The following is a 547,113-nucleotide window of genomic DNA, read 5'->3' as shown; positions in this document are numbered from 1 at the left end:
GGGCTCAATGCCTGCTCCGTCGTTTCCCAGATAGCCGTACAGGAAGAATCGCAGTGCCGCTTGACGTGCGAAGACCAAATGAGAGCGGGTCGACCGTTTGGTCCGCTGCATCTCCTCAACCTGGGTCCCCTCGTCGGAGTGCCCCTGATTAGTCAACTGCGTCGGCCTCACGTCCTGCAAGCTGACGTCTCTGCCAGATTTGTCAGTGGACATGCAACAGCGCGCGGTCGCCATCGCCGACAACCAGGACCGCATCGACTCATGGCTTCGCCGGACACGGGGGCAATGTGACGTGACTGAGGCTATTCAAGCTGGGCCGAGTCTCGTCTCGGGTCACCAGCCACCACCCAGGCTTTCCCACGACGCGCGCTGCCAATCTCGTATTCCACCCAAGAGCCCTGGTAGCCCCCGAGAACCAAGCACCTGCTTGTAGGCAGCAGAATTAAAAATCAAGAAATCTGCTGTCGGGTCTCCAGCGTGCTGAGTGCAATTGCCGACTAATGCGCCTCTAGCCACCCGCATTCCAAATTCACCGTCAAACGTCCCCAACGGCCACATCTCGGAGGCCCGGGTCCAATCTCGTCGACCACTGGGACTGGCCAGTTCGTAAAAAAATGGGCAGCGAGCATGGCACCATTGCGGACCGCGGACCACCCATCAATTGGGGAAACTTACCATGTAGAAGGGGGGGGGGGAAAGCCCCGCGATCATGTCACCGCCAGCAACCCCTGCTTAGGAGCCATGCGATGCATGCGATTTGAGTTCCCGACTTGCCGTAGTGGTACTATGTTTAGAAAAAGAGCATCATTTGCAGTGTGGGGGGCTCTGCTTGCGATTTCGACTCTGCAGCAAGCTATGCCGTTCCAGTTCTGCTCATGTCGAGAACATCTTCAACTCCATTTCGGTTTGGCGGGCTTCTCGGCTGTCGCCGTGTTTGTCACGCGCCCGGTTTCCGAGCCGCGAAGCTTTAGATTTTCCCATGTGCAACTCGTGGCCGACCCGATTGTGTGCTAGTCTAGCTCTGTCCCAAAACTCGTTGCTCGAAGCAGGCCCGCCATCGGTTCGGTCTTCCTGTTAAGGGTCACCCTCCTTTCAGTCCAGACAGCCTGCGGGTATCAAAGCCCCCGACACATGGGGCAATACTTCAGACGATCTTTTTTTTTTGGATGTCAAATACCTGAGTTCCAAGCACTCGGCCCAAAACCAGAGAATACCTCTGTAGCAAGACAACCACCGCACCGAGGTCTCACCACCCGTTTTCAGCTGGCTGACACAGAAAGGCCTTGCCGCATAGATAAGATTAGTGAACAAAATCCTTAGGAGATGAATTCAGGCCCGGAAAGGTCGTCCGGGCCACATAAGATTTTGGACCGAAGTCGATGGAGTGACATATGTGGCTGGCGGTCGCTGAGATGTCCCAGTAACATTCATCCCGTCAAATAGGACGCAGATTTTCAGATACCTTGGGGTTTTCGCTCTCGAGGTGCTTTTCCGAACACCTCGAGTCTTGGACTTCGCATGGCCTGAACAGATGGACCTGAACTCCTAATATTTGTAGTTCCCGTAACATCAGTTGAAATCTTACTGGACAGAAGCCAACCTACCACATTTACAAGGCGTTTGGAGGATAAGAGGTTGAGAAACAGAGATGCGAAACGTACTAGGTCACCACCTCGATGTTTCCGTGATGCTGCCCCGGGTTGCTGCACCAGACGGTCTCCATCTTTGCCGAAAACGGCGACCCACATCCCGGAAAGCAACGGCGCCGGAACCTTGTGGGTTGATCCAGGCCCCAGCTTAAAACAGGTCCATTCTCGGACAGAGTCGATTCACCACGCCCCGGCATAGGTCACGTCGCCCGGACTATCACGGACGAGCACCACAGTATAACGGCCGCTTGTTCTGCAGCCTGTCTAAGCCCGTTTCTCATGTCGCGTAGTGACGTTCTTGAGGCCGAGAATCCGGGTCGCAATTTGAGACCATCTCCGGCAAGGAGGGTCCAGTGAGGCAGTGCCGCCCACCTTAATATTGGTTGATAACACAGGCGTGCCTTGTATCTCATTTAACTAACTGAGTCCAGATGCACATTGAACCCAAAGCGGTAGCTACCAGGATGCGCACAATACACATCAAGAGAGCCCTCCAAAGTTACGAAGATCGCGGTGGAAACGATCGTCGCCCGTCGACATGTCGAGGTTAATCTAGGGTCCATGCTGCCCGCTCGCCAAGCCAAAAAGGTCAGTCGAGGCGGGGAACGTTAGTATCGGCTCGTGAATCTCTGCCTCCAGTGACATGAGAGGAAACAGACTCGGCGATCATCGACTTGGGCAAACGTATCCCTAACCTACCATTGCGGACATGGTAGCAATATCCCTTGCCATTGAGAACACAATCTTCCCATCGGGTTAGAGTCGCCGTCTGTGCGGAGTGATAGATAGACAAGGGAGCGCTGACTACCTGTTTCTTTTGGGGAAATGTGTCCGGCAGTGTATTATGGTTGAGGACTTCCCCCTTCATTACGCTCTTCCGGCATGCATGTAGAGAAACCAGCAAGACCAGTCGAAACGAAACCAGCAACGCCTGGAGCTGTAGTATGCGGTGCGATAGAGTCGCATACTCTACCTGGGCAGCGCTTTTCGTGTGGCCCATATCGAATCGTCATATACGTACCGCTGAAACCTTACGGAGTTCTGGCCACTCTTGCTCTCGGCTCTCGGCTCTCAAGTTTGAGTATCTCTTCATGAGAGAGAAGGCAGGGGACATGGCCGCCGCACTGATGAGCCCGGTGAAAGACAATTTCGACTACGCCCCTTGCTCGTGGAAGAGGGCAAATGATCTCCGCAGCGCTTGATTCGATTTCATCCAATCCAGCCACCAAGATGTGTGCGTTCCTGGCACTAGGCCATTTTCGAAGAAACCCCTTCCTACTTAGGCGACCAATAAGGAGGTGACAATCGTAGCCGCTTAGGGGGGGGGGGTGAGCCTTTCGGCTCGAATCCCTACTGCAGCGTCGCCACATACCACCGGCTTCAGCTGTGATCTTTGAGAGATAATAGGTCTGTTGTGGCAGCCAACCGCAAAGTTTCTGGCGCTTACACTCAAAGTCGCATTGGCGTTGCTTTGTGAATGCAGACCGGACAGAGAGCCTTTGCCGCCAAGGTTCAAGATCCAGGAAGCGATGCCGGGTGATGGCTTAACGATCTCACGGGCGACTACAGTGCTGGCGCCTCGCCGGCATGCTTCATTTCAAGGCGCATGTGGGGATGTGGAAGCCCTATGCTAAAAGGTTTCTGCTCGAGTCCCGTTCGACCAAAAGCTTGCTGAGCTGCTGGGCTAGATTGGCAATGGGCACGCTGATGCTACGACCCAATTGCTTGGTAGGTATCTGTAGTCTGGGGGTGGATGATTTCGTGTTGTTCCTGAGCCGAGCGCAAGGTGTGGCACGTGTTCGAACGATTAGATTGGGCGTGCCTGTGCAGCAAGAACTGCGAATTACCAAGTTGGGTTGATTTAAGGCGATCCGAGCTGCCAACGTTCTTTCGACGGGAACCCAAACTACAGGGCTGCATCCCAACTGGTGGTACTGGTCATGAAGTAGGTGGTGGCAGAGACATGATTTTGGGTTTGTGTTTTCCCCTGCGGTGGTCAGATGGGGTTAAACCTTAGAGGGAGGGTAACTCCGCGAGTGATCCTGATCGCCAGATGGTGCTGTCGTTAGCATCGTTTTGTATTGAGGGCTCAATCGAGGCCGGGAGGCGAGGCGGGAGTGAGGCTGTCAGTTGAGAAGGCGATGTCGGGGAGGTAACCGAATGGGAGCACGTCTGATGGTTACGATGTTTCGACGATGCGGCCCAAACATTGGCAGAAAAACAAAGCCAAGACGGAATAGGATGGTGCCTGGTTGCTAAGGTTGGGTTTGGGCAGCTTCTTCCAGTAAGGTGGCCGGGTTCTAAGTTCGGGGGCTCCCGCCAGTGTTTGAGATGGAAACCTACGTTGTTTGTCGGCATCGCGGTCGCTATTTGGCTTTGTTGTCGCGGTGTCGGGTAAGAGAGCGAAACGTAAAACGAGTCGACCAAGAGGGGGCCATGACAGCGGACGGGCGCCGTTTTGGCATCGAGGTGTGCTGTGGGATGTGAGCGGGTTCATACGGCTACGGAGCCACGGGAGCCAACTGTCTGGCGGCGAGAGGAGAGGCATTGAGGGAAAACTGGTGGGTAGTGGAGAGGCATGATGATGGTAAAATGAGGAGGGTTGATTTGTGATATGACGACGCGGGCACTAATCATCACAATGCAGGTGGGATGGAAACATTCTAACGGTAAAGCATGGCAGGCAGGGCCAGAGTCTGTTTGTGCACAGTCATCTGCATGCTGTCGGTAGGGACAGGCACTCAGATGTCTGTGGTGCTGTGGTAAGGCAGTGTAGTAGTGTACGCTAGAATAAAATCGTGCAGAAGCAAGGAAGGAGGCTATCGTGGCGGGGGGGGGGGGGGGGGGGGGGGGGGGGGGGGGGGGGGGGGGGGGGGGGGGGACCTAGTGAGCAAGGTGTGCGTGCAGCGTGTCGTGGGCCTTTGCCGCCCGTCGTCGAATGACAGCCCGAGTGACATGACACGAACATGGAGGCGGACGACGGGGACGGGGATGAAAGACCAGGGCGTGGAGAGGAAGAGGAGACGACAGTGGAGGAGTCCAGAAGCACGGATTGTGACAGCATGTGTGCGTGCGAGCGCGAGCACGAGCACCCGGCGTTATGTTGGTGTTGTGTGGGCGGGTGGGCACAAAAGAGTACATCGTGGCAGAGCCTCGGGAATCTGGCTCGGAGAGGGTGTGGAAACGACAGGAACTGGAAGGTGAAGAAGGGAAGCAGCGGGACTGGTACGTACTCCCTCACCTGATTGGGCGGGACTGTCACAGGAGGCTAAGATTACGCCTGTTCGAATCCGTCAAAAAACGGCTGTCTCACCCCTGCCGCCCGCCAGGGGCGCTACATGGCTAGGGCGAGGTACAGAGTACCACCGGCCAACGATGCTCCTTGTTCTCTGTCGAGCAATGTTTCCTCTGCGTTTGGATGCAGCGATCAAGACCTCCTATTCGACTGACGGTCCTTCTCGGGCTAAAGGCTGTAACTTTTGACCGCGGCGGCAAATGGAAACCAATTTGCTGATTCTGAGTACCTCATGCATGCCTTTGTGTTGCCGTGGAGAATTACACCGCGGCAGTGACCACTCCCAAATGAACGCCAATCGAGCGCACCAACGTTCATCCAGTCACATTACATGCACCCGACGTCCTAGGTACCTTGGCCCATCGACACCGCGCTTCCCTGCCGCAGTACGAATGAGGAAAACCCAGTAAAGCTTTTGCTACCTAGGTAGTAGGTTGTTCCTCTCGCGCGACGCCTCCTGTCGGCCTCCACCTACCTACCTACCTATCACGCACCTGCCGTGATGACGGGAAACCATACACTTCAGCCCGCCCGAAGCATTCCCCCTTTCCCCACAAGCTCCCTCCAGATCGATCCTCAGCCCGTCGCCGCCGACGACGACGGCGACGATGGGAGTGTCGGCCCCGGCACACGTCGTCGTGCTTGCGTGCGTGCGTGTCTGTCATGGATGCCAGGCACAGCTCCAACGTAAGTGGCCCAGGGGGTTGCTTAGGGGAACCACCCCCAAGCGCCCAAACGGGAAATGGCGCCAAAGTAGCAGCGCTACGGTACATCCACTCCATCTCCAGGATCCCTGCGCGCGAACATGGCCCCTTTCTAGCCAGTCGCTGTCCGCAATCCCACCCCTACGACCACTTTGATCTATTGCATTCCAAAATCCCCCAAACACTGGCCCATTTCCTCTTTTTGCCCTTCCATTTCCTGATGGACGACGACTTGAGAGTCTCGAATCTCTTGCTGGTTCTGCTACCGCCTGGTGAGACATCCCCGACTCAGATCCGTATGATTAGAGACAGCCACCGCCGCTCAGATCCCGTTTTTAATCATGGCTGCCCGCGACCCTCGTCCACCTCATCTCAACCTTCACCTCGAACGCCCACCCAGTGCTACGGAGGACCCTCCATATCCTGAGACTCTCAACGCTTCATCTGATGTACTCCGGGGCCGCCCATCCAACCGCGATTCCCACCGCCCTGCAGCCTCCCCTTCGCCCTCGCCAGGACGTACCAGATCGCAGACCTTGCCTGTGGTAACGCCCACCTTCAACACCGCCAAGGCCATCAAGCGGAAGCCTCTCTCCTCGACTGCGTCTCAGTTGGCCGCCCGCTACGGCTCCGGTTCGACCACTCCCTCTGTCTTGTCGCCTTCCGAGTTTTCTGCGCCCGACACGCGTTTCTCCAGATCCTATTCTGTCGACAGCCCGACCGTCTACGAGTACCCAGAGAACGTCCGCCCTCTGTTCGCGCCTCCGGCCGCGCACCAGAAACTTGACATCCAGTGAGTCCGAACACCTCGGCCCTTTCGTCCGTCGTCGCCGGACGTCTACCAGGCGAGAGCCTGGCAGCGAGCAACTCTATCAACGGTAATGCTAACCTGGCCTTGTCCTCTCGCAAGCAGACCCCCACTCACGGATGCGGTGCACGACGCGGCCTCCTCTGTCTCACGAAACAAACCAAGCACCAACCTTGCGTTTCCTCAAACAAAACCTTCGGACGGCCCGTCAGAACTTGCCTGCTTGACCACCGACGTCAACCCAACCTTCTCCCCTAGGCTACCCAAGCTGACACCTGAGCCCATCATCGAGGAGGACACGGGCCACGACTCCGACTCAACTTACAGTCACAACACTAATGAGAACTCTATCATGTCCATACCCACATCCAAACCTACGCCTCCTCATCTGAATCTCCAAACCGATCGAGACAGCTCCTCGCAAACCATCACTACAGTATTAGAAGTCCGCCAGTCCGGCACGCCCACTACATCAACACCAACGCTCTCCCTCGATAAGCCTTTGCCCAAGTCACCGGGCTCTTCCAAGCTAGCCAACTTCTTCGGCTGGGGATCTTCGCCGTCGCCTTCGACGACAGAATTCTCCTCTCTTTCTTCGCCCCTAGGATCACCACGACGTATCACGCTGACAGATGACACTCCTCTCACAACCGGAGTACCGTCACTGCAGCCGGAACCGCGAAAAGGGAATGCCACACCCACAAACGCGCTTGGATACTGCGAATCAAACCTGTACACCCCACCGCCTTCCTCCCTAGCCCCATCACTGCAAATCGAAGAGATGGAGGACGAACTCAAGGCCATCAGCACCGAGCTGGCCTCGTCCATTCGCCGTGAAATGGACCTGGAAGACCTTGTCGACAGACTCCAGTCCGAGATCAACAACCCCCAGGCGCCCGGAAGGAGAACCAGTGACTACTTTTCCGACTCGGGCTACAGCTCTGCCAAGTTCAGCGAGTATGACCAGAACAGAGAAGAGATCGAGAAGATTCAACGACGTGCGGAGCAAGAAAAGGCGTCCATGCGTCTGGAGTTGACCAACAAGCTCCAAGAGGAACGATCACGGAGAAGCGAGCTTGATCAGCAAATCAAGGAGCTGGCCGAGAAGGCTTCACAATTCGATGTGGCGCAAATCAATAGCGATGACGCCAACAACCGCCTCAAGGAGCTGGAGCACACTTGTGAAGACCTACGACGCAGGCTAGGCGAGGAAGTCCAGGTCAAGTCCAATTTCGAAGACCTACTCTCCGTCCTCAAGGTCGAGCTCCAAAGCACTACCAACGAGCGTGACAACCTGCGCGATGAGATTGTGCCCCAATTGAAGGCGAAGCTTGATGGGCTCGAGGCCGAGGCTTCCGAGTATGTCAACCTTACCTACGAGTCATCCAAGATGCAACAAGAGTTGGAGGTCCTCAGACAAGAGAACCAGGCACTCAAGGCTTCGGGACAACATCCTCGGCCAGAGGCCCGTCCTCGAAGCTCTACTACTCGCGTCACTCGATCCAACTCTGTCACTGCTGCGCCTTTCGTCCTGCAGAAGGCCCCGTCAGGCCTCGGATTGACTAGGTCCAACACTGTCAAGTCTGGTCTGACGGAGTCTCGCGAGCAATTATCGGAGCGCCTGAAGGACGTCGAGGCACAGAGGGATGCCCTGCACAATGCGTTGAAGAACCTACTCGAGAGGCAAGAGTTTCAAAACCGGGAGAACGAGAAGAAGATTAAGTCTCTGGAGGTTGAGCGTGATCGGTTGATGGCCACGTCTCCGCGCAAGGCCGGCTTCGAGAAAGAGATCTCCAGCTTACGTGTGGAGATCAACGTACTACGTCGCCGTGCCGAAGAGGCGGCCGAACAGAAGTGGCAGGTGGAGAAGGGTCTTGCTGGTCTGAAGATGGACCTCGACCGTGCCGAAGGAGAGGTGGCCGCCCTCCGTGATCTGTTGAAGGAGAAGGATATCCTTATCCCACCGTCGATGGCACGGTCAAGTGCGTACGAGCCAGCCTCGGTTGTGCCCGTCACTTCAGAGTCTCTCGAGGCAGCCTTCAAGGACCTCCAGCTTGCCTACAAGGACTCTCTCCTCAAGATCAAGGAGTTGGAGAGCCATGGTCATGCGCTTGCTGGAGACGAGGCCACTCAGCTGGCCATGCAGCGACTTGAGCAATCTCTCACGTCTGCTGTTTACGATCGCGACGCGGCGAGGGAGGAGGCTTCGGCTTACAAGGATCAACTGGAAAGCCTTGCCGGTAGCGAGGTCACGCACCTCGAAAGCGAGCGTGCTCTCGCCGACGAGCTTCGCATTTCTGCCCAGCGCGTCGAGGACCTCGCCTCGCAGGTCCATAACCAGCTTTCCGTGAACTCGGAACTTCGCCAGCGTCTTGCAGACGCCATTTCTCGTGGCGACGCAGACCGCAAAGCAAATGCAGATCGCATCACTCGCCTGCAGAGTCGCCTCAAGAATCTGGAAGAGCAGCTTCAATCCGCTCAGATCGCTTCTGAGGAGCGTGTCGCACGGCACGAGGAGCAGCTAAGGGAGCTGAAGGACGCTCAGAGCGCTCAACTCCGCCGGATGAGCCCCTCCCCCGTTGGCAGCGGCTTCCGCTCTCCGCGCAAGTCGAGTCTGAGCCCCATGCCCTCGCCTATGTTCCCTCGATCGCCGCGCTCTATGCCGAAGCAGTCCGTCGAGGACGAAACCCAGATCGACAGGTTGCGCGTCAAAGTCGTTGAGCTGGAGACGGCACTTACGAACGCCGACTCGGAGATGCAAGACGTCATTGCCCGCATGAGTACGGCGCAAATCGAGGTCTTGACCTTGCAGGAAGAGCGCGAGGCCGCGAGACGCGAAACCAGACGTATCCAGCAAGAACTGGAAAAGGAGAGAATGAAGTCTTTCGAGGACCGCTTCAAGTCGCTCAGCAGCACTGCCCAGTGATTTAAAGAGAAACGGTCTCAGCTCGAATAGGGGCGTTTGTGTTAAGGCATAATGCAGCCTCATATACCTGTCATCAGCATGCGGCGCGCCTTGTTTCAGGATGAGCACCAAGGCCAGGTCACTCCCTTGACAACCAAGATCTACGCTTCGCTTGCCATTACACAATCGGAATATATGATTCAAGGCCACCTTTCTGGTGGCTGTGTTGGGTTCATTGTAACGCCAACAAACTATGCATTGGGAAAGCGAAGGGCGCGTGCAACTGCTTTTTTTTTTCTCTTCTTGTTTTCTGTATTTGGGTATCGGATTATTACCGCCATCTCTGGGACGAGGCAGCATGCCTAAATTCCCCACAGATCGGCTTTTTGGCGCTACGACCAGCGCCCTTGACGGCCGGAAAACCACCCACAGCACATGAATTTTTGTCTCTGCCAGTGTGCAGACTCCCTATACCTCTTTATATATACTTAGTGGGCGGGCAAGCACTGAAGGTGTTTGTATAATGTGTTATTTAGTTTTTATTGTTTTTTTCTCTCCTCCTTTGTTTCTGAGACCTCCTGCTTCAGGATGTTGTAAGGGGACAAGAGCTGTACAAATAAGAAACTTGCGTGGTGAAGGGGTGGTATGCAAGAGAAGGATGCAGCGGAGGAAAACAAGACAGACGGACGCGGCCAAAGTTGGAAAGCGTCGAGGTGGGTAGGCGTCGAATGGGCGTGGGCGGACAAACCAAAAACGTGTATGCTAGAAAAGAATTGACGACTTGAACCACCCTAAAACTGCGAAACCCCCCATCTTGACACACTGGCTCGACGTCCAACTAGCCGCCATCGTGGATTCCTATAGGCGCCATCGAGAGAGACGATCACTGGCCGTGAGCTGCTGGCTTCTTGAGAGTCTGAGAAGGAAGACTCTACAGTCCCAATCCAAACGTGACCGGACATGGTGCCGGCCAGTCTGGCCCAATGATCTGAACGGGGGCATGGCGCAACTCTAACGACGGGCCGCGAGAATCACTTTGCGGACTGGGGGGGTGGGATTGCTGCTAGGATAGAGAGTGTCCACAGACGTTTTGCGCGATACCAAACATCCATCGGGGGTTTTTTCCCCCCATGACAAAACAAAACACAATGGGTTTTTGTCAACTGCCGCAACTAACAGGGACGGGCAGCGAGGAACACGCCTCTGCTGCCCTGCACCGACGTTGCTGTAACACGCTGCACAATACTACCAAGGAGGGGGGAATGGATATATGGATATCAAATGTCTCATTTCGTGTTCATTTCGTAACTATGTGGGCAAGTTTCCTCCTTGCAACAGCAAATCCGCTTTAGCTTTTGAAACAACGCCGTAATTTTTTTGCAACATGACTCCTGGTGAGACAACCCACCCGTCACTCATCATCACCCATCATCGAGTGTGGCACTGTCAGTGCCTGTAATGCAGCCGTGACTTTGCCTACAACCCACCGTACTGCTTCACGATCCCTGCAACCTTGTTCGCGAGCTCATCGGCCTCGGAACGGGTGGCTGCCTCAGCGTACACGCGGCATGCGTTCTCTGTGCCACTGGCGCGGGCAAAAGAGCGAGCGCTGGTGTACTTCTTAACGCACTGGTCGATCTCGTCCTGGGCGCCCGCGGGGTGGCTGAGACGGCGCTCGGCGTCGGTGGTCTGGAAAGCGTCCTTGTTGCCAACCTCAACACGGACGAGTCGGTTGGGGAGGTCCGAGTAGGTCGAGGCCCAGTCCTTGAGAGTCCAGCCCTTGTGGGCGAGAATCACCTCGACCATCAACATGTCTGACAGGGCATCGCCGACCGTCTGATTGACGAGGTTGCCAACTGCGGCAAGGGTTTCGAGGGCGTCCTTCTGGGCGGGGGACTGAGGCTTCGTCTCACGGAAAGCACGCATGGCGTCCTGGCTGAACAGGACAGTGCCGTGGCCGTTGGCCTCGAAGTAAGGGCCGATGTCGAACTTGAGGGCGGCGTGGTGCAAGTGCTTGACGCCGGTAGGCGTGCACACGACGGGCAATCCGAGATGCTTCTCGATGTAGTTGGTGCTGGCACCGTTGGCATAGGCGGTCTGGACAACACCGATGCGGAGGTCATTCTCGAGGCCGGCGGAACGGACGAGGTCCCCGATAAAGGAAGCCGCCAAGGTGGATATCCGGTCACCGTCCAGCATGAAGAAGCCGGTATCGGGGTCGGTGTAGTAGTAAATCAGACGGTCGGCATCGCCGTCGAAGGAGCAGTAGCGGGCGCCGGGGATGGGCTTGGGAGAGGCGGGGGCGCGCTGCTTGGTCTTGACGAAGTCTGCTCCGCACTACCCACTGTCAGCCCAAGCAATCAGGATGATTGGAATGCGATAAGACTTACGTCGAGGTTGAGGACCTCGGGGCGGAGGACATCGTCGTTGACGACCTTGACGTCGAAGCCTGTCACGTCCTTGGGGACGTACTTCAGAAACTCGGTCAACTTGGGGCCACCCACACCGTTGGAGCAGTCGACGGTCAGCTGGCCATCGACTTTACGGCCCTTGAGAGCCTTGACGAATGCATCGGCGAACTTCTCGTAGTAGCCAGTTTCGCTGACCTTGCCGTATGACTGGGGGGTGCCCTCGGTGTTGACGCATCGGGTGAGGTAGTGCAGCTGGGGAGTGGTGAGAATCTTGTAGTCAACGTACTCGACACCGGTAGCGTCGAAGGAGTCGGCAAGAGCAGCAACGAGCTTGTGGCCCGAAGGACGGGTGTCTCGACCGTAGATGACGCGGGCAGGGGCCGAGAGGTCGATGCGGAGCTGAGAGGCCAATGCCTTGTAGTTATCGACGAGCTCCTGGTCCGAGGAGCTGTTGACGAGCTTCGTGGCGTACGACTCCCACTCCTGCTCGAGCATGTCACCCATGGGGTCAACAATCTTGACACCATTGTCGACAGCAGGGTTGTGGCTGGCCGTGATCATGACACCAATGGTCTGACCATTGAGCTTGCGGCTGCGCAGACCGGAGAGCAGACCGACACGGAAAGTGACACCGTCAAGGAGATCGGCCTTCATCCGGAACCCCGCAGTGCCATACTTGAAGGTGTGGTTCGGCACAATGGGGTGCTTCTGCGAAGCGGCGATGATCTTGTCGTCCGACATGGTGCGCAGTGTTGGAAAAGACTGGTTTGGGATGCAGCTATTCGTAGACGGCGGAAGGAAAGGTTTACGAGCTGGAAGAGCGATTGACGGAAGCAAGAGAAGGAGAGAGAAGTCGATCTAGGGATGTTTACGAGAAAACAGTGGAGAGGAAATGGCGGGCGGCAGTTCGCTTGCTAGATGGGCGTGGAGGCCGCCATTCCTGTGTCCTCTTTTTGAGACCTTGTTCCTCCACTTACCTCACCTCTCAGCTCCCCAGCACTGTTACCTGGAGCGAGGATAGCAGCAACAGTAGCAGCAGCAATCTACCTCAGCACGGCAGGCCCCGCCAGCTGACACTGGCCGTGATGCAATCATGCAAGTCAGATGGATGCAGCACACCGCAAGTGGAAAGAGTAGGGGTGCCAGTCCCGGAAACCCCTCCACACCAACAACAGATACAGCCAGTGCACTTGCTGAGGGGCATCCATGAGCTAGCTAATTAGCGCTCTCGGGACGCTGGATGGCTCGCACGTTTCCCTCCTGTACGAGTCACGTGGTTTCGTGATTGGACTCGGGGCCAAGGCCCAGGGCGCTAGGCGTGTCCTGCGCGTCTCGTTGCCTCCTCCGTCTCCTAGCCTTTTCTGCGATACTTGTTCCTGGCCCCATTGCTGCTCCGAGAGCCAACACGGTGGTTACTGGGATTTCCGACGTCGCTTACAGCCCGGCATCCGCCTTGCATTCCTCGTTCGCGAAAATGCTATTTTCGGCACGCCACTCTCGGTCATGACTTCGAAGTGACCGCCAAGAAATCCAACATCACGTCAGCACAATGGCCGGCGACCATGAGCAATACGCCAACCCCCTGCTCCTTGACTGGGTCAAGGAGTGGCTTGACACGGCGAGGGAGCGGAACATGAAGAGCGCCTCAACCTACCGAAACGCCTACGAATCTCTCAAAGCATGCCCCATCACCTTCAAGCACCCGCGTCAGCTCACTCAGCTGAAGGGCTTTGGAGACAAGCTCTCCTCTCGGCTTACGGATAAGCTGAAGGAGCACTGCGAAGCCAACGGCTTGCCTATGCCTAAGAACCCACGCTTGTCCAAGGAAGACCGCGAATCCCTTGGTGGAAATGCTGACGATGACGAACCCCCACCCCCGAAGAAGGCGCGTAAAGCGAGGCCCTATGTTCCGACATATCGATCTGGTCCTTACGCTCTCCTGCTGTCCCTCTCGACCTTGGACGAAGATGCGCAACTGGGAATGACCAAGGCCAACCTCATTGAGCTAGCCCAGGAACACTGCGACTCATCATTCAGTGCGCCCAGTGACCCTACCAAGTTCTATACGGCCTGGAACTCGATGAAGACCCTCATAGAGAAGGATCTCGTCTGCGAGAAAGGCCGCCCACAGAGGCGTTATTCGCTCACGGATGAGGGATGGGAGGTTGCCAGGCGCATCAAAAAGACGACAGAGCCAAGTGACAGGACTGATGAAGTCGTGGCAGGTCCCAGCACAGGTCTCAGCGCCCGTGCTGAGTCTGGGACGAGACCGGATCCGGTCACAACAGCACTGGGTAGGGGCGCCTCATTGTCGGTCGAGCCAGCTGAACAAGTAAAGTCCAAGTCAGTATATGAAGATATCGTCGCAAATGGCCCAGTGGTCTCGGATGGTGCCTCGTTGCCGACATTTACTCCGATCCGACTCGCGCCAGGATCATTCACGGTCCATCTCGCATTGGATATTCGAGAAGTCCGAGCAGTGAAAGACCGCGATTACATGCAAGACGAACTCACCAAAAAGGGTGTCAAGCCCCTTATGCGGGCGCTGGAAATCGGCGACGCGCAGTGGATTGCCAAATGCCACGACCCTACCGCCCTGTCCCGTCACGGTGCAGAAGGAGACGAGGTCGTCTTGGACTGGATTGTGGAGCGCAAACGACTTGACGATCTGGTCAGCAGTATCAAGGATGGTCGCTTCCACGAGCAAAAGTTCCGACTCCGGAAATCCGGGGTCAAGCATGTGGTGTACATCGTCGAGGAGATTGCCATGGACTCGGGATACTACTCCAAGATCGAGGAGATGATCCAGTCGGCCACCGCTTCCACTCAGGTAGTTAATGGCTACTTTCTAAAGAAGACGCAGAAAATGGACGACACGATTCGGTACCTCGCGCGCATGACGTTTATGCTCAAGAAGATGTACGAGAGCAAAACTCTCCTAGTGATCCCGACTCCGGCGTTGACGGCGCAGAACTACCTGCCGCTGCTGGAGCACCTGCGAGAAAAGGAACCCTCGACGGGCTACTACATCACCTACCCGGCGTTTGCATCGTTGGCGTCCAAGTCGGACATGATGACTTTACGAGATATTTATCTGAAGATGCTGATGACAACGAGGGGCATTACGGGAGAGAAGGCATTGGAAATCCAGAAGCGGTGGAAGACGCCGCACGATTTCATCAAGGCTTTTCAGGAGTGCGGCTCGGGCGAGCAGGGCCTCAAGAGGAAACGGGAGATGGTTATCAATGGGTTGCCCAACCTCGTGGGCCGCAAGAAAATTGCCAAGGCTGTCAGTCAGCGACTGGCCGAGGTCTGGGGCGATGCTTGAACATGAAATATCTGGGGGCATATTGTATCAACAAAGCATGTTAGGATATGGCATCCGTATAGCAAACCTTAGACGCACACCAAAATGGGGGAAAAAAGACAAAAGTTTTAACGAATGGCCCTAAGACTTTCCGCCCAGCCCCTCAGCGACGATGCGCTCCACCATCCTCTCCAAAGGGGCGCTGCCCGCGCCGCCGAGGTAGCTCGCCAGGCTCTTCTCGGCGTACTTGGCCATCATGTCGACCTCGACATTGACCGTTTCGCCGGGCTTCTTGCCCGCGACGACGACCTTCTCCTGAGTGTAGCTAATGAGCATAACCTCCCACCAGCCCTCGTCGTCATTGACTTGGGTCACGGTAAGGCTGGTGCCATCGAGGGCGACGTAGCCCTTGTAGACGATGTAGCGCAGCACGGCCTTCTCGCGCGGCGCGAAGCGGAAGGTCAGCGCGTTGCCGTCGGGCGTGACGGCGAGGATGGCGGCGGTGGTGTCGACGTGGCCCTGGACAAAGTGCCCGCCCATGCGGGTGTCGGCGCGAACGGCGCGCTCGAGGTTGACGCGGGAGTCCTTCTCCAGGGAGCCGAGGTTCGTGATGCGGAGGGTCTCCGGGGCGACGCCGACCTTGAAGGACGGCGGGGAGGTCTCGAACTGGGTGACGGTGAGGCAGACGCCGTTTATGGCGATGGAGTCGCCGAGGTGGCAATCCGAGAGGAGTGTGGAGGACTCGTGGAGGGTGATTGTGAGGGAAGTGCCGCCTGTCTCGTCGTTGGGGTTGAGTTCGGAGACGACTGGGCATGTGTTAGTTGAGTGTCGATTGAGGGGTGAGTCAAGGGGGCGAGAGGGTGAATGAGGGGTTGCAGACCTCCGATGTCTTCGACAATGCCTGTGAACATGGCTGCGTTTTTTGTCTTAATTGGTCTACGGTCTGGGGTTAGAAGTCCAACTGCCTTGGAGCTATGGAGGTCGAGGCCGCGAGGATGGGTTGGCTGGGCGAGTGAGTGAGATGAGAGGTCGTTGAAAGCTTTCGGAAGCTATGGGCATCTACCTAATCATTGACCCCTCCAAAAACCACCCATCCCCCTCCCCCCACTTTCTGCAACGGGCAGTGCCCACTAAGAACCATTGTTCACGCCATGCATCACTCTTTTCCCGCGGAATTCACTATTCACCGACCACACTTGCTTCATCCGATCGTCGCCGTGCCTTTTTGCTCTGGGGATCAATCCCTTCATTTGGTTCTGACAGCGCGCTTCGCGCCGGCGCATCATTGACAGCGTCTCTCATCCTTCTGGTGCGTTCGAATCGGCTTAGTACGGTTTAGTAAGCACGTTGGGCCGCTGTCGGTCGTGGTTCAGGGTTCAGCGGGGACCACTTTGCACCCACGCGGCTCTTTGAGGTGTGGGAATGAGGTGGATGTAAGCATCATTACCTTCAACGATGTAATTGAATGGGAAACATTTGACGAGGTTTGTTTGGTCCATGCGGCTGATCTCAAGTCTTGATCAGAAACCCGGAGATTCGGAATGTCCGAGGGATTCTGATTTGTCATTCATTGCCTTGTTAATGAGCTTATTTTCTGTGGTCCAAAATGTTTGTGCAAGGGCATGTTGACGCCCAAGTTCGCCATTCATGCCAGCAAGCGTTGGCAAACTCACAACATATGGACGATCCTTTTTAGTTCGATACTTGCCATATTTTATTTCAATGCTTCTCCCAGCATCATGTGCTCTTGGTGAAATTTTGGAAGGACTTTGATTCGCTCTAGCGATGCCCCCTTGATATAGGTAAGTCATGAAATTTGGCCATCATCAGCTGCTTGATTCACAACAATTCCCGTCCAGAAAGTATTCCGATTATCTGAAGGGTCCAATTTGGGCGTTCTCACTTTCTTGAGGTACCCGTTAATGTTGACTGGAAATATATTTGAGGGCGGTAGTGGCTGGTTCCTGCCTCCATCGTGAGAGTGGATCATAAGGAATATCCACAAAAACAAAAAGATCAGAAAAAACATACAACACCAGGTATTCGCTGGTCGTCACCGACCCAACTACTAATCCGGCCCTCACTGGCTTATCTATGGGAGAGCGGACGGGATCCCGAGTTTTCCAGTGGGTATGGTCGTATGTGGTTGAGAAACGAGCAGAATGTGATTATAATCCTCTTGCGCTGAGGGTCGACCGCACCGTCCCGACTTATCCAGCCCTATCTAGATGTGAACTAATATGAATTTTACAGGCTTTGTTGATATAGGTCCCCTAAAAATCCATTGGGAACAATAGAGCAGTTTCATACTATATGACCATAGTGTATCAAACTGTCAAGAGGGATCACTCACCTAGACAGCCTTGCCGCTCCAGGACCTATCTAAGGCGTAGACAGGTTTGGTATTGTATTATGTGACCCGACTGCCCTTGTTGCTAGAGAACCAATTCAACCGCAAAGTGTACAGCTTCTACCCGTCTCTATCGGCTTTTCATTCCATCAGCGGTCAATTCGTTCTGTATCTAGGCACTGCTTCACAAGGACGGAGGACAGAGGGGAAACGAGGGTCGGTAGCCGAGCTTCATCTTGTCGGACAAAGAGAGACCCTGTCATTTTCTGTCATCTAGCAAGCACGTATGTCGTCACTTGTTGGATCTTCAACTCTTCGAGCCTGCGCCTTGCTTCCAAACTTCCAAGTCCTCCCCTACTACGCGGGTACTAGGCGCAAGGTTCTAACCTCCAGTCGTTTCATACGAAGATCAACCCGTTGGTGATTCCCGGCTCTCAGAGTGAACTCTCAGCTACCCCAATAGGAGTTGCCAAGTTTGTAGCCAGAACGCATGTGTGTCGGACTCGTCTGGCCCCGAGTCACTGCTGGCTTTCCTGCAAAGTCGTGAGCCCACCGGAGGTACCATAAACTGACAGAAGACAGAGGTTTAGACATGGAGTTTTGTTTGCTCGGGATCATTCGTAGGCAAACACGACGCCAGAAGGTTCTAGGCGTATGACAATAATATTATATTGCATGAGCCAGCCCTTGTTTCTAGGTACACCACCTAACCCTGACGGCACTGTCAAGATTATCAGTAGCCATTATGTAGGATTCATAGTTGGGCTTCCGAGACTCCAAAACACCTTTCTTGGCCAGGCATGTGTTGTTAAAGACCATTTGGTGTTCTGCCTGTTGCCATGAGATTGAACGGATTATAGAACTAGCGGCAATTTACCACTGCTCCGATCCTATGGCCGACTTGACGGCAACTACTGTCCATACAGCTTCCTTCGAGTATCAGACTGTACGGTTAGCACCCGAGACTTAGACGTAATAGGGTGGAAAGTGTTCTAGACATGTAAGGCTCGCCAGACGAATTCACTATTCCACACGTGTACCCAACCTCAAGGACCGCAAAGGGTTCAATCAACAATAAGGGCCACCGTTACTCGACGCCTTTGTTACACACACCACGCTTGCGACGGACCGATGCGCCCCATGTAAACTTACCAAAGAGTTCGTGGTCCACTATTGATGCATTCGGGTTTCCTTCACCCGCCGCATTCCCATAGCCCCGTACCTAACTGCGGCAACAGCATCAAGGGGACCGACCAACACCCCAACCCTAAATAGAATGCCATCTTTGCAGCCGTACGGAGGAGGCAGAAGTGATAGCCTCGAGATCTCTTGTTTGCGAAGTAAGCATACGCATCGTCGACCCGGCTGCGTTACACAGCCGTGGATGTAGCCTCCTCCCACACCCGGCCGTTCCCGAGGACTCGCGGCGAACTTTTAGGACCATCAGCTTCAGACGAGGACGGTGTTCCAACATGGTCGGCTGCTCAGCGGATACCTTTGCGCCGTCGACCCCTTAGTGGCAGAAATCCATGCTCCCGGTGTGCGTGTGTATCAACCTCCGACACCCACCCAGCGGCTATCGAGCTTCCTTGCGGGTTTGGTTCACAAAGTACTATCGATTCACGCGAGATCATGGTCTTGCGGTAGACGCGCCCGAACGTGTTCGGCGTCAAGTTCGCTCAGCCGTCACATCCACGTCCATAGCGTCGGAAGTGGCAAGTTTTCGACAAGCAGCGGCATCCATCACGAAGTGGTAGAGTAACAGTGCAGAGACGATCATCATAATAAGGTATAAATATTCGCGCGATAGCACATTGTGCTTTCTTGGTATACATGTTCTATCCAAAACACAGTGCAAACGCAGGAAGCCGCCTCATCCGTGTAGGTAAAAAACTCCAAACCCAATTTTTTGTACTCCTCGATTACAATGCAACGCTTCTTGCTGCAAGTCCGTCCCATTAACCACTCTTCTCGTTCAGGTGCCTCTGCTCCCCGATGACGGGGCTGGCCTGGATCTCGTCGACGGGCTCCTTCTCCCTCGTCGACGACGACGAGGACTCCTCGGCGCCGTCCATGACGCCATTGGAGTTCTTGCCCTTGTGCTGATCCTTGAAGTAGCCGTGCATCGCCTCGGAGAACATGTCGGGGTCCTCCCAGACCTCGGGCTCCTTCTCGCCCTGCGCCGCCTGTCTCTCCTCCCACTCCTTGCGCATGTCCTCGATCTGCGCCTTGTGGTCCTTCTCGGCGTCGTAGTACTTGCCGACGCCGCGGAGGTTCTCCCAAAAGCTGAGATGGGTGGGGTGCACGGCGACACCGTGGTACTCGGCCTCCTTGCCGTTGCGGATGTAGGTCCAGCGGCGCTCCTGCTCCTTGAGGTCCAAGCCCGTGGTGTCGGGAAGGAAGAGGAAGGTGAGGAGCATGCCGGCGAGACCGAACCACGGGACGACGTAGAACTTGGTGCGGGTGTCGATGTAGTTGTACAAGACGGAGGCGAGGAGGGCTCCGGCCTTACCAATACAGGCAGAGAATCCGTGGGCCGTGGCGCGGATGGGCGTGGGGAAGACCTCGCCGGCGACGAGGAAGGTGACCGAGTTGGGGCCGAACTGGTTGAAGAAGGAGCTGAGGAAGTACATGGCCTGGAAAGCGTGGACGCCGGCGGGGCTGACGTAGTAGTCGTAGTTGAAGGCGGGGATGACGAACATGACGAAGCACATGAGGAAGCCGACCTGTTGCATCATCTTGCGGCCGTAGAGCTTGTTGTCGATGAAGAAGGAGGCGAGGTAGTAACCGCAGAGGGAGACGGCGACGTTAATCAAACTCCAGCTCCACTGAGTCAGGAGGGAGTTGGGGTTGCTGGAGATGATGGAGATGAACTGGCCCTGGAAGAGCTTGTTGCCGTAGAAGAAGACGTCGTTGCAGAACCAGGTGCCGGCGGTGGCCAGGAGACGACCGCCAAAGTGCTGGAAGCAGTACTTGAGGGCGTTGACGTCGTAGCCGGTGACGCCCTGCTTCTTCTTGGCGAGCGCGAGCTGCTGGTTCGCGCGCGGCATCTTCCAGGTACGGTAGTAGACGAGCCACAGGGTGCCGATGGCGGGCAAGGCGAAGGAGAGGCGGAAGGTGTACTGGGCGGCGGATTCGGTGTACGGGCCGTTGCCGTAGCCACGGTTGAAGATGACGAGCAAGACGATGAGGACGACCTGGTTGATGAACTGGCCCCAACCCTGCATCAGGAAAGCCATGGTGACCTTGCGGCCGCGGTGCAGGCGGTCTTCGCGGGTAGACATGCGGCCGGAGGCCACAGCGTTCTCCATGGAGGAAGTGGCAGTGATGGGGTATTCGCCGCCGACACCGAAACCGTAGAAGAAGAGGGACCAGGCGTAGAAGATGACCCAGCCCTGGAGAGAGGCGGCCCAGCTGCCGGTCAGGAGCAGCAGACCGACGAACATGATGGCAGCGTCCTGGATGAGACCGAAGCGACGACCGATCCAGTCACCGATAACCTGCAATGGGGGTCAGAAACGTGGCTTTGTAAACGTGTGGATCAGGCAACTTACACCAATGGCGGCTTGACCAATCATGATACCGACAATCTCGAGGTAGGTGACAGAGGCAACCCAGTTCTGGGTGCAGACCTCGTGCGACTTTCCCCAGCACTCGGGCCAGACGGCAGCGAACAGCGGCTGCAGGTTACCGATGGAGAACAAGACATATCCCTCGAGGCCAAGACCGGCACCGGGGAGAACGGCGTTGCGGAAGTACCAAGACACGGGGGAGAGGGGGTCCTTCTTCATCATGGCGCCGGTGGCCCTGAGCTCCTTGAGGGCTTCCTCGCGGTCGACCTTGGTAACGAAGCTGACACGCTTCAACCAAGGCAGATCGGCCCAGTAGGTGCCGTCGGGGGTGTACGAGTCGTCGGGGCGGGTGACATGGCCGAAAATCTGGCGTTCATGCTCGGTGGTGTGTTCCGTGGGGAAGTCGTCGCCCGTCTCGGGGCCGTGAGGCACGGGAACGACGCCAATGGGCGCAGAATGGCGGTGATGGGCCGCCATTGTGTGATGAGTGTCAAGTGAGGTGTCCGAGACACTTCCTTGGGTCGTGGGTAGAAGTCGAAGGAGTTCGGCCTGGGGTGGCTCGCGCGCCGATGACGAGGGGCGGGCGACGGGGGTAATTTAGTTGTATGGGCCGTTGGGTGTGTTGCCGGGAGACCAAAGCAGAACCTCAGGACAATGGGACGGTAACCCAAAGACAAGGTTCAGTAGATGAGGCGGTTCCTTGCTTTCACCTAAAGAAAGCAGGCGAGGGAGTATTATGTTGGCCACGACGGAAGAGAGAAAGAGAGGAGAGAAGTTCAGGCCAAGAGGGACGGGAGCAGATATAAGCAAAGTTGATCCTGGGATGGATGGCGGAGGGTCTATCTTGGCAAGCTGGGGAGCATGTCTTTGCCTCAGTGACAAGACGTCTCGAGAAGTGGAATCGGCCGAACACCGAGGAGCCCTTGGAGCCGCTTGACTCTGGACCAGTCTCAGTCGAGAACTCGATCCCGTGGCAGCTCGAGCTGCTTCAAAGGCGGGCCAACGGTTCTGCGATGTACCAAGTGGTCCCCTGGTTAGTGTATCCGTAGACAGGGTAGTCTCGAATCTTTTTCCAAGTTGAGTGACCGACGGCAAAAAGTAAGCTAAGGAGGGTAGGAGATTGGGAAGGGAAAGAGAGAGAGAGAGAGAAAAAAAGAGGGGACCAGTGGTTCGTAGCAGAGAGCAGGCGCAAAGCGATGACCAAAACCGAAAGACGAGATGTAAAACTTGCTGTAAGCGCATCCGCGGAGCGGGACCGACCAGAAGACGGCAACGGACTGGGGACCGATGCGTGAAGCTGCGGAAGGGGTGTGGCCACCCAGCCCACTTAGACCCCCACTGGGGGGATGGGCTGGGATCCATGACCATCGACCGGAGCATGGGATGGCAAGGAAAGTATGGAGAGCAAGGTGCCCAGCGTTGGGGCACACGAACATGAGTGGTGTATGTTCCATGTATGCAACAGCCCGTATGGCGTTGGAAGCTTCCATATCCAATTTCAAAGGGTCCTGTGTGGAGGAATAGAAGACGAAGCAAGCAATAGTCCGAGACGGAAGCGGATAACCACGACGCAGAACGCTCTGGGCGACCCCGCGGATCTTTTCAGAGTCCACTCGACCAAGCGGACGAGGCAATCCGAGGTTGCCCAAGGCCTGGCAAAGAGAGGGTCGGGCCCGGAAACGACATGCCGCTGCTGTTGAAGCAGCGGGCGGACGGGCAAGCAAGCTATAGCACTGCGTGCTCTGATAGCAGCATCAGATTGGTGAAAGGGGAAAAAAGACGTCAATAAACAAGAGAAGGGAAAAAAAAAAGAGTTAAAAATAATAATAATTACCAGAAGAACCGTCACCAGGAACCAGGTGCGGTCAACCCGAAAGGCGGGCGGGGCGCTCTAGCTCTACGTCACCAGGGTGAGCTAGCTTGGTGCAAACCGTACAGCAAGAAGCAGCAAAATCCGGGCCAGTGAGTAAGGCCCAGGCACACACTGACTTTGGCCCGCCCGACCACCCTGCATTGTGTTCTCGACAGTCGAGATCGCGCTGTGCTGTGCTGTGCTGTGCTGCGGTGCGGTGCGTTGGGAGCGGTCCCGCGACGGGACAGAGCCGGACATGTGTCGGTCTTGGCTGACATAGCTCGTGGCATTCCCACCCACCAACCTCTCACAGCCCAGCTGTCAGTCACCGGCCGACGGCTTGCTCGGCCTCGATCGACGACGAGTGAAGCACGAGGGTGAAGATACCTCCAGATTGAACCGTCACACTACGAACATGCGCATCTGCATTGAGAAACCCCTTTTTTTCCTACCCTTTTTCTTTCTTTCTTTCTTTCTTTTTCTTCCCTTCGCTATGCCCGCTCCAAGTCCAGGACACAGTTCAGGCTTACGGTCCTTCCTGGCCATATGCCATTGCCATTGCCATGTTATGCCGTAACAGAGTCAGGTAACTCCCTTCCTCTTTGGAGACCTTTTTTAGGAAACCCCACCCATCGTCTGCCCCCTCGTTACCTGGATCATCCAAGTTGCCGCCATGGCCATTTCCTTTCCCCAATTTCCCCCAAACACGTCTTTCCATGCCCTTTCCCCCCTCCTCCCCAGCCGAGGTCAACTGTCAACCATGAAAGGAAACCAAAGAGGCCAGGCGCTCCATGCCCTGCTGACTCGCCCCGCCAACTGCAGAGGCATCGAGCCCTTGCTAGGCGACCGTCTGCAGGAAGAACGGCCAGATGCTCTCTTTTACCCCCTCCCCAGAAAAAAAAAGGACATGAAGAAAAACCCACACATCGAACAAGGGCAAGACGAAGAAGAAGGCGACGACGGACGGGATCGTCGAACCAATGTCGTCTTGCCATTACCCGATCCACCCCGTTCCCCACAAGATGGCACCCGCTGCTAACCCTCCCTTGCACGCGGCGTTCCCCCCCCCCTCGTCTCTTTCCGAGCGAAGCTCCTTGGCGCGAGCTTAAAGAACCTGCGTCTCAGCAAAAACCCCAAAAAGCCGCCGAAACGAAACCTGCCAGATGGGCCAATCAGACGCCGCCAATGGAAAACGTGCCAGATCGATTGACTGCCGGCAAACCCGCTCTTCCGGCATGGTTGTCTTTTGCGGGAGGCGCATCGCCGTCGTTGCATGGGAGGCTTGCGCCGCTCGTTAGGCCGACGTCGCGACGTTGAAAATTTCAACCGCCAGAGAACAAATCGTACGGTAAATTGTCAGATATGCGGCACAACCCATGGCCTGCTCCCGCATGCCGAGCCGTCGCCAAGACTCTGGGCAATTTTCCGCCCTCCCTATGCTAGCCGCCTTCAAGAAACTGCTCGCGTGCCCGTTTTCCTCTTCCTCTGGCCGCTCTCACGACCCCCTCCCTCTCGCGACACTCGCCAAGCTGCCAAGCCCAAGCGATTTTCCCAAGCCACGCCCGCCACGCACATTGGCAAAGCTTCTTTGAACCCGTCCTCTTGCCTTGTCTCCCCTTCTCTCCGTGCTATGGTGGTAGTTCCCTCCCCCATAGCCAAAGGAGCCCTCGCAGCGTCAGCTCGCGGAATGACTCGGGCCGATAATATGACCAGAGAAAGAAACGAACAAGCATCCCCAAACGCGCAGTGCGAGCCATAACGGCTCTATACCATCAGGAATAATATAGGGACAAAGACCCTTTGCCCGTATTTAACATGGGATTGGGCCAGTGGGTGTTTGAACTGAAAGTTTTCGCTCTCTGCTCTCTATTCCCAACAACACCGCCGCCGTCTATATGCAACCCCCCCTCCCCTGCCCCTCCGTCGTCCCAAGGTCGAGGGATGACAAGACCACACCTCTTTCGTTCACCGAGCGATGCCCTCCCCCTAAAAAAGACACCGTCTAGAGATCAAGCGTTATGCGTCAAGCATCTCCGCCAAGCAAACTCAATAGGGGAAAGCAAGACCGAGAACGACTGCATGCAAACCACCCAACTCTGGGAATCCTAGTGGTGGTGGCATCGTCCAACTCCTTTCCACTTTGACTTTCCCCTTAAACGTCTCGCTCGCCTTGTCGCTGAACCCATGCCCGTGTGCGCGCCCACGACAACCTACCTGCTGTTTCCCAGCGACCCGGAAACCCAGCCCGGAGGACCTTAACCTTCTTTGCACATCACCACGTTCGCCCGCTGTTTATCCCCGGTCCAGGCATCATCCTTTTGCCTGGCACCCGAGAGGCGTGCGGCCATGTCGCGATGGCTCGGGCGCGTCCGCCACGACTGAACCGTGGCAGCGTCGCCTTGCCCTATCGTATCGTATCGTATCGTATCGCCCCTGCTGTAGAGAAGTCTAACCACCGCTGGGACCGTCCAGCCAAAGCCAGCCTTGCGCAAAAGGTGCATGGCACAGACATCGTACAGCAGAAGCCTTGCAGAAGATGACGAGTTGCCCACCCGCTTCCCCTCCTGTCCGTCGTCGTCCGCGGCCCATCGCCTCGCCTCCCAGTCTTCAGACGAAAAATCGACATGGCCCAAGCTGTCAACCCGCACTCAAATGCCACTTCCTTCCATCCCGTCAACAACCCCTCGCCACAGCGTCCATACCCTTCTTGCCTTCCACCCCCCGTGTGTGTGTTTGTCCGTCTAGTTGCCAGTTGCGGTCGGGCATCCGTCACCGCCAAGCCCAAGCAGTCAACGCAAGCTGGCAAGTCAAGCAGCTCACGTACCTCCCCCCCTCCACAGGTCCGAGGGCCATCTGGCTGGTGACCTGGCTCAGCCACACTGTTTAAACCTCGTCGTTGCCGTCATCGCTCGCCCGTTTGGCTCATCCGTAGCCTCGTGCTGCGCGCGGTCTCGACGTCTCGTAAACGGGACAGGCTGGGATCGAGACATCTCAAACATTGCCAAGAGACGCCTCCGTCACTGTACATCATCGCACCAGCAAGTCTTACCTTTCGTGACTAAACAAGCAGACAATACGTCAACATCGGACCTACTCGACCACAATGGCAACAACACCAACAACGGCAACGCAAAGGCATCGGGACCGCGGCTCAAGCCGCCCAAGTGCAATATGAGAATGATTGTATTCAGTCTTGTTTTCTAGGGCTTTTGTTCTTGAAACAGGCCGTGACTCCTCGGACTTTTGGCGGCCGCCTTTGTCAGACCGAGATACAAATGACCTAGACGCAAAAACTCGACCCAGAAGAAGCCCCTGCTTTTGCTCGGCGCAATGGTGCTGATTCCAGATGCTTGACAACCAAGCTGTATCCGCCCAGTGTGCATCTTCTGTACCAGAGGCTGAGTTGCTGCAACTCGGCCCCGCCGCGCCAGGAACCCTGATCCTGCCTATCCCCTTTTCATGACCCAGATGCAGTTTGTAGGAGAGGACCTAAATTGTGTAGACACGAACAAAATGAAAAAAAAAGGAAAAAGAGAAGAAAGGTTCCAGAGTGGTGGTGGTGGTGATGGAGTACGCGGTGATCGCCAAAGAGAAAAAAAGAATATTCTGCGCAGAAGAATGAAAGTCAGCATGCAAGGCAACGCAACATCCTCGCATCTGCCCTGCGTCGCAAATGTAACAACAACTGAAGTAGAAGCCCTCCCATCATTTGATTCCACACCTTTCCCCAGAGGGCCTCCGGTCCGAACCGTATCAGTCGAACCTGTAAACGCCAAAGCCTTTCGAAACTGTGACAAACTCAAGGAAATGATGCAGTCTGCGTGTCGCTGTTGTCCCCAATAAACGCCTCGCTGTCGGGAAAACGACTGAATAAGAAAGAAAAGGAAAAAAAGAAATCAAAGATCATATTGTTAGAAACGCCCCAGTCATCGTGGGCTTCGGTGGCGGTTAAGTCTGTATAATCCCCTTCGTCGCAGTGTGTGATTTCGTTCTACTGGTTCCCCAACAGCCCAGACCTCTCCAAGGGCCGCGGTGTCGGTTCCTCATCTACAACGTCTTCTCGGTTCGTTGGCTGCGGTCTCGGCGTCTCGTCGACATCAGAGAAAAGAGTCTTGTCTTCTGAGCTGACACCGCTATCCGGGGGCGTTCGCGCGGCTGCATTCTGTAGCGTCTCGTACGAAGGCATGTCCATTTCCTTAGAGGGTGTCACAACTTGAGTGATGGGTTCCGGAGTGCTTTCTGATCCTATCGTGACACTGTCGTGGCTATCGGCCCTCATCATCTCGATTCCCAGCTTCGAACTAGGCAATAGCGGCTTGCCTCTGAACAGCTTGTCTCGGCTGAGACCGAGCTCTTCGTCCTCGTCGTCGGCCGAGTCTGTGCCCTCGGCGAGGCGTTTCTCGATGTGCTCTTTTCTCGCTTTCAGCTTCTCCACAGAGTGCTGCGGCGCTGACCTTCGGGGGTGCTCCAGCTGTCCCGGCGCGGACTGCTGCGTGACAAGGTGGGGCAGTGACTTGGGCGAGTTGATCGGGTGCACGATTTCATCCTGGCTGATGCCCAGCCCGCTTTCGTCCCAGTCGCCAGTAGCCTTCCGGCTGATGACCACTGGCACGTCGTCAGTTGACACCGACTCAGAGTCTCCGAAAAGGCTCGAGCTGATGGAGTCCTCTCTGCTCGAAGTTATCAAACTGCTGCCCGGTCGTCCAGCGTACATGGACGAACTCGAAGTTGGGCTGTCGTCTGCTCGCGAACTAGTCTGACGAAGACCGGATGGACCGGGCTGAGACTGTCCCAGGGACATCGAGTAATTGACGCCGGGCGACTCTGGCTTCCACTGACAGAGGTTCTTGAGGACCTCGGTCAACTTAGAACTCGAGATCGGCTTCTCAATCAGGGAGTCAAAGTAGTGCGGTGCTTGGAGCTCCTTAAGATAGGCTGTGATGGCGACAATGGGCGTATGAGAGTTCGTGTTCTTAGTCTCCCGAATCATCCGAGCCACATCGGCGCCGTTGATCTGAGGTAACCTATACTCCAAGAAGATGATGTCGAACTTGATCTCGCTCATAGCATATCTCACGGCCTCGGATCCGTTGGCCACTGAAATCGTCCGACAACGCAGCTTCTCGAGCAGTTTCTCCATGACCATACGAGAAACCGGATGGTCCTCACAGATCAGAACGTCCAATGGCCGGAACATCGGACCGCCATCAAACGCGATTTGAGAGAGGCGGCGGGAGCTCTGGCGGCGGCGCTGCACTCGAAGAAGCGCATTGTGCTTGTCGCCCTCGTTATCAGATGATGAAGGGGACATGTCGAATACCTGGCTGCGACGATTGCGGTGGTGTGAGAGCACATCTGAGGCGATGGGACTGCCTTCTTGGGATTGCGAACCCACAGTCAAGGATCTTGATCGACTGCTCGATGCCTGTCTGGGTGTCGATACCATTTTTTGAGGCGATAGTGCCAACGGTGGCGGGGGTCCCGAGCCACGGCCCTTAACTGGAGAAGCAGCTGCACTCGTTGCTGCCTTCTGCAAGCTAGGTGGAACTCGCGGTATATCGAGAGTCGTAGGCTGGTGGGACACGCTGGATTGTTGCGAGAGACTCGAGGAGTTGCTGGATGCCTTTCGTCTTCCTTCGCTGCCTTGGCCAGCAACAAACGAGACAAGCAAGGGCGATGATGGCTGAGATGCCCTGCTAGGGGACGAGTTGGCGTGGCTCAAACCAGAAGGTGACTGTGGTCGGTTCTTCGCACTCGAAATCGTGCGCTGGACCGGGTTGGATAACACAGGGCTACCCTCAAGTACAGGGCCAGGTGAAGTGACACTGCCGCCGGGGCTGATGACGGTCGGTTTGCTTTGTGACGCCAATGCCTCTGCCCGAAGTTTTTGGATAACGTCCTTGTTGGCCTTCTCCAGCACTGGAAGGTTCTTGAAGGCAAAGCTGCCGAAATCATCCGCAACGACGGGCTCGCTAAGCCGCCTGCTCTTCAAGTCTCTGACATGTGGAGGGATGTGAAGAGGCATCAAGTTGCGCTTGATCGAGTTAACCTGGGACCGGACACGGGACAGCGCATCGTGCGGTCGATCGTGGTAGTCGGAGCCTGTACCAGAGACAGGCGGCGACAACTGATCCTCCATCTCTTCGGCAAAAGACTGCAGGACGGCTCCGCGAGCATCGAAGTATTCCGTGTCTTCAGGATGCTCAAGTTGCGGCACGAACTGCGCTTCGTCCTGGAGTAAAGTCTCCCAGTTGATTCCCTCGAACCAGGGGTGACTGCGGATCTCGTCGCCGCCACAGGGGAACTTGTCCTCTCGGTTGGCTCCCAGTCGTGACTGGGGTTCCATGCAGAGCAGCTTGTTGATGAGATCCTTTGCCTCGTCGGAAATGGGCTCGCACTCGTTCTCTTCGGGCCACTGGATCTTGCGTGCCAGGATGTTCTCAAAGACTTCTTCGGCTTCGCCAGCATGGAAAGGTGGGAACCCGTAGAGGAACTCAAACATAATACAACCAACGGACCACCAATCGCTGGTCTCGTCCTGCTTTTCGCCCTTGATTGTCTCGGGGGCCAAGTAGTCGGGTGTTCCAACGAAACGGCGATTGGTGTCTTCCGGATCGAACAGAGCCATCGGAGGCGGCATCATTGACGACTGGGGAGGTGTGCTCTTGCCCAGGAAGTCAACGCTAGAGTGAGTGCTGGCGTGATGGAGAGCTGCCATGTCTGGCGAGGCCTGGCCATTGCTGTCGCTTGCGTCTTCCGGGGCCGGCTGCGAGCTTTGGGCTGGCGGAGTGTGCTCTTGGTCGTTCAATGAAAAGCTGTTGAGCATGCGCGCGAGAGTTTCACTGCCACCGCTATCGCTACGGTGACTAGAGACACGTCGGGCGTCTGGACCTCCCAAAGCGAAGTACGAGGGCTGTCCACCACTAGAGCCAGTGTCGGGGGTCATCTGTGGCGTCATGCTGGGCGAGTGGGCATGGCCGTGAAGATCCAGCGAGGTGGAGCGGGATGATGCCAACGAGGATGAGCGGGCGAATGGGCCCTGCTTGAGGAGATCGGGCGTGGGATCCGAGTTTTGGCTGTTGAGCGCTCGCTTTTGTCGTCCGACCAAACCCATGCGTGACAAGCCGAAATCGGTAAGCTTCAAGTGGCCCTTCTGATCGATAAGCAAGTTATCCGGCTTCAGGTCGCGATGGATGATGCCCCGGCTATGAAGATGTTCCACGCCAAGAACTACTTCACCCAGATATTTCTTTACCCAGTCTTCCGGAAGACCGCCGAGTACTTTGATGAGAGATGCACAGTCGCCTCCATTAAGATATTCCATGACAAGATAAAGGTAATCCTTGCTGGAGAAGGTCCAGTAGAGCTTGGCGACGAACTCGCTCTGGCCTTGCCACATCATGATGGCACGTTCAGCCTTGACATTGCCGACTTGATTCTTGGCAACCATGTCCGCCTTCTTCAGCACCTTGATGGCGAAATACTCCCCTGTCGATTTCTTTTTCGACAGGTAAACACTGCCAAAAGCTCCCTTGCTGATCGGCTTGATGATCTCAAAATCCTTGATGGAAGGAGGCGCTGGTCGTGCTTGTGGCGGGGGCTGGTGGGCTGTCATTCTCGGGGACGGAGGCCCCTTCATCACAAACTCGGACATCGCGGTTGAGGACTGTCGGCGGTGGTGACTCGCCGGCAGATGAGCTGGAGAGCTGAAGTCGCTTCCGGGTAGCAGCGGCGATGCTTCCGGGGACGTGATGCCATCTTGAGGGAATGGAAAGTTGCGCGGCTTGAGGATGCGGAGTGGAGATGACGGCTGATTAAGGCGCGAAGGCGATTCCTGCCTTCGGGGCGAAGAGGCACCGGGCAGGATAATGCTCCTGCGATGATGTTGTCTGGAGCTGGCTGCTCGGCGGAGATCTCCGAACTCGGATATAGGGGAATCGGTACGAGGTGGCTGCCGCGAGGTCACGGAAGAGGAGCGGATACTTCCATCGCTGTCTCCATTGTCACTCTCAAAGAGCAACGATTCTCGCCTGGACTCACGGGCAGGCGCAGTTGGGTTGATGCTTCCCAAGTTGGATCTCGGCGTCGGGCACTCTCTAGGGCTGCTCGACCGCGCCGATTCGACAATAGAGGTCGGCCGGGCTCTGTCTGTGGTGTCGTTGAGGTTGACATTTTGTAGCGCAACCGCAAGGGCCGAAGGGTTTTCAAAAGAACCCTGAAAGAAGAGTTCCTCTTGCGCGGGCGTGGCCCCCTCGTCTTCCTCCTCCTCGGTGGAGTCGCTAAGGCGTCCCGCTGCAATCCGAGCTGCTTTGCGCATGGCTTCATCGATGCAGTCCTGAACAATGACGGCGAATTCGATCCTGATGCGCTCGGCATACTCGATGATCTTGCGGTGTCTAAAGACTGCTTCCACCTTCGCCTTGGCGGCTGTTTCGGTGTCGGCGCATAGCAGAGCAAGGCCCTGCTCCTGTTCCAACGTGTTAGTGCTTGGTGACTGCCATTGCATAACCTGTGAGATGCGCGACTCGGACTGGGGAGATTGTGTCCTGATCTCGCCAGGGTTCTGAGAAGAAGCCTCCTTCACAGCCGGAGTGCTGATCTCAATCGCCGTATCGCAGAGATCGAGGAGCAACTCCACAATCCTCGCCTGGGGCCGTCTGATAGCAAAAGAACGAGCTCGTGAATGTCCAAAACCACCTGACCTTTCCCGAGACTGTGATACCGAACTTCCGGGAGATGATTGGGCCGATAGGGGAGGGCCAATCGGCAGACCCTTGTACTCGGCAGCTGGGCCGGAGAGCTGATCGCCTGCCAGAGGCCGGCTTTTTCTTGCTTCGAGAGCGTCGAGGACCTTGACAATGCAGTGTCGGTGATCGGTTAGGCTGTCTTGTGCCATCTGCACGTCCATTTCCGCCCTGTGCTCTTGTAGACACAAGTCGGTGTGTTTCTCGAACCACCAAGGTGAGATTTGACGCTCGCAAATTCGGCACAAGACTGGCAGTGGCGGAGGGTGGTTTTCGGGATCATCAACACCGGACTCGGCCAGCTGTGTAAGGTAACTCGCAAGGACTTCGGCGCCAGACCCAAGCGAATCAACTATGACAGCGGGAAGGTCGATCTTGATCTCTCTAGGCGCGATATAGGGCCGGATCATCCACATAGTCTGGTGCATCCAGCAGTTAGCAAGCGGACAGAGTGATCAAGAGCGATATTTGCACTTACGTGACTCTCTCCTCCCGAGACGCCGTCATAGACCATGATGCCTTGGGCTTCCAGGTCGATAGCGTCGGGAACGGGCTCCTCGGTCTCATTGAGCTCCTGATCCTGGAGATTGTCGATGGGCAACAATCTGGACAAGGGGCCCATTGCTACTGCGAAGCGAACCCTCTGGCTCCGGGAGTCGTCTGACTTCATCGATTCTACTGTATCCGCGAACACCGTCTTGTTGTCGCTGACAATCAAATCGGCCATGGCGGTCCCTTTGACAGAATCGGGCTGAGTGCCAATCACATCGGCCCATGACGGGCTGACCCAACGGATGGTGCCGTCGAGGTTGAGGTCAAGAATGACATTCAAGGTCTGCTCGGCAGCCTCGCGCAATTCCTCTCTTTCTTCTCGGATATCCTCGCTCAGGGATCGCTCCATGACGCCGGCCTGTGACCGGAGGGCGGTCACGGCCGGGGGCGCCAGCATGTTGGGTTGCGGTGGTTCCATTGTGGGAGAGAGGCGGGTGAAATCCCCGATTGTGACGATACCATTGGCCGACGTGGTTCGTCTCGGCGAGCGAGGACTGACTGAATGGCGTTTATTCGAGTTCGCACGCAAAGATGTTGTGGCTTCTGCAAGTCGCGAATTGGTTCAACTCGGGCGAAACCGAGCGAGAGCCAGGTTGTCTGGCAAAGGGCCAAGACTACAGGCAAGCCAGACCACCAGACATGACGGGTACCGAAATGGACAGTCTCGAAGCGCGAAGGGCAAGTGAGAGAGCCCCTGATAACCAACCACAAGGCGCGCTGCCCACTTTGCTGCAGAGGTATAGGAGAAGACTTCGAAGGTGTTCGGCAGCGAACGGACGAGCAGCGGTTGAATCGGAAAAAAAGCTCAGGGCTCGGAGAGGCGGCACACTCGACGTGACAGGAAAGGACGTGATCGAGTACGGGTAGTGGTGCCGACTGGCCGACCTGACTGCTTCAGTGCCTAGTAGTCGAAGAGGGGACGTGGAAGGAATGAGTCGACGATAGGGGAGGGCGAAGACGGACGCGAGGATCAGCGTGGTCGTCTGGGACAGGAGTTCGCAGTTCGGTGGTCGATGGCCGTCCTGGACCTTGTGTATTGTCGTCGTCAAACAAAACACGGTGATCACAGAGAGGAAGAAAAAAAAAAGCCAAGGGAACAGCACAGGCAAAGTTCACGCCGCAGGGTGGCCCTTTGTGATGATGGTGTCAGTCGCGCATTACCGTCCTTGCTCTCTGCCTCTGCGTTAGCACTTAGCACCTCAGCTATTAAGACACAGTACGGTACTCTGTACTCGGTGTACAGAGGAATAGTCGTCGACAGCAGCCCAGAGCATCCACGGTTTAGCAGTGGTCGCGTCCTAATTATGGGGCCTTCAGCACATTTGAGTGGTCGGGGTGGGCGGATTAAGCGGGGAATGGTTCCGTCTGACCAATCATGCAGGGATATTCCGGGGGGCGACCCAGTAGATGTACATGCATGACACGCCAAATCTGCGTGCAGCGCAGGGTACCTATACTCAAAGCAGCCTAGGGTCTTTTTGGAGTTAGCTTGCTCGCTAAAACACGAGCGAGGAGTCTGGGAGTCGGATGTGACTTTTTTGGTTTTTTGGGGGGGAAGGGGAAGATGGAGCAGCAGCCCGCGGGCAACAGCAGCATTCGCAGTCGCAGTTGCAGTCGCGGCCAAGAGGGGATGAGCCAAAAAGGAGAGGGCGGAGACGACTCCTGAGCACCCAGTCGCATCCAGGGCAGCACCAGGTTCCTGAGCACCTCAAAACTTGGACGAGATGGGACGGACACTGGCTACCTCGCCCTCTCCCCCCCTGTGAGGGGCCACTCGGGAGCACTTGATCACGCTTTGCTGAGGGGGCCGCCGTTTGCTTGGGGGACCTGGGGGCTGCTGGGCAGTTGGGGGCCACTCGGAGGTTTTGTCCGCTGGAAACAAATCAGACCGCCCAAAGTCCAGCCAAAGTTGTCAAGCCACCACAGCTTCGCTTGGTCCCCTTTCTGGCATCGAGACTCCTTTTTTTCGCATGTTATTTCCTGTCCATCCCGCCGTGCGGCGCGCCTCCCAGGATGGTGTTTTTCAAAATAGACATCCGCATCGCCGCTTACAAACCGACTCTCACAGGAGCCCAACTCTTCGTATTTACCTAAGTTTTCAGGCAAACATGGATGTTGGGTGCAAGAGCCATTGGAGAGGTCAAAGAGAGAGAGAAAGCGAGGTTGGAGGGCACGGAGGGCAAGAGGCAAGCCAGGAAACAACAACCACAACAACCTGGAAAAAGGAAAGAGGTCCTCGCTCCCCAAGGAACCGGAAAGAGATCAACAACGGCCACGCAAGAAGCACAATCATGCATTGAGACCATCTCCCTCCATCAACCTACAGGTACCACCCTCATCGTCTTATCCAGGGTCCTATCTTTTCTGCCTGTTCTCTCTCTTTCTCTCCCTCTCTTTCTTCCTCTCCACCTTTCTCTCTCCACTCTCACACTCGCACCACCCACCCCCCTTCCGTCTCAGACCAATAACGGACACAACGGGCACTCCAACGCATTCGTCTCTTCGGTGCTTCGTCTTTTGCCTTTACATCTGACGCATGATACACACGCCGCACACCATCCTCAATCCAATGCCGTAGTGTTTGTCGCCCGCCACACAAGGGAGAGCAGCAGAAACAACACCCCCAAAGTTTCACGCCGCGGCCACATGGGAAACTTTGCTCCTTGGCCTCCCTGGCGCTAGTCCAACATGCCTGTTACCTGTAAAATGCCATCCATGCTCGCCACGGGCTCAGAGATTCACAGACCAACCGAGTCCTCTTCTTCAGGGTCCAAATGCCAAATGCCATCCTGCAAACACGGCTATCCCACCTTTGGTATCACACCTCTCAACGCAGCTTGCGGAGGCTGTAGCAGAGGCCACATTCCCGTCCCCATAGTAGTAAGGCGACAGACGCTTCACCAAAATGCAAGTTTCTCCCCCACAGGAAGACTAGCCCACCAGACGACAAAGAAGGACATTGACAGCTCCTAGGCTATCGACGGTTGATCACTTTCCTGGCATCAACCAACCTGGCCCACGTTTGCATTTTCTAGTCGCCGCCAGGTGGCCTACCTGAGGATGAGCCGGGGCAGCATGTTGAGGCGCTGCATGCCAGCCCCAGGGACTAGCTAACATGCGTACTAGGAAATACTTGCATTGGGCCTTCCCGTCCCAGCCCATGCCATCGTCGTAAGACACCATCAGCTGGTCTCCTCATTCTTCTGCAGACAGGGGACCTCTTGTCGACACCCACCATTCTCGCCGCAACACAGCCTATGTGACCTTGCTTTTGTCCTATCGTGCCACAGAACGGCCTTTTCGTACACACTGCTCAAAATATACCGTCACATCCGCGGCACAACGGCACCTTTCCTTCTGGACTCGTCCAAGAAGCCAGAAAAGTCCCCGCAGTGGGCTATGCGTTCAGTCAATGTTCGCAGCCCGCGGTCTGCTGCTCGTTGGATCACCGCCACCCATGTCCAACTTGTCAACCCCCCTCCTTTGTCTCGGGGAGCTGCGGATTACTGTGAGGGACAGACAGATCGTCGATGGGTCATCCCAGATGAATCCCTTCGAGAATGCAAACGATTTGGCTCAAGCGGCCCTTTAGCACTGCGTTGATCTGCATTGGGCCTCCTTAGTCTGGGTGTGTCTCAGTTTTTACACACAAGTGGCAGAGATATTGGAGGCACATCCTACATGCTACCGATGGTATAATCGACTGGCGGACTGGTCCCGACAGAGCCGGGTTGAGCGGGGGGTTCCACAGGTATCTTCGGAACGTCGATTATCAACCAAGACACGCGCCCCAGACCCGAGTCTGATCAGCCCTTGGAACAGCATGGGCTTTGTATCTGCAACTCACTTGACGTCTCTCCGACTCGAAAACAAGGAGGGCGACCAGACGCACAGCCGGTGCTTTCACTGCAATGCTACGCTCGCCCAGCTAACGTCAAACGGCGTTGCAGAGCCTCGTGAGAATTGCATCGTGCTGTTAAACGAAACTTGACATTGGCTATGCCGTTCTTTCAACTTTTCGTCGACCTTGAAAGGTGAACGGGACCCGCAAGGCCAATTGAAGAGTGCGTTGTCCGGCTGCCAGTCAGCTTGTCCACACATACATACACCACGTACCACACACACAAGATCTTGGATGCATTACCTCATGGCTAATATCACCACAGGGCAGCAATTTAGCTAACCTCCCACGCAACTTTTTATGTAACGTGCTCCGGCCTGCAGCTGCATCATCGCCTGCATCTGTTCACCGGTACTCTCTGCCTACCTTGCCCAAGGCTTTGCATTGAGACCAAGGGCATCTTCTCACGTAAACGCAAGTCATCAACCCTAGCGCAGGCGGGCAAAGATGTAGATGGTTCGTAGTACCGCGAGAAAACGTAGCTGGCTGTCAGCGACTCACTTGTGCCGCCATTCGATGCCTAGGATGTCATGGAACGGCATGTGAGTTGTCAGCGGAGCAAAGGGGGGTAAGAAAAACGTGCTCCACACGCCGTTCCGGACAGTGGCCCACACGAGAGACACTGAATCGAGACAGGCTGGAGCTGGAGCTAGCCAAAGCACGCTTGAAGGCGTCGAGAACCGTTTCGACTGTTCCTATTACGTCCTCGCAACGATACCACAGCAGCCGCTGGCACCACCATCTCACGATGTCTAGGTGAGGTGATAAACCCATCTGTCATGACAGCCCACCGCCACGCCGCGCCATACGGGCCCTCATTCACATACGGTTGCTCTCGTGCATCCCACTCAGATGCCGTACAATTGTAACGGATGAGATCGACTCCAAGTTCCCCCAAACGCCCGCGCCAAGAATACCGCCCGCATGATGTCGCCAACCCCATCATCCCTGACCAAAGTATCCAATCGGCGGCGGAGTGGTGGAGGGATCTCACGCACAAATAAGTGATACCTACTTACAAGTGTATTCCCAAGCACTGAATCACTTCGGTTTCTCAACGAGGAGTGGGCAGTGTGAGCACTGAACACGGTGCTGTAGCTCTACACCCTCATTCCCCTGCCGACTTTCTCTCTTTCTTTCCCTTTTTCCCTGCATTGTCGACCCTGTCTTACCGTTTGACCGACTGGCTTTCGTCTCTTGTTCCAACTGCTCTTCAGTCCTACCCAGCCCGTCTGAGCCGTTTCGTCATCCCGATCACCCCTGCCCCTCAAACATGCCTCGTTCTCCCAAAACGCTGGCTTCCCGAACGCCCCCTTGCCTTTTGAAGCAGTCGTTAATCAATCTATGACAACATTGGTCGGCAGCAGCCCTCACCAACACCGCAGACGAGGTGACGGTGCCTTGAAGCTGTTTATACACTGTGCACACACGAGCTGCTCCATTCGAGGAACGTGGTTTGGCCAATCGAGCCTCCAGTCTTGTTGTTTTACTGATCACTCTTTTGGCTCTCCGGTCGGCAAAATGCACAAATCTCGGTGACGATTGATCGGAACGTATTACCGAAGATGATCGATGCCAACCCGACTGCGTCGGACGCTTATGGCAAACTGTTCGTCCCAAGCACAGACGCCCTCTTGCACAATACTCTCGAAACTCAGCGGGTGTCGAGTCTCGCGAGAGCTCGCGAGTGGACTGCCGGTAATGCATGCTCGTTGAGACATTCCACGACCTGTCATCCTAACCAAGCATGCCAGAAGCTCTGACTCTAAAAGATGTCTGTCGGACTTGGCCCCCTCTTTGCCGCAACCCCAGACAACCTTAACGACTCATGCGACTGCATATCTGTCTCTGAAGTCGGAGCAGTCGTCATGTCGGCGGTTGGGAAGTCTCTACCCCAGATCCATCCTTGGCCTCGTCCTGTGCCACAGACCAAGTCTGCCTTTCTTGCCGCCTCCAGGGATGTTATGTCCATGGATCTCCAAGTCAGCTGGCCGAACACACGGCCTTGATTTCCCAAATCTCTAGGATTGTCTGCTGCTCGATGTCGATTCGTCCCCCCCTCACACCTCCAGCTGGGCGATTTGATCTATTCCGGACAGCGGATGACATAGGAGCTAGGACGAACTAATGTCTTTTCCCGCGGGGTTATGATCTTCACAAACATGATATGGTTAGTAACTTTCTTCCGGATCTACAGAGGCGGTCAGAAGTTTGATCGGCGACCAAAGAATGTTTACTGGAATAGACCTTAGCGGCTGACCCGCGACTTGGGGGAGGGGGGAGGGGGGCGGCACAGAGTTCATCGTTCCAAGCCTGTCGTTGCGGTAATTGACTTTGCGAATAATAGCTGCGCACCCAAGAGAGTTAAAGGCTATGCAAAGAAGAGTTTGGGCCCTGATGTCGGTTCCGGTTTTGTAGTCGAATCGTCAATATGCAATCACTTCAGGCTGCGGGGCACAAAGAACGTTAGCAAAGTCATTCGAGGTTACAGAGTTCTGCTATAAGAGTTCTTTGCCGACGGCTCGTCCCCAAACCTTGGGGGCGGCAGGAGTTCCCACCGAGTCTTCCGTCACATACTCTCAAACTTTCCGCGGGAGCAGACGCGCCAGCCCAATTCCAAGATATGCTAAGGTTCCGCGTGTGTCTCAAAGCCGAGGGTTGCGTGATACCTTAGCATCCTTGGGTCTAGGAGGTCTCAACAAGACTGCCGCGAGCGAGATGGGGTCGTTATCAGGAATGGGCACTTAGGAGTGGCTGAGAACTTCTTGTCCCAATACACGTCTGGAGAAGGCTGCCCCGTCATGTCAGTCTTAACATGTGCCACTGAGAGGTAAGTCGATGACGCCAGATGGGGTCGCTCAGTACTTCCTAGTGGCTTGCTGCTACTTGTAGCTGTAATACGCGTTATGCGCACCTCAGTGTACTGGCGGATACCATGACTTTGACGAGAACTGTAGTCTAATGTAGGATGGCTGCTCAGCTCTGTCTTCGGTGGACCCCGAGAGGAATTGAGGGGTGATGCGCCATTGATTTACATTTTGGAGTAGTCCGGCAGGTTGTAGATGAGTGAGTGTGTAAGCAAACTTTGAATGGCCAGTCGCCTATCACAGTGCCAGTCGCCCCTGAAAGCAAAATAAGGTACAAGAGAAAAGAAAAACGAGCAGAAGACAGAGTTGAGGATTGTAACCATGTGCATGCTGGTGTCTGATACTCTCCTACCTTGATTTCAGGACGTGATGCACAATCGCGGGACACTGGATAAGGTAGTGGTTGATCGCGGTTGATCGCGGTTCAGAGGAAGACTAATGAGCATCGACCATGGTACCCCAGAAAAGTCGAAAAATCGAGAAACCTCAGCAAGCGAGCCAAGCGAGCTCAGCCGTTTGCTACTTATTACATAAGCGCGTCTGTCCCCTTTTCCGGAGCGACAACGAAAAAGAACAATAAGAATACTCCAAGATTCGCCGAGCCCACACCTCTCACGGCACCAACCATGTCGCCCGGCACCGAAACACCATTGGCGGCGGCGGCGGCGGCCGGGGTCACGGTCGTCGATACTACCCAATCAGCAACGGCCCCAAACACAACGGTCTTGCAGCCGCCTCCACCGTCTGCCTTGTCTATCCCGGAAGGCGTGACGGTGGTCTTTGCAGAGCGCAAGCGTACCGGCCGTATCGCTGGCGCGAAATACAAGGCCGACGGCACGCCTTACAAGCGCCCCGGCCCGCCGCCGAAGCCGCTGCACGAGAGGGCTGCGTACAAGCAGCGCGCGCCGGTGAAGCGGATGGAGCGGTCGTACACGGACCAACGGAGAAGAGAGGTGATTATGTTCTTGGAAAACCACAAGATTGCATGCGACGAGAACGACGTGCGGGCGCGAAGGACATGGAACGGCGGGCGCGAGGACCAGCAGCCGCCTGCGGAGAAGGGGTACCGGTGGCCCACCCTCAGGGAGGCGTCGGAGTGGTTCAAGGTGCCCGAGAGGACGATTCACAGCTGGTGGAAGAGGAGGGACAAGATCTTTGGGAGGGTGCCGAGGAAGCTGACCAAGGTGGAGCAGAGGCGGCTGGCGGAGGAGGAGGAGAGGAGGAGGAGGGAGGACGGGGAGAGGCGGGCGTTGCTGGAGGCTATTGGGTGGCCGGCGGAGAGGCTCCCTTCCGGTCCTCCTGGTGCCCCTGGCGCCTCTGGTGGTGGTGGTGATGACGGGCAAGGAGAAGCGATGGGGAGCGCCGAAGGTCTTCCACGGCCAGGGGCTGACAGAGAAGGGACCCCCGAGGGTGCGCCGATGCAGAGGGAAAGGCAAAAAGAGCCTTTGAGCGTGGTGGGGATCTCGTCCTCGGGAGAGACGCCTGCCGCCGCAGAGTTGGCGGTTACCTCTGAGGGATTGATAGCCGGCAACACACCTCCCACGAGTAACCCCGCTGCCACTCCCAGGGCAGATTCAGGGGAGAAGTCTTTTGTATTGGCATCGGTGCCAGCGTCTCCTGGCCGGAACTCCCGTGTAGAGATAGCGGCCCCGACTGGCCAAGCTTGACAGGATGAAGCGGCCGTGTCGGTCGTGGCGGGAGATGCCGGGAAGCCCGCGGCCCGAGACTGTCTCCCATAATGACACAGAACGAGAGGATAGGAGAGAAGGGACACCCGCGGCCCGAGATGGGGAGAACGACGTTGGACGGTAGGCCAGGGAACGGGTTTCCCGGTGTTTGAACGCATGCGGTCGGTCAGCAGGAAGTTCATGATACAGAAAGGGGACATTGAGGATTCATGTAGAACAGTTGTAACAACAGTACATAACACCATGGAGCGTATGTGGCTCTCACCGAAGGGAGGGCAATGCTTCGACTATCCAACAGTGTCAGGTTCAGCATCGTCCACTGGCTATGTATGAACATCGTACAGAAGACGTGCATCGATAAGGTACGTCGATCTGCCGTCAGGTCCTCAATAGTCCTTTGGTCCTTGCAAGTGTGTTATGCAGTACCTGCTACTGTAAACACGCCCGTCAGAAAAAAAACTGCGTAGCATGGGCTGGCGCTCTAGCAGCATGTGAAGATTGCGACCCCTGCCCTTCTGCGATACGCCAGATAGTGCGGTTGTGATGTCGGAAATCAGCCTTGCGAGAGGCCATCACGCCCCTCCCCCTCCCGAAGTAGATAAACCACCCGCCCATATCAACAACAGATGGCTGAAATAAGCAACAATGGCACGCCTGCGTGCCTCGTCGCCGACCTCCCGGGGCGGCAGAAGCAGCAGCGCCCTGCGGTCGCTACGTGGCGGCGCATACGGCTGAGACGTGGGCATTTAGGAACCGGTTCCGTGGGGGCCATGGCGAGCAAAATGAGGCAGAGCAAGCGGTTCCACGCGTGGCTGCGGTGAACCATAGTTTCCTCCAGATTACGTGCAGATGACGGGCTCCCATCCAAGACAGATCCGGTCCAATGGCGTCTAAGCGAGGGTGGAGGCTCAAGACAGATGATGGGAGACGTCCCTCATCTCGGTAAATTACCGTTTCTTCTTTCTGCGTCTCATACCGAGCTTCGTCTGCCGATCCGTCGTCTGATAGCCGGCCGGCGAGACACTCGCCATTGGCATGCTTGATCTGCCGCCGATGCGATGCCATCGTCGGCCAATGCGATGGTTCACATCAAGGCAGGTAGATGCAGGATAGGAAGGTCGGTTCAGTGCTTAAGATGCAAAGTTGGCCATGAGCGAGTGCATTACACTGCGGCATTGTATTGTCTTGAGAAGAGTGGCCCAGGGTATACATGTTCCTTCATTAATTTCACCTTTTCGACAACAACGCCACCCGCCCTGTTGACAGTCATCACTGATCCACCAGAACCTCGCCCAAATTCACTCGCCGTTGAAGACCACAGACTAGGTTGTCTGGGACGAGAAGAAGTATCTCGGCCTCGCCCGGGTTCGCGCCGTATCTGGATCGGCTAACCTCATGCTATAGACGCCCATTCCGCCTTCTTGAGGTCCAGCCATTCTCCCTTCTCAACCCACAGGTTCTCGAGCCACTTTGCCAGCTTTTCATCATCCTGCGGCAGAGTCTCGAGGGGGAACCTGCGAACGTGGACGTGGAACTTGTACCCCAATCGAGAGCTTAGCCCAGGCACGCTCAGAGTGTCCCACATACTCGGCGCCGCCAGGAACTCGCTCCCCTCTGGTACGCAATCGTAACGTCGTACACGGCCTTGACATGCGGGGCCTTCCTCAGATGCTGCACCGTGGTGATGAACCCCTTCGTCCGGGGATACAGCAAGTGCTTGGGCTGCGGCCGGCCCGACTCCTTACACCACACGAGCGACTGCTCGTACTTCTTCTTGGTGAAGCGAGTGGCCTCGCTGAAGCTGATAAGCCCTGGCTTGTAGGTGAGTCCATGTCTGCGCCCGCTACGTAAGAGTCTGCCCGCGAGCGCACTTACAGGTCGGCCACTGCCTGTTCATGATGCCGGCAAACACCCTGTCGAGCTCGTGCCTGTCCTTTGCCCAGTTGCGGCTCACCATGGGCATCCCCATCGCCCACAAACCCCAGCCAAGGAATGGGACTATCCGTAATTGGATCTTGGCGAAGTAGCGACAGCGACCCAGCATCCCGGCCTTGATGGCCAGAGCCTGGATCATGTAGAAGTCGGCCCATCCGACATGGTTGGCGACCACGACCGCCGACTCACCGCGGGGGATCGCGTCGCCGGAAAAGGTGAGGTTCGCGCCGTTTAACCGCTCAAAAATGATCTGGATCCAGTACCACACCGTCTCGGCGATCCTCGAGGACGAGTTGTACACGAAGTCCGGAGCGAACCACTTCAGAGGCAGCTGGAGGGAGATGGCCGTATCGGCCAGCAGCAGCCAGAGCACCCAGGGCGCCAAGATGGCGACTCCCCGGAGGTGGGTGAGCACGTTGCCGTGGCCAGCCATGGCCGGTGTGTAGTCAGTACGGGAAACTCGAGTTTGGTCCGAAAGCGAGGCGACACGACTGAGTGGTCGTGCGAGGTGATCGCGCTCCCAAATTCTTGTTGCAGCTTGGCGACGATCCAAAAGAAAGCAAGAAAAAGCTGGACCGTCTGGTGAGCGAGCCGGAGCGCGGCAGAGCGATCTACAACCCGAGTTGGCCCTAGCCGGAGGAGTGTTTCGAAAGGGAGCCGCGTGCGCGAGCGAGACTCTGGCCAGCGGATCAAAGGGCAAGAAATGTTTGAAGCAGCGGGAGACAATCCGGGGTTCACTTGTCTCAGAGAGTTTACGTCCTACCGCTCGATCAATGATCAGATTACCGTCGTATTCCCCGTCGCCGAAGAAGAGAGGGTCAAAAGCCTTTGCAGATTGTGGACTAAAGATCTTTGCTCAAAGAATCGTAATCACTGCGACGGACACGAGAACGGGAGAGGAGGAGACCGCGGCGCTACAAGCGGCTGGTCTCGACTCGAACAAAGACGCCAGGCCCGCCCGATTTCCCATACGGGAAATAGTATGACGGCATGCATTTTTTTTTCCCGGACGATCCATCGTCGTCTTCCCAGGGGCCGACGAACGGCACGCGCTCAACTTAATAAGTGAGAACCGGTGCCCCTCATTGGGTTCAAGGACAAGGCAGGGATTCCTCGTTCAGCCTCTTCACGTGGGCCGTGTCTGGTCTGGAAGACCGGGCGCGATGCAGAGGGCTTGCAGCGAAGGATGCGGCAGGTTCTCGACGTGCGTCGAGCTGGTGGTTCACGGACTGGTGCACATGTGTCAAAAGCCTAGGCAGCGCGACCATAGCAACCAAGGACGGATATATAACAAGTGACTACTTGGAAATAGGACGCGATCTGCAGGTCCGGTTAAGGGACTCTTGGCTTTCCCAGGTCGTCCGATGTCGACACGGCCATTGGACCGAGGCTTGTGTGGATGGAAAACTGGGAGATGGGATTCGTGAAGGTTCGCTTCGCAAGATGGCCTGCACTGCAGCAGCTCGTGAACGCGCGGACGCAGCTTGGACCATTGGAAAAAGGGCTGGGCCGGCACAGACATGGGGTCGTCGTCTTGATACGGACGTATGGGATATTGGATTGTCGGCGAAAGAGCCTTGTGCATTCGAATCTGACAGTTCCAAGACGCGCAGTGTTGATAGGCAAACAAACAAGCAAACATGCCCGCAGGCCAACCCTGCCACTCAGGTTCCAGGCCGACCACCTCGGAGCTGGTCCCGGGACAGAGAGTCGGGCGGTGTTTGTGTGTTGATGCTGCGCCTGGAGCAGCAGGGTCGGGAGCTGGGAGCTGGGAGCATGAGACGCCGAATCAAGCAACTTAAGCCACGCGAATGCATTCCAGCAAGGGCCGGCAGGGGGCCTTGTGCTGCACCGAGAGGGCCTTGTCTCCAGTTTGCCCAGCTTGCTTGTTGTACGTGCTAGAGCCAAACTCAGCTAGGTAGAACAGGCCACCTCTTAATTACTCCCACCTGACTGGCCCGGTCTCGAACTAAAAAATTAAAAAAAAATTGATGCGAGACCTGCGAATGAGAACGAACCCCCTCCTCATCCATCTTAGCCTCCGTCTGAAGCTGGCGCAGCACCTTTCTCTCTCTCTCTTTCTCTTCGTTACGATGCTTTTGCGGGCAGAAGCTTCCTGTTGGCTGCTCGACAGGTGGACTTATCACCCTCCTGGATTGCCAACCAGGGCCGATCATGCCATCCCGTTGGAGCTGTGCATCCGGTCTCGTTCGAACAAGCTCGGGATGCTCAAAGCTTCTGGCCTTTGCTTGAATTCGACGCGTATGCCCTTCTCGGACCCGAAAGCCTAAGGAACTACCTACATCGCATCGGCCGCGGGCGGCTTTGGATAAGAGGCCAAGACTTTGCTGCGACATTCCCCGCTGTGCTGGACCTATTGACTGCTCTCTCTCTTCCTATCCCTCAGTGTGTACGACCTGACTTGTGCTTGACCACATGCGGATACACCGCATTGGACCTCACATAACAACCGCCAGCGGACGCAGAGTAGCAGGGAAAGGGAGGGTCCAGACCGACCTGGTCCGCCGCCCGTCGTCACCCACGGAACGCGCCTTTCCAGCCTCCCCGCCGCTGTCAGTGCCGGGTCCAACGTAGAATCCCAGTATTTGTCACCCTCGGGGGCGGCCCTCTCGGCTTCCATCGCCGCCAGCAGTCGCGCGTAGGCTAGTCGAAATAGCATAGCCCTACCCGGTGACGAACGCTCGAGGGCTTTTCGCCAATCTGGGTTTCTGGACCGCGTCCTTCTCACGTAAGGCAGACGGGCTTTGTAGAGAACTGGGGTCGAACGCCGATGACTCCGAAAAAGCAACAAAGTCGGAGTCTTGGTCGAGTCCTTTAGACCAACCCAACTCATCCCAACCCAACAACAACAAACCAGGGGCGCTGGACCCAGGCTTGACGTCGAGTAACCACTTCCGTTCCTGTCAAACGAAAGAAAACAAACACTTTTGGTGAGCGAGTCATCGAAGCACTCAACGTCGATCCGTGAACACCCACCACTCAGCCCTTTTCCTGCCGTGCTGTACTGGACCCCAAGGCCGGCTCTAATCCCGAGGAACGGACAGGCTGCCGCTGAAACCCCGCATATCCTCCCTCCCGTCAATCTTCCTGCGGCTCATCCAGACTCGAGACTCGAGTGACGGACTGGGTTACCCGCCCGTTCACGTTTTTTGCACTCGGCATCCGCCATCTTGTCTTAGAAAAAGGGCGGTGGCGTCCCTTCTCGTCATCTCGATCCGCGACAGTCATTAGCCAACACCACCACCACCGCCGCAGAACCGCACCACCACCCACTGGTGAAGTCAAGGGTAGTCAACGCCCCCGTCTCTTGTCTCTTGTCGCCTGCCTGCCTGCCTGGTGGTTTCTCCGCTCCGCCGTCATCCGTTCTCTGCTTATCGCCTCGAGGGTTTCCTGCTACCCTCCTCCAACCTTTTTTCCCCAAACCCCAAAGTTGGACGGACGGGCAGCATTTAGGGCAACCCGAGCCAAGGCCAGAAGACAGACACTGCAACCGTCCAACCCCGGACGCACGACATACTCCTTCGTCTGGACCGTGTCAAACAAATCTAAAACAGGGCGGACCAGACTGCCTTACCTACCCCGACCCTTCTCTACGGCAACCCGCGCGCCCTGCTCGTTGCCCCTCCCCTCTCGTCGCAACCGCATAGCCTCCTCAGACAGCTCGGACGCCAGGATTGGGTTTCAAATTCGGGAGCACCTTCTTCTCAAATAACCATAATCGCGGTTCGGCTATCCACCTGCATGATACAAGCCTTGCACGGCTCGACCCCTTTCCACTGCCGCATCCCTTTAGCTTTGACGGACGATAGTCGCCGTCATTCAGCATCACATTACCATACGAAGCTGGTGACCGCACATCGCGCAGCAGATCGTCCACGGTAAGCCCGCTAGCCCATCTGGTCCCTCTTTGGTTGTCGCTATGCCCTCGGGTCGAGACGTAATTCAAAAGTGCCCATCCCCGCCCCCCACCATCGCCTGGCACCACGCGCCTTTCACATGACGACGTTACGTTCGCAGCATTTCTCTCTCTCTGGAGCTTTCTCTCTTGTTTTGTGTGATGCCATTTCGACGACACAATGACTGACCTAGGCAACGTAGCAACTTACCTCACCCCGCCGAATCAGTCGTCGTCCCCGACACGCAAGCAATCGGTGAGCTCGCTACACGATAGGGCAGCGATGGCTTCCTCGTTGTCGCCCGACCAGTATGGAAAGCAGCCGTCGCAGGGACAGTATGGCGGCGGCGGCTCCGGCTCTGACCAGGAGAGGGGGCCTTTGAGCTCTCTGAATCTCGGCTTCCTCAAGTCCTTGACGGAAAAGAGGACCACGCGAGGTAAGGCGACAGCCACAGCTACACCGGCAGCTTGTAATCTAACACCAGCCATCCGTAGACGGCCAACCGCCCAAGAGAAGAGGACCAAAGCCCGACAGCAAGCCTGCTCTGACCCGGCGGCAGGAATTGAACCGCCAGGCGCAACGGTAAGCTGCAACGACCCGTGCTAGGGGCTTCAGCGACGCGGCGTCGCATGCTGACGACGGAATCCTGCAGCACGCACCGTGAAAGAAAAGAGCTGTACATCAAGGCTCTCGAAGACGAGGTGCTACGACTGAAGGAGATCTTCAGCAACATATCCCAAGACAAGGACAAGATAGCCGAGGAGAACCGGCAGCTCAAGCAGCTCCTTGTCCAGAACGGCATCCCGCTGTCCCACTACGGCGACGACATGGTCAGCAATCTTAGCGTGGGCTATACGTCCAGCGCCAGCCAGTCGGGCAACAGCTACGGCCAAAACGCCTACACGCCGCCCTTGACATCCACGACAGCGCCGTCGGTGTCGCCTTCGTCTCACGGTCCGTCTCACTCCCACTCACACGGTCCGCCCCTCCCCTTCCCCAGATGGGGAGCCAGCAGCTGCAGAACAGACAACAAGGACAGAGTTCTGGCAGAGGTGTGGACTTTGAGCAGGCGGGCATTGACTTCGTCTTAACGTACGATAACCACCACCCTCGAAGGCATACCTATCACCTCCCCCGCAGTGAAGAAGAAGAAGAAAAAAGAACTTGTCATAACCACCCAAGCCCTGGACACCATCGGGAGCTCGGGTGGGCGTGAGAGCGAAAGAAAAAAAAATCTGATGAACCGAAAAACGGAAAAAGAAGAACTTGCTGACGAGTGCGATTTTTATCGAGGGTATGCAACAGTCTCGAGAAACCCTGCATGAATCACATGCCATGGCTACTGGAGAGATCAAGCGAGATGGGCGGCGAGCCCTGCGGCCACGCGCTGATGGCCTCCTGCCCGCCGGCGCCCTTCCCGGAGCTGACGCCGGACATCCCGTTCGGGTACAGCAACGTCAACGGGGACCTGGACTCCCAGCAGAGGACGTGGGAAGTCAGCAAGGGCAGCCTCTCGGCCCTGCTCGACCTCAGCAAGAAGCTGAACCTCGACGGCGAGGTCACGCCCGTTATGGCCTGGGGCATGGTCCTGGGCCACCCCAGAGCCCACGAGCTGCGGGCCGAGGACTTCCAAAAGCTCACCGACGAGCTCAAGGACAAGGTCCGATGCTACGGGTATGTGTTGATCGTGCACCTGGGCGTGGGGGTTACACGTGCTAACTGGGCTTCAGCTTTGGCGCCGTCATGGAGGAGTTCGAGGTCAGGGATGCCTTGGAGAACGTCTTCTGCTCCGGGCCTGAGATGATGTCTTACACCTACTAAGGGTGCAACGTCTGATTATGAGGGGGATACGGCTTGTGTATATAGTGAGGTTCAGGGAACGTTTCTGCTTGTGCTTAGGCGGGGGACCATTGGGAGTATATTCAGGGAATACTTTTGATACCACGGCCGCAATGAGACTATAAAAACAAGGATCCAAAAGGCGAGAACGGTGACGAGAGTGAGGTGATCTCAATGCACCGATGGCACTTCCTCCAATCTCATGCGCCCGCCGCATTAGTGCGGCATGCAGTTCGCCGCCCAGAGCACATGGCTTTTTGTGTTTGGCAACCATGACCACCCACGACAACCACAGCCACAGCTGGCGGTGGCCCCGCGACGCGTGGAAACGAGTGGCTGTCAGACGCCGCCAGGTGCCGAAACACAACTCTCGAAATTTTGCCCGCTCTGCCCCACAAAGTTCACCCCACCAAATCCGAACGACGAAAATCAACGGCGAGAGAGGAGGCGCACTACACCAAATCCTTGACGACTTTTCCAATCTTTGCCTGAAGCCCGAAAGCGCTGCTGCACCCCCTCCCCTCCCGTCTTCTCCCCCAAACCCGAGAGACGCTCAGCAGACCCGATTTCGATTCGAAAGTCTTGAAATCTCTCCTTCCCCGCATCCGATCCGAAGGGAAAACACACATTCTCCAATATGGCTCAGGAAATCGACTGGGTCAAGCTCGTCGAGACTTGCCCGTCCGGCGATGGCTGGGGCCCGCCCGTCACCAGCGACACCACCCTGAATGGTGTCCCCTATGCGCCCTTCTCCAAGGGCGACAAGCTCGGTCGCATGGCCGACTGGACTTCCGAGGGCAAGGATAGGGAAGGCCGCGGCGGAAGACAGCAGTACAACCGCAACTACCGTGGTAAGTCTCGACACGAACCCTCCTCCCCGTCGACTCTGGGGATGAGAGAAAGAACATGGTCGCTAACCTCTACCGTCAACGAAATGAAGACCAACAAGTCTACGGTGCCGGCCACGCCATCTCCTTTAACGCTCCTCCCGCCGAGGACGAGTCCACCTTCTCCGTCGTCAGCAACACCCGCGACAGCGCCAAGACAAGATTCGGCCGTGGCGCCGTCTTCACCCGCGGCCGTGGCCAGCGTGGCGGTGCCAACACGACCGCCCGCGGTGGCCGGACCACGCTCGCCCGCGGCGGCCAACAGGGAGGTCGCGGTGGCTACGGAGGCGGCGGCTTCGACCGGGGCGGAAGAGGTGGCGGCCGTGGCGGCCGCCGCTTCGGCTGGAAGGACTACGACAAGCCCGCCCGCAACCGCGACGCCAGCGTCAACATCAAGGCGGACTGGAAGCTCCTCGAGGAGATTGAGTACAACCGCCTCGCCAAGCTCAACCTGGACGCCGACGAGGGCGAGGACGTCGACGCCTACGGCTTCGTCTACCACTACGACCGCTCGTACGACAAGCCTGCCGTCAAGGGCTTCGAGCGCAAGCTCAACCCTATCGACCGCGCTGCGTACAATGTCACGACTTCTTCCGATCCTGTGATCCAGGAGCTCGCCGACAAGAACGAGGCCTCCATCTTCGCCACCGACAGCATCCTCTCCATGCTCATGTGCTCCCCGCGGTCCGTCTACCCCTGGGACATTGTCATCTCGGTGCAGGGCAACAAGGTCTTCTTCGACAAGCGCGACAACGCCGCGCTCGACATGGTCACGGTCAACGAGAACGCCGCCGACTCCCCCATGGACGCCTCGGACGGCTCCAAGGACAGCCTCAACATGCCCGGCGCCCTCGCCGAGGAGGCCACCTACATCAACCACAACTTCGCCAACCAGGTCGTCGTCGAGAACGAGAACCAGAAGCTCGAGATGGCCCACGCCAACCCCTTCTACAACGCGTCCGAGGACACGGACCCGCCCGCCTCCAAGGCCTACAAGTACCGCAAGTTCGACCTGTCCACCAACAGCGAGGAGGACAACACCTACCTCATTGTGCGTACCGAGGTCGACGCCGTCCAGAAGAACGCCATCAGCGGCGACGACCAGCTCGTCACCCTGCACGCCCTCAACGAGTTCGACAGCAAGGCCCAGGGCAGCGGTGGCGCCCTCGACTGGCGGACGAAGCTCGTCAGCCAGCGCGGTGCCGTCGTCGCGACGGAGATGAAGAACAACTCGTGCAAGCTCGCCAGGTGGACGGTGCAGAGCATCCTCGCCCGCGCCGACGTCATGAAGCTCGGGTACGTTTTCCCCCTTTCTTTTCTGCCCAAGTCCTCCCTGAGTTGACCATTGCTAACGTGCACTCCAGTTTCGTGTCCCGCGCCAACCCCAAGTCCAACGACAAGCACGTCATCCTCGGCGTCGTCGGCTGGAAGCCCCGCGACTTTGCCAACCAGATGAACCTGTCGCTCTCCAACGGCTGGGGTATCGTCCGCACCATTGCCGACATGTGTCTCAGACGCGAGCAGGACACCAAGTACATCCTCGTCAAGGACCCCAACAAGTCCATCCTCCGCCTGTACGAGCTGCCCGCCGGCAGCCTCGACGACGACGAGGAGCACGACGAGGCGCCTCAGGAGGGCGAGGCCGACGAGGAGTAAGAAGGGAAGTACCTTGAACGGAAAGAGAAATCTCTTCAGTCCTATGACCATCTGAAGACCCGCATAAGAGTGAGTGTGAGAGAGAGGGAGAAAGGGTAGAGAGAATGAGAGAGACAGAGACGAGAGAGTGAAGTGAGGAAGGGGAAAAAGGTTTAATCCCAGTCCAAGATGCCTGGGTAAAGGCATGGCTTGAACAGTCGGCCGCCGGGGAGTTGGCCATGATGTAAAAAGTCTTTCTTCGACGGGGGTAGGCACGTATAGACGTCTATGGAGTAACGCATTACGGACATTTCTTCACCCAACGCTGGACCGTGACGCTTGTGTATGTTTCTGCTGGGGGTTACTCGGTGCGAGTTTTTTTCCCCTTTTGGCACAGTCTGGTTCTTTCCGTAGACTGTCGCGAGCCGATTTCGCCTCGTCCGTTGCCTAGTGTTGTCATATACAGGGACTCGGAGTTCCATAATAACCGCACATTTCCTTTCCTTTCGGGCCCATGTAGTTCGGGGATTACAGCAGACTTGGTGAAGCTGAAATGGCATCGGGAAGGACGACGATGAGGTTTGCTTCTTGTACCAATAATCAACGACGGCTCTTGCGTGTCCTGGTACTAGTTTGTACGGAGCTGTTCACTAGTCGGTCTCGATGCTCAACTCTCGGTATTGAATGTTCAAACAACACAACAGGTATTTGCTCATGTGCAGCACGATGCCCGTTGGCAAAGCACACCCACTCTTGAAGCATCTCCACACCAGATCACCACAGTCTTGTATCAATCGTCACATCCATCAAGCATTGCAGCCAGAGCGAGAGTCTGTTTGGAATCTTTCTCATTTCCCCCCGTCCCTAAAAAAAAAAGGAATTTTTTGGAATCTCTCTAAAATGCCCACAACGCCGAAGTCCATGATAGGATGCCATTCATGCCAATCATTAAACCACCCAAAAGGTTTTATCCATGACTTTTTTCCACCCTCTTTTTCTTCTCCTTTTCTTTATTTACTTTTGTCGGTTACCCGACCTGCAGCTCCCATGCTTTAGAATCTCTCCTTCATGCGCGCCGCGACCGTCCGCAGGTTGCCGTAGACCTTGGAAGGCGGCTTTCCGAGAATCAGGCTGACAATGGACTCGCGGGCCATGTGGATGTTCTTGTAGGCGCCGAGAATGTGGATCTTGCTGTCGGCCAGGACGATACGGGTCTTGCTGGCGTTTTCGATGGCGACTGTATCGATGTGTTAGTGGTTGCGACTCAGCTTGCGAGGGAAGGGGGGAGAGGAGGTCCGTACACTTTGTCTTGCCGTCCTTGCCTGCAATGCGGCCGATGGCACGGCCTTGCGCCTCGTTACCCATGACCTGCTTGACATCACGGATCTCGAACGTCTCGACTGCGGGTTGTGTCAGTACTCGTACATTGTGCAAACATGGCAAGCCAGGGCAGTCTTACTGTAGAGGTCGTCGAGACGCAACAGCGCAATAGCATCGTCGACGTCGAAGCCCAGGGTGAAGGCCTTGACAAAGTCCTCGCCCTTCTGCAGGGCACCGTCCTCGGTGGTGTGCTTCGACGTGCGGAGCTCGACCTGTTTCCGGCGCGGGTTCATGCGGACCTGGAGCTTGAGGTGCTCGACGAGCGGCGGGTAGACTGGGTGTCAAGCGTTAGCGCAACTGGATCTTCGAGTACAGTTCGAAGCCCGGTGCAGGGGAGAGCGTACTCTTGGGCCAAGCGGACTTGAGGGGTGTGAATCTGTGAGGAGGCACGGGGACCTTGCGAGTCTCTATTCTGGTGACGGGGTCCTGGGCACAACGGTTTAGTTCCTGACATAGAGACCATGATAGGCGAGGCAGGGGTGGCGCACGATGTCTCTGGCGGGCGCAAAGCGCGGGCGGTTCTCCTCGTCGACGACCATCTCGCCCTCCTCTCCGTTCTGCGGCACGCTGGGCAGGATCGCATCCATCTCCTCAGGCAGGGTCGGCGCATCGAGGAGGAGTTCCTCATCTTGCTGAGGCTCCTGGAGGGCGGCCTCGAATGGCGGGGCAGCGGTCTCCGCCTGCTTGATGGCGGTCGGGGCAGGCATGGTGGGTGGTTTTTCGGGTACGTGGTGATCGAGGGACTTTTGACGGGTGGGCAGGAAAATCAATCGTGAGTTGTATATCGGCCTTCGGTTGAGGGTGTTTCTGGGTTGGGTGTTGTGTGTCGAGCCGAGTCGGTCTGGCGGGGGTGTGTGGCAGGCGGTCGTGAAGAAAAAAGCGGCGGGCGCCCAATTGCCAGTGCCAGTATCGATTTATCGCCGAATTCCAAAATTTTGTGTTTCGCTATCGATAAGGGGATAAGGCCGGGGGGATTGTGCTGAGAAAGGAGTCAAGCCTCTGCGCTCTGTTTACCCTTGCACCGCCCAGGCCCCAGGGACTTCAGCTCAGGTGAGCCACACTCACCAAGGTAGAGGTGAGGTGGTCAGCATGAGGCCCAGACTTGCCGCACGGACCATGCTGTCTATGAAATTTTTCTGATGTGAGGTGACGCCCCATACGTACATGGTAAGGTACCTTTGGTAACGGGTCCTGCCGGGTTCAGCGAGGTAGAGCTGCGGTAGCGCGTCATGGATGACTTTTCACAGGTGCCCTTCCCTGGCCCAGCTTTGCATCTCAGTCATTTCTGCATGAGCGCATGAAATGTGCTAGCATTTGCCGTGTATCTCCCTCGATACCAACTTGCTTCACCCCTCTATGCATTTTCTTTTTGGTCCCTTTGCGGTAAATAAACAGCGTCGCTCTTTGTCCCTCGTCATTTCGTCGCCGCTGTCTCTTTGTTCAACCAAGAGACAGGATGAGCTGGAGACATGTCTAACGCTTCAACGACTCTACTCGGGCGTCGTTTTTGGTCCTGCGCCCGCGGATCGGCGCAGACATTGGGTCTGCGAGGGACAACCATCACGACCGCGACGGCCAAGAACACCTGCCTGAAAGCCAGTCAACCTGCTCTCAGCCCCTCCTATACCAGAGCGAACACCTTCAGAAGGTCGATACACTCGGGACCACAACACTCGTTCCCCCGGCCGAACATTCATAATGCGCGACGAAGCTATACGGGCAGTGGCCTGCTGCTGGTCGGGTTCACTACCAACCTTGCACCTACACAGGCAACAGCAGCGTGCGCCGTTGCCGCAGAGTCTGCCACGAGCAGTGGCCTGACAAAGTCCAACGTATATCAACTCGCTCGGCAGGCATGGCGACGAGGGATACACAGCGATTCCCGAGGTGTTGGCCCTGCCGAAAGGAGGCATCATAGCTCCAAGAGCGGGAAACAAGAAGAGAAGGGCACGACGGCCCAGCCGAAGCAAGATGCACCGAAGCCAGGAGAGCGGGGCAAGTCAGACGTACCGGACCCCGACGCCGAATCGATCACATCCACCGTATCGAAATATTTGCACATACCGAAGATGCCACACCGGCCTACCCGGGACGAACTCCTGGCCGCTGCAAACGGGTTCCTGGGCCGCATGAAAGTTCGGTTCAAATGGGTGTCCATCAGGAGCATGCGCCCATGGAATATTGACGAATGGGGCGCGTTCGTATCGTGGTTTCTGTTTGGTCACCTTGTCTGGGTTCTTGTCGGAACCACGACGTTCTTCTCCCTGATCATCTTCAGCATCAACACCGTTTTCGCGCAGGGTAAGTTTCTCTCTTTCGATGGACTGGTGCGGCCACTGACCCAAGCCATACAGAAACTCTTGCCAAATGGGTTGGCGACTCTCTGACCGAGTCCGCCGGTGTCACAGTCATTTTTGAGTCAGCCATCGTTCCCAAGTGGGGAGATGGTGTCATCAGCTTCAAGAACGTCTTTGTGTCGCGACGACCAGGGCAGGTCACGTCTTCGGTCAGCAAAGGATCATCTGAGAGCGCCGCAGCGATGGCGGCCACTGGAAAGCAAACCGATCAGGACGGTCAAGTCATGGAAGAGGACGACGGCAACTACACCCAATACGACCTCACCATCGCTACTGTGAACGTGACCCTGTCATTCCTGAAATGGTGGAACGGCAAGGGTTTCTTGAAGGACGTCGAAGTCAAGGGCGTTCGTGGTGTGGTCGACCGCACATCCGTGCAGTGGTCAGACGAAGCGGTTGACCCCCTTTCCTACCGCCACACCCACGAGCCCGGTGACTTCGAGATCGACTCCTTCAAGCTCGAAGATCTCCTCGTCACCGTTCATCAGCCCAAAGGCTTCCGACCGTTCTCAGTCAGCATTTACTCTTGCGAACTGCCGCAGCTCAGGAAACAGTGGCTGTTTTATGACTTTCTCTCGGCGACGCACATGTCCGGTTCGTTCGACGGTTCTCTGTTTACGATTCACCCGCGCCAAGTCCACGGTACCGTTGCTGGTGAGAATGGAGACATCGTAGAGGACGTTGGCGAACCGTCAGCATGGAAGAAGTTCAGCCGTCTGCGCATCGACGGTCTCAAGATAGACCACCTCAACCGAGGTGTCGAGGGGCCGTTTGGCTGGATTTACGAGGGCAACGTCGACATTGTTGCCGACGTCATGTTCCCCGCAGAAATCGACGACGGCATCACCAAAGTCATGTCAGACTTCTATGACCAGCTCGAGGACGTCGTCATCTCCAACCGTATGCGACTGCTGCAGAAGGATCTACTCGCGACCACTGCATCGGACCTCTTGGGTCCTACGCCTACAGAGGGCCATCTTTCCCAGGCTGCACCCGAAGCTGCGGAAGACCAAGCCCAGCAGTCTCCCGACATGTCCGATTCATCAGAAGAGGATCGAAGATACTTAATCATGGATCTCCGGATTCACCTAAACGATGTCAAGGCCGCCGTGCCCCTTTTCACAAAGGACATCTCATACATCAACCAGGCTCTTGTGCGCCCCATTGTGGCCTACATCAACGCCAAGAAGACCTACATCCCCATCACCTGCCGCATCGTCAAGCGTGCCACCGACTTCGACGGCAGCTGGTCCATCTTCGACTGCGGTCTCATGGACGACATGTCGGCCGAGACATACGAGGCATTTGCGCGCGACATTGAGGACCAGCAGAGTCGCGTTCGCCGGCTCAAGAAGGTCGGCTTCTGGACTTTGAGTCTCGCCGTCCACGCCCTCTTCATGGGCATGGCGGGCAACGTCATCTAAAGTCCTGCACAACATCTCTCCTCTCTTGCTTTCTTTTTTGCTTCATGCCCTCTACGCGAGCACGGCTGTCTTTAATGAGCGCATGATTTCGAAGACGGGGCGCGGTGCGGCGTTCCATCTTACATAGAAAGGGGGGGAAACCACAACATCAACAACTATGTACATATAACAGGCAAGGGCAGAGTGCATATCGTGCACAGGGACGAGTTGTGATGCGGTCTTCGAGCTCCCAACTCAATCCTGCCCTGCTGATTTTCTTATTCGGAGGCGAGGCGTTACTGCTTGATACAGGGGGATACATACACGTGGTAGGGGAAGAGGGCAGACAGCAAAAAATAATTGATACCCCTATTTTCAACAAGTTTCGGCCGAACGTGTTTTCCGACCATGCTCCAACCTTGAATGTTGTTGTTACTCTAAACGCGTTTGTTGCTCCAACGCGGGCTACGTATGACTCATTCCCACACGGGGAAACACAAACGTCTGCTCGCTGAGCATGACGCATGAACGCGCCGCGTCCGTCGTCCAGGGTCGAGGCGGGAAACAATGCTTATCGCAACAACATCCCCACCCCTTCCCCCCTCTCCACGCGACCCCCTGGAGCTAAGCTGCGTGTGTGTGCATGAAGCCGCATATGAGGCTCGGAAGCTTGGTGTGCCTAGCGTTTGCTCCAGACAGAAACAGTGATCCGCCGGGGAGATGACGGAAGCGTTGACTACTGGCATGCCAAGCATGGTTCGGCCGGGGAGCATGTGGCTTAGGCGGGATCTTTTCATGGACCTTTGTCACTCGTCTTCGTCGACGAAGGAGGGAGCTGCGTTCTTACTCGACGGCGCTCGTTGATGGGGTGAGTCGCCGTTGGACCTGCTTTCAAGACGCACGTGAGGGCGCGAGGCTACGAGTATGCCAGTAGACCATGGCAGTTGTTCGCAGAACTGCGACTGTGGTCGAGATAGAAACACTGAGGAGGGCCAGTCTATGGCACAGAGATATGGAAAGGACGCTTTTGCAGATGTGTCCCATGGATTGTTTCGGCTCTATCGTGTTTTGCTCTCCCTAGTCCAATTACTCATCATTTGTGAATGACCTTTTGCCCCTGATATCATGCAAGAAATGGGTGCACAGAGAGCCCATGGACCCCTCTAGACACTAAATGATGTCCCTCTTAACCAGCGTCTGCCTTTTAATCGCCGCCAGTTCTTCACCCTCTAACAATCTGACCCGGTCCACACGTCTCAGCAGCTCCCAACAGCCCGCGAGCCCTCCTTTCCAAGCAACCCCTACCGCGCATGGCGCAGCGGGGGTTAGTTTCCGCGACAGCGGCGCCGGAACTTGATCTAAGCCGCTGCCACACGCTTCGGTACGAAGCCGCGCCAGATCTGTTGGCACGGATTGGGGTCGCGGGGGTGTAAGGGGCTGGAGTCTGGGCGTGGGGGAATATTGCAACCCTGCCTTTTGCTTCACATAAAGTCGTCGCTGGAGAGGGGTTAGCTTTGTTTACCAGCAACGAACCGCCAATCAACTTACTCTCCGAAGCCGTCATCCTCGTACGTCTCGGTGTCGGCCACGGGGGCACGGCTGACGACGGCAGAGACCTTGGTCTTGGCCGCCTTGCTCTTCTTGTTACCGCCCTGGGCGGCCTTCTCCTCCTTCATCTTCTCGTTGCCAAGGGCGGTGAGAGTGCTGGCAATCTTCTTGATCTGGTCGCTGGGCAGGTCCTTGGCCAGGGCCTTGGTGAACTCCTGGAGGAAGAGGCCATAGTGAGCCTTGCGGGAGTTGTTGGCGAGGATGGGGGTCAGCGTGGTGCGGAGGTGCTCGAACTGGGTCTTGGTGATGGGGTTGAAGAGGGGCATGTCGGCGATGTTGGCCGTCTTGGTCGGGTCGTTGGGGTCGATCTGGACGGCGGTACCGGCGACGTTGGCCTTGCGGCCGGCGGGAACGCCGATATCACCGAAGAGGTCCTCGGCGTGCTTCAGGTCCGACTCCTTCTCGGTGCGGCGGAGGCGCTCTCTCTTCTCGGCCTCGGTCTCCTCCTCGCCAGAGTCCTCGGCCTCGAGGCGGGCGCGCTCCTCCTTCAGCTCGGCGATGCGCTGAGCTTTGGACTTCTTGTTCTTCTTAGCCTCCTCGAGGGCCTTGGCCTTTGCCTCCTCGGCCTTCTTGGCCTTCTCGCGCTCGACCTCGGAGTCTTCGGCGGCATCCCAGGAGTCCAGGACCTTTTGGGGAACAATATGTTAGTGGACACGGGACACGATAGAAAGGCACGGCATCGTCGACATACGTCATCCTCATCCTCCTCGTCCTCAAACTTGCGGCGGATGGGGATGGCGCCGCCAACGGGAGAGGCAGGGCCGGAGCTCTCGTCGCCGCTCTCCTCTTCGTCTACAGGGGAGCATCGTGATTAGTCTTGTTCCAGAGAGGTAGCAAGCGATATCGTATGTGGTGGGCCGAGAGGCAGCAGTTACGCTGTCCAGACTGGACAGATCATCGCGACATTTTGCCTCTCGCGATAATTTGTGTGCGTGTGTGTGTGTGCGGGACAACCCAGGTATTGATGAACTCACCCCACTTCTTGGGAGGCATGATGTCAGATTGTGGTTGCGCGGGGCAGAAAGAGAATAAAAGAAACTGGCGTAGGCGAAGGCGACTGCGCAAAGATCTCAATAGTCTTCTCAGAAGTTGGTTTATGGAAAGAACTTTTTTTCGGTCAAAGTTTAGGGAGAAAGGAAACCCGTCAGCCTGGCTGAAGTCGGTAGGAAACAAATTGTGGAAGGGAAGGGGCCCTGTGGTTGGGCAGGAAGGAAGTGAAAGGGAAACCCAAGGAAGGGAAAACCCAGCCAGGCCGAACGCGGCAGCGGCCAGCAGCGGGGGATCAGACGCTGGAGCTCCGAATGTCTCTGTCCAGCCCACTTACATCCACCCGCGAAGGCACGGCTATGGCGCTTGCACTCATGTGATGAGGCACCTCCTGCAGGCCACTTATTCCAGACATTTCCACGAGGCCTCTGTACCGTTCCGAAGGGATACTGCAATTAAATGTCTGCTCAACTGCCTCGTGCTATCCCATGCGCTCTGATCAACCATGAAGCGCTAAATCTCTCGTTGTAATGGCCTCTCGCCGTCGTCTACCCCACTGGACGTCAACCAAGGGATGACTGTTTGCGAGAGACCGATCGATATGCCAGATTTGGGAACTGGTTGTATTTCCCACACGGTAGTAAGTACTATATAGTAGCAGATTCTGTAAGCGCCCAATGACATCACCGAAAGGTACCAACTCTAGCGGCCTGTCAACCCCGCCGCCTGAGTTGCAAGTCTCGAAATGCCAGATTTCGTTGAGCGGGCGGCATTTTGGCCTCAAAGAGCTGAGCGGGCCACCGAGATCCAGAGCAGCAGGGAGCGCAGTGACTTCGCCAACAAGGGATATCCAAAGCCACCTAACTATGGTTAAACGAATAGGCCAGCCCATGCGCCCAAAGGTGCGTAAGTACCCATGATATAACGGAGCTGCTTCAACGCTATGTCAAGGCAGGTATGTACGTCCCCAACATGTAGGGGAGCAGAAACAACGACGATAAAGGAAACTGATAAAAAACTGGCGAAGGAGCACCAGCTTTCCCTAAGCTCCAAAAGTCCCAACCGCACCATATGAGCAAGTGGAAAGATGCAGTAACGGAAATTTGTGCAGGCTCTAGTAAGGGAGTTGACGGGAATCAACCCCGCCATTATCGGATTCACATGGGTGGCATCGCCGATACCTCACTTCCGGAGGTGTTCCCACGGAACATAGTTTCTGGCCTCGCTTGCCCCATTGGCCTCAAATGCCATTTCCGACCAACCAAAGCTCAAGTCTTCTTAGGCAACCGGCGAAGACCTCACCAAGAGTCAATTTTGCTTCACTTTGCGCCGGTCGAGCCTTCCATATCCCGCACTTTCCCAAGCAGTGACTCACCTACACGACCCCGCGCCTTGTTGCCTGCCAGAAAAAAAAAATTCACCAGCAGGCCCCTCCAACGAAAGCACCTACCTCCGGTACGTACCTACCTTGACTGATTGGGGCCCCACACAACATACCTATATAATGCCGTCCACTCACCAATCCTTTGCTTGTTTTCTCTCCTTTTCTTCTTCATCCGAGTGCAAGGGCATTACGCGTATCAGTGAGGATTCGTCCGAGATCGTGTTTTTGCTAGTTGAAAACTATAACTATGACCACTCCTGGTTGGCTTCGGCTGGCCAGGGAATTTTTGAACACCCAAGATCTCTGATGAAGATTTCCCTTTTTTTGCTTTCATTGCTTGCGGTCCCTGGTTGGATCGTGGTGAAGAAGGTCAAACTCCCTCTTGGCGAGGCTGGAGAAGTGTTGCTGATCTCTCGACGGGCCTGGCCGCGGTTGTTGTTTCGGCTCGACATATCCTATACCAATATTGACTTGGTGGACGATGCTCATCTTGATGTCCGGTTTTGAATGATGGCAAGCTAAGGTGAAAATTTTGCAGCCGGGCCCTAGACGCCACCACTCAAGCCAAGCCTGGTGAGGCATCTCTCGATCTGTGCCCGACCAAATTTTCAAGGCCAACCTCAGGTATCTCGAAATACAGCCATCCCGTAGCCTAGCGAGGGAATCAAAGGATCATGACCCGGCGCGTCGGGGGTCGTTCCGCGCCTGCAGAGCCGCCTTCTCCCGATGGGGCCTCCACTCACTGCCTCAAAACAACCTCAACCTCGCGGGAACGTGACCTGGCATCCATGCCGCCACCCCTCCCCGGCGGAACGTGTCTGGGCCAGTCTTGGGAGCCCGTAGGGACGCGACGACGGCACATTGACAAAACACGCAGGCGTTTGAGCAAAGAGTGTACTACGGCTCCGCAACACGCTAATGAGTCAATGGATCCCAACTCTTATCAAACATCATCACGCATTCAATATGAAGAACGAGCGGGTGGGGGATATCTGTCCCGGATAACTGTTTTCGAGCTCGATGAGAGGGAGACGCCTAATCGGGGAGCGGCCACCAGACGATCCTGCCTGTTCCCCTTGGATCTCCAGGGTAGGCTGGCGGGAGGGCGGAGCCGGGGCGGCGGAATGCGTGCCCGATCGGTCCCCGGAGCATCGTCATGTTTCTCGCCAACACGGGATTTGAAAGTTTGAGGTTTGGGGGCCGGGCTCCTCAGGCTCCAGCGCTTGTTGGGTGGAGCTTGGTGCGTATCGACAATCGCCGTATGAAAATTCTCGAACAAGCAGGGTTCTGACGGGTTTCTGGTGCATAACCCAACGGCGTCGAGCCGTCGAGAAGCGTTTTCTTCTTCTTGTGGGAAGTGTTCGCGTGATGGACCAAGGGGCGTTCACATTGATAGGGACGCCGAGTTCTGTCCTCAGATGCTCTTCTCAGGCACTCTTGTCCAAGACACAGGACAAGCCATACAACCCGTCGTATCAGACCCTCGAAAACGAATGCGAAAACATGCTTAGCAATGCCACGGCCTATTCCCGTCCATCTCCAGCCTCAGAAAAACAATCGGCGACTCGAATCGAATAAGGGATCTCGAAAACAAAAGGTAAAGAGTACCCCGGCCAATCGCAGCCGCACGAAAAAGGCGCGGAACTCCCTCTCGCAGCATTGACAGACGCCCACGACCCTTGTGGTGGCAGCTGGCCCCTTCCATCCCGAGAGGACCCGACATCAGCGCCGCGCAGCTGGTCCAGCTGACCAGACCCGCTGCCGCCCTATGGAGCGCGGGCTTTGGCATCTGGCATCTTGCGCCCCCTCCACCAAGACGGCGTCTCCAACATTGGCATGGCGAACGTCAGAACTCCTCGTCTATCCACAGAGGATAAGCCTAATGAGTTTTTTTCTCTCCCGGCGGCGTACTCTCGGCGAGTTTCCCGGACGCTTGGGACTCCCTTTACCCGCTCCCTGAGGCTCACACAGAGGTTCCTGCTCACGGTTACCCGGTCCATCTTCGTGGTGTCTCCTCTCATTCCTGCCCTTCCCTGTACCGGCGCTGCGTGTAATCCGTCCTCGCCGAAACCGTCATCTCTCTCTCACAGGACGGCGCCATGTTCCCCTGACCATGCCCTGGTGTGTTGTATAATGTACTCCCATCTGACATGCTTCCTACCTACGGCATCCCCACCGCCATCCGTACTATACATTGGATCATGATGGTATATAAGACCCTGGGCCGTGAGCCTTCCTCAGGCCGTACAGCAGTCGTTCCACTCGTCACCAAAAGCATCAACACCATCTATCAAACATTGACACATACCACTCATACTTCTTAGTCGTCTGACTGAAGATCGTCAACACGCTTCACCCATGCTTTCATCACGAGCATCCACTAAACTCTGTGCACCGAAGCAAGCCGCCCAACTAGCCCGGGCAGCGGTGCTCCACAACATCGGCGCATCCTCCTTCGTGGGCTACTACCACCCGGCCGCCGGCCTCCGCATCTCGGCGGTCGCCTCCCTCCAGCCCAGCAGCAACGGCAGCCGGTCCTTCTCGACAACATCGGCCACACGGCTCAAGGACTTCTTCCCGCCAAGGAGACGGAGCAAATCCGCAGGACAGCCCCGGCATGGCCGCACCCGGGCTATACCGAGCAGCAGATGCACGATATCGTGCCTGACCACCGCGAGCCGCGCACCGTCGGCGAGTGGACGGCCTGGAAGTTTGTCCGTCTAGCGCGGTGGTGCATGGATCGGGCGACGGGGCTGGGCAAGGATCAGCAGGTCGACAAGAAGAACCCGACAACGTCGCTAGTTGCTGACCAGCCCCTGACCGAAGCGCAGTGGCTGGTGCGGTTCATCTTCCTCGAGAGCATTGCTGGAGGTAAGTCTCAAGATCGGCCCCCCGTCCACCGCCGTCAGACGCTAATTGCTGTCAGTCCCGGGCATGGTAGCCGGCATGCTGCGGCACCTCGGTAGCCTGCGCCGCATGAAGCGCGACAACGGCTGGATCGAGACGCTGCTCGAGGAGAGCTTCAACGAGCGCATGCACCTTCTGACCTTCATGAAGATGTCGGAGCCGGGCTGGTTCATGAAGATCATGATCCTCGGCGCCCAGGGCGTCTTCTTCAACGGCATGTTCCTGTCGTACCTGATCGCTCCCAAGATCACCCACCGCTTCGTCGGGTACCTCGAGGAGGAGGCCGTGCACACTTACACGCGCTGCCTCTATGAGATCGACCAGGGCCTCCTGCCCAAGTGGTCTGATCCCAACTTTGTCATTCCTGACATTGCGGTTCAGTATTGGAAGATCCCGGAGGGACACAGGACGATGAAGGACCTGATTTTGTACATCAGAGCCGACGGTTAGTAGCTTCCGAGAATCCCCAAGCAATAGCATGCTGACACCACACCGCAGAGGCCGTTCACCGAGGCGTCAATCACACCTTGGGCAACCTCAACCAAAAGGAAGACCCCAACCCCTTTGTCAGCGAGTACAAAGACGGCGAGAAGCCGAACGCTGCGCTGAGAGCCCAGGGGTTCGAGCGCGAGGAGGTCATCTAGAAGACGCTGGTCGAGGAGACCGCTGCAGAAGATTTTGACGAAGACCAAGTTTTCCTTGCGTTCTGCCGAGAGTTGTAGACAAATTGAAAAAAGGAGACCGAAGATACCACTAGGAAGGGACCGACTGGCGTAGAGGCGTTGTTTGTTGGGAGACGAGCAGCCCCCACTCATTGTACAATACTGGGAAAGACATCGGTCATTGAAATTCGATGGAATTGTTGAACTTCCAAAATTAGCTCTGTTGACGGGCACGGCGAGATTGCAAGTCTTTCAGGGTGGGCACCCCGGCCTTCCAGCTTCGGATATCACGTTTGGCCACGCTGTGGCGCGTCCGGAATTTTCAACATTCTCCTGGAAGAGCCGGCCAAAAAACAGTAATCACATACCAAGTCTCAACAGCGGGCAAGGTTTAGCGATAGGTGAGATGATCCGAACAGCGCAGAATGAAGGGTGCCCGCTTCCCCTGGCAAACGCCGGGGTGACGACATGAAAAACAGATGGTTCACTCGTCTTGGTGGTTCACCTCTTCTCCAGGATGATCGACGAGCACAGCCACCTAGGGCACGATCTTGCACGTCGATGCTGCTTCGCCCGTGGGCCGAACGGGGGCAGCCTCAGATGAAGGCCGATGCAAATCGGCGGACGGCTGCCTGGTGTCGGTCTAGAATGGCGTGATGTCGGGGTCGATGGCAGCTGGGCCGCCGTCGAAAAGCACAAATGGAACGCCGGAACGTTGTCGATCGCATTTCCGGCGAAGGAACACGCCTGCGACACGTCGCCCAGCTTGACGTCTTGGACACACGCCAGTCCCAAGTGTACGGTCCGGTTCGTATTTCCGAAGGTTCTCTAAAAATGGATTTGAGTAGGCGGGGGAAACTGGCTTGAGGCCCGCCCCGACATGGGTCCCGGCCTCGACGGTGTGGAGATCAAAGGGTCCTGGAAGGTTAGACTTCGAGCATCGCGGGCTTCAATCGCCGTGAAATGGGCCTTCTGTCGAATAAGCTTCTTCCTGCCGCGCGGTGGATTTGCAAACAACGATGTGCTTGATGTCATATTGGAGCAGGCCTGGCTTTGGGAGCCACGAAGCCGGAGTGGCTGTGTCGCGCCATTCCGCGTCCTACAGCGGCGCTAGATGTGTAGCGGGGTGGTTATTGGCCCGTTTGTCAGGGAGAGTCGTGGGCCGCAGCACTTTGGGGAGCTTTCGGGCAGAGACACTTCATTGTTCACATCAGCGGCAGGGCTGCCGGCGGTGACGGTCATATTGCGACGGGGGACCCTGTTTGGAAACAAATTGCGCGTCTTTGCAGAAGACTCGTCCAACTTTGGGGCGGCGGATGGTCTGGGTTCTGATGAGGGGTTCGCAGAGTTGATTGAGCAATCGGGATTTATCCCGTTTGTTGCCCTGACTGATGATGTCTGACGCAGGCCAGCATTGGGAGGGTCAATCTTATCTCGAATCTGTTGCTACTGGTGATATATCTCGTGTCTTGCACCGAAGAGCTGGAGGGTGAGACTGGTTATGCCGTGCTCTCACTCAGTCCAATGAGGCGACACCGACGGCGGGTTCCGGGGCTTGATAAACTACAAGCTGGATACAACAAAACTATGCTTGGGTGCGGGGATGACAGCTCCGTCAACGTCGGGTCACGTTGTAGCAGCCAGAGGTTTTCGTTTGGAGTCTGGACTCTTGACTTGGGGCCCTGCGATCTGTGCCTCTGGGAGGAATGCATGTGCCGAGCTTGCACAGGGTTGCAGAGAAGTCGGCAGGGCTGGTTGGTTGGTTGGTTTGGGGCCATTCGATGCTTCGCTCACCGACGAATAGGTGGGTTGGCCAAGGGACTAAGGTAGTCGTGATGAGCGTCAGCATCCTGCGAGGGCACATTGCCTTTTCGAGAGAAGGCGGTCCTGTGCAACAAATTTCCTTGGCCAGAGTCTCTCGCTGCCTTTGGTCCCAAGGCCCCATGGTCAGGGCTCCAGCGAGAGCCGTTGGCCGGTCTGAGTGGTGCAGGCGTTTGATGAGATGCTCGTTTGGCCGTCCACTCTCATCTCATGTATGACGCCCATCCTCGTCGATGCTCCATCTGGGCTCTCCCATCCGATGACAATGCATGGGGGGGGGACAACAGAGTTGGGCATGCGCGGTTTGCTCTTGAAGAACGACGCCGGTGCTGATTAGAGATGGACCGCTGGCGTATGCATTTGGTAGAGTTCCATCATGTATCAGGTAGGTAGCCTAATGAGCTGGATATTGAAAGTGGAAAGTGGGTGGACGGGGCCTGTCAATCATTATCTGACAGGCCGGCATCTGACTAGACTGGGGGCGAGAATAACGACGACGACGACAGCGACGGCGCGCATGGGTAACGCGGTGACTGGCCGCCGGAATCTTGCTGCCGCCGGGGTGTCAGTGAGTACATGGCACAACACGAGAGATGAAGAAGACCAGACCGAGCAGAGGCAGAGACAAAGCTTACAGCCAAAAGCCAAACCTCACAGTGCAGAGAGCCAACGTACCATCTGTATTGGCATTGAGGTGTGTGTAAGTGATTCACGCGTGTCACGGCGTAGAAGGGAGACGGAATGCCAAGGCCAAGGCCAAGCGAGGGACAGTGTAATTTCAAATTACCGGGTCGTCGCGTCGAGCAGCAGGCGCACTGGATGGCACGGACCAGAACGAGAAACCCACCTCGAGGCAGATTCGAGCAGCAAGAACGCCCAACCTCACAATTGCAGTTCCAAACCTGGAACTGGCATCCACGGGCGCGTTGGAACATGGCCCCTGGGAAGGCACTCCCGGCCAATCCTGATGCCGAAAACTCCTCCTGCCTGCCTGAGCAGAAACAGTCCACTAAGATGCTCTGGAACAGCTGGAACAGGGAAGCGGATGACGGCCCCGTCAACTCATTTTCGACGACGGGACCGCGCAGCGCCGTCTAGGGAATCATCTTTTTTCTTTCTTTCTTTCCCTCTGTGTCTTGGTCGAAGTGTCTCTTGGCGTCCAAAGTTCCCATCGGTCTTACGTATGAACAACTGCACGTACCAGATGGACAAGTATACATCGAACCAGTTGCAGGTGTTGCAAGATGCCAGACACCTACATGAATAAGATGGGATGGGATGGGTCTTGGTGAGATGCTGGGATTTGGACGGCCCTTCCGGTCAGAATACCTGGAAAGCAAACATCCGCCCCGTGACTCTCTTACTCTGCGCACCACAATTCTCATGCTCCTCAGCATCGTGTATTACCTTATCTCAGATGTTCCTGTTCCTGTTCGAAACAAACCCCCTTTTTACCCCTCCATGAGGAACGGTAGAGTAGGTAGCCGTTTCCCGTTCGTTTCTTTGACCCTGGACGTTATGCGCCAGCGCAGCAAGGTTTTTTGTCGAGTCTGGTTCGAGGGTTCCTCTCAGCTTTTGCCGCCTAGGTAGACACTCATTTTATTAGCCCACATGCTCGCGTCCTCGGTGCCAACATCGTCGAGCTGGAGCTAGGTGCAAGTCTCTCCCCGGCCCCCGGCGCACTTCTTCACTATTGCCACACTCTTGCACTGTCCCGAGTCATCAAGCTTTCTCCAGCGAACGTCCACTACGACCAGGGCTCTTCCTTGCGTACAGTGTTTGCGAACTACTGGCACGGCTGGATTGTTGGCGCCCTCCGGCCACTCGAGAGATTATCTGCGCATCGAAACCGCCATCTGCTTTTCGCATTTGAGGATTGGCATCACGCCTCGTCGCAGACATCTCGCCTCACCGGCTTTCCAGCACTTGACAGCCGTCGCCCGTTACACTTTGTCCGAAGGCTGGCCAGCGATACTAGCGCCGGGCTACATTCCATCTTCCGCTTGAAACCTCCTGAGCCCTGGGACCCGAGCGACGTCCGTCATCATTGCTCAATCCACGTCAAAAACAAGGCCCAGGTGGCAAGCTGACTGAGAGAGTGAGAGTGAGAGCCCCGAGCAGTTACGAGTTATCCGTACGACAAACGAATCGTGTGCAGCTGGCTGCTGTGTACAGATCCCTGCGCGCAAAGTGAATATATTTTTGGATTCCACTTGTCGACTCGCATCTTCGCAGCATCACATCCCGTCGCATCTTGCTCCACGTATCCGCACACGCGGCCGGTACACTTTAAACCTTGGAACCAACAAAACGGGACCAGCTGTGTTCTGATCCGGAAAGTAACGAACAGAGAGATAGACAGAGAGCCAGAGAGCTAGGTGGCTGCACTGCAGTCGGCGCTTGACGGTACACACACACTCTCTCTCACCCACAAGCGCATGGGACAGGGACGGCTCCAACCACAGCGCAGAACAGAGCAAAGCAGACGGGACCCAGCCCAGCAAAGCGCATTCCAATTGGAGTCGGAGCGCGCCGTTGCAGAGGTACCTCGACCTGACCCGACCGTGGGAATCCAAGTACGGAGTACCTCCTTTGGACACGCATATGAGGCACATACTCAGGTACCCGGCTACCTGACAGTATCAACCCAAAGACGCCGGTCGACAGCTCCATCCTCAAACGTGCACAGCCTTGTGGGAACCACCCAGATTGGGCAGCCCAAGTGGATCATCCTTGACCAACCACAGCGACCGTCGTCCACCTTTCTTCCACTCCCTCTTCCTCCTTCCTTCCCTCCCATTCCCCTCCACCCTCACCCCCCCCCCTACCCCCAACTACGACCCGACCACAGAGTCACAGACCCCAATTCCACATCCTGGTGTCGGGTCTGTCTGTCCGGTCCACGCCCCTCCAGTGTTCTCTCTACCCGCCGACCAAGTCCTCGCTTCCCCATCTCAACTCCTCCTTCCGCACACTGTAGCATATTACCACTCGTCTCGCTCTGCCGCATTCTCTCCTTCTCCCCAAACGCCCCAAAAAGCTGCCTGCCAACAATCACCTCCCAAGTAGTTCTATCTCGGTTCCGGCGCCATTGCCCGTCGTCGCTCTTACTCAGTCAGTCGCTTTCATCTGAACCCGATTACACTTGCGTGGACCTATTCGCGACAGCGAATAACAGCTCGTCGCACACGACGACCCCCCGCCGCCGCCGACTCCAGTTGGGTGCGGTCAGCTCGCGCGTCAGCACAGCCCCAGGGCGGTGCGGTGCCTGAAAGGCTGACTTGTGAACTGCCTCGCCCCGATTCTAAAGACAGCAACGCAACACAACACTACACCACACACATACACCCACGCACACGACAACCCTCCTTCCCGAGTACCGGCACCCATTTACATCATGGATCAACAGGGCCTACGCGGTCGTTCCCCGTCTGCGGGGCATCAACAGCCTCATATAAGACACCCGTCGCATTCTCCGTCTCCGAACCCGTTCCAGCCCAACACCGAAGCAGCTTCAATTGGTCTCGGTCTCGGCTTGGATCAGTCTGCTACTCAAGCCTTCAACGGGGCCGCCTCCGCCGACTTCTCTAGCTTCAATAACAATAACAACTTCCTCAACGGCCAGCAGCCCGGACAGCAATCTTACAACCAACCCGGTGCCGCCTTCACGAACCAGGGCCAGGCCAACTTCCTTGATCCCAACTTCCCCTCGGGCGACTTCGCCTTGTTCCCCAGCGCAGGCCAGGGTGATAACCAGTTCAATACCGGCGTCTTCGAACAGAGCCTCGGCTCTGACATGAACAATATGGCCATGCCTCAGAGTCACCACTCACCCACTCCTCCGCACCTCCTCAACCCGGATCCCCACCAGACGCCCTCCGCGCGCCAGTCTCCCGCCTTCAACCAGCACCAGTTCTCCTCGCCGCCGTCGGGTCACTCCAGGCATGCCTCACTTGGCCCCGAAGCCGCTCTCCTGCCGAATCAGCTGAACGAATGGAGCCAGCCCCAGTTCCAGGGCCATAGGAGATCTCCTTCCGAGTACTCGGACGTTTCGTCGGCTGCCCCTTCCCCGAACCTCGTGAGTGCCGACAGCTTCGATGGCATCGACCAGCGTCATTCGCCGATGCAGCGGCCTTCGGACGCCGGCCTTTACCAGCAGATTGGCTTCGACAACTTTACCATCTCGGACCCCGCTCTCAGCAGTCCCAACCTGCAAGCTCGAAGCCCGTCGCATAGTCCAGCCATCTCCCCGCGCATTCTTCCCCAGTCGATGCCCGAGCTGAACCAGCCGCAGAACTTTGGCCTAGGGAACCAAAATGCAGGCTTTGTCGGCGGTAATGGCTACACCGGGCAGGAGGCGTTCCCGACGCTGCAGCAACCGGAGATGCCCCAGGTGGCACCAGCCATCAACATCGAGTTTGCGCCTACTGCGAGGCAGAACAACTTTGAGCCTCCCAAGAACCAGATGGATCAGGATTCTTTGACTCCTCCAGAGCGAGGTGAGCAACACGCAGTTCTTGGTATGAGTGATGGAACTGACAAAATATGACAGGCCGTCCCCGATCCCGACCGCGCGCAGTTACGGACCCTTTCAACACTTCCGCTGGAGGCATGGCGCGCCAAAGCTCGATGGGCAGCTTGTCGCCTCATTTAGGGTCTGACCTGTCTGGTCGCGACTCGTCCCGATCCCTCTCTCCGCTCGACCGAGGAGCCACAAGCCCCAACCGCAGGCGGCAGTCAACGTCGGCCGTGCCGAATAACGTGATTGCGCTTAGGCTGGCGGACCCCGAGTATCAGAACTCTCAGGACAACGGCAATGCGAAACGTGTACAGAAGCACCCGGCTACCTTCCAGTGCACTCTGTGTCCGAAACGCTTTACCAGAGCTTACAACCTGCGATCCCATTTGCGAACCCACACAGACGAGCGTCCCTTTGTCTGCACAGTTTGCGGAAAAGCGTTTGCTCGCCAACACGACCGGAAGAGACACGAGGGTCTGCACTCTGGCGAGAAGAAGTTTGTCTGCAAGGGAGATCTCAAAGCGGGCGGCCAATGGGGTTGCGGTCGGAGGTTCGCGCGTGCCGATGCGCTTGGTCGACACTTCCGGTCGGAGGCGGGGCGAATCTGCATCAAACCCCTGCTGGACGAAGAAATGCTCGACAGACAACGTGCCTGGCAGGAGCAGCGGATGCAACAGCAAAACATGCAAAACATGGCGGCCCAGGGCGCCATGGGCATGGAACCAGGCTACCCCATGGACGCCAGCGGACAGTACATGCTGCCAGCTGCCCTGCTTGCTCAATACCCGGCGCTGGCTCAGATGAATTGGTCAGCGCAGGACGCTAGCAGTGGTCTCGAAGATGATATATCGGGTCGGTCGTCTTTCGATGCTAGTGACTACGAAGGCGACGAAGGCGGTTATGTTAGCGGACCCGGTACAGGGTTCGGCGAGGGGGGCATGGGCCAAAACTTTGGCGAAGTTGGTTATGCCAGTGATTATGGTGGTCGGTAACGATGGGCGCGATCTTTAACTGACCTTTTTCTCGAAAACTTTTTTTTGTCCTTTTTTGCTCTTCTTTGTGCGGCCAATCGCCTACGAAACGTACTTTACTATTCATTTAGTTCTGGGGGTGCGGCGCTTCATGAACGAGCGTCTGTTGTAAGGGAACACTGCGGCCAACGCCCACAGAGGGCGCTGAGCGGATGGTCTGGTTACAGGGTTTAGAACGCGTTGTTATAGATACCATCATGACGATATTTACTTTTCACAATCCATTATTGTTCAGCATCATGTGCTATGAAGGTTTCTCGTGAAAGAACACATGAGATGATGCTGCTGCTGCTACTACTGCTACTGCTATTTGTAACATGCCTCTCTCCAGGTGCGTTGACCCTGGGGGATTAACATCGCCGATAAGATTGTGGTTACATCATTTGGCAGGGGCCGCGGCGGTCAATCATGTGCCCCTCACTTGTTCGCAAAACCGGAAGGACGTATTACTGATATCCGTCGCCAGCCCGTTAGATTAGCCCCTCACTTGTTAGTAAAACCGGAAGGACGTGTTACTGAAATTCGTCGCCAACCTATTCGATTAATCATCTCCGGAGCTGATTACTACTGCAAGAAACTCGGCGCCGGATTCGCGCTCAAAGCCAGTCCCAACTCTAAACGAGTGAGAGGGGCAAACCACGTCCGTAAGCAGGAGCTCCGGACCCCCGGCGCCGAAAGAGGGGTGTCGTCCCAAGCCCCGGATTTCCAGAGGCTCCGTGTGACAAACAACCACCCACCCCCTCCTCAGTCCCTCGGGGTTGGAATTGGCAACATGCCCTTTCCACACGTTGCTCGACCGCCTTTCTTTAGGGACGGGCGGGGGGGGGGGGGGGGGGGGGGGGGACACAACAAGGGCGGCACGGAAAACCTTGCCAGGAACGGTGCCTGGGTCCGCCACATAGCTCTACCGTGCGGGGCGGCTAGGACTCTGTGGAAAAAGGTCTATGATGTGGGAAGATTCACGGGAGGCGTACTGTTGGCATGCAACTGGTGTGGATAACCATACCGCCGGCCCCAGACCACACCACACACACCCACACCCAAGCATTTGTAAGCTAGGGGCCGAGTGGTGACGATGGGAGGAGGGAGGGGTTATTGGTCTCTGGCCCGGAGGAGGGGAGCTTTCTGTAATGCCGACGCGGGTGGTACATAAAGGCAGAGCAAGTCCTCGGCTTTGAAGCTATTGCGACACTTGCAATTCAGTTTGGACCCGTAGCTTCTTGATACCCCTCCGCCCAGCACACGCACGAAACACTAACTACTTACATTAGCTATCCGCCAACCCCCCAAAAAGCAAAAACAGACACAGCAATGGCGCAGAACCAGGCAGTCAAGACGGTCGCGGCGGGCGTCGCAAAGGTCGTCGACGCGCCGGTGCCGGCCCTCCCGGCCGACGACTACATCCTGGTCAAGACGACGGCCGTGGCCATCAACCCGACGGACTGGAAGCACGTCGACCTCGCCGACAAGGCCGGGTGCGTCGGCATCTGGGTCGGCTGCGACTACGCGGGCGTCGTCGAGGAGGTCGGCAAGGGCGTGACCAAGGACTTCAAGAAGGGGGACCGCATCTGCGGGCCCGTCAACGGATCGTGAGTCGCGCCGCCTGTCTGTGTGGTGTCGGAGGGAGGAGACGGAAAAGAAAAGGACAAAGGTCGCTGACAAGCACGGATAGGAACGCTCTGAGAGAGATTGACGGCGCTTTTGCAAAGTACATTGCCGTCAAGGGCGACTTGCAGATCAAGACGCCGGACAACATCTCCGACGAGGAGGCCGCGACGCTCGGCATCGCCGTCACGACGGTCGTACGTAACCCCCCCCCCCCCCCCCCTCCCAGCCCCTCGTCCACTCCCCCGGAACAAGACTGACACGGAACCGCACGCGCAGGGCCAAGGCCTCTACCAGACCCTCGGCCTCCCCCTCCCGACCTCGCCGACCACCGACCCCTCGGCCACGATCCTCATCTACGGCGGCAGCACCGCCATGGGCATCTCGGGCATCCAGTACGCCAAGCTGTCCGGGTACAAGGTGCTCGCGACCTCGTCGCCGCACAACTTTGACTACCTCAAGTCCCTGGGCGCCAGCGAGGTGTTCGACTACAAGTCGCCGACGGTCGCCGAGGACATCCGCCGGCACACCGGCGACGCGCTCACGCTGGCGTGGGACTGCCAGTCCACCGCCGAGTCCGCCGTCCTCGTCGCCAAGGCGCTGTCGAGCTCCAAGGGCGGCGTCATCGGCACGCTGCTGCCGGTCGACCAGAAGGTCGTGCAGGAGGCCAACCCCAAGGTCGAGGTCAAGATGAGCCTGTACTACACCGTCTTTGGCGAGGAGTTTGGGTACTTTGGTGAGTCCTCCCCGTCCCCGTCCCTGCCCCCTTCTCAATTCCGTTGGTGGTTCCGCCGTGTCGTGATGCGTCAACCCTCCCCCCCCCCCTCGGCAGTGATTTCCTCGCCAGGCCGCTAACACCCCCGCAGGCAAGAGAGACGCCGTCCCCGAAAACTACGAGTTCGGCAAGATGTTCTGGGAGTTGAGCCGCGGCCTGCTGGCCGACGGCAAGCTCAAGCCCATCCGCGTCGTCAAGAACCAGGGCGGCAGCGGCCTCGACGGCGTCGTCGTCGGCCTCAAGGAGTTGAAGGAGGGCAAGGTCAGCGCCGGGAAGCTCGTCTACACCATCTGAGGAAGGGGCAGAAGGGCGCACTGCGGCAGTGTTCCGCGGGGCAAGGAGAGGGAGAGAGGGAGAAACAAGGCAATGATGACGTGGGAGAAAAAACATGAGTTATATTTGAGCACCTTTGCCAAGACTCGGAAAGCATAATGGTACCGCTGGAACGAGCAACAACCGTGGTATCTAGAGTCATTCTGGAAAGAAAAAAAAGAAGAAAGATGAAAACGCCTGCTACCAGTTTTGTGTGTGTCCGCCTCGCCCGGACCCGCCTACATCTTGTCCCGGCCGACCCTCTGCGCAACCTCGTCGAGCATCTTGCTCATCATGTCGCGATGCGCGCTCTCCATCTGCCCCTTGACGAGGGGCATCAGCATCCGGCTTGTTTCGACCCGCGTAGTCTCAACAAGGTCATAGTCCCCCTCGACGTAGCCGCCGAGCTTCCCGGCGCTGTGCTCTCCGGGCCACCGCTCCTCGGGCCGCGGCACGACGAGCCACTCGGACCAGACGCGGACGCCGGCAGGCGCCTTGGCCCGGGACCGCAGCCCGTTGGGGATGTTCTGCAACACCGCGGGGAAGCTGATCTCCGTCTTGACGCCGGGGGCGACGGTGACCTTTTCGTAAATCTTGTACGAGGCGATCTTGAAGCCCGTCTCGAGGAACCAGTCGTCGTCGACGACGCTCTTGAGCGGGACGGGCACTCTTTCGTAGCGCGTCACCAGCGGCTGATGGCGGATGACGGGGGACTGGGATTGCAGCATTTCGATGACGGCTTCCGCTGGGAGCATACTGGGCAACGGGATACGGATCGTGAGGTTGTGGTGGGCGGGCATCGTGACGGGCTTCCGTGCCGGCGGACTTCGGCGGAGGAGGGAGAGAGGGGTTTGCGACGTCGCTTGCTAGGTTGGCAGAGGTTTGTCCGTCGACTCCGAGAACGACGAGAGCGGCGCGATGTGAGGAATCCGAATCGTCAGCAAAACACGTTGCCAACGGCGATGGTGCTGGATAACTAGTAGAGTGTAATGCGTCCCAAAGGTCAAGATCAAGTCAGCTTGGTTCCCTGCCGGTTCAGGATCAGCGAGGATCCGCGTGTCCTGTGTCTGGAAGGCGTGTGGGAAAGCAGAGAACCTTGTCATACGTGAACTGCGTCCTCCCATAGAACGGAAATCTTAGTAGACAGAGTAACGCTGGAGGGGTCGGTCATCTTTTGTTTCGTCTGATGGTCTGTTCTCCGGAGAGGGGCCATCCCCCAACCAAAGAGACAGGATGCACCTGATGCTGAGTCGGTGTCGCATGGGCCTTGCCCGAGCAAACGTCAAGCAAACAGCAAACGAACCGACGTCACTCGAAGGATTTTTGGCGTCGGAGGTTAGCATACACGAATGACAGCTTTACCGAATCTAGCAACAGGTGTAAGAAAGAATGGCTTGATCTGCCAGGTTATTGGTCGGGACTTTGCCTGGGATATTGGATATCGTTGCTTATCAGTCTGACAAGCGCGGATTCTTGTTGTTTGCTGCAACTTGACACTCGATGTTGAGAACAATGGGAGAAGGTGAAACGGGCGATGATACTATTATTAACCCCTGGTGGAGGAGCCAGTGCCTCGGAGCCAGTCTCCTGGGTAAGCTCCAGCTGAGGCGCAACCCCGGGATATGAGAGAATCCGATCTTGCACCCTGGGCTGGGGGACAGCCGGACTGCGCCCTGGGCGAGAACCGCTGTCGGTGTGGTGGCGGTGGCTGATGCTGACCACCTCACCGGGGAAGCGAGCACGGGTAGATATCTGCTATCATCGCTCAACGGGACGTGCAGTGCATCGCACTTGACTTCGGGATGCAGGGTCGTCTTTCTCAGCGGGCAGTATACGCTCCGGCCGGAAGCGGAACGGTCCATAGAAATCCGAACATGGGCCTTTGGGCTCATCCCGAGTCGAACCCTGGCTTTGGGTCCTTCAGCCTCTCGGCCTCTTTCTCCTAGAGGACGGGTGTTGTTGATGTTGTTTGGCGTGTATTGAAGCAACGTCACGCGACTTGAGACATGGCCGCAGCAGAAGGATGTGGTCTCACCGAGCTCCTGTTGATCGTTGATGCAGGGCCTCGGCTTGGCTGAAGACGTCCGTAATCTGGGGACCGCCTAGCAACAAGTATTGGATCAACGACTTGCCATCCACATCACAGGGCCATCGCACGATGGCTCTGGCCACCCATTGCTCAATGGACAACAAGCTAACAGCCAGAGCGACCTACATTTGCATTGCTTTTGTCGGAGAATACCATCGGCGGCACGGTGGATGACTCGATGCCCGGCATTCGACTGACAAACACTCTGGCGGTTTGGACCCAGGAAGCGGTTCGAATTGAGTCGACAAAATTCCGGTGCCGATGGAGTCGGCTCTGCGACTGATCAAACCTGCCAATCAGTCATCCTCCATCGTACTGCGTTGTCCTCCCCATCGACCCATAATTTCAACCTGATCAAACATCGTGGACCGGGTGGCCAATTGTTGCCGCTTCAGGTCTGACCGCTAGAAAGCACCACGAGATGCTGAGAGTCCGTCAGAGGAACCTCCACCGACCGACATCTCTGCAACAGTAGGCTGATGCTGGAAAAAAGTTTTTTTTTTGGGGCTGGCAATCCGTTGAATGAGGTCGTAAATGGACGCGTGAGCGCTACTCTCAGTCGTATGCATCGTTTTACCGCATGCTCATCGCTCCTCTGGTCTTCCAAAATGGCATAAACCCATTGTTTTCTTTCGTCTCTGCCTGCGTCATGCCGGGCATCCAAACTGACATGTTCCATGTTAGTGACCGCATAGTCTCACCCGCCTTAATTCTCTCCACTGACAACGAAGAGAGGCAATAAAAACATGCGGCATCCAAAGTTCAAGGCCCAGACACGATGATCCGGCGTGGCTGGTTGGTGCGAATTCGCCCCGATGTGGTTTGAGATGTTGAAGCGGTGAAGGAGACGCCATACCCATTTGGGTGATGCTCGTGGAATAAGTGGGTTGGGATGCGCCATGCGCTGCTGGAGGTGGGACATGCAGACGAGACGATCCAGTAGAGGCGTGCAGTCGCATCTCTCAGGCAGGGCCAGACTTGGGATGTGCATGAAGGGCATGTTAGTTCCCGATGCGCCGCCGCCTGGCAGGTGTCGCCAGAAGCCTGCGAACACACTCGTTGAGATGCGGGCTGCTGGCGCTGGCCCGAGATGACTGGACGGACATCGGCCATCGTACAGATGCCAGATAGGGCTCCGGGGTGGTGGGAAGACGGGCTGGCAGTCCTCGTGGTGCGCACAGGTTGCGAATACCACGCCCAGCAGACGTCGTACCTTGCTAGCAGGCGCATGGCTGCCCAGTCGGCAATGTATCGATACCTCATGTCCTGGTCTGGTGCGTCGGTAGGTGCACTGGTGCATCGATGCTAAGAGGCTGGCCGAGCCATCAACCGCATGGCAACGTCTCCATGACTGACGGTGGGTTTTCCATCGCCCTCCCTGTGATCTATCCCGCTCCCGGCACGACGATCCAGACACATGGAGGATTCAGTTGAGACGGAGAGATTGTACCATAGTGGCAGTGGGCGTGGATGATGAGCATGGTGTTGCCGCTTCCCCCCTTCCCTGCCGGCGTTTTGCATCTGCATTTCACGCGTTGCCCTTCAGACTCGGATGCATGGCCGAGCCTGCCTGTCATCAATAAGGTAACGATGTGCCTGTACACCACCTCGCAGGACTTTGATCTGGAGGCGACGTGAGAGGGAGCTCCCTTCCCAATTTTTCCTGCTTGGCGTGGTTGGTGTTGTGTGGAGCACATGGGTGAGCAAAGAGTGGCTGGACGGGCATGTGTACCTTTGTCAGTGAGCGCTTTAGCGAACGAGACGGATGTCGACCAGCAGACCGCAAGACAGGATAGAGCAGACAAGATGAGATCAACTCCGAGGAGGACATGGGCGTCCGGGCATTGCCGGATAAGGGCTCTGGCAGGGGATGTGATGGATGTGATACACACAGCACAAACACTATTCTTTGGCAGGATGTGGTCGTCGACGAGCCAATTTTTTTTTCCTTCTCTCTCTCTCCTTCCCCCTTTGCGCTACGGGACGAGGTTGAGCTTGGATGTGGATGACAGCAGCGCGTCATCATGGACAACATGGAAGACCGCGGTACCGAGATGGAAACGTGTGTGTAACGACAGCGAAGACGCAAGGAACTACGTTGTTTAGTAGTGACTTTACGGTGCAGGGAAGAGGAATGAAAAGAGGTGCGTAGGGTCTTGCTACTAGTCTAGGAACCGGAGCCCAGCGACAACTGGTCCGTTTTCTTTCTTTTCTTGGTTACTTCGGTAGGGTGCGGATACATGTGCCTTCCCGGAACGCTAACCAAAGTAATGAAGGCAATCCCGTACGCAGCCTGGAGGTACAGCAGTGTGAAAGAGGCGACACCCAGTGTGGTAGGCATGGAAGGGGAAGGCGGTATTTTGGTTTACAGGTGCTAGCGGCAAGGGCGGTTTGCTTCAAGGTCGTTCTGTCGGGCTTGGTTTCTCTCACCTGGATCTCTCTGGGAAGCTCATGGCATGTTTGAAGCCGTTCCACCCAAGTTATTATCTGTCAAGATAACGAATGCACTTAGCAGACAAGTTTATTACAGCAACTTGTCTTGAAAAAATCTAGCGAGCAATCGAGCACTTAACACCTCCTGACCTCTTCTAGGCCCTCCCGTTCCCTTCCCGCATCGGGTGGTGCGTGTATGCCTGTGTGTGTGTGTGTGTCATTGCGTGTGCTGCCCGAATGCCCACTTAGAGCGGACGGGATCCTGGAGAAATGGCATCACCTGGGCGGCAGGCTGAAGAGGAGGGGAGGGTCACGGTGGTGTGAATCGAGTCGAAAGACGGCACTTGCAGGGGTTGGCTTGGCCCATATCACACTGGCTCGGCCAATGAAACGCCGAAACCGCCCCCTCATCACTGGCCGAGCTGCCAGGGGTCAACACCCTCTGACGGGACGAGAAGCGGTGCTGCGCTTTTGCCGACCCTGGCACCTCCTCCTCTCCAGTCTCCTTCCATAGTCTATCATGGCCCGCCATGCTGCTCCAGATCTCTTGCTGTTGACGCGGAGAGGTACTATAGGTAGTACATTACACGCATGCAGCGGAGTCGGCGACTGAGGAGCAACGACTGGGAGTCCTCAGGCCTTTGGACTGGACGTGATAGGATGAAAAGGCTGGGTGGATGGATTGCATAGACATGGACCTATCCGTACCTCATCCAGCATCAACATCCATAACTATTCCTCCGACCTGCCCTACCTCACCCTTTGACCTGTTGTGCTCTGTCTGTAACATACCTCGACATACTCACTCCATTGTTGGCTCTTTTTTGTGTACATCTGTTTTGTATACAAGACGCGGCCTCGGCCCATGTTTCTCTAACTTGTTCCTATCAATTACCCTTTTGTCGCCGTGTTACACAACGAGGCGGCGCTCTTGAAGAAGCAAGACGAGACGAGACGAGATTTCTGAACGGGAAGCCGAAGAAGGAACACCGACCGACCGTCGACGGGAGGGAGTGTGCTGCCTCGATAGGCACAACTCTCTCTTTCTCTCGACCTCGGCCAATTACCTTCCAACCTGCCGGGCAAAGCTCAACGACGAAACGAAAGACGACTCTGTTGACACGCCAGCCACTGCTCGAATCACGTCCTCGACCGATCCCAAGCACCGACGAGCCATTCGCTCAGCTCGCGGTCTAACGAGCCAAGCATAACCCGACGTCGAAGGGGACGAATTGCCTTGCCAGCTGCAGGTGGACGTTGCCTGCCTGACTCCTGCAAGATATTTGGCGGTCTGCAACACCACCATCCATCAACTCGCCTCGCCGCGGCGATCCAGCGACGACGCGCCGGGCCATTGGCTCCCTGTGCAGAAAGTGGCTTGTAAGAATCTTTTTTTCCGGGTCGCCTCCAGCGTTCCTATTGCTCCGTTCTTTGCCTGTCTGGTTCAACCTCACCTCAGCCAGGGAGATTTAAGTCGGATATCAAAAAGGGGGCCAGAGACGGCTTGCATCTCTGGGATGGGTACAAAAGGTCGGACGGCTGGTTGACTTTTTCGTGAACAGCTCTAGGATCGGTTCCCCGGCCATCAGACGCCTGCGTGCCCGCTGTACTTTGTGAGCCGGACAGCACCAGACGGGCGGCGACACCCAAAGCTGCATCCCTGTCCATCGCTTGAACCTGGCCCGTTATCGTCCAATTCCCCGGCAATTCTCGACAGGGAACCAGGAACATAATTAATCGAGGGAAGCCCGGATGCACCAACACAGAGAGAGAGGCAAGTCTACATAGTACGCTATTTCGCTCTGCCCTGCCATTCCATATCTTATCCGTCATTCATTGACTTCTTCCCTGCTGCCATCCGTTTACCTTACCTTACCCTGAAGGTCCCCTCGCCTCCCCTCCCCCAGGTCCCTTGCGCGCTGCGTACCTAGCGTAAAGTGGTTTTCCGTCCCTTTCATGGCCACCCGAATCGGCCATCCCACCTTTACGCCCCAGCCTGCGCAATTACATCTTTCACTCCACGCGCAGTCACCTTTTTACTGACTTGCACCACCTCTGTCTCAGTTCGCCTACGTAGTACTGATACAGAGCCACAAGAGGCACCTTATATCGCCCGGTCTCCCCTCGCACAATCACACCGTCTCTCGTTTCATCGACACCTTCCTTTGACCTGACGACCTCGCGTGCGCGCGAATCCGCTTCCCCTCTCGATACCCTTCTTACGACGACGAACAACGAACCCGACGGCGACGACGACGACGAAAACTTTCCCACAATCAGCATTCAGCCTTCAGTCGTTCCTCTCTTCGAACCGACATAGCTTCCATGATTCTCACGCCCAGCTGCCGTAACACGAGCTCTACTTCCCAAAATGGCTGCGGCCGCGGTTTCGACGTTCTCCCCTTTAGGGTGGGCAGAAGGCGCATATGGATGGAGGACGACGACCCAACCATCGACGACTGGGTGGGATGAGTCCGACGTGCGTATTCGTTTGCGCATGATCGCGCGCGCCTGGGAATCTGCTTCACACCATCTCCAGGTACGACCCGAGACTTTTTCGTCTGCCGTCATCCTTTTCTCCAATTCCTACTTTCTCTGGAATTTTGTGCGCGCCAGTGCCGTTCCAGCCTTGACGCCTCAGCGCGCTCGTCCCAGGCCTAACGGCTGCCGTTCGACGCAGAGGATGGCCGGGAAAGTCTCCTTGGGGGACTGGGGGAAGTGAGGGGCATGACGCCGCCTCGCCCCCCATTCCACTAACACCACCGCCTTCAGATGAACTACCGAGCTAGGCTGATCCGCTGACATCCCTAGGTTTCATCCCATCACCAACCCCTCAAAACCACATGTGGTATCTCGAGCCCACTGAAAGCACCGGAATGCGGTCCGCGATGGTTGCGACGCTTCAACCCGCCCTCTGAACCGTCCGATTCTCTCGAACAAGTTATGGATCCGACAGATACCGGCGGTTTTGCGAGTCGGCCACCCTCTGACTTTTCATTCTTCACGCGGCCCCAGACTTCAAGCACGGGCAAGCGAGAACGGCGTGGCGGCGACGCCATTTTTCAGGATCCCACGCACAATTTCCTCATCGACTTTGGCTCTGAGGAAGGCTTCATGCAGGCGGCGAAGAAGAAGAAGAAGGCGCCAGCCAAGGCCCCGGCCGCTAACAACAACAACGGTAACGACGACGATGGCGCCAAGAAAGAAGATGAAGGTGCCGGCGACGGAGGCGACAAGAGCGGCGATGCGGGCAACGATGGTGGTGCTGCGGGCGACGGCGATGGAGGCGACAAGGAGACCCCACCACCGGCTGACGATCCACCTCTGGATGACGACTGGGGTTTCGCAACCGCGAAAAGTAAGAAGAAGGGTAAGAAGGACGACGAACCACCAACTATCCCGGCACCCAACCTGGATTCCTTCGACGAGATCAAATTAGATGATACAGGCGGAGGCGGCAACGGCACGCTTGACATCAATTTTGGCTCAACGGACACCAAGAAGTCAGGTTTTGGCGCCTGGGGTACAAACTGGACATCAGGCACGGGTTTAGGGAGCACGTGGGATTGGTCCGGGGCTAACAAGAATGCAGCCGCGAACACGCCAGCAGAGGCGAAGGAAGAGGTCGATTCAAATCCCTGGGGCATCAGCAGTGCAAAGTCGAAGAAGAAGAGCACAACACTCGGGTTCAGCTTCGGCGAAGAAACGGCAGCCGACCCGGAGCCGGCACCAGAACCGCCAAAGGAAGAGGAGAAGAAAGATGATCCCTGGGGCTTCGCTACCGCAACGTCGAAGAAAGATAAGAAGAAGAAGAAGGCCAGCATTTGGGGCGAGCCTGCGGAAGAGGAGAAAGAAGAACCGCCCAAGGTAGAAACCCCTGCTGACGACCCATGGGGTTCATGGGGTACCACAACTAAGAAAAAGGGCAAGAAGGACCCTGAACCCGAACCGCCCAAAGAAGAGACCAAACAGGACGACATCTGGGATACCTGGGGCTTGGGTAAGAAGAAGAAGAAAGAGGAACCGGCGGCGATCCCAGAACCTGAACCGGTCCCCGAGCCCGCGCCCGACCCACCAGCTACCGAAGCGGATCCTTGGAGTTGGGGAACATCGGCGAGTAAGAAGGACAAGAAGAAGAAGAAGGGCCTTCTCGACCTCGAACCACCCAAAGAGCCAGATCCACCTCCAGCGCCTGAGCCGGAACCAGAGCCGGAACCAGAGCCCGAGCCCGAGCCCGAACCGGAGCCGCCGAAAGTTGAAGTAGATCCTTTTGCCGGTATGACCAAATCGCAGAAGAAGAAGAAGATGAGGGAGATGGCTGCCGCCGAGGCCGCTGCCGCCGAAGCTGCCGCTGCCGAAGCCGCTGCTGCCGCCGAAGCCGAGGCCGCTGCTGCCGCCGCCGCTGAAGCAGAAGAGGCCGCTCGCATCGAGGAAGAGGAGCGGCTCGCGAAAGAAGCCGAAGAGCAAGCAGCGAAGGAGGCAGCCGAGGCAGAGGAGGCAGCAAAAGCGGCAGAAGCGGCCAAGGCAGCGGCCGCAGTAGATGACTTCGGATGGGGTGTAACGACCAAGAGCAAAAAGAAGAAGAAGGGCAAATCTGAACCCGAGCCCGAACCGGTCCCTCCACCACCGCCACCTGCTCCTGAGCCTGAACCGGAGCCGGAAAAGAAAGACGACCCCTGGGGCTTCACCACCACAACCTCGAAGAAGGACAAGAAGAAGAAGAAGGGGCTTCTTGCCGATCCTGAACCTCCCAAGGAGCCTGAGCCCGAACCGGAGCCAGTGGCGGAACCAGAGCCCGAACCAGAGCCGGAACCTGAGAAACCAGCGGAAGATGACTTTTGGACCAGCCTGGGGTCTTCCAAGAAGGACAAGAAGAAGAAGAAGGGCAAGAGTGCTGAACCTGAGCCTGAGCCCGAGCCGGTCCCTGAACCTGCTCCAGATCCTCCTGCTGCCGAGCCAGAGCCGGAACCGTCCGCAGAGGATGACTGGGCGAGCTTTGGCCTCTCTACCAAGAAAGACAAGAAAAAAAAGAGCAAGTCGGCAGATCCTGACCCTGAGCCTGAACCCGTACCGGATCCACCAGCTGCGGAAGCGGAGCCGGAGCCAGAGAAAAAGGACGATGACGACTTCTGGGGCGCTGTTTCTTCGAAGAAGGATAAGAAGAAGAAGAAAGAGGCCGAAGCTGAAAAGCCCAAGGAAGACTCATGGGGCATCTGGGGTCTATCTTCCAAGAAGGACAAGGACAAGGATAAGGACAAGGATAAGGACAAAGAGAAGGAGAAGAAGAAGAAGAGCAAAGAGACCCCGCCTGCAGAAGACCCGAAGGCAGAACCGACCGAGGACGACGACTTGACGTCGAGCAAGTCAGAAAAGAAGAAAAAGAAGAAGGACGCCATGGCCTTGGTTGAGTTCGGCGGGGAAGAAGACGAGGCCACCCCTGCCGAGGAAGCTCCTCCCGCTGTGCCCGACATTTCCGACCCCCTTGATGGAGATGACTTTTTCAGCTCCTGGAACATCGGCAAGAAGGACAAGAAGAAGAAGGGAGCCGACGCCGAAGTTGCCTCAGTAAAGCCTGATGCGATTGAGGAGCCAGCGGACGACATTTGGGGGACATCGTCGTCCAAGAAAAAGAAGGACAAATCCAAGAACCAACCCGTGGAAGTCATGGACGAAGAGCCCAATATGGATTCCGTACAACCGGATTCCGTCGAGGAGACCAGAGACAAAGGCGAAGATGACGATTGGGCCGCCTGGGGATCCTCGAAAAAGAAGTCTAAGAATCGTAAGGACATACTCGCCGACCCTCCACCGCCAGCTCCCACCCCTCCCACATTGGACATGACTGAGCCTGAAGCAGAACCAGAACCTGAGAAAGACAAATCCAGCTTTTGGGGCGACTTGACCTCTTCCAAGTCCAAGTCCAAAGACAAGGACAAGGACAAAGACAAGGAAAAGGAGAAGTCTAAAAAAGAACCCAAGTTAAGCGAGAAGGAGCTCAAGAAGCTCGAAAAGGAGAAGAAGAAGGCCGAGAAAGAAGAAGCTGCGCGCAAAGCCAAAGAAGAGGAAGACGCTGCAGCCGCTGCAGCCGAAGAAGCAGCTAAGGAAGAGGAGGAGCGTCTTGCTCGAGAAGCGGAAGAGGCTGCTGTTGCCGAGGCCGCTGAGGCTGCCGAGAAGGCTCGATTCGAAGAGGAACAGGCCGCCAAGATCGCCGACGAAGAAGAACAGTTCGCTGCTCTGGAGGCCAAGAAGCTCAAGAAGGGCAAATTGACCAAGAAAGACCAGGCCGTCTACGATCAACTGAAGGAGTCCGTCGATCAACGCGCCGCAGATCAAGCTGCTGCAGAAGCCGCCGCTGCCGCCGCCGCCGAAGCAGAAGAGGCCGCCCGTATCGAGGAAGAGGAGCGATTTGCGAAAGAAGCTGAAGAGCAAGCGGCCAAGGAGGCCGAGGAACAGGCAGCGCGTGAACGAGAGGAGGCCGAGGCTGCGGAGAAGAAGTCGAAGAAGAGTTCCAAGACGGAGAAGGAGTCCAAGTCCAAGTCCAAGTCCAAGGAAAAAGAGAAGGAAAAAGAGAAGGAGAAGGAGAAGAAGGACAAGAAGGAGAAGAAGGACAAAAAGAGCAAGGATAAGGACAAGGACAAGGACGAAGACCCCGAGCCAGTTCCGGAGATTGGCAACGATGATGACCTGCCCGACATCGAGCTTACTGAAGAGCAAGTGGAAGAGCTCCTGGCCGACCCGGAACCTGCAGAACCCGATCCTCCTCCGCCACCCCCGGCACCGGAACCCAAGCCGTCCAACGATGCGTTCAGCTTCTGGGGCGTTGGCACTAAGAAGTCTAAGAAAGGTATGTGGCCTCGGGCACGGCCCCAGTCTCCCTGCACACCACTACACCAAGTCTCACCGAGACCTTGAAATGAGACGCCTTGTCACCTCGTCACTTTGAATGTCAACAAATATGACAAAGCTGACTCATCTTCACTCTAGCTCAAGAAGGTGCGAATTTCGGCTGGAATGACACGACTACCTCATCCGCCATAAACAGCGATGCCCCGACCTGGATGCAAACGTCTATGGCTCGTAAGGGCAAAGGAACGAAGATTACTGACAGATTAAAAGCATTTGAACCGACGCCGCCGCCAGAAGACGAACCAGCCCCTGTTGTTGAGGAACTTGCGCCCGAGGAACCGCCACCAGAGGACCCAACCCCAGAGGAGGAACCTGTTCCCGAGGATCCCGTTCCGCCGCCTCCGCCTCCGCCGGTCGCGTTGTCAAAGGAAGAGAGGAAACGGCTCAAGAAGGAGAAGAAGCGTGCTGAAGCTGGGCTTGCGCCGCCGCCGCCACCGCCGCCTCCTGTCGAGGAACCACCGTTAGTCGATGTCGAGGAACCAGCTGACGAGAACAAGTCTTCGGAACCCCCAGGAGCTTTCCCAGCTGATGAGGACGAGAACGAGATCATCGAAGTGATTGAAATGCCAGTGGAGAAGAAGAAGAAAAAGAGCAAAAAGAACAGGGAAAAGGACCTTCTTGCTGAGGACGTCCCTCCTCCGCCTGCTCCTCCACCACCCCCGGCCGTACCTGAAGTCCCCGCGCCTGAAGAGCCCACCGCTGAAGAGGAGCTGTTGCCGCCTCCCCGGAGACAAAATCAAGCAAAAAAGACCGGGCCAAGATCAGCCGCGAAGGTTCATCGTGGGGCATGTGGTCGGCCTCGGCACCTCGCGAAAAGGACAGAGAACGTGAGCGTGAGCGTGGCCGCGACCGCGACCGCGAGAGGGATCGAAAGTCCAAGCATAAGTCTGAGAGACGTGAGAGGAAACACACGACTGGCGACAAAGAAGAAGGCAAAAGCTCGTCCAAGGGCTCCAGCTCTGGTAAAGGCGACCGCGCCGAGAAAGACATGGAGACGCCGGCGCCTGCACGGCCAAAGCTCACGTCCATGTTCAGCACCCCTCCTATTTCCCGGACGACCTCAACCCGGGACCGGCGTCACGGATCCAGTGGCCGGCCGTCACGCCGTCACTCTGTTGACCCTACCGGCTTGGTATCACCACCCTCAGAGAATGCGCCCCCGATGTCTTCTAAAGCTGCCAAAGTCCTTGGCGTCGACAAACCAAGCAGACGACGCAAGCATGCTCCTGCCGACGACGATGACATTGTAATGGTCGGGGCGAATGGTGATGGAGAAGATGCCAGCCCCCCCAAGTCCTCTCGCCGACGATCCAGATATCCCAAAGATGACGACATTGTGATGGTGGATGCCGACGGCCCTTCGGAGCCACCACCCATGAAACGGTCCAACTCGAGTGCCAAGAAGGGCCTCGGTGGGTTATTCAGTGGCCTCCGAACTCCCAAGACGGAGCGTCCGGACCCATTGCGAAGGCGTCACACATACGCGACCGATGACGACAGTAGGCGCGAACGCCGCAAAGGCTCCTCTGGTGATGCCGAAGACGCTGACCCGTCAGCAATGACCGACATGGACCAGGAGGCTCGCCGTGCTGCCCGTCGTGCACGACGTGCTGCAAGGGATGCCGAGGCCGAGATTATCGACCCGGAAGCCGATGAGGCACGTCGCGCCGCCAAGGAAGAGGCCAGGCGTGAGCGTCGCCGCCGAAGGGAAGAAGAAGACGCCGAGGCGCGGAAGCAAGAGGAAAAGGAGGCGAGACGCGCAGAACGACGCGCAGCCCGCCAACGTGACGAAGAAGACAGGAGAGCGGCCGACGACCGAGAGGCTGAGCGGGCCGAGCGGCGACGACGCCGCAAGGAACGTGAGGCTGCTGCTGCCGCCGCCGAGGCAGACGCGGAGGCTAGACGAGCAGCACGTGAAGAACGCCGGCGCGCCCGCGATGTTGGCGGAACTGAAGACGAAGAAGCTCGAAGGGCCAGGCGAGAAGCTCGACGCGCCGCTCGTGCGACCGGGGAAGCGACAGATGGAGAAGAAGTCCGCCACCGTGGCAGTCGAAGGCGGTCCACCCGGGAGTCGGGTGACGAAGCGCTGCAATCATCGCACCACCGCTACCGACGCGATGAGGAGGCGAGGCCGGTTTGGCCCCACTCCGGAACCTCATCATGGGTCAAGGAGCACTCCGATGCGGGTCCGCCCCCGGAGGACGGCGGACAAACCGACGCCGTACCGCAGACCGAGGACGAAGCGCGTCGCGAGCGGCGCGAGCGTCGGCGCAGAGCCAAGTACGAAGACGGCACCGCCGATGAGGCCGAGGATCGCCGCCGCAGGGCCCGCCGTGAGGAGCGCGAGCGCAGATACGGGGCGGTAGCGGAGGCGTCGGCGGCGGCGGGTCGGAAGGCAGCGACGAGCGGCGGCGACAGGCCATGTTCTCCGACGCAACGGCGACGCCGCGGAGTAGCTGGTGGAGGAAGCTGACCGGCTGATGTTGTCTCGCCATGACGTGTATGAATGGAATGGTCAGCAAGCGTTGTGAGATTTCTGGACGGGGGCCCTTGTTTTGATTTTGTTGAAGATGCCATGAGAAAAAAACCTAGCTTATCACGATATATCGGACATATACCCACCATACAAGCCAAGTTATATTTGCATTTTTATTGAGACGAATACAGACACATCAGGACACGCATCCACCCTCTTCCACTCATCTTGGACCTCTTACACGTGAGATACGGGGATGCCAAGGGACCTTGGAGTGCTGGACCTTTTTGCCAGATGTGGGCCAAGTAGGGGCATTGCGCATACGTGCCGTCAACCCAATCCGGTAACTCGGTCATCCCTAGACGAAGTGGACGTTTACGACTAGATACATGGAAGAGCCTCACCACTACACCAGATGATGCTGCGCAGGTTCCACAAAGTGATTAGACTGCGCGCGAACCCATCTCCAGGCCGAAGCAACTCTTTGATACCGGAACCCCCTCGGCGAGTCCCAGCCGTGCCGCTCGAGATGCGAGCGCAGCCGGGCTCCGCGGCAGAGCAGCTCGACGGAGCGAATACGGAAGGACAAGAGACAAAAAGACCAAAAAACGCCGAGACGAGAGTGCCCGCCCTCGTTCCCCTCCCTATACTTTCCGCCTCGCCGTCGCCCGCAAGAACGTCCACCGCCATGGCCGCGGTGGTTCTTTCTTCTGGGCTTCCAGCAACCCCCCTCCAATCACGACGCCGAGGAGGCCGAGTTTATTCAGAAAGAGGGGAGGCCTCGACGCGTAGCCTGGGCGCCCGTTCGCGACGCCAGTGGCCGCAATAGCAGCGATGTGCTGCTGCTCACTCGGATGCGGCGGGTGGTGGTGGAGGAGGTGGTGGCCTGATTTCTAGAGTCTGTTCCTTTTGGAGAGATGCGCGAGTCGACGCAACTGTGTTCGCTTCGATATCTCTGGCCACTACATCAAGTCAAGATATCAGACGGTTCGCAATTGGGTGAAACAAAACTAAGTATTAACTATTGATGGGACTATGGCATGGGTCTACTGCAACGCCCAATGGCGGGGTATATGTCCCTTCTGTCGGGACAGAACAATGCGCAGAGTACTGCCCCCTTATACCGCCTCGTCTTGATGAGTGAAGGGCAGTGATTCCAAACAAGCCCTCGAGATGGAGTAATTAGGTAAAGAACGAAACGATGCTTCATCGCAACCCGGTCAGCTTGAGCAAATCGTGCTGGTGGAAATAAGCGCGGACTCGCTTGCCGTAGATGTCTGAATGACGCGTTAGTCCAACCGTGCCCGTTGACAGTCGGGCCTGAAACTTACACATGGGGATGCTCAAAGCGCAGACCACCACCTGGATGCTTGAGATGGCGATCATGGTGTTCTTGATGCCACCCGCAATGATCCAGTCGTACGCGCTGTACGTCAGACCGAAACTGAAGATATTCTTGAAGATGATCATGATGGTGAAGCCCTCAATGGCGAGTTCGCGGTAAGCGTCGACGATGTACAGGGAGCTGGCGACAGCACCGATGACCATGCCAGCGACCTCGAGACCGAAAAAGACAAGCGGGACGCTGTAGTGGTATTGCCTAGTGGTGAGGCCAGCGGAAGTGATGGCGAAGCCGTACAGGCCCATGCAGCCAATGATGAACATGGGGAGCACCATGACGATGCGGAACTCGGGCTCGTAGATGCCGCCGTTGCGGCGAGTCATGAACTTGGCACTCCAGTCGGCGAAGACGCCGGCAACGATGAACCCGACGAGGGCTCCTACGAAAGCACCTACATAGGCGTACCCGGCATTGACTTCGTTCCAGTAGTAAGGCGGCCCCAAGAAGATGGCGGCAACAATGACACCAATGAAGACGGTCCAACCAATCATTGTGCCCTGGATCAAACACCCCCACAGGAAGGCGGGTTGGACGAACAATGGAAAGGGACGCAGAAGAAGCTTCCAGTAGCTCTCGTCCGTCTTGCGGCCGTCAAAGAGGGCGAGCGACTGAACAAAGGTCTTCTTCGGGGTATGCGCTCCTCGGGTGGCCTCCCGGTCGGGTGCGTTCGTCGATGAGCCGGCGGTCAATTTCTCGCGGTCGTCGCTGGGGCTGCTGCCGGGGGCTTCGGTGAAGGACCCAGGCTTGTTGACGAGTTCGATGGTTTCGGCGACCATGTCGGTGTTGAGCGCGGCGTCCCGGCGGTAGGACGTCTCGGGGCAGAAAAAGAAGACGGCGGGAAGCATGACGGCGCAGAAAATGGCCTCGAAGTAAAACGTCCACCACCAGCCGATGCTATGTGTGATCTTACCGACGACGATCGGCGTGAAGAAGGCGCCACCGAACACGGCCAAGTTTGTAAATGCCATGCGCGAGCCGCGCTGGTGGACGAAGTACAGGTCACCAACGGCAGCGTTCACGAGGGTCTCGAACGGGGTGCAACCGATGCCCTGGACGATTCGGGCGCCCAAGAGCGAGTTGTAGCTGGTGCCGACGGCGCCGGCCCAGGCAGAGGAGGCAATGAGGATGCATGTTCCGACGATGAAGAGATGGCGTTTGCCCCAGACACGCGCAGAGGGCACGAAAAAGATGGCGGCGCCGCCAACCCCAAGGAGGAAGTATCCGGTCAGAAGAGCGATGTGTGTGAAGCTGGTTCGGAAGAGCAGAGCGATCGTCACGGTGTTGGCGGCGAGAATAGGGCCAAGGGCAGTCGCAAAGATGGCTGTGATGGATAGGACGAAGGTGATGAGGTCTCGCTTCCACAAAGGCCAGTTGAGGGGGTCGTTTGGGTCGTCGGAGGGTTGGGGGATCTGGTAGAGACGCGGTCAGCGATGATGCGCACGTCGCGACACCGTGCTGTAGGTGGCTCACAAGTATGATGGGCACTTCGCCGCTCGAGTCGACTTTCAAACCATGGTGGGCATTGTTCGCAGCCTGTGGACGGTTGGGATCATCGAAGTAGCGCGTCGTCCCTGCAGTATTGGCGGTCGGCGTCAGCGATGGGATGACAGCAGGCCAGAGCGGGTATCAGGAGAGCGAAGGCGCATGCGCTTGGGACGACTTACCCGGCACATGGTCCAAGGTCTTGGACTCGAGAACACCGAGACCCATGGCTGCGAATGTTTGGGCTTGGGCAGATGCTAATGTTAGCAGTGCAAGAGTTGAGGTGTCACGACATGATAAGGCCGAAAAGAGGTAGACAGCCGGCACACGCTAAGCGACCTGGCGTTGTCTTTGAGGAGAAGGACCTGGAGGGGGAGCGACTACGAAATGAACGGGTGGAAAAGGCTAACCCCCTCCCTTCCTCTCTCACCCATCCCAGCCGTGGTGCGACCTCGAGTCGGCCGGAGTGGAGAACGGCTCCGTGCAGGAAGTACCATTGGAACTCTAGACCAGTGAGACGGCACTTGGCCAGTGTTGTTCTTCGGCAGCTGCGGGCCTGGGGGTCGCTGGGGTTGTCGACATGGGGGCCCCGTCAGAATCATTTATTTAAGTGGCTCATTAAACCTTAAAAAACAAGCCAAGTGGATTGCCCAAGAAAAAAAAATCCCCCGTTTTGGTTGGGTCCTCCTGCTTTTGGAAGCATGGAACAAAAATCCCCGGGACCCCGGCAAACTCGAGGAGCCGGGTGGGCGCTATCTCCCCCAGAACCGCTGCGGCGACGAACTGTTGCCGGTACGCCAACTACACTCGGTTCGAGAAGAAAGAAGAAGCAGCGACGAAGAACGGCCTGGGCTTTGTGCTTGCTTCAAGGGTGCACATCCACCAATATTGGCCGGAGTTTTCCGTTTCTCTTTCGAAGAAACTCAATATCTGCGCCAATCCATCCCGGTTTCTGGAGCCAATATGGAATGATGGTGTAAAACTCTGGCAATCTCAAAACGAACCTTGATATCTGTACTGGCATGTGAAGCGTCTCTCAATTTCTCTGTCTTTCGTGATGAGCCTTGGGAGCTATGCGGTCATGCCTCGCCGCTTTTCCTCCACATTTTCCATCACACAGCTGTCGGACTCGAGTCCGTGTCATCGCGGGTTTTCCGAAGTTAGCAAGGTAACCGGGTGGCCCTATGTCCGATGCAGACGTGTCTCTCAGCCCGACAACACCACTTAAAGTTTTGGCTGCAATCGTAGTTGGCGTTCGTGCGTAAGCCTTCCGTCCTTCGGGCACCGCCATTCTGACTCCGTTATGCAGGAGTCCAGCCAGCTAATACCTTTGCACTTGTGACATGTTCCGGCTTGTCTACCTTTAGCCCTAGTGTGTGTAAAAACTACTGAAGCCGCTCCGGTGCCCATGACCTAATCGTGCCTACTCTTTTTATACTGGCAATTCGGTTATTTGTTTACGGGTCAGTTCTACATCACTAAAGACTGTCGATGTGGAATGATCAGACCAAATTGCTGTTACGTCCAACCTCATACTTCCTAGAAGATGATCCACCACCACTCTGCAATCTTTTTTGTATCATCAGCAGATCGTCTTGGTTGCGTTTCGACTTCTAGCCAGTCAAAGTACAAAAGATCTCAACATCAAAACATCAAACTGTACAGATAGTTCAGAGCATGTATTCTCCGGTCAGGTAACGGCATGTTGAATTTTTGTATCGTAAGTCAGTCTTGTGCAAATCGAAAAGTGGCTTTCAGTACCTGGAAGCGAACCGCGAAACGCAAGCATACCAACCCGCACTGCACAAATTGACTTGAGGAGAGCAGATTCATCGTTTGCTCCAAAAAGGACTTACAAATACTGACAGACGCAGCTCTAGAGACCGTACAGCCCACAGCTGGGCAAAATAGACTCCGTTGAAATTTGACAAGCTGCAATGTCCACGACAACTCGATAAAGCTCAAATCATGATATCTCCAACACCACAATTGCACGCAGGTCAAAAGACATCGAAGAGACGGCGACACGCCCCACAAAGCCATCGAAACATGCAGAAAACCCCGAAACCCAGCATCTTCCAGAATTGTACATCGAGAATAAACAATTTTCGAGACCATGTGGTCCGGGGAAATTGGCATTGTGTGAGAGCGAAACAATTGTACGTCGTTTTGTTACCCGATTTGGCAACTTGCAAATGCGCGGAGAGAAAAGAACAGGGGGGACACAAAATGGCGCCGGCCTGCATCGAGGCAGCTTTCCTACTACTTCTGGCTCCCCTCAACACTTGTCACCAATAAGCAATTGGAAAAAGAGTAACAAGAAATCCAAGAGCGTGGTTGGAGTTGTCAACGCCTTACCCTTCTATCATCATCTGAATGCAGAAGGGAAGTAGGTCAGTGTCTGAACGTTTTCGAACGTCGATTAATTAGGATAGAACTGATTCGACCCCAGCACTGCACATCACCGATCGTTTCCGTTCTACGTCTTTTTTTCTTTGAAATTATATCTCTCCTCCCTCGACTTCCCTTATCGTTGTCTTCGTGTAAAAGTTATTATTCTTCGAGCCCAATAGTTTGGGAGCATGACACTTTGGTGAGCTAGTGTTTGTGCTACAATTGGGACCAAGGGCTCTTTGCGATACGAGGAAACGCTGACCATATACCCGTACTAGCCCTCGGATCACAACAAAGTACCGCACCTAGCAGGGCGTTGATCAAGGTTGCGAAGCCGCCTAATCGAAAGACCCCTTTGGTCCCCGAAACCCGGACGGAAACCCTGGGTAACGCCAACTCGTCCTACAAAACACTTGCTACCGTTACAATCCATTTTGGCGTACAGAGAGGCCGACTGGTCGAAAAATAGTCCACGATTGGCTATGAAAGTCCTTGTAAAACTGGGTTCGATGGCAAAACAGTTTCATTACAAAGGCTCATGGGATGGCGAAACACCCATGTCAAATGTCTATACCCGCATTATAGGCGATAGGCTGTGCGTTGCGGAAGGAACTCCTACCGATCGGGCTGTTTGAGTTTGCGGCTTTGGCAACCGTCACAAGGCGCGTACGGGAGCTGGCGATTCAGACGCGTGCCGGGCAACTATGTCAACTGCGGTGGCAACTCTTTACGAATTCGGTATCCCGACATCGCGGCATCTTTTGCGGCTGTCCCGCGGGCATCTACACCGTCATGGTAGTTGGAAAAGGCAGTGCCGTGCAGAAAGCATTGTTCTTTGTCGAAGTCAAATGCCCAACGAAACACAGCCGGATGTCCCAGAAAGCCACAGAGGCTGCAAAGAATGCAATTCGACCGAAAAGAGCTATCAAAAATGACTTGGTTTTAGGCAATGCGCGTTACGGCGCAGACGCGCCCAAACAGCACTGCAAACGTTGTGCTCAGGCGTGCCAGGCTCTCTGCGCGGCTGGGCAGCAATCGTGCGCTTGGAACAAAGCGCCATTAGGTACGCAAAGCACCATCTCACAACATTTTACCCTCTACAGCCCATATGACATGTACTTTATCCAAGCGATGTTTCGCATGCGAACATCCCATTCCCCCAACCTGGGGTGAGGGATCAAAAGAATGAGTGGTCTCCAAGCCCGAGGTGTCCGCCGCTGAAAAAGAAATCCATCGTCTCTAAGGACAGAGAACTGTCGAACTCGGGGACCAGAGTTTCTCCCGTGAAAGAGGAAGATGGGTGATCGTACTGTTGCCCCGGCGTGCCCCGCTGCTGCTGTTGTGTCGTCTGCGTCCAAGTCGGAGCCGCCGCCGCCGCCGGCCCCGGTGGTTGGCTTCCACCCACCCCCAGTTCAGACAATCCCACCCCAAGCATTCCATGGTGACCCCCGGCGGCACACAGGCGGCCCTCGATGCGTGAGGAAACCTTCTTTAGGGCCCTCTCTAGTCCGAATTGTATCGCCGACGGCGCGCTGTTCCCCGTGACGCCGTTGTGTTTCTGAGCGTCGCGGAGCAGCGTCAGCACCACGTCATCTGCGTCGGACGGCAAGCCCCCGGTCGCCGACGGCTTCTGTTCGTATTTTGAGATGATGAGCATCGCGTACGCCACGCACAGACGATGGAACTCGGGCAGCTCCTCAGCGCGGGAGGCCGGCATGTCAACGAATGCCCGAACGACGTCCGTCGCGAAGGCGCTGACGCGGGATTGCGTCATGTCGGGAGGCTCATGGGCGCCCGGCTGGTTGTGGGCTTCGCTGTTCGCCGCGGCGTCGACAGGGTGAAGCCTCGGCGAGCTAGACAATGAGTCTTGGTCTGATGCGGCTTGGTCGCGTTCGAGCGAACGCCGGGCGAGGATCAGCCACGCGATTGAGTAGCTTATTCTCAGCGTCGAGGCGGCAGGGAGTTCTGTTCAACCAACGCATTAGCCTTTTTTCAAGTCATCCCTTTGCATGCGTCCGCACATTGGTGCATGTGTGTCGCGTTGTGATGGATTGCAATTATCCGAAGGGGAGGGATTGTATGGGCTGGGCCTACCAAACAAGTAGTTCCACCTTGTTTTCCATGCGGAGAGGTCCTCGCATGTGCCGTCGCTGCCCAAATACAGCCTCTGCGAGAATTTGTCCTGCAGTATCAGATATAGCATTATTTCAGCATATACCATGGCGTCTCGCATCGTCACCTCCTCAAAGTTGAGCAATAGTTTGCACTGTCGGAGGTATGCAACCGGGACAGTCGCCGGTCGACTAGTGGTCGCCGCCCAACTGAGGTGATCGACGTCAGCACCGTTCCTTCAGCACTTATCCACAACCGTGTGCAAGATGTTCACCCATTCGGATCCTTTCTCTGCATTTCCGTTTGCTTCCTCCCTAGCAGGCTCGTGGCTGGCGCAAGTTCAGAGGTTAGGACTTACTGCAAATTTACCAAGCAAGTATTAGCCCAAAGCCTCATAACCCTCTGGTCCGCCTCCGTCGATGTCCCGGATGTTGTCCTCGATAGGATTTCCGAGAAATTGATGCTCAGCATCGCCTGCTGTGCGCAATGCCCGCTTACTAGCCAGCTATCGATATATTCAGGGCCCTAGTAGCGTTGTATCAGCCCGATCTGCAATCATGATACCAATGTCCGGTTCTCCGGCGTCGAGATTCAACACTGGATCTGATCTGTGGTGAGCGCTTTCACGTACCGACGGCGCCGATGCCCACAAGCTCATGATCAAAATACCCATCAACTCCTCCAAGGGAAGCGGGCTCGCAATCATCAGCTGGCCCATCTGAAGTCTCACATGTTCAAAAACGCGCCGGTGCAGCACCGAAGAGCTGTGCTCAGTGAACCGCAAGGCGTGTAGGCAGCAGACATCGTGCAGAAAGGGTGACGCGTGCCGGAGGTCCCTATTCCTGGGGGCAAGGTCGACCTCGCTATTGATGAGGAGAGTATGTCGTCGTCGGCGTACGAATCTACAGAGTGCTTAGCGTTCGGAATAAACCATCTCCCGCAGCTATGCAGACATGCCGAGAGGTGTGATTCGCCCCCACGTCTGTACCCTCCTTTCTTTTTCTTGTGTAGAAGCGATTTTGGGGACCAAGCAAAGTTAGCTGGGGACAAAACTCACTCAACAACCAGATCACGGGCTGTCTTGTCATCCAAAAGGCCCAGCGATACAACATCGGCCTGAACATCAAATGTCCTTCGGTGCCGTCCGCTCAGCTGACTTCCAACTTTCCGTACAACTTCCGCCGGGGACGAGTAGACATGTCGATCCGCCGGCTCAACGTCTTCGTTGCTTGGCACTTTGGCAGTGTCGGCGTCTTCGTTGCCGTTCTTGTCCGCAGACGGATGTTGCTGTTGCGGTTGCTGTTGTCGTTCCTGTTGGCCAGTCGCCAGAGTCCTCCTCTTATCTAACCGGTTTCCAGAGACAAGCGTCTGTATCGTCGTCTTGAGGTCAACGATTGATGCCTCTATGCTTCGAAATCTAAGAAAGACCGATATTGAGCAGCTGTGCTGTGAGTTGCGTATCGGAGAAAACGGAGACAAAACTTACCTTCCCTCGATATCGGGCTTGTTCGCCGCCTCCCGGGAAGAAACGGAGTGTGTATCACCGCTATCGTTCCACGTGCAAGTGATCCTGATCTGATCAGAATTTTGTCACTTCTGCTTGCTCAGGCATTCAACCCAGCTTGCTAGGATTGTTTGTCCGCAAGAGCAGCTGACGCAAATCGTGTACATTGGCTCGCCGACGTACCTCAACGAGCGACACCGCGCACAAGCATCCGACTCCTCATCAAGCTCACACCGACACTTCTGCCTGCGGCACGTATCACATGAGAGGATGCGCCTCTTTCTCTTGCGGCCCGAATCCTCTCTCCCCGCCTCATCCCGCCGGCTTTCGTCGCTCAGCCGGCGGCGGCGCACACCCGGCGAGTCCACCTCATTGCGCATCGTCCTCCCTTTCGATGTTCTCCGCGATCGCCAGCTCAGAGGCCGGATGATAGGGCAGCTGTGAGACAATGGTTCAACAATATACTTGGCTGTCTCGTGGAGGATAAAGGGGTTGGTTCGTGATGGTTTTCGGACAAAACAGGAGATAGGCGGAGATTTCTGTAAGCTTATCCATTGGTCGGGGAGACCCCCTACCTCGGGTAAGAGCGCGGGTGGGGAAGGAGATAACCGGAAATCGGCGGACCGTTGAAGAGGACGTACCGGGGCTTAAGCTTTCGAGTGCCTGTAGGGGACTATGGACAACCAGTGGCGAGAAAACGTGGTTCCAATAGACTCAAGCTTCTAGAAAATGATATAAATATCCACAGCGGACCGAGCTCACCGATATAGACGGGCTAGTTTCGTATCTGGAAAACGACGTATCACATCCGCAGCACCTTTCATCCAGCACCATTCCCATCCTCTTGAGAACGACGAGTCAAACACTGCTTGCGCTCCAAGATGACTACCGTGACAGCAACTGAGAGTGTGCCAGTTGACAAGAGGCAAATCTTCTTGAACAGTTACGACGGCCCGACCTACAGACTGGTATCCACAAACCCACCACGCGATTGCACGCCGGATGAGATCCCCATCATCGACCTGGAAGGGATGAACGGGGACCTCGATGCCCGTAAATCTGTCGCCAGCGATATCTTGCAGGCGGCGAAGACGAGCGGGTTCTTCTACATCAAGAATCATGGCATCCCTGAGCATGTGACGGAAGCCGCTCATCAGAAGGGTATAGAGTAAGTGCACCAATGACCGAGATCGGTCCTGTCTACCGGGACTGGGGCCGGCGTCCGGCGTCCGGCGAAACGGGGATCGTCAAGCTCACTTGATTGACAGATTCTTCAAACTGCCAGAGGAGCAAAAGCGAAAGCTGGAATCATCCACCTCGGCCTACGGGTACTGTGGCTTCCGGGAACGACAGGCCAATCCGGCCGAGACCAAGGACAGGAAAGAAGCCTTCATGTGCCACTATGAGCCCGAGTTCGACCCTCTCCACGAGGGCGTCCTCGACCAAGTGCCGGCGCACGTCAGGCAACATCTTCCCAAGGAAGACTTCAGTTGGGTCGACGAAGGGAGCTCCGCCGTCCTCCCAGGGTTCAAGTCCTCAGTTCTGGCCCACTGGCGTGCCTGTCTGGCCCTTTCGCGCCGTTTGATCCGTGTCATCGCCTTGGCGCTCGATCTCCCCGAGGACCACTTTGATCCCCTGACAACGTACCCCGGCGGCGATTTTGCGATAAACTTTTATCCAGGCCATGGCGAACAGCCCGTCCAAGATCCGGATGAGGTCGGGGTCGGCGCACATACTGATTTGCAGATCTTGACGCTTTTGTGGCAGGACGGGCACAGGGGCCTGCAAGTGCTCAACAGAGCGGGGGAATGGATGTGGGCGCCGCCAATCCGCGGCACGTTTGTCGTCAATATTGGGGACTTCTTCATGCGGATGACCAACGACAGGCTCAGCTCGACGGTCCACCGTGTCATCCAGCATGGCAGGGAAGATAGGATCTCGATGCCCTTCTTCTTTGGTATGAGCCGTCTCCTCAGCCTCTCAGCGACGAGGTCACGGGCCTCCTCGTGTTTGCTTTTGCTGACCAGCCTGTCTTATCGCGTACAGGATTCAATTTTGACCAAAAACTGGGCGTTCTGCCGACCTGCATCGACGAGAATAATCCGGCCAAGTACGAGCCTGTAACGTGCGGTGAGGTTAGTCCATGCATTTCGTCGAAACAACCAGCGAGCCGACAGTGATTTTCTGACGTGGTATCGACAGCTTATTGCGAAGCGCTTGGCCCTGGCGGAAACCAACGTTCAGCGAAACGGCGTGTAGATGTACCTCGCGGGGAATGACTTGCGCAAGAGCATGAACTCGAGGAATTCGAACCGGTGACGCCGTCGTATCCGATCGTCGTCATGAGTTACAAGCTACAGCAAAGGAACGTTTGCTTGGTCAGATGCATCTGCAAAGGAGGCAAAATACTCATCATGAAGTTCGGATCCATGTTCCTTGGGTCGACCCGCTCATCATCCGTGCAAGCTGTAAGTATTTACGGGAGAAGCCAGCTAAATCTCGAGGTTGTGGTTAGGTAGTACTAGCCGTCGGATGGCAATAGCCAAAAAACACCCCGATACTGACGCTCGGCCCTCCCTCCTTAAGAAGGAAGGATCTCCAATTTCAGGAGTTGCGATCGGTATTTCACAATTATACAGTGTGGATTGCAACTCTACTTGTGCAGACATGCCCCGCAAGTACAACACAATTTGGTGTGATGCTCCCCTCATGACAGGTTGCTGGCGCCACAAAAGGGGAGACTGGACCGGATACTGAAGCCGAGCCGCCCCTCGACCTGTCCCCGGTCCTGGCCCAGACCCCGGAAAAGATAGCCAGGTGTCAAAAAGGTCCATTGTCGACTGTGTGCTCCGCATCCGCAGGCTTACGTCTGCACGTGCTATGTCGGCATGTTGGAATTGGCGCAAGCGCCTGCACTGCTGCGGACATCGTAAAGCTGAACGTAGTAGGCAAGGTACGGACTGGGGCTGCGATGAGCCAAGAATACCGCGATGCAGATTGGATCGCCACAACAGGTGGTTGGAAGACCGAAATCGCTGCAGCCCAGCAGCTGTTGTCCAATGAGATTTTGGGTTCTCCATCAGGCAGTCCGGGCAATTGGTGCGTGTAACCTTATCTATGCGACATAGAGAGAGAGGGCCTGTTTACCGCGTGATGTTGAATGAAACCTGGTCTTCTGGTGATTCTGGAAGTTCCCACGACGCCAAGGACATTCCATGTCTTTCATGTTACACCTTGAGCGTTAGCTGAGAGTTTTTATCGTACGATGATAGGAGAACGAGACGTGAAGTCACAAAAGGCCGAGAGCGTCAAGTTTCACCGGCTTGTTCGAAGCGCTCATTAGAACGGCCGGGAGCGTGGAGGACCGGCAGTCGTCTTGTTGAATGAAAACAACGCCTGCAGATTCCTCGGCGTGCCATTTCGTTGACTGAGTCTAGTTCAAGGAACGCCCGATGACGCATGGCCAGTGGCGATCAGTGGAAAGGTTCATCTGGCCCTCGATCCAGGATGGATAGATGATCAAGAAACTGCTTGTTTTGCTTCTCCACCTCTTACCGCTGCCAGACAGATAAAAAGTGCGTATCCTTTGGCGTAGATACGTACCGTCTGTACTCCTCAAAGTACATAGTACCTACGCCCAGTGTGTTGGTCGCCTATGCCGCAGTATAGAGAACGGTTTTGACATGGTTGATGGCCATCTCAGTTGGAAAGAGGGCGTTCATTGGGTATCCGAGTAAGTCGTCTTGGGCAAGCTTTCTGCGATGAAGAAAGCTTCTTGACTTTGGGTTGAAACAGTCTGTGAGACTAGAGAAGTTGACATTCTTATGCTCCGTTGCGAAGATTCTCGTTTTTTCTGGAAAAGCACGGTACTTTAATGAAACCAAACGCAAGGAGCTGACAGCGGGTGTTGCCGTTGAGTCAGACTTTTCCCCACCGACTGTCCACTTCCTGGATCGATGGCGAACCCGAACCGAGAGAAACCAGGAGGAGCCAGCGAGTGGTGTCGAGTGACGACGGTGGTTGGCGTTGACGCATGCAACATGTCGGCCTGATAAGGGCCATAATGAGTGGTATGTAAGAAGGGAAGCAACGACAACCGACGCGGCTGGGCGGTTCAGGGTGACCGAGCCCGTCGGTCTCGAACTACCTAGGTACCTTGGGCTAGGCTGGGGATGCACCGCCTGTCCGGAAACTTAACAAGCACCAGTCAAAAGCCCTGGCGTTGCAGGGCGGAAAAAAGGAAAAAAGCTAGTTACCCGATCGAGCCATATCACTGAAGTGTCCATTCTCCAAGGGGGCGATTTCATCCAACAGCAGGCTCCGCGAGAACCGTCCCCCTCAGGCACAACTAGACCACCAAAAAAGAAAGCCCGGCCATGTCGTCTATCATTTCGTAATCGCGTGTCATCTGCCCCCAATACCTACACACCGGTAAGGACCAAAGCTGGGCGAGTGTTCTCCACTTGTACTGGTGATAGTGGCGTATCTACAAAGGAATGCAAACGCTAGGGCCCACTGAACGACCGACTCCAAACTCCCAGCGGGGACTCATCGGCTCCAATATCCGAAGCTGTAGGCATCCCAATGGAGGATAAGCCTCTGGATCGTCGGCTATTACATGCAAGGTTGGCAGAAGTTCTGCTCGACAGGCTCGTCGAAGTCACTGTTGAGGTCTCGTACGTTGATGCGGCTGATGCCAAAGCTTCGGGCGGATGCATCAGATGGACTTGTCCGTTCGAGCCAATCCACGGAACAACGCGGCTGATGGTGCTTACGAACAGCAGACGGGCTATCTGTCAGAAGTTTAGCTTGCTGCAAGGCGAGCGGGCCTAACCAGAGAGAGTGTTGGAAGCGCGCGTCCACGTTCGGTGAGAGGCCGACAAGGGGGGGGAGCACAGCTGGGATCTGGAACCAAATCTGAACTTAGATCCACACTTGTTTGAGGCATGGAGATCTGGCTTACGACAAGCGCCAGTCGCCAATGGCGCATCGGTCTGTCTCAACTGAACCCGCCGAAACAACAAACGGTACAGAGTAGCGGCTGACCCGGCCTTACAATCATCTCTACCGGTACCCCTTAGAAAAGTGAAGGTGGGCAAGGTCTAAGGTGAGGCAAGTTGACTTGCGGACTACTTATTGATTCCTATGGGCTGTGGTCGGATGCGATGCAAACAAAGCCTAAATACTGATTAGGTCAGGGCTTAGTAAGGCCTACGATGACTCGATGGAATGTGTGTGGGGGGGGGGGGGCGACTGTCAAGCCTGGGCACCTTAGGAGATTCGCCATAAGCAGCAGTCAATGAACGAGCCATGTGCAGCAACATGTCGCAGTGGGCGCTTAAACGCACGGCGAGATCTCGACTTTGGTCTTGACCTTGCGAGCTAGGCTGGTTTCCCGACATAAGGGGAAGGTGCGCGACGGTGAAGCATACCTAGAGTTGAGATGTGGGCGCTGGACGCCAACGGCCCGTGTACGACCGAGTTGTGAGACGCCTGGCAGGCCGGCTGATCATGTCGAGCCGCCTACTGGTAGATCACAGTCTGAGACAAGTATCAGTATGAATGATGTGAGAGGCGTCTCGTTCATTAACCACGCCAAGATAGTATCCACCCATTATTGACGCCGGGGCATGCTGACAGGGTTCCGCCATGCCAAGACGAAGTGTTTGTACTCTGTAGAGAGAGACATAGGAGAAGGAACGAGGCTCTTGATGGCTTGGGAAGAGCAAGTCAAGTCTCTATGAGGTACGTACATGCCGTCCCGTCCTTTCCTCTAGAGCAAAAACAAAAAAAAAAGGAACAAGAAACCTTTGGATTCGATGGGGATGTGCGCACGGGCCCTTCGGCGACATGTGCTCCCCAGCGCGTTAGGCGGGGAAAGTGTCACGAGCATAAGGTACTATGTAGGTATGGGAGAAATGGAGGGCGTACAGAGTGGGTACTATGTGTAGCTACCATGGTATTTGATCAGTTATTCTAGCGCTTCTGTCGCACGAATGTTCCTCGGACAGAAGCGTGGTAAGTCCCGATGTTGGCTGATGCTTGGCTTTGCCAGAATGTTAGGGAATTGAATTGAAGGCATGGTATCCGCACATTTCTGAGAAACTCACCTCTGCGCCTTGAGGGTTCCTTCTTATGTACATACGGTGCGCACTAGCCAAGGGACCCATTGTTTCTCCAGCCTCCCCGCTTATGGCCAGGCGGCGGCGGCGGCGGCGGCCACGCCTGTTTGCGACGCAACGGTCTACTTAATAGGGGCTCTACTCGTGCGTGCCGCTGGGGAAGGATGGTGATGAAGGCAGGCATTGGAGCAACTGAGATGCTACTGAACGTTTTCTTTTTATCCTTGAATCATATCCGAGCCGTGTGTATGTGTGCTTGTACATTTCATAGACATCAGCTCGTCCCTTTCTATACAGCACTTGAGTAAGGAACTTATATCTGCGATTGTGGAGAGGGAAGGGTGCAGGAGAGAGGGCACGCTCGGATGGAGACAAGGCCAAGAAACGGAAGCTGCCGGAAATGTTTACGAACAGTCTTGGGTCTCGGACATTTGCTCCTTGTTTGGGTTCCCACGCCATCAACACCCAACGTCACGACGAGGACGTTGTCCGAAGGCAGGGCTGTGAGACTAACGCTAAACCGCATCAAAGCAACTTGCGAAGACGACGTGCGGTGTATGTATGCAATAACTGAAGACGCGCCCAGCCCAAGAGGGATAAGGGAGATCGGGATCGGCTCTAATTCAGATGTGATGGTCGTTTTCGATGGAGCCCCTCGTTCTAAACTAAGTATTACACCAGTCAAATTGCCCCAAGACCCCCATGCTGTGATCCCCGCCTAACGACATCTCCATAGTACGAGTGGGGGACAGCGACCATCAAGTGCTGCCGGGCCGGTTAAAAATCTCGACCGGCCCGAAAATTCACTCCATAATCCAACCATCCAATCAGCCATGGGAGGGATGCTAGGTACTGGTTTATGTATGTGTTGGCACAGCCGTCAAGTGGGTCCCCGGTCTCAATGCTAGCGTACCGCAACCTGCCAAACCAACCTCCTACTTTCATCTTCCCGCCTGCTATTGCACAGGCAGTGTTCCCACAAGATATCCAGACAAGGGTAGACATGCTGAGGTGAGTACATTACAGAGGAACGCAGGCAAGGTGGAGTTTGCTGAAGACGAGACGAAATGGGATCCAGCCGCAGAAGCTCTTGCTTTTCGAGACAAGGGACTTTGAGGTACATTAGGTTCTTGCCTGGAAATCCAGGGCACTCCACATCCCGGCCTTGTGCCAGGTTAGCTTAAGATTTGCGACCAGCGAATGAAGCTAGGTGCAGATACGCATCGTGTCTCCTGCATCGAAACTAAGGCTTTCTTGACCCCAACTGACGCCTTACCCCCCCCGATGCTTCTCATAATACCTCCCTAGTGCCGACCTTGCACACCACGTTATAGAGCAGTTAGGATCTTTTCATGCTTGGGGGCTGGCGAGACATTACAGTCACTTTAGGCGCAGGGACGATCATCCTCAAACGGACACCTAATTCGGCACCCTTCGTGTAGAAAGAAATGAATAAGCAGGCTGACGTAGACAGCTCTAGGTATAGTCGTTCCAAAGAAGCAACAACAAAAAACGCCCCAATCCCCTAGGGATGACACAACGTCACAGGTGACGTATGGGACAAAAACGTTGAAGCCAACGTCTCCCTCCAAAAAAACCCTTGAGGCAGCCCACGCTGCCGCAGTTGTTTATTAGGGTCCATGAGGAAAACACCCAGTATCTGCTCGAATGGTTAGACGCCTCTAGTTCATTTCCTTCGCCAGATCGGGCACTCCCTGTCCTGTTTCCACCTTCGGTAGGGTTCCAGGTACCCCCGACGCCAACAACGTTCATAACCAACAAGAGAGCCTCTTCGTATACCTTATGCCAAAATTAGCAGCCCTCAATAGGAAATTGGCAAAGAGGTAGGCAGGTAGTGTATGTCGGGCCCCGGCGAGGGGCTGATGAGAAGGGTGAAGCCCGATGGAGGGAAAGGGAAGAAAAAAACCACAAGCAGGGGTTTACCCTCTAGTCCCTACATCCACCGCCACGACGTCAGCCCAATCTCACTCACCATCTCGTTCAATTTCACATTGTTGATCCGTGTTCTTTTCCTTGTCTTTTCGAGTTCATTTCACTTACGCAAATCTCTGCTACAGGTGGCATAACCTTGCCATACATCCCGACAGGGAGCACCCATATCAAAACATTGGCGAACTATGGTCGTATTTGTTTCGCCCAATGTGTCCCGCCGCTATTATGCTCTAGTGAGCTCGAACAAAACAGCTTGGCGTCGAGACAAACCCGTCTAGCTAGGGCTGCATTCTTAATTGCAGATGACGGATGTCTCTCGCTCTACATTACCCCCGAAATGAACGCATGGTCGACCAGCCAGCTGAAAAGACTCGACACGCGTCGGGCGTCCGCCTGCTGTGGAGGGGTCATCCCGTTTCTGTTGCAGGGCCCGGGACTGGCTCCGCGACCAAATGGCTGTTGCTCAACAACGATAGGTTAAAGGCGGGTTATGTACAGAGTACCAAGATAGTGACAGACGACAACCGCGACATGTAACCTGGGACCCAAGAGACGGACGAGAACATTCACTACCTATAGAGCCAGACGTTGACGCACGGAAGTCTGATCGGAACGCCCCCCGTCGGTCAGGCGGGGCACGCAGACAGGGTTGCTTTTTCATGGACTTCTTCTCGTCTCTTACCAATCCCGAGACCAAAAAGATGCTGTCGGCCAAAGCAACACCCCCCCTCCCCACACACAAAAATATTGCACGCGCACAACACACCCACCCCCTTGCACATTATACGTACAATCGCACATCTGAGCACTGGCTTGCCCGCGAACACAGCGGGGTGTCGGCTAGATCGAAGGCGTGGAGTAGCTCTGGAACATGTTCCAATGTATTCGTTCATTCACCACATCACCTTGCCAGACCTATCGGCCAGCTCACACTTGTCTAGAGAGCCATATCGTATTTGGCTTGGTGTCAACAGGTAGGCGAGATGGAGGGCGGAGGGCTGAGGGCGGACATTGGAAGGGCGAGGGATATGGGACACTAAACTAGGGCAAGGTGGTGTGTACTTTTCAGGGATCCGAGACGCGACGCATCGCATCGCATCACATCACAGCCCAGCGAGCTGCACCAACGGCTGGACGAGGTTGCCGATGCTGCTACCACTGCGACGATGGAGATGGCGGTCTCGGCAGCTCTCCGCTCTTGACCACCCTTCAGTCCAGCAAAGCAAGGCATATTAGGTAGGCACGTGAATCAAGGTATCCACCGATATACTCTTTGATGACTACCTTACGCTGCGCAAGATCTCATCAGGGCTCGGCAGGTTGCCCATCTCGCATGTATAGGTAACTACAACCACATTCCGACAGCAAGGATTCACCGAAACAAACGCGTTAAACTGTTGCTAGTCTTGAACCTAGTAGATGATGGTGCTCCCACTTTCTTCATCCCGTCCTACCTGCCGCCCGACTCTGCCTTGACTGGGCAAGTTATCGTGGTTCGGACGAATGCTCGGGATCCTCCTGGTTTCGCATTGCTAAAGCTCTTGCTGCCGTTGCCGGGTTGCCCATGTTGGTTACCGTTACCATTGCCGTCGTTATTTCGTTCGGTTCTTCATTCTTTTTCTTCCGTCCCGCTGCGGATGTGTCTCCTGCTTTTATAAGCATCGCCGGGGAGTCGGACTCCTACTCCGGCCCCTCCTATGAATCAATTTTGCACATCCTCGACGTACCTTTCCTGTTTCTTCTCAATTCGGGGGGGAAAAAAACACTCCGCTCGGTTGTTTACCGGTGATGCCTAAAAACAGGCAACAAAAACTGTCGACCACACTTTCCTGTGTGTCCTCCAAGCCTGCCCACAACATCGACGGAACAGACCGACCACTTTCTGACATAAACGCGGCATATCGCATGTCACGGTATGCGCTCCGGCTAGGAAGGACCCGTCCCGCACCGCGTACTGTACTTGCCACTCCTCTCTTGCTCGACAGAACGGTGTCCGGTTCCGTATCTCCTCCCACTTCCAAGTCCCATGTGGCGCGGAGGCCGCTCCGTCTACTACATCTTGTCACTGCGAGAAAACAAGACCGCAAGCTGGGCCACATCACCCCGAGGACGTGCACATGCTTCTCGACCGCTCCCCGACTTCCAACGCACAACGCTGAGCTGCCTTCTCGCAGCGACACGCGGATAACCCCCGGTCCAGTACCACCTATCAATCGCAGCCGCTGTCCTGGTCCCTCTTCGCCTCTAGGGTTTATGCGGTTCCGACGACCTAGATTGCTTCCCCGAGCTGGGTCTCTTGTCCCGGCCTGGACCACACACACCCTCCTTGCAGCCCTGCCTAGCCTAGCATGCAACCTCTTCGTTTCAACATCAACTACAAAGACTTGCTGAATGATCCAAACCCCCCCGGACCCGACCACCCTTTCGATTTCTTCACTACTAGGTGAACCATGAACACCGAACCTTCGTCTGTGGCTTCGAGCTGGGCGGGCTCAGCTGCAGGAAAGTCGGTCCATCGAAAGGAGCGCGGTCATATTGCACAACGCGTAAGTCTGGTTTTGTTTCTGCTCTTCGTCTAACGTCTTCGTGCTATGCAGATAATTCTGCTTTCTTTCAAGCGTAGTCTTGGTTCCGCAGCCAAGTTAAGGGACGAGCGCGATGACAAGTTAACTGCTCAGTCACGTGGCTTAGCTCCTCGACAGAGCCTTGATCACCCCTCCCCCATCTGTCAAGAGGCGCCTGGTTCGCCTTGAATATAAATCTGATACGACGTCTCGATAGGCTTGCGAGGTCTGCCGCCGCAGGAAGCAAAAATGCGACGAAGAGAAGCCAACTTGTGGGTACTGCTTGAAGACCCAGCTGGAGTGCGATTATGGAAGCCCGAAGCCGACCAAGTAAGCTCGCTCCTGTGCTTGTATATTCGAATCATTTGGCCCGTTAATTCTCTTTCAACTCGCACTGCCTGTATCGGAGTGGCGCACGATGGAGCCTGAGGGTTCTTCGTTAGCATCACGTTGATTAGCTGACTTGATGCAGGAAAGACAAGACATTGGTTGAGTTACTCGACCTTGTAACCAATATCAACCAGCACACCAGTCATATCCCAGAAATCTACGCCCAGCTTCTAAGCTTGGGAGATAGCACCCCGGCCCCTCTGCCTACCGAAGGCACCGCCAGCAGCGATAGGGCTTCTTCGACAGCCACCGTGCAGCCCTCGAGTCAGCCTAGCCTGGCGCCACATCACCAACCGAAGCGCCGTTCTGCTTCCGCCGCGAACAACTTAGTGGTGTGGCCTGCAGTCCGGCAGACACTTGAAAACGTCCGGCCCAAGATACCCGGCATTCGGGCTGTTTTCCAGGGACCAAGCTTCTCATCGGTGCTATCAGAGCAGCAAGGAGACCTCCGGCGTCTTTCTCGAGGGGGCCTTGAATCCATGGGCTCGCAAGATCGCATTACGTTAGGCATTGCTCCCGACGACCCAAGACTAACTCACATGATGGGTATAAGCCCACACGTCCTTGCGGATCGCGCTAGAATATATTTCAACACATTCAACCGGATTCATCCTGTTCTAGACCGTCAGCATTTCATGGAAGTAGTGTTCCCTGGGGTACTCCACAATCATTTCGGCGACGATGCGGCATCCGCTTTGCTATGTCTGGTGATGGCACTCGCTGAAGTGGCTATCGCCGACATAGCAGGCAGAGGGTTTTCTGCTTTTCAGGACCACCAAGATGGCGGGCCAGGTGGTACAGAGGAAATCGAATATCGGCCGCCAGGCATCGAGTTTTTTAACGAAGCAAGGCGGCGCCTGGGCTTTTCCATGAGCGAGTGCAGTTTGGAAAATATACAGACATACATTTTGGCGGGGTAAGTTGTTCTCAATGGTGGATTCACCGGAATCGGTTCAGAATCTCGGTTCGATTGAATACGTCGCTGACTTGGACCACCCCTATCTTTCTCGTAACAGGCTGTACTACGAGTGTTGTTCTCGACACATGGTGAGTATGGGGAGAAAAGGGGTCTTTGGGATGATCGACTAATCCAAGTTGGGTAGGAATTCTGGAGAATGACCATATCAGCGTCCTTGGCTTGCCACGCTCTGATTGCCAGGTATGAGTTTACATCAAGGCCTGCTGGCAGCCGGGCCCCATTTGACCAGCTATCTTATGGGCTAATGAGCTAACGGGAAGCTGCAGCAACTCTGCCGAGCTTCGCACAGCCCACGGAGATCAGGTATGCCGGGCGTTTTGGTATTGCTCCATCATGGAAACGTACGTACATAGCAATTTTGTTCACCCGGACCAAACGGCCCCCATCCTACGTCCTCGTCATACCCCCATCGGTGGTCCCCTTCCCAATCTCGCCCCCATTCCAGCCGTTCGGCGTGTTAATGGAGTGCACATCTCGTGCATGAGAAATCACTTCAAAACACGCCCTTTGTCACTGGTTCTGGAAAGTCATCATCTAATAATCGCTTATTTGCTACAGGGATCTCCAGCTAGAGTTGGAGCTGCCTTTGACCGGCCTTGACAAGCTGGAGCCGACTATACAGATGCCCCAGTTTCCCGACTATGTTACCACGACCGACGAACTTCTTCGTGTGCAGATGTACAACGACAGACTGTCTCATTACGGCGAGATATTTGTCTATCAGGTTTCTCTCCGAAACCTCGCTGTTAAGATCCGCAACGGGCTGAACCAAGGTGAGTTTTTCCCCGGCCAGATTGAGACTTTTGCAGAACATCTGTTTCTCCTCACCACAATCTTGCCGGCGTATAACTGTTCATCTGGCGTCCCTGCCTGCCCATTGGTTCTGGCCCTGCTGTCTGCGACTTGATTTTGCTGTCAACATACATTCTACACGAACAATAAGCAGCGCCTCGATATGTTCCTTCATATTGGTGGCTTCGTCGTTTCTCTAAACCCCCCCACTGACGACCCGTGTCTCCTGTAGTTTCCGAAGCGCCCCCATTGACCCCGGTCAGACGACGCCTGACCCAGATCACCTTCTACGAACCATCGTCGAGAAGCTGGCGAGGCAGCTTGAACAGTGGCACAGTTCTTTGCCAGGTTACCTGAGCTGGGACAGAGATCTTGCCTCCACTGTGTATTCGGCCCCTGAGCTTCACCCTACCAGTCAGTCGTTTTACGTCCAGAATATGTATGCTGCGGAAGCCATGGATGGGCTGCATCCAGGCCCCATAACCAACTTCATCGGGTCCGACATCGCAAATCCCAGTGCGAACATCAGTTATCCCAACTCGGACGATGTACTGCTTGCCATTATGCGCTCACGGTACTACCATCTTGAATATCTACTCTACCGGCCCTTCGCCTACAAGGTTCTCCACGAACACCCGGACAACTTAAGCGAAGCAGACCTCTCAGCAACCACAAGGTTCCTCCACGCCTGTGTTCTCTGGCCTATAATGGTCCCACCGACCTCTCAGCACAAGCGCATGATCCCGTGTCTGTACTTTTGGTCGCAACACATATTAGGCGCACTCATCATGTTACACCTGTCCCTCGTAAACCCCACCCTCTCCAACATCCGACAAAGCCATTGCCGCCAAGGATACGAACAGGAAGCTGATCTGACGGTTGAATGGGGTATTGCATGGATTCGAGATCTAAAAGACGTTGACAGAACTGCACAATGGTGCTGGACCATTCTCAAAGGCCTTTATCGACTCGACGACTGAGCAACAAGCAACACCAGAAGCGCGCAACCTACCAGATCCGTTCGGAAAAGGAACTAGCACCATGGACCTATGAATTTTGGAGACTTCATGCGGGGGTAGAGGTAGAGGAAGGAGGCATTAAGGGCGTTCTCGGTCATCTAGGGCAGTCACATATTTCGCATCATGTTTGAATGCATCAATGGAACGGAAAACGATGCATGCAACGGAAGCCGCCAGCGATGAGAACGGCAAGAACGTGGTGTTTTCAAATATTTGAGCGTGTTAGTTTCGGCATTAGCGTATGTGGTCTCGTTCAAGGAGATTGGTCAAATCCAAAGCTATGCTCCAAGGACGTTGACCAACCCTTGCGAGTTCTCTCCGTGTGAAGGGCTGTCTGTGATTGGCCGGCAGTATGGGCTAATGGTATACTTTGTATATGCCGTGATCTAACTGTTCTTAGTCACCACAGAAGAGGCGGAGGGCGATGGGTTGGTCTTGTCGCTGGATGATAAATCGTCTCGGTACTGCCCTTGAGGCCGAGATTCCTAGCAGTTCAAGTTCACCGCCAGCATCGTCTTACAAAGTTTGATAAATGCAGGTGACATCTGCACCGTGTAAGTCTAACTGAAAAGCCGGACTCCTGGGTTGGGGCTCATCTTTTGGAGTCAAGTGACTTGACCAAGACCGCACGGCGTTTGTGCCTCCCACTCCCTGAGCCGTTTTAACATGGCAGTTTCCCATTCATGGAACAGATCAACCCAAAGCCTATTTTCGAGTCTTTAGAAAGGAAGGTGGCATTGACGCGGTAGCAGATCGGACCAGACAACGAATATACATCCCTTCCCTAGCTACACCGGCTCCTCGTTCAGTCAGTCAACCGGCCACCTCTTCGCCAACACAACACCAACGTCGACAATATTTCTGGGAAAGGTTTACAGTATCGCTACAGTCAGCATCAAGCCCAACGAGCTATGAGTCCTTGAAAAGATTAACCACGTCCAGATTTGCCAGCCTACAGACACGGACCAATTTAATCCACATCGATATATGCAACATTTCCAACCGCTGAAACGATGGCTATCCGCAACGCCTACCTTTCGTATAAGCAAGACACGAATTGCCTGCTTTACTGGGTGATTAACGCCTCCAACTTCATTATCAAGACATACAGAAAGACGCATCGCTGCTAGAAGTCGCCCGTCAGGTTCAACACGTCCGGGACGGTTACAATTGATGAGTTCGCGGCAATGACTCGGCTCATTGGAGAGGAGATGCGCTGCATCCCATCGGTGGTCCTTGAGTTGCTCCGTTCGGTAATCCTGGCAAGGACGGCTCACTGGGATGAGTTTCAACAATATACCGAAGGAGACCCTGGAGTCGGGAGGTCCCATACAGCTGACAGAACGTTCATGATCGTACTATACAAGGCATTCGAGACCTTTGAGGTCCTATCTGCAAAGTCCCAGGATACAAGCCAAGAGGCGCAGTACGGTTTCCAAGCAGCCGATGCCATTGAGGAAATCGTCCTCGCCAACAACTTCTTAGTCCGGGATGGCGAAGCGCTGGACGACGAAGGGTCCGATGAAGAATTTAACGAAGGATTCTCCGTGACTCAAAAGCGCGCTCGAAAAAGATACAGCACGAAAAGCAAGGGGAAGAGAAAGAAGAAGGTGAGGACCGCGACGCAAGCTTTTCCCGGAGACGCAACAATAGGGAAAGTGCCTCTGAAGGATTACCACTTTCTCAGAACCGATGACGAACTGACAACGGAGTATGCCATGGCCACCTGTTCGTATTTTCGGGAGTGTGCCAGTCTCCGAGCCTACCTCCAGGATATTTGGCGTGAGGTTGCATACGACGGCCTCAACAGTGTTGTTGCTGGCGCCATGGTTCAACTGGCCATTGGAATGGTAAAACAAACCGAGTCGAAAGTCTTCGCCGACTTCCCGAGCCTAGTCTCTTACAAAACGCTCGAGAGGACCATCACGCCGGGGAACGTCTAGAAGGCTGAAGACGAGTTCCATATAGCCATGCACTTACTGTCGTCGGATAATCAGTATCAAGGCAGCGACAGAGCTCATATTGACCTAAGGGAGTACATCATGTTCGACGCCTATCGGAATCTTGTCGATTTTGCGGTTGATTACCAACAGAAGAGAACAGGGGTGCCAACTGACTCAATGGTTGCCCAGATCGCGAATTGGGACCCCGGTTTTGACCTGCAGCAAGCTACGAAAGAAGACATGCTGAAATGGCGTCGAGCATACACGATCAAATGGCTGTATGACCTGGTCAACATCTATTCAAGCCCCGTCGTCAAGCGTGGTCATGGAGAGCAACAAGACCTCGAAAACATCGACTGGTCCCCCAAGAACGAGGAGCTCCTCCAAAATGCGATTCTTGGCTTGCAAGAGTTTGGGGGCATCGTTACCTCGCTCGCAATGCAAAGGCCTGGCACGCGTATTTCGGAACGAATCCTACCTCACGAGGTCTTTTTCCTGCAATGCATCGTCGATGCCTTCACCGTATCGCGCGGCTGGTCCATCAAAATGTTGAAAGGACATGTTCTCATGGCCCCACCACAGAGTTTTGACCCGACGAGAGAGATCGAGCTGTTCTTGGATCGCCAAAATGAGAGAGGCAACTCCGGGTGTTTGCCGTCTCTTCGTATTCTGGTGAAGCTTCTCGAGGCCGACGAAGAAGTGCACGAAGCACCAGGCTACCATCAAATTTGGCTCCATTCTATAAAAGTATTCCATGACGGTTGGAGCTGCCTTGGCAGATCAACCCACTTGCATGCCAATTACGTGTTTCCGAAGTCCTGTTTCTCCGAGACTAATATCGATGGTCTTTGGGAGCTGTCTCCTTTCCTGTGTGCCGTAGGACTTACGGACAGTGTCGAATTGGCATTTCGATATTCTATGGCTTTGTGGGACTCTCTGGCCATTATCACAACGATGATCCATCTATACAACATGCTTGTGGAAAAGAGGTATCTCACAATGCCGAACCAGCTTTACCACAGTCTACAAAATACATTCAGTGACAGCATTTTCCCCAACGGCGAAATACCAACGTACAACTTTGGCCCGGTCCTCTCAAGACAACTGCATGATATGTGGGCCCCGGGGAAGCAAGCGCAGAAACAGGCACGGCGCGACGTCGCCAAGACCCAGCGGGGTTTCTATGCCGCGCTGGACCTAGACCTGAATTTGGGCTTCAGGAAGAAGTCGAACCTGATACTTTACCGGGACGCAAAGTGGAACATTGAAAGCATCCCGGACCATGAAATCGAGCCACGATCTTCGCTGGGGATGCTACGTATATCTCAGACGAAGCAAGTCTTCAACTCCCAAACTGGAAAGAAAACCCTTAGAGAAACGGACCTGGTCCGCCGCGCCAAAGTAGAGCTTAAAGTAGATGATGACGCACTCTTGAACATGGCGAATGCACAGAGAAGCGCCGAGCCAGCCAGTCACTCAGGCCCCCAACTAAACGGAGAACAGCTCCTGAGGCTGGTCAAGAAGGACATATACAACGACGTCTGTGGAGATTCGCCCTCATCGGGCATCAACTACTTTTGGATTACCATTCAGATCATGTTTCTCTACATGGAGTTCGAGAGGCGACTGGGCGGTTTACGGAATCCGTTATACACGGAGATGTTCAGAGCTGGCCAGCCGGACAAGAGAGTGCGTTTTATAGTTCGGGTCTTGAATCTTCGAGATGAAGAGTGTCTCCAGGCCATGGCTGGGGCATTCCAAAACTCGAGGGCTTCTTTGAAGGACTTCACCTACTGGGAGGACATGGGCAGGGCAGCGGATATGCCAAACAGAGGCTCCGAGGATGAGTCGACTGGCGGCCAATGCTCGCTCATGTGAAGGCGGCCGATGTGATTGCGAGTGTGTGTACTTTGCTTAGCGTTGACTTGGGCGTGGCCAAGACATGGGGGAGATCTCGAGCGATGGACTTTGCTTAAGTTCAGCGGAGTATACATAGCAGTACGGAACTGTGATACATAGCGGACAGTTTGGGTATAACGGGATGATATCTACTACTTTGGCGAGGGTAAAAGTGGCGTGATGCTCCGGGAGGGCGGGGAACGCTTCTCGCGAGGTTTCTAGCAAGGGCATGTTGAGCGTCACTAGCATAGACTCTGTCTAGTAGTCTGGAAGAGAACATTTCTACTCTGTGAATACTGCAGTGGCTTAGTTAGAATACATCTACTAGTGTTGGAAGTCGCCGACAAGGGGGAGGAAGGTTCTGCGGAACGGCTCGATCTCTCGGCGCCGGGGTGGCGTGGAGACTCGACATGGGCACGCCTTGGATGTGCCCCCCGCCCCCCCCCCCCCGGCGGGCGTGAACCTCCAGGGGCGCGTCGATCAGAGAGTTGAGAAAGGAGCTACAGCGGGACGGTCTGAGGATGCGGAGCTGGCGAAGCTGCGCGTCGCCGATGGGGACCACGGAGGCGGGCGGGCGTGGCTTGGCTGCTTGGGTCTGGTATGGTTCTTCATTTATGCATACAGGCAAATAGGAGCGGTCGCACGGGTGGTGTTGGCTCTCAAGGCATGGCACCTACGTCTCGACGAGGTCGTGATATTGGCACGTGAGGCTCTAACCCAGGGAACGCCGAGGAGGAGACGACAAGGGGAGCACTTGTACGGGGACTCGGAGCCGACGTCGAAGCCAGAGCCCAGCCGGTAGATCAGAGCCTGTTGAAGGGAGATAGTAGAACCAACTGCGTAGATCGCGTGACACCTCACCCCTACGTACCGGCGCGGAATCGACGACAGAGACTCCACGAACCTGTAGCGCTGTCGTCCTCGGCGTTCGTCCTGCTCCATTACCCTCTCGTGTTCCCGAGGCGGGCCTTCAGCCTCCTTTTCTGCCCTTCTTCCACCCACCTCCGTGTCTTCAACACCCCTGGCCGGGGGTTCGGTGGACCGGAGACGTCACAACGGGCCGGAGTCAGTGCACGGCGTAGCGGTCTGGGTTGGGCCAACGATGTGTCCGATACCCAGGCGCCCGCGCACGGAGAAGGTTAAAGAAAAAGGACGGCGTTTTTTTTCTTTTCTTTTCTTTTTCTTCTTCTTTTTCCAGGGTCCCCTTTACCACCGGCTTTTGTTGCCTCGGTAGGCGTCGGCCGCTTAATCTATTGATACGAGTGGAAACCTTGCTCGTTGTGTTGGATATGTTGAGGGAGGGCGATTGAGCGGCGAGCATCTCGCATACCTACGCACTGGCTAGCTTGGCCTTAACAATAGAGAGGCAATAGAGGATTGAACCGATCGAGGCGCTAGCGAATTGGCGCCGTGGGTTAGCGTACCAGCTCGACGGCCATACGCACACAAAGCGTGCATGTCTCGCGAGGGGGGAAGGGGGCGACGAGGCGCTAGCCCGGCGCTAGGTCCGTCGATGACACGAACCGCGGCCCGGGTGCGCCGCTATTGAAAGTGTATGGCTTCCGATTCGGGGGTGGTCATGGAGGAGCGGGCGGGCGGGCGGGAGGGCAGCACCGCGGCAGGGGGATGAGTGCGGTCCGGCTGTTGTCTTCACGTCGCTTTCATCAGCCGATTGGGGGGTTCTAGGTCATTGGCCATAAGTGTGCGAGTTGTTCCTGATCAAAGGTAACCGAGACCTGCCTCTGGAGTATTACGTTAAAGGGGGTGGGGAAATGGGGGTGGCTAGCTCCCGGCCGTGTCACCGGCAGTGGCTTGTCGGTGCGAGTCGACCGGATCAAAGTCCCTTCTCGCCCGCGGTTTGGGCAGGCCGGCAGTTTGTTGCGGCATCGTTGTCAACGGAGCAGCGAGAGTACCGTATTCTTACCTACTATGGGCGGCTGCCGGCGTTTTTTTCTTAGGTTTGTGACGGACTGGGTCTTGCTGGTTGCAACCTCCCAGCTGTGATCCGACGCGGAGCAACCAGGCCGGGAAGAAGCTCTGCCCAGCATCCAAGTACGGGAATAAGGGCCGACTCGCCCGCAGAGAGAAGCCGGCATGATGCGTCGAGCGCCGTCCAAGTATGACCATGTTGCCGTCCCCCACCTTTGGGCCGCAGGCCGAGGAACCAGATGTCTGGGCTCCAATACGCTTCTCCCGTGCAGATTCTCTCGCTGCCATCTTCCTATGCGCAGCTGCCCGTCAAGCTTTCTCGGTCACTCCTTGGCCCGGCTGGGCAGCGCAGCCCCCACCCGTATGCCGAACCACGGCCGTTCCCGTTTTCGTTCCTGCAAAGCGCTGAGAGAGGCGGCAGAGGGCGCGGGACCGGGATGGAAAATTGATTGTGTGGCGTAGTACGGCCGTGAACCCGCCGTGCCGCCCTACTAACCATATAGTCTGCAAATGCCAAGAGCCAAGAGTCGCAAACTGCCCGGGTGGCACAAGCTTTTGTCTCGCCCTGTTTTTGGGTCTTGGGGCCCGTCGTACAAGAATAAGAACGCTGGCGGCCAAGAAGAAAAGAGGCCGAGTGCACCTGGATCGAGTCTTCATATTTCCGTTTCTCCCTCGCCAGCCAAGGGGGTGAAGAGTAGAGACACGCCGCAGCCGACCAAGAAAGTGGTTAAAACGAGTGGCACGGACTGGGCGCAGCCCCGAGATCAGACGGGCGCCCGTATCCTGCGCAGGGTTGTCTCTGACAGAACGCAAAATCCACTAGCCTCATGCCTTCTGTCGTCAGGGTGGCTGGGCCAAAAGGGGAGCGAGACACAGAGAGGGAGAGAGAGAGAGAGCAGGCGGTCCGGGGCCGAGCGAGCAAATCTGCATGATGTAAGTAGCGTACCAGTGCTCGTCAATGCCTGTCTAAGCCCTCACTGCGTTGTGAAATGGAAAATAAATGAAGTAGAAGAAGAAAAAGAAACGAGAGAAAAAAACCCCGATCTTGGGAGAATGAAAGCGCCCCGTGCTTTGCGTCTCCATGTGATGCGTACGACGCTCGCTCGCTCACTCATGCGCGCATTCCCGAGTCCTCAGATATGGAGGAGGTGAGGTCCCGATACGGGGCTGACGTAGGGGACGACCGTCCGGAATGTGGGCCAAGTGAGGGTGGCTGTGGGTCGACCGAGCGGCCCAGGGTGCCGGCGGGCATTTTGTTATTGTGCCCGCCTCATCTTTGCGGAGGAGATGGTCCTGTGTTTTCTCCTTTTTTCTTTCTTTCTTTTTCGTCCGGAGATGGGGACGGAAGGAAGCAGAATACCGTCGGAAAAGGAACAGAAGGTTTGCTCGCCTGCTGTGACGCAGTCGATGGACGGGAGTCTTGGCCCCGCGGACCAATGACCAGAGTAAGCGAGCACCACGCGTCGAAAGATATTGGGAAACTTTGGACGATGTTTCAGTCCCGCCCTCGCGGTCAGACACGGCGGTAACCCAAACAACGGACGGCCAGGTGGGCAGGGACGAGTGCAAACATCGACGGAGCTCCCGGCAGACGCGGGCCCGGGGACGGCCATGTCTGCCCCATCCCGGACCGTCCCACCCTCGCTGGGCGGGTGGAGCAAGAAGGGGGGACAGGGGGAAGAGGGCACCGTAACCCGTCCACAACAAGTCTCCGGGTCTTCCGGGGTGGGGTTTTGCTTTTTTTCGGGTTGGCCTGGGCGACCCTGACTTAGCATGCATACTATGCATGCTAAGGTGCTAACATTGATTTCCCAGGGCAAATGAGTTCTCCAATAAACTCCAGCACCCAAAAGTTTAAACGGTAATTGAACCCAAAGAGGTGGGATGGCAGCCAATGAGACGCATCGACTGCGCCGACAGTGTAGCGCAATGATTGGTGTGATTTTCCAATCAGGAGAGTAGCCGTCCTTTTTGGCCCAAGGGGGCCTGTCGACAGGAAGGGCCAAAACAAAATAAGGACGGCGGCACCCATGGACTGGAAGAAAAGTCAAGGGAAGGAATGGTTCGAATCAGGCTAAAGCATACCACCACGGGTTGCGGACACCATCTGCGTTGCGTAGCGTTTAAAAATAAGGCTTCAGCTTTTTCCCCTCCCGGGTTCTCGTGCTCACCTGTCTGGTCTTTTACTTGCCTTTCCTCCTCTCTCCCCCCGCAGCAGTGAAAACAGCTTTGTCCTCGTCCTCTCGTGAACGCATCATTCCACCTCAACGCTCAAACCTGTCCACGACCCGTCCACTCGACTCCGACCGGAGCCCACCGAGCGTCGCGCAACACAATCCGCAAAAGCACGCGTCCACAGAAACACGGTCGCCATGAAGTTCTCCGCCGTGGCCATTGCTCTCGCCGGCCTTGCCGTTGCGCAGACCGATCTCCCGGCATGCGCTGTACGTTGTCCCCTCGTCTCAGCCTCCCCTTTTTCCTGGGCCACCCGACGCCACAGGTCGCGATGACTGACTTGTTCGTGTGCTGACCCCGATGCGCCGTGAATAGCAAGACTGCACCAACCAATACACATCCGGCAATGCGATCGCCGGCTGCAGCAATCTCGACATCAAGTGCATCTGCTCCAACTCGGGCTTCCTCGACGGCATCGCTTGCTGTCTCACCAAGGCCTGCCCTCCGGCCGATCAGGAGACCGCCGTCAAGTTCGCCAAAAACATCTGCACCGGTGCCGGCGTCGCTGTGCCCGACCAGGTCGTCTGCAAGAGCGCCAACGCGTCGGCGTCGGCATCCGGCTCGCAGACCACTCCTAGTGCCACGCAGACCGGCACGGCTGCATCCGCCACCAACACATCGAACGCCGCGGCAACGATGGGACCGGTTGCCCTGTTGGGAGGTCTTGTTGCTGCTTTGTTTGCCTTGTAGGGTTCAATGGGGAAGTAACGATTGTGGTTTTAGGAGCAGTGGCCGGAAGATTCTTCTTGTACGATGGCGGACCAAGGCGGTTGAATGGGAGGCTCCCTGCTGCCGTTGCCGTCGCGTTTGTGATAAACGTAAAGAGTGTTAATTAGGTATTGGTGTTTTGGCGTAGCAAATCAAAGGTTAGACCTGTTCCTCGAAGGTGCTAATGACAATGAGATGGCGAGGCCTATCGTACCGTATGTTCGCCGTGAGCAAGGTGAACTGTGGTGGTTGACGCTTCGACATGGGATGCTTCGTTCGGTCTATCAGACGCCCTTGCGATCAGACCGACATTCGGGTTCTGCGTGGCTGACGAAAATGCTGGACCGACATACTCCCGATCGATTCGGCAGAACCATGGTAAATGTGTTCAGATCGAAGCGTCGGGACCCTTGGACCCTGACCTTACATCATTCGTCTGCTGGAAAGACCATCACAGACATGATGCGTCTGAGTCTCAGACCGCCAGTTCATTGAGCTCAACTTGAGTCGTGCCGGAAGGGTGCATGTATTGCCGTGAGGCTATTTTGGGTTTTCGAATAACTTTCTCTGGCACTCGAGTGCTTGGGGAACCTGGACCTTTCCCAAACACCCTCGAGCCTCTTCCTTCGAAGCTGGGAGGGGTGCCGGAAGGGCCAAATGAGTGTGGTGTTGAAGACTTATTGACCCACCTGTCGCGTTGTCGAATGTTGAATGAACATGGCAGGATTCCCGCCTCCAATCTGAGGACCAGCAGTTTGACCAGACATGATTCTCACGGCGACCACACGAGGCAGCGCGAGTCCGCACGTCTCGTAGTTGCTCGGCAAAATCCACGTTGCCTCGCCGATCAAAATGGTTGATGAGTAGCGTGACTGCCGATGGTGACCCGAGCCCCAGTACGTGGTAAACTCTAAATTCTGTCGGTCTGTCGCAGATGAGCGGATATGCTCCGTTTTGAGGTTGTCGCCGCGTGTTGGAGATACCACTACACTAGAAGCGCGGAAACGCACGGCAGCAGGGAGTGGATAGCCGCGTCATTAACCATAAGGCTCTAGTGAGCCCAGAAGGTTCTATGCCCGGAAAGAGATACGACCGGGTTCGCCGTCTGGGTCGTTCACAAAGATGAGATGCTGCAAAATGCAACGGTAGCAGCCGTCTCAATGCACGTAGATCGATATCTATTGGTCAATGCCACGCGTCGTATGTATGGCGATTTGGAAGGGTGATTTCTGTTGAGCCGAGGTCCTGCTGCCTTTGTCTACAACCCAGGGTGACGATGATGCCACAAAAAAACACAAAAAAAAGGAGTTGGGGAGCATAACTCTGTATGCACATTATACAGCGGGTTCATTTCCGATGCAGCATCGCAGGCCGTATGCGGATGACGCAGTATAAAACGCTGGAAACACCAAGGACGAGCCCGATCCTCTACGACTCAGGCACACCGCAATGAGGTAGCAGGATCCAACACGTCGCCAGGAGTCGGCAAGAAGCCGACAAAGAGTCTCGGTCTCCCAAAGCCGTAGTGGAGGCCACTAGCAGTCACTGCCACAATGTTTTTGAACATCCCCCCCCGGCCGACGAGGATATTATTGCTCTGCGCCGGGCCTTGGCATTGACAGGCTCGCGGCCATGGGATTTTGAAATGTCCAATGCATATTGTCGGCCGCCGAGAGACGGAATAGTCATAGGCGAGCAGGCATAGCAATCAACGCCATTTGACTCGGTCCGTCGTATGGAGCTGTTTCCCCCACATAGCCGCCTGCAGAGGCAAGGAAGACGCCCCCTTGCAGGCAAGTTGACAAGAGCCGCTCTCGTCTTTCCACGCAACCTCCTCTCATCTGTCATATGACATATGCCATATGCCATCTGCCGTCCCCCGTCTGCGCTCTGCAGGCCCAGTCCACTCAAACAGCTGAAGCAAGCCCATATGGGCGTAAAACGTCAAATTCGTTAGCTCTCCCGACTTGGTATGGCGGGATGCGGTGACGGGGTGTGTGAGTCGGTAAGCACAAATGCGTGCAGATCGGGATGAAGGGTGGCATGTCCTAGTTCAATTTTGAATGGAGCTATTGTTGTAACCGTTTAACCGCCGTTGTGCCGGTGGCATGTCATTTTCCCAACAGTGCGTCGACAACCCACTTTCTCCCATCCTCTAAAAGCGTGATATCGACGCAAAGTTTCGTATTCCGGGTGTTCAGGACGTTCCCAGAGGGTTAAGCGGCATGGAGACGGCTCTCCTTCCCCTCCGCTTTTCTCCACAAGGCGAGCAAGGCCCTAGAGCCTACATACCTAGCGCTACTCGTAGGAGACTCCACTGGCTGCTGTCAGGCCCGTCCACGACCGCCCTGGCGCGAGTGTGTGCCTGACAATGTCCCTTCTGATCCAAGGTTGCGAGCAGGGGATGCAGGCGTCCGCCGGGTACCTGTCAGAATGGTCTTGGGACTGCCATGATTCGCCCAGAGTCAGATTGATGCGATCATTCAGCTCTGCCAGCCGCCGTGCAGGGAGCAGGCATGGACAAGGGGCAGGGAGATCAGATGAGGAATTTGGGGTTGCTGGGGTGTGGGGAGGAAGCCGGACGGCGCTTTGATCATTTGAAGTCTGGTGTGAAACCCGGCGGTGGGTTTGTCTGCGAACGCTTTGACACTGCAACTCCTGGGTGTCCAGACGGTCCTGCAAGGGAGAGCAACAGCTCGGCTCGGCGAACCACGTAAGTAGAATGTTGGGATTGGTTTCCAGCAATTGTCGATGAAAGTTGGCTTCTCCTGGGAGTAATAATGACCCAGGCCCCCTTCGAACGACACATTTGCGTTGAGTCTGAAGCCTCAAGATGCCTCCTCCCATTGTGGCAACCCGGCGGAAATAAAGTTCGGCTTGTACTCACTGAAGAAACCAAGGGATGGGTCGACTGTGGTATCCACGGCCTGTCGGTGGATCGAGCAAGATCAGCCATGCCGGGCCTGCGGGAACCCTCGCCGATTGTCTCTGTAGAACAGGATTAGTTTCTCCAAGCATTTGAAGCTTGGCCGATGGGAGGAGGGAGCTGGTTAGTTGAGAGAATCGTAACCTCGCCGTGCCTCCTTGTTGCTAGTTCCAAGGTCTTAGCGAGCGAGGCTACCCTGCTAAGTACCACCTCGGTCAAGGTAACTTGCGACAGTAGTCACAAATCTGTTGAGAAGCGACCTTGATAGTCGCCGAATTTAGCAGAAGATGCCTTGTATACAAACGCTGCCACGCATCAAACGCATCAAACACGGTGCCGATCGACTTCCATGTCTGCTGGAATAGGCGGGCGTTCACTGTTTCTGAGGCATGCCGTGCAATGGATCGGAGGTTTTCTGCTTCCACAGTCCAGGGGTCAGGGTCGACAACTCTGTGTCCTCGGAGCTTGTAGACGGGGACAAGTAGCCCAGCGGCGAACTAGTCGAAGCCCTTTCATCTCGCAAGGCAAGGTGATCGTTTTTGGAACATGAATCGGATGACCAACAACGCTTTGCTGCAACGCGTCCGTCGTCTGCCCCGAAGATTGTTGCCTCGGCAAATATCATCGACCAAGAGCCGCTGGGAAACGGTTCGTTGTTCAGCAGAAACAATGGACGGCGTCTCATAGATCTCTTTTGCGGTGCACCGCCTGGTGTGGGCCAAGGTCGATGATGAGCTTTGGCTGGCAGTGTCGCTCTGTACATATCTGCAGGTTGCGAGAAATGAGTGCCAGTGGAGATGACAAGCTGCAGGGTCATCGAAGCTGCCAAAACGGCATACGCCCCTGCCTTGCGCGATGGTTCTGCACACCTGGATCTGGAAAGAGACACAAATAAGATTTTGGCAGGCCGGCCAGAAGCTCGGCAATCCTACCACGGCTGGTGTCCGTCTCTCCAATACGACATGACCTGTTGCAACTGTCCCCACACACCAGAGACCGTCCGTCCCATCAATTTGGTGTCGTCCGTGTGCGGTCAGACAGCCACTAGACTGGCGTTGCATTTGCGAGAATGCCACCACAGCAAGCAATGCCCTGGGTCGGTTGCTGAAATCATGGCGCGTCCCGCCGCTTTGTGCTCTTCTGTGCCGGTTTGTGCCCCTCCCGGCTTGTCTATTGAGTTCTGGTTTTTTTTTTTTTTTTTGGCTGGTCATCTCCGATCCAGCCATGAGGAGATCGGTTGCGCGCGGAACAGATACCTCGGCCGGCCACCTGGTTGGTAACGCACCGTTCGGAACCAGAGATTTTGAGACCGTGGAGTGGTCGGTACCGCCTGGGTATTAATAGAGATGATGCATTGCTCATTCAACCATGACGAGCCGGTACAACGGCCGGAGTCGCAACGGTCAATTGGTCCTCGCCAATGTTCGAGGCCATGTTCTTCTTTCTGTTGTGCCGTATCAAGCGGACCAGAAACTATCCCGTCCTGCTGTAGAGTTGCGCTAGAGTGGTACGGATGGGTTTTGGCTAATCTGCACGCCAGCCTCCAAGCGACTGGAGTGACGTTTCGAAAGAACCCTGAGCGGCAGGCTTTCGTGGGGGTGTTGCAAGTCACTAATCTGATCAATTTGTAAGCACAGGCCTGTTGTCCAAGACATTTGATATGCGCCTCAACCTGAGCGGCTGCCGAGCAAGGCAAGTTCAGGCGATTGGGCGTTATACTGGTTCCTTCCCTCCGCACGGTTGGTACTGGCACTCTTGTCATGTCATTGAAGCTATGTTAGTGGCCCGGCTCCGTTCTCCGGCATCTGTCGACACCAAGCTCCACTCGCCACACTCGCCACAGGACCTTTAATCTGCATCTGCATCTCAGGGCCAGACGTTGGTTGACCTGCCAGGAGTCTTCATCGAGGTACAAAGTCTATGCCGCCGTGTCCCGAGCCGCATGGCGTGCATATAGAATGGGCGGGCCGCGAAAGGCAGACCGGAGTGAGCAGCCGAGTACCGTGGCATCACAGTCACCTTCGATTGGAAATGGATGTGGGTTAAGCGAGAGTCGAGACGGTGGTCTTAGCGGAGTTTTGATATAGAGTGCTTTAGGCAAAACGCGTCAAATGAGTTGGTGGTAGGCCAATGTCGAGCAGAGGTACTAAAAACCTTAACATCGTTATATAGGTCAACCTTTGTTGACTAGACTCAATGGCACGACCAATAAACTAATATGCTATTGTACCTGGGCTGGTGCCGAGGAACAGGTATAATTGTAAGCATATCTGTCGCAGATGGATGGTCCCTGCGGATCGGCACGTTGTAGCCACCGCGGAGGACGACAATGGTTGCCAAACCTGGGCTTTGTTGCTCTGCTTGTCAGCACAGGATGCCCGTTTGGGACGTGACAAAGATTAATATCCAAAATCATGACGCTGTTTCTGTCGACGTCCGACCGTGTTTTCCGTGTGCTGGTGTTCTGGTGCTTTGCGTTGGCCGGAGGTGCGGCACATGAGGCTGAGGGAGGCGTTACATCCAGTAACACCCGGGCCTGGCTCCGGCGTGGTGCAAGCCGAAAAGTGCGTACTACTTGCCGGTAGGGACTTTTAATGCGAGCAGTATATCAGCTGCCACACTGAGGTTGTTGCGATCCTGCCAGTCTACGGTAAGTCTCGCATCAATACCACGCCATGACATGGCGAATCAACGGGTCGTGGAGGTACTTTGGTTAGGTGATGACGCGGTGGAAAGCCGCCAATGCCATGACTGCAGCAACGCAGAGACTTAGGTTTACCCATAGATATGATTGTCATCGCTGGATGGGTTCAAAGAAAAGGGTTTCGTCCGAAGCGTTTCTAATGGAAGCGACAGACGAGCTCTACTCCGCCACACATGTGCTCTTAGCGGCGAAAGATTGGACCATGTCCTCTTGTACAAGGTGGATTGGGTCAATGGTTTTTTTTTTTTTTTTTTTTTTTTTTTTTTTTTTTTTTGGCAAAGTCGACGGTTCCGGTTACACGAAGCGATTTTAAACAGCTGGAGCTATGTATGTGGGGACGCACATTGAAATCCTACGAATACCCATGGAGCTGCGAGACAGACAAGGACGGTAGAGCGATGTGGTTGTAAGCCAAGGCCAGGTCCTTGGACAAAGGCACTTAGTGCTTCGAGGCCCCGTAGTTGGTGCTTTACCATGCACACAATAGATGCAATATAATTGTCTGTGCACGGAAACGGCTTTGGCCGCGTAAAGTCCTGCACTGGCCTGGGTTGTGCCGCTCCGAAAATACAGTGTGAAGAGGGAAGGCGTGTCAATTGGAGGGACGTGGGACATGTCGAGTGGACGGCTGGTATAGAAAAATGTGTCCACAACGGCAACAACAAGGTGCAAGTTGTTGACGATTTCAAGGCCGGGCATCAGCGGAGCGTATAGGGGCCGTGACAAATGGGACTGGAGCGAAAACGAGGTGTTTGGGTGGGTGGATGGGTGGAGTGGTTGTGCTTGGGCCCCGAAACGACAGAAGACAGAGGTGGAATGTGAGTCGGTTCCTGGCTGGGAGGAGGTGATGTGACAAGCGGTCCCACGAGGAAATCCAGGAGCGGCCGGCGACGGCGACGGCGATTGGGACCGGGCGGTGTCGGGTCTGAGGTATCCGCACCATATATGTGTTCTTGGAATGAACCGAGGAGGTGCACTACTATGGCACGAGCGGCGGCTATCTAGACAATGGTCGGCAATGGGACTACCTGCCAAGTTGGCATCCTGATCCGTTAGTGCGTGGTAACATGAAGTTGACAGAGGTGGCTTGTTCCAGACGGACAGGTGATGCTCATTCGTGCGCATCCAGGTTGAACCCGGGCTAGGAACTGTTCCAGCTTGGGGTGCGAGGGCGAGTGGGAATGGCGTGCGTGTGTAGGATGCGTGAGGGCAGCGTTTGAGGCACGGCACGTTTAACCCTTTTTGCCTCGAATTTTTCATCCTTGCCATGGATTGAGGTCCAGTCGATCATCATCATCATCATCATCATCAGGTCAGGTCAGCACATGGATTCTCGGGAAGAAAGTAGGCTGGGGAGGGGGGAGGCGGCCAAGCGGAGGGGAAGGAATGAAGGAGAGGGAAAGGAGCAGCAAGGTAAGGTACATGGCACTCGGATGCCGATAAGGTGGGGTGATTGGGGCTCAAGGAAGCATACGTAGTAGGTGCGTACCTAGGTGTCTTAATGTGGGTGGTAAGGCACGGAGTAATCCCAAGGGAAGGTGGTCGGCGCTTGCGAACCTGCTCCTCTACTGCGTAGCTTGGCCGTGGTCTTGGACTGAAGCTGTCTTACCTCATCCGTGCGACGCCCAAGGGGGCACGGGAGAGGCTCAAGACCAAACGCGTGCTCCAGCAAAGTGCTCAGCAAAGTAAAGTGCTTAACAGCGGGCTCGATGTTGATTCATGCGATAAATCAATCGAAACAACAGGAGGACGGCAGGAAAGGAAGAGGCATAGGCGAGGCGGGGTGGGGCGAGCTGTTTCCGTTTCTTTCTTTTCTACCTCCTGTTCTCTCGTCATTGATCCTTCCGTGGCTCGCGTGCCACACCTGGAGCGCAAACCAGTGTTTGGAGTGCCTCGGTGAGTGCGGCCACCCGTCCAAGCTGATGTCCAGTGGGCAGTGGGCAGTGGGCAGTGGGCAGAGCACCGCCGACAAGTCAAAGGCCCAATTGGACCGGACTGGCAAGGAAATCGACCTCCACACACACGCGCGCACACACACACACACACACAAGAGATGGGAGAAGGAGGATGGAAAGCAAACAAACGCATACTGCCCCTGGATGCATCTCACACCGAGAGCTTGTCAGCAGCACAAGTCCAAACGTTCCGGAACGGCCCTGATTTGGCGCCATAGTTCATCACCGTCTCAACCTCTTGCATCCCAAGATAACTACCCGTAGTTGAGCCCTGAATGAAGAAGGTGTGCGGACATGGGCTGAAGGGGGAAGTGGCGCCAGACGGGGATGGACATTGGACATTGGATATTGTACATGGACACGGCGAGGGAGTCGAGAAGAAAGCGGATAAAGATGAAGAAGATCAAGGCAGTTTCCTGCATGATCGGGTCGCGTCAGCTCAGCTCAGCTCAGGCAGGTCCGGTCCTTGGGACAGAAAAGGAAGGGTACATACCTAGGTGAAGGGTAAGACCCCTTCCTCCTTCCCTCTGGTCTGGCAAGCTTGGCTCCTTCCTCGCATCCTCATACACATACCACTTACTCTCGCTCTTTCTCTCACACACACACATAACTCCCTTGCTCGATGACCTGCACCGGCACCTGCTCCTGCTCCTGCTCCTATACCTGCATTGCACTGCACTGCACCGCACCGCACCGCACCGCACCGCACTGCACCACACTGCGCGCATCCTCCCCACTCCACCACCCTTCCTTCTCAAGGGGGGAAACCGAGAAAAAAAATTTAACCAACGATGCCTCGTTCTGCAGCCATTTCGACGCTACTACTGCAGAGCACGTCCTTGCCACTGCCACTTCTCAGTCCTTTTTCCATCTTCATCTTCATGTTCCATGCCCATGCCAATGGCCCCATCCATGTCAGCGCCCGCGTCTGCCCAAGTACAGGCCCTAGTACAGGCCATAGTACCTCTGTACAGAGTACGTACGTCCGGCCGTCCGTCTGGCCGTCCGTCCATGTCGGTTCATGGATCTTCTGCATCGCATCTGCCCGCCCGCATCCCAATTCTAACCAAGGTACGGAGGTCGTATCCGTACCTTGCTCCAATCCTTCATCCCTCCATCGCATCATTCTGATTCTGACACTGGCGCCGTCCCGCCTGGCTTCACCGTCTAACCTCCTAACCTCCCTCACTTTTTTCCCCATCCCGAGGTCTCGGCTCTTACTCCGCTCCGATTTGCTCGTCGCGTCCGTCTCCCGCCTGTCCCGTCTTCCCAAGGTGTCACTCCACGTTGGTCGGCGCAGCGACGCTTCGCTCCAAAGAAAAACAAGCCCCAAGCATCCTGCATACCCTACCCTGCGTCTGGAGTTGAGCTCCAGATACTCGAAGCCCACTGATATCCTTCAGTACACTCCTACCCACTGCCGCCGCGCCGGGCGGCGCTGCGAATGCCAATGACGGTCTCCGTCGTCATGTTGGGTAAGGTTTGCCCACGGCCTCTGCAACTCGCCAATGGCTGCCAATAATTGACACACATATGTCCTCCTGACTGTCTTGGACTTACCACCAAGGTGCTCACATTGTCTTACCCGCTCCGCGGTGTGGTGCCTCTACGGGGTACTCTACTGCGTACGTTGCGTTGCCTAGGGCCATCTCAAGATTTGACGTGTCGGACGGGAAACGCACCCCTCATTCATCCTTCGGCCTTCAGGGTACGATACCTAGGCAGGTACGGTGCGGCACGGTACCTCAACAGGCTGGATATGGGATCCTGGCCTTTTCCGTTATTACACACGGTCTGGTCCGCCGCATCTGATCTGATATGCACCCTCGAGGTGCTTCGAAAGCGTCCAGCCTCTCTGGGTATGCCCACCCACCTCACCTCCTCCCATCAACGTCCCCCACGGCGGCAGCCACCATCTCCGCCTGGGCGCCTATTCGTCAATCCTGAGACGCCCCGTACCATGTCATCACCTCTCTTCACAACGCCAAAGCACACCCAACCCAAGCAATCCAATATCAAGCTCCAACCGCCAACTCATCATCCACCGTGTCCATCAATCTCCCGCGTCGCGTTGCTCACACATTTCGTCCGCTACGACGTTGTCGCTACAATACCAGTTTCCGCACGCCAGCGGGACCAATGCCTGGGACTGCTTTTTCCGCAAAACATGCCGCGTTCTTGCGGGCTGCCGCTGCTGCAGGCCCTCGCCGTCACCATCCGTACTAAAAGCAGAAGCAACTCTATCGTCGTGAGCAGCCTTGTGGTGTGCCGAGGGGGAGGTGGGGACGGAGGCTTGCGTCTCCCTACTCTAGGTACTAGGTCTCGCTGAGCCAGGCTCGACGCCCTTCTTGTCTCGGTGTGCTCCAACGAAGACATCCCGCCCTGACACTCCCGGGAAGAGAGACCAGCTTGGTCACGTCGGTGCGCTGGCAGGGATCCCAACCAGGGTGCTACCTGGAGACTCAAGCGACGGCTCCTCCGTCTCATGGAGCCCGGTGCTGCCAATGGCCGCTGTGCTGTTCCACATTGCAGTTCCCAGGCGCTCCGTGTGTGCGCCACAAAGAGAAGAGGCATCACATCACCAGCGCCCAATGTCTGTTCTCGCAGTTCGCAAAGCCCAACCATGTCACAACAGAAGCCGGCAGCGGTCACCGTTTTCTTGCCTTCTAGCCTTTCTACGAGAGACTTTCAGACCGGAGGCGATCCGCGGACGGACGGCGTCAGCAAGCGTCTTTTCCCCTCCCTCCTCCGTCATTGTCCGCCGAACCGTCTGTCTACAACAGTAGGTTCTCGAGCACTTTTTTGCTCGTCATGCGCAAACTGAGGGGAGTGGGACCGACGCCTGTGGCCGATGTCAATCGGGGTTTCCTTCTTCTTCTTTTTTTTTTTTCTTCCACCTCTCTCGCCGAGACCACAACGCCCTCCTGGCAGTGTGCTTTCCACATAATTACCAAACTGACTCGATCGATCAAGCCGGCGCTGAATAGACGGACCAGGCCAGCTCGCTTTCCTCTTCGGCTTCACACCTTGGTCGCTCGACCCCCTTTGGCCTTTGAGCCCGTCCCTGAAGCGTGCCATCAGCGCTCCCCACCCGCAGCACAGGGCGTGGCGATAGTAGATTTACCTTGCAGATGCCACGAGGTGTGCACTTATGACCAGGGGTCCAGATACCTCCCTCCCATGTATCCCTTTTCGTCCCCATGCCCCCGTCCACTGTCAAAGCCCTCCATCGCCTGATGGGGGAATTTCCCACTTGTACCCACTGTCACAGACCTGGACCTTGCGAGGCGGAGAGCAGCTCAACCCTGGACCTCGTCGTCCGTCCGTCCTAACGACCGTTTTTTTGTTTTTTTCTTCGATGCAAGCGCTTCCGTCATGGCTCAGACATGGACAGGGTAGCTCAAATCCGTTCACAGTTTGCTCAAAACCAATGCTTTGCGCCTTGCTTCTCCTTTCCCCCAAGGTACATACCCTACCGTACGCCCTGGCCCTGCTTCTCGTCTCACTCATATATATCCCGTCCGGCCTCGACCGACAATGCGCATGCTTTTTTTTGCAACAGCAGTATCTAGTGCCTATATACAAAGAGCCGTCCTGTCCTCTGACCTCAGATACTTCCTCAACTTCGCTATACACTCTCCGCAGCTTGCCACGCCTGTCATCTCTTCTCCCTTCCTCCGTCTGTACAACTTCGGACCTTTGAGACTGAGTTTCTGCAAGCCTAGCCCAGCTCTCACCACCATCGACACGATCAGTACCAAAGGCATATACTCTCACCTCCCAGAGCAAGTCAGACTCAAACAACATCACACAATTTAACACCTTTATCTTATCCACCTACTTCACTCACATCTTTTCCCGCCTATACATCTATCGGCACCTCCTCTGCCTCTGGACACGTACGGCGTTACCTCAACCACTCTTGTCAGGCCTTTCCTTCTCACATTCAGGCCGAGACATCGACGTATTAGTAGCGCAAACGCTTTTCACACCTTGTTGTCCAAGATGTGTGAATACACCAAGAACTACTACATCTACACGTCATGTATCGACCCCGGTGCTCACTTCTTCCGGACGTCAATGGACGGCAACCGGAGCCGGGCGTGCTGCAACGGACCCCATGAGCGATATATCGTTGTTCCTGGCCACTGCCCCCTTTGCAGCGGTTAACCCGACCCCTGACTCGACGGGATAGCATCAACGGGTTCTCACGCTTTGTGTCTTTTGAGATCTCGGGCAAGACGACCGGGTGTTTACAAGATCCGATGCAGCTGTCAACCCCACTTTGCCAAAATAGGGCAATACCTCGGGAGGGATGGTCAGCAATCTCAAGCATCCAACCAGACTCCCAACGAGGTTTCGGGCTTTTACACGACAACGGGGCAAATGTGTCAAGTTCGGAGGGTGAGGCTGTCTACTCGATGGACTATGGTTGTATTCGAGAGGGGTTTTTGAGAAACGAGGAGACGGATGCGACTGGACGGCCAGTTGGAAACCATGGATCTCGGACGGGGATGCAACGATGACAGCCTTCACGAACCGGGATCCCGTCACTGGAGCACCGCATCTCACAGCAGCCGGGTTTCGTTCGGGAACGCGTCAGGGTGATGAATCAAAGAAGGGAAGGGGGGTAGCATCGTCACTTTCTGCCGTCTGCGGCTGATCGGGGGGACGGTTTCTCCCCTCCCCCGCTCAAAGAAAAAAAACGACTGCATCTGGATCTCGACACTGGAAGAGAATGAATCGGAGAGGAAGGGCGAGAGAGAGAAAAAAAAGCAAAAAAGCACAGCAAGCGAGCACAGCGTTGTTGCATCTTTTCCTTTTTTCCTTTTCTGTCTCTTGGTCAACTGGTCATTTCTATTTTTTTATTTTTTTTCCCCTCTTTTTCTCTCGTTTTCACATGTTCCCCATCTCGTCATTTCATTGGGAGGGAAATTTTCACGCCGGCATAGCAAAGCAGGTTGCGTGTGTCTGTGGTTAGCCTATCGAATCGGGGGCCGGTACAGTTTTTGTCCATGGCGTTTACAAGAGGCATTGGGAACGGCGCAAAAACAAAAAGGGGAAGGGATCCATCGAGGAAAACAAAGTTGACCGCGGGCGGCCGCTGCTGCCACCGCGCTGTTGATTTGCCCTCTTATCATTATCTTTCATCGAGCAATCAAGAACGAGAGGTTCGCCGCACATGAGGCGGCAGCCGTCTATTGTATTGAAGACCTTGGCCCTGCAGGCGAACGAATCCTCGCAAGTGTGCAATGTTTCCTCGCGTAACCCCCTCCTCGTTCAATTTGACGGTTCTCCAGCGGGAGAGCCAAGATGAAATCTTCACCGCGTCTTTGCCTTGTTCTTTTTTCTTTCTCCTCTTTCCCTAGAATGGGAGAGCCAGCTGAGGCGTGTTGGACCTCTGCAGGGTTTGTATGTATGTGTGTGTGTGTGACAGTCGACCAAGCCAACGGCCGCAGGCGCATAACACCTTTTTCCTTTTGCCTGTATGGAACAGTTGGCCCCCTATTACATCCCGCCCCGGCTTATAACTGGGGCGGCAACCAACAAACCAACCGTCCTGGCTCGGGTGACGCCAAATCTAGAGACCTCCCGTTAGAGGGGCTTCCTCCGGCCGCCCTGCGCGAAGAAAAAAAACGAAGAAAAAAAAAAGCCGACTTGGGTTGCGCGCTCGGCTAGTCCGCAACGACCACGGGCGGCTGAAGGATCAGAGACGTCACGTCACGCCACGCTTGGTTGGGGGGGGGGGGCTTTGGGAAAGGGTCGGTGTTGATATCGCGAAGGGGAAGGGCCACGGCAATATTCGGATCTGCCCAAACAGGCCGGCGCGGAACGGGTGCGGTGGGCACCAAGCGCGCAACAGAGTGGACGATCGCCCCTTCGCACCCGCCCACCGCCGAAGAAGAGGGGGGGTGATGGTGGTGATGGTGGTGGTATAGCGGAGCCGCCATATACCCTCCTCCAACTTTTTTTTTTATCTCTCTCTCTCTCCCCTCGAGACTTTGTTTGCCTGGCCTGGCTAGACGTTGTTGCTTGCCCGCTTCCCCCAGTTTTCGAGCTGTTTCAAGTCCTCCCTCCCTCCTCTCGCTTCCAGCTATAGGCCAAGAATACCCTCCACCTCCCTTTCCTGTCCATCATCCGGATATGCCAGGCGGGCAGGGGAACGGTTGTTCTTGCTGGTGGCGGGGTTCGCGAAGCCACGAACCATTGCTGACCCCGGCTTGATTTTTCGACGAGGCGGCGGATCTGATTTGAGGAGCCATCGCATTCGAGCGGGCACACATGCATATATATCTCGTTTTGTCGTGCTTATAGCTCATGTGAGATGACGAGCACGTCGTTAAAGGGTAAACGACTTGTAGTCGCCAGCCGGTTAAGGAACAACCCCAGGCGACCCCCACAGGCTGCTGGCATTCGTGTGTGTCCACCCCGGACATGCAGCCGGATTCTCCAACAAGGGGGGGAAAAACGGGGGACTTTATCAGGCGGTAAGCTTCGTGCTGCCACTAGGTGTGCCGTCACATGTATCTTCTGTCAACCAAAAAAAACATCCGCGAGTTATTTCCGCCTTGCGTCTAGGAACGCCATGTAATGTGGCTAAGCCTTGCAGGTCATGCACGGCATGCCATAGCTGCAAACCCCCCCCCAAATGGCCTGCGTCGTGCCTCAAAGGGCACGCCATGACCTGCATGCATGCGGCGCAACGCATGCCCAATCTGGCGATGCTGACGCTCGTGGTCTACTGTACACGTTCGGGGTTGGGAGAGGGCGGTTTGGAGCGGCCCACGCGTTCTTGATGTTGGACGTGATGTGCGCCCATGATCGCCGCTTGTCCACTGATGTGTTGATGTGTCGAATCGTTCCGAGCCCCAACAGCCAACGGGAGGCGGTCGTGGCGGATCCACCAGCCAGCCTCGCGAGCGCACGGATGGCTCTAGGTGTGTTCTGTGCTGCAACGGGCGCTGGCCTTGAGGCTGTCGTGGCCGTATATGGCAAAGAAAGGCTTTGCGACAGGAACCATGGTTGGAGGCCCTGGCTCGCAGCCTTTGGACGTGCTGGCGGGTGCCGAGACGTCTCGCGCACGCAAAATCTCTGGCCTCTCCTCGTTTCCGAGTCTCGAAGCTTTCGCGTGGTAGCTCGCACAAAAAAAAAAGGGCCCAAAAACAGAGAGGAAACCGACTGGTCCCACATGAAGATACTGACGATCCGGTCACACTGAGTCGTGCAGGGTGCCCCCTCTCACACTCTCTCAGCGTCTACGATTCGGTAATCCGACCTGGCAAGTGGACATTGTGAAATGAAACTTCTGGTGAAGGCGTGCAGTCGATGCTCAGCAGCAGCGGGTCGGTTTGGCGTTGATAGACAAGGCGTGGGGGGCGCCATGTCTTGAGAACAGCATCTAGCCAACAACGGTGACCGAGAGCTTGACTGACTGCCCCATGCCCAATCAACGATCAGAGTTTCGCTCCCTCCTCTCATTTCATTTCCCTCGGACTTTGCTCCGTTCAGAAACACGTATGCGCCTTCCTTGGCCGATGTCGCGTCCAGTTCAGGAAGCAGCTTGACCGGGGTTGGGCCATTCTCACTCGGGTCCCGACCGATCCGTGTCGTCGGGGCCGAACGGGCGGCCGCCACTAACGAGCGATGTCCCAAAGAAGAGCGCCGTATCCGGCTCCGCACGCAAGGTTGCATTGCCGATACGGTATGGTGATATACGTTGCCCAACGCGGCCGCCCTGCACAACTAGTTGCCCATGGGCTTCCCTAGACATTCTGGCGATCGTCCCAGCCCCCCGGGCCCATCATGGACCACCACACCCCCCCCGACGACGATTTGTTAAGGTTTCCGTCCGCCCCGAACAGAGCAACTGAGGTCCAAGTGCCGACAGTAAGTTGGCTTTGCAGCCTCCAACCCCGGAAATATTTTGTCTCGTATGTTGCTGCCGCGTCGACCGAGTCAAGCGGGCCAGGAGTCCAGTAGGTTTGCACCTCGTCCTTGCTGCCGAAGCCGTGTTTGCTTGCAACTTTACCGCTTTGCCTTTGGTAGAGACCCTTGTCGTTCGCTTTGGCCTTTTTCGGCGGGGAAGAGTGACCTGACAATGACAGCCTCCCCCTCCTACCGTATCTGGTACATGTCGATTGGCCCCCGAGGTTGGAGCTGGCCGGGGTGGGCTGTTGGCCTGGTCCTGGGTGGTCTCCGCCCCGTCATCCCCTCTTCCTGGCACAATCGGTACACGCACCACGGCAGGTCCTCTACACTACACAGGGCAGCTGGTCGTACGAGGCCGACGAGTCAGTCAGGTGATGTCAGATTGGTGCGGTTTGTGCCTCCTTGTTCCAGATAATACGCTGGATCTTGGTGACGGCCGGCCGATGGGACTGCGCCGACGCGCTCCCCACGTGTTCTCGGCGGCGCGGGCCTGCGGACCCGAGAAGCCGACCTCGTCGTGTTCGCGGAGCACGGAGCGGGTCCATACACTGCAACATACCTAGACCCCAAGCAGCGGCCGCTGGCAGCTGTCAAGGACATGCCAGGCAACCAACGCCCCGGCTTGACGACAAACCCTCGGCTGGACGCCGGACTCCACCGAGCACCTAAATCAGACAAGAAGCGACTACTACATCGAGAGAAACGGTGGCATGTTCCACGGGCTCGACTTTCTTCTTTGCCAGCGAATCCCTACCGAAACCCAGGGACGTGGGTGCCACTTACATGACCCAGTATACATAGTGCATGTCAAAAGTCCGGTCCGAAAGCATCCGCTTCGTCATATTGTCATCCGAAACATGACAGGTCTCTTTTCATTCTCGACAGCCGATCGATTGGAGCGGAGTGTCACTAGTGGATGTCAGAAATTACTACCGGTACATCGGTTCGACGCAACTACCGGTGCCACTAGACCCCAGAGAACCGATGGACTGTTCCTGGCCTCAATGTCGAAGGGCCTGGCCGGACACGTCCTCGCCGTACGGGGTTGGAACCGGAAGAATCGACTTTGGCCCCAAACATGCGAGACACGACATTCAGGAGAGATGGGGGACCGGGACGAGGCTCCACGTCGCTTAAACTTGATCCACGCCGCAGTGAGAAAATTGGCCCACGAGGTCAACGGATGTTTCAGCTCGACCACCAGTTCCCTGGATCTCGAATGCCTGTTCGTGGGGTCCGTCATGTCAAGGCGATGTCTTGCTGGCGTTGTGTTTCTTCAAAGTGCGAGGCCGCTCCCATTGGCCCTGGCAAACGAACTTCCACTTCTGGCAAGGTCACCACCGGTGGGCCCAAAAGCTTCTGCTTCACACCCATTCCAGCCACCCCGGTGGCAGGTCTGGGAGGTCCGCAAGATGAGCTCTTATCGTAGCCTCATGCCTTAGAAACTCAGTCTGGCTGAAACCTGCCTGTCTTAGTCTGCTTTTGCCCGGGAGAGGTAAGCCCGGCAGACCTCGCAGGTCAATCCGGCTGCGTAGCCAAGTGCTCTTCAACGATAAAAGGCCGGAGGCTCAGATGTAGGCTCGTTGCTACCTGGCGTAGTTGAGCAACTTGAAGCCGGCCCTGGTCTTTTCCGAGATGGCCGACGATCGTGGCTCCCTTTGACACAGGAACCTGTTTCGTTGCGAGGCAGTAGCACAACGTCAAAGACCGATCAAAGCAGGTCTACAAGCGATTGTGAGCGCAACCAGCGGTTCGGTGGTACCAAAGGATGGAAGTGAGGCCATTCCCACTTTGGTAAAGTCATGCTCCTCCATCCGTCAATCCGTCTATCCATCCCGCCTGCCCTCTTTGCTCCCTTGCTCACACCTGCTGTTTCGTCCAGTATCTCTATCCCGTGACATCGCGGCGGGGTAAATAAAGAAGAAGGAAGCAGAGACTCCTAACGCCAACGCCAGAGGCAGCAGTAACGGTAGCGGCAACAATAGAGGTACACTTGGAAACAGCTTCCACACATTTCGGAAGATAAATTGGGTTCTCACACCCCCTGCAATCAACAGTACTCGGGTCTCTCCGTTTTCCACCCCACCTTCCCGCTGCTTCCTCTCGAACGCACAGAGCTTTTGACAAACGGTCCTTGTTGCCGTCCCAACTCTCATCCGTTAGAGTAAATGACAAGAAGGCGCAGCCATCCCGGCCTCCATCGCGTGCCAACGTCACTTCTTGCAAAGGACATTCACAACAAGGCATCTTTACCCCAAGTAAGCTTCTGCCTTCCGTCCCGCGTTACGTGATGCAATGGCTTTGGTCTCCTTTTCCCTTCTGATAACATGTCCATCTTCTGTCTCTGCAATCTCCCATGCTATCGACCCATGGCATACCCTGTTTTTTTTCCGGCTCGGCCTCTCCGATTGTAACAACCATCCGTTTTCAAGACGCCATTGTAACGACATTTCCATGGTAGCTTCCTCGATGAACCCATACTCGCCTTCGAATACAACCAGCTTGTGAATCCGCCAACAGTGTCCCTAACAGGGCGCTTAACCAGTCCCTAGCGTACTCGTCATGTTACCCTCGATCCTCGTCTGTTCATCTTTTGTTTCTCACCATGTATCGCCCAAACGAACAAGATGAGGTGCTCGCGGCGCCTGCCATTCCGTCCGAAGTCCGCTTACAAAGCATCATCGCCCTCGTAGTAGCGACCATGTCCCTGGTTGGTGCAGGATGGATCATGGCCAGTTACGTGGTAAGCCTTGCGGCTGCTTCCCATACTGATCCATATTGACGATCCCTCAGATATTCCCCGACCTGCGCTCATTCCGCCACCGTCTGATCACCGGGCTTGCCATCAGTGATGCACTCATGGCGCTAAACTTCCTGTGCTCAACGGCAATGAACGTGGGCGGCAACCTCATAGGCACGCCGGGAAACGTCGGCTTCTGCAGCTTCAACGGTTTCGTGACGCAGGTCTTTGTTATCCAGACGGACTACTGGGTTCTGACCATCGCCGTCTGCACGTACTTCATCTTGGCTGGTCACAAAGTCCAGTCCACCTGGGTGCAGAGCCACGAACTCGTCGTCTTGGCACTGCCCTGGTTTTTCTCTGTCCTCTGGGCCGTTGTTGGTCTCGGTGTTGTCGGTTACGGGGACATAGGTGCTTGTGAGCGATTTTTGATGACATCCAGCCCCGCCCCTGTTTGAGTCCTGACGGGCTTGATAGGGTGTTGGTTCACCTCGGATACGGTTCGTCTGCTTGTGAACTTCATTCCTCGATGTAAGCACACCTCTTAGAGGGCTTTTACTCCGACGAAAAGCTGACTTTCGTCTTAGGGGTCATCATAGCCACTATGTTTGCACTGTATGCGTACCTGTCATACGTTCTTTACAAAGCACATACACGACTGAGCTCGGTTCAGGACGCTTCTCCTCGCTACACTGAGTCCGGACATACGACTCGGGAGGGAAGCCGGATGACCAGCATCCACGAAGGAACTGAAGGCCGCTCAGAAGTTTCCATCCGAAGGCTCAAGAGGGTCAACCTCACATAATGGTGCTACCGATGAGACTAAACTGACATTTCCATAGGTTGCACGGCTCATGCTTCTGTACCCTCTCGCCTATGCAATCATCTGGTCTCTGCCAACCGCAATACGAATATACCAAGCGACACAGGACAAGCCGGCAGCCTTTGTACTACAGACTATCGACAAGGTAAGTATCGTCATCCAGGGTTTCATGGACGCTATAATCTACGGCGTGAATGAAACGACCCTCGCAAACTGGCGCGCGCGTTTGTCCCGTCAGGGGTACCCGGTCGTTCAGGGGATGAACTCCCGCGGCGGGGAAGACTTGGCAGTGGACGTGAACAGAGAGCGGTCTCAACCACCCAACAGAAGAGGGTCCGCAACGACGCGCTCAAGGTCGACAGTACCAGCCGAGCTGGGAATGGATGACGCTTCAAGTTCCACCGAGTTGAGAGACTTGAGGGCGTAGGCTGCCCCGATGGGAGGGGCAGGTACTTTGTCGAGGACTTTGGAACTTCATGTACGGGCAGGGAGTTAAACACGGCTATTCAAAGTTTACCAGGCGACTCATGGTGAGGTGGCGCGAGAAGTTATGGAACAGCATAAACGTGGCCAAGATCAGAAATAACACAGTGCTTACTATTCGGTATGCGCTTGGCTTGATACATACAAAAGTTCACACGCAACAGAATTTCTTCTTAATTATTTTGTTTTGTTTCTCTTGTTAAGTCAAGCAACTATCTTCTATAACAAGGCAAGATTCACAATCATGAGGCGTTGAGGGTCAAGCAGGTACAGGTGACATCAACGTCTCATTACTAGCTCGTGCCTGTAAGCGTTGCCATACCACGCGTTTCCTCATTACTCATTATCACTAGTCTTACTCCCTTTCTGTCAACACAAGACCCTAGGGTCGTTCTCGAAGACAGTATCGTCTACTGCTTGCGACCGGCAACCTCCTCGACAGCAGAAGCGGCGGGAATATCCTTGGCGACCTTGGACTTCTTGACCATGCGCAGGCCGCCGACAAGCATGACAAGGGCCTGGATGCCCAGGATGACGACCAGCGTCACGAGCGCGCCAATGACACCGGCCACGGGCGTCGAGATGCCGCTGCCGGAGCCAGAGCCGGAGCCGGACCCGTTCGAGTCGGCGGAGCCGTCCAGACCCAGTGCGGTGGCGCAGGTGCCGGTGGAGTTTCCGCAGGCCGTGCACCACGACTTGGTGTCCTCGATGGCGAACTGGCGCATCTCGTCGACGAAGGTAGCCCAGGGCAGAACGGTCTCGGCGCGGCCGAAGAGCGGGTAGGCCGTCAGCTGGCTGGCGCCGGCGGAGCCGTTGGCGAAGCGGAAGCGCACCGAGACGTCGTCGGCGGCGGGGCTGGCGGACGTGGCGTTGGTGACGAGCTCAAAGACCATGGACGAGGCGTAGTCGACGACGGTCGTGAAGTCCTCCGACACCTTTTGCAGCTGCGCGAGGCCGAAGAAGGAGGAGAAGGCGGCGTAGGCGCCGAACTGGATGTTGGCCTTGACGGAGCTTGACTTGGCGGCGGTGTTGAGCGTCGTGTTGAGGCCCTGCAGGATCTGGCCGGCGAGGACCATGCCGGAGATGGCGCGGATGGTGTCGGACTCGTTGTAGGCGAGGTTCCACTCGTGGATGTTGGCGTAGTCGGTCAGCGTGCGGATCGTGGCGTTGGTGAGCAGGTCCGCCGAGGGAATGCTCTCGTTGTGGATGGTGGCGACGTTGATCAGGTCAAAGATGGTGTAGGCGTTCTCGAACGACGCGGCCTTGTCGCTGAAGGTGCCGTTGATGACGGGCAGCAGGCCCTGGTAGAAGTCGCGGGACTCGGCGTCGAGAGCGGCGTACTCGGGCGTGGAGAAGTAGTTGTTGGAGCTAACGACGGCCTTGCCGCACCCGCTGCTGCCCTGCAGCCACCCGCTGCTCTCGGCGTCGGTGCTGGTGGCCGCCGTGGCCAGGGCGTTGACGGGGACGTACTGGTAGCCGCCCAGGGGCGCCTCGACGCTGGACCCGTTGGCGAGGGCGTCGGCGGTGCCGACGGGCGGGTAGAAGCCCTGGAGGAAGGCATAGGCCGAGGACTGCAGGACGACGTCGCTGGGGGAGGTGACGGCGAGCTGCTCGGGGCGGACGTCGTCGGCGCTGATGGAGCGGATCTGGGCCGTGGCGTTGTCGCGGACGTAGCGCTCGCCGTAGTGCAGGCCCGAGGTGTAGACCTCGTAGGCGCCGAGGTCGGTGAAGCGGACGGGCGGGGTCTTCTTGGCGGTGCGGTCGCCGTGGCGGTGGAAGACGTAGATGCCGAGGACGGTCTCGGCGGCCGCCGGCATGATGGGCAGGCCGAGGGCCAAAAGAAGCTTCAGTTCCATCGTGGGGTGGTTAAACGTCCGGTGTTATGGACTGTCTTGACTTGTTAACACGGTGTGTTCCTTCCCTTTGCCCGTTGACTTGGATGAATGCCGCCTGGTAACTGAGTGTCCACCGCTTGATCGACTTTCTCAAAAGTCTTGGCCGTCTCGGGTAGAAGAAAGCGCAGCGGCCGGTTTATATGCGATGAAAAAAATGAAATAGCTCACTCGGTGTAACTGCCGTCCGAGTGGATATCGCACCGTCAACAGGTCGTCATAGACACGTTAAGTGTCTGGCGGATCGTGACAATGAGCTAGGGAGACCAAAGACCCCGGTCAGTTTCTTGATGTCGACTTGATGTTGATAGAAATCAAGAAACAGCGACTCGTCGAGAGTAGGATGCGCCCTCGTAGTTGGGATGTCTGCGAAGAAAATAACCAGCAGCCGCCTTCGGGCCCTCGAGAGCCCGGATACCAACTGCCTTTTATCCCATCGCCGCCATTCGGGGCTCTCCCAGCTCTCGACTGGGCCGGAGCCCGACAAATTCTCAGCCCACACTGCCCGGAGTCACATTTCCATCCCCCTCTCCGCAGACAGCTTGACCCGCTTCCAGCCTCCGGGACCAGTCGAAGGATCGCGATAAAGGAGGGGTAAGGAACAGCACTAACCACTGCAAGTAGTCATTGGATCGTGGCCGGCCATGTCCTATCAAGCTATCAGCGCTGTTACTCAGCGCAAAGGCCGCTGCCGCGGAGAATTGTTGCGGGCTTTGGCGGGGGGACGACCACAAGCAGGCATTCGTGCGGCCAATTAGTCAAGCTCTGCAAGCCGTCCCCACTTGAGCAGCAAGCTATCATCTGCAGGCCGAAGGGTGCGGGTGCCGGCTTGGCCAGAAAAGCTTGAGTGCGCCGCACGCGGGCTGGGGGTTTCGACGACGCTAATTCGTTGACAAGGTGATGGCTGAGGGTGAGGTTGAGAGAACAAGGTCCCGATGTGCAACATCTCCGCTCCCATCCGCGGCAGTGGCTCCGGCGCCGGCTATCGGCGGCGGCTGTACAAAGTCTTTGTTACAGTGACTGTTTCGCGAGATCCACAGCACCCAATCATACCTGATGACGGAACGTTGACAGTCTCCAGCACTTTGTTAGCAGTGTCCGAAAATACGTGGGGTGGACAACCGACCAACTGCGTAAATTCCTATAGGATATGGAGACATCGCATATGCACACCCTCCCGGAGCAGCCACCTGTTTTAGATTTCGCGCCTACCAGATGGCAGCTCTTTCTGTATCTGCCACAAGGGCACAGGATCAATCACGCCTCGGTGCAGGTCCAGCAACTCGATGGCGTGGGCGTGGGAATCGACGTGAGCCGAGATGCGTGGCTCTAGCTCGACTTGAAGAGCAAAAGGGGTACACCCGAACGCCACCTTTTCCCAATCCTCAACTATACCCCGTCTAGCTTGGCGTCCCATGTGCCACGCGAGGCGATGGAGGTGCAGTGACGGTCTGCACGATACGCAAACCGGCAAGCCTCTCCCCGGCGCCCATTCCACAACACGAGTGTCTGCAGGCTCGGCATACAGAGCGCCGCAGCCGCAGCATGGCGCAAGGGCTTTGAGACCTCTGGGGGCTGGGTTGTGTGGGTAAGCGCCCTTGAAGTGAGAACGAGCGATTGCATGTGCTCCCAGGTCCACGACGGTTAGCGGGCCATCCCAAACGAAGAAGACACGCCGGCGCTGCCGTCAGTCGTTGTTGTCTTATCTGGGTCATATACGATTTCTTGTACGAATTTTCCCCGTCGCTGCCACGGCTCATAGACCAGTGATTCCAGCCGAGGAAGCCGGTCGAAGAGATATGCTAATGATCTGGGTCCCAACTGACTGAGAATGGAGAACAGCTTCCAGATAGCTCTTCTGAAGTTGATATTGTTGCTGCACATCCAGGAGTAGCCTCCATTGCAGTGACAACACTGGCATGTGTACGGCCGTAGCTCCATGTTCAGCCAAATGTGCCTGACTGGCCCTCTCCTCCGAGGGCTGATCATACTTTCAACCTCGCTTAGACACGATGTCCGTAGATGCAATCGGCGAAAGTTCCTCTTCTCCAAGACGGCCTGCCACTCCTGGCAGACTGAGGCGTAGGCGCTCCAGCCACGTTCTGTGCAAGCCAGGCACGCCAAGATCATGAGACGGATCTCCGCCGGAAGAGACTCCCAGAGTGGCATGTTCTTCTCGCTGCTTCCCTTTGGTATTGGGTTAGCGGGTGTCAGCCAATCTGGCGGTCATGGTGAAATGGCTCGAGATCAAGGGCTGCAGTAGCTGAGATGACCCGGAAGGATATCGTTACTGATGACCTGGAGCACCTGGAAAGGGCTTTAGAGGGGAGCGAGAATACTCAAGTCACGTATTCGAGGCATTCTTGTTCAATGGAACAAGGCAATGGGCTTTGTTTGCACCATGGCTTAAATATAAAAAAATAGCCATCCATGTGGGGATGCGTCATGTGGCCGCAACCTTTGTAGTCATTGAGCACTAGCAGATGTTGGCCTGCGTTGAAAGATATTCGTACGGGTCTGGTCAGAGCAACCAGAGCCGTCTTGTTCTAATGAATGGCCCGCACCCAGCGCTCGCCGTCTACATACAACACGCATGGATTAGAACAAGAGGTGCTGTAGGTCTTATCGAAAAAGAACTTCGGCAGATGTCAAGAGAGGTGGGCGGAAACAGTGGCTGGTATGCTCAAAATGGACTGACATTCTCCGCACTCTGAGTATCTAACAAGCAGGGCAGGTCAGCAATCACCGCCCGTGCGATTTCAACTTACAATCTTCAAGCCCTGTTCGTTATTCTATACCCACGGACCTGTGGGACGTGTTTCTCTCGGAACCACCGCGGCAGGTTCCCTAGCCTAAAGCTTGGCATCCTTCTTGCGTCCACTCTTGACGTGCTTCGAGAACTCTCCCTTCAGGAGAAAATCCGGATATTTCATGTTCTCGTCGGTTCCCACTGCCAGCGCACCTCCCCGTCTCCAGGAACCACCGTCAACAGGGATCGCCTGACCGTTGACAAAGTTGCCGGCGTCGCTGAACAGATAGACAGTGGAGTCGGCAATGTCTCGAACAATGCCCCACCGACCCTGCGGTACCTGGGCGTCGGCCTTGGACTGGTCCTGCTGGCTGCTGGCCAACCGCTGCATGCCCTCCGTGTCCTTGATCGGACCCGGGGCAATGACATTGCTCGTGACCCCAAAGGGGCCGTACTCCAACGTCACCGAGGCCATGAGGGCGTCGACAGCGGCCTTGGCGGCCGACACATGGGCCTGCAGCGGCATACCCGTCCAGTGGAAAGTCGCCGAGACGAAAATGATGCGACCGCCTGTGCGGCCGTCCTTGCTGGGTGTAGGGTTCTTCTTTGCCGACTCAACCAGGTAAGGGATGGTGGCCTTAATGGTGTTAAAGGTACCCAGGACGTCAATATCGATAACGGCCTTGAAGGCGTTGGGGCTCATGCCGGACAAGGGTGCGACGAAGTTGCCAGCAGCACCCGCACTGTCGGACGTTAGTTCCGATAAGGCCCCATTCAACATCGGGAACCTACATGACAAAGTCGATGCTTCCGAGTTCCTTGGCACACCTGTCTGCGGCGTCCTGCAGGCTCTGGGGCTAGTAGCGACAGGTCAGTCTCGACGTGTTTGCAGCGTGTGAGATTGATTGACTGATACGTACATTTCTCACATCACAACCACCGATGCCGATAACCTTGGCACCCGGCCTGGCAGTAGCCAGGTCCTTGGCCATGGCCTCTGTCTTTTCGACGTTGCGGCCGATGATGCAGGCATTTGCTCCGAGGCGGACGAGAGCGCGGGTTTGGGCACTACAAATACTTCCGGCGCCGCCGGTGACAAAGGCGACCCTGTCATCTGTGCCAATCTGGTCAGTCCCGAAGTAGCTGCGGACTCGGGCCAACTCACTGAAGATTCCATCCTTCCATACCGGACTCAGGTATTCGGACTCGGGGACGGGCATATTTGCAGAATGTAAATGTGGAGGATGGACAAAGACAATGAGTGGCAGGTATCACAATGAAGGGGTATGATGACGTGTGGGACGTGTCGTTCAGAGGTAAAGGCAATGGACAAACGTGAGAAGCGCGACAACGGGGGGGAATTTGATGGATCAGCTGGCTGCACAAATACCGGAGGTTGTAGGCACTCTAATGTAACGCAGCAAGAACAAACTAAACAAAGTCCGGTCGGTGCGATGTATGGTTTTGACATGCCAAAGTCACGGCAGTGCGCAGCTCCAGATGGCAGCGGCAGTGACGCGACGGACCTCGGCAAGGGCAGGTTGTAGTGCGGAGCCTTCCGCAGTGACCGAAACACCGAAACCTTGATTTGTGATTAGTGATTCCACTGCTGAGTCATCATCTTTCTCGGGTTGGAAGCCCACGATCACGGGCGAGAAGACGGTCTCGGCCGAGCAAGAGTTGATTGGCGGGGAAGGGGGGAAACCACAGGAGAGAGAGATTGTTTCCTCAGTCCACACCAGCCTCCAGACGCACCTTACCCTCCCGCCCGTTCGGGGACTAGTTTAGCGCAGTTTTCTGCGCAATCACACCCCGGAGGAGACGACCGTCTCCCCCGTAACCACCTTCCCCAATCGCTTCTAGCGCTCGCTCCTGAATGAACCTGCCTCGCTGTTACAACGCCAATCCCTCTATAATCCTGAGCAAGTTGACCGACCAGCTGCAGTCCAAACACTAGCGAGTGGCTGTGGAGATGGGCCCGGCGTGCTCCAAGTCAGAAGCTGACGAGCTCCGATTCAGTGACATGTCATCGCAATGTTCGCCCTGAAAGAACGGATGGTCCATTTCTTCGGATCGTCCAAAACTGGGGTCTTGTCGACGGTACCGATGGCAGCACGATCAATGAAACTGAAGCTCGAACTGCAGGCTCAAAATCTGACCATCGGCTCAGTGCTACCAAGGTAGTCTTCAGGCCCTTGTCTAGCGACAACGGCGTCACCTTCCAATCGTACGAACCACCTGAAGAATTGGTCTCTCGTCCCATTTTCAGTCCTTCGAACTAATGCAACGGCCTCGGTCCCCGGCACGATCAGGGCTGGCGATTGGCCTATGAGAGGGGCAGTCCCCATCTGATCTGCCACGAGGCCGGTCATTATCGTACATCGGACCTATTGTTCCTGTTGTAGAAACGACGCACGTTGGGAACCAAACATTACCCTTGGCCTCGCTACATCTACATGCATGGTTGTCTCTTGTCGAGCAGAGGGGTAAAGAGTACCCTTCTACAAAGAAAAATGGTTCACGGCCGTCAACTTCCCATGCTCTGCCGGTTTTCTTTGTGGGGATTCAGACTGTGTGCTGAGACAAATGGACACGACAACTTGCAAAGCGCCTAGCATGAGCATCGCCCATAACGCTACTCGCACCGAAAACGACCCGGTCATCGTGGCCGACGATGTGGTGAGCATTTATCAAGCCCGAGACGACCTAGCATCTCTGATACGTTCCTCAGAACCCTAATGACAGCTCGTTCGACGGGCCATCAGTAAGTACCATACCATCGTGGCTCTGACTTGAAGCCACGAAGCCTGGCTCACGTTGGTTCCTAAGAGTATCGCATCCTCAACTACGAGTGTGTCAGGTTCTATCCTCAACCACCGCATTGAGAACAGCAGAACGTATCACAGATACAAAGATGGCAGTAGCCTTCCGAAGAACCATCAACTACAACGAATCGAATCTCACGAGAATAGAATACATTTATCCCAATGACGAGAAGGAAAACGATATATTAGGTATGTTGAAACAGTCCTATTCGCCCATGGCTCATCTCACATTTATTCCAGACTTGCAACACAACCTGTTCCTTCTCACGACTCACTACAAGCTTGGTCTTGCTCCTATAGCGCAGGAGGATTCCAAAGTGAAGCGTGTCCTTGATGTCGGTACCGGTACTAGCCTCTGGTGTATCGAGTTTAGCGAAGAACATCCTGATACAGAGGTAGAGAGACCATTAGGGCAAAGGAGAAGGAGATGCTAAACTTGACATAGGTAATCGGTGTGGATTTATCTCCAGTCCAGACGACATTATACGACCCCTGTCGGATTTTCCAAGGCAGGAGTGCTAACTTCGTCTCAGCGTCCTGCCCAATGTCAGGTTCGAGGTTGACGATATTGAAGAACCTTGGACGTACCATCTGCCTTTTGGTTACATCCACACTCTTGCTATGACTTCCAGCATCTCCGATTGGAAGAAATTCTCCCTGAAGTGCTTTGAGTAAGTGCTATTAGACTGTGCTAGTGCAAACCTGTCGGCTTACTGGACAGCTCTCTGGAACCCGGTGGCTACATTGAGCTTCGAGATGGCCACACCAGACCTGATTGCGACGACGGGACCCTGAAGTCAGACTGCGCGCTGCTGAAATGGGTTGACTACCTACCTAGAGAAGGCCTGCGATATCTCCGGCCGTCCGTTTGTTAACTGTGACACGTTCCTGCCGTCTGTTCAAAGGAAGTCGGATTCGTTGACATTTCCGTCAACAAGCTCGAATGGCCGATAAACTCATGGCCTAAGGACCCTCACTTTCGAGAGCTTGGCCTTTGGCAATACGAGAACTGGCTAGAGAATATTGAGGCTGTGACGATGGCCCCTTTTACCAGAGCTCTTAACCGGATCAAGGATGAGGTCAACCTCTTCCTTTTCGACGTAAGAAAGGACCTGAAGGATAGGGGAATACATGCGTACCTTCCCACATGAGTCGCCAGCTTCCCAACTTACACCCCGCAATCTATCATCCCGTTTTATCACCGACAGTAGTCATGTGTCTACTTGCCGCTCAACAATTTGCTAATAAGCTGATTAGCTACATTATCTATGCGCGAAAGCCATTAAATGGGAAGAAGTAGGTCTTCAGGGACGAGATATGCATAGTCACGTACGGTTACGGGTTTGAAGACAGCTTTCATATAGATTTGGAACGGGAAGTTACTAACACACGTGATATGGATCCTGTCGCCACCGTGGCCATAGTACTCCCACTTGCAATGCATAATTTTTGGGGGCTCGCGTTGAAATAAAGCCAGGGATGACCCAAAGAAGCCATGTTGTGTTGATCTGAAATTTTCGTGTAGAGGCAATCCTACGCTATACTCACATTTACAATTCGTCGATCTAATGCAACGGCCCAACCTCATGGTTCGGGTTACATTGACCGTTGGTTCTTATGCAGAATGGTTTTCAGTCACGGTCCACCACACTGCAGACTCCTGCTTCTTCTGTCCTAGAGCGGTTGATAGTCGTCTCTGATACGTCTGGAACACTCGCTTGTTGGAAGCAAACCGCATCCATGAGCAAACAACGCCCCCTGCCTCCAACCTGCATAATTGTCTCCAGCCAAGAAGAGGGGTCGAGTTGCACCCGCTGTTCCACACAGAGAGATAAATGGTGCACAGTCGTCGACTTTCGATTCTGCTTTGTCTCCCTCCTTCAAACATATGATACCCCAATTAGTTTCCCGCACTTGTATCTTTGACTCGTTCAACCATGGCCGACAACCAAACTGGCACGGTGCCAAGCAACGGCACAGCGCCTGTCAATGACCCTGCACCCAACAATGGTCCCGTGATCGTGGCCGACGACGATGTAAGGAACCATAGAGAGAGCCGGTAGTCGTGTCAGCACTGACTTTTCATGTAGTTCACAGATGATACCGCGTCAGACATAGCGACTGTAAGCAGAAACTCATCATCGGCCTGCTACTGTGTGTAATGGCTTCCTCTAACACTGGCAGAGCGTGGCATCTTCGAGCACGAGCTTGGCCAGCTCAATTCTCCAACACCGGATCGAGAACGGAAGGACTTACCACAAGTACAAGGACGGCAGTGAGTCTCCCCCCTCTTGTTTGTTCATTCTATGGGTAAAACTGTGCTAAAGAAAAATAAGAATACAACCTACCCAATGATGAAAAGGAGAATGATAGACTAGGTATGCTGTGATGCTTGTTCGGTTGAGGCTGTGCTCATATCCGACTTAGATTTACAGCACAACATCTATCTTCTTACCCTTGACTACAAGCTGGGTCTTGCTCCCCCGAATGACAAGGACTCTGGTGTCAAGCGCGTTCTAGACATTGGAACTGGCACTGGACTGTGGGCCATTGACTTCGGCGAGGAGCATCCCGAAGCTGAGGTAAATCCGCCACCCTCCTTGAAAGAACTCTGTACTCATGTGCCATAGGTGATTGGCGTTGATCTCACCCCCGTGGGGACACAATTGTACGACCTGGTTGACATCCATTCTTGCTCTTACTGACATTTCCTAGTGTCCCACCCAACGTTAGGTTTGAGGTTGATGACATTGAAGAGCCATGGCTGTATAGTCGGCCCTTCGATTATATTCATATCCGTGGCATGACGGCGAGTATCGCTAATTGGAAGAAATTCCTCACCCAAACCTACAAGTGAGTGCTTTATAGACCTCGCGGGTACTGCACATGCTGATGTTGTTAGCGGCCTTGCACCTGGCGGCTACGCCGAGGTGTTTGAAGGTCACATACGACCTGAGTGCGATGATGGGACTCTGACGCCTGAACATGCCCTCTCGAAGTGGGTTGATAAGATCGAGGAATGCGGCAAAATCTTCGGCCGTCTGTGGACTGATGTACCGAGTCTCGCACCCATGATGAAGGAAATCGGTTTCGTCGATGTGACTATTGCCAAGTACAAGTGGCCTATTAGCCCGTGGGCAAAGGATCAGCACTATAGAGAGCTTGGATCTTGGTGCCAGGAGAACTTTATGGAAGGTCTCGAGGGGTTCACCATGGCCCCTTTCACCAGAGGTCTCGGATGGACTAGGGAAGAAGTCGACGTCTTTCTCATTGATGTTCGGAAGGACCTGAAGGACAGAAGCATACACGCCTACAGCCCTATGTAAGTCTCGATCTCTTCACTGATCTCTTTTCTGCCCTTGTCTCCCGTCCATTGTTTTTACCAGATTGCCTTTGGTAACTCTGTATCTAACCAATCACAGGTGGACGATCTATGCTAGAAGGCCTCTGGAGGAGGAAGCCGCCGAGTAGCCAGAATCGATCCTTCAATTCAAGCCTAGGAAGGCTACATGCATGGATACAGGACATGGATGTAGATACACAGGTGACCTCGTTCTCAGATGACCCAGCGATTTGGGTGTCATAGTATATTCGACGAAAGATGTCGTTACTTGCCGAGCCATATGCAGAATATAGGAGGACCAACAGAATGCAGGATGATTTGATAAGAGACCTGTTACTACGTGAGGATCTCCCAGTACACAGTTTCGCCTAGGTAGCCGCCATGACTCTACGCATCCTAGAACAAAGCCTGGCAGGTTCACGGAGGACTGAGATCACGATAGTAGAGATTCTGATGCATATGCACGTCAGGGCTTCCAATACTTCAAATACTTACTTAAACAGCATACTATTGCCTCACAGATGGCTTGAAATTTTACGCAACTGAATCATGCAGAGAAGTGTTCTTCAACAGAGGGTGCCAGGAGGCACGGCAACTGTGCACCTTATGTAGACGGCTTGTGCACGAACTTGTGCAGCAGCATTTCAACCTCGGTGCAGCTTCGAGAGCGAATGCAGGTGCACGGATAATTTTAAGCTCAGCCTGCCCCATAGGGAGGCTCCATTGGAGGTATCCACCTGGTCCCGGCCAACCAAATCGCCGCGAAACAAGCAAAAACAGCCCCTCTCTTTCTGCTATTCCCGCGCAAGCGGAAGGCGGCAAGGCGGGAACGTCGTCGAGCAGCGTCAATCAATCAATCCGGCCAAATTCCCCAACTCCCCCAATAACCACAACCTACCCTGCCTTTCTACCTCATTCTCTGACGTCTCACTGGTCCGACGCAAGCCACAAGCCAGGTTAGGTCCAACAAAGAGCACCTCCGCACCTCCTCTCCGTCAGCGACAGGCGCCCCGACTCAGCACCGATCTCAGGTCGTCACATCCTATACGACCCGACCCGACCCCAGGAACCTCGACACTGCATCCCCCATCATCGAGCTTCCGACAACACCTGCCACACCCAAAGTCGCTGAATCATTCCAGCAACGATGGCTTCCAAAGGAGTCTCCCTCCTGAAGTTCGTGGGAACTGTTTCCCTCGGTCTTCTGACTGTACGTTGTCACCGCCCCCCCAGAGCTTCGCCCCATCCGCCCGAACCGTTGAGCTTTGGCTCGTCGGCTCATCAGTGACGCCACTATTCCCATCACCCCTCTCCAACCCCCCGCACTGAGAACTCCGGGGTCCCGACGGTTCCTCATCGGCGAAGCGCTTCATCCTCTCGACCACCAGACCTCTACTAACATTGCGCACTAGGGCCTCTCCTACTCCCTCACGACCGTCACCGTCCCCTCGATCCTCTCCCTCCCCTCCGCATCCGATGCCCTCCGCGCCTTCAAGAACCTTTACCCCGGCGCGACCGCTCGCCTGCGCATCCTGACTGGCGTCTCCGCCACCTCTTTCCTCCTCGCCTTCTTCCTCTCCCCGCGCGCCTTCCGCCACCCGTACCTCGTCTACTCCTCCGTCCTCTGCCTGACCTCTGGCCTCGCTGAGCAAATCACACCCTATATCCTCAAGAGCTCAGGCTCGTCCAAGGAGTCCATTGCCGCCCGCCGGCAGGCCAGCCGCGAGCGCGAGGAGGCCCGCAAGGCCGCCCGTCTCGCCCGTCAGGAGGCTCGTATGGAGGCTAGCTACGAGGTCCTCGGCGATGCACACAGCGACGGCGCCGGCAGCGCGAGCGGCGACGACGCGGCAGCTGCGGCAGCAGCTGAGGAGGAGGAGGAGGCTCTGAACGGCGAGGAGGTCCGCAGCGAGGTCGAGGGCTTCCGGAAGACGCAGCTTGTGCAGTCTGCCGTTGCCTCGTTCGGCTTCCTGTTGTCCGTCATTGGCATCTGGGGCGATGGTGCCATCCAGGTTTTCCAGAGAGAAACTGTCATTGTTGGCGTATAAGAATGCGCGGATGAAGCAGGGGGATGTACCAAGTCATGAGATTGTTTGCGTATAGGAAGGAGTCTTGAGATTGCGTGGGCCGGAAACACGATGCCACACTACTGCTGATGCCACTGGAAACCGTCATACTCGTTACATATTCTTCTCTACTACCCTGGCCCAACAAGGGTCGGAGAACATGGTAAAATAGACCATCAAAGCCTAACTATACACCGGACCTGCACAATCGTCTGCCTAATACAATGGTGCTTTTCTATCATTACTGCTACATTGTAGCGTCATCCATGACCTCTCCGGACTAGTGTGTCCGGTGGTCAGCATTGGCTCCCATTCTGAGCCTTTAGGTTTGCTTGCAGGCCGCATCTTCGCGGCAAAGCAAGCGTCGAGGTCCACCGCCGTGAGCCCCTTTTATCTACTCAGGACTTGAGTCTCTCGCTTCCAGCCATGTCATCCTGCGCATCCTTAACAAGGAATCTATCGTGGTGTCAGCTTTCGTCCCTCTGAATCAACTCCACGCCCCGTAATCAACTCACCTGTACATCAGTATAGTGGGCGGGATCGTGCCCAGATGCCACAGGCTGTGCGCATCCAGAGCGCCCCACAACGGCGGGAAGTCGAAGAGCTCCAGACTCATGACCGTGATGACGCTGGCAACGACAATACTCGGCCAGATGGCCCACCCCCTTCGCGACTGCCTGTACTTGTTGAAACTGAACCACAGCCACATGACGTTCTGGATCATACCAATAATGACATTGGCCGTCATGTTGTACGTGTAGTCCCAGCGCACGCCCTTGAGGTATGCGACGTGCCCGGCATACAGCAATACGCACAGCAGGGTCCACGCGCGCAGGACCGACCTCCGGCGCGGCGTCGGGAGGTCGAGGCGCATGATGCGCACGACGGTGTAGTACAGCCCGTACAGCACGCTCGCGCCCGCGGCGAAGTAGTCGAGCTGCTCGGTGGCGACAAAGTCGCGGGTGTGGAAGATGGCGCTGAAGGTCCACGAGGCAATGCCCACGCCGGCGAGCCACTCGTACCATGGCCGCAGCGGGTACGAGGCCGGAATGACGGCGCGGAGCTTGCGCCAGCCGTCGTGGTGGGCCCAGAGGTTGCCGAGGCTAAAGAGGGTGCTGAAGGGCTCCTGGACGCCGAGGAAGCGGTAGAACGGCCATTTTCCGTGGAACTGGACGACAGGCTCGCCGGCGGCGACGCGCTGCTTCGTGATTATGTGTTGGCAGGTGTAGTCGCATTCGGAGGCGCAGGACCAGAGGAGTAGACGGCGGTGGAGGGCTACGGTTGCGGAGTGCTGTTAGCTTCTGGTGTGCGGGTGGTTCGCGCCTAGGGAAGGGAGGGTTGCGAGGAAGAGGACGTACGGATCGGCGTGGCTTCTTTGCCTGGAGCGCAATTCTCATCGTGACAGACCTGCAGGATAGCGCAAGACGCCATGTCAGTTACTGCATGTCAAAAGGGCCTCTCACACGGAGGAGGTAGCGCGTGCGCGTGTGATGGTACCAACCTGGACGCATTCTCGGAACTCTGGCAGTCGGTCACCGTAAGATGCCTCGACGGTTACCGCGAAAACGAGGAGAGCAACGAAGAGGACCAGGAACAGAGGAGACTGTGATCGTCTCCCCGCTCGTGAGCCTTTCATGACGCCGGCATCTATCGCTTATTGTGGTCGGAGGAGGAAGGATTGAGACAACGGCGGGGCGTACGTGCTGGTAATCTACAACGGGACGATGGCCAAGGCGGGAGGTTGAGGTAAGTAAAGTGACGAGTGAAAAAGGTACTTTTGGGACGCGGGAGATGGGACACAAGGGTTCGGAGGTCTCGGGTGGTCACTGCTCTCTGTCACTGTTACACTGATCGAATGGAGGTCCGGGTTCATGGTGACGACTGGCGGGGAATTTGCGAGTTTGATTGGTCATTTCCACTAGAGTAATCCATTTTGGCGGGGTTCAGCCAATTGCCCGATCTCTGGACAGGGGCTCCCGAGCTAGATTAACATTTAAGTATAACTGACCTCCGTCACTCAACGTCGATTGTTCTGACCAGGTCTGGATACAGATGCTTAGAGGGCCGCACATTCTTCTCACTCTAGTATGTTCATCCGTTGCTCTCATGGCGGTCTCTGAATCACCGAGGTTCTATATGTACGCCACGTCACAGAGAAGGACCATCACATTCAGCGGAACGATTCGGAGGCGGTGGTGAAAGGGATTCTGCTTCTCTCATCAAACCGATCCATATGATCTGATGTGTACTATCCTACAGCTTTTGCTCAATCCTCGTACCATAAGGCTCCATCAGCTTCGTCAGTGCTCAAACAGTTCCCGCCGCATCATCTACCACGTTGGCCATCCCTCTAGTCTATCTCCTTGTTGGGTTCCACATCCGCGTCGTCACTCCTATTGATGATTGGCTTTTCTGCCTAGCAGTGGTAATCGGCAATACTCTTTCCGCCTCGAGCTACGAGAGTTGTCGATCTCCCAGGCTAACGGTCATAGCTATGCTTTTCCTTTTGGAGACGTGGCTTGCGAACCTGATCCCAGAGCAATCGCTTCTCAACCAAGACTCCGGGGTCATCCATGGTCTTCGGGTCTTTGGGCAAAGTAGAAACAAGTTGTCGGCCATAATTAAAGTTGAGCCATGGGTGGCCAGCCCTCGGTCCCCGGACCATCTTCATGACGAATTCCCGGGTCCACACCGAAGGTCCCCAGCAGTATTCCTCCAAGCCTTGTTCCAACGCCAGCTTGACGAGTTCAATCCAGGGCTGCGTCGACTGTATCGCTGGCTTGTTCCTCCGTCGTAGAATTAGGTACATGATCTTGCGCTCGAGGCTCATCTTCTTCGCATCAGGGCAGTCGTCCCAGGTGTGACTCTTCGCGTTGTGGATGGGACAGCCCATGGTGAAGCCGCCGTCGTCCGGGAAGATACAGTCACCTAGCCAGTGGCCAAAGTGACCGCACTGATTGCAGACATTGTCCGCGTGGAAGCGGTCCCCCTCTAGCGATTGCATTGTTGTGACCTCGTTCAGGGCAGCTTCTTCCTTTCTCATCTTGACCTTGCCCTCGAAAGGCGGTCGGGTTCACCGGTAATCGACTTGATGTAGATGCAGATGCGAACCGTTTGGCTTTCCGCTTATCTGCGGGAGAGGCACTGCTCCAACTTGATCGGCTTGTAGGCTCATTCCAACAAAGCCTTGGGGTTTGACATCATCCGATGCTTGTATGCAATACTCCAGCTGGCCAAATCGGTCGTTATTGGTGTCAAAACTGTTGCTGTATTGAATCTGCGAGGGGTATGAAGAAGATTTAGTATGGTCTCCTTCTTTTGACGCTGGTGGCAAACGGATATTATTCAACCCAGCGTGGCCGGGCTGAGCAGGCCCGTTATAGCCATGAAATACATCCTCATAGTCGGGCTGATTCTCGATTTTGCATCTGGTTGTTTCATTGTTGTATATGGGCTGACTGTGGATGGCGGGGCTGTGATGACCAGTTCTGTAATCGCCAGGCTGATGTGGTCCGGGTCTGCCCATCACGATGGGTGGCTGAGACTGTCGGACAAACTGGTTGCCGGTCAAAGCATCATTAGTAGGGAACTGCATGAAGCTTCCGTAGCCTGTGTTGGTGTCTCTGGTATCGGAAATCTTTCGTCGCTTGCCGTTGCCAACGCCCTGATGGCTATTTGCATAGATGGATTGTTCCTCTTCCAACCCCTGGGGGGCTTGGCCAAGATCAGTTCGTGCAGCCGATCCTGGATCTCGCATTTCCTGCTGCTGTTGGGAGTTGGCTCGATTTTTGTTGCCAGCGAAATGAGGGTTGGGCTCGAATCTGGCGTGTCTCTGGGTCTCCTCGCACTGGGGCTGGCTTGAAGGCAAGCAGCTATGGACATCTTGCACCCATCGGTCGTCTTCATATTGAGGTTGTTGACTGACACCATTGCCACCGCCTCTTTTGTTTTTTTAGGTCTCGGCATCTTACGAAGCTTTCTAGTTGTTGCCTTTGGGGAAAGAGGGAAAGAGAAAGGTATAGCAAGGCTCGGTTAAAGAGGGAGGGGAGAAAGGAAAACACAAGGCAGGAAGCAGTACTGGTGGGCCGGGAATTTTTGGGCAGAAACAAACGAGGGCCAATTGCGTCACATGACCTGCCTGAATAAGTTGAGGTGAAATATATGTGAATAAGGTAAGGCCGCCGTGAAGACATGGCCATCGGGAGGCTGATTGTCTGGCACATTCCATGTTGGCGATACAGCTGGCGCTCAAGCACAGAACTATACATTCAAAGTAAGACTAAACATCCTTGTTTCCTAATCAATACAAGTCACATTGGTTTGTTTGGATAGCAACAGGTGTTTACATCTGTTGTTTTTCCGAGTCCGTTTGTTCCTCCCAGGCAGGATCGACGTGCGCGTTATAAAACTCGCAGTTTGTGATTTCAAACACATACACTACATGACACTCGAAATTTATGCTCTAATTCTATTCAAGAATGATACCAAGTTGAAGATAGCACTGATGCTATTTTACTCTTTGATAAGATGGTAAATATTGGGACTTAGCTGGCCCTGGGTTTGAGTGCGTAGTAGCCGGCCGTCCATGCGTTAAGAACCCTGTTTCTCGACAGCAACGACGGTTATGACTCCAGAAAGTCTTTTTCAAGCACCTTGAAACTCATTGCGCACCGCATTGCATAATTCTGTGCCTATAGGGCTGCAATAGTGAAGCGTAACGGCATGTAAGGAACGATCTCAGGGTTGATTGTGAGGGGACACATAAACCATCATTCGCTTACCCGTCTTCATCCTCCGTACTTGGAACTCTCTCCTTATCACTGCATTGCAAACCACCATCAGAGACCTTGATTAACATGAGAAGTCAAACGTGAGGTAGATGCGCCTCTCCAAATAATGACATGGACCAGCTATGTTCTCTGGTCATATGAGCTACTGCAACGCTTGCATGGCTGGTAGTGGTCTACACGGAATGTGAGAGTGTAACGCCATCAAAAGCAGCTAGTGCCTATCTAACCGTTGCTGCTTGTAGGTCAAGGAAAAAGAAGTCTACAACAGGTATCTAATCTACTCTATTGCAAATATCAAGGCACACCCGGCAGACACATATCGCTTTCCGTCTCTAACACTGTCTGCTTTGTCCCGTTTCAATGGTTCCAAAAACGTAATCATCAGTGTTTTTCTCGCAGATTTAGACAAGAGGCGGCTTTGAAAGTGGCGGCACTGACGCTGCTCAACGTGTCTAAGAAGGCATGCAAGGAGGATCGTCGCCCACCGCAGCAAAAGGACATCGCAACGTCAACAAAAAAACATACAACACCAGGTATTCGCTGGTCGTCACCGACCCAACTACTAATCCGGCCCTCACTGGCTTATCTATGGGAGAGCGGACGGGATCCCGAGTTCTCCAGTGGGTATGGTCGTATGTGATAACAAAGTGACGCCAAGTCGTCTATAAAGGAATGTCCAATGACAATTTGATTCCCAGTTAGGGACTTGAACCTAGATATTCCCAGATAATTTAATTGAAATGGAAACAACCCTGATACTTGGGGCCGAGAAGGCGATATCTTGCCCAAACTCTCTGTTTAGGAACACGACGGTGTATAATCGAACATGTACGGATATAATGAGCCATCACGAAACGCTCGTGTAGTTGTGTAGTTCAAAGCAAGACTCAATAGGAATAATCAAGTCTTGGAAGACTACGCTGCACAGTGAAAGACTCAGAAAAGATAGCATCTAATTCTTTAATTAACAAGTCTCGTTTACTTCATTCTCAATAAGCTACTCATAACTGGGCGCTCCTTACACAAGGTGTTCAAGCATCCATGGATATGTGCATCAACTGGCAAATGCAACCACTCAGATTCTTGAGACTGGGCGCAATTCAAATCGTTTCAGGGCCGTGATAGCTGGAGATATAGCCCGGTGAATTCGGTTTTGATTTCATATTATGTTGCACTTTCCCAAGAGTCTGTGTGAAGCAGGAGGCAGGAGGGCCCCTCTCCTTCTCTTTACCTTACCACGAAGTATCTACGTTTTCATTCCTTTTCTCATTTTACTATCCATTTGATTTTCAGTCTTTTCTCATTTCCCTTCAATTTATCACCCCATTCAACCCACCCTCGTTAAATCCCGGCGAGCCAACATACCTCTCCCATCCTTAATCGAAACCAAAAGTTAGTCGTTACCAGTCGACGCTATTCACCAGGCCATCACTAACATTTATATAGTCGATCAAGATGTCTGGAACGCGTCCTCCACAGGCGTAAAAAGAGAGCGGTCATCTTCGGCTTCTCTTTCCCAGCTGTCCAACAAACACGCCAGAGTGTCGTTCACCATCGACAAGCCCGTCTTCGGACGGCTCGAGGTCTTCGCAGACACCAACGCTGAGGGGATCGTCCGAATCGACAAAAAGCGTCGGGACAGGAGCAAGCCCGTCATCCACTATCTCTCGGATGATACCTTTGCCCTCTGTGGTTCCCGTGAGCAAGCCCACGCCATGCTCAGCAAGATTCTTAGTTACAGCGACAAGGCTATGTTCACCTGCGTCGCGAGACTCGTTACCGACGCGGAGAAGGCGGTTGAATCCACCCCTAGGCCAGCCTTGACTCAGCACGAGATTCACGACAGTCTGCATAACGACACCAGCAAGACCAAGTCTCTTCCCACCTCCAAGCTCGACGGAACAGTACTTTCTCGCCGTAGCCTCGACGCGGCTTTGAAAAAGTGGTCAGACTGGGGCAATCCCTGGTATGAAGCTGAGTCTGCTTGTAGATGAGATGGCATCCCTCGAGCCTCAAGGTCGTTCAGTCGAACTGCTCGTGATGCAGAACTTCGTCGCCAAGAACCCACAGATGTTGGTTGCCGACTTCAACTCGAGGTGTTCAAAGGAGCAACTGAGCTATTACGGTCGGATCGCAAATCACGGAAAGACGCAGGTTGGCAAAGACACGACCCGCTACAATCTTCTCACCCGACTCTGGGGGCCATCGCCCAGCATATCTTCGACTTATTCCACCATTAGTTTTTGTGATTTTTCTGACGATTCAGACCATTCGGCAAACGACCCTGCTCATCCCGCTTTCCCGCGGAAAAGAACGAAGCCTAGCGATATGGCAGGTGGGCCCGACAAGTCACATACAAGTTTCCTCCAAGACCTCAAGGAGAAGAAGCGCGAGAGGTATTTGATCTAGGTCGCTCAGGATACCAAGGCGAGGCTCTGCCATCCTACGTGCTCCGAATGACACACTGGACGCGAAGAATACACACCACGACATAGGAGATGAACGATGCTTGGGGAAACCAGCAGGGTTGAATAGCCAGATAGGAAACAAAACTCATTAGATGAACATCATCTCATCGTCCACCTTCCTGTTTGGTTTCATGCTTCACTACATCTCATGAACAGGCAACACCTTGAACCATGAAACACGCACACATACATCACAGGTCGACACGGATCCCGAAGCCAAAGGGCAGTTCGTAAAGGTGTATATGCATATGCGAACGAGGACAACGGGCTACATCGTCGCTCCTCCTTCCCCTTTTTTAAAATGTTTTCCCTTGGACCGCCCCGGAACGCCAGAGCAAACAAATCAAGAACAACGGCCCAGCCAGGCGCATGATGATGGTGATGATGAAAGCCACGGCATCTCTCTCCTCCTCCTCCTCCTTTCTGGTGCTTCTCTATGATATCATGGACTACTCTCCCTCCGCTGTCCGCTCATTACCCGTCCCCGTGACCTTCTCGCCGCTCTTTACTGCTCCATCGCCTCCTCGTCACCGGCAGCGGCGGCGCCGTCGTCGCCCCACAGGCCGTCGAGCTTGAACTCCTGGGCCCACTCGGTGACAATGGTCTTCTGGTCGGCGGCGCCGACGTCGTCGCCGACGGGCGCGGCGGAGGCCGGCTTGCCGTCGCCCTGCACGGCGAGGACGGGGGCCTCGACCCAGCCCTGGATGCGGCCGTCGCGCCAGTCGGTGACGACGGTCATGGCGGCGGCGTTGATGTTGGGGATGCCGCCGCGGCCGAGGCGGCCGCGTTTGCGCGCGACCTGGACGAGGAAGTCGGTCGTGACGTCGCCGTCGGCGCGGCTCGGCAGCAGCGGCGGCAGGTCGTACGTGTCCGTCAGCTTCTGCAGCAGCTCGGGGGTGGCCGACAGCCGGCGCAGGAGCAGCGTGACGGCGGGGATGGGGTCCTCAATGTTCTTGGGCGGCACGGCGTTGAGCAGCACGAGGTGGGCGTGGGCCTCGGTGGCGGTCTTGAGCGAGACGAGCCCCGAGGTCGTGCCGTTGGTGGCCGAGGGGAAGACGATGCCGGGGGAGTCGAGCAGGGTGAGCTTGCTGTCGATCTTGACGGCGCGGATGCTCGTCGTGACGCCGGCCTCGGCGCCCGCGGGGCACGCCTTGGAGGCGCCGCGGCCGCCGCTGAGGCGGCCGAGGAGGGCGTTGATGACGGAGGACTTTCCGACGTTGGGGTAGCCGATGACACCGACCGAGACGGCGCGCTTGAGCTGCCGGCTCGCGGCGTACGACTTGAGCGCGCGGAACAGGTCGGCCGACGTCTTCTGCACCGTCAGCTCCTTGTGGTTGAAGGTGTGCGCGTTGGGCGCCGCGTTGGACGCGCGCAGGGGCAGCGTCGGGAAGTAGCGGCGCAGGTGCACGAGCCAGTCCTTGAGGACCTTGGGCGGCACGAGGTCGATCTTGTTGACGACGAGGATGAGGCGCTTGCCGCCGTTGGCGGCGGCCATGACGCTGCGCTCAACGTCGCGGGAGCGGGTGGATTCCGGGTCGCGGGCGTCGAGCACGTAGAGGATGACGTCGGCCTGCTCGACAACGTTCTTGAAGACCTTGTCGAACGCCTTGCGCGAGGTGGCGTTGCCGACGGCGATCTCGGGCGCGGCGTCCGAGTCGTCCGAGTCCTCGTCATCGTCGTCGTCCATCTCGTCGTCGTCGCGGAGGTCCTTCTCGTAGCTCTCGGCGGCGGCCCTCGCGCTCGCCAGGAGGGCGGCCATGGGGTTCGACTCGTCGACGTCGTCCTCTACCATCATGTCGTCGTCGTCCCCGACGTCGGCCATCTCGTCCTGGCCCGTCGACGCAGCCTCGGTGGCGCCGCCCGTCTTGGCGGCCTTTGCCATCTCGCGGCGCTTCTGCGCCTCCTCCTGCTTCCGCAGCTTCTTCTCCTCAATCTCCTCGAGGATCTTCTCCTTGTAGGGGAACAGGTTCGGGATGCCGGGGTCCTTCTTGAGCTTGGACCGCCATTCCGGGTTCTGTTTGGCGAGCTTTCTCTGTTTCCTCTGCTTGGCCGCCGACGCCTTTTCGATCTTATGCCGGAGGCGGACGGGGTCCTCTTGGACTTTGGCTCTGCGGGTGCCGTCAGTTTAATGCCCAGACTGCTTTCCTGCAGAGGCGGGACCTACTCTTGGGTTTGTTGATTGAGCCAGCCATCTTGAAAGTTGACCCGGGTGGTTCGAGGGTGTAACTTTTTTTTTTGTCCTGGAGGGTTGCTTCCTGCTAACCTCGACCGCCGCAAAATTTCCTCCGCCTCGGTCTTTGCAGTGCAACTTTCAAAAATTTAGTGGGAGGGCGGGTTCTGCCGCCCCACACCGCTCGCTATCATTATCGGACCCCACCATTAACGCTCACCGCCTGGGGCTAAGCCCGTTGGGGAAGCCCCGCCATCGAAAGGGTCCCCCCTCCTCCATTGTGACGAGGTTCGAAGGCGAAAGCGTGCTGGAACCAGTGGACTGGAGACGCTTACTGCGCAAAGACGGACCTGAAAAAGAGAGCCTCTGACGGTGTTGGGTCCGCTGGGTAGGTCTAAAACAGCGGATATGGCCATGGCGGACTACCAAGGTCGTCGTTGCCGACTCGGGGATCCCTCACGAGTCATCGGCCATCTCACAACCTCAAAATCGACTCACACTCTCAACCATTTCAAATAAGATTCATTTTAGGACGCTTGAAGTTGGTTTTCATTTGAGACGCATTCCAAAGACATATAAACTAGCAAGTTGCATAAACCAACCCAGTAACACTGCCAGGTATGTTTTCACCTCAAGTAAAAAGGGAGACAACTGCTGAACGTCCACCGTTAGGCTTCAACCATGTCGTATACGGCCCCCCACAACGCATCACCTTTGATGGCTTCCTCTTCGACATGGACGGTACCATCATCGACTCAACAGAGGCTGTCGAGAAGCACTGGCACACGTACGTCTTACCGACTCTCACCACCAGCGTCTCACGGCCGATGTTGTCCCTTGCATCTGGACACCTCTCTCCCGCTCGTCTCCTGAACCACACCCCACTAACACCGCCCTCCCTTGCAGAGTCGGCAACGAAATAGGTGTTGCGCCCGAGGTGATCCTCGAAACATCACACGGCCGCCGGAGCATCGACATCTTGAAGATTCTGGCCCCTGAAAAGGCGAACTGGGAGTGTGAGTTGCGCTCAGATCTCTTCTCCGTTCGTCCCCTTGCTTCCCTCCTTCACTCACCGGCCGGCCGCCACCGTTTCCCGTCGTTTGGCACTGTTTCTCACTCGATCATACCCCACAACACAAGCAAGGGGCCAAAGGGGTGAGAGTTGGCTAACGTGTTTATGCGCAGATGTTCGTGAGATGGAGGGCCGCCTCCCGAAACTCTACGGAAAGGACGCGGTCGAGATTCCGGGAGCAAGGGCGCTGCTAGACGCTCTGATCAAGGACAAGGCGCCCTGGGCCATCGTCACCTCGGGTACCGAGCCCCTCGTCGGCGGGTGGCTCAACGTACTCAAGCTGCCCCAGCCTGAACACCTTGTCACCGCCGAGTCCGTAGAAAACGGCAAGCCAGACCCAACCTGCTACCTCATCGGCCGCGAGAAACTCGGCTTGCAGGACGCGTCGAAGCAGATCCTCGTACTCGAGGACAGCCCGGCTGGCATCAGAGCCGGCAAGGCGGCCGGATGCAAGGTCCTGGGCCTTGTCACAAGCCACACCGTTGAGCAGGTCGTGAACGCCGAGCCGGACTGGATCGTCAGAGACCTCGACTCTGTCAGGGTCGTCGAGAGCAGGGATGGTGTCGTCACTCTAGAGTTTTCCAACGCCCTTGCCCCGAATCCCTCGGCGTGAGGAATGGAGGCTCTGCTAAGTAAATCGATAGATGGGAATAGACTTTGTGTGCCTAGACTCTAGTATCACAGAGCCGTGGTTCGCTATGCCCTTGTGGCAAGAAAAAAGGGAGAAAAGCTGACCGGCTCCATGAAAGACGTCTCGAAGAGACACAAACTACATGCTGCCCCATCTTGTCGAGAGATTTTCCGTATTCGAGGGGGGAATAGCCTCGACGGGTGTACAACCACGACGGAAGATCCCAATCATAAGCGAACTCGTCAAGGTGCGGTGCCAGCTTCAACCCGGTGGACAGCAGGGCAGCGGCAAAACACCACTGATCTCTGCGAGAGGTGAGTCGCGTAGGCCCAAGACCCTGTCTTCGAGCTCGAGACAAAATACGCCAGATGTCGTGTCTGGACATGTGTGACCTCAGTATCCAAGAATATCCCTCCGTCGGCCGAGTCAGGTGAGCCTTATCACACACTCGTGCGTGTGGTCTCGCCGACGATTCAGAGTGTGAAATGCCACGGTTTTACACCGCATCGGTTGTTCAATCAGTTCGAGGCGAAGCAGAGCACGAGCGCGTCGAACTTCCGCCGGTGGTCTCGTTTCTTCTCATCATATCATGAACCATGGGGCAGATGCATGCCTTAACCTCGAGTTTGGCTCAGGAAAAGCAACGTCTAAAGGTCTCAGTCCGGCGAACGCACCGCTTTTGGACGTTCAAAAGCAAGTTGGCAAGACGGGGCAGTCGTTTCACGACAGAGTCGTACACGAAAGTCTGACAACTTGCCAAACGCTTCCGATTATCTCTTGTCTAGGCTGTGCAGGAGCTGAGTGGTCCCGAGACCGTGGTTGTGGCGTAACTTTGCCTAACGACGAGGCCACTGTTAGCGACGCGGACGAGAGTGAACGGTTAGTAACCGTCCTTGTAAGCCGGAGCTGCAAGGCCCCGAAAACACAAGCATGCCCTGTCAGCTCCGGGCTTCATGCTGACGGGCCGGCTGCCTGCAGGTCGTAATCATACAGGCACATCTCGCGAGATGACGCAAGTCGAATCAGAAATCAGCGTCTTGCAGCAACTTCGGAGATCTTCATGCCTTAGCCCTCGGAGCGTCATTCAAGCCGGCGACATGTGTAGCGCAGTGAGTAGCGCAGTGCCGGCTTGGCCTCCCCGATGTTGATATTTGGCGAGGGTTAGGCCGTGGCGGAAGTCTTTTCGATCGGCCTCCATCTTCAACGCTTGTTCTGGCTGGCGGGCAAACGAGGCTGTAGGCATTGGTGGCTGCAAGCACACTCGGACCTGGGAAACCCGCAAATGATGCCGAGACAGCGACACGATGAGCATCTAACCAGTGTGACAAGTGTTGGTGTTAATGCAAGGCCCAAGATGAGTTGTTTGCTACTGCGCCTCGAGTGCCAGCAGACGCCCGAAGACGCCATTCCCACATGTGCCACAGCATGCGCCAACTTCCGTCTGGACAATTGCAGGAGCTTGAAGGACTAGACCAACTCGGGCTCAGCCTGCGAGAGTGTCATTCTTCTCTAACAGCCATGCGGGGGGTTGATGTGGCCAGCCTTGAAGCCTAGCAGGGTCTCAAGTCTCGGGCACAGTTGCTGCATGCTGCAGGCATCGAGGACTGATTGCTTCAAGCCATGTAACGAAAGCAATACCGTCATATCACACTGACACCAGTTGTCAACTCGACTGCCGTGAGGAGGAGATGCAATCATCAAATGGTGGTTCGCCCATCAAGGAGTCTGGGCGACGAGTCGTTGGAAATGACATGGCTCGACGCTGCCTTCAAGTTCCATTAGTGCAAGCTATGACTGGCCGGGTTTCCGGAGCTAGGCGGCCGGGTCGAACGGGAACCGCACGCCTGTCAAAACGAACACTCCGTATGTCCTTGGCAAACGACAGCCTCTGCTTCGCACAAACCGGCGCACCTGCCTTTATTTAGAAGACGGATACGAATACTTCAAAGAGTTCAACACTGGGACGTGTCGCCTGGCTTTATCCGCATTTTGCACCGGGGCGGTACTTGGTAACGGGCAGACGTGTTCTGACTCGAGTCGACCCTGCCGTGAGGCTGTGCCGTGGTTTAGCGAACAAGAATGAAATTGTGCTGTCGCAGAGATGGGGGTCAGTTGAGTGTCGGGGCGTGGAAACGGACGCGCGCAACAACCCGGTTCGCATGCAAATGTTGTTGCACGCGTGCTTCCACGGGTCCCTCACCACTTTGCCTACGGCCGTGACGAGGACCCCTGATCAAGTTAAATGAGAGTAGCAGGGGGCTTGTGGCTCATGCGTGTGGGAGGGGAAGAGAGCAAGAAGACAAAAAACATTAACAGCTCCTCTTCCCCCCCCTTGCCGGCAAAGGGGAAAAAACGAGCTTTCTCTCTCCACAATGCAGGGGGCAGGGCCGGCATCTCATCCACATCATCAGTCGTCACGGTCGGCATCGCACGTGGCCGCCAGGACCCGATTTTGATCCCAAATCTCCCGTTTGCCGCCATTCCCATCCACCCTTGATCAGGATGATGCCCATGTTGCTGTAGTCCATGTACTGAAGGACCGAGCCACGCTGTGCCTCGTATATCGTCATTGTACCTTGATGAGCCGAGTGACCACAGCAATTGAGTGTCCGGCTGTGTGGTTCTGTGAACGCAAAAGAAAAAAAAAATAGACATGGTTCTGTTTCGTGCTGTCGGGATCAAGCTGCCTACGGATACCGAGCCCCTTTTCTGCGCATATCGTCAAAATCTTCATCTCTCATGTGCAGATTGGGCCAGATGCACGGTCATGACTCCTCGACTTCTAAGCAAGCCTTGTGGCCGCCATGCCGCGCGCCATGGTAGTCGCCTTGGAAAACGTGTTGCGCGGCACGCCCATGGGGTCCGTTGGCGTCGCGCCGTTTCCTTCATTCGAAAACGCTGCCAGCAATTGATCGTGGTAGAGTACGCATACGGCAGATGTTCCTAGCCGACCATTGTGCTTCACGGACGACTGCGCGAGGGCCATGGAAGCGGTTACTCCTAAAACGTCGTACTCCCTTACCACAGAACGCGATCCGATTCCTTGGATGAGAGAAAGGCACTAAAATAGAAGCGGTTACTCTCCGGATCCTCCCAGGTAGCCCACATGGAACAAGGACTTGCAGAACATCATCTCCGGAGGCGGGCTCTTCGAATCGTCAGGGTGGAACGGCGGGTAGATGTCTGATGAGCAGATGACATCGACATCGACATCTATGATCTTAGGGCGCAGCACGATCTGGGTTGGGGCTGGAGAGCAAACAGGGAACCACAACGTAGTCGGCAATGAGCATCTGCACAAGCTGCTGTACAATGACCGAGTCGGTTGTGCTACGTACGCCGGCTCGTACAACATGCGATGCACCCGAAGCTGACCAATCATGTCAACTGATGGCACCAATCTCATCGCTTCTTCACTTTCGCGGTTTGCCCCCTCTTTTGGTCGAGAAAAGGGTCCAGGCATTTGTGACTCGTCCTTCGACATGCTGCTCATATCGACTCGCGAAGAGACTGAATCGCCATATCATCCTAGGGGAGTATCAAATGAAGCAAACCCTGGGCACAATGCAAAGTAAACCCATTGTATTAAGGCTCATGTTGATAATCGTAGATTGCCTGATCGATGCTCTTGATAATGCCAAGTCTTTGGAAAAATTGAGACAAGCCGTCACTTAGTTTTGTTAGCATTCCTAGCGAGGGAAAATATTTTTTCGGCAGCGCTCAATCCAGTCCGGCGCCGTTGGCCCGCTGGTGCGGGTGTATCTGCTTTGATGTCGGGTGTCGAAAAAGAAGGAGTCGGTTTTGAAGTGCGAAAGTTTCGTAGGTCTGGACTCAAATGCTAAGGATGACTTCCGCCACGAGCAACGAAGAACGTACTTAAGCGTTGATGTCTGCCCTGGTCTCATCAATACCAATCGCATCTTGCGATAAGCATCCCCAGCAGCAACGCCGGGTTAGCTAGACATACACGGCCAACGAAGTGTTGTATCGCAAGGTCCACCATAAGGGGACCGACCTAGGCGGCTTCAGCGATGAGGTTACAACGCCCACGGATGAGTGACAGTCCGGGAACGCCACCCACACCATAGGTAGGTACATCGGCCAAGTCCAGGATGCCTTGTTCGGTTTTGCAGCTCGCCTCGCAGGCGGACGTCGATGTGTAATCTAGGCCCCGAAAGACCAACAGCACGGAGGAACCCCGCCATCACTCACCGCTGAGCATGGCATGTAGCACCAAGCCATTGACCGTGTTCTCTCTGTGATGCAGAGCTCTTCCCAGTGCTGCAGTTTGGCTGTACTGACTGTATGGCCGACACTCCGGATCGGTTTGATTCGTTCATGTACAGTCGTGCTGCATGACTTAATGGTGCAGGAGCCAGCTGGACCATTCTCGCGCATCATGCATGTCCACGAACGGCTTTCCAATCTCGTCAGGGTGTGCGATATTCTCCTTGTACTGCAGTCTAGAACATGGAGCCAGAAGTCTGTTTGACCAAAAGAACGAACACTGTGACGAACAAGGCGGCGGGCTACTGAAGTTCCAGAGAGTAATTTCTCTCAAGATTGTCGGTCTGAATCGACTAAGACATGAGCGACGAACATACCATTCGAAACCTCGTCCGATCACTATATGAACGGCCACAGAAGAGACTGTGCCTGGGGGCTTTTGGTCTCAACGGTCATTTGGCTTCCAGCTTTCAGGCTGAACTGAACGAGAGGGCGGACTGAAGCCCGATCATACCCTACCAAACGTGTAATGACGATGTATTTCTGTGCTTAATTGGCGACTAGCAAATTGTGTTCTCGACTTACGAACATGGCGATGCGATATGATGCGGCTGAGGATTGCAGACAAACCGAATATGCCTTCCCCAGCTTGTTTTGTTTCGAGGTAAGGGTCTGGTCCTATAACGCACATCTTAAGAAGATCCCACGAACGAGGCTTGGTACGGGCCTGGGTCTGCACGCCTCGTTTGCGCTTAGCAATGTCACCCTATGAAAAGCGGCCAACCGCAACTCTTTGCTGTAGCAATCGCCTGGGACATCTGGTAGCAGCCGCTGTGTTGAACAGATGCTTGGGAAACGCGATGTGACTTCATTTCGCACCGTCTGGTACGTTGGTGACCTCGCAGCGCCTTCTTCCCCAGCAGCTGGGTTCAGGCCCATGTTCAGTGTTCATATATCTGCACGTCAAGTCTTGTAGCGTCAAGGTTCACCAATAGCGATGCCATGGATTCAAGTCCATGTTGTCGTTTAACGTTGGGCACTTACTTTTGTCGACGAAGGCAAGACCGACCCGAGAGTGCGAGAAGCTTCCCGAGTGAAGGCAACACGTCGACCTACATTGACACGAGGACATTGTTGGCATTCTTGCGATTGCGAGCGTGACGAGGCGGACGGCAGGCTTCCGTGAGCTGCAGGACAAATCCCAAGCCACTCAAGTATCGTTAATGCGTTGTGTGTGGGAGACCACTGACGCTTACATTTACAGCTAGACCCATGGCTGACGGGATACTTGGTTCCTCTGCAATGCAGGCTGCGAGTTGGAACGCAGCACGGCAAGGTTGCACAAACCAGCAGAAGCAGAAGCTCCAGAAATAGCAGCACACTTGTCCTTCCTTTTTGTGCAACCCTGCGGTGGTGACGGCTCGGGTCAAGGCCCGCTCACCACCCTCGAGTAAGCTGGAGAAAGGGTCGCAGTTCAGAACGGGATGTGTCCCCAACACCTGATCAGGAAGCCAGCCGAACCGCCAACTGTCAAGGGACCTTGACTTTGCGATCAAAAATGAAACCCGGCTAGCTTCAGAGACCAAAGAAGGAGAGATGTCGGGAGAAAACTACCCGTAGCGCCACGACGCTAGCCCTTGATACGGAATGAAAGCCGTTGCTTGTCCTCCAGGCTCGCTGGCCTTCCGATCTCATACCTAGCCTTGTCGGGATTTCTGTTGGCTTGGGATCGCCGACGAGGGAACTCCCTTGGCGACAGCTTCAGTTGTGCATAGGAGGCGTTTCTGTGTTCCCAAAGGCCTGGGTTCTCTGGGGACAGGTCCGGTAGCAATCTCGTTCCGTGCGCAACAGCGGCATATTGCTGCACGTAAGACTGGGAACCATATCGTCCTTGAAGCTGCTTGCTGCACTTGAAGCCCCCGCAAACATTTTCGAACAAGTCCACGGGATGCGTCCTTTTGCAAACCGGCAACGAAAACCGACACAGTGACGAGCTGCGAAGGATGAGCTGAACATTTGCGAATCATGGGTCCAAATAGGGGTTCCCAGAGCCATCTCTCCGTGCATGGGCAGATGTAGTAGTCTTGGTTTATGGGACGCGGGAAAAAGCCTTAATTGTGTGTGTGTGTGTGTGTGTGTGTGTGTGTGTGTGTGCTGTGGTGCGTTCTGCGCAGCGGGGAGGAGGAGACTGTGCCGCTGCACCGTCTAGGGGTGCGGGTACACCGGGCTCCAACCACACTCGACATGTGTTATCAACTTGCACAAAGGCTGCCTGGCAATGTTTGAGATAATGGTGATGGAACTGCGACGGACCGTAGGGACAGCCAGGTGCATATTCTCGAGTCAATGTTACCTGGACGGACCGATGCGGCAAGGTTGCCAGCTGTTCGGACGACGGAGCGCGTCCTGGCCCTGTCCTCAGGGGTCAGATGGGCCCACTCACACGACTCTTCCCGCCTTTTGGCCTAGTGTAGATACTTACGACGGCAAGTGGCCGACAGTGCGAGATCTGACGGTGAAGACGGTTCAATGCAAGTCTTGACGGGCTGCTGCTGTCCGCGGTTGTGACGGACTCGAAAGATTACTACACTATTGGTCCTATTGGTCCAGACCTCCTTTGTTGTGCAGCAGCGGCAACGGTAGCGGTGGCAGTTGGTGGCCGGTCACAAGTCACCAGCGTTGAGCATGAAGCGTCTCTCAAGAGAGTGTCTCAGCCCAAATGGGCAAGGGCTTGCGCTTCGCCATTGTCAAGGTTTAGCGAGTTTGCAACCCAACGCAGCACCGAGTGAGACCGGTGGAAAACTGGTGGGGGCCCATTCGGGCTAGCCTGCGGGAACAGCGGCTTGTGCCTGGAGTAAGGGAGATGGCGTCTGCCCTGGGCGTCCTGGGCCACCGGCTCAGACTGAATGAGGTGCTCTGAACGTGAGGCCAAGGACTAGCCCGGCAACAGGCCCAGCTGAAGTGTGGTGATGAAGTTGCCGTTTCGGTACTGATAGGCCATGACCCGGCAAGTTGAATGATCTTCATAGGCAGGCCGCCGCCTGAGCCAAAAACGCCCACCATGTCTCTTTTCGAGGCGGACGATGCTAGAGCAGCAGTGCCTGCCCAGGAGGACTTGCAGCACAACGTCCCGTTCTGGGAGTCGCTGAGAAGAACGGGGAAAGCATGGGACGGCAAGGCACCCCACCATCTCATCAGTGGACGGTTGATCACGACGGACAACCGCTGTGAAAGCGGCGTCAAGCCCTTGGCGGCCCAAGGAGAAGAAAGAAAAGACAAAATCGACGCGTTTTTGGCGTTGCTGAGCTGCGTTAGCGCGGCGGAGGCCCAGGGGCAGTCTGCAGGAGACAGCAAGGCGACAGGGGCCGCTTGCGCCCACGAATGGCAGCGACCTATTCCGTCAGTTCGACCGGGGATGCATAGTGCGGAAAGGGTCGGAGCAGAGGCGGGCCAGAGAGACTTGTCCCAATCCATCGCTGTCTCTGCTCTCTTTTCGTCCAGACCGGGCTTTGGAGCAGCAGAAGGCAGACCAATGCAACAGCCGGCCTGCGCGGTGGCGGGCCTCAGCAGCCGCAACTGGTCGCAATGGTTGCTCCATTCGTCGCGTGGTAGCATGGGCAATCATGTACGGCAAAGCCGCGGGGACAGGCGAAAGAGGCGTGGCCATCTACTGCCATTTGGTAACTGCGAGGTGATTCGATTGGGAATACCCAGAGGCGCCCCGGGTTAGGTATGCATACATGACACCCGTGTAGTTCAGGATTGGCTAGGGCAGGCAGGACGGCCGAACAGGTTGAGACGAACGAGGGGTCGTGGCTCGCCCGGTTGGCGCTGGCCTGCCGTGTGGTTTTGGCGTGTTCCGGCGTGATGGTTTTGCTTCGGTGCTGTCGTAATGCAGGCGGGGAGGAAAGGGCCTCGAGGGAACGGCTGAGCAGAACGGGGTCGCAAGCGCAGCGCAGCGCAGCTTGTATGTGTCGCTGTGGCATGGGTCTAAGCCGTACTGTGTCTAGCGATCAGTGGGAGGCCGTCTGTGCCATCTGCCATTCATTATCAACCCATGGCTTGGGCGGCTTGGGCGGCGGCTCGTCACCGCCTGAGACCTGCAAAGGAAACCCAAGGGCCGATGGGGGGGGGTTGGTTTCATGGAGGTTTGCAGCATTCCGAGACAAAGAGCGACGGGGTCGACCACTCGAGGGCAGGACCAAGCGTAGGTCGCGCAGGTCGTGGGGAAGCCAAGGATGAAGCTGGATACCGTCCAGCCGCGTATGCAAAGAAGAAGAAAGTTGCCGATCCGGACGAGCACGGCGGCAGCAAGGATGCCGTGGTGAGGCTGTTTGGGGGTCTTGGGCGAGCAGTCGAAGCAGACAGTGGGTGCATGTACGGATACGGATTTTCAACGGACGCAACGTGCGGGAGTACTCCGTACAGCTTTTTGTCCGAGTGCTAAGACGGAGTGGTTCATTTCGCAGAGACGACGATGGCGGTGACGTGACGGGCCCAAGCACATTATACCGGATGGCCACGCCCGGGGAGAGAAAGAGCTAGAAGAAGCCAACATGAAAAAGTACGGAGTACGGAACGGCCAAGGACGGGAGCCGAACGATGTCATTCTCAAGATACAATCTGGGAAGATTGAAATTGCGTGTGCTTGATAAGAATGAGAGAAGAAGAAAGGACAAGAGGTTGGTTGTTCTCTGGGTAGGTGCGAGCTGTAGCCGTTCCCGTTCGTATCGTCCCATCTTATGATTGACTCGCCCAATAGCGGGACCGAAGCGTGCTGTGTGGAACGGAGATGCGGGCAGAACAACGCAGAGAAAGAGCTTTGACAAGGCAGGCAGCCTATTGCACTTTCTTCAGTGGGCCGCAGCTGGTTTGCGGCAAGCGCACGACGGCGACTGCGGCGACGACGACGACGACGACGACGACGACGACAACGTCGAAGGCGACGGAGGACATGGACTTCGAACCTTGTGGCCCATCAACGAACGCATCCGCCTGCCGAAAATTACGATGGACTCTGAGTACCCCTTAGGCAGGGTTACCCTTCATCGCCAATACACTACTCCGGAGCCGCTTGGCTTTCGTTTTCCGAATGGGGTTGAGCGAGCGAGCGAGCATCCATCCGTCTCCCTCTCCGCCCGGATCCAAGACGACGTCAAGCCCGTGGGTTCGCATTGCAATAGTGCGCCAAGGGAGTAGTGCCGAAGAATGAGGCAGCAGTTGATGGTGTCGTCCACAATCCCGATCTTTTGGGTTCTCGGTGGGCGCTTTTCTTCCCTGGGTGTACGGTAGGTACCTGCCTGAGGGTATTCTTCCGCCTTCCAAAAAAGGTCACGACCGGGTCAGGATCAGTGATGCCGTCGCAGAGAGCACAGGACCATGTAGGCTTGGTGTCAAGAGGCGTTGTGCCGTGCCGGAGCACAAGCCGGTACTGTCCGCAGCATTGTCCTGGCACCGGCGAGTCCGTGCAAGACAGACAGGCACTGTCCAAGACGTGGTCCGTGTGGCTGTGGATGGCATGGCAAGCCGCTCATTGCACACTGTCTAGTGTGTCCTTACCTATCTACTACTATGTATGTACCTAGCCCGCCGGTGGGGGCCTAGAGACAAGCAAGGAAAGTGAGAGAGGGAGAAAGAGCGCGAGGGCGAGGTACGAGCGCAGTGAAGACCCTCGTCTGCCCGCCTTGGGAGTCCACGGCGTGGGTTCAAGGTTGGGTAGGAAGCTGGGAGCTCACACTGCCAGTGGAGCGTCTCCCCCACATGACCTTCCTGACATTGAATTAGTGTACGATTATGTACCCTGTACATAGTACTTACCCGTGTGCTTGCTGCATACCCACTCAAGGGATGTCGCCTCCAGGTACAGACAGGTACTTTTCCAATCGCCTTCTCATCCCGACCAACACGTGTACCTACACAGGAGTAAGGAAGGAGGAGCAGAACCACTACCACCTTGGCTTTCTCTCGGTGCCTGAGGTATGTACATGTCAGTCATCCCAGGACGGATGGGCCTTTGCCGTCTTATCGTATCTGCCTACCTCACCTCATTGCTTCCATCTCGACCTGCCGACATTCACGATGCTGAGCGCCTTGCCCCCCCCCCGACTGCTGCGGTGGGGTGAGGGGGAGGAGAACTCGCCCGAGAGTGAGTCGGGGCGAGGAGACTTTGCTCCCACGTCCTGGGGCCTCGCGCCAATTCTCATCTTATAGAGTTGTCTAGTGAGCGCTAAACAAGAGCCGGCCTTGTCAATTCGCCCCGGCAGCTAGCCAAGCCGTCCGGCGTCCGTCCCTTTTACTTGACATTAGCTCTTCAAACATTGTAAATGTAACCCTCTCGGCGGCCTGCCCACCGTCGTTTGCCGCTGATGTTTCCGCAGACTAAACAAACCTCTGTTCGGCCGCCTCGAGGCTGTGGTCACTAACGTCTGTCTGTCTGTCTGTCTGTCGTCGTCGTCGTCTGCCTCCGCAAGTGCTACGCGGCAAATTTACACGCCATCCCGGCATATCCCACGGGCTCCTCGTGTGCATCAAAGCGAACCACCCTTATCCGATCTTTTCTTTTCTGCAGCCGCCTCTGGTCCGATCCCGTCGTATTCCCTCGCCCGTCACAACCAACGCCCTCGTACTGTGTGCTGTGCTGTGCTGTGCTGCACCGCGCACACACCAAAGCAACACAGACTTTTCAGCTGGTCTTCACCTCCCCGGTTCAATCGCTGCCGTCGTCGGGATTGTCGTCACTCTTCGGTTTGACCTGCCTGCCCAGCCCTGTCTGGCCCCGTTCTGTTCTGTCTTGCCCTCCGCCATCCGAACCTCGACTGCGTTTCCTCGTTGCCCCTCCGAGTTGACTCGACTCAAGCCGAGTTGCGTCAAGTCGACTCGCGCCCTGTTCCCCTTCGTCGGCCATGCTCGCTGACTGCCTTCCTTGCCTCATTTCAAGGGTCGACGAGGCGTCGGCCGACCATGGTGCATTTCCTTCGCCCTGCCCAACCGCTCATCTGTTTGCTCACTGTCCTGCTCATCTCATCTCCTTTTCCCCAATGGTCTGTTCTACTGCCCTTTGGTTTGGCAGACGGCGCATTGACTTGTCATTCTGCAATGTCTCGCTCTCGTCCCTTTGACTGTTCGTCACCGCCCTGTCATTGTGTCTGTCAGTTGATCTGCCACGGACGGTACTTTGCCTTGCTTGCCCCTGGGGTTCTCCCGTCACACATCACCGCGAGGCCTCGTCCATCCACCGTGACGCTTGCCGGCCTATCTTCAGCCCAGGGCAGGGGCCATTGGGCCCAAAGTTTTTAGTGTGGCACCAGCCGACATGGGGGCGCCGTCGTCCAAACCCAGGGACGCAAAGACGCTCGCTCCATGGACCAGGGGTCGGGACGGACGCCGGGGGCCGGGGCCAGGATTGAGAATTAGGGGGGTGTGGGATAGGATGGGATGGGTTGCGCATGGGACGAGTGGATGCCGTGTGGATGCAAAGGGTTCACTTTCAATTCAGGTTCGCTCAGGTGGGTGCAACCATCCTCCCACCTCACTCCTCCTCCTGCCTCCTCTCCTTCCTTGCCTTCGCTGCCTCGCGCCCATCGACAAAGTTGGAGTCGGACCAGTCCAGCACCTTCATTGCACAAATCGCCCAAGGCTCTTTCTCGACATCTCTGCTGTTGTTTCCCCTCCCCATCTGCTGACATGGGGCTTTCTCACCCTCGCTCTCGCAGCCTGCTTTGGCCCCGTCCGCCGTAGGTCGCCTTTCCCGCGCACTCCATCCTAATCTTCCGGGTCTGCCTGCATGGATAGATGGCTCTGCACAGTTCAGTCTGCACAGTCTGCGTCTTCTGCGCAGCTCTCCGCTACCCAGGCCCTGTCATGCCCTGCCATGCCTCTCCACTGCTTTGCTTTGCTTACCTTACCTTACCTTAGCTTTGCTGGCTTGCCCTGTCTGTCCTGCCCCCGGTCCTCAGAGACCTTCTGCTGGGGCTTCCCCTTTCTCTTCCCTCTCAGGGCCCCAGAATCAAGAGAGGTGACCCCCTTGCTCCCTTGGTGTCCCGATACCTCCACCCATATATGATCTCCTCGCTGCTAGGGGGTACCCGGTGGACAACGAGAGAGAGAGGTGCCCCCCTTCTTGCTCGCCCAGGCCCTGCCGCCACCCCAGCGCCTACCTACCGCGCGACTTACACCCACGTCGGCCTGCACACACACACACACACACACACACACACACACACACACGCGCGCTCAGTGCTCTGTGATGATGGGTCGACAAGACAAATGAATACATCTTCCGCCTCTCACCCCCCTCCCCCTCCCGTCACTACTTCTTCTCACTCCTCTTGTCATTGTTTTTTTGTGTCCTTTCCCTCTCGTCAAGCCTCGTCTGTGCTCCTCCAGGCCCTTGCCTAGACAGATCGAATATCTCGCCCTCAAACCTTTGGGAGGACTTTGGCAGACCTTGCTGTCTCACCTCGTCGCGGCCCTGCCTCACCCTTCCTCATCCCGCTTCTCGTACCCCGTTTGATCTTAAAGCGGACAAGCTCCCCTCGATCTGCTACTCCAAATCCCGCGCCTCTCACACCCACGTTCTCTCTTCGCACCTCTCTCAATATCAGGCCTCCAGCCTCCTAACCTCAGTCGCTCTTTCACCTCACGCTCCTGTCCATGACTTGACTCTTGCGTCCATCGTTGTTGCCACTGGAGAGATTATACGCATGCCTACGCTCGCCGCAACGCTGCTCACACACGCGCTCTGCTTACATTCGTTCACGTCGCCATCCGGCAGCCACACATCGAGCCCCCGTTGATCGGTTAATAAACGAAGCTCAAGCAGCTTTGCCACATCAACCATGGCGTACTACCAAGACTACCAGACGACATACGATTATGCTGCCTTTAGCACCCCGTTCCCCACAACCTTGTACCAGAATGAGTACAGCCTGGACTTTTACCGGCAGCAAGCCGCTATGATGAACCGAGGCATGTTCCCAGGTGTTGGCGGAAAGGCTACCGAATCAAAGCCGAGGCTCGCCAAGGACGAAGTCGACAAGCTCGAGAGGGAATTCCAGAGGAACAACAAGCCCAACAGCAGCCTGAAGAAGCAGCTTGCCGAGGAAATGCGAGTCGACATTGCAAGAATCAACGTACTTATCCCCCTGTACCCGTTTCGCGACATACACTGACTGGCTTTAGAACTGGTTCCAAAACCGGCGAGCAAAGGCGAAGCAGGAGAAGAGGGCACAGGAGAATGAGGCTCGCCGCAAGTCGGAGCAGGCTGCCGATGAACCTAGCAACGCCGAGATCATCAAGGAGTCTTTCCAAGACCACGACGACGACCTTCGCCCATCCACGGCCCCCTTCCCGCCCGTCAAGACACAGCCTGATGCGGCTTCTACCCGCGAAAGCTCGCCGTCAGAAGTGACCGAAACCCTGGAGTCATCGGTAGAGCCACCACACCGGGCCGTTGCGGACGAGACGGAGTCGGAATACGCCTCGCCCGAATCATCCAACTCCTTCCCGCACCAAGAACTCAACATCAGCTACACCTTGGCCTCCGATCCATTCTTCTCGGACCAGTCGTCGTGCGACTTCACCTCTTCGATGCCTTTGGAGGCTACCAACCAGGCCCCTGGCCACCTGACTCTTTCGATTCCCAGTCAGTATATGGCGCACCTTCCCGAGTCAGCGAGCGCTTCGTCCTTCTCTCCATACCATCACCTGTCCAGCGCAAGTGATTTCGGAGATTCACTCGCCCCTATGCCGCATGGTCTTTCTAGCAACTTGACTGAACCGATCCCCATCAACGTCAAGCAGGAGCAAATGCATGGCGAAGCCCTCGACAAGTTTGATCAATTCTCCCCTGCGTCTATGTCTCATTCGCCACCAGAAATCTCCACTCCAGACTTTCGTTTCAAGTCACCATCGACTATCGACATCGCTAGCAGGAGAAACTCTAAACGACCCGCACAGCTTGTCAGCTGCATGAGAAGCCAGTCATACAACTACTCCGGCCCAAAGACCGGGGTTGAGCTGCCTAGGAGGATGGAGGCACCGAGCCCGATGCGCCGCGTTGCATCGGCGACGGGCAACTTTCCCAGAGGAATTCAAAAGATGGCCAGCTCGGGCCCAAGATCGCCGCTGTACTTTGACCGCAACCAGGAGAACCTTCTTCTCCAGATGGCTTCAAGGTCCCCGGCATCACGAAGCCCGGCAGCGCCACCCACCCCCAGCACGCCGATTGTCCCCAGCCAACAGACTCTGCGTGAGACGACAGTCTCGTCCATGTCCTCTGCCGAGGACGAAAAGAGCTACGGGCTCCAGAACAGTCTGACTGTACCCCAGTATAGCATGGACCCGACTATGAGGACGCCGCCGGATACCCCTGGCATGCTGACGATCATGCCGAACTCCATGTTCCCTACTTTTGACTTCAATGTGCCCGATGACCCTCTCCCTACGCCCAGCTTCGGCGGCTTTGAGCAGGATTTCCCTACCATGTCAACCAACATCCCGAGCTATGTCGCACACGGTTGCGCAAGCCAGCCGGTGACACCCTCGTACCCTCCTGGTAATATGGGCCCGGCGTTCTACTCATCCTACAGCGGTGGTAACCCCGAGTACAACTGGTCGGATTCTTCTGCCGTCTCAGCCAAGGCCTCGCCCGATCAGTCACGTTCAAGACAGTTTCAGTTCACCAACATGACTGCGCAAGACTTCCACGGGGAATGATACGTCGCTCATCTCTGTGGCTCTTGTAAACCTAAACTCTGCATCGGCGTGGATGAGAGTACCTAAAGGGCACGAGTCCTGAGGAGGCAGCCATGCTCCGGGGCTTTTGTCTACCACGCTATTGCCCAACGGGCGCTGTATAACAACAAACATGGGAAGGTTTCTGGCGCGCATTTTACTTTGTACACACAGCGACTGCGAAAATTATTGGCGATTGGCGCGTAACCGGGCTTTTCGGAACCTTTTTCTTTCATTGCTCTCTTCGGCAACGATTTCCTTTTTTTTCTTTTTCTTCCCCATGATACCTACTGCATACACATCAAAGAAGACATTCTCTTAACCTAATGTAATGATATACACACGGCTTATGTTCTGCTGGCGGCGGCGCTGTTTGTGGCTGGAGAAGAAAGCAAGAGGGGGCGGGGGGCGCAAGGACCTGGATACCCTTCGGAAGAAACAGGACAGTCAAGAGGGGGATTCACAGGTTTCAACCAGGGCTGGTCGTCGGGTCATCGGCGGTAAGGGGATGGGGGATTGCGAATACAGGTTGACACACATGGATGTCACGGATCCCCGAGATGCGGGATGGTTGGGATGGCGTTAATCTTCCAGCGATTTTGGGGTACGCCAAGATAGGAGGTCAAAAATAAAAAGAGAGAGTTACCCATGACTACGTCTTCCGCCCCTCGAACCTTGAACGGCGACACGAGACGGGACGGATTCGCAATTCCTTTGTGTGGCCCGCCGCTCCCCGAAAAACTTCACTGGCGTTTGTTTACCTAGCTAAAAGGTACCGTCCGGTCCGACGTAACGGAAGATGGCGGAAGACTTGCCAGCCCTTGAGCATGTGCTGACCGGACAAAAGCCGTTGTGTTCCGCGGCAGTCGAGTTCTGGTCTGTTTCTCTTGCTTCTTCTGGAATGTCTAGTATTCTACGCGTAATGAAGTCTAAGCCCAATCGCCATGGCGTCAATCGTCTTTGACGTCGTCGGCATGCTTATTTCCGAGACGTTGTTTCGTCCGGGTACGATCAGAGCAACCATTTTCCGCAAGCCCTGGTCCGCTGCCTCGTGCCAAATGTGTGCGTCGCCGCAGCCGTGGGGAGAGAGACGAGAAGAGGTGCGCGGTAGTGGAGGAAGGTGTGACGTTGCAGCAGAGTTGGGACTGAGGAATGCCAGCTCCACACCCGCTGGGGTTTGATTCGTCCGATGCCGCTGTCGGATTGTGGTTGCGAGGACCTCGGGGGCTTTTTTGGAATGGTTCGTGTGGGGAAAAGAGAGTGGCCAGCAGCACGTACATACATGCGCACCAGGCAATTGGGTCGGCTCTTTGTTTTCTGTACCGCCCTGCCAGATTTCTGCAACGACATTCCTTGAGCGAGACACGGCATTTCGTTTCCATTCCACAAACCGGCACCCCCTCCCGTTGTCAATCCTACCGACCGCATGGCAGAGGAATGCGGACGGGACCTTACTGGCTTTTTGTTTTGTTTTGTTTGACCTCGGCAGGCCGTTGCGGTCTTTGTCCGGCACGCGCTGGCACGGAATCCCCCGCCTCTTCGATAACCACGTTTGTCGAGGCCCTTGCCTTACCCGCCCCGAGTACCACACTGCCAAAGAGCCACGAGACTTCAGCAAAATTACCCGGCTGGCACGTTATCATCTGGAACGCTCGAAACGGTCTTTTCTCCTGGCCCTGGCCCTATTCCGCATTCGGACTGAACCGTCTGCTCCCCTCCTTCTCCGTCCTTCAGGACCTGTTCGGCACCTGGTTTCCGGACAGAACAAAGAAGCCGACTGCTGTTGTTTAAGGTAAATCCAATGCGGAGAAAGGGCGCGCGTCTTCTTTTCCAAGTCGCCCAATTGCCCAATCCTCGCTCTCTGTCCCTCCCTCCCCAGCCGTTTTGCCAGGTTTCCCCGCTCCCCGCAGCAACCTCCACTCCATCATTGCCTTTACCGTGGATGAAAGCCGGCATCCACTGCTACCCATGCGGTGCTATTATGGCCCCCTCCGAAAGGAGTCGTCATAGCCACTGGACGGGATCATACTAGGCCGATTCTAGTACGATTGACACCTCCCATCTCTCTCCTGCCCAGTCCTTCTCCCGGAGTTATCCCGTCTTTACACCAAGTGGCCGGTCGTCGATCCACGTACACAGCGCGGGGAGACAAGCATAACCTACGACGACCGGGGCGACTTACTCGGGGTACATCGTAGACGCGGAGAGCGAGCAGCTTTTTCATCGTCCTCATTCGACATCTCGCAAGTCGTACCCCTCGTGACGTAGAAAGAAGCCCCCTTCGACCAGACGTCGGCCCGATACATCCTGGTTGCTATAATGTCCTCGCCCTAGCTGGGCGTCTTGGCGGCCTTTTTGCTAACCGAGTTGTAAAGGCGTCCCTGAAGCGGTTTTGCCTGCTCGTCATGAAGAGGTCGCGGTATAAGAAGGGCGACGGTGGCCGTGATGGCAAGTCCCAACATGTGCCTGCCGCCCCACACCAGCCAAAACCCGATCGATACGTGCGTCTCAAACAGTATCTCTCTGCGGTTCTGACCATGGTTTTCATTGCTTACGCGTTGGCGACATGCCTCTACCTCTCCGTCCCGGCGTGGTCTGCGGCGCTACGCGGTCGGACCACCGGTCCCGTCGTGGACGTTAAGAACGGCTCCTACGCCGGTATCCACAACGCAAACTATAACCAAGATTTCTTCCTCGGGATGCCGTACGCCAAGGTGCGCAAACTCTAACCGCCATAAAGTTTGAGCCACCGACCACATGCTAACCATGTAAGACTCCTGAGCGCTTCCACGTCCCTGAGAGCCTGAACACGGCATGGAACGACACCCGCCCTGCCACGCAATACCCCAAGCACTGTATCGGCTATGGCGGGGACATGGTCGGCTATGAGTCCTCGGAGGACTGCCTGTACCTTAACGTCGTCCGCCCGGCTGGCGTGAGCCCGGACGCAAAGCTGCCCGTGGCCGTCTGGATCCACGGAGGCGGTCTGGTACGTCATCTGCCTTTCATCCCCTTTCGATATGTCAACTAACATGCTCAAAGTACATGGGAGGTTCGGCCGACAGGCGGTATAACCTTTCCTTCATCGTCGACAACAGCGTCAAGCAGGGTACCCCGGTCATCGGGGTCAGCCTCAACTACCGCCTCTCCGTCTTTGGGTTCCCCGGCGGCAAGCAGGCCCTCGATGCCGGCGTCACGAACCTCGGCTTCAGGGACCAGCGCCTGGCGCTGCACTGGGTCAACGAGAACATTGCGAGATTCGGCGGCGCGCCAGACAAGGTCACCATCTTTGGTGAAAGCTCCGGCGCCGAGAGCGTTTCTGCGCATGTGCTGGCGTACAACGGTGGGTTACGGATCGTCCGCGTGGGAAGCTCCTTGACTAACACCTTCGAGGGCGCAATGACGGCCTCTTCCGAGCGGCAGCCGCTCAGTCCGGATTCGGAGGTGTCATCCCCCGCGGGACCGGCGGCTTCAACTCCACCTCGTACCAGACGAACTACGACCAGTTGGTCGGCAACATCACCGCGTGCGCTTCCACCGTCGGCACCCCAGAGTCTATCGAGTGCCTGCGCACCGCACCCCTAGAGGAGTTCAACGCGGTGCTCAACGTGACGAGCCCGCCCTTCACCTTCATCCCCATCAAGGATGGCGACTTCTTCGTGGACTTTGCCACCAACCAGCTCGCCCGTGGGGACTTTGTCAAGGTTCCCGTCCTCATCGGGTCTAACACGGATGAGGGAACCGCCTTTGGGCAGGGCAGAGGACCCAACGGCGGGCCGGTCAACGCGGACGAGGACATGGCATACGCCGTGGGCAGCGTCATCCCGCCGCACGCCGAGGAGAGGACGGGGCAGACCAACGAGGAGCTTGTGGATGAGGCGCTGGCGTTGTACCCTGATGACCAGGCCGTCGGCATCCCGAGCCTCGAGACGTGGCCGCACGTCATCCAGCCCGGCGAGCCCATTGCCGTGGCGCGGGGTCTGCAGCAGCGCCGCAGCGGGGCCTTCTTTGGAGACATGTATGTCCAGGCCTCTTGTCCCCTCTGTTGTGAGTTGAGTTTTGACTGACTTTTTTTGGCAGGTTTTTCGGGTTCGTGCGACGGAGAGCCAACACCGTCTGGTCAGAGAATGGCGTGCCCTCCTTTGCCTACCGCTTCGACGTCACGCCGAACGGCTCCCCGGAGTACATCGGCTCAACCCACTTTTCAGATGTAAGCCTTCCTTCCCCCTCGTATCGTCGCGTCCTTCCAAACGAGACTCCTCCCAGGACTGACACGCACACCACCCCGTCTAGGTTGCCTTCGTCTTTGACAACGTCGACGGCCTGGGCTACGCCACGAACCCCTTTGGCGGCAACGACACGGCGTACACGGCCAAGGCCGTCGCGCTCGCAAAGACCATGTCGACCGCGTGGGTCAACTTCTTCGTGGGCCTCGACCCCAACGGCGCGCCGGGCCTGGGCGCGTGGCCCGTTTACGACACCGCCAGCGAGGCCGGGGTGGGCAGCGACATCGTCTTTGGCATCGACGGCACCGCCGTGGAGAGGGATGACTGGCGCAAGGAAGGCATGGACTGGATGATTGAGCACGCGCTGGACATCTTTGGAAACTAAGACGTTGGTGCGCGCGGTAGCGATGGCAATGGCGATGGCGTCGCTGACGATGTTTGTTGTTTGTGGTATATAATCAAGTCTCATGGCTGAAATCAGCACATACGACCATACCCACTGGAAAACTCGGGATCCCGTCCGCTCTCCCATAGATAAGCCAGTGAGGGCCGGATTAGTAGTTGGGTCGGTGACGACCAGCGAATACCTGGTGTTGTATGTTTTTTTTGATGGTGTTGCGATGTCCTTTTGCTGTGGTGGGTCCACTACAGCGGAAATCTCACGATATTGTCCCCACTCCGTCGACGTTTAGTCCCGCCATCCTTGCTAATCAGTTCAGATTCAGAACAAGCTCGGTGTTGTCGCTGAAGCACTGGCTGAACCAACTGGTAGTAGCCTCTCGGCACGAATGGACCGTGTGCTTTACATGAGATTAAACATCAGCCGGGCTTGCGTGATCAGACCCGCCGCCGTTGAATCCAAGGGCCCGGGACTCTGACCAACCCTGTTCCGGTATAGCGCCGGATGGAGTAAGTCGCGTTTACCTCCAATCCCCTCCGGATGTCCAGGAAAAGAAGACGAATCATGAACACATTGGAGGTATGCCGCATGGAGACGACGGGGCTAACTGTGTACGGAGGCTCGGGACATGATGGAGGAAACACCAGTGTCCGAGTATTACACTAGCATCATGCCCCTTCTAACGTTTTGCTCGCATGTTCACCGGTCCATCTTTGATCGGTTCAGACCTCAGAGACTCGGCTAGTTATTCGTCTTCAAGCGATCCGAAACAAGATGACGAAAGACAAGGCTTTACTCCCTTGCCTCGTTTGGGTCTTTATCTTGTGTCTAGCCGGCCTCACCCAGGCTCAGGATACTCCGCAATGCAGCGCGTCGGTACCATGCGAAGTTGGATGCTGCAGCAAGTCTGGCTTCTGCGGCCTCGGTCCTGATTGTAACGACGAACCCCCTCCCCCAAGCTGACGGGTGGAACCCCTTTCTTCTCCCAGAACCAAAGCTTACCAGTGTAACAGATTGTAGCAAGTCAGCTTGCGTCAACAACTGTGACCGTAAGGCCGACTGCGATCCGGGCGGCTACGGCGAAGACTATGTGGTGCAAACCACATGCCCCCTTAATGTCACTGGGCCCCTTTTCCTGTGCGAGTGTTCTCTCCCCCTCGCTGACAGCTACGTAGGTCTGCTGCTCCAAATATGGCTTTTGCGGGACAACAGAAAAGTTCTGCGGCACCAAGGATGTCAACCGACCGAGCTGCACCGTCGGAGAGAGCACCCGTTTCAAGCGTGTCGTTGGCTATTACGAAACCTGGGCGACGGGGCGAGCATGCAACCGGTTCTCCCCGGAACAGATCCCCGCCGGCGTCTACTCGCACATCAACCTCGCCTTTGCCAGCATCAACCCGTCAACCTTTGAGCTGGTGCCAGCCGCCAAGGCTGACACGGATTTGTACAAGCGCGTGGCGAACCTCAAGGCCGAGGACCCCCGTCTCAAAGTCCTCGTCGCCGTGGGGGGCTCGGACTTCAACGACACGGGGCCGACGGCGTCTACGTTTTCCGACATTGCGAGAAGCGAAGCGGCACAGGACAAGTTCGTCGACTCGGTTCTCAAGTTCATGTCTACCTACGACCTGGACGGGATCGACCTGGACTGGGAGTACCCTGCGGCCAAGGACCGCGGTGGACGGGACGATGATTTCGCCAATTTCCCCAAGTTGATGAAGACGCTGAAGCAAGCACTCAAGGAGTACGAGGTTAGCATCACGCTCCCGGCCATCTACCGTAAGTCCCTGGTCGCCCCTGATGCCAAGGAGCTTTCCTAGTTCTCGTTGCGTCTGCGAGCATGTGTATGTGTTCTGATACCTTTTTTTTTGTACACCCCAGGAAATCTTCAGCACTTTGATCTCAAGAGCATTGCGCCGCACGTGGACTTTTTCAACGTCATGACATACGACTTGCATGGCGCCTGGGAAACGCCTACCGAGTCGGGCGGGCCGTACCTTGACTCGCACACGAACCTCACGGAAATCAAAAGCGGACTGGACCTTCTCTGGCGCAACGGCGTCGATCCCGACAAGGTGGTGCTGGGCCTTGCGTTCTATGGCCGCGGCTTTGTGGCCTCCAGCTCCTCCTGTCTCGGCCCGGGATGCACGTTTGAGTCCGGCACCGATGCCCTGGTGTGCAGTGCCGAGGTCGGCTCTGCTCTCAACTCGGAGATTGACGACCTCGTCGCCGAGCAGGGCGTGCGGCCCACGCTCGACAAAGACGCCGCAGTTCAGATCCTGACGTGGGGGACAAGAACTGGCTCACCTACGACGACGAGGAGACGCTCCAGCTGAAGGCGGATTTCGCGCGCAGCCAGTGCCTCGGTGGCGTCATGGTGTGGGCCATCTCGCACGACACCGAGGACGCAAAGTACTCCACGGCTCTCTCGCGCGTCGCCCCAAGGCTTTCCAGCTCGTAGCCGGTTACTTCCAGCAAGGGTGGGTATATACAAAGGACGACACGGGCCATTTGCAGTGCAGGTAGATAAACTGTAGCAAGAACTGTACATTGGACTAGATATGTAGAATTACAATACTACCCGTCGTAACAGACTTAACCGGGCATATATCCGCTTTTGGACCCGGTGGCCGGGCTGCAACTCCGGTGGCCACATGCCCGCCAGCCACCGTTTGCCTTTGTCGTCTACGAAACCACCCCGGAGGCCCTCCGCCCCAGCCGCGCCGCCGCCCTGGCGCGTGCCATCTTTGAGCGCACGTACGAGGAGTGCGGCCTCTACGGCAGGGCGCCGAGCTGCGGAGCCGCCTTGCCATTGAGTACAGGACGGTGGCCAAATCATGGTACCTACCTGAAAGGATCATTGACGAGTGGTGCACGCGCAGGGTTTACGTGGTTAACCAGCTAGAGGATGTGGACGACGGCGCGGAGCTGGAGTGACGCGTTTGGCTGGACCACGAGGGTCCCGTGGGAAAACTGGTCCCTCATGACGGAGGAGGAGCGAACTGATCGCAGCGTCTACGGCAGCCTGTTGCAGGTGCTCTTCCACCCGCGCGAGGACAGGTCGGACGCCATACTAGACGAACCTCCCGTTGAGTGAGGAGCCATGGCGTCAGGTCGTCTGGAGGAAAACGGCACTTGAGTTGATTGGGCAGTTGCTGCAAACCTATGCGCAGGGGGTCGAGTAGTTCTATGAGCATTCCGTTGCCGATGGCGTGTTGGATCTGGAGATGGACAAGGCCCAAACCGAAGCAAAGGGTGTAGGGGCGACCGGATTTTGAAATATCTTCTCGCTGAGTACTTAGGTATGGTACTCTATGGTTTTTTTCTTCTTTTTGCCAGCCCGCCTTAACCAGTTACCTTCAAGCCTCCCTCCGCCCTAGAAGCTTTCCACCAGTAATACCGTCCATCATACTTCGTTGTGCTTTTCTTAAGCTCGATGGTGTAATGTACTTCCATGTTTGAGTTGTTCAAGTCTTTTGGGTTGCCGGTCGAACAGCAGTCGAACAGGATAATGTCATCCTCATAGACCCTCCCTAAAATTTCATCCCAAAGCTGAAGGGTTTTCTCCTTGTGAGTGAGGAGGAAAGCATGGACCTGAAATACAAAGTCCCCAATTGTAGCAGGTCCACCGTCTTCCCGTTTCACTACCAGCTTGTGGTCCTCGTATTCGTCATTGTCAAGGGTATGACACTCCTTTTCCTCTTGGAAGCCGATTCTAGATAGGAGCTTGGTCAGGCCGTAATTGGAGACGGGTTCTTTTGCGAACGGATGTCCAAGAAAGGGCGTTTTGGCGAATCCTCCTCATCTTCTTCTGGATCATCAAAGACCTGGACCTCTGAGATGTCTTCGTGAACCGGCCAGTACAAGCGGTGAAGGGCATCCATCCGGAGGATAGGTGGGACTTCCTTCGGGTCATCCGAGTATGCTGCGCGCGCATCTGTTAGGGGGCCAAGCCGACACATTGTAGGATGCGGTTGATACCTAAGGTGGTTGAGGAGCACCAATCTAAACTACTGTTTTTTTAGGAAGTTTCATAGATGGAAATATACATGTTATAGTCAAATATCTAAACGGTGGTGCTTCCCACTAACAGGTACCTGAGACCGATACTCAAAAATAGGTAACTGTCTAACGTATATAGTCAAGTCCCACGACCATATCTACTACATACGACCATACCCACTGGAGAACTCGGGATCCCGTCCGCTCTCCCATAGATAAGCCAGTGAGGGCCGGATTAGTAGTTGGGTCGGTGACGACCAGCGAATACCTGGTGTTGTATGTTTTTTGTTGACGTCGTGATGTCCTTTTGCTGCGGTGGGCGACGATGCTTCTGAGGGCAGTCTTATCTATGGGAGACTGTGTCTGCTGATAAATCCTTATAGGAAATAGAACAGACCTATGATTTCTTACATAGTGCTATAGCATTAGCGTACTAAACTGATCTCTAAAAGCTCTGCATATATGCAGAAAATAAGAGACAATTCACTCGTGCAGCTTGAATTTGTGCGCCAGTATTGCGACGCTTGAAAGCCCTACACGATACTGAGCCGCTAGCTGCCTTTGTAGGTATATTAGAGCACCTTATCTGATGTGTATTAGCACTTGTGCTTTTTCCATAACGCCTGTTGTAAGAATACACCGGACGTCTCTTGAAGACTATTTGACACGCAGCGGCCCCTATGCTGCTGGATCAACGAAAGATGAAGGGACAGGTATATTCAATCGACAAGTTTGGAAAGGGGAATTAGCAGGTGTTTGTCTGAGTATTAGTTGAGTAGTGGATGAACTTTCAAACCGCTCGTCATACAAGCCCCAGATATAGTCCAGGCAAGAAACCGAATGTCCTCTCCAGCTACCCTGGTGAATGCCTCAGCCTTCCTGGTGCTTTGCACCGAGTGCAAGAGCGACTTTTCGAAATCGAGCCACAGGTTTTTAGTAGCGTGACTACATCTTCAAGATCAAAGCAGTAGCAGTCAATAACAGTGTCTGGCCGTCATTATCCGTGGTCCTGCCACTGGAAGTCGATGAGAACGCTGGCGACCACGGGGCTTGCCCACACTGATGTCTACCTACCAATGTACCCAGGTTGCCAAACTACCCAGAGTAGGCACACCACTGCCACCTGCAGGGCCTCCATCACACGATGCAGCCAGCAGCTACCTACTTATCCATTCCGCGCCGAGAGAACAGAACATGCCGCATCCACGATATTGTGCCTCCCTGCCAATAATAGCTGGCGCCATGCCATTGCCCTTTGATGCTACCCAGTGGCGGCTCATGCGCCGAGCATTAGTTGGATAGCAAAGTAAGAAGGAACCGAGTAACGGTGTTCGGAATCACCAAGCAGGTAGCAGCTAGGTATGCACCAAGGGAAAAGGTGCTAGCAGTTGTGTTGAAATTCACGGCACGAGGGAGAGGACCACCTCATCCACTAGGACACAAGTGGGTGCCTCTCGTTATATCCATTATGCGAAGGAAAACGCAAGGATCCCGAGGGAAAGATCACTCGTTAAACACTGCGAAGGAAAACGTACACAACCCTCGATGCGGTTTAAGCTAGTGTTGTCTGAAGGTCTCGAGGTCTGACGGTTGACGACTCCCTTCGACACCTAGCTAACGGCAATGACCAAGTCGAGTACGTCGACGATGAGTTCGCACTTCTACGCAGTGTCGACGATCAACTCCTTGCTTCGGCAAGGAGGCCAAGACGAACTCAACCATAGACTGGTACCAAGGCCCGATTCCTACCTGGTCCACGGCCTGGAGCAGACGCCGCCAGTCGCTCAGGGCATTCCAATCCACGAGCACACACGTCCAGTCCTTCAACCATCTCGGCCCAACCGTCACGAGCCGTCAAACATCCAGCACATATGTCAACAAGTCGAGACAACTGACAACACCTTTGCGGTTTGGCCGTCTGCCCGCCACCAATCCACCACCTATCTTCGCCATCGATTGGCAGCCAAAATCCACTTCCACCTTTAACTCAGAGTATCCATTCTTACAACCTTGAACATTCATTGCCGTCACAACCGTCATCGGTCATCAGCCGACAGCCAATTTATGTCTCATGACTTCCTTCATCGCATCAGACCTTCGCCACCCATCTCCACCATTGGCAGCCAAAGGCTTTCGAGCATCAACGCCCATCGCCATCAAGCAGAACCAGCTAACGATCATCTACCGCCATCTTCAACTCCTCTCGGAGTGCCTATTCTCCAGAATTTGAACATTCATTACTGTTGAGGTTCCCACTGGGTCACGTAACCTCTATTCACCTCCTTCAGCCCAGGCTCAGGCCAGGCCACTTTCTCCTTCTTGACGACCAGTTTCTTCGGTCGGTCAATACACGCCTCTTGACCTCATCATTTACCGTCACAACCGTCACAGTCACTTTCTCGCGACTTTCTTCGTCGCATGGGACATCGACCAATCATATCCGCTGTCAATTGGCCAAAAGCTTTCGAGGACCAACTGTCATCAAGCAGAACGTGCGACTGATCATCTACTGCCTGTAACTCCTCTTGGAGCGCCCTTTCCTCCAACCTTGAACATTCATTGCTGTCACAACCGTCATCAGTCATCAGTCGACAGCCTGCCTCTTGCGCACGACTTTCTTCATCGCAGTGGATCTTGTCCCTCAATTGCATTGGATCCCTCTTTTGCTTTTCAGCAACCAGACCTCAACCTGCCAGCCGTCCAAAATCGGGGCAAAGTTTGCAGCCGTTGCTTTTCCAGTTTGGGTCCATTTCTAACCGGAAGAAAACCTTAAGCGGTAGCTTTCTCCGAAAGTTCAGGCTTCATACTACATAGAGCCCGTCAATTTTCCCCATTCTCTCTCCACGCTGCAAACAGTTTCGATCATCCAACAGTCAAGCCAGTTACACGTCCATCCCAATCACGTCAACCAAGCGAAATCTACCACCAATCCATTCCATAGACGACCGAAAGCAATTGAACAGACTCAAGGACTACAGAGAGCTCATCAAGATGGACTCTTTCAACAAGCTACCGGCAGAGCTCCGTATAGAGATTCTTATATCGACCTGGTGCCCACGTACGATTTTACAGCTCATCCAGGCCTCACCTGTCATGCTTAGGCAATTTACTATATCAAAAGGATACATCACAAAGAAGCTACTTGCCCCCGAATTTGATAATAGCATGGTGCAAGACGCCATAGCAATTATTCTTTTCCCTTTACGGTCTACTAGCGACTTCAAAACCTTAGCCCGCCATCATTGTCACTCTTGGGCAACACAACAATTCACCAATCCGTTCTACCAACCTCTAGAAAGCCAGAACCAGAAGCAGGACTTAATCAACAAAATCAGCAAGCTCCATAAAGGACTGATGTTCTTTATTGAGGACTATCTTACTAAGGCCACTGCTGTATTCCCCCGCGGGAGTATCTATGTCTCTCATCTCAAATAGAACCCCAGTTGAGATTCAAAGGTCGGGCAGTCAGTTCTAGATTCAATGCAGCCAATCTTACAGGTCTAGAAAGAAAGCGACTATTGCGAGCCTTTCTACGGTACCAACTCAATTCTCTGATGGATGACGATATCCAACAACTTTACAAAGAGGCACTGTATCAATACAGTGGTCAAGAATTCCAACAATGGGACCTACAGGCAATTCTGTGTGTTGGCGAATATCTGGAAACTCTTTACGGGGCTATGTTTGCCCAGTGCAGCGATTCCTGGCTACCAGAAGTTATCCTAGGTTCTACTTCCTCTCACCCCCCCGGTTTGCTTTACCCAGATAGCCTTTACGTCGACCCTGACGCCTATGCCTACGATATGGGCGGCAAATATGGTCTTGCATCAGCGTTATCGGATTATGGCTTCGACCTCGTCACAATCCTTCTTCGATCCGCTAGAGCCGGACAGCCTGGTCGGGACCGCCTCAAGAAGTGGTTTAAAGGTTTTCGTCCATGGAATGACTTCAGACGGGGGGGCTCACACTATCCCAAACGAGATTATGATTCCCTTGGTGCAGTAAAAGAGGGTTCTCGAAATGGCCCAGGTATGTACCAGATGCTTCACTCCCGTATTATTCCAAACTATTACACGCTCACTACAACGTACAAACAAAGGGCATGGGTATTCTTTGATGACGCCAGATTCTACCCCTTGCCTTCACCTAATGCAAAACCACATTTTCCGACTGAGGATGAGGCTTTGGATGAGCGCTTCCAAAATACAAAAAAGGACGAGGATTGGTGGGACCATCCAGGGCAGGCCAGAGCTCGGCATCGATCACAAAAGTGGCACAACGAACAGCGCAGAATATCTCCAGAAAAGACAAAGGTCGAAGACTATCAAGACTCAGAGCTGGAAAAAGAGTGCCAAGTTTCACTGTCTGACATAATAGATGGAACGCATTTGTCTACCTTACGTCCGTTCTGGCAATGAGATAAGAATTCAGCCTAGGGACTGGTAAACATTGAGTGCGGAGGATGGTCAGCATGGGTTTGGCACCAGGCAGGACTCTCGTGGTAGGATGAATTCGGAAAGGATGTTATTACTATAGAATGACTTTAGGTGAACCGACATGGAGTTACCCTAGCTCCTATTTGCTGTTCCATATCCACGACTTCGCAACCAACAGCGATAGCGCAGAAATTTAAGCTGTTTTCCTATGTTTTTTCCTACCTAAAAGGTGACTTTGTAACTGGAGAATATAGAAACCTATTAGCCTCATTGGGTTCAAAGCAATGGAAGAGGAAGGTGTGGGGGCGAGGAAGTTAGGTTGCAAGCCACTGGAATTCCGCCCAGACACTTTTGGTTTTATAGGGGGTGTCCCGTCATAAATGGACAGCGATTGCTTGTGAGGATGGTGTTATTGTTGTACGGAGATATCTATCTAAAAGGGTCGACGGCGAGAATCCTCCGCGAACAGCGAGGATCCTTGATACACTCGAGAAGGAATCACGAGGCCTCCTCGGCCTTGTAAGAGACGAGGAGTCGGCTCTAGATCTCCTCCTTGTGGTGGCGGATGCAGGTATCTGCGCGTTGGGCATCTTAGACTCTCCCCTAATCAAAGTCTACTGAAATTAAGGGGTTACATTAGATAATCGCCTACATTCGAGACCTATTAGATATATTTGCTGCGTCCTCCGGCTTTGACTTGTGTAGGACATCAACCTCAGGACACTTCATCAAGTATACCGCAGCATCAACTGCCATGTTGTAGACTGCTAAATGCAAAGCAGTCCCCCATATTTGTTCTTTATTTTAACATAACTTGGATATCGAGGGTGTAATAACAGGATATGATTCACCATATTTGCATGACCTTAGCGTGCAGTGGTATGTAATTTTTCCAAATATCTAGCACTGCTCACCCTTTGGTAGCCTTGTTCAATGTGAACTTACTTGAAAGCTAAACGTACGACACATCCTGACTACCATGGCTATGCGGACTTCATTATATATATTTGCATCGTTGTTTCCGTCTTGTCATTGATGTCAACTAATGCTCAATGAGGTTTGAGCAAAGCTTAATGATGCAGCTGAGCTTCTCCTCGTACTTGTTCTCTCCCTCGAGAATCTGACTCGCTGGCTGGAACCTCTTCCACACCTCAATAAACTGCCCATTCTCCATTTTGCCGAGCCTGTTGAACGCCGTCTTCAGAACAGTGTGTTGAGCAATCCTGTCGACATCACCCGGGTGCACAGATGCAAGCTCCGGGCCGGCAACGTGGTCCTCGCCTTGCTGCATCCTCGCCATGACGATTCCCAACGCGCTCGCCTTGAAACAGTACGTAATCATGGCAGCCAGGCCGGCAGCGAGAGCCGTGGCGATACTGGACCCTGTCGACTCCTTGCTCGAAGATGTCTTGTCGGCAAGGTACGCCGGCAGACTGCTTCCACCACTCGTGTTCACGTTGACTCCAGGGAAGATAAAGTCGTTGTCCTTCCCGGCATGGCCATAAGCACTGCCATCGTCGTGTGCCGCGCCAATGAGGAAGAATCTTGAACGTCTGAAAGCCGAGGGATAAAGGGGACTTGCAGAGATCTGGTCTGGCGACGAGCAGAACATCAGAACGTTCTGACTGCATGCCCTCTCTAGGACTAAATCCAGAAGCCGCTTCTCTTCACTTCCCTCCGGCGGCACCGGCAGCGTCCATGACATGGAGATGATGGTGGCATTCTTTTCCAGCGCGGCTTCAATGGCCTGCTACTTGTTTAGCTCGTGCATCGTGAAGTGGTCTGGTCGGCTGCCAGTGACTTACCAGGGCTGCAGAGACGGCATCAATTGTAGACAGGCCCTTGTCTGGACTTGTGTGTGTCTTGAGTCGGATGGAGTATATGTTGGCCATCGGGCAAACTTTCAGAATCATTCTCGACATCTCAGTCCCATGGCCCTTTGCTGAGATGTAGTACTGCCCGACACTTCCGTCTTGGTAGTCGAATGTCTTGCCCTCAATGACACGACCGGTAAAGGCCGCGTCACAGCAGTCGACACCGTCATCTATGAGCGCAACAACAACATCCTTCCCCAGCTTTTGGAGGGTATCCGAGACTCTAACCTCACCTTTCGATAGGCGATTGGCGTGTTTCGAGTCGTTGCCAATCTGTTCACGGGATAGGTCAACTGTCCGCTTCCAAAACAAATCCATGCATCCGCCAAACCGCTCCGTGCAGTTGAGCCAGTCATGCTCGGTGACGGGATTAGATCTGGCTGGTTTTGGCACACCACTGGAGGACATTAGCATATCCGTGCCCTTTTTACCATCTCTGGGGAAGACGGCAATCTTGCGCCCAGCGGGTGGCTTAGTGTCAGCTGTACCGGCCATCTGCTCCGTCGAGCCCTCTAAAACCTGAGACGTGTCTGAGTCTAGTTTCTCTGAGTGGCTCTTATCATTCCGGGAGTCGTTGGCATTTTTATTCAGGCGAGTACCAAAGTCTTTAATGTTCATCTGGACCCAGTCTCTGCTGTCGTAGAGCTAAAAAAGCCCAGTCAGTATCGTCTTCAAAGGACAACACTTGAAGGAAGGTCAGAAGGTGGTAAGAAATACGGAGACTTACGTCAGACTGGGCCGGAACGTCGAGATGAACAACTTCGAGCTTTGGAAGCTTTGGTAACCCGTCAACCTCGCTCCACGATCGCAAGACTGCGTTGTTTCCACTCCATTTGAGAGTCACTTCGCGAAGGTCAACCCTGACAGTTTCGGACGTTTCATCATCGGCAGTTGTGTTCCTGACGTGACAAATGATTCGAGGATCCAGGTCTGTCTTTTGCCAGTCGAGATGTTCGACAACGATCTTCTCCAGCGAATTCTGAATCGCCTCGTCGCTGTGAGGAATCTTGCCGCTGTCGTCAACCTCGACTTTGAGGATCCGGCGCACGCCCTTGTTGTAAAGCCATTCAAAGAAGAACTCCATGTCCTGCCGCCCCAGGGCTCGCGGTTTCGGCGCCCTTCTGCCGGTGCGTTTCACGGCAACAATTGGGAACCTGACGTACATTAGTACTTCGTCGAAACGAATGCCGCTGTTTCGGTCTTTTCCAAAACGCTCCTCGAAGACGTGGTCTTGGATCTCTGACGGAAGCCCCTCGTAGTCGAAACAGATCTGGATGTCTATTGACGCTTCTTTAATCAAAGCTTTCTGAGAGTGAGAGCATGTTATTCTTACCTTCTTGAATGTTCTTTCCATACAGAAAAGAGGTAGCCATCTTGATGCTCCTGGTCCTCATGTAGTGCAGCTTTAGCATTCTGAGGATTTTTGCAGAGTTCTTCGCCAAGACTTCCGGGTTTGTCTTCTTGGATCCCTTCTTGGACGAAGCCGACGCCTTCTTCTCCTTCGCATCCGTAACGTCGAACCTCTGAGTGGCAACTCTCTTCAGCGGGGTGTTGGGCGCATGGTCTGCTCCATTCGTGCTGACGTGGATCCTGGGAAGGTCGCCAGTTGACTCATCGAGGCGTTCTTTCTGGTCCTTGGACTGTCTCGGACGATCGCCGTCTCGCTCGGAAGCTCTTTCTCGCTGCTTTCTCTCCTCTCTAGACCTCCTCTCCTGATGCTCTCGTTCTTCCTTCTCTCTGAGCTCAAGCCGTCGCCTGTCATTCTCGTCCAACTTTGATACGAGAGACGCAGAAGCCTGTTTGTGTTGTTCTCGATCCGACAAAGCTCTCCTGCCTGCACGATCACGCTCTCCGCCGGTCTGACTCTTCAAATCCTTTGGGGGACTAATCCTGGCTTCGGCGGTTCCTTGTCTCTGATGGCCAGGTTGATGCTGGCGGCTGCCTTCACATCCGTTCGGTCCTTCTCTGCATTCCGCGCTTTCGTGTATTGCTCCTCCTCTAGAGCCTTGAGGAAGGCCTTTGCTGTCCTCTCATGCTCGCCATAGACGGAGTACTCGACCTCGTCCTGTTTTCCCTCCTCCTTTCTCAGGTACTTTTTGTCCAGAAAGGTTTCAATCGGTCGAAACGTTCCAGAAGAGTTGTTATTCCTGACGATCTCGGCGTCCTTGTCAAGAAGAAGCTTGATGACTTGGACGCGCTCATCAGTGCACTGCTTATACTGAACTGCATAATGAATGGGAGTCCGGTGGGAGCCATCGGGGAGCCCCAAGACGGTCTCGCTCGCCTTCGAGACCAAGTTCCGAAGTACTCCGGCATTGAGATTCTTCTCAAATGCCAACGTCAAACATGTCCTGAGGGATTCTCCTTTTCCGCAAGTCTTGTTGAGAGCATCTTCTATGCACTTCGGGTCGTCGCAGCTGTTCAGGATGTAGTCGACCAGTTTCCAGGTGTATCTCTTTAGTTTGATGGCGCGGTAGAGGGCAGTCTGGCCTTCCTGGTCTGTGATTCTCAACAAGTAAGAATACTTCTTGACCAGTCTCTCAAACAAGGGCTTGATGGACGACGCCGTGAGCGAGTTTTCGTTGTCCTTGTCGTCCACGAGCTGGACGATCTTGTGGAAGAATGTGACTCCGTTCAAACCGACATGGTTCACTACAGCGTGATGATCGATCAAAAACTGGTCAACGATGTCTTCATTTGCTTGGCTGTTGAACTTCGTCTTCATGTCGGCAATGGCTTGTTTTGTTCTCCTGGTGATGTCGTCTTCCTCATCATCCGAATACTCCTCCTCGTCATCGGACTCTGGCCTCAGTCCTCTGGTCTCATCGTCCGACATGATGAAATCTTGAGATGAAAACTACTAATATGGATGTCGGTAAAGGGAAGCAGCACGGTGAATTGCTTCTGGACCAACATGTGTGATCCAGACGAAGGTCGTGGTACGGCGCTGGAGGGGGTTCGAACCGTGCAACGGGTTCCCGGAACAGATCGCATGAAGTCGAGAATGTCCAATGATTTGAGACTGATGGGTGACGGGAATCATTGTTTGAACATCACAGCATGTCCCCAGCCTGATTCTCTCTCCTGTCGCGGCCCCCACTCACCCCTCGCGGTGTATGTATCTTACCTGCTTTGGAAGTACATCAATGTTCCGCGGACGACCAGCCCATTGCAGCAGTAAGAGCAACAGCCCGTCTTACCTGCTTACCCAAATCCCTGCAACCCTTCAGAGCTGCAATGCAACAGCCAGGGATGCGTTCAGCGTTAAGAGACCGTGGGATCCCCGTAAGCAAGGCTGGAGCATTCATGTCCATATTCAGTCTTCAGACACGCGTCATGCACCTAAGGTGACATTGACTATGCATCAAATAGTTTCATCACGCGAGTTCAACCGAAATTGATGCATCGGTCAGCCCGCTGCACCCGATGGCTTGGCGACTCTTCACCAGGTTTGAATCACAGTAACTGGTCCGGTCTTTATTACCGTCCAGTTGAATAACTCACGCATCCCCGCGAATGCCATCACTAATTGGTGACATCCGCCCTTCAGGGAGTCCCAATTTCTACTACCAAGATGTCCACCCCTAACAACGAAAACCAACATCTCGAGGGTATTGAGCAAGAAAATGACGTCCAGGTGTTCGACGTCAGCATGTTCGAGGGGGGCAGCGAGGGGAGCGGATTTCACACCAAGAACAATCCCAAGGACCCATACCAACGTTCTGAAGTGATTCAGCGGACCGGCCGCGGTGTTGACATCAGGTGTTCACTCATCGACGCCGTACACGGGGCCATGTCTGCCAATAGCGATTTCTGGGCGACGCTGTTGGTCTTTCAGTTCCGGTTCGATCCCCAGAAGAGAGCGCGCCGAGTTTCAAGGGCCACAGTCGAGCTCCGTTTTGATGTTTCCGACGCTGGGAACGATCCGCCCGAGGTTGAAGCCATCTCCTTTGACGGGAACTACAGCTTCCTGCCAAGCAAGCAATCCGAGACAATCACCAAGGGAGGTGAAGGAAGTATCGGTGCCAGTTATGGTGCAGAACTCAGCGCCTCGGCCAAGTGGGAAAAGACCGTCGCCAGAGAGACGACGGACGCGACGACCATCAGCGGCGGCAAACTTGTCGTCAAGAATGTGCCACCAAACCGCATCGCCAAATGGACTCTACTGGAGAACAAGACGCTCGAGTCCGGGGTTCCGGCGTCTATACGGGTTGCCGTGAGGATCAAGAGGAGGGATGAGGCGGTCTTCACCTGCGTTCCGAGATTGGAGTGCAAAGCCGACAAGTGGACGTCTCTGGAAACTTTCTTTGGGGAGTTCCTGAGGACGACCCAGTCTACCTGAACCCGAGCTTGAAGTCTACGAACAAGCTAATGGCGTACGATACTGAGGAGTTAGGAAGTGTTGACATGCAAAAGCTCAGTGATGTCACTTTTACGACGATGATACTGGACGCGCAGAAGTAGAGCAGATTCGGTCTGATAGCATAATCTCACTTCTTTCGCTCCACATACGGTCTGAACAACTGTGTGCGAAAAACTGACACCGCCGTGACGTTCGGCTTGCTTTGGTTTCATGTCGACTCATTGGACGGTTGTTCCCCTTAGCTGATTAGGCGAAAAGTCTCGGGCTCACATCACACACGTACCTGTCGCTTCTGGAAGCTCGTGCATCGGCTGAGAGACCGACTTGGGTGCCCAGATCTTGGTATTGGTGCGAACAATCAGGCTGGGGGTGGCACACTAATTTAACATGCATACAGCAAGACGCTTGTCAGGGATTTACCCTCGCACTCCTCTTTCGTCCAGGACAGACATGCCCGGAGTACGGCTTATTACCGGACTGGCGGGTCACCATAGTCATACGTGAGCCTACATTTGTCTGACAGGTTCGCAATCTAGCCGCCAAAGATGGTCAGCAGATGAACTCCTCATGATGTACCTGACTTCCAATGGAAGTATTCCCGGCGTACCAATAGTACCCATCAGAGACTTGCGTAGTGGGTGCCATTTGTGCCGCACGCTGTGCCGATATCGACGTCCTTTTGTGCCAGTTCCTTTGTTCCTGGCTCTCGAGGCTCTTCAGAGCTCACGATCACGCCCGCGCGACATCTACGCAGGTGTCTCTGAGCATCTAGCTCCGAGCGTATAGTTCAGCAACCGCCAGGCTTCTGAGCATCAAAAGCAACATGTCTGGGCTCCAGCAGCCTGAGTTTCACCCTCTGAGCGTCTCAGATCAGCAGGACTTGGGGCCTCTCGACGGCGCAGACGGACCGAAAGACGCCGTAGAGCATTCCAAGAATGAGGAAGACGACACCAAATCGACCGTCTCATCAGAATTGTCAGACACAGACACGTTGGAGCTTCTCTCGCTGGCTTCGCGCCCAGAAACACCCGCCACCGAGACAAGAAAGCTACCGAGGGAGCTTGGTTTGAGCACGCCTGGGTGGTTCTCTGACTTTACAGATTATGAGTACGTCACAGTCAAATACCTTCATAGAACCTCATGGCACTGACATGATGAAGTGTCATCACGATCCATGGACTTCGCGACAATCACAACACCGTGTGGGAGTCGAGCAGCGGACAGGCATGGCTTCAGGACTCGCTCTTCAAAGACCTCTCCATCCGGCAGCTCGATTACATGTATGCCATTGATGACTCCGCACGGATCTTTCAACCGGATGGGATTCAAGTTGAAGCTCGGAACCTGCTGCATCTGTATGCTGAGAAAAGGCGCAACCTTCCGGAAGTCAGTAACTGCCTACAGCACATGTTGCTTCACGGCCTTTATGTAGTCTTCACTAGCTTACCTTTCCCACAGACAGAGATCAACAGGCCGATTATTTGGGTGTGTCATGACATTGGCGGCAACATCTTCAAGCAGGTTGGCTTTTCGTTTCCACTCTGCTGAGTCCATGACTGACAACCAGAAGGCTCTGATCGAAGCTTGTCGAGCCACTGTCCGTCAAGACTTTGACGATATCGAAACATGGGAATACACAAGGGAAGCCCGAGACCGGATTGTTAAATTTTCCACCGTGATGGTAAAACAATTATCCTTCCCTTTCTTACATTTATGATGCTTCCTGTTTTTGATCGCCAACACGTTTGCGTTGCAGATATCCCTTGGCTGCCCTCACAAGACAGAGTCCATGGATCGTCTTGAAGACGAAATCCATAACTTGATGACCCTGCCCGGTCCGGAACTCACAACCGGGCTGGTAAGAAAAGTCAAGAATATTGCCCGCCAAGTGAACGATATCAACACTAAGTTCCTGATTGCCAACTTCTTCTCGCGGTTGTTGCGCATCAACGTCTTTCCCCTCCAGTCCATTCTCCCCTCAGCGGACAAGCAAAAGCCTACGGATGCAGGAGTTTCGGAGTCAGTCAAGAACGATTCGGAAGTCGCAGATGCCGGCATCAGCGTGAAGGACGGCATTGAGGAAGAAGGTGGCCAGAATCCATTTCCTTCTGAGAATGTTGACGGCGATGGAAATGCAGATACTCGACAAGCCAAGCCTACTACATCTTCAGCCCTGGATACGCAAACTGAGAGAGTTATTGACACGGAACCTGAGCAAGACAACACAACTGATTCCGCGGTTGTAGTGGCCAAGAACAAAAGGGAAGCATTCAACAGTGGAGAGGGTTCCCAGAAGGCTCTGGTCGACCATGCCTTTGCACGTGCATCGCCATTCAGCCGATACACAAGCTGCCTGTTTGACATGTTTGAGCGTTACAATCGGCAACGTGAGGATAATATCGATCATGCTTCACTCGTCAAGGGCAGCGAAGGCCTCGTCGACGGTGATTTCAACTGGGTGTCCTTTTTTGGTACGAGGATTTGCGAAGGCTACTATGGTGAGTTGGATCTAAACTGACTCTTGAGCATCACTGAAAGTCATCTAGTCATAAAGGTCAACCACGACCTCAACGATTCTCAACTCGCCCTACTGTCCATGATGCCACCTGTGAAGCCAGTCAATCTGCACATCGATCCCGAGTTGACCCAGACACTGCCGTTTCTGGACTGGATTTTCACACACGAACGGTTCAAACGGTTTAATGAGAGCATCGGACCTTACACCTTGTGCATCCAAGGGACCGATGAAGATGCGTCACGGATGGCAATGATTTCCCAACATGTGTATACCAGGTACGAGGAGGAACAGATTCACAAAATGGTATGGGGAGAACCACAAGAAAGCGCTGCTTTTTACTTCCAATTCGACAAGTTTGACAGAAGATACAACGGCATCAAGCCTATGCTTGTCACCTTCCTCTCGAAGCTGACCTGGCACATGTGGTCGAAACCCGGGGAAGAGCGAGCGACTCGTCGCGTGTTTGAGAGCCTGGAATGGTACCGCAACTTGTCGCTTCCGGGGCTTTTCAACCTCTTTACAGAAATGAGGCGGTGCGCGGACGTGGGAAATATTGCCATCATCTTGAGCTGTTTCGACAGCTGTGTGGAAGAAGAGCGGAATTGGTTCCTCGCAAGAGTGCTGGAACACCAAAGCCGCACCGATGTCAATTATCGGCTCGTCATCACCACAAGCATGCAGGACCTATTCCTGAAGGATTCCCTTCCCGAAACGCAGGTGATCTCTCTGGACGAGTGCCCTGCCCCACTGGTCGGGTACGCCATTGACGAGAAGGAGTTCGATGCTAACGGACTTTGGCCATACCTAGAGGACGTGCTGAGGAAACGTCCGGTGTTGAGTGCTCTTGCCGGAAGTCTGAAGAATGCCATCGAGCAATGCCAAGCATCTCCTTACCTTGGCTACAGGATTCTGGAATGGCTTCGTCATTTTGGACGAGGGCTGCCCGTTGCCGAAATTGCCGCAACTGTCGAGCGTCTGCTACCCGCCACACCCGGGAACATTCTGTCAATGTTAATCCACGCTTTGCCTCAGGATAAACGAGTACTGGCACTTACGATCTATCGATGGGTGAAATATGCTCTAGAGCCATTGACCGTCGAGGCACTTGGCCATGCTCTGATTGTATCAACAGGGTCAAACACGTCATTGCTGGACATCGACTACGAACAGCTGCTTCGGGACATCACTGTGATGTTTGGTGGTATTATTGTCGTGAAAGATGGCTTCGTCACGTTTTCAAACGACTCGTTTTACGACACAAGCGTCCCCAACGGCGATGAAGACGAGAAGCCAGCATTGGTCCATGGCGTCCTGGCCGAAGCATGCTTGAAATACCTGATGCACCAGGAAGTGTTGCAGTTGTACGCCAAACTGTCAGTCGAGAACTATGGAGGAGACGTTTTAAGGAAGCCTCTTTCATCACCTCAAGACTCCATGTTGGAATATGCCGTTCGGTTCTGGGCGGAGCATTATCGTCTTTGCGAGTCCCATCGGCCTATCCAGCTGGCCCTCGATTTCTTTCACGGTACGGAGACGAGAAACAGATGGGCCGAGGCGCATTATCTTCTTTCGAACCCTTTTACACGCATTCACAGAGGTTATGTGTCCTCTCTGCCGTTGATGGCTGCATTAGGGCTCGAAGACCTCGTGTCTCGGCAAGTCGAAAAAGACCGAAACTTTGATTGGTTCCATCGAGACGCTTGGCTAGCCATCACAGAAGCCGCTAGAAACGGTCACGGAAGTGTGGTTCGTAATTTGCTGGAATATGTTCAGGTTGAAGAGCCGGGTCTGCAAGACGCAGTCACCTGGGCTACATCCTCTGGCGATGAGGGGATGTTGACTCGGTTACTGGATAGCGTTGGTATTCTTGACAGCTTTTCGTGGCCCAAAGACATTCTATCTCGAGCAGCGGCGTGTGGCTCGGAGTCTCTAGTTTCTGCCATCATCACAGCTGGTGTCGATCTAAACGAGCGGAATAACGACACCGGAGAGACGGCCATTCACACGGCCATTGCCTGGGGCAGTCAAGGAGTGGTCAAGCTCCTGTTGGATGCCAAGGTTGACTTAAGTGTTCGAGACAATTTTGGGAGAACTCCCCTTCTCTTATCTGCGGATGTTGGTCATCCAGAGATCGTCCAGATGCTCGTCGACGCAGGAGCCGATGTCAAAGACAAGAACACAAGCGGTTTCTCTGCTGTTAGCACCGCCATCTATGCGGGTGAGCACGCAGCACTAGCACGACTTCTCGGGGCCGGGGCAGATCCCGGCCCTGGGGAGCCTGCCGAAAATCTTTCCGAGTCACTATCACCTTTGTCTTACGCCGCTGAGCAGTGCAGGCTGCAATGCATTCGACTTCTTCTTGAGAAAGGGGCAGACGCTTGTATTGAATCCGAGCGAGGAAGCCCTTTGTATCTCCTGTGCAACTGGCCTCATGTCGCCGAAACCTGCCGTCTTCTCATCGAGAGAGGCGCAAACCCCAACCAAGTCTACAGTGATAAGGACATGCTCCTATTTCGGGCCTTGAAAACGGAAGATAAGGAACTGGTCGGTCTCCTTATTGACAAAGGTGCCAACGTGGACCTGTTGGACGCAAACGAAAACGCAAGCCGTGAGACACCCTTTGGGTATGCTATTTGGGCTTGTTCACTTGAGATGATGGAGTTCCTTCTACAAAAAGGAGCTTCTGTAAACAATGTCCCTGAAGGAGCCGTGTCTTCGCTCTTCACTGCAACCTTTTGGAATACCGACATCAAAAAGGCCGAGCTGCTCCTACAACACAAAGCCGACGTTCACTGGACAAGAAGTGACGGCTGGACCGCCCTTCATGCCTGTTATGACATGCCGGCATTTGTGTCTCTCCTTCTGAAGCACGGAGCGGATGTGAATAAGATGGCCCAGTGCGGGACTCCGTTGATGATGGCGGCAAGGTGGAATTATCTCGATACTCTTAAGACCCTCCTCCATCATCACCCGCTACCGAAACTCGACTTGAAGTTTGATTACGATCCAGAGGACTTCGAATACGGCATGACAGCACTGATGATTGCGGTCCGGAGCGGCAACCATGAGGGTGCGAGCCTTCTTCTTGAAGCGGGAGCTGGGCTGGACGATAAACTCAAGGACGCCGGATTCATCATGCAGACAGCCAATCCTGATGACTCTCAGGCAGCTCAGAAAATGATGCGAGATTTCCTGGATCGTGGGGCCAAGGTTGACCATGAGGATGAGGACAAGAACACTGCGCTCCATGGACTAACTTCATCGACCCCGGTCAAGATCTTGGAGATTCTAGCTGACCTAGGCGCTCCGGTGGACTCTCCAAACCAAGACGGGCTCACGCCGCTGGGAGTTGCTGTGAAGAATGGCAACATGCCCGCTGCAACATATCTCATCTCCAAGGGAGCCCGGGCGGATGTCCAGAACCCCAGCTTGGGCAACTTGCTTCATTTAGTCTGCCAACAGGACTACCCGAAAAATGAGACCGCCTTTGAGCTGTTCAAACTTCTCGTTGGTGCCGGAGCCAACTTGAACAGTGCCGGCCGAGAGCCAGCTCGCGAATCGTTGCTGCACGCCGTCGTGTGCGCGCCTTTCGAAAGACGCTCACGAACCAAGATAGTCCACTATCTGGTCAGCCACGTTAGTCCAGCCGTCGACGTCAACGCCCCTGGTGGAGACTTGGCATATCCAATCATTGCTGCTGCCCGCAAGGGCTACGACGATATACTTCAATATTTCGTCCGCCACGGCGCCAATATCAGTGTCTCTGACGATCTTGGCCGTCGTCCTATTCACTACCTAACCGGTCTCGGGCGTTGGAACTCCAACACGAGGCCGGTGCGAGTCCTTCTCAAGGCCAATGTTGACATTCAAGTAGCGGACAAATTTGGACGAACTGCTCTCCATTGGGCAGCTGGGTCCAAGGACCTGGAACTTCTTGAGTTGATTCTTAGAAAGCTTCCCAAAGGATACAATATCAACGTTCGAGACGGGGATGGATGGACACCGCTCATGTGGGCGTGTAGAACTTCTCAAGGTGCCCCATTCCCGGTCATTGACAAGCTGGTCACTACCTTGGGCGCCGACATCTTCCCCCGAAGCACTGATGGCGAGTGGTCGGCGATGAAGCTTGCGTGTCTCAGCAACCAGGAAGAAGACATCAAGGAGTTGCTGCAGCCTGTCGGGCATGAGAGCCAGCACGACGGCAAAGATGACTTTAAAGAAGTCTGGGACGTTGCTTTTCACAATATACCACCGGCACCGCCTCATTCCGGTCGTCCATACTGCGATAGCTGCTTTGCAGTAAGTTATCCCCTTTGACTCCTTGATTGAAATTCTTGTTCTCGTTCATTTCAACTGACAATCACTTTTTTCTTCTTTTCCCTGTAGGGAATGGTAGGAACACGTTACAAGTGCACCATTTGCGACGACTATGACCTGTGTTTCAAGTGCTTTCCAAGTCGTGATACAATGCACGATGCAAACCATGAGCTGAAGGAGTACTACGAAGATTGGTTTGTGGGCGAGGAAGACAGTGATTCTCCAGAAGAAGATGATGGCGCGGCTGGTGCATCGGACTCGAGAGAGGAAGACAAACCGAGTACGGACACGGACGATGAGGTTGAATACGATTCGGAGGTCGATGACTGAACCAGATAGACGCTTGTGGCAAGTGTCCGCTGCCTTGAGAGATTCAAATAACCAGTTAGGCGCACGAGTTAGTCTTCTATGAAACCTTTCATGTTGTGTTTTGCTAACGTCGTGTACCTCCAGTCCTCATTCTACCGAGCCTGACTTGATTCGCCTCATCAACTTCCAGGTTACATGTATCTACGACCCAACCCCCGACTTCGATTCGACTTCAAAGTCTCACGTAGGTCAACGTATATTCACATGCCATCAAGAAGGTATCCTCGCTGAGCAAAAAGCCATCCTTTTCGGGGGGTTCCTTTTGAGGGTCTCCAGGCCCTTGTGAAAGACGAGATCATTGCGTGCTTCTGCCTCTGTGTAAGTTAGGCTGTATCCTGCGTCATCAACTGGTCGTCTCTCGAAGTGCGTTTCTTGTTAGAAATTGATGCACGGGTCGGGCCGGATGCATGTCGATACGCGCCTGTCAGCTGCCAGGAACGGGGCACCACCTCTCCATGATACCGACGGGCTGGGAACCAACGCCAGAAGACGAAGCAAGACAAGATGCAAGGAATTATGAAATGATCTTACCGAGGCGGATGAATGGTCCGTATATGATAGTACGGCTGATTGGTCGGGTGGCGAGGGTGGCGAGTCCGGGCTTTGATCGCAGGGGATTCACTATAGAAGCAACCGCAGACTGCGGTTCTTCTCTTGTGTTCTTGTTCTACCATACTTGATCTCAGAAGGTTGTGTGAAGCCGAGACCTCTACGCGGGTCTCACCACACCACCTTGTCTCGGCCGTTGTGGCTCAGATACGGCCTTGGGGTGAGGCAGTACGCAAATGAAAAAAGATTTATGAAAAATATACAACCCCAGGTATTTGCTGGTCGTCACCGATCCAACTACTAATCTGGCCCTCAGTGGTCTCTTCCGGAAGGAGCGAAGGCAGCCTTTTCGTAATGGCTTCAATAACTTGAGGTGGTGGGCATTGCTCCTTGAAATGTAAGGAGCGGAGCATAGTAATTGCCGATAAAGAACAGTCTCATACGGCGAAGTCGACCGTTTTGTTCACGTTTCTCGCATTTTGGCACTAAGGGATGTCCCTGTAACAGGGCCAAATTCGGGGTTGCCTTAAGGACACCCTTGATGCTCAGGCGCGATGAGTGTGGGAGTATTGATTGTTGGGTATATTTGCCCTACTGAACGAAGAGGAAGAGGAGAATACGACCAATTTTGGTGGCTCGGTCGAATGCGTGTTGTATATTTTTTAGCACTTTCAACATTCGTAATCGATGCATTATCATGACATCAAAAATTGCATCATCGTATCCCCTCTCTGGAGACAAGTAGCTATATCGAGTCCTATTGTAATAAGCAATACAATATTCTTCCTCCTTTTCACCCCATACTGAAGCCCGACTTTAGGCAATGATGAGATCAATCTGGCTAGTGTCTATCGCATTTAAACATTGCAGGCATGGCTTTGGAGGGAGAATAGCAAGCTTCTTCCCAAGCTGTACACCCGCTGACGCCGCTGCTAATCTAGCTTGCCAGTTCCCGTTGGCCCTGAATATGCCTGTTGTCTCAGGCAGATCCAAGAATTCTGCCCATGAATCAATCGATACGAATCTCTTCTCTGCATTCAGCTGTTCCGTACTCTTGCTCTTGTGAGTGCATTTGGGCGCCATAACCAACCCATCATTACGGAACATCGCATTGATGTCTAAGTCGCCGATGTGGTTGGCCCCGTCGTTTGCCGAAACAACAGACTCGAGCAATATGGCAAGAGTGTCTCTCAAGCCGCGAACCCCGACATCAATGGGAAGCTCGAAGTCGGTAAAGGATAGATGCAAAGACATGCTCTGGAATTTGTCTTCAAAGTTTCCATCGAACGGTAGATGATTCACCAGGCGCCAGGAGCTAATGTCGTAACCATCTAGTCTCGGGTTGGATGGCGGGACGAGGAAAGCCATTTCGGATCGTCCAAGATTCCCGAACACCCGACAGACATCTTGCTCGGTTCCACAATCATAGGGATCAGATATCATGTCTGATCGCACATGGATCGAGTCGCCATAGGATAAAGCCATAACTCCATGAAGAAGTCTGGGGTCAATATTGAACCCCCCTGTTTCCATCATTGCTAGGCAGGCAAACGACACTGAAAGACGGTTGTCTACGTTGGTGACTATTCTCCCCCTGCTAAACTTTCACTGTCATTGCCAGAAGGAGAATAAGCCTGAAATAATACGACTGTAGATCACATGATGAGCTTGGGAATAGAAATTCCAAAAGAGAACTTACAGTGATCATGTTCTGACCGAGCATCGGATCCCGCCAAACTTTTAGGCGAGCTTATTGCATCTTTGTCTTCCCCTGGCTTTTTAGCTTGCAAATCTTGGTGTGTCGAGCTTTCAGTCGGTTCAAAACTGATTTCACGAGCATTCTCTCTTGTCCAGCGTGGGGCTTCTTGGACAAATTTCCCGGCCTGTTGAGCCCAAAGGGCTTCGTATAACGGCTTACCAGCCACTTCAACATTGATAGTAGCCCCTTCCAGGGTGTTGTAGAGTTCGGTTGCGAAGACCAACGCCTCTAATGAGCATTGTTGTTGAGCATTTCCATCCCATGTAGGATTTTTAACCAACCACGAACTGAGGTAAGATTGGAGCTTCTCAATATTGAGTGAAGGCGATGAAAGAAACAATCCAATCTCATCGATCGTAGCGTCTGACCCATTTGCACCCCTATTTTTTTGGTTGACCTTCGCACCTGCAGTTGCAAATATGGCTGTGCCTTCAACATCACCCAGCAGTAGCCAATAAACAGGCTCGTCCTTGTAGTTGATCCCTAGTTCAAAGCTCCAGTTGTCGGGGTTTGTCATATCTTGTGACCTTAAGACAACGTACTTCTCACCAGCATCTTCAATCGGTTGTAAGAGCCGCGGAAGATAACATCCAGCACAGCGCCTATCTATGGAACAGGCATGACCACGCTCAGCCTTCTCCTTCAGTAGTTTCAGCACGGCAGTTGAAGAGTTGCAGTGAAGCATTCCCTCCTTATTCATGTGACAGGACATGGTGCAAATTGAGCCAGCCTTTGCGCAAGGACATTCTGGTCCTCCTTGGAACTTACAGCTGCACACGTTCCCGTCGCAGCTCACTTCTCCAAGAGCGACGTTCCAGAATGGGCATGGAATATTGAATCCGTTGGCTTTATGGCAAAGAAATGTACAGCCGTAACCCAAGCCTGAACATGAACAGACGCCGATTGCCTCCTTGTCCACACAGGGGCAATCGTTGCCGCAATGTCTTTCGGTATATTTTGGTTCGGGACGACAATCCATCGGCTATGGTTTGGTTGTAAATCTCTGCGCTGTCGTTTAACCCTTGGTACGGTATCACTGCTGGAACAGGTTGACCGCAACGCGTCTGACGGTAGAACTGTAGCAAACATGTATGAGAGACCATATTGACTCGAATATCGAGCTGTACCCGGTTGGACGTATTCCTGATAGCGGATGAGAAGTTTATCGGAATTTCCACCTAAGGATGATGCAATCTCCCGAAAAATTGAAATTTTTGTTTCAGCCTCAGATATGAAGTCCTGGAGAATGGAGAACTTGCATAAACCGAAGAAGTTAGGCGGGTTGAGTTGAACTTCGTTCAAAACGTTACGGCACCATCGTAATCCCAACCTAAGCAGTTGTTGAGACTGAAGACGATCTACTTCAGTTCCATTGGTCAGCTTCTGCGCGGCGTCCGCCAGAAACTTCAACCATTTAATGGAAACTTTTGGCTCATTAACGAGTTGAGATAACTGGATAATGAGTCTGCACCCTTTCTCGACACTTGGACAAAAAGCCTCCCATTGAGAAATGATTGCACCAAGTACAATAAGCCAGAATTCTTGTATAGTAACCCGAGAGGTTTTTGATGCGATATGGCGTTCTGCCATCACCGGGGCGGAGTAGTAGCGCATTCGAGCCAATGGAAGTGACCAGAACACACCTTCCTTGTTGTGGGATGCACCCTGGGATGAAATGGTGATTAAAGACTCGTTCATGAGCTCGTCGTGTTGTTTGATATGTTTAACTTCCTCAAGAAGAACTTCCATGTCAGGGTACAGGTGCCATGATGACATTGCCAGGAGGATGGCGCCATTTTGTACCCGTTGAGGTATTCCCTGTATCAATCGGTCCATAGCAATCATTCCCGAAACCCAGGCTTCGACCACACTCTCATACGAATCTTTCTTAGAATTAACTGGCAGTCGAACGTTGCTAATAATCAGCATGAGTTGTGTTTGCTGAAGTCTGCGGTCGGCATCTGCAGTCTGAAGCCAAGAACGAGCACTTGCGTCCCAGAACGCAAGTTGTTGACGGGAGAACCCCTGCTTTGAAGCCATAAGTGAAGGGATTTCAATGGCATTCGTGCCTTCGTACTTGTTAAGAATCTCTTGTTTTCGTCGGTCGACAAGCTCGGCCCACAAGGATATAGCTTCATGGCTTTTCCAGATCCTTGCCAACATACAAGCCAACAGATGAATGGCGATGGCACCGCGGCCTGAAGTAGCAGCTGCCCAGATGCTGGTGCCGTCTGGGCCGGCCTGAGACGCGAAAAGTCCCGACTCGAAGGCATTGGGCGATTTGATTTTGGAACGACTCGATACGGCAGATGCCCGCTTGCCGTACGCCTGGTAGAGATTTGGAACAGGCGGGACTAAGGCCTCGAATAGCGCACCAAGCTTTCTGGCCGTGACGTGAGACTGGCCACCCTAAGCCTCGTCTCGTTTGTGGGCTGAAAGAGATTCGCCAACCCCGAGGAACTCCTTGGGCGCCTCAACCTTCATAAGAGAGAAGTCCAGGTTGAAGTTGGCGGCGGTGACCGTAAGCTCCTGCGGTACCGAGACCAGTGCAGCATGGAGCTTCGAGATCTGGTCCATCTTTGGAAAAAGTAACTGAGACGCTAGGAGAGCAGAGCCGGGCTACTTCGTATCTTCATAAACGAAGCGGGAAAAGAGTAGCAAGGAGTGACGACCTGGAACATGAACTGACTGATTCTGCAATTGTGCGCTCAGGCTTTCCATGCTTGCAAATACAATGTTCTGTATCATAATTTGAAAGGATGTAAAGCATGAAAACCCGAGTCTTTGAATAGAGGTCGGGCAGCAACACAGCCAGGCATCTATGCAGGCCAAATGCAGTCAGCCGCTACTATGTTAGAGCGGATGTCATTCACACGGTGTCGATCCAATAGGACAACAAACCTCCTCATTGGGCGTAGCGCGGTACTCACTGACTGATAGATTTATCAAAGAGTGCAAATTCTATGCTCTCAATCTAATTTATTCTCGCTTGATTACCTCTTTTTCTCAAACGGGTGAAGGGAAGAAGAACGGGTGGGCGAGCGGCGTGCACCGGTTAAGAGGTCAGTCAATCCGGCTCAGCATCCTCTACCCCCATAACGTATACGCAGTTGGTTGTCTAGCCCGTGAGTCCGATGGCGTAGGCTATTGGAAGCGAACTAGAAGCTACGTTGTACTTTGAGAAAAGAAACCCCTCACCAAAACAGGGGAGGCGTAGATCAGCGAAAGTGGGATGCATGCCGTTTAAACACAGGATAGGGGAAAGGAAGCGGTCGACGTCGTTCTGTAAGTAAACAACAGGCAAACGGCTAGCGGCATCACCGTTTCCGCAGTGCCTTAGTCAGCATGGGAACCCGCTCTTCTAGAGGAGCCTCTTCTCAAAGCATCGTCGCCCACCGCAGCAAAAGGACATTGCAACGTCAACAAAAAAACATACAACACCAGGTATTCGCTGGTCGTCACCGACCCAACTACTAATCCGGCCCTCACTGGCTTATCTATGGGAGAGCGGACGGGATCCCGAGTTCTCCAGTGGGTATGGTCGTATGTGCTAGAACTGGACTCAAGACTTGACTATATTCCACAAACAGTAAACGTTGCCAGAGCCGCCATTGCCACCACTCACCTTTACAATACTATTTGCGGTAGTTGTGAATGCGCATATTCTACGAACGACTTAACTGGAAACCAGCTTGTCGAGCTGCGGCTAAACTGTTTGTGACTGAGGGCCTAGGCTGAATGTACTCCACGATGGCCTTGGGAAGCATGGCGCACTCGTGATTCGAACCCTGATAGATGACGAACCTCTCTGTAGGCAGTGTATGACGAGAGGAATCTTTACCGTAGCAGTAGCCACATGCTCAAAGCACGGATTCGCCGAATGCGCGAGCGGTCGCCAAGTCCACTTCCAGATCCTTGACCCGACCCCGACCCCGAAACGCCCGGCCCCGGCCGCCCACGCCGGCACCGATGCGGGGTTACTTCCCCCTCCCGGGGCCGGGGTTCGCTGACGTGATTCCAGACGACACATTGCACATTGCTTTCGATAAGGCACCTCCCCGCCTCCCTACCTTGTTTAGTTAAGGCCATTCGCGACATACACGCCGAAGGAGTCACCCCGTCCAGCTCGGGACTCTTGTTATAGGCGGACCTTTTGCAAGCTGGTCTTGCATGGGTGATTGGCGACGTGGTCGTTTTGTGAATCCCCGCGCGATCAAAGAACACGGTGCCGGGACAGCGAAGCCTAGTCCTCAGTGACGGAAAGATATATACCTCCATCGCATGCCGCCCATGCTCAAGCCCGACTTGACCGCAACTCACCCGCATGGCCATCTCTTCTGACACAGACATCGTGAAGTAGAAAAGGAAAAAGAAAGATAGCCAGACAACAGTAGTAAAGGCCTGGAACCAGCCAAACATGTCCTCCTTCCCACCCCCCTCCTCCCAAAGGCCCTCCCCCACGGCGCCAAGATCGGCCTCGTCTCCCCCTCGGCCCGCATAAACACCACGATGCCCGCCACCGTGGCCCGTGCCGAGGCCCTCCTGCGCTCTCTGGGCTACACCGTGACGACAATCTTTTCCAACCCGGGGGAGTCCTCGGACCCGACCGCCTCGGATGACGACGCCGGCCCCATCGACGCCTCGATCCGCAACCGCCTCGCCGAGCTCCGCGCCGCCTTCGCCGACCCCACCATCGACATGGTCCTCTGCACCTGCGGCGGCTCCACGCTGACCGAGCTCATCCCCTACCTCGTCGAGGACGCGCCCCTCCACGCCCTGGTCCGCGCGAACCCCAAAATCCTCATCGGCTACTCCGACATCACCGTCCTGCACTGGTGCCTCCGCGCCCTCACGGGCCTGCGCACCTTTTACGGGCCCTGCGCGTCCACCGAGCTCGGCGGCGACGTGGCCTCCACCCCGTCCTCCGTCTCCTCCTTCTCCCCGTCCACCTCGGCACCGGAGGACCCGGCTGAGAACGACGCCTACCTCCATGAGTTCCACCTCGCGACTCTGCTCCAGACGGTCTCGCGCCCCGGCCAGCCCCTGGGCCCGATCCCCCGCTCCCGATTCTACGCGCCCCTGATCCCCTCCGACTTCTTGCCGCCCGCGTCGCGCCCGCCAGCGGACACGCGGCCCCTCCTCCCCTCCCCGGCGTGGACCTGGCTCCGCCCCGGCCGTGCCGAGGGCCGCCTCTTCGGCGGGTGCCTCACCGTCGTCTCCCGCATCCAGGGCATCCCGCGCATCACCCCCGACTGGCGCGGCAGGATCCTCTTCCTCGAGTCCGCGATGGCCGAGGGCGATCTGACCAAGGGGAACCCGTTGGCGAGGGTGCAGCAGGCCGTCGCGGACCTCGCGGCGCGCGGCGTGTTTGACGAGCTCGCGGGGCTCGTCATCGGGCGGCCGTACGGGTACAACACGGACAAGCAGAGGGCCGAGTACGCGGCCGTGTTCCGGGGCCTGCTTTGCTACGGCCGGTTGGCGGATCGCAAGTTTCCCATCCTGATGAACGTCGATGTCGGCCATACCTCGCCCATGGTGACGTTGCCAATGGACGCGCTGGCGGTGCTGGACTCGGACAAGGATGAGTTCGCCATCACGGAGGCGGCCGTGATCTAGCCGCAGCAGCAGCGACGGACGGTAGCTTTTGCTGGTATGGGAATCAGGACCGCAAAGCAAGCACCCCTCTGATAGATGGAACGAGTCATGGTATATAGGCGGCTGGCTAGCCTGTGGGTATTATTTGTATTACATGCTTATGACATATCTCACCTAGTCATACCCGTTTCCACCTCCCCATCATTTCCCGACTTTGCTAATGTTTCCCATTCATGTTCGTGTTTTGTCATGTGAAAAAGTAAAGTCCCCTTTGCCCAGCGGCGACGGACTACCTCTGAACCCCGCCAACCAGAAAAGGCAGGAAAAAAACTCTCGAGGAAATGACTCCGAACGCTTCGCTGATGCAATTTCTGGGGGTTTTCCCCGTTATGTGTGTACGATAGAAAAGTGACCGTATGCTGTCGTAGAAGAATATAGATGTGTAAGTATCGAGGCACCTGCTGTGCTTCATGCCGAGTCGTCCGTTCTTGTCGACTGGACTACTGGCAGATCGACGCTATGTGATAGTGTTGATGCGGCTCCTGGAGCTGCGCATCAATAGAGTTGTAGTGGTCAACGCCATGCGGCGATTTCTGCGCCTAGTAGAAACCTTCGTTGGTGTTGCTCCTGGAGCTGGGTGTTGACTGAGCCGAGCTACTAGCGTCGCTGGGCGTGGGCGGCTCCACGACCTGGCTGCGAATCGTCATGATCCACTCGTGCTGCAGGAGCTCAACGGCGGACGCCCGTTGCTTGGGGTCCCTCGTGAAGCACCTCTTCAAGAAGTCGATACCCTGAGGGCTGAGCTGGTCGGTCGACGGCATCTGAGGAGGGTTGCCCTGCGCGATGTTGTACATGATGGCCCATTCGTTGTCCAGGTTGGCCCAAGGACGGCGACCGGTTGCCATTTCGAGAATGACGCAACCCAGCGACCAAATGTCGACTGAGCCGGCCCTGCCGGGGTTCTCGCCCTTGATCACTTCGGGAGACATGTACATTGGCGTTCCCGTCATCGACTTGTTTGGCTTGGTGGAGGCGAGATCCTGGACGAGGGTCTTGCCTTGTCTGGCGATGACCTTGGCGGCACCAAAGTCGACATACTTGATGATACCGTTGTGGTCGAGGAGAATGTCTGCGAAAGGTTAGTATATATATCATCAACCTCAAGAAGAAGTACTCACTCTCAGGTTTAATATCGCGGTGGGCAATGCCGCTCTCGTGGAGGTAGGCAAGACCCTCAAGCAGCTGCAACGCGTAAACCATGATAACTTGCTCGTCCTCGATACGGCCGTGCTCCAACAGGTTCGCCAGAGACCCACCCTGACAGAACTCCATGAAGATGTAGACTCTGTCGCGGTGGACCTCGATTCCGTAGTAGGAGACGACGTTGGGATGGTCGAGAACCTCCAAGACACCCATTTCGTCCTTGATCTGCTCGGCAATGGTGGGGATCAGCTTTGGATCCTGCAGGCGGATTTCCTTGACGGCCATCAGGTGACCAGAGTCCAGGTTCATGGCGGCGTAAACGTTGCCAAAAGTACCGCCACCGACAAAGTGGCCCTGTTGCCAGCGCATCGTGATGTTGGTGGCCGAGGATGAGAGATAGGCCAAGGATCGGTCGACCTCGTTGTTGCCTTCGAGCACGCGACCCAGCGCTTGTCTCTCAGCCTCCTTGGCCCTCCTGATCTCGTCAACCTTCTCGAGCTCCTCCAAACGTTGCTCCGTGATATATTTGGAGGCTTCGTGGTCGTCCAGCATTCGATTTTTATCGAGGCGCTTGAACTGCCCGACCAAAGCCTCGATGCGCTCCTTCTCTGCCTGCGCCGCCAGGTTGGATCTTGCCCCCATGATGTCAAAGTGCGAGATGAGGAGAGCCATGCAGCCGGCTACCTTGGCCCGAAGTCTGGCATACTCTTCCTCGCCCAGAGCCAGGATGTGTCGTCCTCTGGTCATTCCCATGGCAAACTCCAGAGCCAGGACCGCCCAGCGGAACGTCTTTCGATCCGATGCGATACAGTCGTCGCAGATGAAGCTAACCCAGTCCAAGGCAAGCTTGGTGAGCTTGAGGTTGTTCATTTGTTTCCGGTTGCTGTCCATGACAAGCAGCGAGCGCTGGCCGAATTCTGTCGCGAAGACGAAGCAGGTCTGGATAAGCTCCTGGACCTCTCTGCCTTCGGTTTGTTTGCGGATGATCTCGACACTGTCCATGAAGTTGTTGGACAGCTTGTATGCGACGCGCCTGATCTCCATGAGGCGCGTGTTAACCTTGTGCAAGTTCGATCTCTGCTCCACCACCAGGTCCACATGCATGTCGACGGCATCGATAAAGGCCCTTCTTGCGTCGACGAGCCGCGCTTGGGCGCCCACAGCGACGAGTCTCATGTGGCCCTTCTTCAAGTCGACATTCCGTTCCCGAACCGAGAGCTGGACCACATCACCGAACCAGTGAGGGTTGCTTTCAGGCCGCAGGATCAAGAGATACGGGTCGCTGGGGTCCTCTGCGAACTGTTCGGGCGAGCTGAGACCCAGGATGGAGTGGATCGCGTCGTGTCTGTCCATCAGAGAAGGCGATGCCATGATGTAGATGCCTTCTTGCTCGTAAAGGTCTGTGAAGACTTGGAAGTGGCCCGACACGATGAGTCTGTCGTAGAACTCCTGCAGCTTCTCCGGCGTGAATGCAATGCTGAAGTCGGACGCGTTCTCGTAGTTTTCGCTCAACATCTTGGAGAAACGTTGCAGCATCCGTTGTCGCACTCGGACCGAGTCCAAACACTGCTTGTATCTCTTGCTCATCTCGGCGGTGCTCTCTCTCGGCTTCACCTGGAGCTCTTTCTCAAAGGTAACACTGAGACGGTTGATGGCCTTGAATGTCAGCGAACTGAACTGCTCAGCAACCTCGACGTCTCCACCCAGAAGGTGACTGCCAATCTCGTTGGCAAAGTCCCATTCCGCAAACAAAAGTTCGGCCTCCTTGAAGGTGTTTTTGTTACCGCTCAACTTCCAGTTGAGCATCTTGAAGTAGTATTTGAGAGCGTCCAGCACGACCTGGTCAAAGGACTCGTCGATGCAGGGCGGGAGCTCCCAGCCGGGTTCCGGTTGTGTGACGGCAAGGCATTCCAGCTTGATGCGGATAGCCAGCTTCAGGAGCAACTGAAACTGGGAGATCATTTGGTCTTGCATCATGGGGTTCTGCTGTGCAGACTCCTTGACCTTCTTAGCGTAAGCGAGCCTTACTTTGATAATCTCCTCAATCAGTCGGGACGGAAAACTGATGAGCGTCAGAAGCTCCTCAATGTATGGTGGGAGATGTCGTTTCTGGAAAGCGGCGAAGTTGCGAATGAGCGTCTCTTTGGATTTGTTGATGACGGTCGAGATGCCGGGCAACATGCCCTTGTGAGCATCCTTGTTCTTCTCGTCGTCAAACTCCTCGTCGTAGAGTGATCTCAGGCCATCCTCCTTCATCAGTCGGTCGAGGAATGACGATTCATCGCTGATGCCGTTGCCAACGGGTGAACGTTGTCGTGTCCGCGTGAAGTCCAGCTCGTCGTTGCCAACCCACTTCTTGAGAATGGCGAGCTCCGTGTTGATGAGCTCATTGGTGTTGTACCACGCAATGATGGATTCGGATGCTTCTTGGAAGAGCGGAGAGCTGGCCGATTGGTGCTCGGCGGCCAATGAGGTCCACGAGGGGTATAGGCCCTCGGCCTTGTCGAGCTTCATCACCACATCCTTCACCTGCTCGTATGGCGGCTTCCCAGCCTCGCTCTCGCCCTTGACGGAGAAGTTGATGATTTCGTCCAGAGTGCGGTCCAACGTTGCGCGTGCCTCTTCCACCATTCTTCTTTGCACCGGGAGATGTCTCCCGCATACTTTTGAGCGAATACCCAGCCATAATTCCGCTTTTTGCCCACTCTTGCCAACTGCTTGCTCGTTGGATCCGATCAAGCGCTTCTTTTCTTGCTTGACGACGTCTCCGGTCAGGACGGCCTCCAACATGCCATGCCACTCCAGTCGTTCCCGGTTGGTGGGGTCTTTCAGATCTTCGTCGCTCGGTTGCAGGTCGTCGTTGCCGTAGAACATGATGGTCTCCTGGTCGTACCTGTCGTCGAAGGGGCCCTCGGACGAGGGCGTCTCCCCTTCGGAGTCGGAATCGGCGCCCTGGCTCATCCCGTTTATGCCGTTCACGTATCCGCCGTCGAACGGATAGCCATCGTTGTGATCCTGGCGCAGCCTCTGGACGTAGGCCCTTTCCTGCTGGCGGAACCTCTCGCTCGGGCGAGGGCGGCCCCTGGATGATGCTCGAACCGATTCGATGAAGGAGGGAGCGGGCTGCGGCCTACGGTGGGCGGCCGGAGCGTACGTGTTGGAGGGCGTCCTCGCGGGGGCGCTGGGCCGTTGGACTTTGGTTGTGGTAGTGCCATTGGCGTACGCGACGTCGCCGTCGCTGACGTTGCTTCGCAGACTACGGGTGGTGCCGCCATTGGCCGCGGCAGCCTGGACGAGATTCGTCATGGAGCCGGCGATGTGGCCCTCGGAGTACCTGGCAAGGGAACCGACTTCATCCTGGCGTTCGAGTGCGTGCGGGTCGTCGGGATGGGAATCGGCAGACGAGGCAGAGTTGTCCGAGTCGACGGCGATGGGCAGGGGACGATGAGGCATGATCTTTTCTGGGCGCAATTCGTCGTCTCCGTTGGAGAATCTCACAGCACGAGGGGACGGCTCGGTGGACATTTTGCGAGGGCCTGGTTGTATATCGGCTCGGCCTCGGGTTGGGGGCGGGTCCCTTGTCCTGTCGTGTGGTGGTGGTGGTGTTGGTAGGAGTGGTAGTGGTGAGGCGAAGGGTTCCCGATACGGGCGTGGTTAGCCGTTCGCGCCTCAGTCGCCGCTCAGTGCTGCAGCTCCCTGTGGATCCTCCGTCCGAAAAAGAGGGACAGGACACAGCAGCATGCAAAGGTGAACGGAGTGGGGGGGAGAGGCGACAGAAGACGGAGGCGCAATGCAAGTCAACTGTTTGGGTGCGAATGGAACGGAAATTAGGATGACATGAGGTAACCGTATCCGCGTCGGTTGGCGACTTGGGCACTTGGGATGGAGGGGGGCTAGACCGATTCGAATGGCAGATTGAGGTGGTTGACCGTAGCCCTCGGTGTGGGCGGGGAGGAGCGAGACGGGAAAGGGAAAAAAATGCTAGAGAAAAAGATCACGAAGCAGTCGGAGCACCCGCGGTCGAAATGAGCTCGACGTGAAATTTGATATGGAGAGGACGGAGCGAGCCAAAGGGACCAGCGAACGAGGAGGGAGCGCAACAGCGTCCGGCCGGTGCTGGCGGGCAGCGATTGGCTGAGCCAGAGGCTAGAGATTCTACCTGGAGAGAGCCCCAGTAGCTGCCAGCACAAGGATTCGGCGGGCAATCAGCGGGGACAAAACAACCCTCCCGAGAACGGTAGGTATAGCAGCGCTAGCAGCGCGGCCTTGTCGAGTCGGAGTGACGGAGAGACGATGCCAGGTACTACAGCGAAGGAGCACGATGCTGTGATTCTTTTTTTTATTTTTTACAGAGTCAACAACGATGCTGCAGCTTTGCTGTTGCTGGAGTGCCGATTGCAACCTGTGGGAATACCCTCTGTTGCTGTTGGGGCCGGCGTCCGTTATCAAATGTTGCCGCGGCCGTGCTCACGCTGCATGCAAACCCGCAAATGTAGTTGGAGCACCGGAGAGCGACACCAGACACACGAATTAAACAAGGTGAGAGAGCAGGGGGGGATACATCTCAGCGGGAGCTTTTGCGGGGGCCCCTTTGCCGAGGGTGCCACGGTGCTTTAGCCTCTTCCTTGGGGGCTTGGGGCGAGCAGTTGTTGAATAACAATTCTGCACTACGGTGGCACGTAGGAGAAAGGGAAACTCGCCGCAAAAAGGTAGAGAGGGACGACGCAAAGAGGCGGCTTGGACGGTTCAGAGGTGTGGCTGCGTGGCACCCCCCCTTTCCGCCCCCCTTGTCAAACCATGCGATTTTCCGCCCATGTGTGGCCGCGGCCATCGAGCCATGCGCGGCGCGATCGAGAACCAACGTCTGACAGATCCGGCACGCTCTCAGCTCAGGACTGCGAGGCAGGCCTGGAGTTTGTGGCGAGTGCCCACGCAACACCCCCCCCCCCCCACCACGGTGCTCCCTGTACACTTCGACGTGGCGCGCCGCCGTGGTGGTAGCCCTTTGCTTTTTCTCGCTGGTGAAGCTCTCGGCCTGGCCGTGCCTTGGACGGTCTGCGATGGCATGCCGGTATTGCGAGCCGACGTGTGTTCCCTGCCAGTTGTTGTCGATGACACGGTCCGGATAAGCAGTCAGCAGCATGCAGGTCTGTCACGTCTGTGTCTTACGTCCGGCGTCTGGTGAGCTGTGTGGTGGTGAGGTGAGAGCTTTGGCGAAAAAGTTGTGGAGAGCTTTGCCCAGCTGCCTACTACTATGCCGTGCTTGCCAGCTCCATACGCCATGCCAATCTGATGCTCTGCGGTCTATCGAGCAATGTGGATGCCGATCTTGTGCCACTGGGCATGGGCTTGTTGAGACGGAGGGAAGAACCCGCTTGTCTCTGATCGAGATTTGTGATGCACGACTAGAAACGCGTACTGTTGAGCTGTTAAGCTTTTTGTGTGTCGCACATGTTGCATCCGCTGTCAGTGGCTGTAAGCTAGCTCCTTCGTCTTCCTCTCCCACTGTCCACAACCATGGCTGTCGGTGCTGCGAACCGTTCCATGGGGAATCTGGTGCGATCCATCCGCCTTGCTGTTCTCATCAGTCCAGCAAGTAGGTACCAGACAGCCAACACGTGCTTCATTTCTTCCCTTTCTCCTATTAGTCGGCAAAAACGTCTTGAAACAATACCTGGCATGACCACTTACACCAAAGTGATTGTATCCGCATCGATGCCTTGCAGCTCATTACCGATTCGTCCTCGAGACTACATGACGAATTGTCATTTCACTGCACATTCGGCTTATCAAGCAGTTTGACAGCTGTGAGCCCTGCCCGATTAACCATACCCTATGGTATCTTAGTTACGTATGCAATTTTTTTTTCTCAACTCGGTAAACGACACGAGGGTATCTATTGACGAGAAACCGTCATCAAGTGATGAAGACGGAGCTGTCAAACTCATGCAGCACTTTGGGTGGGTGGTCGCTTTTGTAACGGGCACTTACACCCATCAACTCACTGAGCGGGAAGAAATGAGATTCGACTTTGAGCGCACGTACATCATCCAAATGACGACTTGCCAGGCATCATTGCACCTTTGAATCGCCAAAGACCTCGATGTCCAAGAAGAGCTTGGTTGGAAGCCATTCCACGGTGAATACCCAAGCTTTGCCGGAGACTTGTGCTGACCGCATACCATTGGTGGAAATCCCCTGAGCCCAGATTGCTGACTGAGGCTCAAGTTGACGCCCTCATGTCCTTTGTCAATGTCCCAATGTCCTAATTAGCGTAGAGGTATGCGAGCAGCTTGAACAATCTCGATACCCGTGACTTCTGCGATTTCTTGTCCCCATGTTCCAGATGACATCTGATCTAGACGACGATGGTCCCCATGTAACAAGGCGCAATCACCACACGTGGTTGCAAGCCTATGTTTGCAACGGGTTCACCGTTCGAAGCAACTGCTATCTTCTTGCTAGAGTCAAGAAGAACGCCGTCATTCTTCATCTGCCCATGACTCGAGCAGCTCCCTCGGGTCGAAACAGCTCATCTTATTGGAGCTCATTGCATTCAAGGGAAGGACTACATGCGTTCACTCGAGGAACCCGGTAGGCTTCCACAATCAAGATAAGCGCGCCCGCGCGGTTACGAGACCGCCGTCGTTGGGAAGACACCCGACACCTCAGCCCTGTCCCTCTCGAAAGCTTCAGTCCGCGGATGCCATACCGAGCATTCGGGTCCTGGACCGAGGGCACGACCTCCAATTCGCCAATCAGAGAGCTGGGAGCTCGGCCTGCATCGGGCCCGCACCCTTCTTATCGCATGCCGATCCCTTATCGGTCAAGGGAAAGCTCCCCGTCCCTCAGACCTCCCCCCCGCGTCGGCACTCTCGTCTCCCTCGTTCTTGAGGGAAACTTTCTTTGCCTTTTCCCCCCTTCCAAACCACAAGAACGCACCTCAATTCACTTCGCAAAGATGACACGATCACGATTGGTAGCAGCCGCGAGGACGGCCAGGCCGCTCTTTGTCTCGCCCGCCCGCCAGGGCCGGTCCCTCGCCGGATTGACGACGTCCTCCACCACGGCTCCGGCCCCGAGAACGACGACCGCCCCGCTACGTCAACCATCACAATACCGTCTCTACTCCTCCTCCTCCTCCTCCTCCTCCGAGTCCCGCAAAAACTGGAAAGAGAAGCTCGCCGCCTTCTCCAAGCAGGACAAGACGCCGCTGTACGACTTCCACATTGCCCATGGCGGCAAGATGGTCATCTTCGGCGGCCACCACATGCCGGTGCAGTACGCCGGCCTCTCCCTCACCGAGTCCCACCACTTCACTCGCACCCACGCCTCCCTCTTCGACGTCAGCCACATGGTGCAGCACCGCTTCACCGGCCCGCGCGCCGCTGCCTTCCTGGAGACCGTCACCCCGTCGAGCGTCGCCGACATGGAGGTCAACACCAGCAAGCTCAGCACGTTCCTGTGGCCGGGCACGGGCGGCATCGTCGACGACACCATGATCACGCGCCTTGGCGAGGAGGAGTTCGCCGTCGTTTCCAATGCGGGCACCCGGGACAAGATCTTCAAGTACCTCACCGAGCAGACGGCGGAGCTGCAGAACCCCGAGGGCAAGGAGTTCTGGTGGGAGGTGCTCGAGGGCTACGGGCTGATCGCCCTGCAGGGCCCCCAGAGCGCCGAGATCCTCCAGGAGGTCGTCGACCCGGCCGACGGCGTGGACCTGACGAGCCTGTACTTTGGCAACACCGCCTTCGCCCGGCTGAGGTACCAGGTCGACGGCCAGTGGAAGTCGACGTCGGACAAGGCCATGATCAGCCGCGGAGGCTACACCGGCGAGGACGGCTTCGAGATCTCGTTCAAGTCGACCAACGGCGAGGCGGACCCGCTGGCCCGGACGCTGCTGAAGGTCGCCGGGCCCGAGAGGCTCCAGCTTGCGGGCCTCGGCGCAAGAGACAGCCTGCGCCTCGAGGCCGGCATGTGCCTGTACGGTCACGACATTGACGACACGACGACGCCGGTGGAGGGCAGCCTGTCGTGGATCATCCCCAAGGAGCGGAGGTCCAAGGGCGGCTTCCACGGCGCCGAGGTCATCAACAAGCAGATTGTGCCCAAGAGCAAGGGCGGCACCGGCATCACGAGACGCCGCGTGGGCTTCGTGGTGAGTGGCGCGCCCGCTCGCGAGGGCGCCGAGATCTTCACCAAGGACGGCGAAAAGGTCGGCGTCATCACCAGTGGCTCGCCCAGCCCGACGTTGGGTAAGAACATTGCCATGGGGTATGTCAAGGAGGGCCTGCACAAGTCGGGCACCGAGTTGGACGTGGTGGTGCGAGGAAGGAAGAGGGCGGCGACGGTGGCCAAGATGCCGTTCGTGCCCAGCAAGTACTTCAAAGGACCGATTCCCGCGCCTGCGTGATGGTCCGCCGGCTGTATCAATAGAAGTTTAAAGATATCCCAGCAGTTCCAGCGCCAACCCGCCCCGCCCCGTCTCATCCTCCGCGTGTAGCAGGCAACGCTATCCGATTTTAAGGTACCCCTGTCGGCGTCTTGTCATTCAAGCATAAATCCGCATCTGATAAGATCAAACGTCGAGCGTAGTTTCAAGCCGACATTGTGTGGTTTGAGACATGTAGCCACTTCTTCATGGGAGGCCATCACGGAAGCGAAAAGCGATGACGACCCTCAAACGAGCGGCTGGATAATCTGGCAACGATAACCTGGAGTGCGGCAAACATGGTAGAGGTTGACTAGCAGCGTGTATTGACAGGATCGTGTTGCGTTTGAATGTGAAGAAAAAGGGAAAAAGGGAAAGAAAGAACGAGCGCAGAAATCTTTTGGTGTTTGGCGGATGGAGCCTCAGCGCTAGAGCGGATCCGGATTAGTTTCGGGTTGCTTGGCGAAAGTGGGGGGGGGCCTTCTGGAACTGTGCTTTGGAGAGGCACTTGAGCCGGGTTTCGTTGTGCTTCGACAACTCTTTGTCCGGTTACACTTGCCCGACCGTTGCAGGCCAGTGCCCTAAAACCCGACCGTGATGCGAGTTTAGTGACCGTGGGCGGGATACTTTTCAATGACAGAAACGTATCTTGCCAAGCAAGCCGGGACATGCGGTGGTTCCTAGATCGGCTCGAGTTAGACGTCGATCTGACTGGCTGTTACATCGACAGGACAGGACCCCTAGAAAGGATCGGATGTGCTACTCAGCCAACTGACCAGATGAGGGGAGCACACCGCATAACAAAGACTCTGCGACATTGGGAAAAGAGAATTGATTGTGAAGTAACTTGATAGGTCTCCCGTCGCATTGTCATCCTGCCGGCTTTCTTCCGTGTAGCATTCCAGAAGGGTTCGGCCGGCAGACGCCAAAGTCAAATTGATGGGCATGACGTCAGAAATGTTGGTTGGGAAACCGACAACAGCCGATGCATGGTGGGAGAAAAAGTGCTGAGAGATGTTGCGACTTTCTCGGGCTGTAAGCATGAAGAACTGCCTTGGCGCTTCCAGGTGGAACAGTAAGAGGGAACGGGAGCAATCCATGGCTATGTGATATTTCGGAGCATCACGCGGGCCTTACGATGGGAGCGGGCAGATCAAGCGACGGTCTGGAGCAAGTGCCGGATTGACTCGCGCCAACCAGCCCACCCCAGATGCGGCGATGCGGACTTTCTGTGCAAACCAACGGTCACACTACCTACCTGACGACCTCTTGGGGCCCGGCCTGCATGGTGACAGGAGGGGATGAGATGGGCCACGGGGCCGGCCAGAGGCCCCGACACCATCAGGATGCCCGACTGGCTCGTGTGCGGACGCTACATCGCTCGGAGGAAGACTGCCAGGCTCGGTGGTTGGTTTGTTGTCTCAGCCATGGGGTGGAGAGGCAGCTGGTGTCGTGGGACGGATACACGTGCTGTGGTGCAGCAGCTCGATTGGCTCGCGCTTGGTGCCTTCAGCCTTGTGGACTGTCCTTCGTGTCAGTGGATTGGGCTGTGTTGGAGATGCGAAGATGGGGGGAGGTGCGAGTTGTGCCCAGTCAGAGTTTCACTTCCGCCTGTTTATGGACCTTGATGGTCTATTCCGCGTTGTTTCCAGCGACTTGCACGAGGAAGACAAGAGGGGGAGGCGGGGCATCACGTTTCCCCTTCTGCATCTCGACAGGAGGCAAAAGAAGGGCATGCTGGCACGACATTGTACACATCGTGCTGGCCGGAAGGCACGGCCATGTTAAAAAGAGCAGGCGACGGCGCTCACGCTGCTCATCGGTTCAGAAAAGTCACCTGTGATGCTCCCTTCTCATTGTTTGCTGACCTTTCCTCTTCCCTCCCTCACCCAAGTCAAGCCGCATCACTCAGCAGCAACATCCGAACGATTGGACGCCACTAGAACCCATCACTTCCCATTTCGGCCGCCAACTTAAAGCCATCCATCGAAGCGGCTGGCGGGCGGCGGGAGGATCACCCTTCAGGTTCAACTGAGTTTGTTAGGGTCTCCCACCACTATTCCCTTCACAGAAATAGGCAGCCGGGTTGTCCCCGAGAGCTGTGACTGTGACGTGGACCCTGGCTGTGTGTATGCTTCTCTTTTCACACACACACTCTCTCTCTCTTTCGCGACCACGGCACTCCAAGGTGGTCCCAGCATTTCCAGCTCTCTGGACCCCTGTCTGCCGCCTCGCCCAGCCCGGAAAGCCCTGGAAGAAAAAACGTGAAGTCACGGCCACGCTCAGAAACCAAGTCAGTCCCTGCCGGGGTCATTAATCCATACCGCGCCGCGCTCACGCTTCCATCTATTTTTCTACGGGGACAGGAAAGCTCGGGGAAGGGAAAATCATGACTTAATAGCCTTGAACCGGCCCCCCGTCATTGATTCTACACTACCACCTATTTTCCAAGCTCCCCGTCGCGCGACGGTTCACTCTGTTCATCCAACCTCATCACCACCACCCCAAAACGGCTGTCTGTCGTGCCCTGCATCAGAGCCACAGCATCATTGGACCAAGCCGACATAGCTACTGCGTCCTCAGCTCCCAGCAATGCGGTCTTTACCCGCAATAGTGGGCTTGCTGCCTCTGCATCTCGCCCTACTCCAGCAGTTCTTGTCTGGCGCCATTGCAACACCTGTCGCCAGCGGGCAGCAGATAGTAATTGGCCCTGAGGCTGTAGAGGCAGATACGGTCGCTCGAGGAGGGTCTCGCCGTTTACACGGAAAGTTTCTACACATTACAGGTATGTTTGAATGCTATCGGACGACACCCACAGCGACGGGGTCTGCATGACTGCAGCTGCGACGCTCAGGGACACTATGCGACTGCCACCTGTAGATTTGCAGAGAGATGGACAACAAACCAAGATGGCTAACAAACGCCCATCGTAGACTTTCACCCTGACCAATTTTACAAAACCCACTCCTCTACAGAAGAGGGCATCGCCTGCCACCGAGGCGATGGACCCGCCGGCTACTACGGCGCAGAAACGTCTGACTGCGATACGCCGTCCGCCCTCGTAAACGCCACTTTCGACTGGATCGCCGCGAATATCGCAGATGACATCGATTTCGTCATCTGGACCGGCGACTCTGCGCGTCACGACAGTGATGAGGACATCCCTCGTAGTCCTGCGCAGGTGCTCGGTACTAATCGGTGGATCGCCGATAAGTTCGCAGAGGCCTTCGGCGACCCAAAGGATTCCGTGCGCATGGCGGTTCCCGTGATCCCTACATTCGGAAACAACGACATCCTTCCGCACAACATCCTGCTGCCGGGGCCCAATAAGTGGCTGGGATACTATGCTGAGATCTGGAAGCGCTTCATCCCGGAGGAGCAACGCCACTCGTTCGAGTATGGTGGCTGGTTCTTCGTCGAGGTGATCCCTAAGAAGCTGGCAGTCTTCAGTCTCAACACGCTGTACTTTTTTGACCGAAACGCGGGTATCGATGACTGCCAGCAGCCCTCCGAGCCGGGTTTCAAGCAAATGGAATGGCTCCGCGTGCAACTGGAGTTCCTCCGTGAGCGCGGCATGAAGGCTATCCTCATGGGGCATGTGCCTCCTGCTCGGACGGACAGCAAGAAGAACTGGGACGAGACCTGCTGGCAAAAGTACAATCTTTGGATGCAACAGTACCGCGACGTTGTGGTAGGTTCGCTCTACGGACACATGAACATCGACCACTTCATTGTGCACGACACCAAGGAGATCAACATCAACGTCCTGGGCGGATACGCAGTCGACGATGATGTCGGACGTGAGGCATTCGAGGACGAGCTCGAGATTCAATCGGCACAGGATTACCTGACAGAGTTGCGACAAGGCTGGGCGAAGCTCCCGCCCGTTATCAAGGCGCTGGAGGAGGAAGATGCACTCGAGTCAGACGCACAGGGCAAGAAGGGCAACAAAGACAAGAAGAAGAAGAAGAAGAAGCCTGGAAAGGACCTAGGCGGCAAGTACGCGGAGCGATACCATTTGTCTTTTGTTGGCCCCAGTATCGTGCCCAACTACTTTCCTACGCTCCGGATCATGGAGTACAATATCTCCGGTCTGGAGGATGCGGTGGTGTGGTCAGACTCGTTCACAAACGCGGTACCGTCCCTGCCACTGCCGACCAACGACGACGACCCCGTCCACGAGGAGCTGAAGCGTGACATCGACGCCGCCCGGAAGAAGAAGAAGGGCAAGAAAGGGAAAAAGGGAAAGAAGCCAACAACGCCCAAGGATCCCAACCTCATCATCCCGCAGCCACCACCCGCGGGCACCGGCCCTGGCCCGGCCTATGCGCCTCAGCCCCTGACCTTCCTTGGATATACCCAGTACTTTGCAAACCTGACGTACCTCAACAACGACATGACGCGCGAGGCCAAGGACGTGTCCGGGGCCAAGTGGCGCGACGGCATTCACAAGGACAAGGATCCCAAGTCCCAGAAGCCGAAGCCGCACCCCTTCGCGTTCGAGGTTGAGTACAGCACCTTCACCGACAAAATCTACAAGCTGTCGGATCTGACGGTGCGGAGCTACGTCAAGCTGGCAAAGCGCATCGCCAGGGAGAATGCCAAGGGCAAGGCGTTTGTCGAAGACTTTGAAGAAGACGACGAAGAGGAAGATCCAGAAGACCAGAAAGACGCGATAGACCCAGAGGAGGAGAATGACGACGTAGACGAAGAAGACGACGTGGATGACATAGAAGCAGAGAAGATGAAGGGCGGCAAGAAAGGCAAGAAGGGCAAGAAGGGGAAGAAGAAGAAGAAGCACAACAAGGTTTGGCTGCATTTCCTCAAGCACGCGTTTGTCAGGACGGTGCCCCAGAAGAAGCTTAAGAAGTTTTAGGGCGTACATGGCCTAGAGGGCTTTGGGAGGGGATTGTTGCATTGTCAGACTCTGGCATTTGGGGGTTTTTCCCCCTGCATTTGTTGTCTTGTGTCGTTGCATTACTAAATGAAGAACCATCGGCGTTTGTGGGAAAGGGGCATGGGATCACAGGGTAGCGAAACTGATTGTCATTTTCTTATTTTCTTGGACATCCGGGTCGCTAGCAGACTTGGGCTTGGTGTAGCATTTGCAAATCACAAACTGCTTGTTTTTCGAGCCGTTTTCTCCTTTGGGGGGGTTCTTTTTGTGGCGGGCCAGGGCCAGGCATACATAGTCTGGCGAGCATCATGGAACAACATATCGATAGAGCGAAAATCATTTCTTTTGGCATTCACAACTTTTTGGTCTACCATGTACCCCAATCTGAACCATCTGCCGCGACTGTGTACGTCGAGAGCCGAACACCGGCCCACGATCCGAATCCCCCCCAGGCGTCTGTCGCAAGGCGATTCAGTCGCTGTCGCTCTCCTCCGCAGGGGAATCCGAGAAGCCGTTCCACTCCTCCTCGGACGCGGACTCGTCGCCGCCCTTGCTCTTGGACCCGCTCGCCTCGCCTCCCTCGTCGTCCTCGTCCTCAATGTCGAGCGCGCCCGAGATGTCCCAGCGGTCTCCCTTGGCCGCGCGGCCGACGTACTTGACGAACCGCAGCGTGCCGCTGTCGCGCAGCACGAGCGTCAGCTTGTTCCACGCGGCGGCCTGGAAGAAGAGGATGTTGTCGTCGTCGCCGCTCGACTTGTAGATGGCGGCGTCCTCGTCCTCGTCGGCGTCGTCGCCCGCCATGTACACCTCGTGTCCGCCGACCTCGAGCTCTTCCTCGGGTTCGGGCTCGGGCTCGGGCTCAGGCTTGGCCTTGGCCTTGGCTTTGCCCTTGCCCTTGTTGCGCTTCTTGCCCTTTCCGTTCGGCTTCTCTTCTTCCTCCTCGTCCTCCTCTTGCTCTTCGGGCTTCTCCTCGTCCTCGTCCTCGTCGCCCCAGCCCTTGGACGGCGTGATGCCGAGGTTGAACTCCAGACGCGGCTTGCCATCGTGGCCCGTCGCGAGGGTGTAGTCCTGGCCGCGCCGGAAGCGGCGCGCGAGGAACTCGTGGCCCTCGACGACGGTGCCCGTGGCGACCTGCAGCCACTCGCGGAACGGGCGCGACGGGAGGAGGTGGTCCAGCAGCTCCGTCAGCGGGTTCTCCTCCTGCGAGCTGCGCAGCTCGTCGGCGCCCGCGGGGTGCTGGTACAGGAAGCGGTGCTTGTGCGGCGGGCGCGCGACGCGCCACGCCGACTTCTTCTCGATGGCCGTGCTGTCCCTTGGGAGGGACGCCCGCTCCTGCGACTCGATGTACTCCCTCAGCCGGGCCGAGAACTTCTTGGACAGGATGTTGGAGAGCGTGATGCTCGAGTTCTCCTCAAAGTGCTCCGAGATCTGCTCGAGCGTGTCCGGGGTGAGGTACGTCGGCGCCATGTACTTCAACAGGAACTCGAGCCCGGCCTCGTCGAACCCTTCGAGGCTCGCCTTGGGCTTCTCGACCCGGACGGGCCTCGCGCGCGGGGTGTCGTGCTGGTCCGGGTTGCCCTGGAGCTGCATGAGCCCCGAGTTCTTAACCTGCTTCTCCTCGGCGCCCTTGACGTAGCCGTCCTCGCCGACCTGCGGGATGTGGAACCACCCGGAGATGGCCATGCGGATGCGCCCGCCCTCGCGCTCGAGCTGCTCCTTGGTCTCGGCGTGGTACACCTCCTCGACGTCGTGGAAGGACTCGCCCGGCTGCACGGCGAAGAAGGACAGCTGGTTCCACGCGGGCGGGATGACCTTGGTGTGGTCCGGCGCCGGCGTCTTGGCGATCTCGCCGTCCTTGCCCTCGCGCTCGTCGACGGGGAACAGCCGCAGGGCGCCGCCCCACTCGGGCTTCCACGGCGTGTCCGGGTCCGTGAGGTAGAGGATGTAGCTGACCTTGCGGCTTCCGATGACGTCGTCGTGGCAGAGGAGGTAGCAGCCCGGTGTGTAGACGTTGATGGCCATGTCGGTCTTGCGGCCGCTCAGGGGCCCGCAGCCGGTGATGTGGGAGACATAGTTGCGGAAAGTCTCGGAGTATATCGCGTCGCGTAGCGAGAGGAGCGAGGGCAGCTTGGCGAGGGCGTCGTCGTCGAGGCCGTCGAGGTTCGCGAGGTCGCCCGACTGGTGGATCTTGTAAATGTCCGTCTCCTTGGGGGTGAAGGAGACGTTCTCGCGGATCTCGTCGCGGACGGAGCGCAGGAGGCTGTCGTCGACGAGGCCGTTGATGACCGAGTGCTTGTACGGGCTCGAGGTGGCGTACTCTCGCGTGTACGAGTCGAGGACCTTCTTGTCGAAGAGGCCCTTGCGGAACCTCGACTTCGCGACGTCGGCCGAGAGGGCTGTTGACGTCGGTGTTAGTGGACGGGTAGCAAGCAGCATGGGGAGAGGAGCATGGAGAGGGCTGCTAACTCGTCTTGGACTTCTTCTTGGACGCCCTCTTGTCGTCAATTCGTGAATCGGCCTTGCGCTTCATCGTGGGCGGTTCAAGTGCAGTCTCTTGAGAGGAACCAGGCTTTCTGCGAAAAGGAAAAATTGTTTGGCCACCCCTAAGTTCATATCTGGGACGAGCAGCAGCTGTCTCTCTCGCTGATCGGGACGAACGTGGGCTGAGGTCCCACATAAATTTTTTCCCATGGCAGCTGTTTTCGCGGCAAATCGTCCCATGGGGGGCGTTGACCCCTGCAGTGCGCTCATTTAGCCTCCACGCTCGGCATGGGACGTCTACGTAGTCTCTCTCTTTTCTTAACGCCGCTGTCCAGCCCCCGACCGCCGGGTGTTCAACACCTCCAGTTTTTGGTCGTTCCTGTCAGAATGTGACCCATCCATTCCCAATTGGCAGCATGAAGCCAGTGGGATCCAAATTCGAACACCCTTTTCGGCTCTGAGACGTCTTCAGGGACTTGCATGACATATCAAGCGCCGGGTGCTTCACTACGCCGACGTAACCATTGCGAACCGCCAGCCTGACTGGCGAACAACCAATGTCGTTGTGTAGACGTCTGCGTCATGCAATATTTGCTTCAGGCGCTTGAGGTGGTATGTGCATCTGTTGAAGCAGTTGTGCCACTAAAACAGCATCTAGCTGGTTCTGTGCCAACTGCAGTCAGTGATTCGTTGGTCCGAGGGTTAAATTTGTATGGAATCACCAGCCGCTCTGCAGTCATTCAGTGCAGCGTGGCCGCGCCTAGCCCCGGTCCTAACAACGGTCCTCCCAGCGCCGCAGCGGACGCGGACCTTCGGACGAGCCGTCGCCAACCGCCGACCCCGCGCCCCACAGTCTCGTGCCCCTCCATCCCCGCCGCAAGAGCACTGCTGTCCCTCGCAGAACGTCATGCATCCATGAACGAATGGTGTCGGGATTTGCGGGTTTCCAGCACACTAGAACGCTGTTCTCCATCAGGCAGCTCGTTCAAATGAACCCAAATCCATCGCGTAATCTTGCATCTCGGCTTGCCCCGCTTCCAGAGTGAGGGTGTTATCGTGAACACCTCATCTCATTTTGTCTCTTCTCTACATCTCACATTATTCTTATCGGGATAGCTTCATTTAATCAAACCACTCACGATACCTTGCATCACCTTCCCGACGCCCCTATACCCTAGGTCTTACCAAACTGCAAAATCGACACGATGTCTGCTCAACTTGACATCGCGGCCGTGAGGGCCAAGTTCCCAGCTCTAGCTCAGGACCAAGTCTTTTTCGACAACGCAGGTGGAAGTCAGACCCTAGGCACGGTCATCGATTCGTACGTGTCTTCAGAATTGTAGTTGGGCACCAAAACCCTACTTACATTCTCCAGCATCCGGGACTATCTGTCACAGACCAACGTCCAGCTAGGCGCCTCATACAAAGTCGGCCAGCTGGCCACGGCCTCGTACGGCGAGGGCTACCAGGCCGGCGCAAAGTACATCAATGCGTCCCCTGATGAGATCGGTAGGGACTGCTTCAACGTCACACCTGGCCTAGGCACCCCACTGACATTAGCCCAGTCTTTGGTGCCTCGACGACCCAGCTTTTCCGCAACCTTTCCCATGCCCTCTCTTTTGACAAGGGCGACGAAATCATCGTCTCCGCAGTCGACCACGAAGCCAACATCGCCTCGTGGATCGATCTCGCCTCGCGCCAGGACCTCACCCTGAAATGGTGGAAGCCCGCCGACGCACCTAACCCGAAGCTCACCGTCGAGAACCTCAAGCCCCTGCTCTCGGAAAAGACCCGCCTCGTGACCCTCACCCACGCTAGCAACATCCTCGGCACGATCCACGACGTTGCTGCCGTCGCCGCCGCCGTCCACAAGGAGACGCCCAAGGGCCTTGTGTGCGTTGACGGCGTAGCCTACGCCCCGCATCGGCCCCTGGATGTCCAGGCCCTCGGCGTCGACTTCTACGCCTTCTCGTGGTACAAGGTCTACGGCCCGCACACGGCGATGCTGTACGCCAGCCGCGCCGCGCAGGACGGCCACATGCGCTCGCTTGGCCACTTCTTCAACCCGTCCGACTCGCTCGAGGGCAAGCTCGGGCTCGCTGGGGGCAGCTATGAGCTCGTCTCGGCCGTACCGCGGGTGCTGGAGTATCTCGGCACGCCCGATTCCGAGGGCTGGAAGGGCAAGATTGAGCAGGAGAGGCTTCTTCAGTCGACGCTGCTCGAGTACCTTAACGGCCGCGGCGACGTGACGGTGTACGGCGAGACGGACACCGGGACGGAGCGCCGCGTGCCGACCATCAGCTTCAGGGTGGAGGGGTGGGGGGCCAAGGAACTCGTCACGGCCGTGGAAAAGGAAACCGACTTTGGCTTCCGGTGGGGGCACTTCTACTCCTACCGCCTCGTCAAGGAAATTCTGGGCCTCGATCCCGCGGATGGGATTGTGAGGGTCAGCATGGTGCATTACAACAGCCGTAAGTTGAACAGGCCCCCTTCCGGACCTGCGAGTGACACTGACCATTTCCAGTCGATGAAATCAAGAGCTTTGTTGCAGCCTTGGACAAGGCGTTGCAACAAAAGAAGTAAGGTCGTGTAGATTTGTAACATTAGGATTAGAAAGACCAACAACTCCGGCTTGCTACTGGAAGGTTGCTGTCCGTCTGATATCTATATACGCTAAACATGAAATCATGGCTCCCATTGCTTTTCCCTTTATAGAAAAAAAACCGAAAAAATTAAACCGGCAACAACACAAGGAAAAATCATAAAACGTGGCCCTAAACAAGGTGTCGAAGGGATTCCCTTAGAGCTTGCCGTTCTTCTTCTCGACAGCTTCTCGCAGGATCGAGATGACTGCTGCGGGGTCCTGTGCACCAAAAACTGCGCTGCCAGCGACGATCACATTGGCGCCGGCGTCAGCGGCCTGGTGGACGGTGGATCCCGTCAGCCCCCCATCGACCTCGATGTTGAGCTCGGGGTACTTCTCGCGCAGGGCCTGGACCTTGGGTAGCTCCGAGGCCATGAACTTCTGTCCGCCGAAACCGGGCTCGACCGTCATGATGAGTACCATCTGTGGAGAGACCCCTGTCAGTCTAATGCGCGTCCGCGGAGACACCAGTTTTTTCTGTTGCCGTAATAGGGCCTCGCAAAATCAGGGTGTGTGGGATGGGGAAACACTCACGTCTGGCCTCTCGAGGGGATCTTCGCTCTCGAGAAGCTCCCACACCACGTCGACAGACGTCGCGGGCTTAAGCGCAACACCGGCCAGCATGCCTTGTTCGTGAATGAAACGGATCAGCGCGCGGGGGTTCGTCTTTTCGTCGGATTGGACCTCTGGGTTGTCGGAGTCGGAGGAGAAGGCAGCCTCGTAGTGGAAGCAGTACAGGTCTGCGCCGGCGTCCTTCATGCCTTTGACCCATTTCTTGGGCTGAATTGACCGCATGCGTCAGCCAGACTGTGTCTTTGTGCAGGGCAGCGCAATTGGGCATATGGCCGCCAAATTGTACATGCTAGAAGGGGGCGAGCATTCTTACCTCGGAAACCATCATGTGGCAGTCGAACGTGCCCTTGCCCCATGTCTCGATGGGCTTCTCAACATGACCCCTGATCTTGGCGACCACGCCGGGTCCCCACGAAATGTTGGGAACAAAGTGGCCATCCCTAAGAAATCAGGTCGGTTAGCTTCGCGTCTTTGGAAAAGTGCGAGCATCAGCTCCATGACCCGCTCCTCGCAGGAGAGAACTGGTCGCAAGATGTTCGTGTGCAGCGTTGTTGTGACAGGGTGTTCATACATAATGTCGACGTGAAGCCAATCAGCCCCTTGTTCAATGGTTTTGGAGCATGCATGGCCAAAGTGGCCAAAGTCGGCCGCGAGAATCGAGGGTGCTATGATCGCCTTGGGTGCCATTTTGTCGACCGCGAAAAAAGGCGAGAAAGTGGTTTGTGGTAAGGAGTAAAGAGTAAGGGAGGGGAAAAGAGAAGTGTGCGTGGGTGCGGGTTGTGTTGCGGGTGTGTCTGGGTTTTGTTCGTGGGCAGAGGCAACGGCCGCACCGCCCTTCGGAGTTTGCAAAAGGATTGGAGGGTACACGATCGGACATGCGCCCCCGGAAGCTGTGGTAAGCTATGGACCCTGAACCACGAGAGCTTTCTGTGGTGGAGTTTCTGTTGGGATCTTCCCACACTGGAGATTCTAGAATCACTAAGCACTGAGGGGTCGACGTTTGGGTGTGGGGTGGCGCGACCCCGCTGGGCACGTACCGCCCGTATGATAAGCTCCGGAGTACATGAATGCGCCGCGTGCATCCCTTATTTTAGGTACCTCCCTACAACGGTATAGCTCCACCTTTTCCATTGGGCTGGCAGAAATCAAGATATGGGGCCGACCCCTGACGTTAGCAGAATGTCATGATGGGCCACGGGCGATTATCCGCCGCCACGGATTTGCTCGTCAGATGGTCACATCTAGGCCGTAAGGCTCCGCCGCACATTACCTTGTCGGCCACATCGGAACACCCAGAGAAGCAGTCCACGATGTCTATCGTGGTGTTGAGCCTTGGCCCGGCGTCATAATGCCCTGCTAGAGTCACTGGGCCCAACTGTCATCCCGTCGCTTGTTCGGAGGAGTTTTTGTGGAATAGCTTAGATACACAACGATTTTTCGGCCGAGAGCCTCGGCCAACTAAACAACATGCAAGGGGGGAAAAGACTCCCGGTCCACTCTAAACTGCCTGAGTAATGCTGTTCCCCGTTTATACTTACATAGCAGCGCCTTGCAAGGCACCAATAGTCCTACTAGTCGCACGGAAACCGATTCAGTTGTCGAAGCTGTACTTCAACCAGCCGCCCAGTGCCTTCAGACTCTCCCATCGGACGTTCTCGTCGGATTCTCCCATTAGCTCCATGATTCTTGTCTTGAGCCCGAGCTTCTCCAGCTGGTATCTCTTCTCAGGCACCTCTTTGACCAACGCTCCAACGTCGTTGCAAGCGATAGCCAGGACCGCCTTGTCGTTCTCCCACGGCTTCTTCATAATTTCGGCCAATTTGCGCGTGATTGTTCCATTCTCGTACTCCAGGATCTTGCGCGCATTCTCGGCCCAGAACACCTGGCTTCTGTGAGGCGGTGACCAACGAAGGTGGCCAGACTCAACCTCGGCAACGTATTCGTCAAAAGTGGTCTTTGTCTTGGTGTACTCCTCAAGGAGCTCCTTCAGTTGCTGTGTGTCCTCGAGCAGGTCAGGGTCGGTGAGGTGGCGGCCGCTCAGATTCTCGAGGAGTGCGGGCAGCCTTGCAAGCACCGCTGTAGGGAGGAGTGACTTCTGGTTGTTGCTGAGTAAGTTAAAGAGCGTCGAAACAACCAATCGGGTCGTCTTCTCCTTCGGGGAAAGACGCAGGAGCTGGGTGTACAACAGCACAATGTCGTATTCGCTGCAAGACGGTTAGCTTTTGAAATATCCGCGACTGAACTTGGACGTACTCATTCAAATCGTCGCCAATTTCTTCGGCTTCAAAGCTCATTTGCCAAATGACCAGCAGAACATGGTACAACAACTGAAGGCCAACACCGCCGCCGAGCGAACCTTCAAAGCCAGGTGCTCTTGTGGGCGCAGTGCCACTCCATATGCTTGCCGAGGAGCTGCCGTTGCTTCCGATACCAGCCGCTGTTCTGAGGATCTCAATCAGAGGCGCAATCGTCTCACTCCTTTGGTTCCAGAACTGCTGTCTAGACGCATGTCCGTAGAGAATGGAGGAGTACTCCTGGACGGCAATGTCCTGAAGACCAGCATCGGAGCTCTTCGCAAGGCCGGACAAGTATGAAAGAAGTACAGGGATCGCGTTTTTGGTTGCCTGCGATTCGTCTCCTGCGAGCGACATGAGCTTGGTCAAAGCTGTCGAGGTGAGCAGAGGGATCGGGTCCTCGGTGTTGTTCGAGTGGGCGAGCAAAGGTAGGAAGTGTTTGTAGGGGTCGCTGTTCTTGAAGATGGCCTTGGAGAGTGACGGTACACCTATAGGTTGGAGATGGCGGCGTTAGTTGGTGGTTCTAAAACAATGGCTGACTTTGGCATTGATAGGTATCAACCGCCGAAACGTGAAGTGAAAGAAGTAGGGCGTATCACAACAATTGGCTACAGCGTAATAGGTTGGACTAGGAGAAAGGTACAGAACATACTGGGCAAAAGGTCGGCCAAAAGGACAAGAATGTACTGCACGATTTTGGCCTGCTTCCCCGCAGACTCGAGCACGGAGGGCTTTCCCGGTTCACCAACAAAGAGGGAGCGGTATCCATCGAGGTCTCCTTCTACAATTTCTTTCCTTGCCTCAGGCTTCTTCGCCTTGTCGACAGCGCGGATGCGGGCCAGATGGTCCTCGGTGATAGTGCCTGCTCTAACAGCGCCATCCCAGGGGATTGGCCGCTGGCGGATGTTGTCCTGCAGCGAGCCCAGGTAGGTGGGAGGATCGAGCGACATGGCGGGCGAGTCGGGGGAGGTAGCGACTCGGACGACTTCGAATAGAGATGGACCTGCGTCGCCGAGAGTCAAGCTGTTGAGGAAATGGATAGAGTGGATGGATTCGGCGTGCTGAGGGTCGCAGGTGGTTCGCGGCTGGAAGCTGTCTGACGAACGTAATGCTCTAAAGCCGCAGCCGCAGCCGCGCCCGCCCAGTTTTTGGGGCAGTTCCCTGCTTCAAGTCACTGCGTCAGGTTGACCGCACCTGATTGGCTTGGGATCCAATTCTACATCAGCCACAGGTAGAAGCTCTGCGTGCTCCACCACAGCTTCCCCACCACCAATGAGGACGACCCGGCCCCAACAAGGCGATTGTGCTGTTGCGGCGGTGCACTCAGACCATTTATCCTCCACTCGAACCTATTCATGAAGCTTGGCCCGCCGTCTCGCGCACACACACACCCCATTTCTCTCACACTCCAACCATCACAGCGACTCATTCTGCCCCGGCATCCAACCACCCGATTTTCTTCAGGGGCAGCTGTCAGTGGTGCTTAATTTTCCAGATCGAGCTGAAGCTGACGGCTGCTCCTTCGCTCTGCACGAACTACCCATGTTCCAAACTGGCTTGCTGGTCCACGCCATATGCAAGGCACTCGCGGATAGAGTCCCTTGAATCTTACAGAGGGCGTCGTTAGCCAGGGCTTCACCGTTATTTCGTGATGGGCCGCGGGTTCCTATCCCATCGGCGTGGCTCCCGTCGGTCGGTCACGTTAAAGTCGCGGAACCCACAGACTGACACCTGCAAATATCCCATCACGATCTGAGAAGTTTAGGCAATTGAAGCGCAAAAGCTGTCCTTGCGCTAGGAGCTTGCCCTATATGGGTCAAAGATCTTATTTGCTCTGTCCCTGTTGTGTTAGAGTTAAGACTACTCTTATGATGACAGGGTGGAAATGAGCATGATCTCATTGAGGAAGCGGCCAAGTGAGGGGCCAATGACTGCAATGCACAGAAATAGTAAAGGAAGCACACGGCGCCTGGTCACAAGGTAGGAAACCGGCCTAGGAAGGAAGGAGCTCGCTAGGTGCTTTGTTCGGCGCAACAAGCAAGAGGGTAATCAAGCAAGGCGGGTGTGTGTAACAGCAGACAGGGTCAACAAGCACTCTCCCATCTCTCTAGAGAGAGCGACGGAGTCCAATCCAAGGTCGAGCAGCCGGGCGGGACAGGCTTCCTCTGCCTATCGATTGTCGTCCAGTGGACGGACCGACCCCTGCAGGTAAACAAGTGGAAACGAGGCGCTCTGGGCCGGGCCAGTCATAGAAGCGACAGTGACCCGTTTCTGCCAGCTCACACAGGCATCTCCCCGCACTAGGCCACTTATAACCCTCTCTGTCTTCCGGGTGTCTCTGGTCTACGGGGAACCACCTCTCGGCGCCCGATCTTCAGGAACAAGACCAAAAACCGCAGCAACCGTGACGGAATCGCGCAATCAAGACAAATCTTCAGAAGCCTCTTGTCAGAGATTGGCCAGCAGACTAATCGGTGAAGCTAGACCCCTGCGAAACATTGCATTAATCAAGGGTAGTATTGTGGGCTTGTCTGTGTGGGTGCGGCTGTGCGTGTGTGGTGACAGCGGCACCAAAATCAAGAGGTTGGACCCGGACGAAGAGAGGAGGTTGGGAATCGACCCGCGAGAGGGAAGAAAAAAAAAAGATTCCCTCTCTGCCCAAACCAAGTAATACGACACTCCCACTCCGTCCGCGCCCTCTCTCTTAAACCACACTTACCTGCAGGTTTTCATTCTTTCTTCCGATTTCCTGGTTCTTCTCTCCCGCATCTACATCCAAGACCGTACAGCATTCCAACGATTCGGTCCCCGCCGATACGTCTACACACTAACAGGCTAGGTCGGCCAGCTCACTCACACTCATACGACTACCAATACCACCATCTCACCCTACTCTTTCCCGCCGACCATTAATGCCTCATTGTTCTCGTTACCACACACCATAGCATTCCTCTGTCTCTCACTCTCTCACTTGGGGCCGCTCTCGAAGCTACGAGACAAGTCATTCCACGACATCCCCATTGAGCTGACCAGACCGGCAAGCGTGGGCGAAAGCTCACTTACAATCGCCACGCCGTATTTTCGGCCTTCTTACATTCCTGGCTCGCGACAAACTCCCACAGCCTTCCGCTAAAATGACCCGCCGCAAGCACTCGGTTGCGGCCCCTCTGGTCGCCGGTCTCCTCCTGCTGGCGTCCACCCCCGCTCCGGTCTCCGCACACCCGTACCCTCTCCAAAATGTCGCCAACAACCTCTTCTATGAACTTGGCGACAAGTTCATGAAGCGCGACTGCGTTCAGCGTTGCGGTGCTGACTCTCAATACTGCTGTGGCTCTGGCGAACAGTGCTACACAGTCAACAATATCGCTGGCTGCAGCACCATCAACGGAGGCGGAGGCCATGGCATCTTCACCACCACGTGGACTGAGACGAACACCTTCACCAGCACGGTCACAACCGATTGGCCCGCAACAACAACGGCCGGAGGAGTAGGGGCTGGAGGCACCTGTGTCCCGCAGAATGAAGGAGAAACGGCCTGCGGCAGCATCTGCTGCGCCTCCTATCAGTACTGTGCCTACGCGGGGCAATGCGCTCAGCGAGACGGATGGGGCGGAGGCATTACTACCATTACCTCTGGAGGCGTCACAATCACAACACAATATTCCGCCCCATACCGGATCACCAGCACCAGAGCCACCGGCACCTTTGCATCAGCAACCGCGACCGGAACTGGAACTGTTGTGCCCGTCACCGATGAGGGTACCGGCGGAGGCTTGAGCGGCGGTGCCATCGCAGGTATTGTCATCGGCACGCTCGCTGGCCTTGGTCTACTCATGCTTCTGTGCTTCTGCTGCATCGCCCGCGGTCTCTGGGGCCTCATCTTTGGTGGCAAGAAGAAGAAGGAGCACAGCCACGAACGAGTCGAGGTCGTTGAAGAGAGATACTCACGTCACGGCAGCCGTATGCCCTCGGCCCACTCCCACCGTCCCTCGCACGGCGGCTGGTTTGCAGGAGGCGGCCGTCCTGCCCCGCGGCGCGCCGCAAAGAAGAGAAGAAGGAGGGCGCCAAGTGGTTGGGTCTGGGAGCCGCCGCGGCGACGATGCTGGCGCTCCTGAACCTTAAGAAGGACAAGCCGGCGCGCAAGCCGCGGTCGAGCTACACGGACTCGTACTACTCGTACACGGGAACAAGTCCCAGTGAGTCTTCATGGGATTCTCGGACTCGATCGGATCTGACGTCCTACCTAGGCAGCTCTAGCTCGGGTGGAAGAACTCACCGAACCGGCCAAACGCGCGGCACCCGCACGACGCACCACTCACGGAGGTAGCGAAGCATCTTTTTCGAGTTCTTGACCTCGATGAATTGCACATGTATTCGGCCGCCTTCTTTATAAGGCCCCGCCGATGCCCCGAACATGCTTCGAAACGTACATAACTTGGTATTATTGTCTCTTTTCTTTCTTTCTTTTGGCGTTACGGAGGTGGATCAATATGATTATGTCTCATGGGGTCCTGATGACTCGGAAGATGGGAATCAACATGGCACGAGACGACGAGGATTCGGCGACGAAGGGAGGATGAAAGATTGAACGAGGGAAACAAAAACTTTGGGTGGACAATGGCAAGAGGGGGCTGCCTGGTCGGAGACGACACGTCTCAGGGGGGAACCGGGCAGGGCGGAATATCTCTTTGGACATTGAGCGTTCCTTGCCTTTTCTTTGGCCTTGGCGTGGCTCTTTCTCAATTCCTCGCAACCATTGCACTCCACAACCCCAGCCACCCGCATAGCATGTACGATGTTCAGAATGATTTTGATGGCATAGACGAAATTTTTGATAGGCAGGCTTTTAGAAGCAGCTTCTTCATAGCCGCCTATAATGCATGGAATGTAACGATTTTTACCTGATGAAGTTAATTCTCTTCACAATTGTTGTCCAGGTGATGTTGACTCAAGCTTCGCCGTGTATGGTTCGCTGTGGGCAGACGCAAGGTTTTTCGGGAGGCCCGACGTTTCTGCTGCCCAAGTGTGTCGGGAGAACCAAAAGTTGAGATGAACATGCGGCGCTTGCGCGAAGCCGGTGCGGCGCAATCCGTTTGATGTTCGGCTTGTATGCATGGAAGGAATCAGGTTTCCTTGTGCTGCTGTCGGTGTTCGCAGCCGTGTGCACTCCCCGATTGATGGAAATGCGTCATGAGTATCAGCTTCGAGACGTATTTTGCGCTGCATGTCGAGGCCTTGGAACCAAGTACGCTCTGTTTGGGTATCTTCAAGCGGCCTTCTTTGTAGACATATCAAGGCCGTTCCGTATCACATTAACATTCAGCCGATGACGACGAGCGTCGGACAGAGATTCACAGTCCCCAAACAAGCAACGCTGTGGTAAGGCATTCATTGGGTCGATAGAGCAAATTTCCCAGCAGCAGTCCGCCAGCTTTAACCCTGCCTGTACAGACCCCTTCTGATCACACAATCACGCTGTTGAGTGAGGGAAGGGTCTTTGAACGGTTGCGTGGGTATCATTTCACCATGAAAAGTTTTCATGCAGGTAGTAGTTATCGTATAGTGTTAGGGGGTGACCGCTCGGGGAAAGGGAGCTGGCAACGTCTTTCTTGACTTGTTGATGTGATTCATACGGCAACCCTTGGGTTACACGATGCAAAAAAAAAAGGAACCCCGGCCACGCCTGTGTTAAGACCCAGAACCCAGTTGCTCTTTTTGCATAGTCCTCAGAAAAAACATGACCATTTGACTTTTTTTGGATTTCCCTGCTCCCCTCCTTGCCCAGCTTCATACATCAAGAATCCTCAATTTCTTGGGGTTCGGGATGCATTTAAACGTCCTCAACAATGTTGCCCTTCTCGGAGACGTACATGCCGTCCAAGAACTTACGGATATCCTTGTTGCGGACCTTGCAGATCTGCTGGATGTCGGCGGCGGACTGGGAGACGGCCTCAAGGGAGTTGCCGGAGAGGACGAGCTCATCCTTCTGGGTGGTAGAGACGGCAACGTCGACGCCCTCGCGCATGACGACGCGGCGGACAAGCTTCTCGCCGATGAAGTTGCTGGGGGAATGTTAGCTGCTTGTCATGGTTGGCGTCGTCAGAACCAAGGCAAAACATACCGGATCTCGACCTCCCACAGACCGGTCTCGGAGCTCTTGTCCAGGTTGACGTTGATGGGGAAATGGGCGTAGACGTAGCGCATCTTGTACTTGAAGCCCTTGGTGACACCGATGATCAGGTTGTTGATGAGGGTGCGGACGGTGCGGAGGGTGGCAACGTTCTTTCTTGAGCCGTGGTGGATCTCAATGTTGATGGTGCCCTTGACCGGCTGGGAGAAGTTGACAGCCAAGTGGGACAGGTCCTTCACGAGCTTGCCTGTTGACGATGTCAGCCATATGGGCTTTGAGAGTCTCTCACCACAGGGCGTTCTGCCCTTGGTGGCTAGGTGCAGCCAGTCACGGCCCCATGAGGGAGCGCGACCGGCTGGATAGGAGGAATGCTAACTTACCACGGGGGCCCTCGACAGTGACGACGCGGGACTTGATGTGAACCTTGACTGTTGGAGAATCCAAGTCAGCATGCATTCAATTGCCTGCCACTACTGCTCCTTTCGAGCTCATCCACAGTCTAAAACTTTTCAACCCAAAAACCCAAGTCGCGTTGTCCGCCTCGAGCGCTCGCTGATCCCCCCGCCTGCCTTAGTTCGCAACCTCAGACCGTGGTCGTCGGCGCAAACAAGGCAGAGGAGGCCGAGGCCCGAAGAGCGAATGGCGACAAGAGGTGATATAGTATCCCAAAGTTCAGAGTTCGGCGGAGCTCGCAGGGGGCCGCATCGTGATTGACGAGTGGGCGTGGGGGGTTTTTCGGTGTATTGTGTGCTTGATCGTTGCGCATCTTCCGAAGACGACGCCGACGACGACGGCTTTCTTTCACGTACCATCCTGAGGGACCGTCAGGCTCTCCTGGGAGTGAATGTACTTCATCTTGACGTCGGGGGGGAGGAGGGTTGTCGACTGGGCGATCTACTGGGCGACGGGTCTGTTTCGTTGGGCGATGGACAACTTTTTCTCAAAACCGAAAGACGAACTTTTCGAATCTCGCTCAGAGTTGCGATTGAGAGCCCAGCGGTGCGCCGAGTGATGGGGGTTTGCAAGCCCTTCGTGGTCCGTGCGTTGACTCTCGAAAGTGGCAGGCGGTGGGATAGGTTGCCAGAAGTCCATCTTTGGGCGGGACCGACTAGCCCAAGCCACACCTACCCTGCCACCAGCCACATGCTTGCCGGTTAACGGGTGCCTGGCTCACGTGTAGGCCGCCTCAACCAATGAGAGGTGTCATCCCCGACAGCTCCAATTGCCCGCCCACCTTGGTTGATAGCTGGCCCGGCGCAATCTAGCAAGCAGCGCAAGCCGAGTGCACGTACAGCGAGTGAGATACGTCAGCCACGAAGCTCTGCCAGACTACAACGTCCGATACCAATCGCTCTAATACACGCTCCCGTCACGAGCCTCGAACCCGCGATTGAACAGGCTCGCAACTGGAACGACGCCTATCCTTTCTCTCCGAACCGATACGAACACCTGTCGCGCGCGAGATCCGGGCTTCCCCGCATAGGCCAAGATGTCGTACTTCTTCTCCACCCCCGTCGACATCGACATCGTGCTGGAGGACGCCGATGAGCGGTCCATGGTGGACGTCAAGCTCGACAAGAACCGCCGCGAAAAGGCGCCGCTGTACATGGACGGCGAGAGCGTCAAGGGCGCCGTCACCATCAGACCCAAGGACGGCAAGCGGCTAGAGCACACGGGCATCAAGGTCCAGTTCATCGGCACGATAGGTAAGTCGTCGAACCACCACCGCCACCGCCACGACTACTAGGCGCGCAACTGAGCCGGACCCTCCTCGACGCTGACCACAATTTTCAGAAATGTTCTTCGACCGCGGAAACCACTACGAATTCCTCTCTCTCGTCCAGGAGCTCGCCGCCCCCGGCGAGTTGCAGCACCCGCAGACGTTCGACTTCAATTTCAAAAACGTCGAGAAGCAGTATGAGTCGTACAATGGCATCAACGTCAAGCTGCGCTATTTTGTTCGCGTCACCGTATCCCGCCGCATGGCCGACGTCATCCGCGAGAAGGACATCTGGGTCTACTCGTACCGCATACCCCCTGAGATGAACTCGTCCATCAAGATGGACGTCGGTATCGAGGATTGCCTGCACATCGAGTTCGAATACTCCAAATCAAAGTACCACCTCAAGGACGTCATCGTCGGCCGCATATACTTTCTGCTGGTCCGCCTCAAGATTAAGCACATGGAGCTGTCCATCATCCGGAGAGAGACGACGGGCGCCGCGCCGAATCAGTACAACGAGAGCGAGACGCTGGTGCGGTTCGAGGTATGTTCTCCAGCTGGACCCCCCCACCCCCGGGATGCGCTTGATGCTGACCATTCGTGCAGATCATGGACGGCTCGCCTTCGAGAGGAGAGACCATCCCCATCCGACTCTTCCTCGGCGGCTTCGACCTGACCCCGACGTTCCGGGATGTGAACAAGAAGTTTTCTACCCGGTACTACCTCAGTCTGGTGCTCATCGACGAAGGTCAGGAACCCCCGGACGCTACTCATTTCAATGTTCTCAGACCATGCTAACAAACGACATGGTAGACGCACGGCGGTATTTCAAGCAGTCGGAAATCATCCTCTACCGCCAAGCCCCGGACGCGGCCGCCGGTCCCAACATGATCATGGCCGCTGCCCCAGAGAACCCCAAGCTCATGGGCCCCTCTCCCGTTCAGGCATAGAGACCTCTGAAAGTGGACGACGTGGTTTACAAGTAATGCGTTGCTGATGATGATGCAGGGGGGTTGTGGGAGCTGTCATGATAGGTAGTCTTCGTCTAGTCGGTCACGCGCAGTTTTAGCATAAAGGTCACGGCGTTTTGGGGTAAAGACAGAGCTGGGTCTGCTGCACTGATACGAAAAAATATGAAATTTATTCTTCCCTTCCACCGCGAAAAAAAAAATCAAATTCCTAGCAAACAAAAGCCAAAGCCCAATCCATGCAATTCGTGAGGTATCTGGTGTCCAGGATCATTCTTTGTGACCGGGATCGTTCTTGGTTACTTGTACAGCTCTTTCCTTTTTATTCTTATTTGTGACCTTGTCTTGCTCATTCATGCTTCTACAAAATGTCCATAGCGTCATCCGCCTCGAAGCCGAACTGGTTGTTCTGGATGGCGGCGATCCTGTCCAGCTCGTCCTGATACTGCTTTCGCAAGTCGGGCAGTGTGACAACCTTGCGCTTGCCTTGAAAGTTCGTCGTCTCCCTCGAATTGGGAGGCGGCAGCTCTTCCGAAAAGATCCACGCCTGCTTGGGATCGACGCAGCTCAGGGCGTTGATAAGCAGCAGGTACTGCTTTGTCACGGCCGTGTCGAGAATGTCTTCGCCGATGAGCTTGTCGCCCTCGCCGGCGTGCTGCAGTTTCTGGATGCGGTCGAGCAGCACGGTGGCGGCGCCGCGGTAATCGTTGTGTTTTATCCTCCACGAATAGAGGATCTGGTGGTATGGGATGCCGCTGAGGACATCCATTGTTGTCTTGCACCTCTGGGATAGGATCTCGTCAATCGAGTCTTGCAGGCCGGGGAACGGCAGCGACATGAGCTCGCTGTTGTGGTAGGATTCACACATCTTGTCCACCAGCTTGCGGAGGGACGAGAGCTGCATCGCCTTGTCCTTCATGGCCAGGAGGCTTGCGTGGGCAACGTCGAAGCGTGAGAGCACGGTGGCTGCGTTGAACTGGCGGCTGAGCATCTCACTCCTGACCAGCGCAGCTTCGGGGCTGGCGTGCGAATATTGGATGGCAAGGCCAGCAAACTCGATGACAAAAGAGTAGGCCTTGGCTTTCTCGAATAGAGCAACGATGTGGCAGTGATACCGAGCCGGTCCCTTGTTGAGCAGGTTCCATTCGGTATCATCTAGGAGACCGCTGCTGTGTCGGTCGACATCAACATCCTTCACACCTGCATTTCACGTCAGCAAGGATCGAAGCTGCAGGAAAGGATTAACATACTCATGCCAATTGCCGCTTTGCGGAAATGGAAGGCGGCTTGGGCAAAGTCCTTCAGAGCAAGGAAGACGCGGCCCTGGATGTAGATGGCGAAAGGCGTCTGGGTGCAGTAAGGCGTGAGCTCCAGAGCAAGGTCGGCCCGCTCTCTCCTAATCAGAGAACACTGGATAAGAGTGGGCGACACCTCGATGTCGCTGTTGGAGGCACAGAGATCCGTGACAATATCCGTAATGCTCGTCGCGAGAGGCTCATTTCGATTGTCGCCGAAACCGAGAAGGTGACCCACATTGCCTTCCAGTGCAGTAACCGTCTGAGTCTCGTCGCTCGATCGCTTGGAGGCACTTGGCGAACCAGAGAATGAACCGCTGCGCTCGTTCTTGTTGCCGATAGGAACAGTGATCTCGGTCTTGGAGAGCCATCGGAGCAGTTCTAACCGGCGGAGTGATTCAAGGAATTGTCTGAATACCGCGCCAACGTCGAGCCGCTTGGAAAGCATGTCTTCTTCATGCTCCCAGTCGAACTCCATGTGCACCAACAACAAAATCTGACTGAAGATGACAGTCCATTGCAGGTCAATCGTCTCCTGGACAGCCTTGACGATCAGCTTTCTTCCAAAGTCTGTCAGAGGTTGGCGGGCTTTGCGGCCGCCAGAGTCGTCTGTAGCCGCAATTAAGCCAGATAGGCTCTCGTATAGATCCATTGTGACGCCAATGTAGTTCTGTCCCAGACTCTCGATGACCTGGGCGCAGTCTTCTTCGCTCACGGTGCGCCACAGGGCGGTGGTATCGAACAGATATTGGATTCTCTCGTAATCCGTCCTTGGCGTCTCCTCAAAGATCTCGGGTCGCAGTGCAGCCGTGCAAACCTGTTGGATGCTGTCGGAGATTGCATCGAGGAAGCCAACTCCTGTAGCCACAAGGCTCGCCACCTTTTGTGTCCCCTCGTCCGGCCGCGATAGGTTGTAGTACAACCGCTCTAGTGCGCTACATTCTCTGATGGCGGAGATGGCATCGGCACAAACAACCCACGTCATATCGGAGTCTGCGTCAAGGATCAGCGCAACCGCTTCACCACGCTGCTTGTCCAACTCGATAAGAAGGCGATAGAATCTCCGCCATTGGGTCTCGCTGCTGGCTCGGAACTGCTCGTAATCCATTCCACCAGCCGAGTTTCGATCCAAAGACGCTGTTGAGGCGAGTATGGAACAGATGGACTCTGCCAGGCCTTTCTGGCTCTTTGAGGTGCTGCCCTCCTTCTGAGAGTAAAGCCCCTTTTCGTAGATAGACAGAGCTGTTTCAAGGGTCGCCTTGGTGAAGCGCCCAGGCGCGAGGATGAGTTCCAACCACTTTTCGGTTGGGTCCGTCGGGTCAGATGGCCCGGAAGTTGGTGCTGTTGGGTAGGTTGTATCAATGTGAACCGACGCCCATTCGCTTTCCCAGGACTCGGTGATACTGTCCCTGTTGAGATCGAGCTCCTGAACCCTGTACGTCATGTTGTTCTTCCACAGCGTCCACAACTGAATCCCACCATCGGCCAAATTTGAGAGTACAAAGTCTGCCAAGGTCCACACATCTGATAGAGAAGGTGACGACGGAACAAGCGTTGTGTCAGGGAAGGCATCTTCCACGTAGACGGTGTCACTATCGCGGGCCTTGATGTTCCAGAACTTGAACTCTCCCGCTCCGATGGGCGAGTATGTTGCACACATTCGGCTGCCTGTGCCGTCGCCAACCAGCTGCAGAAGATTTGCTTGCGTCGGCTCGATCTGCCACTTGCCGACCTCCTGGGGGTTGCGGTCGGCGTTGAGAATGTCTCCAGTGAACAGAATCTGGCCGGTCCGCAGGTTCCAGATCCGCATGCGGTGGTCGAGACAGACTGTGAAGAGGAAGGTCGCATCATCCAGGCCGAGATCCGTCACCTGTATCGACGTCGCAGCGCTTGCATCCATGTGGATGTTGCGGTATCGGATGGTGTGGTTCTGTTTGAAGGGAAGGTAGCTGCGAATGCCCTGAGCCCAGCCTTGCGAGTTGTAGATCGTCTCTTTCCAAGGGTTGCTTGTTGCTTTGGTGTGTTAGTTACGAGCACGACTACATCGGGAAACAATGACCTACAATCCTGGGTCTTATTCCGGTCCAATCGCACGAGGCCACCATCGTGTAGAGAAATAACAACCTGGTCGGTGCTCGCAGCGACCATGCGGTGCGGGTGCTTGAAACCGAAAACCTTTGGCTGGTAGACCTTGCAAGCATCACCCGGGCCGGCCTCGATTGCGGAGCGCTTCCTGAAGAAGTCGGGTCGCAGGGTGAAGGAGTATAGAAAGTTGGACTCGTCGAGAACGAACATGGATAGCGCATCGTGTTCCCGGGGATCAGCGAACGCTACGCACGACGGCTGGATCGGCACGGTGAATCGAAAGTTAAGGACGAGAGGCGCATCAACGACCTTCTCTTGGCGGCAGGTATCAACAACGCGGAGGCTCAGGACCAGGCCATCCTCCAGTAACCTCCACAGAAAACTGCGCGGTGCATCGTGCCATTTGCGGTGGTAGACGGACGAAGCAGGCGCCAAGTTCTTCAGCCGGAAGGCAACCTCATCTTCGCTGACGTTCTTGTCGCCGTTCGTGAGCTTGCGGGTCGCGCCCCTGCCGTTCGACGTCAGCGAGGGGACGCGGATGTTGACGATGGACGAGGCGGAGGCCGGTTCGAGATTGAGACGAGTCTCTCGGTAGAGGTATTGGGTGTCTGCGGAATCCATGTTGGTTGCACCCCCTAGCCTGTAAAGACCTCTAACGCCGTCGAAGAAAGGGAAGAGGCCGCAGAAATCGCGGGTCGGGCTCGGCGCATTAAGCAATCGTGCGACAGCAAAAGTTCGTCGCGATTCGAGTTGATGGAATTTCCAGTTTGAAGGCTCCAACGCGCTGGTGGGGCTAATCCCAATACAGCAACCAGCTTGGTACAGTGTCGTCGGACAGTGCTGCTGTCTGTGCACGGTACATGTGTTGACGCAGGAACAACAGTGGCCGGAAACCATTCAGTCACCAAAATTCTGGGCATTGTGTTGACGGGTAAAATTGATTGATTTGTTTCGTTTGAAGCTCATAATCTTTTCTAGCAAATGCTCAGGACCTGATTTGCTCCAGTTGAAGCAGAAATACCACGACTCCCCCGTAAAAGAATCTGCCGTCCAACGCCAGCACCAATGCATGCCATCTTTCCCAACCAGGGCGTATCAAAGCTCACTCATATGCGCATAACACCATTACCGCCGCTCGCATTCAGTCACGTATCAGTACACGTCGCCTAATCCTTCTCCAAGTCCTTGGGACTGGGGTCGCCAATGCCGTCCTCGTTGATCGCGAACAGACAGTCACTCTCGGGCAAGCAGGGACTGTCATAAATCTTGGCGACACGGGTCTCGCCACGACCCTTTCTCAAGCTGATTCTCGTCGTACTGGCGTGGGCAATAATGTTGCCGCCGATTGGCTTCTTCGGGTCGGGGTTGAACATGGCACTAGGTCCGCCATCAACCTGCGCAACGACCTGATTCGTAATGACGACAGCAATGCCAAACTCGTCAGCGAGACGTTGAAGCGTGCGCATAAACTTGGCAAGATGGGTCTGTCGCGAAGACAGTTCACCTCTGCCCAAGAAGTCGGTTCTGTAGAGTGCGGTGGCACTATCGACAATGAGGAGGGAGAACCGCGTCTCGCACATCATGGCACCAGCCTGCTGTAGGAGCTGGAGTTGATGGTCCGAGTTGTACGCACGCGCGTAAGCCACATTATCCAGAACTTCCTCTCCAGAAAGACCGAATCGGTTGGCGACGGCGAGCAACCGGACAGGCCGGAATGTGCCCTCGGTGTCAATGTACAAGCACTTACCCTCGCCACCGCCCATGTCGAAGGGCAACTGGCACGTCACCGCAAGCGTGTGGCAGATCTGACTCTTTCCCGTACGGAACTCTCCGAAGAGCTCAGTCACCGACCCGGTCTCGATACCACCGGCGAGAAGGGTGTCGAGCTGCTTCGAGCCCGTTGTGATGGAGATGAGCTCACTGCGTCGTTGATGCATCTCTGTGGCAGTCGTGAACCCCATTGGCACGAGTTTCGAGGCTACATGATGGGTCAGGCAATTTCTTTCGTGTAAGGATTCCCAGGCTTACCTTCGGCGAGGATCTTGGTGGCCTTCTGTTCGGAAATGCCCTTGATCTGTTCGAGCATTCGGCGCGGGGTGTACGCGACCGACTCTACCGTGTTGAAGCCTCCATCGACCACCATTTGGATATCACGCTTCGTAAGACCTGCAACTCCCTATCCACGACACCAAATCAGCGTCGTTCGCGTTGAGAGCGGATTCGCGGGGACATACCTCAAGTGCAGAGAGTGGCGTTGGCGCGCCAGGCCCGGTCATGCCGCCCTCGTCGCCATTGTGACTCTCCTCGTAGCCGTCCGGTTCAGCCATGGTGCCTTGAGAGGTGGATATTGTTTCACTGGCTGATTTTAGGCGTAGAGAAGACTGCGAGCCGTCAAAAGTCGGGTTGTGCGAGCTACGGGGGAAATGTTGATGGAGGAGGCGAGCGGGCTCTTAAGACGCGTCAGGCAGGACCGTGGGTGGCGATGGGCGGAGGAGAAAACACGCCAAGTCACGTGCTGCAATTAAGAAGCCTGCTCGCCCCGCCGTGTGCCTGGAGTTAGCGTCCCGCTAGGACCCTCGGCTTCTGTATGCGACGATAGGTTCCCGATCTTCTGCCTGCCACGCTTATGCGTGTGATGTGCCAGGCCGAACTCTCCATGCTGGCTTGTGCAAATTCACAGCTTTCGTGGTGGACAATCCATTTCTTTCCAGAGGTTTTGGGGCTTTCCTACGTTGTTTTGGTGTACTTGGCTTCATTTTTTCCACTGCCTCCTCCCAGCTCACCGGGCCGGGGCAGGTTTGTAAGCTCAGGCCAATGCTCAGTTTCCGACTGACAAAGCACTTTAAGCTCAAGATCGGCTCATTACGTTGTCTATATCTTGAGCTTCCTTCCGGTAAGGAAGGACCAACCTGTTCATCATGGCAGCATCGTCTGTTATTAGTGTATCACGTTTTACACGAGAGAGAACCAATTGTAGTTTGTAAAATATTTGATTAATTGCGAGCTACAAAGCCAGAAGAGAACTGGGATCCCCTCAAAGCTATCATTAACAACTCGGCATCGCGATGCGAAAGTAAAACCCGAAAACACCTAGCCATGCAAGAATCCGATTTGTCAAATGCTGTTTCCTCCTCGAAGCGCAAATCCCTAACGTCGTCAAATCCCTCGTCGAATGTTGCTACAGTTGATCATGTTGCGGCGGTCATGATATTATCGTTATGTGTGGTGTGAGTCGCATCATCCACTTTAGTTGACCTGGATGCGGCGGGTCTCGTGCTTGGGCGCCTTGGGGACGCGGATCGAGAGGATGCCGTCCTTGAAGTTGGCCGAGACGGAGTCCTGCGAGATTTGGCCGGGGAAGTTGAAGACGCGGCTGAACTCGCCGACGCTGCGCTCCGAGACCCAGTACTTGGCGTTGTCAACGGGCTCCTTCTTGCCGGAGGCGGACTTGTCCGTCTCGGAGACGGTCTTGGAGTTGTTGGTGTCGTTTTCCTTCTCGTCCTCGACGGTGGGCTGGTGAGAGGCAGAGCGCTTCTCGTTGCCATCGGTGATGGCGCCGCTCATCTCGGCACCGTTGCCCTGGATGAGTCCAGCAGGCGGGGTGCCGGCGGTGTACGTCCTCTCGACGCGGCCGCGGATGTGGAGAGTGTGAGGGTCGGTGAACTCGATCGACACATCGTTCTTGTTCATGCCAGGGAGCTCGCCGTGCAGCTCATAGGCGTCCTCGACCTCGCGGACGTCAAACTTTGGCTGGAAGGTCGGGACGTGGTTGCGGTGGGTGCCGCGGGCGCCGCCGTTGCCGTTGGCGCCGCCGGTGCGGGAGTAGTTGTCAAAGTCCTCGAGGAGGCGGAAGAGAGGAGTGAAGGAGGCGTCGGAGGGGGTGTTGTAGAAGTTACGGGGGAAGAACGCCATTTTGATAATGTTGTTGTTTGGAATGTGGAAGTGTGTAAGTGGTTGTATCGTGACTTGTTTGCGAGCGAAGAAGTTCGCGAAGAATGTTGCGATGGAGTGTTGAGTTTTGTAGAGTTGTTTGCTTGTTATTTGTTCTTGTTTGATCTGATCTGGTGAGAAGAAATCCAACCCGATGAACGGGGTTCAAGACGGTCGATTTATACACTTGAGGCCGGCACTGCCGTGCCTTCCCCAGAGTTCGGGAACCATCGCCGATGGATCCAAGAGTATGGTGCGAGGTGCTTCGAGAAACAACTCGGACGTTACGGAAGGAACGCGGACGCACCGGGGATTGCTTCTAGAGAGATCCGTGTAAGCAGATGCCTGGTGGTGATGTCCTCACGATGCTTCCAGGAGATTCGGTACTTGGAAATCACTGGATGCTTCCAGCACCTTCTACGGTTACGCCACCAGTAACAGCGGTCACTCACCAACACAAACCACACATGGTTGCAAGAAACTTTTCGATGCTCAACTTTGACTCCATTACATCAGATCACTGACAGAATTCACAAATCGCATCATGCCGACATCACCATGGCATCTCATGACATGACCTTCGAACGCTGTCGAAGAGCTTCACGTTGCCGAAGCCTTTCGGACGGGTACGTTCCCCTTCCATTCTCTTTCGCTTAATTTTTAGAGTTTCGGCCTCTGACCGGGATAGAGATGGGTCCCGCAACCGCTGCAAAGACGCAATTCTCGCGCCCAGCCAATCAACCTCCGTCCCTTGACGTCAAACAGATGGTCAATGTCGGGGAGCCCCCGCACCCGCCCCCCTAGCTTGGCTGGCTTTCGAGAGTTCTGGCCATCCAGTGTCCAGGCCCCCCCTCGAAACCAAATGGCCAGGTCCAGATGCTTCCATTTCAGCATTCGCGGCCCCCTTCCCTCGGTTGGCCTCCTCATAGGGTACGGAGTGTTCCGTTTCGGTCTTGACCTTATCTCCCAAGAGCTTGTCAGGACCTTTTGTCAATGTGTTCACGATATCTTTGCCTCATGCACGAAGCCGTTTCAAGAAAAGAAGGGGGCTGAAGAAGCGCCTAGCCTACGATGGCCCGAGTCAAGCATAACCCAGATCTACTTACATGGCGTACCACCGTCGGCCTCAAGGTTTCGCTTTGAGGAGGTGGGGAGCGGAAACAGGCTCGCTTCGATGCCTCCGGCGCGAGAGCAGCCATGCCGACGAAGTGGGAGAATCGAATCCCCATGAAGTCGTCGAGGAGTCTCTGGCACCCCAGCCCCTCGGAAACGGAATAGGATGGAGCCCTTGGCCAGAAAACACGCTCAGCAAACCCTTGTATGCAGTGTAACGGTACGACCCTACTCTCGTCTTCGCCCGTAGGAGTGCGCTGCTTTTCCAGTCAATATTAGTTTGCAGACGGTCACCCGTTGCGCCCCTCGCTGTAGTATTCTCATACTCGAAGATGGCATTTTGTATGCGTTGACAACATCAGGCAGGCAAATCGGCAATCGAACGGCACCGTGGCCGCGGGTAAAGCGTGCGCCGTATTGCCCTGTCAATTAAGGTTCAAAGCTGCAGTCCAGCTGTGATCCCGACACTCGTCCGGGTTCATCCCGTCCAGGGTCAAGCCACAGTTGTGGATGTCGCCACCGCGGAAGTGCCACAGTTGATCGACGACATGTCTTGGAATCACGTTGCGAAAGGTAACTTATCCAACTTTTTTCTTTTCTTTGGAAAGCGTATTCGCTCAAATCACCAGATCATGACTCAGGTCGCCAGGAAAGTCCGGAGCCGGCAGGAAACCTGCCCAACCGATTGATCTTGTCACACATTTCATTGGTAGTTATCGGTTCGCTCAGGCAACTACAGTTTCTCCTCAACTCCAAGCCATATATAGTATACACGGAACTCTCTCGCAGAATTAGGTAGTCAGATTAGGTACAATGAGAACCAGTGTCCAGGAAGCCATACATAGCAGCAATCGCCATGGCCTGCATGCGCCCATTGTTGTAGTAACATTGCCAACTCTTCATCAACCGTTATAGAGTCCGGATCCAAATAAACCTGATAACTAGAAGAAATGCTTCAGGATCATCATGTCGTCCGCCTAAAGTTCTTGGCGCTATTCGGCTTATTGCTGGTATTGTGGTCTCATGGGTGGATAGCCTGCAACCATAGCCATACCAGGTCGCATAGCCGCCGGCACAGATCCGGGACCGGGACTCTGCACTCTGTTAAAGAGTCCAATCAACCTCCGGCCGACCGATGGCTCCAGCTCCGTACCATCTCTTGCGATTTTGACTTCCCGGTTTGAGTTCCACGGGTTGCGCAACCCTCTGGTCCGATAGAACGGCAGGCGTGCGGTCGACAACCATTCGAGCTTGAATGGCTTGCCCCAAGCCTTCGTAGTGCCGTCGACTTCCTGATTCCCGCTCTTCCTGCTGCTCGCATCGCTCTGGTCCACGTCTTGTTCCTCCTCTTCATCCCCGCTGTCTCCGTCCTCTCGTTCTGCTTCCCAAAAAATAGTTCCCCTGGCCGAATCATCAATAATCCTGCCCTTGGGTGCAAACTCGGTGGGTTCGGTTGGTATCGCTTTGGGCAAATCAACATCGTTCGCGGACTGTGCCTTGGGAGCAAACTCGATCGCAGCCGCAGGATCTTCGTTTATCTGGGAGGTCATTCTCGCGTATCCAAAGTATTCGCCCGATTTGTTCGCAGAAAAGACAAGGTATACGCTGTCAACAGCCTAACCTGGTTAGCTGATGCTGAAATTAGAATGTATGGCACACTTACGTTGAAAGCAGCATTGAGGGTTTCCTCGTTGTGTGACTGGGTTGCCCAGATGCCTGTTCTGACACTAAGCTCCAAATCCTCAACAGTCAAGCTCTTCAAGATGAAGAACTTGTCCTTCTGAGGTGTCGTCTCGACGCCGGCGGCGACTGGTTTGACTTCGTTCGTTTCAGACACTGCGTCTTCTGTCGGGTTCTCCGTAGTTGCCGGCTGCGTCGTGGCGTCGTGAGGGGTTTGCGACCCGGAAGATGCTGCTGGGCCGGTGGGTGCCGTAACACCTGTTGCACCTTCAACAGTGCTCTTGCGCAGGCGACTGACTAGCCGTACGGACTGGAACTTGGAGTCGTGCAGTTTTTGCTGAGCCGTCACGCAGGTATGTTCGTCTTTGAAGTTTGCGAATGCGCAATTGCTCTTCGATATCAAGAATAGGGATTCGAGGCCGCTCGCTTCTTTGCACACGTGGTGAACCAAATGCATCAAGTCTGTCTGGGGTGGGAGGTTTCCGATCCAAATCGCATGGCCTAAATCTGTCAGCAATTTGCGTCCAAAGAAGATACGATTTGCTTACCGCTTTGGCGCGGCTTTCGCGGCGGGCCTCGAACAATACCAGACCGGCCATCACCCATGTCTATATTTTTAAGTCAGCAAAAACTTCTCGCCTTGAGGTTTTCAAATACAACTAACCGCTAGACTTGTGGCTTGGAGGAACATGTGCGCCATTGTGATCAATCCCGTTCGGAATCTGGGGTATGACTCTCGGGTCGCTATGTATCGCACTTCCTCCCATGTACTGCGCGGAGACCATTGAGTTTTGGAGAGCTTGGTTCTGAGAATAGTGGCTGGGCGGAGGATAGTAGTATCCTTGGGCAACATGGCTGCTCTGCGGATGGTTCATAATCATCTGGTTCGGGTAATACCCCATGTTCGGTCGAGCTTGTTGCTGGGTCGGGGAGAGCTGATTGGCATAATAGTGCTGCATCTGGGGGTGATGTGGCATGTAGTAGTGTGGGTTTCCCATGGGCATCGCCGCTTGGCCCGGATACTGAGGAGCCATCTGTGGCATCTGAGGCATCATCGATGGCGAGGATGTTGCGGGGCTGAATCGTTGCTGTTGATGCTGCTGTTGGCCTCCAGGCGCATAGGGATTGTGCCTCATTGCAGCCTGTGGCAGCGCATTCGCCATGCCGTTCATGTTGAAGGCGCCGGAGCGTCCAGTTGCGGGTTGCTGTGCCATGTCGAGTTGGGAAGAGAAGGCATGCTGTGGGGGCCCGTACTGCTGGTGCTGCGGGAGGGGGATGCCTTGAGCCTCCATCGTTGGTTTCTCGTCAAGGTAAAGCGGTGATACACCTACAGTGTTCAAGCCTTGGTGAGGATCCACGATAGGATACTCAGAGGCGTTGGAAGGGGGCTGAACATCTCCCATTGGTAAGGTGATTGCGCGACCTTGAGTCGGAGTTTATGCCGCCCACAAACTGTCGAGACCGAGTTAGCAAAATCTCCCAAACCAGTGACCAAGACCAACGGCGCCAGAAACGGGTCCGTCTGGTAGTTTATACCTTCGGTAAAGCACTAGTCCAAGCCTCCGGAGTTCTTAGATGACAACCTCTGGCGGAGCAAGCCTGAACAGCAAGGGAATGACGGATGAAATATGACGGGTGTGTGATTCTGAGCGCCACAGAGAGATTGAGCTATTTGCGGTAGAGGAGCGACTGCCCACGTTGTGGCCAATGTGGCTAGTTTGCACAGCCTTTGAAGGAAAGGGGAGGGGTTCCTCTGGTAAGTCACACCACCGAGCGTCCCAGGGTATATGTGGCAGTTAACCCTGCTCTGGTGAAGAGCGTGTAATGTGTGGCTCAATGAAATTCCTAGAAGGCGATCAGCTCGTCTGGGCGTCCAATACAAATGCAGAGAAGAGCCCGAAGCAGGGGGCACGGCATAGCCTTTGGTACCGGGGTATAGGGGGAGCTGCCGAACAGAGCGGGACGAAGAGACGAGACGCGAGGGGCCAGATTAGGGAACTCCAGGCATGCATATCGTGTGGAGAGGTGCGGCTTCAGTGAGGTGCAGTTGCCACTAAACGAGGGCTGTCTCTTACCTGAACTTCGGGGCTCCGAGGCAGGGGTTGCTGCTCTAGGCTGCCGAAGAGGAGTGGAAGATCCAGACTTTGCGAAACCCGGCTCCGACGCAGTGAGAACGAATGTAAGAGGATAGGCTCTGAAGAAAGATGACTGATGTTGCGCGCTGGTCTGAAGTACGCTCAAAGCGGATGGCCACCTTGGGGGGTAAAGGAACGAAAGCAATGCCAAAGCAGACCGAGTGATGAAGCTCTGCCGATTGAGTGACAAAGTTAGCGTAAGCGAGGGTTCAGCGAGAGGGTCTTGATATGATCGCGTTAGATCTGCTGCCGCTGCTGCGTGTTTGAATGACGGAGGCGACACAAATGGCTTGCTTGATCTTCAAACATCCAATGATATTTATGGACGAGGAAGGGCAAGTGCCATCATGATACGCGGACGGCGAAGAGAGGCAGGACAAACCCGTAGCGCAAGGAAAATGTCGAGTTACCGGCAGGCCGGTGGCCAAAACCCCAAGGGTAGGGATTCTTACAAAGACTAGTGTGGGTGTCCTGGGAAACCCAGGGTATTGCTGAGCAATATCGGGGCCCTGGGCAAGCGGCGACGACGAGCTGCCGAGGGTCGAGTAACGATGGAGTAATTGTGGGATGCTGGACGGGAAGATAGCACGAAATAGTGCCAGTCTCGAAGCTGAGGGGAGCTGTCAGATGAGGAGCGGAGACAGGTTCGGAGGGACTGGCAGTTGTACGGGTTGAACGCAACTCCGGGATGTAGGCGCTAACCACTTTGCCGCTCTACTCTGTGTCCGTTGCTGCAGTGGGATACGCCAACCAACGTCCTGGGAAGAGACCAATATGGCGGGCAGTACAGAACACTGTCATACACCGAGCTGTTGGAAGAGAAAAGACGAGACGAGACTGCGTGACCGGCAAGGCGAGATGGGAATGGCCGGGCCAGGCGATGGGTTAAGTGGCGTTCAGAGAGGGGTGAGCTTAGCTGAGTCGAGGTGTAAGTGTGGGAAATGAACACAGAGACAAAAACCGTGCAGCTGGAAGGCTTCATGGCCAGTTTGGCAAAGGAATTGACGTGGGCAGCCCAGTTCAGCCCAGATGAAATGGGGTCCAGGAAGGCTGGGAGGGGGTGATGGTAGAAGAGGCGGATTTGGGGAGCAGCGGGTAAGGGGACATCCTAGACATGGGAACGAACTGATGTGCATGGCCAGGTGCCCGTTCTGGAACACACAGCAGCAAATTGGATAAAGAAAGATGGGATTTTTTTTCTTCGGTTCTTGGCTGCCGCGCTGAGATGTGCAAGGGACACAGATGTGGTCGGGTGGCCCTCCCACTTGGCCGGGCCACAGAGCAAACTAGGCAAGGCAGCTTGGGTCTAGGGAACAGGGATGGACGGACAGAATTGATATATACGTAGATGGATACAAACAGCTCGGCAGTAGAGAAGATTTAGGAAATACAAGATAGAAAAGAGAGAAGACGCCTGTAGGCGAAGAAGCTCCCCTTTCTACTCGCCCTGGATCGAGTCGACTTGGCGGCGGCGGCGGCGGACAGAATGACTGACCAAAAAAGCCAGAGTACACACGCGCCCACACGGATACGGAAGAGGGCCGGCAGCGATGCCAGTAAACTGAACTGACAACCAGCAGGCCGCAGAGCGAGTGGAGGAAGTCGATGGAGAGTGACCAGTTTCGAACATTTGCCACTTGACCCGCCAGGTCATTTTCAATGTCAGGATGCAGACATTTCGTGTGTGAGAGTACTTCCCCTAGGTACTCTACTCTGCAGAGCACTGGCCACCGTTCGGGGAGGCGAGCATGAAGACAAGAGAGGGAAAATGAGATGGTCCAGCGAGAGCCAGAGTGTGAGAGACATGGACCGCGCTTGCTTGCCCACTCGTTCGATCTGGCTCCGTCTTGTTAGTCCCGTGTCTGGCCCGGCCCCGGCGCCCAGCCACATCGGTCTTGGGGCCATCCCCATTTATTACGACTCGCCTTCGGTACGTACTGCCCCAGAGTACTTCCCAAGGTACTTGACCTGTACAACAAATGGTACCTCCTCTTGTACTCTGCCACTGAAACTTTGCTCTTATTTCCACTGCTGTCATTATTTGTTGTTGTGGTTGTTGCTGCTGCAATTGATTGACGATGGCTCCCCGTCACTTGATGGGTCGCCAGCCCCAAGTACCAAACGGCTTGCCCGGCAGGCGAATACTGGAGAACTGTGCTATCAAAAGATAACCCCCCTTGTGAACGTAGGAAGGAATCTGCACACACCAGATTGCGAGACCCTTCAACGGATCATCGTCTGTTTCTCGTGAATTGCTTTTCTCAGCTGGGCTCTCGGGTACTGCTGCACAGCTGCGACACGGCGATGTTAGCCAGAAGCAAGCACTAAGCTGCGGGCAGTGGCACAAACACCTCCCCTCCCCTGGCTCAAGTGCCCTTCGGGCTCTGTTAATCCGCACCCCGTGCAAGCTTGATAACACCGCATATTAGCATGGTTCCGCTTTTGGACGACGGATATTCTGTGTCAGGTTGAGAATTCGGGCGGATATGCGCTTCCAAAGCCAATGAATAGAATGAAGCAAATCTCATCCAGCGGCTGCTGGCGGAGGTAGCCTGTGGAGTGTACGGAGGCCCAAATCTACAGTAAGCAAGCACGCACGGCAGGCTTGTGCCATTTTAACCTGGCTACACCAAGTTGAGGCATGTGGAAAGCCCCTTGTCTCTCTTTTTCATCCTTCGCCGCAACCTCCTTGTCACGACAATTTGAAATAAGGACTGGGATGCCCACTGGCACACCCACCGCATCCTGACCGTCGACTGTTCGCTGCGCTCTCTACTCCCTTGGGAGTCATGACGTCTTGGAACATGCCAGTTCAATACCGCGGGGATGAAAAGTCGCCAAACAAGTCCGGGGTGGCGCTCACAAAAGACTTCTGTTCACCGGCTCAAGCGCACCACGAAGCTGGCCAGGCCAAGATTGTCCAGCGGTGCGGAGACCTCTGCCCCTACCAACCAAGATTGCCGACGGGTGTTAGTGGATCAACAGAACGGTTCGAACGTAACTCTGGGATGGGCAGACCAAGAGTGCCCTCTGGAGGAGATAGCGAATCGGGGTTTCAGTCTCTTACGCAGTCCTTTTTTGCTGTACATTGACGTGCTTCGTCCAAGGAGTCCGGCATTCTCCTTCACTAACCGGGTAATCCAAGGGACGCAGTCGCGTTCAAAGTGAGATGGAGGCTCAAATTGCAGCGCAACCTGGGCCGGCCGTCAGCCGCAAGTTTGTAAGGGAGCTCTCCGTATTGTGCGGGGAGACCGGTGGTCTAGGCCTATCTCCCCTAACCCAGAGCCCGTACGGCACATATGGGAAGTCTCTGGGCAACAGAGGCCGGTCGGAAAGTCCTCAGCCCATTGGGTGGTCTGATGATCTAACAGCCCCCAAAACGTGTTTCTTCTCACACTGGGCCGACAGTGGTGAATGTACGAAGACCTGTTGGCCGGCAGCAAAAGGTCGCGTATGCAACGTGGCAACCAACGCGAAGGCGGCGTGGATCTCGTGAGCGCCGTAGGAGTAGCCAGCCAGAAAAGAATGGGTTATGGAACGATTATGAGGGAAAACAAGACCGAACCCTCATTAGGACCAGGTCCCACAATGAGGTACTTGTGAGGTCGACGAAATCTGCAAGAGGCTGATGTAGGCGCGGTCTGCATACGTAAAGTTGGAGTCATTCAAGGCGTTGGAGATGCAAAGGAGGCTCGAACGGAGGAGCGTATGGGACTCGGATGGAGATATCGGAGGGCGGGCGTCGGGGGGTATGCGACATGAGTTGACTCGAGGACGGGAAAACGCAGGGAGAAATGGGTTGCCGACACTGGAGCGGTGATTTCTCCGCCGACCAGTGGACGCGACTCAATTGCGACCGACTGCGGCAGGCATGGGATGGGGCGGGCGGTCCACTAGACGTCTTGCCCACTGTCACTCGTCAGCATCCACCGTCCCTGTCGTTGGAGTCGAGGTGCGTCGGCGGCGGCGCTGGGCGATTTGGACGGAGACGCGGACCAGGAAAGTGGATGGGCAACGAGATGGACGTGGGCCGGAACGGACACCATATGCACATGTGTTATCCACAGTGGGAAATCGGTCTGGTTGGGACCCCATACCGCCCCACGCTTCGAGGACTTCCCACTGTCCTGTCATGTCATGTCCAGCTGGGCCAGGAGACAATCCTTAATCCAGGGCGCTAAAAACTCTGTGAAGGCAGGAAACCATTGAGAGATTGTCCCCAAAGGTATCCGCAGGTGCTGGGAGGGATGCCTGCAATGCTGGAAAACCCGCCATCTTGTCTGCTCCCGCTTGCCAACTTGCTAGCCAACTTCCTCTCCGCCAAGCGAGGTTGACATGCCAAGCCAAGACTGAGGAAGCTCCCCATTCGCAATATCTGTACCTTCCACACACACATGCACACACGCACACACAACAGGAAACTGGAAGGGGGGAGGGAGGAAGGAGGGGTGGCCGGCAATATCCTGCTGGCCTACCAAGTTGGGGGACAGGGCCCTTCCTTCGCCTTGTTTTGCCTTGCCTTGCTTTTGCCCTGTCCCACGTTGCCTCACCTTCCTCAAGTCAAGTTGCATCGCTGCTGCCTTCGAAGGAGGGCAGTTAGTGTACACATACGAACCCGAGGTATACTCGGCCATGTACCGGCGCCGTACCTGTCCGTGTCCTGGGCCCCCTCCCTGTCGCCCCGTCCCCATCACCCTCACACCCCCCCCGAAAATCCTCTGTACACATAACAACCCAGCCTGGCCGTACCAAATTTTGACGACATGTCCAACATGGGATTCTCCAAACTTTTCGATTTTTTCCCAATATCCACTTGCATTGTGGTCCCCCCTGTTGACCCCCCCGTCTTGATTCACCAGGCTCGATCCCTTCTTCGCCAGTCCATTTGCAAGTCTTGGCCTTGCAATGGCGTGTCTTCTCCCGCAACCATCCCGAATGCCCGTGGCAAAAGGGTCCTCTCTGTCCCCCAAGAAGCTTCTTCCTCGCAGTCGATTGTCCAATCAGTTGGTCGCATTGCGATTGTTCACTCGAATGCGCTTCCAACCACCGACCGAACCCTGTGCCTGAACAGAGGGTCCTTACTCAATTCAGTGCATTCTTCTGGACCCAACCAGATGCGTCGCCTCCCGCGCAGCAGCCCATACATGCGACGGCCGGAACGTTCCCTCCGGGTCAAGAACGCTGCCCGCATATCCTGCACCACTAAGAGCTACCCGGAGACCTAACAGGTGGTTCAAAAGCATTGCCCGGATGCGCAAGAACACCGGCACGGCAATGAACAAGCGACAGGAAAATGTATCCATACCCGGGGTAGCTAGGCTAAGGATCCCGAACCACCGTTCGACACAGTCATACGCGCGGCCGGGGATTGCGGCTTGCCGGTCGACGGTTTCGCCACACACAACCAGGGCTCTAGCTTGACCGGTGCCGATCTTTAACCCTATCGGCACCGAGATCATCGTCGCATTGTGGCACGCATCCTCCAACAATCGTCACAAATCCCACATCATGATCTAGGGTGAGATCATGGCTAGAACCCTTCGAAGTAATACCGTCCAGGGTCTTTGAGGAACGTAACACAAACCCGCGTGATTCCGCCCAAGTTGCCATGATGAACAAGTCCAAGTTCTCTGGTAGGCACATATGGCTAAGCAACTGCGCATACAAGCCAGCAATGCTATCAGCCCACGCTACAGGGGTGTCAGAGACTACTCGGCCATCATGCAGAGCGTGCCGTATCCTCCTTTGAACTATTTCCAGGCACCTTGTCGTCCCCAGCCGCGGTACGAACTTCATCCTGACGACATCGGCGCGCTATTCTTATTTGTTTCAGCCGCTTCGGCACCATGATCCCATTCTGATTTGTGGCTTTTTGAGCATTGTCCTTGGAACCAATGCAGTCATGTATGAGCCAGTGCGACTTAGAGAGGACGACAGTCGACCAAGACATCAGGAGCTATCGCATTTTGCATCCCCTCAACTACTTGCGTTATCTCGTCACCTCATCTGATCCAGATACAAGACTATAAAGCAGTAGTAGAATGTGCAAACGCATCGCGTTCACGAATCTCCCCTCGATCCAGCGGCCATTCAACCCCTCGGGGAACTTCACCCCTATTTTGTCCTTGGCCAATACTCGACGCCACACTCAAATGTTGTGGGCCATCAACCGTGGCTTACAACTGGTGACATCGATTCGACGTCTGATTCGAAGCTCAAACCAAGTCGCCAGCAAGTCTGGCTGTCTTGTCGTCGAAACATTGCTTAGTCGCAACCTGGACCACATTCTGTCTAGTGCAGTGAAGCCTGCAATTGCGAACGCTAGGGCTCAATGCCGGTCCAGCAAAGCCTCAGCTACAGATACCGTCTGAGCATAGGCAGAGGTCATAGACATTGGCAGCTCCGTGCCTCAGCACCCGACATTTGTCGGCCGTGCACTCCGGCTAGTGGCGACACATCAAGACATCGCCTTGAGGAATTCTACGTAATATCAGTCGCTGTGTTATCCATGTCTCGAAGCCTAGCAAGCACCTAGCGTTTGCCGGCCGGCTAGCCTCTCACCGTATCATTAGATTTTCACAACCATCCAATCATCGCCGACAGGCACGGAATCAATGCGCCGGGACGACACCCACACATGCACCCAACGATACAAGTAGGTATGGTTGTCATAGCGGCATCAAACCCTTGATGTAACAAGCCACATGAGAAGGGCCCTCAGCCACATCTAACTCGAATACGCAAGAACGATCAGCAACTCTCATGCAATCTGACAATGGTTGTCGATCGGCTACTCGGTATTCCTGTAAACTCTTACCGGCTTAACGCTGGTGCATACGTAAGCCCTAGGCTGTGTCAATGTCATTGAAGGCAAATCCCCATCTGCTAGAAACCAGCTCAAAAATCCCAGCATGGTTGTCATTTTAGCATCATTCTCGCAAGCGGCGTGCGCCAATGAGTGAATGTGCCCTGGCTTAATGAAAGCTCAGTCGGGCCATGCTGGAGCGAAACACTCCTGTGCCTATCAGCGACACAACCAGGGTTGCTAGGGTTCAGCTCTTCAGGCCTACACCGTCGCGCCTACAGCTTTCCGGCGGTTCTCTGTCGCTGCGTCCGGAGTACGCCACCGGTGGCAAACAGATCGCCTGTTTCATTCGTGGCCGAGATATTCGGCGGTGTTGTGGCTTTGTGGGGTTCGGAGAGTTGGAGAGTAAGCTTCGACGATGATCCTATCTCGAAACTCACTGGCCCACCGCGGCGTCGCATCTCATGAGGGACAAGCTTGTGCTAGCTTCCAAATTAGTTGCTCCGACGTTAGCTGTCACTTGCCTCCTTGCCTTTCTGTCCCTTGGGTGCGTGTAAACAATTGAGATGGATAAGCTTTGGTCATGCGACTGTGGCAATGGCAGCCCTCACTGTTGCGGTGCTAGGAGCTAACCACCGCCGTACGGATATACGCGCAGTTTCGTCGTTCGTGCTGCCAATGACACTGGAGATCAGCCGTCCTCACGGCCGGAAACCCCGTCATTAGTCTGCAACCCCAGCAGCCTCATTTCCGATGTGTTCTCGGCCTGGTTCCTCGGTCCCCTTATACGTCGCGGCTGTAGGGTGAGGATGCGTGCACACAGCAGGCACGTCACCTCCCGAGGCAATGCCACGTTTGGTTGGTCCTGTTGCTGCCGATCTCATGGACTCTTGCAAATCCCGAGCCCGAACAAGCGTTCAAGTATGGGACGAAAAGTTCAACGGCGGGAACCGAGACAGCGGACGGCAACGTCTATTCGTCCCCGAGGCGTTGTGCCTCGCTAATACGGGCCAGCCCGTGATCTTACAAGGACGATGGGCCAATATCGAAAAGGGTCCTGAGTGCCAGCATTTCCGGCTTCGCCTGCGGCTCTAGCGTGATTCTGCACCTGTGACGATGGAACGGAAGTCGCTCCGCCCGCTGCGAAGCGTCTCAACGAATCGGTTGCCAGCACTGGACGGGGAGATGCGAAAACGGCGCAGGAGCGTCGCGATAGCAGACTCTAGCTTCGCTACCAGACTTCTGGACTGTGGTTATTGATCACATCAAACATCGACGGGCCTCACGAAGCCACCTGGCGTCAAGGGGCATCGAGGAACAACCAGTCCATACTTTTCATATTCCGTGCTCATGCTTGTCTCTACCTGGGCTGCCTGTTTGGCGTATATCGCGGAGCTCTGGACTCATAACGTGAAGCACCAATGGATGCTTGACAGAATGCCACCTGGCGATTCGTCGAGTGAGCCGATGCGTCGTGCAAAGCGAGTTGCTCTGCACGCATATTGGATTGCTTAAGCTTATCTGGATGAGTACTAACCCCTTACCAGAGCTTCTTGATAACACCGCCTTCTTTGAACGTCATAGGGGGTTTCCTCTTTCAGTCACAGATAGAGATCATCAACGATACAGACAAGCAAACCGAACACAAGGTTGGGGCGATGGCCAATGGATCAGATGAACAGGTGCCTCGTTGAAATTGCTACATCCCTGGTAATGTACAACGCCCCTCCCCATCATGAGACCGCCCGACCGCATTTAGTCCTTCTTCAAGGGGAGGAGGACCTCTTCAATGCCGTTCTTGGTGATAATCATCATTTGAAGGTGGTCGCCGACCTCGATGTGTCTCTCGACCGCTCCGTCAAACGCATCCTTGACAAGGATCTCGGCCTCCTTACGCTCCAAAGGAACGCGGGGGCGCTCCTGCAGCTCGTGTCCGACGCCGCTGCCCGGCACATACTGGTTCTTGAAGTTGACCTGGTTGTCGAGGAACGGCGTGATGAGGCTGGCGGCGGCACCGCCGGCTCGGGACTGCTCCCTCTCGTAACTGCCGACGGGGTCGTAAGAGAAGACGGCACCGACACCCTCCTCGTCGAGGCCGCCAAGGATAGCATAGACGTAGTAGGGGAAGAAACGCTTCTGGTAAAGGATAGTGGAGAGGCGCTTCGCGCAGGCGGTGACGCTCATGGGCTTGCCATGGCGGTAACGGTAGATCTTGCAGATGGTATCGAGACGGTCCTTGAGGGCCTCGCCGTCGGCGGCGAAGCCGACCACGGAGAGCAGGATCGTCGCGTCTTCTTGTGTTGACGTGGTGCCGCCGATCTTAAAGACCTTGGGGGTGTATCTGGAGTTGATGCTGTAGCCTGAGGTGCTACGGGTATCGCCGGCCATGATGGCGAAGTCGGCGCCGGCGATGGCCAGGGTCGAGCCGCCATTGTCGGTGTAGCTGTGGTAAAAGACGGATTAGCTGGAGAACACTGCGGAAGGACCGCCCGAGGCGAGGGGAGTTCCATACGGGTTAAAGCGGTGCTGTCTGAACTCGCCGTTGGCCGTCTTGGGGGCCTCGGAGAAGGAGTAGTTGGGCCCGTTCATCAGGGGATTTTGGCTGAACATAGCCATGGTTGCGGCTTATTTGAAGAGAAAAAAGGAGATTGTTCGTAACTGGTCGTGAGGAGCAATGCCGGTCGTCTATGAGGTTCTCGTGATGCGATGGATTTCGTTGGTGGTGGGGTTAAGAGACGTCGTTGCTGTGATGGAGATTCGAGGCTGCCGACTGGTGAGGTTGAGAGGTCCCGATTGCGTCGGAGCACGCGTCAAGCTGGCAGCCTTGCTGAGCTAGGTGGGATGGGCAGGGGTAGCTAGCTGGATGATGACTAAGACGATTTGAGGTCGAGGAATGGGAAGGTACGTGCAGGGATGTTGTTGCTTTCGGATGGGAAATTTGGAGGGGGCTTGGAGAACGTACGGGGGATGAAGGGGACCGTATCGTCACTGTGCAGCTGCCAGCGAATGTAGACACGAAGTTCAATCTAGCTTTCCCAACCCGCGAAAATGCTTCAGTAAATCGCGAAAGTTTACCAAACACGTCGGATCATCGACTACAAGTCTCTCGTTACCGGGGCTTAGGACCCCTTCTTGTACTTTCTCAACATGACCCGCGACATTCGGCAGCGGGCGCTGGAGAAGATCGCGTCTCTCTCCGCTGCCAGCCCGCGAACGTCATTCGATCGTTCCGATCTTGATCGGCTGTGCAAGGCTACCCAGACCGCTGGGAAGGGCGTCAATGGCTACTCGAACAAGCAACCGTCTTCATCTCTCGGGAGATGTCCCATGGTACTGTTCCTCTACCTCGTTGCCTATTATTGGCGTTTAAGTGCAGTCTTTGGTATCGAGAATCCTCGCTAACGAGCCCCTGAATATCGCAGACAATCCGTGAATTCGAGGTCCTGCTGTCGCTATGCAAAGCCGCGCCCGCCATCCAGACTAGCCAGAGCGCCCAGAAGCTTGCGCACCAGCTGATTCCCTACATCCTCGAGGCGCACATTCAAATCTTCGTCCCCTCACCCTTCTTCAGAAAGGTCGAGCCGTCGCCAACTGAGGCTTTGGCATTCCATGTTACGGCCGCGCTGCTTTCCCTTGGCTCACACTACGATGACCTGCACGAGATCGTTTCGGACAACATTTGGGCCTTCGTCAACGCTTGCACCCATGCGGCGGACCATACGGTCCCTCCTCATGCTGACGACGAGGACCCGAACCTCGAGGACGCCATCAGGACGGCTACGATTGCCGTCTCTTTGCTTGGCTTTCTTGACGCGGCCTCGGCGCAGGTGGACTTTTGGAGAGCTGGAGGCCGATTGGCCTTGTTGCAAAGATTCAGGGATATCCTGTCGGAATCGTTCTTGATCGCCGTGGAGACGGCCTTTTCTACCATCAGGAACTCGCAGTCCTCGGATCGTCATGCCCGAGAGTGGAAGAGATACCTGCGCCACTACTCGGCTGCTGGACGACCTCTGGGAGCTATCCTACTGCAGAGAAGCTACATGTGGCTTCTTGTTGCCGGCACATCACTGTTGGTGACCGACGCGTCGCTCTTGCGCAGGACTCACATCCTCGACCTGCTCATGTCCGGGGATGGGGATTTCAGACCAGGCTCTCCACGCAGCCCCGATGCTGATTATCGGTCCCTTGACTTGTACACCACTGTGGCCGTAGACCAGATGAACTACCTGGAGGCTGGCGAGGATTACCTCAGGCTTGGGTCTACGTGGCAGCAGAGATTGGCCTTCGCTGTCAAGTCGGCAGCCCTCATCAGCTATCTCAACTGTTCGCTCATGAACGAGGAGGTGGCAGACATTGACGTGCTCATTACCTGGTTGGAGGAGACGCTTGCGGATCCCCTTCAGATGGCAGACGAGAACCTGGCGGCAACCGTACTGAGATCGATTGCGTTGGCTTGCAAAATCTCTAGAGGATACGCTGCGACCGCCAGCCGCCTTTTGCCCCGGTTCATCGTACAAAGCGCACCGAACGCTCGCATTGTTGCGATTGCATCCAAAAGCCTTGCATACGTGCTGCAGATGCTCTCTCACGATGCCGTGATCACTACTCTGTACACCCTTGGCAACGTCCTGAGCCCGGGTTCTGATAGATCCATGACGAACGGAACCAACGGCGATCTCGGCGTGGATGGTGCTCACAATCTCTACGCCAACCGCCACTCTACTGGCAGCAGCATCTCCTTGGCTATCACGGGCGAGGAAGAGACGGCCATGGTCTACGGCAATGTGGTTCAAGCTATCTGCGGCATTGCAACAGCCTGTAACGACGAGAAGATCACTGCTTTGGCGCAGTCCATGTTGTTGCAAAAGATCGACAAAGTCAACAGCAGTGTTGACGCTCAGATCATCAGCGGCGCCGCTGCCCTTGCTTTGAAGGGTGGACAACTTGAGTTCCGATCGCTGCTGAAGGTGTTTTCCAGAATCTGCCACCTTGGAGTTGTTAGCCACAAGGACTTTCTTTTGGCCGCTGTAAGAACCTGCCACCCAGGTTCAGAGTAGGAGATGCTAACACTCAACAGGTAATGAAGGCACGCACACACATCTCGGCAAACCTCCACCGCGGGTCGCCCCTTTACGACATCTACTGGGAGCATTTGCTTGAGAGCATCATCTCCATGGGCGATGTCCATCAGTCAAACCACACCAAGGAAGCAGACGTCCAGCTGGCCGCGAGGGAGATCGCTGAGTTGCTGCACCCATTGGCTGTCTTCATGTCCACCAACGACTTGGCATTCAACTCGGTGACTGATGATGAGTCGCACTCCATGATCCGAGACGCCTGGTTCAACATTGTTGTTCATGGTTTCACAACACAGACCGACATGGGCAAGAGATACCTTGACGAACTTCGGATTATGGCTGTACACTCTCCTCCTTTGGTCGCCGAACAGCGGGGAGAGCAGATTGAGAGTGACATCGAGCTGAATACCGTCTTGCGTCGAGGCTTGACCTCCGACCGAGAGTCGATGCAGAAGAAGCATCTGGCCGAGTTGATTCCCAACAAGGCCACAGAGATCAAGGGGCTGAGCTACCGCAAGATCATCTTTTTGCACGCCGCCTACCTAGTCGAGAGCTTGCGCGCCGATGCTGGCGATTGCACTAAGGCACTCTCCTACTTTTTGGAGCCTAGCATGCGCAGGGGAGAAGTCAGCAGCACTATGGAGGGCATTTCCGCCGCGGTGGTTGACAAGTACCTGCGCAAGACCTTGGGCGGTACGGACGCTACTTTTTCAGCACAATATGCCGCTAGTCAGCTCGCCTCCATCTTCTGCGGCTGCTGTCACCGAATTGAGCGTGTCCAGCAAGCTGCGTTCACCTGCGCCGACCGTATCATCAGCCAGGTTCCTTCTGCCCTGTGTCACCGGTCGTCGCTCTTTGCTCTGTTGGAGCTCTTGTCTCTGATGTGGTCGAGTTGCCTGGAGGCAGAGACCGATGCCTATGCTCCACGATCGAAGTTCACTTCCGAACTTGGAAATGTGTCTGTCGAGCTATCAGATGACTACAACTTCCGTCGTCATACCTTGGAGGTTCTCAACCGTAGGGCCAAGCAATGGGTCTCCAGCGTGATCAGTCTGGCTCCCTTGGACATCAAGGGTCTTCTCCAGACGTACCTGTCGGAGTTTGACGACGAAGGAGCGTACGGGCACATCTCTCTGGGTCGCTCTTTTGCCATGGAGCTCGGCTCTCTCATGCCCTCCACCGACCAGAGACTACAGTCCCTAGACCGAGTTGGAGATTGCAGCATCAACACCGGCTCCGACTTCATTGCTCAGTACACGACCCGCCAAGAATACCGATACGGCGAGACCCTGCCCGAACGTGGCAACGAATTGACAAACTTCATGCAATTGAACCGTAGAGCGTCTTTCCTGCAGTCATCAGTCTCGACTTCCAGCGACAGTGCCAACGCGGCCACAGCCCTGGCACACGTTGAGGCCCGCATCAAGAGCAAGAAGACGACCGCTCTCAGTGAGGTTCGCGAAATCCTGCGCCGAGCAGCGGCCCTGCTGTGTCGCAGTGACCGCGATGAGTCTGCTGTTGCACACTACCTCGTCAGCATTCCATTCACCATGTTTACGAAGCAATCCATCAAGCTAGGCGTCTCCTTGTGGCTGGGTGTGATGAACGAGAGCCCGCGTCTTGAGCCAAGGCTTCTCACCGAGATTGCCCAGCAATGGGAGGTGACCATTCAGAAGGGCCTGGGGCTTTTCAGTCATGCCATGTCGTGAGTTTTGCTTTAAACTTTGTCCCGAGCCAGCTAACAAACATGCAGACACCCCGACCCCTTCTTCCTCAAGGAGGAGTTCGCGCCTAGTGACTTGGAGGCTTTGGCCAAGCGCAAGCAACAGGTGCACAATCTGCTGTCACCACACACGAGACTGCTGCAGTTTTTCGCAAGTCACTTCAATGCCACCCGTTTGGGCAGTCCCGATGTCCAGCGAATCTTCCTGCGCATGCTCGATGTCACCCTGGATGCTGTGCGGTCATCGACGTCACACCCGATGGCACGAGAACTGCGGTTTCAGATCGTGTTGTTCGGGCTGAAGGTGCTGCACGTCTGTACGACCATTGGCGCCATCGCGCAATGGCGATTCAAGGAAAAAATCCTGTCGGCCGCGCTCAGCTGGTTCCGATTCGCACCAAGATGGTCCTTTGGCAGCAACATCCTGCAGCTAAAGACAGAAATTCGTCTGCTGACTGACATTGTGGCTGCTCTGAGGAACGTTGCGTTCATTGGGGCCAATGCTCCGGATACCATCAAGTCCCTGCAGGCCAAGGAGCAACTACTTGTCCTTCTCTTGGAGAGTGAGCAGATACGTCTGTCGGTGTGGGTTCACCCGCTCGGCGAGCCAGTCAAGCCCCATGGACAGTCTAACAAGGCTGCTATCGAGGTGAGTACTCATATATCCCTTTTTGGACATGTCACTAACATTCGTAGACTGCTCTTGCACCTCTCATCAGGGTTGCCTGGGCCGAAGACCCGTCTATTGCCATTGAACTCGTCACACGATTCCCGTATCCTCGAGTTCAGCGCGATGTGAGATGGTTGTTGATCAACTTCCCGCAAAAGGCCATTTCGGAGCCGGAAGGCCTGCCCATCCTTCTGGGCGGCTCTTTGCCCAACGACGTCAGCTTCCAGCTGAAGGTAAGTCCAACCCCTAACTCGTTGCCGCCTGTCAGATACTGACCGCAGTAGTACCTGTTGTTCTGGTCGCCTGTGAACCCCATTACAGCTGTCACGTACTTCCTCCCCGCCTATCGCAACCATCCATTCCTGATGCAGTACGCCATGAGAGCATTGGAGAGCCACTCCAGCGATGTGACCTTCTTCTACGTTCCGCAAATCGTGCAGACACTGCGATACGACGCATTGGGTTACGTGGAGCGGTACATCTTGGAGACGGCCCAGTTCTCGCAGCTGTTCGCCCATCAAATCATTTGGAACATGAAGGCCAATGCCTACAAGGATGATGACGCAACCATTGTGAGTTTGCCGAAACCCATGACTAGGCGCGGCGCTAATATGTGACAGCCTGATGCCATCAAACCCACGCTTGACAAGGTCATGGAGAAGATGATTGCAAGCTTCAGTGATGTGGACAGGACATTCTACGAGCGCGAGTTTGCCTTCTTTGACGAGGTCACGGACATCTCGGGTAAGTTGAAGCCATACGTCGGCCGGTCCAAGCCGGAGAAGGCGCAGAAGATCGAGGAAGAACTCCGCAAGATCAAGGTTGAGATTGGTGTCTACCTGCCAAGCAACCCCGATGGTGTTGTCATCGGTATCGATCGCAAGTCTGGCAAACCTCTGCAAAGTCACGCCAAGGCGCCCTACTTGGCCACGTTCCGCATCAAGAAGAACAAGGGCAGCCTCGAGGATGTCAATGACATGCTTGAGGATGCACACAAGAAGAATTCTTCGCCGCCCATGCCGGAGAATACCATTGAGGTGTGGCAGTCGGCCATTTTCAAGGTCGGCGACGACTGCCGACAGGATGTGCTTGCTCTGCAGATGATTGCGGCTTTCCGCGGCATCTTCCACAACGTTGGCCTGGACGTCTACGTCTTTCCGTACCGCGTCACGGCAACGGCCCCCGGGTGCGGTGTCATTGACGTGTTGCCCAACTCGGTGTCCAGAGATATGCTAGGCCGTGAGGCCGTCAACGGCCTCTACGACTACTTCATTTCCAAGTACGGCAACGAGGACTCGCTCCGCTTCCAGCAGGCGCGCAGCAACTTTGTCAAGAGCATGGCGGCCTATTCCATCATCTCTTTCCTGCTGCAGTTCAAAGACCGACACAACGGCAACATCATGATCGACGACGCGGGCCACATCCTGCACATCGACTTCGGGTTCTGCTTTGACATCGCCCCCGGCGGCATCAAGTTCGAGCGTGCGCCGTTCAAGCTGACGACGGAGATGCTGGCGGTCATGGGCGGCAACCCGCACCACCAGGCCTTTAAGTGGTTCGAGGAGCTCTGCGTCAAGGCGTTCCTCGCGTCGCGGCAGCACTGCGAGAAGCTCAGCCAGATCGTACTCCTCATGATGGACTCGGGCCTGCCGTGCTTCAAGCCCGAGAGCGTGCAGCACTTCAAGGAGCGCTTCGTGCTGGAGCGCAGCGAGCGCGAGGCGGCCGACTTTGTCAAGGACCTCATCCGCAGGAGCGCCAACAGCTACTCAACGGGCGTGTACGACCAGTTCCAGCTCCTGACCAACGGCATTCCCTACTGATCTGGGCTCCAAGGATGAGGAGGTGGTGGTGCGGTGGTGTGGTGGTGGTCATTGTTTATCTAGTTAAGCTTGCTTTGTATCGGGACCCCTCGGGCCTTGTTTTTTGTTCATTTCTTCCGCTGCTGCTGTTTCTTACTCGGACGAGGCTTCCCACGCAGGACCCTCGTCCTTTTCGGACCGGTTCGCCAGCGTACAATCCGCGCCGCCGCCGCCACAAACAAAGACCGTGCAACAGGCAACTGTCTATCTCTCTCTCTCTTTCTCCCCCTTTCTATTTCGCGCGCGCCTTCTCTCCCTTCCCTCGGTAGAACGTCGACGGAACAGAAATAGTAATGTAATGAACCAATCAGTGGGGAGAGTATTGCATTGATTCTTTATTGCCCTTGTCCTCGCTCGCGCCCGTCTTCCTTTGCTCGTCTATCTCCCTCCCCCCCACCCTCCTTCACTCGCTCGAGATTGTGAAGGGAGGGGGGGGGCGCATGTGGTTCTCCTTCTCCAACAAGAACAACAACGAAAGGTGACCCTGTCGATTCCCCCTCTCCCTCCGGCCCGCGTTGCGACGGGGGCTGCCGCAGATGAGACGATGCATGCCGCCTCTCCTCAGACCAATCAAGACCCTTGGAAACTAAACAAAACAATGAGAAAAAAAATTGGTCAAACTCCAGCCGCTGGAGGAATGCAAGATATCCACTCCGAAAAAGATGCACATTTTTTCGTTGTTGTGAACCGCCCACGCCGTTTCCGCTTGTTTTATGCTTTGTTTTAATTTACCCTGTCCTCTCTCCCGCCTTCCCGTTCCGTCCCGTCGCCCCCTCTTCCCCGCTTCGATATGATCTACAAATGCTGCCGTTACAAAACCACCGGGGGGCTGGGATTTACAAGACTCGCGGCCGGTTTCGCTGTGGTTCGAGTATCCAACAGTTGTCTCTGTGTGGCCAAGACCACTGCTACTGATTACAAATGACTGGATTATTGGGCAATGTGCGTGTCAACGTTATACGTCGCATAGTCGACGTGCACAAAGGCGCGGTCGACGATGGGCACAGACTCGAGGAAGTAGGTCAGAACCTCACTGAGATCGTGGCTGTCCTTGAGCGGCATGTTGGCGTTGAGGACAATGTCAACCTCGACGAACAGCTTGTCGCCCGCGTGGTAAGCCCGCAGGTTTTGGATCTGCCTGATGGACGTGGCGAAGCGCATGGTGAGGTAGAGCACTGTTGTAGCATGACCTGTCAGTTACAGAGTCTCTTGGCCCGATGTTCGAGCATGAATCGATGCATCCACAAGCCCCGATCAACCAAAAGCAAGGGCACGACATGGGTGTGGTATAACAGGGTCCAATTATAGATATGAAATTGTGGGGGAGGCGAAACGGCAGGGGAAGCAAATCGAGCAACCAAAAAAAAATCACACGAAAAGGGAAAAGGGTCACACTTACGGAGGTTTCTCTCGTCCGACGTCGCCGAGAACCCCGTCAGGTTTCGAACGTGGTGCATCGAGGTCTGGCTCCAATTGACAATGACAACAAGGGACAACAGCAGACCGCCGAGGGCATCGAGCCACCAGATTCTGGCGAAATAGCCGACGATGGGGAACAGGATGGAGCCGGTGTTAAAGATGACATCGGTCATGGCATCGTCGGCCCTGCGCGGAGAATTTTTGCGTTAGCCAGTGCGCCTGGTTAGTACGATTGATTGTCGATCAGGAGGCAGCAACATCGACGCATTGCAACGACAAAGCGATGAGGTTGCAGCGAAAGAGGAGAAGGGGCAAAATAACGTACAAGGCCCGAACGCTCGAGTTCTTGATGAGACGGCACCAGAGCCAGCACAAACCCTTGATGACCACGGTGCCCACCATGATGGCAATGGCAGGAATGCCTCTGTTATCCCCGCCAAGTCAGTATCAGAACAGCGGGTAGCAACGGCATCGGGTGCAACATACAGTTGGACGATTTCATGGTCGGGGGACATGAGACGATTGATGGCCTCCAGCCCAACCTGGCAGAAGGATGTGACCATTACAATGGAGAAGACCAGCACGCCAAGAGGCTCGAGACTGTGACGAGTCAGCATACGGCGCCTCCTCATAATGCAGCGCAGAGTGAGTTGACGCAAGGGGTAATTGATGCTCACCGTCGTCTACCCACGGGGTAGGAGTGCTGGTCATTCTGGCTGGCGGCGATGAGCCGGGTTGTCGTCCACACAATGGCGGTGCTGAGGAAGTCGAGGACGGCATCGACCAAACTGGCGAGCACGGAGACGGAGGGAACGGAGATGACGACGAGGATTTTTCCGAGGAGCAGGGCGGCATTGGCGATGAAGTTGACCCAGATGGCGAGCGTGACAACGGGGTCGCTGCTGTCGAGGTCGCCGTCCTCGAGCCAGGGGATCTCGGGCTTGGGCTGATCGGCTAAACCTTCCTCCTCGTCTGTGCCGTTGAGAAGTGGGGTGGATTCGGTGGAGCGGAAAATGTCCTTGGGTTTGCGTTTCGCCTTTTGCTGTATGCTGTTTGCCGAACTGCTCTGCTCCGTGCTGCTGTTTTGGACTGAAGCAGGGCCACTGGTGCCGTAGGCGAGGCCGCCGCGCGAGGGTGGTGAAGATGGTGTGGGCGACTCCTCGGTGATGGTCTGGGGCACGTCGACGGGACGGTAGGCCGAGGCATCGAGAGCCTGGTGGTACTCGTTGAGCAGGTCGTGGGGCACGGACGAATCCAAGAGCTGGTCGATGTAGAGGTACATGCGAATCAGGTCGTTGTTTCTCTCATAGTATTCGCGTCTTGGAAGGATTGGCAAACCCGCGTCAGCATTTCTGGTTCCGTCCGCTCCGAGAAGTCGGATTGGTTGGCGGAGGGCGAGTTGGGGGTGTCGCGCGGCGCATCACATCTCTCATCTCGCACTTCATGTCGCAGGGCTCAGGAATCCCAACGGCGCAAAACTCACATATGCTTTGGCATGCCCGCCAGCTCGGCCTCGGTCTTCCAGTAGCGCTCCCACTGGTAGCGCGGGTTGCTGTTTCCGATAAGGCGCATGCTCCTCATCTGAGGGCCGAAGATGAGTTCACTGAGGCGGCGTTCCTCGGCGGCGGATCGGTGGTGGTGGTCGTCGTCCGAGTGGTGCAGGAAGCCCAGCAACGAGGTATTCTCGTGGTCTTCATCGTCGTGACCCAGCTGGTGGTAGGCAGGGCTCTTGAGGGACTCGCGCAATGTGGCATTGGAGCGGTTCCTGATGAGCGAAACCAAGGCGCCGTTGCCTCTCGTGGCCAAGGGGTACGGGTCGGCGTCGGGATTGAGCACCGAGGGACGCTTGAATGAGCCTACCCGAGGACTGCTCGAACGGTGAGGTTCCTGCGGCGAGCTCATCTTGGGCCGGAGGAATGGAAGGGATGACGGAGGTTAAGTTTGGTTTGGGGGGGGGAGACGTCCGGCCGAGGGAGGGACTGCACGTTTGGGCAGAGAGGAAGAGAAAGAAAGGAGGGGAAGGGGGGAAAGAAGAAATGTTAGCCTGCACGATGCGAGGGAGAAGCCAAGATATTAGATGAGATTGATAATGTCGTGGCCGGCGCGCGCAGACAGCTTATTACAGCGTGCAGAGAAGCACCCTGGCCTTGTTCTTGAGAATATGGAAAATCAGACTCCAGTGACAATGGACCCGGAGGGTCTGAGGTGATCAGAGCCGAGAGGGTCCCCCCTCGCCTAGAGCTTCCCTAGGTCCAGTGGGGGCTATGATTCGACGGTTGGGGAGACGCTTGGGGGGACGCGGTCGCACGGGCGTTGGCAGACCCGACCAATGTTGTATCGGAGGAGTGGCTACTCGCGTTTGAAGCTGCCGGCGCGCCATGGATGCAGCTGTCTCCTGCCCATCTCATCTGTTGCCATCATATCATCAAGAGGGTGCTACCTAGTAACTCGTTCAGTCTCCTGGCCGAGAAGGATGGAAAATAAGGCGGGCGCCTGGGCACGGCAGTTTCGACTTTCCTCTCCACACCCCAAGGGAAAGAAGAAAAAAAGGTTTTGCCTAGTTCCTACCGCCGTCCCCCGCCAGCTTCGTCTGGAAACGGGAACGGGAGCCACCTCGCGCCAAGTTGCCTACTGAGTCGGTGTCGGCCCCTCAGCAACGTCTACCCGTTGAGCGAATGTGCCCCATCCCGCCGCTCTGAGTGGGCGAGCCGGGCTAAGGAGATAGATGTGCAGTACGTGCCGAGAGCCTGAGCCTTGAGGACTTGGTTCAGCTGGCAATTGCAGAGTCCGTGGGGTTAGGTGTTAGGTACCTAGCACCTTTGAAGTGCCGGCCTGGTTCATGACTTCATCGCATAACCACGCCATAATTTTTTATTCATTTTTTCGCCCACCCGCACATACACAAACACACAAACACACACAGGCGCGTGCACGCGCGCACTGCGTCAATACCTTCCTGGCCCATTTCCAATGTGCCCGGCTACAACTGACCGTGTCTGAAGAAGGAGGGGAAGGGAAAACGGTCCCTGGGTTGGTCATGGCCTCCGACACAACTTGCCCTAGCCTGCCGCCAATTCGCACCCCATCCAATGTCGCGCAGCGCAACTGACTAAGTCGGGCTGCAGCGGTGGTGCGCAAAAAGCGCACCAACACGGAAAAGAGGGAAGCTCTACTCGAGCCAAGATTGGATCAAACAGCAACTGTTTGCTTTGCCTTACCTTTACTTTAACCTCTTGAGACTCGTCCGAGGCGCAGCGCCCTCGGCTCGGATTTCAAAGGCGACAATCACGCATTTGCAGAGTCTCAAGTGACAGGAGCCCGTCCGTCTCAACTCCGGCATTGAGGGGAAGGAATTGGCATAACATAATGAGGTGATTTCTCTTGTGCCGCTGTGGGCTTGGCATTCTCGCATACCCGACGCCTACCCGATTTTTGGGTCTCGATGGTAACCTGGGAAGCGACCGTGTTTGTCGGCCAGTACGACGTCGAGGGTTGGTTTGAGTCTTGTTGTCTGAGTGCCAAAGACTCAACAGCCCCTTGTTCAACTCCGAGTTGTCAATTACTTCTGGTCTGCACCTGCTATTGGCCGAGGCTCCTGCCTGTCTAGAATCTAGTGCTTTTTGGGGGGTGTGGCCCCGGCGCGGACCTGCAGAACACAGCAGAGCCGCAGCTCGTTTGCAGCAGGTTTTGGCGATTTGTAGCCCGCCTTTGTCTGAACCTGCCACTCCTCAGCACCGGTCCGACTTCCCGACTTCCCGATTTCTCTTCTTTTTCTCCCCCTCTCCTCTCCTCTCCTCCAGTACGATGGGTAGCCTGTCAACTGCACTATAACGAGTGGTCGCAATGCCGGCTGCTGCCCGCTACCTAAGTAGACGCGAGACAGGAGTTGACAGAATTTAGGCCGATCAAGTCCAGGCTCTTCTTCCTATATCAAATGGTGGTATGACCTCTATATTTTGGTCATACTGGCTCCCTCAAGCCGGAGGGCCACTCTCCTCAGCTCAGAGGGCTGCATTCTAACCCAGGCACGCTACCTGAACCTCATTTCATTCGCCTGGCCTCCGGAAATTGAATGTCGCCAGATCGTCATGGATGACATGCCGGGGGGGAGGAGTTGTGTACCCCTTTGACTGGCGCACCTGATGCCAATAATCCCGAGTTTCTGGTAAGAGCCCACATCAAGATATAGCACTTGGAACCGCTCGGGTGTGGCCGGATTCCTCCGGGAAACCATGTCCTTTCCAACGGAGCGCACACCTCGATGGAAAAGAAGGCTGCGTTGAGTAGGCAAAACTTGATGCTGCCTACGGACCAATGCGAGCATATCAAGAGGAGCATTAGCAACTCCAACCAGACATCGGGTGCCATGTCCTCGCAAAGCTGATGACAGGCGAGTCTCTTGCCCCTAGGCTACTCGACTCGGCGCTTTTGCTGCCATCAATGCTGCTTCTTCTTGGCTAGGATCTCCTGAACGACCTTGGCCGTGGCTTTCACAATGATCTGGTGCTCAACGCTGTGCATGCGTTCTTCCAGGTCTGCCAAGCTGTCGCTTTCGCGGACCTCAACCTCCTCGACCAGAATCTGGTAAAATCGTCAGCCAGGACACAGGGGTAACACATCTCGGACGAACGAACAGGCTCTCCTCTGTCTACGGCCTCGATGACGTAGTGAATCATAGCCCCGGTGCAGTTGTTCTTCAATTTGCCGGCCTTGAAGTCGTCGTATGCCCTGCCGATGGCGTTGGCACCGTCATAAGCGCCTAACGGCAGTCGTCAGCAAATGGGTCCTGGAATACTATCACCGACAACACCAGCCCCCCCCCCCCCCCGCCAAGCATCAGGGCGGACGCAGAGCAACGTACCGGGTAGCGCGGGATGCAGGTTGATGACGGGAACACCAGCTGCGTCAAGAGGCCGCAGGAAGCTCGACGTGAAGATGGCCATCCATCCGGCCAGAACGATGAGATCCGGCTTGTCCTGGAGAACAATTTCGGCCAACGCCGCGTCGTAGCGGGCGCGGCCCTCCTTCAGCTTAGTTTCGTCCTTCTCGCCCTTTTGCGTGAAGCCCCCCGAGACTTGGTTGAAGTATGTGGTGGGGATGCCCGCCTTCTCCGCCCTCTGGACCGCGAAGGCGTTCTTCCTGTTGACGATGACCCTCTTGATCTTGCTGTTGGGGATCGTGCCGGCTGCAATGGCGTCAATGACGGCCTGAAGGTTAGTACCCGATCCGGAGCAGAGGACCACAAGGCGGCAGTGCTCGCTAGCGTCCGTGGATGCCATGGTGTTGTGAGGTGTAAACGTGAGAGGCTTGGGTGAGCTGTATCTGGTGACCTCAGGTCAGGTGAAACAGATGGCAACTTTTCCGAGTGCGTTTCACGGAGCTTCGCAGTTTCTAGCCTCTTGGTTCAGGAGATCTCTCGGATCAACAGGGTTTGTCTTTTTTGTCTCTTTGTGCGCCGTCGCCGTCGTAACACAGGAATTTTCACTTGAAGTTGTGCTTCACTGGGGAGGGATAAAAAAAAATTCAAAATTGCAACCACCGATCCGGAGGGGTTGTGAAAGGTTGGAGGGGTGGAAGCGGGGTGGGAGGCTCTGCAATTGGCCGATTCGTTGGTGTGGGCAGCCCAATCAGGCGGGGAGCCAACCAGCGGCAACTACTCTGTTAGCATGCAAGCTTTTGGTGCTCTTGGTGCTCTTGGTGCCGAGCACAGCAGTACACGTTCGACAGCGAGGCGACAACGGGCCTGGGCGAGAAAGCAGCAGCGTCGACTCCGACAACCGCGGAAACACGACAGAGAGCCATGATACGTAATGAGTCAAAGAGACAGGATTCTGTTGGTTGGATGTTTTACGTCGTCGCGTGACGACGTTGACTGCTCCTTGGGCTGCAGACGATGCCGGAACATGCGTTGTAGATGGGGAAAGGGTTGGGGAACAAAGCTGGGTAAGGTAAGCTTGTCGAAGGAACGGACAGACACACGGATAGTAAGCAAACAGCTTTTGCCTGAGAAGACAGGTGTCAGCCAGAGATGTTGGGATGCCATTAAGAGTCATCGCCCAAGAGGCTGGAGACTTCCCAGCCACATGGCAAGGCCTGTTCATGATAGAATCATGACAGGAACCAGGTCGATGAGAAGGAAGAAGGAAGAAACCAAGAGACAGCAACCGTTGAAGGCCGTATCAGGCCCATGACACTAACGACGGATGGGGCCGAACATGCCCATGCCCAGCCCAAAACAGCCAGAGTCTAGCCCGGTGTACCAACAGCTCCAGGTCGTTCCGGAAGGAATCAATGTTCCCACTGGTCTGATACTCGGGGCAACCGGGCAGCGTAATTACACAAGACCCAAGAGCTCGTATGGGTTCGTTGGGGGAAATCGACGACGAGCATAGCCCCGAAAGACTCCCCCCGTTTCATGAAACTCGCCGCTCCACGCAACCAGAATCGCGAGGAACAGACCTTAGACAATTCCCGAAATGTGCATCCGTGTCGGCATTCACTTCAGCAGGTCAGCACCCCCTGCTGGAGCCCGAAGAAAACAGGCTGAACCATTTTGCTCACAAGCTTTATTCTACCCGGTTGCATTGTGAACTTGCGTGTCGCGCTTGTATCCAGCCCCCGGTTCCATTCTCTTGTCGCGAGGGGGCCAGTACCAAACGGGCGATGGTTCAGGCACAGGCTCAGGCACAGCACGCGTTGCCCATTGCATCGTCAGGGGCAGCTTGCCGCCCATTCACGGCCTCGACAACGACGTGGACCAACCATCCGCGCACAAACGGCCATCGTCAGAAGTGTGCTCCCCGACCTCTGCCGCCTCAGACGCCCAAGTCCTGTCGAACAAGAGAGAGGAGAAAGCGGTACACTAATGGCTCGAGTGCTGAATCCTCTCTCCACCCCATTCCTACGACGGAGAGCTACAAGACGCCGTTTGACCGTCAATTCATGACCTCGCAAGGGGAGCAAACTGTCCTGAACGGTCAACTGGGATGTGGACGCTAGGACTGGGGGCGGCGAGCCAACCGATGCGAACCAAGCCGGACCAAACCAACAACGGATGTCCAAGGCGATATGAATCTCCCCTTTGAGCTCCGAGCCGCCATTCATTCGGTTGCACCGCCAGCGGACAGCGAGAACAGTATGGAGCTTTACGTCCGTCAGCTATTAACAAGGGTCGGATACCACAGTGTCACTGTCATCCATTCGTCCCCCACTCCTCTTCGAATTGCCTTGATCGTGGTACCGCAGTCTTGACAAAGTTGGGTCGGGTATGTCTTTGATGGATTCGGTTTGCGTCGTGAACTCGCATTGGATGGCCTTGTCTCAAATTGAATTTGGGCCGTGCCCGAGTTCAGACTGTTTGTTCCATTGATCGATTGGATTTGGCCAAGTCTCTGGGTCTCGGTCAAGTTTACCCCAAGTCCGGTGTGTTGCCTGCGTCTGCAGAAAACCTAGTGCACGTAGGACTGAGGCGGCGCGTGGACGGACGCAATGGTTGTCTTTTGCCCCTGGAGCGCACAGGCGGATGGATACCTCACGTCGCGGTAGGATTCAGCATGTTATATCCTTGGAGCCCGTATCCATCTTGCTGCAAGGTAGTAGCAGATGGCAAGTCGTAAGGTGCCCATGACAAGTCACGCCAATAACAGCAAGTCAAGGCCATGTCACGTTTTCTTCTTTTTCTTCTTCTTCTCTTTGTTGACTTTTACAGGCCTGCCGCTGTTTGCTTACATCATTTGTGGGCAGTCTCCGATGCACCGAGACAGCCGATAGGCAGAGACAGGATTCGGTCCGGTAGTGTCGTGGTCATAGTCCGGGCTTGACTTCCTGTCAGATTGCAAGGCGGCGCGAATCATTTTGATCTTGCAGGTTTTCCTCATGTGCGGCCGATGATCAGATCGGGGCGGGCTTGGGCGATACGAGGCATGTGTTGCGGAAAATAGAAATGGGAGGAAAGTGATTGACAGTACTCTGCATCTTCCCTGGAATCAAGTGGAGAGGCGTGAGTTGGTCCGTTCCAGGTTGAAGACCCCCATCAGCAGCCACTTCCAGGTTCGCCGGACTCGATTACCGCGTCAGACCCTGCGACGGGAGACTGCCCGTCGGGACGTCCCTTTTCCTCGCCTTGAACATTCGTTTTCTGTCCGCATGTTTCGCCCTGCTCTTGATGGGTTGCAGCAAGTACGTTGTGTCGCTCACTTGTTGAGCTGCTCAGGTCTGGCATGTGTAAATGACGAGAACAACCCGAGTACGTACAGTACTTCGATTTCAGGCCTGAGGTTGCCCCCTATAACGCAGCCAGTAAAGGTTCACCACTTGTGGGCATGTGAAGCTGCCACCCGACTCAATGGCATGCATGTCCACACCCATCACTTGTCAGCCAGTCCAGCTCCCGCGCAAAGTCGGCGGGTGGAGGGAGGGAGCCACTGTTCAAGCTTCCAGGATAGTCTTCAATGTTTGGGGAGACCTTCTGGGGCTACGAGGAGAGTAGTGCCGCGCTAGAGAGGCCCCTGGGGATTTTCTCCCGTCTTCTCATTCGCTTTTTTATTACTCGAGCAGCTCGCGAAGGCCAGCGCACCCAAGATCCATCCCTTGGGCAGTGTATTGGGGTCGTCTCATGCAGACTCCTATTCACTCGAAGGGTGGAATATGCTGGACAATCTGGAGGAAAAGAAGACGATAGAAATTGCAAAGATGAAAAGTACGTACCTGGCTAGCTTCTGGGAAACCACACCCCCCAAGGCGTCCCCTGTCGTCTTTTTGCGTGATTGCGGGAAAGTGCCAGCTGAGCATGTGGAATTCAAGGTACCTATGGTCCCTCTGTATGGCAATTGTCCTATGAGCGTCGCGGATCAGGACGGAAGGTGCCTTGCAGTATCCATGCTTCCTTCCATCATCCATCCATCCACCCGCCGTTCCGACTCCCAGCCTCCACTCCGAGCCTCCAGCCTTTTTTTCCCTCTGCGGATACGGAGACTCTGACTGGCTTCATTCGGTTGCTTCATTCACGCCCCCCTTCCAACTTTCGAATCGCAAGCATCACCTTCGCTTTTTCTCCAACACAGCGAATCGGCATTCGACTCTTCGCCCACACAGTCTCGAAGCGTCTTCTCAATCGTCTTTGGAAGATGCGAGGTCGTGGCTGCCGATGGAACGGCGTCCCACCTCCACTCGTGCGTCAACGGCCATCCGCGAACCGCCCTCGTACCTCGTGGCCCCCTCCCCGTTCTTGCGCAACGCCGCCTCGCTGCCATGCCAGACGCCACCTTCGAGATCACCATGAATGCGGTCGAGGACATGGGAAGGGAAAAGCACGCCCGCATCCCTCAGTGCTCTTGATCTCCTCCCAGCGCCCGGATTCGGCCCACGTACTCTTCGGTCTGGGCATCTTGGTTTGAGATTCACGCGACATAACCAACACCACCAAAAAAAAAACAAAGACAGACGCTACCAGGAAATGGAACAGGCATGTCGCTCGGCCCTGCTAGACCGCCTGCCATTAGATCAACACATTGTCCTGGCGACAGGCCGGCCGGGTTATTTGGGCTTGCTATCGAACCGGCGCCCCAGACTTCAAGCCTCTGTAGGAACGACCGAGCTCATGTCTAATCATGTCTAACCATTTCATCGTGCCGTCATGGCTAGAGAAGCAAGTGCTCTCTACATCATGCTTCTACTCCGTGCAATCATCCTTCACATATCGGCCCTGGACAATATCACGGCGGCTATGGATACAGAGACATCGCCGGCACAGATGTATATTTGCGCTTCTGGCAAGCTGACTCCGAGATGGGCCTGACAGACTGAGCGTGATCGGGGCTCGGATGCCATGGCGAACACAGTAAAGCCGGGGCATTTGTTTGGGTGTCATACGCAGATTGGGCCTTCTGTGGTAGAGAACGCAGCATCTATTTCCTGGAGTGGTGCGGGCCCTTCGAAAACTACCACTTCTCACCTTCTCACGGCGTCGACAAGCAACCAACCATCCATTTCCCTGAGTCTACAGCCACTCCTTGAAGCCTCATCTCACCAGTGCAGAAGAAAGAATGAGACACGGCACGAGCCCAACGGACGTTGTCGTTGCTGGAGACCGTTGTCTTTACCGGCCTGGGCAAGGACGTCTTGTCCTGCACTCATTTCCAAATTCGATGGCGGCGGCTCCGAGGTTAATCTAAAACTTCATGACTGCACGTCCTTGCTACCGATGCTGCCGGCGGATGGAGGTCCAGGCTTTTGCAGTGGATCAACCAGCACCCTCGTCCTACGCTGCTCTCAGAATACAGAGCATCTCGCTGAACCTGCGTATGCTCGTCTGTTCGTTGAAGCTGCGTTCGTTCAAAAGTCTAAACCGCCTGATCGTCTGCGGAAGCACGTTCGGTCCGCGTTTTACGGTACCACTGACATGACATGCCAAAGCTTGCTGGTGTTTTCCCTGAAAGCTTCAGGCGGCGCTTTCCACCCGATGTTGAGGCGTTGTGGCCCCGGGCAACGAAAGACCTGCAGGCTGCAGGACGGGAGGTTGGGCTGGGAGCCCTGGTGCTGCAACTGGATGGCGGGTGCAGCTGAGGAGGGGTACTGCATCGGTAACAGGGACCTTTACGGCGGGCGACGCAGTGCAACGTGCAAGTAGTCCATACCACGACGCTACTCTGCACTGCATGAAGAACGAAACAAGCCGCTACGAGGATTGCTAGAGGGAGTGGTAGGGTAAGGGGGCAATGAACGATTGTGTCGGCGCCACTCAACGATGCTAGACCCGATGGGTGAGGCGATCAAAGGCCCAAATCGCACAAAATATCACCCAACACACTAAATTTCCATGCTCGGAAGAGACAATGGCGAAATTCCTCGGGGCCTGGGACCATGAGGCGCCGCAGGGAAAGGAAGACGGTACACAGCGTAAACGCAAAACGCTGCTCGAACTGGACGGAAAGCAGAATCCCTACCATCATCATCATCGTCGTCGGCGGCGGCGAGGCGTTGAACCTCATCTCACATTTTCGCGCGTGTTCGGTCATTTGGGTTCACACGACACAGGCCCGGGCCAGAGTTCAGCAGAGCAGCGTGCCGACGAACTATTGCCGTATCCAGTACGGGCGGCGGTGCAGGCGGTCTCCGGGCCATCCCATCCCAAAGCTGCCCATCCAAATTCAATGCCACGCCGTCAAGCATCCCTCCCCCTCGTCCCTTCTCCGCACACACCCCCTTCCCCTGGATCCCTGACCCCGAACCCCCTGGGCCCAGAGAATTCTGATTTCTTCCAGGGCGGGTCAAGAAAAGCGCGGAGCGAAGAGGCACAGGAGAGAAGGTAGGACAAGCATGTTGTCAGCGGGCCATTTGGGCCAGCCAGGCTGTGTGGACTGGACTGGACTGGACTGGACTGGGAACTGGACGGAACGGTGGTGGACTGGGTCGACGTTCGCGTGAAGCTCTGCATCAAGCCCACCTTTCCCAGCAACTATTGCTTGGTCTCTCCACTCTCCTAATAAAAATAGGCCCTGCTACTGGGTGTGCTGGGGCCAGGGAAGTGCCTCGAGCAAAGGAGACAGACCACCAAGAGGAGAATGGACCGAAGAGAGACGCAGAGGAGGAGCAGGAGAACAGCAAGTACGGGATTACAACCGCCTTTGAGATTTTTCCTCTCCTGTTCACGTTCTTTTTTGGCATACCCCATCCCCCTGCTCGGCCTTTACCCTGACCTGCCTTAGTCGTGCCTTGCCTTGCCTTTGCCTAATTGCTTTACCTAGACACACCAGTACTTACTGATCAGATCGCCTCCTCCTTTCCACATTCCCACCCGTTCGCTCCAACCTCCTGTCGACTACTTCACCGACCCTCGTTGTTGCTGTCATCATTTGTTGCATATCCTTTCGTGTCGTGTCTATCCCGTCCCACGACTCGATCCTATTTTGTTCATTCATTTGCCCTTCATATTCTAATACCCCAATTTCCATCCTACCTGACCGGTTGACAGCCCCCCTAGCCCTGCCCGCTTGCTTGTCCATGATCATCGGCTTCTCTGGCCTTTTACAGCCCGGCTCCAGCTTTCTGCATCTTGTTTGCATTTGGATAGAAGTTTGAATGAGATCATATGCCTTATGGGTTCACGCTCTCGCATACGCTCTGTAGACTAATAGCCGTCGCCTCGTCTTCTGACGGTCGTCGTCGTCGTCGTCTCATTCTGTCTCGTCCTGTTCGACAGATCCTCCTCCGGTAAGTCATCAAGCCCATTTCTCTCGTCATCCCTCATTCCTCAGCACACCGGCCCAAACCTATACATAGCTGCATTCCCCCCCTTTCGTTTCGCGACAACGCGGCGCGCGCGGGAGAAAGCATCGCACTGGTAGGCCAACCCATCGTTAAGGCTGCTGGCGAGCTCCCTTACCGGAATACCCTCATTCCCCCCGTCTCTCGTGTCTCCACGGGTGGCCACATAGCTCCGATTTGCATACCCGTACCCCATACACGGTCACGATACCTCGCGCAGGCACATGCGCGCACCACAATCCAAAGTCACAACAGCTGATGTTGGGGATTCTTCCACTACGCAGAATCGCTTACCGCAATTTTGTATTACGCTCCGCAACGCCCACTGACACGAGCCGCAAGCAGAGCCCGCTCGAGTCTCAGCTTCCTGTCGTCATCCCACATCGGCTGACCCGCCTCGTATCGCATTTTTTTGCGGCCCCGACCCGAGGCGAAGGACGAACCCAAGGCTTAATCTTCACGAACCCTGCTCTACGAACTACTGCGTGTAAACACGCGCATCGAAACTATTCCGTCGGGGAACATCGATTTGCTGTTACTCCACATGCCTAGATTCTCCGTCTCTTTCGGCAGGCGGCGATCGACCGTCGACTCGGATGAGTTCCATGAAGAGCCGGTAGCAACAAAGGAAAGGCCAACGTCATTCCGTGTCTTAGAGAGGACCGAAGTTGGAGGACAAAAGTCGTTCGACGGTGGACACAGGCTAGTCAAGGCGACCACGACAGCAATTCCGCCAAAGAACAATTATTCGGATTTGTCTCTCGAGGATAACAACATGTTTGCAGACGTCAAGAACAACCGGTATGTGCATCCACCCATTTTCCTTGAATCACTTCCCCTTTCCCATTTCAAACCACATTCTTGGCCATGGATGAGGAGGCAGAAGGAAGTGGGATGCGGAAAGAAAAAGAGAGACCCGGAGTGCAAGAGAAGGAAAGAAAGAGAGTAAGAAAAAAAGGGTTGGTTAGCATTCCACAGCGGCATGTCTCGGACTCAGCGGTGTATTGTTGGTCTGCTTGGTCCTCTTCCTCTCAGTGTCTACACTATCCCCCCCCCCTTGTCTGCCCTTCATTTCAGGGCCACGGCAAGGATTGTGTCTAACGTCGACTGACTCAGCTTAAGGGGAAGTGGGTCATCCAATACCACGAAAACAACCTCGACAGATACTTCTTCGCGCCACAGCAACGTCTCGACCACACCGTCTTCGGCTGACCTCGGCCACCAAGGGGCTCAGGAAGAATGGAAATCCTCGATTAGAAAATCTCACACCGACGTGCCACCTCCCAAGCACAGCTCTGGTGGATTCCTCAGCAAAGCCGGCAGGACCTTTTCCTTTGGCGGTCAGAAGAAACAACAAGCTGCAGCATCCTCTGTTGACGATCATCCCCTTCCTCCACTGCCCCCGCCGCCCAAGGCGCCATCGGACGACGACTACAGCCGGAGACCGCGAGGCCTGACAGATTCCACCGACAGGACCGCCACGCCCCCAAAGCTCAGCGAGGAGGATTTCGCCCTTGACTTTGGCAGTAATTTTGGTACCATGTTCAAGGGTTCCGGGTTCGACAAAAGAGCCAGCCAAATGACGCTCCCCAGTAACGACAAGTCCAACTTGGGACCTCGTTCCCTTACGACCAATAGGGTAAACCAACCCCAGCCCTCGCCCATCAAGATTGATCACTCCGCCAAAGTGGAGGCTTCGCCCTATTCATGGAGCAGCCAACACTCCAACGACAACCTGTTGCACAACTCCGGTTCCAACTCCCCTACCGACACTGAACGCACATCCGTACCACCACCCGTTCCCCGACACGGCTCGCCGCTGGCCTTCCGCAATAATGTGCCATCAGACATCATCGAAGATGAAGATGCGAACCTCCTCAAGGACTCGTTGGCAGCCAGCCGTTTCCTCGGCGGTTCTGGTCAACCCAGCAACCCATCCCCACCCGGAAGGTTTCGCAGAAATGAAGACACATTCTCGACAGCGTGGGAGGCAACGGATGGGAAGGAAGAGGAGAACATGTTCGATAACAGTAGGGCACAGCCATCGAAGCCGCCCACGAATAACAATCGTTACACGTCCAGCAGCAACCAAAGTACACCTCGCAACAAAGTCATGACTCCCGCTGAGTTCGAAAAGTACCGCCGAGACAAGGAACGCGATGACAAGACCAGCGAAACAGCCAAGGCTTCTAACGACAGCCGCGATGATGACGAAGATCAATACGATGATGACGAGGATGATATTGAGAAGGCGAAGATGGCTGCTAAGCAGAGGAGGAAACAGGAGGCGCACATGGCCGTCTATCGACAGCAGATGATGAAGGTTACGGGCGAGTCGCCAATGTCCGGGCCTTCCGGCCAGGCTTCCCGGCCGAGTCTCTCTGTGTCACTCAGCACGCCCAATCTGCCGAACATGGCCATACCTCCGGCCTTGATGACGGGGAGGTCTGATGGTTCCGAAGGAGAGGAGGACGAAGAAGTTCCGCTTGCCATTCTGGCTGCACACGGCTTCCCGAACAAGAACAAGCCCCCTGCCCGGGTCACGAATATGGCATCCAATCCCGACTTGCGGTCATCGGTTCATTTGCAGTCTGCTCAGCCCGCCAGACCTGGATCCAGCATGGGTGAAGGAACAGGACCCAGGGGAAGTAGCGGCGGACACCTGCCCGCCTTTGCCAGAAAGCTGCCGCAAGATCCATTCTTGGGTGCCGGTCTCATCAACGCCCCTCCCGAGAGTCTTTGATGTTCGGCGGAGGCTCGCCTGCACCTGGCGCTCAGGCGCCCCCTGTCCCCATGGGTGGCCTGGTCGGTGTAATCGCCAGCGAGGAACGGTCTCGAGCCATGCGCAGAGGCAGCCCTAACATCGAGGCACAGAACGTCAACCCCTTCACGGGGGCCCCGGTCGACCCCATCGCCGGTATCCCGCCTCAGATGATGTACAACAACATGAACGGAATGCACGCCATGGGTGGCGGTATGGGTGGTATGGGAGGCATGCCGCAAATGCCCCAGATGCCGCAGATGCCCCAGATGATGCTTACACCAGGAGACCAGGCACAAATCCAAATGACCCAGCAGATGCAGCAGTTCATGCAAATGCAGATGCAGTTCATGCAAATGATGGCGACGCCGGGCCAGAACATGAACGGAATGAACGGCATGCAACGACCCATGAGCCATGTCGGTACCCCCTCAGTTCACGACAGCCAAAGACAGTCGTACTTTGGCGACTCAATGCTGGAGCCTCCCCGACTCGACCCCCGAACGAGAACCATGAGCATGGTGCAACCCAGCTCCTCGTCTTGGATTCAGCCTGGAGGAGGATTTGCTCCATCTATTCACGGAGGCATGGGTGGTGGCGGCGGGTATGCACCCAGCATCCACGCCCAAGGTGCAGGGTATGCCCCCTCGATCGCACCCTCGGAACGCAGCAACGTGGGCTTACCAGGCCGTTACAGACCCGTAACGCAAGCGCCCCAACTGGATTCCGGCCGACGCATGTCGGTCATGTCGGGAGCCATGGGATGGGACCAGCCGCCCAAGGTCATGCAGCAACAGGAGACAAAGACGCCTAACAAATCGAGCGGCAATTCGGACGACGACGATGAAGAGGGATGGGCCGCGATGAAGGCCAAGAAGGAGAAGAAGAGGGGCCTTTGGAGGACTAAGAAGAGCATTGGCAGTGAGATTGGGGCACTGATCTCGTAGAGCGAAGGGAGGAGACGGAGACACAAGCATGATACTTGAAGAGGGGGGGGTTAGGACGAACAGGGGGGAATCGGAACATGCAAAAAACAAAAAAGACTGGACATATTGGAAAGATAAACACAAACACTCCACGTCTATAGAGGCGTGTTTGATGTTTCTCTTCACATTGGGGTTGGTGTTGGCCTTTTTCAAAAAACCACCCTTCCTGCCCTGTGTATATTCTAGGAGACCTTGGTTACTGGGCATCGTTACGGTGGTGAAAGAGCAAGATGGAATGGCTTGGTTGTTGATTGCAAAGTCCTGATAGACAGCTCTTGGTGCAATAATCTACTAATGTTGGAGAGAGAAAACACGAACATGAGCGCATGATATTCTGTAAGGTTTCTGTCCCTTTTGTTTCTTGCTGGCTGTGTGCATCCCTTCCATGTCGTCGTTGGAGCTTAAGCCAAGTCGCTGGACAGTCCCTCGATCACCAAATTCTATGGGTCAATGTCTATTCATATAAAAAACCCATACATAGCATGGAGGCTTTTTTTTTTTTTACATCTTTTGCTCTTGAATTTTTGGTTTTATTTTGGTTCGCCCTTTTTTCTTTTTCAAACGTCTAAATGTGGTCTTCCCCTCACATCCGCACATTCGCGGGCTACGCCCAACTTACTCGATCTTACCCGCGGCCCAGGCCTTGCGCTTGACGCCGAGCTCGACGGCAGCGAGGCCCCAGTCCTCGCCGTGGTTGTGTCCTCCCGTGGTGAGGCCGGCGCGGGCCTGGGCCTGCTCGTCGTTGAGGACGGTCAGGACACCGAAGACGACGGGGACACCCGTGTCAAGGCCGACGCGCATTAGGCCGTGGGAGACGGCGTCGGCGATGTACTCAAAGTGCATGGTCTCACCCTTGATGAGGACGCCGACGGCAATGATTGCGTCGAACGGGTGCTGAGACTCGACGGGGAGGGAGGTCAGGTCCGTAGTCGAGGAGCCGAGGAGGTCGCCGGCCGAGGTGCCGCTCCCGGATTGTGCGGATTGGACTTGGGAGGCTTGGTAGAGTCTGCGAGGGGGGGAGGCGGGTTGGGTCAGCTCTGGCTCGCTTTGTTTGTTGGGGGCCATGGCTTCCTCGCAGGGCGAGCGCAAGGAGACCAAGCGGCGAGCTTGGTTATGGCTGCGCGTACTCACCTCTGGACAGCGATGGGGAGCTCCCAGGATCCCGGGACGGACTGCAAGACGATGTTGGACTCCTTGACGCCGCAGGCGAGGAGCTTCTCCTTGGCGCCCTTGACGAGGGGCTCGATGATGGTGGCGTTCCAGCGGGCATGGACAATGCCGATGCGCAGGGCGCTGCCGTCGTGCTCTTGCGGGGTCGGTCCCTTGATGCCGGACATTTTGGAAGTCTGAGGTTGTGAGGTCGCGGTGGGGAGGGGGTATCAAAGTAACGCAATTGGAGGTTCGCCAGTGGTGTTTGTCGCAAAGGGTGGTGCGCAGCGTCGTCAGTGATGTGTTGTTGTCTTGTGGAAGGGATGGGCAAAGCTCGAAATTGGGAACTGGAAGTTATGGATACGTCCGTTTGGCTTATGAATCGCTTAGCACAACCTACGTTCTTTCGGTAAGGCGGGCGGCGGTGGTGGGCTGGCTCAGGAACGAGGGCCTCTGCGATGCGGGGCATGTGGTTTGAGGTCTTGCGTGCCTGGGAGCGGGATAGCAACAGCTGCGGGGCTTTGGCGTTCCCTTGGATCTTGCCGCGAACCCTGCAGGGCAAAAGGCTCTCTGAACTGGGAAGGAAGCTTTGAGGGTGTGGTGGCCGTGGTGCTTTGGGCTCCACCAGCTTGTGGCGTCTTGTGACGGCTGGCAACGGCTGGTGCTTTTTTCTAAGAACGTTGAGGCAGAGGAAGGTGATGACTTACATGACTCCTTCCTAAGGTCCAATGTCTGTTACCTTCTTCCAACTTCGAGAGAGGCGGGCTTTTCCCCTCCTCCATGGCTCCCTCACTTCCACTTTGTGGTCGTCGCCGCTGAGAGCTTCTTGTACTATACTGTTGTCTCAATCTCCACCATCTCGGTTCCCTCCTTGGGGTCTCGCTGTATTGTTGATCTACCTGTCGTTGTCTGCTTCTTCTCGAAACCTATACTATACTCTATACATCATGTCCATCTCTAAGCTACCTCAAAGTACATGCCTCCTGCTCAGATCAACGACTGTCGTCGCTTCCCCTCTGTCGGTTGTAAAGGAGCTCGTAGACAATGCTATCGACGCCGACGCCACAAACATTGAGATCAGCATCTCGGCCAACACAGTAGACAAGATCCAGGTCCGAGACAACGGCCATGGTATCAGCCCCGAAGACTACGACGCCGTTGGGCGGAGGTCACATACCAGCAAGCTTCGGACCTTTGAAGAACTTCAGTGCAAGGGTGGCAAGACACTTGGTTTCCGCGGCGATGCATTGGCAAGCATGAACACTTGCTCGAGGCTTTCCATTACGACGAGAACAAGCCAGGAAAACGTTGCAACTTTGTTGGTTCTCAAAAAGGATGTGGGAGGAATTGCAGACAAGACCCTGGTTTCGGGTCCTGTAGGGACGACAGTCGACGTCTCCGATTTGTTTGCTGGCGTGCCAGTCCGAAGGCAGCTTACAATCAAGGAAAGCAAAAAGTCGTACGGACAGATCAAGGAGCTACTTCACACATACGCCCTCGTTCGACCACACATCAGACTCTCGCTCAAGATTCTCAAAAACAAAAAAATCTCCTGGTCTTATGCTCCCAGCAGGGGGGCCAGTGTCAGAGATGCAGTTCTTCAAGTCTTTGGTTCTGATCTAGTTTCGCAATGCGTTTAGAAAACGTTCAGTGGAACCACAGATGCAATTCCGGGGGCTTTTCCAACGAAACCAGCCACGCCAGCATCCGTACTACGACTCGAAGCCTTCCTTCTGAAGGCTGATGCAGACTTTTCGAGGATTTCTAGAAAGGGCTACTTCATCTCTGTTGACTTGAGACCCATGTCTACTGTCAGAGGAACTATTAAAAAGCTTGTCGACATATACAAAACATACATACGCCATGTTGTGGGAGTCGGAGGAGCCTCAAAGACCATCACCAAACCTTTCATACGACTGAATATTGAATGTATCCTTGGGAGCTACGACCCGAATGTGACAACAGCAAAAGACGAGGTCCTTTTTGCCAACGAGTCCAAGGTACTCTCCCTTTTCGAGGAGATGTGCAAGGAGATGTACTTGCCATCGGAACATGAGGATGTGACAGGGGTTGTTAGAGAAGGTGCCCAAGTGGACAAGTCGCAGAGCAGAGAAAGGAGTCCATGGCTTCTGTCCGACGATGAAGAACATTTCAACGAACTCACCCGAGTAGCAACAATGGATGGCGCAGCAGGAGGGAGAAGTACTGGCCTTCTGTCAGCTGGCGATAAAACGGAAGCCCACTTCAACGAACTTCTCCAGGAGCTCACGCCAGACCAAGCAGCCAGTGTGGATAATGACCTTGCCGGCCTGCTGCCACCTAGCAGCGGAAATTATCCTACAACCACTGACAAAGGGGACCTGGGTGATTCTGTTCACAAACACGATGCAACAAATCAACAATGCCAACCCGCCCTCGTCGACAATGACGCTGAGGCACCTTATGGTAGCCCTTCAACCACTACTTACAATCCCAAGCAGTCAGTGTTCTCACACGTCGACGGAGAGGCGACGGGGATCAGTCATTTTAAGGGACGGGACCAGTCTTCTCCCGAGAACACAAAGTTGCAACACATTATTGAACCAACCCAGTCAATACTTCGGACCGGTTGGGAAGTTGATATGACAAGAGATGAAACTGGAAGCCCCGAGGGTAACAACCAGCCAATCCTTCTTGATCCACCCCGGACAGACTTCATTGAGTATCTGCAGTCGCAGCGTCTCCATCAAACACAACGCGAAGAGCCAAACCCGTGGTCTATTGCCAAGAAAGCGGCGGAGAAACGTGGCGCTCGTGACGGCAGTAATTTTGATTATCCGAGTGACGCTGAACGAGGAGACGACTCCTCATGCCGCAGAGTCCCTCGCCAGCATCCACCGCTCCCCAAGTCTGAGGAGTTGACACGGAAAGGCTTTGACATGGCCCACTTGAGTACGGAAGACCAAAGCCACCAACAGCTCCAACATTACCGACGCCACCGAGCACCTGTAGCACGAATGCAGGATGCATACGAGGCAGGTGATTTTGAACCATCGATACTGCAACATTCCGCCGCCTCACGAAGTGGCATTCACAATCTGAGACACCAAGACCAGCGAAGAATTACCAGAGATGAACAGCCATTCCAGCCAGCCGGTGAGACACATAACGTTGTCGACCTAGACGTCCAATATGTCGGAGGCCCTGGTGTTCGCCAGCGCGCATACGCCAAAACGCCACATCCGTTTGCCAACTTTGACCAGGAGAGTGCATTTGGCACGCCGCCCCCTTCCTCAAGCCCATTGCGGAAACCGTTCTGGGTACCTGCTCGTGTTGAACCAAGAAAACTACGTCAACAAAAATCCAGAGCTCGTGGCGCTCCCCAAAAACCTGCACGAGCTGTGGATCCCAGGGCGGATGGTTTGAGACAAGGCAACATTACCTTCAGCGCGAGAAAGGGCCAGGAGCCGCTCAGACTCCATGACACCGAAGGCGCCTGTTACGCGGCGATGGAAACGAACTACGATGGTCTTCAGAATAGTTATGTTATCTCCGAGACATCAAGACGTTCCCACCGCCATGGTAGTGACGGCCCGTCCCAAAAAGAAATGGAAGAGGCTCTGGAGAGGCTTCAGGGGCTTCGCCCAAGGACCGAGAACACTGAACGCATGGCAGCCCGGAGACTGGGCGAGGAACGTGGCAGATCTCCGACTCGGAGATCGACTACTACCGCGCCTGACACCTCACCGCGAAGCTACTTGAGACGAAGACTGGCATCCAGGTCCCAATCAAGGAATAAAACACACAAGAGGATGAGGTCGGAGATGCTACCTTTCGAGAGGCTTTCCTCGGAAACCTACACGCATGTGCAGTCACTTGCATTCGAGTCACGCAAGGTACGAAAGCAGGTCATCGATGCATCCGACTACGATCTTTACGTCCTCAGAGGTCAACAGGAGGCCGCGTTCCCATTGGAGTTGACCGAGATGGGAGACATCAGCAACAGGCTTCAAGAGGTTCTCGGGGCATGGGCATATAAGGAGCATGGTGTCGAGTTGGAGCTTGAGATTGATATTGGTGCATTGTCCGAAGGAAGGAATACGGGGTGCATGGTAGAATGAATGCAGTTAGGGACGGGTATACTGGCGCGGATCGACTCGTTACTATTTGACAAGAAACTAATGCAATTAGGGGGGCGGGAGGTAAATGGAGCCAGGCGTATTGTAGATATCCTAGTGTACATGGCTGAACTCGAATCGCTGTTTGCTCGGTTGATCAGCAACCTCTGCTCTTCGCAATGCAGTCGACCGGATGTTCGACACCAGTATCGGTTTGTAAGACAACCAATCGAATGGTCGTCCAGCATACCATGTCCACGATAACTTCCTCAGAAGGCAGCCCGAAAGAAGCTAATGGGATCACATCCAGTTGGGATTTGCATGCCTGGCCTTCGACACCCAAGAGCCTGTGAAGCCTTCCGTCCTTCACCTAGACGCATCTTGCCGCTGACTCTTTTACGCGTCTGGTGTCCGAATCACATATCTTGAACGGGTCATCATCCGGCACCTTTTACCAGTCGAACCGTCGATGTGCGAGCCGGGCAAGATGCTGGCCTTCCTTCCGACTTCACGTAGACACTGATAGATGAAACAATTACAACGTGGACCCAACCGCGGCACTTGCGGGGCCGGGGCTCGATAGGTCCCCCGTCAAGACTGTCAAGCCGACTCATCTGGTTCGACGTACGTCACCGACCGGGGCAAGATGATGGCGGGGGAGAGAGAGGTGTGATTGACGAAATTTCTATCCTTTTTCTAGTCGCTCGACGTGGACAACGATGAAACGCGAGGCCAGAAAACTCCCATGCCAATAGATAAGTGTACGCACACTGTGTAATGACTGGGTCTACGTGTACGATTACTTACAGCTTTCTAGCCTTTGTGGACCCACTGCTGCTGCTGCCCTCCGGCTCCAGCTCAGCTATGCATAGCATGTGCTACCGACAAGACAAGGAGTGCGGGTGGTTGTAATGCCAACACGGCCATCAGGCCACATTCGCGGACACCGTGTTGCCTTGTCGTGTTGTGTTGACATCCCAGAATAGATGGGAAATCCTATCAAGCGTTGTCGTTCACGCTTTCTGACCCGCCAGCAGTCTCGTGGTGCAGTTACGCTCCTCGACAGGAGCCGCCGAAGTGTAGAAAAGGGGGGCCTGACTGGGGATGGCAGCATCTCCATGACGCAGCAGCGCGAACCAGCACGGCAACGGGTGGGTCAGGGGAGGCACGTCGTATTCATGCTGCGCCGGCCTAGCTGCTCTCAAGGGCCGCAGTAGTCGATCACTTTTGCATACGACCAGCACCCTAGTAGCAGCCTCTGCGGCGCGTTTGACGCAGGACAAGTGGTTGTCATTGACCCGGGAGACGATTGTGGCTTGCCGTAACGGTGCGCGTGTGAGGGCGGCCAGTGACGGCGCTCCACAGCTCCGGTCCTCTGGCGTTTTACGTGTCTCACTCCTCTCGTAAGGGTAGGGCTGGACTGGTCTGGAGGCCTTGTAGCATTGGGATGGCAGACAACTGCCAACGGAAGAGGGTTAGCTAGGCGATGTCGGCTCTGCATAGGTTTAGACATATTCGTTGTTAGCACAGAACGTCGGCTGGTTCCTGAGCCTTCGTAGAAGTCTCCATCTTGGCGATCAACATGTGAGCATGCGGTGAGAAACGCAGTTCGGACGGCGCGCAAACGTCGATTGGAGTCTCCCGCTGCGCCAGTCCGGTCTAGGCTGAATAGCCCATTGAGGGTGCCTCGGACTTCCACCGCCTGTGACCGGTTGTGGACCGAAAAGCCTTGGATCAGAAGGTTGTCATTTCCATTCGTATCCATAGTGTTTCATGATCTGGGGCTTCTGAGGGAGCATGAGCCAAGAAGAAGGGCGATGGATGCTGATGGGGATGGATCGCTAAGTGAAGGCATCATGATCCCCACCAAGGCCGATTCTAAAGCCGGGCGGAAGCATATGGAAGTAGCTCTGCCGTTCGGAATGGCGGTGGACGACGGGGGGGTGGAGACGGTCGAGCGCCGGCAGGGCGGTTCTGAGGGTGAAGGTGACGTTCCATATCCGGGTGTCAGCCGTCAACAGTGCATGCTTGCACAGTTCCTAATGAGCCTCTCGGCTGTTTCCATTTTAGAACCGTCGGACTTGTGACTGGTGCTGAAAATAGCTGGACCGGTCAGGACCTACGAAAGATGTGGTGATTGGCTCGTGCTGTAGTTCGTATTAGGAACGTGAAGTAATCTGATCCTTATACTTTGTCGTGGGGGGGGATGGCGGAGGTGGGGGCAGTCTGATTGGGTGATTATTCAAAAGACGAGCTGTGAGCAACTCTTGTCGCAGTTGATAAATGGCAGCGTCTGCTAGGGACGCCGTTTCACTGGCGAAGCTTGACGAATCTTTTCTTTTGTTACTTACGCAAGCGTCATAAGGTTGGCAGGGTAGCGGGTTGTCAAGTTTTAGTAAGTTGGTCCTAAATATGGTGCTTGGGAATGGACGGCGTATCGAAGCCGAGAGTCGTACTGATGATACGTGAGAAGCGTCAATGGACGCTCAGCAAGGCGGGCGGATTAGGTATGCTGTGATGGAGGGAGCAAAAGTACCATGGTCATGGTCTGGGTTTGCGTTGTACGAATGAAGTGTCGAGTTATGCAAATAGGGGTATAACACACCAATTGTTATACATGGAGAACCCGTCAATCATAATTGAAAGCTGGTCCCTGCCCGCAGGTTTTCTTGCTGGCTGTTCGGGTTTCTGTGGTTCGGGCAGCGGAAAGGTCGACAGGACCTCCTAGTCATTGGTGATGCAGGTTTTTCCCTGGGTCCGGGGCGTCGCACACGGTGCCGCGGGCTGGACGATCCCTCTGTGATGCGCGCGAGCTAGTAATCCTGCCTTTGTTAGTAAGGAAAAGCATCAAGCAGCAGAGCGGCTGGATTGCACCCACAAACACAAGCATCGATCTAAAAAATAAGAGCAGCGATTACCGTAGGTGACGGGTTGCAGAAAAAAATAATAAGAGAGCCGAATCGATATCCCCCGTCTCCGGCACATCCCAATTCCAAGGCACCAAGCAGCTACTATGTAGATAGGCGTTATACTGACCAGTGGCCTGGGTTTCGTCTGAAGTCATAGTTAGTAATGCCACATCCATTGTTTATTTGATCATCCCTGTCGGTTGGCCAATGCGCGCTTGTCTTCATCTCCGTCTTTTATTGTCCATGAGATGCGAACAATACTACATTAGGCACCTAGGCATGTCGGCAGCCGGACAGTGAGACGATTAGGGAAAGGGTTGTCGGCCAGGCTTGCCGCATGCTACCCTATATTGCTATTCCAACGTAAGGATCATACCGACGTAGGCTGGCAGACGGGCTCAGGCAGGCCATTGTGGTGGCACTCGCATGCTGTTTATAGGTATGTATGGCGAGGTAGAGTGACGACAGCGATTCAGTGTTTGGGAGTAATCAGCGATAACGAGGGTGTGGTGTTGTTCAGCGTTCGATGTCTCAACAAGCACGCGACCGGATTAGCTATCGTCCAACGTTTGTGGCCTTTGGAGCGTTCGTTCAGAGGTGGTGCCTTGCTAAGCCGTTTCGAGGCCGGCGTGTGCTTTCCAGCGTGAGACGGCGCCAGCAAAAGGCACGACGGATGGCACTATGGACGATTATCTCAAGCAGAGACATAGGTCTCATACCAGCTGATGGTGTGGAATGGATCGGGCGAGACAATGGTAGCAGTAGGTACTTAGTAGGTTGGCTCATGCGGAATACCATCGGCACGTCATAAGGTGGCAGTACTGGGGTTTCAGGCCGGGCGCTAGACAAGCACAGCCATGGAAGGAGCCCTTTCCCCCCTTTCAATCCCTTTGCGACGACGACGACGACGACGACGACGGTGACGACCTATCACGTTCGCATCGGATTCGAGGTCGATCTGCACTGACAGATTGCGTGTCCCGTGTGCGCGCGTGTGTTCGTAGAGCGACCTTGCTTGAAACCTTTTTTTGTTGGTATCCGTAGCATGTTCGTGGGTTGTGCCGGATTGAAAAGAAGGGTCCCGCGTCCAAGCTGCGAGGTGCGGACAAATCGTGGCCGTGCTACACGAGAGTTGGCGGTCGTGGGCGACAAGACGGATCGAGAAAATACAGTAGTTGGGTGGACTCACGGCGGCTTCCCATCTGGGCAGAATGACTATCTCGTACCTAACTCGCAGTCGCTCCCAGTCTGGCTGACATATCTGAAGGCGAAATGGGCCAAATACCTAGGCCAGACGGGCAACGACGGGGCTCAGCTGCGCCTTACTGGGTGGAGACAGGCAAATCCGACTGGGGATGTCCAACGGGCAGTCAACCGGCAACTCTGAATACGCCCGGGGACCCCTTGGACCTGTGGCTTTTTGAGGAGGGAGGACACCGGATGGGTTGATGGAGAGGAACTGGAGTGGAAGAAGGAAACAGAACCCGGAGAGCAGGCACCCAGCAAGCTGGCTTTCAGCGGTAGGACCGTGGAGGAGGTACATGCACCAATGTATATCTACCTTGTGCAGGGCAGGGATGGGTACTTTGAGGCACCTCCTCTGCCCGTATCGCCCACTGCTGCCGGGCTTCTCCTAGCAACCAGCCAACGCACTGATGAATTTTCGATGGCCGACAGCGCCGAGAACCGAAGGGATTCATGCTGAGTACACCACTCGGTATCCGTAGTATGTGTGAGCTCTCCGTGGGACGGGACGGGATGGCATGTCATGGCGGAGGCCAAGAGGTAATAGAATAGGACCCCAAGGCAGAGCGTAGAACCTGCGATTGCTATTTCGGAACCTGAAGTGAAGGATGCTTAGCCACCAGGGGGGCTTGCGGATGCATCTGGCGCGAGGTGCTGTTCTGTTTTCCATGTCGCACTTCGACTTTTCGCACGTATGTGCAGTACAGAGCTTCCAGGCTCACAGAAACAAGCCCCCCGAGAGGTGCGCCCCGCTACTGTATGTACGTGCGCTGAGCTGGGCGACCGATCCGCACCTGAACGGACATGGGTGAGCGAGCATGGACAGGTGATCTGCAAGGTACATCCTCCAAAGTCCCCTCGAGCAAAAATGGTCCAGAACCCAAAGGTACCCGTACTTTTGCTCCAAGTCTACCCTTTCCGCAGCACTTTTCCCTGACCGTCTTGCGTTCTCTCGCGCGACAATATCCCGTCTTTCCTGCCGGCCTGCTGCACCTGCGCCGCCGATACCACCACCACCATCAGAACCACACGCATACGTCGCTCGCTCAGTCAGACACACACACACACACACACACACACACACACACACACCCACATACACACGCAAAACATTCCTCCCTCTCCCCTCATCAATTTTCATCCATCTTTCACAGCACACGCCATCCCGCTGCCCATCGATCCCGCCGAAGGCCACCGGCCAGACAATACAGCTACAGGAAGCAAATCAAAACAGTAGAGCATCACCGTCGAGTTTCCGATACGATACCCGCTGAGACGAATCAAAGTAAAGTGCCCGGCAACGGCACCAGAGACGAGCCGACTGCTGCAGCTCCCCCAAGATGCCGGGATTCTAGCACACGACTCTCGTGTTTCTCTTCTCTGCCTCTGTGCGTCGCTCGCCCACCACCCCACCGCGCTGCGAGCCTTCCATCTGCAGCGCTTGTCGACTACGCTACAAAACGATACGCCAGTCCGAAACATGCGAATGCCTCCTTACGCTCCTCCAAGAGATCTGCCCCATCCCGAAAGTGTTCCAAGACATGCAGCTACCGCTCGCCCTGAATATGGAAAACCTGCTCTTTCACTGCCATTCCAATCCATGAAGTCTTCATCCTCGCTGGAGAGGCCCGCCACTCGCTCGCTTCATCAAGGACCCCGATATTCTTCACCACAATCGCTCACTATGGATTGTGGCCGTACTTCTCGAATACGGCCACAGCCATCTAGTAGCCGCCCGTTACCTTGCCGCTCGTTCGCCGCTCTTCTGCTCGTTCTTCTCGCTTGCCTGCTGATACGCCCCGTGTCCGCCGTCCTGATCCCTTTCGACAACTGCCTCCCCGATAGCTACAGGAACTACGAACCGCTGCCCCTGCAATGGAGCCCCGTTTACGTTGACGCTCGCTTCGACACCGAAAACCCGGACCACTCTCTTCAAATCATCGTATGGGGCAATGTGTCGGGTTCGTATTACGACGTGAAGCTTCCTCCTGCGGGCGATCCGCTCTGGAACGATTCTAGCTATCAAGATGGCAAAATCCTCGACTACACCAAAGCAGGCAACAAAGTCACCACTCTCGCGAGCAAGGTCAACTTCTTGACGTATGAGCCTTTCAGCAATGTCTCCAGCTTCTGCAACTATAGCCTCGTCGATGGCTCCTGCCCTCTTGGTCCGGTCTTCAACTCGACGCCCATGTAAGACTCCCTTATGCCGTGCAATCTAAGCCCGACTAACCTCACTGCAGTACGAACCCGTATGGCAACTTGCCTTCAGTAAACATTACAACCAATATGGGCTCGTCGTATGCCTTCGCCTCGCTTGCTGCGACTCTCCAAATCATCTATGGAGACGACTCGGCTAGGCATATCGGCTGCGCTTCTGCCACCGTAACTCCGGATTTGGGCGGTACCCGCGATCTTTTGCGTTACTTACCGCTCGTTGTGCTGCTCTTTGTTGGATTCGCAACCATGTTCGCCTCTGTATTCAGCCCGTGGGGGTCCACAGACATCTTCCACTGGACAACCAACTATGGACGAGACGCCGATCTGTTGCGCTTGGTGACGCCCGGGTTCGGGGACTGTCTTCAATATATCCAGTTTGTGGCTCTCACCGGTGGGCTGACTCTCAACTACCCAGGGTTCTACCAGCCTGTTGTCAGTCAGGCGAGTTGGTCCGCATTGATGTTCAACGAGAGCTTCGTGAGCAAGTCCCCGGGCTGGCAGTCGATTCAAGATGGTATCTACGTGACCAACGGCTCTTACGGACTGCACCGCTACGCACAGATGGTGGGCATGACCGATGTTGAGGATATCTGGGCTGGAACCATGGTTTGGGTTTGCGTCATCGTTGCTGCCCTGTTCGTCCTCATTCAGATTGGTTTCTTCTGCCGCTGGGTCCTGCGGTTCATTAGTGACACCCCTGAAGAGGACCTTCGGGCCAAGAATATTCCCTTCTCAGTGGGGAACGTTGTGCGGATAGTTTTCAACTACCTGCTGCTGCCTATCGTAGCACTGTCTACCTTTCAGCTGGTTGTTGCCAGTCAGTCTCGCGACTTTGCTGTGGCATTGGCCGTCATCACTCTTCTCATCTTGGTGTGCTTTGCCGCATGGCTCCTGTACTTGATCTTCAGGACTAGGCCAAGAGCCGTTCTGTTCGATGATCTGCCGACCGTATTGCTCTATGGGCCACTTTACAACACATACTCGGACGAGGCGGCAGCCTTCGCGCTCATTCCGGTTACCCTTACGTTCATCCGCGGCATTGCAATTGGCGCCGTACAGCCTGTCGGGATTGTACAAATCGTTCTGCTCGCCATTTGCGAGGTCATCCATGTGTTGACTCTTCACGCATTCAGACCTTTCCAGTCTCCGACATCCATGAACGCCTACCACACTCTTTTCTCGGTTTTGCGCTTCACCACCGTCATGCTCATGGTCGCGTTCGTGCCACAAATGGGTGTCACCGAAGGACCCAAGGGGTGGATTGGCTATACGATTTTGCTCATTCACGCCTGTGTTTTAGTTCTCGGGTTCTTTCTGAACGCCCTGATTACGATCATCGAGGTGACGGCACGAATTCTTGGCGCCGGAGGTGACGACACCCGCGGCCTCACGCGCGGTGGCCTGTCAAAGATCTTTGGCATGCGCCAGTTGCAGCGTCGGACTTCCCGGAGAGGCCATGGCCCATCCCGGATCAGTCATCTGTCAACAATGGGTATGCTCGATGCCGATGAAACGTCAAAGGCTGGATATGTGATGCGTGGTGGCAGGTTAAGGAGCGAGTCGGCAGGTAGCGGGTTCCTCCTCCGAAGCCAACAGCGCAGCTCTTCCGCCCTTGACAGCATCGACCCATATACCGGACAGGCTCGTAACTTAGATAGCGGCAGTAACTTTACCCCGACAACGCCCGGCGAAGTTAGCACTTTCTCTTTCCTGCCGTCCCCCGCCGCCGCCACTCGGCCTCCTGCGGCTGTTACTGTCGAATCTGCAGACCCATATTACCGACCGCCGAGACGCCGTGGCGACACACTCAACGGCTCATCTACGTCTCTGCCACATCGGGCTTCCGTCGCTGACTCCCGCCGATACAGTCAAGGTGGCGCACACCTCGGAGACGCTGCGGCAGACCTGGAGGCCCAGTTATCGAGGGGACCGACACCAGCTCCGCAGGCCATCAATCTCGCCCCGAGAGCAGATTACTCGACCAGAGAGGTTGACTTTTACTACGGTGTTCGAGGCCCCGCCCTTAATTCGGAGGGTGTTGGCCGTAAACTGAGGACAGGCCCCGCTGACCCGACAAAACCAATGGCTACAGCTGCAGGGTGGTTCCGTACCATGTTCGGTGGCAAGAGCAAGGAGAAGGGTAAGGGATTCGAAGTAGTGCGAAGCTCAAGGATGCCGCCAGCTATGCGCGCCGCAGCCGATGCGGAGTATGATGCAGAGGCTCCACCAGAAGGCATCCCGGTGGCCATGGGTGTCTTGAGAAACGGTCCCATCGAATCCGACGACGACGAACCGAAAAACAAGACAGCACGGAACCACGCCGACAATGGGGAGAACACTGAAAATCTGCTCAACGACGACGGTGTTTCGGTCGTATCAACTGAATCGGAGATCGAAGCGATCGGCATGCCGAAAGTGTCTGACGCGCCGCCGACCCTGCCGGGAATAGCGAGCTCGGGTAGCTTCACGTTGCCAAATAGAGTTCCATCAATAGCAAGTCGATCTGCTTCACAGAAACACAGACGCCAGTCGACGGAATCCGACATCCCAGAAATTCCCCGGAAGAGCTCGAAGAGGGACTCTGGTGTGCCCCGTGGACACTCCCCAACCCCTTCGTTCAACCTGATCCCGCCAACCTCTCCCGCGGGCCCCTTGAGGGGCGGACAAGCTGGAGACATAGCCGCACAGGGTAATCTTTCATCATCGCCAAACTCTGGGCGACTACCCTTTGAACGGTCAGAATCGCATCAGAAACGGCTGTCTTCCAACGGGTCATCTCTGGAAGAGTTCAACATTCGCAGGACGTCGAGCACTGAAAGACCAACCAGCTATGGCGTTGTCACTCAGCACAGCATTAGCAGAGTTGATCCTGGGTCTGACCAGCAGGTTGATCTTTTGGGGAGCTCTGCCGAGCTCGTCGATGAGTGGGGAACTCCCAGCAGAGGTTCTTCGGCAAGAGGTCGAGCTTATTGAGGGAATGAATTCTCCTCACAATTCTCCTCAACAACCAATGCACAGTCCCTTCTTTTACTTACTCATCACCGTGAGAGAAGGTATTTTCTTTTTTGATGTACACGATGTATAGATCCGCCGCAGTGGACTACTCGAATTGCTTGGTGCCGAGAAACGCATATTGGGCTGGAATTGGAGTTTTGGTTATTATGTTTATGCTTTGGTCCTTATTAGCGATGGCGTCTTAAAAATGGGACCAGGCTGGTATCTAATGCGCGGCCTATTATTGTCCTTAAGGGGTTTACTGTTTTTATGGACAGCGCTGGCCGACAGGGCCAAGAATTGTAACTAGTCACGACACTGCCTTTACAGGGTTGTATAGTCTCCATCCAATACTTTAATGAGCGAAGCTCCAATACGGCATGCGCTATTCGTAGCCGTTGGAAAATATTAAGCACCACAGCCTCATCTTCGGGAGCACCGGACTGTACCAATGCGAATATGCGTCATAGATTCTACCGTTATGCAAAGCTGAGGTACCCAAGTTGACGCCTCTTCAATTAGCCTCCAGAAGAGCGTACCGTTCAGAGCAAGTCGGATGTGTCAGGTACAAATTGACCATGCTGGTACGATATCTCGTTCATGCCTGGGAGAGTGCTTATGCCCGCCGCACTCGCCCAAGTACTGTGAGGATGCCAAAGACTTATACTAACAGGTAGTAAAAGGGTCGAGGTGGAGTTGCGGGATCGGTGAGCTGAGCTGTCGTTGTCGGTGTGCAACCCCGCCATCGATATCACCGAACTTATCGATAAGATTGCCGTGGTGCGATAAGAATTTTTCTTGAAGGCCCAGTTGGAACCCACCACGGGCGAGCGCTGGCACGACTCACCTCTCATTCTCATCGCTCACTTCAAACAACTCTCATTCAAATCTATAAAGCTTTTGCGACCTTCCCTCCAAAGATCAGACAGCGCATACAGCATTCAGCACGAGCCGCCCAAAAGAGGAAGAAAGAAAGATCGCACAATGGCGCCAACACGCCCCAACAAGAAGGTGAAAAAGAGAACGGAGAAGAAGCCTGCCAACCCCGCCCTGTCCCTTGCCGAGGCCGCCACAAAACTGCAAGAGGGTGATCTGGAGAATGCCGTCTCAGCTGCGAAGAAGGCCCTCGACGGCACGGGCGTGGGCGGCGACTATGAGCTGGCGGCGGTGAACCTCCTGGGCCTCATCGCCATTGAGATGGGCGAGGTGGACGAGGCGCGGGCCTACTTCCTGCGGGCCGTCGAGCTCGACGCTGATGGCGCCCTCGACGAGCGCATAGGCGGCGGACCGGAAAAGTTCCTCTGGCTCGCGCAGCTCAGCGAGGAGGGCGGACAGGACAGCGTCAACTGGTTCGACAAGGGCGCGCAGTCGCTCAGGGGCCAGATCCAGGCGCTCGAGGACCTGCCGAAGCGAAGCGCCGAGCAGGAGGCGCAGCTAGAGGAGCGCAAAAGGAAGCTTGGCGGTACGCTGTGCGCCGTGGCCGAGGTGTACATGACGGACTTGTCGTGGGAGGCGGACGCGGAGCAGCGGTGCGAGGCGCTCATTACCGAGGCGGGGTTGGTCGCGCCCGAGTCGGCGGAGACGTGGCAGACGGTGGCGAACGTGAGGATATCGCAGGAGAAGGTGGACGAGGCGAGGGCGGCGCTGGCGAGGAGCCTGGAGTTGTGGGTGGACCTGCCGCCGCTGGATCCCAACGTGCCGGACTTCCCGACGAGGATCAGCCTGGTGCGGCTGCTGCTCGAGGTGGAGATGGAGAAGGAGGCGATTGAGGTGCTCGAGAGGCTCGTGGGCGACGACGACCAGAGCGTGGAGGCGTGGTACCTCGGTGGCTGGGCCTTGTTCATCATCGGTGAGAAGGTCAAGGCCAAGGGCGAGGGCCAGTTGGGCGAGGACGACGAGGACTGGAAGGCCACGTGGGACACGTCGAGGCGGTGGTTGATGCGGTGCCAAAAGCTCTACCAGGAGCAGGAGTACGAGGACGAGCGGCTGGGCGAGCACGCCAAGGAGCTGTTCGCTTCCATCAACAAGGAGCTCGGCGACCTGCCGGCGGAGGACGAGGATGACGGATGGGAAGATGCCGGCAGCGACGAGGACGAGGCGATGGAGGAGTAAACTAGCAATGGTTTTGGAGGCGAACGAAGACAAGATCATGACTATTGGGAGGCTCGGCTGATAGAATCAAAATCATGGAGTTTTGGGAGTCGGAAACCGGGGTGGGGACAACAAAAAAAGACGCCAAAAAGTCGTGAATCTTTTTCCTTTTCCTTTTCTTTTCTTCTTCTTCTTTCCCTTGCAGTCATCAAGGGTTCATTCATCGAGGCATATAGATGGAGGTATATACCAGAACCACATTCGTTCCTTTTCTAGGTCCCGAATTAAAAACGCCAGTGAAATGCACTCTTTTCTTCCCTTCATTTCATCAAAACACTAAAAGCCGCCGCCTTACGCAGCCTCGACCTTGAGCTTGTCAACCCCCTCCACCAAGCCCGCGCCATCTTCCTCGTCCTCGTCAATAACCTTACCAACCAGGCCGCGCTCCCACAACTGCTTCCCCGTCAGCTTGACGGGCTCCTTGATCTTAGCCTTCTTCAGCTCGGCGAGGCGCTCCTCCTCTTCCCGCTGCTTCTGCTCCTCCATCTCCTTGATGAAGTCGGCGCGCCACTTGAGGAACGTCTCGGGCGTGACGGGGGTGCCGTGAAACTTCTTGTTCTCCTCGCGCTCGAGCGCCGCGGCGCGCTCCTCGTGCTCCTTCTCCCGCGCCTGCTTGCGCTCCTCAATGAGCGCCTCGGCGGCCTCCTTGAGTGCCGACACCAGCGAGAAGACCATGGCCATGCCGAGGTTCTCTTGGATCGTCTCCTCGAGTCCCTGGAGAAGGTGCTCTCGGTCCTCTGAGACGTTGAACCACTCGTACGGCGCGGCATTGGGTACGGACTGCAGGTCGAGCGTGGGCGGCTCATCGGGGTAGGCTTCCGGGTAGCGGACCTGTAGGAACATCGTGGGCGGATCGTCCTCCTCTCCCGGGACGTCCAGGGCGATTTGTATTCTGAACTCGGTTTCCGAGATATCTGTGGTGGTGCCCGTGGTCAGTGACGTTGTTGCTTGAGGTGGCATGGCATGGCATGACATGGTGGGGTAACGGATCGCAACTCACCTGTGATCTCCTCTGGGAAGATGGACTCGAGCACCTCGCGCTCCTCGACTTGTTCTTCACGCCCCATTTCTCAATGTGTGCAGCTCTTACAAGCTTTCTTGATTGCTCAATAGAAAAAAGTGATGGTGATTTTTGGGGTAGAGGGTCGTCCTTGGAGATGTAGCTGGCGATTGAAAGATGCCGTCGATAGCAGAGGTACGTACATGCCCCATGGTGGGGTTGTGAATTCGATCCAGCCTAGCGCCTTGCTGACCGCCCGGCAATTCAAATAAAAATTTCAGAATTTCCCAAGGGACTTTGCGACCGCTGTAAGTTCCCACCCGCCCAGTCGCCCTCTCTTTGTACCCTCCCGAGAGAAAGTTCACGTATTGCGATTCCGCGGCTGTCCACAACCACATCTTTCCCACCCAAACAGCCACGCACTCTCTTCTCTTCATAATGGCATCTTCCAACGGCGTCAAGAGAAAGAGCGCTCCCGCCGGAAAGGGTGCTTCTGACGGAAAGTTCTCAAAGAAGGCCAAGATCGACTCGAAGAAAAAGGCGGAGCCTGTCGAGACCCCGAGAGCGACAATGAGGACGATCTTGACGACAACTCCTCAGACTCGGATGATGGAGGTGTCCAGCTGAATCCCCGTGACAGGGCACAGCAGGCCCAGGCCAAGAGCAAGAAGGAGGGCGCCAATGGTGCCGACAAGAACAAGGCTTTCGAGAGAGGTAAGAAATCAAGGGGGAATGATGCGCTTGCTGCAAGACTGCAATTGCAATTGCTGACTGACGTTTTTGCAACAGGCCAAAACTCTAAAGAGTCCCATGCCATCCAGAAGAAGCTGGCCCTCGAGCGCAAGGCCGCGAAGCCCTTGGCCGACGAGCTGGCACGAACCAAGAAGATTTGGGAGAGACTGCGGAGGAAGTCCCACGTGCCGTCTGAGGAGCGGAAGCAGCTGGTCGATGAGCTCTTTACCATCATCACCGGCCGGATCAAGGATTTCGTCATGAAGCACGACGCCACGCGCGCTGTCCAGACCGCTCTCAAATATGCCACCGCCGCGCAACGGAAACAGATTACCCGTGAGCTGCAGGGAACCTATACCCAGCTGGCTGAGAGCCGTTACGCCAAGTTCCTTATTGCCAAGATGGTCGTGCAGGCCGACGGCGAGATCAAGGACCTCATCATCCCCGAGTTTTACGGCAAGGTGCGCAAGTTGATCAACCACCCCGAGGCGTCATGGATTCTCGACGACATCTACCGGCAAATCGCGACGAAGGAGCAGAAGGCCATCCTTCTGAGAGAGTGGTACGGGCCTGAGTTTGCTCTCCTCGAGCGCAGCAAGGACGAGAAGCCGACTTCGGACCTGGCCGAGATCCTTGAGCAGAACCCCAGCAAGAAGCAGCCCATCCTGAAAAGTCTGCACGACATGATCAACTCGTTGGTCCAGAAGAAGATGACCGGTTTCACTATGCTGCACGACGCCATGCTGCAATACTTCCTGAACATTAAGCCCGGCACAGAAGATTTCAACTTGTTCATCGAGATGATCAAGGACGACGAGGAGGGCGACCTGCTAAAGAACATGGCATTCACCCGCTCCGGATCTCGGTTAGTGGCGTTGCTGTTGGCCAACGGCACCTCCAAGGACCGTAGAAACCTGCTCAAGGCTTACAAGGATAACTTCGTCCTGATGTCGGGCGACGCCTTTGCGCACATTGTTATTCTCACTGCCTTTGATGTGATCGACGATACAAAGATGACGTCGAAGGCCATCTTCCCTGAGCTGATTGGCGACGACAAGGAGAAGACGACAGAAAACATTGTCGTCTCCACAACAAATCCCTACGCGAGGGCCACCCTTCTGTACCTATTGGAGGGCCAGAGTAGAGCCCTTTTCCCCGCGAACATGAGCGAGGACCTGGCCATCCTCAAAGAGGTCCACGAGATCCGCCAGACAACCAGTAAGAAGGACGCCGAGGTGCGGAGAAAGGAGTTGGTTGCTGTCATTTCGCCGGCGCTTGTGGAGGCTGTAGTGTCTGCCGCGCCGGCTTTGGTAGCAGACCCCTTTGGCTGCCAGCTGGTTGCGGACGTTCTCCTCTCTGCGGAGGGTGACAAGACGGCCGCCCTCGAGGCCGTGGCAGCGGTTGCTGAGGGTGACCCGAGCGCGGAGCCTATGGAGGTCGAGGGCATCACCACTCCTGTCCACGTTTCGCGGACACCATTCGGAGGTCGGTTGATCAAGACGCTCATCGCCGGCGGCAAGTTCAACAAGGAGACCGGCAAAGTCGAGCCCGTCGAGCCGCCATTGAAATTCGCTGATATCCTGTACCCCGTCATCAAGGACTACGTCCTGGACTGGGCGACAGGACCGAGCTCCTTTGTTGTGCTCAACATGCTGGAGGCTGAGGATTTCAGCCACGCGTCCGAGTTGAAGAAGACGCTCAAGAAGCACAAAAAGGCCCTCGAGAAGGCGGCGACGGAGGAGACGGCCGAGCAGAAGGAGGCCAAGGAGGCCAAGGCCCAGAAGGAGAGCGAAAAGAGCGACAAGGGCGCGAAGAAGGGCAAGAAGAGCGGTGCCAAGTCGGATAAGCCCGTGGGCAACCTTGGCAGCAAGCTCCTGCTGGAGAAGTTGTAGGGCGGTTTCTGTACAAAATGAACCCGGATTGGCGAGCAAAAAGTTCTTCCTAATGTTTTCAAATACCCACACACGCGTGGCAGTAGGTATGTATGTCGACAATGGCGTGCAATAGGCTTAGTCTTGGGGGGAGGCATCAAATAAATGGAGTTTGGTGGTTTAAACGTATCTTAGTGAGACACAGGATCCCAAGCGAGGTGCCATCTTCGTGAACCTTGCCAATTTCGCAACCGTCCTTGAGATCTAACACACACACACACACGCAGAGAGAGAGAGAGAGAGAGAGAGAGAGAGATCTAGCTGGGCAGTGATCGAATCTTCCCGTCGGGTAGAGGGCCACTGTCTCGGTCCGTGATGTGGTGGCAAATGCAACGGGCCCGCTGCATTTGGTCTTGTCCCACCGTGTCCGTTTCCGGACGTTGTGGCTCTAACACTTGCGTCGTCGAGTCGTGAGGGGTGAGCACACGACTTCTACTACTCGTCTATAGAGAGCATTCATCCGGGAGCAAACTCCATGCGGTAGACCTACTCCGGACACGGTCAGGCGGACAGGCATCAAAGAGAGAGAGAGGGTCGGCTACCACTTCTGTAGTGTAAGTTGGCGTTCAATGCAACCTCTAGTTTGGACGGAAGGTCGGCTCTGGATCGGTCTAGGAGCGCACATTGGTGACTGTGGTACTGCCTTGGCGTGATCATCTGCCCGAGTTTGAACGCTCTGAGTAGCTGCTTTGCCCACAGGAGGAGAGAGAAAGAAACACCTAATCGATTGAATCCTAGGGTTTAAGGTCCACCCAGGTGAGAAGAGTGTCAGTGAGAGAGATGAAGAGGAGGGTACGTTGCAGGCAAGCACAAGTTGAGGTAGGTAACACCCTTCGCCCCCTTCCTTCCTTCCTTCCTTCCTTCCCTCTCTCCTTCCATACATCTGTCCAAGGTGACTGGCTGTCAACTACCTTGGGGCCTCCTTCTTTTTCCCTTCACTTTTTTTCCTCTCGGATACAACAATTTAGCTCGTTGGTGAGGCGCCTTAGCAGACGCTGCGGTCTTCCTGCGTCACCTAACAGAAGTGCATTCTCTTCCACTTCGACTTCGTACTCTCATCGCCGCTCATTGGTTTACCTCATTTCGACCTCACTCAAAGCCATCGCGGCTTCTATGGTGTTGTACAGATCGTTGAGCCGTTGACCACGTCAATTCTCTTACGTTGCCTGCTGCCACGCACCTAGAACAATTCTTCGCCAATAAGCCACTGTCTACCGCCGATATGCGTATCTCGATTATCGCGAGAGGCAAAGACACTTGCGACGCCGGCCTCTCCTACTTCGAATGCAAAGAGGGCTATCGTGGTTGTTGCCATTTCAACCCATGCCCTGGCACCAACTGCCCGCGCGAGTTGTCAGTGACGCAGCCAGGCAAGATTGTTGCATCTGTCGCCGCGCCTGTGCTCGTCTCTGCCATCGACCCCTTGCTGTCGAAGAGACGCACGATCACCATGACCTCGACCATCACGACATACAAATCTAAATCGATGCAAGCCACGACCACTACCGTCTTCCTGCCTGACGCAACCGGCCCTGGGGGTGCTTGGTACACCGACCCAAAGGGTCGACTTGTCTCGACCGTATCCTCTTTGGATCCATCCCTGTACCCTACGGTCGATTCATCCCCTAGCGTCCCGTTCACTCTCGTCGAGCCGCAGGTCCTTATTACATCAACATCGACCGCTGCTCCCGAGCCCGGCTCCGGGAACAGTGGCCTTTCTACTGCAGCACAGGCTGGAATCGCCGCCTCTGTCTTGATCGTGCTTGTGGCAATTATCGCCGCCTGGTTCCTCTGCACCAAGCAGAGAAGGAAGCTCAGAGGTTCTCGAGAGTCCATCAGGTCCATCAGCAGAGACGGCAACAGCAGAAAAGGAAGCACAAACGGCTCAAAGGAGGATCAGAGCAACCCGCCCATTATCACCCATCCATTTCAACCTAATGGCCCTTCTTCTTTTGGAGGTAAGCGGTTGTCAGCATCTTGTGCCTGAAGTTCATGAAACTAACCACTCACAGGACACTATGAAGAGCCACAGACTCGCTTCAGCCGAGTCAGTAATATAGGCTCAGAGAAGATGATGAACCACCCGATCAGCCCTGATACTCGTAACTTGGCGATTTGGCAGCCGCCGTCAGCTGTGATTGCGAGAGTCAACATAGTCAGTCCTGGTTTTACACCTCGTACAGTCAACGCTACTCCCGACTTTATTTGCCGTACTGCCAACACGACTCCCGACTTCACTTCCCGCACTGCTAACGCGACTCCCGACTTCATCTCTCGCCTCGGCACGGCTACCCCCGAGGTTCATGGCCCACCTCAGCAGGCGGCAATCGCGGAGTTGGCTTCCCCTGGTCGACCCAAGGTCGTCGAGATTTGCAGTACTCGCAATAGCGTGCAAATGTACAAGGCGTACCACCCAATGGGCAACTCGCTTTATCCCGTCGCTGAGACCTCGCCGAGCTATCTCACTGGCAAGCTGAACCCTATTGAGGATGAGGGTTTTCAGGACCGATATGTGAATTGCTGGACTAAGTGGGATCCTATTGCTTGAGGGGTGCCATTCGATGCTTCTCAAGGGACACCAGCCGATGCCGCTGGAAAAATGGTTAATGCTTCTTGAACTCGATGGTTGGTCAAGGGGAGGTGGTTTGGGATTTCAGCAGGCGTTGGACGATACCCAGGATTGCTTTTTACATACACGATTTGCCTGATGCTGCTGGTTTCTGTCAGAGTAGATTCAAATCGGATGGAACACTTGAAAACAAGAACAACGTTGGAGACAGAGGCCATAGGATTACCCATAGCTAGACCTACTAATCTTTATCTCTACTCCACTCATCAAAAGAAGCGAATTCGATGCCATGTGAGCAGTGCCTACAGAAGTCAATGCAGACGAAAGTAATCTAGCTTGGGGGAAAGTATGTGCATAGCCTTACTTTGCCGAATTCATGGGTATTTTGGTATTCAACAGATACTTAAAAATAAAATAAAGACAATCTGATCCCCTCCCTCCTGTGTACGCCAAACATGCAGTATATACTTCTTGAGCAGAAGCGTTTCCGTGACCATTTCCATTTTTATTCTTCTTTTTGTCTTGCCTGAAATAAGCAACAATTCCTCACTTCTCTCGTCCGTTGATCGTATGTGCTGGCAACATGAGAGCAGGTCATTCTCCCAATATCACCACACGTCTTTGCTGGAAATGTGGTTCTCTCAGCTACTGCCGATTCGCGGTATTGAGGATGGAGAGGTGTAAGCCCTTTATCGGCTTTGGAGCTTGCTGATCTCATCGAGGAGTATTTGCAAATCGTCGTCGCTGATCTTATCTTGTAGAGAAGGAATGAGTGTCTTTGCTTCCTCCGCGGTTTCGCAGCAAAGCGACCCTGTGTTGGATCAGCAAACATTGCCCTTAAACGAAGATGATGAGATATTGCCCGAGGCAAGGCGACGTCCTGCCTACCTATTTGTGCACGCTCGAACTTGGCAAGCTGCTTGTGTGCGCTGAGCAAGCGCTCGACGGCCTCGACATTCTCCTTCTGGCGGAACCGGGAGAAGGCATCGAGGTAGTTAAGGGTCTGTGTCAACATTCTGCAGAGAAGCAAAAATTTAGCTGCCTGGGTTCTTGAGATAGACTTGTTTCAACTTTGGCAACAAGCATCGCGTGACGGTAGGTGCATCGCGGCTTACTCGGTTTCGTTGATGTTCTTGCGGTCCATCTTGCGCTTCGTCACGAGCGCGTTGATGACAAGAGACGCCTCCGACAGGGTGAGGGTGTCTACATGCTGGAACTCGCCGAGATTTAGGACGGTCGAGGCTTCTTCGCTGCCCGGGGGAGGGGGCTTTGGTCGCGAAGTGGGAGCGTGATGCGACATGGTGGTCGATGTTTTGCGATTTGGTCGGGGGTATGGCCAATTGGGGCAACAAGAATCGACGACGTCGGATAGATTTACACGCTGGTCAGGCCGGAGATGGTGCGCAGGTAGAGGTTTGAATGGGAAAGAAGGAACTCGTGGAGCGACCGTTGTCGGCGGAAGCTACAGCGGAGTGAGAAGGAGGGTGGGTTGTGGATGAGGCTGAGAATAATTTCCCAATGGACAAGAGGCAGGTTGTTTGTCTGAGAAAGCCCACCCCTGCCAGCTTTGGTGCCGGCCTTGTCGTCCTGTACAGCAGGTCCCTTCCGTCAGGGACGGAAGAGAGAAGGTGTCCCGCTGAGAGTGTCCCTCGGGGCTAGCGCAGGCACCAGTAGGGGGCGTCGACCCAGGGACATTGGTGTGTGTTTAGCAACCCAGGTTTGCTGGGTGCACCAACTGGAACAGCGAGGTACAGCTTAACACGTCTCCTGCCCGAACCTGATGCCAAGTGGAATATTGAAATCAAGTGTATGAACGCGATCTTCAAACGTTAATGAGAACACCCAGAAATCATTTCCTTATCCCTGATTGAAAAGTCAACAGCCGTGAGTGGGTTGACTTTCGAAGCCATGTACGTCCTTCTCCCCCGAAGAGAAGTAAAGAGGTCACTCACTAATCTTGACAACAGGACCGTCTTCGCGCTCATCGTCATCAATAAGGCCGGTGGCTTAATTTACAACCGCACCTTCCACGAGGGCGGCCTCAACCAACTAAGTACAAATGACTATCTCGTGCTAGCAGGCACTTTTCATGGGTAAGTGGAAACCTCAGGCCCCTTCATCCGACCCGTTCAAGTCGAGGGTTGAGCAGACACTCACACACGCATCACCAGTGTCCACGCCATCACCGCCCGCCTCAACCCCCTGATGAGTCGGCAAGATGCTGCGGCGGCAGCGACAGCCGCCAGCGTGACGGCGGCGGGTGGTATCCCGACGCGGCCGGAGCCGCCAACGGGGCTGGAGGTCATGGAGACGGAGAACTTCCGGCTGCAATGCTTCAACACCATGACGGGCACCAAGTTCCTGCTGTTCACCGACACGACGCAAACCAATATCGACGTCACACTGCGGAAGATATACGATCTCTACAGCGACTATGTCATGAAAAACCCCTTCTACCAGCTAGAGATGCCCATCCGGTGCGAAATGTTTGAGCGCAAGCTGCTGTCGTACATCAGGGAGATCAACAATCGATAGGTTCCGACAAGAGTCGCTGCGGATGACGAACGCAGGGGTGGGGATTCAGCAACGGAGTCTGATTTCGTTTGGGTTGGGGAACAATCACTATTATGAGACGGCGTTTGCAGGAGTACCGGGCCTTTCTATTGAGCAGCATGTGCCTTTAGGACCGAGCCAATATTTCTATTTTACATACTCGAAGTAGGGGTCAAGCAAAAAGACGGTTAAGGCGGACAGGAACACTCTACGAGGTGTCCATCGTGTCGTCGTCTCTCTTGTCGTTCTTCTTGCTCGACTCCCCATCCTTGTTGAGGAGGGGCGCATTCTCGCCTTCCTCCTTGATGTCCTCAAGTGATCCCTTCTGTCCGGCCTCGGCCTCCTCACGTGCCTTCTTCTCCTGCCGTGCCTTCTCGTCCTCCATACTCATGCGCAGCGCGAGGGCGAGCTCCGGGTCCATGGCGGGGTCAAAGTCGAACTCGCCAAAGTTGCCGCCGCTGCTCTCGCCGCCACCGCCACCACCACCACTTCCACCAGCAGAGTCACCGAGCAGGATGGGGCTCGAGATGAGCTGGTCGCTGAGAAGCTTGCTGCTTGGGGGAATGACGACCAAGTTAGAGCCCTCGCCACCCTTGACGCTCTCGTTGAACGCCTGTAGCTTCTTCTGCGTATCATCATCGTCCAGATCGCCAAACAGTACGAAGTCGACCGAAACGTTGCCCTTCTTCATCTTCTTGGCCAGCTGCACCAGTTTCTTCTCTTCCTCCTCGATGGGCGAGCAGACGAAGACGATTATCCGTTGCCGTTGGGACTTGTTCTGACGGTGCTTCAGGGCAAGCTGAAGGGGTCAAGCAAGTTAGTAGAGGGGACGGAAAGAGGGCAAAAGGGGATTTTGAACTTACGCCGGCGACTTGAATGCCCGTAGCCAGGTGTGATGTTCCCTTAATCTTTGTTTTCGTGCGGTGCAGGCCGTCCAGGATCTTGCCCTGATCTGTCGTGAGAGTGACCAATACCTCGGGACCCTTGCCTCCCATGCTCATCAAGCCAACCGAGGACTCGGGGTTACCGTTGGTAATGGTCTGGAAAATGACGTTAACAGCATCGGCTTGGGCGTCGTATCTCGTGGGTTGGTAGTCGCCATTGCGACTGCTTTCGCTGTTGTCGACAACGACCATCACCGCTTCGAGGACCATCTTGACGGTTGAGGCGAGGAAACGGTGATTAATTGGGAAAAGGAACGCTTCGTGGGTTTGATTTAGTTGTCGCTGTAGTCGACGTCGTCGAGGTTGTTCAGGATGTGTAGAGACAGACGTGGTTTACGAGATGTTGAACGGGCGAGCTTTGGATGGCGGAGGGAAGCTAGGTGGAGGGCCGGAGAGCTCCTGCGTAAGGCAGTTCAGCCTGGTGACGCTGGTTGCGTACATGTAGTGATACCTTAAAGCCGTGGCTGCCTGGCTGCCTCCGCTTGTACCGAGACTTCGGAGAGCGCTCTCTGACAAATTCCCAGACAGGCAAGTACTCCTGTGTGGATCCCACAGCGACTCTAAGTATCGAGCTGTTTGTAAGTGCCAGATGGTACAGTCTCATTCGTTCTGCTAACTAGAACAAGTTTTCTCAAGTCATACTATGTACATATAACGCAAAACATAAGACCAGCTTAAAAATTGATGCAGTCTACGATATTGTAGAAAATGTTATATGCAGGTCAATCAACGCAGTATGGTCGATAGAAACTCACAGGTTTAGCCGATCCAGCGCCGCGTGCCCCTGTAGCGAGTTTGGAGCGGGACCCCCTTGCTGGTGCCGGGAACGCTTCAGACAGGCTTATGTAATGCTCTTGCCCGCTATCAGGTTTGTTTACTTTCTAGCGTACTAGCCACTCACAACAGAGCCTCCGCCCCATCACCCTAAGCTTTCAACATCCTTCACGCTTTCGTCGCGATCAGGCACGTTGCTCCAGCGCCAACCACCATCGCCCATAACCAGTGCAAACCTCAACAGACACTATGCCTCCCGCACGAACGAAGAAGAGAGCTTCAGACGAAGTCGAAGAGCAGCCCACGATGTCGCAAAAACATAGAGTCCCTACAAAGGCTGGCACGCCTCCCCTTCTAAGCAGCAGTCCCAGCAAACGGCAAAGGCTCGGTATCAGCTTAGAGCAGAAGCAGGCGATTATTGATAACCTACAGTTGGAGAGTGAGTGTGTGACTCGTGACAACATCTAGACGCGTCGTCTAATAATCTGATAGTCACCGATCGCGCCAGGCGGCTTCGCGCACAATATAACCAGCAGGCACAAACACTTCGATCACGTATTCAGATGCGCGTCAACCGCGTTCCCAGATCCATGCTCAAGATGACTATGTCCGACTTGGTTGCTAGAGCCATCGATCAGCAAAAGCGCCTTGAGGCAGCTTCGCGGCCACCACCTGTCCCTGAAAAGGACTTTCCTCCCCGGACGAGCCCACACAAGCTCGCACCGCCAGCGCGCTCTGCTAAGCGACTGAGGTATGTTCTTGATTAAACATAATGTGAACGTACACTGATGGTGTATGGTAGCGATGCTATGGCAGGTGGAGACAAAGAAAACGAGCAGGTCCTCAATCCCAAGAAGAAGCACCGTACTGCCCCAGCGCCTCTGAGCTCCTCTCAGATACTGTCGCCAACCTCATCAAACACTAGATCGCTGGTACGCGAGCGACCGCCTTCCTCGCCATCGAAGTCTTCCCAGATCGCTCGGCCTACATCATCCCCCGCGAAGCAGCACACAAGTGCCCGATCGGCGCTCTCGAGCATGGTTGAGAAGGCTAAAAAGACTGGCCGCACAGCACCTTCGCGTCCTTTGAACGCCTCGACAACCAGTTCCAACGCATCTGCACCTGCACCTGCTACAGGCACTGTGCCACCCACAAGGACGCGACGAGCCAACACGACAACGGCAACCAAAGCACCATCGCGGCCTGGAACGCGAACGGGCAAACGAGTGAGCGACTCCAGCGAAGACAGCACAGGAACAGTTGTAAAGAAGACGATAGCGTCGACTTCCGCGAAAAGAACTGTCATGGGAACAATCAGGAAGGGTGTTGGCGCGGCAACAACCAGGAAGCCGGCAGCGCCCAAGTCGGCACCAGCATCTGCCGCGGGAACCACCAGAGTACTGCGGAAAAGAGGGTAGCTTCTTCCGGATGAATCAAAGAAGACACCATTAGGTATTCGGCATTACTAGTATAAGGGACAGGTGCACGGCGCACCTGAGCGTAATCACTTGTGATTGATTTACACGGCGTTTTGGGAATAATGACAGAGATGATGACGGCTAGGCATACTCATAATCAACTGATGGATTACGGCCTCCTAATGGCTTAAGCCGGCGCGCTGGCCTTCTTTTTCTTGTCCTCCACCAGTTCAATATTGTCCTCGGGTATCTCCTTGTACTTCTCCAACAAAAACTCCTCAATCTCGTCACTAACGTCGCCTTGTACCACGATCTCCTCGCCGCCGCTTGGGGTCTTGGTGACAGATGAGCCAGTCGCGAACTTCTTACCGAACTCCTTGGCGACCTTTTTGTTTTCCAGACCGAATGACTCCAGGCCGGAGACGGACGTGACGTACTTTCTCTTGTTGCGCTCGATTCTCTTGATGGTGACGACACTCTTGGCCAACTTGTCGGCTTGTTTGGCCTCGGCAGCCTCAGCCTTGGCGGCCTTCTTCTGTGCGTCTTTGGCGGCTCGCTTCTGGGCGTCAACGGAGAGAGATGCAGTCGCTGCCTCTAGAGCCTCTGCAAACAGGTGATGAGTATCTCGGTAATACCAGGCAAATTGACGTGGGGTCCATACCTGGCGACCATATTCTGGCATACAGGTCGGGGTGATGCTTCTCAAGCCAGTCCTGGCACTTCTTGACAGTGCCGCCATACTCGCAGTACTAAACCAAGGACGTGAGTATGCGTTTTGGCGTTTGGGGGGGTGTTGTCGAACGATCGAAACATACCTCTGGGGGAAGGGTGCAGACTATACGTGGGGTGTTAGGTCAGAATTCGCGCCTCGAGTATTCTTGGGTTACTGCTGCGCATCGTTGGAAACTCACCGCCGCAGTAGGTTACATGGCGGCCTTGAGGCTCGCCAGAGGTTTCTGACTTGTCATTGTCGGCCATTACGATTTGAGAGGGCCGGTTTCGACAGTGGAGGAGTCGCTTGCAAAAAGATGTCAAGCGGAGGAATCAAGGACGTAGGAGACGCGTGCCTCTCTGTGTTCTCTCTTCCAAGGACGGCCGACTGCGGGGTCGATTGAATCGATGGCGGGGCATGCATGAACTGCCACAGCAGACCACCTCAAGTTTGAGCGCTTAGGTAACGAATTGTGGCTAGAGCCTCCCAGAGCTCCAGCCACAAATATTCGACTGTCCACCGACCCGCCGCCGCGCTTCCCGATCCGCTTCCCTCCGGCCTCCGTCTCCACAAACATCACCAACACATAACTCGGTCTGCAAGTGATTCGACCTGCATACAGGCTCGGCGCGCTCATCCCATGCACTGTATCCATACAGGAGTGCTTACAACATGAAGGCGCCGTATTTTACACTTGCCGCAGCACCTGAATCGAAACCAGGCGTCACGACCATCGGACCACTGATATCTTCATGTCGAGCGTGCCTGGCCTCAGTTGAATCACGGATTAAGCAGTCAAGACCGAAATTCCACCAAAGTCTTGCATGATGAGTCTCAATGAAATCCATGCGACGTTCAATAGTTTCTGCTCCGCGAGGCCAACTCAGAGACCTGTTCAACTCGGCGACGGAGCTTGGTCGAGTGGTCAGCCGTCCAATCGAGGACTCTGCTAAGCGCCCGCCGAGCGTCTGCCGTCGTCATTGGCCGGTGGCTCGACAGGTCTGCATTCCCAATCAGGATTGCTCGCACCTTCTCACCTCCCGTCTTCGCGCGCGCCAGCCACTCGCCGCTCACCCAGACCATGCTCGTCTTCTGTATCCCAAAATTAGATGCGCTTCTGCGGGCGCCCATTGGGTAGAAGTCTAGCCCATGGACAGATGGCATAACCTTTTGGGATGGACGTGGGCTCGTCGTCTCTCCATCACTGCCTCTCACGCGCCGGCAGCACATCCCCATTCGGGCCAATGCACGCTCTGCAGCAGGCGCGCTGCATGATGGGTGCTACCGAGCGAATGCATTAGGTTTGCGATGCTATGCTGTCTTCACCGTCTTGGGTGGGCGCAGTTCACTGTCCCGTGGTGCGTAGTGCGGATAGCGTAGTTCGCAACCCACTCGGGCCACCACCACCAGGTTAGCCGCCTTCCGCCAAATGGAAGAGCAAGGTCTCGCGAGACTATATCACTCGCTCCCGGCCAACCGCCGGGCCTCCTCTACTCTCGTCTTCCCTTCTCTCATCTCTTTCGCCGCGTCCTTGCTATTGCAAACCCCTTTTTGAAGACTTCGTTGATCGAAGCAGCCTGTCGTTTACACGATTTTCTTCCTTTGCCCTTCATATTCACACAAAGACGCAGGCCGTCCTTCGACAGACTGTTTTCTACACACAACGTCGTATTTTGCCTATATTTATACCGTTACAGCACATTCGACCGCAAGTCTATATCAGGATATCTGACTTGCATAGGGGAAAATGGCTGAAGTTGTTCACTTGCCCTCGTCAACATACAGACCTCCCTCCCCTTCGCAGGCTCGGAGGCCAGGGAGGTCACTTAATACTATAATGGAGGAGGAGAGCGAGGATGTTCAGCATGCCATCGATAACAGGCAGCTCCGGAGCCAAACGTCGAACCTCAAGATTGAAGCCTGGTTGTCACCGCTGAGCGACCACTTTCCCACACCAAGAGGCTTCCACTTCCTCTCTGCCCCAATCTTGCCATCCTCACCATCAACCGTGTCAGCCGACGAGAGTAGCTCGCCTTCTACATCATCGAACCCGTGGAACAACAACAGAACAAGCGTAATGACCGACGTCACCGAGTTCGACGACCTGTATGATGTCACGGATGAGGATGAGCCCACTGAGCTGCGTCGAGTACTGTCGCGCAAAGCATCGGTGAGGAGACGCAACTCTAGCCGTAACGAGGCGGCAAAGCAGACTGCGACTGGCGCTCGTAGAGCTTTGCCACCTTTGGTCATCCCTGGTGGTCGAAACACATCGACAGAGGACTGGTCTGCTGCCAGCCTCAAGAAGGCTATCGCATCGCCAGTACCCCCTACACCTCCAACCCGTGTTGAGATGTCTCCTCAGGTCTTTTCCTTCATGCAAGCGAAGCAGGCCCAGGAGGTGCCCACCATTTCGGCCCCGCCTTCTCTTGATGGGAGCTTGAGTTCAGAACAGTTGGCGCAAATGTCTGCGCCACCAACCCCTATCATCGGCAGCGACAACGGCAAGGAGGCAGACTGGTCAGGCGTGCGACTTCAACCTGGCGCTTTGGCGACTCTGCATGCCTTGTCCGGCGATAACGACAGCCTGCACGAGCATGACCATGACCACTCCGATCAGGTTATAGAGATTCCTCAAGAACCCGTCCCTGAGATGCGTCAACAACCTCTGCGTCTCTTCACAAACATCTTCCCCCAGCCGGCGCGCGTTGTCGAGCTCACCCCCAGCTCCCATCGTCGGTCTCTTGCCGATCTCACCAAGCTCGATATCCCTTCTCCTGGCGGTTTCTTTTCCGGCCTCTCGCCCAGGACAAGAACGACGTGGCACATGCCGACAACGTCCCCCGAGGATATGGTGCCCCCTACGTCAACCACCGCAGAGCAGTTCTACCGCTGCCCCTGGAACATGGATGCCTCGGTGCCTCCAGTGCCAGCTGCACCCGCAAAGGTCATCATCAACGATATCGCCGAGCAATATTACCGCAGCTCAGTGCCGACTACTTCCACCATCATTGAGCAGGTTGTTGAGGTTAGTGACAAGGAGATGGATGAGGATGACATGCCCACTGCTAGACCGATCGTCCCCACAAATGCCTCGAGCTCCTCTGTGACGCTGGCCGAGCCAACCTCCCCCGAGGTTGAAGATGCTCCAACGGAAATCGTCACAGTCTACGACCCCGAGTATGCGCGCAAGCAACAGGAGGTCGCCCTCTCCAATCTTGACCGCACCGAGCTTTGGCTCATGGCCCAGCGCGCCTACCTGAAGCCCGTCGAAGCCGACCAGACCGAGGGACAAGACCACAACCTCGGCACTATCCCGGAGGCCGCTGACGAGGATGTTGAGAGCTTCCCAGAGCAGGAGGTCACGTCGGCGCCGAGGAAGAAGATGGTCCGCTTCTCCGACATCATCACCAAGACCGACATCCCCCGCCGCCTGCCCTCCAAGCTCTCCAGGCAGGAATCCGCCTACTACCGCGCCTTCCAGGACTACGTCATCCGCTCCAGCAAGCAAGATGTCTTCGTGCACCAGCTGCCCCGCTTCGAGGCCCTCCAGGCCCAACGCGTCTGCCTGCGCGAGTTCCATCGCAACCAGCTTCTCGGCAAGTACCAGCTCAGCGTCGTGCCACAGTCCGCCAAGAAGCGCCTCAGCGCCAACGTTGCCCGCGGCGATGACATCCTTGTCGACGACCCGGAGAAGCTGCGCCGCGAGAAGGAGCATGAGGCCATGTCCCAGATGGCCATGCCGACCTGGCACGTCGCCGCCATCAAGATGCTCAACGGCGGCAAGCTCATCTCGGCGCCCGTCGGCAAGCGTCTCGGTCGCCTGTCCCGCATGGCCCCCGGCCGTGACGGTGTCGCCCGTGACAGGGCGCGCATCCTCGACCTCGGCGGCCAGTCGGCATGCGACTGGGCCTGGCACTGCGCGCTGCAGTACCCCAACACCAAGATCTACACCGTCACCACAAAGGCCATCCGCCAGCTGTCCAACTCCAATGTTCGCGGCCCGCCCAACCACCGGCAGGTCGCCGTCGAGCGCCTTACCCGCCTGCCCTTCAAGGACGACCAGTTCGACCTCATCTCAGCGCGCGAGCTGCACAGCGTCCTCAAGTTTGTCGGCGAGAACGGCGAGGATGAGTGGGAGACGTGTCTGAAAGAGTGTCTGCGCGTGCTGAAGCCGGGCGGCTACCTCGAGTTCTCCGTCCTAGACTCGGACATCATGAACGCGGGCCCCCTCGGCCTCGCCAAGAGCGTTGAGTTCGGCTTCGACCTCAAGACCCTTGGTTATGACCCCAACCCGACAAAGATGTTCCTCGGCCGCCTCTCACGCGCGGGCTTCGACGAAGTCCGTCGCGCATGGATGTGCCTGCCCATGGGCGCCCGTCCGCCCTCCCAACAACAAGAGAAGCCTCTGCCCTCGCTGCCCGCCGTCCGGGCCAACCCGACGGGTGAGGAGGTCAGAACGGTGACGATGGAGGCCATGGTCACCGGCAGCACGGACGGTGTGGCAAACGTCACGAGCATCGTCGGCGGCTGGAGCTGGGAGCGCTGGCTGCTGCGGTGCGAGATGGAGAAGGTCAGCGGTGAGCTGCGGCTCGCGGACACAGTGACAGCCGGTCCCGCCATGAGGGAAGCCGGCAAAAGCGTCGAGGGCGTCGCCGCCATCGTCGAGGAGGGGCGCGGCTGCGGCGCCGGGTGGAGGATGTTGAGCGGGTACGCAAGGAAGCCCAAGACCGGCACGGGGCTCATCTCTGTCGGTTTCGAGGTGTGAAAAGCTTTCCAGGACATATATTCTACACACACACTCATCCCCTTTGTCGTCTTTTCATCACCTCCTCTCTCTTCTCCTTGTTGTTTCGGTATTTCTTTTGTACTAGCACTCGATGATGGATGCGAGACGGGATGAGTAAAGTATCTATGGGTCACGGGCACGCATGTAAATATGGATTGGGTCTTGGATTGTGTAATGGAATTGCATGAGAGTCCGTGGCTGCGGTTTACAGGCGCTGGAGGCTTGTCCATTGAAGGAGTTACCGGAAGCTGCTTGGACGGCGATGCCCTAGTCCGTAGATATGCTGAAGTTGAATCACAAGATATCCAATTAGTGTCAAATGGTTTCCTGTTCCTCACTGCAATCAGCAAGATTAATCAGCTTCCAGGATCGAGGCATAATTACCACAAGTTGAAAAGCACCGTATTTCAACGGCCCTAGTCTACAGTAGCCCACTAAGACGCACCTGAGGATTAAGATTCGATAATTCGTAGTAATCAAAAAAAGATCAGGCCACCGTGGGCCATTGGTATCGTTTCATTAACATGTTATGCTATGTCGAAAGGTATTTCAAAATTGTAAACAATGGGGTATTCGGAGAAAGATAACCATCCTACACATGGCACATGATACAAATCCACCGCCGCATCTACCTGGCTCCAAGCATATCACTATGGATTCATATCCATCTTTTCGCCCACAGGCGACCCGGTCTTTACGTTGATGTTCTCGCCCTCGCCCAACCGGTCCCTCTCGTCCAACCCCGATGTCGAGGGCAACGCAGAAGAGTCTTTGGGCGTTTTCGTCGACATCGGCACGATGACGTTGAGGACGCAGTCGTCGAGATGCTCGTAGAACTCTTGAGCCGTAACAAAGTAGCCTTGGCAAATGGAGCATTTCGCGCCGTCGCCGCGGACGTTACCGGACCCGCTGATGATGAGTTTTCGGCTGTTGGGTGGTGTCTGTTCAACATTGTGGACTGACGTAAGGTGGCGCTTGAAGACATCGGCGCGATTGAACGCCTTTTCGTATGCCGTTCCTACTCCGGGGCAAAAGGGACACACCATTGTCCCCTTATAATGTGTCAAGGCGTGTCTGTTCTTGTCGTACTTCCGCGCGAACCCCTTGGTGTGGTACTCGCAAGTTTCTATGGGGCACTTCTCTGGCCGTTCTTCTTGATGAGTGAGCATGTGCGCCGCGAGATCCTTGAACACCCGGCCGCAGTCTGGGTGAGGGCAGCGAGTCCGGTTATCTAGTGTCTTGCTTGACGGGCTGCTCATCTGAGATGAAACAATTGTTTCCGCGGGAGCGATCATCAAGGGAATGTTTGACGGCGCTGCTGCCAGCATCGTTGGCCCGAAAGTGGGTGAACGTGCTGGCGGCGGTGGCGGAGGTGGTGGTTGAGTGAAATACTCTGGCGGCGGTTTGTAGTCGACCTCCTCCCCTCCACTAGAATCGTCCTGATCCTGAATGTCCACAGATTGCCGCACTTCTTTCATCCAGTCCTTCAGGATGGTCATAGGCGGCCAGTCCCCACTAGCCTTTCCGCCTCTATGCGGATTGAAGTGTGCTCTCCGGAGATGCGCGGCTGCATTGTAATATGCGCCATATCGTTTCTGCGTGACGCATGCTTTGCATTTGGATAATGGGATGACTGGTTGTGGCAAAGTCGGACTGTAGCTGTCTGGCTCGGTGCACACCCAACGCCTGACTAACGAGGCATGCTTGGCGTCGGTATGCCTTCGTAGTTCGTGCTCGCCCCTGAAACCTTCTGGGTATTCGTTACATTTGATGCAATAGACCCGACGCAACGGCGGCCGCTGGTATGTTGGTCGCCCTCTACCGCCTGAAAGCGGAGACTCCAAGGACCGCATGGGTCCCCGGGGGAATGTTGGACTCTCCCCGACCGTGTGCCTACGACTTAGGGGATCCAATCCCTGAGGAGAAGTGAGGTAGTCGGGGCCTCCAGTCGCACCAAAAGGGTCTCGGTCCGAAAGCGGGGCCGGGTGCGGGATCCAAGGATCGCCCAAAGCCCGGGGATCATACATGGGATGCCTCGCTTCTTCGCCAGGTCTGACGAGGGGTGGCAAGATGAACATCCCGGACCGCGGAGGAATCCTCTGTCTTAGAAAGCCGTTGAATGTGGCTGTGCCTTCCGTATCGCTATCTCCAAGGTGCATCAGGAAGTCCTTGGAGGACGTGAAACCCTGCTGGGCCCAAATATCCTTTCGCACAACCACATACAGCGAATCCATTGTGGCCCTGTCCCGATCGTCCAAGTCGAATGCTTGATCGTCGAGCAGCATTGGTCCGGAACTGGCGAAAATCGTAACCAAGACCTTGTAGAGGCTGTGCATTGTGTGTACGCCGTCTGTCCCTCTCCAAGTTGATGGCGTCTGGGATGACTGGCGTCTCGGCAGGTACGAAGCCATATCCACCAGTATCGTGCGGACAACACTGAAAATGCACAACGCGATAAACACGGCAAGCCAGCTTTTCGGGTCTTGTGGGACTTTTCTGACAGTTCCACTCTCGAAAGCCTGGAGAAATTGCGCCATACAGTTGTAGAGCAGGCGATGATGTGCATCTTGGTCGACCTCGTCAGTATATAGAGGTCGGTGCGGAGGTCCGGTATCCAGACAAATCGAAGGTTCTGGTTGTCCAAGGTCCCAAAATAGGACTTCTCGCAAGAGCACTTTCGCTCGATACAATACTGGGAATACGGCCTCTTCTATATCTCTCGTTGCTGCGATCAGTCCACTTGTCTTCAGAAGATGAAGGAAGTTATACGCAGTCCCCCCACCGTTCCAACTCGCTGTGAGTATGCTTAGAATCGGCGGCGGTCGCTCAAACGCTTCCCTAGAGTAATTTGAGAGTGTAGGGTTCGCCAGAAAAAGACTCGCGAGCTCTTCTGTCCACCAAAAGCCGTCATCAAAGTCGAGGTTCGACTTGACGGCATGCAGTATGTCCGGAGGTATACGATAATGGCTTTCCAGATGTTCGTTCATACTTCTCCGCTGAGTGAGTGGTGATGTGATCGGGGTGTGGGTTTGTCTCGGAGACACCGGCGCTGCACCTGTCAGATCAAGCCAGCATTCTTCTCGCGTCACTAACTAACCTGGAAGCATGATGTCGGAAAAAGCATCGAGAGGGCCGCGATGACAACCAATTACTTTCCAAAAGTCACTGCTGGGGCTGGGGGGGTGGTCTACACAATAGTAACAAGGATCATTGGAGTCGCACTGTCAACATTGGTTAGCCGCTTGACAATGAGTGCTGGTTGAGGATTGTGATCTTACCGGCTGCTTTGTTACCTTGCAGCGCAAACAAGGCCCGGAGTCTTGAAGTAACCTAAGCTCGCCAATGGACTGCAGTCGAGACTGACCAACCCTGCTGCGCTTGAGAGGGGGAAGTAAAGGGTCGACCTCGGAATCGACAGAACCTCGCCCAGGGCCGGAATGTTCGCTGACCATGGAATATGACTGTAAAGTGTCACGACGGTCCCTGGGCTGGTTTGTTGTCAACGGAGCCAGTTGGGTACCGGGCGACGGTTTCGGGAGTTGAAGCGCCAGCGGCTGCTTTCCAGCATCGGAACCCCACGGTCGGGATGTCGTGTGGTCGGGAAAAGGGAGAGGCGGAGTGTTGCCAACGGACATGCCTGAGTCGCGATGGGTATGGATAGTATGCTCTCGGGCATGATTGTCCCGATCATCCTTGTTGTAGAAGCCGTAAATGTAGTGTATACAACGCTCGTCCCAGCATTTGAAGGACGATGCGGATCGAGACGACGGCGACAGACTTTCCCTTGTTTTCCATCCACGGACAACCGGGTCGTAATTGGCAAGATTGCGATCCAACCAGGCCGAGTATCCTGTTGGCGCTTCGTCGTATAGCGATCGCTTAAGGGCATCTAGCACGCTGGGATCTGACAGATCATGGCCTGGATGAAAATTAGGCATTTGTCAGGAGGCGTCGTATTTCTGACATGCTCGGTATGGCAAAGCGACAACTCACCTTGCTCCAGGAAAGTAGCTTCGATGCACTCGCACCGGTATTGCAACGATCTAGCCTCCTCAAGCTCAGATAATACAGGGACAGTAGAAGAAAGACCTAGAGGAACAAGCCGACTGGTCAGAACTGGACCGTGTAAGCAGAAGGAGGGAGCTTACGATGGGTTTCGCAGTAGGCCTGCAAAACTCGCAATTTGTGACGGAGCATGTCAAGCTCCAGCTTGACGTTAGGGCCATACTTTGCGGGCAGCAAGGCGGCGAGCTTGGCTTGGATATCGGCCTGCTGATCGAGAAGTTGGCGGATGGCGCTATCGAGGCCCGGATCGGGGAGGTTGTAAGGATCGGCCGCCATTCCTCCCGGACCTCGAGGGCGTCCTCCTCCAGCCGGCGACGACACTTTGAGCGTTATCCGAGTCTGGAATAGGACAGGGCGTATAAGAGGCAGAACAAGTCGACATGAGTTTTGTTCCTCGTTCTTGAAAGGTTCGCCCGTCTACGCGTCGCTTCGACTTTTATGCATCAGAGAGAAGCTTGTGACGGCGAGGTCATGTTGTTTCTCAGAGGGTGTCTGGGTGCACACGTACTGAGCATGCCATCGACTGTTAAAGAGGGCAGTGGTGATGGTGGCGGTGGTGGTAGTGGTGCGTGTGTTGTGTAAGGTCAGAATGAGCTGTACACCGGGCGGCTGGGTTCATCGCTTTTCTAATGTCAGATGCGTATCCGTAGTCTTGTTTCCCCTCGCCTGTTTTTCTTTCTACTTTTGCAGATCCTCTTCTCTCTTTGGCGGATTACAGAGATTCGCCCTTCAGTTCATTTCCAGCCTTTGGCCTCTTCTGCACCAGGGGGTCGTCGGGGTCGAATGATGTGGTGTAAGGTACGGCAGGCAAGACTGGCACAACTTGCTTGTTGGGCGGGACCTGATCCGTCGAGTTCTGTTCCCGTTCCAGTTCCAGTTCCAATTTACACTAGTGACGGAGGTCTCGTCCCAGTGAGAGATCCTGTTTCCGATGCAAGCTTGGTTTTCTGTGCCGGGCTGTATCCTGTTTCTGTTCTGAGCTGGCTTTAGAAGGAGTGAGGATACGGCCACAGACGAGGCTAAAAGAAGGGCAAGATTTAGAGATTTCTCAGGAGGCAAAATGCGATGCAGCGCGAAGGCAATGTCGGTGGCAGTCGGGGGTATCGGCAGTCTTGGACAGGATAGCGAGTGAAAGCACCATACCCGATCGCACCGTTGGCCTCCTCCCTCATTGGGGTGATAGCTCTTTTTATTACCTTAATAACGGGCCAGGGTTGATTTGGGGAAGTGGGGCGCGTGGCTAACGGCGTTGATTAGATATGGAGAGCACACTCAATAGAGGGCCGGAGGAGACTGAGAGCCTGCGAGCCTGCACCGGCGACGGGACCAGGGTGGAGTGTGGTGAGTGATGGGGGAGAAAGGCAAGTAGGACACAGCTTGAGTGTGAGAAAGGGACCCCAACGGGGTTTGGGGACTTGGTGGTGGTAAGGTAAGGGGAGGGGTGTGCTGATCTGGAGGATGGGGACCTGACGAGGGACTGGATGGGCCTGACAGATGAAAGACCTGAGAGCGAGGTTGGAGTGTAGGTAATTGTACAACGCTGAGAGAGGTGTGAGGTGAGAGTTGGGGACGGGGGTAGGATGGGACGGAGGACCTCACAGAGCGGCGACAGGTCCGGCCGGGATCTGGGAAGGTTTCTTTTTGCTTGCGCAAGCATTGGATGGTTTGGGTACGCAGTATCCGCAGGCGAGGCAAGGCAAGGCAAGGCAGGGCAGGGCAGAGCAGGTACGGATATGGATGACCAAGAAAGAAGAAAGGAAGCAGGCAAGGTACGCTCGCTCTTGCCTCCAGTCCTCTCTCTCTCTCTCTCTCTCCCGTCCTCTCCTCTGCTCCGCTTTCGTCTCTTTTCCTTCCTCGAAACCCATGGACGTCGGTCTGCCAGGCGAGGTAGGTACTCTGTATCGCTTCTTGCCCAGGTATCCTCGTTGGATTGGATATCCAGTCGGGCCAACACTAAAGTGACGATACCCGCGTAACCAGTTAGTTGTGCTCCCATCTCTCCATCTGCCATTCAATCTGAAAACATGGTTACGTTCCGGGCCTGGCTCCGTTAAGAAGTTGAATTTTGCAATATTCCCCGCCAAACCCGCCTCTAGCATCACCTTGCCTCGCCTCGCCTCGCTTCTCGTCACTTTCATACAGATTGCCGCTTATACGGCGTTGAGCCACACACCCACCAAGATACGTACCCTCACTACCTTATCTTGGCCACGTACTTTTCAGATACTCTCGCCCATCTTACCAACATTAGAAATGGCTCCAGACATCGCTTTCTCTCACAGTCTCGACTTCCCCTCTTTACCGATACTACTACGAGATTGTTTATTCCGCCAAGGGGTGGCCCTGACTTTGGATGGGGCTTAAGGACACATCGGTATCCTGGGCTTCGTGGGAGGGGTGCCTGGTTTTGCCCTCATCTTCCATTCCCTTGCCTGCCGGTGCTGTCCTCCTTGTTGGTTTCTTGCTCTGTTCCACACTGACGGGCAACCAGGAATAGCATTAAGCAGCTGTGGACGGATTTTCTCGTCCCCCCACCCCAGGGTTTTTCATCGACGCATGCCTCTTGCTGCTGGCAACCTGCGGACGGCCACTAAGACGTACCCTCCAAAACATGACCGGTGGGTGCCCTGTGGGAGAGCTCGGCCGCCATCCGACCGATAGGTATATTCAAGGGTCCTGGGATCCTCTCGCCGCAGCTGCGCATCCGATCCACGCCCGAACAGACGCGTTGTTTGCCTCGCCTCGCCTCGCCTTGCCTCGCCTGCGTTGTCCACCATCTCTCAGCCAGCTTGGCTGTCGCCTTTCTTCACTCATTTGCCTCTCTTCTACTGTACATCATACACGTTCTTCAGCCTACAAAACTCGACCTGGAGCTTATTCAATCTACTCTTTAATCGTCCTGTTCGAATCTAGCAGGCACGACGATGCAGGCCAAGGTGACAGACGTTGCCCTCACACGCCTCGCAATTCTTATCAGCTCCCCTTCGGCTCTACCTCGCCCGTCTTGATATCGTGACGCCCGTCTTGCTACCGTCCTACCCTCCAACTCGCATATGTCACGGGCTACAGGCACTGTGCCCTCCTTGGGCCCCTGTTGAGTAGTTTTCCACACCCTCCAGCCTATCCTAGTTTCTCCCCTACCTGGTTACATTGGCCACTTGCTGCTTGGCCGCTTAGCTCCTAAGCTTCTTAGTAGCCCGCAAAGAAGGACTCTTTTTGTACGCTGCCGTGCCCGCGGCGAGATCTCGAGCTGCCTCCATGATGGCTGTTACATCACGAAATCTCGGCCTACTGCAGACTGAGGCGCAGAGCGAGCAACAAGGGGGGACTTGTGGCCGTTGGATTGTGAAGGGGGTGGTCAGCGGCCGCACACTTTAAGCATCGACCACAACTGGCCTGGCGTCCAGCCCCTTCAGCATGCACCTCTCAGCTACTACCTCGTCACTTCCAGGTAGAGCTTCCTTGCAGGGCCTTGTCTTTTGCCGCTTTATTTCCCGTCTCCGTGGTGGAGGCGCTGAGAAGGAGGCGCCGAGGAGGAGGATGAACGAGTAAACGTCGTGGAGAAACAAACCAGAGGACCCAGGAGCTCCATTCAACATCGATGGGCCCACGAGTCTGAGCGTGGGCATCAACGTGGGGCCGCTTGCGCCTTCTCCGACCCTCCGACCGCTGGCCGCCCCCCCAAGTTAACCAAAAGTCGATCAAGGGAAAGGGCAAGCATGAGACGAGACCAGACCAAACGGACACTTGCTTAGCCTTCTTGTCTGTCCGTTGTCACCGTCCTGTTTGTGTTACTTTCGGCTTCGTCTCGAGAGAGTCCGTCTGCTCCTCGCTCGACTGTTGACGTCTGCCAGCTGCATTAGCAGCAGTACAAGGGACCGCGCGCGCTGCCCTCCTTCGCCCTTCTTCAATCAGGGGCTTCAGCTGGCCAATTTTCAACCGACGAGTCTCGACTCCTGCCGTCTAGGTAATGACTATGTAGCTCATATTGCGCATCCACGGACGGCTGGGCTTGGCTGTTCTCTCCGTCACGCTGTTCGCTAGTTGGTTCGAACTGGCAGCATCGAGTCCCCTTCCATGTTTGGGGGCGGTTCTCGAAGCATCACGCAAGTGCAGGGGAATCCTTCCGTGGGCAAGAGATTGCGACATTTCCGCCTTGCCTGCCTGCCTACGCAACCGTACAACCTACGCAACAGCTCTCCGCAGTAGTCGCAGGGAAGGTCGCTGACTGGTCTTCTCCTCGACTCTCATTTCGCTTTTGTTGCCTTTTCCTTTGGGAAATACCCGGCGCGGACGCGCCCAGAGGGCGATTGGAGCAGTACCCACGGCCGATATACCCACACCCACACGGACCAAGTCTCCACGTGGGCCATAGAGTCCGTGGTACGCTGCTGGGGGCCAGTCCCGGCAGAAACAAGCATGTGCCGAGTCACCGTTACAACCTGCAGATAGTTGCTGCAGGCAAAAACGAGGAGGAGCCATAGCTACGGCTTGCAGCTCCCTAGTTGAAAGCAAGCTGTCGTTAGAGCGGCGTGAGACGTGCGATGCCTGCAACGACCGTCGCGCGGCGAATGGGGTTGGTCGAGCCAGGCATGCATGGCATGCAGTTGCGCAAGATCGAGGCATCACCAATGGTAGGGCGATGCCCTTGGAGCCCTTTTCATGGCTCTCCCCTCCCTCTTTCACCATGTTCCCCTCGAAGGGGGAAGTAAAAAATAACTGGTTAATCGAGATACAGAAATATGAAGTAGGATCAACGGTATCTGAATATGATCTCCTTCACACGCGACACAAGTCTTGACTACAAGTTCGTGGTCCCTTGCAGTTCAACCCCCCCGTTCGCGTTCGTGCGTCACAAGTTAATCTATGCCATTAATCTACCCAAGAGGACAAAAATTTCGTCCAAAAGGCTGCTTTAAGCGATCTAATGCCATGTTGACCGCAGCTGCGTCCAGAGAAAAGGAGGGTTCTCGTAGGGCCCACAAAGCTTTAGCAAGACCCAATCGATGGCGAAAGGAACGAAAGTTTGACAATATTCAAGAGCTCGCGGCATGAACTGCACTCACCATGGGTATTCCATGATGGCCTTGCACGCATGCTCGTTACTCGATCGCCATGCTACATGAGCCACGCCCTGCCAAACCGTCAAAACGTTTCTCGTTGTAAGGGCATTGCTGAGTTCGATGTGGAGGCTAATTGGTGACAGCAGGGGGGTTAGGGAAAGAAACCTTTCAAGCCGTTCCTTTCCGTGTCAGACGTTGTTATTATTACGGTACATACTGTCGCTCATAACCGTTCGCATCCCCTGCGGTTGTCAGGCTGTCAACAGTTCAGCAGCTTCCTCCCCCAGTCCAGGGTCGGTACACGCACACCTCGATCCTACATTTGCCCCAATTATCACTCTCGGACCTTTGGCTGGCTTCGGTTCGGTGCAGTGGGGGGGGAGTTCATCCTCGCAGCAAGCCAATTCGAACTGGTCCCGGTACCCAGTATCCTGATCATAGGATCTGGTACCGAACAAGATAGCATTTTACATCACAGCTAAGTCACTCAATTCGATAAGGCTCGTTGGCAGATTAATCTCACAAGCCGGATGCCAAGTCAAAGGCCAAGCAAGTCCTGTCCGACATGGTACACGCACGTTTTCGTAATCTCTCGTGAGGGCAACCAGTTGATTTCGTATAGCGCATCGGCCAGCCGTCACCCGTTGTTTCGATCGGCCAGTCCCAAGCCCGTCAGGAGAAGCACGGTTGGCCTAGCGGCTCATGCCTACGAAACGAAACCTTTGCAAAGGGCTGAAGGATGGGATGGAACTGCCGGAATCGCTGCTCCATTCCCGGGCTTCCTGGTCGATAGTGTTCTCGTCAATCTCGACCACCTGCTTTCACTCCAGCAATACACGAGCAGCCGACTGCCTCTCTCGGTCCAGGACTCGACAGATCTCGATCCAATGAACGGCTCAATGGCGTCTGTATCGGCGCCGCTTCTGCTGCTGCGTTGCTCAACAAGTCATCCGACTGCTAATGTTACGACGTTTGAGACTCAGCCCTAAGCGAAACACCCTTGTGACGCTGCTTGGAATAGGACGGACAGGGTGCGGGTACTCACTGGATGTCAGGGTCGGCGTCGTAATTGATTGAGAGTGTGGGAGGTGCGTGAAGTTGTCACCCTCACACTCTTCCCCCGGTGCCGTCCAACCTTAGCAGGCTCAGCTCCTCCTCAATCGACGGCCCACTTAGCCTCTGTGCCGGCAGCGCACAGGTGATCAAAGGGCAGAGGAAGGACAAGCCCAGACCAGACCAGACCCTCCCCATTGCCGTCGGAAGGGTGGTCAGTGCAGAGGCTGAAAATGGACGACACGAGAGGGAGAAACAGAGGGGGGGGAGGAGGAGGACACTATGAATGGAGGCATTTGGTAAGTCGGTCGCACACGGTGGAGTGGGCAGAATCACCTCGAAATTTAGCACGTGCTGGCAGGTTGCAGATATCACACATACAAGCGTGCGCAATTACGACGCTGGAAATGGTTTTGAGTGGTCCCCTATCTTTTATCTTTCTCAATTTCTTTCCCTTTTCTTTTCCCATGTCTCGCAGCTGCATCTACCCACCTGCTTGACTCGCTGTAGGCAAACATTTGCGACATGCGCACAGCTGTCCATGGGATCACAGCGCCGCCCCCAAAACCGTCCGGATGGTAAGAAGAGGGAGAAATAAAAGTAGAAGGGTGGGGGGAGGACAGGGACCACGACCGTATGCCGGCTCATGGGCCTTGCCTCACCTCACCTCACCTTGTCGGTCTGAAGAGGGATGGATTCTTGATCAGAAGGGGCGGAGCTACTGCCGAACAAATCGGAGGCTGGTCTTGATTTGGTTCGGATTTGGAGTCTTGGAGTCTATTCCCTCCCTCCTCCCCCTCTTTTCTTCTTCTTCTCTGTTTCTTCCTCGGTGCGGTGCAACAAGTGTAAGTCCCTGCAAGTTCTTATGAGGTCACCTCGAGTAAAGTATGATTAAGTGAGCACAAAGTATCGCGTCGGTCGGGGTTTGTCATCCATCGTCCCCTCTTTTTTCTGTTGATGACAAGTTCTCGATTTCTCTTATATCGTGGTAAATAAAGTAGTAGTGTGATGAAAACCCCATCTAAGGAACCGCCCCCGAAACGCCCCGGAGCTCTTTCCCGGCCTTCGTCGAGCTCATGTTGAATGACGCCGGCCCGTGTCGATAACATGCTTCGCTCCCGTCGATCCATTTCTGTTTCGCAGTTGAAGTTTATGTACAGAAATCCTTGCCAAACTCCCGCGACATGTTATTTTTCTTTCTCGGTTCTTATGTTTTCGCTTGGTCGCCGGCATCAAAACCTCCGTCAGAGGCGGAATCCTGGTCAGTCTAGCCGTATTACCTCGTCGTCACTTTACTCCACTTGTTCCCATCGTCTCTCGCGTAGGGGCATCTCTTTGCCGGCCGCGGCCCGGCTGCCTTCTTTCTCCTCCTTCCACGCCCAGTACTCGGCGAGGCGCGTCTCCGCATACGAGGCGTAATCAAAGTCAATCTCCGAGATGACGGCCTGGATCAGGGCCCAGATGCCCCAGTAGAACCCCGGCACACCACGGAAGAGGTCAACCTCGTCGTTGAGTTTCCTGACCTCAGCCTCGACGTCGACACCCGGGCTACCTTGGGAGTATTTGAAGTATGAACGGACGTACTCCTCGATGAACTCTCGGCGTTGGGACTTGGTAGGCATCATGTTATAGTCGCAGTCGAAACCACCCCACTCAGCAAAGTGGTTGGCGATGTCGAATGCAGCCGGGGAGGGCGTGGCATACTCGTAGTCGATAAAGGTCACGGTGGCTTCCTTTTTGCTACCCTTCGCAGGCAGGCTGCTTGGCAGCACAATGACATTCCCGCTCAAAAGGTCGCAGTGGGCAAACACGAGCTGTCGGAAAAGGGCAGTCAGCATTCAAGGTTAGCTTTGTTGGGTTCAGGCGAGTGTAACTTACACCATCAACACCAAGGCCGGGGCGCTGACTAAACTCCTTGATAATGTATTCCAACTCCTTCTGGAGCTTGTCTTGTCTCTCCCTTTGCACTTGGGTGTTTGTAGGCAGCGCCAGAATCCATTTCTGCATCACAGTCCATAGGTTCGGTACCGGCTTCCCGGGTGCGGCGTTCTCGATAATCACCTCCGGGTCTTCGTGGCCGTTGGCGCCATTTTCCTTGACTTGGCCGTTTGTTGACGTCGGATGTGTGATGCAGGGCACAGTCGCGTGCCACTGGGCCAATCGACTGGCAACAGCCCTGTAGATGGCGGGCTTCCGCAGATCCTCGGGAGCTGTCACGCTGCCCTTGATGAAGCGGTAGAGCATGCCATTCCGGAAGCGAGCCAGGAGCTCGGGGGCCAGCCCATACTTCATGAGAAGCTCATGGTTCTGGGCCTCGCGCTCGCGGTCGATGAGGACGGCAGTTCCATTGCCGTACGCTCGCAGCAGGATAGCCTCCCTGTCTATATCCTCCTTGGACCAGCCCTTCCGCTTATTGATCGCCTTGAGGAGGGTGTTGGTGATGCCGTCGGTGAAGCGAACGAATTCGATGTTGGAGTCGTCGGAGGCCCAGTCTGGTCGAACAGTCAGGATTAGACGAGTCGCAGATTGCTGGGAATCTTCGCTGTCGTAGAAAAGGGGAAGTGTTCGGACATGTGGCAGCGCCAACCCGTTAGGGTGGCCGTTGCTTGCACCTTGGGTCATGGTTTGACCTAAGGGGACTTGAATGGGGAAGGGGGGATGTGATGTATGTTGTGTCGAGAGGGCAGGGACAATACCGAGAGGTCAATTGTTGGATGGAAATTGCCCCGGTGGAGTTTGAGGACGGCAGCGACGGGGTTCTTGAATCGGAGAGGTCGTGCGACTCTGGGTTGTTTTGGAAAGGGGTTGAAGGCGGTCTGCGAAAGGTAGGGGGTAGTAAAGGGAGAGCCAGAGCAGAAGGTATTCGAGGGAGTGATGGGTGGTGATGGTAAGAATGAGCAATGCAAGAGACGCCGGGACGGTTGGTGGTCTAGAGTCTAGAGTAGGGGGAAGAGAGAATGAGGGAGCAAAAACGGTAGTAGGATGTGGGTGGGAGTTGGAGGATTGATATTCGAGAAGGGTCAAGGAAGTAATCGGCGGGGGGGGGCTTTTTTTTGTTTTGGCGCTGGTGACAATGGAGTCGAGCACGAGACCTTTTTCCTTGCTCGTGCGGATCCGAAAGCCGTGGGCAAAAAGTCGTCGCTAAGGTATGGTGGTAGTGAAAGTGAGATTGTCGTTGGGGAAATTACGGGTGGTGCGTCGTGGCTATTCTTCTTTTGTCGTCGGTCAAGGAATCGAGGCACGCAAGTGAAAGTAGGACGAGACAGGGTCAGAGAGACAGAGAAAGAAGGAGGTGCAGGCAGACACAGACAGAGAGAGAGAGAGAGAGCATGTGAAGGTGCAGAGCAAGCCACCGCCATCCTACGGTGTACATTGACTCTGCCTTACTGCTGCTGGGTACTGTATGAGGGCCACATGTAAGTGGATTGACCGCCGCAATAAGGGTCGTCGTCGAGCGGGGGCGAAATGGGGAGCGAGGAGGGGGGCTCTGTGGCACTCTCCCAACGCCTTTGCACTGCGACTACTGTAGGTGGTTTGCAGGGCAGATGAAGAAGCTCGATCATTCAGCAATTGCTGCAGTTATGGCTCGGATACTTGTTGGCCTTCCCTCCACCTGGGCGGGACGCGTGGCGCGAGCGTCACGGCATGGACCCCGAGGAGAGCGGCCAAATGAACGCACTGAACGAAGCAGTCCTCGACTGGAAGACGGATCAAGGTCCGGTACACTGGCGTTCCTCGTTCTGCCCTTGATCTTGTGCCTGCCCCCCTCGCCATCTGCCTCAATTCGATTGCTCGATGGCCCTCTACCGTCATTGTTGCCTCCTATGCATCCAATCCACCACCACCACCATCACCATACGGTACGGGATCCCCCCTCCCCCTCCCCCTCCACACCTCGTCACTTGTTCAAAGTCCCTTGAACACCCACATTTCAGGGCCTTGCAGCTGCCCGCTCATGCAGTGTGACAGCCACAACGGCCTGACCTGGATAAAGCCAAGGTCTGGACGAATAGGACACAATCTTCCATCCGCGTCTCGTCCGGTCATTGGTCTATTGGTCTATTGGTCTCTTTCGGCCCATCCAGCAGAACATGCCTGGTTCGAAGCTTCCTTGCCAGAGTTTCGTCATTGTTGGAGCTGGTGTCCTCGCCTTCTTCCCCATCGTCTGCCGAGACGTCTCCTCTTGCCTTCCCCAGATATGATCAACACGGAAGACAGGAACAGGTTGCCGGTGCTTTCAATGCGAACTACCTTGCGCCGTGGCCGAAGTAGCCCAGCGATGTGTCGGATGGTTTAGCCTTTATTACTGTGTCTATTAGCACGCGTCCAGCGCTCCCTGCCCCCGCGCCATACGCTATGGTAGATGCATCGTTGAGGCCCTCGGGTCGTCCTTTCCACTCATCGCATCTCCACGCCGCGTCCCTCCGTCCTTCTCGACAAAAATTGGAGGCTGGCAGGTTCTCACCGACTTGTCATGTCTCTCATCTGATGCGGCCTAATCAGACCCAGCCTAGCCTCTGGGTGAAGTCCAACGCCAATGTCTTACCTTTCAACCAGCACCCCCAAGTGGCCTTCTCCAAGCCCGATTCCAAGCCGCAAAGGCATGTGACGGCGGCATGTCTGGGCCCGCAACAGACAGACCACTTTGGCCGGTGCCGCTGGCTTTGGCGGCGGGGGAGGGCACAGAGTCCCGGTAGTGTACCGGAATACCTACCTAGAGCCTTCTGCCCGTACCTAGCGTTTACTTGGACTGTGCTGTCCACCGCCGAAACCTTGAGAGCCTCAACCCCACTACAAACGGTGCCGGGCCAGCTGTGCTCGGACCACTTTGCGCTTCTACCGCCTTGGGGGTCCCACGCTACAGTAGCTCCATAGATGGACGCCCATTGGCTACGTTCCATCACGCTTCGACTGCCATTCTCTCGATCCCAGTGCTAGGTATTCTGCCAGTTGAACCAACCAGCCTTCGAGTTCATCCACCTCACGTCTCCTCAGACATCAGACTAACTCGATCCCATCAACGGAACTAAGGACCCATAGCCGCCTGTTCCACGCCCGCCCTCGAGTTCGACTTCGGAGAATGTAGGGCGTCGGCCTGTCTAGCGCCAATTACTCACTCTGCAGTTCTGTCTGGGCCTTCAGTGTAGCGAGGCCCCGACCATGACCGCTGGAGCACGGCATCATTGACAGACCGGGTCTATTCACCGCCCATCCATGTACATGAGCTCCTTCGTCTGTAATCTCTTATCACTCCCGAGATGGCGCCGCCCGTGCTCCCGAACCCGTCCAACTTCCTGGCTGTGGCACTGGTGATTAACAGGTCTCGTGACGGCCCCAACTTCGTCTTCCACTACCCGCCACATGTCTTGCCGCCCAACGCCCAGTCCAAGAATCACGAGCAAGCTGATGGGTCAGCCGAATATGACGACATACTGCTGGAGCGTTTGAATCAGCCCGGCTCGCTTGATGCCGACAACAATGGCGACGACCTCCAGCAATGGACCGCTGGAGACGACCACCTAATCACTGATGAAGGCACACAGATTGTGCCCTGGGAGCATGTGGCCGGCTTTCCCACCAAGGACCTCGCCAGCATCTTGACGCCGGGGAGAGCCTACCACAAAAAGCTCTTTCAACTCTCTCTGGATCCCCTATACTGCGTCTCTTATCCCATACACGTCCCTGAGAGCGGGACGTGGAAGAAAAAGAAAAAGAAGAAGGGCAAGGCAGAAAGGGCCAAATCAGTACGGACAGAGGAATCCGCGGTGCTGGTCGATTTCGACCCCAACGAGGACAATGAAGATACGCCCAATGGCGCTGATGTGTCGCAGGCGGAGTCAAAGGAGGAGGAAAAGCTTCCGCAAGACGAGACCGACGACAAGCGCGCTTCCATGACGATGTTCAACCTAGTCTTCATTTTGAACCCGAAGAAGCACGAAGCAAAGGAGCTAATTGCTACCCTGTACCTCAACATCATCAAGAAGGTCAACAAGGCCTACAAGTACTGTCAACAACACAGCGAGTTTGTATGGAAGGAGTCGAAGCGCATATCGGCCTTGAAAGACAAGGGCCGAGAAGACAGTAAGTCGGGTTTCTCATCAGCTTCTTCGCTGTGCTGACTTGGCTGTAGAACGCAAAATGAGCTCCCTATGGAACGAGATTCTGGCGACGTCTTCACTCGCAGCCTCTGTCCAGGACATTTACGAGGCCGTCTCCCAGAACAAGATTGCGGCTCTCCAACTTGACACGGCCGCTGGGCCAATCACCCCATCTGTCCAGATCCCGGTGCCGTTCTACATCACGGATCTGCACAATTATGGGCAGACGGAGCAGAGAGGTCTCTGGCTGACGACAGCCAACTCTTTCATTGGCGAAGACACCATCGATGAGCCCGGGTTTATGGATCGCAACTTTGCGTTGCTGCTTATGGGCGACGAGAAGAAGATCATTGCCGAATTACAGGCAGATCCGGATCCTAGCACCGTCGCCATGGTTGAGTTTGCCCGTTTATCGAAGCCAACGCAGTCGTAAGCGCCCCCCTCCCATAGTCTCCACCTCACTAGGACGTTCACTGACCAGTCCAGATTCTACCAAGTTGGCCAGAGTAACGTCCTGACGTTAAGCCAGGTACGCAAGTACGCCCAGCACTTCATCTTCTGGCGCCGTGCCATCGCCATCCCCCCTCTTCACGCCCGCGACATATACATCATGTCGCCAAACTGCGACACACGCAACCTTCCTAAGGCAAGCCTTGAATGGCAAAGGACATTTCCCCTGGCACCGCCGCTTACAAACTTCCTGGCCGAGTTGTCATACGCCCCGCGACCGTATAAACACTTTTGCCCGAGTAAGGCCCATCGCCCAACGTATCTCGACATGCTCGCCTGGCTCATGCGCGGCGCCTGGGTGACGCAGCTATGCACGTTCGCCTACGTTGTTGTCTGGCCCGAAATCATCTACGAAGTCGAGCACAAGATCGAAAGCGACGAGCTGCGCAAGGCCGAAGACACAACCTCCCTTAGCACTAGTAACAACACACTGAGCAGCTTGGGTCTCGACACTCTTGACAAGCATTCCGAGGCCGATGGTGACAACGGCGGCGGCTTGGGCGGCAGCGGCAGCAGTAGCAACAACAACAGCGGCATAGGGGCGCATGTGCCGACGCAAATCGAACAGGCGGCAGAGAAGGCGCGCTTGGAGCGCATTGCCGAGAAGACGCAGCGCGAAGCCGCGGAAAAGGCAACGGCGCACGCGCGCAAGATGCTGCCGGCCGCGACGGATCACCCGTCGACCAACGACGCGCCGCACCTGGCGCGCATGTCACCCTACATCATTGTGGACGCCAAGAAGGCGACGGGCAAGGAGTCATTGTATCTCGCGGCCATCGCCAACCGGCTCGGCAAGGACCCAAAGGTCGCCAAGGCGTGGCAGGCCTTTTGGAAGTACTTTAATGGACAGACGGCGCTCGAGAGGATCGCGTTGCAGGAGGACATGAAACGTAAGGAGGCATGGAATCTGCTGACGGCGATGAGCGAGCACCTTCTCTGCGTAAGACACTGGTAGAGATGGGAGGATGAGATGCCATCTCACACTGCCACTCACGTCAAAGGGGGGGCAGTCCTGCTCCGCGGGTGGCACCGAGACCTGAAAAGACGTAATTGGTTCAAGGCCTCTCGCTCTGCTCCGTGGTCGTGATGGCCACTGTTGTAACATTGTCTGTATCATGTCACTCGGAAAAAAGGGTCGAGGAACTCAAAGCCTCGTATTAATCACCGAGATATTGGACAACTGTCATGATATGGAGTGAGCTATGGGAGGGACGGGAGCGCACACCGTAGACAAGAAAGGGGGGTAAGAGGGTATCATTGCGCATGCGCAGGAACAGGGAGAAGGGGGCAGCAACAGATGGCACTGCCATGTACGCTGAGACGGAAAGCATTCACGCCAGGGATGATGGTTGGAACGAGCTGGGGAGGGCAGGTACAGGAACCTTGTGGATATATGAACAGAATATGATTTAGGCGCACGAAGGCGCTCGCGTATAAGAGCATTAAGAGAAAAAGGGGAGATGTGGAGAGTGATTCCGTAAAAGCGAATAGCCAGACCGTAAGAGAGAACAGCTGTTCTGTGATAATAACCTGCGAAGCCGCCCCGATAGATGTGGTGAAAGTAGGGAAAAAGAAAACCAGTGCAAATGCCTATCCGGTCCCACCAGAGGTATCACGTCTGCCGATAGATGAATGCTCAACAGAAAGAAAGGGTAGAGGAAGAAGAAGAAAAAAAAGAACCCAGAAGAAACCAGAATGTGCCGAAATCAGAAACCCATAAAACCAAATCCACATGCACACCCTTCACCATTCCCTTTCCTCCAAGATGTGCTGCGCTGCCCAGCTGACAAGCCTCCAGCCACCAGACAGATACCCCACAACGCCGTTCCCAGCCAAAATCCTTAAAACCCCCAACGGCCAGATGGATGCAAGAAAGGAAGCAGGCCTACGCGAATGCAAAGAAAAGAGCAGTGGAATGGAACAAGGAGAAGTGCAACTGTTTCTCTGCACCATGAGCCAGGGCCGGGGTGGCGCTGGCGTCACTGCCGGAACAGAGGGAAACCGTCATGGAGGACACAGCCCTATTGTGTCAGATCCATGCCGAACTCATCCTCTTCCTTGAAGTTCAGCGACGCCGGGCCGCTGTCATCATCATCCGGGTCGTTCCAAAACTCGTTGCCGGCTCCGAGGTCGTTGGTCAGGCCCGCATTGTTGCCGCCAGGGCTAACGGACACACCCTCGGCCGAGTTGCCTGAGCCGTTTACGGGTTCGCCGCGGAAGTCGGTGTGATGGGGCACCCTGAGGCCAGACCCGCTCGTGCGCGAGTAACCCATAGCGTCGTTCTTGGAGATAGCCTCCATCAACTCCGTTTGCATGCGTTTCTCATCCTCCGTCAGCTCAAACGGGAAGTGGCCGCCGAGCTCCGCAATGACGTTCATCAGCTCTTCCTGTTGCTGGAGCTTCAGGTGCAGCATCCACATCAGATCTCTTGTCCAGCTGACGGCGCCGTTGAGGATGTCTCCCTTATTGGGGCCCTTGTCCTTGTCCTCGAGAGGGAGACCGGTTGTGATGTTGCCTGTTGCGCCAGCTGCGCGGCGAGCGCCTGGACCGGCGAGACCTGAGGTGGCCTGGGAGGGGTTTGAGATGCCAGACAGCGTCGGTGACAGAGGTGTGCCGTTCTGGATCATCTTGCGAATCTTCTCATCCTCCAAGCGATGCGCAGGCACCAATCGGCTAAGGTCCTGGATTCTCTCGTTGATGTTGTCTCGTCGGCGTCGTTCAACGAGGTTGTGGGACTCTCTGCGCCGCTTGCGCTTCATCTCCTGAGACGAGACTGCACCACCAGGCTGAACACCCAGCTTTGCAGGCATCGAAGTGCCACCCTTCATCATGACCTCGTTAAGCTGAGCCAGTCCGGGCTGGATGGGTGACGAGAAGCCGGAGCCATACGATGCCGCCATACTGCCCGCAGGGGTCTGCATCCACTGACCTCCAGACGGCGACTTCTCGTGGATACCCTGGGTCCGAATGGATTGAGGGCCGAAGCCGGAAGATTCCTGAGTCGCCATGGGCACAGAGTGCATTGCTGACTTGGGGGTCATGGGGCTACGGGTGTTGGTGGAAGAGCTCTTTCGCTGCATGGCTTGAGCCATCCTGGCTCTGTTTTTGGCGTTGAGATAGTTGGCGTCAGCCCCATCGCCAGTGAGATCTGAACCAGCCAAAGGTGAGCCGGAATAGGAGATGGGAGACTGAAGGGAGGTGCCAAGAGCCTGGCGGTGGTGCATCTGGTTGAACTGCGAGTTGTTGAAACTATGGACAAAGGGGCTCTGAATCGGGTCGCCGTCCGGAGTGTTTGAGTAGCCGTTGATGTGGTTTTGGTCCAGGCCATGGTGGGAACCATAGATCGTCTGGTTGAAGCCCATGCCCATGTCTGACATCCCGCCACCGCCGAAGTCCTGGCCATGGCCATGCATGCCAGGCTGAGCCTCGGTCGGGCTTCCGAGACCATCGAGAAGCTCATCGTCGCCGAAGAGGGCGGAACCACTCGAAAAGCCGTTTGAGTTGTTCGCAGAGTTGGAATTGTAGTTGTTTGAGTAAGACGATCCATAATTTCCGCCCATGGCCAGGTCGTTGGGGTCGATGCTTCCGCCGCCGCCGCCGTGGCCACCGTTAAACTGGCCGAAGCCGTGTTGTGCCATTATGTGTGCTACTCGTACGGAGTTGGACTAGGTGTATTGTAGAGGTAGATTGTGGTTCCGCGATTATTGAGAGCCTCGCAGACCTGGTACTACTCACACCGCTTCTTTCGTGTGAGAATCAGGTCAAAAACGGAGTTGCGACGCTCGAGAACGAGTTGTAAGATGGCGAACTTCAGTTTATGACTCTGGAAAGTCACGAGTCAGCGATGCGACTTATCGTAGAAGTGATGTGCAGGTCAGAGTTGCGCCGCACTCTGCAGAATGCGCGCGGCAGTGCTTTCTGTCGCACACACACACAAGCTGGCGGTTGGACATGCGCAGGTTCTCCACAATGGCACAGACAGCTCCAAACGCCACCGAGGCAAGCAAGTGAAGTGCAGAAGGGGAAGCGCGACCAAGGCAGGACTGACTCACCGAGCGAGAGAGAAAGCGGGAGAGAGAGGGAGTGAGAGAAAAGAGTCGGGAAAAGGTATTGTTGGCCGACAGCACACAGAACCGTTGTTACACGGCCATTCAACGCAGTGCGATCGTGCGGGGGGGAGATGGCGCCCTAAGTAAGGCGGCGTCGGGAATCGGAGCGAGGCGAGAGTCGAGAGACAGCAGGACTGTGTCGGTCTGTCGCACAAGGTGTGCAGGTATGTAGAAGTGATGGCTGCCTGTTTCGCTGCTTAAACAGAGCAAATGAGAAGTGAGTCTTGGTAGTTGTCGGGTCTTGGAAAGAGGTGGAAGAAAGAGGGTTGACTCGTTTTTGCTGCGACGAGATGGAAATGCGGTGTCGGGGAGCCGGGGGGTTGTAGTATGAGTAAGAGGAAGTGGAAGTGAAGTGGTGGTGCAGGAGTAGGAGCCTCGGGGCTGGGCTGGGCTGGCTGGCGAATAATTAGTTTGGTACTTGTGTTTTACGGACAGACGTGTGTGGTGTCAAGTATTCGTTGTGTGCACGATGCCCAAGTACTAAAGTAGCCTATGCGGGACACCGACGCCGAGGGCGACGAGGGGGAGGAGGGGGAAGAAAGAGGCGAGGGGTACCAAGGTACCTCGTACCGTACTTTGGGGGGAGGGAAGACGGGGGGACTGGGGGTGGGAAAATGGGGCACAGAGTTGCCTGTGGAGGTGGAAAAAAGAGAGAGAAGGAGAGAGAGAGGCAAAGCTCGGATCGACGAGTTTGGTATGGGTTTTGGTAGAAAGTACCTTTGGGGTAAAGATAGGTGGATAGTGACAAACGCTGCTCACTCGGTTTGGAGTGGAAACTGGGGGTCGTCTCTGCTGTGCTGCAAGGGAGGGAAAAGGGTCAGGACTAACACGACTTGTGGTCTCTGGAATGTGAAGTAGGAGAGCAAGCAAGCCCGTGGATGATGCAGGTTCCAGGCTCAAAGACAAGGGTCATGAAGGGGTTCGGAGGAGGGAGGGGGGGGGGTTTGCTAGGATGCGACAAGACAGCTTGGGGTTCAGGACTTGAAGGTGTCGTCGGGTGTGCTAAGGGCATGACAAGTCCACAGACTTGGGGGGGTGAGGGCATGGGCCAGAATGAGAACACAGAGGAGAGGAGGACAGGCCAGTCGAAGCGACACGGAACAAAAGAAGCTGACTTACGGAATAGTGTAGTATGGGTGGTGGGTAAAAATGTGGGTAGGTGCACGGCGGCTGTTGTTCCTTTCGAGTGGTGACGAGAACGCTTTGGGTCGGCTTGCGCCTGACGTTTGACGTTGCACAAGAAGAAAGAAACCGATGGTGGTGGTGGAGGACGAGGGAGAGAGCAACTCTTCTTCGTGTCTTGTCGGTGGAAGAAGGGAGGGTCCAGTAGGGGACCAGGGCGGTGTGATTCCCTTGTGTGGGTGTGTATGTGGATGGGTGGGTGGTCTTGGTACTGCTGCCGTACGTTAGTTGTGGCGCTGATGCTCTCTGTGAAGAAGCTAGGAAGAGGCGGGATAATCAACTGAGGGAAAGGGTGGTAAGAAACGGGCGAGGAAATGAGTAGTAATAGTAGGCAGTAGGTTGGGGGGAATGGCTGAGATGGACTAGGTGGAGGAGTGGTGGTTGCCGGTTCGGACGGGTCGGGGACTCACAATCGTGTCTGCTGCGCAGGTCGGCGGTGGCTGTCGGTCGTTGGGGCCCCGGGGTACCTCGACTTTCTTAGACTTGCCAACGGCGAGAAATGTACTCTGGACTTGGGACGAGACGATGTAGCGTTGTGTGATGCGCGGACACCAAAACGGAACGTGCAATCAAGTCGAGGCTGGCGACTGTCTTTTGCACCAGTCAGATATCAGATCCGTCGCGCAAGTGGCAGAAACAAGGGAAAAGAAGGGAAGGAAAGTGATGTGAGAAGGAACAGAGCCAGACCGCCATGTATAAAAACCGGTGGCGGAAGCGGCGGTTGCGTGAGGCTGAGTCGTGGGAAGCAGGGAGCGAGGGATGGCGGGCAGGAGTCCACTAACCTTAATGACGATGTGCCTCTAGGTAGCTCAAGAGTCCGGGGTGGTGCAACGGCAACGCGGATTGAATGAAGAGCAGAGGAAAGTGAATACCGCGAGCAGAGTGCTCGAGACGTCCCGGACGAGCGGTGCGGTTGACGTGCAGTGGGCTCTGGGGTCGGGTTGGGTTGGTTGTTGGGGGCTATTTAGAGAAGCGCCTGAGACGAAATAATTCCTCCGCGGGGGATACGGCCTGGGTGCAACTCTGGAGGGTTGGGGAGAGACGAGACTGGAGATGAATGGGGCCAAGATCGGGGTCGGAAGCCGGCTCGGAGTTGCAGAGGGCGATGATCCCTGTCGATCGCTGTTTGTGCGTCTTTCCAAGGTCGTCGTCTCCAGGGTGGTTTGTTTATGCACACACGCGCGAGACAGAGCAGCGTGCGAGGAATATCTCAACTTGCGTAAGCTGAGGTGGACGGGTAAGACTAGATAGGGGGGGCAGGCGTAAGAAAGGTGGTGAAAGCCCCTTCTACAGCAGATGAAGCAGTAAGGCAGTAAGGTATATGGTGGTTAGTGAGGTGGCTGTCGGTGTAAGTTGCGCCGTTATTGTCCAGCGGCTTGCGAGTCGAGCGAGGCAAGCGCCAAATTGAGTTTCGACCTGCCGATGACTGGAGCAAAACTCCCGGTGGTGTCCAGTCGGTATGGAGATATAAAGTGAGTCGCGGACGAGGGTTTGCCTGTTCTCCTTGCCTCGCACACGTCGGTGTAACGCGACAGAGGGCAGCGCGGACGGACGGCGTGTGTCGCTGGAAAGGTCGGAAGTCAGCTCCAGAAAACGGATGGATGTCGCTATTGCTGTTGCAGTGCAGTGTAGTGCAGGGGCTTCGGAGCTGGCGGGCGCAAGTCTCTTGGGCAGCTTACGCAAGAGTACGGAGCTCTGGCCTGGAATTATTCCAACTTCTTCCTACGGATCCGAGCGATGTTTTCGGGCTATGTGCCTTCCCTTCTGTTTGATCTCGCAATCCTATTCCAGCGTTTGGGTTGATGTTGGCGATGGTGTAATTCGGGTGCGCGTTTCTCTTCCGCGTCGGTTTGGTGGTCTGTGCGTTGGCGTATCCAGGTACTTCTGGGTCTCTGATGCATTGGATCAGGAAGTCGCCGTCGGGTTGATATTTCTGTCCTTCCATGTCAACTCTGCGTCCCATTCTCTTTCGTCTTCGTCTTCCTCTCCCAGCTCCAAAGGGATCGTCTTCACCTACCTCCTCTTGAACTCTCGGCCCAAAATCAACATAGATCCGGGTTGTCGTTTCCGGAATTTGGTTCTGTCGTTGTATCCTTTCTTCTCTCTTCCCTTCCCTCCGTCGCAAAGGGAAACGCGCTAGCATTTATATCAAGGCGGCAATCTACTAATAGACACTATATCATCTGGTCGAGGCTTGTCGCTTCACCTGCGTCTCCTGACTCGTCCCATATTCTGGGGGTGGCACCCCCGGTTGCTCCTCACCGGAGCGTTCTGGCAGTCTTTGGTCAGCCATTCCGACAGAGTCGGGATCTGATGGAGGGCACCGGCCGGGCCCCGTGATGCCTCCAGTCAGCCAACTAAGACACCAACCCACCTCTTGGACCCGCGCCGGCCGCAACGACTCACCACGCTCATCGGGACCTGCTTAACGATCGGCCACAACAAGGTGGTCATGCACTTCAGAATGTCTGGCTCGCCTTCAAAAAATCACATCACGAACGAAATTGAACTGGGCTGCTCCATGGCTCCTAGGCTGGCTGGCCAGGAACCCGAGGCCAGAAACGCCCCAGAATGCCCTTGGCTCGAGAGATGGGATTCTGTCTCATCCGCATCGCCTTGTTCAAAAACCAGTTTTCTCCGCTGCGAGAACACCTTACCCATGGCATGCAGGGCGGGTTCGGCTCTTGGTTGGACGGGAGGAGCGCGCCATCGCTTCTGAGGCCTGCGCACTCGCGGCCAGCACTCCCATTCTTACCAGGAAAGGCGCTGTCGTCGCCCAAGCTGTCGGTTTGTTGGCATAAAATATGGAAGGGAGAGCCTGCATCCGAATCCTGAGACTTCAACCTCGTCGAGGCAACCTGCCTGCTTGGGGCGCTGAGGGAGCAGAGAGTCTTGGACGATCCTGATCAGGCACGACATCCTTCACCGCCTTGACTTGTTGCATCTCGCCTTCTCCCTCTCCGGCGTTCCTCCAGCTACGACGACAATGGGCCTGTCCGCCGTATTGTTGCAGTTGTTGGTTTCTTGGGCATGTACGCTTTGGGATGGTGCACACCCACTCACAAACCTCTGCCAGGCAAGCACCTCAGACACTCGAGAGGCCGCCGCGCCGTGATATGATGTAAGGCATCATCGAGGCTTTCCGCCGTACCGTACCGTGTGTGACCTGGGCTGTACAAACGACAACCCCTCAGGCTGAGCCTATCTCATCGGATGATATCGTGAGGCGACGGGCGCTGGTGGCTCTCGCGCTTCACTCCGCCGTCTCTTTTCCGACCATCAACACCCATCACGTTTTGACAATCTACGGGCAATCGCCCTTGGTGAAGATGTGATCGTCGGCATGGTAAATGAAATGCCGGGCGAGGATCCTACCCCAACTGGCCTCGCCTTCTCGACATAGCTTTGACTTTCCCCCTCATGCACGGCTACCAGCAGCAGGTCTCAGAGCTGCAGCCGCACTGTATCAACTGGATTGCGGGCGGCAACCCCATCACAATCAACGTCTCTGCGGTATTCTGAAGGTTGCAAAGTGCCTCTGGGAGGGCGGGTTAGGGGTGGAGAGGGCGAGAGGCTTCCAATCATGTGTTGTCGATTCGGTGATAAGGATGGCCTGCAGACCCATCCCAACCCAGAGAGAGAAGTGGAACCAAGCCGCCGTCAACTTTGGTTGGACGGCAGCCAAAATGTAGTGCGGGCTGTGACTTGACAATGTTGGTTGGTTGATCAACTCTTGCAAGACCCACCACGGCTTGAGTACGTACCCACCCCTTGGCTTGAGGCCGGGGGGAGGGAAGCCAAGGCTGATTGGCCAGGTTCAACCGCACCTGGTGCACCTGCGCTGCTTCGCTCTGAGACATCCTCAAGCTTACCCTGCCTTGCCTTTTCAACCTCCGTTCCATTCCATCAACTCCATCCTCCACCGGCCAGCCAGCCCTTTCGTCTTTGTGTAGCAGCTGCCTTAGCGACCCCCCTCCTTTCCTCAGTTCGGAAGCAGCCTTTCGCCTCTATCTTCGCCTTCGCCGTCGCCCTCCGCCTCTCGACGACAGACTTACGTTGCAGTTACGCGGTGCGGTACGCGCGGACACTAGGCCACCACCAGAACGACCACCGGCCTACGTCGCATTGCAAACCGAACAGGTGGTCACTGAATAGCCCACCCTCTTTGTGTATTTCACCATATGTGCCTTCCGACCCTCCCTTCCATCATGTTCATGGACACGGCCCTGTATCAACCAAGCTGACCGTCTTAGCTGTGGAGAAGGATCTCGACACCCGTTTTCCTAACGCTCATCTGCCCGCGCTACACCAGTCCCTCCCCCCCGTGCCCTCCCAACCACCAACGACGGAGATTGCCCCGGCCCCGTCCTTGGTCCAATCACGCCGCCTCCGCAAACCGACTGAGAGCCAACTCTCTCCCGATACCGTCTGGGTCTGTCACTTGACCATATACTCGTCGACGCGAAGGAAACGTTCCTGCGCTTGCACCCACCATTGCTATCTTCCAAGACTTCTTGAAGGGACGTTAGCTGCGCACAACTACGTCATTGTTACATCTCGCGACTTTCAGCGCTCATCGGCACCATGGCGTCCACTTCGTTTAGAGATTCGATGAACTCCTTGGGCTGGTCGCGGCGGGACCAAGATGTGCCTGTCAACACGGCGCAGCAGAGCGGTCTCATGTCGTCCATCAAGTCGCTCAACCCGTTCCAGAACAATAGCTACATCCAGCTCCCGACAACCGAGGGCGCTGGCGCGCCTCTGCCTGCTCCCAACCGGAGGGAAGAGGAGGAAGGCTTTGCAACGCGTGAGTCACCTCGCCCTCGTCCAACTCCCAACCCGTCAGCTCGAGGAGCTCGAGGAGCTTCCACCCCGGCCCCTAGAGCTCCCGGGTCCCCTGCAGCTGGTATAATCTCTAGCTGGTTCACCATGTCTCGGTTTGCCATGTGAGCAGGCGGACTTGTGAGGTGGTGGTGTCGTGTCCGCTTCTTCTCCGTAACAGCCACACTGACGTAGTATCTACCCTTCTAGTGAGTCGATGGGACCGTCTGCTCATCTTCGGTGCCTGCAACCTAGGCGCCCTTGCCTGCTTTGTCCTTTGCTTCGCCTTCCTTCCGGTCATGTCTGTGCGGCCGCGCAAGTTTGTTATTCTGTGAGTTTCTACTTTGTCTTTGTCTCTGCCCCGTCGCCTGGGATTTCCGCCGTCTCTTCTTCCCTCCTCCAACGGGTGCCTCTCGGCCAGGCTAGTTGCCGGCACGGCAGATCGACGAAAACAAGGTTGGATCGGGCAACGAGGTGCCATACCATGGAGCTCTGCCCCTCTGCACCTACCCGCCTTCCATGCCAGATGATCTCGCATGGCCCGCTAGTCATGAACACCTCATCCGGTGACAGGACGGCGTGATTAGGCTCTCCCCCCTCGCCAGGAGGAGTCAGATCTCGTTGCGACGGTCGTTTCTAAAGATGCCCTTTAGTAGCTAACATTGTTGCTCTTTCCCCTCAGGTGGACACTCGGCTCTCTCCTGTTCCTGGCGTCCTTCGCGGCCATTATGGGCCCGATGGCTTATGCCAGGCACCTCGTCTCCGGCACACGCCTGCCCTTCACTGCTGCCTATTTTGGATCGCTCGCGCTGTCCATGTACTTTTCGCTCGGTGTAAGTTTGACTACGACTGCGCGCACGCCGGCAGGACCCTCGCTGACGTTTCACGCCACAGCTCCGCAGCACCATCCTCACCTTGATCTCGGCTCTCATCCAGCTCGCCTGCCTGGCATGGTACCTGGTCAGCTACTTTCCCATGGGCTCGAGTGGCTTGCGGTTGGCCACCACCTTTGGAGCCAGAAGAGCGGCTGCCTGGATGACTGGTTGAGGTTGAGAACCAAGTTGTACATTGCGTGTATCACCAAGGAAACAGGAGTAAAGCGAACTTTTGATATGTCGAGTTGTGCAAGAGACGATTAGGGCGAAACATGTACCAACAGCTTGATAATTTACGTCTCGCAATCGCATACAGCACCGGCGGGGAACAGAGGAGGGAGAGTTGTGAAAATGAAGAATCTCAACCTTTTACTTTCCAGTCGGCGCATATTCTGTCCGCCATCATCCAGTTTTGACCGTTCCGTGCCTTCTGTTCTGGAGAGACGTATCCCGAGCGCATCATGCGATCCAAAAGAGGCGTCATGAGATGAACTTCCCAGCAGAGTCCTCGGCGAGTGCACTGCAGGTTTGGACGGGCGGGCAACGTTCCTAGATGTCAGAGCTGAGGCGTCGGGCAGGCACCCCTCGCGGCGACGGTAGATGCGTGTCTCGCGCGTGCGGTCTGCTGCTCTCCACGCAACAGCGCAAGACCTGGCTTTTCCATAGGTGCGTCTTGGAGCCGCGCAGCGGAAAGACGGAGAGAGCGCCGGCAAGAGCCGCATGGCTGGTCAACGGGGGGTGAGGTTGGGCATTGCGGCGGTCTGTTTCGGCCTGTTGCCCGTTTCCCGTCCTCTCATCCATATGACCTCTGGACTCGGACAGGTGGCTTGGTTACGGAACCGGCTCCGTAGTGCGATTTCATACTTTCAGGTGGCCGGGCCCCTTTAGCGTAGCAGTTTTAGCTGCTAGGCAGATGCGGAGATACAAAAACACGCTCATCGAGCCACACGCAAAATGAAAATAAAAATTAGGCCTGATAATTAGGCCATGGCGGTACTGTGATGTACTGTCATACGGAGAGGCGTTGGCCTTCAGACGTTAAGCCACCAGACGTTGGGACAAAATCCGCCAAAGAGTAGCCCCCAGCTCAGAACTTTGGCATGTGAGTGCTGTCTTCTCCAACCTACTTCTTCAACTGAGCCGATGAAAGTGTGTTAGAGCCTGGCTTGCCCGTGTGCTGCCGAAAACGGCGACACCAATAACATTGATGCGGCACTTGAGCAAAGCTTTCTCTCTCTCTCCCCCTCGGAGTCATGCGCTGTCTAGGCTTTTCTTTTCCTACGAGTCTCTCGCTGAGTCGGGCAAGGTCAGGGTAAACCCCCGCAATGATCGACAGATAGTCTCTTGTGTGCAGCATGAGAAAAGCAATTTCAGACATCTTGCCTCGGAGACCCTTGACGCCCATCCTCTCCCAATCGACCTCACCAACATTCAATTTCCAAATTTATCCATACTATTCTCGCAGATAGGGGTCACAGAAGGACCCCGCGGGGAGGGAAGTTGGGCGCCGTCTCCACAAAACGGACGGTCGAGTCCGGCGCGGCTAGGAAGGCTCGGAAGGCGAGTCAGCCCACTTTGTTCAAGAAAAATTCCCAGGGCCCCCCGGTGGAGAACCAATCGCTGACAGTAGAGATCCTGGGAGCGTAGCCAAAGGGGGAAGTGAAGGAATGGCGTCGTTGGCCGAGGCTTGTGTGCCCAAACCCTCTTCAGACGATGCCTTCGAGGGTTGTTTGATTGCAACAGCAACAACCCGTCCTCCGTGGCCCTGCCGCTTGCCTTGGTAAACGTTGCTTTTCCCTGAGTCTCCAGCAGAGGGTCCAAGTGTTGTCTTTCAGTGCGTTGCTTTATTCTTGCAAGTTCCTGGATTGCTGAAAGACGCCGGTGCGTGTTCTGGGCGTTTGCCCGATGGGTGGTGGAGCCGTCCGGCTTCCCGCAACGACAGGCCATGCGACCGCCGCTCGTTGTTCCAATCACGGCGCCCCAACTTGCGCCATCCGCGCGGTGGCTGGAACTCGAGAAAGGGAGAGGAGAGAGAGCTGGCCAGCACGGCGGTTCCTCGCCAGTTTGACTGTCCGCGCAAGGCTTGCTGGTCCTGCCCGCTTTGAACTGGCGGACAATGCATTGCCAGCACAGCTGTGTTGTCCATATGAGTGGAACACGTATCCGTGTCTCTGTATCAAAAGGGGCGGTCGGCCGGGTTGTTGTCAGTACCATGTACTGCGGTAGGTGTACGTAGTGTACAGTATCACAGAGCCGGCCAGGGATCGGGGATTGCCCACTACCTGGCACACCAGGCATGGACAATCGTTGTCTTGGAAAAGTCCCATGTCTTCGTCGCCCTGGGCCCTGGGGCGCACAAGGTGTCGAGGATGACTAAGACGGGGTTACGAGGCGGAATTGGCCGCGCTTTCCTCGCCGGCAGATTAGATAGGGACCATGCCGAGTCCATGCATGAGGCTGTCCGAAGGCCGATCCTCGAATGCAGAAAGTTCAAGGAGGGAAGAGCCCAGCGGGCGGCCCAAAGCGAGTGGCCAGGCTGCCAGGGAAACGCCTCGTGGCGGTGTGTGTATGTGCGTGTGCGCGTGTGTGTACGGCACTGACTGATGTGAAAACACAATGACTTGTGGCACAGCGCTGTTTCGGTGATGAGTACATCATTCAAAGGTGGTTTGGTGACCTGTAGACTCGGGCTGTCACCCATTGCCCTTTATGGTCCACGAATGCAGGCAGGCGGCAGACAACATCGTCGAGGAGAATGTACCGTTATGTAATCTGGCAGCGAATGGGGGCCGAAGGAGGAGAGTGTGCCAGTCCACGGCTGTGTAGCCGCGGTTACCCTCGCCGTAGGTCAAATCGGCGTGGGTCCGGGCAAGGTTGCGTTGGGGATGCGCGTCTGGAAGGCAATGGTGCAGTGCTGCGGAGGGTCGGAAGATGGCTGCGATGCGGGCTGCACAGGTGGAATCTAGCCCTCAGCCCTGCTATTGCAAATGGGAAAGGAATTTGTGCGTGCAACTCGCGTCTGCATGTGTAGGCGGCCATGTCCTGCGTTCGGTATGGATGTATGTGCCAAGGCAGTCTTGAACTCGGGGAGAAGCAATCCACGGGTTTTGGATTGAAATGTGCATCCTGTCCGCGGTACGTACCGGGCACGCAACACCGCTGCCCGTCATTCGGAAGGGGTTACTGAGCAAACATCAGACGAGACCTCTTGAAAGAAGACGACGTGTTGTCAGTAGACTCTTATTCCTCTAGACATGCACAGCACAGTGCCCGAGGCAGGCAGAAGGACGGAGGTGTCATCCTCGATTGGTTGCGTACCAACTGGGAGGAAAGAACGGAGAAGGGAAGGAGGACAAGGCCCGTTTGGTCGAAACCCGTCCATCTGCCCGCTCGAGCGGGTAGTGCGTTGCGTTGCGTTGCGCTGCGCCGCGTTGCGGAGCGTCTGTAAGTCGGCAACACTTGCATCGCATCGCAAACTCCATGCCATGACACACGACGCGAGCGAATAAGGCTCCGGCAGAAAACCATCACACAAAAAAAGGGCACATGAAAAAGAGACCAAAATTGCCTTGGCCGAGTAAATAACCGACTTATATTCGCGCAACCCCACCAAAGCCGACAAGGAACCGGAGGCATGTAGGCATATGCAGAAGGTCGCAGCGGGTATGCCAGTTGAGGGCACGAGGAGCAGCAGCAGGAGGAGGAGCCGCCGGAAAACCTTGGAGGGTCCCCAGGGTTGGACTGGTGCAAAAGCGAAGGTGGTGAGTGTGTGAGGGACCGATATCGTGGTGGAGGTAATTAAGCACTTTACCCAGAGAGGGGAAGAAGAGGAGGGGTAGTTTTTTTTTGTTTTTTTATTACGGGCCTCGAAGTTTTTATGTAACTCGAGACTCGAATCTGACGATTAGTGTGACAATGGCGACGGGCTGCTGCCCGTCGTCGCGCCCTGCCGCTCAGTCCCAGCACATGGCAGCTTGTCGATGTGCTGCTGCTGCTGAGGCTGATGAGGCTGCCTTTGCGTGCGTGTTGTCGGCGCTTGTGTTTGCCCTTGCGCTGTGCTTTGCTTTGCTTTGCTTTGGTGGTGGTGATTGCTGGTGCCCTGCCAGAGAGACGGACTTTTTCTGCCGTTGCTGGTCACTTTGCTTTGTGTCCCCGCTACCCTGGTCGTCCCTGGAGGCCATCAGTATCCGTGTTTCCTGACTGGCCAAGATACCTTGTCGACCCTGGCTCATGGCCTCAGGTAGGAAATAATCCGGTCACCGCCCGCTCCGTCAAGGACGGACGGGACGGGATACTGGAAACTGCAAGCTGGAACGGGTAGGAAACCCTCCCCAGGGCAGGGCTATTCGTTCATCTCTCACTCTTACCCCCTCCGTCCGATACCCTGTCTTTGCCGGCTCATCACCGCCCCTTGCCCCTATGGCGCCCCGAGACACCCGTGTGAACGCACTTGCTTTCCGTTAATTGCCCTTCCGTTACCACCTGGAGGTGCCCTGCCTCTGTCGCTGGCCACTGATTCATGCTTTTTTTGGCCAGCGCTGTGAGCATTCCAATGCATCTCATTTCAGGCGTATGCTTCACCGTAACCCGCCCGATCATGGCCCTGCCCTCCTGCCTAACGTTGAGCCATGTGCCCTGGAAACAATTCACCAAAAGGCGGATGAAGCACCTCCCCCCCCATTCTTCCTGTGCTGGACGTCCCTTCCTCAACCTGCCTGCCTGTCTGTCCGCCTCAAACATCGCAGTCACCGTCACAGCCAGAGAGTTCCCCCCCTCCCCTCCCCTCCCCGCTAAAAAAGTCAGGTCAACAAGCTTGCCTCCACCTTTACCTCAAGTGCCAACCTGGTAGCGGCTTTCCGAAAGGAAAAAAAATTCATTCACAAAAAAAAACTCGGGCCTCAGATTTTATTCCTGCAACCTTTCTCTCCTCTCCCACAACCACACAATCTCCTCTCTCTCTCCCTCCTCTCCACAAACCTACCCTTACCCGGCATCTTTGTGGTCATTCTTCAGTTCTCTCGTCCTGCTCCGGCCGAATTCCTGTTCGTCACACACATAGCGGACGGTTCGTACACGACCAGCGAGACCCCTCAGGCCAACAACAAGGTCGTCCAATCGAAGCTTTGCGTTTACCGTCGTTCACATTTTCCTTCAGATCGCCGCAACCCGAGCATCTCCGGAACGCCTCGCTTCTTTTCTTCCCAACCCAAACCTTCCCGTTGACTTTGCCTCAACCCAACCCCGCCACATCGTCACAAGGAACACGGCTTCCACGTCCCCTCGGACAATCTCGTCGTGCTCGCTCTTGCTGAATTTCAGTCCTCGCGTGCCTCCGTCGGAACCTCGTCCCCGCATTCGCCCAACGGAAGCCACCACGTCGGCTTCACTGGACTAGCACCTCCCGCTCGTCCGTCACTTTTGGGCCTTTCCAAATCAACTCGCGACCTCTGACGACGCCAATCGACCCTTGATCTCCTCGACGGCCTTCCGAGCCGCCCGACCGAACTTTTTCCTCACACGCCGCGGAGAGGTTGGTTCGCCCTCCCCGGTCTGTCTCCGCTCGGGGAGTTGCTGGTAGACCTCGGTTTACCCTCCAGCAGGATATACAACAGCCCGCTCGTGGCTACCTACTTTGGGGCCTGGCAGGATTAGATCCGTTGATCATCTTTCCTGGTCCAATATACCCCCACTAGTCTTTCGAGGCATGCCTATTTCTGCATCAGACCTAGCATCAGACACGATGGCTACTGCATTTTCTTACGCTCAAGCCGCCAAGGGTCAGGCGGCCACCACATCCGCAACCCAGCCCACTGAGAACGGCAAGGACGCCGCCAACTCAGTAAACGGCGAACAACCCACTGCTGAGACCAACGCCGTCAAGAGCAGCGAATCCGTCGACGACGAGACTTCGAGAAATACACCTCTCAAGGCTCAACTCGCCGCCAAGCTGGACGCTGCTTCTGCCCCGGCCGAGGCCAACACCAACAACACATCCGCTGCCGCCTCCGTCACCGACTCTCGACGCGATGACGAGGATGCCGCCACCGAGGGCTCCGCCCGCCGAAGCGAGAAGAGCGTACGGTCGGCAAGCGCGTCCACTCGCGTGACCGATGATGCCGAGCCGAAGAAGGGCTCTAGGAAGCCGAGAAAGGGCAAGGCAGGAAAGGAGTCGAGCGAGGATGCCAAGAAGGATAAGGCGGCAGAGCAGGAGAAGGAGCAGCCCAAGATCGAGCTGGTTGAGGCACCGCTTCCTTCGGTCAACATCTGGACCCAACGGAAGGAGACACAGGCTGCCAAGACATCCGTCACCCTGCCCACGAACGGTGCTCCCAACGCATCCAACTCCGCTGACACCTGGCCCAACAGCCAGGAGTCCAAGAAGAAGAGCAAGGCCGCCGATGCCACTGAAGCGACCAACGGTGCTGCCGGCCCCAACAAGTCCCAGCGCAAGGTTGGTGATGGCGAGGCGGCTGTACGCAGGAACGGTGCCCGCGGCTCTAGAGTGATCGACAGAGAGGGTCGACCTACCGAGGTGCCCCCTCCCGTCGGTGATGTTCAGTCATGGCCCACGCCAGAGACGGCGGTCAAGGAAACGGTCAAAGAGGAGAAGCGCAAGCCCTCTGACAAGATCGAGCGGACAGAGACCGAGGCCCAGGACGACGCTGCTTCCAAGGGACGTTCCAAGGACAAGTGGGAGCGCATGGACTTTGTGCCTACCGTCCAGTTCTCTACACCCATCCCTTCGGTGAGAGGATCTCGAGGAGGACGCGGTGGCGCCCGTGGTGGACGCGACGTCACCTCCCGCGGCGGTCACGGCGCCGCCGCCGCCGCCGCCGATAAGCCTGCCGGTGCTGCCGCCCCTTCCGGCAAGGCTGGAAGCGAAGCTCGTGAGCGTGCCCGAGATGGCAATGCTCCGGCCAGAGCCAACTCCCAGCCTCCTGCCGCAAACAAGCGTGCTTCCATGGAGGCGTCCAACAAGGAGCAGCGCAAGCAGTCAGCACCTAGCTCGGGTGAGCGTAGCAAGGAATTGCAGTCCACTGCCACCAACGTAAGTTGCATCCCGCTCTTGTCGTCGTGGGATTAATCAACAACTGTACTAACCACAAAGCAGGAACAGGCCGGACCTGTTAGAGAGAGGGGCGAAGGCCGCGGCGACAGGGGCCGTGGCGGATATCGTGGCCGCGGAGGTCACCCTGGAAACGTGCCCATGCACTCTCAGCAGTCTTCCTACATGGGCAACGGCAACTCTTTTGGCTCTCAAGGTCCCCGCCAGTTCACTAGCCCCCTCTGCACCAGAACGGTAGCTTTGCCTCCTCGTACGGTGGCTCCCAGTCTCGGGGTGGTCGCGGCGGCCGTGGTCAGTCCAACGGTTCCGGTGCTTTCCGTGGGGCCGGCGGTCCTCCAAACTCTGGCCGCATGCGCCAAGTTCAGACAAACATGAACCAAGTTTCTTGGGACTACGGCATGCCCATGACCCCCGGTTCTTACCCGGCTTTCTACGAGCAGACCAGGCACCTCATGATTCCTCAGTTTGAGTACTACTTCTCTGTCGAGAACCTTTTGAAGGACGAGTTCTTGCGTAAGCACATGGACAGCCAGGGTTTTGTGCCCTTGGAGCTTGTACTTGGCTTCTCCAGAGTCCGCAGCGTCGCTGACCCCCAGACTCTGCGCGCCATCTGCGCCGAGTGCCCTCAACTGGATTATGTCATCGGAGACGATGGCGTCGAGAGATTGCGCTCCCGCACACACTGGCAAAAGTTCGTTTACTCCAAGATGGAGTTGCGATTCGAGTCTGCGCGCAACGCAGGGCCTCAGTACTTCTACCCGCGCTCGCTTCACGCCATGGCCCCTTACGACCACGGAATGTTGGGCGACTACCCTGTTGTTTCGCCGTCCGCCTACCCCAACGGCACTGAGAACGGCTACGTTGCCTACCCTAACGAGGTCCCTGCTGGACAGACCAATGGCGCGGTGAACGGTGCCGGACCTGAGACTCAGCTCTCAGCTCAAGTCCCCGAATTCCAGCCGGGCACGTCTGAGCAGGCTGCTGAAGCCTCCACGGCTGCCACCAACTCGGAGTCGGAGTCCAAGACCCAACATCTCGTCAATGGCTCCTCTGAGGCTCACGCGGAGATTGCGCCCCTGACCAACGGCAACCACGCTCGGCCTGCCGAAGTCCTTCAGTCCTAGTTGGATGAAGGTATTGTCGTGGGCTGTGGCGGTGAGGCAGCATCAGGTGGCTGCGGTAGCATCAGCAGCAGCAGCGGCATGTCGAGTCCGTCCCAACGCACACATTTGATGATGCGTGTCCGAGGCGAGGACTCGGCTACGGAATCTCGCATTGACGACATCCCGTATCCTGAATTTCGTACACGCGCGCTCTCCAAATGGCGGGACGCTTTAGCCGGGGAGGTCCCCGGCAACATGATATCCCTTTATCGGTTCTGGTCTCATTTCTTGGCCCGGCATTTTGATTTGGAGATGTTTGAGGAGTTTCGGGCATGTGCAGTGGCGGACGCCACGGGGGAGACGGTCAACACAACTGGTCTCGAGAACTTGATTGCGTACTACGAGGCTGTCCTCCAAAGCGACGAGGGAAAGCCTCTGGATAACATTGAGTTACTCTACGGAGAAGCGAAAGAGCTGGCTGCCAAGGCCAAGATATCCTAAGAGCCGAGGTCGACAAGAATGTTTTACGAATTACGCAGCTCGTATGGGAGTTTCTTCGACATCTGCCAGGCTCTAGAGGTTGCGGCCTGACGCAACCTGATCTTGGGCAATGTTTCACTCTCTCCCAGTGCCGTTGAATTTGCAACGTTTCTTGGGATCAGTCGAAGTGAACCCGCTATTACTGTCGTCATAAATGATTGGAAAAGTTCTTTGCTTGTTTCTCGCCAAGGAGGGGAAATCGCAAAGAGATTGCTGCCAGGTGGCCAGCGATACGCCCATGGGAGGGGCCGGATCAGGAATAATCGAGAGAGTGCGGACTAATCAGAGGCGAACAAGATGGGAGGAGAGGGTTGGGTCTCGGGTTAAGTGTGAAGCAAAGCTGCCCTTCCGCAGGGGAACAGCTTAGGACACGGGTTGATGAAAGTCTCTTCTCTGGCGTATTCGGCATAGGATCGATATGACAACCATCGGCCTACTTTTTTTCCTTTTTTTGGCGGTTTCTTCCCCCTCACCTTCCATGGATGGATTTATCTTCATCCTCCCGCCTCTTGCTGCTAGACGAAGAAAAAAGTTTTCTTCCCTTTTTCTATTTGCACATAGTTTCTGCATGCTCTTTTCCAGGGAATCACGGGGGGACAAAAGGGGGTGGGCATGAAATGCATTCGAGCGGTCACAAGAGGAAATTTCGGTGGCGGTGGCTCAAGGTTCTAGACTTTTCTCTTTTTCTTCTGGCTCATCGGTACAAAGACGAGGGAAGAATGAAAACAGAGCATCACCACGCAGAACGAGTTACGCTGGTGTCGAATATGTAAGAATAGGACCTAAACACAACACAAAAAAAAAACCCACGAATAAACACGGAGCGGTTGGCGTTCATGCTGGGCAAATACACTTGGGTTTTGTGCTCCTATGCTTTCGTGATGGCTCCCGCGATGGCTCCCGCGATGGCTCCCGCGATGGCTCCCACGACGGCTCCTGTGATAGCCCTACTCGATTGCGTAGAGGGAGGTGAGGCTCATTGTGAGAGGTGTATGTAACTTAGCGATGTGCTCTGCAAGTGCCGAGCTGGACGTCAGAGCAGAACGCAGCAGCGCCAAGCGGTTGCCCGTCCCACCGCGAGCCTCTGAACAACCCAACCACCAACCCCCCAGACTGTAAGGCGCGGTCCACGTTAGAACCCGACGCCAAGCTCGTGGCCGAGGCGCAAATCTAGTTGCTTGTCCCGGGTCCTGGTTTCTCTGTCCGCGCCGCATTGCCAGTGTCTGCGTACAACCGAGCCTCGGCCGACGGCTGTGTAGAGGGGAGCGCGCCCGGCTTCGTCTCCGGCGTTGACGGTATCAGACAGGGAACATGGTGCCCCCGGACGTGTTGTAGCGGAGACGGAGGCCCACGCCACAAGGCACTGTCCCTGCCGGCGCTGGCTCTCGCTGTAAGTCCACGAACTAGTCATGATGAAATTGATGGCTGAGCGGCGTTCCTGACTTGGCGGAGAGCAAATCGAAGCCGACCTGCCGACCTGCCGACCTGCCGACCTGCAAAGTTGACGAGAGTCGGAGGCGGGGAAAGGAGGGGGGGGAGGGAGCAAAGTTTGCACACACAAGGTACCTGCAAGGTATCACCAGATCACATCGGAGCAGTAGGTGCGTCCCTGTTCAGAGATATAATCGCCTCGCATTAATCATTATTACATTGCCGTCTATGGCAGAAAGGTTGCTTCGCCTCTACCGTAGCAGGGCACGTAGACACCGCTAGGAGGGTGATGGAGAGTGTCGATCCAAACAGTCATTATCTACAAGAGGTCATGCCGTTGCCTCATAATCCCAAATTTTGATGTTGGGGGAGGGGGCTTGTGTTCCCAGTCGCTCTAGTTGTTGAGTCCCTTAGAGGGCCATGACGAGACCGAGGATGGCGGCAACACCAGCGAAGGCGTTGACCTTGGCAGTCGGAGCAGCGTTGGGGGCGTCGGTGGAGGCGGGGGCGGTGCCGGAGGCGTCAGTGCCGGTAGGCTCGGCGGACTCAGTTGCGGAGGCGTCGCCAGTCGCGGTCTCCGTCTCGGTAGCAGCGGTTTCAGTGGCAGTTGCAGTGCTATCGAGAAGTGTTAACGACATGACGGCCTGGATGAAACCTCGAGCAGAGAAGGGCGCTGAGAGGTTACTTACGCAGTGGTGTCAGCCTCCTCGCTGGTGTTCAGGACAGTTGAGGTGAAGACGCTGCCAGCGGAGTCGGTGCCGGTAACGACACTGGGAGATAGTGTGGGGACCAGGTCGGTGGTGATGGTAGTCGGGACGGGTGTAATGGTAGCCGAGAGACTGGTGGTGATGGTATTGCCCTCGCTGTCGGTGGTAGTGACGGCAATGACGGTGGGCACGGGAGTGCCAGCGGCGACAGTCGGGCGGAGGCTCTCAATGGCAGACTCCAGGGCGGCATACTGGCTGACGTAGGCGGTGGGAATGGCGGCGAGGAACCAAGTCGGGGTGCTGGTGGCCTTGAGCACGGAGTAGACGTAGGACTTGACGTCCCCGGTGACACCGGCCGCGCTAGCAGCGGAGCCGAAGGCCGAAGTCAGGGAGCTCCACTGGCCCTCCGGGATGTAGGCCGAGATGAGAGCGTCGGCAGCTTCGGTGAAGGCGGGCGCGTCCGAGCTATGCCTCTGTTAGTCTATGTCCTAGTAGCTTTGAGGCTCCCGCCTCTTGAGTTCGAATAGCTTACGCTTGGCGGGCCTGGACAGGGTTGGCGGCGGCGAGCTTGGCGGCGAGGGCCAGGGAGAAGATGGCGGACTTCATGTTGATTGATGGTTGTTTTGGAAGGTCTCCTCGAAATTGAAGGTTGGGGTATCACAGGTATGTCAAGATGGGATTTCTCGAGGGGTATCACTGGCTGGCTGGAGCAAACGGGACGGATAGAGAGACAGCAGTGCGAGAGGAGAGAGCTACTGGAGACAGCTTCGAACGGCCGACCGTTGGTTTATATACTAGGCAAAGCTCAGTGATGCGGTCAAGAACTAAATGACGCCGTACACAGTCGAACAGGCCGGGTACGACCAGACCAGCACGAATCGGGAAGCATGGCGACAGCGGCGGTGGAAGCGAAAGCTGGGAAATGCGCGTTGCTGCGTTTGCGAGGGGCGAGACAGAAGGAAAGTGGGCAAAAGCCATGGTGTCAACCCCGGCCTGTAATCCTTGGAAAGCGGAGGTTGGGTAGAGATGCTCTATTCTAGGCCGATGCTCGATGCCCTTGCAGCTGCAGAAACAGCAAAAGGAGAGAGCTCGGCACGGTAACGCAAGCATGGCGCGGCCAGGGTGGAAAGCAGAAGCTGCAATTTGCGGACGAGGCAAGGAAACACAATACCAAGAAAGCAGGGCAGAGCAGCAGGTGAGGCCGGACCTGAATTCCTGGCGTGACGTTGACGGTTGGCCCGTTTGCTTGCGCGTGTCACGCAGGCCATCGAATCAGGTCCGGAGGTCTTGATGGCCTGCCTCGCACAGCGTGAAGGATCGCACCAAACGGGAGCACGATGGCATCACGGTGTTGGCTCATTCGAGCGGGCGGGGTATTTGATTGGCGCCGGGTTGCGTGTTTGCCGGCCTCGATCGTGAAATATGTTGACGGGAGGCTGGGAAAAACAGAACAAGGATCAAACTACCAGGCCAAGAACATACGTCAGCCTCTTGTTTCCTTTTGGTAGAATGAGCGCCTTGGCTGTCCTTCAACCACTGCAATGTAGTTCTGACCCTGTCAGTGCCTGGAAAACCCTTCTTTTGACATTCAGGACTCAAGGTTCTTTCTGGGGAGGGGATGAATTATAAAGCACACAACGAACTTGCAGTGACGCTGAGAGCTGCGGTGCTGCGTGGAGGGGTTTCCCACTGTGGTCTTGAAAGCTGGCAGACGATGTCCCTGGCATTTTGTTGTTCGTAAGAAGGTGGGAAAACAGCAGGGAACACGCCAGAGTGGAGGGATGTGGTTGGCGGGTAGTGTGGGATCCACTCTATCGGTCTTGTTATTGGCTGCCACCGTCATCGACGGACGAATCACACAATAGTATTGTTTGATCTGGCGAGCCAGGAACAAGGAAGCCCCACCCTTGGTTGGGTCCCCGTTTCGCCGTTTGCTGGCAACGGTGAGCCAGCTTTCTTTCCTTCTTTCTTTCGTTCTGGAAGGATGAACCATTCAATAGGTGCTTACCAACGACGCCTCCTTCAGCTTGCTCAAGGCACGTGACCCTGTTCATGTGGGTGAAGGTAGGTTATGATAGTCGAGTCCTTCGCCCCTCCTCCCTTCCTCAACACGTCTGGAGTGAGTGACAGGTGAACAACCTGAGCCACGCTACTGCGTTGGGTGAGGGAAGTTCAGAACAACATTGGGCAGATCACGATGGCGGCGGATCAACAGCTGAAAGATGGGAAATTGTCACTGCATCATTGAGACTGCGAAAATCTACCACAAGAAGGCGACGGGCGTTGCGCAGCCACGACATCCCACCGTTCACGTGTGGCATTGAGGGTCTGCAAAGGGCCCGCTGCGCCACGCAGTCTAGCCTCAATTCTGCGTACAGGTGTAGGCGACGGACGCTACGTCACCGGCTCTTCCCCCTTCACACTGCAGGCTTCCCCTCTTCGAATCCCGTCGTCGCGGGGCATCCCACTTTCCACTTCAGCTCATTCGTCTATGCCCGCTCGTCACTATGACACTGTTCCCCATGACACCGTCCCTCACTCAGGTCTTCTGTCTGCCAACTCAGCCCATCTATCTGCCTATCTTAGCGCGGTTCTTCGCAAGACTTGCAATCTACCTGATGGACGCGTATATTGATCTACTATTTTCTCGATGCCACGAGGTTGTTGGAGCTATGCCGTGCTTTGGGTCACCAAAATAAGAACGTCCTCCCAACTTATTTCTGGCCGCCGATATACATAGTTCCATATACGGATAACCTGTCAAGCGGAAACTGGCCCCAGGAAAAGAGGACCTAGATGAGCCTATCAGTCACTGTCATTGCTAGGTAGTCAAACAGGGTGCATTCAGCGAGAGTACCACCGTACGTATAGCGGGAACACTCGCGGACTCACCGAGCACCTTGCAGCAGAGCCCCTCATACCAGCACAAGTGGCCCTTTGTCGGCGCTCGGTTACAGGCAAGGCTCAACCCATCTCGATGTTTCATTGGTCGAAATGCCTGCTCTTATGAGGTCATTTTCCCGGCTGCCTCGCTGTCCCTCCCTCCTTTTTGCACAGGTTGCAGGTCACAGGGGAAGAGGGAACCCGATGCTGCATGCACTGCTGTACCTGTTGCTGCCATGTAGTTATTGCTGCTGCACTGCCAGAGACATCCGAGGCCGCGTAGGCGCTTTTTCCTCTTGGTTGTTACCGTCTTTGCTCTCGACTCGAGGCGTTTCAAAGCATGCAGCTCTTGGTCCTGAAAGGTGGTAGCAGCCGATAATCCTCAACGGCCAACGCCCTGTATCGCTTCCGTCACTCTCATTGTAGTTTTGGTGCGGCGTCGGGCTGTCGCAGGGAATACCCGTCCTCGGAGGCCACTTGTAAGCACACTAACACAGTATTCGGGGCGTACTAGGAAGCCTGACCACCGTCTTTCTCGTTCTTGGTGCCCAGCCCATCTGGCAGAGACCAAGTGGAAAATTGGACGACCACAGGCAAGGGCACACGCTATTTTCAGCTTGAGGGAGGGGGCGCTGGGGATCAAACGGCATGGCTAAGTGACTTTCTCAATGGTTTTGTGTTGTGTAGATGGTCATTCATCTTTCGGATGGGAGAAGGGTCCAGCCAATGTTCGCAAGTACCTATCGCAGCAAGTTTGGCGATGAAGATACATGTGTTTCCTGGGCTGAGTGTAGCGCAAAGACCGTCCGTTGTGTACACACGCATCCCTGATTCCCGCACCCTCCGCCTCTCCTGCTGCAGCCGCACCTCTGCAAGCAATGCTGGCTGAGTCGTCAATACGTTGCATCCATGTCTTTGGCCACCCAACCCTGTCCTGCTCTGCCCAGTTGTTCCAGTCAACCAGTGCAGGCCTGAAGGGGACCTGTCTCTGGCTGGCTGCTCTGCCTGAACTGTCCACCTCAAGCCTGACATCCACGACTGATCTGCCTTTCCTCCCGTCTCCTACTTGTTGGACCCTGGCCTCCCCACCCACCTCTCCCAGCCCTGGCCCCCGGTCCGCGGTCATCATTTCTTCCCCTCCTCCCTCTCTTCCTGGGCTATTCTTCATCCTTCTACCCTTTAAACAACTCACAGACATTGCGACGAAGCCAGTCATAGGCTTCTCATTACACCACCGCGATCTCATAACTTTCACCAGCCGCACCTCTGTCTGGTGTTTCATTTGTATTCCATATCGACACTTTATCCTTTCACTCAAGAGACTTACAACACCCCGCTTACCAAGACATACCACAGAGCCTTCTCGGCTCCTTCAACTACATTCATCGACCGGCATGAGTTACGACTACGAACCTCCACGCACTCGTCGCTACGTGCGCGAGGAGCGGCGTGAGGAGAGGATCGATCCCCGTTACGCGGACGACGGCTACCTGAAGGTCTATCAGTCTCGCGAAATTGTTCCCAAGGGCCGAGAAAACAGTGATCTCTCCATCGAAGAAGTCCGCCGCGATTTTCCTCCCCCGGGCTACCGAGACTCCCGCAGAACCCGTTCTGCGGAGCCAGGCTACTACGACGACTACCGAGGCTACGACGACCGAGATCGATACTATGACCGCGATCATGACCGCCGCAGCAGAAAGGCTGGCAGCCTTCTCTATGCTGAGGAGGAGAGGTCTCGTAGACGTGTGCTTAACCAACAAGAAAAGATTATCGCTGCTGTCGCCGGCGCAGCTTTAGCTTTCGGTAGCAAGGAACTCTACGACAGAAAGGAAGCCAAGGAACATGGCAGCGAAGTCGAGCGCAACTACTTGACTTCTGCAGCCTTGGGCGCTGCCGGAGCCCTCGCAGGCTACCAGGGCGCTGAGTACTACAGCAAGCGCAAGGAAAAGGAGGAGGACAAGTCCACCTACGTTGTCCATCGCGGCCGCGACGGCAGGGTCACTGAGTACTACTCTGACGAGGAGGGAGAGAGGGAGAAGAAGAGCAACAAGTCCTTTTTGGAGAATGCTTTGGCAGCCTCCGGCCTGGGAGTTGCGGTCAAGGCCCTCACAGGAGCTGGCGGTGATGACCGACGTGGCGACACTCGCAGCCGACGAGGCAGCCCCGACTCGAGGGGCTCTCGGTCCAAATCCCGTGGACCGGGCGGAGAAGCCGCCAACAAGATGCAGAAGGCGGCTATGGCTTCCCTTATTGCCGGAGCCACCGAGGCCTTCCGTGTTGCCAAGGAACCTGGCGGTTGGAAGGGCGAGAAGACCAAGCGCATCATTACCGCAGCTGCCGGTGCTGCCACCATTGATGCCGCCCAAAGCGGTGAGAAGCAAAGTAAACTGGGTCTGGCTGAATCAGTCATCGGTGGTTTGTTGGGCAACCGTGTCATCAACGGATCCAAGCGCAACATCGAAGAAGATCGAAGGACCGGCCGAAGTCGATCCCGATCGCGCGCTCGTTCCGATGGCGGAGGCGGCGGGCCGGGTTTGGCTGCTCTGGCTACTGCTGGACTGGGTGCTTTCGGCGCAAAGAAGGCAATTGAGAACGTTCGGTCCCGCAGCCGAGGCCGCAGCGCCGACTCTTACGACAGCCGAGCCTCTAGCCGCAGCCGCGACGGTCGACGCCAGCGAAGCAGAAGCCGCAGCGTCGTCGACTCAGCCCGGAAGAAGCTCGCCAAGTTCGGCCTTGGCAGCGACCCCGAGGAGAAGGAGAGAGATAAGTACGCACGAGACGACAGCTACTATGACGACCGTAGCTCCCGCCGCGGCGTCAGCCGAAAGTATTCTGACGAATATGACGATGGTTATGATGGAGGGCATGCCCGTAGTGGACGCGATGCCTATGACGACGACAGATCTTCGTACACGAGTCGACGTCGGGACCGTTCCCGCCGTAGAGGAGGAAAGTCGGACGCGGGTTCCGACTCGGACCTGGGAGACTCGGACGATGACGAGAAGCGTGCTAGGAAAATGAGAGGTAAGCAAGTCATTACAACGGGCCTCGCGGCCGTTGCCACCATTCACGCGGCACATGGAGTCTATCAGAGTATGGAAAAACGCAATGCACGGCAGAAGGCTGTGAGAGAAGGGCGGCTCAGTCCAGAAGAGGCGAAAAAGCTCAAGACGAAGGCGCTCATGCAAGACGCTGCATCTGTTGGAATCGCTGCTCTCGGTATCAAAGGGGCATGGTCAGAACTCAAGGAGGCCAAAGAGATGACCCACGAATGCAAGCAGTTCCAGCAAGAGAAGGCAATACGACATCAGAAACGGCTCGAGAGGCAGAGGCGGCTCAACAGCGGCTACGACAGCAGGAGGAGCAGGGCTGGTGACTGGCACTCTTCGGCGTCTCCGCGAGAGGACCGGTACGATTATGGATCTACATACTACGACGACAACCCGTACTCTGCCGGACGCTTGCCTGCACCTGTCGACTACGATGACAGGAGGTACAGAGACTGAAGAGATGGAGCGAATGGGAGCCAGTTCTCCTAACCACCTTGTCTGGTCTTGCCACACACACAAACTGTGGCGTGTTCCACACTTTGCTCCTCCCTGCCCTCAACACACAGTATTATTACGAATTCCATGCCTGTACCAGATTCACGACGTTACGACATTTCCACACATCACTGTTTTTAAGAATTGGAAACTTTGGAAGATTAAGGGGACGTAGAACTGGCGTTCCACACATGCCCTCGACGAGCAGCCGTCTTGCATTGCGTTACTCAGATAGATGGATTCCCCTTTTCCCCTTTCTTGCCAAATCAACACGCATTCTTTTTTCTATTGTACTACGAGCCAGACTGATTCTAATTGGATTGTGACAGACCACCGCCGCCGTTACTAATCGGCCCACGCCGTCATCTAGAGCCAGATGAATCAGCACTGGTCGGCCCGTTGCTCGTTACCATCGGGCCCTGCGGATGACGGTGGTACCAACTACCCCGAGGGAAACTGGCAACGTGCAGCTCAGACTGGATAAGTACATGACGGGTCGAGATCGAGGCTGATCGCCAGGGTTCGATTGGAATGAGGTGTTTTTGCTGGTCTCGGAATTGTAGGGAGGGGGCAAGACAAGAGAGGTCTGGCCAGCTTCCGTCGGGAAGACGCAACTCATCGAGCAGCCTTGCAGCCAAGCGGAAACCGACAAGAAGGGACCCCTGTTCCTGAGACAGGCCGGACATTTTTCACTAGCGCGGGAATGGACAAGCGGCGGTGAGGGGAGGGCGACCACCTTTTTGGAAAAGATTGGGGAATAGACGGAAAGGGAGGGTGCCAATATGCGGGATGATGATATACGACGGAAAAGACGGCGATATGGGTCTCGGTACTCACGCCAGCGCACGACCAGCAGCAATGGGGCGATGGGGGAGACATCTTCTCGTACTTGTCGCCTCTGTCGGGACTGGAGTGCGATGTTGTCACGTCTCTCTCTTCGTTCCTCTGTACTTTTTTCTTCGTTTTTTTTTTTCCTTGGACGGGATAGGCTTTTTGATTTTTGATATTACGCTGGGCAAGCTACGTAGTTTCCGACGACCATGAGACATGAACTTTTGCGCCTACTTACCTCCCGATCTGCGTGCCCATCCTGTGCCGGCCGCCCGTTCGCCTCGCTATCTGACACCACCGAGTATGGTACATTGGGCCCCTTGGCGAAGGCGGTCGGCTCCGAAACAAATCCCACGCTGTCTACGCCTGCCAACCCCCCTCCCTCCGGCAGTGCCTAGAAGCCAAGAGCTGCAAGCACCGCGGCAAATCGCCTGATCACCGGCAAGGAATACGGATTCAACGCTGGCGTACGGCCCTGCTATTGTGCATATGCCACAAATGCGACAAAGGCACGCTTTCGTCCTGGCCGTGGTTGACTTTGGCCTTATCAGCGAGCCACAGGTCAAGAGTGAGGCGCCGAGCAGACCGAGGGGAGTCGGATGTGTGGTACGAGAAGGGAGGGGGAGAGCCTGGACTCATCCGTAAGCCCGTTTGGCATGTCTTGCCCAATCTGCTTGCCGTGCTTGGATGCCTTGCTTGACCTGCTTGCTTCTCAACCAGTGGGCCAACCTGCAGAGCTGAGCGCATGAGGAACCCCGGCATCCTCTGCGCTTGGTTTGACGCCAGGCAGTAGGAGTGGGGGGCTCGGTGCACAATTGACGTTGATGGCCGACATGCAGTGGAGGCATCGGAGAACGGGGTACGGACCCTTTCGAGTGGTGTTTGTGATAATGGTTGTCTGGCGGTGACAGGCGGCTAAGTGGTCAGGATGAGAATGACATCACCGCGCATGCCTACGTGGGGCCTGCGGCCGCGATTGGTGAGGCATCGTCAGATGACTGATTTGGCATGTCTCGCTTGTCGGTGCCGCCATCTCGATGTGTCTCTGGTTTTGGCACCCTTCTTCTGGAGCCGAGTGCTAGCTCAACGTCGTATTGCTGAGTGTACGACCGGCCTTGAGGGTCTCGACGAGTTTTTGGGTTCGCCGGCACATCATCCGACGGAAGCTTCAGAGTACTAGCAACCCGGGATGCCCTTGGATCGAGCAACGTTTGTACGATGAGATGAGACATGCACTTGGTCCGAACCATTCTTTTCTCTTTCTGTCCGAGGCAACTCAATTTGAACATAATTTGAACAATAGGTTTTGGTGGTATGATATACAATACTAATAGGCGACCCTCTGCAACGCGGATGAGCATGGTTCTTATGCCGCGGCGTCTCCACCCTGCTGCTTCCACGCCTGTGCCATCGCCAACAGATTGGACAGGTTCTGGGTCTGTTTGTCGTCGGCCGGGAAGACGTAGTCGATGTACTCCTCGAAGCTGTCGTCGTCGAGGCGCCTTCTGCGCTTCGTCTTGCGCGGCATCAACTTTTGCACCTTCTCCACGTCGTCGTCGGCGCCGTGGGTTCTCTCGAACGACAACCAGGCGTTGAGCAGCGTGACAGCCTCCTCCTTGAGATCCTTGTCGCGCATGCTCTTGTGTGCGCGCTCGAACACCTTGCGCGCCCGCGCCTTGGCCTCGTTGCTGATCGGCGCCTCTTCCTCCGCCTCCTCCTCGTCCTCGGGTATGTTGAGCTCGAAGTGCGCGAAGCTGATCCACACCTTGACGTGGTCCGTCTTCTCGAGGAGGCGCTCGTAGAGCTCTCTTGTCCTTTCGTACTCTCCCTCCTCTTCCTCGAAATCGATATACGCCTTCCACAATAGTTCGGGCATATCCAGAATCGGTTGGCTCACAGCCAGCTCGAAGATGGCTCTGGTACGCTCCAGGTCATCGAGACCGCGCTCGAGCTCGGCGAACTTGATCCAGGTCTGACAGTTGGACGGGTTCCACTCAATGTGCTTCTCGTACAGTGTCCGGCACCGCAGGAACTCAAAGAGCTTCAGCTCCAACTCGATGTAACCCCTGAACAGCTTGTCTTTGGGGCACATGCCGATAGCTTGACCCAAAGTCTTGCGAGCCGCGGTGAGCTCGCCTTGCCGGATCTCGAAGTGCGCCTTCAGCAGCCAGATCTTGGCGAACGTGAACTTCTTGTGCGGTATCAGATCCAAGCACACCCTGTAGATTTGCCGCGCGCGCTCGACATCCTTTGCCTGTAGCTCCTCGAAAATGGCGTAGTTGATCCAGAGGTAAATATAGCGCCTCCAGAACCTCTTCTCCTGCGCTGGCGGTACCTGGGCAACCGCCCTCTCGTATACATCTCGGACTCTGTCGATGTCACCAGCAGTTTCCTCGAGACGTGTGTAGTCGAACCAAGTATCGTAGTTCTTCGGGTTCTCCTTGACCTGGGCTTCGTAAAACACGCGTCGCTTCGAAAGCACAACATCTTCAACGCCGTCCTTGTCTCCAAACTGCTTCTCAAAGGTCGTGTAGGCCTTGTGGAGAGCCATGGATCGGGATCGAGGTAAACGGTCCAGGGCGTACTTGTAGATTGCCCTGGCTCTCTCGTACTCCTTCAACTTCGCTTCGTATCTTGCATAGGCAATGAAGAGTTTCTCATCCACGAATTCGTCGCCCAGCTCTTCAATGGCAGTTCCAAATACGTCACGAACCATGTCGCTAGTACCAAACTCCTCCTCGAAGCGTGCCCATTTGATCCAGTTTCTGGGTTCCGGATGGACAAGGGTGAAGGCCCTGAAGATGTCCCTGGCTCGGTCGTACTCACCATACCGCTTTTCCAGTTTAATGTAGGCACTCCATGCGGCTTCATCGGGCTGCCACTGCATCCAACGGTCGAAAACCTGGCGAGTCCCTGGAACGTTGCCAAGCATCTCCTCCATGTACACGTATTTGTACCAGAGCTTATCAACACGGGGTAGCCGCGTGACGGCTCTGTCGAGGAGGTTTCGCGCATGGTTGATGTTTCTGCACTTCACTGCAAAGATGTTAGCGTTCTGGTCTAGTATCTACTCGAACGTGGCTTTCTTACTCTCTGACTCAATGTACCTGATCCAAAGGCGGATTTCGTTGGGATGCACATCGAGCGCGCGCTCAAAGACTGATCGAGCGCGCGCGAACTCCTTTTGTTCCAGCTCCCATTGCGCATATCGCATCCAGTTGTTAAGGTTCACTCTGTTGCGCCGGACGTAATCCTCAAACTCTCTTCGTTTTCTGCCTTGGAACTCATGGAGCTCCTCCAAATCGGCAAAGCGTTGAGTCGGCGCTTGCAGCGCAACTTCTTGACGGTCAACCGCTTCGCGAAGCAGTTGCTCCGCGGAGATTTGAACTGGCGCGGCGGCCTTGTTCTTGACCTTGGGCGGTCCCCGCGATGCCTCCATTGTCGCGACTTGTCGGTGGAAGGTGGAGTCGTCAGTAATTGCGCGGTCGCGTGTAGATCGGCTTCGGGATGAGCTTTAGTATTCCAGAAACCCAATTTTCGGTGAAATTATGGAGTCGAATCGCGTAACCTTGTGCCCTTTGATGATTGGCAATGCCTCGAGGCGTTGATCGTGAATCCCGACGTTGATGATGCCGCCCAAGGCTGAGCCGTGGTTGGAAAAAAGCAGCTCTTATCGGGGTTCCAGCCACTCCGATAACAAGCTTGTGTGGCTGGAGACCCACCCGCCACGGTAAAAGCTACGCAGCCTCGCAAGGCTTCCATACAGAAAGATAACTTTTCGTCATTACAGACTCACGTTCCTCGTCGCGCCGTTTTTTCATCACACGCGATATTGCGATCAAACACACACTACAGAAGTTGCGACCGGCATCATGGCCACTCTCGCAGACGAGCTTCTCCAGGATTTCGAGGACTCTGGCTCTGAAGCCGAGGACACTCAGCAAGACCACGATCCTCTCGGCCTTCTCGACAATGCGCCCGAGGCAAACGGCCGTAAGGCCTCCGGCGACATGGAGCTCGACGGTGACCAGAGCGAACCCGATGATGAAGATGAGGAGATGGGAGGCATATCAAAAGGCGCTGTCGACCCTGTCGAAGATGCCGAGGATGCCAAAGCCAAGGTTGAGAAGATGCAGCTGGGCAGCGTCAACGACGTTCGCAACGTCGCCAGTCTCATGCAGACCCTCGAGCCCGTATTAGAGGTTAGTTAACCCCCTGAAAACACGGTCGGCTCTCTTGAAGCAGTGTTTACATCCTCTCTTGGGAGAACTAGCCCTGACATCGTGACTCGAACGCTACAGAAAATCGCACACTACCAGTCGCAACCGACCCCAACACAGCTTCTCGGCAACATCGAAGACCATCCTGAATACCACCTCCTTACGCAATCGAACAGTCTATCTACGCTCATCGATAGTGAGATAGTCTTGGTGCACAAGTACATCCGAGATCATTACTCGATACGATTCCCAGAACTAGAGACGCTCATCACCAACCCGCTAGAATACGCAAAGGTAGTCGCTATCTTGGGCAACGGGCCGTTGGACTCGGAAAATATCAAGAAACTACAGCATGCGACGGAAAACCCTCTCAAGGTGTCGTTGCGATCAGTTCTCGACGGCCCATCCCTGATGATCGTAACGGTGGAGGCCACGACAACAAAGGGACGAGAAATGTCACAGGATGAACTGGAGCGCGTGTACAGAGCATGCGAAATGGTCATCTCCCTCGACAAGGCCAAGAAAACCCTTACGGAATACGTCCAGTCGCGCATGAATCTGTTTGCGCCGAACCTGACCGCTTTGATCGGTTCGTTGACGGCGGCGCAGCTGCTGAACGCTGCCGGTGGGCTCACGGGTCTGGCCAAGACACCCTCTTGTAACATCCCAGCATGGGGCTCGAAGAAGGGCGCTGGTGCCGCGGGCTTGGCTACGAACATCGGTGTTAGACAGCAGGGGTTCCTCTACCATTCACCCATCATCCAGGGCATCCCCAACGACCTCAAGAAGCAGGCCATGCGCATCGTAGCAGCCAAGCTCGTGCTCGCGGCGCGTGTCGACCGCATACACTCTAGCCCCGACGGCTCTACGGGTGAAGACCTAAAGGAGCAGTGCCTTACACGGCTGGAGAAGCTCACGGAGCCGCCCCCGAACAAGGGCCCACGAGCTCTGCCAGTGCCGGACGACAAGCCATCCCGCAAACGTGGTGGAAGAAGGGCAAGAAAGGCCAAGGAGGCGACGGCCATGACAGAGCTGCGCAAGGCACAAAACAGAATGGCCTTTGGCCAGGAGGAGAAGGAGGTCGGCTACGGCACGGGAGAGAGCACCGCAGGCATGGGCATGATCGGCCAGGGCAACGACGGCAGGATTCGCAACCTGCAAATCGACCAGCGCACGAGGGCGAAGCTCAGTCAGAAGAACAAGGGATGGGGCGGCGCGACGCCCATGAACGGAGCCGCATCGTCGCTCAGGGGGTTCGGGCAGTCTGCGAACTCCAACATTGACCTCCGCGGCAAGGGTCTGAGGACATCAGGTGTCGGCACGTCTCTGGGCGCGGGAGCGGGCACGGCGTCGTCGCTGGCCTTCACGCCCGTACAGGGTTTGGAGCTCGTCGACCCCAAGGTCCAGGCTGAACTCAGTCGCAAGCGGAAGGCGGAAGAGGACCGGTGGTTCAAGGGCGGTACGTTCACGCAGGTGGCCGGCTCCTCGTCCAATGGCGGAGGGTTCAAGAAACCCGACTTGCCTCCCAACAAGAGGGTAGACACCGGCGCAGGGAAGATGGGACCTCCACCCCCGCGCAGCGGCTGAAAGAGGCCAAATGGACGAGGGAAGGGTGAGGGGAAGCGAGATTCACGCTCCATAAAGCAGGAGACGGAGCAGGTGAGGGGGAGGTTAGCCCGGGAGGGGAGGGTAAAGAAGGTTCACGAAGCGTATCTCTCACCCGAGCAGCTGGCCCTAGTAGATGGAGGGGCATCACCGCGAACGGGGTCAGCGGCAGACATAGCACTCATCCGGCATAGTCGGCTTGCGGCGTTTTGGGAGGGTTATGTTCAAAATTTTTATCCAGTTCAGGTCAAAGCAGCAAACAGCATACCCTATGGGGGGGTGAGGGAATGGAATGAGACGATATCATTGCTCAGGTGTGGTACCTATGCCGAAGGAAAGGCAAGGGGAGGGGTCAAGACGTGATGTTTGTCTGCGCTCGCCTTTCACCTCCCGGCCACAATGCGAATCGCAATTGTATGACCTGCCCTGTCGGCAGTCCCATGATCTCTCTCGTCTCGGCTTCTAGTTGAGAAACCTTGGGATGTAGAACGGGAATTCGCATACATGGAATACCTCAACGGTCGTGCCGATCAAACGTCTTTGCTTCATAGCGTCAAAGGTACATTTGTTGTCGTCAGTAAGCCGCCATGAGCTTCGTCTGCAACCTTGACGTTTTCTTTCTCTGAGCGTCCTTGCGGTTCATGCTAAATCTAGCCCCCTCGCTATGCCCTTCTCCCCGCCCGCCCCCCTCTCGTCGAAGCTTTTTCGATGTTTCCCGTGACCCTTAGAAGAAGGAGGGGGGGGGGGGCGTCAACGGCGGTGATGATCCATGTTCTGTGCTGAAAATGAGTTGGGTGCGCAAGAGAGCGGACACAGAAAACGCTCGTCTCTCCAATTGGAAGAGGAAGCGAAGAGACAAGAAAACCTCGAGGGGCCAGCCGTCGGCAGCCCGAGAGTCTGTCCGGGTCTGGAAGGGCCGTGATGGCCTTTTTTTCTTCTTTTTTCATGGCCCTTGCGGCCATGCCTGTCTGTTCTGGCCGAGGCCAACGGTTCTACTCCCTCTGTGCGCTCGTCCCTCACCCCATGGACGGTGTCCTATCCGCGCCGCGTGAGGCCTTCAACCTAATATCCTCTGATGGCGGAGGTTTGGGGGGAGGGGGGGTTTGGATTTGTGGTGTATCATGGTGATTCCCGAGGTTCAGCTATTGTTAGGGTTTGCGGAGAAGCTTACTCCCCACCATCTTTCGCTCCCCTAAGTCCCTTTCCTTACCTGGTACTATGCAGAATCGACAAGCCTGCAAAGCTCGATTTTACATGAGGCATTGAAGGCTCGAACAGAGCAGAGCGCACGAGACGGCGAATCAAGTGCGAGGACACGAACCACAGAGGTTGAGCTCAAAACCCTCACCTTCATCACCACCACACCCCAGTGCCATGCATCAGACCACCCAAGCTGCACGCCGCCACGCGATCGAACGCCCGAGCCTATCGTCGTTGCGAGCAGCTGGGACCCGGAAGGGATTTCCGGGGTATGCGCATCCATGAAACAGCAGGACCCCCGAGCCTTCACCTCCCCCTCACCTTTTTCGCATTCTCCCTCCGTCGCCTCCCACTGGACCCCGAGGACGCCGGAGTCGATTCCGGCGGCGAAGAAAAACCACGCCAGGCAAAAGGGAGCAGATCGACGTTTGGCATTAGGGTTTGATGGGGGGCGAACGTTGACGTGGAGAGATCCCCGGGGTGCCTTCTTGCGCAATTCGCTGGTCCCTGGGCCGCCGTCAACCAGAGTCTGTACTTGGACGCACTAGTCATTGCTGGTCGCTCAGTGGGCGGGGGGCGTCGGGGCGCCTGTACAGTTTGGATTGCTTCCTCTTTTTCCTTTTGTTGCTTCCGTCTTTTCCCCTTACCTTTTTGGTGAAGCTGTACGTAGTACTTGGGATATTGGGCAATTCCGGAAGGCTGAACTCCCGTTGGCCCGGCATCTAGCGAGAGTCATCGGTGAATTTTGTTTGCGGCCGAAGGGGAAGCGGGGCCGAGTGTGCATTTTCCCTATGGCATAATGACGTACGGAGCGCGAGGGTCAAAAGTCACAGCCCGGTCCCTTGAGAATTTGCAGGGTGGAGTGGGTATCAAGACTGCAGCTTGCATCAGAACCACTGCATTAGGCGGAGGAAGGGACTGCCTCACATGGATGGATTCCCCACCCCGGTGAGGGTGAGCTCTGCTGAGGTCCCTGGGCTGAGGAAAAAGGGGGGTTTCTGACGCGCAATCACAGGAGAGGAGACGAGGAGAAGGGGACCAAGTGCAGATTGACAAAGTCCCTGCTCAACAACCCAGAGGCATCACAATGGCAACCTCTTGTCGGCCGTGGCTTGTCTCATCACCTTCTCTGTGGCACCGTGGACGTCTTCTCTTGCAGCAGCAAGGGCCTCGAATCTCATGCTCTGGCAGTTCGCTTTGATGGTAGCTCCGAGATTTGACTTTGGGGCTGCAGCTTAACCCCATGTCGGGTAGAAGGTCCAGAACTTCAGGGACCAAGAGATCGTCCTGATGTCCACAGGGGACGCCCCGGTTGAGAGCAACCCTTTCCTCGGAGGAGGTACCTTAGGCTACACACACAGCAAGGGGGGTGTTGAGGAAATGGGTTGGATGAAGGAGGAAATACATAGTACATAGTACGTACAGTACGCAATGGAAGGGCCAAGGCCTGGGAAAATCACAGGTTTCCGTTGGCTGATTGGTAACGGAGTGGACACCGATGGGCATGTCTGTATCCCAGGTTCAAATTGGTTTGGCTTCTCTCCCCTAGGGGGCCGTTAGTTGCGGGAATCTGACCCTCGACTTGCTAGTTGCAAAACAAATGCAACGATGTGGCCACTTGCGAGCGAGCGCAAAGCGTAGGGTGCTCTAGTATTCACGTCCGAATGAATGAGCCTCGAAGTCGACAAAACCCGATAGACAGACGGACCACTTCAGAGGGGCAACTAGGTACTGATTGGTGTACTGTGTAAGGATGAAGGACCCATGACGCGTTGATGATGTTAGGTTCGAACTGTTCTGATTGCCAGCTGGGCTGCCGGAGGGGGGGGTACCTCTTCTTACCCGACGGACAAGCCACAGCACAGAGGGATGCCTGCTATGCAATATGGCAGCAGGGAACAACCACTCCCCCAACTGGGTCAGCAAAAGCGCCGGACGCCTGTCACTCAGATTACCGAACCGATAATGAGAATGAGCAAAGCAAACAACCAGAGGAAGGTTTTAAGGAAAGAACAAGAATAGAAACCGGCCAGAAACTACGAGTAGCTCGTCCGCCGAGGTGAAGCCGGACCGATCGGGCACACGAGCCCAAGGGATCCGAACGGCAGGCCCGGAGCCAAAGCAGCAAGGAGTTTGAGACGATGGAGTTTGAGTAGAATGGTTTCAAACGTTCTGGACGACAAGTCGGCCAGTTGATTGATTCAGTCAGCGCCTGCAATCTCTGTAAAACCTCTGGCAGGTTTAGACGCGGGCATAGCGAACCTGTGCCGTTCCACCCTGCTGTCGTTGCTCTAAGCTGTGTCCGGTTTGTACGGAGTACAGTGTATGCTTAACACAAGGATTAGGCGCAGCGCAGCCTGATCCGGATCTGTCAGGAATGAAGCTCCATCTCGGGGTGGGGAGAAGGTACCGCTTCACAGTTTGCGGTGGAGAAGAATTGAGTTGCGGATTAGTCCAGGCCTTGCCAAGGTGTACCGATGTATCCGTCCGGCACGGTAGACTGGTGAAACTACTGCGCCGGGGACTTTGAAAGGCTAGGATGCCTGGGCGTGGTGCCGTGTGTCGCTTGGGAGCGAAGGCACGCAGTGGGTTGCCAGAATTACGGGAGCGGGAGACTTTACATCTTGGGGGACCCAAATGCGTCGCTGAACGACACCACGACGTCACCCTGCGCGAGAAAACAGCCCAGATGACCTGCCCCCTCATACCGAACGTCGAATCCGATCCGAGCAACGGGGATGGAGGCGGACGGGAATTGCGCCATTGACTGATTAAGGTGCACCGTATGGCGACGGAGGGCTGGCCAAGGCTCGAGATCCTAACGTTGACGAGGTCCAGCTGTTCAGCCGATACGTGTGAGTCGAGAGTGGGAACTGGTGCCCTGTTTTACTTCCTGGCGTGGCACCTCGACATGTATTCTAGGGTGCGTGGGTGTGTACGTGTGGTAGGTAACGTGCAGATTGATCGAGCAACAAATATGCGATAGCAGGCGTTGCCGGAGCAGGCACTCCGGACTGCATTGCGTACCTGTCAATCGCGATCGGTGATCAGTTGTGATCAGGCGGAAATATTCAGCGGCCGGTGCGACATTGTCTTCAGGGTCTGAGGATGGCGCAGTAGGTGGGTTGGGCTCCGTCGACAACGAAGAACCTTGGTACCATAGGGGTCGTGATCGTCGATCTATTTAATGGGCGGGACGAGAAGGGAGACCAAGAGAACAGTTGGTGGGAGGAACGCACGAGTCCGCGGCGCGCTAGACCTTCTCAGAGAGGAATGGGATAACCAAATGGGGGCGTGCGCGTGGGGCTCGCGGATTGGGCTCGTAGTTTAATGGGGTAGCTCGCGGATACATAGAGAGGGGGGCGAGGAGCAAGCCGAGGCGGGTCGCCGTATTATGATTGAGATAAGCGGAAATAAGCACGTAGCGGACAAAAAAACAGGCAACAGACGGATACTGAGGGAGTACGATACAGTGGAAGGAGGGATGGAACGTGGAGAGGAGGAGAGGGGCCTCCGTCGTCATCATGGGGCAAGGGACCAAAGGCTGCAGAACGGCGACAAAGAAAGATGGAGGAGTGGAATACTTAGACGGAGAGGGGGAACATAAAAAAAAACCCCCCCATGTAAAAAGTGAAGGGTGATACGGCGAAAACTCAGCAGGATCCGTATCTGAACGCTGCTATGGGATTCCCAGGCCAGGGATGGAGATTTGATCTCTGGGAGACGCAAATGCCCTGACCGACGCATGATTGACGGGAAACGGAACTGGTGTGTGTTCCGTGTCTGATTTGATTGAACGGTACTGGCTCGGCGGGCAGCGAAGACCCTGGAGATCGAAAAAATCAACGATGCGCCATAGAAATCGACGATGAGGGACAAGTAGCCAACACATGGAAGCGGGGCGCTCTCCGCCTTCACGAAGGGGAACTCTGGAGCGTATGGAGCTCTGTCTTGGGGTAAGCTACGATACGTACCGGTTGGGGGTGTGCTATACCATAGTACCACACCTTACCTTACCTCCAGGGACATGGGGCGCTGGGAAAGAGAGAGAATGAGAGCAGAGACGAAGGGGAAAGAAGTAAAAAAGACGGAAGGGGAAGAGGGGACCGGGCGACCTGGGAAGGATCGGGATCAGAGTCCCTAGTGGGGTTCCTCAATAGTACGTACCTCTCTGAAATGAGGGAGTGCAACCTTGACCACACGCCATCCATTCGGGGGAGAGGGCGCAGACGTAGTGTGGCAGGCACCAAGGGTTGGGGGCAGGGGTTCCCGGGTTGACAATGGCAGTTGAGGGGACCAGCACGCCAACCCTCGGTGGGGCTGCGCCAGCCCGTTTTGCGGGCAATTGGCGCAGGCTTGCGATACCGATTTACTGCTAATCCCGAGATCTCGACGTCGACTGGTGAGAGTAATCGGCCGCAGAACCCTCCTCTGTGGTGCGCTCTGCTCAATCTTTTCGCCGCGAAGGAGAGAATGAGGTGAGGGAAAACTTGCTTTGCCAGCCCGCCGACTCGTTCCTTGGAAATGCGAAGCATTAGCGCTGCCGACCCTCTCTGAAGACCCCAGCCCTCCCGCTTCTCGCCCCGAAACCTCCTCCAGCGCAAGATCGCAATCGCAGATGGATGATTCTATACGTACAGTCTGCTGAGTCGCGTACGCTGAAGCTGGAGACAACGGCCCGGTCGGGTCTCGAAAGTCCGCCTCGACTCGGAAGCTATAGGAGCTTCCCTCCACACTCACCTTTCGCCCGACCTCGCCAGCTACGTATCTTACTGTAGCTTGAGGCTCCAGTTTGGTCCTATCCGAAAGGTACTCGACTTGCTGCCTTGGGAGTTTGTCTCTGGGCTTAAGCTGCCCGTGCACCGGCCGTCCAAAGTGGTTTTGTCCTTTTCAATGCCGCGAGCTCCTTAGCCCCAAGATCCCTACACTACTCTGGTGTCCATCCTTGCCTTAGGCCACCGGCCAGTGAGGTGTGTTATTCAGGACGGCCCACATCCCATGAGTTCGTCCATCGGCGCCATTGGTTCGCGGCTTTAGGGGTACCGCACCTTATTATGCTGGCGCCGAGCTGGCGTCGGACAGCTTGGTACAGTAGCAGAAGCACAGCTTGTTAGTGTAGTTGTGGCCGCGGTGCCTTTGCGGGACGCTGCCGCCGCCTTCCCATCGACTTGTACGTGCACCGTACTCGCGTCCGCGTGCGAGGGTAACGTCGGTCGACCAGCCATGTCGTCCGGAGAAGACCCCGCAACACGGGACAGACGGACAACAGGTTAGCGAGAGTCGATAGGTTCGTGTCTGGCGTTGCGTCGGCCTTGTCCTATGCGGCGATGATTCAATTCTGATGAACTAACCACCGACCTCGTGGATGCACACCCGACACAGGGGAGGTACAGAGATTTTCCGTGGAGGGGAAATTTGAGCGCTGCGCCTCGAGGCAGTTGATGAACTCGTTGCCCATTATCGCAATGACCGCCGGACGCATCGCTTCCTCGTTGCATGCTGAGCAAGGTGTCTTACTCGCGTGCACAAGTACACACGTAGCGACCGCTCTCTTGATGGCTGGGGCCACTTTGTCGCCAGCGGACCACTTCCAGTGTCACTGTCGGGAGAAGGCAACTGACGTGAGTCGTTTCTAGGGCCACGGGAGCCGCGGAAGAGGACCGACAGGCGCGTAAGCAGCGGAGCAATGCTAAGCACCACCGACACGGAAATGCTGCAGTGCACTCATCCTAAGGCGACGGCGAGGGCTAGAGAGGTGGTTGAGAGCAGGCGGGGGGGTCGAGGAGAGTTTGCAATAAACTTTGGACATGGACGAATGCTTGAGGATGCATTTGTGGAAGAATGCCATGTCACTAGCCTCGGATTCCACAAGTCCAAAAACAAGGTTGTCTGCCTGCTTGCGCAAGGTAGGAATACGTCTTGCGTGGCCGGAAAGAGACCTCCCTCTGTCTTAGAGTGGTGTATCTCGCAATGCGCGTCTGGGTGTTAGTGTCTCTCCGCAGGCTGTGTGTGTGGTGGTGATGGTAACAATCCGTGACGACAATCCTCTGGAGATCACCATAGCTTTGGGGGAATTCCCAGATGGCTCAACGCCGACTGACCGGCAACGGGGAATTCATCCAATGTCAGGGAAGGAGAAAGGATACGTACTGCCCTGCCGGCGTTGAAACGGCGCTACCGACTTGGAACCGACCAGATGGACGGGAATCATTTGCTACCAAAACGGTAAGGCGCCCCGCAGGGACTCACGAGCCTTCAGTTTCGCACGCTCTTTTCCCACGTCTGCTCTAACCGCGCACGGTAAAGTAGAACACGTGCCTACCAGCACCGCTGGAATCTGCGGCCGCCAATCATCTTTGCCAGAGGGCGAGGCCGGGTCTCCGTCCTTTGCCCGAAAGGGGTTGGCCCAGGCTTGCTGGCATGTCCACAACGCTACAGAAACGTCTGCCGACTTGTATACGTACACTCTCTTTTCCTTTTCCTGCGCACAAGCCACAGACAAAGATCTCGATCGAGGTCGATTCTTTCTCTTCTCGGCCTGGCAAGTGAGCAAGGCAAAGCAGACCAAACGACCCTTCAACGCCACAGCATGACCATGTCTCCACTTCATCGGGAGCCTTTCCGTTCGATCCCCTGGCCCCTCCATCCTTCCATTCTTTCTCTCCTGGGTTCCTCCCCCCCCCCCCCCCCCCCCCCCCCCCCCCGGTCCCGTTTCTGCCACAAGGCCGCCAGAAGAGACCCCTTGTTGCCCTTGTCAAACCCTTGAAGCGGGCTCTGTCATTGACCCTTCAGACTTACTACCTCTCGCTGCAGACTGGCTGGCCTGGGACTCGGGAGAAAGACCTTGTTACCTTCCAGTCCGAGCATGATAAGGCTCCCTCGCCCGGGATGTCGACTCGCCCCGTCTCCATCGCAACGAACCTGCGCACGCAATTGAGGACTTGGACGTGTTTCTCACCGCTGCCGCTGGGCTGGAACCTTTCGTTCAGGAGCCAATATCGACCGGTCCGCCTGCCAGCCGACCACTTGCAGGCCAACTAACTTGTCCCTCCGGGGCTGTCATTTCATGGGAGCATCGGACTGGATGGAGGGATCTCCGCGACTCCGATTTGATGACGGCAGTATTATCCATAGGCACGGTATCCGTTACAGCACCCTGACAAGCTACCCGCCGCCCCAGCGCAGACTTCCATTTCGGGCAGGATGGCCGGTGACACCTGCACTCGGGGGAGTTCGGGCCCCAGTGAGTCGTCCCAAGGGGAAGCAACTCACGCTACGTGCCTCTCTCAGATGACCGTCGTTGCTACGCACGATGGCGGCCAAGAGTCCCTACTTTTGGGAATCGCATAGACTCAAGTCGTTAAAGCATAAACAAAAACGGCGTTAGACTTCCCAACCTCTCTCTCTCTCTCTCTCTCTCTCTCTCTCAGAAAAAAAAAAAAGGTCGAATTACGGATGGGCCGGCAAGAGTGGAATTGAGTTGAATCGAGCTTCAAAGCGCAACCATTCACGTCGGCAACGGGCAACTCGGCCAGCTTTGTTGAAACGATGAGAGTCTCTCGCAACCCGAGGACGAACGTTGCGAAACAAAACAGTCGCCTGTCTCCGGAGTTGGTGCTGGTTGGGGGAGGAGGCTCAGCCAAGGGTTAAGGTACCAACCATCACTCACTCCAGTCATCTCCTAGCTTCTGTGCAATGGGATGGATGTACCTGCCTATGTCTCCCTGGCAGGCGCAGTCGGGTGTATGTCGTTCATCAGCCTGACCTACCTATGACGACATTGGTAGGAGGAAATTTTCCCTCCCAGACCATGCACTGCGGCGCCCTGCAGGGCGTGCGTAGGGTCGGGGACTGCGACCGGGAGGGGGGTGCGTCTTACACCGCGGCCGCTTCTCTTCTGCCCTTTACAGCTGTTGGTGCCTCGCGCCAGCATAGGCAAGGTAGGGGGTGCAGTTGTGGTATCTACCTCCCCGGTGCCGCAAGGAGTTAGGTACCCTCTCACTCCCCAGGTTGAGTTTGGGAGTCTCTCTCTCTCTCTCTCTCTCTCTCTTACTCTCCTCTTCCCAGGCCATTTGCTCTTCATCAAGAAACCACCACCGCAGAAGACTGACGATATTCATGGCGTCGCGGCCACAGCAACAAGGCGCGGCCAACGGCCTTGTACGGTGTTGTTCATACCCAGAGCCCTGTGCATTTTCCCCAACACCACGATGACTGTATTCCCGCCTGGTTGGGTCCGACAAGAGTCTCATCATAACAGAAGTCCCACTACAAGTGGATTGTTTTCTGTTTAGGGACAACCTCGAACGCCTGGTTCGGCACCGCCATGCCTCAGCAGTACCTTTGTCGGACTTTCGCAGCATCGTCGCAGCCCTGACCGGCCACTGACGTCATACTCGCGGACCCTCGGTTTGTGCAGGGTCTCACATATTTTTCCGGGCTAAAAGTACTACGGCCGAGTCAGGTGTGCGTCCACTTGATTCGAGATCGCGATCTGCCTCTGGTGCTTCTGGCGATACGATACTGACCGATTCGTTCCCGGGGCACCACGTAGGTACACCTTGTAGGTTTGGCGGACAGATGATGCTTGGTGGAAGCATAGGTATATGCTGGTCAGATGGACGCCCGGCGGCCTGCTCCGCCGCAGATGTGACTGACAAGCACCTCGTTCGCGAAAAGGCAATGATCGCGGTCTATCACCTCGGGACAGCCTTGACACCTCCCAGGAAGTCGGGAAACGTTTAGCATGACCCTGAAAATTAGGGTGTAAAAGAGCTGATCCAGGGTTCATGAACGACGAATAGCGCACATCGTAGGGTTCTGTGAAAGCAGGTCTCAATCAAATAACAAAGGACGCTGGCGTGGTGCATACCATCGACGAGGCTTGGCCCTAACCTGATCGGTTGCTTGAGGTGGTTGTATGGTGGTTCCAAGTCTAACATGAACTGTGACTATGCGGATCAGGTCGACGCACGAGGCAAGTATCGATGCGTCGATGCGCCCGATGCTCGATTGCCGCGATGGAGTCACGAACACACCCGGCACTGCGATACGTATGGCTTGATGCGCCGCCGGCCGGAGCTTCAGCTCCTAAGCGCTGGTTTAGACTCACGAGCAGTTGTTCGATCACCGATGAAAAGGAAGGATACCACGATATAGGGTTTCCCACCGCCTCAGACGGGTGGAGCTGGCCACATCCAAAAGAAGGAAATGACTGACCACAAGTCAAGGCCTGTCATCAAGCGAGGTCAGAAAGCAAGGAAGTAGGCCAACGGGATGCGCAATCCGTGATCGAAATCGACAAGAGGACGGGCCCAGAACAGAATGGAACGACCAAGGGAACCAGGCTTGCCAGGTACGCAGCAAGAGCAAACATGGGGCCGGCCCCGAGAACCGTCTTAGTATTGTCAGTCTGCGTCTGCATGTGCGTACAGATGAGGAGGGTACATCGTCAGAGGAGGGGGGACCGATCGATTGATGGGGAACCTAAGAAGGGAAAATTTTCAGAATAAAATGATTGGTTGTAAATTAGAGAATAATAGGAACAGTACCAAATGAGGGGACTGGGGTGGCTCAGGAATGGGGACATGCCAAAAGTCAGAGAGAAAAACTTGGTTCTACATCACCCACTCAACCTCCTTGTTGCCTTGCCATCCAAGACCCTATTTTCTAGGTGACTGCACGCCTTATCTTCTTGTCACTTCCATTCCGGAAGAATTACTTGAGTCGAGGCTAGTCACTGTTCCATCTACGGCGTATGGGCGTGATGAGTGCGTGTGCACTGCGTTTGAGGGAGACGGCGGCAACCAGATGTGATGTGATGTGTGCGTGTGCGCCGTTCTCTGATAAAATAAAATAGAATAAAAAACAACAACAAGAGGCCCCAAGCTCAGGCCCCGAGTCCACCTCTCCCCCACCCCGGGGTACGTAGCCGCCCGCCGCGAAGACTCGGGGAGCTACCCTGCAGACCATGGGAGTTGGAACCAGGGGTGGATGTAACGTGGGCAGAGCATGACCCACGGGTGTCGTGAGGGTGAAGTGAGAGTGAGGTCTGATGAGGGGACACTGGCACACACTGGAGACTAGAGGGGGGGAAGGACGGACGGAGGAGGAAGGGGAGAGAAGGGGCCCGTCAGCGGGGGGGCGAGGGTGAGCGAATGTGATGTGCGTTGTGTCGCACGCCTCGGCCGGACCCTCAATCCTGGAGGTCCCGGTTTTTCCTTGCTGCTTGACCCCTGCTTGTCTACATGGCAAAGCACGTACCGCAACAGGCCGGGTCGGGTACATGGAGGACGTACCTTTTTTTCTAGCGCATCTAAACCTTGGACAACTCAAGTCGGGTACCTCAGCCCACGTACCTTTTACGGCGTCCCGGTGAGGGACCAAAAGGTGCGAAAGGTGCGTAATTCTCCTTTCCCATGCCCATGCCCATACCCATACCCAATTCTTTTCCCCTCCCCAAAACACTCCCATACATTTACCCACCCCATTCAGCTTTTCTTCCTCCTCCTCCTCCTCCTGCGCAGTTCCCTACGATTAGTCCTTCCATGCCGACCCAGCCTTAGTTACCCTCGTTGAGATACTTCGCTTCGGCCCACCCCCCTCCCCCTCCCAACCCGCTGACCCCTTCCGAGCTTTCTCTCTCTCTCTTTATGGCCCACGCCTGCTGCGTCTGTGAAGAAGCTGCCTAGCTGGTATAATACTTGACTTGCGCCTCACCCTCTCGCGCCTCGTCCACTGCACCATTGCTTCTGCTCCCTCACCTCCCTCACCAACGTTCAGTCCAGCCTCATCCACCAACAACCACTCCTCCTCCCACATAACACCATATCATTCTGGCCGACACATCACATCGTTGATCTCTACGTTGGACACTGTTGGGAGCCCCCTAGACGTCGCCTGCTGCCACTACACAACTACTACCACTACACAACTACTACCACTACACAACTACTACCACTACACAACTACTACCACTACACAACTACTACTACTACTACCTGCGGAATACGAGGATACAGTTCCAACTTGACTTACACAGTTTATATCCCGTCGATATACAACCAACTTGTTCAAAATGCACGTTCGAGACGCCACCGGCCGTCAGGTCTCCCTCTTGAACGACGAACCCACCGTCCAGCCTATGCCCCAGCGTCTCAGCTACCACACAGCAAACCAGGTCATCTCACAACCTTTCCACCCGGCGCCGCGCAGCAACTCCTCCTCGCCCCACACTCCCGAGCTCCTTCGCTCAGACTCATATGACTCCAATGCGAGCAGCGATCCCCTCTCACCCATGACTCCCACCTCATACGACCCGAGCAGAGTCAGCGCATTCCCTGGACAGCCCACATACGACGAGTACGACATGCCCTCGAAGCGCCCTACCTACGCGAACACCAGCCGCGCAAACTCATATGAGGAGGACAGTTCAGCGACATCGCCCTTGCCCGAGCGCCCAGGAAAGAGATACCCTTGCCGTTACCGCGACAGCCATGGCTGCGAGAAGACCTTTACCACCTCCGGGCATGCTTCCCGTCATTCCAAGATCCACACTGCTGAGAAGGCGGTGCAGTGTACCTTCCATGGTTGCCAAAAGAAGTTCACCAGGGCCGACAACATGAAGCAACACCTCGAGACTCACTACAAGGACAAGTCTCGCTCTACCGCCTCGGCCAAGGTCGCGGCTCGCTCTTCGCTTGGTGGACTCTCATCTTCGGGCCGACGATCTTCATCTTCTTCAGCGAGGGCCGCTGCCAGCAGCCGCACTACTCGCGACCAGCCAATGTGGGAAGGAGAATCACCTTACGGGTACCCTCCCGGCCAGGCACCGCTCCCGTCACCCGCTGCCACCGGCGCGTGGGACATGCGTGGCCTCAACCTGCCTCTCCTCAACCGCCCCAGTGCTGCAAGGACACCCAGCAGTGGACTTGACGCATTGGCTATGGCTGTTGCGTGTCAAGAGGGCGCATAAGAGGTTCCCGACGGGGTTTCATTTGGGCATCCCTTGTACAGTTTCTACACTGCCACCGCACGAAGACACAGCACAGCTCGATCCTTTTCCAGAGCACCCTCTCTAATTACCCCTACTTTTTATATCGCCCCCCGCTTCTTCTTCATGATTGATGAAGCAACGAGGTTCTGTAGGGTCGGCGTTTGAGCATATTTGACGCTACCTCTTACGTCGGAAGCTATCTGGGAGCTTCCACATTTCTCTCATTTTTTACTAATACCTCTTATTGGGTATTGGGAATAGAAGGTCGCAAAGCATACGAATGACGCACCTGCACATACACGAGGGGGACTCAGGCAACCAAAAGGGAACGGCGTTGATGTATTATTTTATTTTTTCTCTTTCTCTCTGGTTCTTGCAAGGTTACTACCCCGGGGCGGATATTTGTCTGAATTGGCGTTTTTTTTCTGTCGCGGTTTCGTACACATACCCGAATCCTCGATTCAATCGGCCACTCGAGGGGCAGACGCATCACTGCGATTGTTTGTTTATGGGATAGGAAAGGCAACTCCTGGGTTGGAGTGGGATACACATACACGACGGCTATCTCAGAGAGAGGGGGGGACTTCCCTTGAAAAAGAACACAAGGGACAAGAGCAGGCAGTTCCTATGAAAGGACGCGCTCGCATGGCAGTGGGCGATTCTATACCAACGATGGGTGACTGGTGGCTAGGACAAGAGTCTCTCACCATCTTGGTACCATACGCGTCCATCGCAAACCGCCCATTTTGGCGAAATCTATGAACAAGTTTCCAAAAGTAACAAGAAGCTACTTCTCACAGCTGTGTCATGTGAAATCTCGTCGCAAATTTGTCTCACCAATGTCTCTATGCCACGCCTCACGTCTTCCAACGAATTCCAAGCAGTCAGCCTCACACGGCTCGTTAGCGTTTGACCATGGCCTCAGAAAGAATTTCATTGAGGAACCCGATGGCGATCATCGACCCGATCAAACCCTCCGATGTGGTTTGCGGCTGGAAAATTCCAGAGAGACCGCCGAGCGGAAGGAGGAGGAGAAGAAGAAGAATAAGAATAAGAGGAGGGGAGGGGTCAGGGTGTGAATGTCAAATCAGCTGAAAGATGGTTGGGTAAGGGGGAAGAACATGTCCGTCGGCCCCAAGTGAACCGCCCCCCCCCCTTGCATGGAGTGATGTTCAGGGCCATCTCGGATCTTCGTTGGAGATCGAGATCCCTCCCCCCCCCTCCTCGGTGGTTTTACCCACATGTACATGGGCAGAAGAGAAGACACGCATACAAATCCCGTGCCAGAGCTCTGGAAAGCCACCGCGGCCCGAGCATTGGCGTCGACGTCAACGGCGGGCCACCACCGCAGCCCTCTGCCTTGTCTCTCAACCCTCCAGGGCCGGAAAGGAATGCCCGGCAACTTGGGGCTCGCCGTGCCTCACTCCGCCGGAATGCATCCTGATCAACCCCCCCCCCCCCCCCCCCCGCGCGTTGCTGGGGAACATCAACGGCACAAGGGACCTACTCATCGATCGACAGTCACTCGTTGGTCCGAGTACGCTGGATTGTGGTGCAAACGGTCGTCGCATTCCCACGAGGCCGCGGCGCGCGGCGGCTGTACTTTTTTGGTTTGGGGGAGAAGGGGGTGTCAAAATACAGCATGCACATGCTCCGTCGGGGCGTGTCGCCAGATACAGTCTTGATGTCGGCTCATTTCGATGCTTTCGTCTCCTTTTTTTCCGGGTGTTTTTTTCTTCCTTCTTTTTTCTTCGAGCATGTTATAACCTAGCTAGTATCTCCTCCCAACTCCGGCCCTGACACCTCGTCCACCCGTCTCAAGCCAGCGCCGTTCCATCAGCCCATATGGCGGTGGCTTCAACACCATCCCACAAATAGAGGAATGTGACCTCGAGCCGTCATCACGATCCGCTCAGGAATTTGCCGTCTCCCCTTGCGACACGCCGCCTACTCCTGCCAGAGCGCCTCCTCTTCGGTGCAGAGCCTCGCCATCTCATATTGCTCGTCCGTCTGGCAAACCAATGTACGGCACTTGGCGTCGTCTTTGCCAACCTCCTGGACCGTGTCTACTATTCTCTTGCCGTTTAGGGCATCGTCAATGGTAAAGCCCAAGCAAGCGCATTGCTCGACGACCCGCTTCCGCAGCTTGTCGCTCTTCTCACCAATGCCCCCGGCGAAGACCAATGCGTCCACGTTTCCGTTGAGGGTGACAAAGTATGAGCCAATGAAGGCGCATATTCTATCAACAAATATATCGAAGGCAAGCTTGCAGGTCGGCTCGTCGGAAGAAGCAATGATGCCAAAGTCGGTTGTCCCCGTGAGTGACTTCCATCCGCTACGCTTGTTGAGAATCTCTTCGGCCTGGGTAAGGTGCAGGTTTGATGTCGAGTTGGGAGACAGCTTGCCGACGTCACTCGCGTAATGGAAGACGAGACTGTGCGCATGCGAGTTAGCTTCTGATAAAGTAGATGCGTGGTGACTGCGATCACCGACCTGGGGTCTACACTGCCGCTTCTGGTGGCTCCAGGCAAGCCAGCAACGGGAGTCAATCCCATGCTGGTGTCCCAGCTCTGGCCGTTGCGAACGGCGCATGCGCTTGCTCCGCTGCCTAGGTGGAGAGCGATGATGTTGAGGTCTTTGGTATCCTTGCCGAGGAACTCGGAGACGGAGCGCGTGATAAAAGAGTAGCTGACGCCATGGAAACCGTATTTTCTTAGGCGGTTCTTCTTGGCAATTTCCTGATCGATGGGGTACGTGTGGATGTGCGCGGGAATAGTCGTGTGGAATTGCGTGTCAAAGCAGGCAACGTTGACAGCGTCGGGAAGCTGCTTCACGCACGAGTTGACGATATCGAGAGCGGGGCCATTATGCAGGGGCGCAAGGTCACTAAGCTCTTCCAGGTGGTGGTATGTGTCCTGGGTGATGACCTGGGAGCAAGGGTAGTCGCCTCCATGGACGATTCGGTGACAGGTCAGAGCAATGTCACTCTTCTGCTTGATCTGCGGTAGTTCCGGGTCCTCCATCAATGTCTTGAGGAGCACTTTGAAGGCGTCGTCCTGGGTCGTCACACTATCCTCGAGATCTTGGTTCTTCTTGACTTCAACCCCGCCGCGTGTGTAGGAGACCTGTGCAGGTGGGGCCGTCAGACCACTGACGGCCGTCTCTGCGATCTGCCGGGGTGACTGTTTGGGCTCGGCGGAGTAAACCGAGATCTTGACAGAGCTAGATCCCGAGTTGATTGCAAGGATGACCTTCATGCTGGGCAAATAGAGGGGTATAGAAAATAGTGCTAATGGTTCGTCCCAAAATCCGAGCGGGGATTGTCAGCGTCGTTATGGCAATGCTGTGTTGGTTCGGGGGCTCGATGCTGCCCGCAGATTTGGTTTTATATCAAGTCGTAACAATGGCCACCTGACAGCGACGGCGTGAGCAAAGTGGGTAACAGAATTCCGGACCGATACCTCTGGAGAAGGCGTGGGAAGATGACCGGCTAAATGATGTTGACTGAGGTGACTTTCGGGATATGGATCAGCAGATGTTGGCAGTGGAATGGTTTGAAGCAAGGTGCGGGCGGTGCTCCCGAGCTGTAGCGTGAAGGTGTGTGGTGACGTTAATACCACCGCATTGGGTTGATGAAGCCCCCCACCTTCAGCAGGTGGCTCAAGCACCGGAACCCCGCACCGGGCCTTGTCAGTGCATCCCTGAAAGAACGGCGAGTGGGTTCCCTGTGGGGCCCTGTCAAACCTGTCATCCTGTCCGACGCCCGGACCTAGGAATCCAGAGGAGTGGCTTCGTGCCATGCACACAACACACCACTTTTTTTTTTTAAAGTCTTGCCCATCCCCATCGAGCCAAGGCAATGCCCTCCAAGGCAGCCTCCGTGGAGCCACTACCCACCTGTAGCTTTCCTGAAAAGATACCACCAGTTCGGGTCCTAAACTTGGCATTGGCGCTGCTGGACTCGTCCGTCGTGATATATCTTAGCCCTGAAGATCCAAGCCCGAAGTGATGGACCTCAGAGGACGATCCCGACCGGGAGGTGAATCAGTCCACAAACTTATCAGCCATCCCGTCAGACTTTCGGCCTGTATCCTTGAAAATATCCTGACTACTGAGGCTTGTTGTGGCTCAGGGGGCCGAGTCGGAGTCGTATGAATCCGGCGGCTCAACGACTGGCTCCAGTCCTCTCGAGATATCTGGCGATGGAAGTTCCGACATCTCCCCTGGCAATATTTGCGGTGATGGCAGCTCGATGTGGTGCGGTGGGAATGGTATCCCATTGAACTCGCTGTCAGAGCTGTGCGCCACAACCCAACTTCTGAGAAACCTACGATAGTCTGTTGATTGCACGTGAGATCAGCCTTTGACCGGTTATAGGTAGGAACAATCCAAGACAGGGCTAGCTGTATGGGTGATTATGCCGTACCTTCACGCTTACTGAATTGGATACCCAAATACCGAAAATCAAGAGTGCTAGATGACGAGCCTGCTTCCGAGCTCGTCTGTCCTCCTTGGGAACCCGACCTTACGCGCGGACGCATGCGATGTGAGAAGGTGAAGCGCGAACGGGAGGAGCCACTGCTGTCCGGGGCACTACTGCGCCGGCTTCCGCGCACCGTCAAGCGGACTTGGCGATGCCGATCGTCGCGGTTGCGCAGCTCGCCGTCGAAGTTGTGTATCTCGTATTCCCGATATTGGCGACCGCCCGCGCGATTAGCGAATACAGTTAGTGAGTGGTAAGTCGAATAACGGTCCCTCCAAAATTTCAGCCTTTGTACCAGTCCCATGCCTCTGATGTTGCCAAAGCCGTCTGTTCTTCCGTGCACGTCGGACCATACAACATCAACATCGTAATAGTCGACCAAGTCCTTCCGACGGACGTCTCCTTGGAAGCGGATCGAGCTCTCGACGGTGGTGAATTCGTACTTGACCTCCATGAGATGGTCGTGGATCACCACGCCTTCGCCCGTCGTGTACCGGACCCGGTGTGGCTCGCGGAAACTGACAAAAAGTTCGAGCTCGCATGGATCTGTATAGGGGCGATGACGGGCGTGGAGAGTGTGAGGGAAGATATCGGCTGGGACGTCGGATGGAACTGGACTGCGGTTAGACTCGTGCCAGGCGCTCATACGGAAGACAGAGGCAATATACGGAAATGTTCTAGAAGCTCGCTCTGGTAGCTGCATTGCCAGAGGACGCGGCGCTGCTCAGAGCCGACCACTTCCCAAGGGCCAAGGTAGACGGTGCGTTCGTTGGGGGTGTTTTCAAAGAGGATTCTGGAGTAAGGGACGTGTCAGAAAGGAAGCATGTACGGTCTTGGCCATGGCAGAGGAAGATGGGGCTTGTGAAGCGTATCTAGAAAAAAAAAGCAAGGATGGCAGGCGGATAGATCGTACATGGTGGCTTGATAACCAGGAGGGCCGAGATCTAGCGGATGGAGGGAGGCATGGGGTGCCGAGGCCTCTGATGTGAGAGCTGAGATTGTCGAGGCACCCGAAGTCGGTGTCCATGTCGAGTCGAGGGGGCTCGCGTATGGCTGGCCGTACGAGGGTGGGCGGCCTAGGGAAGAAGAAGTGAAGGAAGAGCCGGAAGAGGACGAGGCGGCCATGCTGAGACGACCTTTACCTGTTTGTCGCTTTCGACTCTCGACTCTGGTCAACAATTCAAACTAGGCTGTGCAAAGTCGAAAGCACAATTATGACATGGTATTGGCCGGTCGGGTATATTGCCGGTTCGTCTCGTCGTAGGTATCGTATACGGGCAGAAATCTTGGGACGAATGCATTCAAACGACGTGGCGTCGACGATAGATGTGTCGCTTGGCATGAACGACGTGTGTTCCGGAACGCTGGGACGGAGGGCGATACGGTACGACCTCGGACAGGGCAAGGGCGCCGAGGCGCTGGACAGATAGCAGGTCGGAGCTGTGAGTTTTGAAAGAGGCGGTGCGCGGAGAGCCGTTGTTTGCTCTGTAGCCGACGATCCGTCAGCAAGTCCGTCCGCAAGACCTCAGGTGCCGGTGCCGTCGTGACCTCGAGTAAAGACTAGCACGGCGCCGTGTAGGAGTTGGAGGCCGAAGGCGTGGAGTGGGATGTTTTTCTCGAGACAAGACGGCACGCGGCAGCCAGCGAGCGGCATCCAAAAGTCGAGCGAGGACGGGAGAGGGACCAGACCAACGGAGCGGGGTCACAATGTAGTGGTGGTGGTGAAGAAGGTGCGGAGGTAGGACGGGATTCTACAGCACCACAGTTCAAGCAAACAAACAAAAATTAAGAATTAAAAGGTAAGAAAGCTTAGCCGGGGCGGTGCAAATGGGATGTGCAAATCTTGAGCGAGTGCCGGTGCGGATGGGGGTCCGACGCAGAGTCGGGTGGCTTGTGTTCTGTCTTCTGTTTTCTCTTGCCTCGAGACTTTTGGGCGTGCCCAACGTGGGGACAGAAGAACGTGCATCTCCTGCTCTTGTCCGGCTGGTCTGGATTTGCTAGGATCAATCAGTCATGACTGGAGAGGGTCCCTGGTGGGATAGCCCAGTTATCTTGGGTTAGAGTCGCTTAGCTTAACTGTGACATGTCTTGGATCTATGCAATGCTTGCTGGTGGGAAAACCTCAACGCGTGTATCCGGCTCATGCTGCCTAAAGCAATTGGCCGCGAGGTACTAAGCCTTTCAGAGTCCACGATCATACCTGCAACCCCATGGCAGTTTGGGCCCTGAGCAGTCAAGGCAGAGGAGCAAGTGTTGGCCAGAGTCACCAGCCAACAAGGATTGCTTCATAGTAGAAGATGACCGCCAACCATAACTATAATGATAACCTCCCATCTTGAGTGGGGGAGGCGCGTGGGGAGACGGGATGGCGCCTTCATCTTCAATGACGCTACCGTAGGACGTGACCACTGGTTGCTGGAGGCCTTGCTCCGAAGCCCGATCCCCGGGGGGGGGGGGGGTCTTGCAGAGTCCCGTCAACTTGGCCAAGTGCCCCAGCCCCGATGTAGCTGTAGCACGTTCTTGCTGGAACGAGCCTCAAGAGTCCATACTCCACACATCAAGAGACGAGGTACGGTAACTTGCAGGTTGTCCACCTCACTAAAGCCCAACTTCCAGGCCACAGGGCACCTCAGTTCAAAGTGCAGCACCCAAGAACGAGAACATTTAGGTGGGGTTCCAGTCGACCTAAGGACACCAACGGTCGATGCCATGGCTTGACTTGGCCGCCGCCGCCGGGTTGGGTCAGCCAATGACAGTGCTAAAAGCGACTGCATGCTCAAGCGACTGGCGACTGGGCTTCTCGCCGTGCTTCTAGCCCCCCTGTCAATCCTGGCAACCTACTGTTGCCTTATCCGCTTGTTGGTCCTGCGCATCCGCTTCCCACAATGGCTCCTCTTGCGTTCGCGAGATAACGACGCCCTGCTGAACAGCTCGCATTGTCTGTCGACTGACAGGCTGGACTCACGCTGCGACACCGTGCCATCCGACTGGTGCTTGCTAAAAGGCCTGCACACCAAGTACAACTTGTCGGGCCACGTCCTTTGGTGTGGATACGTAGATGTCGACAACCCAAGACCTTGGCTTCAGCAGGAACACTCGTCCTGAATGCTTGAAAAAGGCCTGCATGTCTCCTGACAAGGCGGCGCCTGGCAGCAGTAGTTAGGGCTGGGCCTGGAGGAGAAGCTTAGCTTTGTTCCAGTTTCACCATCAATCCGTAACCACTTCCAATGTTGCTCGAGGCAATCCATGAGCTTCGTGCGTAAGCCAGGCGATTGATGCATCAGCAGGTGAAAACAAGATGGCAAAGCTACGAGGTGGTTGACCTTGGATGCTGATACCTACGTTGGTCGCATTATGTCTAAGTTGGGGCAAACCCCTCTTAAGAAGATTACATCCCATCAAAACTCGGTGGTCTGGGTTTAGAGTGGGGTGGGGGTTGCAACATTGAAAAGCGAAGACCAGGCAGTCTCGTCCCCTTTCCAGACTGGGCTGTGCATCGCCTCCGCTCAGCTGAACTGAGAGCCTTCGCTATCCAATATTAAGCCAAGGTGGTCAACCAGGCAAAGGGAGACGCGGAAGCTCAATCCGTACGTGGTAGGGGATGAGCCAGCCGTTTTTCTAGTCAATCTGCGCTTGGCGACAACCCCCGGGCTGCCTGCTTCTAGCTTCCTTTCTGCGCGCCTGTGTTTGCCAATTCTTCCTTCCTCTCCTTGCTCTGACAGAACCGAACTTGGGTTTTCCTTCTCGCCCGCCTTCCCTTGCCCAGCTAGACTTTAATTGTCGCCAGCCCCTCATATCCGACTGTTGGCTTGTTCCCATCTGATCAACTTCCGCCGTCTCTGCGCGTGTCCCGTCCCGTCTTCGTCTTCCGTTCAACTCACAAACCCGCCCACACTGCACGTCAATTGCCCAATGGTTTTCTTCAACCGCGACTAACGTACCCTTGGAAACGGGTCCTTGCTGAGCGCGACCCATCTTCCCACTTCATCCGACTATCCGACCTTCTCATCTGCATCTGCGCATACCACTTCCCAGTCACTACCTGAAGGGTTTTGTCTTGTCTTGCCATACAGTAACCCGGCGCCGGTTAGGTTTCGGTCCATGTAGGTTACATCTCCCCAGCGCTTCACCGTGTCACTGTTTCTCACCAAACGAAGCGACTTCCGCCGAACGTGCTCGACTTGACCTGAGGTAGTGAGCCGAGTCTGGGGTAGTTGCGCCGGAGCCATGTCGGCTCTGCCCGACCCTCTAGTGAGGAGGAATCGGGGCTTCCTAGGCAGCGATAGCTCCGCTTTGTCCGCCCGAGACCGCCAGGTACGTCCGCTCGCCCCGTCTGTATCCCTAACTCCATCCGATGTAACTTCGATGAGCTGCATCTCAGACCTCGTACCCGTCTTCTGTTTTCGCCTTCATCTCATCTCATCATCTCGCATTGATCCTCTTATATCCATGTTGGCCTCCCGGATGTGTCACTGGCTCATTGGCTCTCTAGGACCGCGACCAATTGCGTTATGAGCTCGACCTCAACTCATGGAATCTTCGTATTTGGGGTGTGGCCGCCTCAGGCTTCCTGACAGACTCGTAGGCGTAGCCCGTTGCTGCTTTCAACCTCCTCTGTTCATGGCTGACCCCTTATTCAAGCTACAACCTCTTTTCCACCAACGTCATTCTCGCCTCTATAGCCTTTGTGTACTGGCCTTCGCACGGTGCAAGATGGCAAGGGTTGCTCATTAATTTCTTTACTTTACTCGGTTCTGTCATTGGTCAGCTGCTGTTCGGATTCCTCGCCGACTTTTACGGCCGGACCCGTCTCTACGGCATTGAGCTCGTACTGGTTATTGTGTCGACCATTGGTGTAGCCACCAGCAGCTATGGTTTCGACGACATGAGCTTTCTGGGACTGTTTATTTGGGTACTTGTTTTTCCTCGCCCATTCTGCGGCTCTCATTCTCTACATCCTGCAAGCATAACTTACTAATGAATGCTGGCTCAACAGTGGCGCTTTGTGATGGGAATTGGTTAGTAGCTGTTCTTATACGCGGATCTTGCACCCGGATATCACGACTGACGCGGTAGCACAGGCATCGGCGCCGAATATCCCCTTAGCGCTGTCATTACCTCAGAATGGTCAAGCACTCAGTCTCGGGGAACCATGATCTCTTCCGTAAGTTAGCTGAACAGTCCTTTGTTCCTAACTCCCACTCAATATTGACCGACACCGCGTTGTCAGACGTTCATGATGCAGCCCATCGGCCAAGCTCTCGCCCAGCTTGTTGGTCTCTGGGTACTTCTCGGCCGTGAAAAGAGTGAAGGTCTGCAGGCTATGCAGTGTGGCCTCGATATGAAGTTCGACAAGGAATGTCGCCGCACCGTGGATGGTATCTGGCGTATTGTCATCGGTTCTGGCGCTGTTCCCGCTCTGCTGGCCATCATATTCCGTTTCTTCTTGTTCGACTGTGGACTGTACAGTCTTGAGGTCAGGAATAAGCCTGGCATAGCCCTGAGAAACACACAGAGGGTCTACGGTGCTCCTCCTGGGACAACGGCGGGGTATCCCATGAGCCCCAACGACGGCATGCATGCTACAAATTCGCAGCAACCCATGCCTATTCAGTTCTCAAAAGACGATTTGTACAAGTATTTCATTGAGGATGGGAACTGGTACTACTTGCTGGGTAAGTTCGCTACCCTGCGTTGTGCGGCTGCTGTCAAAGGCTTGCAGCTCACTGCCACCGTTGCATCTCAAGGATGACCCCCAACACTGATGACACTATAGGCACCGCTGCGACATGGTTCTTCCTCGATGTAAGCTTCTATGGCCTCAGTTTGGACAACAGAGGTACTCTATCCGACATGTGGGCGACTACAGGGCCGACGAAAATCGATGATAGATTATCGTGCTGGAACTCCAAGTTCCCGGACGGGAACGCAACAGCACGGGTTTGGGGCCGGACAGGGCTTCCTGTCTGGCAGACGGACGCGACACTGCCCTGCAACACAATCTACGACGTGCTCCTGGAGCAGGCGAAGCAGTACCTGCTGACCGTATCCATTCCTTCCATCGCGGGCAGCGCCTGCTTCGTCATGGCCGCCAACCGTATCCCTCGCAGGCTTTGGCTGACAGTTTCCTTTTTCGTTCTGGCTATATTGTTCGTAATTACAGGTTGTGTGTACTATGGTGTCAACCGTACCTCTGCCGCACCAGCGACGGTTGTGTTTGTGGCGTTGTGTCATTTCATGTTCAACTTTGGTAGGTCACGCATGAGTCTTATCTATCAGTCAATTAGCGAGGGCCAATAGCTAACAACATCACCAGGGGCGAACACTCTGACCTTTATGATTCCAGCCGAAATCTTCCCAACATGCTATCGCTGTACATGCCACGGCATCTCCGCTGCCGCCGGAAAGTTGGGCAGCATCGTGGCCCTCCTCGTCGTCTACGGGATCAACTCGTCCTACAAAGCCGAAAACCGCCAGGGGCTCATTTTCCTGCTCTTCGGCTCTTTCGTCGCCGTCGGCGCCGTCTTCTCGTGGGCATACCTGCCCGATTCGCAGCGATGGGTCGTGAACGAGGAGGGGCGCCGCGTACTGGAGCAAAAGACGCTAGAGGAGCTGGGCGAGGGCCGCGAGAGAGCGCGGCAGCTGGGGGAGGTAATCACCGTCAAAGAAAAGTGGCATGATCTAAAGCGAAGGAGAGCGTCGCCAGAGCCATCTCAGGCTACGGACCCATGAGAAAATGGCATCGAGGTGAAGTACATGCGAGGTTGTAAACGATTCGTCATTTTCCATTTCCAGGGGTGTAGACACATTACAATCACTTGACGAATGCAGATACGCTTTTAAGATTGCTCACTTCTCCATCCCATGGCGCCCCCCCACATCCTCTTGACATCTCTACATTGTAAAGACCATCAAATACACAAGTGTCCCTCTGGGTCCAGCGCAATTTGCAAAAGGTCAACGGTTTCCACATAAACATCCCTCCCGCTCGTCGTAGCCTTGACGTGCACGTTGCTCTCCAGCGCGTCGAGCCATCTAGCCCAGCGTAATCCCGGCGTGGGCGCCGTCCAGCCACAGCGGGGCTGCAGGATGCGCGAGAGGCGGACAGCGAACGGGGCGAAGTGGACGTCGACAAGTGACAGACTGCTGCCGAGGAAAAGGGGTCCCTCCTCGTCGGCGGCGAGGACGAGGTCCTTGATGGCCTCCTGCAGCCTTTCAATGTTTTGCGGCTGTTGGGTCGGGTCCGGATTGCGCAGGAGTCGGTAGAAGGCCGGGACTAGGCGGGAGTTTATCTATGGCTTGGGTGAGTTTCACTCGTTTCAGCGAGAGGGAGAAGGGGGGGGGGGGGGGGCAGGAAGATGAGGAGGGGATGGCGAACGTGGTCTATCCATTGTCTGCAGTTTGCGCGGAGTTTTACGTCAGAAGGGAAGAGTGGGGTGTTGCGGTCCATTTCCTCGAGCTGTTACAAGCAAAGTGGTCAGCCGTTAGTGTAGGCATGCCGCCAGACGATGCAGTGGACTCACATATTCCAGTATGACACCACTTTCCGCGCAAGCCCAGTCGCCTTGCCGTATGGCAGGTACTGTTCCCCGCGGGTTGGCTTCTAGCAACTCCTGCGATGCGGGCACCTTGTACGGATCTTCTTCGCAATACTGATACTGAAGCCCCTTTGCTTCGAGGGCGATCCAAACGCGCTGAGAAAAGGGGCTGGCGAGGCCCCGAGTCAGTAGGGAGACATTGCAAACCAGAACAACGTACGTGGGGGGGGCGAACCAGTAACATGCCGAATAGAGTTTAAGATCGCTCTCCTTTTCGTGTTTCTTGGCGGTCCAGTGCGCCTTTCCAGTCGCCTTTTTGGGCCCGTCGTTCTACAGTCGTCAAGTCAGTCCACAAGGCTACGGTCTCTCAGGTGCAAAATGTGATGTCCCACCTTTGTAAGTTCGGTCTTATGTTTGGCCAGATACCGCTGGATACTATTCCTCTTCACCTCGTCACTCTTCGCCAGGGTATGCTGATGCGGCCCAGGGATACCGCTGATGCTTATATGCCCATTCACCCTCTGGATCGTCCAGAACTTCTGCCCCGGCGCCGGCAGGTTATTCGGCGTGGCGGGCGCGACCCGCAGTTCCCTCTCGCCAGGAGGCGCAAGGACAGTGTGCGCGCCGTTGAGGGCCTGTCCCCCATTAAGCGGCACGTAGGTGCCGTCATCAACGTCATGGAGCGTCGCGCCGGGGAAGTACTCCGTGATCTTGATCTTGACGTCGCAGAGGTTGAGTTTGCGCGACACGCGGTTGCGGCGTTTCTTGTTGGGGTCGTCCGACTTCTTGGTCCCCGGCGGCCGGCCCTTGAGGCGACAGTCCCAGTAGTGCGAGATGAAAGGCTTCTTCTTGTACGTTTGTGTTGATCTGTGGGAGTAGACGTTGTCTATGTGTGGGAAGTAGGCCTCAAACCTGGGCACGCGTCAGCTGAAGTACGCCGACTATGAGTTCGCAGGCCTGCGAACGATGAGAGCTTACTGTTCGTGGGTAAGAATGATGAGGCCGTCTGCATCAAACAGCTTCTGGCGCCACTCCTCGAGATTCGGAGGGTCTATGACCCATTTGCTGCTGAGGAGACTGCCGTGTGGCCTCCAGCCGGGGGCGGTAGTGCCGTCTATGGGGATAAAGCCGCTGGGCCCAATGAGCGACTCCTCCATCCCGCCTGCACTCTGATCAGGGATCGCGGGACCCGGCGTCAAGATGCCGAATTGGCCGTGTTGATCCGGTACCGGCATGACCTGGCTATGACCAGCCTGCTGCGCGTGAACCGGCCGACCTAGTTGTCCGAGAGGCCCGATAACACCCGGCACGACGGCATGCTGCTGCTGCTGCTGCTGCTGCTGCTCCTCGTCGTGCTCGTCCCCAGTGGACGGCAAGTGCACGTCCTGGCCCCGCAGGGAATCCGAATGAAAGACCGGCCCTGGGGCCTCCATTCCGGACATGTCGATCACAACACCGGGGTTGGAGCCGGGACCGGGACGGAAGTGGGTTACGGTCACGGTGCCGTCACCGGCAGCGTCGTGCGGCGCAGGCGGAGGCGGGACGCCGAACTCCTGCTGCTGCTGCTGGTGTTGTGGTGCGCCAGGGTGGGGACCACCGTGCGGGGAGGAGGAGACGGCTGTGCCGCTGCTGGCTGGACGGGCTTCAAAGGGCGACGCCGGAGCCTCCGGTGGCATTTGCTGCAATGGGGGGTTAGAGGTGCTGTGTTGCTGCTTTAATGCTTCGTGCATTCCACGAACGGCTGCCGGTGCAGCTGGGCTCTCCAGCAGTGGCCGGGGCGGGGGGGATAAAAGTGGATGGACGTTGGGTGGTTTTGCGCTTGGCAGCGACATTGGAGAGCTGCGAAGGGCGGCAAGGCGGCAACTTGTGCACGGGCCATTCCACGAGGCCCAGAAAGCTCTGGCCATCAAATGCGGTACGTAGCATCGTGACAGTTGCTGGACGAACCTCTCAACACTGGATGGTACGGGCGGGCAAAGGCAATAAGTTCAGGGCACAGCTCGCTTAACAGAACAAGTGCCGCAAACCTTCGGATCCCTAGTTCAGAAGAGTCGTGTGGTTTGTTCGTAATCCCTATGGAAATTCTATGACCCAATCTCACATATATATCCACCTGAAGGCTTGTCCAGCCGGCGTGTTGTACATGTTCAAAGCCGTAGAGCGCCAGTCGAAGAAACATTTCTCAAGATCAATGACAAGTGCCCACCCCATGCGGCTCGTTGACCGCAGATCCCTAAACTCCATACACCATTCAAACCTTCCCTGGCTCAATTCGCCGCATCCCACGATGAAAGGTCCATGGCGTCCATCGGGCCCATGTTCATCAGTGATCGCAATACTCCCTCAGCCCCAGGCGTCATGCCAGCCTGCCCTTGTAGGTCACTCCAGCCACTCGGCATTCCAAAGTCTGCCCCCGGTGTTTCAGGCATTGAAAACCTCGGGTTCGGTGTCAGCCCGGTCCGAATATCGAACGCACCCGCTTCATTGAAATAATTTGCGTTTCCGTCTGTGCTGCCCCGTGGGTTCATGCTCTGTTGCGCTGTCACTGGGCTGGCGTTGAACGAGTTCTGACCGGACCCCTCGAGACCCCCCGTCGTCATGTTCACTCGCTGCTCTGACGAACTCGAGTTCGGCGTCGGTCGATTGGAGTTGTCGCCGTCGGGCGATCCCGACATGTTGTTGTCCCCACTGCTTTCGCTCTGTCCAAGCCCCGTCATGCGCCCGCTACTCGACCCAGACTTGTCGTACATGGAGCTAGAGCTCGGCGTCAACGCACTTCCGTGCATAGGAAGACTATGTGTATTGCTCGCACCGTATGGCATGCCGTGTTCCACTGACAGCCAACCCTGGCCCCCAAAGCCAGTCGATGCAGAGTTCGGGGCACCATCGCTGGTTTGTTCAGGCTCAACAATATTTGGGGCTGTGGCGAGGTTGCCGTCATCGCCCGCGGTCTTCATGAAGTGGCATTCGTTGCGGTACGACATGATGCCCTGTACACCATCGGGGTCGTCACAAACGGGACCCTTACTTCCGCCAGCGTTCGAGCCCGGCTATAAACAAGTCAGATCAGATGCAGGTCAGCGTGACGGAGGATACGTACGCTTTCACCACTTCGTGGGAATGCTGCCTTGAGTTTTGGTATTCTCATCGCAAGAGCTTCCAAATCCACATCCAGTTGGACGAGGAAAGATTCTGTAAGGGGGTTCCTTCTCTTGAGCGCATTCATGGCAGAGAGAAGGAATCTGAGCGAGTCGGCCGTTTGGCTGTCTTCGGGGCGGCTTTTGAGATACTGGACGAACACTCTCGCGGCTACATATAGACAAAAGGATATGAACGGGTTCATCTGGAAAATATTAGTAGCTGCAGTGGTCTTGAACGCGTAAATCAACGTACTGCTGAAAGGTCCAAATGTGAGATCATCCTCATGATGCTCGCAATCTCGTTGGCTGCCGTAATACATCGCACCTTGCTTTCCGCGCTGACTGACGAAGGTAGTCTGTTCTTGTCGGCTTTGAAAATAGCAGCTTGGTGGAGGCATATTGTCGACGTGTGAATGCTCATATTGGTAAAGACAATATTGGGGTTGCCAAGGCCAATTGGTAGCTTGAGGTACGAAGGTAGGCAGAGGGACGTGTTGAGCAGGATGTTGTCCATGTTGCGATGTCGCTTCCAGAACTCGCCGTTAAGGTCGTGATCTCGGTCGTCGACGTCGGGCCGATGCAGATGGATCAGGTTTCGGCCGAAGAGGCAAGCCATAAGCACGATGCCGCCGAACGAAGAGAGCTTGCCAGCTCCAGACGGGCTCATACAGTCCTGCAAAGACTGCGTCTGCTCAGGCCGGCTCATTTCAAACGCCTCTTCTGAACAAGGCAAGTTCGTCATAATGTCCTTCTCATCGACAGTCATCGGCCACCCGGTTCCGATGCTTGCATAACGGTCCTCGCAAAAAGCCATCCAAAAGGTACGCCGCCTCTCCTCGCGCTCGGTCCAATCTCTCGGTGGTGGGAGACACTGCTTTACGTCTAGGCCAGCTCCATCGAGTCGGTGTAAACCCATCCTGGCAAGATTTAGCTGCGCCTCCAGAACCCCGGCGTGTAGCAGTCATTGACTCACATTTGACAGAGGCGCACAGCAGACCCGGTATTCATCCAAGCTCGAGGGAAGTACATCATTTTGAACTCGTATGAGGCCAGTAGCACATGCGTCTGAGCATGAGCTACTGAAATCATATGCTCACCATAACCTTTGATGTAGTCTCCCTCGACGTATTTACGGGCTCTTTGGTAGAAGAGATCCTTGAGGTCGAGGTACTTTTCTGTGATGGAGCATGCCAGGGTCCATATGGCGTACCTGAGCGCAACTGGGGGACGTTGGTTCGGGGCCCTGTAAAGCGTGTTAGTGGGCGTGCTAATGCGCCAGGTGCGACCCAACGTGGGCAGTGCTTTGGGGTAATGGTCATCCTACAGGTTCATGGCTGCTAGATATCTGTATTTATGAATCATAGGCACTGAGGGGTGGACCTTTTCGAAATAGATTTGATGGCTGCAAAGGGCATGTTAGTCCGAGATGACATACAGCATGTTCTCAACACTAACAGCTCATCGATTGTTTCCTGGGGCGGGAGAGGCTCCTCAAGGCCCAGTCCAATCATCTCCCAAGTAAAGTTGCTTCCAGCATTGTTCATGCCCATTGACATATTGGAGTTGAAGTTGAAGTCTTCCATGGGCGGAGCAGCAACATTCTGAGTCTGGGGAGAAGATTCGCCGTTGAAGCGCCATCGGTCCACATCATGGTCGGCGCCGAGACCGAGAGTAGAGGGGTTAGGAATGCTGTAGCTCGTTGGGGCAGCAGCGTTGTGGTTGCGGTTCGGAGCAGCGGCATCTAGGCTTTGAGGTGTGTTTCTAGACGGGTCGGCAGGTGCCGCTGGAGGGTCTTGAGTCTTGAGAAGCGTTTCAACCTGTTCTACGGAGGGGCGCAAACACGTTCAGTCAGTCAGGAGGCACGGGAGAGAAGAGATTGGACGAGCAGGCTTGGTAACAGCGCAAAGTAGAGAAGAGCAAGGCGCAAGATGGGAGTGCTCACTCAATCGTTCCTCGAGAGCCTTGACATATCCCCGCTTGGGGCCGCTTTTCCTGCGAACTTCATCGTACGCGCAAGAATGGCCCAGCCTGGCGCATGTGCTGCAACTCGGCCTGACACCGTCGCACTTCAACTTGCGCTTCCGGCAGATCATGCATGCTAGGCGCTTCGGCTTGGGTACACTGTTGTTGTCGGCGGCGGCTTCTCTGCCGTTGGAATCGGTGCCTGGGCTTCGGGCCCGCTTATGGGAGCTGGCGCCGTTCGTATCTGGCGGCGTGGGTGTACTTGACGACATATTAAAATTGACAGATGATGTCGGGTCTGTAATGATTTCAAGTACGAGTCGAGAGTGGGTGATCAAAAGGGTTGATGGCGTACAAGGTTTGCAAGAGGACGCAGAGATGACGGGGTTACTATTGTCGGAGGTCGAAGAGCGAGCCGCGAGCCTCTTCTTGGGCAGGGCGGACTGCGGGAAGTGTCGCAGCGGGCAAAGTTACAGCGGTCGCTTACAGGAGGAGGGGCTGCTCGGCGTCGCAAAGGGTGTTGAACGTCATGCGGCCCTCGAGATTGAGCAGTCGTCGGGGGAAGTGTGTTGAGGGTCTTTGTGTTGTTGTACGTGTCGCCGAGTCGAAGAAGAAAGTGTATTTGTCGGCCAGGCAGTCACTCAAGGGCGGAAAGGACGAAGAATGGGGGGCGCCAGGAGACGGATATTCGGTCTGGCGCGGTGGAGAAGAGGGTGACGGCAAGTAAAGCTAGAAGATGTGAACGGGAAAGGATTGGGATTGAGAAGACACAGAATGGAAGTGGACGGGTACCCAGCACGACAACACAAGCAAAGTACCGTGCAAATGCAGCAAAGCGCAGCGCAGTGGAATCAGTACCAGGTGCTGGGGACTATCCGGGATGGGATGGGATGGGCGAGATGGAGAGTGGTACAGGTACAGCACTAGCGGCATAGACTTAGCCGCCATTCCCTTTGCAGCCGAGAATATGATTAATAACAGAGTATCGACATGGATCCCCAGCGTGGCACACGGCAGATAACCTGCGGATAGGCATACATGAATCTCATGTGAGGAAGGTACCTTACCATCCGTCCACCCCCCTTTCTTCCCTCCTGGACTTGGAAGAGAAGTACTGTACCTGCCTGCTCTGCCACTCCGTAAGGCGGCTGCTGACAATGGAAGACCCTGCCTTCTAAGCGAAGACCGGTCAGTGTCGCACCACACTGGACGAGGGCGAAAGCCCCCGCGCCACCCCCCCCCCGGCGTATGGCCTTTGGTGCTTGACTCTAGACGCTGCCTGTGTGGCCTCACGAACTTTTGACAACTGGAATTGGGCCGCTGCCATTCTTAGCGGCACCAGTAAGTGGGTTGTCGGAGTCGCCCATGAGCCCGTTGCACCCCGCTTCTCAACGTCTTTCACTCACCAGCACATCTGATCTAATACTGGACTTCTCCTTGGCTCTCGTCCGTGCCTACCGCCAGTCCAATCAAGCACATGCTGCCTTTCACAAGTCGATACGCAGAGTACGGATGTTCTCCCGCCAGTACAACGCCCCAAGAAATGACTTTCATTTATTTATTAGAAAGGAGGGGCATCTACCGCCCACTAGTTGAAGCTTCTCCTGGGCCATACATGCTCACACGCTTGAGAAACTTTATTTTGCGCCAGTGCATTCTGACCTGCCTGTTCCCGGCTCGTCGTAGCGGTTACCTGAAGCCACTCAGGGATGACTCCCGGTCTCGACTTACACAGAGCACATCGACAACTTTTCCGCTCATATTGAATGCCTTCTGCTTATTGTCAAGTATGTTACGACTCATACCCTAATGCTCCCTTATCCCAACTTTTTTGGCGTCCGACATGTCAACGTGATGGCATTGCTGACATTGCAGAATGCCCCAAAGTTGATCATCGCACGCGTGGAAAGGCCCGGGGCAGAAATGCGATGGTAGTATTGAGGTCCTAGGCAAACGTCTGAACACGCATCTCCCATTCACTCCTTCATGCACCACAGCCACACTGCGCTAGGTGCAACGGCCACCCAAGCCCATCAACCTGGTATGGCTGTCCACGGCCCCCGGCCGCTGCCTTCGCTGAATGGACGCATCCATCCCGTTTGGTCCCATCCTGCTACGTGTACATCGTATGCAAGCCACACACACCACTCTCACACCCCTCACAAATCTTCCCTCGACAAATCTTATGTACAAGAAGTTCCATCTGCTCCCTTCTCCCGCTAAGGGTACCCGAGGCTGAAGGCTGTTTGCCCTACTCCTCGTCCGCCCATTGGACATATTCCGAGTGCATCATCGACATCACTTGTGATGGCGACTGGAGACAAAGATCACTCGTTCCTTCATCAAAACATGGTGTTCAATGTTGATGCTGCCATCTATCCACGTCGAGCATCTTGTGAAAATAACATAGCCTGGCACAGGTATCGTTGACAACCAGCCGCCAGGTCACACCCTCGCCTGCTCACTCACATCACTCGGCTTCAAGTTGGGCCGCGCTGACTTTGCGTCCACATTCTTGGCTTTTTCGATCCCATCCTTGTTGCCAAACCATGGCCACCGTCTCATACCACCCCTATCTGGAAACATCGTTAGCTTTTTTCGAACTTCAAGTGTTGAATGATCCACAATACCAACAAGTGAAGGTCTGGGCCATGTAGCGAGAGAAGCGTTTTCAGCCTCTCGTTGCAACCAGGTCCATCAAGAGGTCACTTGCCGACTCCTGGCCAGATTCTAATCGTTCATTGAACAAACACTTCCGAAGGGCTGGGTGACGGTTACATTGCGTAGGGCTACTTCTTCTCAGCATCCACCCCGATGATGCGAAGAATGCCCAAATCGCTGTAAGCTAGACAGTACTTTGTCGGCGCCCAAGACACAACTGGACAAGGCCCAGCTGTCTTGAAGGTATGGACATGGTCTCCTGACTCAGTATGTCGAATGTCCAGTCCAGAGCCTAGCGACAAACAGTTAGTTGCTTCAATCTCTTCTCCACAGGACGACGCTGTTCTGCTCACCTTCGTCGCTGCCTCCTACCAAGAAGTTGCCGTCGAACGTGAAACCTAGTCCGCAGTCAGAACTCTGTGGGCAACCAAAAAGCTGTCGAAAACCCACTGATAGACCGTACTGGACCGATCATGCTAGTAATCGTCCGTTGGCAAATCCAATCTGTCGTGTCCCACAGAGAAATGATGGAGTCAGAACCACCGGTAGCAAGATAGCGTCCTGTTGGCTGCAGCTCGACTGATAGGCAAGATGAAGTGTGACCGTTGAGAGTGAACTCCTTGGACTCATTTTCAACGTTGAACTGAAAAGCAGGTTTGAAGTCTGGATAAGTCAAGATCCGGGTTCTGCCCTCCCCGGTCGTGAGGAATATCTTCTCGCCGCTCCAACAGAATGCAATCTGGTTTGTCTGGCTGGGCTGTTGATGCGAAGCGATGGGTGTCGACCGGGTCGGCGACAGTACAAAGATGTTGTCCGCCTGAACCAAGTGTGAGCATCGGACCCTACGATATCAGGAAAAAAGACACGACAAACCTTATTTCCAACCACCAGGGTTTGTCCGTCGGGTGCCCATACGAGAGTGAATGCGTCTCCCAAGCCTTTGATCTCATTGGTGCAGGTCTTCGATCGAACGTCCCAAAACTTGACGACTCCATCGTTGCTGACACTGCACAGCTCGGCATCCTTGACTGGGTTGAAAGCAACCTTTTCAATGGCAGCCAAATGGCCCTTCAGGTCGGTCGAAAAACGTACATTTGGCTTCTCCGGGTTCCCTACATAGACAGAGAGAGTCAGTTTCGCCGCTTCATGCATCTTGATGAAAACACATAATGCTACGTACAGACACGCAGGGTTTTGTCCGATGATCCCGTCGCAACCAGCGTTCCCAAAGGGTTCCAGGCAATCGATCGTATGCTGTGCTGATGATCAGGACTCTCGCCTTGAGTTTTCTCTTCATAGGGTAGTGGTAGCATACGTCTGTCCTCTAGAACTCGAGCTTGGATCATGGTAAGGCTGACTCTTGAGATTGGCCAAGTAGGCAGGGAACCTCTCTTTGGAGAGGCTAAGTCGTGTACGAGGAGGTGGCATAATGCTAGTTGATGGGTGTCCGTCGTTGCGGCGGCGTGAGCTCAAGTAGAGCCGGGGAAGATGGAGCGTATATTGATGACTGTGGCTGGACCAGATGACTTCGTAATTGGCCCGTATTGATGTATGATCTCGACTGTTCGGCTTCAGACGATGATGCGCAAAGGGGCTACTTGGTGGCAGCTACTCGTTGGAGAGTAGTTCGTCAGTTAGTTTGAACGACACTGCGACTCGGCCGACTCCGAAGAAAAGACAAAGAACCCAAGTATATCCACGGCTTTCGAGGTGAATGTTGGGTACTTGTCCAATTAGAAACAAGCTCATGTAAATCTGCACCAACCTCTATGCTTAACTACGATCCGTTGCCGAATGTTTTATGTGACGGAGAGGAAAGAGGGCACCTTTAGGTGGATACTGCTTCTCTATGCCGGTCAGTCGTCACGGGTCTATGCTGTTTCCAAGCTTGAACAAAGACGCTGCACCGCGGTAGACGGGACGGACGCAGACGTGGACGTGGACGCGTTTGGTGGGTTTGGTGGGGTCCTTTGGCTGTTGTTCCTGTGGAAGAAGGTGCCCTGTGCAGATGATTACATAAGTTGAGTCGGGTAGGTTGGTCTGACTGGGGCGAGATTAGGATGCCTGCCTCAGGGTCACAGGTCTCAGGCACTGATTGGAGTTCCACGAGTGCCAGCGACTGGTGAGGCGGGTACTTTCAGGTGGAATCTCTGAAGCGGGCAGTAGCATTGGGTCATCCGCTAAACGCTAACAACTTCCCAAGCTCCCCGTCGGCCAGAAGCTCCTCGGGGCCATGATGCTCATCCCAGGTTGTCAACCAGCTTCACCAATTTCCCTCGACCGGCCGCTCCCCCTACTCCACACCGCATGCTGGGGTTTATCAATGGGCCACAATCAGTAAAGAACATGACGTTTCTTGTTTGAAGTTCACCAGTGGCCATGACCAAACCATTGCCCGGCCCGACGACAAAGGATATCCACTTGCCGACTCGACGAGCCTCCCGTCTGCAACCGACGACAGACTGCCATTGCGACGGCACCACCGCATCGAGCCGTCCTCGTTGGCCAACGATATAGGGTCTTACCGAGATGTATTGGCCCATCGGAACCCCCAGAATCTTCGCAACGAGTAGCAGGTCTGGTCCTGCGTTCAACCTCGTCGTCTCTCACGATGGCCTGCCCAATCCATTCGACAACCGACCAACCGATGAGCCCTCTTCATACCTCAATGCACAGTCGCAACATTCCCAACAACACGACGACATAGAGGTCGCCACTCCTCTTACACCAGTCACGCCTGCCATTCAATCTGTCGACCATGACGATGCCCACGGCTCAGAAACAACTCGTCCGTCACCTCGGCTCAACGTCAACATTCCCCTAAAAGATCCGGTACTTGCGCTGCGCATCTCCCGGCCCGGTCATCTCTTTGCCGTGATAACCTCGACATCAATGACGATATGGCAAGCCAAGGTCAGTTCTCGTGCCAAATACGATCTCTTGTCAGCGAATCTTGCTTATACCCTCCAAGCCTACGGTCATCCTAGCCGTGGTTGTCCGCTCAGAATCGTCCCTGTCAACTTATGGCGAAAATGTGGATCTTCTACTGCGCCCCGACTCTGCCATCTTTGTGGTTCGAACAACACTGGGCTATCTCATCACATATTCTTTGGCGACCGACTCTGAGGCCCAAGTCTACAAGCCTTACTTCCCGAGTTACGCGAATATTCAGCGACGTCGCCAAAACCACCACGGTGGGCCCGGCAGTACAGCTCCCGATCAGTATCTTTGGGGTCCTGGTGAAGGCCAAGGGGTGCGTGACGTGAGCGTTCGCTTCAGAATGGTTATCAAAGTCGATGCCGGCATAGAGAGCGCTCTGGCACTGGATGACGAGCTGGTTGTGGCCACGCGCAAACCAGCAGCTATTCAGTGCATACGCTGGACTCCGGACCAAAGCGGCAATCAGACTAAGACGGAGATTATTAGTCGAATGGGGTGGCTGGAGAAGAAGATCACCGTCGTTCAGATGACCCATGATCGACCTATGAACCTGTCAACTTGGACCACCAGTGACGGCAAGGTTTATGCAGTCCAGCGTCTACATCCGCGCGACCAGTCTCAAGGAAATTCAGAAGGTGTGGACCCCAAGAAGCTATTCAAGGGTTACTGTTTCCACGCCCCGATGAAACCGGAAGAAGCTGCCAAAAGAGCTGTTATTAATGCAAGATTTTCTTTGATCGCTGTTGGATGCGCGGATGGCTGCATCCGTGTCTATTCCGCTCGAGACTATGCAGGCAATATCCCGCCCTCGCACACGCACACTACTCCGGTGTCGACGACAGTTTCTGGCTCAATTACCACTTTGAGCTACTCCCCTGACGGCTACTGTCTATTCGCTGGCTTTGAAAACGGCTGGGCTACCTGGAGTGTCTATGGAAAGCCTGGCAGCCATAGTTTTGGCGCGCATGATGCGATCATTAAGGCCAACGGTGAGAACTGGATCGCTGGCGTAGGGGATGCTGTCTGGCTTGGAAGTGGCTCAGAAGTACTCATCACGCATCGTCAGCACGAGGCAATCTGGGTTCTGGAAATGGCCAGGAGTGCAGTGGTCGGCAACTACAACGCGGCAAATCTCATGCGCACGGTATTGCAGACGAGCACCAATGTCATGGTATACCGCGGGTATGATCTGCCGGATCTGGCGAGTATCTCTGCAGAGCCTCATTTGTGGCATACGACAAAAGTACCTTCGACCTACCTTCTTCAACAATGGCCGATCCGGCATACCGTGATTTCACCAGACGGGCGATATGTCGCGGTGGCTGGACGCCGAGGTTTGGCTCACTACAGTGTCAACAGTGGCCGTTGGAAGACGTTTGCCAACGAAGCCATGGAAAACGAGTTCCAGGTCAGAGGCAGCATGTGTTGGTATCAGCACATCCTTGTGGCTGCAGTGGAGGCCAACAAGACGCATGAACTTCGCCTCTATTCTAGAGAGACGGTCCTCGACAACTCTCAAGTACTACACACTCAGCTATTACCAGCACCGGTGGTGCTAGTGACTACATCGGGGGAAGACTCACTGCTTGTATACACGTACGAAAACCTCCTTTACCACTTCATTTTTGCGCCTACCGGCGGTTCGATTAGACTGGTTCAGCTTGGGCAAATTGCGTTCCATGGCATAGTGCGGTCACCCGCTAGAGTTCGTGGGCTGAGCTGGATTTTGCCGGATAACCAACTCGTTGACGGTGATCCGTCACAGGATGTCGCTGTTGCGTCAGTCTTGTTCTTAGTTGATGCCAAACTAGTATTACTTCAGCCGTCGTTCAACAGCGAGGGGAATCTGAAGTATGACATGAAAGTCATCGCCCAAAACGTGGAATTTCATGTTAGCATGAGGGACCAGCCGCATTTCGACGCGATAGCTACGCAAGCAGAAGAGTCTCTGTCAACGGGAGCAGACGTCACTTTGCGGAACTCCCTATGGGTATTCGATGGCCAGGAATTCAAGCTGTGGCCAGACATACAAGAGGTGTTGCGAGCAGCATCGACCGAGATGCAACGCGATTTGCCGAAGACAGTATCAGTCCCTCTAGACTTCTATCCTCTTTCAACACTCCTTAGCAAGGGCATAATTCTCGGGGTAGAAGCCGATCTTGTACAGAGGCGGGACATCAGTTTCTCATTTTTCCGCTTCGCTATCAGGGTAGGTTCGCCATTTTCTCGAACATGAGAATATTGCTAACAACGCTCAACAGACACATCTGTTCTTGCCCGATGTATTGCGCTTTCTTCTTACTGAGGGCAGGACTGTAGACGCGGTCAAGCTATCAGAACACTATCAAAGCCTGGAGTATTTTGCGCATGCGCTGGAAATCTTGCTTCACAAGGTTCTGGATGACGAAGTGGATTCTGGCCCAAGCCCGGAGGAGGCAATCCTACCAAAGGTTTTGTCATTGCTGTCTTCTTTCAAGCAGTATCTGGATATTGTGGTACAGTGTACAAGGAAAACAGAGGTGAGACAGTGGCGGACGCTGTTTGCATACCTCCCACCGGTGCAAGAGCTGTTTGAAGAGTCGCTTCAGCGAGGGTCTCTCAAGACTGCCGGTGGCTATCTCATCATCTTACACACACTAGACGAGTTGGGATCTGCTTCGGAGCAAACTGTGCGATTGCTGTCAAGGGCGATGAAGGAGGGCGACTGGGAATTATGCAAGGAATTGGCACGGTTCTTAGCAGCCATGGACGAGACGGGCGACACACTACGCGAGGCTATGGAAGGGGTGAACATCACACTGAAGAGCAACGAGGACCAAACTGGAATAATGAGTCGGCTTGGTGTGCCGAATAGCAGGGGCGTCAATGGTCTGGGCCTAAAATACGCAGAACAGAGCGACGACATGGAGTCAGAAGGCCAGTCTGTTAGCGACGCTGCGAGCTTCAGTTCGGATGGTCGCTAGATGTCATGATAGTGAGCAAAAGAAACACAATTCGTTCTTCGACTTGAGTCACATTTGCTTCTTGACATATAGGCGGAAGTGGACATGTGTAAGAAAAAGAAAGGTTATATAATTCCCTAGTGAACGTTATGAATACTTCGTGACGGGAAAGACAACTACAGTCAATGTAATTTGCGGTCGATCTTCAAGATACTATCCAGATTGTTGAAACTGTTCGTGCAGAGTACAAGGCTTATTGTGTCTATGGCGGATTTATTCATGCAGTGCTATTTAGTGTACCTTGTAGGATTGGGAGGGACAAAGGCAGGTACGTACCCTCCTCGAACCCCCGCCCCCTCCCTGGCCTGGCCAGCCAGGCGCACCACAGCCCCGCCAACCACTTTCTGCCCTGCAGATGAGCGCAGAGATTCGGCATCAACTACCACCAACGACAAAAGAAGACATTTATTACCGGCCCGTCACTCCAACGTCCATCGACCACTCGGGCATATTATTGCACCACGACAAAGAAAAGACACCGAGCGCTGCGTGTATAGCTCTCGTGGATCTCGGAAACGTTTGGCGGACCTGGGCCATGATCTGAGGACTCGTCACGGGCACGAGTCGCACCTTCTTCTGCCATGATGGATGACTTCGTCAGCGAGTCGGATAGTGATTACACGAGCTACTGGCGAGACTGGGTGAGTGATCTGTGTATCCGTGAAACGGGATTCCGACGGCAATCTGCGCGCGAAGGGGGCTTCCCAGTGGGTGGAGAGGCTGGGCAGGAAGCGACGCTGTCGCTTTCGCGCTCACGCGCAATATTCATTGGGGCTCAAATATCGCCGCAGATTGCCAACAACCGCTGGAGAAGTACCTGCTAACCAACTCGTCCGTCTAGTTTATTTCCTCTCGGGGCAACGAATACTTCTGCGAGATCGACGAAGATTACCTCACGGACCGATTCAACTTGACTGGGTTGAACACGGAAGTACAATACTACCAGTATGCGCTAGACCTCATCACCGACGTCTTCGACCTGGACTGCGATGATGAGATGAGGGAGACGATCGAGAAGTCCGCGAGACACCTGTACGGTCTTGTACACGCCCGCTTCATTGTCACGACAAGAGGCCTTGCAAAGATGGTATGTTACACATTTCTTAGTTGTGTCTCTTTCTCTTCAGGTCTACATAGGCAAGGTGGAGAGAGAGAGAGCAATGGGGTCTCGAGCGAACAGCATGGCTGACATGCACACTACAGCTCGAAAAGTACAAGAAGGCCGACTTTGGGAAATGTCCCCGCGTCATGTGCCACTCGCATCCTCTGCTGCCCATGGGTCTCGCCGACATCCCCAACATGAAGCCCGTCAAGCTCTACTGCGCCCGCTGTGAGGATATCTACAACCCAAAGTCGTCGCGCCACGCGGCCATCGATGGTGCCTACTTCGGCACCTCGTTCCACAACATCATCTTCCAGGCCTACCCGGCTCTCATCCCCACCAAGAGCGCCGAGCGTTACGTCCCGCGCGTCTACGGCTTCAAGGTCCACGCCCCGGCCGCCCTCATCCGGTGGCAACACCAGAAAAAAGACACGATGCGTCGGCGCCTGCGCAAGATGGAGGTCGACAGCGGTTTCCGCGACGAGGACGTGCTTGAGGAGGAGGACGACGTCGAATTCGAGGGCATAGATACCACACGCCCAGCAGGCGCCGACGAGGGCATCGCCATGGCGTGAAGGGGCCGGGTGATATATGGCCTACGGAATGCGCGGCGCTTTTTCTGAGCGTGCCACTACTTACTGGACATGGTGGCTATAGGGCCTACTGATATTGCACTCTGGTGAGCTTGCAAAGGGAGGTGGACGTCTCGTGCCCTGTTATTGCCATTCAATAGGCTCGGTGACGGCTTACCGGTTCACCTCGCTTTTCTTGGTTTGATCTTCTCTTGCTTTGGTAGACTATGGCCTCCGGAATAATGATATGATGGCTTTCACGATCTATTCACGTGCTTAATCGCATTCCTACGATTTGCAATGAAATGAGGTTAGCTGATCAGTTTGGCATGCATGCATGCTGTGGTTTATTCGAGTCGCCAAATGAACGCCACACGTGTCATTACAAGTACGACACTCTTGTAATGAGCCAATCACACCTATGATAGAAGTCCTTTTCACGATGGACAGAGTTCAAGGCAACAAGACGGGTAGTCATAACCACAATTCTATTCCGTAACAGTCGTATCTGTATGCCATGCCTGGCCCCCTCCCGAAAAAAAGAAAAAGCAACATTGCCCTAGGCCGCCGGTCTTTTTCCAGGCGGGTGGTATACCGTAAAACTCCATTCATGCCCAATGTGCCCAGTGTGAAAATGCAATGGATACTGACGTGACACACCATAACCATGACAAGGTCATTAGAAGCGGCTTTCAGGCTCCGGCCCTTCGTTGGAGCCGGCCTTACTGATATACTGAGTTGAAGATGCTTGACCCAAGGCCGGCCTGCTCATGTATGCTTCCTCCTCATCTCCTGCTCTGACAAAGTCGCCCTTCTCAGTCGCATAACTATACGACCCAACACCAGACCACCAAGCCTTATCATGGCTCCGAGGGCCCCAGGCCCAGCCAGCACCCTGGCGAATTGGAAGATGGTAGTAGCGGAATGCGAAGATAGAGGTGAAGATGCCAATCATGTAGCCGAAGAGAATGTCGAAACCGTGATGGCGGAAGTCGAACCAGCGAGAGCCAGCAATGAAGATCGATGCGAACCATGGGATGACCACGATAGTCAGGAGGTATATTGGAGGGGCGGCGGCCTGACGACGGACGGCTGTCACGATCTTGTTGTGCTCAGCCAAGTTCCTGGCAGCGCCTGCCGAGTCGGGGTTCAGAGAGCCACCTTCACCAGACACTACTTCTTCGTAATCGGCGCCGGACTTTTGTAGACGAGAGGGGAAGGCCGAATGAGACTCTGCGCCGTTGTCCGAAGCCACGAAAGGCATAGTAACGGCGAACTTGCTGGCGAGGAAAAGAGACAGATAGATCAAGCCGGCGGCGGCAGAGCTCGAATGACCGGATGGATAGCTGCGGAAGCCGTCGTTAAGTGTGTGCGTGTCGGTGTTCTTGCAAATGTTTGCAGAGACGAGCTGACCGAAGCCAGTTGCGCCGGTCAAGCCAGCTATGCTGGCGCTGGTGCCGCCAACAATATAGTCCTGAATGTTGGACAAGTCGGGCTGGCATCGGGAGAGAAGATCGGGCCTGGGCTTTCCAAACATGTTCTTCATGCCGTTCGTGATGAAGAATGCGCCGACGTGGGCGAGAGCAAGGCCGAGCCAGCCAACATGCAACTCCCACAGCTTACGTTTCCAGATGAGCGACTTGGGGGTTCCCTTGGGAACCGTATTTCCGGGAACAAGGAGCAGGCATACGAGGGCGATGATGATGATGGGGATGGCGACTGCAATGATGGCGGCCAGCCACATAGGCACCGTCTCATGCTCGGTGAAGGGGAAGCTGCGAGATGATGTTAGTGACAAGGCGTATTAGATGCACGATGAGGGAGTCAGTCTTACGAGATATTAGGGTCGAGAACGGAAAAGGGCCGCTTGTTCGGCTCGACGATACCCAACACAATCGAAATGCCTCCAACAACGGCGAGAATGAACCAGTCGAAGACGTAGGAGCCGATTAGGGAGGGCGTCCAGTGACCGCGGCGCGAACGTGTAGAGCGCCTAGCGTAGGACGCTGGTGATTCGGGCATCTTGTAGTACGAGGGCCTCGACGAGGGCGACAGGTTTGCGAGAGGTATGGATGAGGACATGAGGGGAGGAGATATGAAAGAGGGAGAGGGAAGACAAGAAGTAGGAGGTCATCCGGGAGAAGGGTGGCTCCAAGCTACTTCAGGTGAACGAACGAGAGAGGTAAAGGAAGTAGAAGGAGAAAGAGAGTTTTAGCGTTACGGGGGTGGGAATGGGGAGGGGATCCGCACACAGATGATGAAGGCACAGGCGCGCGGGATGCGTTAGTGGCCGGCTAGGGGGATGAGGGTGGACGATTGAGGTCTAGGTAGTAGGTACGTAATGGGCAGGTATCCTGAGTAAGGTAAGGCACGAGTGTGTGTGTGTGTGTGTGTGTGTGTGTGGTATGGTGAATATACCGAAGCCTAGGTGGGAGGCGAGCAAGTGTCTGAGTCGAGATGCGAAGAAAACATCAGACAAAAAGAAAAAAAGTTTCCGGGCACCGAGAGAGAAAGAGAGTGGTTGAGTGTACCGGTAGTTTGACGGCTAGCCCGCGTGGTGGTGTGGTGGAGGCAGAAACGGACAAGGAGCCGGCATTCAGTCTGTTTGATGTGTGGATGCTGCGTGTGTAAATAGCCTGATGTTTTTACCAGAAGACACAATTGGCAAGTCAGGCAGGTATGGATGGACGAGAAGATGGAATTCGTTCGGCAAGCGTTGGGTGATCGAGGGGCAAGCTGTGGATGTGCAGCTGGAAAAAGAAGACAGGCAAGGTGCGGCAGACACGGGAGTCGGGATGCAGAAGAAATGGAGCTGCAGTGTGCACAGGAGGCGAGAATGAGGCTGGTTGGGCTGGCTGGCAATGGCACTGGACTAATACTTTGAGACAAGCAAGGAGGTGACGAAAGTAGTAAGCAGTCGCGTGGCAGTGCGGGCAGTGCTGCGCGACGGCGGCGGCAATTCAGGGCGAAGAGCACAAGGGAACACGAAGGGGGGGATGTCCCTGGATAACCTAAGGACAGACGCGCACACATAGCGACGTACAGACTCCATCTTTATAAATAAAAAGATACGTACAGTAGAAACAGGATACCTATTGCAAGGTGCTAGCTCTGAGCAGTCGCATCGAATGGCAACGGCAACGCGCAGCAACATGTCAAATTGCCTTTTGGTCACGGCAGGGCTCGTTCGTCCCGTACTTGCGCGCGAACCTCTATGGATGGGGCGATTTGCAGACGATTGACGGCGGCGCAAAGCATCAAAAGATGGGCGGCGCTGCACGAGCGCGAGCACGAAGCGTTGCAAAGGACATGCTGGTCCTCCTCACTGACGTATGGTGCACTATTTAGCTCGCTGTGGAGAGCTGGTTCAAAGTTTACGTAGAGCCTCTTCAATCCTTGAGTTGATGGAGCCTCTCTCACCGTTGGCAAAAGGGACTCTAGGGACAGCTGGCTGGACAGACAGGGAGGGAACATTGCAAAGCGTCTAGAGGTACCAAGACAAACCACCACCCCCTAACCCCCCACCCCCACCACCAAGTGTTTGAGAAGGCGCCTGAGGGAGCTCGTTTCGTGACGAGCCTGGAAAGGAAGGGAAAAGGAGAAGGGACGAAATGGTCCCAGAAAAAAAAAGGGGGGGATGGACTGCGGTACCTGAGTACCTGAGTGCCGTCCCAATCCCAATTGCTGAGGTTTCCTCCTTCACCAGTGGCTGATATGTCGTCGCTGTCCCACATAAAGCGCCGCAAAGAATGCTTCTCGTTGGTCAGCACAGCGTGGCTTGGGTCTTGGCTGTGGGCCAGGAGCAACAGTCGATCCTGTCACTTTCTGACTTTGCCAAGGGCCTTGTCGGCGGCTTCACTCACTCCTTGACGCTGGTTCGACTTGCAACTGCTGCCGTTTGCGCCCACCGCTCTCCTGTGCTGTGTCCGAGAGCCAAGGACACAAGATTGCGCAATGAAACGCTGTTGATGGACGTCCAGTTCTGCCAAGGCTGTAGCGTCACCTGAGTAGACCACCAGGCGATGTTACGATCAAGCCCGACAACACTACAGGGTATGTCTTACTACTGCCTCCAGTTGGATCTCAGTAATCTGACCTAGCGGGTTCGAGATCTGACCTCTAGAAAGGCACGAACGCCAGGGCTGAACGGTACTCATGCCTGCGATCAACTCACAACGCACTCACACGCTTCTGGACCTCGTGCCTCCTATGGTCCTTCTCCGACTTGACGTCGTCTCCATGAGCCAACCGTGGTTGCGTTCTCCTCTCGTCGCTCTGGGATGCAGAGCGCTTCCGTCTTGGTCCGTACTTCGGCCCGGATTCATCGGCAATACGGCATCACAAAACCTCGCCAATGCCTAAACACGTGGCCTTCATTGATATCACAATACTCATTCAATGCTACCCCGTCCGAGCCGACGCGACATTCTCGTTGTGGCCAGTCGACTTCTCACTCTTGGATGTTTACGAACACGAGCGGGCCTCTCGTCCCATAGAGTGGCTGGCATCATAGGGATGGGACCTACAAAGGTACTTGCCCCAACCGTGCCAGTTTTGCTTACACTTTTGACCAGCCTAGAGGGCTTAGATGCTCTTGGCATATGGCGGCCACGACGCCGGACAAACCATATCACTTGCGAGACTGGTTCGACTGGGCAGATGACATTCCGTGGGTGCCGACCATGATACGGCGGTTTCCTCGGGCGCCGTCGCGACGGAGGCCGCAATGGTCCCAATCCCGATTCTCCACTCCATTCGATGGTCGTGGCGATGCAAAAACATGCCGGCGCCATCAGCGCCATGTTCTTTCGTTTCTCTCTGCGCTTCTTGGACTCGTCCGACGCGCATACGAATTTGCCAACGCTAGGCGAAGGAGACAGCCGCCACTATGACGACTGACTAGACTCTTCCTCTTGGTTCAAACGCCTTTACTCTCGGAATCCTCACCTCCGACTCGTCACCCGTCGACATCTTTTGAAATGTTGCTCATAAGTCGCGCCGTCACCTTGGCCTCGAGACCCCCGATTCAACGACCCCAACGACCCCTTGCCCTGTATTTCTCGGGGTTTCTATTGGCTCTGCAGATCTCGGCTTTTACTTTACGGTCCTCACTCAAATCACCCTTGCCTCCCGAAACGGTGACCCTTGAGGACTTGAATGGGCTGTTCCAGTAGGTATCCCGTCCGCGACAGGGTCACACCTGCGGCAGGAAACTTCCGATCGTCTCAGCTGCATCGACCATTGGCGATTCGCCAGCACATACACTGAAACCCAAAGGCTGTATAATTGGCAACAAGACTTGACTGTACTTGTACGCATGCGCTCAGTGCCTTGGCTTGGGAGATTGGCACTGCAGCCAAGTCAAGGCTGCAAGTCGCCATCTGTCGAGCACAACCGATAAGGCATCATCCCCGATACTGTCGGCCCCGCATCCTCCGTGAACCGGCCGGTTTGCCTTACTGCATCCTCCGGCCCCGGGCCTCTATGGAGGCATATTCCCGTCTAGCAGCCCAGCCCGGCTTGACATTAAGTCCGCACGTCGGCCAATGCTTTGGTTACCACCGCTAGCTGCGTCCCGGAGCCTCTATGCCTTGGTAGAAAAGCTTCCGACGTCCTCCCGCGCTTGCTCTTCAACGTGCCGTGAAGCCGACAGGTCTCCTTGACAATGACCGTTCTTGTGTAGCGAAAAAAAAACAGCCACCATCAGCAAGGTGCAGCCCTAAGTACAACTCGGTCCTGTTGATCTCTATTTGAAATTCCACGTCCCTTTCAGCCGTGGCTGTTGCGTATCAGGTACTTGTGTTCGACCAACTTCAACGCTCATGAGTTATTTGTTTTGATCGAAACGTTTCTCGCCTACTTGACTATGTCCAGACCCCATGTTAGGTATCATCACTTCTATAAATTTGTTTCTGCCAAATTCTGATGCTTTGCTTAGCCTCCATTTTTCCATGTAATCGCATGGTAGCATCGCTTCTGGAGGACTTGGACCTCGACACACGGTCCTCTCAAGGAGCACCCACTAGCTGCATCCCACCCTGTGGAAGGGCACTTGATTCTCGTCAAAGCCTACGCTACTTTCTGCCCGTCCATCATTCCGTCCCCCTCAGCTCTCATTCGTTGTGCCGACACCAAAATTCGTTACGGAACTAGAGCCCTCCACACATCCTAGAACGCCTCCATCGTATACGATGTAGCAGAAATGGTAGACGGTGGCTTATTCCCAAAGCTGACCTGGCATCGAACTGACTCTCAAACATAAGCGTCCCCCTCCCAACCGCGCCATGACAAAAGATGCCACCCCTCGAGCCTTCGGATAGGGTCTCACGACTCACCGTTCTGTCGATCTGCATCTACCGCTCTTCACGGGCAAGTCTCGATCTTTTAAGACGCCTCCCGCCGCCGCGTTACTTGGCGAGATCTGACTTGACATTTCATCCCCAAAGACTTCGTAGCATTCGGCCGTTTTTTGTAGTCCACGTTACGCTTGTTCTATCCTGGTTTCTCCTTGGCAGTCTAGTGCGTTTATTCCCTGATTCTGGCATCCAAAATGCCCGCGCTCGAGTTTCTTGTGTTTGCCCTCGCTGGCACTGTAGCGGCCTCACCCTCTCTCCTCTCAAGGGACATCTCTCCTGATAACAGTTGCGGCACGACTGGAAACGGGGGTAGCCCATCGGCATACACCTGCCCAACAGACTTGCCGTGCTGCTCGATCTATGGCTGGTGTGGCTCTACCGATGCGTACTGCTTGACGTCCAACGGCTGCCAGACCGGGTTCGGGACGTGTCAGCAGGACGGCAGTCCGCCAACGAGTTCGGGTGATAATGGCAATTCAGGCACTGGGCTCTGTGGCCCAGACAATGGGAACGCCAGCTGCGCCGCGAACGAATGCTGTTCTGCTGCTGGGTAGGTGACTAGCGTTAATTGTTATTGAGTCTCCTCACTGACATGCTGCCAGATACTGCGGAACAACCCCAGGTTAGACATTGCCTCGCCTCGTTGGTGATCTTCGAACCACTCTTCCCACTGACACGTTTAGACCACTGCAGGGCCCCAGACTGCCTCTTTCGGTTCGGGCCGGCATGCGATGCCAACAAGATTCCGCCGGGTCTCAACACCTCCAGTATCGCCCGACCCAAGCTCGGTCAGGTCGATTATGGTGGTCCTGGCGTATACAGCTGTATCAACCCCGGTGATGTTGCCCTGACGTACGACGACGGTCCGGCTTCGTACACCAACGACTTGCTGGATCTCCTCAAGAGGTACAACGCCACGGCGACGTTCATGATTACGGGCAACAATAACGCCAAGGGCGAGATTGACAATGCGACGTTCCCCTGGGTCAACACCATCAAGTACGCTCCCTGCCTGCTTCACATTGCCCCTTGTATCATGGCTAACGTCACACCCAATGATAGGCGGATGTACGCCGATGGCCATCAAATCGCTAGCCATACCTGGTCTCACGCCGATCTGGTTTGTCTCCCTGTCCAAGTTGTGGCGTACCATCCTAATTCTTCTTCAAGTGCAAGATCACTTCGGCTCAGCGCAAGGATGAAATGTATAAGCTGGAAATGGTTTGTTGTGCCGTCGGATCTACACCTAGGTATCATTGCTGACTGGTCCTAAGGCTCTCCGCAACATCATCGGCGTCATTCCTACTTATATGAGGTCAGCTTCCCCGGTCTCCAGAATAACAACACTCCGACCTTGGCTAACTTCCCTTCAAGACCCCCCTACTCCTCCTGCACGGCTGAGTGCGGTTGTGAGGACGACATGAAGGCCCTGGGCTACTCGGTCATCTACTTCGACCTTGACACGGCCGACTACCTACACGACAGCCCGACCGAGATCCAACAGTCCAAAGACATTGTCGACCAGTCTATTGCCGCCAAGCCCGCCGCTAGCGATAATTTCCTCGTCATCGGCCATGACATACACCAGCAGACGGTTTACAACCTCACTGAGTACATGCTCCAGAAGTTCCAGGGTAAGAAGATGGTGACCGTTGGCGAGTGCCTCGGCGACCCCAAGGAGAACTGGTATCGCAGTGATGCCCGCACCACGCTTGGTTGAGGCGCATCTCGTGCCGATGGAAATTGACCCAAGAAAAGATCCCTTTCACAAGGAGTAGCGGCGCTGTCCCTATTTTTCGTACGCGTTGACAGGCCTGCTGCCGGTTAGGTCCAAGTGTCGACATCTTGTAACATAGTGTATACTGCATATTATATAGTATGTAATTCAGCAAACATATTATTCACTGGTCTCAAGTGCCCACAATCTTAATGACATGTGATTGGACAACCTCGTTCTTGCCATTAGCTGCTCCTGTCTCTGGACTCATACTACATACACGTTTAAAAAAACCTCTCATTATTATTAGAAGTCCACGGGCGCGAGAGCCATCGAGACGCGCGCCCATGGGTGTGCCATGCGCCTTTGAAAGCTACCAGGATGCAGGTCGTGCGAGTTGAAGCGTTGCCGGGCCGTCGACCAAACAGAGGGTAAAAACATTGATTTTTATTTGGGTAGGAAAAAAAAAAAGCATTGAACCAAAACAAATCGCGGCGCGCAGGATTAAGAAAAGTGGATAGGACGAACACGGCAAAAAACTCAACGCATAAAGGACTGACTAGCCGTTGGTGTCCCGGAGAGGAGCGACGGGGTCAGACCAGTCCTAGCACAGCCAGAATTCCTCGAGCCTAACCCGAGATGAAGAACGCGTCCTCACTCGAGCCCGTTCATCCCATCTTGTGATCCAGCCGCTCTACGTGACTAGATCATGTCATTGAAAGTGACGGAATACTCGACGTTTGAACAGAAAAACGCAATGTAGTGTATTTACCTTTCCATGAACCTGATTCTCCGAACAGATGTATGTACAGTTTTTTTTTTGCACGATTGCTGTCGCCTACAACCCCGACCCTCTCCATGTGTGTACCCGTCCCGACAAGGACAAATCCTCCAATGTCCATCGCCCCAACACCCCGAATTGGAGACACAGTTAGACAGCGAGCCTCGAATACGCAAAACTAATGGATCTCATGTCTTGCCAGCCCAGTGGAAGATAGAGTCAACGAACTCCAGCCAAACCGTCCGCTTTCGTGATATCCTTGACCTCCGACTCCATGCGCCGTTCATGAGACAAGAGCAACGAAGTCCCAATGCACTGGAAAGATGTATAACCGACAAAAATAAGCAGCACAAAACAGTTGCCGTAATCTGACAACCAAGTCTGAACCATGTAGTTCAGACAGAAAAAGCAATAGGCCCAATCAACCTTTTCCCTCTCACTAACCTGCGTGGGTCGCCGTTGTGTGGGAACCTGGTGAGTGCGACGATAGGATGATGCTGCACTATGAGCGTGCGGGTCGTCGATATATGCATTCATAACAGTGGCCGTAAACGCTGATGCTCATCCAACTTCTCCGGTCCAGGATATTCTGTAATTCCACAGTACTTTCTAAGACACGCACGTCGAGTGTGGTGTCGCTAGTAGTCGTCTTGTTCTTCCTCCTCCTCGGGGTAATTGTCCTCTTCCCGAGTAGAGATCTGATCCAAAGAGAGGTGCATGTCGACAATACCAAAATGTTCAGCACTCTTCTTCGCCCATTGACGCGTGAGGATGGAAGCTAAAAAATGTTAACTTGGCAACGTATGAGAGCTTCGCGGAATGTTCTTACCCTTGAGGAACTTCTTGCTGGCGTACTTCTTGAAGAAGGCTTCGTGAACGACGGGGCGCGCAAGGTAGTCAACCATGAGACGGACAACGGGCTCAATCTCATCCTCGGTGTAGCCAGCGTAGAATGCGATGGTAGCGTCCTATTCGTTTGTCAGTTAATGTAATATCGGGCTGAGACGATATCAAGAACATACCCAGTCACCGCGATCCAGGATGAGGCGAGCCAGGTACATAGCGCCGGCCGCAACATGGCTGGGGCGGTAAGGCATGAATCGATGATCGAGGAGGCTGATCTCCATGAGGTATTTGCCGATGGTACGGCATTGAATGTCGTAGTTGTCAGCCTTGCTGATGCGGCGAAGGAAGTTCATGGGGTTGGGGTAGCTCAGGTCGTAGTTCAATGTTCCGAGGACGAAGCGCTCCGCGCTAAGAATCTCGGCTTCACTGAAACCGTCGTCCGCAACGTGGCGGAAGTTGGCGACGTGAGGAGACAGAACCTCTTCGTACTTGGAAGCGATGAACATAGCGGTGATCCCAACGAGCTGCAGTCGGTCGAGCTGAACGACCTTCTCCGAGAGGAAGCGATCAATGATGTTGATGGCCAAGAAGAGAGTCTCGGGGAGGAGGTGGAAGCGAGTGTGCACCTCAATCAGCCAATCGACCAGTATTCCACGCGTCTTCCACTCCAAATCGTCCTGGTGCTCCATGTAGTTGGGATTGGGGATAGAATTGCACTCAAGATCGCGAAGGTATTCGAAGATCTCGTTAGCATACTCGGCCACCATCAACGGATCATCAAGATCCTCCTCATCCAAGTTTTTGACATCGGGCGGGTAAGTGTCTGGGTTTTGGGCATCGACGGGCACAGACTCAACAGGAGTCTTTGAGGCAGCGGGCTCAGGCTCAGGTTTGGTTCGACGCTTCTCAGCAGGCTGGATAGGATGGTGCTTCTTGCGCAGGGGTTCGCCCTCAGCGAGGAGGTTGTCGTCCTTAGTAGGGTTTGTGTTCGAGGGATTGAGTGGCTTCCTCTTGGGAATCGCGCCGGATCCTGAGCCGGGTGCCTTCTTCTCTTTGGGTACAGCATTTCTGGTGGTGGCGCTGCTTGACTTCTTCGTGATGCCAGTGGGTTGAGCAGCCTTGGAGACGAGGCCGCCCTTGCTTGCAATCTTCTTTCCCGGGACAGTCTCTGTCTTGTTGACGTTGCTGACATCGCCGAGGGCGGCGCGCTTTCGCTGCCCTGCTGGGTTCGCGTTGACTGCAGACTTCTTCGTGGCGAGGGCAGCCTTTCCAGGAGCAACAAGCTCATCAACGTTCAGCGCAGCTGCCTTGGCACGCGTCATGCGCATTGATCCACTGTTCTCATCATTCTCGTTTGACACGATACGTGCACGCGTCGGACGGGTAGCCTGCAGGCACTGGTGAGCGACATGTCGACGCGACGAGAGCCGACAAGAGGCGCAGAGGGTGTCCAGGCAGGATAGTGCAGGATAGTACTTACTGGTGGCATCTTGTAGACTGGTTATGTGAAGTTGGGTATCTAGGATGTAGAAATCTAAGAGGACGAGGTTAGCATTTAGACGCGTCGAGGATGGAGCGCTACTGCGGCAGAGACAATGTAATAAAAAAAGGGTACGCCACCGAGGTTTGGGCAGACAGGCAGGTCGGTTGCTTGGGAAGAGAGAGATTGAGAACGGAACGGAATTCGAGACATGCGTACCTTGGGGAATGATGATGACGGGCGACCTGAACGCGGGCAAAATGTTTGCTCAGGTTCGACGCCAAAACACGGGTAGGGCTCTGTGGAAAGACGAGGAAGAATTAGTCGCGTTGTCAAGGCCAATTGGCAATGGTGTAGAGCTTCGGAGGGTGGCGGAGAGCTGAGGGTATCGTGGAGGAAATGGTAGGGGAATTAGGAGACAGAGACTCGGGGGAAATACGAGAGTGTTTATGTGTGAAGAGGAGGTGCAAAGGCGATGTGTGATGTGTTTTGCTGAGGTAGTGGGAACCCGAGGACGTGATGTGGTATGGAGTGGGTATTGTGAACCGGGGCGCCGATGGGGGTACGTACCGAATTTTTCAAGTCGCGGCTTGCTCGCGGTGGCCCTGGTCTGGTCTGGGTCTGGTCACCACAGTAGCGCACGTCGGCCCTTGGAGTAAGGGTAAGGTTGGTAGGTGTGTGCAGTTGCAGCACACGCGAACGACGGACAGGGAGTGGCTTCTTGACACTCGCTAAAGGAAAGTCGCGCGCGTCAGGTGTCGGGGGTGTCTTTGTCGTGACTGATGACGGAGGGTCCTGTTTAGTCGCGACTTGGATGGCGGTTTTCGCACCAGAGGGCGTGTTTCGATTCCCTTTGTGTGTGTGCGAGAAACGTGAAGAGAGGGAAAGCCCAGAGATATACGGCTAGAACAGGGCTCTAGCGTACGGGTAGTGATGAAGGTGATTTGGAGGATCCTGATATCGGACTGATGTGATGGGGATGCGCGTATCTCTGAATGATACACAGGAGCTGGCGGTACCGAAAAGTGATGAACGGCTGTTGCAGCAGGATGAGATCAAGTCGCTGGAAAGCGCTGAGGATGAGTATGAGGCGGGGACTGTTGAATGCGGGTTGAAGGTGACGGTGAGGAAGCTTTGTGCTGGTGAAAGAGAAACAAAAAGAGGTCGTGTCGCTTTCGTAAGAAAACGGGTTTCTGTCAACCGTCTGTCGTGTATGGCTTGAGTGCAATTGAAGGTACCTCGATATGGAGTGTAGCAGGAACTGTCTACCAGGCTCGGAGATGCTGGCGGCTTATGAGGAAAGACGAGGGTCGTGGCAGGTCGTGGCCGCGGTCGTCGTCAAGCGAGAGTAGCTACGCGATTGCCCCGGCTGCACGCGAAGAAAGCTGTGAGGTCTGATGGGGAACACTGTGAAAAAGAACTGGGAAATGGAGCATTACCCCGGTCACAATAGCAATCAACAGTAGCAACCGCGGGGCAACTGACCCATCATTGGCTGCCTTCCCGACCACGTCCCCATCAGTCCCGTCACGCTCCCCAGAGGCCGGACGTGTCGAGGCGTCTGAGGCTCAGCTGGCTCTCTCAGCCACATGTTCCCACTGTACTGACCGCGCCTGTGGCTGAAGCATCTCTGACGCAGAAGAAGGGAGAGCGGTACGTACCCAATTCGCGTGCCGTTACATCGGCGTCGGCAGAATAATTATTTCCCAGAGCTCGAAATCTGCACTGAGCTAATCCCATCCGACCTGGGTTCGAAGCCATTCCCAACCACGACTAGGGGTTCTTTTTCGAGGACAACAAGGCAATTGGGGATAACCTCGGGCACAGCTAATTCAATTGACGACTTCGTCATCTTTTCGCCGTTGTCCTTCCCGTCCGGTGTCGCCGCACCCCAAACCCGTCGAGTTCGCCTTCTCCCACGCCATGTCGCGCTGACTGGCCTCTCCTGACATCAATCAACCAATTCGAGCAGTGAGGACAGACTCCTTGAGTCTCGAAAACGCATCCACCCCGATATGTCGCAACCGCGAATGCTGATGTCGGCCCAGAGGAGCTGCAAAAGCCTTCTGGGCTCGGCCACTCTTCGTGGGCTCGTCATCAGACAATATGCTACTGCCACGAGAAAGTCTGCCGAGAAGTCTACCCCTGAGAAACCGGCATCGACGGCCAGCGAGTTCGCCGCACCTGGGACCGCACCGACCAAAAGCAACGACTCCGTCATCATGCGCACCTACAAGCCGCGAACCCCCGGTGTCCGCCATCTCAAACGCCCCATCAACGACCACCTATGGAAGGGCCGCCCCTTTCTGCCGTTGACCTTCCCCAAGAAGGGTCACGGTAAAGGTGGCCGTAACTCCTCTGGAAAGGTTACTGTCAGACATCGCGGAGGTGGTGCCAAGAGGAGAATACGGACCGTCGACTTTGACCGCTGGCAGGCCGGCCCGCATCTGGTCGATCGCATCGAGTATGATCCGGGTCGCAGTGCCCACATTGCGCTGCTCACGAACAAGTCTACCGGGCGCAAGAGCTACATTGTTGCTGCTGAGGGTATGCGCGCTGGCGATGTCGTCCACAGCTACCGTTCAGGCATTCCTAAGGACCTCCTCGACAGTATGGGTGGTGTTGTCGATCCCGGTATCTTGGCCGCCAAGACTGCCTGGAGAGGCAACTGCCTTCCTATGCATATGATTCCCATTGGCACCGTTGTCTTCAACGTCGGCTCGAGGGCCAAGGGCGGTGCTGTGTTCTGCCGCAGTGCTGGTACCTACGCGATCGTTGTCTCCAAGGAGGAAGAGACGAGAGATGATGGTACAAAGGTCATGACGGGCAAGTACGTTAACGTCCGTCTTCAGAGCGGTGAAATCCGCAGAGTCAGTAAGGACGCCTGCGCAACCATCGGAGTTGCCAGCAACCCACACCACCAGTACAGGCAGCTGGGCAAAGCCGGCAGAAGTAGATGGCTGAACATTCGCCCGACCGTTCGTGGTCTTGCCATGAACTCTGGTACGTGATCCCTCTTTGCATCATTACATTTCGTTATGCTTTGGAATTACCGTGCTAACCGTTACTTTTCAGTCGACCATCCTCACGGAGGTGGACGTGGTAAGTCCAAGGGTAACCGTCATCCCACCAGTCCTTGGGGCACACCGGTAAGTCATCACGAACCTGCTGTTCGATTCGGGACATTGCTAAGCTAAATGACATGTAGGCCAAGGGTGGGTTCAAGACCCGCCGCAAGCACAACTTCAACAAGTGGGTTGTCGAGCCCAGAGTACGCAACATGGGCCGGAGGAGAGACAAGAGCAGCTCTTAAACTGCTGGCGCATGCCGACTGTAGACGACGAAGAAGAGTACCAAGCCAAGAAACAACAAAACATCCCTATCGAGCCCAGGGAGAAAGCTTGATATGCTTGTTGTAAATGTATGCCATAGTATTTGTATCATAGAGCTCTTTGCGCTGAGCTGTTGACTGAAGGCGCACTCTGTCAAGATGCCGTGACTGGACTCACTGTAACATCACTTTCTTCTCATGGCTATTTTCTTCCGATCCTTCGTCAGCTTACACGCCAGACGATGTGCATAACGTGCCACTATTCATCCCGGATGGCCTAGTTACTACTTGCTCCGGCACGGGCTCAAGGCATGTTCATCCATCTATCTCGCCACCGTTGCCGCCGGGGTCGTTCTCTGGCTGTCGATCCTCCCGGCCGGTCCCATTTTCATTTCCCTCGTCACTGTTCGTTTTTGCATCGCGCTTCTGTTGTCTCCAGGCTGCCAACCCGCCCTTGAAGGCGTCCTTGTTCGCCTGCTTCAGCGCCTTTAGCTCTTTCTCGGCCTGCTCCTTGGCCTTTTTGAACTCCCTCCTTTCGGCCTTTGTCTCCCGCTCTGCTTTGTTGCGCTTATCCATCACCAGTAAGAAACGGTCCCACGTCGGCGGCGGGGTGAGAAAGTTCCCGCCGACCATCAACCAGAACAATTTCGGGACGGGGTCCTCCCCGGAGACGGGTTGCTTGGGCATCTTTACCTCCGTGGGGTATGTTTGGTATTTGGTTTGGATCCGATTGATCTACTTCCCCAAATGCATTGGAGAGTCGTCTGAGGGAAACGACTTAGGCCTGTTTCGGGCTAATGCTGGGCCGATGGATCGTTATGAGTCAGGTAGTCTCATGCGTTGCCCGGGCTAACGTTGAGCGCGAATATTATCTTCGTGGCGTTTCTGGTCGAACCGATGCGGTCAAGGGCGCTTGGTAGTTTGGTTGCCATCGACTTGTCCATTGCGGTTGAGATCTAGCCAGCAAGTGGCTTGTGAAGCTGTAGTGACTGAGATGCCAATGCCTCAGTCACTGGTCGTGGCGATTCAGAGCAAGGATAGCCGGGGGTGTATTCACACTACAAGACCAACAGCTCATCACAGTTGCCATACCTCGACTTGAGTAGTAACAGACAGTAAGGTGACGTGCGCCATTTATGTTCACCAACGGTATCCATCTGACACACAAGTTCGTTCAAGGCTGTCTTGAATTGGAAATATATATATATAGCATAGCTTTTGTAGCCGACTTTTGTATGAGTCGTACGTTGGCGAATCACAACATCAGCATCGACATTGCCCCTGGTAGGCCAGGCTATGTCATTCTTCCTCTCTCTCAGTACGCCTGTTCTAGGCCCTGAACCAACATTCCGGCTCCAGTAAGCCCGTCCGAATTCAAACCACAACTCCAAGATACGCCGCTTGTGTCTGTTATCAAGCATTCCCGTCCAAAACCCAGTCTAATCAAAGCCAAAACCAAAACCAAGAGCTCGAAGACTCGTAAACATGATCCATTTCGTATCCCGTCATCTCCTGCGTTTGTGACACATGCCAAAGAGTATTGGCTTCTACAGTGATCCGATACGCTCCTCGACGCTGCCGAAGTAGACAACGGGGCGCGGCTCGAGGATGCTAAGCTCACTACCGAAGCTCTTGCGCTCTTCTTCGAGGTCAAGCATCGAGGGCTGACGGAAGACGATGCTGTTGATGGTGCTTACAGGAGATGACGAGGTGGTGGCGTATGAGCCCCGGTCGCTGCTGGCACGGGAGGAGGCGGATGACGAGCGGCGGAAGGTAGTGCGCAGTGTGCTCGGAGAGAAGCGAGAGGTGATGGACTGGAAGCGGGAGGACTGCATAATGGGCGAGTTGTTGTTCGAGGGTTTCGGCTCGTTGATGTTTTGGTAGGTGAGGCGGTGATTCTCTGAATATTGTCGTATTGAGAGAGAGAGAGAGAGAGAGAGAGAGAGAAGGTAATAATTCGACCGACGAGGAAGCGCCTGGAGATGTTGCTTGTGGGGGTTTGTGGTTGTATGGAGAGGCGCAGCCTAAGTTGTAAAGGTGGACGAACGAATGACGATAACTGAAGAGTTTAGGCAGGACAGCTGGTTCCACGAAAGGAGCATGGAATGAACAGGAGTCAACCACCGGGGAGGGCCGAGTCCAATGAGGATAAACTGAATAAGAGAAAGGAGGGTGAGTGAATTAAGTCGCGTGTGCAAGTGGGAGTTGAGGGTGGGAATGGGTTGGATTATATCAAGTCTTGGAGAGTCCGGAGGGTTGAGAGGGGAGAATGAACAGGCTAGTCAGTAGCGTAGAGTGTAGCCCAGCAGCAGCTGCAACACTAACAAGCAGTAGCCTGGCAATGACGAGCAAATAGGCACCCTGGTACGGATTCAATCGCAGGCGAAGCGAAGTGGCAGAGAGCGAACAAGGGGGTGCGGGAGGTGGACAGAAAGGGAAAGGAATGGGTGAGGAGGTGGAAGGTCGAGGACAGGGGAGTGAGGGAGGATGTGGAGGGTTAAGAGGCAGTATGGAGAAGCGGGTTCGTACTTCAGGGGTGTGACGCAGACGGCATCAATGCGAGAGGAGCCCTCAGGACGCTGCCCTTTTTGGGGGTAACGAGCAATGCGGCGGCGGCGGAGGAAGAGACGTCTTCGAGATGGTCTGACGAGAAAAGCAGGGACATTTGATAGCGTGAGGCAGATGGCAACCTTTTTTTGGGGGGAGGGGTGTGTGTGTTCAAGGGATGGATGGCGTGTTGTTCAGACGACGCAGGAGTTTGTTCTTTGTGCTGCACGTATCTTTTTGAGAAAACCCGAAATGGAGTGAAAAGAAATCTATTGCAAGTGACCAAGGCAAGAACGGGAAGCACGGAGCCAAGGAATGAGACACATCGGACAAGATTACGGTGGTAGATATGTCTGGTTGTGAGGGACGCAGAGGGAAGATAGACAGAGACATGGAATTAGCGTCGACGAGGAGACCAAATCGGGCGTCCAGTCTGTCCATTCCTTGGCTTTCCCCCCTGGATAGAACCTTACCTCATCCTCCTTGCCTTGGAAACAACGCGGCCTCTGTCTTCAACGGATCGCTACCTTACGAAGGCTCAAAGACCGTGGGCGAGGCGTCGCCTTGAACATAAACATAAGATGGCCGAGTATGCCCCTAAGAGACATGGCGGAGAGGCAAGGAGACGTACACAGAGAATGTGCAGCGTAGAAGACGACATACAGAGCATCGATGGCAATGCGAGAGCTGGGAGGCAGAAGAAAGAGAAACTGAAAAGTGGCGTCCAGGAGCCGGTGCAGGGCAGTCTGAGGTCTGTAGCAGCCTCAAGCTCCGTCAGCCCCCAACGGCTGCATTGTGTGATCGTCGTTGGGGTGGGGGAGAAGGCAGGGACAGGCCCAAGGTAGCGACGGTACCAGGGATCCGTTCTCTGGATGTATCCTAGGAGGTACCGTTCCTGCGGGAAAAGTATGCGCAGGATACGGACCGGTACGGGGCCGCCACCTCGGCTTGGCTTGTCTTTGCTTACCACTGCCAAAAGGCCTGTTGACGCACAGAGCTGCCACTCACCTCGACGTATCTTGGGTATCTTGGCTTGCTTGCTCTGGTGTAAAGATACATACATGGCGTTCCTGGTGCGGGACGACAGCCCGATAAGATACGGGCTGCGCATTAACAGGTACACTACAATGGGTGGCCGTCAGGGGTAACCGCCAACCACAGACGGCGCGACATGCCCTTAGCGATGCAGACAAAGAACACACGGCTGTTTCAAGAGCACCCGCCAGCGAAATTGCCGATGTCATGCTTCGTGGCCGACGCTGACGGCTCTGCCGGGCCCTTACAAGTGCCCACTAGTCTCTTACCCGGCGTGTTCTGCATCTTCTCTCTCCATCCTCTCCAGTCCCTACTCACTATTTCATCTCATGTGCGTGACTATGCTCTCGTCAACACTTTTGTCCCTTGGGCAACATGGCGCTTCTGTAACTGGACTTGTCTTCGGTACGTGGACTCGACATTTGTCGATGAAGACGACTTCGCCACATACTATCTGCACTGAGTAGCTTGGCCACCCATCCACGCACTCGCTAATAAACCTACGCAACCCCTTGGCAAAGCGCAACCAAGTGAAAACCATGGGTAGTTGGTTGGATGCGCATGCCCATGGTGTCCTGACTAAGGGGAAGGGGGACCGACGATGGGTACGCATAATGTGCCCTACGCGGCCCATAGCGCGGCGCTCGTGCCACTTGCTCGCACCAGCAAGTCTTCCCTTGGGCCCTCTTGGCTCCTCTGATCCGAAAAAGAGCCCGTGATGTGGGAATCGAAGCCTTCTGGAAAGGAAAGACAAGAAAAGGCAAACCCTCATCGACGAGGCTAAGCCGGGGCCTGCCCTGGAGGCGAGCGCTCGTTTGCAACATGCCGAAAATAATGGCCTGCTCATCTACGGGAGACATTGCCCATCTATTCATGGCCCATCTTCCATAATGCTGTAAATGAGAGGTGAAATCAACATGGCACGCCCCAACGGTACACTAGATATGAGAATAGAATAGATTATCGACTGTGTGTTTGAGTGTAGCAGTTGGAGACATAGGCGGTCCGGTCATGCAACCTCGGAAAGGCCATTTTCCTCAGCCACTTCCACTTCCACTTCCATCTTCAACTACGGGCCGCGTTGGTGGTGTACCGCAGCCACGATGCTAGCGCCCCTTCCCCAAAGCTATCTGAATCACAAACACCGTCACACACATCAAACTCGCCCCAGATCAAGGGTTCTTGGGTCCCTATCCTCTTGATCATCTTTCACTGTCGCATCGCCAACTGATATTCCGTCGATAGTGGCCCATGTGCCCTCTATGCCGCAGGGCTTGTGTCGATCCCACTGACACACAAAGGGAAGGATGTCATGAAGCAACAGGGGAACAAGGGGCACCCGCCAACACTGGAAACAAGACTCTCTCCCATCCATATCCTCCCAACTCGCCATGCCAGCAGAGCGTGAAAGTGCTGGTAGACTCTTGTCTCCTTGATGCCTCCCACCCCCTGCTGGAACACGGAAAAGGAGGGGCATGTTGAAACATTCGTGAGAGTGAAACGAGGAAGAGCCGAGCGAGGACGAGACGCGGACAAGACCAGACTAGACCAGACCAGACCGGGACATACACCGGACGAGACAAGACGAGGGCCATGAAATACGAGCACATGTCTGATTGGACTGGACTTCAACAATTCTCCGAAGGCCAGGCCGGAAGAACGACGACACCGATGTCTGCCTGTTCCTCCTCATGGGTCGTCCCATCTCATCTTCCACCATCGATTCCCAAGATAAGGGAAGGCATAAGCAAAGATGAAGTAAAACAATGTAGTGGGAGGGAAATTTCCCGAGCCATGAAAGAGTGGGAGCCAAAGGCGGTACCGCTCTCCCCATCGCCAACACGACTTCGAGAATCAAGCGTGTCCCTGGCTTGGAGCGACACTTGCGAATACCACTTAAGAAGAAGAGTTCATCTGCCCGCCCACCTTTTTCTCCTTTGTTTGAGGATAAAAAAATTAAAAATTAGGGGCGACAAGAACAAGAGCGAGGAGAACCTCTCAGATACTTGCAAATGCTACCGACGCGGCCCCAAAGCTTGAAATCGCAGACACGCTTCCGCTTCCTCCCCCTGATATGTCTTGGCTTTTTCACAAACGTCTCTACCAGGACCTTGATTTTCCTCGCAGAGGCTGTGCTTGCTCTGATACTCGGGTTATGCACCAGCTTTTTACCTCTCTTTGGCGGCTGCCAAGAAAAAGTTACTGTCTAGGAAGTACGGACGAGGTCTCGAGAACACCGGACAAAGCGTGCAGGTCCTCTCGATTCTGAGAGTATGATGCGGGAGGCTTTGTACCTCGGCTTGCCTTTTCTCGTCTCGAGTTGACCAAAGATGAGGGGGGAAAAGGACTATCGTGGTCTCTGCAACACCTGACAAAAGAGATATAGGGATGGGAAGTTTCATTATTTCTATTTGATTATTAGACGAACAAATAACTGCTCTTTTAATACCACAAGCCTCGATGTCCGATCGCAACGTCTAAGCGGTGTTGGATGATTGCTTGATCCGAGTACAAACCCATGACGGATCGAGCGACTGATGCAAGGTAACGTCAGTGATTCATGATGACCCAATTGATTCTATACACTTGTTTCTTAGGCATCCAACACCCTACACGCACCTTTGACAAGCGGTCTTTTGCTGTCGGTGTCCTTGTCATTATTATGTTCTAGTCTACAGTATCGCCCTAAAGATGTCTCGCCACAGAGTGGCAAGTAACCAGAGCCGTGGCCCTATAGGCTTCTCTCTATCTATCTACCAGCCAGGAAAAAAGGGGGGTGAAAGTCCTTTGGGCTCATGCCTGCCATGGAACAAAAATAGTCCAGGCGCTGTGCCCAGATTCTATGATACTCGCTCTTGAACCCAAACGCCGTCGCTTGCAGAATAAAAATCACACAACGCACAACGTCTTGGCGCGTTTATCTACCCCAATCGGACTTTCGGACCGATTTTCGGACTGTTGCAGTTCTCCGAATACTCTCGAGCCAGATGGAGTCATCCAGCATGTTGTTGACTTGTGCAGGGCTGACGGGGCTCTGTACTGGACTGACAGCACTGCCCCGCCGACTGCTCTGGGCCGAAGTCTGCCCTCCCTCTTGCAACTCGAAGCTGAAGGCGGAATGTGTTGATTGGTGGCCCGGTGTTGTTGGGCCGGACCTTGCCAGACTGAGAGGGTGTTGATAGTCGTCAGATGGCATGTCCGACAGTCCCGGTCCCGACCAACTCTTGTGAAGTGATTTGTTAGCATCATCCACCGTCAGCAACGCTGACCGTGTCTGGCCGGTTCCTGCCACCGGCGAAGACTTGCGTCGAAGCTCGTCATCGTCTACGAGAATATGAGGAATGTCAAGTTGGGGGATAGCCGTCATTCTCGCCGACTTCCTCATGTCGACATGCTTCTTGAACTTGCGTGTCCAATACCTGGAGGAAAGTATGTCAGTCATCGGTTCATGCGCCGTGTCTGCCTGAAAGAACCTACAAAGTGTCAAAGAAGCCAAGTACGACTCGGCGACGAACTTCTTCTTCCACCCTCTGAAGTCTGGCACGTCTTCGCAAGAACTCTTCTAACCTGCGAACTCGTTAGTGGAGCTATTCGTCAAGTGCAACATGAAGACTTACTTCAAACTCTTGCTATCATTGATGATGTTGTAGTGAGCTAGGATCATGAGAACGGAAGTAAAGGAGATTCCCTTATCAGGATCCGCGGAAACCATGACTTCCTCGAAGAAAATGTTGAACCGTCGACGGCGCTCGCGGACCTTGACAACGTCAATCTGAGCCAGTCGTCTGTTGAGACGTTGAATGTCAACGCCGGTGCTGTAGTTGCTCGCAGAAGCAATGGACATGTGGCGTGCTCCTGATGTTGCGGCATCGTTGCGAACATCTTCCAGAATTTGCCTCACCGAGTCATCGGCATCGTAGATGCGCATCTCGAAGACCCCGGAAAGTTCTCCCAGGAGCCTTGGAAACGCTTCCTTGCTGATGAACCCGGTTCCGGCGGGATCGACGCTTCGCCAGGCTTCCTTGAAGCGCCGAATCTCGTCACGGTCCACAGCTGCCAGTCCACTAGACCGTTGGTAGACGTAACTGAAACTCTCATAAATGAGAGACACAAAGAGATTGACAAAGATGTACATGCTCAAGATATTCCACGCAACGAACAGGAAGCGAGCCCAGGGCTTGCTGCCGCAGTCACTGTCGAAGAAGTCGGGATTGTCAACGCACAGCGGAGGCTCAATGGTAGCGTAGTCCTCCATGACCTGGTTCCAGCCTTCACCGCAACTCATTCGGAACAGCAGAATCAGTGCATTGGGCACGCTGCGGAAGTTGATGTTGGCTTCCTCGTTCTCGCCGAAGCGTGTCAGGCTGAATGCTTGCGTCAGGGCGATGGCAAATACGAGAAAAAAGACGAGCCAGGTAGCGAGCAAATTGCCAATCGTCGTCAAACTAGCCGCGGCTGTCTTGAAAAGCTGATCCAGGGCGTCGTTGCGGGGAATGAGCAGCAAAAGGATGGCGACAAGGAAAAACTTGTGAAGCTGCACATAGGTGTCGCTGGTTCTACTGATGATGAGAACAGACGTAGAGACGAACGCGCCCGTGACGACCACCAGCGAGTATAAGTCCCAAGAGCTCCTCCGAAAACGCGCCCAGCCAAGACCGGTGATGCGGATTGTGATGTTAGCCATGTAGACGAGGGTGAATGCCAAGAAAATTCCGTCTCGGGAGTCTGTCCACCACTGCGGCTCGCCGTGGTATTCGAGGAGAAGCAGCAGCAGATGGCAGATCAAGACATAGGTAACAGCTGTGTACCATTTACCCCTTTTTTCGATGGCCCGCTTATGGCACCACTTCTTCCACGTCTTTTCTGACTCGTTGTAGGAGCTTTTAGACGGAGAAATTTGTCGCAACAGCTTCCGCAATTCGAGCCAAGATCTCTGCTCCGCGGTCAGAAAGGCGACACCCGTCTGCTCAGTGTAGTTGCGCATGAAGACTGAGATGAACAGCGTGAGGACGAAAACGGTGGCCAACAGGTTGAATACAACAAAGAACATAGCGTTACCCTGGCGGTTAAGTTCCTTTGGTTGGAGTCCACGCCCCGTAACTGCCTGCGCAGCAAACATGACATCAGTCCATCCTTCCTGGCTGACGATCTGGAAGAGAATGAACAGGGAAGACGCAAAGTCATCGAAGCTGAAATAGGCGTTGGCTGGAACGCGAGGCGCCAACATTGGCCAGTCATCATTGAAGGGTGTACTGTTGTACTCGCCAAAGCAGTCGGAAATGCGCACGATTGAGTCGTCGCCATCGTTGCAGGACACCATTTGGCCGTTGAAGAGGTTGAGCCCATATATAGCGAAGGGGATCAGCAGCGATATAGAGACAAATGCAGCCTGTGAGTGAGATTAGAGACAAGCCCACATGCTACACAACAAAGTTTGCAACTTACACTAAGGATCTTCCAGCCGCCCACAATGATGAGCGAGTGGAAAGTGTCCCTGGCGCTGTCACTGACATTGAGCAGGCGCAGAGCACGAAGCGCCTTGAAAGCTCCGATGGCTCTAGAAACAGCGCCATCGTTAGCGAGCAGAGTGCCGACATTGACCAGCAAGGTGATGAGGACGATGCCGTCAATGAAGCCCCACGAGCTGCGGTAGTAGGCGTTGGGCGTGAAGAAGAAGCCATCGGCGATGACCTTGATAACAGCTTCAACTGAGAAGACAATGGCGAAAGCCAGATCTGTCCAGACATACCAAAATGTTATGCTGAACTCGGGGTGATCTGCCTGATATTGCTTCTGGTAAAGTGGTGTTGTGACACATGCAATGACGACCATGGCGACGATACACGCGTAAATGAACGCAGAAGAAGCGTACCAGGCAATCTTATTCGGCTCGACGCCCTCAAACCGCTCATTTCCTCTGCCCGGCCCCACGATTCGTTGGCAGAACCGCCGAATAGGGTTATTAGGTGTGAAAACGAACAGGGAGTTGTTGTAGTTGGGGTGCCTCGCAAGATAATCACGCTGGGCTTTCTTGCGTGCAGACGTAGCCGATACGGCTTGTCGTGCCATTTGGCGGGGGTCAAGAGTGTCGTTTGGTCCGTCGAAGCGGATGTTCGAGTAAAACGGGTTTGGGTCTTTGCTGCTGAACGCTGACTTGAACTTCCCCCACATGGACGACAAGAAGCCAGGTCTGACTTCGCCGACATGGTGGGTTTGAGCTCTTGTAGGCGACTGTTCTTCGTTAGGACTGTCCTGCGGTACGTCGGCGGCGTCGTCAAGAAACTCGTGAACCACAGCGTCCTTCAGAAGCATTTCCATCATGGCAGGTCCGTAATCCAGGGGGTCTTTTCTCCGTCTCGCTTTGCCAAAAGTAAAGATGTTTGACAAAGTAAGGCTGCTGGATGATTTGCCCAATTCTTTCCTTTGTAGGAAAGCCTTGACCTGCTCGAGGCGCTTCTCGTCTTCTGATACGTCAAAGTTTTCTTGGATGACAGCAATGAACATGTTGACGAGAATCAAGAATGACAAAATGAACCAGCCAACCAAGAAAACTGCGCCAATCCAGCCCGTGTCGTGTTCATTCATATGAGAAGTAACGTTGTAAAGTATCCCGGTCCAGTTCTCGCTCGACAAGATCTGATACATGCCGAGAAATGAGTTATAGATGGTGAAGAAGGAGACCTCATTGAGGTCGCCATCGTCGTTATGCTTCGGTATTTCGCCCCTGAAAAGTTGAGCTGCGAGAATGGCCATGAGAAACGCAATGAGAAACACAAAAAGCATCAGGTTCGCAATACCGTTGGAATTTCCAAGGACCATGACAATCAGCTTCCTGGTCATCGGCACAGCCAAAACGAGGCGGTAGACTCGCACAATCTGGAAGACCGTCAACCAGGCGTAGGTCTCTCCGGAGTTGCGGATTGTCGGTATTAGAATGATAGTTGTGATCACCGCGAGACCCAGGTCGATGAGATTGCGTTTGCTCCTGTGGAAAGTGCGCCAGCCAGCAGCAATGCGGAGGATAATCTCAACATCCAACAAGAGTGTGACAGCAACTTCGACAGAGTCAATAAAACGTCCACGACTATCCGACATTCTGGAGCTCCTGAAGCATTGAGCCAACAAGCCGAAAGCAATGAGAGCATTCCAGATTACCGATGTCTTGTCACATATTCGCTGCAGCGAAGACACTTTTGGGGGTGGTTCATCCACGGATTCGGATATCAGCGGCTCCTCTGTCGCTGTAAACGCACTCGCCCTGCTCTCTTCCCTAATAACCTGGAAAGAGGATGTAATAACAGCAATAAGCAAGTTCACGAGCCACAACATAAGGATCATGATGCCCGCGCCGAAGAAGAGAGCGGCAGGCAGGTAGTCGGAGTTGGTCGTGTAGTACATGACATCGCTGAAAGTGTTGGAACTGATGATAACAAAAACCATCTCCAGCGATTGGGCAATGTTGTCGAAGCTGACTGTGCCGTTGTATGGGTTGCCTTGTTGTAGGCAAATCGAGCCACGGGGGCAAAGGAAGCCTTTGCCAGTTTTGCTCCCGTTTCTGAAATTGTCCAGGACATTGTCGTCTGACATGAGAACCCAAGGCATGCTTTTCCCCGTCACGTTATCGAGGTAACCCCCGCAGAATTGCATTTCATTCGTGAATGACTTCTCCTTGTTGGTTGGGTCTGTCGGGTCAAGCCAAACACACTGGCGACTCAAACTAGCTTTGAAGCTTTGCACTCCTATGATGGCAAACAAAATCCAAAAGAAGGCGATGAGGAAAGCTACTCGGACAAGCAGCGGCGCTGCCTTCTTTAGACTTCTCAGAATTATCTAGCAGGGACATTAGTAAAAACCATGTTTGGATAGGGGGCACTGAGGTCCTCACCGCCGTTCCATTAGTTAAAGCCAGCAATCTCAAGATGCGCAAGCAGGCAATCATCCGGAATACGTATAAATGTTTCTCGCTTTCAATTCCGGTGATTCTAAGCGCGAAGGAGATCCAGTAGGCGACCACGGCAAGGAAATCCAGTCGGTTGAAAGAGTGTCGCAGAAACGCTCTGCGGGCGAGCTGGAACCTCTGCTGCTCCTCGACCGTCTGGGGTAGTGTTTGGCCTTGCATGATAGTGAATGATCGCTGAAAGGCAGAGGGGCCAAGATGGATTTGTCGCGGAGCCTTAACGGACTTCTGTCGCTGAGGTTGGAAGATGTTCCTATACTGGTCGACAACCGCCGCTCGTACGCCCTTCTGGCGATCAATGGTGCTGTACTCCGAGGCATTCAACAGGAAGCCTGAGACCAATATGCGGGCGATCAACTCAAGGGTGAAGATGATGAAGAGAACTAGCATTGCCCAGTCAATCCATGTGACTCCCCATGTTGCGGGCCGTGGATGAATAAAGACATCTGGTGCTGATTCTATGGCCAGGAGGATGGCTTGTAGTATGATGAGTACGAGAATGAAGGGCTCAGTGAAAGGATGCACTAGAAGATCGCAGAGCTTGGTTCGGATCGGGTGGTCAGGAGGGAAGATGCCCAATGACTTCCCCTTCAGCGGATTCTCCATTGGCACTCGTGGCTGAATAGGTGGTGGGGGGTCAGCGAATACGTTCTCCGGCTCGGGGGCCTTCTCGGGGACATGGGAGGCATGAGAGTGGTAAGAAGGATCGGTGAACATCTGAGCAGAGTTGTGTAGCTGCTGGCGACGATCTGACGCCGGCGACGGAGAGCGGCTCCTTGATAACCTATGGTCCACGAGCTCACCCTCACCGCTGATGTTGACGACACGCTGCGACATGGCTCGCATGATTGAGCCTGCTCTGTAGAGTGCGCCGGCAGTGGAGGGCGAGCGAGAGCGCCTACGCTCCCCGCCAGGACTGAGTGTTGCTCCATAACTCGGGCGCCGACCACCAGGTTCCAAATTGTAGCCGAGCGATCTGGCATCTCGCGTTCTTGAAGGGGTGTTGTCGATGTCGGATACGGTCTGAAAGCTGTCTCTCCGTTGAGCCTCCCCTATGTCTGCGCTGAGCGACCCAGATATGGGCTGTGCTCTAGAGGTGAGCGGCACCCTATCCTCGTAGTAGTCCGGGTTCGTGGCCTCGTCGAAGTACGGCGATGGCCGGTCGAGAGAGTCAAGAGACGGTGAGTTCAAGCGCGGTATCGGTGGGGGTTGGTTGATATCCGGCGGAAGGGCGAATTGCAGTGCCGAAGGGTCAATCGGGGATTCGGGACCACCAGAGCTGTTGGACTGCGCATAGGGTTGCTCCCAGTATGTTGAAAGGCCAAGTCCGTTGGCAGAGGTTTGCGTCTGCGGTGCTGTCGACGACGGGTGGCCTGCCCGGCCGCGCTGGGATTCGGTTTGGGAGTCTGCCTGCAGACGCTCCCTGTCGGAACCTGAGTACTCGTCCTGCCGCGAACTCATCTCGTAAGAGTATGGTGTGTTGTTCTGCATCGAGGCCGAGGTTCGAGCCAACGTCAAAACTGCTGCTTCTATTTCCGTCTAAAATATACGGTGGGTGGGAGGAACGACCAGGGCCGGGGCACGCGAGCGGGTACGTGGTTGGCTCTATACCGGTCGAAGAGCAGCGAAAAACACGGATCGCATGTCCAACCAAGATTATCGAAGAAACACGATTGCGCGCATGTCGAGGCGCAGAGCTCTTGTGGTATGCGAAGGAACGGGTTCGGTTCGGGGATCGCACTGCTCGGGATGAGGCCGGCGCCGATCGTTTGGCGTAGCAGACCGTGTGTATGGAGAGTATCAGCCCCCTCGTGCAACGAGAGAAGAGTCGAAGGTTTTGGTGATGACAAGTCGTCGACAGAGACAGCGGTCAGTGATGGATGTAAACTCGAACGCCACCAAAGCAAATCGGTCTGGGTGCCGTGTTTCTGGAATGGGCGGGGCAAAGTGTTTGCGATTACCGTCCTGGTCAGTCCGGGGGGTTGAGGTGCGGAAAAGAGCGATGTGATGGGAGAAAGCGTACCGGCAATGCTGGCAATTGAGTCTTCGTATTGATGTCCGCGGCCAGCTGAGAGGCACAGAGGGAGGCTGACTTGACCATCCATGGCTAGTATTTACGGTGTGGGATCATATTAGCACTGTACAGTAACTTAGAGATGGGGGCCTCCATAGGGCAATCGGAGAGGTTCTATTTCCAGTTTCAGACTCCAGGGCTGTTGAGGCGGCAGGGCAGCACTAGCACCGGCACTAAGAGCAGCGGCCCTACTCCGCAAGCACGGTAATGATGGGACAGTGGTCCAAGAGTAGGAGCTGACATCAGGGCCCGGCAGGTCCACTGACAGTGTGTAATGGAAGCGTGTTTCACTGTCTCCACCCAGTCTCGAAACTGCCAGGCTCAGAGGGACCCCTGTCTTTGGCTGTGTGTGTCCTGCCGGGCCAAGCGGGCTGTGGAGAAATGTCCCCTGGCATTCCCTGGCGTTTTTCCTGGGCTGAGACGACGGGACGGGGATGAGACGGCAGCCTACATAGGGTGGTATGGAAGAACGGCACACGCATGAACGGCATGCCGCAGGCTCGTACGTAAGCCACAAAACTTACAGAAGACAGTTGTTGTTTCCTAGCTGTTGGGCAGGCAGGGGAACGACAAGCCAATGGCCCGTGCCAATTCAGGGCAGCCTTTTGGGGATGACTGCAGCAGACTTTTAGGGGTTTAGTGTTCTCCATCTCATCTTCTCCAGACGGATCCAATAACCGAAGAGCCTATGAATTAGAGGCAGAATACCCAGAGAGCACGCAACCCAACAGACGCCCAGCCCGCGTCGGATACATCATTCTGTCCCTGGGAAGCCGACTACGTAATTACTTTCTGTTTTTCTGGAAGTCTCCATCAAAGATCGGCCTCACCCTGTATCTTACACCGGTCAACTGAAGTGGTTGGCTAACTTGGGATCAAACACTATGTGATTGTAGTGTAGTACCATGACAACTTTACGCGTGCATTGCACTTCAAAGTGTCGGATTTCTCGTTTGACGACAACTATCGGCTGGCACCTATGAGGGCGGAGAGCGAGTCAGAGGAGAGCAACGAAAACCAAGCAACAACAACAGCAGCAGCAACCCCATTGCAGAAAAGGGCCGGGTTTTTCGGAGTCTCTCCTCCCAAATCCCGGCATTTTCTCCGTTCACGGGTCCCGTCGGGTGCCCCGCCCACTCTACACTTTCGGGAAATACTGCCTTATGTAATCCAACCGGTCCACGCTTTTCTAGCGCGGCGCGTGCAGCACGGGCCCGTTTTCGATGCCACCCGCCAGTCAGACGCCCACACGCAGACGCCGCGGCCCAAAACGCGTCCAGTTCTGGTAAGATCAAGGTGCATTGATAGCCGGAGCCAATGCCCGTCCACGCTGAAGGTTATTGGATTACATCCGCTACGTACCTTTTGACACTGCTTTACCTTTTCTTGCACTACGATCAATCCCACGACGCCCTGGTAGCAAACTTCCATTGCGTCTCACCAATCGACTTTATTCCATCTTTAGCCACTACTACCTTCGACCCTTTGCCCTTCGACGTTGAGTTCGACTATTTTTATTTTCTTCCGACTCTCGTCTCACCTCCCGAGTGCGACCTGTACAGCTCGACTTGAACATCTGCCTTGGCCTGCTGCAGACCGACCGCCTGCTCCCTTCCAATCCTTCTGCTACGAGACCTTCGTCTCGCAGCCTCACCGGCCGTCTTCCTCCGCGACGACAGTGTCAATGACGCGGCTGTTCAGAACGAACCACACGAGATCCACCGCCGCTGCCGGCGACGTCTGACTGACGAGACTGCCCCCCTGAGCCCTTGCCTCCATCGGCTTGTCGCTTTACCTTCTTGAGTGCCCCCAATATATCGCAACTACAACCATGGTGTCCTCGCGCAAACGGACATTGCAGGAGGCTGAAGATGCCACCCACGATGAGCCATCGCTGCTTCATCGCATTCGAAACCAATGGCAATTCGCCAACCTGTGTCAGTGGATCTACCTATTCGGCAAAGTCGTCAAGATCGATGACAACCTGGATACAGAGGTGAGCAGTTCCCCTATTTTTGTTTTGCTGGCGCCCTCATTTACTGACGGGATCTCTTTCAGGATATTGAGGCCGAATGCCTGAAGCCGAATGCACCCGTCCTTCAGGACATAGGACTTGCTTTGCTGAAGTTTATCTCTTCGCATCGCGGTTTAACGTATGTTGTCAAGCGGGACCCTCGTACACACATTCATCCCAATTACTAAGACGTTTCAGGCACGAGCTGTTCGATGAGTACACGCGGCGGCAATATTTGGCAAGGGCTCCTGAGAAGAATCCATTCGGAACAGAAGAGACTGCGGCCAAATTTGCAGATTTCGATGTACTGACCAAGGTACTATTCATTGGAAGCTTGAAGTCTGTGTGCGCCACTGACCCATCACAGATCCAAATCCTCCAACAAATGACACAATGGATCATGGTCCGCCCTGAGCGCATCAGAGAGAAGATGGAGGAGCAGAAGGACGTTGACCAAGCGAGCTGGGTAAGTACAGGATTCGTTGAATCGAAAGCGGTTTTCTGATATTTCTGAATAGAGGATAGAACCCATTGGCTGGGACAAGGACGACCGAACGTACTTCGTCCTTGATGACAACAGAGTCTACCGTATGACCGAGCCACCCCCCAAGCCGGCGACACCCAAGAAGAAGTCAAAAGTAACCAAGTACGGTTCCCGATCGAACAAGAGACGACGCGTCTCTGGAACAAACGGCACAGGTGAAGCAGAGCATTCTGTCAACGAGCCGGCTGATGAAGTTGCTTCTACAGCACCAGAAGATGATGGTCTTGGCGGCATGAAGTGGGAATGCCTCGCCGTGAGCTTGGAGGATGTACAGGGCATCATCGCTTCGTTCCACAAGACCAAGGACGACAACGAAAAGATTCTTCGAGATCAGCTCCAGGAGCACCTGCTTCCCATTCTAGAAAAGCAGGAGGAATCGAGAAAACGCAAGGAGCAACAGCGGGAGAGGGAGCTCCTGAATCTGGCTAAGATGGCGAATGCGAAGCGATCCAGCCGAATTGCGAACAAGGCTGAGCAGCAGAAGCAAGAGGAAAAGGCTCAAGAAGAGGCAAAACTCATGCAGGCTCAACGAGCAGCTGCAAAGAAGGAAGAGCAGCAACGGGCCAAACTTGAGAAGGAGCGGGACTCGAGACTGATGTCCCGAGAAAAGCGACTCCAAGATCGAGAAACACGCCGTTTACAACACGAACGCGAGCTCTCCCAGTTGTCAGAGGACAACCGCAGTGGTTCGGGCCGCATATCAGAACGGCGGCTGCAAGCTGAGATTGAGAAAAACAAGCGCGCACTTGAAGAGCTTGAAGATGAAGAGGACGACTGGATCTTTGACTGCATATGCGGTGTCTACGGCCAAGTTGACGATGGCACACATAGTGTGGCGTGCGAGAAGTGCAACGTCTGGCAACACAGCAAGTGTCTCGGCATAAGCGAGAATGAGGCTGAGAAACCAGAGTTCCATTTGATATGCCAGTCCTGCAAGCGGCGTGAGGTTGAGGCGGCGGCGGCGAGGCCCAAGACCACCATCAAGCTCAAGGTTCATCGTTCAGCCGACGCGTTGTCCTCGCCTTCGAATCGCCCCCTTGGTGAAAGCAACTCCCGTCCAGCATCATCAGGGCTGGCAGTGGAAAGTCCAGCTGTGAAAGCAATGGCAGGTCAAGCGCTCGAAACTGGTAGGCCAGGGTATGATCAAGCTATAGCAGAGGTTCACCCACCGACGGAACCTGCTGGTTCGAATCTTCTGAAGAAAGGGAACGGGACTCCGAACGATCTTTCTTTTGTTGCTGGCTCCTCTGGGCCCCTGGGCAAAATGAATGGAACACGGCTAGCCAGCGAGAGCAGCCCCAGGCCGACAACCCCAAAGGGCGAGAACGGTGAAGACCACGGTAGATCTCAACAGCTTTCCAACGGTATCAGGGCGCCCACGAACGATGGCGACAAGGTGCCGTCAAGCCCGACCCGTGTCGAAAAGACGCCTGGCCCCACGGACCCTACATCACCCAGGTACGGAAACTCAAGTTTGATGGCCACGCCCATCATCAGCCGAGAGCATGGCATTCCCGGCTCAGCACACTCATCTTTCACGCTGCCAGCTCCAGAGGGCGGTCTATCCCCAATCAAACATTCTCCTCCCATGCCACGTCCACAGCCACCCAGCGTCAAGACCCCTGCTCTACCGGCTGTCCTGCCGCCTGTGGCGACACTTTCACCATCCCCGCGGCAACAAATCTTGACGCCGCCGATCAAGCCCACTGAGCCTGTTCGAAGACCGCAACCATCAAGGACAAGCCCTGGAGCGATCTGAGGCGTAACGGTAATCCAGGGGCTCGGAATTGCAATCGACATTTTCTAGGGCTGCCGCAAAGGTATTGCCTGGGAATTGCAATGAGAGGGTCACTGTCCTGTGGGCTTGACATTCACAAGAAAGTCTCTCAACAGCCCGTGCATGATGCTCTTGGATATGTATGGATAATTGTACGATGAACGACTTAGACTAGTAATGACTAGAAGATGTACACGCCTGAGTCTACGCGGCATAGACCTTCTACGTCAACTGGCCATTGATGGGGGAAATTTCTTTTTCTTTTCAGGAGACCCGAGGGGATAATGATAGGTGCGCTGCCACGAGGGATATTTGCTGGAAGTGTTGCAGCCATTAACAGTGCGAGACTGCACGCATGCAGAGCCAGCACACACCGTCACAAACGAGGCAATTCTGGCCGTGTATATGATCTGTTTGTGAGATTAACAGGATCCAAACCTGCTGTCGCATGTCTCGGTAGTGTCCCGCCTTCGGCGAGAATAAACCTGGCTGCAACAGGGCTGGCCGCATAGTTTGTATCGGCGTTCACATGCCAATTGGCTGCCATGACGGGCTCATGGGTAGAGGGATGAGAGAAGTCGATGTGAGTTGTCGCCCTGGCCATTATCTCCACGAACCAATGGCCTAAGCTTAAGACACGCTGAAGCGTGGGTTTTGGCAAGAGGGGTTTCAGCGATTGCCTCATGTTTCGCACGCTGATGACGGTAATGAGAAGGAAAAGACATGGATCGGATTGCTTGCCTGGCCGTACACACAGGCTCAGCTAGATCAAGTTCGTGACATTTCATGTTCAGGGGTCCCAAGGATGTCTCCCTTGCAGAGACTTTGGACGACTTCATCGACGCGACGGTTACGAAGATGAGGAACGTCACCAACGGCACGCTGCCACTATCGTTTCATGACAGGCCTCATCCGGCCGTGCCCGCCGGTTGTCATTGATAGAGTACATACCCACTAGCTTGGGGTCTTGGCAATTGCAAATTCAACAACACCTGAAAGCAGTCGGGGCTCATTTCGCGAAACGCAGCGCATATTTGGCCTGCTTTGCCCATGCAAGGCTTGAGATGAGGACCAAACGGGAGGAGAGATGACTGCACGCCTGTCTATGCATGTCCTTGCGGGAGGGGGTGTGGAGGCTGGGCGTGGCGCGGCACCGGCCCAGAACGGAACATGTTGACATAGACATGGACTTGTTTGATGTCGGAACAACATTCGGTCGCCTTGAGCCTGAGGTAAACACCAACACGGTCTAGCGGGGGCAGCGGAGGTCGGCGGCAGCAGCGACGACGGTGGCGGAGGAGACGATGGCCAATACCTGAACATCCCCCAGCAAGTGTCATTGAGGTGTCAAGTGTCGGGTTTGTCGGGTCAAAAGGCCGGGTGGATGGCCGTTACAGACTGATGTACGCATGGCTGCTGCAAGAACTGGTGCCTTGCATGAATGGAACGTGAGTTGATGGGCATATGTATGCGGTGGCAGGAGATGAGGGCTCAGAGGCAGGGCTTGGTGGGAGGTCATGCATGTTCTGCCTCGAAGCCATCTATCTCATTTCGCGCAGGCGTGGAGCTGAGGATTCAGTCGCCAGCAAACAACCAATGCCGCCACGTCGTCGCTGCCCTGCGTGTGTATTTGTGCGTGTGGAGCGAAGAAAGCGAACGGAGGCGCCGTAGAGAGTTAGGGCCAGGCACTAGGAAGCTGACTAGGGGAATATCTGAACCAGCTCTAGTGTCAGATCAAGAGCTAAGTGGCACGGACGAAGACGTGGCGTAGTCCATCTTGCAGAAGTAAGCCGCAAGCGCAGGGCGACGGACGAGTGAGGTGAGAGCGGGCCGGAGGGTGTGCAGACGACACGGCATGCGGGACGTCTTGGGCGACTTCCTGTGGCGTTCCGAAGCACGACTTATGCTGAAGATGGATAAAGCTGGACTAGGGCTAGAGAGTATGGTACGAGGCTGACTGAGCTGGACTGGACTGGACTGAGCTGGACTGGGAGGCAGCTCTCCCGTACTCTCCCTATGCAGCTACAGCGTAAGACGGCGACGGGCTATCCGTATGGTCCGAAGACTCAACTTTCTGGTAGGATTTGCTCGTCTTCGCACCCACATCTGCAAAATCTGCCAGTGAAATTTGATGGTACCCTCTCGCTCGGTTATTATTCCTAGACCTGGGTCTGGGCTGGAGGCTGCGGTCGCGAAAGAACGAAACCAAACAGCACTTACAGCTTGGAGAGATGGCCATTGGGTGAGATTGTATGTGAAAAGCGCTACGAAAGGTAGTAGATGATTCACGTAAGATCAAGTTCAGACCCTGGTAATCTGCTGCGTGCTGGGTGTTGTTTGTGCCTGAGAAAGCTTAGGCGCCGAGGCGATGATTCGACACTGTTTCCCATTCATGTGGCTTTGAATAGGAAACATTCAAAAAGCCTGCTGCATTCACGAAAGGCATCAGGGCCTAGGAGCAGAGGCCAGGGTGTCTTGTGAGGGCGCTGGAAGGTCACTCTGGTAAATCCCGGATGAACGGTAAGGTAATGCGTGCAATGTTTGCAGTGCGACCTGTTGGTTTGGGTAATTTGACAAGCCTACAACTTTGGACAAGTTTGGCTGACATGCAGAGAAGGGCCGAGTATGGCAGCTCATGAATACTTGGCCAAGATACAGAACGGGCATTGAGTTTGAATGTCGTCAACTTTGAAAGTGGCCGAGAGGATAACCAGAGACGGGACGGGATGGGACGACATTGGAGATATGAGACGACGAAGGGAAATATGAGCACCAGCAGCGACAGCACTAGAGAGACATCCACCGATCCCCGCATCTCATACACCCTGTCAGGACCAGAGTCAAAGGACAAGAGATGTGGAATGCGCCACGGTCTGTTTCTGGGAAAGGCCAATCACGGAAGACGCCACCAACGATTCCGGCAGCAGGGCGAGCAAACAAACATTCCAGCTCACTGCGAAGGGGAGGTTCTAGCTACCCACGCGTCAGTCCCCTCAACCCGACTCCTTCATCTTCTTTCTTTTTTTCTCCTCCTTCTTTGGCTTACCTTTTCCTGCCGTTTCTTCTTCGGCTACTACTCTTACTGCTATCCCACCCCATTATCGAATCAGGCGCTTGACCTCGGCCTTGCTCTCGACATATGTCATGGCTCCTTGCTTTGGTGTGGGTCTTCCCCCACCTATTTCAATATCCTCTGCTTTGCCGTTTTGCCCTGTGCCTTTCCTTCCGTCACTGTTTGTTCTGAATAACATGAAAAGGAAATAATAAAATAACCCCATGCGTCTCGGGCATTAAAGGAAGACGGAAGACGTGCACAGACAAGTGACGAGACGAGGCGTGGCTTAACCGTGGGAAGGGGTGGACCGAGAAGGAATAACGAGAGAATAGACATTGCCAAAACCTTAGGGATCAGTATTTACAAATAAGAGAGACATGGGCAGGGTGAGAGACAAGGAGGAAACACAGCATTCAGGCTACCTAATATTGTGCTCTCGTCCTCACTTGATTGAAAAGATATCCAATTATCCGGCTACTAGCGTGAACCAGTGGGGGACGATGAATTTGGTAGATAGATAGAAGAGAAACACGAATCCATGTCGAAAGAGAGTGATGCGGTCCGTCAAGGGGACCCGGCACATCTTGTCCTCATCTGGGCGTGGGGCTGCTATCAAACCCAAAAGAAGCACATGCAACGAACCCCCCCCCCCCCCCCCCCCCCCTACGTTGTCATTGCGGCAGCAAGCATCGTCACACTGGCAGATCTCTCGACCAGTCAACGGTTTGAATATTTGCTCCAAATGCTCTATCGGTTGTTAGCAAGCAACTCCATGTGTTCCTTCTCCCTCGTTCCCTCCCTCTGTCCGCTGGCGGCTCTGTGTATGGGTAGGTGAGTATGGGAGTGTGCGTGTGCGATTCTGTTGCCTACCTGAACAGCCGCCGGTCTCGTGTACACGCCAAGCAGCAGGATAATTATATGGCATAACAATGGTCATTGGCCACCTGGCACAGATTGTGGCCATGACAGCAGACGGCATCCATCCATCGGCCGGTCGGTCCAGCAGCGGCAGAGTCCAGCACTGAGCATCAACGTCGGGCTCCTCGCTCGCTCTAACCAAAGGCGGCCAACCAGACATAACAGCAAGGTCAGCATATGAGTCGTCAGCTAGCGGTAGAGAGGCCTTGGTAAAGATGGTGTACGGCCGCCCGGCGCCGCTTTCAAACCTGTGTCCGAATGCGGCAATCAGCTAGATGCTCTTTCGGACGCAGAGAAGCCAGCGACGGCATCGAAGGGAGACTAAGGCAAAAGAAGCAGAAGGGCCCATATTGCAAGATGCACATGCGTAACATGTACACATAAAACCACCCAGCCCGGCCGGACGCTTTTCTTTCACTCCCATCTCGCCCCTCCCCCGTTATCCAAAAGTTGAATGAATGGATTCCCCTTCCTCTTGGTGACAAAGGCGATACCCCCTTGGCTTTCATCGCCTGCCTCTGATTTTCTTTAACCACCACTAAGGATACCATCACATCCACCTGAGATCCAGGCTCAGACTCTCAGGTTCCCATCTGCCACCTTCTCTCTTACCAACTCAACTCATCCTTGCCTCACGTTGTCAACTCAACCCAGCTCGAGCCCATCTTTTGCTCTGCAACACCATCGCCCTCCCGCCAGGCGTGTGCATGATCGAAGTGACCACACCCAAAGGAAGACCAAGAAAGCAGAAAGGTAGAAGAAAGGATATTTGTCCCATTCAACATTACGTTCCCGAGTGGAAAGAAGGGAGAGCCAGAAGCACAACCAGCACGATCGAGAGAAAAACAGAGAAAAGGGAGGCCGAACGACAAGAACCAAGCCCTCTGGACGACAACTTGGATGGCAATAAGTGCAACCAAAGCAACAGGAAAGAATATCGCCAGTATCGTCAAAGCTGCACATTCAACTGCCTTTCTCGCCTATCGTGACAGACGAAGAAGGGGACCGGAAGCTATTCATAGAGCTTCTTGTGCTTGGCCAACAACATATCGCCGCCCCCTTGGCAAGCCCATCTGGCCCTCCCAGCTGGACATTGTCATTGCAACCCATATCCCAGGGGAACGGTCCCAGGTCACCGCTGATCCCTGCTCTTCGGCTGCTTGCAACCTCGTTCACTCGTCCCCTTCCCGACCCTTCCTGGTCCTTGCAGCACTTCACTGCACCACATTGCATACCTGCAGCTGCGACTGCAACAGGCATACGGGACACAGATATAGAGTGAGTAAGAGAGAGAGAGAAAGAGAGAGAGAGAGCACCTCGGATACTTTCTGGATAGCAAGATCAAGAGCCCTCTGCCTGTCCTTCTGCGTGTCCGCCACCGCCTCTTACTCTGGTCACTAGGACTGCCACTCCTCTTCCTTTCCTTCTCACAACCTGCCCTCTCCCTCTCTCTCATGCACACACCACCCCTGGCCACCACCACCACCATCGGCTACCCAACATCTACTGAATGTAGATAATCCGCGGGTGCAGCTGCCTCTTTCAAGCTTTTTGCCATTCCGCAGCTTCTGCTTGTTCCCTTCACTTAAGCATTCAACGACCCCGAAAGCCTGTGGCCGTTGCCATACACAATCATCGCCTGGCTTAGGCCTAGGCTTGTGCCACCATCGAATACCATCACTGGCCCATAACTCAACGTCTACCTTATTCATCCACAAATACCGAGACAAGCGCCAATAAAACCAAAAACGAAAAAAGGAAGAGAGAAAAAAAAGCAGAGATCCCAACCAACCTGCACGGTCGACGATCCAGGCTGCATTGACAACCTGTTGGACTGTTTCTGCTTCGCCCTCGTCGCTATCATTTCCCCCGTCAGTCACACCGGTTTACGTCTGGCGACTGAGAACTTCAGACACAAGTTAAGTGTCATCAGGTCCTGGGAATGGAACATAACGGCCCTCCGTCCCCAGCTTCCTCAAACGATGATATCTACCCAAACGGACTGCATCACTTGATACGCCCGAACGGATCCACATCTTACCCAAGAGATCACTTGCACCCGAATGATATGGGAGGCTTGCAGACTCCTTCTCGATACGGCACACCTGGACCTCAACAAGGTATGCCTTACGATCACCACTCCCCATACTCGCACCGCGCAAATGATAGTCAGATGGTAAGAAATCCCTCATTGAACCGGATCCTCGTGCGCATGAGCTCCAACTTACGTGGTGCTACAGTCCTACCACCATGGCTATGACACAAGCGCTGGCTCCATATATGGGCCAATGTCTGGAGAACTGAGTCATCAGGTAAGCAACCTCCTGAGACTTGATGATGGAACGGCCACTCACAAATTTCCCGCATAGCCATACAGTACCCCGGACACATCACCGCCTACACCTTCGCGGGCGTCAGATGTGTTAACCACTCGCAGTGGACTCAGCATCCACAAGGGATCATCGACAATCAAGCCGCTCGCGGCTCGGGCAAACCGTATCGAGAAGTCAACGCCCAGAAAGAAGAAAGAGAGAGCCAAGTCGTCCAAAAAGGTCGATGGCGTGACCAAACCTCTGAGCGAGTTGGCCAAGGAACAACCGCACATTCCAGTGGCAGACATTGGTGCTTACGTTCAACGGTCTGCAGAGGTACGAATGAAGGAGGTGGAGGAGAGCAAAACACCCGGCAGGATCAAGCGGCCGATGAACGCCTTCATGCTTTACCGCAAGGCCTACCAGAATCTTGCCAAAGGCCTCTGCACACAGAATAACCACCAAGTGGTGTCCCAGGTCTGCGGCAGCGGCTGGCCCCTGGAGCCCGAACATATTCGTGATCAGTTCAACGATTGGGCCAAGGAAGAGCGAGCGAATCACCAGAAAGCACACCCAGGGTACAAGTTTACGCCGTCAAAACCGAGACCCAAGGCGAGGGAAGAAGAAGAGTCGGATCAGGGTGACTTGGACGATATGGAGTGGGGTCACAGCCGAGCAAGCTCAAGGAGCAGGCAGCTGAGAAAGCCTGCACACGGCAGAAATGAGGCACCGGCATCCATCTTCCACAACTACCCACCGCTCCAGACCAGCCCGATGGGTCTCGGTGTGCAGACGCAGTCCATGTACCACTACAGCAACCCAGGAAAGCCCTTGCCGGCTCCATATAGTCAGAATGGTCTCGGAGGTGGCCAGTATTACCAGCAAAGCGTCCATCAGCGGCAGGACGCAACCGGTTTCGTTGAGGACGTGCTGATCCGAAAGACGCCATCACCAGCGATGGGTTATGCGGCAGCGTCGATGGACAATCGTTACGATGGAATGGGCCAGTATGGACCCATGTCGCATCATGATGGTCTCGAGCCGATGATTGATCCGGGCTTAATGGGCCACGGAGGTCATCCGTATGGAGACCCATACGGTGATCCCATGCTGGAGCCGAGATGGACGAATCCTCTCGGTTTCGGCGACGGGAGACAGGACCTCCTCGACGGCTTGTCTGGTTACGACGAGAATCTCATGCACGATCCCCAGCTTCAGATCCTGAGGGGACAGGAAAGCAGCTGGAGGGTGGAGGAACTTGAGGGCAGCCACTTCAATAACTGGATAGACCCAGAGTGAGGGACACCCAAGGCGGCTCGATTTCGGATTTGCTCTGAGATTTGCCCCACGCTATGTTATTGAATACGGGAGTCAGGAGTAATAGGTTCTGTAGAACGTTGGCGGAATTCTTCGTTTGGTTCTGATTTTGTTGAGACTGGAGATGAATACAATTATTGAGACCGGACGGGCGGACGGTGGGTCAGTAGATGGATGAAGAAGCAGATGTGCCATCCTGTCCGACGTCGGGCAGAGAAGACTTAGGAGCCAAATCCTCTCGACAATAGAAGCAAGTCTACTTATACGAAGTTAATCAACTGTGCCTGGAATCACGTGTTCTTGGTGATTGGCTTGTTCAGCGAGTGTTAAAACCAGCGCTGTTGTGGGAGTAGATATAACAGGTTTGGCTTTCGGAGCATGAAGTTGTAGTGAAGTAAACCAGGGAAACAAGCGAAGACAGGGACGAACCGCGCAATCGGCTCGGCGCCGCATGAAGGAACGGCCAATGCGACTCTGGGAACGAGGGCTAAACTCTTGACTCGGTTATGTTCTGCTGTCAAGTCCTAGAGAGCGGGGGGGTTGGTTGGTTGTGCTTGGTTGGTTGCAATGCAGCGGCGTTGGATAAATGAATCCGGACATTCACGGCGCTCAATTGGTGTTATTGTAACACCAATTCCATAGTAGCTTACCTCACATTCCTCATTTTTGGGGGGACGGGGAGTTATGCGTACTATGTACAATGAGTTGACAGAAAGCACACTCCACTTGAGCCATTAAGCTGCTTATTAGGCTAACTATGGTAGAAGCAAGGCAACTGGCGCTATCGAGGTGGAGTTTCACATCCGCTATAGCACGGATACGAACAACAGACCCCCCACCAAAGCAATCACGCTTCTTGCTCTCGAGCTTACCTAGCCTCGTTAATCCCAGAGTACCTTGCCATTCGCCTAAGCCACCTCGCTGCTGACAAGCCGAGTGTTCAACGTCGTACGACCGATATAGAAACAGCTTGCGCACCGGATCAGACAGGAACTGTCTCCTCTAACCCATCAACCTAAATACACACTATGACCTGGATCTCGCGCTCCATCACGGCCATTGGCCTTATGCTGCTCGGCCACGCGTAAGTCCAGCTATAATGCCGCGCGAACGATCTTGCTAACTTCCGATTGATGACCTAGCTGCTACTCGGCACAAGAGCATTCCGCGCTGCAATCCTTCCGAGCCGCGTCACACTTGGCAACATCCACGCCGGCAGCCACAACATCCTTACCGGCAGACATCACCATTGAGACGGCTATAGCAACGGTGGTCATCGTTCTTGGTCTTGTGCTGGGTGCTCCGAACCTACGACCGATTCAGTGGCGCGTATGGGCTGGGAAGATTGAGAGGGAAGGCGAGGTCGGTTTCCTGACGGGCAGCGGAGAAGTGGAGAAGGACTATATTGGCAATCCGTTCCGGATTCTTGAGAGCCGACCGGGCTTTGCCGATGTTCGGAAACAGAGACGCGACTTCACCAACTGGATCAAGTCTGGCGAGAAGACTGGAAATGCGGCTGCTTCGCACTGAGGGCGAGAAAACAATCGCCTGTGATGAAGATGCGACGTATCATAGCCAACATAATATACTATATCTACACCTTGGTGCAGGATCCTACTTACGGTTCGCTTATAATAAGGTCCGAAGGGGAATGGCAACCATGCAATACTTGATGGAAGTCGATCGGCCCTCGGGGACTATTATGGAAGATTCGTCTAATCTGGGGCCAAGTCTCCTTGTAAGTCTCCGTCGATGAAGCCCGGCGCTGGTATTTCTAAGATATTCCTCGAAAAGCCAACCGCGCAAAGAAGACACAAGAGCCAGGTCCTTGGGCCAGACTAGCCCCTTCTGTATGGTTTCTGAGCATCTTGCTGAGCCAGAAAGCCTTGGGATGGATTGATCGGTGCCAGTCTACCTGCCATTGGTAACACCCCCAACCACCAAGCCTATCGTCCTCGATGCCTCATATCACTTGGTCCAGACTCTTTTGTGTAGTCGAATGAACAAAGTTGCGATGTGGACTGCCAATTGATTTCCACACGGTACGAACATGAAAATTATACGTCTGACCAAAAGGCTACACGTGCGAGCTATGGGTCACACCCGACTGATGTGTTTTGCCTGTCGGATTGTTGAACCTTTCTGTGACTTGATGTTGACCTTCATCTACTTCGTCTTTTTCTTCTTCTCTTTCACCCACTTCCTCTGCCCCTGCTGACAAGGCAGGTGCGCTGGTTCAGATATGGAAGCACGATTGCCATCAGCGTGACATTAAGATGACCATTGGTCCAGGCCGACTGTATAGGTAGGAACCTCTGTGGCAAGACCTGCACCTGCCTCGGAGTATTTGGTTTTTCGTCTTTCGATTTCTAGCTTCCATTGAACCACCACTCTTGTACCTGACTTTGATTTTATCAACTTGTCTCGACTCGAAAAGCTTAGGATCGCGTTACTTCTCAGCGTAGCCCTCTCTTTCTCAGCCCCCCGATCAGTCTCAGTCTATTTGCACCTCAATATGTCGGGTCGAGGCAATGGAAATTTTCGGTCTTGGGGGGTCGATCTCGTTCCAGGGGAGGCTCGAGCCTTGGCCTAAGGGTTGACTCGCGAAGGGGCCCTTGGAGCAGTTCGGAGAGCACTTCGAGGAGAACCTCGAGGGCGCCTTATCAGTCAGTGATTCGCTCTACTCGTGCATCTCGCGAGACTCAAGGCGCTTCCAGTTTCATCGGCCCAACACATACTTCGCCTATCTTCTCGATTCCCAGTGGCCCCCATCAGCATTCACCCACAATGCAGATGAACTCGACGTCTGAAACAGAGCACAGCAATGATTCAGAGACTCGATGGCATCCACATGACAGAGTTCATCGACTGACACTGCCTGCCGAAAATGACCGTTTGTTCTCTACGCTGGCTCGAGACCTACCTCATGATGGGTCCCTGCCCCCCTATCGAGCGAGCTTCGAGAGATTTCAGTCGTTGACAGACGTGCCACGGATCAAGCTGAGCAGACGAATGAAGTCGTGATGGCAGTTTTTGTTAGGGAGAAGGGCAAGCTCGGCTGCGCCTACTACAACTCCGACGAAGGCAACCTATTTCTGCTTCAAGAGATGTCGTGTGCTGAGCCGCTGCAGCTTATTGAGACAATCATGGTCCATGTCCAGCCCACAACAATTTTACTGCCCCTCAAAACACCGGATCCAGTGCTTCGCTTTTTTGAGCAGCACAAAACTACCGTGGACCAAGGTGGGTTGGTTTACCGCTGGGCTACGATGTGAGCACTGATGGAGTTTTCTTTCAGGTTCCGAGACAGAACGCTATATCATCCGTTTACTTGGTTCGAATGAGTTTAGTCACGCGGCCTCCCTGGACAAGCTGGCCAGCTTGCCATTGGTCTACCCAGAACATGCCCTCGTGACAGCTGCCGGCAACCTATCTCCACAACATGACGTGAACGGCCATTGGGAAGAATGTCAGAACGTCAAAATCATGCGTCTAGGCTCTTTCATAGACCTTGACAGCACCATGTCGGTGAGCTATCGTGCAGTATGAGTGACATCTACTTTAAAGCTCTGACAAAAATCAGATTGGATGTGCTGGCGCCGTCCTGTGGGAAACCATGCGGTTGCAAAAGACAGAGCAAGGTTCGGGAAGTGCAGGAGGATTCTTTGTCACCTCACTTCGAATGTTCGCCCTGGATCATTACATGCTTGTCAACGCCGATACACTATCGTCTCTCCAGGTGTTTCAGTCAGAGCTGCATCCCACCAGTCTGGTGTCGGGCACAGGTACAGCCGCCGCTGGACTGAAAGAGAGTCTATCTCTCTATGGCATCTTTCATCCGCTTGCGGGCACAGCTCAGGGAAGGTCAAGGCTAAGGCAGCTGTTCCTGCGCCCACTGGTCAACATTGACATTATTCAGGAAAGGCATAAGTCCATATCAGTACTCCTGCAATCCGGTAACGAGATAGCCTTTGAGAACATTTCGCAGACCTTGAAGAAGGTCAAGGACATAAAAAAAGCTCTGGCTCAACTGGAAAAGGGCGTAGAATCCCCCAGCAGCAGTGCGTCGGTCGAGCGTGGCGTGTGGTGGACCTTGAGCCAGTTTTCGATCTCCGTATTGCGGCTCAGAGACGCCGTGCTTGAACTGCGAGAAGGGCACGATGTTGTAGTCTTTCGACAGGTAACACGCGTTGACGTTCCAATCACGGGTTGTCTGGCTAATGTGCTCACATAGATCATCGAAGCCACTCCTGTGGCCATAATAAAAAATGTTGGAGAACTAGTTGGAGCGACTGTCGATTTCGAAGAAACCAAGGCAAGCTCACGCATTGCTGTAAGGTGGAATATCAATCCCAGGCTGGACAAGCTCAAGCGAACATATCACGGACTGGATTCTTTCCTGGGTGAGGTCAGCACATCATTGACTCGTGAACTTCCAGAATGGGCCCGTAAGTACGTGACAGGCTGCGTCTTCTGGCCTCAGCTAGGTTTCCTCACGGTAGTGCCTTTGCTTTCTGAAACTGGCGAGGCAGGATACGAAGGGCAAGGAATTGAGGGTGACCGGTGGGAGCAACGATTTGTTGCTAACGGAAACGTATATTACAAGAACAAAAGCATGCTGGAATTAGACACTCAAATTGGCGACACATACAGCAGAATTGTCGGTTCGTAAATACCTTCTCCTCGTGGTATAGGCGTTTGCTAAGCTTCCTTAGATCTGGAAGTCGAGATCCTGCACGATCTAGCCTGTAAGGTCCTCGAGCACGCTTCTATGCTTAGTCGTGCGTCTGATGCTTGCGGTGAACTTGACTGTTTAGTGGCCCTAGCGAAAGGTGCACTTAAGTATGGCTGGACTGGCCCACAGATGACCACCGACAATGTTGTGTCGATTCAAAGAGGGCGTCATCCGCTCCAAGAGTTGGCTGTACCGGCATTCATCCCCAATGATTGCTACCTCGTCGGCGGGTCTGGCGGCGAGTTGGAGAGACGGATGGTATCACCGGCTAATGAGGATTCAGAAGTCAACATGCTCATCGTCACAGGACCTAATCACTCTGGGAAGAGTGTATACATCAAGCAAGTCGCCTTGATTGTTTACCTGGCCCATATAGGCAGCTTTGTGCCCGCCGCTTGCGCTACCATCGGCATCACTGATCGGATTCTAACTCGCATCTCGACAAGAGAAAGCGTGTCGCTAGCAGAGAGCTCTTATGGCACTGACCTGAAGCAAGTTGCATTCCTGTTGAAGTACGCCACCCGCCGTACTCTGATTGCAATAGACGAGTTTGGCAAGGGAACAGCAGCCGACGATGAGTGCGGACTCATGACTGCTCTCATTGATCATTTCGCCATTCTCGGCTCACAGACTCCCAAAATTCTCATGACAACGCACTGTCATGAGATTTTTGAAGGGGGTCAACTGGAGAGTCGACCAGAGATATTTCTTACACACATGAACGTCCGCCTTGACCTCGAGACAGAGCACATGGAAGACCAGGTAGTCTTTCTTTACCAACTGGTTCCTGGAAGAAGCATGTCGAGTTTCGGCAGTAGATGTGCAGCTCTAAATGGGGTTGATGCCGCAGTGGTAGAACGAGCTGAGGCAATCATGCTCCTCCTGTCTCGGAACGAGGACCTCGGGGCGGCATGTGCTAAGCTGGATTTTCAAGACGAGGCCCGGCTTGAAGAAGCTGAAAAAGTCGCCCGTGGGTTTCTCCAGCTCTCTCTGGGGCATCCCAGTGTAACTCAACCGCAGCATGGGACGAACGATGATAAGGACACCATTCGGACGACTCTAAAGGAGCTCTTAACCTCGAATGTCAGCAGCTGAATAGATGGTGCGACTACGTATTATGTCATGTCTTATAGTTCTGTATAGTCCCGTCCAAATGGGTGGTAGACCGACCCATAACGACCTGCGAATGAAAGGAAGTGGAGATTTGCGTCTAACGAAGCTAGAAAAGGGCGTTAACACTACGATCGTAGCAATATGCTGGAATTGGTAGTAGGATTGACTCAGTCACCAACCGTATATATGGCTGGGACAAGCTAGAGAAGGATGCATCATGACAGCCCAAGAGTGTTTATCTGGCAAAGTAGCAGCTTGCTCGCCTTTACCTAGAGAAAAGCATAAGAACCAGTATATCACATGTCCGATATGTCGTTTTGATGAGCGTTCATCGTTTAGTTCATGGAAAAAAACATACTATTGGCCATTGGTTCGTTTAAAGACCCCTGTTCAAACTTGCATGTTGCTGTTACCTCTCGAAGTTAAGCGCTGACGGGTGTAGCCGCGCTGCGAACCAACGGAAGGCAACTTTCCCAGCCCCTGACAGTAAATGGGTTGAGACAGAGGGCCTGGCTGCATGTTCCGGCATGGTACCTTGTCTGGCCTCATTTCGAGCCTGCCTAAAGTACGCAGAGTTCCCACCTCGGGCCGCCTAATATCCAACCTGATGTCAGACGTGACTTTCGCTTGCAAGGCTGCGTGTCCAACCTCGACCTTCCATCTTCAACATCACAGATCTGACTTTCGCGCATAAAGCTTTTGAATAGCCAGACGTCTATAGCCTTTTCTGTTGGACGCAAATTCATGGCGCCGAATACATCTGTCAGCTTGGAGGACAAGTTCCTAAATCTCGACGATAAGGATGTATACGACCACGTCAAGGCCGAGGCTGCCAGTGACAAGACTCGCAACTTTGTCGTCGAGTTCAACCAAAATGAAGCTAGAATTGCATTCGACCTCAGCCCGGAAGACTTCATAGTAATCCTTGGTCAGAAGGCCCCCGAGGGCACGGTACGCTGGATCAACATTTGGTCGCCAAGCACGCAAAGCTCGACCGTACAGCAAATCGGCAACCGCTATGGGTTCTCTCAGAGGTTGCAGGCCATAATGAGGGCTTCTCCTCTAGCATCTGTACTGAAAAATGACAAAAAACAGTTGGCCAAGCAGAGCGACATCGAATCAGGGTCGATGTATGATGAGCCTAAGGCGCAGCCCTCAGCTCGAACAACTGTGCAGAACATAGAGGACCTCGAGATTTACCAGCTGGTCAAGGAAACCGTTAACTACACATCGATTGATCAGGGGAAACAATGTGGGTACTGACACGGACGTATTCACCGCGGGCGTTTAACATATGGCAGTTCTTTGCATCGGCGCCAACTGGTTGCACCGTCGACCATCAACTGGTGACACCGAAAAGCTTCAGAGGGTATTGCCGCCATGGCACTGGTCATGGATCACTCTCTGCTCTGACTGTACGTCGTATATGCAACTCCAAGTTTAGCTTTGTCAGTGGCACCTGTGATAAGCTAAACATTGCCTCAGCCGTTGTTGTGTCATTCCACGAGACGCCGCCAACAGAACAGCCGGAAAGGGAGAACTGGGCCAGAAAGGAATTGCAGAGCATGCGATCCAACACTCTAAGCGTTCTATGTCAACTCTCCAACCATGGTATAGCAGATTTCAGCGATAGACTTGTTTCGTTCAAGCGGGTTAGACAAGCGATGACTGCCACGGAACCCAAAAGCGACACGGCATATGAAGGCTCAAGCAATCTGTTTTATTACTTGTTTGAGGATTATTCATCGACCATGCCTGTATTGAAGGCTTCAAAACTCCGGCTTGAACAGCTGGTAAGTGGGCATCAGGCATCTCGAATCACTTGCTAATCGGCTTTTGCGTGGCCCAACAGAGTGACCAGATATTCGGAAGCCAGGTAAGAAAAAGATATACCCCGCTGCCGGCCATGCCATGCCATGCGAATGGAAATCCTGACCCGCCTACAGAGTCGAAGAAGCAAAGTCAAGACAGACGATGTTATCAAGTCTCTGCACACGTTGAGAAAGGAACTCCGCCAACTCCATCATCTTTTTGAGAGCTACAAAACTCTCATCCGGCGTATCTGCTGGCCTCGCTCGGTGGACGCATATCAAGAGGGCAAATGTGGTCATTTCGAGCTCTCAGAAAGCATGCCCGGCGAGGTTAGTATATCCTCGTCGGCTAGAAGTCGCTTCGAGCGCCTTGGGGACAGACTGCAGCTGTTGATGCTTAACACGATTCAAGAATGCTTGGACGAGCAAAAGGCTTTGTCAGACACGGTAAGCTGCTGCCTAGGCATTTCGCCGTCATTGTTGGTTGCTGCCGACGCTCACTAGGTTACAGTACTTCAGCCTTACGGCCCAGAAGGATTCGCAAGCCACTGCCCGCCTGAGCAGGAGCGCAACCCTCCTCGCCAAACTGAGTGTCTTCTTCCTTCCCATCACCTTCATGACCAGCTATTTCTCCGTAGAGATCCCCGACCTGGTGGAGCATTACACGCCTAAGATGTACTGGATCTGTTTCGCCGTGATCGCCGGGCTTTCCTTCATCAGCCTCTTCTTCTTCAGCCGTATGTTGGAGATCGTCAGCGACACTCTCGAAGATTGGGCCGATTCCGTCTCGAGAAAGGCAAGCGGTATCGCTGGCTGGAATACACATGACGATAGAGATGAGCGATGAGATGTCCATAGGCCGGCAGGCTTGTGGCAGCTCGATGGACACCTCGCCGGCGCTGTTATATCATGCCCCGCCCATGTAGTATATAATAGTTAAGAAGGTTAACCGAACAAAAAGAGCATATGCACCGGGATCATTAAACCTCTACAAAGTAACCGCAGCGGATTCTCATCATGCTGTTCCATCTCATCGCATGGCGCCAAGTACGGCTACTCCCACACCGGCAGCGATACCAGCTATGCAGGCCGCCGTCGGACGTGCTGCAGCATTGATCACAACGCCATTAACCGTTGTTGATTGCGCGCACTGGTCGTTCTCCAATCCGTAGCAGGCACGAGAACTAAGGCTGGAGCAGATGGGTGTGGCCGAGCTTCCGACGTCAGGCCGGGTTGCAGCGACTGTGGTGCCGCCTCCCCCGGGAACAATAACGGTGACGCCGAAGCCGGAGTTTCCGTCGAGTTGGGTGACGCAGCTTTGGTAATTCCGGGAGCACTGGCTGACAGCCGAGGAGCATTCGCCGCGGTCGAGAGATGTTGCGATGTACGGGAAAGGGAAGTATTCATTCGACACGTATGAGACAGCCGTAGCAGCGCTGGGCGCTGTCGTTGGAGCCGTGCCGGTGCATACAGCTCTACAATTTGAGATTATGTGTTAGCTTCTCCGATATCATAACGTGCAGCTGTCCACTCCTTGCGTGGAGGGGCTATCCATACCCTGAAGGGCAGCATGCTGGCCGGTTGTTGTCATCAAGTTCGCAGAGCTGCCCTGTTGCGCAACAGACACCCTCGAAGTTCGTACCGAGCGAATCTGAACACATAGAAGTGCCGACCGGGCAGTCTTGACGCCTGAAGAGCTGCAACGGCGATCCGCCTGCTATATAGGCCGCGGTCGGGATCGGCGCTTTGGTCTGGGTCGGTGTCGGCGTCAGCTCCGCGGCTGTGAAGAACGTGTCTGTCGTTACAAGCAATGCCAGGCATCTCGTCCAGAGTGGAAACTTCATGGTCCCTGTGGCCCAATGGCGCAGATCCAAGGTAAATGTTCCTTCTCCCGCTCTTGCTCGAAGCCCGAAACGAAGCGGCGTAGGCAGAGAGGCTTCAATGTTGCGCTACAAGAAACAGACACCTCCTCTGAGGCCAGAAGGTGTCGTGTAGGCGTTCTGAGCAGTCTGACCGTACCTGGAGTCGAATCAGACTTGGGGAGGAGCAACAGCAGCAGCAGCAGCAAAAACAGCAACAGGAGGAAGTGAGGGGGCACGGAGCTAGAGAAGTAACATTTTATTTCGGTTCGTGACTGGTCCAATGCGACGGCAAGGCCTCAGCTGTCAGTCTGCTTTGCTGCCAGCCACGGCCGTTGCTTCCACCCCATTACTCCTTTTCCCTGCTCGTGGACCGGTGTCCCGTAGCACATGTGCGTACTAGAAAGTAAGCGTAAGACAGCCAGCCCCGCCCACGTCTCTTTGGTGTGGGTTGCATGCATGCGAGCACTCTCCTCTCTCTCGGATTAGCTAGGCCAAGGGTGCGCAGGATGGATGAGGTGGCTGGGCTTTGCTGGCCAAGTGGGCAGTGAACAGCTGCAATCACATGATGTCATTGGGCAAAGGGAAGAGTTGGCACAGCAACCCCGCACTCACACCGCCGGGCTCTCGATCCATGACCTCCAGATAGCATCGTCCGCGTTAATTAATGACCCCGGACGTGCGCTAGAATCTGTCGCAGTCGTTGAAGCGCCTGCATCCCGCCGGGGTCCATAGTCGCCGTCGTCCCCTGCTCACGCGCCTCTTGGATTTCTCTCTGCGCTTCTCGGGCTAAGGGGCCGAGGTCGCCCCAAACTTGGTCTGTATAGCTTGCGAGCACGTCGTTCCAGCTGTCCATCCACATGGCTCTGGCTTGCCGAAGGTCGGCAACGCCAAAATGCTGTAACAATTCGGTGACTTCGCCTCCTTGAAGGAAGTCGGGCTGGAAGTCGAGGAGGGGAGTCCAGTTGGAGGTAGGGCCATCCCCCCTGCCACTAAAGAGCGCCTTTCTCAACGAGTCTTCTTCTTCCTGTGAAATGAAGGTTTGGAGGCTGTCGTCAATGTCTTGGAAATCGGCCAACTCTCCTGGGGCAGTTAGCAAGTCAATGACCTGCTGGCCATCCCTGGCTTCTTGGTCTTTGACATCAGACTGGCTTCCTAAGAAACGAAAGTTGTGCCGCGTGCTCGCTGGATCAGCGAGGCCTGGCGGGGCATGGTCTGGTGTCTGTAGCTGGACCGAGCTGTCAAGCGCTGCTTGGGCACCCATAAAACTGTCGTACTGCTTTTCGCCAGCTGTGGTTGAGTGTAGTGATGACGAGAAGGACCCAACACCACTTCCATGGCCATCTGCGCCACGATAGGTAGCAGTCGTCTGTCCCTGGCGTACGGAGTCTTGGGCAGAGCTGGTGCTGGCCTCGGCCTGTGCGTACGGCTTTGCAGAAATTCCGCTTCGGATGCCCTCGGCAACAGGGCGGCCTGCCAGAGCAGCTCGAGAAAGGTTAGCTGCTGATGTTACAAGGCGGTTTGCAAGCGAAGGCTCAGATTGTGCATCGCCGTCTCCTTGCTGATGTCGAGGGTTGTTTGCACTGTCAACCCTGGTAGGCGCAGCATCGGAAGCTGCTTTTCCCTTGCCTTTGCGCTTTGGGTCGGCGTCGTAGCCGTCGTGTGGATCCATGATATCGGCGGCCAGAAGCAATGGGTCGTATGTTTCGCGGGAGAAAAAGTCACGATTCTAATTCCAGGATAGGACGCTGCAGTAAACATTCGGCAAAGCTTAGGCTGGAGGAATGTCAGGAAACCGAGGTCTTTGCCCGTGGCTTTGCATGTCCGTTAGTGGGCGAGTTGGCAAGTACCCGAAAGGACCCGAACGGAGAGCTCCTCATCGGTCGCCGACCACTCCATTTGGCCGGAAATCTCCCAGCGAAATGCTGGGCTCTGGATGAGCGAGGTTTAACAAGCTGAAAATGTATTGCGAAGTAGCCCTAAGCAAGAACTTCACCGACCTGACGGCTCTGATTCAATGGTATCCGACCCTATGAACATCAGCCTCCTGTTGTTATGTTGCAAATGCATAGCCTAAACCCTGACGAAAATGTAAAAAAAAGTTGGAGAGGATGGAGGGACGAGAGTAAGAAGGAAGTCAACAAATATAAAGAGTAGACTGCAGAGGAGGCATGAAGGGTGTACACTTGGTCTGTCGACAAATTCGTGCTCAAGTCCTTTTGGGACTTAGGTAGCAAGGATCGGTCTGGTCTTTGGCAATGAATAATGCGATATCCCTAAACTGTTCTGTCATTGTCAAACGCATCTTCATATTTGCAAGGGGCATGTATCATGGGCCCCAAGCCACTCAGGCCTCGCAACAAGGATCGTGTAGACTTCGAAGGACCTTAATAATGCCTGGCTCACAAAGGCTTCTCACACTGCCAGAAACAGCGGGTGACCAGCATACACCAATCTCAGAGACTTGGTCCCGTTTACAATCGGGTCAAACAAGCCCGGTAGATATTACCAAGTGGAAAGAGGTGTCACGAGTAGTGGGGGTGAGGGTTGGTGGAGTTGTCGCTGTTTTCTTCCTGGCATATCCGCAACCGCACGAGTGCGTCCTGCAGCTAGCCGACATGTTGACAAACCTCAGCGGTAATTTACATCATTATGAAGACAACATGTCCGAGTGGTTAAGGAGTCAGACTTGAATTAAACCTCTCTTTATCTGATGGCTTCGGCCGCGTAGGTTCGAACCCTGCTGTTGTCGACTTTTTGTTGTCAGAACATATATATATTGATGGGTTAGGTATTCGATGACTGGTATGGCGGAAAAGATGGGGGGTTTCTTTGGCATCTTGAGTCTGTCTGTCTGTTTGTTTATGCTCTGGTCTTATATGAGATAGACTTATTGTTCTGTTTGCCGTGTAAAATTTTGAGGGCACGAGTGAGATCAGCTTGGTCTGGTAGCGCAGCTTAAGCTTCAGAGTTGTGGATGCGATCGGTACGTATGGCACCCCTCACTGTGCTTGGGTCGCCTGCTGGACGGTTCCGGATTTCAGGCCGCCCAGCAGGATTCCTTACCCCACCTTTACCCTCCAAGTGTATTTTGCTCCAGCTTACACCTGGTTGTTGGACACGGCTGGAAGCCCCTCGCTGATTGATCAAAGGCAGGTAGGTGGGTGAGACGAGTGGATGGGTTTGGTGAACCGAGGGGTGGTACATGATCAAACTTACATAACAAGACCTCATCAACTATCATACTTCACCCTGCTCGCCTTATTCATTGTTTCGGATGGAAGACTTCATGATTTTGGATAAGATCTGGTGTAATAGGATAGGTACCGGAGGGGCAGCGGCACGCAGAGTAGCCACAGCTGCCTATGGATGAGATTTCGTGGTGTGAGACGTATGTATTATCTTAGGTGTCCACCTCTTGTCCAGGGCAGCAGCTGCACACAATCGGAGTCCCTGCCCGCTCGCTCACCTTACCTCACTTCACTCTTCTCACCTACCTCTCAGCTGCATTACCTAAGCTGGATGCGGTACCTCCCGCCTACTCTGACGGAAGTACCTCACTCTCTCGCCCAGTTTGCCTGGACGCTGTCCCATTCACTCCCACCTCATTCCCATTCCCATCCCGCTTCCAGTCCTGGTCCCAGTCCCATTGCGGCACAGCGCACACCAAGCAGAGCACACCGCAGACAGCAGCAGGGCAGTCGATCGGTCGGGACAGCAGCAACCGCAGCGCAACATCCATCGACCTTCCTAGCGTCACCTCTTTCTATCACATCCATCACCGCACCACCACTTTCCCACTCTCACACACACCTACACCCCCCCCAACCTCAACCTTGCGCATTCCTGCACCCTGTATCTGGTCTGCCCGCTACCCGCGCCGCGATACCCCCCCCAAGAAATAACGTGCAACTCCCGACCAACACCCCTAGGTCGCCAGAAACCTCGCCCGTCGCTGCATCCGACGAAATACTCAGCTTTAGCAATCCCCAGACGCTTTCTCCAATCCTGCACACGCATACGCATACGCCTCCCTACCTTCAAGGAATCCATCTCCTCGAGCTACGGACCTCCCTTCCCGCATCCTCTCCGCCAATTTCGACCCGGCGGACCTACCTTATCCCAAAGAGAAACAAGAAAACCCTTGGCCGTACGTCGCCGCAATTGCCCCTCGCTGTCTTCCTCCATCTCGCCTGCGTGTTTTTACGTCGACTTCGCACATCGCCGCAGCTATCACCCAACACAACCTTTACGCCTCCTGAATTGCGACTCTCGTGTGGCTCATTCCAGCCCTATCCGTCTCGCCCCGTGCTGAAAGATAGCTTCCCTTTCGCCGCACGACTAGAGCTCGCCCCTCGTTCTCGACCTGCCCCGCCACCTCGCTTCTTCCTTCGCCCATCTCAACGTCTACGAGTCCACGTCTAAGCCGTCTCAGAGCTGGTCAGCAATCATGGTGGACAGTGAAACGAACTCCCCTACGTGGAAGTTCACCCAGTATGTGCTCACCAGCTTGCTCCATGTCATCTTTTCATCTCTAGCTTGGCTGCCCCGCCCTTGGTTGACCGACTGCTCACGCGACGCAACAGGTGCTTTGGAGACAAGGGCGATGTGGAGGACATCACCGAAGGTTAGTAAACCGTACACCTCTGTCTACCGTTGCCGCCCCCGCCGCCGCCTTGGGGTGAAACCCCATGGCCTGCCCATATCGTTCGTTGCGTATACCTGACATCTTCTTGTCTAGCTGATATTATCTCGACGGTCGAGTTCGATCACACGGGTAACTACCTAGCGACGGGAGATAAAGGTGGCCGAGTCGTGCTGTTCGAACGGAACGAGACGGTGAGTCGGACCTGGCCCATCGATCTACATCGGCCGCTTGCTGTACGGCTCTTGCTGATGCCCCCGACCAGAAAAAGACATGCGAGTACAAGTTCCACACGGAGTTCCAGTCTCACGAGCCCGAATTCGACTACCTGAAATCTTTGGAGATCGAGGAGAAGATTAACAAGATCAAGTGGTGCCGCCGACAGAATGCATCCCACTACCTGCTTTCAACAAATGACAAGACGATCAAGTTATGGAAGGTTTTTGAGAAGTCGCTCAAGGTCGTTGCCGAGAACAACTTGTCTGACGATCTAACTCCCGCAAACCTCGCCGGCGGCGGAGGCGCCCCAAAACAGTCGCCTGCGCATCGCTTCAAGAACGCCGAGGACCTCATTATGCCCCGCCTCACCCACCACGACACCGTCGTCGCCGCTGTCCCCCGCCGGACCTACGCCAATGCCCATGCATACCACATCAACAGTATATCAGTCAACAGCGATGGCGAGACATTTATCAGCAGCGACGACCTCCGTATCAACCTGTGGAATCTTAACATCCAGGACCAGAGCTTTAACATTGTCGACATCAAGCCGGCCAACATGGAGGAGCTGACTGAGGTGATAACTGCCGCCGAATTCCACCCCCTGAGCTGTAATTGGTTCATGTATGCAAGCTCCAAGGGCACCATCAAGCTTGCCGACATGCGCCAGAGCGCTCTGTGCGACAGTCATGCAAAGCGTACGTATTGCTTTTTGTCCCCATTTGCTCACAGCTGATGTAGTCTGACACGTTCCAGTCTTCGAACAAGAAGAAGACCCGTCTTCGAGATCATTCTTCTCCGAAATTATCTCGTCAATTTCGGACGTTCGTTTCTCCTACGACGGCCGCTACATTCTGTCTCGTGACTATCTGACGGTGAAGATTTGGGATATCAACATGGAGCGCCAGCCCGTCAAGACGATTCCTATCCACGAACATTTGCGCCCCCGTCTCTGCGACACATACGAGAACGACAGCATCTTTGACAAGTTCGAAGTTGTCTTCTCAGGAGACGCCAAGAATGTCATGACCGGCAGCTACAACAACAACTTCATGATTTACCCATCGGATCCGGAGAAGGAAGTTGAGGTGGTGCTACAGGCCGACAAGTCTGCATTCAAGGCCAAGAAGGTTGGCGTGCCGACACCCATCAACTCATCTACCAGCCCAACCGCAACCAACGGTGGCAAGAAGGGAGGTTCTCGTGCTGGTAGCCCTGCTGCTGGAGCTGGTGGTCAGGGCCAAAGAATGCGCAAGGAAACTGATGCCGACCAGATCGATTTCAACAAGAAAATCCTCCACATGAGCTGGCATCCATTTGAGGATAGCATTGCGATTGCGGCGACGAACAACGTAAGACCTCTTCGCCCCGTTTCTTACTTTCTTTCTCCGTCATCGCCGAAGCATGAAGTGCTAACAATGTCACTCCCCTGGGACAGTTATTTGTCTTTTCTGCACTATAAAGTCAGCATAGGACCCGGGCATCGGAGGGCCAGGCTGAGTGGGGACGCTCATAGGCGGCACACAGCGCGGCAGGTCAGTTCTGAAACGTGGATCGAGGGCATTGGCTTCTACGACACGGAAAATTTGGTGGATGGGGCGAGCCGTCTACGATCTGCGTCGCAGCTGTGGCCGGTTAATACGACCGCCGCCATTGCCAGACTCTGGGACTGGGACTGGGAGGCCGATACGAGGCAGGAGAAAGGAACCTGCTGGTTACTACGGGCCATCGACAAGTGCTGGGGGCGGGCATGGAAACGAGCAAGTTTGGTGGTGGAAGTCATGAAAGAAGCACTATTGATAGATGGACCCGCCAACCGCATCACGGTCGGCGATGCCTCCCTGATTTCTACAGCAGAATCGAAGGCAACGAGATTCTCACATTCGGAACGGAAAATGTGCATGCTTTACCGTATTGAGATACGGCTTGTTCAACTTTGTCTCAAGAATTCCCCTTTCACCCATCTTCGCTGGACTCCAGTGGGCGAAGCCCGATTGAGGCGCTCTTCCAACCAATGTGTCAATACCTACCCAGAGGTTAGCAGTGTGGGGGCCCAGGCCTCCGCAGTGTGAAATCAGAGTATGCAAGTGAGTACCTAGGTACGCGCCCATAGATTGCCGGAATGCTTATTTCCTTATCTTATCGGCCAATCGCCTCTTGTCTGCGGCGTCGCATCAATCTATCCTTCGGCCACTTTCAGAAAACAGCTCACGTTGTTCTGTACACCCATCAAACTCGAGAGGTGTAGCTTTGGCAGGAACAGGTAAGGAGCTTCGCTCAGGTTGCTGAGAGCATGGAATAGCTGCACTAATAGACATCTATTGTCTTCCTGGACCCCAACCGAACAACAGCTTGTATCTCTGACGTTAGAGACTTGAAGCTACAGCGTCGGACAAGGCCAAGTTGCAGTACTGCAGACAAAGCCCCCGAACGCGAGACAAGGTAAATCAAAAAGCACACTTGCTCCTTTCGGGTCTCAGGTGGGGTCCCAGCGCAGCCAGCTTCGGTTGATTGTCCCACTTCCATTGGCCGCCCTCTGTCTTGGTTGCGACCAGTCTCCCGAACACACTGCACCACTCCCTTTACACATCGAACTCAAAAAAAAAAAGTACAATCCTTACACCTGGTCTCGTCCGTACCCCAGGCTCCGACAGCCTCGATGTCCTCCCTGGCGACCACTCGAAAACGCGGCCAGCCGAAAGGCACTTCATCGCTCCCCTCGGAGAAGATGGAAACTACCGCCCGGGGCCACGATGACGAGAAGAGCATCACCGACGACTCCAACGGATCCGCTATGAACGGACACGCTTCGGCCGAAAAACCCATGCAAGCCGCCGGTCGCATCATTGCAGGCCTCTTTTCCCAATGGATCGCTGTCGGTGTCATGCTTGGCCTGATCTTTGGCGGATGCTGCTCAAATGTTGGTTAACTTGATCATTCTTGCTGCTCAAGCAGCAGATGTACTGACCTTACTGTGCCCAGGTATACGCCTTGGAAGCCATCATCAAGTGAGTACCAGTTATCCTCCAGCTTGCCCTCAATTGCTGATCAGACCTTCTCTCCTAAGAGTCGAACCCGCGAGCGGTACGTTCACTTGCTTCGCCCACCTGCGATGGACTGCTTATAAGCCCCGTGTACAGGAACTCTCCTGACGTTTGTCCAATTCCTCTTCGTGGCCATCACCGGATACTTCTCCCAATTTGACCGATCGAGGCCTCCATTCTTTCTGCAGAAAAACAAGGTTCCTCTGCGCCGCTGGATCATAAACATTGTGTTGTTCTTCAGCATTAATGTGTTGAACAACCACGCCTTCAGCTACGACATATCCGTTCCCGTCCACATTATTCTCCGCTCCGGCGGGAGCATCACGACAATGATTGCTGGCACTCTTTACGGGAAGAAGTACTCGCGCATTCAGATCGTGGCTGTTATCCTCCTAACCTTTGGTGTTATCACCGCGGCTTGGTCGGACGCACAATCCAAGGCAAGTGACATTACTCGACGCGAAGTAAGGCGTGCTGACGATGGGACCAACACCAGGACTCGTCAGAGACAGAGAAAAGCGATAGACCCGCCTTTGGGACAGGACTCATCATCCTCTTCGTGGCGCAGGTTCTCTCCGCCATCATGGGCCTCTACACCGAAGAGACATACAAGAAATACGGCCCTCAGTGGAGAGAGAATCTGTTCTACTCACACTTGTTATCTCTACCACTTTTCCTCCCATTTGCGCCGTCGCTGATCCGCCAATTCCGACGATTGGCCAGCAGCCCGCCACTGTCGCTGCCCACGTTGGCCCAGCTTCCTGGTCTTGGCCTGAGCGGAGATGTTGGAGGAGGAATGACCAAGTACCATATCCCGAGCCAACTTGCTTATCTTGCAACGAATGTTCTCACGCAGTACGCGTGCATCAGGGGCGTCAATCTCCTGGCCGCCGTGTCTTCGGCACTGACCGTTACCATCGTGCTCAATATTCGCAAATTAGTTAGTCTACTCTTGAGTATTTGGCTATTTGGAAACCGGCTGGCTGTAGGAACGCTGATCGGGGCAATCATCGTCTTTGGTGCTGGTGGACTTTACTCGTTAGATTCCAGAGCCAAGACCTCGAGAGTGCAGCATGGATCGGACAGGAAATAGAGCTATAAGTTGTGCATAGAGTTGCACTTGGCAAGCACAATATACGAATTGACCCATCTTTCATGGTAAATCGGCGGGACCGTTTTAGAAGAGAAACTATGAAGAGAGAGGCGTGGTTGAGTAATACAGGTGGCTTCATTTCCACGGTTGATACCCGAAGGACTTGGTTACACTATGACCGGTACATCTGACTGATGAATAGGGTATGCACTATGAATGCATTGGTGATATGTTGGCAACAGCGGTGATACCCACTGTAGAGTCAAAGGACCAGGACCCAAGCACCCAAGATAATGGTGCTCTTGCAGCTTGTAAGACTCACACTCCGGCCCCCTCCACTGTTTACCTTAACTATGTACATAGGACCCCGCCGTGACTGCGTGGACGGAGGTCGGAGCCAACCGTTGCCCCTCCTCCTAGGTATCCAGTCGATACCCCACATGATATCTCTTTTTATGCGATTATCGAGTACTGCGATAACGATAGGCTAAGATCTTATCACCGTAATTCTGCCGCTGTCATCCGCGAGTGTTTGCTTCGGTTTTCTCTTCTTCTTGGGGGGAAGAGCTCTACAACACTACACGGCAGGGTTCAAAGGCTAAGTTCTCGATATGGCTGGTATGTACCCTTTTGAAGACTCTTCCCCCAACCCAACATAGTGGTTTTGTTTCACGCTGGTAAGTTGCTCATCTTCCCCCAAATATAACTGTCGACTCGACTATTCCTCCTCAACTTCGTGGCCATGCTGACAATACGTCTCTACATCAGACACACAACTTATTCTTTCAAAAGATCCAACATCGGCTTCGACCTCTCCCAAGCGAGACACCACGTTCTTGCTTCACGATGTGGACACCGATTCCGATGGCGAACTAGCCGCTCAAGGCTCCCGAGGTGACACAAGCTCCGAGGGGTCGGAAGAGCAAACCAAGGGCGACGCACTGCCATCAGACGCGGACCCTTTGTCATCCCATGGACAGGGCCACGACGAAGCCGGCCTGCAAGATGGCATGCTTCCCCGTGACCTTCCCACTCGGACTGCTTTCTACGACCCTGTTGCGGAGCGTCAGATGAGCCAGACAGACGCCAAACTTTTCTATCAGCGGAGCCAGATTGGCCAGCTGAAAACAGGGAGTGGTGTGTGGTCCCAGGGCCACTCTACGCCTCCCCATGGCAGTCCCATCATCGTCGGCTCTGAACATCGCGATGTCCCCGCTGGCCCCCGAGGGCTGGAGTACCCTATGGATTCGTCCCCATTGGGCAAGGAAAGGGGTATATCCAAAGGAAAGGCCCCGGCACACGAGGACGTGATGCTGCCAGAACCGACCCAGCAGCGTCTTGGCCAAACTCCTGGCATGGAGAGCTTCTCACCTCCTCGAAGTCATCCTTATCAAGAAGGCGCTCAAGCGTTTGCGAACCATGGCCCGCCTGACCTGGGATTGGATCACAACACTGGTCCAAATGTCGGCATCCCGAACCATTCTGCCGCTCTTGGTGTAGCCGCCTTCTCTGACACTGATCCGCACATAACGGCTGAGCTCAGTGCCATTTCCAAGAATATCCAGAGCATCATGGACCTCCGAGAGAGATACGTTCGGCTTTCACTTCAGGGGCCGGACGACAATCCTAGGGATGATCCGGCCTGGTCAATTTATCCACCTCCTCCCCAGCCAGCCTGGGGAGCGGAGCACGCCAGGGCCGTGGCCTCTGCCGAGCACGCCATTAGCACATCCAATAGCTTAGCTGGTAGCACGGTCTTGCCCTCTGCTGCTGCTACCGCTGATGACCCTGCAGGCCGTCAGGTGCCTGAAGTTGAGCCAAAGTCGACGTCCAAGAAGCGAAAGCCTGGCCAAGACATTGGCGAGGACTTCAACATGGATGATCTGCTCCCACTTCCCTCGGCCGACAGGATGAGGTTCAAGCTAGACGACAGCGGTGTTTACCAAGTTTTTGAGGATGAAGAAGCCGAGGCCAGCGGGAACCCTGTTGTTCGTGTTCCCACCATTCGAGAATTCTACATGGATCTGGATCAAATCCTTAGTATTTCCTCAGACGGGCCTAGCAAGAGCTTTGCCTTCCGCCGACTTCAGTATCTCGAGGGCAAATTCAACCTGTACGCTCTCCTCAACGAGTACCAAGAGACGGCGGACAGCAAGAAGGTCCCCCACAGAGACTTTTACAATGTTCGCAAAGTCGACACCCACGTTCACCACTCTGCCTGCATGAACCAGAAACATCTTCTGCGTTTCATCAAGAGCAAGATGAAGAAGTGTCCTGATGAAGTTGTACTTTACCGCGATGATCGGCATCTCACCCTAGCGGAGGTTTTCCAGAGTATCAACCTTACTGCATACGACCTTTCCATTGATACCCTGGATATGCATGTAAGTCTGCACCTCAATGGAATAAGAAACCCCCACTTGGAGCTCCTAAGCGCAATTACTAACTACAAACCTGAAGGCGCACACCGATTCTTTCCACAGATTCGACAAGTTCAACCTCAAGTACAATCCGATCGGCGAGTCTCGGCTCCGAACAATCTTCCTGAAAACGGATAACTTCATCAATGGGCGGTACTTGGCCGAAATTACCAAGGAGGTCATTGCCGATCTCGAGTCAAGCAAGTACCAGATGGTAGAATGGCGAATTTCCATCTACGGTAAATCGCTCGACGAGTGGGACAAGCTCGCTGCCTGGGTCGTGGACAACAAGCTCTTCTCCCATAACGTCCGTTGGCTCATTCAAATACCGCGCTTGTACGATGTGTACAAGGCGAGCGGCCTCATGGACACTTTTGAGCAGGTGGTGAAGAACGTTTTCGAACCCCTATTCGAGGTGTCAAGAGACCCTTCAAGCCACCCAAAGCTTCACATCTTCTTGCAAAGGGTAATTGGTTTCGATAGTGTCGATGACGAGAGTAAGGTTGAGCGGCGTCTGTTCAAGAAGTTTCCAGTGCCCAAAGTGTGGGACTCCAAACAGAACCCTCCGTACAGCTACTGGATTTACTATTTGTTCGCCAACATGTCGTCGCTCAACGCGCTCCGAAAACGCCGGGGCTTCAACACATTCGTGCTGCGACCGCACTGCGGTGAAGCCGGTGACAGCGAGCATCTTGCAGTGGCTCTACTCTGTTGCCACAGCATCAGTCATGGCCTGCTGCTGCGCAAGGTTCCACTCTTGCAGTACATTTTCTACCTCGAGCAGATTGGCATTGCCATGTCGCCGTTGAGTAACAACGCCTTGTTCCTCGCCTACGAAAGAAACCCGTTCTACCAATACTTTCGCCGCGGGTTGAACGTGTCTCTGTCGACAGATGATCCGTTGCAGTTTGCCTTCACCAAGGAACCACTCATGGAAGAATACGCCGTAGCCGCCCAGATATATAAGCTGAGTCCGGTGGACATGTGCGAGCTTGCGAAGAACTCTGTCAAGCAGAGCGGGTTCGAGAGTGCGATTAAGGAACAGTGGTTGGGTCCCAATTTCAAGCTTCCGGGCAAGGCAGGTAACACCATGGTCAAGACAAACGTGCCAGACCGCCGAGAAGAATTCAGATACCAAACTCTGAGGGAGGAGCGCGACATGTGAGTTTGACGGCAGATATGTTAATCAGAGGATGCAAGTATGCTAATCCAGATGGCAGGCTACACAAGTACATCGCTTATGGCGCTAAGGGGTCTTTCGAGTCCATTGTCACCGCTGACCAACAGAGCGTAGCTCAAAGCATCATTGGCGGACACCAGCCCGCAGTGCACCGCGAACACGGCAGTATGGGTAGTGAGGCTACTGCTGTTGCTTCCGGTGAGCGAAGCGAGAAGACTGCAAGGCAAGGCAGTGTCGGCAAGGGGGCTGCCTTTGAGAAAGGTGTAGTAGCTTCTCCTGCCAGTCTTGCACTGTCCAGAGAAGGGTCATGGCCGACAGATGAGCATACATCAGGCCAAGACCCCAAGTTGTTTCCCGGAGTCTTCAGCCGAGGCCAGGCTGGTAGCAGCCAGTAAGGGAATGGTGATGGCTCGTCGGGTGAGACAAGGTTATGATGGATTGGATGGCATATCGCTGAGGTCTAGGAACGGGTAACAGGAAATGGCATGGAAAAACAAGTACCTTGGGTCAGGGCTTTATGCTACCTTGGGCAGTGGTAGCTTAGTGTAGCCAGAATCTATGAACGTCACCTAATCAGTCAGACAGGGTGGCTGTTTAGAAGCCCTGTCGTGCTGTAGCGGCGATTTAATGATCGGCTGGATGAATGAAGCAATGCAGCTTTCAAGTCAGGTGTGTTGGGCAGCCAATTAGGTAGGGTGGGGAGACCACTTGGGCTGCAAGCCTCCACTTGAGAAGGGAGGTCGTCGTAGCATCGTCGGCCTTGTCTCTTAGTGCAGCTGGTTCCGGGGATGAAGAACAAATGAAAGTACTTCAGCAGCAGATGGCAGCTGTGGTGGTACTTTTAACAATTTCGTCATGTACCTAGCTTGCATTGCGGGTTCATCACTTCCATGGAAAGGGCCTTGGTTTTATATACCATGTAGTTTTATGCATGTACCCGTGCTGTCGATTCTTCAGCCACTTATCCACTGTATCCTTAGCGGACTGGCCGTCGCCCGTCACCTCTCTGTCTCTCATCTAGGTACTCCCGGCAGACCCTGCCATGTTAAGGTGTCAGCCCGGCCAGTACCGGCGAGCACCAGCCTCCCAAGTTCCTCATTGTCACTTTTTCTCCACAGCCTCCGGCCCAGTCTCAATCAGTGCCCCCCCCCCCGGCCCAGCCCAGCTTCTCCGACCCCAAGTGCACCACGATCTGCCACGGCCACGACCTCCTCTTTACCACTCACCATCGGCAACGACGTAACAATATGCTTACGGATAACCGCACTTCGACATAGACACACCACCGCGCACACATCCACTACCACACCTGACACACACATTGCCTTGCTTTGCTTCGAGCGCAAACCTGCATCTACCTTTTCGTCTGTCTTGCCTTGGCCTGCTTCCCAGGTACCCGCCCTACACTTACGGATACATCACCACCCACACCCTCCCCCGTGGCACAGCACGACCTGCCCATCTTTGACGCCGCAACGTTGCTCTGTTCAGCGTCGCCATCTTCCACGAACCGACGGCCTTATGCGATAGCGCCATCCGATTATACTCATACAGATACGCCGTGTAGCTGCCACCACATCTCATGCCTTGTAAGCTATTCCGCCATACCTCGCATTGCGATTCCCCGTCATCCCCAACCCACCTTGGTCTGCGCTTCCTGTGCTCTGCCCTTCCATTCCTTATCGTCTGCCCGGTGGCAGTCTATGGTGACTGGCACCGCATCGCGTCCATCTTGCACTCCATTGAATCGAGTGATTTCTCTCCCCCGCCTCTTCACGTGCCCCTTAATGACGAGGCCCGATTGTCTTCTAGGATAAGAGTTGACCAAGGCACATTTGTACTTCCAGGAGGACCTTCGACATCAGCTCATCCGATACAAGCGAGTTCCCATATTCCGCCCGTTTCCGGGGCCGCCGGCAGCGAGCAGCGAGCCCGCCGAAGAGGGATTGACTGTGCCGTGTTTGCTGGCGAACAGTTGCCTACGTACGCGTAATTCTATCCCATGCTCCGCGGTCTTTTCCACCCACCCACGCCCACCTGATCCTTTACGTTACGCATAAAAACCACGCTGCCCAAAAGCTCCACCAATATGGGTTTCTTGGGAGTCTACAAGGCCGTATATGATTACGTGCCGCAGGCTGAGGGCGAGCTCGCCATCAACGACGGAGATGTTCTCTATGTACTCGAGAAGAATGCCGAAGATGACTGGTGGAAAGCCAAGAAGAAGGCCAGTGCCGATGACGAAGAAGAACCAGAGGGGCTCGTCCCCAACAACTACGTTGAAGAGGTAAGCGCGTTGGATTCTCTTCACATCGTTTATGTCGATTTGTGTTTCTAACACTACCTTAGGCGCAACCCGTCGCAAAGGCACGCGCACTGTTCGAATACACCCGGCAGACCGATGAGGAGCTTTCCTTCCCCGAGGATGCCGTCCTCGACGTATACGACACGTCGGACCCTGATTGGATCTTGGTTGGCCTAGACGGCGATTTTGGCTTCGTGCCAGCCAACTACATTGAGATGAGCGAAGCCGAGCAGCCCGAGGCTCTACCCTCACCCCCTCCAATGCTGCCGTCTCGTACTGCGTCTGCCGCTACCGACGCAGACAGCTACTCCGAAAGGCCTGAGTCCACCTATTCACCCGCTAGCTCCCAGGCCAACAACCCTGCCGCAGCTCTTGCAGGTGTTATGGCCGGCCGTTCTGCGCCTCCTCCGCGTGCCGCGACCCCTCCCTTGTCACCGCAGTCTCCTGCTTCGGAGCTGTCAGACGACGAGCCGGTCAAAAGCCCGGCTCTGCCCGCAAGACCGACCTCCCAGGCTGCACCCGCACGCATCCAGTCTCAGAGGTCAATAGACACTCACCTATACGACACCCCGGAAGTCATAGAGGAACCACCCTACCGCGCCCCCGGTGGTTTCCATATGTACAACATCAATGAAATGGTGTCCGTAATGGGCAAGCGCAAGAAGATGCCCACTACCCTCGGCATTAACCTAGCGACAGGGAACATCTTGATTGCCCCTGAACGTGCGTCGGACGGTCCGTCTCAAGAATGGACGGCGGAGAAAATGACACACTATTCTCGCGAAGGGAAACACGTCTTCCTAGAGCTTGTGAGGCCGAGCAAGAGTGTAGATTTCCATGCTGGTGCCAAAGACACGGCCGAGGAGATCGTCGGCGCTCTGGGCGAACTGGCTGGGGCCGTTAAAGCTGAAGGGCTGCGCGAGGTCATCCTGGCAGGCTCCGGAAAGACCCAAAAGAAGGGTCAAGTGCTCTACGACTTCATGGCTCAGGGTGACGACGAGGTGACTGTCGCTGTTGGCGACGATGTCATCATCATTGACGACTCCAAGAGTGAGGAATGGTGGCAAGTTCGACGCGTTAAGAATGGAAAGGAGGGCGTCGTCCCCAGCAGCTATATCGAGGTCACAGGCTCCATCGCACCACCCTCAAGCAACACCGGTTTGAACGCGGCGAGATCGACTGTCGAACAGAACCGCCTGGAAGAGATTAGGTTGACAAAAGAGGCTGTCAAGGCCGCTCAGCGAGACAGCTCACAGCAGGTAGGGCCAGGAATGCCTCTACCAAAGCGAGGCAGTAGTCTTATGGCAAGAGAAAATGGTAATAACTATGGGCAGCGGAGCAAACGAGAAAACGGACGTAGCGAAGGCGGCAGCCAGGGCCGGTCTGGCAAATCCAGTAAGCGCATATGTTGCGAACCATGCGTGGCGTGCTTCTTTTGCTAACCTTTTTATCCCAGAGCCCGATCCCGCTAAAGTACGCACGTGGACAGACCGTTCGAAATCGTTCAGCGTCGACGCGCAATTTCTGGGGCTCAAGGACGGCAAGATTAACTTGCACAAGATGAACGGTGTCAAGATTGCAGTCCCTGTTGCCAAGATGTCGGTCGAAGATCTCGAATATGTCGAGCGTGTCACGGGCATTTCTTTGGATGAGGATAAGCCGCTATCAAACGTCAAGAAGACCAGGGCTTCCCAGACCGGTGCAGCCAGGGACTCGCCCCCCGCCGGACTGGGCGCCTCCGTGGGACAACCGCAGAAGCCTGAGTACGATTGGTTCCAGTTTTTCCTTTCCTGCGATGTTGCTGTGGGATTGTGTGAACGATACGCCCAGGCCTTTACCAAGGACTCAATGGACGAAAGCGTTCTCCCGGACGTCGATGCCTCGGTACTTCGTAACTTGGGTCTTCGCGAGGGAGACGTCCTCAAGGTTATGCGAACATTGGATCAGAAGTTCGGCCGCACGAAGAACGGCGCCGATAAAGCTAATGGTGAAGGCGACGGCGCTTCTGGAGGTCTCTTCTCCGGCCCCGGCGGTGCCCTGCGGAACAACACCAGAAAGGGCAGGCCAGCCCCTGCGGTTCAGACAAGTGACGTTGTTGACCCTAAGGCGTTTGCCGCGAAAGGCGCTGGCTCCAGCGAGGATGCTGACTCCACGCCTGCCTCGGCCTCTGCAACTCCAGCGACAGCCAAGACACCAAGCGGCTTCGACGACGATGCATGGGACGTAAAGCCGTCGAAGCAACCACAAGAGCCGCCGCGCCCCGCAGCTCCACCGACACCTGCACCTGTGCAACATCCTGCCCAACCTGCGGAACAGCCAGCTCCGGCTGCACAAGTGCCAGCTCTCACTGGCTCTATGCAGGATCTGTCTCTTTTGACAAAACCTTTAGAGCCGCAGCGGACAGCTCAGCCGACGGGACCGAGTCCGGCCGTCAGCCAACCGCCGGCGCCGGCGCAAGCTCCCCAGCCCACAGGAGCTACACCGTCATTCTTCGATACAATACGGCCGAACCCTACTGGCATGCAGACACCACAGCAAACTATTCAAAGGCAAAGACCGGCTCCACCGCTTACCACCACGAGTCCTGGCTCTCTGATGCCTCCTCCGCCTGCGAGACCTCTGTCAGCGCCCCAATCGGCCCAGCCAAGTGCCTTCGCTCCCCCGCCCTTGATGCCTCAGATGACCGGCATCTCCCCTCAGGCTTTCCAGACGCAAGTCGCACCGCCAGGCCAGAGCTTGAACGACATCAATCAGGCGCGTTTGCATCAGCAGTATACCATGCAACAGCAGATGTCCCAGCAGCAGATGCCCCAGCAGCAGATGAATCCTTACCCGATCCCTCAGCAGCAACCGGTCCCAGAGGTCATGGGCTTTAACCCGGGCATGCAGCAAACTGGTGGACAATTCATGCAGCAAATGCAGCCAATGATGACGGGTGCGCCTTCTCAAAGTCCTTTCGCGGACCCCAGCGACAAAGCCAGTTCTCTCCGATGCAGGCACAGCCTACTGGCTTCCAGCTTGGTGCGATGCAAGGCTTCAATGCTCAACGAACTGGTAGCATCAACTCCTTCTTGCCTCCTGCCATGGAGCCGCAAAGAACCGGCCTACCGGGATTCCAGCCTCAGCAAACCGGCATGAGCGGCTTCAACAGTATGGGTGGTACTGGCCCTGTGCAGCCTGCAGTTCAGCCTTTGCAACCGCAGAAGACAGGCCCTCCCCCGCCGGTCAGATTCGGCGTCACAGGAGATGCGAAGAAGTTGATGCCGCAGGCGACAGGCCGGCGGGCTAACCTCTCTCAAGCAAGTAAGTCAACAATGCCGCGCACGCCATGGCTAAGATACCCAAGAGGACTCGGCTAACATTAATACCAAGCTCCCAACAACCCCTTCGGTTTCTGATTGTACATGTTTCCACGTGCTTGATGGCTCGTATGTTCCGGGTCGGAGCTAGCGAATCTTCTGGTGTGTTTTTCTAATTTTCTGGACACTCCAGCATAGCATAGGTGCACTGCGGACATGCTCCCCGCCGTCATACCAGTCTACACGCATTAGATGTACTTAATATCATTTCTTATAACCTTGCATCAAACAGGTTGGACGTATGATCGATACGTGACAATGTCTTGCATGAGACCTGATGCAATTATAGAACATGTTTGCTATCGCCTCCCGTTCCAGGAGGTGCTGCTGCAGCTAGGGATACACATGCCTGTCTAATAGTACATGAGGCATGATACAATAGTGTTCTCATTGACTTCCTGGCGTAGACTCTTAAAGGCTCTGTTGTAGCAGCTGATGTTTTTCGAGTAGGTTTGTAAAGGGAAATGCATTGGCCTTGTAACTAACGGAATCTTCCGTTCAGTAATCAAAAACTATGATGATTCTGAAAATTGAGGCGTCGTCCATCTCCTATGTGCCTTATGTATATTGACAGACATCCCTTGGAGACCACCGGCAAGCCACAAATGTGAACAGGACAACAATAGAGGGAAACAAGTCAAGGCGCGACCCAAACACGATCAATGACGCAGCATCGCAAACAAAATATGCGCAAGTCTACCAAGTATATGAAACTCCCGGCCTTAAGCCACCCAAATGCAGCAATACTAATGTTCTGTTGGTACAGCCCCTCTGCCCCCAATCGCGCATTATAACTATGCATTGCCTTCTCCGCGCGGCTGCATCACCCACAGTCAAGCGCGCACCTTTGCTTCGAGCTGTACTAAGGTAAAGAGGTAGAACTCCCGGACCATTCTATGCCTTGCGCCGACGAGCAGGAGTTTGCCCGGTTCGGGCGGTAACCTTTGTAGACGAGGGCTCAATTTGTGCCTTCGTGTCTGTCGACTTGGCTGGCTGAAACCTTTTGCGGACAGCGCTAATCATCATGATGAACCAGTACAGGTTGAGACTGTTGAGAGTCAGATTGCTCATGAGATACGTCACTGCCAACCACGTCGGGACAGTTGAGGCTTCTGTCGCAAATCTCATCACGCCTGTCGGCGCAGGAATGGCGCTTGTTTCGGGGGATATCTCCTTGGGCAAGACAGGGTGAGCGTTGATAGCAGCGTAAATGTCTGAAAACACTTTGACCGATTGGTAGGTCCCATAGACCAGGCGGCAGGAAAAGAAGGTGAACAGAAGCATCAAGCCGTTGTACAGTTGCGCGCGAGACCCAGTCATTCCTAACTTGTCGAAGAACCAGTGGAAATTGAGGAAGGGCGTTGATAACTCCCAGAGAATGAAGACGCAGCCGTAGTAATTGAGGAAAGGTCGCTAGAGAATCATGGTCAGGGAGAGAAAGACCGAGGCGGGAGTTTGGCACGAGGTAAACTTACGAATCCAAGCGAGTAGACAAACAGGGCGCTAATGGCGTGAGCCAAGGTGCCAAACCCAAAGACATCCATGTTGCAGCTGGTTACAACAAGATCCCAAAGAAAATAGCCAGCAGCGAGGCCCTGGACCATACCAGCGGCGCCAGTGTAACCCCACATGCGAGCTTGCCAGTCCATCTGGCTGCGCTCTTCGTCAACGAACATGACCCAGAGGGCCAGCGCGTTGATGAGCGTGCTCTGGACGAGAGAGACGACGTGAGCGTCCCAATTGATCCGTCTTTTTCGAGGCAGGTCGAGATATTTGCGGCCAACGATCAAGCGCGACAGTAGCGGCGATATCGGATAGTAGATGACAGAGTACAGCAGTGCGGAGGCGAAGACCTCGTGGATGTGTATCGGCAGGGTCGGGAGAGAGAAGTAGTCAGCCAAGGGCTGTGTTGCCTTGACGAGCCATGGGAACGGCTCGATGAAGAAAGGGTCTTTCATTCTACGCTCTCGTCCTTTATATCGTCCTTAGTTTTGATCGTCGAGTCGAACGAGCAGCATGCAGGCGGTTGGAAGAGGTCGAAGGCGGGCGCGCAGATCGCTCGTGGGACTGCGTGAAGGGACTTGGTCCCTTTTCACTACGGTCGATGGAACGAAGAAAGCCGTGTCACCGGATCAGGTTGTCGGTCCGTCAAGTGTTGAGAAGCGGACGAGGCTGAACTGAGAAGGCGCGTAGGTGACCAAAGGTCTTGTGTGGGCGGCGTGAGGTAGGGAAGAGGTACGGAAGGCGAAAGAGTAAGTATGATCAACTAGGCGCGGGGAGCTGGGAGGATTGTTGGGGGAAGCTAAGCTTGATGGAGGAGGACCCTTGGAGACGTTTGTGGTGGGGCTTTAAGCACGTACCCTAGCGGCTTAGCAGTCGTCTATGACCAGGCGTCGCGTCAAGCGGTTCTCGGGTACATTAGCGGTCTGAGCTTGTGTCATTGGCTGCATCAGCTGGGCCCGGACAGCAACTGGGTGAGCTTTAGCAAGTATTTCTGGTTTTCTACAGCAGCAGCCATGACACCGGCGTGGGACGCTGGAGTAAGACCAGTAATCCCGTGAAGGCATCAGATGGACTTGGCATGAATACGCGAAAGAATGGGAGGAAGGTTCTGTACATAGTCAGGCGGGAACGGAGCTCTAGTTCATTTGGCATGTCACTTTGGCTCCTCCTGGCATATACTACGATGAATGGGAAGAAATCACCAAGATTTAGATGAAATGGCAAGCAACTCATGGAAAATTCGAATCGCAGCACTGTTACGGAAGTACCTTACTGCGATGGTAATTCGGTACCCTAGAACCGAGACGCGACCAGGACTCTGGAACGCACACGCACCTGGAGCGTTCATATGACATCAGAAAGCTTACCTCAGCAAGGATCCTTTATTCTGATACGTGCAAGACCTTTTTAACCACCTCTCTTACACGCATACTGCTCGCTGGCCTTTCCAGGTACAGAGCTGGAAATGCTGTTCGTACGGAGCTACATGCCTACCATGGGACCACCTCATTAGTGAACCACCACGTACCTAGGTGCCTGTTACACGGCCGCGTCCGTCTCACTCATCGGCGACGTCGCCCACAACTCCAATCGCCGCTTTCAAATGTGAACATCAAAGCATCGGCAAGTGCAACCATGGCTGACCTTCTACTTGATCTGCTCGACACGCGACAGGCCCCCGGCGCCAATACCAACCCAACACCTCGATCAACCAAGCTGGCTTATCTGTCCCATCTCGCAGATCAAAGTCCGGCAGCCCTGACATCGACAGAGCCTCAGTCTCTAACTCAGTCCTCACAATCGCTTCTCCTCTCACTTCAAGGCGTCTCGAAGCGCTCTCACAAGTCCGTAATCGACTCGGCCTCACACCATGCTACTCTGACCCGCGCCTTGCCTACCCTGGTCGCTGATACTGCCGACCTACGCCAGGCAATCCCAAAACTTGACTCAGAAGCTTTGCGCTTTTCGACCACCTACAGCAAATCCGGCGACAATGAGGACCTGGCCGAAAGAAAACGAGCCCTGCTGCTGCTTCGCAACGTTGAGCGCCTCGTTGACGTTCTTGAACTCCCAACGCTCCTTTCCTCGGCCATCAACACCATCCCTGCCAATTATGCCTCAGCGCTTGATCTCAACGCCCACATCCGGAGGCTGCACGGCCTGTACCCAGACTCGCCGCTGGTTGATCTAGTTTCCCGCCAGGCCGACGAGGCCATCGTCAAGATGACGGCTGACCTCATCACCGCCCTCAAGTCTCCGGGTCTCAAGTTGGCCGCGTCACTACGGACCGTCAGCTGGCTCAGGAGAGTACTTCCTGATTTGTCTTCGATGAGCTCCTCAAGTCGCGAGTCCCAGGAGCATACTCTCTCTCTGCTTTTCCTTTGCTGCCGAGTAGCTACCTTAGACGCGACTCTAGGGGCTCTGCAGCCCCTCCGCGAATTGGCCGACGAGGAGAGGAATAGGCAGCAAAACGCTAGCAACCAGTCCTGGTCCGGCGGTCAGCAAACAGAAAAGTATCTCAAGCGTTATGTCGAGATCTTCCGCGAGCAAAGTTTCGGAGTCGTCTCTATGTTCAAGAGCATCTTCCCCAACACAAGCCATCACGTCAGCCGACCCAACGCCGACAGCAAAGATCCTCTCCAGCCTTTACCATCGACGCTGTCGACGTTCCCACTTCATCTCGTCGAGATGCTCCTCGAGACCTTAGGCGAGTATCTCCCTATTGTAAAGGACCAGGCCGCACGAGATAGCATTCTTACGCAAGTGTTGTACTGCTCAGGAAGCTTGGGTAGACTTGGGGGCGATTTTGGCATGCTGTTGGCTGGGCTCGGTGACAAAGGCGAAGGAGTGACGAAACAATCCGAATGGGTTGATATTGTCAAGCGACACCGGTTACTGTCGGGGCGCCTCGAGTCGGTTATTGGTGATTACAAGACAGCCGGGGTCAAAGACGGTTGATGATCGAAAACATGCCGACCCTTGATGGTCTTTTTGTGGCAAGACTTCAACAAGGGTTATTGCTTGTTTATCAACGGTTGGAAACCTGGTGTGTCAGCCCAAAGAGACGGGAATCGACCCCATAGCTGGGGTTACCACCTGAACCACGCAAACGGGACTGTAGATTAGTCGAAACTGGATTGAAGGTAGGCGATGGCTTGCGAGGGAGTCATCCCTTCTGACATCGCCACACCCAACGCATGAAACATAGATTCGGGCACACTTTAGTCGTTGTTGCCTACTCTGTTCTCCTCTTCTACTTTGGAAATTTTAGGGATACTGTCGGATGATCCGGAGGCTGACGGCGGCACCCCCAGAAGTTCCACCGATATGGTTCGGGGCGACCCGGACTCACAAAGCCGGATAGAAGCATAACACAGGCATAATCACTACAAATCCAATCATGGATCACTTTGGAACTCCGTTACGTTCAAGTCCCCGGCCATCATCTGCCAACCACGACCTGAAGTGGCTAGTGAGTGAACACACCTACGCTCAGCTGCCACCAGCACCCTTGTAATCACTCAATAAAAGTCATCATGACTTCGTGATCCCCTTTTGTCAAGATTTAGTATCATCGCAACCACATTGACAACATCTCGCACACGCCCCGAAGTTCAACATTGAGATACACGATGGCTCTGAATCCCGATACCTGTCTTCACACATAAACCTACTTGCAGACTGCGCGCCTGTTTTTCTTGATTAGTGCAGTTCAGTATATCCACTCATAACGGCACGGCACACTTTCGCTCAGGGCCTCATGTCTCAACAGACGACGATCTCTGGCCGGACAAAGTCATGTAAGTGATGAACTCACATTTCGATAGAACCAGCCCGGGAACTTGTTTGATCCTGGCGCTTCTGCTTCATTCTTGCATTGTTGTCATTATGACTACGGTTGTTGTGACTGCTCAAGCCATCATCCCTTACCAGTGCACAAGCTGATCTGTACATCTCATCCTGCCAGCTCGGCATTTCATTGCTGGACTTGGCTCCGGTGTCGCGTCGGCGGTGCTTCTGCAACCGCTCGACCTGCTGAAAACGCGTGTGCAGCAATCAGGCCACCGATCCCTGACATCATATCTCAAAGACGTCGCCGCCGCCCCGAACAAGATCCAGACGCTCTGGCGCGGTACAGTCCCGTCGGCACTAAGGACCGGCTTCGGCTCAGCTCTCTACTTCACGTCCCTCAACTCCATCCGCCAACATGTCGCTGAAACGCGCCTATTGGGCCAAGCCGCCGCTGGCCGGGCCACCCACTCGTCCTCGTTACCGACGCTCACCCCGACGGCTAACCTCGTGGCCGGTGCCGTTGCCCGAACATTCGCAGGCTTCGTTTTGATGCCCTTGACCGTTATCAAAGTTCGATACGAATCGAACCTGTATTCCTATCAGTCACTGCTCAGCGCATCATCCGACATCTACAGGACGAACGGCCTGCGAGGCTTCTTTGCTGGCTTCGGTGCCACGGCTGTCCGCGATGCGCCGTATGCAGGCATGTATGTATTATTCTACGAGCTGCTCAAGAAGCGGCTGAGTGGCCTGTCCTTTGATAATAGAGGACAGAACTCAACCCGCCCCATCACCATCACAACATCGCATGCGACGTTGGTAAATTTTAGCTCCGCCATCATGGCCGGGGCCGCTTGCTCTGTTGTCTCCAACCCCTTCGATGCTGTCAAGACAAGGATTCAGCTGCAGCCGGCCATCTACCGCAACATGTACCAGGCCTGCCACAAGATGGTCACAGAGGAGGGTGTACGGTCACTCATGGACGGGGTAGCGCTCCGAATGAGCAGGAAAGCAATGAGTTCGGCCTTGGCCTGGACTGTGTATGAAGAATTGATTCGAAGAGCTGAGCGTACTTGGTCCTCTAGTTTGACAACGACAGAAGCAGAGCCATAGCATAATGTCCGCGCGCCCCAAATAGATAGTCCCACCTCATCCCAATCTCAAACAAGCACCATGCCGCAAATACCTGACGCCCCATTCCTGGTATAATCCAATGCTACTGAGCACCCCATTGAGTGACTACCCGATACGTCATCTCTTAATTGCACCATGCGAGTGATGCGAGCCGTAGCTCCAAGTTGCTCGGTGGCAGTGCCTCGCCTAAATCTCCATCGTGTATACGATACGAGCACGTTTTAACCGGCGGCAAGCTCTCAAGTTGACTCTCATGAATCACGCCGGCTTGGCGCCGGCAAGGTACATGAGAAGTGCTGGCGACTTGCTTCGCTTGCGGTCACTCTTCTTTCTTACCCATTCAAATTCGGGCTCATGCCTGTGAGACTTTTTGTCCTCGATCTCGAGCACCAGCTTGGATGAACGCTTTTCGCGAAGCGACCTGGTGTGCCGCCATAGCGTGTCCTGTTCCCATTCTGGAACCCAACGTTTGATGAGCACGTAATCGGGATCCTGGACCACATGAATTAGCAAGTACTACTTCGAAGCAGTGGAAGGGTGATCTTCGCGTACGACATCCAGCTCCCATTCGACGTGGTATGTTCTCAGCGTCTCAATTGACAGATGCTTACGGGCCATGCGCGTGTAGGTCGGGCGGCTGCCTGTGACTAGAGCGTTGTTGGCGGTATTGGGATTTGAGTTGGGCTTGGGAGACTCGGGTATCTTCTCCTTCTTCAGAATGGCAGCAATGGCTTTTTGGTCAAGACCTGACTTCATAAGGTCTTCCTGGAGTCGCCTCTGATACTCCCTTTCGCGCTCCTCCTTCTCCTTCTTTTCCTTGGCCAAGCGGTCCAATTCTTTTTGGCGTTCTTCCTGCAACCTTCTCTGGAACTCCTTTTCGCGCTCTTCCTTCTCCTTCTTCTCCTGGGCGAGGCGCTCCTGCTCTTTCCTCTTGTAACGCTCCACGGCATCAGCAGCCTCCTTCTCTCGCTTCTTAGCCAGATCTGCCAGCCGCATTTCCTCCTGGTATTTTTCCAGTTCAATTTGTGTCTTAAAGCGTTTCTCTTCGGTGGCGCGGGCCTCGCGACTTCGGATATCATCCAGGTCGCGCTTTGCACGCTGGAGCTCAGCCTCTTCTCGGTACTCCTTTTGGATTCTTCGCTCCTCCTTCTCGCGAGCCTGGGTGATTCTCAGCTCGGCCAGCTCCTGGCGAGCTCTTTCAGCCTCATAGTCCTCTCGGGTCATGTAGGAGGACGATGGTGATCGAGAGTGAGAGGAGTGACCGCGCGAACGGGAACGATGACGAGAGTGGTAGACCTGCATATGGCGGTCATCCTCGTCATCTGAGGAATGTTCATTGTAGATGCGGTTGTTGATGATTACAGGAGGCAGTCCTGGTGCTGGCGCCGAGGGCGCACTGCTTGGGGGAGTAGAGCGACGCTCGCTAGAGCGTTCTCTCGATCGAGTGCGAGTGGTGATCACTGTGCGCTCTGGGGCCAGGAAGGCAGGTTGTTGAGGGGCTGATGCATAGTAGCTTCTGGCCCTAGGCCTCGCCTCAACGTAGTGGACGGGCCCAGGCGACGGCGCTCGACGCCTTGAGAAGCGGATATCAATATCATCCGAGTCCGAGTAGTAGCTACTCATTATGGAGAGGTTGCACGACAGGTTGCGTGGGGTGTTTGCAGTGACTATCGCAGGATCAAGGATAGTCTTTAGTCGGTGGTCCTCGGGAATAAGGCCAGAAACGTCAACTCCTTCACAAAAGAGGCGGAGGGCAAATGGCACAAAAAAAAACAGCTGAGATAGTAAGCAGAAGAGGGGGGAAGCGGGAAAAAGACGTTGGGGGCGAGAAGGTGAGATCTGGTGGCTCTTTATGCTTTCCCTAGCTTAGGGCATCAGACGACCGGGGGGCGATGGAGATAGATGCCTCCCCCGTCTGGCGCACGATACGATGATCGGCTTACATGGTCGAAGGAATAAAATGGTTGGCGTGGGACGGTCGACATGCGAGCTTGCGTGCGAGGGTAGAGGGGGGCAGCAGAGGGAGGGGGAGGGGGGCAGGGAGGGAGGGTGAGGAGAGAGAGCCTAGGGACTGGAAAAGAGAGGAGTACCTACTGCCGTACAGCAAATAGGAGGCGGGGGGGGATCCAAGCAGGCGGGCACTCCTCTAGTTCGGAGCGAGAAGAGAAACGGATTAGGAGGGGCGCCACGGGTGTCTAACGGTCTCTTCCAAGTGGCTGGCAATCGGGGTGTCGAACCGGTGTTGCCTACTTCTGCTCCTGATTGATACTGCAAAACGTTGTAGCTGATGGAATAATAAAGGCCGTTCCAGTGACTAATAGAACTCCAAGATCCCGAGCGACAGACGGGAGGAACCATCAACACCATCTACGCTCTCGAGGGCGGAGGACGGCGGACGGAGCACGTCGACACCCATTGCAGTGACGGTTCACGTGCTGCAAGTCTAAGGTACGTCCTATACCGGAAGGAAGGCGGGGCAGTCAGCATCGGTAAAGCATAAGACTGGCCGGCTATTTGTCAGTTCGTCTGTCTGTCTTCAGAGATTGTCTTTCTGCTCCCGCCTTCCTCGTCGAGTGTTTCCTAACCCCTCCTGTCCTTCCCATCCCTCCACTTACTAGCCGTCTTTGGATTGGCCCTTTGGCGTAGCTGCCGTAGGGCTGCACGATTGCTGACAAAGTGGATCCCAACGTCCAGGGTGCAGTGCTACGGGTGGCTTGAGCTTCCACGCTCCTTACCAGCATTGGGGGCCAGGATGCCTCGTCCCATTTTTCAGGTGCGGGTGCTCGACGTGACTGGACAGCGCTGATGGAACGGGACGAGACTGTCAAATGGTGCCAACAGCCACCGATGGCGGTCGACAACTTCAGCTGGCCAGGCAGCCATTTTCAAGCAAGCAGTGTCACTTTCCTGGTCTTGGGACGGCAACACTTGTTAAGATGACGGCCAGGGTATCACTCGTGTCTGCCTGTGTGACTGACTATACAAGGGAAGCCCGGCTCCAGTACCCATGAGCAGAGGTCGATCGTCGCCTACCTCGGCCTCAGGTACGGTAAAGTAGGGCCAAGGTACTCCGCAGGTTGTGTACCTGAATGGAAACAACACGCACACAATCTCGGAGCTGAACCTCAGCCCTCGCAGGCTAAACTCCGAGTAACTGATGCGAAATCCATACCTATATCCTACAAAATGATCCATGTCAGCAGCGTCGTAGCTTTGCGTCAACTCGTGTGGTCAGCTAAGGTTGTCGTTGCCACCCTTGACTCTTGCCTGCTCTGCTATGTTGCCTTCCTCACGACTCACTCATCCTCACTTGAGTAATCCAGCTTCATTTTGCTTGTTGTAACACTGTTGAAGTAATTTGACGCTCCAAGCGCAGGCGGCTACTGAAACAACCCTAAATGGGCGAGGCCTATCAGGCTTGAAGAACAACCCTTCTCACCCTGTCACTTACTCAGCCTATCTGTTGGTCTCCCCACCTGCTCGCGGCAGCACTCTTTGCCCTCAGGCGTGTGTGCTCATACGCATGGTCTATCAATTTTTGGTTCGGTGTCGAGGGTCCTCGGCGGGAAGTAGTTTATGACCTGTGCCCCCGGCCCTCTTTGTATGTTTGGGAGGGGGGTTCCTTGCCTATGATTTCTTATTTTTGTCCTCATACCCTTGTACATACTTTAGTTACCTAAACGCAGCCACGAGACTCACACACACACACACACACACACACATACTGACATATTAGGCAGCCTCATCCTGACCACTAGTCATATACTCCAAAGGACATAATTTGTCTTGCTGACATAGATGATATCGACTTTGTATCCCGAGCAAGGCTCTGGCTTTCTCATGCCATGCATCTGCTGGCTGACTCAGCCTATCTGGTTCTAGCTGCACCGCCCGTGTCATTCTAGGTATTCAGATCATCGGGTCCCCAGAAGACGAGTTGAATTGGACGTATAAAAGAGCCACGTCAACCCTGATGAGATTTGAGACACTAAATCTGTTTGAACTGGACGCTCGGAAAAGTTAGGTTGACCATTCATGGCTCCAGCTTAGCAATGGCAATCATTCGATTCTCGGAGCCAATTGCCCGTCTTGTCGTCTGGCTCGTCGATCAAGTTAGGATAGGTGCCTCATCCTTCGTCCATATCCTTTGCTACAAACTCGTGCCTCTGTATCTGTCTCCAGAATCACTTCTTCATACAATAACCGTCATGATTGTGCCTTAAGCATCTGGTCAATGTGCTGCCGGCTGTTCTTGTATGTCGTCTCTAAGTAATGCAGCTTCTGGCTCAGCTTCTCAACCTCTCCCTCCTTCTCCTTGATCTGGCCCTCCAGCTTCTGTGTCAGCTGCGGTTTGGGCATCGAGACGAACCTTTTCCGCCTCCCCACCGGCAGGCCAAGTGTCAGCAAAATCGGTACCGAGCTGCATCTTCTTCCACTCCGCTCCTTTGCAACCTGCCAAGGACGCAATATCGGCTGCAGCAGGGAGAATAAGAACACACTAGCCAACGAGGGTTCCACGTACATTTTGCCAACACCCTCGTAAACACCCGAGTTCACGGGTAGGGTCGACACCTCATCCAAGGTCAGGCGCACCATGCGCATTTCTCGTTGCTTTGCCGTCATCTGCGTGCGAGCCTGGCCAATCTGCTGCTGGGCCACAATCGCTTGGCTCTCAATTTCACGAATCAACTATGACGGAAGGTGAGTGAGCATTAGTTAATCAAACTATGCCAGGAAGTAAACCAGCCCGGGACTGCACTCCTCTCCTACCTTTTCGAGCGCTTGGTTCGAGATAGACATCGTGACTCGTTCCGACGATGTGACCGAATGATATAAACGCGGGGTTTGATCGCGGTGGCGAAGGAAACACGACCTGGTGTCGGGTGGTTCAGGAGCGGGCGAACGTTGCTGCGGTTCAATATGAATGCAGTGATGATAGCCGTGGTAATGTATTAGGCCAGGTAATTCCTCTTATGTGGGTGTGGGCATTCAGGTAGGTATATGGTGCAACTTCAGGGTCAGTGTGGGTTTGAGTTACTTATGGGGGTAACAAACCTTGCAATTTTGGAGTGGACTATCCTTTTTACGTTACTACCTATAGTGTTTAACTGCAATTTCTAGGTTTGTGAATGTGGGGCTGCCGCGGCCGTCCACCTGCACGATATATCGGACATCACAGAATAGTATCAGTATAGTCCATTGCTCACTACATAAGGGCCCCTATGGTGGAGAAACGTATACTGCATGAGAAGTAAGTTCTATAATGCCGACGCAATTCAAAGGGTATCTGCAGTAGATGAAAAGACAAGGACTTGGTATCCGTTTGCCCGCAGTCTTGCATAAGTGTCATCTTCCCTGATGAAGACCACGCCACCGTATCCAACTAGGACTGTATCCGGAGCAACAATGCCATAGTATTTACAGTGGTTAAACTCCTGTTGTCGTCGGAGATCTCATCCGCGCAATCTGTGAGGTGGCTTTGGCTGGCAGCATAGTACTCCTGCGCATCACTGCCCGGCTCTTATTCGGTCTTCTTACCCTTGACAACAAGTGGTATCGACAAGAGTGACCTAGGCCAAACAAGTCTGTACTCGTCCTCGCGGCCCTCGAGACATCTACGGAGCCATATTCCCCAAGTGATGTAGTAATAAGCTAATGCCTGGTTAGCCCAGCGAAGGTAGTGTCAGGAGCCCCACCATTAAATGTAGAAGGCCGAATGGCTCATACCTCCTAAGATGATGTCAGTGACTGTTTGATCGGGGAAACGAGGGCGGTCGGAAAGCAAGCACAACACATACCGATTCCTGTCATCAAGTGCCACCAGGCGTGACCCTCAAGTACGGCACCCCAAGGCAGACCGAGCTGTCGCCGCCAACGTCGGATCTGACTGCAGAAGGCGTTATCCAGGTTCCAGATGAAAAAACCCAGGAGGAACACGCCAAGGCCCGTGCCAACCATGATCCACATAGTTTTGAGGATTCCATGAGCCTTGGCGCCGTTTCTCTTGACAAGGATCGGGCGTAGTTGGGTCTCCATCACATATAAGCTACGTAGAACAACCTGCATAGCGTCAGTGTTCATACAAAGTAAAACGATGTGCAACCCGAGGAATGGGCGTTATTACCGTTGCTGTAAGTGCTGCATAGCACGCTTGGTGGAACACGGGATCTTTGGTAATGTGGTAGTAAAACTGGTGGTGTTGCAATCAGTCTTCGCCTCCATTCACGTTGACATTCCCCTTCGGCAGAGAATCGAATGGTGCACACCGTTATAAAGCCAGCCAGAAGAATGAGGCCAGTGCCCAAAAAGACGGCGAACCGCGGTGATTTTGAGAAAGAGAATGTTGCAAAGACCATCAAACACGTCGTGTAAATCATGGATAGTTCGTCAATCAGCTGCATGGGATCTAGGCGGATTCTGTAAGCGGTGTGCTTGAAAACTAGAAAAGGTCGACATGCGCCGCTAGATGTTGAGACCATACATTTCAATGATGTGTGGAAGGCCGTGGAGCCGAGACCAACGATAACATAACCCAGATAGGCAATGAGGAATATGCGCGGGTGTCCTTGAGAGATGCAGTTGTGGACGCCTTTAAACCCGAGCCAGAGGAACAGGAGGTTCGTAAACGTCTTGCAGAGGTTCGTAGTTAGCAACGTCGACGTTCCGGACAGTTTTTCGGGTTTGATTGGTGCTCACATTGCAAACTTCAGCACAGTAGTACGAAACTGCATAATCCTGGGAAAATGTGAGCAAAGGTCAAGAGCACAGTGCCCGCTGGCTCGGCCAGTACGCAAGTCATCTCACCTCTTCACAAAAGTTCAAAGTTGACGTCTTCTCGCCCCAGTAGCCATCTGGAACGTCCTCGTTGTAGGCTAAGCGTAAGGCCTGGAACAACGGGGACGACGCCATTGCGGTCGAATAGAGCCGGCTGAATGTAGACCAAGCTGAGCCAGAGTCGGACAATGTAGCGAAGAACCAGAGGGTGTCTCCGGGTAGACTCCGGTCGATATTGGACACCACAGGAAGCGAGCGTTTGGGGTGCAAGGAGGCAAGAGGGGGCCGGTTTGGTTAGAGAGAGCGACGAAGTACTTGTTGGGATTAGGCCTAGCACACAAATGATGCAGAGCTGTCGTAAATGGCCTTTCAAAGAGTCTGAAAGTTATTTTAGGTTCCCCATGCGCAGTTCCAGGTTCCAGACTTTCGAGAGATGGCTATGCGAGATGAAGAGTCAGAGAGGGAGGGTTTAGAGGAAGAAAGACCGAGGCACCGTCTTGTGATGTTCCGGGTAGTCCGGAGGAAGTCTGAATAATAAGGTACTGGCGTTGCCCGAGAATGGTTGATTGGCTATACCTTGGACTAAGGTACTGTAGGAGAGAAGCAGGTGAGTGACCTCAGGTAACCCGGGTCAGGCAGTAAGCAAGGTATGTGGTAGACGAGGGGAGAAGTAGTGCAGGTTGCAAGGTCGAAGTACCTATTTTGCGAGGTAGAGAAGCAAGGTAAAAGCAAGGGAGGCAATTGGCTCGTCTCGCAAGAGAACAATATGGACTGGATCCGTAACGTGGCTCCTAGGAAAGAATGTGAACCTGACTGAGCAAGCCGGCAATTGCAACCCGAACCATGTCCGCTCAGTGTGTGGGTTTTCCACGTTGCAAGCTGCAAGTGCGCCGGACCACGACTCGGGCCCGGTCCAGTGTCTGGCCGCTAGTACAAGGACCATTGGATAGCAAAGTACGGGTGTATTGTGGAAGCTCCGGGGCCTAGCAGGATGACGTACCATAGCTTGGGTGTCTTGTCTGAGCTTGTGGTGTGTGTGTGTGTTTGTGTGATTTTAAGGCACGGCAAAGACGGATGGATGTACCTGATCGTGTAAACTGGGCGGCAGAGTACTTCACTCTGACTCGCTAAGGCTGCAGAGAGTGTTTGGGCCCAAAAGATTCGCGTTGCCGCAGCTCAGCATGTCTACCTGATGGGGTCGGCACGGCATACTTAGCTGATGGTGTTGTACAAGTCAGTTTTCAAGCCGTAAGGTCACCTCGAGTGTCTGGTATTTGGGTTGCTTCCCACTCCGGGCCTAGGAATGCGTGCAATGTAACTTTCGTTTATTCGCATACTAATTACGGACGCGCAGTATCTCCTCCCTACATTTCACTACTAAACTCGCTCCAGATGGTCCTGTTTCGCAAGCTCTGGCTGGACAGGGGTCCCTTACACAACGCTAAGGTGCCGCCTCGACAGGCCCGAGGGTTCCTTGCTCTTTCACCGCGCCGCGAGGCAGGTACTTCGCTTCTATGGGGGTTCCTCAATGCTGGGCAAAGTAGTGTGGTGGTGTACACTAGGTACCTTGGGCTTGCAGGCTGTGCAAGGCACCGTAAGAAAACAAAAAGCGCCTGCCTCGTAGGCCAATGATTCCACGTAAGGTGCCATGGAAGCTGCAGCACAGAACAATTCACACCCGCCCTCTCAGCCCCGAAGCCGACATTGCTCCGACTCCCTTACATGCCACCTAGACCTTTGTCGTCTTTTAACGAGAGCTGCGTATTGTCATCGCACCCAACCATCAAACATACAGTCACTGCTCTGTAGGCATTGAGAGCGCCGCCGGTCCGCAAATCACTCAGTAGCATCCAAATATCTTGTCTCTGCGATCCGCCATCTGATTTCAGTCTACCGACTTAATAACACGCACCCTTCCGAGCAGCGCCCAAGGCAAACTACGTTCGTAACGAGGCTAGTCTAATACATTGCGAACCAACAGCACGAGAACTCCAACCGATCCCACTGCTCAACTCTGGGGCCGCACTCGAAATGTACATGGTCGTCGGATCCCGCACCAGCCACAAGGCATAGCCCGCTCATATCCACCTCCGCTTGGAAGCTAGATTTAGGAGTCACCCAGTCGTCGCCATGGCAGCTCCCGCAAAGTCGACGCGCTGGGGTTCCTTTCTTCAGCAGGCCGTCGCCGGTGTGGAAGCCCGGCTCGACAACATCCTCGCTGAAGGCGAGAACGGGCCCAATCTGTCCCAACCTGCCCAACCTGCCACAGCTCCCGCCAAGGACCAGTCAACTAGTGAGCAGCCCTCGTCCTTCCCATTGATCATTGCGCTGTACAGTTTCTCGCATGACCTTGCTGTCCTGATACTGATTCTCGACATGACAGACCAGCCCCGTTCTTCGACCAGCAGCCGTACCAATGACCGCCTACAGGAGCGCCTTGCTAAGGCTATGGCCGCCAAGAACAGTCAATCATCCGACGCTCGCAGTATAACCTCAGAGTCTCAGAGTGCCCGGCCGAGCGCTGACGGAGGCCGTCCTGAAGCCAGTACGCCACAGAAGGATCGTACTGCTGCTACAAGTCCGGTCCTAAGTCCAGCACTCGGCTTCCCCCCGACTCAGGCCGCCGCCCCCGAGCATCCCGCGCAACCCCAACTCCAACCCAAGCCGACTACCCCAAGAGGCTCCCAGGATAGCCAGCAACCTCGGACTACGGTACAGAATGAAACCAAGCTGGAGACTACACACGCAGATACAACCAATGCAACTGACAAAACAGTCAAGTCTAAGACGTCCCAACCCCCACCATCCAAGGATACAGCGGACACTAGCCACACATGCAATCAGTGTTCTGTACTCAAGGCGCGTGTCGAAGCTCTAGAAGCTATGGCGGAACATGCGGCAAAAGAGCAACAGGAGGAAATACATCGCCATGTCGAGCAATTCGAGGCCCTCCAGGCAAAGGTGCAGTTCCTGGCACGGGATGCGACTGACGCCGCCCGAAAGTCTGCTGGCACAGCACCGGCGGGTAGCCAAGAGCGGAAGCTCGCCGAAAGAGACGAAAAGATTGCAGCGCTCATGGAAGAAGGAAGGAACTTGGCTGCCACAGAGCAGAAACACCGGACTATCATCAGGAAACTCAGGTCACAAATTGCTGGTGACGAGAAGACGGTGGCAGAACTACGCGCACGCCATGACAAGCTGACGGTCGACATGGATGCGTTGCGTACTCGAGCCAGTCGCGTTGAGGAGCTCGAACAATCGAACCAAGACTTGCAGATAAGGTCTAACGGAATGCAAGACGAGTTGAACGCTTTGCGCGCCGAGGCTTCAGCCAACAGGTCTTTAATCCAGAGGTTGCGGGACGATCTGCGAAAGGCTTCAGACCAGGCCCATTCGGACACCACAAAGGCCACCGAAGAGGCGCTCACGGCAGAGAAAAGTCGTGTCAAGGATCTCGAAGGCACTGTCGCTGCCCTACAGTTGGAAAAGAGCTTGGTTGCCGACAGGGCCAAGGCCAACGCCGCTGAAGCAGATGAAAAAGTGGCGCGAGCGGCTGAGCGCACCCGTATAATGGAAATTGAGATGAAAACGGAGCTCCAAGCGATGGAAGGAAAGCTAGAAGCGATGCGTGCGCTCGCAGAGGAGGCGTCCTCGGGCGCCGTCGGTGATTCTCAGGCCAAGCTGCTGCGCCAAGTGGAAACATTGCAGACACAGCATGCGATTGCTGCGGAGAACTGGCAAGGCATCGAGGCGAGTCTGGTTGCCCGAGTCGGCAACCTTGAACGCGAGAGGGATGATGCTCTGCGACGAGAGTCGGAAATGAGGAAAAAGGCGAGGGAAACCGTAAGATACGATCCTTACCTCAAGAGTCATCGGCCGAGGCCCCAGCTGGTATGTTTTCATTCTAACTATTTGATAGGCAACCCGGTGCAAGCGTCAGGACGAGGAGCTGCAGGAGTTGACGGGCAGGCTCTCCAACCACCAGCGAGACATTGAGGCGTACCAGCCACGTATCGAGGCACTCCAGAAACGGGCAGAAAACGCGGAGGCAGCCTTGGCCCAGGCTAAGTCCGAGCTTGAGAAGCAGCAGCAAACAGCATGGAAGGCTGAAAGGACGGATTCAGACCGTCGACCTTGGCTAGAAGACCACTTGCCTGGGCCTGGGTCTAGAGTACATAGCCGTCCAGACTCACCGTTGCTGTCTGTGCCCACGCGGACCATGAGTAATGACCTCCTCTTGCTACAAAGTGTGTCTGGAAAGAGCCGCAAGATCTCAACCCCGTCCAACGGATTGGACGGCTTTCAAGAGGGTTCATCGGTCGGAAGAAAATTATCGAGCCAACCTCCAACGAGGCCACCAATGCTACCCAACGGCTCGAGCCTGCCCGTGGCACCATCTATTACATCATTCGAGCTGCCACCTGACTCACTGCCAACGCCCACGTCGCATGCAGGCGAGAAAGACGACATGTTTGAAGGAGTTGAGATTTCTTCGTCTCCTCGACAGATGATGCAGGACATGGTATCAGTGTCAACAGTTGGCGCAGGTCCTTCAGTGCAGCTGGTGGAGAGGATGAGCGCGGCCATCCGTCGGCTTGAAGCGGAAAAGGTAACTTCGCGTGAGGAGCTGGCGCGAATATCAGGGCAAAGAGATGAAGCAAGGGCAGAGATTGTGTTGCTAATGAAAGAGTTGGAATCGAGCAAGACGGCATCAAAACGTGTTGCTGAGTTGGAAGGACAAGTTGACGACCTGAATTCAAGATATCAGACAACGCTAGAGTTACTCGGGGAGAAAAGCGAGCTAGTAGAGGAGCTGCGTGCTGACGTGCAGGATGTCAAGGCCATGTATCGCGACCTGGTAGAGCGAACAGTCAGGTAATGGGATTATGTGGTTTCGAGCGCCCATAATAGAGACGAACAAACAAACTCCCAGTCCCATTGTGAAGAAGCCCCGCCCCCAAATCCAGCCAAGACCAGAAGGCATAATCCAATTACCACAGCTTGCGATCTGGCTGTTTCACAGATCTATGCCCTCCTCCTCGGCGGTACGCTCGATGTAGCGGCGAACCTACACACCATTTGTTAGTGTCGTCTTTCTCGATATTCAGCGTGGCGGAGACTGGTATATTCACGGACCTCTTTGTCTGGAGCTAGGTCTAAGGCTAGACATCCGTCATTGTCCTTCTTGTTGAACTCTGCTCCAGCTTTAAGCAGTGCCATTGCTGCATCACCTGGTCAAATGTGTAAGCAGTCAGTGCGTCATGTACAAACGATACCTGCGTTCTGTATAGCACATACCATGACCTTCAGCAATGGCATGGTGCAGTGCCGTGTAGCCTGCAGCATCGGTAGCATTAATGGGGCTCTTATTCTTGATCAGAAGTATCACCATGGGAACTGAGCCTATGGCCGCAGCTCTGTGGATGGGATATTGGCCGCGTTTATCACGGACCCTGGTAGACACGGGAGGGTCGTGACTGATAAGCGTCCTTGCGACATCTAGATTGTTTTTTGAAGCCACGAAGTGAAGGACATTCTAGGCCGCCAGCTTTAGAACGACGATACATAGCCTTGGTGTAAGTGTGGCTTTACTGACCTGTCCGTTATGGTCTAGGCCATTTGGATGTTAGAATATTCAATGACAATACACGACAAGGAGACAAGTGGTTAGTGTCTTACTCTTCAAGTTGACATCGGCTCCCTTCTGAAGCAGCAATTTAACAAGGGCCTCACCGTCCTTGAGGCTTGCAGCAATCATAAGTGGCGTCCAGCCGCTGCCATCCTATGCACCAACGGTCGTGGTTAGTATGCAAGTTGCCAATTTGGCCAAGCCAGGAAACAATACGGCGAGTTGGCTTACTTGGACGTCCGGGTCGAAGCTGCGGTACTGCGCAAGCAGAATGACTATGTCAACGCAGTTGGATGACGCAGCCCAGTGAATCGGCAGCCTGTCATCATCATCCTCTCGAGTGGCAAGCTTGGGCTCTGTCTAAAGCACACCATTAGCACAGGAGAGTGTTCCAGAGAAGCATCCATGTTCGAATTACCTTGAGAATGGTCTCTGCCACCGAGACTGTACGGTTGTGAGTTGAAATAGATGCATTTTTGAGAGTCTGGCGATTTACCTCTTCCCTCTCGAGCGGCGGCGTGGAGGGGGAACCGATCCTGGTACTCGTCCATTACGTCTTGGTGTTCTCTTATCCCGATGCAGATAATACGAATATCACAGGAGAAAATCTATGCGCTTCGTGTTCTGGACAAAGATGCAACAGGGCACTGAAGACGGGCAATAGGTACAGTGGCGGCTCTGACCTGGTCGAGGCTGTCGTTGGTGGGGTGTAGTTCAAAGTAAGCCAAAGCTCAGGGGTGAGAAGAAGGGTGAGGGCGGGAATGAGTAGTAAGAACACTGGTGCGTAAACTATACAGACAAAGGGTGGCCAAAGGGACGAGATGGACAACGGAGTGACGAAAAATAACAACGATCTATGTTGCTACTTGCGTTGATGTAAAAGCGCGAGTATTAAGAGATGGGGTCTCAAGTGTGAGAAGCTTAGGTGCTGGATAAGGTAATAAATGAACCTTAACACGAGGTACGTTTCTCTAGCCATACATGGTGCCCTTCCCATTTGCATTTCACACTGTGTACATACTGCGTTCGACAACATTAGGTAGCTTGATGCTATGGCGCTTGGTCCCCAGTCAAGGGGACTTGGTCTGTGCAGCTCTTCTTCGAGGTACGTACCTCGAATGGAAAGTCTAGAGATCGCCTATTTTCAAGTCGAGGTTTTGCGCGTAAGGCTGTCTACTGTAGAAACCATTACAGCCAGCCGCATCTCCATCAACCACATCAGCACACCAGGTCTCTGTGAACAACGAGGGGCGATCTTTCGAAGAGGCGCCGATTGTTTAGCTGTTTCCAATCGATTTTGGTCAAGTCTAGGTTGAACCTCCGTTGCAATGGACGTCGCCATGTCCGACTCGGCTGGTCCATCAGCTGACACCTCCCTCTTGGGGACGCTCATTAATGGCAACCAGAAGACAACCAAATCCATTTACTCTGATTCGCCCAGTGTATCCACGAGGAAAAGACAACGAACCGAACTTGGCGATCTCGCCTTAGAGAAACCTATCGACAAGGCGGCCGCTGAACGTCGCTTCAGACTTGAGTACGTCGATGTCCAGCAGCTTCCGCCTTCACTCGCAGCCAAACAACCAGTACCTACCAAAACTCGGAGAATCAAGGCGCAGCCCAACGCGGAAAAGGCGCTTGTTCGACAGCGACCCATCCAAAAGCTCCTCGAGAGCTCCAACGGTCCCGCGTCTACTCTCAAAGATGGGCAAGTGGCTCCGATTGAAGACGGCTCCCAGCGCACTTCATCCGACTCAACAAGCCTTACCCAGGCAGGCACTTCAACACCGCACGGCTCCAGACCTGAGTGGCATCCCCCATGGAAATTGATGAGGGTCATTTCCGGCCACCTGGGTTGGGTGCGAAGCTTGGCGGTCGAGCCTGGAAACAAGTGGTTTGCCAGCGGTGCTGGAGACAGGACCATCAAGATATGGGACCTCGCTACAGGCTCCTTACGCCTTACCTTGACTGGACATATATCAACAGTCCGCGGCCTTGCTGTCAGTCCGCGCCATCCCTATCTGTTCTCTTGCGGCGAGGACAAGATGGTAAAATGTTGGGATCTCGAGACGAACAAGGTCATCCGCCATTACCATGGGCATCTCAGTGGTGTCTACACTCTCGCCCTCCATCCGACTCTTGACGTACTGGTTACTGGTGGTCGAGATGGCGTTGCTAGAGTTTGGGACATGCGAACGAGAAGCAACATCCATGTCTTGTCCGGGCACACCGGGACCGTGTCAGACGTCAAGTGTCAGGAGGCAGATCCTCAGGTCATCACTGGCTCGTTGGACGCAACAGTGAGACTGTGGGACTTGGCTGCTGGGAAAACGATGGGCGTATTGACGCATCACAAAAAGGGAGTTAGGGCGCTGGCGACTCATCCCCAAGAGTTCACATTTGCCTCGGGTAGCACCGGCAGTATCAAGCAGTGGAAATGCCCCGAGGGAGCTTTCATGCAAAATTTTGACGGGCACAACGCGATCATTAACACCCTGAGTGTCAACCAGGAGAACGTACTCTTCTCGGGCGGCGACAACGGCTCTATGAGTTTCTGGGACTGGAAGACAGGCCACCGCTTCCAAGCCCTCGACACCACGGCACAACCAGGATCCTTGGACGCCGAGGCAGGCATCATGAGCTCGACCTTTGATCGCTCTGGGTTGCGTCTGATATGTGGGGAGGCTGATAAGACGATCAAGATTTGGAAGCAGGATGAGAAGGCGACACCGGAATCGCACCCAGTTGTTTGGCAGCCGACACTGGCGCGACGCAAATACTAGCTCTCAGCGTAGGACATAATGAAGAACAACAGTAGCAAGACAAACATAGTCATACTAATAGATACCCGACATGTGAGTCTACCTACCATATGCGATCGTATCATAGTGACTCTAAAAAAATAGACCTAAGGCCTTGACCTCTCCATCGTCCCGAAATGCCATTTTGATCTCCTCATCTCCCACAGCCAGGCGCATCTTACTTGGCCTCTCCGCTTTTTGTGCTTCCAAGACAATTATACCTGCGCCCACCAGCTCAATCGCCGCCCGCCGGAGCGCCAGAGCCTCAGCTACCCGCGTACCCTCCTTGACTAAGCCTGCGTCGACTCCTGGTGGTCCAGTTGTCAGGGCCGAGATGACGTTAGAGTCCAGAGCTCCTGTATCAAGCTTCATGATACGATATAGTTCGTCCATAACATCCCCAAATGTCGTCTCGATAGTACCGTTCCTTTGCATTTTGACCAAGAGGGAGCTAAGAAGTAGCTTGGGCCCAAATGCCAAAGATCGCAAGTACTGCTGTGTGGGGTTGGTGGTTGCCTCGTTGATCGCTCTCTTGATTGTTGCTATTGTGACCATGACCGGCCCTCTGAGTGCCTTGCCATTGCTCGCAGCAGATCGCTGTCCCTTCTGCCCAGTTGCTGAAGTTTCTGCGCGACTGTCGGCCTCGGCGAGCTCTACAGCTCGCCTGCAAATGTCCAACGCTCTCCTGGCGTCACCGCTTACCGCAGCCACCTTTCGGCTAGCGAATTGAATGGCATCTGGCTCGACAACGTTTCCAGGCACTCCCTCGAGCCTGGACTGTATGATTCTCATAAGTTGCTCGTGGTTGTAGCCGGGAAAGGTAATTCTCGTCAAACCTGTGATTTCAACTTAGCCCCCTGGACGCAGACCCTACACCAACGTTCAACACTGGACTGACTGACCTATACGACTGCTAATCTTGTTGCTGAGAGTCCTCTCGGGGAGATCCATGGTATTTGCCACAGCCAAAACAATGAGTCTGCTGTGTCGTAAGCCCGGCCAGTTGAAAAAGTTATACATGACGCTCTGATTTTTAGTCACCAGCTGGTCCAACTCGTCCATCAAAACCACACATGGCGTGCGGCGAGGACTGGGGTTATTGAACTCCCTCTCCAGAAGGTCTATGGCTTGCGTGGGACTGACGCGTTCCCCCTTGAGAGCCTCCCATAAGAGGCTGTACGACTGGTGAGGGTCGGTGATCTTCATGCCATTGATCTCCACAAAGATGAAGTCGTCGAGTTCATCAGCCCTCACACAGTCATCCAGCCGAGATATGACTTCCCGAACCGTTGCTGTCTTCCCAGTCCCAGGGGTTCCAGCAATATAGATGCAGCTTCCCATACCGTCTGCGATGGCTGCCTCCAAATGCGAATATACCAGGCTGAACTCGCTCTCCCTGCAGGGCAAACTTGTTGGTACAGAGGCAACATGTAATTGAGACCGGGCCAGCTGAAAAGGTGACGACTGTAGGCGGGTCAGAGACAGCTTTCTGGTGCCCAAGGGCGTGAACTCGAGTGTTTTCTTGACCAGAATTCTAGAAGGAAAAACAATCAGGGTCAGCCAGAAAGTCACAATCGGCCAGGGAGGCAACCGAGTGATGCATACCGTTTCCGAGACAAAGGAGTAGTCACTGTCCGATTTACCCCCTTAGGTGTAGAATCAACGGATCTGGCTACCCGTTTAGGAGTTACAACGCCCCGGACTGCATCCGAGGCAGTGTATGGCTGCTCTGGTGTGGAATCTCTTGCTGATTGGCGTCTTCTGCTCGACTTTGTGTGCGATTTCACATATTCAATCAGGTCGTAAACGCCCTGCTCGCTGGCATCGTATATGTTTTCCCATACGAACTCGTCCGAGTACGTCGCTGTTCTTGTGTTACAGGCACGGCGACAAATGAACGTCTTTTCGTAGTCGGCCGAGGATCGTGGGACCTTCCCTGACGGGTATTGTGAGATGAATTCTTGATGCGATAAGACAACAGCCTTGCCATTGATGGCGGCGAGCGGGTTTACGTCCCACGAGGGCGATATATATAGTTCATTCTACAGATGGTAAGCGTCGACGTAGGTGGTCTTGCGTTGAAGCGACATACAGGCAAGGCATCCGACCGTTTCCTTTCCTTGTTACGGATTTCCTTCTCCGTCGAAAACCACATGAAACTTGCTGCCTTTTCGCCGTCATCCTCCTCCAAAAAGTCGCAAATAATGGCAACCCAGGCTTCTTTCGACCCTTCGGCCTTCAAAAGAACACAGTCGCCGATGTGACACACGAAGTTACCCATCTGGGCGCCCACAATACGCGCCACGACACTCGTCCTTTTGCGCTTCCGGCTATTGGAAGCATCGTTACCAGTGTGCTCCGGGAGCCCGAGATCTGTGGAGTCGTGTATCCATTCCCAAGGGAGATCGTCGACACCGAGCTCGTCGTCCGAATCGTCTCGTGCAACACCTGTGAATGGCGCAGTTTGACGGCTACCCTGACGGGCGGCTAATGGAATGGGAGGGGCCATAGAAGCCCGTGATCGACTATCGAATGCGAAGAAGTATCGCAAAACTCTCAGAGGTTACAGAACTAATGGTGGTTGGTGTCAAGAGTTCGCTACACCTAGGTCGCTACTGACGGTGTGAGTATAGAATCGACGCGACGAAGCGCGTCGTGAAGCTCTGAAGAAGGAGAAAAACGCGAAAGAGCACAGGAAGTCACGTGTACGTAGTTCCGCTTATCTTCTTAGGTATAAAGGAACGCTACTTTATACAACTAGGTAGTAGTTAAAAAAGGTATATTCTAATAAGATAAAACAAGACCGTTATATTAAGGTTATGTTTATTATTATATTTAGTTATAGCGTATAACTATATATAGTAAGCGGTATATTATAGTAAGTAGCGTATTTACTTATTATACCTTAAAAAGTACTTTCTTAACTATTTCTAAGAATTTAAATTTTTCTTTAAAATAGCTGTAACTTAACACTTAGATTTTTATAAGAGTTAAATTATAATGTAAAATATAACTAACGTATATACATAGTGAGTCGCCTGTCAGAGTGAGTCGCTTACCTTCTTATTATATATAAAAACCCTTAATTTTTAACTATTTATTAAATATCTATTTTAAGCTAAAAATATAACAAGATTTTTGTTTTAGTGTTTAATAAGCGTTAAACTATAGGAAATAATACTTTAAGAATTCTACCCTTAATGTTACGCAATAGTCGCAAGCAGAGGCAGTGAATCCACGAAGAAAGGTTTCCCTGCACGGGTAGAGACGGCCTCAGGAAATCCCCAGGAAATCACAGTGGATCCACCACGCTGTGGCAGCAGGTCTACCTACGCAGTAGCAGTGTATCCGCTAAGAATTTACTATAAATTCCTAGTAAAACCTACTTTTATAACTATAAAGAATCTACTAAGAAATCCTTATTAGATTCTTAGTAATTTCTTTATACTTTAAATAGCTTTAAATAAAAACCTTTTAGTATTTTATTATTAATTTTTAATTAATTAAATAAAATAAAAATTATTATTTTTTATATTTATTTTATTTATATTATAAAATAATAAATAATAATATAATTATTTTTTATTTAAAAATAATTATTTTTATAATATTTAAGTTAATAAAATAAAATTAATAAAATAAAAGTTTAAGCTTTTTTTTAAATTTTATTAGTTTTAATATTTATATTAAATTAAATAAAATACTTATTATTATTAAATTATAAATAAATATATTTATATTATTATTATTACTATTAACTTTAAATTAAATTCTATTATTAATAAATTTATATTAAATAGCTTAACTAATAATTATATATTTATATTATTTAAAAGTATATAAATAAATACTTTTATTAATTAAATATAATTTTTTTTAAATTACTTAATAATTATAATAAACTTAATATTAACATTTTTTTATTAATAATATATTTATTAACTTAAGTAATTTATTTTTAAAGATTTAAAAAGGCTATTTAAACTTAGTTTATAACTAAATCTAAATACTTAAATAAAATATAAATATACTTATAGAATCTATTATAATATTTATTAATTACAAAAATAACTTTAGTTTTATTTTTATTTTTAGTATACTAAGAATCTTTTATTAATATTCTTTAAAAAAAATATTTTTTATAAAAGATTAATAAATAAAGACTTTAAAATAAAAACTTTATTCTTTTAAATAGTTCTATTATTATTAAATAATTTAATTTTATTTCTATAAATTTTATTAAAAAAGTTTATTTTAAAAAAATTAAAACTAAAAAGTTTATTCTTTTATAAAAAAACTAATAAAAAGCTATAATCTTTACCTTAAAATAAATTTCTTTAATAATAGTTTACTAAAAGTAATAAAATAAAAAAGGTTTATATATTAGTAACTTTTATATAAAAAGTGATTATACTATAAATAAAAAATAAAAAGTTTTTAATTTTTAAAAAAAAATTTTAATAAAAACTAAAATAAAAATCTATTAAATCTATTAAATTAAATTTTTAATTACTTATTTAAACTAAATAAATTAAAAAAGCTAATTAATTCTAAAATATATAAATACTAATTAAGCTTTTAATTTAAAAAAATTTTTTTAAATAGTTTAATTTATTAAAATCTTTTAAGGATAATAAAAATAACTATTTAGAAAAAATAAAAATAATATAAATTAATATTTATTAATTTATTAATTTATTTTATAGATATACTTATATATTTACTACTTATATAAAAGCTATACCTTTAAACATATATATTTATTTAAAAAGAATAGCTAATAAAAAATATATTAAAGATTTAAATAAAAATAACTAAAAAGAATTATAAGACTTAAATAATAAATTAGATTTATAAGTAAACTTATTTATAAAATAATTTAAGATTTTATAAAAAATAATAAAACAAAAACTTAAAAACCTTTATTATACTTTAGAGAATATTAAAGATTATATAAATATTTACTACTTTATAGCCTAAGTTAAATAGCTAACTAAAGCTATTAAAGAACTAAAAAATAAATATCTTTTATTAATATATAATAAAATAAACTTAAATCCTATTACTAGTCTATTATAACTAAATAAAGATATTTATTAAATATATTAGCTCTAATATTTAATTTCTTATTAAAAAGATTAGAGATATAATATAAAATATAATAGCTAAAAATATTTAATTAAAACAAAAATATTATTAAAATTAATTACACTTAGTTAAAAGTTAACTTTTGTAATAAAAGAAACTATTAAAAAGTTTAAACTATTTTAAATATAAAATTAAATAATACTAAAATAACAAAAAAAAAAAATTTTAACTATTAAAAACTAAATTATATTAATACTATAAAAAACTAACTAAAAAGAGAATTAAATAATATAAAAAGTATTTTAAAAAAAACTTTTTTTAATTAATATTAAAACCTTAATTTTAATAACCTAATATAAGATTTTTAATTAATATAGCTAATATATTAATATATATTAAAAATAAGTATAAATTTTAAAACCAATTATATAAATATAAATATTTAAAAAAAGAATAGTACTTTTAATTTAAAAACTTATTTATATATATAAAACTTAAGTTTTATAATAGTTAACTTATTTTATATAAAAATTTAATTGTAAAATAGTTAAGTAGTTTAAATACTTTAAATAAAATAATAACTTTTTTAGAGTTAGTAAACTTTTACTTAAATCTAGCTATTAATAAATTTTATTAATAAATACTAAAATATATAAATAAATATTTTTTATTTATAGCTTATTTTACTTATAACTTTTTATTACTTAAAAAACAAAAGGCCTAAAAAAATATCTTGTTTTATATTAAAATATAATTATTAAGCCTCTAAATAATAAGTAAACAAAAAGCTTATTATAAGCTAGTTTTAATTAATATTATATTTTTTATAGTTATACTTATATATATATTTATATAAGTATTAGTAAAAACTCTACTATAACTACTAAAGCTTATATAAATATTAAAGTAAATAAATATTTAATATAAAAAGATCTTTTAAATTAAATTCTAAATTATACCTTAAATACTAACTATTAAATTTACTTCTAAGAAATAAAAAATCCTTAACTCTAAAATAAGCTAAATTTACTATAAAATACTTTAAAAGAATCTATAAGCAAAATAAAAAAGCTATATTATACCTTTAAAAGTAAATAATAAAAAAACTATTTATTAGAATTCTTATAGGCTATGAATTTAATATTTTTAATAATATAAATATACTTAATTTAAAAAACATTATTAAAATATATTTATATAATAAAATTAAAATCCCTATATAAATATATACTAAGAGATCTTTTTATTAATATATAATAGAAAGTACTAGAAACGTTATAGTTAGCTTTTACTCTAAAGCATTAGTTTAAATTAATTATATAAATAGTTTAAAATAAAGTTACTTTTATTTTAACTTATATAAAAAAAAAAATTCTATTATAGGTTATTAACTACTTATTACTATTTTTAATTATAGCTTATACTTATTAAAAATATAAAGGAATTAAAATATTAGTTTTATTTTATTATTTAAATATAAAATAATTTTCTTTTTATTAAAAATTAAACTAAAATAACTATTAACTAATCAATATAAACTAAAAAATAATAATATTTTTTAAAAAAGATTAATAAAAAATCAAAAAGTTAAAATTAAGTAAAACTATTTTTAAGAATTTATTACTATAAGTAAAAAAGTAATTATTTATAATCTTATTAATATATTTATTAATTAAATAAAATAACTTATAAAAGACTTTTTGAACCTATAAAAACTTATAAATTATATTAAAACTACCTTTAACGAAAAAATAACTATTTCCTCAGTTAAAAACTACTATAAATATTAATATACATACATAGTAAGTCGCTTATCATAGTAAGTCACCTACTTCCACCTACCCTCCAGCTATTTATATAAGTTAATTAAGTAGTATTATATAAAATCGATTAAAACTACTTATTATTTTTTTCTTTAGAGGTCTCTTATACTACTTATTATATTTATATATTATATCTAGTCTTTCTATAATTACTATATTATTAACTATATAATTTACTTCCCTTTATATAAGCCTCCTCTTAACATATATTTTTACTTTTAGCATTAATAACCTTCTTTTTTATTTAAATTACTTTAGCTTTAGCTATATTAAGTAACCCTTTAAAATATAATTAGGGTTTTTTAGCCTTTTAGTGTTTACTTAATACCTTATTTACTGTATAAAACCTATAGTTCTTAGCCTTAAAAAAAGCTAATTAATATATTAACTTAATAATACCTTTAGCTTATAAGTTAATTACTTTATATAAATATATTAATAAATTATATTAATAACTATAAATTTTTTTTTAAGTAATATAAAGCTTTATATAATATTATATACTATAATTAATATCTTTAGGTCTTAAGAGCCTTAGCTACTTAGGTATAAGTTAAATAATATTAGCGTCTTTAGCTTAAAATCTAAATAAAAAATAACTACTTTTAAGTTAAAAGGTATAAAGCTAGTTTATTTAAAACTAGCTTATATATTTTCTTTATTTATTAAAATTAAAAAGGCTACTTTAAAAATAAAAATAAAGTTATTTTTAGTAATATATATAATTTATATTTATATTATTTTTTTAATTCTTTTATTATATAATACTTTTAATAAACTAAAATAGCTAATATTAAGAAATTAAAGCTTATATAATAAATAAAAAGATATATAAAAAAAATAATAATATTATATTTTTTATAGTAATTATTAAACTTAGTAAACTTATAGCTATTATAGCTATTAAGAATTAAAAGCTACTTAATACTTTTTATATAAAACTTTATATACTTTTTAAAATATTATAGTTAATTTAGTTAAGCTAATTTTATTTATAGTTTATTTATTTCTACTAAAATATATATACTATTAAAATAAAATTTAATTATTAGTATATTAAAAAAAAAAGTAATATTTACTTTTAATAATAATATATAAAAGTAATACTTAGTTATTTATATATATACTTTAAATAATAGAAACTTATTTATAATTACTAAGCTACTTTATATAAAGCCTTCTCTTATAATTAAAAGTTATAATAACTTTTATATATAATAGTATTCTTATTAAAAAGCTTATTTTATTAAAATTATAAATATTATTATTATAAATTCTATACTTTATAACTATATTTTATATAAAAATAAACTAAGCCTATATAATTATAAAATCTTTAGCTAATACCCTTTAATAGTTAATTTTATATTAAAAACGTATCTTTAGTTATAATTAATATTATATAAAGTTCTTTACTTATTAAGGTCTAATATATATTATATTACGTTTATTAAAAAGGTAATTAGCTATATCTTATATATTATTAAGTTATAATAAAAATCCTTAATTAATTAAGTTAATAACTTATTTAAGAATTATTATTTCTTTTAGCTTAGTTATCTTTATTAATTTTAATTATATTTCTTATTATAATAGTTGTTTAACGTATTAATCATAAAGTATTATTCTAAGGATATTATAAATAAAAATAGCCTTTTATATAAATAATTTTAGGTCTTTTTTAATAGCTTAGAGTATAAAAAGAATAATGTACTTACATAGTGAGTTGTAGATCATAGTGAGTTATATACTCTTCCTACTCTTCTAACCTTTTTATAAGTTAATTAAACTATAACGTATAAAATTAATTAAAACTACTTATTACTCTCTTTCTTATTATTATCCTAAACTACTTCATAAGTTTATATATTATATCTAGACTTTCTGCAATTACTATATTATTACACGCATAGTTCAGTACCTTCTATACAACCTTTTTTCTAAAGGTTATTTTATCCTCTAATATTAATATTACTTTTTTTTACTTATAATACTTTTATTTTAATAGTATTAAGTAACTCTTTAAGATATAATTTAGTCTTTTTTGTTCTTTAGCGTTTATTTAATATTTTTATTTTTATATAAAGCTTATAGTTCTTAGCTTTAATAATAATAAACTTATAAGTTAATTTACTAATACTTTTAGCCTAGAAGTTAATTACTTTATATATTAGTATTAGTAAGTTACCTTAATATATTTAGATCTTTTTTTTAAAAGAAAAAGTACTTTATATACCTTTTAGTATTATAGTTAGTGTTTTTATGTCTTAAGAGCCTTAGCTACTTAGCTATAAGTTTAATAGTGTTAGCGTTTTTAGTTTAAAATCTAAGTAAAAAAGAACTACTTTAAGGTTAAAAGGTATAAGATTTATTTATTTAAAATTAGCTTATATATTATTTTTACTTATTAAAGCAAAAAATACTACTTTAAAGGTAAAAAAAAAGTTATTTTTAATAATATATAAAATTTATATTTATATTATTTTTTTAATTTTTTTATTATATAAGTACTTTAATAAACTAAAGCATTTAATATTAAAAGGCTAAAGTTTATTTAATAAATAGGGAAATATATATAAAGTAATAATATTCTATTTTTTATAGTATTTATTAAAATTAGTTAATTTATAGCTATTATAATTATTAAGGATTAAGAAGTAATAAGAACCTTTAATATAAGACTTTATATACTAATTAAAGTACTTTAGTTAATTTAAGCTAATATTATTTATTATTTATTTATTTTTGCTTAAATAAATATATTATATAACTAAGAATTAGCTATTAATATATTAAAAGAAGAGGTAATATTTGCCTTTTATAATAATATATAAAGGTATTACTTAGCTATTTATATATATACCTTAAATAATAGAAACTTATTTCTAATTACTAAGCTACTTTATATAAAGTCTTCTTTTATAGTTAGACGTTATAATAACCTTTATATATAATAATATTCTTATTAAGAACCTAGTCTTATTAAAATTATAAATATTATTATTAAGTATTTTATACTTTATAATTATATTTTATATAAATATAAATTAGCTTTATATAATTATAAGATCCTTAGCTAAGGCCTTTTAATAGTTAATTTAATTATAAAATTATATTTTTAATTAAAAGATATATTATATAAAGTTCTTTACTTATTAAGGTCCTATATACGTCTTATTATACGCATTTAGAAGTTAATTAGCTATTTCTTATATATTTTCTTATTATAAAAAAAACTTTTAATTAATTAAATTAATAACTTATTTAAAAATTACTTTTTTTTTATTATAGTTATCTTTATTAATTTTAGTTATATTTTAGCTTATATAATATGTTCTATGTATTAGTTATAAAGGGTTAATTTAGAGACCTTAAAGGTAAAAGTAGCTCTTTATATAGGCATTTTTAGGTCTTTTTTGAGAGCCTAAATAGCAAAAATAATATGACTTTTAATTAAGGTAGATTATATGTTTGTATATAGAGGGAAAGATATATAAAGGTCAAAGAGGTAGAAAGGAAGTAGATGTGCGCGACTTGCTATGATCCGTAACTCACTATGCAGGTACGTTATAGCTTTTATTTAAACTAAAACTTATTATTATATATAAAGTAAAGCTAAGAGAAAGAGGAAAGGTGTAGAAGGAAAGGGAAGTAGGTAACTCACTATGATAAGCGACTTACTACCCAGGGGTTTTAGTCATCAGGCTGCTGCACTAAAAACCCCTTACTTACGTAAGAGGCAAAAAAAAAGGGGGTCGTAGCAGCAAAAGGGGAGTTATAGCCTATATCACAAATAGCATCACTTTTACCTATTATACACAGAAACCTCTACTTTTTAATTTAAAAGGTTATAATAACTATAATATTATATAATAATAAAAGTAGAATAAATTAATAGCTTTAATCTAAGGCTTTAAAATAGTACCTTTTTTTCTTTTTTTGTATAATAATTAAAAATTTAAATTACTATTATAATAGTACTATTACTAGTATTATTATCCACTATATATTACTATTTCTTTTTAGCCTATATTAATAAGGGAGTAAGTAAGTTATTTTCTATTATATTTCTGCTTTACTAAGTATTTATATTATTTTTAATTATATAGTATTATAACTTATATTATAATAGTGTCTATAATGTTATTATTAGCGTTAATATTACTAGTAGTAATAGTACTAATACTATTTTAAGGTTATTATCTTTATTCCTAGCTATATTAACTGATTCTTTACTAAATACAGCCTTATTAACGTCTTTATTAATAAGATTATTTATGTCTATAAATATCTTAAGATTAAAGTCTAGCCTAGTTACCTTTGTAGTAGTATTAGCTAATACTTAGTTAATATTACTTTAACTAAAAGGCTTTATTATATACTTAAATTAATTAAGTATATATTATAATAAAAAAGTAAAATTAATATTAATAATGAATTTTTCTTTTAGCTTATTATACTAATAAGGATCTAAGGTATTAAACAGAATATAAGTATTAACTTCTTTAATATAATATAGCTAGTGTTTAAAGGTTAGTTACCTTATCTACTTATCTACTATCTAATACTTTAAAGCACTATATTATTAGTAGACCTCCTTTTCTTAGCTACAAGCTATCCTCTTAACTACTACTTACTACTACTATTACTCTACTTATATAGCCTTAATTATTTACTTTTTATATACCTCTTTTATATTATTAAAAGTAACACTTAATATAAATAAGTAACTTAGCTTAATGGCTTACTAGGCCTAGCTTCTTTATTACTATATTACTAGCTTCTTATTATAGTCTTTAATATAACCTTATTAGTACTTATAGCTAAAAGCTCCCTTATTAATTACTTCCTTAATTACCTTAAATCCTTTTTTTAAAAAAGTACTCTATAGGCTACTATACTTCTTTTTTATATAGTTAATAATAAGTATAGCCTTATTAAAATAATCATTATATAATAAAAAATATATAAAGTAAAATAATATATTAGTTTTACTTTACTATATCCTTTTTATTAACTAGGCTAATATAATATTATCTTTAATAAGCTAAATACCTGATTTTTTAAACCCTTTTATGATATTTATAGCTATAAAGGTAGTATTAGTTATATTAGTAAAGGCAATAACAAAGTTACCCCTTATAAATATAAGGTTATTATCTTATATATAGTTATAAAGTACCTTTTACTAAGCACTTTTAAATAACTAGAAAACCTTAATATCTATTAACTAAAAAAAGTTTATTATATAAGGTAAAAAAAAACCTAAAATAATATTAAAGTTAATATAATACTTTATAAGCTTTATATTAATATAACTAATAAACCTATTTAATAAAAGCAAATAATATAACTATTTTAACTTCTTAATAATATCCTAATAGTTATAGTATTATTAGTATACTTTACTTAACTTACTATTAAGTAAATATAAGTTATAGTTATTATAACTATATATATTAATACTAAAATAGTTTTTAAGTAAATAGCCTATATAATAATACTTAGTTAACTTTATATATAATTTAATATTAAAGTACTATATATAGTCTATTATAACTTCTTAGTTTAAAAAGCTAATTACTAAATATATAAAGTAAATATTTTTTTAGATCTGATAATTTACCTAAGTAGTAACTAGCTACGTTTTAAAGATTAGATATCTTAGTATACTATTACTTATAGTATTATTATATATAATTAATATATATAACTCTTAATTTATAAAATTAATAACTTTTAATAAATAATTATATTTTAGTAACTACTAAAATAATATTATATATATTTTACTATTAAAGTAACTAATTTAGTACCTTAACTTATTAGTATTCTATATTTCTAAAAGGCTAAGATTATACTTATAGACTATTACCTAATACCACATAAAGAAGTCCTCTATTAAGGCAAGGTCTAGCTCTACTCTCTTATAGTATATCTTAACCAGCTTAATAGTAGCCTTTTTCTAAAGCTCTAAGTAGTTAGTAAGCTAAGTATAGACAAAGTGCTCTAATATAAGAGGCATAGCATAGAGGTTATACAGATAGTTAACTATCTTTTTTACCTATATTAGCAAGGCTAGAAAGCTAGCTTCTATAAGCCATATAATAAAAGCCACAAGAATAGCATCTTCAGCAGCAGTTAGTGCATATAGCTAGCTAAGAGCAGTTAGCAGGCTTACCTAAAGGTTATAGCCAGCTCAAAGGGTCCAAAGATGCCAGCAAATAAACATATTAGATACACTATACTACTAAGTAACCTTATAGATAAATATAATAGATATCTGCTTACTAGCCTAATCAAATTAAGCCTATTACTAGGCAATAAATACTACTTTAGTTACCTTTTTAGTAGCAATCATATTCTTATTATATAGTTAAGGTATATTAATTATATTAAATAAAAATAATTAGTTTAAATAGTATTAATATTTATTAATAAAATATCTAAATAATTAATTATTTTAATAAAAATATAATAAAAGTCAAGACAAAGTAAGGACAAGCTATGACCCCCTTTTCTTGCTGCGACCCCCTTTTTTCGCCCTCTCCGTGAGGAGGGGGTGTTTAGCTCTCCGCTGCGCTGACTAACACCCCCGGGTATACATGTATGTTAGCTAAGTTAATATTTATATTTAAAAAACATTAAGGATTAAGAATTCCTAAATAAAACTATAAATAATACATACACTAATAATAAACTAAAATAGGTAATTAGCTTAAGTCTATTTAAAGTACTAGTCTTTATAGTATAAAGAACAGTTAATAGTAAACTAAAAGGATATATAGTTATTAATTTATAAGCTTTAAACTATATAACTATTTTAGATATATACCTAATACTTTTATAAATAAAAGTAATATAAAAGATTAAAAGCAAAACTATTTATTACTATTATAAATACTTAATCTTTTTTTTACTAGTTCTTAGTAAAAAAAAAGCATTAAAATAAATTTAAAATTATTAATTATTATAAATAAAAAATTTTTATAATAGCTCTTATAAGATTTAAGAATTTATTTACTTATATTTAATAGTATATAGATAATTACTTATATCTATTTAAGGATTTTATTTAGGTATTTATTAATAACATTATAATAGCATTAAATCCTTAAAAAGAACATAAGAAATACCTATAAATAATCTTTTAGTTATTTAATTAAAATAATTTAACTTTTACTTTAAATAAATCTTTTATTAGTTTCCTATTAATCTAATTACTTAGCTTTAAAGTTAATATATTTAGGCTAAGTAATATAAAACATTATATAAAAGTATTATAATAAATCTAATTCCTTTTAAACTTAAAGGCCTTAAAAAAAAGATTAAGGTCTACTAAATATCTATAATATCTTATTTTATATTATACTAATAAAATATAACTATTATAAGCTTTAAAAACTTCTTTTGTAGTTAAGGCCTAGTCTTAAAAGATTACTAAAAAAAAAACCCTATTACAAATAAATAATAATTATTCTAACTAAAAAACAAATAAACAGCTTTAAAGACATTAAATATACTCTTATAGTAAATAATATATTATTTTACTATAATCTTAACCATACCTTATTTATTTAGCTAAACACTTCTTATAATTATAAATTTAAAGCTCTTTTATTTTATCTTAAAGAAAACACTAAATAATTACTAAGAAAACCAATCCCTTATATATTAATTCAACTAATTATATACCTAAATAAAGTTCTTAGTTTAATAAAATAAAAGTCCTAAGTTATAGAACTTAAAGTAGTCTATTTAGTCTAAGTAATTCATAAAACTAGAACTATAGTTACTTTAATATAAGTAAATCCTACTATAATTCTTATAGATTATACTTCTACTTCTAAAACAATATAATAAATAACTTTATTTATAATAAATAAATACTAAATAAATCTATACTTTATACTTATAGCTAAATATTTATCTTAATTTAACTTATTTTATATTTATATTTTAAAAACTTTAAATATAATAGCTAATATATTATTAAGATTTCTAAATAAAATAATTCCTTTTTAAAAAGATTATAAAAAACTAAATAAAATATAGTTAAATAATATAATCTATATATCTATAAACCTAAAAATAGACTATAAATTCTAAAAAGAAATCTAAAAAAACTACAAAAAGAACAAAAAGCTTAATAAAATATAAGACTAACTTTAATAACTATAATATAACTTTAAACTTCTATTTAAAATTAATTACTATTTACTTTATTTTATAAAATACTTTAAAAAAAACACTTTATATTTTAAAATTAATAGCTTATAAGTTTATTAAATTTACTTATAATAAAAACTGTTATATTAAAAATAAATATATATAGTATAAGCTTTAAAAGAACTTTCTTATTTAGAATATAATAAGAAAAATCTAAACCTACTATAAATACTACCCTATTTATAGTCCTCTAAAAAATATATATATATAAACTATTAAGAGTATTATAACCTATCATTATACTATTAACACCTTTCTATACTATAGCTATAGATTTTATTATAGGCTTACTAAAAGTTTTATCTAAAAATACCTTATAGTAACTTAAAAGATTCCTATTATTTAAGTCCTTCTTAATAATATTAGATAAGTTTATAAAATCAATTATACTAATCCCTAAGTATTCTATATATATAACAAAAGACTAAGCTAAAGTCCTTTTTTATTTTTTTTAACTTTATAACTAAAAGATACTAAAAAGTATTATCTTAAATAAAAATCCTAAGTTTCTTTTTAACTTTTAATAAACTTTATTAAAAAAAAGAATACTATACTTTAATTCTTTATATTTTATTATCTTTAAACTAATAAATTATTAAAATAAAAAAAACTAAATAATAAAAATCTTTATTAAAGCATTTTTATTTAAATTCTTTAATAAAAATAAAATAAATATAATAATATAAATATAAGCTAAACTAAATAATATATATTTTAAAGTTATTAAAGCTTTACTAAATAAAATACTATATAATTTTAAAACTAATAAAGCATTAAACTTATTAAGTAATATAAATATATAAATAAACTATAAAATACTTTAACAAAAAAATGTATTATAGTAATATAAATATATACAAAATGAGTTTTTAACTACTATTATAAATATATTTTATTTACTTTAAGAGACTTTATCTACTTATAACTAAAAAAAGGATATTAATTATTAAGAAATCTACTATAAAAAACATTACTATAGTACACTAAACTAATAAAAGTCCGTTAAAAAGTTAAAAGACTAGCTTATAAGCTGAAGTTACTACTAATAATAAACATTTATTTAGTAGTATTAGTAGCCTATTTTATCTTAGCTAAGGATCTATAGTTAGATCCATATTAACAAAGACTAGCCTTAATAAGACTAGTAAAAACTAATAACCCTTAGTAAATAGAATAAAGGAATAACTACTAATACTATAACGTAAAATATATCCTAGAAAAAAGAATTACTTATTAAAGTTAAGAAAAACCTTAAACTTAGTATCTTATTAAGTAAAAAAGATATTTTAATATTTATAACGCTTAAATAAATACTAATATAATAAAAGCTAATAAACTTATCTAGGAGTTTAAAAGAAATTACCAAGAAATAATAAATAGATAACGTACATGTATAGCAAGTGGCCCATCATAGCAAGTAGCCCACTTCCTCCTTCCTCCTCAAACTTTAACTTTATATTAATATTCCTCTATATATAATAATAAGTTCTTTTTTAAACAAAAGTTATATTATCCTTATAATTAAAGCTATTGAAAAAGACATAAAACTATATATATAAAAAATAGCCTTTATCTATAATATCCTAAGAACAACACTTTAATATTAACGCGTTAAATAATTACTATACTATAAGACTTATATAAAATCAATAAAGATAACTAAGCTAGAAGAAATAGTGATTCTTAAACGAGTTATTGACTTAATTAATTAAGGATTTTTACTATAACTTAATAATATATAAGATATAGTTAATTATCTCTTTAATAAATATAATATAACGTATATTAGACTTTAATAAGTAAAGAACTTTATATAACGCTAACTATAACTAAAAAAATATTTTTAATATAAAATTAATTATTAGAGGGTATTAACTAAAGATCTTATAATTATATAAGCTTAGTTTATTTTTATATAAAATATAATTATAAAATATAAAATTTATAATAATAATATTTATAATTTTAATAAAATAGGCTTTTTAATAAAAATACTGTTATATATAAAGGTTATTATAACCTTTAATTACTATAAAAGGCCTTATATAAAGTAGCCTAGTAATTATAAATAGGTTTTTATTATTTAAGGTATATATATAGATAGCTAAGTGTTACCCTTATACGTTATTGTTAAAGGTAAATATTACTTTTTCTTATAGTATACTAATAGTTAATTCTTATTTTAATAATATATTTACTTTAATAAAAATAAATAAACTATAAATAAGATTAGCTTAAATTAGTTATAGTATTTTAAAAAGTATATAAAGTCTTATATAAAGAGTATTAAGTAGCTTTTAATCCTTAATAGCTATAATAGCTATAAGTCTATTAAGTTTAATAATTACTATAAAAAAATAATATTATTACTTTTTATATATATTTTTATTTATTATATAAGCTTTAGCTTTTTAATATTAGCTGTTTTAGTTTATTAAAAGTATTATATAGTAAAAAAATAAAAAAAATAATAGAAATATAGATTATATATATTATTAAAAATAACTTTTTTTATATTTTTAAAATAACTTTTTTTATTTTAATAAGTAAAAAAAATATATAAGTTAGCTTTAAATAAGTTAACTTTATCCCTTTTAACCTAAAAGTAGTTATTTTTTACTTAGATTTTAAGCTAAAAACGTTAATACTATTTAATTTATATTTAAGTAGCTAAGGCTCCTAGGACCTAAAAATACTAATTATAGTATATAACGCTATATAAAGCTTTATATTATTTAAAAAAAAAATTACTACTTATTAATATAACTTATTAACTTATTTATATAAAGTAATCAACTTATAAACTAAAAGTATTAATAAGTTAATATATAAATTGATTTGTATTAAAGCTAAGTACTATAGGCTTTATGTAATAAATAAGATACTAAGTAAGCGTTAAAGGGCTAAAAAAACCTAATTATGTCTTAAAGGGTCCCTTAATATAGCTAAAGTAGAGGTAATCTAGGTAAAGAAAAGGGTTATTAATGCTAGAGGCAAAAATATGCGTTAAAAGGAGGCTTATATAGAGGGAAATAAATTATATAGTTAATAGTATAGTAATTATAAAAAGACTAGATATAACGTATAAATATATTAAGTAGTATAAAAAACCTTTAAAAAAGAGGATAATAAGTAGTTTTAATTGATTTTGTATAATACTACTTAATTAACTTATATAAATAGCTAAAGGGTAGGTAGAGGTAGGCTACTTGCTATGATAGGCTACTTGCTATATATATACGTTAAGTAAAGATTTAAATAGAAAAGGTATTATTAATACGCTAATATATACTATAAAATCCTAGAAAAATATCTAAAATTTAGCCTTAAACTACTAAATAATAATAGTTATTATTAAAAAAGACTACTATTAAATAATAATTAAAAAAAAACTAATAAAGTGTTATTTATAAGTTAAATTTAAACTAATAGCCCTTAAGAAATCTTAATAAAAGAACTATTAAGTAACTAAATAATCAGATAATATAACTACACTATTTATAATAAATACACTATTAGTAAACCAGGACAAGTAAATATATTATTAGATATTACCTAAGATATTATAAATAACTTAGTATAACTTATTACTTATTCTTTTTATTGTTACTAAATAAATAAAAGTTATTTACTTTTTGTTTATTTATATTTTTTTTTTTAAATTCCCTTATTCTTTAGTAACTATCTAGCACAATATATATATTAACCTTTATATACCTAAAGGCTTATACATTAATCCTTTATTAATTCTATATTATAAGATTCTTTTTTATTTCTTAATTAACTAATAAAAATCTATTCTATGACTTTTACTATAAACATAACTTCTATACCTATTTTACTAAGTCTTAAGATAATACTTTACTTCTTTTTAAAGGATATCTTTATATAACGTATCTGTATAGCGAGTCGCTACTCATAGCAAGTCGCCACTTTTCTCTTCTTTCTACCTCTTTAACCTTTATATTAACTTTCCTTTACGTATAAATATGTAATCCTCTTTAATTAAAAGTTATATTATTTTTATTATTTAAGTTATTAAATAAGACCTAAAAATGTCTATAAAAAAAGTAGTATTTATCTTTAAGGTCTTCTAAGTAATACTATATGATTAACACGCTAAATGTGTTATATAAGCTAAAAGATAATTAAATTTAATAAAGATAACTATAATAGAAAAAGAGGTAATTCTTAAATAGGTTATTAATTTAATTAATTAAGGGTTTTTTTTGTAATAAGAAGACGTATAAGATATAGCTAATTAACTCTTTTTAAATATAATATAATATGTATTAGACCTTAATAGGTAAAGAACTTTGTATAATAATAACTTTAATTAAAAATGTAATTTTAATATTAAATTAACTATTAAAGGGCCTTAGCTAAGGATCTTATGATTATATAAGGCTAGTTTATATTTATATAAAATATAATTATAAAGTATAAGATATAGGATTATAGTATTTATATTTTTAATAAAACTAGCTTCTTAATAAGAATACTATTATATATAAAAGTTATTATAACTTTTGACTATAAGAGAAGACCTTATATAAAGTAGCTTAGTAATTAGGAATAGGTTTTTGTTATTTAGGGTATATATATAAATAGCTAAGTGTTACCTTTATATATTATTATAAAAAGTAAATATTACCTTTTTTTTTAGTATATTAATAACTAATTCTTAGCTATATAATATATTTATTTAAGTAAAAATAAATAAATAATAAATAATATTAGCTTAAATTAATTAAAGTATTTTAATTAATATATAAGGACTTATATAAAAGGTTTTTATTAGCTTTTAATTTTTAATAGCTATAATAGCTATAAATTAATTAACTTTAATAAATACTATAAGAAATAAAATATTATTACTTTTTATATACTTTTTTATTTATTATATAAGCTTTAGTTTTTTAATATTAAGTACTTTAGTTTATTAAAGTATTTATATAATAAAGAAATTAAAAAGATAATATAAATATAGACTTTATATATTATAAAAGATAACTTTTTTTATTTTTAAAGTAGTATTTTTTTATTTTAATAAATAAAAATAATATATAAGCTAATTTTTAATAAATAAGCTTTATATTTTTTAACCTTAAAGTAGTTATTTTTTATTTAGACTTTAAGCTAAAGACGTTAATATTATTTAGCTTATAGCTAAATAGCTAAGACTTTTAAGACCTTAAGATATTAATTATAGTATTAAATAATATATAAAGTATTAGTTCTTTTAAAAAAAAAATTTAATAGTATTAAGATAACTTATTAATAATAATATATAAAATTATTAACTTTTAAGCTAAAAGTATTAGTAAATTAATATATAAGTTTACTTTTATTAAGGCTAAGAAAAAAAAGTATTATATAGTAGTAAAAATATTAAGTAAGCGCTAAAGAGCTAAAAAGACTTAATTATGTCTTAGAGGGTTACTTAATACTGCTGAAGTAGAGGTACTATAAGTAGAAAAGGGTGGTGTTAATACTAGAGGAGAGAATAACCCCTAGAATGAGGGTTATATGGAAGGTGCTGAACTATGTGTGCGATGATGTAGTAATTGTGGAAAGCCTGGACATAATGTATGAATATGTGAAGTAGTTTGGGATAGTAATGAGAAAGAAGGCGATAAGTAGTTTTAATTAATTTTATATGTTGTAGCTAAATTGACTTATATAAAAGGTAAAAGAGTAAAGGAAAGGTAGTGACTTGCTATAAGTGGTGACTCGCTATGCAGATACGTTAGTTATACTTTATAGTAAAGAGTCTTAGTTAATTAATAAAACTAAGAGTTATATTACTACTTTTAAGAAGTTTTATATTAATAACTTTATTATTTTTACTTTTTACTATAAGTAAACTTATAACTTTAGCTTAAATAATATTAAGGTTAACTTTTTTAATTATATTATTTTTATACTAATTGTTTATTTACTTTTACTAATAACTAAATAAAAGCTAAATAAGTCTTTAAAGTAAATATTTAACTACCTTTTATTATGTAATTTAATACCTTTAGCTTTTAATATAATTAGACTTAATTATCTTTTAGTTAAGTTCTTACTATTATATTAATAAATACTAATAAAACTATTATAAATATATTAAGTATTTATAATTATTCTAATAATAATTTAAAGCTTTTCTAAGAAACTATAAATAGTTAATAATATTATATACCTTTTAGTAAGTTTAGTAAGACTCCTAGTTATAATCTATAAGATATAAAAGAAAAGAAATACTTATTATTATAATATAATTAACTTAAATAGGTAATATTACCCTAATAGGTAGTATTACTATAATAAGTAACACCTAAAAAAGTTAAAAAGGGACTAAACCCTTAAAAATACCTAAAAGAAGGTATTTATTAATAAGGTTAAAAGATAAAACCGGGTCTAAGATATCCGTAAAATAAGGTTGAAATAAAACCGGACTACCTAAATACCGGTTTTAGGATAGTTTCTAGTTAAATAAAGGAAAATTCCCTATTAAAGTATTTCTTACGTCTAAGGGAATTTAGTTATATAAGGAAGCCCTTTTTCCTACCTAAGGGTTAAAAAAATTTTTTTTTTATTAATTACAGCAATAAATTAAGCAATCTAAGCAACTATTAATAAAGCTACCTTTTAACCTACTATCTACCTCTTTATTACCCTATTTCTATTAGTCTTATATAATCTCTTAGTAATAGCCTAGTAGACAGAAAAGACTACTAAGACCCTAATCGTTCTTAACAGTAACTTTACTAAAAAACAAATAAATAATATAATTAATACTATTAAAGGCTTTTATAAAGCTCTAACTAATTAAGAGAATAATAAAACTAATAATTAACAGACTATTACTCTTATACAAGCTCTCTAAGTACTTACACTATAAGCACTAACTATTCTTAAGTCCTTAGCTACTAAGGTAACTAATAAGGACTTAACTATAAAAGATAACCCTTAAGCTTAGGCTTAAGTAATAATTAAAAGCAAAAAACAAAGCAAAGTTTCCTTATTAATTTATACTAATACTTTACGCTATAAAACAATAAACTCTAAAGTAAACCTTCTACTAATTACATAACTAAGCTTTAAATAACTAGCTATTACCAAGAATAAGCTTACTTTAAATATAAAAATAATATTTAATAGTATTATTATTAAAGACTTTATTAATTAACTTATAATAAATCCTTTATATATTATTACTTAAAAAAAGTTAATTTATATATTAGCTTATATTAAAATAGCTACTTTATTATCCTTTAGTTATACCTTATATTAGTAATAGTAAACCTTATTAATAAGTATTTTATAAAGCATATTAACTATAATTAATTATCCTTTTATAGCCTATTCTAAGCAATCTAGCTCTAGCTTCTTATCTCTACTATAAGTATAATAATTACTAATAGTTATATAGCTTTTATAGTAAATAATAATTAATAAGTAAAGCTTACTAAGTAATACTAAGAAATAACCTTTATTAAAGTTATATCTTATATTAGTATATATACCCTTTATATCTATAACAAGAGAATTATTATAGCATATTAAGTAATTAAGTTATAGCTAAAAGAATATAATAAGGTATTAAAGGAGTAGCTTAAAGAACTAAAAATAACTAAAAATTAATTTAAATAATTAAAGGATATTAATATAAGCCTTATAAATAAGCCTATTAACTATAATAAGGTCACTAATAACTTAAAAAAATAACTAGATAACTATAAAAAAGTCTAGATACTAGATAAGTTAATTAGGTAATTTATAAAGGATTATATATACTTATAATAATAGTTTTATAATACTTTATAACTAATATATTTATATAAATATATAAATAATAACATAAAAATTCTTAGTTATATTATAATAATTAATAATCCTTTATTAAAAATTATAATTATATTTAATTTAATTAATTATATTTTATTTTTTTATTACTTTATAATTATTTTAAGTCTTTATAGATATTTACTTTATATATATTATTATTAATTAATAAAAAATCCTTAAAACAAAAATACCTTTTATATAAGTAATTATTATATAATAGTTATAAACAAAAGTAATAAATCCATAGAGAAAAGTTTCTTTATACAGGTAAAAATAGCCTTAAGAAATCCCTAAAAAATCACAATAGATCTACCACGCTATAGCAGCAGGTCTACCTACACAATAGCAGTATATCCGCCAAGAATTTACCATAAATTCCTAGTAAGACCCACTTTTATAACCACAGGGAATCCACTAAGAAATCCTTAACAGATTCCTAGTGATTTCCCTACGCTTCAGACAACTCTAGACAAAAACCCCTTAGTATTTCATTACTAATTCCTAAGTAGCTAAGTAAAATAGGAATTATTAATCTTCATACTTATCTTATCTACACCAAAGTACAACACTTAACCTTATACCTAGATCTCTTATTATAAGAGCTAGATAAGCTAGTTTACGTAAAACACTATTATTAGTAAGGTAAGAATTTCTAAAATATTATTTCTTACAATTTAACTCTTATTAAACCTTAAAACAGAAATTTTATTATATTTTTAGTTTAAAATAGATTTTTAATAAATAGTTAAAAAAAACGTTTTTTTATATAATAAGAAGGTAAGCGACTTACTTTAATAGGCAACTTACTATATATAGACGTTATATAATGTTATTAAATTTTAAGCTAAAAGTTTTAGTAAATTAATATATAAGTTTACTTTTATTAAAGTTAAAAAGAAAAAGCATTGTATAGTAGTAGAGATATTAAGTAAATACTAAAAGGTAAAAAAGACTTAACTATATCTTAAAGGTTTACTTAATACTACTAAAGTAAAAGTACTATCTATAAGTAAAAAAGGATAATATTAATCCTAGAGGAAAAAATAACTATAAAAAGAAAAGTTATATAAAAAGTACTAAACTATATAACGTATATACATAGTGAGTTAGCTATCATAGTAAGTCGACTACTCCTCTCTGCTTCTACAATTTTCCTCTTTATACTAAGTTTCCTCTATATATAACTATAAAATACTCTTTTAAAGAAAGCTATATTATACTTATACTTTAAGCTATTAATAAAGACCTAAATCTTTTTATATAAAAAATACCTATTATCTATAATATCCTAAGAATAACACTTTAAGATTAATGCGTTAAATAACTATTATAATAAGAAATATAATTAAAATTAATAAAAATAACTAAACTAAAAGAAGTAGTAATTCTTAAACGAGTTATTAACTTTATTAATTAAGGATTTTTTTTATAACTTAATAATATATAAGATATAGCTAATTGTTTTTTTAATAAACGTAATATAACGTATATTAGACCTTAATAAGTAAAGAACTTTGTATAACGTTAACTATAACTAAAGATATATTTTTAATATAAAATTAACTATTAGAGGGTATTAGCTAAAGATCTTATAATTATATAGGCTTAGTTTACTTTTATATAAAATATAATTATAAAGTATAAAATCTATAATAATAATATCTATAATTTTAATAAAATAAGCTTTTTAATAAAAATACTATTAACTATATATAAAAGTTATTATAACCTTTAATTACTATAAAAAGCCTTATATAAAGTAGCCTAGTAATTATAGATAGGTTTCTATTATTTAAAGTATATATATAAATAGTTAAGTATTACCTTTATGTATTATTATTTAAAGTAAATATTAATTTTTTTTATAATATACTAATAACTAATTTTTATTTTAATAGTATATTTATTTTAATAAAAATAAATAAACTATAAATAAGATTAACTTAAATTAGTTATAGTATTTTAAAAAATATATAAAGTCTTATATAAAAGGTATTAAGTAGCTTTTAATCCTTAATAGCTATAATAGCTATAAGTCTATTAAGTTTAATAATTACTATAAAAAACATAATATTATTACTTTTTATATATTTCCCTATTTATTATATAAACTTTAGCCTCTTAATATTAGCTATTTTAGTCTATTAAAGGTATTATATAATAAAAAAACTAAAAAAATAATATAAATATAAATTATATATATTACTAAAAATAAAAAAAAGAATTTCTTTTAAAATAGCTTTTTTTACTTTAATAAAAAAAAAATATATAAGCTAATTTTAAAAAAGCTAATATTATCCCTTTTAACCTAAAAGTAGTTATTTTTTACTTAGATTTTAAACTAAAAACACTAATACTATTTAACTTATACTTAAATAGCTAAAGCTTTTAAGACTTAAAGATATTAATTATAGTATATAATACTATATAAAGCTTTATATTACTTAAAAAAAAGATTCCTAGTTATTAATATAGCTTATTAACCTATTTATATAAAATAATTAATTTAGAAGCTAAAAATATTAATAAATTAATATATAAATTAGCTTTTATTAAAGCTAAATACTATAAGCTTTATATAATAAATAAGATACTAAGTAAACGTTAAAGGGCTAAAAAAACCTAATTATATCTTAGAGGGTCTTTTAATATAGCTAAAGTAAAGGTAATCTAAGTAAAGAAGAGGGTTACTAATGCTAGAGGCAAAAATATATGTTAAAAAGGGGCTTATATAAAGGGGAGTGAAATGCGTAGGTAATAATATAATAATTATAGAAAGACTAAATATAACGTATAAATATATTAGGTAGTTTAAGAGACCTTTAAAGAAGAGAATAAGAAGTAGTTTTAATTAATTTTATATAATACTGCTAAATTAACTTATATAAATAGCTAGAGGGTAAGAGAAGGTAATTAACTTACTATAATAGCTAACTTACTATACATATACGTTCTATAATAATATAGTAATTATAAAAAGACTAAATATAATATATAAACCTATAAAATAATTTAAGATAATAATAAGATAAAGGGTTATAAGTAGTTCTAATTAATTTTATATATTATAGCTAAATTAACTTATATAAAAGGTAAAAGAAGATAATCTACTTACTATAATAGGCTACTTACTATATAGGTACGTTATACTAAAGAGTTTAAAGGTTAAAGTATAATAGTAATTAAAACTTTATTTTACTTTATAGTTTAACTTTTATTAAAATCTAAGCATTAAGTTATAGCTATTTTAAAAAAAACTTTAAGTTTTAAGAAATAGTTAAAAAAGAACTTTTTAAGGTAACGTATATATATAGTGAGTCGCCTATCATAGTGAGTTACCCACTTCCACCTACCCTCTAGCCATTTATATAAGTTAATCAAATAGTATTATATAAAATTAATTAAAACTACTTATTGTCCTCTTTTTTAGAGGTTTCTTATACTACTTAATATATTTATACGTTATATTTAGTCTTTCTGTAATTGCTATATTGCTAACTATGCAATTTACTTTTCTCTATATAAGCCTTCTCTTAACGCATATTTTTGCCTCTAGTATTAATAACTCCCTTTTTTACTTAAATTACTTTAGCTTTAGCTATATTAAGTAACCCTTTAAGATATAGTTAAGTTTTTTTAGCCCTTTAGTGTTTACTTAATACTTTATTTATTATATAAAGCCTATAATTCTTAGCCTTAAAAAGAGCTAATTAATATATTAACTTAGTAATACTTTTAGTTTATAAGTTAATTATTTTATATAAGTATATTAGTAAATTATATTAATAACTATAAATCTTTTTTTTAAGTAATATAAAGCTTTATATAATATTATATATTATAGTTAATATCTTTAGGTCCTAAGAGCCTTAGCTACTTAAGCGTAAGTTAAATAGTGTTAGTGTTTTTAGCTTAAAATCTAAGCAAAAAATAACTATTTTTAGGTTAAAAGGTATAAAGTTAATTTATTTAAAACTAACTTATATGTTTTTTTTATTTATTAAAGTAAAAAAGGTTATTTTAAAAATAAAAAAAAAGTTATTTTTAGTAATATATATAATTTATATTTATATTATTTCTTTTATTTTTTTATTATATAATGCTTTTAGTAGACTAAAATAGTTAATATTAAGAGGCTAAAGCTTATATAATAAATAAAAAGATATATAAAAAGTAATAATACTATGTTTTTTATAGTAATTATTAAACTTAATAGACTTATAGCTATTATAGCTATTAAGGATTAAAAGCTACTTAATACCTTTTATATAAGACTTTATATATTTTTTAAAATACTATAACTAATTTAAGTTAATCTTATTTATAGTTTATTTATTTTTATTAAAATAAATATACTATTAAAATAAAAATTAGCTATTAGTATATTAAGAGAAAAAGTAATATTTATTTTTAATAATAATATATAAAAATAATATCTAGTTATTTATATATATACTTTAAATAATAGAAACCTATCTATAATTACTAAGCTATTTTATATAAGGCTTTTTCTTATAGTTAGAAGTTATAATAACTTTTATATATAATAGTATTTTTATTAAAAAGCTTATTTTATTAAAATTATAAATATTATTATTATAGATTTTATATTTTATAACTATATTTTATATAAAAGTAAACTAAGCTTATATAATTATAAAATCTTTAGCTAATACCTTTTAATAGTTTATTTTATATTAAAAATATATCTTTAGTTATAGTTAATATTATATAAAGTTTTTTATTTATTAAGGTCTAATATATATTATATTATATTTATTAAAAAAGTAATTAGTTATATTTTTTATATTATTAAGTTACAATAAAAATCTTTAATTAATTAAATTAATAACTTATTTAAAAATTACTATTTTTTTTAGTTTAGTTATTTTTATTAATTTTAATTATATTTTTTATTATAATAGTTATTTAACGCATTAATTATAAAATATTATTTTTAGGACGTTATAAATAAAAGTAGCCTTTTATATAGATAATTTTAGGTCTTTTTTAATAGCTTAGAGTATAAAAAGAATATAGCTTTTATTTAAAGTAAAACTTATTGTTATACATAGAGTAAAGCTAAGAAGAAAAGGAAAGGTGTAGAAGGAAAGGGAAGTAGGCGACTCACTATGATAGGTAACTCACTATGCATGTACGTTATAATAAGTAATATATATATATATATATATATATATATAGTAAGCTATATATATCTATTACCTTTTTCCTTCTTTAACCTTTATCTTTTTTTTCTTTTATATATGAATATAAATTCTTTCTTTAAATAAAAACTATATTATCTTTACTTTCTAATACAAAAGAACCGTAATATACTTATATAGCGAGTCGACTAACATAGTAAGTAGGCTATTTGTCACGGCAGCGAATGCTGCGTTAGTTAGTATATAACTGTATTGCTTATTTGTAAAGACTTTAAGGTAAAGAAGAGAAGAAAACTATAGCTATACTAGGCTAGAAGGCTAGACCTTTATGGGTACTCTGATCCTGTAGATCATGTGACATAACCTTAGTCCTACTTCCAGCCACAGGGTCTACCACAGGGTCCACCACAGCCACCGAGTCTCTAGCCAGCACTACCGTAACATATTACCTTATTATACCTTAAAGGGCACTTTTTAAACTATTTTTTAAAAATCCAATTCTTATCTAAAATAAATATAACTTTATGTATAGGTCCTGATAAGAGTTATTAAGTAAAAGAAAATCTATTAAAAATTATTACTATACCTTAACCCTTTGTTCTACTTAACTTTTCTTATTAGACTAAACGATAAGGTTTCTAAGGGTTAAGATACAACAATAATTTCTAGTAGATTTTTCTCTACTTAATAACCCTTATTAAAACTTATGTATAAAGTTATATCTATTTTAGATAAGAATTATATTTTTAAAAAATAGTTAAAAAAGTACCCTTTAAGGTATAATAAGGTAATTGCCTACTCGCTATGTTGGCCTACTCGCTATACAGGTACGTTAGTTAAAAATAGTATAATTATAAAACACAGGTCTTATATTAAACATAAGCTAGATCTTAGCCTACTAATCTCTAGCCTTTTACCTATTAAAAAGGCCTTATACTCTAAGATAGTATTATAAACTTTATAACCTTATAGCTACCCTTTATATCTATACTAACTTATACTATAGTACCTATAAGCAAGCTACTTTATTATCCTTTAATAATTATAACTTTTTTTAAGCTAGTTATTCTTAACTAGCTTACTTATCTTTTTTAGATTTAAGTAAAGTTATAGTAAGGTATTAGTACCTATTAGCTTACTTATTTTATTAGTAAAAACTCTTTTTTACTATTACTTGTTATTTATATAATTTATGTATAATAATAAAAGTTTGTAAAAAGAAATTTAATTATTTACTTTTTAAAAATAATTCATTTTTATTTTTTATTACTAAAAATCTCTTACCTTTATACTTTTATAAGACTTATAAATCTTAACTATTTATTTATGTTTTATTAATTATATTTATTATTAATATAATTTTTTTTTAGTTATTACTTATATTTGTTTTATTTTTAATTATTTTTCTATAATAGTACTATAACTAGGTCTTTATACGCTAAGGCTAAAAAGCCTATTACTATATAGCTATTTATCTATATAAAGAAAGCTATTACTGTATATATATATAACGATTATTATAAAGGATATTATAATACTAGCCTTTTCTTTAATATAAAGAAAAGTAATAGTAAAGTTTAAGGTTTAATTTAGGTTTTATTAATATTATTAACTTTTTTTATAGTCTAATAGTAATAATTAGTTAGTTATATCTAACTTATTTCTTTAGTTATTTTTCTCTCTTTAGATATTACCTAAGCTATTATAATTACTTATATTATTTAATAGTAGAAACCTTAGTAATAAAAAGCTTAATAATAATTTTAATAATAACTTTTTCTTTTTTTGCTTAGGTAATAGTTTAGAGTTACTAGATAAACTTTTTTATATCCTTAACTTTAAGCTTGAAGGTATTAATTATAAGGCCATTTAGGCTTATATATACTATATTTATATTACTATTAAGAAATACTAGAATAGCTAAACCTTAGCTAAATAGCCTTTTATTTTTTAATATTACTTTACCCTTTTAAGTTCTTATTATTATACCTAGTGTATTTATTATACTAATAGCTATGTTCTTATTTGTTTTTTTTTAGGTTACTTACTAAGTTTTTATTAATGTTGTTTTATAGTATACTATTATTATTTTAAGTAATTACTAGAATACCTTATTTATTTTTAATAGTATTTATTACTATATTAATTATAAAACAATAATAAATATTATAAAGGAATTAAGTAGTATTATAATATAGTTTCTCTAGATTTCTACTAATCTTAATATTAATTATTATTATAACTTTTATAATTATACTTTTAAGTATATTCTTTTAGTATAACGTACATGTATAGTAAGTCGCCTATCATAGTAAGTCACCTACTTCCCTTTCCTTCTACACCTTCCCTTTTCCTTTTAGCTTTACTCTATATATAATAATAAGTTTTACTTTAAATAAAAGCTATATTCTCTTTAGACTCTAAGCTATTAAAAAAGACCTAAAATTATCTATATAGAAGACTACTTTTATTTATAACGTCCTAAAAATAATACTTTATAATTAACGTATTAAATAACTATTATAACAAAAAATATAATTAAAATTAATAAAAATAACTAAAATAAAAAAAATAGTAATTCTTAAATAAGTTATTAACTTAATTAATTAAAGACTTTTATTATAACTTAATAATATAAAAGATATAGCTAATTACTTTTTTAATAAATATAATATAATATATATTAAACTTTAATTAATAAAGAACTTTATATAATATTAATTATAACTTAAAATATATTTTTAATATAAAATTAACTATTAAAAGGTATTAACTAAAGATCTTATAATTATATAAGCTTAGTTTACTTTTATATAAAATATAGTTATAAAGTATAAAATCTATAATAATAATATATATAATTTTAATAAAATAAGCTTTTTAATAAAAATATTATTATATATAAAAGTTATTATAACTTTTAACTATAAAAAAAGCTTTATATAAAATAGCTTAATAATTATAAGTAAGTTTCTATTATTTAAAGTATATATATAAATAACTAAATATTACTTTTATATATTACTATTAAAAATAAATATTACTTTTTTTTATAATATATTAATAATTAATTTTTATTTTAATAATATATTTACTTTAATAAAAATAAATAAATATAAATAAAATTAGCTTAAATTAGTTATAGTATTTTAAAAAGTATATAAAGTCTTATATAAAAAGTATTAAGTAGCTTTTAATCTTTAATAACTATAATAGCTATAAGTCTACTAAGTTTAATAATTACTATAAAAAAATATTATTATTATTTTTTATTTACTTTTTTATTTATTATATAAGCTTTAACTTCTTAATATTAGCTATTTTAGTTTATTAAAAGGATTATATAATAAAAGAATTAAAAAAATAATATAAATATAAATTATATATATTATTAAAAATAGCTTTTTTATTATTTTTAAAGTAGCCTTTTTTATTTTAATAAATAAAAATAATATATGAGTTAATTTTAAATAAATTAATTTTATACCTTTTAACTTAAAAGTAGTTATTTTTTACTTAGATTTAAAACTAAAAACACAAATACTATTTAACTTATATCTAAGTAACTAAGGCACCTAGGACCTAAAGACATTAACTATAATATATAATGCTATATAAAGCTTTATATTACTTAAAAAAAAGATTTATAATTATTAATATAATTTATTAATATACTTATATAAAGTAATTAACTTATAAGCTAAAAGTATTATTAAATTAATATATTAATTAGTTTTTTTTAAGGCTAAGAACTATAGGCTTTATATTATAAATAAAATATAAAGTAAATACTAAAAGGCTAAAAAAACCTAACTACGTTTTAAAAGGTTATTTAATATAACTAAAGTTAAAGTAATTTAAATAAAAAAAAGGATTATTAATATTAAAGACAAAAATATATATTAAGAGGGGGCTTATATAAAGAAAAGTAAATTATATAGTTAGTAATATAGTAATTATAAAAAGACTAAATATAATATATAAATATATTAAGTAATATAAAAGACTTTTAAAAAAGAAAATAATAAGTAGTTTTAATTAATTTTATATAATATTACTTAATTAACTTATATAAATAGCTAGAGAGTAAGTGAAAGTAGGTAACCTACTATGATAAGCGACTCATTATGCATGTACGTTGTACGTTATATATTTTATGAATTATTAAAAATAAAATTTTTTTACTTTTAAAGTAATATTTTTTACCTTCATAAATAAAGATAATATAAAGCTAGTTTTAGACAAGTAAGGCTTATACTTTTTAACTTTAAAGTAGTTATCTTTTAGTTGAAATTTAAAGCTAAAAACACTAATATTTTTAACTTTATAGCTAAGTAGCTAAGGCTTTTAAGACCTAGAACTATTAACTATAATACTAAAAAGTATATTAAATACTTTTTTTTTAAAAAGAATCTAAGTATATTAAAGTAACTTATTAATATTAATATATAAAGTAATTAACTTTTAGGCTAAAAGTATTAGTAAGTTAACTTATAGGCTTATTATTATTAAGGCTAAGAACTATAAGCTTTATATAGGGAAAAAGGTATTAAGTAAACGTTAAAAGGTAAGAAAGACTAGATTACATCTTAAAGGGTTAATTAATACTACTAAAATAAAAGTATTATAAGTAAAAAAAGGTAATATTAATACTAAAAAAGAAAATAACTTTCAAAAAATTTTATATGAAAGGTATTATAATATATATATAATAATACAGTAATTATAAAAAGCCTAGATATAATACATAAGCCTATAAAATAGTTTAGGATATTGTAAGATCAATAGAAATAGGGTAATAAAGAGGTAGATAGTAGGTTGAAAGGTAGCTTTATTAATACTTATTTTTATTGCTATAATCAATAAGATTATATAAAATCTTATCCTTAGGTAAGAGAAAAGGCTTCTTTATATAACTAAATTCCCTTAGATGTAAGAGATACTCTAATAAGAAATTTTCCCTTGGTTTAACTAGAAACTATCTTAAAACCAGTATTTAAGTAGTCCGGTTTTATTATAACCTTATTATACAAATATTTATTATCCAGTTTCATTTTAATGTTTACTTTTACAGTTATCTTAAACCCGGTTTTATCTTTTAACCTTATTAATAAATACCTTCTTTTAGATATTTTAGAGGGTTTAGTCCCTTTTTTAAACTTCTTAGGTACTACTTATAATAGTAATACTACCTATTAAGTTAATATTACCTATTTATGTTAATTATGTTATAATAATAAGTATTTGTTTTCTTTTATATCTTATAGAAAGCCAATTTTTTTACTTAAAGGTAAGATTTTAATATAAAAGATACAAAAAGCGACTATTAATAAAGCTACCTTTTAACCTATTATCTACCTCTTTATTACCTTATTCCTATTGGTCTTATAGGTTATAAGCCTAGGTAGCCTTTAACTAAATTAACTTTATTTATTTATTTATTTATTGTATTATATTATAAAATAAATAATACTAAATTATTTCTTTAAAAATAGGGAATTAGTTTAAAAACTACTAGTATTATAAAATATATCTAGCCATAGTAAAATATACTATACTAAAAGATTCTTATTATATAAGAAGGTTTTTACCTAAACGTATAAAATGAAAATAATACTATTAGTATTTAATCTCTAGAGGATATTAAATACCTTATTATAAGTTAAATACTATATAATATTTATTATTAAATATTATAAGATACTTATAATAGCTTCTAATAGTAAAAGTATTATTATACCTAAGCTTAAAGGTAATAGTAATTATATTATATAGTCTGTAAGGGTAAACGTATACCTTATAACTAAAAGTCTATAACACGCTATATTAAAAGATCTTATTAATACTAAAAATAATAGTATTAATATTTCTAATAATAATAATAATAATAATAATAATAATACTAAAAATAATAGTATTAATATAATAGTAAATTCTATTAATAATAATAATAATTATATTAATAACCTTACTATATATAAAAGTATAAGGGTTTTTAGTTTATTATTATCATATATAAAAGATAAGCCTCTTGTATAAATATAGCACTTTGAAAATACTAAAAAGGCCTAGGATACTTTAAAAGAGACCTATAACCCTAAAGGATTTACTTCTAATAATATACTATTCAAAGATTTCCTTAATAATAAGTTATCTAATTTTAATAGTATAAAAGAATATCTTAATAAGGTTAAAGAGGTATCTAATAAGTTAACTGCACGTAATTTAAATATACCTTTAGACCTATTAATAGCCTGGATTTTAAATAGGCTAGATAATAGCATATTTAAATGTTTTGTATTTAATATTATATAAAGTCTAAGAAATAATCCTAATTCTTATACTCTTAATAGTCTATTAAGTAGTATATCAGACAAGTTTAAAAGACTATTATCTAAAGGTAATAAAGAAAGAATCCTATTAACTAAATATAAGGCTTATAAGAGTATTAATAATAAACCTATTATTAATAATAAGCCTTATAAGGTTAATAAAATAAAAGCCTAAAAAAAAGTAAAAGGGTTATAGTGTAATAATTATAAAAATAATAACAATAACACTAATAAGTGCTTTTATTTAAATCTAGCCTTAGTACCCAGCAATTAGGACCTAAATAGGGACCTAAAAGCTAAAAAAGCCCTTAATAAGGCTATAGTTATAAGAGATTATAATACCTAAGCCTCTGTATCAAAAAAAAACCCTTATTATTAATACTATTAATAATAGTAATTCTAACGATATTAAATTATTTAATATAAATATTAATTATAATAATATTAGATTTTAAGATATTAATATGAAAAATACACCTATGAAAGTAAATAATTCTATTAATAATATTAAAATACCTAAACTAACTAAGATAGATATAAATACCTTAAAAAGGTTATATAACGTATATGCATAGTGAGTCGCCCATCAGAGTGAGTCGCCTACGTTCTTATCGTAGATAAAAACCCTATTTTATAACTATTTATTAAAAATCCATTTTAATTCAAAAATACAATAGGATTTCTGTTTTAGTATTTGATAAGCGTTAAATTATAGGAAATAATACTTTGAGAATTTTACTTTTAACCTTATACCTAGATTTCTTATCATAAGAGCTAAATAAGCTAGTTTATGTAAGACATTATTATAAGTAAAGTAAGAATTTCTAAAATATTATTCCTTATAATCTAACTCCTATTAAACACTAGAGCAGAAAGTCTGTTGTATATTTAGGTTAAAATGGATTTTTAATAAATAGTTGTAAAATAGGGTTTTTATCTACGATAAGAACGTGGGCGACTCACTCTGATGGGCGACTCACTATGCACGTACGTTAATAATAAAAATTCTATTAATTATAATAAGGTATTTAATATTAAAAGTAATAATAACTATAAAGCTAATTTGATAATAGATACTATAGCTAAATTATATATAATTACAAATAAAACCCTTTTTAGGGATTTTAAAACTTGTAATAAAAAGGTTAGCTAGGGTTCTATAAAAACTATTATAATAAAAGGCTATGGAAGTTATTATATGAAGTTTTTAGATAGTAATATTAAAATATTACTAAAAAACTACTTATATATACCTGAAATAGGTATTAACCTTATAAGCCAAGGTCGTTTAAATAATAATATATCTTTTATTTTTAATAACTTATATACTTACCTTATAAGAAATAAGGAAATTATAACTAAAGGAATTAAAATAGGTAACTTATATTATTTACCTATTAAAGTTATTAAAAATAATATGTATAATACTATAACTAATAATGTTACTAATACTAATAATATTAGTAATAATAGTAATAAAGATATAGAAGATAATATATTATTATATAAACAATTAGGCTATATAAGTAAATATTACCTTAGTAAAATAAAGGATAATACTATAGGTTTAAATAATAAACCTATAATAATAGATTTTGATAACTATGAAATTTATATTAAATTTAAGTTAACTATTAATAGTAATAAAATCTCTAATAGAAATAAAACTACTAGCTATTTAAAAAAGATCAATAGTGACTTATATGGTCCTATTAGTCCTATAACTTATAATAACTATAGATACTTTACTACCTTTTTAGATAATTATACTAAATATCTAAAAGTTAAATTATTAAAAACTAAAGAAGAAGCTTATAAGGCTTTTTTTGAATTTAAAGCTATAGCTGAAAATAATTGCCTTAATAATAGTATAATAAGGGTATTAAGTACTAATAACAGTATTAAATATATAAATAAGCGATTTAAAGCTATATTACAAGAATCTAGTATTATTTATTAAAAATCTATACTTTATACCTTTTTGCAAAACAGTATAGCTAAAAGAATAAATAGAGCCTTGTTAAATAAAATAAGGGCTTTATTATTTACTACTAATTTACTTAAATATCTATAGGGAGAAGCACTCTATATAGCAGTATATTTATATAGTAGGACCTCTAATAGAACTATTAATTATAAAACCCCTAATAAATTAAAATAAAAAAATAAACCAGATTTAAGTAATATAAGGGTTTTTAGATCTATAGCTTATTATAAAATTAAAGGTCCTAAAATTACTAAATTAGACCCTAAAGGGTTAAAAGCTATATTAATAGGCTTTAGTACTAATAAATCTTATTATAAGGTATAGGATATTATTAAAAGAAGGCCTATAGGGACTAGAGATATTAAAATTCTAGAAAATACCTTTTTACCTATTAGTTATTTAGATAATAACAAAAAAGATAATATTATACAACTAGAAATAAGTACTAATGTACCTGTATAGTGAGTTGCAGATCATAGTGAGTCGCGCACTCTTCCTACTCTTCTAACCTTTTTATAAGTTAATTAAACCATAACGTATAAAATTAATTAAAACTACTTATTACTCTCTTTTTTATTACTATCCTAAACTACTTCATAGGTTTATATATTATATTTAGACTTTTTATAATTACTATATTGTTATATATATAGTTTAGTATTTTCTATATAACTCTCCTTCTAAGGGTTATTTTATCCTCTAGTATTAACACTACTTTTTTCTATTTATAATACCTCTACTTTAGTAGTATTAAGTAACCCTTTAAGATATAGTCTAGTCTTTTTTGCTTTTTAGCGTTTACTTAATATTTTTATCCTTATATAAAGTTTATAGTTCTTAGCCTTAATAATAATAAGCCTATAAGCTAATTTACTAATACTTCTAGCTTAGAAGTTAATTACTTTATATATTAGTATTAGTAAACTACTTTAATATACTTAGATCTTCTTTTTTAAAAAAAAAGTACTTTATATACCCTTTAATACTATAGTTAATATTTTTATATCCTAAAAGCCTTAGCTACTTAGCTATAAGTTTAATAGTATTAGTATCTTTAGTTTAAAATTTAAATAAAAAAGAACTATTTTAAGGTTAAAAAGTATAAGACTTATTTATTTAAAACTAGCTTATATATTATTTTTATTCATTAAAGTAAAAAAAAGGTTATTCTTAGTAATATATAAAATCTATATTTATATTATTTTTTTAATTTCTTTACTATATAAGTATTTTAATAAGCTAAAGTACTTAATATTAAGAGACTAAAGCTTATATAATAAATAAAGAAATATATATAAAGTAATAATATTTTATTTTTTATAGTATTTATTAAAGTTAATTAATTTATAGCTATTATAACTATTAAGGATTAAAAGGCAATAAGAACCTTTTATATAAGACTTTATATATTAATTAAAATGCTTTAGCTAATTTAAGCTAATATTATTTATTATTTATTTATTTTTACTAAAATAAATATATTATATAGCTAAGAATTAGCTATTAATATATAAAGAAAAGAAGTAATATTTGTTTTTTATAATAATATATAAAGGTATTACTTAGTTATTTATATATATACCCTAAATAACAGAAACCTATTCCTAATTACTAAGCTACTTTATATAAGGTCTTCTCTTATAGTCAAAAGTTATAATAACCTTTATATATAATAGTATTTTTATTAAGAACCTAGTTTTATTAAAATTATAAATATTATTATTAAGTATTTTATATTTTATAATTATATTTTATATAAATATAAACTAGCCTTATATAATTATAAGATCCTTAGTTAAGGCCTTCTAATAATTAATTTAATATTAAAATTATATTTTTAATTAAAAAATACGTTATATAAAGTTCTCTACTTATTAAGGTCTTATATATATCCTATTATATATATTTAGGAGTTAATTAGCTATTTCTTATATATCTTCTTATTATAAAAAGAACCTTTAATTAATTAAGTTAATAACTTATTTAAGAATTACTTCTTTTTTTATTATAGTTATTTTTATTAATTTTAGTTACGTCTTAGCTTATATAATATATTCTATGCGTTAATTACAAAAGGTTAATTTAGGGACCTTAAAGGTAAAAGTAACTCTTTATATAGGCATTTTTAGGTCTTTTTTAAGACCCTAAATAGTAAAGATAATATGACTTTTAATTAAAGTAGATTATATGTTTATATATGGAGGGAAAGATATGTAAAGGTTAAAGAGGTAGAAAGGAAGTGGATGTGTGCAACTCGCTATGATCTGCGACTCACTATGTAGGTACGTTAATAATAGTATTAATAGTATTAATAGTATTAATACTGTTAATACTATTAATACTAATACTAATACTACTAATAATAGTAATAATAGTAATAATAATAATACTATTAGTAGTACTAATATGAGTTATAATAATAATTTATTTAGTAGTTTAACTAGTCCTAAAATAAATAAGTTAAAAACTATATCTTATTATAATAACGATATAAACGAATTAAATACTAATGTTTTAGTAGTTAATAATAACTATAAAGACCCTACTAGCTATAAACAAGCTATATCTAGTATTAATTCTATAGAATAGAAAAAAGCTATAGAAATAGAATTTTAAGAACTAGAAAACCAGAAAACCTAGGATTTAGTTGATTTACCTATTAATAAGACCCCTTTAGGTACTAGATAAGTATATAAAATAAAAAGAGATAAAAATAACACTATTACCTGTTATAAAGCTAAATTAGTAGTACAAGGTTTTAAGCAAATAATAGGTATAAATTATCTTAGTACCTTTAGTATTACTTATAGACCTAAAACTTATAAGTTATTATTTATTATAGCTTTAAATCTAGGCTATAGTATTAAGCAATTTGACGTTAAAATCGCCTTTATACATAATAATATAGATAAAGAAATTTATATTAAATAACCAGAGGGTTATATTAATAATAACTACCCTTCTAGGGTACTAAAATTAAATAAGGCCTTATATAATTTAAAATAAAGCCTTAGATTATAGAATAAATATTTAGCTAAAAAACTAGCTAAATTATAGTTTACTATATTTAAATACAATAATAGCGTTTTTATTAATATTATAACTAAAGTTATATTATTATACTATATAAATAATATATTAATTTTAAGTCTTATACTAGAAATTAACAAAATAAAAGATACTTTATCTACTAAAATAAAATTATAAGAAAATAGAAATATAAATACCTTTTTAAGGCAAAATATAAATATTAATAAAGAAAATAGTACTATATTTATTAGCCTATATAACTATACTAGGAATATTATTTCTAAATTTAATAAGAAAGGTATATATAAATATAATACCTCTATAGATAATACCTTAAAATGAATTAAAAATAAAAGTACTATAATTAAAAAAGAAATTAAGTTATATTAATAATAAATAAGCTATTTAATATACTTATCTATTAAAACTAAGCCTAATATAACTTTTGTAGTAAATTAATGTGCTAGATTTATGGCTAATCCTAGTATAATTCACTATAAAGCACTAGATAAGATCTAAGGTTATTTAAATTATAATACTAATCATAGTTTAATATATAATTATAATATACTTATATATAAAATATTAGGATATTCTAATTCTAATTAAAGTAATTATATACACAAAAGGAAGTCTACTTCTAGTTATATATTTTTTCTAGGCCTTAATAATACTATAAGTTAAAATAGTATGCTATAAAAAATACCTGTAATAAGTACCTGTAAAGCAGAATATATAGCTTTAAAAGAAGCTACTAAAGAAACGTTATATCTTAATAATATGCTTAATTCTATAAATAATAGCCTAAAATTAGGCTATAATATAGAAATACTTACCTTAATTATAGATTCATAGTCTGCGCAGTTTTTAGCAGAAAATCCAGAATTCTATAAGCGTACTAAGTATATAGATATAACCTATTACTTTATTAGGTGGAATATAGTTAATAAAAAACTGCTATTGACTTATACTTCTACTAATAAAAACGTAGTAGACTACTTAACAAAAGGGTAAAATATTATGTTATTTAAGGCATTTATTAAACAAATTAACTTAATAACTCAAAATAACTACTAATTAATACTTATTAAGAATATAAATAACTTAAAAAGGTAATTATCTTCTAGGGGGATATAAGATATAAAAGAAAATAAATATATATTATTAGAATATAATTAACCTAAATAGTTAATACTATTAGAATAAGTAATATTACTTTAATAGGTAATACCTAAAAGGTCTAAAAAGACCTAATATCTGTTAAAAGACCTAAAAAAAAAAGACCTTAAAAGACGATATTTATTAAATAAGGTTAAAAGATAAAACTAGATCTAAGATATTCGTAAAAGTAAACACTAAAATAAAACCGGATAATAAATATCCATATAATAAAGTTAAAATAAAACCGGACTACCTAAATACCGGTTTTAGGATAGTTTCTATTTAATTTAAATATAAATTCCCTATTAAAGTATTTCTTGCGTCTAAAGGAATTTTATTATTTAAGGAAGCCCTTTTTCCTACCTAAGGACAAGAATTTAGATAAAATTAAGTAATCTAAGCAACTATTAATAAAGCCACCTTTTAACCTACTATCTACCTCTTTATTACCCTATTTATATTACTCTTACAGCTTTACTATAGCTACTAAGTCTTTAGCTAGTACTACTAACATACATGCATAGCAAGTGGCCTATCATAGTAAGTAGCCCACCTCTATTTACCCTCTAGCTATTTATATAAGTTAATTAAGTAGTATTATATAAAATTAATTAAAACTACTTATTATCTTCTTCTTTAAAAGTCTTTTATATTACCTAATATATTTATACGTTATATTTAGTCTTTTTATAATTACTATATTATTAACTATATAATTTACTTTTTTTTATATAAGCCTCTTCTTAACGTATATTATTGCTTTTAGTCTTAATAACCTTTTTTTTTATTTAAATTACTTTTATTTTAGTTATATTAAGTAACCCTCTAAGATATAGTTAACGTACTCGCATAGCGAGTAGGCCAACATAGCGAGTGGGCCACTCCTTATCGCTAGAAAAACCCTTTTTTTTAAACTATTTATTAAAGATCTACTTCTTATCTAAAATAGATATAATTTTATATAAAGGCTTAGATAAGGGTTATTAAGTAAAATAAAATCTACTAGAAATTATTACTATACTTTAACCCTTAGATCTTTAGAAATTCTCTTATCTAGAGGCCTAGATAAGAGATACTAGGGTTAGAGAGAGATAATATTTTCTATACTATTATTTACTAGAATTTAACTCTTATCGTTATATAACACTAAGAACTAGGTCTTTTTTAGTTAGGAATCCGCTTTTTAATAAATAGTTAAAAAAGGGGGTTTTTCTAGCGATAAGGAGTGGCCCGCTCGCTGTGTTGGCCCACTCGCTATGCAAGTACGTTAGGTTTTTTTAGCCTTTTAATGTTTACTTAGTATCTTATTTATTATATAAAGCCTATAGTACTTAGCTTTAATAAGAGCTAATTTATATATTAACTTACTAATACTTTTAGCGTATAAGTTAATTATTTTATATAAATAAGTTAATAAGCTATATTAATAACTAATAATCTTTTTTTTAAGTAATATAAAGCTTTATATAGCGTTATATGCTATAGTTAGTATCTTTAGGTCCTAAGAGCTTTAACTACTT

General features: G+C 52.5%; 142 protein-coding genes and 2 non-coding genes across 144 annotated transcripts; 77 read left to right on the top strand and 67 right to left on the bottom strand.

Annotated features, from left to right (window-relative positions):
• Positions 1-5,989: 5,989 nt before the first annotated feature.
• On the top strand, positions 5,990-9,382 carry ColSpa_00252 (uncharacterized protein; the record flags this gene model as incomplete). The annotated part of the gene is made up of 2 exons (XM_049266464.1): positions 5,990-6,441; positions 6,562-9,382. 2 exons carry the CDS (start codon positions 5,990-5,992, stop codon positions 9,380-9,382), a joined length of 3,273 nt encoding a protein of 1,090 aa, XP_049122421.1.
• Positions 9,383-10,837: 1,455 nt separating this feature from the next.
• ColSpa_00251 (phosphoacetylglucosamine mutase) lies at positions 10,838-12,513 on the bottom strand (the record flags this gene model as incomplete). Its single annotated transcript, XM_049266463.1, has 2 exons — positions 10,838-11,698; positions 11,752-12,513. 2 exons carry the CDS (start codon positions 12,511-12,513, stop codon positions 10,838-10,840), a joined length of 1,623 nt encoding a protein of 540 aa, XP_049122420.1.
• Positions 12,514-13,321: 808 nt separating this feature from the next.
• On the top strand, positions 13,322-15,100 carry ColSpa_00250 (crossover junction endonuclease MUS81; the record flags this gene model as incomplete). Its single annotated transcript, XM_049266462.1, has 1 exon — positions 13,322-15,100. One exon carries the CDS (start codon positions 13,322-13,324, stop codon positions 15,098-15,100), a length of 1,779 nt encoding a protein of 592 aa, XP_049122419.1.
• A 120-nt stretch (positions 15,101-15,220) lies between these two features.
• On the bottom strand, positions 15,221-15,990 carry ColSpa_00249 (riboflavin transporter MCH5; the record flags this gene model as incomplete). Its single annotated transcript, XM_049266461.1, has 2 exons — positions 15,221-15,885; positions 15,960-15,990. The coding sequence occupies 2 exons, from the start codon at positions 15,988-15,990 to the stop codon at positions 15,221-15,223; spliced, it is 696 nt and encodes a 231-aa protein (XP_049122418.1).
• Positions 15,991-19,387: 3,397 nt separating this feature from the next.
• Positions 19,388-21,478, bottom strand: ColSpa_00248 (putative inositol polyphosphate 5-phosphatase; the record flags this gene model as incomplete). The annotated part of the gene is made up of 2 exons (XM_049266460.1): positions 19,388-20,929; positions 20,984-21,478. The coding sequence occupies 2 exons, from the start codon at positions 21,476-21,478 to the stop codon at positions 19,388-19,390; spliced, it is 2,037 nt and encodes a 678-aa protein (XP_049122417.1).
• Positions 21,479-26,844: 5,366 nt separating this feature from the next.
• ColSpa_00247 (serine/threonine-protein kinase chk1) lies at positions 26,845-32,567 on the bottom strand (the record flags this gene model as incomplete). The annotated part of the gene is made up of 3 exons (XM_049266459.1): positions 26,845-29,929; positions 30,233-32,016; positions 32,076-32,567. The coding sequence occupies 3 exons, from the start codon at positions 32,565-32,567 to the stop codon at positions 26,845-26,847; spliced, it is 5,361 nt and encodes a 1,786-aa protein (XP_049122416.1).
• Positions 32,568-39,543: 6,976 nt separating this feature from the next.
• Positions 39,544-40,584, top strand: ColSpa_00246 (uncharacterized protein; the record flags this gene model as incomplete). Its single annotated transcript, XM_049266458.1, has 1 exon — positions 39,544-40,584. One exon carries the CDS (start codon positions 39,544-39,546, stop codon positions 40,582-40,584), a length of 1,041 nt encoding a protein of 346 aa, XP_049122415.1.
• Positions 40,585-41,998: 1,414 nt separating this feature from the next.
• Positions 41,999-42,973, bottom strand: ColSpa_00245 (putative 1-acyl-sn-glycerol-3-phosphate acyltransferase 5; the record flags this gene model as incomplete). The annotated part of the gene is made up of 3 exons (XM_049266457.1): positions 41,999-42,094; positions 42,193-42,416; positions 42,481-42,973. The coding sequence occupies 3 exons, from the start codon at positions 42,971-42,973 to the stop codon at positions 41,999-42,001; spliced, it is 813 nt and encodes a 270-aa protein (XP_049122414.1).
• Positions 42,974-46,637: 3,664 nt separating this feature from the next.
• ColSpa_00244 (AP-1-like transcription factor) lies at positions 46,638-47,548 on the top strand (the record flags this gene model as incomplete). The annotated part of the gene is made up of 3 exons (XM_049266456.1): positions 46,638-46,893; positions 46,952-47,039; positions 47,110-47,548. 3 exons carry the CDS (start codon positions 46,638-46,640, stop codon positions 47,546-47,548), a joined length of 783 nt encoding a protein of 260 aa, XP_049122413.1.
• A 269-nt stretch (positions 47,549-47,817) lies between these two features.
• ColSpa_00243 (uncharacterized protein) lies at positions 47,818-48,278 on the top strand (the record flags this gene model as incomplete). The annotated part of the gene is made up of 2 exons (XM_049266455.1): positions 47,818-48,131; positions 48,188-48,278. 2 exons carry the CDS (start codon positions 47,818-47,820, stop codon positions 48,276-48,278), a joined length of 405 nt encoding a protein of 134 aa, XP_049122412.1.
• A 3,592-nt stretch (positions 48,279-51,870) lies between these two features.
• Positions 51,871-52,905, bottom strand: ColSpa_00242 (pre-rRNA-processing protein PNO1; the record flags this gene model as incomplete). The annotated part of the gene is made up of 5 exons (XM_049266454.1): positions 51,871-52,055; positions 52,120-52,218; positions 52,278-52,472; positions 52,543-52,624; positions 52,687-52,905. 5 exons carry the CDS (start codon positions 52,903-52,905, stop codon positions 51,871-51,873), a joined length of 780 nt encoding a protein of 259 aa, XP_049122411.1.
• Positions 52,906-53,667: 762 nt separating this feature from the next.
• Positions 53,668-55,979, top strand: ColSpa_00241 (mitochondrial distribution and morphology protein 31; the record flags this gene model as incomplete). Its single annotated transcript, XM_049266453.1, has 2 exons — positions 53,668-54,499; positions 54,553-55,979. 2 exons carry the CDS (start codon positions 53,668-53,670, stop codon positions 55,977-55,979), a joined length of 2,259 nt encoding a protein of 752 aa, XP_049122410.1.
• A 1,460-nt stretch (positions 55,980-57,439) lies between these two features.
• On the bottom strand, positions 57,440-58,559 carry ColSpa_00240 (eukaryotic translation initiation factor 3 subunit J; the record flags this gene model as incomplete). The annotated part of the gene is made up of 4 exons (XM_049266452.1): positions 57,440-57,455; positions 57,507-58,192; positions 58,258-58,358; positions 58,541-58,559. The coding sequence occupies 4 exons, from the start codon at positions 58,557-58,559 to the stop codon at positions 57,440-57,442; spliced, it is 822 nt and encodes a 273-aa protein (XP_049122409.1).
• Positions 58,560-62,087: 3,528 nt separating this feature from the next.
• On the top strand, positions 62,088-63,488 carry ColSpa_00239 (alternative oxidase, mitochondrial; the record flags this gene model as incomplete). The annotated part of the gene is made up of 4 exons (XM_049266451.1): positions 62,088-62,163; positions 62,338-62,808; positions 62,864-63,289; positions 63,343-63,488. The coding sequence occupies 4 exons, from the start codon at positions 62,088-62,090 to the stop codon at positions 63,486-63,488; spliced, it is 1,119 nt and encodes a 372-aa protein (XP_049122408.1).
• A 5,236-nt stretch (positions 63,489-68,724) lies between these two features.
• ColSpa_00238 (C2H2 finger domain transcription factor crzA) lies at positions 68,725-70,838 on the top strand (the record flags this gene model as incomplete). The annotated part of the gene is made up of 2 exons (XM_049266450.1): positions 68,725-69,826; positions 69,907-70,838. The coding sequence occupies 2 exons, from the start codon at positions 68,725-68,727 to the stop codon at positions 70,836-70,838; spliced, it is 2,034 nt and encodes a 677-aa protein (XP_049122407.1).
• A 1,350-nt stretch (positions 70,839-72,188) lies between these two features.
• On the top strand, positions 72,189-73,551 carry ColSpa_00237 (protein TOXD; the record flags this gene model as incomplete). Its single annotated transcript, XM_049266449.1, has 4 exons — positions 72,189-72,466; positions 72,529-72,679; positions 72,762-73,218; positions 73,349-73,551. 4 exons carry the CDS (start codon positions 72,189-72,191, stop codon positions 73,549-73,551), a joined length of 1,089 nt encoding a protein of 362 aa, XP_049122406.1.
• A 257-nt stretch (positions 73,552-73,808) lies between these two features.
• On the bottom strand, positions 73,809-74,369 carry ColSpa_00236 (uncharacterized protein; the record flags this gene model as incomplete). Its single annotated transcript, XM_049266448.1, has 1 exon — positions 73,809-74,369. The coding sequence occupies one exon, from the start codon at positions 74,367-74,369 to the stop codon at positions 73,809-73,811; it is 561 nt and encodes a 186-aa protein (XP_049122405.1).
• Positions 74,370-80,462: 6,093 nt separating this feature from the next.
• On the top strand, positions 80,463-87,470 carry ColSpa_00235 (uncharacterized protein; the record flags this gene model as incomplete). The annotated part of the gene is made up of 4 exons (XM_049266447.1): positions 80,463-80,630; positions 81,470-84,935; positions 85,076-85,709; positions 85,739-87,470. 4 exons carry the CDS (start codon positions 80,463-80,465, stop codon positions 87,468-87,470), a joined length of 6,000 nt encoding a protein of 1,999 aa, XP_049122404.1.
• Positions 87,471-88,679: 1,209 nt separating this feature from the next.
• Positions 88,680-90,585, bottom strand: ColSpa_00234 (protein HOL1; the record flags this gene model as incomplete). The annotated part of the gene is made up of 4 exons (XM_049266446.1): positions 88,680-88,750; positions 88,805-90,284; positions 90,346-90,446; positions 90,540-90,585. The coding sequence occupies 4 exons, from the start codon at positions 90,583-90,585 to the stop codon at positions 88,680-88,682; spliced, it is 1,698 nt and encodes a 565-aa protein (XP_049122403.1).
• A 3,343-nt stretch (positions 90,586-93,928) lies between these two features.
• Positions 93,929-94,525, bottom strand: ColSpa_00233 (uncharacterized protein; the record flags this gene model as incomplete). The annotated part of the gene is made up of 1 exon (XM_049266445.1): positions 93,929-94,525. One exon carries the CDS (start codon positions 94,523-94,525, stop codon positions 93,929-93,931), a length of 597 nt encoding a protein of 198 aa, XP_049122402.1.
• A 2,723-nt stretch (positions 94,526-97,248) lies between these two features.
• On the top strand, positions 97,249-98,626 carry ColSpa_00232 (2-oxoglutarate-Fe(II) type oxidoreductase hxnY; the record flags this gene model as incomplete). The annotated part of the gene is made up of 4 exons (XM_049266444.1): positions 97,249-97,535; positions 97,636-98,324; positions 98,414-98,502; positions 98,570-98,626. The coding sequence occupies 4 exons, from the start codon at positions 97,249-97,251 to the stop codon at positions 98,624-98,626; spliced, it is 1,122 nt and encodes a 373-aa protein (XP_049122401.1).
• A 10,371-nt stretch (positions 98,627-108,997) lies between these two features.
• Positions 108,998-110,147, top strand: ColSpa_00231 (uncharacterized protein; the record flags this gene model as incomplete). Its single annotated transcript, XM_049266443.1, has 2 exons — positions 108,998-109,148; positions 109,447-110,147. 2 exons carry the CDS (start codon positions 108,998-109,000, stop codon positions 110,145-110,147), a joined length of 852 nt encoding a protein of 283 aa, XP_049122400.1.
• Positions 110,148-111,373: 1,226 nt separating this feature from the next.
• On the top strand, positions 111,374-112,129 carry ColSpa_00230 (uncharacterized protein; the record flags this gene model as incomplete). Its single annotated transcript, XM_049266442.1, has 1 exon — positions 111,374-112,129. One exon carries the CDS (start codon positions 111,374-111,376, stop codon positions 112,127-112,129), a length of 756 nt encoding a protein of 251 aa, XP_049122399.1.
• A 99-nt stretch (positions 112,130-112,228) lies between these two features.
• Positions 112,229-114,007, top strand: ColSpa_00229 (uncharacterized protein; the record flags this gene model as incomplete). The annotated part of the gene is made up of 1 exon (XM_049266441.1): positions 112,229-114,007. One exon carries the CDS (start codon positions 112,229-112,231, stop codon positions 114,005-114,007), a length of 1,779 nt encoding a protein of 592 aa, XP_049122398.1.
• Positions 114,008-118,329: 4,322 nt separating this feature from the next.
• ColSpa_00228 (GPI-anchored CFEM domain protein ARB_01017) lies at positions 118,330-118,882 on the top strand (the record flags this gene model as incomplete). The annotated part of the gene is made up of 2 exons (XM_049266440.1): positions 118,330-118,401; positions 118,508-118,882. The coding sequence occupies 2 exons, from the start codon at positions 118,330-118,332 to the stop codon at positions 118,880-118,882; spliced, it is 447 nt and encodes a 148-aa protein (XP_049122397.1).
• Positions 118,883-134,067: 15,185 nt separating this feature from the next.
• ColSpa_00227 (uncharacterized protein) lies at positions 134,068-134,256 on the bottom strand (the record flags this gene model as incomplete). Its single annotated transcript, XM_049266439.1, has 1 exon — positions 134,068-134,256. One exon carries the CDS (start codon positions 134,254-134,256, stop codon positions 134,068-134,070), a length of 189 nt encoding a protein of 62 aa, XP_049122396.1.
• Positions 134,257-137,019: 2,763 nt separating this feature from the next.
• On the top strand, positions 137,020-137,612 carry ColSpa_00226 (G-protein coupled receptor 1; the record flags this gene model as incomplete). The annotated part of the gene is made up of 2 exons (XM_049266438.1): positions 137,020-137,157; positions 137,208-137,612. The coding sequence occupies 2 exons, from the start codon at positions 137,020-137,022 to the stop codon at positions 137,610-137,612; spliced, it is 543 nt and encodes a 180-aa protein (XP_049122395.1).
• Positions 137,613-138,870: 1,258 nt separating this feature from the next.
• On the bottom strand, positions 138,871-140,316 carry ColSpa_00225 (uncharacterized protein; the record flags this gene model as incomplete). Its single annotated transcript, XM_049266437.1, has 1 exon — positions 138,871-140,316. The coding sequence occupies one exon, from the start codon at positions 140,314-140,316 to the stop codon at positions 138,871-138,873; it is 1,446 nt and encodes a 481-aa protein (XP_049122394.1).
• A 2,888-nt stretch (positions 140,317-143,204) lies between these two features.
• Positions 143,205-144,321, bottom strand: ColSpa_00224 (peroxisomal 2,4-dienoyl-CoA reductase SPS19; the record flags this gene model as incomplete). Its single annotated transcript, XM_049266436.1, has 3 exons — positions 143,205-143,844; positions 143,894-143,958; positions 144,022-144,321. The coding sequence occupies 3 exons, from the start codon at positions 144,319-144,321 to the stop codon at positions 143,205-143,207; spliced, it is 1,005 nt and encodes a 334-aa protein (XP_049122393.1).
• Positions 144,322-146,015: 1,694 nt separating this feature from the next.
• Positions 146,016-146,721, top strand: ColSpa_00223 (secondary metabolism regulator LAE1; the record flags this gene model as incomplete). Its single annotated transcript, XM_049266435.1, has 4 exons — positions 146,016-146,115; positions 146,167-146,284; positions 146,460-146,597; positions 146,622-146,721. 4 exons carry the CDS (start codon positions 146,016-146,018, stop codon positions 146,719-146,721), a joined length of 456 nt encoding a protein of 151 aa, XP_049122392.1.
• Positions 146,722-147,863: 1,142 nt separating this feature from the next.
• ColSpa_00222 (putative methyltransferase tdiE) lies at positions 147,864-149,397 on the top strand (the record flags this gene model as incomplete). Its single annotated transcript, XM_049266434.1, has 5 exons — positions 147,864-147,962; positions 148,111-148,201; positions 148,354-148,508; positions 148,785-149,248; positions 149,349-149,397. The coding sequence occupies 5 exons, from the start codon at positions 147,864-147,866 to the stop codon at positions 149,395-149,397; spliced, it is 858 nt and encodes a 285-aa protein (XP_049122391.1).
• A 1,019-nt stretch (positions 149,398-150,416) lies between these two features.
• Positions 150,417-151,314, top strand: ColSpa_00221 (autophagy-related protein 33; the record flags this gene model as incomplete). The annotated part of the gene is made up of 2 exons (XM_049266433.1): positions 150,417-150,479; positions 150,682-151,314. The coding sequence occupies 2 exons, from the start codon at positions 150,417-150,419 to the stop codon at positions 151,312-151,314; spliced, it is 696 nt and encodes a 231-aa protein (XP_049122390.1).
• A 416-nt stretch (positions 151,315-151,730) lies between these two features.
• Positions 151,731-152,968, bottom strand: ColSpa_00220 (protein PER1; the record flags this gene model as incomplete). Its single annotated transcript, XM_049266432.1, has 4 exons — positions 151,731-151,788; positions 151,848-152,623; positions 152,691-152,739; positions 152,796-152,968. 4 exons carry the CDS (start codon positions 152,966-152,968, stop codon positions 151,731-151,733), a joined length of 1,056 nt encoding a protein of 351 aa, XP_049122389.1.
• Positions 152,969-153,811: 843 nt separating this feature from the next.
• Positions 153,812-154,375, bottom strand: ColSpa_00219 (uncharacterized protein; the record flags this gene model as incomplete). The annotated part of the gene is made up of 1 exon (XM_049266431.1): positions 153,812-154,375. One exon carries the CDS (start codon positions 154,373-154,375, stop codon positions 153,812-153,814), a length of 564 nt encoding a protein of 187 aa, XP_049122388.1.
• Positions 154,376-157,577: 3,202 nt separating this feature from the next.
• On the top strand, positions 157,578-158,116 carry ColSpa_00218 (uncharacterized protein; the record flags this gene model as incomplete). The annotated part of the gene is made up of 2 exons (XM_049266430.1): positions 157,578-157,603; positions 157,663-158,116. The coding sequence occupies 2 exons, from the start codon at positions 157,578-157,580 to the stop codon at positions 158,114-158,116; spliced, it is 480 nt and encodes a 159-aa protein (XP_049122387.1).
• Positions 158,117-159,034: 918 nt separating this feature from the next.
• On the top strand, positions 159,035-160,769 carry ColSpa_00217 (uncharacterized protein; the record flags this gene model as incomplete). The annotated part of the gene is made up of 2 exons (XM_049266429.1): positions 159,035-159,055; positions 159,153-160,769. 2 exons carry the CDS (start codon positions 159,035-159,037, stop codon positions 160,767-160,769), a joined length of 1,638 nt encoding a protein of 545 aa, XP_049122386.1.
• On the bottom strand, positions 159,096-160,782 carry ColSpa_00216 (nuclear GTP-binding protein NUG1; the record flags this gene model as incomplete). The annotated part of the gene is made up of 2 exons (XM_049266428.1): positions 159,096-160,690; positions 160,755-160,782. 2 exons carry the CDS (start codon positions 160,780-160,782, stop codon positions 159,096-159,098), a joined length of 1,623 nt encoding a protein of 540 aa, XP_049122385.1.
• Positions 160,783-161,494: 712 nt separating this feature from the next.
• Positions 161,495-162,445, top strand: ColSpa_00215 (glycerol-1-phosphate phosphohydrolase 1; the record flags this gene model as incomplete). The annotated part of the gene is made up of 3 exons (XM_049266427.1): positions 161,495-161,547; positions 161,667-161,776; positions 161,946-162,445. 3 exons carry the CDS (start codon positions 161,495-161,497, stop codon positions 162,443-162,445), a joined length of 663 nt encoding a protein of 220 aa, XP_049122384.1.
• A 2,800-nt stretch (positions 162,446-165,245) lies between these two features.
• On the bottom strand, positions 165,246-165,449 carry ColSpa_00214 (uncharacterized protein; the record flags this gene model as incomplete). The annotated part of the gene is made up of 1 exon (XM_049266426.1): positions 165,246-165,449. The coding sequence occupies one exon, from the start codon at positions 165,447-165,449 to the stop codon at positions 165,246-165,248; it is 204 nt and encodes a 67-aa protein (XP_049122383.1).
• A 10,078-nt stretch (positions 165,450-175,527) lies between these two features.
• On the top strand, positions 175,528-177,406 carry ColSpa_00213 (paired box protein Pax-6; the record flags this gene model as incomplete). Its single annotated transcript, XM_049266425.1, has 2 exons — positions 175,528-175,821; positions 175,871-177,406. The coding sequence occupies 2 exons, from the start codon at positions 175,528-175,530 to the stop codon at positions 177,404-177,406; spliced, it is 1,830 nt and encodes a 609-aa protein (XP_049122382.1).
• A 2,423-nt stretch (positions 177,407-179,829) lies between these two features.
• ColSpa_00212 (lipase 1) lies at positions 179,830-182,035 on the top strand (the record flags this gene model as incomplete). Its single annotated transcript, XM_049266424.1, has 6 exons — positions 179,830-180,138; positions 180,198-180,413; positions 180,467-180,767; positions 180,818-181,442; positions 181,505-181,634; positions 181,718-182,035. The coding sequence occupies 6 exons, from the start codon at positions 179,830-179,832 to the stop codon at positions 182,033-182,035; spliced, it is 1,899 nt and encodes a 632-aa protein (XP_049122381.1).
• On the bottom strand, positions 181,006-182,351 carry ColSpa_00211 (uncharacterized protein; the record flags this gene model as incomplete). The annotated part of the gene is made up of 3 exons (XM_049266423.1): positions 181,006-181,456; positions 181,575-182,014; positions 182,328-182,351. The coding sequence occupies 3 exons, from the start codon at positions 182,349-182,351 to the stop codon at positions 181,006-181,008; spliced, it is 915 nt and encodes a 304-aa protein (XP_049122380.1).
• Positions 182,352-182,913: 562 nt separating this feature from the next.
• ColSpa_00210 (killer toxin subunits alpha/beta) lies at positions 182,914-184,508 on the top strand (the record flags this gene model as incomplete). Its single annotated transcript, XM_049266422.1, has 5 exons — positions 182,914-182,938; positions 183,064-183,143; positions 183,226-183,826; positions 183,929-184,287; positions 184,344-184,508. The coding sequence occupies 5 exons, from the start codon at positions 182,914-182,916 to the stop codon at positions 184,506-184,508; spliced, it is 1,230 nt and encodes a 409-aa protein (XP_049122379.1).
• A 447-nt stretch (positions 184,509-184,955) lies between these two features.
• On the top strand, positions 184,956-185,144 carry ColSpa_00209 (uncharacterized protein; the record flags this gene model as incomplete). The annotated part of the gene is made up of 1 exon (XM_049266421.1): positions 184,956-185,144. The coding sequence occupies one exon, from the start codon at positions 184,956-184,958 to the stop codon at positions 185,142-185,144; it is 189 nt and encodes a 62-aa protein (XP_049122378.1).
• A 634-nt stretch (positions 185,145-185,778) lies between these two features.
• On the bottom strand, positions 185,779-186,009 carry ColSpa_00208 (uncharacterized protein; the record flags this gene model as incomplete). The annotated part of the gene is made up of 1 exon (XM_049266420.1): positions 185,779-186,009. The coding sequence occupies one exon, from the start codon at positions 186,007-186,009 to the stop codon at positions 185,779-185,781; it is 231 nt and encodes a 76-aa protein (XP_049122377.1).
• A 5,518-nt stretch (positions 186,010-191,527) lies between these two features.
• On the bottom strand, positions 191,528-195,195 carry ColSpa_00207 (uncharacterized protein; the record flags this gene model as incomplete). The annotated part of the gene is given in 5 exon segments (XM_049266419.1): positions 191,528-192,232; positions 192,291-193,004; positions 193,087-193,637; positions 193,693-194,233; positions 194,245-195,195. 5 exon segments carry the CDS (start codon positions 195,193-195,195, stop codon positions 191,528-191,530), a joined length of 3,462 nt encoding a protein of 1,153 aa, XP_049122376.1.
• A 738-nt stretch (positions 195,196-195,933) lies between these two features.
• Positions 195,934-196,701, top strand: ColSpa_00206 (uncharacterized protein; the record flags this gene model as incomplete). Its single annotated transcript, XM_049266418.1, has 1 exon — positions 195,934-196,701. One exon carries the CDS (start codon positions 195,934-195,936, stop codon positions 196,699-196,701), a length of 768 nt encoding a protein of 255 aa, XP_049122375.1.
• An 844-nt stretch (positions 196,702-197,545) lies between these two features.
• ColSpa_00205 (uncharacterized protein) lies at positions 197,546-198,270 on the top strand (the record flags this gene model as incomplete). Its single annotated transcript, XM_049266417.1, has 3 exons — positions 197,546-197,829; positions 197,883-198,108; positions 198,181-198,270. The coding sequence occupies 3 exons, from the start codon at positions 197,546-197,548 to the stop codon at positions 198,268-198,270; spliced, it is 600 nt and encodes a 199-aa protein (XP_049122374.1).
• Positions 198,271-198,511: 241 nt separating this feature from the next.
• ColSpa_00204 (ankyrin-3) lies at positions 198,512-203,887 on the top strand (the record flags this gene model as incomplete). Its single annotated transcript, XM_049266416.1, has 3 exons — positions 198,512-199,220; positions 199,269-203,539; positions 203,627-203,887. 3 exons carry the CDS (start codon positions 198,512-198,514, stop codon positions 203,885-203,887), a joined length of 5,241 nt encoding a protein of 1,746 aa, XP_049122373.1.
• A 1,404-nt stretch (positions 203,888-205,291) lies between these two features.
• On the bottom strand, positions 205,292-205,843 carry ColSpa_00203 (uncharacterized protein; the record flags this gene model as incomplete). The annotated part of the gene is made up of 1 exon (XM_049266415.1): positions 205,292-205,843. One exon carries the CDS (start codon positions 205,841-205,843, stop codon positions 205,292-205,294), a length of 552 nt encoding a protein of 183 aa, XP_049122372.1.
• A 3,822-nt stretch (positions 205,844-209,665) lies between these two features.
• On the bottom strand, positions 209,666-209,781 carry ColSpa_rRNA_001. Its single transcript, XR_007414232.1, has one exon. It is a non-coding gene; the product is annotated as a 5S ribosomal RNA (ribosomal RNA).
• A 962-nt stretch (positions 209,782-210,743) lies between these two features.
• ColSpa_00202 (putative cardiolipin-specific deacylase, mitochondrial) lies at positions 210,744-211,850 on the top strand (the record flags this gene model as incomplete). The annotated part of the gene is made up of 1 exon (XM_049266414.1): positions 210,744-211,850. The coding sequence occupies one exon, from the start codon at positions 210,744-210,746 to the stop codon at positions 211,848-211,850; it is 1,107 nt and encodes a 368-aa protein (XP_049122371.1).
• A 578-nt stretch (positions 211,851-212,428) lies between these two features.
• On the bottom strand, positions 212,429-214,034 carry ColSpa_00201 (MAP kinase kinase kinase wis4; the record flags this gene model as incomplete). Its single annotated transcript, XM_049266413.1, has 2 exons — positions 212,429-212,958; positions 213,008-214,034. 2 exons carry the CDS (start codon positions 214,032-214,034, stop codon positions 212,429-212,431), a joined length of 1,557 nt encoding a protein of 518 aa, XP_049122370.1.
• Positions 214,035-214,219: 185 nt separating this feature from the next.
• Positions 214,220-216,557, bottom strand: ColSpa_00200 (MAP kinase kinase kinase wis4; the record flags this gene model as incomplete). The annotated part of the gene is given in 2 exon segments (XM_049266412.1): positions 214,220-214,250; positions 214,270-216,557. 2 exon segments carry the CDS (start codon positions 216,555-216,557, stop codon positions 214,220-214,222), a joined length of 2,319 nt encoding a protein of 772 aa, XP_049122369.1.
• Positions 216,558-219,993: 3,436 nt separating this feature from the next.
• Positions 219,994-221,445, top strand: ColSpa_00199 (putative aminotransferase; the record flags this gene model as incomplete). Its single annotated transcript, XM_049266411.1, has 1 exon — positions 219,994-221,445. The coding sequence occupies one exon, from the start codon at positions 219,994-219,996 to the stop codon at positions 221,443-221,445; it is 1,452 nt and encodes a 483-aa protein (XP_049122368.1).
• Positions 221,446-224,055: 2,610 nt separating this feature from the next.
• On the top strand, positions 224,056-226,339 carry ColSpa_00198 (endopolyphosphatase; the record flags this gene model as incomplete). The annotated part of the gene is made up of 2 exons (XM_049266410.1): positions 224,056-224,248; positions 224,439-226,339. 2 exons carry the CDS (start codon positions 224,056-224,058, stop codon positions 226,337-226,339), a joined length of 2,094 nt encoding a protein of 697 aa, XP_049122367.1.
• Positions 226,340-226,831: 492 nt separating this feature from the next.
• On the bottom strand, positions 226,832-228,890 carry ColSpa_00197 (prolyl 3,4-dihydroxylase ofd1; the record flags this gene model as incomplete). The annotated part of the gene is made up of 3 exons (XM_049266409.1): positions 226,832-227,224; positions 227,477-228,756; positions 228,827-228,890. The coding sequence occupies 3 exons, from the start codon at positions 228,888-228,890 to the stop codon at positions 226,832-226,834; spliced, it is 1,737 nt and encodes a 578-aa protein (XP_049122366.1).
• A 1,156-nt stretch (positions 228,891-230,046) lies between these two features.
• ColSpa_00196 (cysteine desulfurase-like protein ustD) lies at positions 230,047-231,424 on the top strand (the record flags this gene model as incomplete). Its single annotated transcript, XM_049266408.1, has 4 exons — positions 230,047-230,162; positions 230,217-230,350; positions 230,407-231,312; positions 231,366-231,424. 4 exons carry the CDS (start codon positions 230,047-230,049, stop codon positions 231,422-231,424), a joined length of 1,215 nt encoding a protein of 404 aa, XP_049122365.1.
• Positions 231,425-231,641: 217 nt separating this feature from the next.
• ColSpa_00195 (Rik1-associated factor 1) lies at positions 231,642-232,745 on the bottom strand (the record flags this gene model as incomplete). Its single annotated transcript, XM_049266407.1, has 4 exons — positions 231,642-231,908; positions 232,020-232,265; positions 232,372-232,498; positions 232,630-232,745. 4 exons carry the CDS (start codon positions 232,743-232,745, stop codon positions 231,642-231,644), a joined length of 756 nt encoding a protein of 251 aa, XP_049122364.1.
• Positions 232,746-233,649: 904 nt separating this feature from the next.
• Positions 233,650-235,302, bottom strand: ColSpa_00194 (vacuolar amino acid transporter 1; the record flags this gene model as incomplete). The annotated part of the gene is made up of 3 exons (XM_049266406.1): positions 233,650-234,262; positions 234,312-234,840; positions 235,005-235,302. 3 exons carry the CDS (start codon positions 235,300-235,302, stop codon positions 233,650-233,652), a joined length of 1,440 nt encoding a protein of 479 aa, XP_049122363.1.
• Positions 235,303-240,182: 4,880 nt separating this feature from the next.
• ColSpa_00193 (60S ribosomal protein L9-B) lies at positions 240,183-240,938 on the bottom strand (the record flags this gene model as incomplete). The annotated part of the gene is made up of 3 exons (XM_049266405.1): positions 240,183-240,414; positions 240,474-240,729; positions 240,863-240,938. The coding sequence occupies 3 exons, from the start codon at positions 240,936-240,938 to the stop codon at positions 240,183-240,185; spliced, it is 564 nt and encodes a 187-aa protein (XP_049122362.1).
• A 1,033-nt stretch (positions 240,939-241,971) lies between these two features.
• ColSpa_00192 (vacuolar protein sorting-associated protein 27) lies at positions 241,972-243,155 on the top strand (the record flags this gene model as incomplete). The annotated part of the gene is made up of 4 exons (XM_049266404.1): positions 241,972-242,188; positions 242,277-242,749; positions 242,812-242,953; positions 243,019-243,155. The coding sequence occupies 4 exons, from the start codon at positions 241,972-241,974 to the stop codon at positions 243,153-243,155; spliced, it is 969 nt and encodes a 322-aa protein (XP_049122361.1).
• A 379-nt stretch (positions 243,156-243,534) lies between these two features.
• ColSpa_00191 (nucleoporin NUP120) lies at positions 243,535-247,174 on the bottom strand (the record flags this gene model as incomplete). The annotated part of the gene is made up of 3 exons (XM_049266403.1): positions 243,535-244,373; positions 244,424-246,481; positions 246,532-247,174. 3 exons carry the CDS (start codon positions 247,172-247,174, stop codon positions 243,535-243,537), a joined length of 3,540 nt encoding a protein of 1,179 aa, XP_049122360.1.
• A 545-nt stretch (positions 247,175-247,719) lies between these two features.
• Positions 247,720-248,880, bottom strand: ColSpa_00190 (DNA repair protein rhp51; the record flags this gene model as incomplete). The annotated part of the gene is made up of 3 exons (XM_049266402.1): positions 247,720-248,531; positions 248,582-248,729; positions 248,788-248,880. 3 exons carry the CDS (start codon positions 248,878-248,880, stop codon positions 247,720-247,722), a joined length of 1,053 nt encoding a protein of 350 aa, XP_049122359.1.
• Positions 248,881-249,799: 919 nt separating this feature from the next.
• ColSpa_00189 (heat shock protein) lies at positions 249,800-250,465 on the bottom strand (the record flags this gene model as incomplete). The annotated part of the gene is made up of 1 exon (XM_049266401.1): positions 249,800-250,465. The coding sequence occupies one exon, from the start codon at positions 250,463-250,465 to the stop codon at positions 249,800-249,802; it is 666 nt and encodes a 221-aa protein (XP_049122358.1).
• Positions 250,466-252,597: 2,132 nt separating this feature from the next.
• On the bottom strand, positions 252,598-253,875 carry ColSpa_00188 (zinc finger CCCH domain-containing protein; the record flags this gene model as incomplete). Its single annotated transcript, XM_049266400.1, has 3 exons — positions 252,598-253,212; positions 253,260-253,742; positions 253,825-253,875. 3 exons carry the CDS (start codon positions 253,873-253,875, stop codon positions 252,598-252,600), a joined length of 1,149 nt encoding a protein of 382 aa, XP_049122357.1.
• A 60-nt stretch (positions 253,876-253,935) lies between these two features.
• ColSpa_00187 (uncharacterized protein) lies at positions 253,936-254,568 on the bottom strand (the record flags this gene model as incomplete). The annotated part of the gene is made up of 1 exon (XM_049266399.1): positions 253,936-254,568. One exon carries the CDS (start codon positions 254,566-254,568, stop codon positions 253,936-253,938), a length of 633 nt encoding a protein of 210 aa, XP_049122356.1.
• Positions 254,569-263,971: 9,403 nt separating this feature from the next.
• ColSpa_00186 (proteasome subunit beta type-6) lies at positions 263,972-264,832 on the bottom strand (the record flags this gene model as incomplete). The annotated part of the gene is made up of 2 exons (XM_049266398.1): positions 263,972-264,659; positions 264,729-264,832. 2 exons carry the CDS (start codon positions 264,830-264,832, stop codon positions 263,972-263,974), a joined length of 792 nt encoding a protein of 263 aa, XP_049122355.1.
• A 531-nt stretch (positions 264,833-265,363) lies between these two features.
• ColSpa_00185 (phosphatidylinositol 4-kinase STT4) lies at positions 265,364-271,507 on the top strand (the record flags this gene model as incomplete). Its single annotated transcript, XM_049266397.1, has 7 exons — positions 265,364-265,546; positions 265,639-267,243; positions 267,294-268,999; positions 269,048-269,666; positions 269,714-269,920; positions 269,972-270,259; positions 270,308-271,507. 7 exons carry the CDS (start codon positions 265,364-265,366, stop codon positions 271,505-271,507), a joined length of 5,808 nt encoding a protein of 1,935 aa, XP_049122354.1.
• Positions 271,508-272,476: 969 nt separating this feature from the next.
• ColSpa_00184 (metal tolerance protein 7) lies at positions 272,477-274,867 on the bottom strand (the record flags this gene model as incomplete). Its single annotated transcript, XM_049266396.1, has 6 exons — positions 272,477-272,736; positions 272,946-273,151; positions 273,291-273,389; positions 273,452-273,565; positions 273,643-274,284; positions 274,449-274,867. 6 exons carry the CDS (start codon positions 274,865-274,867, stop codon positions 272,477-272,479), a joined length of 1,740 nt encoding a protein of 579 aa, XP_049122353.1.
• A 2,535-nt stretch (positions 274,868-277,402) lies between these two features.
• ColSpa_00183 (phosphoribosylglycinamide formyltransferase) lies at positions 277,403-278,244 on the bottom strand (the record flags this gene model as incomplete). The annotated part of the gene is made up of 3 exons (XM_049266395.1): positions 277,403-277,546; positions 277,600-277,724; positions 277,827-278,244. 3 exons carry the CDS (start codon positions 278,242-278,244, stop codon positions 277,403-277,405), a joined length of 687 nt encoding a protein of 228 aa, XP_049122352.1.
• A 7,967-nt stretch (positions 278,245-286,211) lies between these two features.
• On the top strand, positions 286,212-287,972 carry ColSpa_00182 (uncharacterized protein; the record flags this gene model as incomplete). Its single annotated transcript, XM_049266394.1, has 2 exons — positions 286,212-286,239; positions 286,393-287,972. 2 exons carry the CDS (start codon positions 286,212-286,214, stop codon positions 287,970-287,972), a joined length of 1,608 nt encoding a protein of 535 aa, XP_049122351.1.
• Positions 287,973-288,022: 50 nt separating this feature from the next.
• Positions 288,023-288,937, top strand: ColSpa_00181 (uncharacterized protein; the record flags this gene model as incomplete). The annotated part of the gene is made up of 1 exon (XM_049266393.1): positions 288,023-288,937. The coding sequence occupies one exon, from the start codon at positions 288,023-288,025 to the stop codon at positions 288,935-288,937; it is 915 nt and encodes a 304-aa protein (XP_049122350.1).
• A 654-nt stretch (positions 288,938-289,591) lies between these two features.
• ColSpa_00180 (6,7-dimethyl-8-ribityllumazine synthase) lies at positions 289,592-290,313 on the bottom strand (the record flags this gene model as incomplete). The annotated part of the gene is made up of 2 exons (XM_049266392.1): positions 289,592-289,982; positions 290,108-290,313. 2 exons carry the CDS (start codon positions 290,311-290,313, stop codon positions 289,592-289,594), a joined length of 597 nt encoding a protein of 198 aa, XP_049122349.1.
• Positions 290,314-291,072: 759 nt separating this feature from the next.
• Positions 291,073-291,765, top strand: ColSpa_00179 (DNA mismatch repair protein MutL; the record flags this gene model as incomplete). The annotated part of the gene is made up of 1 exon (XM_049266391.1): positions 291,073-291,765. The coding sequence occupies one exon, from the start codon at positions 291,073-291,075 to the stop codon at positions 291,763-291,765; it is 693 nt and encodes a 230-aa protein (XP_049122348.1).
• Positions 291,766-293,916: 2,151 nt separating this feature from the next.
• On the top strand, positions 293,917-294,225 carry ColSpa_00178 (uncharacterized protein; the record flags this gene model as incomplete). The annotated part of the gene is made up of 1 exon (XM_049266390.1): positions 293,917-294,225. The coding sequence occupies one exon, from the start codon at positions 293,917-293,919 to the stop codon at positions 294,223-294,225; it is 309 nt and encodes a 102-aa protein (XP_049122347.1).
• A 5,835-nt stretch (positions 294,226-300,060) lies between these two features.
• On the top strand, positions 300,061-303,569 carry ColSpa_00177 (uncharacterized protein; the record flags this gene model as incomplete). Its single annotated transcript, XM_049266389.1, has 2 exons — positions 300,061-300,569; positions 300,620-303,569. 2 exons carry the CDS (start codon positions 300,061-300,063, stop codon positions 303,567-303,569), a joined length of 3,459 nt encoding a protein of 1,152 aa, XP_049122346.1.
• Positions 303,570-304,574: 1,005 nt separating this feature from the next.
• Positions 304,575-305,702, top strand: ColSpa_00176 (putative ATP-citrate synthase subunit 1; the record flags this gene model as incomplete). Its single annotated transcript, XM_049266388.1, has 1 exon — positions 304,575-305,702. One exon carries the CDS (start codon positions 304,575-304,577, stop codon positions 305,700-305,702), a length of 1,128 nt encoding a protein of 375 aa, XP_049122345.1.
• Positions 305,703-306,032: 330 nt separating this feature from the next.
• On the bottom strand, positions 306,033-306,808 carry ColSpa_00175 (S-(hydroxymethyl)glutathione dehydrogenase; the record flags this gene model as incomplete). Its single annotated transcript, XM_049266387.1, has 2 exons — positions 306,033-306,655; positions 306,742-306,808. 2 exons carry the CDS (start codon positions 306,806-306,808, stop codon positions 306,033-306,035), a joined length of 690 nt encoding a protein of 229 aa, XP_049122344.1.
• Positions 306,809-307,179: 371 nt separating this feature from the next.
• Positions 307,180-309,365, top strand: ColSpa_00174 (pumilio y domain family member 6; the record flags this gene model as incomplete). The annotated part of the gene is made up of 3 exons (XM_049266386.1): positions 307,180-307,228; positions 307,264-307,455; positions 307,531-309,365. 3 exons carry the CDS (start codon positions 307,180-307,182, stop codon positions 309,363-309,365), a joined length of 2,076 nt encoding a protein of 691 aa, XP_049122343.1.
• Positions 309,366-310,626: 1,261 nt separating this feature from the next.
• On the top strand, positions 310,627-311,952 carry ColSpa_00173 (uncharacterized protein; the record flags this gene model as incomplete). The annotated part of the gene is made up of 2 exons (XM_049266385.1): positions 310,627-311,362; positions 311,417-311,952. The coding sequence occupies 2 exons, from the start codon at positions 310,627-310,629 to the stop codon at positions 311,950-311,952; spliced, it is 1,272 nt and encodes a 423-aa protein (XP_049122342.1).
• A 710-nt stretch (positions 311,953-312,662) lies between these two features.
• Positions 312,663-313,273, bottom strand: ColSpa_00172 (DNA-directed RNA polymerase II subunit rpb4; the record flags this gene model as incomplete). The annotated part of the gene is made up of 3 exons (XM_049266384.1): positions 312,663-312,784; positions 312,862-312,989; positions 313,089-313,273. 3 exons carry the CDS (start codon positions 313,271-313,273, stop codon positions 312,663-312,665), a joined length of 435 nt encoding a protein of 144 aa, XP_049122341.1.
• A 608-nt stretch (positions 313,274-313,881) lies between these two features.
• Positions 313,882-314,508, top strand: ColSpa_00171 (transport protein particle subunit trs31; the record flags this gene model as incomplete). Its single annotated transcript, XM_049266383.1, has 2 exons — positions 313,882-314,066; positions 314,145-314,508. The coding sequence occupies 2 exons, from the start codon at positions 313,882-313,884 to the stop codon at positions 314,506-314,508; spliced, it is 549 nt and encodes a 182-aa protein (XP_049122340.1).
• Positions 314,509-314,734: 226 nt separating this feature from the next.
• On the bottom strand, positions 314,735-315,680 carry ColSpa_00170 (26S proteasome non-ATPase regulatory subunit 4; the record flags this gene model as incomplete). The annotated part of the gene is made up of 2 exons (XM_049266382.1): positions 314,735-315,325; positions 315,390-315,680. The coding sequence occupies 2 exons, from the start codon at positions 315,678-315,680 to the stop codon at positions 314,735-314,737; spliced, it is 882 nt and encodes a 293-aa protein (XP_049122339.1).
• Positions 315,681-316,493: 813 nt separating this feature from the next.
• ColSpa_00169 (uncharacterized protein) lies at positions 316,494-317,662 on the top strand (the record flags this gene model as incomplete). Its single annotated transcript, XM_049266381.1, has 3 exons — positions 316,494-316,683; positions 316,737-316,995; positions 317,047-317,662. The coding sequence occupies 3 exons, from the start codon at positions 316,494-316,496 to the stop codon at positions 317,660-317,662; spliced, it is 1,065 nt and encodes a 354-aa protein (XP_049122338.1).
• Positions 317,663-317,849: 187 nt separating this feature from the next.
• Positions 317,850-318,640, bottom strand: ColSpa_00168 (translation machinery-associated protein 46; the record flags this gene model as incomplete). The annotated part of the gene is made up of 4 exons (XM_049266380.1): positions 317,850-318,265; positions 318,324-318,411; positions 318,478-318,497; positions 318,574-318,640. 4 exons carry the CDS (start codon positions 318,638-318,640, stop codon positions 317,850-317,852), a joined length of 591 nt encoding a protein of 196 aa, XP_049122337.1.
• Positions 318,641-319,229: 589 nt separating this feature from the next.
• ColSpa_00167 (uncharacterized protein) lies at positions 319,230-319,505 on the bottom strand (the record flags this gene model as incomplete). Its single annotated transcript, XM_049266379.1, has 1 exon — positions 319,230-319,505. One exon carries the CDS (start codon positions 319,503-319,505, stop codon positions 319,230-319,232), a length of 276 nt encoding a protein of 91 aa, XP_049122336.1.
• Positions 319,506-320,211: 706 nt separating this feature from the next.
• Positions 320,212-323,142, top strand: ColSpa_00166 (uncharacterized protein; the record flags this gene model as incomplete). The annotated part of the gene is made up of 1 exon (XM_049266378.1): positions 320,212-323,142. The coding sequence occupies one exon, from the start codon at positions 320,212-320,214 to the stop codon at positions 323,140-323,142; it is 2,931 nt and encodes a 976-aa protein (XP_049122335.1).
• Positions 323,143-323,813: 671 nt separating this feature from the next.
• On the bottom strand, positions 323,814-325,499 carry ColSpa_00165 (uncharacterized protein; the record flags this gene model as incomplete). The annotated part of the gene is made up of 1 exon (XM_049266377.1): positions 323,814-325,499. The coding sequence occupies one exon, from the start codon at positions 325,497-325,499 to the stop codon at positions 323,814-323,816; it is 1,686 nt and encodes a 561-aa protein (XP_049122334.1).
• An 826-nt stretch (positions 325,500-326,325) lies between these two features.
• ColSpa_00164 (uncharacterized protein) lies at positions 326,326-327,504 on the bottom strand (the record flags this gene model as incomplete). The annotated part of the gene is made up of 4 exons (XM_049266376.1): positions 326,326-326,337; positions 326,442-327,082; positions 327,157-327,252; positions 327,312-327,504. 4 exons carry the CDS (start codon positions 327,502-327,504, stop codon positions 326,326-326,328), a joined length of 942 nt encoding a protein of 313 aa, XP_049122333.1.
• A 7,132-nt stretch (positions 327,505-334,636) lies between these two features.
• Positions 334,637-335,966, bottom strand: ColSpa_00163 (putative eukaryotic translation initiation factor 5; the record flags this gene model as incomplete). The annotated part of the gene is made up of 2 exons (XM_049266375.1): positions 334,637-335,158; positions 335,223-335,966. 2 exons carry the CDS (start codon positions 335,964-335,966, stop codon positions 334,637-334,639), a joined length of 1,266 nt encoding a protein of 421 aa, XP_049122332.1.
• Positions 335,967-338,602: 2,636 nt separating this feature from the next.
• ColSpa_00162 (nitrogen permease regulator 3) lies at positions 338,603-340,907 on the top strand (the record flags this gene model as incomplete). Its single annotated transcript, XM_049266374.1, has 3 exons — positions 338,603-339,425; positions 339,475-339,871; positions 339,929-340,907. 3 exons carry the CDS (start codon positions 338,603-338,605, stop codon positions 340,905-340,907), a joined length of 2,199 nt encoding a protein of 732 aa, XP_049122331.1.
• Positions 340,908-341,973: 1,066 nt separating this feature from the next.
• ColSpa_00161 (uncharacterized protein) lies at positions 341,974-343,590 on the bottom strand (the record flags this gene model as incomplete). Its single annotated transcript, XM_049266373.1, has 1 exon — positions 341,974-343,590. One exon carries the CDS (start codon positions 343,588-343,590, stop codon positions 341,974-341,976), a length of 1,617 nt encoding a protein of 538 aa, XP_049122330.1.
• A 6,237-nt stretch (positions 343,591-349,827) lies between these two features.
• On the top strand, positions 349,828-350,399 carry ColSpa_00160 (protein transport protein SFT2; the record flags this gene model as incomplete). The annotated part of the gene is made up of 2 exons (XM_049266372.1): positions 349,828-350,050; positions 350,275-350,399. 2 exons carry the CDS (start codon positions 349,828-349,830, stop codon positions 350,397-350,399), a joined length of 348 nt encoding a protein of 115 aa, XP_049122329.1.
• Positions 350,400-350,792: 393 nt separating this feature from the next.
• Positions 350,793-351,111, top strand: ColSpa_00159 (protein transport protein SFT2; the record flags this gene model as incomplete). The annotated part of the gene is made up of 2 exons (XM_049266371.1): positions 350,793-350,897; positions 350,959-351,111. 2 exons carry the CDS (start codon positions 350,793-350,795, stop codon positions 351,109-351,111), a joined length of 258 nt encoding a protein of 85 aa, XP_049122328.1.
• Positions 351,112-356,679: 5,568 nt separating this feature from the next.
• On the top strand, positions 356,680-359,085 carry ColSpa_00158 (putative hydro-lyase; the record flags this gene model as incomplete). Its single annotated transcript, XM_049266370.1, is given in 4 exon segments — positions 356,680-357,987; positions 358,051-358,239; positions 358,272-359,017; positions 359,031-359,085. The coding sequence occupies 4 exon segments, from the start codon at positions 356,680-356,682 to the stop codon at positions 359,083-359,085; spliced, it is 2,298 nt and encodes a 765-aa protein (XP_049122327.1).
• Positions 359,086-359,420: 335 nt separating this feature from the next.
• On the top strand, positions 359,421-359,609 carry ColSpa_00157 (uncharacterized protein; the record flags this gene model as incomplete). The annotated part of the gene is made up of 1 exon (XM_049266369.1): positions 359,421-359,609. One exon carries the CDS (start codon positions 359,421-359,423, stop codon positions 359,607-359,609), a length of 189 nt encoding a protein of 62 aa, XP_049122326.1.
• Positions 359,610-366,063: 6,454 nt separating this feature from the next.
• ColSpa_00156 (uncharacterized protein) lies at positions 366,064-368,175 on the top strand (the record flags this gene model as incomplete). Its single annotated transcript, XM_049266368.1, has 1 exon — positions 366,064-368,175. The coding sequence occupies one exon, from the start codon at positions 366,064-366,066 to the stop codon at positions 368,173-368,175; it is 2,112 nt and encodes a 703-aa protein (XP_049122325.1).
• Positions 368,176-370,411: 2,236 nt separating this feature from the next.
• ColSpa_00155 (pre-mRNA-splicing factor clf1) lies at positions 370,412-372,484 on the bottom strand (the record flags this gene model as incomplete). Its single annotated transcript, XM_049266367.1, has 2 exons — positions 370,412-372,081; positions 372,136-372,484. The coding sequence occupies 2 exons, from the start codon at positions 372,482-372,484 to the stop codon at positions 370,412-370,414; spliced, it is 2,019 nt and encodes a 672-aa protein (XP_049122324.1).
• Positions 372,485-372,917: 433 nt separating this feature from the next.
• ColSpa_00154 (pre-mRNA-processing factor 31) lies at positions 372,918-374,852 on the top strand (the record flags this gene model as incomplete). The annotated part of the gene is made up of 2 exons (XM_049266366.1): positions 372,918-373,247; positions 373,386-374,852. 2 exons carry the CDS (start codon positions 372,918-372,920, stop codon positions 374,850-374,852), a joined length of 1,797 nt encoding a protein of 598 aa, XP_049122323.1.
• Positions 374,853-387,147: 12,295 nt separating this feature from the next.
• On the top strand, positions 387,148-388,044 carry ColSpa_00153 (uncharacterized protein; the record flags this gene model as incomplete). The annotated part of the gene is made up of 1 exon (XM_049266365.1): positions 387,148-388,044. The coding sequence occupies one exon, from the start codon at positions 387,148-387,150 to the stop codon at positions 388,042-388,044; it is 897 nt and encodes a 298-aa protein (XP_049122322.1).
• A 1,968-nt stretch (positions 388,045-390,012) lies between these two features.
• On the bottom strand, positions 390,013-391,322 carry ColSpa_00152 (putative acetate kinase; the record flags this gene model as incomplete). Its single annotated transcript, XM_049266364.1, has 2 exons — positions 390,013-390,499; positions 390,559-391,322. The coding sequence occupies 2 exons, from the start codon at positions 391,320-391,322 to the stop codon at positions 390,013-390,015; spliced, it is 1,251 nt and encodes a 416-aa protein (XP_049122321.1).
• A 1,158-nt stretch (positions 391,323-392,480) lies between these two features.
• On the bottom strand, positions 392,481-393,673 carry ColSpa_00151 (uncharacterized protein; the record flags this gene model as incomplete). The annotated part of the gene is made up of 3 exons (XM_049266363.1): positions 392,481-393,094; positions 393,217-393,341; positions 393,462-393,673. The coding sequence occupies 3 exons, from the start codon at positions 393,671-393,673 to the stop codon at positions 392,481-392,483; spliced, it is 951 nt and encodes a 316-aa protein (XP_049122320.1).
• Positions 393,674-397,529: 3,856 nt separating this feature from the next.
• On the top strand, positions 397,530-399,280 carry ColSpa_00150 (repressible high-affinity phosphate permease; the record flags this gene model as incomplete). The annotated part of the gene is made up of 5 exons (XM_049266362.1): positions 397,530-397,566; positions 397,630-397,712; positions 397,779-398,223; positions 398,325-398,798; positions 398,865-399,280. 5 exons carry the CDS (start codon positions 397,530-397,532, stop codon positions 399,278-399,280), a joined length of 1,455 nt encoding a protein of 484 aa, XP_049122319.1.
• Positions 399,281-399,459: 179 nt separating this feature from the next.
• ColSpa_00149 (glutathione S-transferase U1) lies at positions 399,460-401,762 on the bottom strand (the record flags this gene model as incomplete). Its single annotated transcript, XM_049266361.1, has 4 exons — positions 399,460-399,840; positions 400,072-400,416; positions 400,479-400,998; positions 401,065-401,762. The coding sequence occupies 4 exons, from the start codon at positions 401,760-401,762 to the stop codon at positions 399,460-399,462; spliced, it is 1,944 nt and encodes a 647-aa protein (XP_049122318.1).
• A 591-nt stretch (positions 401,763-402,353) lies between these two features.
• On the bottom strand, positions 402,354-405,460 carry ColSpa_00148 (citrinin biosynthesis transcriptional activator ctnR; the record flags this gene model as incomplete). Its single annotated transcript, XM_049266360.1, has 7 exons — positions 402,354-403,136; positions 403,187-403,429; positions 403,480-404,143; positions 404,200-404,546; positions 404,595-404,628; positions 404,682-405,048; positions 405,169-405,460. 7 exons carry the CDS (start codon positions 405,458-405,460, stop codon positions 402,354-402,356), a joined length of 2,730 nt encoding a protein of 909 aa, XP_049122317.1.
• A 106-nt stretch (positions 405,461-405,566) lies between these two features.
• Positions 405,567-405,761, top strand: ColSpa_00147 (uncharacterized protein; the record flags this gene model as incomplete). The annotated part of the gene is made up of 1 exon (XM_049266359.1): positions 405,567-405,761. One exon carries the CDS (start codon positions 405,567-405,569, stop codon positions 405,759-405,761), a length of 195 nt encoding a protein of 64 aa, XP_049122316.1.
• Positions 405,762-408,164: 2,403 nt separating this feature from the next.
• ColSpa_00146 (THO complex subunit mft1) lies at positions 408,165-409,195 on the bottom strand (the record flags this gene model as incomplete). The annotated part of the gene is made up of 4 exons (XM_049266358.1): positions 408,165-408,266; positions 408,313-408,666; positions 408,723-408,961; positions 409,030-409,195. The coding sequence occupies 4 exons, from the start codon at positions 409,193-409,195 to the stop codon at positions 408,165-408,167; spliced, it is 861 nt and encodes a 286-aa protein (XP_049122315.1).
• A 1,183-nt stretch (positions 409,196-410,378) lies between these two features.
• ColSpa_00145 (RAD50-interacting protein 1) lies at positions 410,379-413,752 on the top strand (the record flags this gene model as incomplete). The annotated part of the gene is made up of 3 exons (XM_049266357.1): positions 410,379-410,762; positions 410,821-412,998; positions 413,051-413,752. The coding sequence occupies 3 exons, from the start codon at positions 410,379-410,381 to the stop codon at positions 413,750-413,752; spliced, it is 3,264 nt and encodes a 1,087-aa protein (XP_049122314.1).
• A 623-nt stretch (positions 413,753-414,375) lies between these two features.
• ColSpa_00144 (casein kinase II subunit beta-2) lies at positions 414,376-415,468 on the top strand (the record flags this gene model as incomplete). Its single annotated transcript, XM_049266356.1, has 3 exons — positions 414,376-414,432; positions 414,633-414,878; positions 414,929-415,468. The coding sequence occupies 3 exons, from the start codon at positions 414,376-414,378 to the stop codon at positions 415,466-415,468; spliced, it is 843 nt and encodes a 280-aa protein (XP_049122313.1).
• A 676-nt stretch (positions 415,469-416,144) lies between these two features.
• ColSpa_00143 (putative lipid transporter atnI) lies at positions 416,145-417,547 on the bottom strand (the record flags this gene model as incomplete). Its single annotated transcript, XM_049266355.1, has 2 exons — positions 416,145-417,240; positions 417,300-417,547. 2 exons carry the CDS (start codon positions 417,545-417,547, stop codon positions 416,145-416,147), a joined length of 1,344 nt encoding a protein of 447 aa, XP_049122312.1.
• Positions 417,548-419,214: 1,667 nt separating this feature from the next.
• On the top strand, positions 419,215-419,472 carry ColSpa_00142 (uncharacterized protein; the record flags this gene model as incomplete). Its single annotated transcript, XM_049266354.1, has 1 exon — positions 419,215-419,472. One exon carries the CDS (start codon positions 419,215-419,217, stop codon positions 419,470-419,472), a length of 258 nt encoding a protein of 85 aa, XP_049122311.1.
• Positions 419,473-422,015: 2,543 nt separating this feature from the next.
• Positions 422,016-423,541, top strand: ColSpa_00141 (putative peptidyl-tRNA hydrolase; the record flags this gene model as incomplete). Its single annotated transcript, XM_049266353.1, has 5 exons — positions 422,016-422,371; positions 422,515-422,941; positions 422,992-423,042; positions 423,072-423,136; positions 423,196-423,541. 5 exons carry the CDS (start codon positions 422,016-422,018, stop codon positions 423,539-423,541), a joined length of 1,245 nt encoding a protein of 414 aa, XP_049122310.1.
• A 1,416-nt stretch (positions 423,542-424,957) lies between these two features.
• Positions 424,958-426,654, bottom strand: ColSpa_00140 (G2/mitotic-specific cyclin-B; the record flags this gene model as incomplete). The annotated part of the gene is made up of 4 exons (XM_049266352.1): positions 424,958-425,097; positions 425,149-425,287; positions 425,342-426,553; positions 426,646-426,654. 4 exons carry the CDS (start codon positions 426,652-426,654, stop codon positions 424,958-424,960), a joined length of 1,500 nt encoding a protein of 499 aa, XP_049122309.1.
• Positions 426,655-428,660: 2,006 nt separating this feature from the next.
• ColSpa_00139 (54S ribosomal protein RML2, mitochondrial) lies at positions 428,661-429,958 on the top strand (the record flags this gene model as incomplete). The annotated part of the gene is made up of 3 exons (XM_049266351.1): positions 428,661-429,648; positions 429,721-429,794; positions 429,854-429,958. 3 exons carry the CDS (start codon positions 428,661-428,663, stop codon positions 429,956-429,958), a joined length of 1,167 nt encoding a protein of 388 aa, XP_049122308.1.
• Positions 429,959-430,291: 333 nt separating this feature from the next.
• On the bottom strand, positions 430,292-430,663 carry ColSpa_00138 (uncharacterized protein; the record flags this gene model as incomplete). The annotated part of the gene is made up of 1 exon (XM_049266350.1): positions 430,292-430,663. One exon carries the CDS (start codon positions 430,661-430,663, stop codon positions 430,292-430,294), a length of 372 nt encoding a protein of 123 aa, XP_049122307.1.
• An 860-nt stretch (positions 430,664-431,523) lies between these two features.
• On the bottom strand, positions 431,524-431,811 carry ColSpa_00137 (uncharacterized protein; the record flags this gene model as incomplete). The annotated part of the gene is made up of 1 exon (XM_049266349.1): positions 431,524-431,811. One exon carries the CDS (start codon positions 431,809-431,811, stop codon positions 431,524-431,526), a length of 288 nt encoding a protein of 95 aa, XP_049122306.1.
• A 4,664-nt stretch (positions 431,812-436,475) lies between these two features.
• On the bottom strand, positions 436,476-443,006 carry ColSpa_00136 (calcium-channel protein cch1; the record flags this gene model as incomplete). Its single annotated transcript, XM_049266348.1, has 6 exons — positions 436,476-436,722; positions 436,828-436,977; positions 437,036-437,125; positions 437,176-438,947; positions 439,004-441,388; positions 441,444-443,006. The coding sequence occupies 6 exons, from the start codon at positions 443,004-443,006 to the stop codon at positions 436,476-436,478; spliced, it is 6,207 nt and encodes a 2,068-aa protein (XP_049122305.1).
• A 2,414-nt stretch (positions 443,007-445,420) lies between these two features.
• Positions 445,421-447,906, top strand: ColSpa_00135 (reticulocyte-binding protein 2 a; the record flags this gene model as incomplete). Its single annotated transcript, XM_049266347.1, has 4 exons — positions 445,421-445,585; positions 445,648-445,742; positions 445,802-446,069; positions 446,122-447,906. The coding sequence occupies 4 exons, from the start codon at positions 445,421-445,423 to the stop codon at positions 447,904-447,906; spliced, it is 2,313 nt and encodes a 770-aa protein (XP_049122304.1).
• Positions 447,907-454,185: 6,279 nt separating this feature from the next.
• On the top strand, positions 454,186-455,508 carry ColSpa_00134 (mating-type M-specific polypeptide Mc; the record flags this gene model as incomplete). Its single annotated transcript, XM_049266346.1, has 2 exons — positions 454,186-454,209; positions 454,267-455,508. The coding sequence occupies 2 exons, from the start codon at positions 454,186-454,188 to the stop codon at positions 455,506-455,508; spliced, it is 1,266 nt and encodes a 421-aa protein (XP_049122303.1).
• A 1,046-nt stretch (positions 455,509-456,554) lies between these two features.
• On the top strand, positions 456,555-457,056 carry ColSpa_00133 (uncharacterized protein; the record flags this gene model as incomplete). The annotated part of the gene is made up of 2 exons (XM_049266345.1): positions 456,555-456,610; positions 456,669-457,056. 2 exons carry the CDS (start codon positions 456,555-456,557, stop codon positions 457,054-457,056), a joined length of 444 nt encoding a protein of 147 aa, XP_049122302.1.
• Positions 457,057-458,549: 1,493 nt separating this feature from the next.
• ColSpa_00132 (uncharacterized protein) lies at positions 458,550-458,801 on the top strand (the record flags this gene model as incomplete). Its single annotated transcript, XM_049266344.1, has 1 exon — positions 458,550-458,801. One exon carries the CDS (start codon positions 458,550-458,552, stop codon positions 458,799-458,801), a length of 252 nt encoding a protein of 83 aa, XP_049122301.1.
• A 662-nt stretch (positions 458,802-459,463) lies between these two features.
• Positions 459,464-459,786, bottom strand: ColSpa_00131 (uncharacterized protein; the record flags this gene model as incomplete). Its single annotated transcript, XM_049266343.1, is given in 2 exon segments — positions 459,464-459,739; positions 459,757-459,786. The coding sequence occupies 2 exon segments, from the start codon at positions 459,784-459,786 to the stop codon at positions 459,464-459,466; spliced, it is 306 nt and encodes a 101-aa protein (XP_049122300.1).
• A 766-nt stretch (positions 459,787-460,552) lies between these two features.
• Positions 460,553-461,356, top strand: ColSpa_00130 (DNA mismatch repair protein MSH5; the record flags this gene model as incomplete). The annotated part of the gene is made up of 1 exon (XM_049266342.1): positions 460,553-461,356. One exon carries the CDS (start codon positions 460,553-460,555, stop codon positions 461,354-461,356), a length of 804 nt encoding a protein of 267 aa, XP_049122299.1.
• A 762-nt stretch (positions 461,357-462,118) lies between these two features.
• ColSpa_00129 (uncharacterized protein) lies at positions 462,119-462,637 on the top strand (the record flags this gene model as incomplete). Its single annotated transcript, XM_049266341.1, has 1 exon — positions 462,119-462,637. The coding sequence occupies one exon, from the start codon at positions 462,119-462,121 to the stop codon at positions 462,635-462,637; it is 519 nt and encodes a 172-aa protein (XP_049122298.1).
• A 488-nt stretch (positions 462,638-463,125) lies between these two features.
• On the top strand, positions 463,126-464,032 carry ColSpa_00128 (uncharacterized protein; the record flags this gene model as incomplete). The annotated part of the gene is made up of 3 exons (XM_049266340.1): positions 463,126-463,167; positions 463,321-463,632; positions 463,697-464,032. The coding sequence occupies 3 exons, from the start codon at positions 463,126-463,128 to the stop codon at positions 464,030-464,032; spliced, it is 690 nt and encodes a 229-aa protein (XP_049122297.1).
• A 183-nt stretch (positions 464,033-464,215) lies between these two features.
• ColSpa_00127 (uncharacterized protein) lies at positions 464,216-465,006 on the bottom strand (the record flags this gene model as incomplete). The annotated part of the gene is made up of 2 exons (XM_049266339.1): positions 464,216-464,660; positions 464,828-465,006. 2 exons carry the CDS (start codon positions 465,004-465,006, stop codon positions 464,216-464,218), a joined length of 624 nt encoding a protein of 207 aa, XP_049122296.1.
• Positions 465,007-465,708: 702 nt separating this feature from the next.
• Positions 465,709-466,716, bottom strand: ColSpa_00126 (uncharacterized protein; the record flags this gene model as incomplete). The annotated part of the gene is made up of 1 exon (XM_049266338.1): positions 465,709-466,716. One exon carries the CDS (start codon positions 466,714-466,716, stop codon positions 465,709-465,711), a length of 1,008 nt encoding a protein of 335 aa, XP_049122295.1.
• A 985-nt stretch (positions 466,717-467,701) lies between these two features.
• On the top strand, positions 467,702-467,796 carry ColSpa_tRNA_024. The gene is given in 2 exon segments: positions 467,702-467,738; positions 467,753-467,796. It is a non-coding gene; the product is annotated as a tRNA-Ser (tRNA).
• A 1,698-nt stretch (positions 467,797-469,494) lies between these two features.
• Positions 469,495-471,370, top strand: ColSpa_00125 (protein phosphatase PP2A regulatory subunit B; the record flags this gene model as incomplete). Its single annotated transcript, XM_049266337.1, has 6 exons — positions 469,495-469,538; positions 469,583-469,671; positions 469,786-469,883; positions 469,955-470,606; positions 470,665-471,260; positions 471,347-471,370. The coding sequence occupies 6 exons, from the start codon at positions 469,495-469,497 to the stop codon at positions 471,368-471,370; spliced, it is 1,503 nt and encodes a 500-aa protein (XP_049122294.1).
• A 1,197-nt stretch (positions 471,371-472,567) lies between these two features.
• On the top strand, positions 472,568-474,045 carry ColSpa_00124 (UDP-N-acetylglucosamine--dolichyl-phosphate N-acetylglucosaminephosphotransferase; the record flags this gene model as incomplete). Its single annotated transcript, XM_049266336.1, has 5 exons — positions 472,568-472,828; positions 472,891-472,916; positions 472,961-472,992; positions 473,049-473,416; positions 473,449-474,045. 5 exons carry the CDS (start codon positions 472,568-472,570, stop codon positions 474,043-474,045), a joined length of 1,284 nt encoding a protein of 427 aa, XP_049122293.1.
• A 611-nt stretch (positions 474,046-474,656) lies between these two features.
• Positions 474,657-478,040, top strand: ColSpa_00123 (AMP deaminase; the record flags this gene model as incomplete). Its single annotated transcript, XM_049266335.1, has 4 exons — positions 474,657-474,663; positions 474,838-476,429; positions 476,506-477,626; positions 477,686-478,040. The coding sequence occupies 4 exons, from the start codon at positions 474,657-474,659 to the stop codon at positions 478,038-478,040; spliced, it is 3,075 nt and encodes a 1,024-aa protein (XP_049122292.1).
• A 1,694-nt stretch (positions 478,041-479,734) lies between these two features.
• Positions 479,735-483,309, top strand: ColSpa_00122 (actin cytoskeleton-regulatory complex protein sla1; the record flags this gene model as incomplete). Its single annotated transcript, XM_049266334.1, is given in 4 exon segments — positions 479,735-479,932; positions 479,995-481,345; positions 481,407-482,846; positions 482,864-483,309. The coding sequence occupies 4 exon segments, from the start codon at positions 479,735-479,737 to the stop codon at positions 483,307-483,309; spliced, it is 3,435 nt and encodes a 1,144-aa protein (XP_049122291.1).
• Positions 483,310-484,203: 894 nt separating this feature from the next.
• On the bottom strand, positions 484,204-485,267 carry ColSpa_00121 (putative trafficking protein particle complex subunit 2; the record flags this gene model as incomplete). Its single annotated transcript, XM_049266333.1, has 2 exons — positions 484,204-484,722; positions 484,785-485,267. 2 exons carry the CDS (start codon positions 485,265-485,267, stop codon positions 484,204-484,206), a joined length of 1,002 nt encoding a protein of 333 aa, XP_049122290.1.
• A 1,180-nt stretch (positions 485,268-486,447) lies between these two features.
• Positions 486,448-487,770, top strand: ColSpa_00120 (conserved oligomeric Golgi complex subunit 8; the record flags this gene model as incomplete). The annotated part of the gene is made up of 1 exon (XM_049266332.1): positions 486,448-487,770. One exon carries the CDS (start codon positions 486,448-486,450, stop codon positions 487,768-487,770), a length of 1,323 nt encoding a protein of 440 aa, XP_049122289.1.
• Positions 487,771-488,572: 802 nt separating this feature from the next.
• Positions 488,573-489,717, top strand: ColSpa_00119 (mitochondrial glycine transporter; the record flags this gene model as incomplete). The annotated part of the gene is made up of 2 exons (XM_049266331.1): positions 488,573-488,612; positions 488,780-489,717. 2 exons carry the CDS (start codon positions 488,573-488,575, stop codon positions 489,715-489,717), a joined length of 978 nt encoding a protein of 325 aa, XP_049122288.1.
• A 279-nt stretch (positions 489,718-489,996) lies between these two features.
• Positions 489,997-491,361, bottom strand: ColSpa_00118 (reticulocyte-binding protein 2 a; the record flags this gene model as incomplete). The annotated part of the gene is made up of 2 exons (XM_049266330.1): positions 489,997-490,230; positions 490,291-491,361. The coding sequence occupies 2 exons, from the start codon at positions 491,359-491,361 to the stop codon at positions 489,997-489,999; spliced, it is 1,305 nt and encodes a 434-aa protein (XP_049122287.1).
• A 2,583-nt stretch (positions 491,362-493,944) lies between these two features.
• On the bottom strand, positions 493,945-494,538 carry ColSpa_00117 (prefoldin subunit 1; the record flags this gene model as incomplete). Its single annotated transcript, XM_049266329.1, has 4 exons — positions 493,945-494,073; positions 494,108-494,190; positions 494,238-494,427; positions 494,509-494,538. 4 exons carry the CDS (start codon positions 494,536-494,538, stop codon positions 493,945-493,947), a joined length of 432 nt encoding a protein of 143 aa, XP_049122286.1.
• Positions 494,539-495,259: 721 nt separating this feature from the next.
• On the bottom strand, positions 495,260-495,774 carry ColSpa_00116 (alkaline ceramidase 3; the record flags this gene model as incomplete). The annotated part of the gene is made up of 2 exons (XM_049266328.1): positions 495,260-495,390; positions 495,537-495,774. The coding sequence occupies 2 exons, from the start codon at positions 495,772-495,774 to the stop codon at positions 495,260-495,262; spliced, it is 369 nt and encodes a 122-aa protein (XP_049122285.1).
• Positions 495,775-496,329: 555 nt separating this feature from the next.
• Positions 496,330-496,647, bottom strand: ColSpa_00115 (alkaline ceramidase 3; the record flags this gene model as incomplete). The annotated part of the gene is made up of 2 exons (XM_049266327.1): positions 496,330-496,473; positions 496,543-496,647. 2 exons carry the CDS (start codon positions 496,645-496,647, stop codon positions 496,330-496,332), a joined length of 249 nt encoding a protein of 82 aa, XP_049122284.1.
• A 1,995-nt stretch (positions 496,648-498,642) lies between these two features.
• Positions 498,643-501,391, top strand: ColSpa_00114 (protein sgm1; the record flags this gene model as incomplete). The annotated part of the gene is made up of 2 exons (XM_049266326.1): positions 498,643-500,403; positions 500,432-501,391. The coding sequence occupies 2 exons, from the start codon at positions 498,643-498,645 to the stop codon at positions 501,389-501,391; spliced, it is 2,721 nt and encodes a 906-aa protein (XP_049122283.1).
• Positions 501,392-501,529: 138 nt separating this feature from the next.
• Positions 501,530-502,692, bottom strand: ColSpa_00113 (ankyrin repeat-containing protein; the record flags this gene model as incomplete). Its single annotated transcript, XM_049266325.1, has 6 exons — positions 501,530-501,580; positions 501,649-501,743; positions 501,811-502,011; positions 502,192-502,294; positions 502,373-502,497; positions 502,638-502,692. The coding sequence occupies 6 exons, from the start codon at positions 502,690-502,692 to the stop codon at positions 501,530-501,532; spliced, it is 630 nt and encodes a 209-aa protein (XP_049122282.1).
• Positions 502,693-503,469: 777 nt separating this feature from the next.
• ColSpa_00112 (pre-mRNA-splicing factor prp46) lies at positions 503,470-504,924 on the top strand (the record flags this gene model as incomplete). The annotated part of the gene is made up of 1 exon (XM_049266324.1): positions 503,470-504,924. The coding sequence occupies one exon, from the start codon at positions 503,470-503,472 to the stop codon at positions 504,922-504,924; it is 1,455 nt and encodes a 484-aa protein (XP_049122281.1).
• Positions 504,925-505,035: 111 nt separating this feature from the next.
• On the bottom strand, positions 505,036-507,451 carry ColSpa_00111 (origin recognition complex subunit 1; the record flags this gene model as incomplete). Its single annotated transcript, XM_049266323.1, has 4 exons — positions 505,036-505,778; positions 505,845-506,406; positions 506,586-506,984; positions 507,035-507,451. 4 exons carry the CDS (start codon positions 507,449-507,451, stop codon positions 505,036-505,038), a joined length of 2,121 nt encoding a protein of 706 aa, XP_049122280.1.
• Positions 507,452-547,113: the final 39,662 nt, after the last annotated feature.

The sequence above is a fragment of the Colletotrichum spaethianum genome (assembly GCF_022836535.1).
Source record: "Colletotrichum spaethianum MAFF 239500 DNA, contig01, whole genome shotgun sequence".
Classification (NCBI taxonomy): Eukaryota; Fungi; Ascomycota; class Sordariomycetes; order Glomerellales; family Glomerellaceae; genus Colletotrichum; species Colletotrichum spaethianum.
The sequence above is the reverse complement of the archived record's forward strand: the minus strand, read 5'-3'. Positions and strand labels throughout refer to the sequence as shown.